Source organism: Lagopus muta, chromosome 5 (genome assembly GCF_023343835.1).
Source record: "Lagopus muta isolate bLagMut1 chromosome 5, bLagMut1 primary, whole genome shotgun sequence".
In the NCBI taxonomy this organism is placed as follows: Eukaryota; Metazoa; Chordata; class Aves; order Galliformes; family Phasianidae; genus Lagopus; species Lagopus muta.
Genome location: NC_064437.1, coordinates 60,994,709 through 61,571,202, shown reverse-complemented (window position 1 = coordinate 61,571,202; position 576,494 = coordinate 60,994,709). Strand labels below are relative to the sequence as shown.

At 40.3% G+C, this 576,494-nt stretch overlaps 5 protein-coding genes and 4 long non-coding RNA genes across 23 annotated transcripts; 5 read left to right on the top strand and 4 right to left on the bottom strand.

Moving 5' to 3' along the window:
• Positions 1-1,538: 1,538 nt before the first annotated feature.
• Positions 1,539-11,154, top strand: NSMCE4A (NSE4 homolog A, SMC5-SMC6 complex component). Its single transcript, XM_048945129.1, has 11 exons — positions 1,539-2,199; positions 4,027-4,107; positions 4,664-4,794; positions 6,343-6,494; positions 6,768-6,867; positions 7,834-7,924; positions 8,550-8,644; positions 9,115-9,163; positions 9,824-9,915; positions 10,462-10,550; positions 11,065-11,154. The coding sequence occupies exons 1-10, from the start codon at positions 1,884-1,886 to the stop codon at positions 10,540-10,542; spliced, it is 1,188 nt and encodes a 395-aa protein (XP_048801086.1). The 5' UTR covers positions 1,539-1,883; the 3' UTR covers positions 10,543-10,550; positions 11,065-11,154.
• Positions 11,146-80,711, top strand: ATE1 (arginyltransferase 1). Of its 8 annotated transcripts, none has more exons than XM_048945117.1 (12): positions 11,146-11,341; positions 12,311-12,374; positions 13,254-13,316; positions 13,980-14,083; positions 14,832-15,104; positions 21,617-21,849; positions 24,640-24,768; positions 36,489-36,521; positions 41,719-41,900; positions 45,727-45,826; positions 65,883-66,003; positions 78,581-80,711. In XM_048945117.1, the coding sequence occupies exons 1-12, from the start codon at positions 11,254-11,256 to the stop codon at positions 78,757-78,759; spliced, it is 1,569 nt and encodes a 522-aa protein (XP_048801074.1). In that variant the 5' UTR covers positions 11,146-11,253; the 3' UTR covers positions 78,760-80,711. The 8 variants fall into 8 exon arrangements, with proteins under 8 accessions (XP_048801074.1, XP_048801068.1, XP_048801073.1 ...); XM_048945111.1 differs by lacking the exon at positions 24,640-24,768 and adding an exon at positions 23,446-23,574; XM_048945110.1 differs by lacking the exon at positions 11,146-11,341 and adding an exon at positions 11,425-11,697.
• Positions 80,712-141,612: 60,901 nt separating this feature from the next.
• On the top strand, positions 141,613-216,711 carry FGFR2 (fibroblast growth factor receptor 2). 2 transcript variants are annotated; one of them, XM_048945103.1, is made up of 18 exons: positions 141,613-141,756; positions 145,475-145,728; positions 159,814-160,080; positions 160,749-160,823; positions 168,059-168,228; positions 174,023-174,146; positions 188,516-188,706; positions 190,819-190,963; positions 192,986-193,182; positions 200,823-200,974; positions 203,885-204,006; positions 204,568-204,678; positions 205,428-205,618; positions 209,060-209,182; positions 210,408-210,478; positions 212,098-212,235; positions 213,075-213,180; positions 216,415-216,711. In XM_048945103.1, the coding sequence occupies exons 2-18, from the start codon at positions 145,554-145,556 to the stop codon at positions 216,577-216,579; spliced, it is 2,523 nt and encodes an 840-aa protein (XP_048801060.1). In that variant the 5' UTR covers positions 141,613-141,756; positions 145,475-145,553; the 3' UTR covers positions 216,580-216,711. The 2 variants fall into 2 exon arrangements, with proteins under 2 accessions (XP_048801060.1, XP_048801059.1); XM_048945102.1 differs by lacking the exons at positions 141,613-141,756; positions 145,475-145,728 and adding exons at positions 152,182-152,458; positions 152,569-152,758.
• Positions 216,712-228,169: 11,458 nt separating this feature from the next.
• LOC125693908 (uncharacterized) lies at positions 228,170-380,943 on the top strand. 3 transcript variants are annotated; one of them, XR_007377299.1, is made up of 5 exons: positions 228,170-228,349; positions 231,507-231,631; positions 375,448-375,632; positions 375,745-375,835; positions 379,667-380,943. It is a non-coding gene; the product is annotated as an uncharacterized LOC125693908 (long non-coding RNA). The 3 variants fall into 3 exon arrangements; XR_007377300.1 differs by lacking the exon at positions 379,667-380,943 and adding an exon at positions 378,209-378,281; XR_007377301.1 differs by lacking the exons at positions 375,448-375,632; positions 375,745-375,835; positions 379,667-380,943 and adding an exon at positions 283,836-286,553.
• On the bottom strand, positions 375,848-381,052 carry LOC125693909 (uncharacterized). The gene is made up of 3 exons (XR_007377302.1): positions 380,939-381,052; positions 378,192-378,308; positions 375,848-377,120 (listed from the first exon to the last, which is right to left on the bottom strand). It is a non-coding gene; the product is annotated as an uncharacterized LOC125693909 (long non-coding RNA).
• A 5,635-nt stretch (positions 381,053-386,687) lies between these two features.
• On the top strand, positions 386,688-399,252 carry LOC125693907 (uncharacterized). 2 transcript variants are annotated; one of them, XR_007377298.1, is made up of 5 exons: positions 386,688-388,643; positions 389,927-390,204; positions 391,520-391,568; positions 392,913-392,979; positions 393,851-399,252. It is a non-coding gene; the product is annotated as an uncharacterized LOC125693907 (long non-coding RNA). The 2 variants fall into 2 exon arrangements; XR_007377297.1 differs by lacking the exon at positions 392,913-392,979 and having other exon boundaries at positions 386,690-388,643.
• A 12,311-nt stretch (positions 399,253-411,563) lies between these two features.
• Positions 411,564-444,620, bottom strand: WDR11 (WD repeat domain 11). Of its 4 annotated transcripts, none has more exons than XM_048945957.1 (29): positions 444,430-444,620; positions 443,810-443,921; positions 441,217-441,370; positions 440,615-440,788; positions 439,125-439,308; positions 438,148-438,313; positions 437,072-437,186; positions 436,625-436,820; positions 435,265-435,368; positions 434,186-434,365; positions 433,534-433,618; positions 428,364-428,470; positions 427,117-427,192; positions 425,881-425,989; positions 425,204-425,328; positions 424,727-424,874; positions 424,163-424,269; positions 423,571-423,685; positions 422,708-422,879; positions 419,879-419,987; positions 418,432-418,494; positions 417,428-417,493; positions 416,545-416,716; positions 416,226-416,321; positions 414,990-415,155; positions 414,655-414,752; positions 413,549-413,694; positions 413,108-413,187; positions 411,564-412,174 (listed from the first exon to the last, which is right to left on the bottom strand). In XM_048945957.1, the coding sequence occupies exons 1-29, from the start codon at positions 444,513-444,515 to the stop codon at positions 412,008-412,010; spliced, it is 3,678 nt and encodes a 1,225-aa protein (XP_048801914.1). In that variant the 5' UTR covers positions 444,516-444,620; the 3' UTR covers positions 411,564-412,007. The 4 variants fall into 4 exon arrangements, with proteins under 4 accessions (XP_048801914.1, XP_048801915.1, XP_048801916.1 ...); XM_048945958.1 differs by having other exon boundaries at positions 434,186-434,362; XM_048945959.1 differs by having other exon boundaries at positions 435,265-435,365.
• Positions 444,621-475,631: 31,011 nt separating this feature from the next.
• On the bottom strand, positions 475,632-477,678 carry LOC125694099 (uncharacterized). Its single transcript, XR_007377386.1, has 3 exons — positions 477,521-477,678; positions 476,155-476,242; positions 475,632-475,761 (listed from the first exon to the last, which is right to left on the bottom strand). It is a non-coding gene; the product is annotated as an uncharacterized LOC125694099 (long non-coding RNA).
• A 45,887-nt stretch (positions 477,679-523,565) lies between these two features.
• On the bottom strand, positions 523,566-570,409 carry PLPP4 (phospholipid phosphatase 4). Its single transcript, XM_048946599.1, has 7 exons — positions 569,940-570,409; positions 553,305-553,413; positions 548,352-548,442; positions 545,674-545,737; positions 544,110-544,234; positions 527,366-527,536; positions 523,566-526,061 (listed from the first exon to the last, which is right to left on the bottom strand). The coding sequence occupies exons 1-7, from the start codon at positions 569,993-569,995 to the stop codon at positions 525,862-525,864; spliced, it is 816 nt and encodes a 271-aa protein (XP_048802556.1). The 5' UTR covers positions 569,996-570,409; the 3' UTR covers positions 523,566-525,861.
• Between the last annotated feature and the right edge of the window lie 6,085 nt (positions 570,410-576,494).

Here is a 576,494-nt window from a genome sequence, read left to right as displayed (position 1 = left end):
GCCAAAAAAGGTTTCATCCTGTCTGCTTTCTCCCCCTGACATCACAGCAGATTGGGTCCCACGTGTTTTGCAGAGTTCTATTAATAATTGTTCCTCTGAAAATACCTTCTTGCACTGGCACCACGTACGCTGTGATTTGATGGGCTGTAACCTAACCCACTGTGCTGGAAGGATATCTGGTGCCACATTGTTACCTCCCATAGCATGATCTGTAAACATGGAAAGAAGAGCTCCTGCAAGAACCTTGTGTATAAATGTATAATGTATAACTGTGCATTTCTACATTAATAAAATTCTTTTTATTATTATTATTTTTTTAAGATAGCCACACTCATTTAATGAAAGTCCACTCACCTGTATTTGCTTGCAGAGCTGGCAGCTGAATGGCAAGTATCTCAGACATTGCATTTCTCATGTTTTCAGTTAGTCTAGCACCCATTATGTTTATTATCTTTATTTCAGGAATAATTACTGCTGTGCATCTGGTCTTATGTTGCAATTTTGTTAGATAATAATAGCTTGCTTTCTCTCTTCATCCTGAACAGCAGCACTTATTTTGGAGCATTCAAGGGAAATGGAAGAAAGTTGATGCTTTACAACCATATGCAACATTGCTAGGCAGTGACTGCTGTCTCAATGTAAGATGTGTCTTTTTCCATTAAAGCAAGCAGACTGCAGACCTTGACCTAGCCCAGACACACAGTTAACACCACTGGTAATTAAGTTCTCAGCACCATAAGAAATAGCATCATCTCTCTTTATTTGATGTCAGTAGGGACTGCTTTGAGCTGCTTCCTGAGACACAGCATCTGTCTGAGCTTCTGTGTGTTGTGAGTTATACAAAACACGTGCTGCTAAGAATGAGAATTCAGTTGGAGACTGCAGCTGAGTTCCACTTGCTGGATAACCAGTGCTGGCACAGTGGCTCTGTGGCACTCTGTGTCATGAGACAACACACTGAACTCGTGCTGCCTGACGCTTCCACCCCTGAAGCCCTGTCCTTTGGAAATGCTGTATCTTTATGCTCAGTGCTCACACATTTGCTTCCTCCAGGTGAGCCAGCAGGAGGAATGTAGCAGTAAATGCTGAAAGTCTTTCATACTGCACAGTGTTCTTGTTAGAAACAAGTTGTTATGCTGCACAATGCTTGCTAGGTTCTCATTATGCTTTTTAGTGCTGAATTTTTAACGTGTTGCCTTTTTCAGAACGCTTTGCCGTGTTATGGCATGTCTGAGACAAAGAGCAATCTGTGCAACCAATGAATAAAAGGCTCTGCGAGAAACGTCAGCCATGGATTCCAAGAAAGCAAGCATCATCTGAAGCACAAGACTGATGTTTGTCTGAGGCTGGATAAATGCATTTCCTCTGCAATGCCCTGAGCCTGGCAGGCCGCTCTGAGCCGCGCACCGCTTCACCTTTCACAACTTTCAGTCCTGAACAAAGCGGTCGTCCTAAGAAGCTTCGGATCGGCATCGCGACAGCAAGATCAGCCTTATTAACGCAAGAGGCTGCCACCTTTATTAAGGCAGGAGCGAGAACCTTCATTAAAGCAGGAGGTGCGCGGGCTGTTGGACTGCAGCGCATCTGCGCCCTCTCGCGGTTCCCCCGTTGTGGCGGATGATGACACGCGCTGCGGGCGGCATTCACCGGAAATAACCGCTGTGCGCGGTTTGATCAGCGAACGGGCTCAGGCCGGCTTCGAGCTCCGTCCCGCCGAGGGACAGAAGCGCGGTGGGCGGCAGGGAAGCGCAGCGCAGCCCCGGCCCCAACCCCGCAGCTCCCAGCCCCGCCAACTCAGGGCAGGCGCCGCCCCGCCGGGCGAGAGCGGTTCAGCCCCGCCCGCTTCTCCTACGGCGGCCGCGCGGGCCCGAGCCCCGGCAGCGATGGCCGAGTCGGATGCAAGCGGCGATTCCTTCTCCCCGCGGAGTTCCGGCTCTGCCCGCGGCCGCCTCTCGCTGCCGTCCTCCTCTCGCAACGGCTCCGTCTCGCAGCGCAGGCGGCGGCGGCTCGCGGCAAGCCTCGGCCGCCCGCCCGCCTCCGAGAAAGGAGACGAGGAGGATGAAGAGGAGGACGAGGACGACGGAGAGGAGCCGGAGAGCGAGAGGCCGCGGCCGCCGGGGAGCTCCGAAGGCGGCGGCGATGAGCGCAGCAGGAGGATGATCCGCAACCAGTACCGAGAGCTCATCTGCAGCGTGCAGCGTGAGGCGGGGCCGGGGGATGTGAGCCGTGAGCCAGGCCGGCAGGTGCTTCCGCCCCTCTGCTCCGTGCTGGGGCGGCTCACCTGGAGCGCTGCGTCCGGATGGGCTGCGCTCAGTGCGGGAGGGACGCGGAGCTGTTGGAGCGCAGTGCAGAGCAGGGGCACAGAAGTGAGCAGAGGGGTGGAACCCCTGCCTGCGAGGACAGGCTGAGCTGGGGCTGTGCGGAAGGTCACAGCAACCCCAGGAAACCCTACGGGCTTGGGGGGGAGTGGCTGGAGAGCTGCCTGACGGAAAGGGACCTTGGTGTGCTGATGGACAGCACTGAGTATGAGCCCAGGTGGCCGAGAAGGCCAATGGCATCCTGGCTTGGATCAGGAATGCTGTGGTGAGCAGGACTAGGGAAGTAATCGGCACTGGTGAGGCCTCACCTCGAGTGCTGTGTTCAGTTTTGGGCACCTCAGTACAGAAAGGACATGGAAGTGCTGGAGCAGGTCCAAAATTGGGCAACAAGGCTGGTGAAGGGCTTGGAGAATATGGCCTATGGGGAGAGACAGGAGGGACCGGGGCTGTTCAGTTTGGGGAAAAGGAGGCTGAGGGGAGACCTTACTGCTGTCTTCCAATATCTGAAAGGTGCCTACAGTGAGAGTGGGGTTGGTCTCTTCTCACTGGTGACAGGACGAGGGGAAATGGCCTCAAGTTGCACCAGGGTAAGTTTAGGTTGGATATCAAGGAAAACTTCTTTACAGGAAGGATTGTTAAGCACTGGAATGGGCTGCCCAGGGAGGTGGTTGAGTCACCATCCCTGGATGTGTTTCAAAACCGTTTGGATGTGGTGCTCGGTGATTTAGCAGAGGGTTGCTAGAGTTAGGGTGGTGTGGTTAGGTCACGGTTACACTCAATGATCTTTAAGATCTTTTCTAACCTGAACGATTCCATGATTTAGAGTGGATATAATGAAGAAGATATTTATGATAAGGGTGTTGAGGCACTGTATGGGGTGCCTAGGGAGGTGGTGGTGTTTGAGCCTTGCAGACAGCCAGAATGAGGGGATGGGGCAGTGAGCATCTCATGGGGCTGTAGGTGTCCCTGTGCACTGCAGAGGGTTGGACCGGATGGCCTTTAAGGTGCCCTGCCAGCTGAAGTGATTCTATGAGCAGCTCTCCAGATAATTGCCTGTGTTTCTGCTTCCTCCACAGAGGTTTGCACTGTGTTGCTTTTCTCAGTGAGGCATTACAGCTGTGGTTTAGTAAGCAGTGCCAAACTTAGCGAGGTCTAGTGCTTATTGCATCCTGCAGGCTGAATGTGTAGAGCTGTTATAAAAGAATAACAGCATGGTTTATGGATGGGTCAGTCTGTGCTTAAGAAAAAACAACAGTGCTGTCTATGCCAGTGCACTAAAAGAATGGCAGTAACTAAGAACTGCACATCTGGAAGCCTTGTTAAATCATGTGTATACCTCAAATATAAGTAAGTGTGTTTGACCTGGTGACATTCAGAAATCACCAAGCATGTATCTTTTTGCCTTTGTTTTTTATCCCTTTGTTTCCTGAAGTCGTTAGTTGAGATGGATGAAGTGAGCAATACAGAGACCCCAGCAGTATTTAGTGGCTGCTTTGGCACAGATAGGGGCGTTTAGCTGCAGCTAAGAGGAACCTGGGATCTATCAATTTTGAGCTTTGCAGTAAAACTTGTGGGATGTGTGTAATTAACACAACTTCAGTAAGATGTGATGCGTGCACAGGACAGTTTTGATTAAGGTGTGTGTATGTATGTATTGATACTTCTATATTTACATAATTTAGGATTTCATTTGTGTCCTTTCCCCCAGAAAATCGTGAGGATATGCTGAGTTCCAAAAGCAACAGGCTGACAGAAGCTTTGGAGGAAGCCAATCAACTGTTCACTGGAGGTAACAAATTCTGTAGTCCTTGTCAGAGGTGATGGATTAACAGCCAAATGTGAGGAGATGATACTTTAATAAACAAAGAAGGGCAAATGAATGAAGCTGACATCCAAGTACTTTATCAGAAATATTAAAACATAATGTTAAGCTAAAGAGGAATTGTTTGAATAAGGTGTTATGAGAAGAAAATCTAATTACAGTAATGTTTGTGCTTAGAAATGCTTCGTGCTTTATCTTGACTATGTAGGATAGAAGTAGTACTCAAAAGATGTAACTGTAGATGGGTTTGTTTCACTTGGAGGGGAAAAAAACCTCAAATGTTGAATGAAATGCATTTTTCATTGTTACAAGGTGACATGTTGGTTCTCTGTGCTTGCCCTTGTTCAGCCATCCTCTCCTTTTCCCTTTTCTAATGGAAATGGCAGTATTATGTAAGTAATTGTGTTAGAGGTCATTGCAATAGAATGGTTTACAAAGCTCCACGCTGAGGATCCCCTGTATGCTAAATTTGGTTTTTGACAACTGTGTATTGCTAACACACAGTCTTTTTCTTCTGTAACAGTTTCCCGTGCACGAGAAGCTGCATTGGATGCCCAATTTCTTGTCCTGGCATCAAATCTAGGAAAGGAGAAAGCCAATGAGTTGCGCTCAGAGATCACAACGTTTGATTCACTAACATTTGCAGAAGATTTGGTAAGTTCCAGACTTTGGCTTTGCCCTATTTTTTTCTTTTTATAGACTCATAAAAGAAAAGCCTGAGATTGTCAGGCAGCACCTGCCAGTTCTGATGGGACATAACTGTTTTCCTCTGAATTTCCTTGATTAATGTTCTGGTTAGTTTTGCTAATTGCTTTAAACAGTGGGTTCAGCATTTCCAATTTGTGTAGGTGAGAATCTTAACTCTCAAATGTAGGCATTTTCCTCTCCCCATTGTTGTACTGCTGCTGCTTTGTCATAGTTTAGTAGTGCATGCTTTTAGGGTTGTCTTAAACACTTTCTTTGATAGACAGCGTTCACTTGTTTCACACTAAGCAGTTTCTTTATCTAGTCTGCTGCTTTATGTGGTTTTGAATGGAGTTCTCAAGGTTCCACGTGTATTATTCAGATGTTTTTAGAGATGTCAGTTTATCTGTTTTTTGCAGTGGCCAGATGGAAGAGTGGCTTTACGATACCACTGAAGCAGACTCTTTCCCCCTCCCCCCCAGTTTTCAATTCATTATTAAAGCTGATTCCTGGGGAAGGACTGGGGGATGTGAGGTTGGGCCAAATAAGCTGTTGTATGATATTTGAAAATGATAGGCTTCCTGGAGCTATTTGGTGGTCAAAATTGAGAGCTAGTGCAAAATGCATTCCTGCTCCATATGTAATTTAAAGACTGTTAATGATTGGTTTTATTTACCCATAGTTTTTCATTGCATTACTGATGCTGTGTAAGTGGAGATGTACCATGTTAGCTCCTTACAGAAATCAGTGAGTCTTTTATCAATGCAGCTGTTGAAATAGTGGGGCTCACAATCACTATTAGCTGAAAGCTTATGGGGAGTTGCTGCTGCAACCAGTAGGGTTATGGCAGGAGTCAACTCTTGTTCTTGATTTCATTGACTGGGTAAGCACTGCGCTCTATTTTTGTTCCACTGATAATTAGAGGGCAGAAACTCAAGTGACCTTTGTCTAGGAGTGATGATAATCTAAGCAATGAAAAACATAAGAGGCTGTGTGTATTCTGCAGTGTCTGCTGTCATTTGTAATGTAAGAAAGAGAAGTTTGTTGAAGGGGGAAAAATGCAATTCTTTGGGTCTAGTGAAGTGTCTGGAAATGCTAGATTGATGCGTATTTGAAGCTTAAGATCTCTTGAAATGAGATTTAAATTTTGGTTCCATTTTCTTACCGTCCACCCCATGGTTTTTCCATACAGTGGTTTAGACAACTACAGCTCATTCATTTCTATATGGAATTGATTCACTGCAAAACACTGGTTCTGGGTTTTGTCATCTAAAGTAGATGAAAATATCTGATGTTAAATCCTCTGTTTAGATACAGCATGACTTGCCTGTGTAAGTTACGAGTCTGTGCTTTTTCTGTATTTATTGAGCCTTCAGGAAAATCAAATTTCTTTTGCTATACTGTCACATTAAATAGAAATCTAGTAGGACAGACACCAATACAGTTTTTCACCATTGGTCTGTCTGCTAGTCTTTCTTGATGAGAATTCTCACTGCGGTTTTCTTTTGCCTTTTGAAGCTGACATTCATGGGCATAAATCGCACGGAAACAGAGGGAAACGATAGCGATTCTGAGAACACATCAGGTGGCTATTTACCTAGCAGTGCCTGGTATAAGCTGGGAGAAGAAGCAGAAAAGTACTTCAGGAGAGCACCTTCTTTTCATTACATGTAAGTTTATTGCAGCACAAGCTAACAGCCCTAAGTGGTTTTAATTCTGATTAATTACCTTTAATGCCCTGGACTTGAGTTTAATCTCAAGTCAGCCCTTAAAAGAGGTCTAAGAGAGGTGCAGCCAGGCTCCACTCCTGGTCACAAAGTAGAATTGCCTTCACCTGTGCTCCCAGGGCTGACCAGGTCCTTTCCCCAGGTGCTCAATCAGTGGTTCAGGCTGTGATTCAGCAATTCTCATACACATATATATGTTCTTTTTATTCTGCTTAGGTTGGGGTCTTTCAAGTCTGAACCTCCCATGCCCAGGCAACGGATTGAGAGGCAGAGAAAGGCTCCAGGAGGGGAAGGAAAACGGGCAATGCCTGCTCAGGTTTGTGCACTGCTGTCTTTGTTAATGACTTGTTATAACAAAATAATTTCAAATGACATAGAAATCTTTTTGTTATTGTTTTGTAGCTGTTACCTGTATAGCACTAAAAGATTCAGACTTTACTATTATGCCTCCTAATTTGTTTTGTGTGGACTACAGCATTTCATTAACTGAGTGGAATGAAGTAGGATTTATGGACTGTTTGTCTATTTTCATTTTTGCCTGCTAGTTTCTAGTTTTTGTCAAACATTCACTTCCAAGAATGGTCTTTCAAAACATTGTATGAATATAAGAAATTTCTACAGTGAGTGACTGACAGATCTTCCAAAATCATAAAAAGACCAGTGGAGCTTGTATGGTGTTACTGCTTATGGAGAGGTGTCAAATGCCCAGTTGTACCCACAGAACTGTGTCAAAATACAGCAGAGAATGGAGAGGTTTTCTTTTTTGCTCAGTTTTCAGAGAGAAGGATGTTAACAAACATCTCATGAAGAGTGAGAATTTCCAGCTTACTGTGATTTTGCAGATCTTATAGTATATTTATGAAATGTTTTTCTTAGATTCTTTAGTGTCTTTCTAATTCTCCAAGAGGAAGGAGGTTGAATTGATTTAATTAAAAAAAAATACAAAAAAAAGAGGGAAATAATCAGTATTCTGTTTGCCAGCCAATTCAGTTGCATGGTTGGCCATATTCCAAGCTGAAATGCCTGGGACAGTAATCATCCAAAAAGACCAAGACAAGTTCAAATCGACTTATTTGCTCTGACTCTGACAGGAGAGGCTGAAAACACATAAACTGAAAGTTCACTGCTTATACTGTACAATGGGAATTCATTCCTAAATCCCTTTGTAAGTTTTCAGATGCTTGCATGAGCTTCTGTAGCTGTATGTGTGACATAAAGAAAATGCTATCTGTTACATAATGAGTTCCTAAAAGGTCAGTTTCGTATTCTTGTCTTACAACAGTTAAAAAAAATGGAGGAGTCTCATCAGGAAGCTACAGCGAAAGAAGTGGAGAGGATCTTGAGGTTGTTACAGACTCATTTCAGAAATGATCGTAAGTATGGCTCAGTTTAGCTTTTACAGCATCAGTTTGAGACTGAGTGCTCTTATCTTCCACAGTTAAGAGCTGTTAAACTACAGAAGCAAAACGAGGTGGAGTTGATGTGTAGAATTGTTTATTCTGAAGGTTGTGTACTGACTGTGTATTCTTTATGAAATCTGATCGGTTGAGGCTTCATTTTAGTCAAAGAAAGGTTGAGATGAAAGGGACCTGGAGAGGTCATCTGGTCCAAGCCTTGCTGATGTAAAGCCACCTGGAGCTGCTGCCCAGGACCACATCCAGCTCTTGAAACAGGTTCCACAACCTGTTTGATGGCAAAGTCAGTTTATGTCTTTGTTTTTAAGAGGTAAATCAAATAGTGGTGTACCTACAAAGTGTTCTGTACACACGTGTGTGTATATGTGGGCCAAAAGGTGGAATGAAATATTCTCTGGAAGCTTTTTTCTGCATGTGTGCAGTTGTGAAGTCAGCATTATAGCTAAGTCACTGTAAGCACTGCCTTAATTTTTAGAGTGAGTAGTGCTGTTAACTTGTGTTTGTGTGTTAGTTCTGCAGGTATCACCTGTTTGTTTGTTTTTTATTGTTGTTGTTTTTAACCAAACCATTTTGACATTGCCAGCTCGTACTCCTATTTTCTTCTTTGATCTCGTGGTTGATCCAAACTCCTTTGCACGCACTGTGGAAAACATCTTCCATGTGTCCTTCATAGTAAGGGTAAGGCAAGACAAGTTCTTGAAATCTTACTTGAGATGCTGGAATTACATGGAAATCTTGATTTCTTGTTTTTATGTGATATTGAAATAGTAGGATTTAAATATTAGAATTCCTGATTAGGTTTCCACAAACACTGTGATATTTTGGAAATGGAATAAAAAAGAAAATAGACTATTTTTGTACTGATATTTCTTGCTATTACAGCAAGTTTCACAATGGTTAAATGTTTGCTATTAATCTATTCAAAAAGGAGTTCAAGCATGCATATGTTAGTATTAAAGAATTATTACATGTCAATATTTACTGCATTTACTGCATTCGCCTCTATAAGCACAGTAATTAAATATATTCCTATTTCTTGCTAATTAGGATTATTAATGTATGTTTATGATGATGTAATGTTGTAGTAGTGACTATTTATATATATCACTGCATTAGAACATCTGAAATCTTCAATCCTCTGTTTTTAGGATGGTTTAGCAAGATTAAAGCTGGATGATGATAAATTGCCAGTAATAGGTATGTAAATCTAGCTTTAAAAAACTGTTTTTATTGTCATAACATTGAAAAGTAGCTGTATCTTAATGTGTTCACAAAGCTTTACAGATGTGTAGCTGAAAGAGCAGAAATTAGGGGGTAAGCAGTGACTGTAACTGAAGGCACAAAGAGATTTATAAGACTGATTGAAAAGTTTGAGACTTTTAAATGTAGAAATATGGAAAGCCTGTTATGGTGACTTGCACAAATTACCAGTAATAAAAAGTTATTCTGTTACCTCCAAAGTGATATTTTGCTTGATAAGTACGTGTGTACTGCTATGTTTGGAGGAAAATACTTGTTTTCCTTTGTTTATCCAAGACAAGAAGCGCTGCAGCTTTAAAACAGTTGGAAAGGAAACGGTACGAATGGGGTCTCCAGTTCTCATTCTCACAGGGTATTGATGGGATTAAGACTTGGTGAGATTTGATAAAAACACCCAGACCCTTCTGGGAATCTGGAAGAAGTTAGTTTCTAAATTTTAAAGAGGTAAGACTAGAGAAATTTCCTAGGCAGCTGGTAGTACAGGCTACTGTAAGAGAGGAATTTAGTAGAGTACATGTTAGTGATATTGATGTTTGTGAAGCTTTTGTGTTCCTGAAGGCCACTGTAAAGATAATGAAAATACAATATTTTGAACAGAGCCTGTACAGAACGTTGAAGAAAAAAATGATGACTACAGTGCTCGAGCACGGAACCAAGTTGTCATCTCCCTGAGCCATGAAGAATGGAGGGTATAATACTTGATAACTTTGATTCATTTATTTTCCCTGAAGTTTAAGAATACCTGAGAGCTGTGTTCTTACGTACTCAAATGAGGATGAATGTTCATATATGATTATTACTATTATTGTTTCATATATTACTGCATTTAATTTCATGGATTCAAGAACAGCCACAAATCTGATGAATGTTTTTAACCCCAAGAAGATGGAGAAGTGGATGGCAGTTCCATCTTTAACCCATGAAGCCCTGCCAGTTTAAGTGCTTTTGACTTTAATGGCTTGTTTTTACTACTTTCTGAGGACTGCATAATCACATAATCTGTTATTTCCCCTTATATATGATATTTGCTCCTAGTGGGGAAGTACATTTTTCCTCACTGTTCTGTTTTTTTATAAAAAATTTCTTAGATAAAATTTTCTCCTCAGAATGTTCAGAACAGGCATTCGAAATAGTGCTTTAATATGAGAAACTTCATTTACACCTGTTGATAACTGCAGTTGTATTTAAATAATTCAGCCCTGTAACTTACATACTTTTCTGTCACTTCTAATTAGGAAATTGTAGAAACATATGAAATAACAGAACCGATGATCAGCCCTCCTGATAGCATTGAAGATGAAATGGAGACAGCTTAATTGTTCAGGTAAGGAACCAAAGGGTGGATACTTAGAACCAAAGGGTGGATACTTAGAACCAAAGGGTGGATACTTAGAACCAAAGGGTGGATACTTAGAACCAAAGGATACAGTGCTGAGGTCTTTATGCGTGTGAGAAATTGCAGGGAAATGAGATGTATGTAGAAGCACTACAAGCTGGGTAATTGAGTGACATCATGGCTTTTTACATTCTTGATCTCTTCCTGGGTCGTATAATTTCTATATGGTAATTAACTGACAAGTTCATATGTGATGGTAGTTCACTTGTGGAATGTTATATTGAATTAAATTCCTGAAATGTTATGCTGTGAAGAATCACTGCAGTTCCTGTAGTGTTTCTTCTAACATACCAACAGCTGAGCTGGTTAAGAGTAGTCTGAGAAGGGCTTAACCTGTCTGGTTCCCTCCCACATCCTTTAAACAATAGCACTAAATTACTGTATTATCTCTGTGGTAAGTTCTATATCTTAATTAATACTTTCTTCTTTTTTCCCCCTCTAGGTGCCTTAAAGAAAGATACTTAAAAATGTATTCTTCAATTAAGATTTTATCTGTATATATTGTAATATTAAATTTATTTTTATTCAAACATCGGGGTACTTTAAGCTGATTGCGGTGATAAAACGCGCTCAGGGACTGGCGGTAGCGCTGAGGCGGGCGGGGCGGCGCTCCGGGCGGGACCGGGCCGCCATGCGCCGCGCCGTGGTGGAGTACCGCGGCTGGAAGGAGGGCTACCGCTGCGGCTACTGCGCGTCGGCGCAGGGAAAAGTCTCCGCCGGTGAGCGGGGGGGAAGCGGGACGGGGCCGGTGCCGGGAGCCGCGCCGCTGTGGGAGAGCGGCCGCCCTCACTAAAGATGGAGGAGTTCGGCAGTCTGCGTGGGGAAGCGCGGTGAAGATGGCGGAGTTGCTCCTTCCGGCGGGCTCCGCCCGCGCCGTGCCCGCAGCAAAGATGGCGGCGGCGGCCGCTTCCGGCCGGCGCGGAGCGCGGTGTGAGCCGGCGGGCGGCGGGGAGCTGCTCTGAGCCGGGGAACATGGCGGCGGCCGGCAGCTCGCCGACGATCGTCGAGTACTTCGGGGGAGAGGACGGGTACCGCTGCGGCTACTGCAAGAACGAGAGCGGCAACCTCTCCCACGGTGCGGGCCGGGCGGGCGGGGAGCGAGCCGGGCTCTGAGGGGGCCGCTTTGAGGGAGGGCCGTCTCTGCGGCTCCGTGCTCTGCCTGGGGCACGAGTGCCCCGACAGGGCCGCGTCCAGCTCTTACACGCTGGCGGTAATGATCGGCTTCAGTAATGCTCGGCTCCTGACCCAAATGTGACCCAAGCGCGTCAGGTGCTACTGTTTGGTTGCTGCCTGCAGAAGTTACAGGTTGTTGTGCTCTTTGAGTAACTGAGGTGAGCCTGCTTGCTTAGGCATGGCTGTGCTTAAGAAGGCTAAAACCTCGTGTTTCCCAGGTGATTTCCTTAGAGAAAGGCAGCTTGTCTTCACGGCGAGGCTGGCAGCTTAAAGCGTGTATGTTTGGGCAGCCCAGGGCGAGCCCAGTCCCAGCCCCGGGGGAAGAAATGGGAGGAGAGGAAAACTTGTTGCTGTCTTTTAATCACTGATGAGATTCACATGTAGCCATGTCCTTGAGAGACATCTGTTGGTGTCCTGTTAGCTGTGTAGTTTTATGTAACTTCTGTAGAACTTGTTACATCTTGTGTTGAATTGTAGTTGTTGTTGCCAATCGAGCGTGTTACTGTTTCCTTCAGGTATGTGGGCACATTCAATGACGGTTCAAGATTACCAGGACCTCATAGATAGAGGATGGCGAAGGTAAATATAAAATGATACCAAAACATCACCAGCTTAGATTCATTCTCCTTTTGCTCTCCTTTTCTAATAGAATCCCTTGACCACAGAAAATGCTACTTTTCCTTTTCCTAAGGTCTGTTTTTAGGGGTATGTGGGTAGGTATTTTGTTGTCACTACTAGAGCTTATGCTTGCAGAATAAGGAGCAGAAATGAAAGAGTATGTGTGCAAGAGGAGTGTAGTGGAAACACAAAGTCACAGCTTGAAGCAGTGATTGAGCACCTGGTGGAAGGCAGGGCCAACCCAGGGGAGTTCAGGTGCATGCAATGCAGCTGAGTGACTGGAAAGGCTGGAGCCAGGATCCACCCCCCTCCCAGATCTCATTTAAGGGCTGGTAGTGGAGGTGAGGGGATCTTGCTGGAGAACCCTGCCTAACAGAGGCTTTCCAAGAGTAAGCAGTCTTCTTTGTTTCTGTGTCCGTGGGTGCTGTGTTTGAGCATATCCTTGTTTGCTGCAGCCTGGGACTTGGCTACTCTGCTATCGTTGCTGCACTTTCCATTCTGTGACAGTGTTACAGGCAGTTTTTGTCAGCTGCTTGCACTTCTTGGGAATAAGTAAGGGTGTTCAGGTGGGTATGTGCTGGAGAATATAGGGTACTATTCTGATACATAGCAAGCACTCTAGATGCAACATGCTTTTCTTAGTTGTGCTCTCTGGTGAAATTTCATTAATGAAAATTTATTTATTCTGGATGGGTAATGTGTTGGTATAATGGCAAGAAGCTGTGGACCTTTCCCTTCAGCTTTTGATACTATTTCTTAGATTTTGTTGTTACTTAAATGTTGGTTAACATTAATACTGTAAGATAAACGAATGATGAAAACAGTATTTATTATTTTTAGAAGTGGAAAATACGTCTACAAACCTATCATGAATCAAACGTGTTGTCCTCAATACACAATAAGGTAAGAGAGTTGGCTTATGGTACTGTAAGTGGTTTGACCATTTAAAGTGTGTGCAATCATTATGTTTATTGGCTTAAACACACAGGACTTAAATTCATCTACTTTTCATTATAGCAAGTATATTCCATTGAGTTTGTGCACAGGCACATTGTTAACTCTGTGATGTTGTCATTGGCTTTGTAATGTTTTCCTGAATGCAGCCTGTACCCTTCCCTTTTGTTTTGCATTGCAGTCCAAGGCAAGATTTCAGTGACTGCTGTTTTGTTTGGTGGTGCAGGTGAACCAGAATGCCTGTCTCTCCAAAACTGCTTTAGTAGCCCAAATAAGGGAGGCTGTCAATTGAATAGGTATAAATGATTCTAGGTATGCTTTTCTGCCACTAGTGGTTAGATTCAATGTTGTGTCTATAGATAACTAAGTTAAAAATTTCTAGTATATTGTCCTCCTAGGGGGAACTTTTCTTTCTGTAGTGCTTCAGGTCACAGTGGTATACTTTTATGATTATTGAATGTGTGTGTATTGCTATAATAATGATATCATGGAGAACAGGAGAGCATAATATGATCAAATCAAGACTGTTGATAAACTATTTGGCCACTTATTACTTCATAAATTTCCTTGTATTTTGATGAAATATATGAAGCAGTCATAACTCTTTTGAAGGTGCCAGGCACTGCGTTTTCAGACCTCCAAATCTCACAAGAAAGTTCTGAAGAAAATGTTGAAGTTCATTTCGAAAGGAGATGTTTCAAAAGCAGTGAGTGAAGGTAAGAAACTCCTAGATTTGGAAAAAGCAAGATGGATGTTTGAAATGAGGATCAAGTTGCTGACTGATTGAATGGCATCAGTGTGGTTTGTTGTTTTTGTTTTCTGCATGCAGTCCCCTTTGTAAAGGCCTGACTAGGTTATGTCTTTACAGTATTTTGAATCAAGGGCACAGTGCAGTGCAGAGAACAAATTGTGGCAGCTGCCTTGCTCTACTGGAGGATATTCCATTGCTTTTTTGCATGTACCAGTGTATTTTCAGTTTTACATCTAGACACAAGCTTGCTTTGTAGCTGATGCTGTAGAGAATCAGGCTGTTATTAGCTATCATAAAAGTGATAATCAGGAGATGACCAAGCAGGGCAGTGAAAAGGAAGCAGAAATAGGAAGAGGGGTTTTTCCTCCAAGTGACTGAGAGGTGACACTTTGCTTATCCAACACCAAAACCAGCTACTTTAATTGTGGTGGAACCTGTTGTGTCAGTTCTGAGACCTAATTTCCCTCTTCTGACAGGACTTGTAGTGTGAAATTAGTGGAGACCACCCAATTTTATTGGGAAAAAATGAATCTCTTATTTGTAAGATGATGCTAGTAAGATGGCAAAAAAGCTTTCTGTTTTTGGACTATTCCAGATCTGTTGGAAAACAGTTGCAAAATTGGAAAGAAGTTGATCTCGATGTTAATGGTGCAGGGTGTGAGTTGTGGTTACACAGCAGTAAGTCAACTCATGCAATTTGTAATTATTTACAGAAGAGCCTATGGATTCCCATGTAGAGGATGCAGTCTCATGTGGTTTTGTACATAGAAGTGAATCTCATGTCAGCGAGGCTGAACTGACTCCCTTAAATGAGGATCACACAGACAGAGTGGAGAAGGAAGATGAGGACAAAGGAGAAACAAAAGAAGAGGTGAATGTGAAGAAGGCAGAGTTGGCTTCTCTTCAGATACCTGGAGATAAAGATGCAGCAGTCCCAGGAGAACCATCATCTTCTACAAAAACTGTTCATGCATCACCAAAGCCAGGTAGTTATGTTTCTGGTAGTAATTGGAACATGTTTGCATTACTTGTGGGTTTTTAAAATCCTTCTTTTTTTTTTATCTTGCCTAGTAATTCAGGAAATTGTTGTTTCTTGCTCTGTATACCCTTGCCCATCTATGAAATTATAACATGGGTATTGATAGATGCTGCATGTTGCTTGTTTTTGTAGTTTTTCCTGGAAGTTGCACTGATTTCCATCATGCTCAGCTTTCCAGTGTAGTTACTGAAAATACCTGTATACAACTGACAGTTCTGATGTTTGAAAGCTGTGTAGATTGTAGTTATATGTCAAGGTGATTGAATGTCATCAGACATCAGAATCTATTTCCAGTTTGGAATACTTTTCTTGTGCAGAAAGACATACAATCCAGCTTTCTCTTTCTTCTATGGGGATGCTGTTACTCAGACTTAAGTACCTTGAGGTGTGTTTGTGCTGCAAGAGTGCTAGCTGCGGGGTCAGGTTAAGGCTTAACATTATTTCCTTGTGCAGCAGTGGGAAACCAGTTGGAGATCTAATAAGAGTAAGTATTGTTTTTACACTTCTTTGTATCTGTAGGCTGTCTTGTTATGCCAAGTGTACACCCCATGATTATACTCCACTAATAACTGGCTTAAGGCTGCATAATGTTTTCATAGCCTGTTTACTGCAGACCTGACTGGCAGTAGAAATACACCCAGTCTAATGATGTGTGCTTTAAGGAAACTACATAGCTTTCCTGGGGGGGAAGGGGGAGGTTGGAAGAAAAGTACAGATACTGTTCTTCTGTTTCCTAGTTGAGATTTTTCATCACTTTGGGAGCTTGCCTTGTTCTAGATTTTTTTATAACTGACTTAAAAAAGCAATGTCATAAGCAGATATGAAACTGTAAAATTGTAATAATTTCTACCTTTTTCTTACTGTGAATTTAAAATTACATTTCTGTGAGGAAGTATGGTAAGTGTGTGTACTAAGTAAGGCAACCTTGAACCTCGAGCATCTTAACAGTTGACACCAAGTGTCACAGCTGGCATACTGTGTGCCTTGGCCCTGTCTGTTGCACTTGCAGAGAAGTCCTTGAGGGTCATTGGATAAAAAGAAAATGCAGGGAAGTTGTATGGCAACTGTTGAGTCGTGGCCTGAACCACTGATTGAGCAGCTGGGGAAAGGACCTGGTCAGCCCTGGGAGCACAGGTGAGGGCAGTTCAGCTGTGTGACCAGAAGGGCTGGAGCCTGGCTGCACCTCTCTTAAACCCCATTCTTAAACTACCACTGGGTAAGGATCTCTGGTTGGAGATCCCTCCTTTGTGCGGAGTCTTTCCTGCAAGCCCAGATCTTCAAAGATGGGTGAGCACCTTTACTTTTCCTTTGAAATACCATCTTCTCTGCGCTGGTCCCTCTGCTGTTACACTCCTGTATTGCCCTTCCCCTGCATTAACCTTTCTGACTGTGACAGAAGTTTTGCTGCTGGGGCGTTCATGCAGAGTGCTGTGGATTGCCACTCTTACAGCTTCTTGTGTGCCCTGTTCTTGTGGGATGTGGTAAGAGGTAGGTGGGTTATTGTCAGCATAAGTCATCTGAGTAACAGCCTGAGCGGGAGAAGGAAGTGGGTGCATCTTATAAATGCTTTGTGGGCCAAGGGTTGCAGGCGAGGCAGCCTCATCTTGCAGGTAATGTTTTCAGTGTTGCATCCAAAATGATTCAGAGACATTGAGGGTATTTTCTGGATTGCAGTTGTATGTGGAGTAACAAGCATGGTTGAAAGTGGTTGAAATCCTGGTGAGAACTGGATGCTTTGTGGTTTCTGCATACGTTGGGCCATCATACTAATTCCTAATTTTCACCTATTATATTGAGCTGGTGTTTAATGAGAGCATCACAGTACTTCTGTTTTCAAAAGACTTTGCCTCTTCCTGTGGGTTGGTTACTTTCAAGGCTGACACTTCAAAAGAATGTGAACCATCACTCATAGCAACAGCATCAGGTTTTCAGCAGCAGTTTTGCACCTGAACGAAAAGGAAAGCTTAGTCAGAAAACAGGCAGTGCAGCACAGAACTAATGCAAGTTCCTGGGAAGCTTGCCTGGGATCTTCAGGGTTGTATTTTAGTTTGACCATGTAGCTGTGCTGTGCAAATTTCCAAGCTCCTCTTGTTTTTAAAATAATCAGTTTTGAGTCATATAAACTTCATTTTGGAAACTATGTAGGAATGGACAGCAGGTGGCAGTCTTAGGTAAGGAGAGCTGATTTGGAGAAGGCTGAAAAACAGTCTTCATTTATGTTAATAACACCGAGTAACTTTAAACACTGCCAATGCAGGTAAGGGGTGTTCGAAACGTTGTTTTCACTGAGTGTTTCAGAAAAGGAGGGTTAATCTTACAGAGGAGAAATATTCATTAAAAGGCAATAAGAAATTCATCAGAAGTTTTTTTGTTTCGAGTAGGTGGTGTCCCAGGTCAAATTTAGTTCAAAATTTTCCAGATAGAGAGATGTTTAGTTTTCATCTTGGAAAATGTAGACTTATTCTGTAATAAGATTGTTTAATTGCATTTTTATTCTTTTATAAACAGCTCATTGTCCTATAGGAAAAAATGGCCTGTTTCTGCACAGTTTCAGATGGGAAACGTTTGCTTATGTCTGCATGCACATCCATTGTTTTAAAAAGTTTTTCTAGCTAACTTATAGCTTATAGAAGATATGAGATGAGAAACAGAGCCCAAGGCAGATGAAGTGCTGTAACATTCTTCAGATTTATCATGAGTATTTTAAATAAACTCATCCACTGACTTGTTTATCCCTGGTCAGATCACGTAACATCTGTAATGGTCTCAGGATATTTGTCCTTTTCTGGTGAATATTTTTGTCTGAATGAGACAAATATCCCAAGACTGTAGCTGAGAGGTAAGGATGCTCGGGTGCAATCTGCTTGTTCATCTGTAGGAAGTCCGAGGGGTGCAGAAGTGGTATTAGCTTTATTTCTGAAATGCTCTCAGCACTTCAGCTTTCATGGAGCCCACGTGGAACAACTGGACTGGGTGAGCCCTGAGGACTTGTGCCAGCACTGTAGTTATAAACTGTTTTCAAGAGTTTTCCATAGCTCACATAGAGAAAGTCTTTAAATGAGAACCAGAAACATTGGTAAAAATGTAACCTGTAGGTTGCAGAAAGTGCTTATGTATAGGGGTCCCGTTGTTTGTTATAGTTTAGGTGTTATCCTTTGTTGTTCTGTTTTTATATGTCTATATCCAAAACAGAATCTTGGTGTTGTGCACTTGAGACAGTGGCACTGTGGAAGTCTTAGGGATCCTGTAAATTCTGAGCAGTTCTCACTGCACTTTTGGTAACGGTAGCTCTATATTTTGAGATGACCATCCCTTTCCTAAGTCTCCCTGTGGCATTTACAAATCATAGAATGGCCTGGGTTGAAAAGGACCACAGTGGTTGTTGGAAATATCCAAGTAATTTTGTCAGGATGGTATCTCTGATAAAAGCAGAATTTATTTGCGATTGCAATGGTGGCGTCCCACAAGCAGGAGCGCCTATGGGCACAACATGACAGCCTTTATACCCTGTTTTCTCCCCCTTGCCTCCCCCCTGCCCTGTTTCCCCAATGGCTGGGTACTCCAGGTTCACAGTCTTATCAGAAGGTTTACATTTGCTATTTACTTGTTAATTTTTTATCTGGTGTCAGTCAGCAGTCATCCTGTTGTTACCAAGCTGTCTCGTTGTTCTCCTTGCCGTATTGATATGATGATTTTCTTTAAAGTCATCGTTAGACAAAGAGCACTGGGGGATGATGGCAGGCCTTCCGTAGTCTCTTCAGGCACTTCCTCGGGCCGGCCATGGCTTGTTCTCTGGTTTGCTCTCGTGCAGGATATTCTTGCAGTGTGTCTGACAAAATGTACATCTATACACCTCTATACAGAGTGTGCGTTCCTGGGAAGGTTTGTCTAGAGGATAAGTGATGTAAACTTATCAGAGATCTTCCCCAAGTTAAGTAGAAGGACTCCCAAAAAGAACTATGATAGCGGAGATCATAAAATAAAAATAATATTATACAATTCTAATGCAGAAACAACACTGGATTCCCACAGTGCTCATCCAGTTCCAACTCCCTGCTGTGTGCAGGGTCACCAACCAGCAGACCAGGCTGCCCAGAGCCACATCCAGCCTGGCCTTGATTGCCTGCAGGGATGGGGCATCCACAGCCTCCTTGGGCAACCTGTTCCAGTGCCTCACTACCCTCTGGGGAAAACCTTCCTCCTAAGATCCAACCTAAACCTCCCCTGTCTCAGTTGAAAACCATTCCCTCTTGTCCTATTGCTATCCACCCTTGTAAACAGCCATTCACCCTCCTGTTTATACACTCCCTTCAAGTACTGGAAGGCCACAAGGAGGTCTTCCTGGAGCCTTCTCTTCTCCAAGCTGAATCATGATTCTCCATGGGCTGAACTGTTGGCTTGATGCAACCAAATGCAGTGTGATTTGTCCTAGAAAGCAGTTAGCAAGATGTTAACAAATAATTGTCATTGGCTTAGGAGTAAAATCTGCTTCCCTTAGTCCAGTTGCTATTTCTCTGGTTTCTAACTTAAGTTGTACCTCTAACTAGAGCTTGTGCTTGGGGTTTAAATAAAACAATTAATGTACATTTTGGAAAAAGACAGGTGACCATTGTTTTTTTACAATGAAGATGGTTAAATGCACCAGGAAAAACAAAACTGATAAAGTGGTGCTTTATCCTTCAAATAAAATACTGCTTTTCAGTATATTAGTATGAACCAAAACAGGTATACCCAGAGTAAGTGAAGCCATTGCATCCTGTATGGTATGTGCATTAGGAAGAATAGTTTACAGCTTTACTGATGCTTGAAAGTTGGTTCCATTAGGAAGTATTTTGACAACTTCTGTGGTGTATTGGTAGCAATAGACAAAGCTGTGACTCTGAAGGCTGCAGTTCTATGCAGATGAAGTGAACCTAAGCACATTGTGAGCCTTTCACCAGTGCTTTTACCATTTCCAGTCTGCAGAAGGATGCAACTTCTTGCCCTTGTCCATGGGGAAGGTTTGAAGCGGGTAGAGGACAAAAGGAAGATGTCATTTTTGGCCACAAAGTTATTGGTGAGAAGGCAAGAAATCTCTAACCATATTTTCCTAGGTCTCCAGGAAGAAATGATTTCCACATAGTTTGCAGCCCTCCTGCAGAGTGAAGTGGGATAAGGCATAGTTAAGTCTGCATTTGGATTATTCCTCATTTCTCATAAATATTAGCTGAGTTGGAAGCACGCTGTCTTAATGCTTCAAATGAAAGCAGCTTGCCATTCTGGGTACATTCCCATTAAATCTTTCAAGAGTTGCCAGTGTGTCCTTTGCAAATATATGGATTTCAGGAGCAAGCTAATAGCATAAAATACTGCTTCAGCAGTTTGTCATAATATTTGTTACAGTTTTTGTTCTGTGCAAGATATATGATTCTGTGCTTCCCTCTGTGGGCCTAGTTTGTTCCATTATTCCTCTCCTGAAATCGTTAGTGTTATGGATTATTTTTGGCCTCCAGCTCATTTACCACTGTATGTAAAATAAATAAAAACAGAACAAGAGTCAATTTTATAAGAATTAACTGGATTAACTGCCTGCTAATTCAATTGTGAGTGCAGCTTTCCCTCTGTATGGAACTTTGTACAGCAGCTGCAAGTATCAGGCAGGTATTCCCTGAAAATTCATGAATTCTTCCACCACTGTTTCCAGCAATGCAGCAGCTTCATACAGCTTTAACACAGCTTCTGGAATGAAGTATGATAGTCACTCCTCTGTGCTTCCTGAAGTGGCTGATAACAGGGTGTGAAGGTGAAAGAACTGAGTGTTAGGGGGGAAAAAAATCTTGTTTTTGTAAACTTGTAGAAATCTGGATTTATGCGTTTAAAATCAGTATCAATTAAAATCATGAGATGTGGGGAAATAATTGCAGGTTGGGAATGGGTTATTTATTTGGTGACTGTCCTTTCAGCACATTTTGTGGTTAGAATGGACCACGGGCATCTTTTTCTCCTTGATTTAAGTGGAGTATTAATTTTATAGTGCTTGTGTTTTTAATGCAGTAGAATAATTCTTTATGAATTTGACAGTGAGGTTTTGTGGTTGTGGGTTTGGTTTTGTGCTTTTTCCTTTCAGTATTTCAAGCTGATCCTGGTGCTGTTTGGATACGAGGCAGCATAATATTATGTGCTAAACAGGAGGTTTTCGTTGTTCTATGCGAGGGATTAAGGACAAACTTGAGAGGAATTCTACTTGTACTACTTGTTAAACATATTCCTGACTCTGGATTAGAAAGCTGCAGAGGAAAAAATCATTGTAACTTCCCTTGACACAGGGTATTATCACTAGCTGTGTAATGTGGAGGACTGTGTTATGCTCAGAGCACGGTCTGCAATTACTGGTAGTTCTAACCATTTCTTTTCAGTCATCGTGTGAGGGCTGCTTGTTGCTTGCACAATGGTGTTAATTCTTTGCTTGTTTCTTTACAGGCAAAGGGGCTGATCTGAGCAAGCCACCATGTCGAAAAGCAAAGGACATACGGAAAGAAAGAAAACTGCAGAAACTCCTTCAGAACCAGAGGTGCACCCTTGAAGGCTCTCCACTTCAAGCAGAACATCAAGCTTTACTCTTGCAAAACTCAAAGTCTACAGCAAACCAACCAAAAAGCATTGAAGACTTCATTTTTGTTCCTTTACCTGATGATGCACCGCACAAATTGGAGGTAATGGCTCATTCACTGCTGTTGAAGGCAAACTTGGAACTCAACAAATGCTTGGGTGTTTAGTTTCTGTGGCTTTATTAACTGGCTGTAGTATAAATCTTAGAATTTACATGGTACATGGTGATATTTTTGGTACAGCTGAGTGTTACCACAAGGGGGTAATCTTGCACTTGCAGTCAGTTGTAGAAGAGAGCAGTACAGGGAACAAAACACTTGTAAATTGATTTCATACTGAGGGACTTGAAAATGAAAGACTTTGAATTAACTGAGTGTTGAACGATGAGAGACATTCAATATTTAGTTTTGCAGCATATAAGCAGTTAAATTATCTATGCTACTGGATCTTGGCTAGAAAGCAGAAACTGTTGATAAAACTGAACAGATGAGAAGATAGCTCTTATTTATAAATGTCTGTGCTATGTGTTGGTGTCTTTAGAAACTGTAAAAGTTATGGTCGAAACCAGCATAATATATTGGTTGCAATTAAATCTATTTTTACTATAAAAGTAGTTACCTGGAAGGCTTTTGGACATGCTGACACTGGTTAATTGTAAACATGCTTTTTTTCTCAGGAAGCTGGAAAGCCTTCTGAATATGTACCTTTTCCTTTAGCTACTGATGGAATTAAAAATTGAATTTGAATTGTATTTCTGGTACTTATTTGGGATGGTGCTGACTTAAAAGATTGCACTCTAAATAACTGACAAGAAACCGTGGAACTGATCTGTAATTGCTGTAAAACTGTTCCAGGTTTGTGATGTCACCTAACAAGTAAAGTGGCCCTGTCTGAATGTTTTCATTAAGATGATGCAGGGAGAATTTGAAGGAGAATGATTCTAGCAGTTTTTTTTTCTCAGATTATTCCTTGCTGTTGTTGACAAATTTTTCTTTGTACATTATAGCCAGTGGTATTTGTGAGAATGACCATAGTGAAAATTCAGCATTCATCATGTGGTAGCATTCTTTTGGTCAGGAAGCAATCTTTTTTTACTAAGAACAGTTTAATTTATGGATTTTTAAAATTTATTTTCTTGTATGTAAGGGTGGTGGTAGGAAGGACACAATTTCCTACCTAAATTAATTAGTAATTGAATAGGGGAACAGAGTTTCCTCTTCCTCCTTTAATTTGAAAAATACCTGGAAATCCTCCTAGGACCATTGCAATGCAAATGTGGTCTGTCTGGATCCAAAGAGGACAGATATGAGTCTTTCAAATGCATGAATCCTTCAAGTATTTTTCAGTATGATGAGAAAACACAGGCACAGATCTGAAGATGTATCAAAAATCTCTTTAAAATGTCAATCTGCTTCCCATTTGTGGGTCTTAGTTCCTGAAAACCACTTATGTGGTTCTTCTATAGGCATTTCAGTTCATTCATCATTTGAAAACCTTGTATTTACACTGAATTACATACAAAAGCCTTCAATAATGTGAAGTGAGTAGAAGAATTGAAAGGCTGTTATCTAATGTTAATTGAAGTGGTAGGGCTCTTTTTCAGGAAGTGAAAAATTCTCTCTGTTGTGATGCCTGTATATGTTATAAATGTGTAATTATTGCATGGTACTGTAATAATAAATGTTTAACTTCTTCTGAAGGTGAGGGTGGTGAGATCATCTCCGCCAAGTTCACAGTTCAAAGCCACATTTCAGGAGTCTTACCAGGTCTATAAACGTTACCAGATGGTTATTCACAAGGACCCACCTGATAAACCAACTATAAATCAGGTCAGAAGGCCAAATGAACTGTATGCAAAGCTCAGCTTCCCCCTCCATTTCATGCATCTTGCATAGATTCTAGCAGAAGCAATTGTGGATTTTATATCCATCTTACACTCAGAAGTATGTAAAATACTGCATCAAGTGCAATCAACGTTCTGAAAGTGCAAACCTTTGACATCTCTTTTTTGAGTGCTCTGGATATTTGGTCTTAATTGCAGATGGAAAAGCTGAGAGTTAGATGGCTGTGCTATTGAATAAGAGATGAAAGAGATGAGGCTCTGGAGGTAAAATATCATGGATCCTATACATATAAATCTCCCAGGAACTGAAAATGGCTGGATGCTTGCCCTGATAAGTAGTCGTATTGGTTTTGGTTTGAATGCATCCATATGTGGAGGAGCAAACATGAGCAGGGCCAACATGTGAGTGGAGAAATTATCACATGTACAAGTTGTTAGTTTGGTTAGTTAGTTAAATTATGCAAACCTCTTCATTTAAGCACCTCAAGCAGTGATCAATTCACTCTATCTAAATTACACATTGTTGCTGCCTCTTGTGATGACCAGGCAATGTGTAATAGTTACCTGTGCTGGATATATTACCTCTCAAATAATACTGAGGGGGGAAAAAAAACTTCAGAGTTTTGGAGGAAAAGTATACGTAGCAAGAATATGTAATAACTAAACTGGGGTCAAGTGATGTGCCACTAGAAATTAGAAGTTTTAAATAGTTCTTGGAGTTGTACACTGAAAAATTTGTTGTTGGTTTCTTAGATACATGGTTAAAAAAAAAAATAGGTTGAGTAAGCTGGTGCTTTGGAGTGCTCTAGTGTTATATAATTTTTATTCTTTAATGGGGGTATCAACAGTCAGCTTAAGGTTAGTGTTAGTTGCCATGTCAATATACTTTCCCCTATAGATGATTTACTTTTTATTACATTTAAAGTAGAATACTGACTTCAAAGGCTTTGAAATGGATAGGAGAAGATCTTCCACTAGCCTTACCTTCAGAAGCATATTATCTGATTATATGCACTCAAAACAGTATGCTTGTATTTTCCTTGCTCTGAAGGTGAGGTTAGTACCTGTCTCTTTTGAGGACCCACAGTTCAAATCATCCTTCAACCAGTCAGCCACTTTATTTGCCAAGTATCAGATGGCTGTACACAAGGACACACCTTCTGAATGTGGCGAAAATGAGGTACAGTTGACTGCATGCACCTTTATGAAAACACTTCTACTGTGCAGTTAAGTGGTGGGAGATGGTATCTGCTAGAATGGTTCTAACTGTTGAAATATTGGAGTTTCAGTTTGGGAGGGAAAATGTAAACAAACAAGGAGCTTCTGTGTTTTTTAGTAAGCTTCTGCTGTAGGCTTTAATAAGGAAAAGCTGAACTAGAGGGAAGGGAGGAAGCACTGTTCTCATGCAACACTAACATGTCAAGTAGAACTGTTGTTACAGGAGTTTTAAAGAGGTTTGGAACTGCAATATTTCTGTTGGAAGTGGGATAAGGGTATGGAAGTGCCTTTTTGATGACAAGTATTTCTGCTTTAAAGTTGTTTGTTACTTTCATGCTTTTCCTTAATTTTTCTTTGCTTTCTGTAATAGGTTAAGGCTTTAAAAATCTCAGTTTTAGTCATGCTTTACTGCCAAGCATAGCTCTTAACTAGAACCCAAGTTTGCAGTAGGAATAGTGCAAAAATACTACCTGGGCTGGTTGCCTTCGATTCAGAGTGCATTGAGCAGGAATAAGAGCCTTCTGCAATAGGAAAAGTTGTTTGTAGGATGCTAATCCAAATCTAACAAGGCTTAAAGCAAAAAGACAAGTGGGGTTCTGAGCAAACAGCCATCTTCTGGTTCTTTGGCAGGTGCTGCAATGTTTCCATTAGCGAAATTAACAAAGCTGGTATCTCAGATCCATCATTTCTATGCAAATGTAAGGCTTGAGTATTGATCTGCCAGAGCTTTTGGTTCTTAAGAGCAAGACTTGCTAGGTATCACTTCTGCAAACTGTGGCTGCTTTCCAGGCAGAATAATAAAACTACATAACCATTTTTGGCTTTAGTTGGAGAGAATGTAAGGGGAGCGTGTTTGTAAGATCTCTGCAATGCTACTGTGGAAAGCCATAAACTTTATTTCACTTTGTTTTGTAACATAGTGAGACTTACAACAACAGTAATTGCTGCCTCTTTCTCAATTTCTCATATAAATGGAGTTAGTTTTAACGTGGCAAACATTGGAAATACGTCAGGAAATTATGACCTATTTAATAGATTTGTAGGAAGCATTACTTGATCTGTGACTTCATTTGTCTGCTACAGTGATTGTATTTTTAGCCTTAAGGCTTAGATACACTAGCATGCCTTTACTATTAAAATTGTGTTGTTGCATTGACAGGGTGGTAAGAACTTCCTATGTCTACTTATTTGTTCAGTTGGTTTTTAAATAAAAGGCTCATCATGAATCAAGGACAGTGTCAATAACTGCTTACAGCTCAGTTCTGAATGGCACCTGGTGCCCTGTTCATCTAATCCCTTTTGGGGAAGAGTATATGGCTTGGTTTAGGCTCAGGTTTGATGGTCCAAATCACTCATCATTACACAAAGTATTTTAATCTGTTTTAGGGGCCCTAATACTTAATCTTTGTGGGAGGAGAACTATTGGAACCTCTAAGAATGGACGATACTGAGTAGGGTGAAACTGCTCCAAGCTATTTAGAAGGACAGTGGGAAGTGCTATCTGAAAGCCCTCATTTTTTTTCTTGCTCTTTTTCAGACTTTATGCCATATAGACATTATGGAGCCAGGCATTTCTTTCAAGGATAGATAAAATGAAATTCTGTATTATGCACAGGGCTTTCTCAGAGTACTAACAGGTCTGCTTTGGGTCTTAAAATGGCAAATATCCAGGGTTTTTCTTTGGATCTGAAATCTAGCTTTTAATCTGTGCATGTATATCTATGTATGGTAGATGAACCTCTGAGTTGTTGAGCCTCTTTCAGAGAGAGCCCTGCACTCTTGTATATGTGGGGAATTTCTAGGTTAGGAAAAGCATTCAATTTTATATTTGGCTGAACGTTTCGTATTCAGAAACCAGCCTACACTTAAATTCAGGATCCAACAAAGATTATTGTGGGATATATTAACAAGTTCTCTTTGGAATATATTTTGAAGTTGTTGGCATTACAACTGCCTGCATTAGCTAGACTAGTTTTCATACTCACTATATTGCATTAAAAAGCAATTTTGGGAAGGAATTTATAATTTTGGGGGTTAATTTAAAATAACACTGATATGGAAAGTTATGGAATGGTTCACAGTATTAACATATGTGAACCATGGAGCTGATTATTGCTCAGTGAATGTGGAAGAAGGTCTTTTTGCACCAATGCAACATGTATACGATTTTCCATCAAGATTTTAAGTGAGGAGGCAGAAGAGATAGTTCTAGTAATGCTTCTCTTTTCAAAGTGTGACGTTTGGGAAGCAGGAAACCTCTCTTCCAGGTTTGTAAATCCAAGTTTTGCTGTCAGCAAACCTTTAGCAACCCCCTGCGTCCTTCATTTTAATAGTGCTCCCTTCAAAGCCATATCTGGCTGTGATTTTTACAGTGTGAGCTTGTCTGTGTGTGACAGTGAGAAGATGTTATGGTTAGGTTGTAAAGCACTTTATTAACTGCTCAATGAAATGCTAGGAAATAAACATTCTGTGTAATTAAGGAGACAAACTGCCTTCCCAGTAAGTAACTTCTTTAGTGGCCCATGAAAAGCACTTCTGCCTCCTGCTCTGTGAAACGGCACCAAGTCCAGCAGGCTGTTTCTGAAGCATGCAGGTTTGTCCAGCCCAGCTATTTAATAGTATAAACGAAATAGGAAAGAGCTCTGCGACTGAGTTCACCTAGCAGTGAAGATTTTCTGGATGAAGTTTATTTTTGATGCACATGGGACTATCAGCTCTTACTCCAAAGCTGGCAATTTCTACTCCAGCAGCAGCTGTAAGATTGAGTTCCACTTGTGACTAAAGGTGTGCAGATTAGAGGTTCTGTTCATGCTGCTCTTAACATCTAGTTGGGTTCAGATACTGGTCAACCTCTAGTAGGTCTATTAAAATACTTTCTGCAGCAAAATAACTACATAAAAGCTATCTGCAATTTTTTGGTAGTGTTTTGCATGTTATAAAGAAATGCAATTATTTCTGATTCAGCGTCCTGTAGTCCTGTCCCTGGCTTTCTGTTATTGAAAATGCATCTTTAAAAATGCATTGCTGGTTCTCTCCTTTTGCTCCTGTACTCAGTCACTACAGTGGTTTTTTGTTTTCTCATCCTGCAGTGGTGGTCTCACCTTTGAGATGGTGGTTTCTGTAATGTTCTGGCAGCTTTCTGTAGCACAGCTCATATTGTTGTAATGCTATCTACTTTTTATTTCTGAAACTGCCTTTCTTAATCTTTAGACAAATGATTCTTGAACAGAAATCCAACTATGCTATCTTCAGTACCTCCTTGCAAACTGTCTGTATTTAACTTTGGCCAGCCATACCCTGCTGAATGCTTTGGCTCTTGAACAAAACAGTGTTTTGTCCCTTGTGTTAATTTAGGCCATACTTTCCAAAAAATAAACCAAAAAAAAAACCCCAAACATCTTACTTGTTTTACTACTCTGATAACCTTGTTGAAGGCACTGAGTAACTTAAGATAGTGCAGGATTGTGCATTTTAAATGCTTTGGTAAAAGCCAAAGCCTTATCTGTTTATTCTTTAACCTGACTCATGCTCACCCTAACGTGGTGTTTGGATGCTATCCTTATCCTGGCAGAATGCAGGTGCTTGATAATGATCTTTAAAGCTGGTCTCAAGTTTGGAAACGGTGGAATGAGAGAGAAAATATGAGAATTCCTTCTGGGCCAGCTGCTTTGTGCTGGGTTGGTGAGTTCCAGCTTCTGTGATGAAGCTCCAGAAAATCAAGCTGGCTGAAAAGACAGCACCCACTCACCTCTCTCTTGTGCCTGTGTTACGAATTAATGATATCTTAATATGCATTTTGTATGCAGGAACTCTTATGAAAGCTAATGACAAGAATACAAGCTGTTGCTTTATACAGACCGCTAGCGGGTATATTTTACCACTGAGATATTCCAGTATACTTAATTCTTATCTTTAAATGGGCTATTGGGAAAATTTGAAAGACTTGGGGGAAATCCCAAGAGATTATTGTCCAAGGAGGTGGTGGAGTCACCATCTCTGGAGGTGTCCCAGACCTGTGGAGATGCTGCACTGAGAGATGTGGGCATGATGGGGATGGGTCAGCTTGGGGATCTTTGTGGTCTCTTCCACACTTAAGGGTTCTGTGATTCTGTGACACTATTAACTGGGTAAGTATTGACAGTGAATGAGTAAATGAATGAGTTAACATACAGTCATGAGAAATCGGTGTATTGCTGCCTATTGAACAAATTTGTCCGAGGCCGCTTCTGGATGAGTTAAATCCCTGAAGTGCTCATTTTTGGAAGTGATGAAAATGTGCAAGGGAAGAGTGTTTTAGTGTTTGTCACATCCTGTGTGTTTCTTCTGCCTGGAAGTTGTGTACATAGATCTTTCCCTTGCTGTCCAGGGTGGTAGTTGTTGTGCGCTGTTCTGAATAAAATAGAGCTATTGCTTGTTACCATATAACTTTTCCTTGCAGAGGTACTGGAAGATTATATTCAGTGTTATATACACGATTTCACATATTGCACTTATAAAAATCCCCTATTGTAAACGATTACAAGAGTCTGTATGTTTACAAGTTACTTTCTTTTTTTCTGCTTGGGTGGTAAAGTTGCATTTATTTTCAGGGAAAAATATTGAGCTGTAATGGGGGAAAAAGAATTACAATAATGAAACCTGGGAAAACCTGAATAAGAACAACTCTGTAATGAGCTGAGAGACAGTAAGCTGAGCATCCTTTCATTAAGCAAGCATTGTTTCCCTGTATTCTGGTGAAAGATCAGCTGGAGCACAAAGCTGATCAGCAGATCCAGAGTACCATGATTATGCAAATAAATGTAATGAATGGCACTTTGTCCCCTTTTTTCTTTAGCTGTCCTAAGAAATATAATGAATCTTGATAATATAGCTTTGTCATAATTTCTGCATAATGAAATGGATAAATGCATTTTGGTCTTGAAATTCAGCAACAGGCATTTGAATAGCATTGGATTATTTTTTTCTGGGTGGCATAGTAAAATATGGCCTGCATTTTTGTCAGTAGTCTTTATAAGAGTTCCTGCATGCAAGACTGCATATTGCAGTTAGTTTATATTAAAATATTATAGCAGAGGTATCAAAGTTGTTCGTTGTATTTTAAAATCAAGTTTGGTTCATCCCAAGTTGTTCTCTTCTGATGCATACATATGCACTTAGGGGAGGTTTAGGTTGGATATTAGGAGGAAGTTTTTCAGCCAGAGGTGGTGAGGCACTGGCACAGGTTGCCCAAGGAGGCTGTGGATGCCCCATCCCTGCAGGCATTCAAGGCCAGGCTGGATGTGGCTCTGGGCAGCCTGGGCTGCTGGTTGGTGACCTGCACACAGCAGGGGTTGGAACTGGATGAGCACTGTGGTCCTTTTCAACCCAGGCCATTCTGTGATTCTATGAACTACAGTGTTATTGTTGCCTTGTGGCTTTTCTCTTCCATCTGGCAGAGCTCGCTCTGTCTGTATTGAACTTGATGCAGTATAGAGAAGAAAAAAAGCTGTAATACTATTGCAAACATTTATTCTCAGCTATTTAGTACCATTAGTGTTGTAAAAATAGTGAGATGTTGGCTATTTGTTATAATAGTGAGACTTGATTTATGCACGCAGTGAACTTCATCAGCTCTGACAGCTTGTATTTTCCTTGGGTCTTGGTCCTACAGGCAGTCAGTTAAATCGACTCTTATCCGCAAACAAAGCACAATTGAAACACATTTTTCTTTCCAATTTAATATGAAATAATATTTTTTACTTACAGGCTTGATGGCTACTGCCTTAATTTTCACTGGAACAACCATAGTATATAGTTCAGTGTATAGCTTCCATTGTTCAGTATTGCTCTGACTGCAGTGTGAAGGGCTGTGACTGGTGATGGAGCCATACCTGTGTCAGCTGCTCAGGTTGAGTCAGGTGTGGATTCCTTGCATTGCACAGCTGCTAGATGGAGGGAGCCTGTAGACAGGGCTTGGGAAGCGAGGGACTGTGGGACTTGAGAAGAATCAGAAGTTAGGAGTAGGTTCTGTTGGTGTTTGGGATCTGGATTTGGTTTTACAACCCGGATTTAACACCCTGATCTAGATGTAGATGTCTATGTTCATCAGAGGGGAGTTGGACCAGGTAGCATTTGAAGGCATCACATCTCAAACAATTCCATTATTCCATGAATTCCCATGGAAACTTAATATGTTCTCAAATAATTGGAGTAAGAAATATGAGCATATGATTCTATCACTTATCACAAATTCTGATTTAAAGGACTGCTTGCAGAAAGCGTTCCAGGCACTTTGGGTCCTAATTCCTTGTTAGCATCCCTGATGCAGCTGTACTACCAACTCTGCAAAGGTTATGCTTCATGCTCTGTGGGGCTGTGCTGTTCTGATGGTACTTCTTTTTATTTTTGGCCACTTTAAGAAAATGTACAGGTTAATGTTATCAAATAACGTTGCAAGAATAAGGTAGAAGAGTGAGTTTTGTGTGTGTTTGTACAGACTCTGAGACAGAAACACTTTGGTGACTGGATCAAGCATTGGTGTGAAGTAGTGCTACTGGGGCAGCTTTCTCCATTGATGTGTCACTGCCTGGAACAGATTCTGGCTTGAATTCTGCTGTGCTAAGAGAAAGCTGTGTTTGTATATAATTCTGCTTTTGCGTGACAGCCTGATACCTGGCTTTCCTTGGAGCAGTTGAAAGGAGGGCTTTGCTGAATGTAAATGTGGGAGATACTGTGATTCAAATAGCCCAGCTTTAGGATGGCTAACAGAAATGGTTCAGAATGTTTTGCTACCAGCTTCAGTGTTTTATATACACAAACTGTTAAAGTGCTTTTCTTGGTTTTTGAATGGTGGATGCAGATGTGGAGCTGGCCAGCCCCAGAGGCAAAGTTTGTAAACAGAACGGATGCAACTGAGAACTTCTTGGCCCTTCTGTGACAAGAAAGCAAAGTTCTGATTGCAGTGATGTAATCCCTGGCTAATTTGGGCAGAACGTGGGATCTCTCTTAACAACTAAGTTTCCATCTCACCAGAAGCATTGCGTTTTTGTTCCCATCTTGTCCTTAATGTCCTTCTTGGAGTATAAGTTGTCAACACAGTATCTACTTCACGTTACGTATGCACTAAGAATATATACACAATGTAGCTGTTGGCTGCTTTTGCTCTTAAGCTGTATTCAGTTCTTGTGCTATGCAGTTTTTACATGATATTTTGCCACGTAAATGTTAGAAATGCAGCATTTTTCTTCTCCCTGCCTCTTCTCTGGCACACTTACTGGCTGTTGTGTGAGCTTTGAAACATGGCACTATATATGCCTACTTCATTAATATGATTTTTCAGTCTTATGGTAGTGTTTGCCTTTAAGGAAAAGGGCTGAAGTGTGACTGAAACAAGCTATGTGCAGCAATACAAGTTAGAAAACATTTCCATAAATAATCCATAAAAAAAAAAATCTACAGTAGTTACCACAAGGAGCCAGAGAGAACAGTTTATTGTTGTTTGGACCTACTGGAGCAAGTTATTTAACTTTTCATGGGCGTTTTATAATGATAAGCTTGTAGAAGAATAGTGTATCTGTGTCAGTTCCCTCTGCAAAGCTGGCTGGACACTTGCTTTACTTTGTGCTTAACCAAATATTTGTCTTGGAAGAAAAGAATTTAGCAACACACAAAAGATACGCTGTTTGAAAAGGTGCAAAAAATTACTGAAATAGGAATGTTTGCTTTTTTTCTTTTCCAGTTTCTTCAATTGCCTCCCAGAAATACACTTGAGCTACTATAGGAAACTGAGCAAAGAGCCTAGGAAATGCTGAGGAGCACAAGCTGATCAACTCCAAGTTGGTATCAGCAGCAAGCTCCAAACCCGTAGGTCACTCTAACCTTGTCTCCCATTTCTTTGGCTAGTGAGAGAATGTGAGAAAGACAAACCATGTCCTTGTGGTTATTGTAGCCCCCTCAGCTTTCCTAGGCAGCAGCACGCTTTTAGAATGCTCTTGCATGAGTTCTTCAGTCATTGGAGTCAATGGCAGTGCTCACTGCTGACTGGCTCCTCATGGTGAGCCCAGTCCCTTTGCCATGGGGGGTCCCTTACTGTGCTGATTACAGAGCTGGTGCTTGTCTGCCTGCTCCATTCTCTATGGCCTTCTGCTGTGGATCCATTAATTTTATTCTTTAAATGCCTGTAAGAGCCCAAACATTTAGGTGTCCAGTCAACTAATCCAATTGCCCATAACATTTCATTTTAGTTTTTGCATCCCAGTTTACATGGTTTTCCTTATGTTGGCACTGAGTTTTCTATATAAGCACTTTACTGCAACAAATCTCCATTATTTTAAGAGTAATGTTCTCTTAGGAGACAAAGTCACAGTGATTTTGGTCACTCCGTAATAAACTGAAATAGTAATTCTGAAATACAATTGGTGATGGGACAACATTTACTTGTTTCATCAGTCTGATAATCCTTGCTATGAAAACTGCACTTAAGACAAACAGCCAAAACTTTAAATTGACTCTTTCCCTATTGACTGTCTTCTAAATGCTCCTTTTTCAGCTTTGGGTCTGTGGCTACTAAAGGGTTTTTTTTTAACTGCATATTTCTTATTTCTGTCGCTCTGCAAGTGAAGATGAACAAGGAGAGTTCATGTTTGACAGCAAAGATGTATTTATTTAAACTTGTAAGTTACTGAGTTACCAGGTGAAACCCATGCTGGGTTGGCATCCAAAGCGCCTGAATAGCTTCCTTTGCCTGTGCAGCCTTGCAGTTTTATTGCAGCTTTTTAAAGGTTTGCATGTGCTTTTACTCAGTTGTCTTTCTGCCCTCTCCTTCCAATTTTAATCTTTAGCACTGTCATCTTCTCTCACTTTTGTTTGAACTTCTTTCCTGGTGTTCTTGTCGCTGTGATGGCTTCTTTATGGCAACTGAAATTAATTTGCACCAAAGAAAGAATCTTGCTGTTTCACATATATGGTTTTTACAAGATTGAAGCTTATGTAATTCAATTTGAAATTAAAATTAGAGAAGTATGACTTTGTGGAAGGAATTTCAATTGTGCCTGTGTGACAGGTTGATTTATTTTATATAAACACCAGCTTTTGACTGCATTTCTTTCATGGTTCGTTGGATTGTTTTTTGGGTTGTGTTCATAATAATCCTGCAGTCATAAAAATGAGTTTGTCACATGAGAAAATGAATCTCATGTATAGTTGAGCTTAAGTACACATGTAGACAAGGTGTACCCTTAAGTTACAATGGGTGTTGTAGTTTTGGTGGTGTGAGGGGAGAGTATGGGTTGAGATGACAACAACAGAGGTCAGCACATCTAAAATAGCTGTTATTTTCCCACTTTGTGTGTGAATTAAATTCTTCTTTATCAAATGAAACGCTTCATTTGATTCACAATTTCCTGAAGCTTTCTTGACTTTGATTAAGAAACCGATCTGACCTGAGAACTTCAACAAATATAAAGGGATGAACTAATCTGTAATAAAACTTGCGGTGTTTCATTCCGCTAAGCCTGTGGTACAAATTCAAGTGCAGTAAATTCTTTTTCTAGCCACCAGTGGAGACAGTTGCAAGCAGAAGTTATGCTTGGAACACTTGGAACGTCCCCCCCCACCCAATGTGGGGCCTGGAGAATCCATACAGCTATTTGAAAAGTGTTGTTGGCTCCGTTCTCTCACCCATAGGGTTTGACTTGTGCTATAAAGCTAAAGTTACAGATTAAGAACTATTGGGGGTCTTCTGACATCAAAATGAATAACACATGGCTTATTCTTCTGGTGCCTGCACATTCTAAAGGCATTGGCTGTAGTGACTGATGCACGAGCACCGGAGGAATTTGTAAATGTCTGTTCTTTATTTATGGGAGCACAACTCGATAATTCAAATTTTGAGTTACTTTTCTTCTCCTCAAATACTGTCTATGGCTTCTTCCCATCGTGCTCTCTGTCCCTATCCAGCAAATCATAAAAAAAATTTGGAACTGAATGAAGGTATCACAACAACTTGTTTTTCTAAACTCAGTAATTAATAAACTCAGTATCCACTGCTCTGTGATGAACACATCTAAAACTGCCAATTATGGAAAATGCACGTTACGTTGTTTTCAGTAGCAGCTCAGTAGAAATTCAGTGTTTATCCCAAAAGTTTATCATTTATTCATAGGTCAGCTAGAATATTACTGTGTATCTGAGGGGGAAAGCTTTAGTCTGACTCTGTGAAGCCCTGATTCTTTTAGCATCAGCACTGGAATACCTTTCAGTGCATCTGAGAGGACATTAAAGTTCTCTTTGAACTACATTGGGAATGGTCCACTTAATGTTAGCAGATCCATATATATACCAGAGGCTGTGTTTTTGTTAATAAAACCTGATTTATAGCACTTTTGGAAGAAAAGAAGTAGTTATAACTACTTAGGTTGTATATGGGACTCTGTCCTAAGTCAGCTATTTGTAGTATTGGCACTTCTTAGTGTTGCTTGTTTCTTCTTGTCCCTTGCATGGGGAGAAGTGAGCAGTCTGGGTGGCTGAGGCTGATGCGGGTGTCCAGGACCACATCCAGGTGGGTTTGGGGTCTCCTCTTTGCAGATCTCCATCCAGAGCCTCTCTGGGTACCTGTGCCAGGGCTTCAGTACTCACACAGTACAGCTTCCTGATGGTGAAATGCTTTGCAAGTAGTCCCCTGCCTTTTGATGCAACTCTTTAAGAAGAAAACTCTTCTCTCATTTAGCTGAGGAATTTGTAGGATTCTTGACCAAAAAATCTTGCCGTTAGTTTTCTTGTGGGTATCATTATATTCTTTTTATCAAGCTGAACATTTCAAGTTCCTGTTTATTATTCTTTACAGTTTGTTAACCACTGACTTATTAAATCACTCAGCTCGTTACAGGAGGGGAGGGAACTGTGTAACACAAACTTAGCTGTTTAACGAAGGAATGTTTTGGGGTTAAATACATACCAGAACTTTGTAATATCTTTTAATATGTTTTATGTGGAGTCTACCAGTAAGGAAGTATTTGTATCAAATATGTAAATGCTGGTGAGTAAACAGCTATTATATTTTACTGCTCTTAGAATCTTGAACAAGCTCCAGTTCATTAAAAGCTTGCCTATTGTTTGATTATTTGTAGCACAACATTTCATACTGAGTAAAGAATCTAGTCTTGAAAATATTTGCACTTTCAGGAAGTTGATTTTTTTGTTCTTCCCTTCCAACTTTAAATTTGATCAGGCTTGCTTCTGATTGTGATTGCAAATAGCCTTGATTAATGTATATCACAGACGTGATGGCCCTAAGCCCCATCCTTTAGTGATGGGACATGCATGATGGAACTATGGGAAAGAGCTTCCTGTTGCAGGAGGTCCCATAGAAAAGCAATGGGTAATTTAGAATAAATGACAGATCTGTGTTACAGGGTGATAATTCTCTCTCATCTCACTTCTAAATATCTTCTATCTTATAGAAGTTAAGTGACTTGGATAATTAGATGTTTTCTTGTTCACAAAACAGAAGGTGGGAATTTGTTGGGAAACTTTATTTCAATTCCTAAAATCTGTTGGTTTTTTTTTGTAATTTTAATGCTTTGAGAGCATATGCTTGTCTGAGCTGCAATGTATCCTGAAGTATTACTAATACTCTTGTTTTTCTACTTTGCATATTTGGACCGTCTTCTGGGACACGTTTTTGATGTATCTACCTTGATGCAGTTCACACGATTCCTCTGTGATTCTCCCCTTGAGGTAAACATTAATTCTAGACACGAGCTGTGAAGTGAACGTGTTCTTTCCTTTTTATTTGCTGTAATTGGTGCATCGTGGGTATAGATGGCACGGGAGGGTGTCACGGCGTTGTATCATCAGCAGCCAGTAAGGAAGGTAATGATGAATCTGTAAAGGAGTTTGAGGAGCTGAATAATGAGCTACACTGAATTTCATATCACTGCAGTAGGAAAAAAAAAAAAAAAACAAAAAAAAAAGGCAGGAATTACTGTACTCTTATGTTCTTTTCTTTAAAAGAAATATTACTAAGTAATTTACTGACCTTGTATTTGACTTCAGTCCGAGTTAAAAGTTGAGGAGAGATGCTGCTGTTTCTTTTCCAACAAGCAAACTGTTGTAGATCTGTTTCACTGTCTTTCTTGTTAGTCTTAAAGAGTTAAGTACGGCGTGACTGTAATGAAATTGTCAGGTTATAGTAATTACGCTGGTAATGCGATATGTCGCAGTTTGAATGAATCCATGTGTGGAGAGTTTGTTGCTTTTACTCTGCTGAGTCCACTGGCCTTTGCATTCCTGAAAGCTGAAGAGTAATAGAGCTCATTAGGCTTTATAGGAAAAGGGCTTTTATCACCTCGTCAACTCAGGCAGCAGACTGCTATTATATTCTTAATTTTGTATGGCTACGTAGATGTTGATGCACGCTTCCCCGCCAGGTTTATGCCAGTATTGTTTCTTACAGACACTTTTTATTGACATTTTGAAGCTTGAATTAAATTTTGTGTGGCACCACTACAGATGTCTTCAATTAGATGAAGTTAAATAAAAGGGGTTTTGTATCAGAGGCCAAGAGATTCTTGAAATTCTTTATTCTGAAACAGTTGCCACAAGGAAATCTAGTAGTGAGCAGTCTGTTTACTCTTTGGAACAAAAATAATTTAGAATCAATTTTAAGCCTTACATGATTTCAATTTGTAATTAAAAAAAAAAAAAAAATTAATATCATTATTAACTGCAAGTAAGTATTGATGCCCAAACTCTTCCTGTCTTTATTTCTTCATTTTGCTGCTGTGTTTAGTTTCAGTTTTGGCTATGGGCTCTGGCATAAAGAAAAATGAATAGTTTTAAAAAATGATACAGTATGTAGTAGCAGGAAACCATGCCATTTTCTAGCAGTAAACGGTGCAGTAGAGAACTGATTTTGTTTTTTGTTTGATGTTCCTTTCCTCTTAGAAGCTATATCTGAATATTTGTCTTTTACCCCGGTGGCTCAGCACAGGAGAATGGCTTACCATTGGAATCACAGGATGGTTGGGTTGGAAGGGACCTTAGAGTCCATGCAGTTCCAATCCTCTGGATGGTTTTCTGGAGGTTGGTGGCCCTGCCATGGCAGGGGGTTGGCACTTGATGATCCTTAGGGTCATCATTCTACAATTCTCTGCCATGGTCTGACTGCCCCTCACTACAACAGGCTGCCCAGGCCCCATCTAGCCTGGCCTTGAGCACCTTGCAGGGCTCCCTACAAAAAAACCAGCATGGCTGATCACCCTTTGTTTTGGATGTGCATATAGCAACACGTTTTTTTAGTGCACTTCATGTGGTATTTATGAATGCCTGTTATTTCTACTGTCTCTTTAATCACTCAGCATTACGGGATCTTTCTGCGCATCTTTGCACTCAGCTCATGCTGGCACAGTCTGTGGCAGTGTTGAAGCACGCTTGTAATAGGAAAGTTTTCTTGTTCAGAGTGAATTTTGTCTGTTTTTTATGTAGAGCCCATTGCTTCCTGTCCTATCAGTGGGCACTAGTGAGAAGAGTCTGGCTCCCTCATCTTTATTCCCTCCTGCCAGGTGTTATACATATAAACAAAACCTTGCCCTGGGTCATCTGATTTTGATGCTGAAGGATCTCAGCTCTCTCCTTGTGCATCAGATGCTCCAGTCCTTAATCATTTTTATGGTCCTTCACAAGTCAGTCTGTATTTCCCTGTACAGGACCCAGTGTTCCGGTTGCATCTTTACCAGTGTGGCATAGAGAGGGGGGAAGTATGCAGCAGAGCTACCAACACCTCCCTTGAGCTGCTGGTGCTGTTTTTCCTTCTTCCATCCACAGCAGAGAGTAAAATGGAAATGTTCGAAGTAGGAGATTTCATGAAACCTCCCAGAGAAAAACTATCATGTAGTTATCAGGATTAAGACACATTTTCATGGGGGATGGTACAGTGCCTTCTGTAGTTGCTCACCAGTCTGGGTTAGGGGTTAACTAGTCTAATTTCTATATTAATAACACTGAAATGTATTAGAAGTGAAGTGAAGGACCAATGTGCTTTGAAGAAAATTGAGTGCTCTCACCATCACTGAAGTTTCATTATAAGCACTTATTACATCGAATTGTATTAATTAGGGCAACATGTAATGCCAGACAGTATTAAATATTTAAATGTTAATAACGTATTATAAATTATGATCAATCACCCATTCATGAAGAAAATATGGGGCAGAAATAGCTATGAAAACTAGGGAGTATTAACAGTTCCTAATATAGCACATTTAATTGTGCCTTGAATCGCATAGCTTGAGTTTTAGTTCTAGTTTTAGTGTTTAGTCCTTTCATTATATGCATTAAATAAGTTGAATGAATATAAACAAAACAGTTAATTTCAAATGTTTGTACTTCTTTATGTATGTTCTGTAGGATAGTGGGGCTTTTGTTTCAGATGACAAGCAGCACCTACCATTTGATCGTTAATTGCGTGAGGGAGTAAGAGGATATTGGTTTTGATCTCTTTCTGTGTAACATCTCTCACGTTACATTTGTTGATTCATTACTCAGAGAAATGGTGATGTTCTCAGTGGCAAGAGCAGCTCGTGTTTTTGTAGTATAAAGGTAATGTGTTATTTTGTGTTGATAAGGGCTCCCTTCTCTGCTGGGACTCAACTGCGTGATGTCCCGTGTATATTTTACATAGCCTTTGACAGTCGTGGTCCCGTGTGGCTGTATCAGCAATGTGAAATGGTATAACCTGCTCATAGGGAGGATTTCCTATGCTGGGCCTGTTACATGTCTAATGGCCTGGATGGTATGTGAGAAATCAAGGCAAAGGAGCCAAGTATTCATTGAGAAATTGGAGAAAACATAGTACTTACAAATGCTACAAAGGATTACATTGTATGAAAACTTCTCAAGGAGGAGGAGAACGTGCTTTTTAAAAATGTTATTTACTTTATGTAACAGATCCCTGAACATTTTGCCTGAAATGAGTACTGTGCTTGTTATCCTTGCTAAAGAACACAGCCTCTTTTATGTTTGTGGATTTCTTTGTAATTGAGTTAATGGAATAATGCTGCAGTTCATGCCTTACTGAAAGTTCTTAACTGAGCTGATGCTGCAGTTGGCAGATGTGACTGAACCCATGCAGTGCAATTCCAAGGTTGAGCTCCCGTGCACACAGCAGTCTTTTACCTGTAGAAGAAAATCTTTTCCATGTTATTGCAGACAATCTTTCATCACATTTATTAATTTCTATACAATTAATTTTTGAAAAAGAAATGCGACCTGTTTTATCTGGTTATTTAAATCAGTCTGTGTTAAGTTACAAGTGACATTTCCCCTGGGATTTGTTCCTTTTTTTCAGTCACCTGCTGCACTGTGGTGGTTAAGAACTTAACCTGGTCTCTTAAGGTTACTCCTAAAGAAAATCTCTTTATTCCAAGCTCTCAAACTCTGACCGTGTCCCAGCTTTAAAACTTTAATACTGGCCGTGTGATTTCATTTGGCTCTACTGAAAAATTGAGGAAGGATATTGTATGAAGCAGTGATTACCAAATGCGTAGGCTTCTCCTAAATGAGGAGAACCTCAGCTTCATGTATCAGTATCCCCCACTAATATCCTAAGATTCTACAGGTTTAGCTCTCAAATATTTGATCGTTTCACTCGTATCTTCGGCTACATATCTAGTTTTACGCTATGTGAATGAATAAAAATGTAAATGCCTTATTGTACAGCCTTTATTTTAGGACTTATTGGTTGGGTAAGTCGGTCGAAATGATTTTTGTCCAAGTGATTGATTTCTTTTGACACACATGGTAACAATTAGAATAACTTCTACTGCCCGTCATCTCTTCAGTCTACGCTACTGTATCAAAATACTTGATTAAACCCTCCTCCTGCTGTTGTAATGCAGAACAGTTGGTAATAGCAGGTAGTATTGTCAGATTTATTGAGTGAGAAGCTGCTTTTTGAAGATCTGGCAATACAGTGAAAAACACAACTAGGTGGATAATTAAATTCAGCACTGCGAAATTCAGGATTAAAGTATCTTAATGTTGAAGGAAAAGGCATGCCGGAGTTGATTGCACAATACAATTTAAATTAGGAGATAATTTTCTTTGTAATTTGAGGCATCCTGGCTTAGGTGCTTCTACCCAGTGTGGAAGTGTACTATGCTGTGTGTTCAAAGCCCAGTGCACATCAGCAGTGGTTTGGCAGGAGCTGCTCTTTGTGGGCTGACAGCAAGAATCTCCAAGTTCTGAGGCAACAGAGAGCTCCAAGCTTTTAGATAAAAGTTCTGTAGTTGGTCATAAAGAGTAAATCCTACATAGTGAGCTGATAAGTGCTTTTTATAAACCTATTCTCAAAGAATCTCAGTGGCTGCACTGAGAAACTGAACTTCTGTGACCAAAGGCTGATCATGGATACGCAACCAAGATGGAGCAGAGCAGCCTGAGGGGAGCCCTTATGGCAGCCCACAGATCCTCACAGGGTAAAGAGGGGCAGCACTAAGCTCTGCTCCATGGGGTCTGTGGCAGGGCCTGAGGGATGGTATGGAGCTGCATCAGGTGAGGGTTAGGGAAAAGCTCTGCCCCAGAAAGCAGTGGTTATGGCCCCGAGCTGCCACAGCTCAGGGGAGTGCTGGGACACCACTCTCAGACACTGGGTTTGGGTGATGCTATGTGGAGCTGGGGTTGGACTCGATGGTCCTAATGGGTCCCTGCCCACTTGGGTTATTCTGTGACTCTACAATTCTATTCTACAGTAACAGTCAAAAACAATACAGAGAATTAATAGCTTCCCCAGTTTCTCAAACTTTTGATTTCCTTTCTCTGAGCGTGCATAGCAGGAAAGACTTCTCACAGTATTTTCTTTTAAAATCCCTAAAATTGTTGGTTTTTTTGTGCTGGAAATCTACCAGTCTGATAATGATATCCTATTTTTCCTCAGGCAGAGAATCCACCAAACGGACCAGACTGTGGCTATGGCTCTTTTCACCAGCAGTACTGGCTGGATGGGAAGATAATAGCTGTGGGTGTCATTGATATCCTGCCCTACTGTGTGTCCTCTGTCTATCTGTACTATGATCCAGACTATTCCTTCTTATCTTTGGGAGTTTACTCTGCATTACGGTAAGAGGGATTTTTATCTTCTGATTAGACATAATAGTAAGAATTGACACTTTTTCCTAAATTGAGACTTGATTTCCATTCTAAACATATGCTGCTAACACTGTCTCTAGCAAAAATTATTTTTTAAATACTCAACAGTAGCATGCTTATCTAAATATGTCCTAAATTTTCTAATCTTTCTAATTAGCGAAATACATTTAAAGATTTAAAAAGCCTGAAAAACTCAGAAAGGAAATACCTAGTCTTTATTCTCCAGAAAATAATTTAGTATTGCTTGATTTCAGCAGAGAAAAGCCTCTTTTTTTGTTTGGATGGAAATAATTCTTCCTTTACCTTAGCTTAGTCACCAAATGAAATTAATCACTTTTATACTTGTGTGCACAGTGAGATTGTAAAAACTGTCTTCTGAATTAGTGGTTTCTTGCTATACTAGTTCTGAGTGTATTTCCAGGTATGTTAATCTCATTACCTTTTGTCTGGCAGACAGTAATCCTGTGAATTTTGAAGCCTCAGGTGAACTATCAACCTATTTGAGTGTATTCCTCTCTTTGTAGAGTTGAATTTTGTGATTTGTGAATAATCTACTTATGAATTACACAAATGCATCTATCAAGAGCAGTCTCACTCAGTTCACTGCTCAGTTGCTGACATCAGTCTAATGGTTTGTTCCTGCTGAAATGAAATCACTGCAATCACTCTTCCCTATCTACCACGTATGATTGCTAGAAGCAATCACACTTTTAGCCAGGTTAGTTTACTGAGTAGAAGACTTTGCTTCAGCAACCTGGTTAGTGAGCTGAGTTTCTTCTCAGTGAAGAAGCTGTTAGTACTAGAGCTGGTGCAAGAGCTATGGTGGAGCCATGGAGCTGAGAATGGCTGGACAAAGTGCAGAACCTCCCACTCTGGTAAACTTCTTGGTTGGTTAAGCTCTATGAGCAGTTTCTCCCATTGCTTTTGGCAAGAGCTGATAACACTGCCTTCCTGTTGGCTTTCCTCACCTTGTTCTGGAGATTTTCCTTATGAAGGAGAAACTGTAGGATCGTAGAAAAGTTTAGGCAGGAAAGGGTCTCTGGGCATCTCTAGTCTGGTCCTGGCTGAGATCAGGGGTAACTTCTGTGTTGTCATGTGCATATGTGTAACTGTCAGTTACATTGATGTGTAGCATCTCATTTGGTCTGTAGTTAAGTGTCTGAGTTACCTTTTTTCCAAATCAGAAATAACAGCTAGAAAACATTGGGATGACTGTGCTGTAGAAGTGATCTTTGTTTCTATTAGTGGTCTGGATTTTAATGCAAACACTTGATACTTAAAATTAGTCTTATTTTTTTAATGCAAATTGCCATAAGCAAATTCTAAGAGTTGTTTTTCAGTACCTTTATGTATCGCACTATTTTATGTAATAATAGACTGACATAATCCACGCTTATGAATTCTTGAAATGATTTAAAATTTTCTACCTAATAAATTTAAAGCTTTGTCATTGCAGCATGCTTGTATGGCTCAACTCGTGCAAAAGCAGCTTGTAAATTCTGCTGCATTTAAGGCAATAAAAATGAGTTTTCAGTAGGCTTGGAGGGGGGGGGGGGGGGGGGCAGTCTTGTTCCCTTTTCAAAAAGGGGGGAAAAGCCCTTAAGAGCTGGGGAGGATTTAGGAAGTTGCAAAGGAATCTGATACTTTAAAAGCTGTTGCCAATTTTACTCTGATGAGGTTAAACTGCATTGCAATGCTATGGCTTCCACTTCATGCTATTCTGAGAATTTTTGCTTCTGAGTCATAGAAAGGATGCAGTTTGAACATCTTTTGAAATAAGGAGGCATTTGAGTACAGAATGAGAGGAGAGGAGGCTACATGTAATACGTGAGTCTGAGGAAGGGTTGGGAGAAGCTGACCAGGACACATGAAGTGATTCTTATTGTCATTTTTTGGAAATGTTCAGCATTCCCCTTGCAACCTACAATCATTAGCAGTAGGTAACCATAATATTCATAATCTATCTGTTTTAAGAGGAAAAAAATGCTTAAAGTTCTTTTGGAATTGGGTTATTTAGCACTGAAATACTGAGTTTTGTGTTGATGTGTTCCTATTGCTCACTAGTTGCCTATTCTTGCCAAGCATTAACAGCCATTATAATTCCTTAAACATATATCTTAACTGAAAGCCTTATTTAAAGAAGTTTAAGTCTATAACCCCTTTTCCAGGAGAATGATTTAGGCAGGAAAAAATGCAGAAGGTGTGAGTTGTGCAGTGTAGTGCTGCACTGCTGCTGCCAGGTTGGTGTGATGGAAGAGTCTTTTCTTGCCTTAAGTCTCAGTTTGGTTCTGCAGTGGTGCAATTCCCATTCCTGTGCAGCACTGCAGTTCCCTCCTGGTTTTGGGAACCATAGGTTTGCACATGGTCAGTTGGTCAGTGACCTAGGGAGCAAGAAAGGAATCTGAAAAGAAGGTCAAATTGTACTCCATGAAGCCCTGGAGGTAGGAGACAGAAGCATGCTTTTTTGTTCCCCAGTATTGCTTGTCATTCCTGGAGTGTATTTCTTCACTGCCGTTTATGTGAAGACACCTGCAGTAATTCTAAGCATGGTATCACTGCTGTTGTACATTAATTTGCTGTGACCCCCCAGCAAACTTGGAACAGACAACAGAGCTGCCTGTAGGACTGCTCCTGCATCCCAACCTCATTGCCTTATGGTCAGCCAATGTAGAACAATTGCAAACAGTGTCGAAGGTATTTACAAATGCAAAGAATGCTCTTTTCCTGTAGTCATCCAGGATTGTACAATTGCACAAATGTATATATTTAATTAGATCTGGGATAATCAGCTTGGAATGGTAAGGATGTTTGACTTCATGCTATGTGTTAAAAGATGTTGTATGTGACGTGCATGTTGGTATACTTTTGGCAGTATATAAACCTCACTTTTGCAATCTGTTCTATTTACCTGGGTTTTCAGATAGGAAGTAACTTGGATACAGTGTAGATTTATAATGTACTCCAGTGGTCTCAGCAAAGTACATGGAACTGAAATGTCAGATTTTCAGCATATTTAAACATTCTCATTACTATCATAATTTTAAAGTGATCAAAAAAAGAGAAAACAACAAACCCAAATAGGTTTTATACATGCTTCCCATAGGACCATGCTCAGATCTTCTCCTTTCAATGCTGAAAGTAAGAACCAGCATCCAAGTTCCATCACATTTGATGCAAGTGTGAACTGCAATGTTACAAATACTGTAAAAATGAGTATTGCAGTAGAAATGCTGGCAGGTTTGTTTTGAAAACACTGCTTTCCTCTTGCAAGCAAAATAACAAGCAAACTCATTTTGGAATACGCTCATGGTTCTCTTTGAGAATAAATGAGAAAGTTGTACAAACAAACATGAGATAAGTGAAAAATGGCTGTTGCTGCACGAGGGCGGATGTTTTTATGTGTAAATTACTACACTGCAATGAACAGAACAAACAAGAGGCTTGTTTTTTTAGAATTACTGATGTTTTCCTGAGCTGCCTTAGCCTGTGTGTGTACAATAGCTGGGTCAGGTTGCTGTAGCATGCCCATGTGCATGAATATTAACAGGGAACATGCTCAATAAAGGCTTTTGGTCACTTTCTCTCTGAACTTCAAGTTGGTCACATGGCAAGGCAAAAGGCAAAAATGAGTGTTTTAAGCCTCAGACAACATTTTGTTTATTTTCATTGTCTGATTGAAGTCTAGTCCTTCAAGTAAGTCAAAAGCCGGGTGGTTGGAAAGCATTTCTTTGAATGATGAAATGAATGTAGGAATTGTATTCATAAATAATTCGTCCTTTTTGTTTTCCTTTCGTAGGGAAATTGCTTTTACTAGGCAACTTCATGAGAAAGCTCCTGATCTCTGTTTTTATTATATGGGTTTCTACATTCATTCGTGCCCCAAAATGCGCTACAAGGTAAAGTGTGTTTTTACTTCTTTCCTTTGTGTACAATTATTCAAAGCATTTGACAGTTCTCATAGTAGCATAATATTTTTGTAATTGTCACTTTGGATTTCAAAATAGACTTTACGTGGTTAAATGTGGACGCTGGTTACTCTTTAACTTGACTTAGGATTATTTATTTTTTTTCAAGTTTAGCCGCATGTGGTATTTATTACAAGTTGGCTTAAAAGCTGTTCACTTGGAGAGATTTTCAAGGCTGTCAGATAATAGTTTGTCATTTGGTTACCTGGGTGTCTCGTGTTTACGGTATATTTGCCAACAGACTGAAATTCTCCCTTCTTTGGGTTTGACTGAGTATTTGTGGAGCTGTTGCTTAGTGACTGTAGGCAGAGATAGCATGACTTCCTGGGGCTTACTCTGCAGATAAAACTATGAGAAGCCAGATTGTTAGGAATTTTGGATCAAGTAGCAAAAAGGGTGAGGAGAATCCCAGAACATTTGGCACAACCAGTCTGTCACCAAATCTGCTTTGTAATCTCTGTTAGCCTCAACTTTATGTAGACCTATATGCCCAAGGGTCCATCTCTTCTGTTTGTTAGATCTCATCTATTCTTCATGAAGATGCCATTGCTTTTTCAATATTGCTGCACAATATCAGAGTAGTGAAAACTGATAGAAATTTGAACGTCTACAGATAATGATGTATGTTAATAATATGGAAAAGTAGAAAGCAAATGAAATCAAGAGTTCTTAGTGTTTTCTTCTTTTGCCCTCAAAACATGCTAAAAACCTGCATTTTCAGCTTGCTTTCGAATAACCAAAAAGCAGCGGTGCTCATTGAAGTGATGGTCGTGAAAGAAAAGCCTAAAAACTGAAACAAATTGTGAAGTTGAGCAATGAAATGCTTCTGGATAATGCTATTGCCGTTGTGAAGGGGTTGGTTGAGCAGAGTGGGGAAGAACTGACTTGTTTAACCTGCCAATTCAAGCAACGCCAGCTTGGCTTAGGGGCATTACATGTTGAAGGCATTGCCTGGTTCTGGTTTAAAGGGATGTTAGAGCCTCCCTTTCCTTAGTGACTTCAGTCTGGGAGAAGGAAAGGCTGTAGGTAAGTGTTACTGAACAGGTGCCATACAAGCAAATTAAATGGGTTAAAGAGCCAACCACTGTGTGTTTTCTGCTTGTCATTTTCTCTGCCACTTGTCTGTGCTTGGATGGTTAGGAATGGAGGCCAGGGACAGCATCTTTCTATAAGCAATGTGTTCTAAGAACACACATGTTACATTTGATTCCAGTGACATCACAGGATTTGGGAAATCTTAAGAAATTTCCCTTCAAGCCAGAGGTTATGATCAGTAGAAATGCCTAAGCTGACATTTTGATTGAATTTTTTTTTTTTTAAAGAATGCTTCTGGCAAAAACACTTAAGTCTGAGTACTGGTTTCCACCATACTGTCTTTTGGAGCTCACGTTTGTCAGTCTGAATGCTTGTGAAGCTGCCTTTTTTCCCTGCTGACAGGGGATGCGTAAAAAACAGTGACTTGGTGATGTTGATTTAAGGAGTTTGACAGGGTTCCACTTTGCATTAAGTCAATCTCAGTCTCCTGCACAAGACCTGGCTGAAATAATTGGGGATCTGTGCAACGGACTGTTCTGCTTATTTATGTTATAATCCGAGAGTGATGAATTAATGTTGTCTGCACAAGGACATAGCAGAATGCTTTAGTTTTAAATACACCACTCCTAGCTTGGAGGTATAGATATCTAGCAGCAAATGTCAAAGTCTTGTTCTACATGAGTACTTCCTTGGAATGCAAATTACAGACATCTCCTCTCCAATCAGCAGTGCAGCTGTTGGATGGGTGGCTGCTGCTGAGCACATTGGGGCAGAACTCAGCTCATTTTTGGTGGTCAGCCTGTGACATTTTCATCTTCTGCTTCTACAAATGATACAATTTTTGATGTAAATGGTGTGTGATGTGATGTCCAGTGAAAATCAGGGGCCTGAATGTCATGGAAGAGGATCCTAAAGGGGGGGAGGATTCCAGTGGCTCGAGAATAGGGCTGAGAAATGTTGAATTATCAGCAGCAAGCTAAATGGGGGTAAAGAGCATCACCCACCACAGTGGATCAGATTGGTAATTACACAAGTCTTGAAAAATGAGCTTTCTTCTGACTCCTTTCCTTTCTGTGCCTTTGGTTCCCAAGCAGTTTGCATTTGATTGCAATGGCATTTTCTGTAATGGCAGAGAGCCAGGGAAACTGCAAATGGGGAAAGGAATATATCACAATTTTGGGCTAGTTTTCAGTTCCCAGCTCTTCCTAGACTTGTTCCATCAGTGGGTTAATATTTATGTACCAGTAGAATAAAATATACATTAAATTGAGACAAAAGGATTTCTGTAGTTCTATGAACTATATTAATATGGAAAAATATGATGAAAAACACAAAGCAATGGCTTTATTCCATTTTTTGGGGGGGAGGATAGATCAGCTACATACAAGATTAAAATGGTTCTCTGTTAAAATTCACGACCTTGTGGTTAAACTCTTCAGGCTTTGTTAGATGTGGTAGTTCTTAGGTTGGGAAAATAGTGTTCTGGAAAAATTTCCAGCACTTGTAAGATGCAAAGTCTTTTTCCTAATGCGTTCTGGAGCCTGTGTTAAAACTTGAAGTACAAGGAGGTGTTTTATTTTAGGATAGTGTTGGACTCAGGATTGCTTCTCAAGTGTTTACATTCTGTATCTAATTTTAAACGTATTTTCAGCTTGAAGACATTTGTTTACAAACAGATTTATAAAATTTCAGAACAAAACCAATGGCCACATCAGAGAGATAGTTGAGAGCTTTTGGATTGTTTTTATTGCGCCAAGCTTCTGTCTGATTTATCCCACAAAATTTTTTTCTGTGGTTCTATGTTATTAAACTTGCATTCTCCAGTTGCTTCTGAGCTCCCTGTAATGCTAATCTAATTTCTGGTCTTTCTGTCGTAGCTCTTTGATACCGATTTTGAGTCTGTTGGTGGGTGACACCAGACAGATTTTGTTGGTAGTTTGCTACCTGAGTTTCTCTACTTCTGGTTGTGGCTGTTTTGTGATTTATTTATTTATTTTTTTTAAAATCTATTTCAATGTCAATATTTGCATACAAACAGTGCAACTGGGGCACCTACTGTCTGTGGGTTTGGCCAACCATCCCCTTGCCCTGACACTGCTCCATGAAGTCAGTAAATAAATAACATCAGCAAGCTTTGAGACCCAGTGCCTCCTTGCCTCACTGTGTGCTATTTGAAGACCATTCTGTGATTTGAAGAGATGTTTTGACTGAAATCTTTATCCAGACTTGTATGCAGGCCAAAGTAAATGGAATTATTTCAAACAGTCTACTTTGGTATCAAGGCATGGCCAGACTTCAGATAGATGGAATACTAGAAAGGGTTCTGAAATGTCAAAAAAGAAACAAAAGGCTGATTCATCTGTGATTAATCTTTCTTGAACTGAATACCTCAGGCTGACTGCGGTCGTAAGTGGTGCCCCTGGAATTTTATAGAGCTCCAGAGCCAATTTCTTTGGCTGATTTTAGGAATTTCAGCATCACTCCTTCCGCAGCAGCGCGATGTAGCAGCAGCCTGCATCTCCAGCTCCCATGTTGGTCTGCCTCCCACCTGGGGCTTTTTCACCATTCCTGGCCATTGGAACTCAGTTAACCTTTACAAAAAGCCTGGATTTCCTGCATAGGCTGAGACATGCAGAGGAAAGAGACTTACTGCAATGCGTCTCAATAGAAACCTCTATCATTTCTGGCTGTAAGCACAAGCTGCCACAGTTCTGCCACTGAAATAGCTTTGAAAAGCATCACTTAGAAAAAGCTGGTGTAGGTATACCTCTGTGCTCGATCTTTTTATTTAGCATGTATTAAAGCTGCCACCAGCTGTAAGCCTGGTTTTCTCCATGCTGTTACTATTAACAGTGGAAACAGATGATGAATCAAATTAGGGGTTTGGACTTGCTTTGCTTGGGTCTGTTTGCACTGGTACTAGTTGCTTCTCCAGGGTTAATTTTGCTCATAGGAATACCATACATAGAAATAAATTCAAAATGTGTTTACGGATAGGTCATGTATAGTCAACTAAATATTCTGACAAGGCAGTATTTATTATGGTTCGTGAAGTAGTTGTATGCAATGCTACTTTTTGGTAAAGATTGTAAATACATAGGTTGAAAAGCTGATGTATACTCATAGAAAGCCATACAGGTTTTGGCAATGCAGTAGTTTTGGGGTGGGTTTTTTTTTTTGTGTAAAACTGTTTAAGAACAAACAAGATAACGAAAAGCAAAGACTGAAACATATATTAATAACAACTGTAAAATAATTTGAAAATGATAAATTGCAGAATGGAGTGAAAAGTCTCCCTGCTTTTCAATGGCATCTAGCTTTGGCTTGTTAATAGTTTTTAGCCACGTTACTTGTACTTTCCTTCCACTTCTCCATGGGACTTCCTATGTGGTCAGATTGCTGCTCTGTGTTGGTATCAGCAGCTGAAACCAAGCTCTCGTTTTCTTGGAGCCATGAATGTGCTCTGTGTGTTCCTTCTAATGGTTTGGGTTAGTGACTGCAGGGGAAAAAGACCACTCTGAGTTATGGCTTGGCTTTTGGCATTCAAACCCAAAGGGATTCTCTAGAACTCCTTTAAAATGGCTGACCAAGACTTGGAGTGGTGTTTCAGATGATGAACTCAGCTGCGGGGGAAGAATTTTAAAGGGATTTCTCTTCAACTGTATGTGTGCTGAATGCTTTTAAAAATCAAATTGCCATAATATTCCTTCAGGATGTAACTAGTGCAAAAAAAATCATCATCTACATCTATATTACCCAAGGTGTTGACTTGAAGATTGGTGATCTTTCATGAACCAACATGTCACATGCTGTTATATTCATACTGCAGTGTCCCTTAGAGCTTGCTGTTCCCCTCTTTTATCTTTATTTTTATTTTTTTCATTTGTTGCTTTCTTCCATAAAAGCTTTTTTCCTTGCACTTCTCATTGCCCAGAAGATTCCTCCTAGCTGCTTACAGCACACACTGAGTAAATGATACTGAGCATGTTGGAGTGAACAGCAATGGGAACATGGGGAAGGGTGGAAAGTACCATAGGAGGACAAAAATCAGTTCATCATAGAATATCCTGAGTTGGAGGGGACCCACAGGGATCACATTAGGCTAGGGGTGAATATTTTCAAGTATTTCCTCTTGACTTTGGACAGGTTTCTCTCCAGGTTGTGGAAACTGGGACAACGGTGGTGTTATGAGCATTGAAAGCCTCTGTTCTGAATAGCAACAACATTATTGAGTGCTGACAGTGGATTTTCAATGCAAATAAAATTGCTTAAAAGTAGAGTATCCATTTCCCTGTTGTTTTTTATGTCAGTTCAAGATAATGAATGCAATTACTATTATTACTTCCTCTAAGCTGCTGTGCTCCGTAGCGTATGTAATTGGTAAAAGATTATGGGGTGTGTGTGTGTGTGTGTGTGTTTGTGTTGAAGCTGTGCTGAGTTTCATGCAAGATTTGCAGGGCTCAAACCAGTTGGAATCCACTTTACCACTAGAAACAAATGCAGAGCTCAGCCAAGTCTTTGAAGTTAAGAAACTCCAGTTTTCCCTTTTTTAAAATATTTGCAATGAAAACTTTTTTTTTTTGTCAGTTAGAACTCCTTTGGGGAAAAATACAAAAATATTCCTCTGGCCTTATTATTCTAATTTTGGAAATGTGCATTCCTTTTCAGATGTTTACTTCAAGCTGTAGGTGATTGAAGCATAGCAGAACTCAGGTGCAAGCATGATGCGTATTCATGGCTGCCTGCCTGGTTTGTGGGCTTCTATCAGCACAGAATGAAATGGCTGTTGAACAGGGCTCAGCAGATCTCTGAAACCTCTTTCATTGCTGTGCTGTCCCTTGGGGGAATAAACACGTGCAGACACTGGGGGTGTACAATATACACACTTTGGTACTGTATCTGAAAGTCACTTTGCAGAAGACATTAGTACATGCAGGATATGGCCTTCCTAAAGTTTTGCTTGTACACCTGTAATTCTTATTTGATACAGTTCCAATTACAAAACCAATTCCTCCAATTTAGTAAATTTCTGTTTTTTTTTTTTTTAATGTTTAAATTTGTAACCTTTCTATACTGAATAAATAAATAATATTAAAATGCCCTCCTAAACCACTCTGTTTATCTTGCAGTTTGTTGCTTGGATGCCCTCATACCATTTTCACACAGTCCTTAAAAACCAACCTCTACCAGCTGAAATCAATAAGAAAATACAAACCAAGCTGAACAATCCCAAGAGAACAAGATCCCATATAGCTTACTTAAAAGAAATGTTCAACATCTTTTAAGTAATTCCAAATATGACATGATTTAAAATAACAACATTAAAATACTTGATGATAATATTCATTCTATTGATGATTTTAATATCAATAATGAGTTCCTATTTCATGTACAGTGAGATTATATTAATGAGATATATAAATAGATATAAAAACATGTGTATAGTTCAGATGTTCTAAAGAATAAAAACATGGTAGAGGTGGTATTAATCTCCTACATGTGTACATCAGTAGCAATATGTTGTACATGTATCACTTGCTACATTAGTTTTTTCTATTTGAGTTGGTTTTCCTATACTGTTTCTTTGATAAATATAATTAATTTACACGAGGCCAAAATAAGCAAAAATCTAAGCCTACCTTAATGAAAGCACCCAAGGAAGGGGATGGTTTGTTCACTGTAGGCTAATTCTGTACCACCAGATGGTTTTGGAGTTATTAGAGGTAACCTGACTGCCTCTGTCAAAAAGAGCCGCTGAAAAGATTTGTTCAAGATCGTGTTAATAAACCTGACACAAACCATCTTCTGCATGCTAATAGCTGCTGGAAACGTATCATGTCTAATTCATGGCTCTGCATGGTCACAAATTCACTGCTTGTTGCTGCCTCGACTGAATTCGAAGGGGGCTTGTTGTGACTTCAGCAATTAAAGGGAGAACTGTGGACTGTGAAATATATAGACAAAAGTCACGTGGGTTTTGTTTTGTTTTTTGGTGGGGGGAGGGGGGGAGGAGGAATAATTTCTTTGCAATTCACGTCATTAATTTCTCTTCATCCAAGCAATGAGGTCATGGCTCGTTTCAGAATTTTCCATTTACAATTCTATAAATCCACTGGTCAGTGCTAGAAAAATGTCAGTTGCATGCAAGTCTGTGTGCTTTTTGCAAGTCTCTAACAAGTGAGTTAATGAGGTGCTGCTTTGTTGGCTTTGCTGTGTATTTCGTTGACTTAATTATTCTTGGATGCTGGTTAGCATCCTGAATTTGCTTGGTCAGTCTCGTTGGCTGTTCCCAAAGATGGGTGAATTTAGCATATGCTGAGGCAGCCACCTTACGATGCTCTGCTGCACAGGGCTCAATGAGTGCAATGCCTTCATTTCCCACACAGCCATGTCCCTGTGTGAGGCTGCTCAGAGGCAAGTTTTCATGCTCTGGGCAAAATATCAAAGGTGTTTTGTCCTGGAGAACAAACAGCCCTTTAAATCTGTCACTGAAGCCATTGAAACACAGGTTGGCTTTATCTCTGCACCAGGTCTGTTGAACCTGCTGACACCTGCAATATTGGAACGCTGGCTGAATTTGGTTGCTCTCATTGTATTCTTTCTGACTTTTGCTTTTCACTGATGAAATTTGCTTTAATTAGGCAGTATTGTCAGGAGGAATTTATTTGGTCTGGAAGCCAGGAACTCCTGCTTCTCCTGGCTCTGCTGTATTTCACCTTGCAGTCTTTACAGTAGGAGCTGGCTGACAGGTCAGTTAATCCACAGATTTTTTTTCTCTAATTTTACAGGAAAGATTTAATGGTAGATACTCTAATGAGGTCTGGTTTTACTAAGAGCCTATATTTTACAGAATTATCACAGTGCGTTTCTCTGAAGCGTTACACTTAATCTAGGCAACTATTCTTTATTTTGAATGATTATTTTCTTTGAGTTTGTTTAGCTGCTCACTGTACTGAGTGGAAGCATATTAATGAGGTTCTATTATTTGTTATCGATCCTGATGTTACCCACAGTGCTTCCAAGAGTCAGTTTGTAAAAAGCTTTCTGTATTTTATGACAATGATTGTTTGTACATCAGTGTTGCTTAGGTATGAACTAGAGTCCCAAATTGCTGTACAGGGGAATGATTTGGAACCTGGAAGAAATAGAAAAATAGACTTGTCAGGGTCCATAAGGGATTTTGTAGACCTTGCTCCAAGGCAGGTCCAATTACACTTTTAGGATGCACTGGGACGTGTATCTGCCAAAGGTTTCCTTTGCCATGTCTTCATATGTTGGTAGTTATATCCTTATATATTTTTGTGCTTTATCTTTCATTGGATTGTCTGACGTGAACTTCCTGAACAATATTATTTCCAACTGCCCATCCACTCACCAAAATAAACCCCTCAGTTACTTCTAATGTTTTCTCCCAGTTGCATTTTTTAATTCTCTTGCCATTCTTTATGATGTCCATTGGATTTTCTTCAGCAGATCCATTTCTTTCCTCTAGAACAATGTCTAAAATTAGGCCTTCAAATGCTGAGGACGTATATTATTCGCAATGAAGTTAATAATTCTTCTTATATAAAAAGATGCATAGACTCTGAAGACAAGGAGGAAAAGATGGGAATTGAGTACGAACTTCTCAGCAAGTCCCAGTTTAGACCATTCTGAATTTTTTTGGTGCTAAAGTTGTGGCTGAATATGAGAGCACAGTGTAGATGACCTTGAATCTCACTTCTGTCCATTCTAACTAAGTTATCTGTTACAAGTTCCTGTTTTCTTCATTTGAGAGAGAATGCTGCATTAAACAAGATGACAGAGAACCGAGGGAGGGGTTTTATAGTTGTTCCCTGCAGGATCTGTGGAAACTTTTAGGACGAGTTTTATCATCTTTACTGCAGTAAGTGCTGAAAGAGGTTGTTCCAAGAAAGGCACAAATTAAAAATAAACTCCAGAGCAAATAGCTTTAATACTGGATTGCAGATGACAGTATTTAATTGTTTTGTGGTGTGTTTTTTTCACAATACAAGTATGACCAGTAGAGGAGGGGCTTACTTCATGCTATCCTGATAGCCCCCAACATTTTTCAGTTGTGTGTCACTTAAAAATAAATCTGTATTCTCTTTGAGTCCAGGTAGGGCCCCCTAGCAGAACAGCCAATGGAGAAGTTAAATGAAATGAAATTGTTTCCGTACAGGGAGATGTTAGTAGTAGTTATTTGCAGTGTTATATGTATAGGATGACTGCAAGATTCTGACTAGAAGGCTTTCAAAGGACCAGATCATCTTTTTTTAATAGCGTGTTCCACTGTTTGCTTCTCTTCCCATTCTCTCTCTGAATGAAAATGGTAATTCGAAAATGTTTTCACAAGTAAAACTGAGCTAGGATGACACAGAAGAAAGGGAATGAAAACGATCCCATTGTTAACTAATTAAAGAAGAATGGGTTCATGGAGCAAAAGTACACAGGAACCAAATGCTTTGTTTGATCCCAACACAAATGCACTGTTGTTCTATGAATGGACAGAAGAGGAGATGACCTTTTTGTTCCACTAATCTATTGATTTTATTTAAAGATACTGAGGCTACTGTTCTGCAGGGCTACTTAGTGCTAATGTGTTCAGTAAAGTTTATTCATCATTTGTGAATGCTTTTTTTTTTTTTTTTTATTCTTTCCATTTTATTCTTTACTGTGTGGCATTGTGTGACTTGCTATTAATCCTTCTTAATTATCTTCCATTCCCTCTTCCAGATGGATTGGCAGCCATTTTTGTGTTACATTCCATTTGGGAGGACTTGATGCTCTTTGCATCCTCAGGTCACATCTCCCAGTGGCAGTGAAGGATGCTGAGTAAAACGCTGCATGTATCTCATGTATTATTTGGTTTTGATAGAGCTTGTTTTGGAAACCCAGACTGAAGCCTTAGTTTGGAAGATAAATTGGTTTCCTTTGTGGAATTGTATCTAATTCACTGTTTGATGATGAATTTGTCATCAAGAAGCTATTTTCAATCACTGGGTGTTGGTCAAGGAATTCTGTGTGTTAAATGTTGTTTCCATCACACTGATGACTGAACTGGTAGCCCCCAGGCCCCTGTGCTGACAACTCCACCTTCTTATGAAGCTTTATTGTTTTCACTTTGAAAAGTGGGAATAGCAAACTGCTAAGATCAAGCACTTGATGTTCTATAAATGGAGTTCTACTTTTAATATGTCCCTAATCCAGTAGTTAGGCGTACATTTAGTATACCATTGAGTTACCAGCTTTTGGTACCATCAGGACATATGTGCTGTATATGTGGGTATAGTTACTGACTCCAGTCCTCAAACTTGTTTTCTTCTAAGGCAATTATAAAGGATACTTTGGGGATACGTTAAGCAGTATGTTTTCCTTACCATGTAAGTGGACATGTCTGTACCTTTTCACCTGAATTATTGCTATGGAAGCATAATAGCAAATCTGTTCTAACCGGCTATGAGAATAGTGTTGAACTTGGGCAGTTTTATGGAGCCAGAAGCACACACACATGCATTTACAGAGCTAGCAGATGCAAAGCCTGTGGGCACAATGACTGCTACAGAATTTGGTACTGTAATTTCATTTTGTTCAATTTTGGATACTTAAAATTGGACTGACTTGACAAGAAATATTGTTTCTAATAAGGGAGAAATAATTTGTTAACATAAGGAGGGATGTGAAAGCAAGTCAACATGAAAAAGATGAAAAATGCTGTTATTTCTTGTAAAGTATGTTTGCAGTTACCATTCCCTGTGAATAACTTGACAAAAATTCAATGCATCAATCCATCTGGACGTATTTTGTGTTACCCTATGATTGCTCTCTGTTCCTGTATTTGGATTCCTTCCTGTTTCTTTGTAGCCCAGTTCTGGAGAGGCTCTAGAGCACTGAGGATACTGCAAGTCTTAGTTTAGCATTTCTTGTGGCTACAAATGCAGCTCTGACCTGTTCTTCAATTCAGTTTTGAGTCTGAAGATTAAGCATATGAACAGAAGCTTGTACAGAGAGTCGTGTCAGCTTAATGCAGGGCTGGTTTTTTGGTTTGTCCAATATCAGCTCAGGTGTTTGTGTTCTGTAGGGGGGCATGGTGCCTAGCTGCTTTGTACCCTTCATTTCTGGAGACCACAAACATCTCTGTGATGACAAAACGAACTTTTTGGTGATGCAGGTTTGTATCTCATTGAGGCTGCTCCATTGTTACCAAGGATGGTTCAGTTCAGATGTTGGCTTACAGGTGTTGAGATGGGCACAAGGTGAGGCATTAAAGGCGCTCCTGGAGAACACAGAGAACTTTGTGCACAGATGCTCCCCTCTCAGCAAACAAATCAGCCTTGTTTAACAAATGCTTGACAAGCTCAGTTGACCTGAAGTCAGAATGCTCATTTCAGGAATGAAAACTTACAGTGAAAATAAACATTTTTATGGGCAACAGAAGAAAGTTCTTTTTAAAGAGTACTTCTTTGGTCCGGATTTTTGTACATGCTTTTTTTCTGTAGCGTTACTTACTGTTAAGTTCTGACACATGGTTGGAATACTCTGACAGAGCAAACCTCATTTCTTTGTTTGTGGGTGGAAAGGCAGTGTGACAATGTCTGACAGCAGTGTGTGACTTTGTTATTCCTGATAAAGAGTTCTGGGCACTTGAACACTGAGATTTAATTCTTTTTCCCTCAGTTTTAGTATAATTCACATCTTTTTGTGTGCAGTATGAATGCATTAATTTGATTTTCACAATGCCAATATCCCATAGAAAGATATGTTTTATTAATTAACTTTCCTTTGCCATATTCTCTACCCGTTTGCTCAGAATTCTACAGGTTTTATTTGTAATGCATGTGTGTTTTCCCATGGTTAGTCTGACCAAATGTGTATGGTAGAGTGCAGATTAAAATGCTTCATTTCCAAACATAAAATTGAGGTCGAAAGGAAAATTCATCTGCAGCTGTGTGAAGTGCTACCAAAATCTTCAGGCAGAAGCACAGATGAGGCCATTGAAATGTCCATGCAATGGTACAGAATGCTAAGCCGAATGCATCAGGTTTTGAGACTACTTCTTTTTTGATTAGTCTTGATCAGTGTAACAAATTTGTATGTAAACATTTGAGGTTTTAAAGTGTTGAAATGTAGATTCTGTTTGAATACTTAGGAAAGCAACTGTCCTAGCTATTGTATGTGTTCAGTGTTGAATAGTCAAAGGTTAAGTATTTGTCTCTTATTGGGTTATTCTTTCTATTGGTGATGTTTCAGAAACAATCGTACCATACGTTAATAGAAAGCTCCAAAGTTAAAAATCCTTTCCAGTTCTGGAATATTGGTCCAGGGTATTATTTCTTGTTCTTAAATGCATGCAGGAAGTAGAAATTAAAGCTGGAGTGGCAGTTTTTAAAGCTGCACTGTTTTTCAATGTGATATAGTTGCATGAGCACTGTAAATGCTTTTTAAAATCCTGCTTTATGTGCATAGCATAGCTTAATCTATAAGCCAGTTCCCTCATCTGAATTCTTAACTGGGAGCACACTTCAACTCCTTTGAACGTCAGCGATCCACAATTATGAAGCGCTGTCAATTAATCCTCTAATTTATTATGTCTTCAAATACTGCGCACAGTGAGTCAGTAGCTGGGCATGGAGGTGAAATATGGAATGACTCAGTGCGAGGCGACCAGCAGGCACAGACTTTCCTGGGCACGGCTTGTTTTCTTGCCCTTGGAGCCTTGTCTGGGGAGAATTTTGGCAAGTTCTGTGCATTTCTGGCTGAGCTTTTGGAAAAAGGCAGAAACAGGGCTTTGGGTAAATCTTGTACGGAGGCATTATTCCCCATTGACGATGTGAGTTTGGCCAGCGATAAAAAGGAGAGAGGTAAGGCTGCGATGGGTGTAGGAGGTAATGCAGAGTGGATCTTATGGACACTGAGGGGCTTTGGGGCAAGTGGTTGGGCATGGAGGGTTGGGTCTGGAGCTGGAAGAAAACTGTCTGAGAAAAGCAGCTTGAGGGATGCTGGGAAAGATGGGGAAGGCTTGGAGCTGCTGAGCATGAGTGAATGCCAGGGAAAACAGCAGAAGGCTTGGAGGGTTACCACAGAACCAGCAGCTATAATGAGGAGTTTGAGGCTAGACATAAGGACAAAGCATGCTCCAAAGGGTTAGATTTGGAGAAATTCTTGGGTAGCAGGTACTGGGGGGCTCTGCACCCAGCAGCAGGAAGGTGTGTTTGCAGGCAGCGGGGCTGCAGCTGGGAGAGCTGGAGAGCAATGTGTGTGCAAAACAGTGAATCCTCGTCTTGTTGGAGAATATACATGCTTTTGTCTTGTGTAGTTCTTCTGAGTTGTTAAGGGTCTTATTGGTTTAAAAGGAGGAGAAAAAAAAATTGAGTTGAAGTGAATCATGAGGGTAAGGGCTTGGGGCTTAGTCTCTCTTTTTGCAAATGTCACAGAAGATTCAAAAGTTGATTTGCCTAGTTTTACTTTTTGGCACATCGTAATTCCATTCAGTGGTTTAAAAATAAATAAAAGTAAAAGTTGTGCAGAATGCCTTCACGCCTTCTGGTTGTGCTGGTGAATGTTAATGCAACACACACTGAGATGTGTATGTCCTTCTTTTGATAATTTTGCACATTTCTTATATTTACCATGAAGTGAAATAAAGTATTTAATAATTACAAGAAGTAATGTGAGCTCGTGGCAGCTCTTTAAGGGAATGATACGGGATCCCCATGATTGTAATGCTCACCTTTTTTTTCTTTCTTTTGCCACTTCTCACAGCTGCCAAAATAAACTCCTTTTAAGACAGACTGATGTCAGCATAGCTGGTGTGTTTCTAATGGAGCATTCCTCCTGAGGCCCTGCCTTGGGTTTTATCTTTTGTCATAGCTTTTCCTAATCTCTTGTTCCAAGTTTATTGCTAGGGTCTCCTTAAGAATTTTTGCAGCAGATTTAAAGTAAACCAGCTCCATTTTGGTAATCAGATGATTTGTGTTCTGACCACGTACAAGCTTAACTTCTTTTTTTTTTCCATTGGTTTCCCATAAATTTTCTCTATAACTATGCTACTTTTTCTAGGATTCTTGAGTAGCTTCCCTATGGTGGAATGTACGATGGTTACTGGCTTCCAGCTTCAGAACTGTGTCCGTGTGGTGCCATCTTTAATTTGACTTGCTGGATCTTTAATGGTGATTTTCAGTAAATATTAACTTAAATTTTTTTTTTTTTTTATTTTGAAATCAGAAATATTGGTGGTAGGGTGGATGGTTGGACTGGGTGATCTTGGAGGTCTTTTCCAACCTTGGTGATTCTGTGAATAATTCCCTTATGTGTTGTCCACTTCTCAAAAGTAGCGTGAGATTTTTGGGCTGCAAGATCAATTTTGGTTACTATGAATAATATTGTTTGGGGGTTTCAGCGTGTTGTTCTTTGATAACAAAAGGTAGCAGAGCTTCCAAGGGTATACAATTGGGCCCTGAAAGCTCTGATTGCATGATGAATGCCAAGTTTGGATAAAATCACTCATGTTTTCGTTAGTGTCAGGCAAGCCTTTGCACATACAATTGTGGATGCTGTAGTTAAATACAAATTGCTATTTATTCATCAAATTATCCGCAATCCATACATTGGCTGATTGAACTCCTTTTTGAGATACACTTCCTTGTAAGTGGAATACTTCTGACGATAAATCTGAAGCATCCAGCCATCTTTCCTGGATAAAATGAAGCTTTGTTCATTCTGTGTGTATTAATCTTGAGGGCTTGTTTGTTGGTTCAAAAAGAACAGTAAAAACAGCATGGCGACTGGGAGGTGGGAGAGAACTGTGCAGGTTGCTTTTTCTCCCTTCTTTTTTCCTCCCTTTAGACACCCAGGGCACACAGGAGTGACACTGAGGACTGGAAGCACAAATGGATTCAAATGTCCAACTCAGTCCTGCTGGCTGCGAAGCAGGGCTTTGGGGTTACTCTTGTGGGGTCAGCAGGGACCTTTTCTGTTTGTGCAATGAAATCAGGGAGCAAGGGTCTGCTGGAGAACTGAGCTGCTGGGATTCCAGTGGGGTTGTCTTTCAGTGGAAGGGCTGAATTTAATAAACCTGATGCACTCTTTCTCTTGTTGTGCTGCTTAGCTCTAACGGATTGCTGTTGATGATTTGGAATTATTTTGTTTACGTAGTCTGAGAGCTTTGTTTTAAGCAGCTGGGTGGAAATTGAGATGAAGGCAGCCTTAATTCACTTTTAATAAAAGATCAATGAGTTTATTGTGAAGAAATAGGATACAGATGTAAAGTGCACTTGATAAAAGCATTAAATGTGTGTTTAACCTTCCCTTTTTGTTTTTTCAGTGCTACTGGTGCTTGACCTTTTTTGTTTTCCAGACTATTCTCTTTCTTGGTAGTTTTACATTTTAAGTTCCACTTGGACTACAAAAACAAACTCTGCTGATGTTTTCCATCTCAAATGCTTACCAAATCCCTTCGATTTTACAAAATATTCAAAAAGTAATCTCCAGACTTAAGTCTCATTAAAACCTTCGCCCTTCCTGTGGGACAAAAGTTCAGAGAAGTTCTGGTCGATTTTGATTTGGAAACAGTAAAACAAAAAATATCACGGTGTGAAATATTAATTTAGGCTTGGCAGCTTCACTGTAAAATATGCTTCCAGAAGTTTCCAATTAAAATGCAGCATATCTAATAGTATGAGGGGGGGAAAGCACCTTAAGGGGTTTTTTTGTTTATATGAGGGAAGGTGTCCCGGACTTCTCAGAAAATGAAGTCTTGTAGCTATTTTTATTAAGTAAATGGTCATGTTTATATTGCAATGAGTTGACTTGGTAGAAGAAACCACGTACTCAGGATTTCCTGAGCTATACTACTTTTTAATCAAGTACTGTTGATCTTTTTAATCAAGTTATTTGACAGATGCTTCTGTCTGTGTGTCTGTCCCCCCGGTGCCCCTTTCCTTATATTTCAAAGAACATAAAGCAAAATTAGAGACATCAGACTGCTGAGAAGGACTAAATGTATGGAGCAGCCATACATTTAATTAGAGGAATGAGTTAAAAAAAAAATATATATATATATATATATATATATATATATATATATATATATATATATCGTGTCCTTTTAGAGTTGTGTGACTGTAAGATCATAGGAGGCACTTTGAAAATGCAGTGATTGGACATGCACGTGTATCACAGTGGTAGTAGTGGTCACTGAGGGAAACTACAGCTCAAAGGCTGCAGTAATTAAAAGCAGTTGTTCAGGGTTAGGAAATGGCTGTCCAAATGCATTGTTTCCAAAGTCAGCTAGTTATGGAAGCATCCGTATAGCAAACTGTTGGACATATGTGCAGTTGTATCATGACAGAGTGCATTTTATCAGCAGGTATTACTGGGTTTACGAAGCTGAACCAGAAGAGAAGTGCTATGGGATGGTCTGCAAGGTGGTTGTTTTGGTTGAAAACCTTGCAGTTGAATATTTCCAGGATGGTTTGAGCAGTACAAACAGTGCTATGGGGAGTTCTATACTGTGAGACCAAAAGCGAGATGTTTTCAGTTGTGGGTTTTTAACTGTAGTCTGATTTTTTAAATGTGCACTAATTCAATCTGAAGCCAAAGAGAAATATTTGAAAAGCAAATTCTGAAAATCCTTACAAAGTTGTACTGCGATAATAGCTCTGCTGTAGGAGATCCCCTTTCTCTTCCTGATGTACGTTGGGTGTACGCTGCAAACTGGTGGCATTAAGAGTAAGGAATATGAATAGTACTCTTGTGGACAGGGCTTTTTTAGACAATGTAAATATTTGAGTCCGTGATGATTTTGAAGTGTGCCTTTTTCTTGAATACAGGCCCTCCTGTACATGACATCTAATCTGGCTGGATCCTCATGTGGAAATTTTTCACAGCCTAGGAATAAGAGGATAAGGGAAGAAAAGAGATTGATCCATTATCATTTACTTTCATACTGAGTTTTTAACATTTTTGAGAAGGAAATGAATTGATTGCAATCACTTGAGGAATGGAAAAAAAGGAGTGGAAGCCCTTAGAAATCACTCCGTTTGATGTAGCGGTTTCTGTGGATTGCCTTTTTAATTATGTCAATATAAAGAGAGTGCCAACACTTGACTGGAAAACTCACCCTTGTGTGTCCCTGGGTTTCCACTTCCTCTGCTGAATGATTCATGGGATGTGGGTTTAACTGGTAGAGGAAATAAAATACCTTTAAGGGAGGAAAAAAAAAATCTTCTATCATGTTTGGAAATAGTTTTAAAAAGCAAGCAAGGATACTGAAGAGCACCCATGGTTTGTTTAACTTTTAGCTCTAACTCTATTTTATGTCTCTGGTTGGTGGGACCTCTCTGCGTCATCGCCTCCGTGTCACTCATCTTCAGGGGAACTTATTGACAGAATTCTAAATTTGAGGGAAGAGGAAACCTCAGAACTGTTTACTTGTTTTTGCCACCTAAGTTAGGTGTTTTGATCCCCCAAATAAATACGGAATTTTCAGTGATGGATTTGGGGCTTGGAACTAGTTGGCACTGCTGAAATGTACCGCCCACACCTCGCTGTGCTCACATCTGCTGCTTGGTCTCCATACGCATTTGGTGAGCATCAATGAGTGCCTTTTTTCCACATTTAGGAATTCAGTTCCACACCTTTGCTCCTTACACACTTCCACGTCAGATGCCATTGCATCAGACTGCCTCTCTGGTGCCATCTGTCAACCACCACCATCTGCCTCTGACACTGTGGGCCCAGGTAATAAGATGGGAGGCATTGCTTCTGGATCAGCCATCGTAATTTACTGTCTAGTGGCAAGATCTTATAGAAGGACAATAAGTGAGCAATCTACGTATGTAGGAGCCTATTTGTGCTTGCAGGAGAGGCAACTCCGCCACCCTGTGCTTGTGCTTTGGTGGCTGTTCTGAGATGCTTGCCTGGCTATTTCTGCCTCTGGCCATCTGAGAAAATGTCTTTAAATCCACAAGTAACTATGCTTAATTTTTTTTGCCCGTTAATGAAAAGGAATACTTTCCCCTAATCCTTAATCTGTTTCATCTGAATAATAGTGTCTAAGCACGTTCTTTAGGCATTGCATTCCCATCTCTTTCAACTGCTTAGATAGTTTAACACTTCAATGCCAGGTTGAGTATTTTCTAATGCCATGAAGTTTAAGCTCTTCTGTGGAACTGAAGGAATATTGTTTTCACTTCAGATAGAAATAGGAACAAAATTATTCTTTTATTCACGTGGACAGTTGTGACTTCCATCAGACATAACATTTGTATTTCTGACTGAACAATTTAAACTTGATAGGACATAAGTAATGAAAAAGTTCATTCTTTGCTCTAAATATTGTTGGGAGTTGAATAGAAAGAGAATTAAAAGAAGCTGGAATCTCTGTAAACATCCAGAAAATGGCCTCCAAAATCATGTGTTGTTGCACTGGGGTGGATCTGTAAAGGAACAGCAGAGTTTGTGAATGTGACTTTTTACAGAATTATAGAATCACAGAATCACAGAATGGCCAGGGTTGGAAGGGACCTCAAGGATCATGAATCTCCAACCCCCCTGCCACATACAGGGCCACCAACCTCCACGTTTAATGCTAAACCAGGCTGCCCAGGGCCCAATCCAACCTGGCCTTGAACACCTCCAGGGACGGGGCATCCACAGCCTCTCTGGGCAGCTGTTCCAGCACCTCACCACTCTCTGGGTAAAGAATTTGCCCCTGATGTCTGACCTAAATCTCCCCTCCCTCAACTTAAAGCCATTTCCCCTCGTCCTACACATATCAACCCTTTCAGAGAGTTGATTCCCCTCCCCTCTGTGGGCTCCCTTTAGGTATTGAAAGGCTGCAGTGAGGTCACCCCGCAGCCTTATGTTCATTGTTTTATTTTATATAATGAACATAATTATGTTCATTGATGTTGAAAATAAAATCAACAATTAGACTTTAGTACTTGGCAAAAATATGAATTGTTTCTTTACAAAATGATCATCATCATCATTACCTATTTAATTCAGATGAAGAACTCTTAATTGCATTGAGGGTAGCATGATGAAATCCTGAGATGTTTACAATCTATTTACTGTATACTTGTTTTTCCAGGCTGATATATGTAGTGAATTTCCAGTTTGAAAGTTAATTAAATATTGCCACATATGGCTATGGGGACTGAGAGTAAATGGATTAAATAAATAATGGCTCCAAGATAGATCTTTGTTTTAAGTTATAGGCCAATGAATAATCTTATTTGAAATAATTAAAAAAAAGATTTGATTAGGTTGTTATTGCTGAGGTGGTGATTTTCTGTGTAGCAGAAGGGAAAATAATATCACTGTTTAATTTTGGGGAATGTCTGCAAAGAATATCTTTTCAATAAATCAAAATAGTCAAATTTCATAATGATTACCTGTAAGCTATTCCAGAAAAAATTCTGTGCATTGACAAGACAGTATTGCTATTTAATGTTCAATGGACAAATTGCTCTATCACTAATGCAGTAAAAATAAAATCCTACTTGCTGTGAAGTGTTCTTTTTTTATTAAAAGGTTGGGTTTTTTTTGTCGCTGTTACTTTGCTAGAATGAAGAACATTTGAGACAAGCTGCTTTCTGAGGTGCTGAGTTTTTTAGTGTCAGCACCAGCTCAACAGATCACTAGAGGATAACTTAAACACAGAGTTTCAGTAAGGAGAGCCAAAATTTCTTGAGTTCATCTTGGATAACATAAAATATACTGTGTTAATTTTATTTTTTTCAAGTGCCAAGGTTAAGTCTGTATTCCTGAGCTAATGCAGAATTTACTAAAGGAATAAGCTTGTGTTTACAGTGAAGCTGTTTCTTACTCAGTTTGTTTAGGTTAGATTAAAACCATTCCTTGCTTGTAGGAAAGTCTGGAAACGTGTAGCCAGACTGTATTTGTGCAACTGATCTGACTCTTCTTTTTCTCCTTTCCTCTTTTGTAGGGTCAGTACAGACCCTCTGACTTGTTGTGTCCAGAGACGTACGTTTGGACCCCTATTGAGCAATGTCTCCCACTGCTCGAGCTGTCCAAATACTCTCGTTTCAACCAGGATGCAAAAGCAGGTAAGGACACGAGTAATGATAAATGATGTAAACAGTCTCTCTCATATTTACTGCGCGTTGGTATTGTTTGCTTCTGAAAAGTTATAGAAATGTTGCCTTTAAGGGGGAAGAAAGTTTAAAATTCACAACTTCTGCGAGCATTATCAAGTAGATCATTTTATCTCTGCACACATGGAACACAAGTTTCAAATCCATTCTGTTTTACAGGTAATATGTAATTCAGAATTGACATTTTGGTGTTTTTCAGGTAATTTTATATACTATTTTGTGAACAAAAACAAATGTTTACTCCTTCCTTAGATTCTAGTCTGATGAGCTCATAAAGAGGCAAAGTTAGAATCAGTGCAGGAAAGTGAAAGTGAAGAAGCATAAAGGCATCAGGTGTAAAGGAACAGACTGCTAATTTAGCTTTTCAGTCTAGCTGAAATTGTGAAGAATACAACAGTAGAAACGCCACAAGCATCTTGAATTACATGGAACATAAGTTGTACATTCTGTAAAGTAATTACTTATTGATTTGCATTGAAAGGTCAAAATTATTTTAAAAAGTCAGGTCAGATGCACTGCAAGACACAGATAATGATTTAAAGTTTGGGTACAATTTATATGGGTTGTGCTGTACAAATAGAGAAGGACTGCGGGTAGCCATGTGATATGGTGGGAAATAGCCTTGGGAATATGGAATATGGTTGGATGCACTTTGGAAAGAAAAAACCACAGCCTTTAGAGATCTCTATGTTTAAGGTACGTCATATCATCATCACCCAGATATGCCATTAGATTGGTGAAAGGAAATAGGAAAAAAGAGAGGTAAAATAAGGAATGGTTTTGGAGGCTAGCGGTGTTAAAGATATTTCTGTTATGCAGAAGGAAAAGAAGTGTATTCATTTAAGACTGACAACTAAATTACTTTGCCTTTGACGATGTTAACCCCATAGAAGCTAAGGGGTATCATCATCTCAATTCTGTGAAATTCCTGGGGGATACCAGGCTTTTAGAAACTGCAGGGTATAAAACATTGCATCGTTATCAGCACAAAATATCTCACTCCAGACATTACTGGAGCTGTGACTTATGTCCCGTGGTTAAAGGAAATTAAAACATAGCTACGTGTTGAAGTGTGTTGGGCCTGCTGAGAGCTTAGCCATTTGAGGTTTAAAGATTTGCTAGCTTTAAGGAAGTTACTTCTCAACAGCAGAATCAGTTTCCTCCTCCTTTCCTTTCCTCTCCACAATAGTCAGCAATATGAGTTTAATTAAGTTACGGCAAATTACAAAATGAGCGATAGAAACGATGATGTGCTTTATTCCTCGTGAATAGCTTTCTGTAACACAGCCCTCAGCTATGTCAGTTAAGTAGGTCATGATTTATCAGCATTGGGACTTCCTACTTACAATCTGAGGGCAATAACCAGACCCACTAAACAACTGGGAGGAATGGTGTGGCTTGCCCTGTTGCCCAAGGTGATAAAACAGTCACTGCAAATGGTCATCTCTTAGTATGGTCTGTAATGCCAGAAGATTTGTGAAATGTTACCTCACACCAGTTTGTTCATCATATTTGGCAATTTTCAAACTCCTTTTCCCCTCCCATAAAAAAAAAGATAGCTAATAAATGTGCTAGCTGTAGGTTATGAAAGTGCTACTTCAGAAGAGAGTGCTGCACACTCTGACCTGCCAAGTCTCAGTGATGGGAGGAGGGTTGCTGAGTATTCATGCCCGTTACCACTCAGAGCTCTTTGCTATTATCAGGTTTTCTGAAAAACCAGAGATATTAACAAAAAATAGTAGAAAATTTCTGAAGTATTAGGAAATTTTCATCATTATTTATGGAGGATTGTGCCTGTTTTACATTATTTGGTTGTCCCATGCTTCAGTGTTTTCAAATGTTTTGAAGTATTGTTTTCCATGTCCTTGTCTGACGTCTAATACTTTTGTTAACAGTTGGAGGATGAAGAGAGGAGAGGCGAACTGAACGAAGTTGTTAACTCTTTATACATCAGAGATGAGTCTAGAAAAGTGTCTAGCAGTTAATAACTGAATAAAGCAACCACAGGCACTGTAATAACTCACCTTTTTATTACTTAGGGTGGTAAATCATGGGTGCCCAGCAGCTGAAATAGATCCAGCTCTTGACTTCTGGCCAGTGTGCTGAGATTCAGCCTTACTTAAACCGAAAACACTCCAGTCAAACAGAGAAAATGATGAGCTGTGCCAGCAAACTCTTAGATTTTATATTTTAATAAACCATGCTGGTAGCCTCTTCGTGTGCAGTTCCTAGCTTGTATTGGAAAACACCAGTGACTTTAGGGGGGAAAAAAACTGCATAGCAATGTTAAAACAACATTTGTGGTTAAAAGGTTATACCTTTTGTCAAATGTTCTTTTCTAAATTACCAGTTTTACCTACATTACACATGCCATGCAGATTACACATGCTGAACAGATTTTTTTATTTCTGTTGCCTGGCACCATCTTATAAATGAAAGAGCTTTATGAAGGTTCTGATGTGTTTATTATTAAGCAACAACGAGTCCTTTGCATACAAATAAATCAGCAGTTAGTGAGGCAAGGCAGTAACTGAGGGTTTGGATAGTGATGAGCTCTGAAAATAGAGGCTATGCTAAACTGCATTTTCTTGAGGTGATGTACAGGCCACGTGCTCCTACTCTGTAAGAAAGAAATATATATGAAACGGAGCTGCCAATACTGATGGAGTTGTACTGAAGAAAGTAGAAATGAATTCAAGATTACTCTGCAGGAAAGTACTTGTCTGTGACTTGGACAACGCATTGAAACTAGTGTCAGAGCCACGTGATAGTGTGGCCATGGTCAGTCTTTCATGCTAGTCCACTACCTCTTTGCAGAACTGGTCTTCAGCATTGTACCTCACTGGTACTTTCACTAGCAGTTACGGCTATGGAATAAGCACAGTATGAAAAGTATCACGAATAATTTACTTGGTATCTCAACATACTTTTATCCTTCTGCTTCCCATTTTTCTGAATCTAACCCACTGATGTCTTTTCAAACATCTGTTGAGAATTTTGGTTTGTTGCGCCCAAGTCAAGACTGTGAAAATAGTTTTTTGTGAAGTATGATAATCTGCTTTGGGGATGGTAATTAAATTACTGGGAAACTGCAAATCTTTCTTCCTATCACCACTGGACTGTCGACACCTTCAAGAAGCAACTCCAGATAAGGATAGATCCAGTCTTGGTGTAACGTAGTGATTTCAAAGCCTTCAGCGTGTCGTGTAACTGGGGTGTGTGTGCAAACCACTGTAAGCAGGGTGGTTTGTTTTTTTGCTTTTTTTTCTACATAAGTAAAGGCAGTATTTGATCAGGGTTGATGGGCACGGCCCACAGAAGGCTCAGTTGTAATCTGCTTCCCACCTTCCGTGTTCAGTACTTGGAGCAAAGTCTATGAGTATTGCAGATCAAAACTGATTTTTTTTATCTGGACAGGTTTGCTTACTGATATTAATAATTGCTTACCTAGTACACATCTGTTCAGTGTCCTGTATAACTGACTAATAATAGAACAAAATCAAAATGCAAACGTTATACATCAATTAAAACCTAAGCCCCTTTTTTAGTATTGAAACACACACGTGGCAGAGACACAGACTCCTCTGTGTAGGCTTTGCAAATTCATGGACAGAAGACATTTTGCTCCAGAGACAATAGTCTAACACAAAACACCATGGGTGCTAAAAGATGGTATAAGGAAACGGAGAAACAACTCCAGTTTTTGTGGTAGATATTTCCCACGTATTGCAGAACCATCAACTCCATTTTCTTTGCTATGTACAAAACTGAGGTTTTAATACATTTGCTGCATTGTTCTGCTGCATGTAATAAGTTAGAGCAGTAAAAGGCAAACAACATTCCAGAGATTTAATGACTTCAGAATCCAGATCCTCTTGATTATGCGTATTAATGTTTCTTGAGAGGAACCGGGGGATTTTTAGTTCATTAGTAAATAAAACTTAAAGCTCTTACCCAGAAATCTGCAGGCTTGGGTTATACAAAAGTGTATTTATTTTAAATATGCATTTGTATACATAATGCTTTCACTAGAAAAATAATCTAGAAAAACAACTATTTCAACAACCTTGGTTTCTAGTGCCAACTTTCAACACATTCCATTTACACTTTAGCTACTATTCTTTGCTGATAAAAAGGACTTATTTCAAACATGTTTTGCATTTATTGCATCTGTGAACACTGAGTATTTATTTTTTTTTTGCTGGTTGTTCACTTCTGATGGCTTAGGTCAGTGGTGAAGTAATGTATCGGAGCAGTGTCACATCTTTAAATCTCATCAGCTGAATTAACATAAACGCCAGTATGCATTAATGTTTGTAAGCATCCTGTAGTGCAGGTTAATGAACAAGGGGATCCATGCGTTAAAGTTGCTGATTATGAAAATGTGGTCACAGATATCACACGTGGAGAACTTTAAGCCAGTTGTTTAGAACTGTGCCATCATCTGCTTTGTGGAGAAACTGCTGGTGTCCTCAAAACAACATCCATTAAAGTTATGGTGCAGAGAGTTTTGAAAACATCTTAGTAAATTCTCTTAGATTAATAGCTAAATTATTCCCAATAACTCTTTCCTCTCTTATAACAGCAATAGGCAATGCAGACAGTGCCAATAAGGTGTAGCCAGGCAAATTTTCACTCATTTTTATTATACTTGGATTAAATTGCAATGGCTGTTGTGGGATTTTGGTCTAATACGCAAAAATATGCTCAAATTCTCCAGCGATTCTGTAGTAAAAAGGTGACAAACTTTATTCACTTGGTTAATTTGTGGTACTAAACAGCTGGTACTGCAGCTTTGAAAATGGTTTGGAACCATTTATGCATCAGAAGCAGTGCATGAATTGGACTAAGCATTGGAAGTTAGGGTGAATCATCAACTCTGGAGTATCGCAAAACAATTGCCAAGAAAGAAAGGACTTTAAATTGTAATTGAAGTACAATTACACTATGAACTCCATTTAGTGTTGTTAACAAATCTCAAAGTTTGGTAAATATTTGTTTAAAAGTCAGTGTTTAATGTTATGCTAAGCGTATCTGCATCTGACATTGATAGAGTAAACCAACACTCCTCAGGAAGCACCATCATCTGACTTCCAGCACGAGTCATGAAAATAAGCTGTAACCCAAAGTTACCATCATGAAGATTGTGTAATAGCCAAGAGTTTTTAAAAAATTATGTAATTTTTGAGGCCTTTGCCAGCATCTCCTTATTTTTCATGCTTATGTATAGAAATGATGGATCTTGGTTGTGTGTGTTTGCTTCTGCTGTAGTACCTGGTTATCCGGGCCTTACATGTGGAGCTGCTGGGAACATAATTGATTCCATGTCTTAATTAATTTAGCCAGTAAATTGATTGCTGGAATCTGATTTCCTTAGCTGATAAGCTGCTGCCAGTAGCTTCAGTTTTGCCTGTTTCATGGAAAAGCTTGTGTTTGTAGTTCTCTGCTTGACTTCTGTCAAGCAATTGACAAAGCAGGCTTAATGAGGACCTTTCTTGCCCTTCCTTTGAAAAGTCCTCTTATCGCTCCCTGCCATTTTCACTTGAATACAATTCAAATATTTTAATACGTAATTTTTAACAATTACACCTTTTGAAAAGTTTTCCTGTTCCCATCCTGTCATTTGGAGCTGTGATTCTCAAAAGCATAATCCTGTAAGTCTTCATCTAGGAGGTGAGGTTGAAGTGAGGTGGGAATCGACATCTCCCAAATAACAGCAACAGGTTGAGAAGTTGTGGCCTTCGGTTGCACGAGGGGAGGCTTAGGTTGGATATTTGGAAAAATTTATTCTCAGAAAGTGTGGTCATGCACTGGCATACTGGCACTGGCCATCCAGGAAGGTGTTCACCATTCCTGGTTGTGTTCCAGAACCACAGAGACGTGGAACTGAGGGACATGGGTAATGAGCATGGTGGGCTGGGCTGGGGTTGGGCTTGGGGATCCTAGAGATCCTTTCTAGCCTGAATGATTCTATGATTCTATCTTTTGTATTGTCTTAATCCCTCTGCTTTTGCTGTGGTTGCAAGCTTGACTGCTCAGTACTCCATTTTGTTGGGGGGTCTTGAGGCACCATTAAAAGTCTTTGGAAGTCTGGTTGAAAATGGTCAGCTCTGCAGCTGGAAGGGAAGCCTTCATGTGAAGGTCTGAAGTCCTCAGTCATCAGCTGGCTCACGGTCAGTCCCATGGGAAGATTTTGCTTCAGAGAAAAAAATAAAGCTGTCAGAATGTTTTATTCTTGCATAAATATGATGAAAGTAAGTATATGGAAAAATATTTATAAAGCAGACTGGAAGAAAACAGCATGCTGGATTGCTGAAATTCACTGTAATTGGTCTAATATTTCTGTCTCGGCCACAAGCAAGTTTTTAGCTCCATGGAATCGAGTTCACAATCCAGAGAGTCACCATGGCCTGTTAATATTACACAGTGTTTTCTGATTTTTATTGTGCAATGCAGAATAAATAACTCAGACATGTATGAAATAAGGCAACAACTCTGTTTCTGCATTGTCAGCCCTTGTAGAATTAATTTGACCTTAAAAATGAAGTCTAAAACACATTAATGTGTCATAAGTGTAAGCTAGCTTTGCAATGCTTGGAAGTTGCTGAAATTCAGATAATTGGCATGACATTCATAATTTGCTCTCATTAAGGTCACTCTGGCCTTTTAGGCAGTGGTCACAATACAGAACTTAGACTGACTAGCATTGTTTTATAGTAAGAATATTACTGCTTACAGTGGAGTTGAGTATTTGGCTTTGTTAGTGAACTGTACTGCCTTACAGGATAGTAAACTGTTGAAATGAAAGCGCAGCTTAGGTAGTGTTTTTGTCTTTTAAATCTGCAGTAACTTGAATGTAATCTTATGCAAAATATATTCAGGAAATAGATGGAATAATCTGTTTGAGACGTCAGTTTACTTAGTAGCTTTAAATTTCTACTCGACTTGGTAACACGGTATTTTGCATTTTTGAAGAAAAATATTCACGTTTTGCATAAGGAATGATGCAGTTTGTGCTCATTGCTTATCTTTCTTTTTAAGATTCATCCCTGAGTCTTCTCTAACTTCACGATTGCATGTTAATGTGCCTCTCCCAGCAGTATCTGAGCTGCTTTCTGCACCTTCTGCAGTTCTGCTTCTAGTCTTGGTATGCATGGTGCATTGCAACAGTGAGTAATTGAAAGTTGCCTGAGTGACCAAAAGGGGTGTTTGAAACAGCCCAGAAGCGTACTGGGTATGCACTTAATATTCTTAATTGTCAGTTCATGTTCTGGCTTCTTGGATCTGAAGCAGTCAAGAATTGCGCTGTCTTCAGAGGTGCAACTTCAAAAGAATTGTTGTAGCTCGTTTTGTCTTCTGGAAGAGCATCTAAAAGTGAAATAATACCTCTGTTGACCTCCCATCTTTAGGGTTATATTCCACTTTACGTGGTTTTAGCATCTTGACTTAGGATAAACTGGATATGGCTATAAGAAGTTGTTTCAGTGTCAATGAACTAACATTTTCCCAGGAACTACTAGATTTGTTTGTATTGCATCCCTGAAAAGCAAGTCCTTGGAGAATTATCACTGTCATTTAAATCTATCCATTTGGCAGGTAGTTCTCCATCATAATATTACAGGATAATAAACTGAAGTAGATTAGAATAATCAAATTTTATGAGGGCTCAGAAATTCTCTAAGACTTTATACTCGCTGTTTTATGTGCCTCTCCCTCAGATGTTTCCAGAACAGTGAGCCATGCTCAGATTTGAGCATTGTTAATATAGACAATATATTTAACCTATTGCATTTGCAGGTAAGCAGAAGATTTTGCAGGTTGCTGTGAGTTATGCCTGAGAACCTATGAATTCTGTATGCACAAGAAAGGTTTTCCATTGGCCCCTATTCATGTTTACTACTAGAATAATAAGAATCAAAACACAATGACTTATTGTTTCCGCATGGCACAGCAGGGTTAGCAGATTTTGAATGCATTTGTCAAGTGATTAGTCTGCTTGCTTCTAAAAGCTGAACTGCAGATCATAAGCCAGTTGAGTGATTTCAGGCACAAAGCCCAAAAGCTGTTTTTTGTGAGGTATCTTCAGGAGTTGCCCTCATTCTACTTTCAAGGCTATAATTCTTCTGTCGTATTTTATAAGAATCATTGATAATATTTAGATAAGAACATATTCCCTCTTAGAAACATTCTATTTTTGAAAAGCAATTTGAAAAGTTGTTTTTTTCTTGCTAGAGTAACAGAACAGCAAAAAGTTGGCTGATGGAGAATATTCTGAGCATTTCACTGTACTGGCTTTGTGACTTGTGCTTCTTGGGTTTTAATTAGGAACTGATTTTTTTTCATGTTTCATTTTAACTGTACTCTTCATTTTCATCTGAGTTGGTATTTGTATACCCCAAGGCATACTGGTCTTTCTTAATGTGTGAACGTAGTATGAAAGAAGCAATATGCAAAAAAGCACATTTCAACATACTGCTTTACATAATCATAGAATGGCCTGGGTTGAAAAGAATTGCAATGCTCATCCAGTTTCAACCTCCCTGCTATGTGCAGGTCACCAACCAGCAGCCCAGGCTGCCCAGAGCCACATCCAGCCTGGCCTTGAATGCCTGCAGGGATGGGGCATCCACAGCCTCCTTGGGCAACCTGTGCCAGTGCCTCACCACCCTCTGTGTGGAAAAACTTCCTCCTAATATCTAACACACAGGGGATGGGTGTCAGGCATCAGCTGGCATAGTGTTAAATATAAAGCAACCTTTATTATGTACTGCTTAGCAGAAGATATTTAATCTTAATTTATTTTTTCAATAACAATGTTGGAGCCCAATTTAGTTATATTTTCTATTTAATTCTCTATTTAAACCCATTCTGCTTCGGTTTAAATTATGACTGAAGGGGTCTTTATGACTGAAGGCAACGTATGCCTGATGTTGCCTCCAGAGCATAAGCAACCAAAAGCTGATTAAACTTAGGGTTGGTATTGTGGCAACAGAAGTTCCTACTCACCTTCCTTAAAAGTTCTACTGTATGCCTGAGGTTATTTCACTGACACATAACATTTTGTAAATCCCTTTTTGGATGGGATTAAGTTATATCTATGTATTTAATTATTCTTGCAGAAGATTATTTTATCATGTAAGTTTCTATTTTTGGAATCAGTGGAAAAACATTCACTTAAACCAGGCAAATTTTTAGGTGTTTCGGCAACTGAGGACTCTGTCCTTCCTGTCAAAATGCATTCTATGAATCAAGAATCAACATTTGTAGAAAAGCCCAGTCAAATACGAGTTTGTAGGATGGAATATATCTGGGCTTAAAGTTTTTCTGATGATAAACTTTGTTTATTGCCAAGCCTCTATGCATGCAGTTTGTGCTTTGCATCTTTAGCTTCAAAGTCTGCATGATTCATATGACAGTGACTTTTCAAGATAATTGGTGTTTCCTTGATTACTCAGGAGGGCATTCTGCTGCCTGCAGGTAGTGCTCTACAGCTGTGCCACTATCCAAGGAGGTTTGACCTGCAGCATGGCTTGGCAAGCTCTGCTTCAGCAAGCACTTGGCTGCAGTGTTCAACAAATTTGCTAGAACCTGGGCAGTAATAACTGTTTAATGTAGCTATAGAGCTAGTGCTAGCATGGGTCTGATTCCAAGGAGAATAATGCAGTGACTGTGCTTGATGTAATGAGTAAAAGTAGACAAAGTGTGTAAAAATATGCCAAACAAGAACCAAGTTCAGCTGAGCCAGTGAGTCTATAGGGGAATTCAAGGTACAGTAGCTTTAGTTACTGTAAGAAATTGAAGCTGGGGCCAGGAACGCTTGCGAGCCAAAAGATGAACTCATCCACAGTATCAGGCTTCAGAATTATTTAAAAGCAGTGAACATCAGCAGTGAGCAGCTCTGAAAGTGCTCTTGGCAGGAGATTCTTTATGAAGGCTTGGCAGAAATCCAGGTCAGGACACAAACTTACAGTCAGCCTAGAAGTGCAGTAAATACAAACTTTCCAATTTGAGAAGTTAAAATAACTTTATGGCTGTGTCACCTCCAGGAGCTGCACTTGCACGTTTTTTCCTCGGTGAACTTTGAGAAAGACGGAGAATGTGATAGAAGAGGTGGTGGGACGGGGAGCCTGTTGGGATGTCAGGAAGGTATTGGCAGCACATCAAAAACCTGATGGGTTTCAAAGGGGCGGAGAGGGCTACAGCGAAGTGCCTTTGACTTTAGTGTTTTATCTAAAGCGATTGCCAACCATAATTAGCAGAGAATGCAATCATAGCAAATACCGCGCAGATTTTCTTCCTTCAAACCGCTTTTTTCCTAGTTAAGCTTTAAGAAATACATTGTACTTTTAATGTTGGGAATCGAAACACAGATAAAAGAAATGAAGTCATTCCCAACTTTGTAAAACAGACTTCATTACGTTTCACATAGTAAATTCAAGCAATCAGCAGAAAAGTGGGAGTTACTGTGGATGAATAGGGGCACGTTCTAAGAGTGCCTTGCTACAAAAAGCATTTAATGACCCCCTTTGTCTTTACTGGAGCAGAAAGAAGAGCCAGAAGGGAGCGGTAAGCTTTTCCATAGTAAGGGTTACATTTGAATAGAGATTTGCCTTAGAAATCTCTTTGTATTCCTCCGGACTATTTGTTTAGCTTACATGTGGTGAGTTCAAAGGATACTTACATATGAAAAGCAGGTGAATTCTATTTCTCGGTCTTCAGTAAGCTTCAGGTATGTAAACTAAGGCAAGGCAGCAGTAGGTGACCAGTTTGCTTCCCAGAGCTGGTGCCTTCTGTGCTTTAGGTCTGTTGCCATTTGTGAAACATGCTGTAGAAGTTCTGTCTCTTTTTGTTCCCTTCTAAATAAAGACAGTATTTGCCCATTAAGTAGCCACTGATTTGCACAGCAGTAGGTTTGATTTGATGTTGAGCTGCGTGGAGCTTGGTGCAGTGGTTACTGTCCTTGTCCAGTCAAGGGAGCTTGGTGTGCTTAAACATGAACATGAACACACACCATGTTGTATCATGGGGCAGAGGTTGATGTAGTATTTACAGCTGGCTGGTTATACTTACCTGTGCTGTCTCTTCAGTCAGAATGATGTCCTGATCCCCCCCCAAAAAAAGGAATTTTTGAGTTGTCTCTGGGTGCTGATGTTCTAGTATTTCTGCTGTTGTTTGAATTTCTGTAGTTCTGTTTATGTAGTCATATTTCAGCTTCTGCGTTTGACGCTGACATTGATGGCTATTTAAATCTGAAGTTCGGAAAAGTTCAAGATTTTTACCAGCATTTTGCAATAATATTATGAATTTCTATAGAAATTCTTCACTGTGAGGGTGATGAGACGCTGGAACAGGTTGTCCTGAGAGGTTGTGAATGCCCCATCCCTGGAAGTTTTCAATACCTGGATGGGGCTGTGAGCAACCTGGGCTCACCACCCAGTGGGAGGTGTCCCTGCATAGAGCAGAGGGTTGGACTTGGATGATCTTACAGGTCCCTTCCAACCCAAACCATTCTATGATTCTGTAGGAATTTATCTTGTAGTTGCTTCAGGCATGTATGTGAGACACATTCTCTCATTTACTTTGGAGTTTTCTAGCACTGTGGATCCAGTTTTTCTGACACATAGCAGCTGTATAAAGTTACTATTTAGCAACAGTAGAATCAGTTGGATTCATGAATGTCATCTGAAATCATAAGAATGAGAAAGTTTTAACTGGTTCGTCATTGCTCTTAGACTTCTGGTTGAGTGAAGTCTTAAGAGTTCTGTGGATTGAGTTAATGAGGCTCAAGAATGGTGCATACACCTGAAGGCTTCAGCAATTGCATTGAACCCACTGAGCTACTGTGTGCATTGCTGCCTCTATTCCTGCCTCTGTAGAGCTTGGTGTCAGGCTTGAGCAAAGGGCCTCTGTTCAGCCTTATTCTACTGGGGAAGCTCAAAACTTCGTATAAGTGAGGAAGAGAAGGGGTTGGCTCAGGGCGTGAACCTGGAAAAATAAATTATTATCCCATACTTACCTGACACAAAAAAGTATGGAGCGTTTTGCTGTCTTTTACCCATTTCCCCTGTCAGAGAAAGGGAGAGTTTTGGGCTGGTAGTTTTTGTAAAAGTGTGTAGTAATGAAATGCAGTATGGCAACAACAGGAAGACTTTTCTGGTCAATTGTTTGAAATTATTTCCCAGATAAAGTTTCACTTCTGGCATTGGTCTCCAGTGAATATTAAATGAATGTGAATTCTAAAGTGAAGCAGTAGAGATCCTTTCAATAATACTATACATTGCTGTTAGAAATGATTGATGCTTGATTTTTTTTTTTTTTTCCCTACACATTACTTTGCAAACTATATTTTCAACCATAATTCAAGAAAATAGATTTGCAGATCAGCTCTGCTTTCATCTGCTCTTCATCTGTGGGCTGGTTTTATTAGTTCAGGTAGTTTCCATTCTGCACATTGAAGTTAATTGCAAAAATTAAGATCATAGGGACAATTTATGTAACTAATTTTTATTGCTTCTGATTCTCTTTGCAGTTGATGAAGATGGTATTAAGGAACTGGGCAGAGTTAGAGTACTTCACAAGAGAACCATAATGCCTTACAGTGTGTACAAGAAGAGGAGGAAGGGGCCGAGCGATGAAGCCAGCGTTCAGCAATATGCAAGTTTGGTTGGACAGACATGTTCAGAAAGAATGTTGTTGTTTAGAAGTTGAGAAACCATTGAATGACATTTTGATGGCACAACCATCATTGATTGCACTGCCACTGGATGATGTAATGTAGTTGTGTGTTGGTATCCCTACTAAAGTAACAGTACAGGTATATAACTGGGCTTGTGTGAATACATGGAACTGTGTTTAAAGACAACTCCAATGAATCTTTTGACAGTACAGCAAGGCTTTAGCAATATCAGCTTAGAAAAACGTGCTTGCAATACATTTTAATTAAATAGTTCTTGCCTTTCTTTGCATTTTGAATAATCTTAAGTATCTAAGCAAAATGAAAAACAGGCTTTTTTTCTGCAGACAAAGGTTGGCTCTATTATCTCTATTAATAAATTTCTATTAATGAGAATTAAATCACAAGTGTTTTCAAATAGCAGCTTGGCTATCTGTTATATAAAATTGCCATTAAATTTGTACTCACATTTAAATGTTCTTAAACTATTGCAGGAGAATTGAGATCTCGTTACTTTCCAATTGGAAACCTGGCATGATTTAATTATATTTCAACACTGTATTTAAAAACAGGAAGAAATTATTTTCACTGCAAATTCTTCAGTTGTTTAATATAGCAGGTTAGCATCAGAGCATCTACTGAGTATGGAATCATAGTTGATTCTCAGTGGCAGGAGATGCAGCGCTTTGGAAAACCTTCCCTTTCAGAGACAATACAGAGTAGTTGCACTATAAATTTACCAAAGAGATGCAACCAAGTGTCATGGAGTTCTGTGAGGTTTTATGTTGTTGGTTATTTGTTTTAAGCCTTATCCTTTATCTAGAAAGAGTGGGTATTTTAATGCATGGCACTGATGTGCAATAGAGTTTGGGATATTCATCTTACAGCTCTTCAGTGCGCGTTTCAGAACTGTGCTAAAAACATGAGGTACCACTGCTGATGATTGTTGCAATTTTTTCAGCAGAGTTGTATGGGGAGACTTGCATATCCTATTCCTTGGTCTTTGTGACTGTTCTGCTTGTGCCACAGTGGCCCACGGGTTATTAACATCTTCAATTGAATATTTATCTTGGAAACAGAAAGATGTGATGTGTTACCAAAGCACTTTATTGCTGATATACTAATGCTTTCATTAGTGAACTGCATCCGTATCAAGTCATACAGGGGAAATAACATGGTTTTATATTCACCAACAACATTATAACAATCCCAGTTTGTTTGTAATTTGCTTATCTGGGGTGACACGAGCTACTATTTACCCTGAATCAACCTGAAGTTTCCTGTTAACCTTTGAAGGAGAATCTGATTCAAGAATATATGTATACACGTTTCTTTTTCCCCAGAAGGAAATCAAATTCAACTTTAATCTCTGAAGGTTATGTCTTGTGTCAGTTGTGGGCTTGATTTAATTTTGAACCCTTGGTCAGTGTCATTAATCATTGATTTTTATGTGAAACAGCCACAAGAATGTAGAGATTCAAGTGCGTTGGGGATTTATTTTTCCCCATGTCAGTTTGGTCACTGCAGTATTACAGGTGATGAGTGCAGGTTCATCAGTAACCCTAAAATGTGTTAATTGCTATGTATTGTATCAATCTACTGCCACTTTGCAACAGAATTGGTTGTTTCTGCCAGCCTTGTAGCTGGATGAACCTGTGTTATCTGGAACAGCAAGGTTTCTGTGTGCTGAACAATCTGTGTCTGCCCACATCTCACCTAAGCCTACTGCTACAAGACTACTAACTGCTATTTATGGCCGTTATAAGGAGTTGTTTACTGTGGGGAAAATACCTCTTACCACTTGGTGAAATGTTGGAATAGTGTAATATTTTCTGCCTATGCTGTGTGTTGAAATGTGGTGATGCCCGTAGAGCTTAAAAACAAAACGGAAACCTGTTTGTTTGATATAAAATCAGTCAAAAGGCACAAAGAAAATCCACTATGATTTTCAAAATGTTAAAGGTAATAAAACTCATTTACTGAAGGATTTGCTGAACCTGGGAGTTCTTTACTATGAGAGTAGGAGGTACTGGAACAGCAGTCCAGAGAGGCTGTGGATGCCCCATCCCTGGCGGTGTTCAAGGCCAGGATGGATGGGGCCCTGGGCAGCCTGGGCTGGTATTAGATATGGAGGTTGGTGGCCCTGCATGTAATGTGGAGGGTTGGAGCTTCATGATCTTTGAGGTCCCTTCCAACCCAAGCCATTCTCTGAATTACAAGGGAGCAGACTTATGTTAACATCCAGAGCTTGGAAGAACTGTCCCCTGTGCCCAATGTTTATTGCTGATTTGCCTTCCATGGATGTGAAAGACTTTTTTTCTGATCCTCTTTTCTCATCAGGAGCTTTTAGGGACTACAGTTAAAGAAAAGTGAGGTATGTACAAAAATGAGAATGGAGTACAACTTGAAGTTGTCATAAGTGCGACAACAAAAAGTAAACGACCATTTCCTGTGAGTTTCTAACATGGTGCTTTCATTTTCTGACCTCCACTGAAAATGCAACAAGATGGGCTTTTGATTCTTATTGATAAAATTAAAAAAAAAAGTCAAAATTGAGATGAATTCAGAAATTGAGCTCATCTGATGCAGCATGCTGCTATCTGACATGCTTTGTTGGTGTTGCTTTAGAAGGAAGTTAGCCCAGTATTTTCCAGGGCTATTTTAGAGGTGGAACGGAGTCCTGAAGATAAAACTCTCTAAGCTTTGGTGTTGATTTCAGTGGAGCTGAAAATTCACCACTACTTTAATTTTACTTAATGAGATTTCACATAGAATTATTAAAGATATTTAATTTAGTACCAAATACTTTATAAGGATTTGTTTTAGTGTAATTGGTTTGTGAGAGTTAATATCTAAAGTAAGGTTGCCTTGTTATCTATTGCTAAATGAGCATTAAATGGTGGTAAGAAAATGCAGAGCTGTGACCAATGCTAAAAAAAATATCATGCTTTGTTTTAATTGGAAATAAGTGGGGAGCTTATGCATTTACAGCATTAACACATTTCAGTGAATGCAAAAGAATTCGCATGTTGAGCTTGTAATTGCTTTTCAGCAGACCTGTTTGACTTGTAAGTATAGCAAATAAAGCTATTTCTAGTCTCTGTGAGTTATCATAAATAATTAACAGCTTTGAGTGTGACTTCCATCTTACTTTGTAGGAATTAATTATCCTGGTTGTTGAAAAGCGTCCGGTGAACAGCAAAACTGGAGAAGTCAAAGAGCAGCAGATTAGAAGGTGTGCAAATCAATTCAAAATGTTTGCCCATATTTTAGAACTAAATTTTACCTCTATATAGGCAGTGTAGTTAAGAGTTGACTTGTATGCCTTGAAGCAGAAGCTCTATTTTTTTCCTCTGAGTAGAATAAAATAAAGCTGTAGGCTTTTCACAGAAGGAGAGTAAATAGAGCTACTGACTAATTAGGTTATATATACTATTTCCAATAGGCTGAAATAAGCAGCCCAGAAATAGGAATTATGTGCTATTCTCCGCAACGATGACCCAACACTGATTCGTTTTCCTTCTGGATGGGGCAGAATTCCAGCTAACTCTGGGTTCCTGAGTTAGCTTTCATCAAAACGCAGTGCCACCATGGCTCAGAGTTTGGTGTGCCGAGGCATGTAGTGATGCAGTGCACGACGTGCTGCCAGGTCCCTGCATAGTCCTGGGAACAGTTACTTCTCAGTGGGCCTCTCTAGCTGTCACTCTTTTTGAAGCTGAGCCACTCTGCCTGTGTATTGCTGAGTTCCCTCATCCTGCTCATCCCAGATCATCCTTCAGTCATGTGTGATGTATTCTCTGCAGTCTTTCCTTCCCACCCAAGCCTTCCCATGTGTTAACATTTCTCCTCCCTCAGTTGATCCCATTGCAGGGCTGCACTGTGAAGGATGCAGACAGTTCTTAGGACAGAGACCATCCTCACCTTCCAGAAGCACTGCAGCCATGTATTGTACCCACCGTGTTTATAAAGCTGGACCTTCAGAGCCGCTTGCTTATAACATCACATACCGAGCATAAAGAAAAGTCAGATTACATTTCCACTTTTCCCAAATAATTTGTTTTATTCAGTGAGCTGAAGCAGTGGCAGCTTTCCAGGCCTGGACTCTGGCTGCCCTTGGGAGGCACGGCAAGGAGCTGAGCTGGCTGCTTGTGGTTCTGGGTGGCAAAGAGGAGCAAAAAGTGTTCAAAGAAGAGCTAGCAGGTAAGTATCCACGTGCTTTGCCTTTATCTGTGAGACAGCTGTGGGACAATTGTGGAGATGACACCACCTAATTTAGCAGTAGCTGTTAGCCAAGTGAATATGGCATCCAGGCTGAGTATAGGAATCTCTCCTATAGGTATATCTCCTTTTATGAGAGTTTTAAAAACCCTGATGACTGAATGGCTGGGCATGAGTGTACTTAGGAAACAGGAGATCAATTGAATAGAACTGCAGAAATACGGATCTAGTGCAAAATACACTGTAAAGCCAAAAGCCATTGTTTACAGGGCATGGATGTGTGCTAGTTCTTGCTGCTACAAAGCGTAGTACCCAGGTGGTAGTTGTGATGTGGATTCCTAAATAAGAAATTCTATGAATTAACTTGTTACTATGCTAAGGTCAGCATCCCAGGTTTTTGGGGGGCAAAAATCTCATATTTAAGGATTAATTAGGTTGAAATGCTTCCTCTGTGCCTGCGTAGGAGCAAAAAAACTTTGCTGGATGGAGCTCAAGCACTGAACTGCTCCTCCCATTGCTCCCCTCCGGGCTGGGGCAGGGAACCAACAGGGCTGTGTTTCCCACTGATGGCAGTTGGTCTGTTTCTCCTGGTCCCTAATGATAGCAGGTCGTTATGTTCCTTAGAGGGACTTCTTGCTGGGACTGATATCCTTATCCTTGAAAGCTGCTAATGCCTGGCATTTGATTTTCATACTTCTTATTGCAAGTTCTGCCTTCCTGACTGAAGAGCCATGTTTTAGTAAAACATGTTAAGAATAAAAGACGCTGAAACAGTTTTTGTCTCCTCTAAGGCTCTGGGCTGCAGCCACCAGAGGGCACATTCCTGCTTGTGAAGCACTGATGTTATTCGTTGTCTGCCTGAGCCTTCTACATCTCTTCTATTAACTCATTTGGAGCTTCGTTTTCTACCCTGCACTAATTATGGCATATCAGGGAAAAAGCAGATTCAGGTGGGACTGACAAAGGTGAATGAAGCAATTTTTTACAACAGCTTTTAGTTATTTTCAAGGCAAATATTTGAACGTCAGATTTATTAAGTAAGTTATACTGTGGGTATATATGTGTACATATATACTCTGAAACAAAGATCCATGAAATACATAAGGAGGGCCCAGGTGGTAGAGGTGCATCCCTCAAAGTGCTTTGGATGCTGTTGTATTGACAAACAGCAACAGGTTGCCCAAGGAGGCTGTGGATGCCCCATCCCTGCAGGCATTCAAGGCCAGGCTGGATGTGGCTCTGGGCAGCCTGGGCTGCTGGTTGGTGACCTGCACACAGCAGGGGGTTGGAACTGGATGAACACTGTGGTCCTTTTAACCCAGGCCATTCTGTGACTCTATGATACGTAGTTTCAGACCATGTGCAGTTAGCAGCATTAATGATGCCTCACACAGTGTTGACTGAATACATTCCGACAGCTGCTCTGTGCTTGCCAGTGGAACTGCACCAACTAAATCAGTACTTCTCAAGTGAAAAATGCTATCTCCAAAAATGAACCAAGTGTGCTTGGGTGAGGGAGCACTGGAACAAGTTATCCAGGGAAGTGGTGGAGTCTCCTTCAATGGAGATATTTAAGACCCAGCTGGATGCCAACCTGTGTGAGCTGTAGGGAGCCTGCTTTAGCAGGGCTGGACTTGGTGTTCTCTGGAGATCCAACCCCTGCCATTCATGTGATTCTGTCTGCATGCTCACATCTTCTGGGCCAGGACAGATTGTGTATTGCACTCATCCACAGCTAACTCAGCAGCTGCACTTCAGTTCATAATATCTTGTCAGTGCTCTTGCTAATGCCCTCTCTTTTCAGAAGCTGACTTTTAATAATATATATGTGTATATTAATATATATGTATTTTAAAAAGGGATTACTGCTCAGTTCACGCCTGCCCCAAAATTCACACAAATTAATCTCTTTGTCAGCAAGGTTTTGGCAAGGTTTTCAGGGTGTTGATTGTGAAAGCCAGAACAAATTTTCATTATTTTTCTTTCTTCCTTATGCCTCTTCTTTTTAACCTAAGTTGTTTTCATGTCAGAATTTCTTTCTCACCTAAGCAGGGAATGAAATGTTGCCAAAATAAGGTTTCTATTAACACAGTGAACTTAGAGGTCAGGAGACTGCAATGCTTCTCTTCACTGCCAAGGGCACTGCAACCCATTTGTTTTGTGAATATGATACTTGTCTCTATTGCTCAAGATTAAAGCAAAGACAGAGCAGTTGAAGAAGAAAAAAAAAGAAGTTCCAAATTTTATTCATTATTCCTCATACATACAAATTATTCTGGTGCCCAGAAACTTGGAAAGCTAAGCAGTGACAGCTGCTTCATGTGTCCTCAAACTGAGATTGTCCGCAACCCCGACATTTTTGCAGTCCCTAAAATCCCAGATGCAAACCCCCTTTTCTAAGCTGCCTTTGGTGCTGTCACATGGACAAGGAAGAAGGGTTAGAATTCAGACCTGGTTATTTACACTTGAGATTTGGAGGCCTAGTTAAAATTGAGTGCGTAGCTGGCACTCAGACCCTTCAGCATCATTAGCAGTGCCACCATTGGGAACCCTGCCAGGGAGTTCAGTAGGACCAAAGTCTAAGCAGCCTTCTGCAAATTTAGGAGTGAACTGTTCATGCAAGGGCTGAATAATGCTTTTCTTTCACTAAAGTGGCATATAGTCTTCAGTTACTTCAGTCTGCCACTGACCCAGCTCCAGCTTTGGACATTGTGAGCTCCTGCTGGTCTCATTACAGACACTCTTCCTTTCAAATCAATACCTTCTTCAGGTGGCAACTCTTTAAATCCTTCTGTGTTCATGGGCAAGTGTGGATGATCCTGGCATGGCTGAGCTCTCATAATGTAAACCCACTCTACGAAGAGGAGTGAAGCTGTCAAAGTATACTTCCCATGTACAGACAGGAATAGTTTCTTTGAATGTTGGGTTTTTTTTTAAGTTTTAGGAATTGACTTTTCCATTCATAACTTTTGATGGTTTGTTTTTTTTTTTGTTTACATCATCCTCACTTTTTCCCCTGCACATGGAAGCTGCTTTTATTTCTGTAGACTCTTTAGAAACTGATACATCCAATTGGAGAGCATATTTAGGCAGTGTGTTCTTCGTTATTACCTTGCAGAGTGACCTCTTAGGAAGCAAAGAATGCATTGACATTTACAGTTGATAATCTATTGATTTATGGTACAAAACAAAGGCAATCAACGGGAGAGCTGTAATTGTTTCATTAGGTCTTATGAACAGCACATTGTACATTGATCCAGAATGTCTGAGAGCTGCAGCTTTACAATGTCATGACTCTCCCCATGGGCACCTTATTTTTCAGTTTGCTGGCACTTCAAAGTGCTTCTGGTAGTCTCACAATATGCCATCGTTTTGAATCATGTGGTTGTGTAAGTAGCAGGTAAGCTGCTGTCAAATCTGGTCAACTGAGTGTGGAAGGGCTTCATGCCCTTATAGAGGTGCTGAGAACTTTAGAGGGCACTTTTCTTAAAAGATCATGAAAATCAAATGTGTAAAATATACTTTACAGTTGTATGCCCTGTCTGCACTCCAGGCACGTTCTATTCCCAAATATATGCTTCAGAAATGGGATGAAAGCATTGTGGCCAGCTTTGCTGGATGTAAGGAGTGCTCTCCTTTCTTGCTAATGAGAGAGGGCTGCTCTGTTTTCTCACACCTCAGCGCATTAAAACCCAAGCTTCTTCACTTTAGAAAATGCCCCAACCTTTGTGTTGACACAAGAATGTGTCTACTGAGGATTGAGCTCCATTATTTTTCTCTCTCTAGTTGACACTGCAGAAGGAGATGGGTATCTGTTGCTGATGCTCTGCCCTTCATCCAGGCTGAGGTCTCTTCTGAACAGGTTCCACAGAGAGCAATCATTCCTTCAAACTCTGCATTGAGCAGAAATGATGCAGTAGTCTGGGAAGCCAGCAGTCTGTCCTCAGCAGAGGTCCTGCAGTTGCTACTGCTATGCTCTAATGGTTGGATACTTCATAAAAAGTTTCATTCTGATATAACAAAGAGGTTTTCCTGCTCCTGTTCTGGCCAGCATCTGGAATCATTTTCAAACCTCTCTGTACCATTGTTTATTAGTGTATTTCATGGGAAAATGAGGGCTGCAGCCTCCTGAGCCATATAGTGATGCTACAAATGCAACACTTACCTGTCTTTGCACCTTGTTTGCTCTGAATAGGAAACTTTTCTGGGTCAAGGAAAAGCCAAGGAAACTATAGCAAAAATATAGAGTGCCTGCAGTTCTTTAAAGGTTAAAGCTGAGGTGCAGCATGGATTCATAAGCTCAAGAATTTGTCTTAATTGTGGAAAATTATGCATTTTCAGATAGCCCTCATATGGCTGTGCTGCTTTTTCTCTTCTCCAGTTGTGTGTCTGACCAAAGTTAAAGACTTCGGTCTTTAACTGAAGGCCATAAAGGTCTTCTCACCACGCTTCTCAGAAATTTAACCTGTAGAAGTGTGGACAGGTGATGTCTGGATACTGTTTTCTTGCTGAGTTGGTCCTTGTGTTTGTAAAGGAGTATAACAACAGGAAAAGCCATGAGTTACCTGTAGTATTTATTTTGTTGTGAATACGAACAAAGGAAAATGGAAGGCTTTGCACTCCAACCAGCTTTGTAATCTGCCTGCCATTTTAAGTAAGGGTTTTGTGTTTTGGGTAATGAGGCTTTTCGCAATAGATGTGGTCGGGTCAGCTTGAATCCCTTCAGCAAAATGGCCAGAGCAGCCACAGCTCTTCTCATAACATGGGTACAAACCTTCAAGAAGCTTCTAATGATTCTGATGTTTATAGCTCGGAATATTTTGCACACATGTTCCAACTTTGCATTCACAACATTTGCTAAACCAACAGTCTGCAGCAGACATGATAGCTACCATCAGGAAACTTGTTTGACAGTTTAAACAGACAGCATCTGTGTTTCCTACATTTCATAGTACACAAAGAGAATGAGAATTGCCTGTAGCTCAATTAATTCAAGATGTTGTCATAGGATGGGACTGCGTTTTGGAGATGTTAAAAACATCTAATTGAAAAAAGGAATTTTGCTCTTGTATTTGGCTGAGTTTCATCAATATCACCTCCTCAGTTGAATATTACTGAGACCAGTTGGCTTGAGTTTGGGGAATTAAGATAAATTGGCACACATCAGGGCTGTCCTCCTGCACCTCCAGCTGCCTCTTTGTTGAGAGCAAAGGTAGCATTTTTGCATTTCAAAGCAAAGTAGGGACTTGAATTGGGTACTGTTTGAGCATCTTTTAAAGTAAAAGCAAAATAATCACCATTATTGACAGAAGGGTAAACAGAACCACAATTACACCAAATGCAAAGCACCACACATCAAAGCATTACTCAGCAAGAACAGCAGCCAGCTGAGGACTGCACAACCTGCTGGCAGTGGGCAGCTCTTGTAGCACCATACTTGGGCTCATAGAGCACATGAACAGATGCTGAAAGGCAAGCATGGGAGGAATGTGTGGATGGGGTGAACAACGTGAGAGCCAGGACACTGTGCTGTGGTCCAGCACTGCAATTTGCTGTTGGGGACTTAGAAATTTACAATATTTTGGCTGTAATTGATAGGGCCACGTTTCTGGCACCTTTGTTTCAGGAGTTTCCAGATTTTTGTGGCTATAAAGAACACTGATAAAAGGAAAACTGGCACTTTAATGGCAAAATTTCTTAGCTTGTCTGAGGATTGGATGCAGGGAAGAACTGGGAATGTTCTCTAACATGCTGTAAGCATAGGGCAAATTGTGATAGCTGTGTTCAGTAGCACCTAAGTCCATGATTTCATCTGTTGGCTGCAGGGAGGCTCCTTGTAGAGTAAGGTATTATTCAGTGTGTTGTGTGTGAGCCTTCACCTCCTGCAACACAAGGTCCTTCTATCTCCTGAAGCAGGTTTTATGCAAGACTGTGCTGTGGATGTGCTGCTACAATGGCTGCGCTCTGGTGAAGGAGTCTATAACTGTGTCAGTTTGGGGCTTTTCCTGGTTGTCTGCTCAGAAATACTTAACCACAGAACTTTCTGGCTTTTTAATAGAGGACATACAGTTAAAATAACGCATACTTATTTGAAAATTTATGGGCTGACCTGACTGTCATCTCTAGGGAGTACTCAGTGGGTCAGTCAAAGTGAATGAAAACCAAATGTGTCTGTTTTTCGTGTTTACTCTTTCTGTAAACATAGCACATATGCATCATGCAGCTGCTATTCTGAAAGGTTTTTTTTTTCCCAATATTTGGGAGATCTGTGTTTCGGGAGTGTTTTCTGTTGATAGCTTGATAGAAAGAAAAAGTGACGCTGGACCACTTAGCAGATCCATTTATCAAAGTGTCTGGAAGAATTTCAAGTAAGGTAAGACAGTAATGAAGCTGGAGCTAAGACAGCATCAACTAGGTTTGAGTAAATAAGAGGTTGAAAAGAGAAGTCAGTGCCTTTTCCCTCAGCTCCTATCAACTCCCAAAGAAATAAAATGAAAAGGTACAGAACATTTCTCCTTGGGGGGAAATTACTCTTTATTTTTATTGATTAATGCCATAGGGCTGTGACCTAGAATGCTCTGTTTTCGTCCCCTCCTTAGTCGCTGCTTGCTGCTGATTTTTGTTTGTTTGATGAAGTGTTTTCCAACCTCGTTTGGTAGCAAAGGGTTCCATGGAGCTGGAGTTGTTGTGATACTTTGCTGTGATGCTGGGTGCAGTGCAGCCTGGCTGGGTGCATCACAAACACGGGGTGCAAAAGCTGAGTAAGGGGAACTGGCTGAGCTAAGATTCATGTCCTTATGGCAAATTAAAGGCATTTTGACCTTAAAGTTGGGGGGATGGTGGGGGGAGAAATAAAGTCTGCATTTTGCTACACAGGTGCAAGGTTCTTCAGTGAAGGCAAAAGCCTGGCCCAGCACTACAGCATTCGCTGACTGAAATGTTCAATCTCTTGTGTTTATTGCCAGCTTACTCCTTTCAGAGTACGAATGAGGGTGCTATTTCTATCTAGGTAGTTCTGGTGTCAATAGCCAAGACTCTGAGTGCTGAGATCTGTTGATGATAATGATCATTGGTTAGAAAAGGGCATTGAATTTTTATAGGGAAAGACTAGTCCTTCTGGTGGGCCTGGTGGTGATGGGTTGGACTGGATGATGTTAGTGGTCTTTTCCAATCTTTCCAATCTTAATGACTGTATGATGTATTGAGAAGTCAAATAGGATTTATTTTTTTTCCCTAAAGCCTCATTATGGGGGGGATCTGAGCTCTCCTTTTCCTGCTCTTCTTGTCCTACCCCTGGCCAGCAGCTGACCATGGTGGCACATGTGACTGCCACACTCAACCTGGGGGAAGTGCACACAATGAACCCCTTTCCTGGTTGAATAAGCTTGCAGAATGTCAACCAATTTCCCCAGACAGCCGGGACATTTCGGAGTCATTCTGTGTCCTTTTATTGCTGTTGCCATGGTGAAAGACACTAATTCACCTTTGTGCAAAACTTAATAAAAATCGGCCCATCGTTCGCTTGTCTGTGGACCATCGGAACTGCTTGTGCTGAGGTTTTGAGACAGGCTTTTCACAATCTATTAATCCACTCACTAAAGAGTTGGTTATCTCATTCTCTTGTGTGGGATCTTTGCAGAGCACCAAGAGGGTCTGTAGTTGCCTGTGTCTGGAAATGGGCAAAAGGCACCTCATTACTGTGGTTCAACTGAAGTGCCAAAGTTACCCTAGAACTGAGCCTTATTCAGTCTTCTGAGGAGAGTGGAGCTGTCTGGGACAACCTGTGAATTGCTATGAGGGCTGAATTGCTCTGGCACTAATCAGAAATAGGTTTTTATTGGCTCAAAGTTGTGCGGTAACTGTGAAATATGATTCTATCATTGTTATTGTTATATCATAGAATCATAGAATGGTCTGGGTTGGAAAGGAGCACAGTGCTCATCCAGTTCCAACCCCCTGCTGTGTGCAGGTCACCAACCACCAGACCAGGCTGCCCAGAGCCACATCCAGCCTGGCCTTGATTCCCTGCAGGGATGGCGCATCCACAGCCTCCTTGGGCAACCTGTTCCAGTGCCTCACCACCTATGGGTGAAAAACTTCCTAATATCTAACCTAAACCTCCCCTGTCTCAGTTTAAAACCATTCCCAATAATACCATAAATATTATAAGAATAAAAAAAGTTTCTCACGTTCAGCCAAACGCAGCAGTTCCCTCGTTAAGGCCCGACAGAGCCCTAGAAGTTCATCTCACTCCAAAACCCAGACCCAAACTGCGCTGGGCATTCGCTGGCACAGCCGAGCTGTGGCCGTCCCCACCTGCGGTGGGGATGCAGCATTATGCTGCGGGCATCAATGCTCTCAATGGGATTAGGCTGCAGCAGGGCCGAAAGGCTGTGGGAAAACCTGCGTGTGTCGTGGTTCCCTCGGCTGCCGTCGCAGCAGAACGTCGCCGCTCGGCCAACAATGGGGTTAAAAAGTAAGAGCAACTGTTGGTGGGGGCTTGGTTTTGAATTATGTATTCATGAATCTGCATAATGGCCTTTCAGCTGTGGCATTGTTGTTGGCAGCACAATCTGGGAATTGTGAGGAGAGACGGAGGGGTGAAGGATGGAGAGGCGAAGAGGGGGAAAGCGTGGAAAAAACTAAGACTTAATCAAAGGAGAGTGACAAACTGAATGCAATGGGATGCATTTCCCTGCTTACGCCGTGCCTAAGAAACAAGTTTTCGGCTGGAAATGCTGACTGCTCTCACAAACTAATAACACTTCTGCTTTTTCTCTGGCTGATTGCTGAGGTCCCTAGGAGGGAATGGAGCGATGCTGTAAGTGCAGGCATTGTGCCTGCTGATCCCTGCTCACCCCAGCACTACTGGATTTTCCTGTCTCTTACACAAAGAAGATGAGCAGCGAGTTGCCCTGCATGCTCAATGGTAGATGTGGGAATTACATGCCATGGGGAGGAAGGTGCTTCATTAGAGAGGGATGCAGGCAGTGCCAGGCAGAGGAACAGCCCTTCCTCTCACATGTCCTTGAATTGGTAGAGCCCAGCATTGGACTCCAAACATGTTTTCTTGTGACAACAGATGATTTTCTACCAGTCAGCATCTTTTCCAGCAAACAAAACCTCTCAAAATCCATTCTAGAATGCCAGAGACCTAAGCAAGCCATAATAAACCCTCCTCAAAGCATTCAAGACCCTCATTCAATATATCAAATGTGCTCCTCAACCCAGAGCACACATCCCCTTTATTCCACAGCTCTGGAAAGTTGAAGAATTTTATGTCTGCTCCAACTCAATGTGCAATTTACACGAATGTGCCCAAATAAACTAGCTGATTTGGCACAGCTAGCATGAAATTCATTAGTAAAACATACATTTTTAGAGTCCCCAATCGGCTGGATGTGGCCTGCAATGCTGCTTAACAAATGTGCACATTGTCAGTTGTAACAGCCTCTGGAATTTGGCCCAAAACTGCGATGCTTAAAGCGCAAGGATTTTCCATAGCATCTATTTTTAGTAATTATATAGGGTCTGCTTAGACTAATACCTGGACTCCTCTTGATGTTTGATGTATTTATTCTCACTGTGAGGTCAGAAGAAGCGAACACAAGTCAGTTCAGCAGCGCTGCAGTTTTTCCCTGCTGCATAGTTGGAAGTCAGTGAGGTTTATGCGTCTTCCCTGTAGGTGATGCACAACAAGCTGGAGGCCATTCTGAAGCATGATATGCAACTAAGTATATTTCCAAAAATATGAGGTGTCTGTCTGCTATAGTGACTTCTTGGAAGCGATCTGGGCTAAGCCATTTGGTGGAGCTGGCACTGCTCATATTGCCCTTTGCTTTGCCTTAGGATCACAGCACGGTTGGGTTGGAAGGGACCATAAGCCCACCCAGCCCCTCCCTTGCTATGGGCTGGCTGTGCTCCCAGCTCAGGCTGCTCAGGGCCCCATCCATGGATGTGGGCACATCCAGGAATGGGCACCACAGCTCTGGGCAGCAGTGCCAGGGCCACATGGCCTTCACTGTGATGAATTTCTTCCTAACGTCTGATCTCAACCTTCCCTCTTTCAGTTTAAAACCATTAGCCCTTGTTCTACTGTTACACTCCTGATGAAGAGTCCTTCATCAGCATTTTTGCGGGCCCCCTTCAGGTACAGAAAGGCTGCTCTGAGACCCCCCTGTATGCTTGATCAGTGGGTCAGCTTTGGCTCACTTCACGTTTGAGTGCTCTATCTACATCATGACATCAGCTCCTTAAGATACTGAAAGTACTACAGTATTCCTTCAAATAAAAGCTGGGCTGTATGCACAGCTGCTCTCTCACCTTACCTCTTGTGGCACTTGGTGGATTTTGGCCAGTTCCATAAAATGAATGGTTTTGCTGTTGTGATCATTCAGCACAAAGCATGGATCCACACTGAGATAAATAGGAACTGCAGAATGGGGCAGAGTGGTTGTGGGGCTCTCATCTACACATAGCTGCGATGGAGACCACTTTCCCAAGCAGAACCACGTCTTCATGCTGGAAGCCTTTTCTAGGAAGCCTTTTCTGGAAGGCTGGATAGCCTTTTCTAGGACTTTAATCCTGCTTTTCCTACTAGAATATGGCATTTATGCTCCACATCCAAGTCATTAAGCCTCCTCTCCAGCCCCTTGCTCTGCTCTGTGCAAACAACCATCATTACCACTCCTCCTGGACTCTTTGGCTGCCATGGAGGCATTTCTCCAAGCTAGAACAGTTCCTCTCAGAAACCTCTTCTGCTGAAGGAACAGCTTATTGCCGTGTCCTACAAATGATCCCACTCCTATTTGGCACTCCGTTTTCTCTTCCAAATTAAACACAGAGCAACAGAGAGCTTTGTTCTGCCATGCAAGTATGCTTCCTTCCTTTTTCTCCATGATTTTTCGAAGGGATGGGTGTGAAAGGAACAATATCCCACCTGGCAAAGGCACTCCATCCACTCCTGGCCTCTTCTTCCCAGTGAGATAGGAAAGAAAGTCGACTTTCATTCTCTCCTCTTTTCCCTCATGGCGAGCTCTGAAGTCAGTCTCAGTGCTTGCTCCCATTGCTTGCACAAGTGTTTTCACTCTGAAAATTCAAGTTGTTTGGCAGCCTGAGTCCATGCAGTCAAGTCCAAACTTGTTTTCTTGTTAACCTTATGTGAGATTCCATGGTTAGAGCATTGGCTATCATTGTATTTCTTTCTGTCACACCTCAGATGCGTGGCAGATGTGTACAGGAGAACTCCATGTTCATAAACCGTGCGTGTTGGCTAACATGAGAGCTGGGGCTCAGGCACAATCAGATTTCTCTGCGTCAACACAGATTTGGAGCAGGCCTTGTGTGTGCTCCTTCTGCAAGAGAGATGCATTTCATCTTCACGTAAGCTGCAACGAAAGAATGTTTTGCTAATTCTCATCACTTGCCTTTGCACTGGGCTGACAGCAGGCGTGGATGGCTGGAATGCCTTTGGCTGAAGCTTAGCAGCTGTGTGAGAGTGCATCCAGGCCCTGCGAGGTGCCCTCCTCGGAAAGTTGTCGTCTTCAGCAGGAGGGGATCTGTGGTAGGGTGAGGGTGATCGCTGACCAGAGGTTTGTGCAGCACTTTGTGGGGTTATGGTGGCTTATGAGATATGGAGATCTTCAAAGAGCAGTTGGAATTACCCTCGCTTTTTGCCTTTCTGTAGGTAGACCACCTAATCCCTGCAGGTCCCAGTCTCCGTGGAGAAGGCGTTGTAGTGCTACAACTACAGCACAAAACCCTTGGCATGGCATATTGGGGATTTACTGCTGGGAGATGATTAACATTCCTGAGCTAATTTTAAATTAAATGAAGGGAACCATAGCATCAAACCCTAGCACTTCCAAATAACTTTTGTAATGGAATAGCATGTCTCGATGTCTGTGACCTGTTTGATTTCTCTTAGGCTGGATTTTTAATTTTATTTAACCAGTACATGAAACAGTATATCCAGAAGCCCACGATGTCATTTTTGGAAAGGTATGAATACCTCCTTGGCAGTGCTTGAGAGGAAAAATGTAGGCAGGTTGTAGGGCACAGGCCAAAAAGCTTGTCACTTTGGATGCAGAAAATGAGGTCACTATTCATACTTTTTCTGCTGTTTTTAAACAGATTGGTGAATAAAATGCTATCCAGAATAGCAAGTTGATGGTGTAATTTGTGGTTTTTTGCCCGTTGAATATTGACCCACTTCTGATTGATTTTAAGAAAGTAAGGAGGTACAAAACGAAGAGGACACGTCATAAAATATCAGTCTCACAATGCTTTTTTGTAGACACTATTACTGTAGACATTATGTTTCCCACAAACACACGGTTCATGCATGAGATGTTTGAACGTAGCATTTCTGTTGTGCAATAACATAAGAGTGAAAGTAACCAAATTGCAGTGACTTCAATTTGCATTGTGTTTCTGCAAAAAAGCAGGAGGAGTTTCGTTGCAACTGCTTTGGGAAGCAGCACTTGGTTGCTCTTGTCTGCTAATATCTAGGCTGAATGAGAGCAGCAACACTCCAAAGAAAATGATGCTTTTCCCATAGTGCTCATAGAGAACTGTGATTCACTGAACCAAATGCAGTGAGGCAGATGGATTTCATTCTAATTGTATCATTAATTGACTTACCAAGTGATTGACTCATTTTTCCCCATTTTTTCATGTCATTCTGGACGTGCGTTTGCTCATGGCCCTGTGTCAGAAGCAGTGAAGAGCAGGTGAGGCTTCTTAAGATGTTTAACATTGAGAGTTAAAGTGTAAACCCACTTGGATTTAGGTAAGACTTTGAGGGTCCTTGCTAATGAAGAAACTGAGCTAGACAGGAAAAGTAAATACTTTGTGGTATAAGAGTGCCAGTGTCCATTTAAAAGCCCAAGCTCTCCAATCCATGTAGGATTGAACAAATAATTTTTTCCTCCTTTCTATCAATGAATCACCTCTTTCTGTGTTAGCCCTTTCAGTGTTGACTCAAAGCCACTTCTTGTGCCTGGCGCTCTTGACTCTCCCCTCGCTGCCACTCCACGCTGTGACAGATCTCCCCCTGGTTTCGACGTGGAGCGTCAGGCCCCAGTGAAAAGCATTCTGCAGCGTGAGCAGAAACTGCCTGGCTGTGGTATTTCCTCTGCGTGCCTTGCATCTCTAGCATTATGGCTCAGCTCTCCTCCGCAGCTATCGCATCCCGCATTTCTCCATAGCTCATTCCCAGATGTACTCAGCCTGTAGCTGCCTTTGTGCTGTTCCTGGGCAGCACTGGCTGGCTGTCCTTTGGTTTCAGGGTGATGGCATGACAGTCATGGCCTTTTGTTCTGATGTGACTTGCAAATACGCTCAGGTGCCATTTTGACAGTGGAAGAACAGTTTAAAAAGTGCAAGTCAGCTTGGCAGGGCACAAGTCGCTCTGGTGGAGCGGCTGTCTTTGTTAGGGAGGGAGAAGGGCTTCAGAAAAGACAGCTACCATAGCATGCATTTCCTGACATCCCCATTACACGTGCAAATTCAGATGAGTGTGTTTGTGGGTACCTGGGGCTGTGTATAGCTGAATTTGAATCTGACCTTGTACTGAGATGCACTTGTGCTCACGCAATCTTGATGCTGAGAGTAAGACTTAGCATGCCGTGGCTGGGAGTTAATGGCATTTGCACTCTTGAAACAGATTCTTAAAGTAAATTTTCCCACTTTTTCTTTATTGAGCTTAAATCAGAAAAGCCAAAATGAGGTCTCTTTGGCAGTCATATTTTCTTTCCAAAGAATATATTTCTATGTCCTGTGTGTGAATTTGGCCTCTCATCTTTGCAGGTGGAATAATAGTGGTTTACACACCTTTGATATTTTGCAAGGGTTCTCATCTGTCCTGCAGTGCCTACATTTACAGCTTGAGAAGCAACTTAAAGATCCACACTATAAAAACTAGCAGCACTATGTTTTTTTTCCTGGATTTGCACACTGTTTAATAAGCAAGTTGGCTCTACACAGACCTTAAATCCTATCTGCAATGTCTAATGAAGACTTGGGATCTGCTACCATTCCTCTGATCCTTTGTACTACAGTTTCAGAAGGTGGAATGCATTCCACAGGTAGTTTGCTTTCGTATACTATTAACTCTTATAACTACTTTAAAGTTAAGCAAGTAAATAGAAAAATTGGTGCCTAGATAAATTCAAAGGAATAAGAGAGAATGACAGGGTGAATACTTGCTTGGTCAAATGGGGAACAATGTACCATTTCTGCTCACCCCAGATCCAGTTGGGACCGTTCATCTGGTACGGCCACATCTCCGAATCCCTACAGATACAGTATTTGCAAACTTAATCAGGAGCAACAGGTTTTTCTCATGACCTATTGTATAGTTTCCCTTCTGAATGGGCTGTTGTGCTGTTCCATCTGCAGGCAGCTCCGGCTGCAACATAAAGAGCTCTGTTCTGCCCTTGTGCCCCTCTGTATTTCACACTGGTGCGCAGAAATGGCACTACACATCTCTTCTTTCAAGTGACACCGAATGCTTCATTTTCTCCCCCATTCACTGAGGATTTAATTGCCCTGCACATCAAAAGGGGAATATCTCCCCAATTACCATCCTCCTTCCCAGAAAATAGTTAACTGCGTATCTCAGGAAACCTGCCAAGATATCCGGGCTCTGAGAGTAGAATGGAAGTGTCCTGATGTGAGCTGGGGGAGCAGAAGAGCAGCTGATGCAGGCAAGCAAGTGTTAAAACACTCCATTTTTTCCGTGCACCTCCTTTTAGCAGCAGAAAAAGGAGATACACGACTGCTTTCTGACCACTCTCAGGGCTTATGCCCTTCCTTCCCATATGAAGATGAGCTGCATTAATTACAGCAGTGACAGAACTAGAGCAGTGTTTTTTTGCAAGGGGTTTGATGCCCTTGCCTTAAAAATATGCTTAGCCTATTTGCCAGTTATAAAGAAATGTTTGACAAAAGAATCAGGTCAGATTCAAGCTGCACTAAGAACTACGGTTGGGGGGGGAAATGAGTCTTCAGGTCGCTGTAGGGCTGGGTTTTTAATAATAAAATCTTACAGACAATTGAAACTGATTTTTCATTAAAAGTCTGTAATCCCTTAGTGGTTCCAGTCTTGGAAACGTAAACCTCTCAACATTTCAATAGAATACTTCTGTGTTGGTTTTTCCTCTTCTTCCCCTTTTCTCTCCTTCCTGGATCTCTTTGGTATCTGTTTTACACACCTGCTGGAGGATGAAGCTCTGTTTTTTGTCACCAGGAAGGTTTTCCTAATACAAAAAAAAAAAAAAAAAAGATAACTGCATTTCAATGTATAGAAAGCATGCTGAGATTTGCAGAGATTTTCCTCTCCAGCTTTGCAGCAATGTAGAATTCAGCCAGAAGTGTTGGCTTAAAAGGTTTGCCATATCATACAGGAGTCAGGAGCCTTGTCCCGGCTGATAATATGGATATGCCTTCAAAGGGAACTAGAAACTCAGAGAGAATTTCACTGGAGCTGAGTATATCAGAGTAAATCATGAGATCATAGAATGGCTTGGGTTGCAAGATCATTTAGTTCCAACCCCCTGCCATGGGTAGAGCTGCCAACCAATAGATTGGACTGCCCAGGAATCCACCCAGCCTGGCCTGGAATACCTACAGGAATGGGGCATCCAGAGCCCCTCTGGGCAGTCTGTTCCAGTGCCTCACCACTGAGAAAGAACACCTTGAACTGTGAAGTGATGGGAGTGTGATTCAGAGTCCTGAGAGGTGGCTCAGATAGGACAATCTGGGAAAGCCTGGCGCTGTGACCACATGCATGGAATATAGCTTCATTGAGTCGTGGCTCAGAAATGTCTTTTGTGTGTGTGTGTGTGTGTGTGCACAGAAGAATATGCACAAGGTGTCCATCCTGGCCCTGACTCTGCAAAATGCTCAGTTGTATGCTGAAACACATGAAGCATCCTGAAGGGAAATGGCACTGCTTCCTTCCTTGAGGATGAAATGCTTTCAGTATTAGGGCTCTTGGTGATTTCCTCTCACACATTTGTTGTGTGGCAATTTTAAGTCTCTGTCTACAAACCAGAAGATTACACAATGAAAAAAAAAAAATGGAGAGAGACAGAATTGTTTTCAAGTTTGTCCTGGATGCAGGCAAGCACGAGGAGACAGCAATTTGTGAAGACTGTTTAAGCAGCTGGAAAAAATGCCATTTATCAGGGAATTACGATAGTCTCGTCTAGACAAGGCCAGTGCCTGAATCAGCTTCCAAATCCTGACAAATCTGTGTGTGCCGCAACTTGGAAACAAAATACAGATTTTCACAGAGATTTCTGTTGCATTAATAAATGTATACTGCCATGCAGATGCACACAGAAGGAAAAATTGCATTTGGCTTACCTTGCTGTGTGATGTGAGGTGGCTGTCAGTCACTCAGACCACAGACATGGCAGGATGCTTGCAAATGCTCAACTTGGGACCTCTTAGAAGGGACTTCTGAGCACCATCTGGTCCAACTCCCCTGCAATGAACAGGGACAGCACAGTTAGATCAAGTTGCCCAGGGCCTGATCCAGCCTCACCCTGAAAGTCTCCTGGGATGGGGCATCATCCACATCTCTGGGTAACCTGTCCCAGTCTCACCACCCTCACTGTTTTTTCCTTATATCCAACCTAAATCTACTCTCCCTGAGCTTGAAGCTATTGCCCCACGTTTTGTCACCACAGACTCTGCTAAAGAATCTGTCCCTTTCTTTCCTGTAGCTTCCCTTTAGATACTGACAAGCCGCTATCAGGGCACCTCGCAGCCTTCTCCAGTCTGAACAGCCCCCCTGTCCTTATAGGAGAGGTGTTCCATTCCATGGATCATTTTTGTGGCCCTCCTCTGGATGTTCTCCAGCAGTTCTACATCTCTCCTGTAGAAATCTATCTCCTCTCTATACTAAATATCCCGTTCCCATTTGCTTCTGAACATAATGCAACCATCTGTTTATTATCTCAGCAAAAAAAAATCATGCGTGTTTTTATAGGTGCAATAAAACACAATTTCATTGTCTGCGAGGGGTTTGTGGCTCTTATTTTTAACCATGGTTTTGTGCTGAGAAGACTTGGAGACATCAGCCCCACATTCGCTGTTGCTGTCAGCTTCCCTCAGACTGTCGTGACCTGTTTCATTAAAGCTGTTCCCCCTCCACTCTCCCCAAGCGTTGTGTTTAACGACAGACTTTCACTGCTGGCATTGGTTTTCATTATTGGTCTTTGCACTTCCAGCATCTGGGAGCAGCACACGCAGCATATGTTCATATAATTTATTTACATTTAGGGAAAGTGTGGTGTAGATTGTACCACGTTAAGTTCCCCTTTGGATGACTGTTTCCTTGATGTGTTAGCACAGTGTTTTTGGAGCATTAGTGTTTCCTGTAGTAAAGACTTGATTCACTGTTATGTCCTAATATGAAAACCTCAATGCCCATCTTGTGGTACTTTTAGTTTCAAACATGGCTTGTGATGCCGTGTGATTTGATGTGCCATGGCCTAATACTTCTGTTTCTTTCCCTGAACACCTTTCTTTATCTTTTGGATCGTGTGTGTGGATGGAGACTGAGGTCAGTGCTCTTCACAATAAAATTGGATGGCATAATTACTGTTCCAGCTCGGTTCAAAGCTTGAATGTTTCCATATTAATGTCTGTCATTCTCTTATTTTGAATGACAGTACTTCTGACTGGGAGATGCCAAGAACAATTTGAGCATTAAAGATGCATGAGTTAAAAAAAAAAAAAAAAAAAAAAAGTATTTTTTTAAGCCAGTCCATTTGAATGTCTTAGAAATATGTGTTCATATCACATCAAAACTGCCAGCAATGGGAGGGTTTTTCCTTTGCAGAAAGGAGGCCTTGTAAATAGTTGTATTCATTGGAGTTAAAATTAGGTTTCTGTGGTGTTGACTTGCAGCCAGCTTTTCCCACAGGGCAATTTATTAAAAAAAGAAAAAGGAAAAAAAAAAAAAAGGGGGGGAGGTTGGAAAGGAAGCCCTAAAATAGCAACGTGCATATGACATGTACTGTGAACTTGAGAGCCCATTCAGGCTAAAGCTTTCTTTGTATTTCTTGGTGCCTCCAAGGAAGAGAGTGGCAATAAGCTAGGTTTCCTTACTTTCTAATGCATGGACTGTGACTTTTTTTTTCTGATTTCAGTTTTCATAGCTACATTCTGTTGGATTGTCATTAGAGAGAAGCAATAATATTCTTCCTCGAACCAGTGGTTTGGGAGAACTTGCCCAGGTCCACGAAGACCACGGTTCTCCCGCTGTGTTGTTGGACTTTAAAAAGAATAGGGTTCAGATGGATGTCAGTGGTTATTTTCTTTGAGAAAATAGAATGAACATTATGGTCTGCCCAGTGCTTGTGTATCACCAAACAAGTGAATTGGAGTTTGTGTTGGGCACTGTGGTTTCCTTGTTTTGGTACACTCTGAAGGCAAAAGCCCTCTGCTTCACCACAGCGCTGCCCATTTGGGCACCAGCAATAATTTTCTTCCTCCCTTTGGCCAGTGTCAGAAATAAATCTTGGATTTTCTCCCGGGCAGACATTGTTCATTTTACCTCTCTCCCCCCTTTCTCATGGCACTGCTCCACGAAGCGATGGAGCGTGGGCTGCCAGCAGAGCTCCTGGAGCTGTAAAACAAAGGGCCCTCCGATGGCAGCTTGGTCAGCATGAAGCTTCTTGCAGAGACACTGAAAAACCTTCTTACAGAGGAGACTGAGTTGAATCCCCCCATTCATCCATCCGCTGGAAGGAGGACATGGTGTCATCAGCTGTCACTGGGAGGTGGGAGCCACTAGCTGAACCCTCAGCCTACCTCTGTTCTTAGTCTCCTAAATGATCTTTCAGATTCCGGATGAATTATTTTGAGTTCTTTTGCTAAAGGTCTTGCAGGTACTGGTGGAAAACGCGGTTTAAGGTTCAGGTGTTAATATCACATGGTTAATTTGTCCTTCCTACTGAGCATTTCGAGGGAACGGAATTGTATCTCTCGGCACTGTCTGCTTTCGGCACTGTGTGTTTTCTTATCTTCAAAAGCTACTTATTATCAGACCCAGATGGTGTTGCTGTACCTGCAAATCAATTGCAAGTAAAACAAGCCGTCATGTATGCACGTAACACGATTTGATTTTGCAGGCAGAAAAATATACTCCACCCTGGCTTTTTGGTTTCTGCTAACATCCCTGTCTGATTCATGGCTACCACCAGTTTCCCTGAGCAAAGTACAACCAAGGTGGAGTCTTAAAGATGGCCATAAATCATTGAAGGTACAATAGCTCTCTTTTCTGACACCCCTCATAAGCCCCTTGTGAATTCCACTGGGCTAATCTGCAACGTACCATGGTCTCAAAAACAAAATCTGCATTTTGAGGGCAATGTCGTGGGAGAGTAATTCATAAGGATCAGTCACCCAGAAAGGGAAAAAAAACCAACATCAAAGGGGAATTCTTAAATGGGTTCTATGTTACTAACAATTATAAAATGAATGCATTGTGCTTTATTATCAAGGAAACTTCATAAACTTTATTATGGTGTAGTAAGGCAGTGTAACTATCTGTGGTGGCTACATCCTCTTCCAGGCCTGGTCTGGATTGTGAAGTCTATAGTAATCTACTACTGCTATCTATAGTAATACTGCTATCTGTAGTAATCTATACTACTATCTACTACTACTACCTATAGTACTACCTGTCTGCTGGTCTCTGCTCACCCTTCAGCTCAGAAAAAATACCTTTCCTTCCCTTCTGTACCTCTCACCTTTACATTTTTCATTAGCATCCTATTGAAGAGAACCACAGAGTTATCAGAATCACCACATTTTGCTTCTTAATATGCAAATCCCAACTTATCGAAGAGATTTATGTTTATCTGGTAGACTGCACCCAACTTTTGTTCATTTCATTTTGAGCATGAGAATAAGAGCAAAGTAGCTCTCGTGGTTCCTCAAATCAAGCTGCTCTATCTATCTCTGTGAAGGCACTCAGAACCAGCACATGAAGGAGTTGGGTACATATCTGTACCCAAGATGTGAAGACGTGATGAGAAACTCTCACAAAGCTACTGAGATTTGTGATTTTTTGGCCTGTCGGATTTTGCTTAGGTTTTGGTGGGCGTATTCTGAAGAAAGAACTTCTCTGATTCCCATTGAATTCAATCAGTAGTGACGGATACCTGTAGCATTCTCTGCTCTTTTATTTTTAAAGCTTTGTTTATGGCAATGTCTCTTTGCAGACTGAGTGGAGAAAATGAACCCTTCCACTTTATTTTTTTTTTTTCCCCAGAGCTAAACTAACATTTCTGCCTGCCAGTTGGTCTTGGAACGTTAAATTGAATCAAGAGCAAGAATAGTGTAGAGTCTGAAAAGCAACCTTCTTTGACGTTTTAGGTGTGCAGAAGGACCTTGTGTTAGGTGAAACTTTTAGGGAGGGCTCCATAGGTTCCCCTTCGCTTGTTTGCGTTGGCACATGCAGCAGAAAAGCATTTGAGCATCTGCCATGCGGTTTGTATTTCTGCAGGACTGGGGGCTTGGGGAAAGGGCTGCTGGGTGGGCTTGGAGCTCAGGGGTTCCAAATGGCCACGTTTACTTCTTCCCAAGCTTGGCTGCCTGTCTGGGTAGAGCGGAGCGGGGCTGCGTGGCAGGAGTCGCTGCTCGCTCGGAGCTGAGCGCTGGCACTTCTCACAGAGGCAGCGAAGCTTTTCCCTTCCACACACAACCTATTGCCTCTTCAGTGCCAGTAAAAATAAGAGAACGGCACGGCTCAAATAGCAGACCTCCCTCAAAATAACTCTGTGGTTGCGAGCTGAGGGCAGGAATTGTTCCTTCTCGTTAGTGTGGGTGAGATAAATGAGTTGCGTGGTTCTTTCCTGAGCCCCTTCCTTAAAAAGGGGACTGCTTGGAGAAAGAGATCAGAGCTGTTACATACATTTTTCTTGGAGACCTCACTTGAGCCTTCTTTCTCCTGCACTGCAGGAAAGAGCTGTATTACAGCATTTTCACCAAATGGAACTTAATTTTCACTATTTTACTGGGTTGTTCCGCTCAGTTTTATCTATTCTTTGTCATTTGTAGTTGATGGGTTTTCTCTGAGAGCAAATTATTTTTTCTAACCAGATGTCCCAGTGTGGGAATTTCTCTAATTTACTCCACAATGCATTCGGGTAGGTGGAGGGATGGGGAAAAGTGAGGAATGCAGCAGTGCCTCCCCACACCCCGCTCGCTGGCACCCTGAGATTAAAGTTCTTTTTCTCACAACAAACCCCTGACCCCTCTGCTTTCTTGTAACTCGGCATCCTCTAGATGGCCCTTAGGCATAGCTTACCGCATGATATGTGCAGATAGCTTAATAATAGGGTTTCCAGCTGCGAGGGCCTTACGGATGCTGTGAAATCCCAAATCGATTCAAGGAAATCTGCATTACAATGCACTGTTTGGTCCAGGTCTGTGCACTGAGCGGGTACACAAAAGGTAACGGAAACTAAATGTGTCAGGCATCATCTTTCTAATCCAATGTGGGGTCTGTTTAATCCCTTTCAAAAGATGTCTTAAGAACTCCCAGCGTCTTCATTGAGCGCGCTCACCCACTGCCGCCGAGGGGCCGGGACCGCGCCATTGCGGCTCACTGAGCTGCCCTCCACTTTGGCTTAATTAACACGTAGTGGCCCGTCGCTGAGCTGCCCTCGCTGAGTTGTGCTTAATTAACACATAGGGGCCCGTCGGCTGCTGCCCCGTCCGTGCTTCAGCCCATGGCCCTGCTGGTCTATGGGTGGGTCAGTGAGGAGCATGAGGAGAGGGCTGGGAATTTCTTCTGCCAAGGGATGCAGAATGTTTGGGGCAGAAGTGTTACGCCGTCACGATGGCAGCAATGCTGACACTCAGCTCTTACAGCTCTATGCACCTACGCTTCCACAGGCACCAGCTCAGCTGACAAAACCTTAAGACCTCATGATAGCCCTTTGGCTCAGACCCTTTGGCTCAGTCTACGTTTTTCCTTTGCAAATATCAGCCTCCTGGGCCAGCCATGGGAAGAGGAATGCCACAGGAAAGTGGAATGGTGTTGGAAGTTGGTGAGGGTAAATGTGTGGTGACTAATGGCCAAGTCAGATGGCCCAGAAACTCTAGAACCAGATCCTGGAGGAGAGTTGTGCCTACAGTGTAAGCCCTGCTGTAAACGAGTTGTGCTGTGTTACGGGGCAGCCTGGGGAGGGGAGAAGGCTGGCTAATTGCAGGACTCAGTGTGACATTAACCAACAGAGAAGTAGGAGTGTTATACCAGGAAGAGAATGAATGCATTGAGCAAGCAAAGATAGAAGATGAAACATTAAGACCTGATGCAGGCAGGCCAAACTTTTTATCAATACCAATTTTGCTTGCTTGCATATTTTCGTAATCAAGTTCTGTCTCTCCTTGTTGGTTCTGGGATCTTCAATCCCATCCCATTGGCGTCTGGCAGGGTTCAGCAGTGCCCAGGGATGGAGTTCACTCCAATGTCTCAACTCAAACCCTGTGATCTGCCTCCTGCCCTTGTTGTTCCTTGTGGCCATGCTGTCTCATGGAGCCCTAACTTACTTTTTTAGGTGGCACGTATGGTGATGTTGTGGGGGTAGATACAGCAGGAATGCTCAACAGGAAGAGGCTAAAGCTGTTGCCATTGGGATGGTATGTCAATAGGGCTACATATATCAATAACTACTTCTACTTGATACCTTGGGACAATGTCTGGCCTTTCAGACAAGTGTTCCATCACTGCAGGGCAGAGACCCTGGGGTTTACCAGCTTTTAATCAGCTCCCTGCATTTTCAGTTGATGACAGGCAACTGGAACACACAGCACACTGCTGTTCTGCATCCTTTCTGGCCTTTTCCAATGATATTGTGTGGTTGGAGCTGGTGGAAAAGTTTCAGTTGCAAAAGGAAAATGTGAAAATAAGTTGAATATTTTAAGAAATTCCAGACTTTAATAAAAATGGTGTTATCTCTTCGTTTAGCTGTTTTAAATAGCTCTTTTCATGTGTTGGGACAAAGGGACATTGTATGAACTGTGAAGTGTGAAATGTTTTTCTTGTTTGCTTGGGACAACAACTGGGAATACATGGATTTGCCTATTCACACTGTATTGTTATGACAACATATTTTCACAACGTATTTGAAAGCCTGAGCTATGAAAGGAATAATGTTGACTCTAAATCTGGAGGAGTTTGTGCTTTTGTTTTAAGCTTGCATGTATGAGCTCTGTCAAAATTGTCTTTCATCCGCAGTGTCTGCCTGATTCAAGGGTTCTTTTCTTGTTCAAATATCCTTTAGTAAAACCCATTTGACTGAAAGGCTGAGCAAACATGGGCTGGCTATGATAAGAGTTCTACGTGAAGTCTTTCACATGCTTTGTCAGCATGAGGTTTTCTCAGCCGTGTGCCCAAGTAGAAGGGAAAAAAAAAGAAGTACTTTTCCCCCTCTGCAGTTTATTTTCTTGGAGATCATTATTTTAATTTATAATTGCTGTAATTCTGTGGTGGATTTACGATGATAAACCATTACACTTTATGTGAAACGTTAATCCACTATGGATTAGTGTTGCATACTAAGTCCTACCCTGGTGCTGTGTAACTAAAACAAATCACAGCAGAACTTAGGTCCCATCCTCAACCAAGTGTGCTTTAGTTCTGTTTTCTATGTCTCTCTTTTGTAAGCAGCTTGTCAAGCTTTCTTTAACACAGAAATGCTAAAGGGGATGGTGAGGAGTCTAATCCTTTAATTTACTAAGCACAGAAAAGGTGATGGAGAACACACTGATCAGCTTAATCAAAATGGAAAGGCTTTTTTTTCCCTCCAAATTCAAACATTATACGCGTCAATAGTAATGCATATGCACAAACAGAGAATAGGATGGTTCATTTAAAGCCTATCTCTGTTAAGACTTCAAGTCAAGACACAGGGTGAGACTTTGCATGGTTCAGTCTTAGTGCTGTAACATCCAAGATGGTTACTGCAAAAAAAAACATTTGTCCTTGAAAACTCTGCTTCACTGCTGCTCATTGCTGCAGTGCTGAATCTTTACAGCTCCTCTTCATCAACACTCACCTTTGCTTTTCTTGTTGGAAGCCTACATTGGAATCCAGCGTTAAGACAGGAAAAAAAAGAAGCCATTTTACCACGTGCCTCTGCTAAACACTGACTAATAACATGCTGGGTACGTTCCACTCCACCCAAAGTCTATAATTGTTCACCGTATGAAATGAAGTTAATTCTGTGTAATGTTTTGATGAGTAATCTTAATCAAGGTTGTGGAGAAACTACTCTCAAGTCTGGAAATATAAGTGCTTCCTGTAGTAAACAAATCTTGTGGTTTTAACATTTCACTTAATCTGATTTTTCAGATGGTACAACATGTTCCTTCTCTTGCCCTATGGTCTTCAAGGCTGAGGAACACTTCTGTAGCCCAATTTAGTTTATTCCTCTCTTCAACCAGTGAAAGGGGAGAGGGAGAAAAGGCAGTTTTCATCTTTTCCTTTGGCAAGTCAGCAGGTGGTCTTGGCTGTGATTTCTTCCATCTAACCTGTCCTTCACCCTGCGGGTCGGTCTGCAGTGAGTCTGCAGTGATGGCCTCTGGAAGTTCATAGCTTCTTTGCAAAGGGCATGGAGAATCAGTTTCTTGTTGAAAGACTGTGTGGACAACCTGGTGAGATCTGATCCGGGGAGATCTGACACTTTTTGGCACACGGTGATGACTGTAGGCACCTGGAGCCAAATGGATCCAACAAGGAAATCTCTTGGCTTCCAGAAATTGCTGCCAGGATGAATTTGGTCCATAGATCATAAGCAATCTTTACTGCATGTTGTAAGCTTCCTGGTGCTTTCAAGGCTCTTAAATACACAAGAGCTGTGCCAATTTATCTGGCATTTCAAAGAAGCAAGATGCTGCAAAAGAGGTGGCTGCTAGAAGTACTTCTATGGCATAGTTAGCAGGGAATTTTCTGGATGGAAGAACCTGAGCTGTTTCCTTCTTGGGCTGTCCTAGGCAATCTATGGCTTAAGGGACCAAGGTTCTTGTCCAGAGAAATTATAAATCAGAAACTTTAAAGTCAGATTTCCATTTGCTGGGCATGCTATCCATGGGCAAATAGAACAGGATGTAAATTTGGTAAGAGCTGCAAAAGAACACTGCGGAAAAAAATACTTGATTTTTTTGGTGTGTCTGAAGCAACTTTAGCTTTCACTCAGTGCAACAGGTGGCACTTGCTGCATGTGATTTTCTCCTGTAATACAGTCTGCATAGATCTACCTACAAACAGCACACATCTGTGTGCACACATCACCCCTGGTATGCTACGTACTTGGGAGCACCACAGATCCCTTCAGCATCTCTGGGGCTGCAGATCACATGTTTGCATGACATAACCACAACCCTTGGGAGAAGATTTCCTGAGAAAATGGTCACAGATGATGGATTCACGTTTTAAAACAAATGCAGTCCTGTATTTCCATGTGATTCTTAATTTGCATGAGTTTTCCATTAATGAACTTTCTTCCCAGGATTTTTTTTTTCAGAGAAAAAGACAGAAACAGGAAAGTCATGGACATTTTAATATATATATATATGAACAGGAGGATGGGGTGTGATGCAAAGTTTATTAGTGTATAGCAATATTCCTCCTTTTGCCATTTGTAAGCACCATTTCACACCCCTGCTGGAAATGCAATGTCCCGTGAGCCATCCCATCTCCCTCTCTTATTAAATTCTTTGTCACAGGTTTGTCCTTTGCCCAGCACATTACCTGCTGTTTTAAAACTGAGACTCTCCAGATGTTAATTATTTTTTTTTTTGTTCAGGCAGGTTTAATGTTCTCTCTCAAAAGTTTCGCAGCAAACAAAAGATGCATGCTGCTACAGACAGGATGGGTTTATTTCCTGGCAGGCATTCAAGAGGCTGGGAGGGAAGGGAATGCCTGCTGAAGTTCATGGTTCTCAAACTGCACGAAATGTCTTTTCACTCCACGCCGTGGTGAGGAGCGACGTGCAGCTTTAGTGACTGTGCAGCATTGTTTGCTTGGGAGAATTAAAACCTGTGTACCACGCACCGCTCTGAGGAAGGCGAAGGGGAGAAACCGTCCTACATTCCCCATCAGCATCTCTAGAAAACATTCCATGGAGTCTCCTCAGGTCTTTGGTTTGTTTCGGCCTTTTTCTGCTAAGAAAAAAACATCTGTGAACATTGAAATGGATGCATTGTGCTGTGACATGCAGGACGAGGGCAGCCTCTGCTGTAGAACTCCACCACAGCCACAAGAGAAAGGGGGAAAATTCTGCAAAGCATTAGGGGACTGAAGTGTCCAGTTGTTGTATTTATACCTTGAAGCACTTTTGTGCTGAGTGCTCTATCCATCTGCATAGCATCCGCCAGTCAGGGATGTTCTTTCTGGGGCATTATCCATTTGTAAGGGAGAAAGGCTGCTCTGGTTTTACAGGGAAGACCTGACTGGCAGAGTTTGTTGTTTCAAAGGGACAGCTCCCTCCAAAAGATGTCCATTTCCTTGTTACGAGGGTTTCTGCTAACTAAGCCAAAATGGAGAGCATCATCCCAGGGTGGTATGCATTGCTGCTTGGCCCAGAAAGTGCTGCTGGCTTCTGGGGGTTGTTTCCAAAGTCTTCTAAAGGACTGCTAGCTGTGCAGCGTGGGGTAGGGATTTATGTCACATCTGAAGCACTTGTCAAATGCCTGACACAATAGATTGGGATGCAGAGGTTACAAATAAAACATGAGGCCAAAAGGGTGTCTGATGTCTGCACTCTGCCAAGGTGAAATATGTGTAAAATGTGTATTTAACAGAAGAGTGGGCTGATTTTCTCTGATCCTGATGATTTCACAAGTCATTTTGACACCACGTTTTGTTACCTGAGATACTGTGCAGCCAATAACAGAACCCTGTGGACCAGACTTCCCTTATTCCTTATGGATGATATTGTATCCATTTCCTCTCTAGAGCCCTGCCCAATCCTGCTCCCTGTGCGTTAACCTGATTTATTTCTTGCTACATAAAACACTTATTTCTGCAGTCAGACCTTTTTTTTTTTTATCCCTGGCATTTCATCAGTTCTACTGATAACAGCTACAGCAAAGCAGGATTTGATAATATACTGGTTTTTAAATGCTGAAGACTCAACCTGCATTTTCTACAGGCAACACAGGTTCTGCTTTGCCTTTAATATGGGTTTTTTAACATCGGTGAAACACAGAGATGTACATTAGCAGTACCCTTTAATCTTCTTCCTCTTCCTTTGTGAGTAACCTTCAAAAGCAAAGCGGCTGATGGAGAGCCCTGGCTGGAGGATGTGTCTGGCTGCTTCATTTACGTGCACAGACACTGGCTCAACACCTGCAGAACACAGCTAGAAATGAAGGCTGCATATTGCAACATTCCCTTCCTGCAGCTTGTGGCGCGTGGGGATAGGACGGGCTGTCAGCTCCTGTTGCAGCCACAGAATAACTCACCATCTGGTTTTTGCTTTTAATTTAGATGCTAGAAATAGACCTGAACCAAACCTGTGGTCCCAGGTCCCGTAAGGGTTGCAAGAAATTCTTCTGAGTTAAATAATTAAATAAACAAAAGTTATTTAATCTCTCAGTAGAAGCCCATTGAGCAGCGCATGTGTCTGACATGAGCAGCCACCCGCTCATTACCTCATTCCTTCCAATCCCTGCTCTGTTAGCACATGTTTGTTGTCACAGCTCAGATCTGTACCATAATTTCTTCAGGGCAAGAACTGTGTATGTTTGTCTGGTACTGTATCTATGGGAATAACAGAAAATATTGATGGTAAGAACAGCAAACATGAAAGGTAATTTGGAAACTGGGATTAATTTTGAAGCTTGGCTCTTTGCTTCATCTCAAGTAATCAGAAAAAAAAAAAAAAAGGAGAGGAGAGAAACATCCCACTCCATTGGGCTTAAAATGAGTACTTGTAATTCACCATGCCTCCAGAGCTGCAACTCCTATCAAGGCAATGGGCAGTGGGCTCAGCAGCCACGCTCACAAGCCCAGCTCAGTGCCACCCAGATGGGGACACCAGGAGACACACTTGCTTTTGGTGGTGAGAGCGGGTGGAACGGTGCAGAGCCAAGCAGGATGTAGCAAAGAGCTGGCAGGCATCTTTGGATGCATGGTTCTGGGATAAATCAGTCTTGCCCATGGAAGTGATGATTTACAGAGACAGCTCCTCTTCCTCATTCCTCCCTTGCCCAGACTTGGTCCTGTCACTGCAGCCTCTGTTATTTCCTTCTATACTGCAGCCCTGTTGATGCATCCCCACCCTGATAGGTGTCTACCCAAAATGCCGAAGGAGAGTTGGTGTAAAAGAGAAATGTTATCAAAACACAGGATATGAGGGTGAGGAATTTCAAGGGCTGTCCAAAGCTACTGATGACTGAAAAACAGGATAAAACTTCTAAAGGAGCTTCCTCTTAGAAAACCATTCACTCTTCCTAAAGCACCGATTTCAGATTAAGATTTGATTCTAGAATGAATGTACTGAGGAGATTCTTTAGTGGTGACAGAGGATTGAAGAGCACTTTATAGGACAAACAGGAAAATCTTTCCACAAAGGCAGTGAGTGGCCCAGCCCTTCTTTGCTCCACAATCATAATGTCTGTGCTGGTTGTGGTGCGTTTGTTTTTGTTGTTCTGTCTCCAATGTGCACAGCCAAATGCTACCTGAGGATTCTCAGAACTGTCTCAAACAGCTGCCAGTCCTCAGGAAAGGAGTGGATCTTAGCAAACTTTCCAAACAACAGAGCCTGACACGACTGCCATGTGCTCATCATTATGTGCTTAAGGTTGGTCTTGATGATCTTAGTGGTATTTCCAACCTTTATGATTCCATGATGTTCTCCTTGAAGCAGTGAGCAGGGCAGGAGCCACGTTCGCATGGAGTGGGGCCAGCCTGCAGGGATATAGCAGGACTTGCTGCAGCACTGTGTACAGCCACCACAGCAGGGCCTTCATCAGAAGATTGCCAGTGGGAGAAGTCATCTGGAATGGAGTGGATGGGTGCTGGAAGAGAAATGAGACATCTCTCTCCTTTCGGCATCATGAGTAATCCTATCTGTTTTGCTTTCTGGCGTTGTCTCCCTGATGTGCCAGGGGTGAGGGGGGCAGGTGAGCTGACAGCATTTGTCTGGGGTAAGTGCCAGCAGGGCGAAATGGCAGTGGAGCAGCAGAGCTGCTGAGACTCATGAGGAAATTATGTGGAGCTGGGACAGACGTCCCTCTGGGTCTTCCCCGCATTTTAAAACTTGAAATGCAGTCTGGGGGTTGATTAGAGAGCTTCTACCTTCCTCCAGCTCCATCTATATGGATGAGACAGTGTCTGTTCTGCTGAGTTGAAGGTACTTTTGTTATCCCAGTACCTCTTCTGTTATTTCCCCCCCTCTAGAACAACAAACATGTGGCTCTGCGCATGGCAAGAGAGGATTTGAAACTTGTGTTCAGGCCTGGATCTGTGAATGGAAAGTCTGAGCTCTGCTCACCACTGAGCGCGGCTCCTTGCAGCTTTCTGCCCAAAGCTGCATCTCCTGTGCCAGCTCTCCACTCTGCCCAGCTTTCCCAGAACGCTGTGCAAAAGCCATCTGACTTTCTGCTCCTAATTGCACAGAGCTCAAAATTAGGAGCAGGATGCGTGGCTCAAAAGTTGAGTGATCTGTTAGGTATTGTCATGGTCCAGCTCTGGAAAATGTGGTGGATAGGAGAACACCACTGAAAATATCTGACGCTGATCCTGCAGAGGTCACCCGGTGTGATGGAAACAGCTTTCGTGTGGGTCTGCCAAAGAAGAGCAGAAAGAGATTTTTAAATGCTTCAACTTCTGCCTAGGACTGTTGCAACCCTCCTCTATTTGCTGCATCACCCTCCATCGTGCTGCTGGACGGGTGAGGAATGCAGCCCTGCTGTTTAATCGCTTGCCTTTACTGCTCACTTGTGGCTCGTACTTGCTCCTCAGCATTGTGAGTGGAATGCAGTAGCACTGCTTTGCCTTACCACCGTGTAGCTGAGACCCAGGCCAATATCGTCAAAATTCAAGGCATTCCTTTCCCAAAGGCATTTTACATGGAAAAGTACCCTTAACTCTCTCTAGTCCCAAATACCAGGTTGGAGAGCCTCTCTACTTGCCAATGATGCTGGGCAAACTTACAGCCCAGATAAATCACAGGCAGCTGGGGAATGGGTGGCGGCTCTCGTTTCACCACATGAAAGGCAGCCTTTAAAAATTGGTTGGATTTCAGCCTTTAATTTTGCACCCACAGATTTGAACCCATAATAAGATGTGAGCGTGGATTTGCAGATCCCATCTGTTGGAGAATTAAGGACATCACCTTGCTTACTGCCTGCTTAATCCGAAAGAACAGTTAGATAATTAAATGTCTCAACGTCTTTACATTTTCCCACCACTAATTATGAACAGGGAATTAAAAGGCTTTGGCTCCTCTGCACAAGCACTAGGTAAGCACAGTCTTATACCCCATATCTCCAGGTCACTTGCTCCGTATAGACGAGTGCTCCCTGCAGCTTTCCCACTTTATTCCAGACTGCTTTCCTAAAGGAGCCCTCTGACATGCTGCTCCAAACAGAATTGTTTGTTTAACAATCAGAAACCCAAACCCACACACTTCCTAAAATGGGACTTAATTTACAGGGGAGTTCTTTGAAATACATAAACTTTCTTTCCTTTTCCAAATCCAAACTTCAGAAATGGTTCACATGCAGCAGATGCTACAGCTGTGGCTTGGGGCCGTGCCTGCAGGCAGCACCTCAGCATTACTGCCAGGGGATGCTGCTCCTCACAGCCCAGCACTGAAATTTCATAGAATCCTTAGAGTTGGAAGGGACCTTTAAAGGTCATCAAGTCCAACATCCTTCTAATGAACAAGGACTCCTTCAGCTCCATCAGGTGCTCAGAGCCTGGTCCAATCTGAGCTTGGATGTCTTTAGGGATGGGGCTTACACCACATCTCTGAGCAGCTTGTTTCAGTGCCACACGGTAGGGACTTTTTCCTTATATCCAACCTAAATGTTCCCTCTTTTAGCCTGAAACCATTTCTCCTCATTCTGTCACCACAGAGCCTGCTAAAGAGTTTGTCTCCTTTCTTCTAGCTCCCCTTTATTTAAATGCATGGATTTTTGTTCTGGGTGATGCCATGGCTAACTAACTTCATGCACAGAATGGTGAAATTCAATTTGTACTACAAACGAAATCCAACAACACCCAGAATGACTGGATTTACCATGAGGGAGGTGATTCTCATCTATGTTGCATCCATTTTTAAGAGAAACTGAAGTCCTGCAGGACCATGATCTCAGTGCACTGATTTCCATCTGGATGAATGCCACTGGCTATGAGCACCATGCCCAGCCACCCTGCACATGGATGGAGCTGCAGACTACTCCAGAGCCTCATGTCTAATGCTGTGGCTAGTCTGCAATGTTAGATTTTTTGTAACTGGGCACTGAATTTGCTTTATCGTCTTCCTGACTCATCTGAACTTGTGTCCAGCGAAGCCCTTCTCCTCCCCTGGAAAAGCTCTGAATCTCTGATCATGCTTTCTTTTTGGAAAGCTTCTGTTTTTCCTCTCCCTCCTACCTTGCACTCTGGAACTTGCAGCCCATGTATGTTTGTCATAAGCAGATACTATTCCTTAGGACTTGAGATTCATATCCTTTTTTCCACCCTTCATTTGCATTCTTTACTTTGCTTTGTTGAAATTTAGACAGTAATATCTGTGGGGTAGGAATATGTAATTTTACTTTTGTGTGCAAAACACACCTACCGTGCTATGCAAATAATGCAGGATCTGTAGTGTGTATTTTCATGGGCTGCCAGTGTGTTCTCTGGAAGAGATCTTCTTGCAGATGGACAGACAGCATGGGAATCAAGAGGAATTTGCAACTTCATTCCCAGAATTTAATTACTTTGTGCTCTTTGTAATGTTCAACTCATATGGAGCACCAACGCTCAGGTAATGTCAGATATCACGTAGGCCTTGTGGCTACTCACGAACCCCCGAGGATTTGGGCACTTTAAACATGAAAGCCAACAATCATCAATTCTCTGGGAGCCCTGAAGTGGTAGAGGTAACTTTGCCTCAAAGCCATGTTGCAACAAGACTCTGATCCCATGCAGTCCTCTGAAGTTTCTACCTCAGCCTCTTGGCTAACTTCCCAGTAAGGATAATTGGATATATTCTTTTCTGCTCACGTTTCCACTGCTTGTTAAGTGCTATGCAGTATTGACTCCACTGTTACTGGCTTAAATATGGAGCAGCATCGCTGAATGCCATTACCTGTCCCAATGGTGGTGGTGTGCGAGAGAACAGGGGGCAGAGAGAGGTTGTGAGGCTGTGCAGGCTTCTTCCAGATGAAAGACCTTGTCCTAGGAATATCAGGTTTTATTATTTATTTAAGGGATGTTTTCATGACACTGCAATTTCTAACCCAGCGTGGTGAGGCCATAAAATAATAGCAGGTCTGTTTGGAAGAACGTGTTTTATTTGGCACATCTTGGGAATGGCAAGTACAAAGAAGGAAAATAAAGTTGTGATGTTTATGGCAGCCGAGCTCTCTGTCCATTGGTAACCACTTACCACAAATAACTGCTCGCTGGTGCCCACACATGATATTTTAAGATGTGAGCTCTTAAAAAGAAGCTCTTAAACTTTGACAATATTTAGTGCTGTGCAGCCTCCTGGCCACCACATAATGACAGCAGTGTTTTCAATGAAAATGAATCTCATCACATTCTGGTCTTTGCTGAGACCTCACATCAATCACTCAACCCCAAGCAGTGCCTCGTACCTCTTCAGTTCCCACAGCCTTGCTCTTTCCATTACATTAGGCCTAATGTCTCTTTTTCGCCTTCTTCCTTGCCTCCTGCTCTCTGAGGAAATAAAGCTGCTAGATGAACAATTCTCCCACTGATCTGGAGGGAAACCAGATCCAGTCTGCATGCCAGATACGATGAGAGCATTCTTACTGACTGCTTCTTACAATAAAACAAACTGGGCCCAGGTAGCAACAAGATCAAAGAGTAGGTAAGGCAAGAAAATGTATTCTTGCCCCACACAAAATTAACTGTGGGACTCATTGCCACAGGATGTTGAGGACAGAAATAGATTCGAAAAAGGCACTGAGCAAATGAACGGAGGCTGGATTCATCGCTCGCCATAAGCGCCATGACTCAGGTGAAAGCAGCTGCTGAGGAGCACTAGGAAGCCAGCAGCCCTGGGCATCCATGGCTGGTCCTGCAGGAAACATTGGCTCAGAGCCTCTCCTGTGTACATTCCAATTGTGCCACTCGTTAGGACTAAAGCAATTACAAAACATAATTACACACTCTTGCAGGTAATTCAAGGTAAAGCTTTGCCATATGGATGGAACAACTCAGTTCTTTCAGTTCATCGTCCACTTTCCTCCCTTTCTGCCTAGTCCTGTGTTTCTCCTACTCTGCTGTCATACATTTTGTTCGCATGCTCATCAGGGATCTGGCTGTTTTTGTTTCTGCAAAGTTCTCTCGTGCAACTGAAAATAAAAGCTTTGTTCATTTGCTCTTACGTTCTTCCATCCCTTGATATTCCCACAAATGATGGCTCTCCTTGCTTCTTCATGTCCTCTAACCAGGGGACAGTAGTGCTGTGCCAAGTCTTTCTGTCAAGCGTTGCTCTGGCCTTCATAAGGAGCTTGGTACTGGTGCGGTCTGCAGGCACAGCAGCTGCTGGTGGAGCCCTGGTTCACAAAGAAGTGAGGCCAGTGCTGAGTGCCTGGAAACTCTTTCCACGAGACTCTTTTGCTTTGAAAATCTCCCACCCACTAGTTGTTTTGAATTAGGGTTTTGGCCAGGGATCACTGAGTTACACAACGTGGCATGAGAACGTATATTGCAAACAGAACACTAAGCTGTGCAGTGGCCATTAGTTGCTTACACGGCACTTTAGCAGCACTGAGCACGTCGTGATTTGGATAGCGTAGCTGCAGTCAGCTGAAGTTTTTACTCTGAGATGGCAATGTTTCTTATCAAATATTACGATACTACGAAGAAAGGGAAGAGAGAGGTCACTGCTGCATAAATGTGTGTATCTCGTTCATTTTCACTTGAGATGCTGTACAAAAAGAAGTACTGTTTGTTTCAGTGCATTGTTGGGGAGGGCAGCATCTCTGCAATGCTCAGTGCCACAAGTCACCAGATGTCCTGGTGCTCCAGAGCGCAAAAGGCCCCCAGCAAACAACCGTGGGCACAATGGGGCTCTAAGGAAAGGGTGGGTTTGTACCAGGGCTACCAGCAGCACCCGCAGTAACAACGGGGCAATTCAGCTTCTTGGGGTGGCAGACTGCAGCAAAAAGAATGAATGAATGAGGACAGATGAGCAAGGCTTGGCTTGTGCAGGCTGGCACACGATAATGCTATTGGTCCTGTCATTTGATGCTGGATGAAGAATGCAGACAGAAAGTGCTTTCAGTCAGCTAAGTCAGCGTAGGACGTTGGTGGGGTTATTTTCTGGTATCTTCTGCCACGTTCCCTCCTCCCTGACTCACTCCTCATCTCCTTTCATCTTGTTATTCTCAGCTATCAGGCAACAACACGACGATTCCTGGTGCCGCCACTCCAGCAGTCACTGTGCTGATCGATACAGCCAGAAATTCTCTGCTTGCTTCAAGCAGGTTGGGCTGCCATTGAAAGCACCAGAAAATGGGTGGCTGGCCTGGGGCATTCACAGTGGAGGAGAGGTAGAGGCAAGACCCGGATAAACTGGGTCACTCTGCTTGGGATAGAATCATAGAATGGTTTGAATGGAAGGGACCTTTAAGATCGTGTAGTTCCAACTCCTGCTACAAGCAGGGACACCTCCCTCTAGACCAGGTTGCTCACAGTCCCATCCAGCTTGGCGTGAATGCTTCCAGGGAGGAGAAAGTGAGCATGCACTAAGGAACCCAGTGCTGGGCAGCTGGGCTTGGAGAGGTTGGTTTGTTCTCTGGGTGACATACTTTGTAAAACAGAAATCTTAATGTAAATAGTAGCAGATAAAGGATTTTTAAAATGGCTCATTGCCACAAAGAAAAGGAGTTAGGCAAGCAAACAAGCAAATGCAGCTGAGAGAATGAACATCCCATAACTCACAGGACGTTTATTTACTTACTGGGACACAGGTGTGAGGCTGTTCTTTGTTTCCTTCTGAGGGTTGGAAGAAAGCCTGTCTGCTCCTGCCACGCAGGTAAAAGAACTTGAGTACTGGGGAATATTCTTTAAAGCTGTGCTTTGCTGCCTTTATTTTTTAATGAAAAAGCACACGCCGTGTGGAAAAAAAAGAAGCCCAAGGATCCGCCGAAGTTAAATAAATAAAATCTGCCAGCAGTTTCACACAGGGCTCTGACAACAGCTTTCATTTATTCTCTCACTTCTCCCAGAAATGAGCTGAACTTTGAATGTTGGTGGATTATTCTCCCCAGCTCTGCTTCCTGGCATGGATCTTTGCGCATTGTCGCCTCTCTGGCATTACAGCTCTCCATAGCCCCCAAGCCTGCAACGTTGTTTGTATTTTGTTTGTGTTTTACATCTTTCAAAGGTTATTTTTTTTAAGTACTTTTTTTTTTTTTTTAATTTAAATTTTAATTTTAGCCAGCTCAGACCCTTCCACTGAGTTTTTGACCATAGCTTCTCTGAGCACGGGGCAGGTAAAAATTTGGTGTCAGGGGAACTGATTCGGGGGAGAAATGGTCACATTCAGCTCCAGGAGAGGGGATGTGCCCTCAGAACTAAGCCCAGCTGTGGGGCAGCCCCAGGAGGTGCCTCAAGATCATAGGGTTACCAGGTGCCTCTAATGGAGGGCAGGCGAACCTGGCGATGGTCGCCTCTGTGGGCTGCGAAATGGAGTCTGCTACGTGGAGCTGTGGAGGCTGCAGAGCAGGGAGAGGAGCAGCTTGGGCAAGATGCGCCGATCTGGCTAATGAGGGCAATAAAACAGGATTATCTGCTGGCCCTGAGCTGAGATTGCGGCAATTGCCAGATACTTTGCTTCTCCTTTGGGAGTAAATGAAGGAGGTGGCACGTGGAAATTACTTTTCGAGGCTAATTAGCTGGGAGTTAAGTCTCATCAGATGTTAACCTATCAGGTAAGTACAACCTGCAGCCCCCACACGTTTGCTTGCCCCGTTGGTACCCGTCACCATAAATGACTGAATTCCCCCTTCAGTGGTTCAAATGCTTGCTTTCAGGTTGGTCTTTGCCTATTTCTGATGCTGCCAGAACGCATCAGGAGCTTTCTCAGCAAGAAGGAGGAGATGTGCTTCCTGCTCCATGGGCTGCATGATACGAAGGTAGGAGATTCAGAGAGAGCCTCAGTCAGGACAGTGTGTTGATACACCTTATATAACTATATATAACTGGCTATAACTATACAGCATGGCTGGAAGGTTTTGAGCAGGAGAACAATCTCACCTTTGGAAGGGTCTGTATTTGCAGGTTTGGGCCTCACGGGGTTACTGGGAGCTTGGTAAAGAAACCAGTGACTGGGGAAAACTTTATTAGAGCTGACTCATGTGTTCTTGCCATACCTTGAATCAGAACACTTGCTTTTACTGCCAGTGTCCTCTTTCTGGCTGCTGTGCCTCCTCTGACACATTTGTGGCACAGATGGTCCTCTTGTGATTTCTGTGCACATCCTCTCACAAATATGTTCTTCCAGGGGAGCCTTGTTCTAGGTGATGCTCTAGGTTATCTAGTTTGCAATGCTAGGTGATGCTAGTTTGGAATGAGCATTAATTGGACAAAGCAGCAAAGAAGTGGGCTGGCACGTGAAAATCCTTCTCTTGATCTCCCTGTGCTTATCTTTAATACCGTTAAGCTTACAATATCAAAATAAGTAATTAAGGTAGCATTTCTGTGGTCAGATTGAGAGTGCTTGCTTGGCTCGCAGCTCAGCACAGCTGCTCAGCTGACATGTCAGCAAGCGTTGCTGTGCAGTGCATATGTGGCATGCTGCAGTCCTGCTGGCTGAGCGCAGGAGTTTATTTTGCAAACTGCTAATAGCTTTGTTTGCACGTGTATTCCCTTTGCTGAGTGAGAGTTCCTATGATAAGAAGCTGTTTTGGAGGAAAGCAGGTCTTAGTGCTTTGGACACCCTTAGATAAAGCCTTCAGCCCATCCACTCAGAGGGAAGCATGATGTCGTTTGCAGCTGGGCTCCATAGGCTGGGTGATGTTTGCTAGGGTAAATATTTAGCAGTTAGGAATTTAGGAATACAAATAGCCTAATGCACAGGGTTATTCAGGGCACTGGGTTGCTCATTTTGAGGGTCTGGTTCTGGAGCCATCCCCAGCTGTGCCAGGAATGCCTTAAGCCGATTTCTGAAGGAAATGGGGGCAGTGTGCCTTTCTCCCAGCTTCTCTGTGCAAAGTGCCCAACTCTCAGTACCGAAAGAGAAGGGGAATTAATGAGCCATCCCCACAATGTGTTCTTGTAACTGCGTTTAAAGGCGGTCTGAAGGCACATACACACTCAAACGTTTAAATATTAAAGAAATATTAATAGATGAAGCAAACTATAAACTGTGTTCTTTATTTTGGCACTGCATATAGAGCGTGTTGTATTGCCTTCACAAATTAGCCCAGAACAGTTAGCTCTCATTAAAAGTTTTAGTAATGCTGATTCCCATATATATCTCCAGCTTCTATTAGTGAGAGAAGCTTACTTATATGAATGATAATTTAGAAGAGGGAAAGCTGAATTATGATGGCATTTTAACTGAAAATCTTATTTAATTGTATTTGTGTTGTTGGTCAGATAGCTTGTAGGTTGCTCAGTTTAAAAAGGGGAAAAAAAGCAGTGCTCATGGATTTTATTTTTTAATGTCTTTTTTGGATTGTGCAAATAATAATATATAAAATCAGGCGTATTTCCATAGCTGCCATTATCAAGTGAACAAAGCTTGTTATTAGATGTCCAGTTTGTCTGGCTTCAACTGCAGCCAGGGGAATAATGGCTTGGCATTGTCTAAAGCAATGCCAGCCCAAGCTTCTCTATGGAAACTAGAGAAGTTCAGTCAGGATGTTCACGAGCAGCAATATTCACTTTTAATAAACTTAAGTATGTAATCATTTTTGGTCACATATGTTCAATTTTTCCACTTTTTGTTTATTTGAAAAAGTGCAGGTTTTCTTAGATATGGAAACAATAATAGGAAAATCCATACTTGTCTTACACAAATGATTTTGTTTATATTTCCCACAATAAGTAAGCATTATGTACCCTCTAATGGGAGAGGAATCTTGCCTACAGCTGTTGCTGTAGAGAGCCATTACTTGAACAGATGGTGGAGAAAATACAGAGAACTTTGCTGATGGGTACAGAAGTAGGGAGAACAGGACAGGGAGCAGGAACTCAGTGCCTTGAATTGAACTCAGTTCCTTGAATCCTGAAAGTTCTCTAAGTACAACACTGAGCTGATCCCCATTGGACAAATAATATAGGTGTCTATTTATGTTTTATTGGCTTCAGTAGGGCTTGCACATGTTCGGTGACAACATACAATAAGCGTTTGGTTGAACTGGGGCTCCAGCTGCGGTTTCTAAATTATGGATAATTGTATTTGTCCAGCTTATCCTGATAGGTACAAATAAAGCTACCCTGTCTTCAAAGCAGCATTATCCATGCTTGAAAATGGCAGAGAAATAGCCAAAGTTGGGTCATTACTCTTGGGTTCCCTGGAGATGCCTACTGTCATTGCATGGAAGTGTAGTGCTTGTTAAAAGATCTGCCATCTCTGTGAGTTAAGATATCTTCACACCAAGGATGGGCTATCTCCTGGTCTCAGTACAAACTCTGGTATGAAGCAGCATTTCACTGGTATTGCTGAGAAGCCGCCAAGCATATGGGGTCTGCCTGAAATGAGGGCAGACCAATGTCACATAGGCTAAGAATGCAAACTCTCTCTCTCTTGCTAATGCTCCAGTAAATTAATCAAGGAGGTATCTCTTCCCACAGCTGTGAAAAATGGCAGACCATAGAAAGCAGGGCAGATCCTCCCAGCTGCTTGATGCTGCCTTGACTCAGCTAGGAGGGCCTGGCAGGTCACTGCTTGGGCAAGGGATCATGAGCAGCTTTCTCCTGGGGCATTGGCACTCTTTGTTCCTCAGTTCCCCACTCACCATGGTGCATAGGATGCTCAAAGTCACACACAGCAGCAACAAGTTCAGCCAAGACCAGTGTGGCCCAAGACATCCTGGCTCTGTCTCTTTCCAGCAGCAGCAGGAAGTGGTTTCAGAGCTCTGAGTTTGGGTTCATGCCACTGAAACAGGGATATTTTTCTGGTAAATAAAGAATTTGTGTGCAGCTTACTTTCCCTCGGTAAACACAATGTGAGGGTATGTGTAAGCTTGATGCAAGCACAGAGTTCATGACTTTGGGAGGCTGGAAGCCAAGGAGCTACTGGCAACCACAGTCTGGTCCTTAGGTTTCACAAGCAAACAAGGCTGTATCGATGCCATTGGATAGAGCAGCACGTCAAGCAGGATCTTCCATGGAGGGACAGGCTGGGATGGGCACAGAGCCCTGCCAGGCTGCCAAATGTTAAGTCTCAGTATGCCAATAGGGGAAACCAATGAAAAGGGCAGATGGAGTGCAGTGTGCCAGTGGTTAAACCACGCTGTTAGGTGATGCAATTCATCCGTGGCACTGTAGTGTGTGCTCAGTAACAATCAATCCGTGCCTGATCTGCTAATTCTGGAAGAAGCAGCTTGGCTAGGAACTTTAAGGAAAGGGTAGTTGTAGTACTTAGGGGCATGGCTTAGTGAGCAGCATTGGTGATGGGTGGATGATTGGACTAGATGATCTTGGAGGTCTTTCTTCTTTCTTGTCCTTAATGATTCTATGGTCTATAAAGGGTCTCTTGCCTGTATTATGAATACAGCACATAGTAGAGTTGGTTTCAGGAACGAGAGCCTGATGTTGCAGATCCCTGTAGCACACAGCAGAGTGGGGATTCTCAGTCACTCAGTTGTTTTTCTAACGGCTGGCAGCCACCACTCGGATTTTCCTGACTAACCACATTCTGTCCCAGATATATTTTTCTCCCTAATCAATTTGCTATGGAAAAGAGATTGCAAACTTTATGCTCAGAAATTCCTTGTCATCACTGTAAATTTGTGTTTCCCTCATGAAACTACCACTTAGGGATGTTTGTGGTGTCTTCAAGTCTCTTTTTCTCATGGGCAGCTTCAAGGTTAATAGCTGGTAGTAGCAGCTTTCTGAAAGCTTCACATCAGACACAGTAACTAAAATCTAACATTTTATTCTTTATTAGTTTGCTGTCTGGGGAAACTTCACTTTTTTTTTTTTTTTTTTTTTTAAGGAGATTAACAGGTCGTCCAAGCAAGCATTCATGTGAGGTCAAAGACTTCTGTAAGCAGAACTATGTTCAATGTTTCCACTTCCAAGCAATTCTCAGCCCTCTCATTCCATCAGCATGGGATTTCTGACAGCTTTTGGAGTGATGTTTCCACTCTGTATATGAGCAGAGAGCAGCCCTGCCAATGCTGCTGCCAGGCTGCATGCATTGCTCTTCATCTCTGCCTAATTCTGCATGATACTGCTGTTTGTCTGAAGATAGCTGCAGTTTGCACACACTTTCATTCCTTCTACAGATCTTTTTTTGATGCGTTTTGATCATTTGTCAGCAAATGTGTAACTGGCAGTGACAAATGGACCCTCAACTCTATCATCAGGTTCTGCCAGGGAATATTCAGCAGCAGATCAGCAGGCATTAAAGGCGGGGACAGAGAAAAGTAATATGGCCCCGATGAGGCAAATTGGGAAAGCTCCCATAAAGTTCAGCAGGATCAGGATTTAATCTGTGCTGTTTGACAGTAGGACAATGCTACATGGGGGAGAAGCTTGGAAGAAAAAAAAAAAGAAGGCAACAAAAAACCAAACCACCAACTCCTTGTTATTAAAGAACAGTTGTGATCTCATGTGCCAAATGCATTTAATTATGATTTTTTTTCCAGTATCTCTATAGAACTTAGGGACACTGAGTGGGACCTTCTTTTCTGTTTGCAAAATACTTTGCCCATTGTGGGCACTAGGAGAGGAAAAAATTGAAATAAGCTGTCTTCAATTGCAGTGTAATGGAAACGTAATACAATGGGAGAGGGCCGAGACCCACAGGGAAGCCAATGGCACAACTCCCATTGACCTTAATGGGAGCTGGACCACATCCCACATGGCCTCGGAGACATTGGTGGGAAAAAAAGTCCACTGTAAAACTGAAAGATGAGAATGGAGAAACGCATGAATTTCAAAACTTTGTGGCTCGAGTGGGAGCAGCGCCAAAACCTGCTGAAGCAAACACAGAGGCAACGGTCAGGCTGACTTTGACTCACTCCTGTCTGCCTTTGTTGCCTGGAAAGGTTTGTCAGCTCACTAGCTGCTACTGCTGGAAAATACCTGTTCATCAGGTGGATTAATGCCTCACCAGCACTTCTCCTTTCTTATGCTTTGCGTAACAGATACACTGGCGCTTATACAAAATTGTAGCACAGAGGATATTTGTGCATTTGCAGTCCGTGCTGATGAAGTCCATGAGAGCCAGCCCTGTGATCTCTGCTCTCTGGCATGCCCAGCTTGGAGATTCTTGTTGATGGCCAGTGCGTGGTGTGACATCTGTGGCCAAGGCTGGGTCACCTCGCAGTGTGGGGACGGCTGGCAAAAAGGGCTCTTGCAGTGGCAAGGTCTTCATCACTGTGGGATGGGCTGAGGTGGTACGTGGATCACAGAATCACAGAATTGTAGGGGTTGGAAGGGACCTCCAGGGGTCATCGTGTCCAACCCCCCTGCCAAAGCAGGTTCCCTACAGCAGGTTGCACAGGTAGGCATCCATGCAGGTCTTGAACATCTCCAGAGAAGGAGACTCCACCACCTCCCTGGGATTCTGACATCTCACTGGCTGTAGGGCCAGCAGCTAATCAGGAAGGTGTTATCATTAACAAAATTTCTAGGTTTGAGATGTAGTCGAGGAAACGCTTAATGCTGGTTAGTTTGCTTTATGTAGGAAACAAAGAACTCCTAAAGGGCTGCAGGAAGGGGCTGAAAATGTCTTCTACATTGACAGCTTAGGGTCAGCCGACACCAGAAGGCCTTCAGGCTGCTATTGTCTGCTTACCATTTTGGCAACGTATAGAAAAAACAGCCAGTTTTTCTGGCATTTCTGAAGCCCAGTACTTCAGTTGGTGGCAATCAGGTGTCTAACCTACCAATGTGGACAGTGGGAGCTGAAGATTGTATGAACATAGAGCCCAACCTTGGGTGCCGGGGCATACTTTGCTCTGTGTCTCTCTGAGCACCCAATTCCACAAACTATATGAAACCTTTTTTCCCCCAGTTTTCAGAAACTTGAATAAAGCTGGCCAGCACCAGCTTTGTAGGAACCCTGCTCCAAGCAGCTCTCATAGGCAAAGCCTGGTTATCAAGAGTGAGCAGCAGGCAGAGGAGAGCCTGGCTCCTGAGCAAAGGGTTGCTTGTGCCTTCAGAAGAACATGCTAGAAGCCATGATGTGCCTTGGAAGGAACGGGGATCGTATTTCAGCTTCAGATTTTAGGCACACGTTGTGACAGCCCGCGGCAGACATGCCAGGAACTTCATTCCATAAATCACATTTCTTGCAAAGGAGGCCTCTGTGCTCGGTAGTAGTAGCGTTTGTTTCTTCTTTTTCTTGGCTGCTTTGCTTGGAAGTGGTGTAAAGACTTAACCCTGGTGAGAAGGACCTGCAGAGAAATAATGGAGTATGTGAGAGCTCCGGCTTTTGCCTTGTTAAATGAAACTCAGTCTATATAAACACCCTTGAAAAAACCCACTGGTAACGCTGCAAACACAGGATTCAGCAGCAGGCTGTTTTCATTTAGATTTTTGGCAGCATTTTTAACAAGAATATGTGTTTTTTTGTGACTTTCAAACCAGACACATCATCTTGGATGAACTATAATGGTAATAAAAGCATTGCAAATATCTCTATTTCTAACCCAGGTTTTGCTGGAACCATCTTAATGCTTAGAGGAGCAATGGAGCCTTCCTGTGTAGTAAGAACTTGCTTAGAAGTGAGAGCGTCCCAAAGTGCATTCCTGGTTTTAATCACACCCCAGCTTCACTCTTACTGTCCCTCCCTTGGTTTGTTCAGTGCCTGCCACACCATCTTGTTACAGATGGCTTCTCCTTTCATCTACCCCTACTGCAGAAACTTCAGAAGCTTGTGCCCTGGTGTACCTTGCCTTTTCCTTCTGAAGTATGTGGTGTGTTTGCTATGAGAGTGTTTCGTATACATTATGAGTTGGAGGAGGAAAGTCTGTTCAGGCAGCTGCTGAGGATGAGGAAGGTTGTAGCTGCTAGGATAGAAGATGTTGCAGTCTGGAGCAAGCTCTGCTTTGAACAGGGCTGTAAAAATATTTTGCAAATAACAGTGTATATATAGAAGTAGATTGTTCAGCTTGACTATAGTGGCAATCCTAAAAAAAATATATATATAATAAAATGGTGGTGGAGGGAGTGGGTGCTCCTGTTAAATAAACCTGTTTGATGGTGGCTGATGCGTGCAGCAGATATGAGTGGCTGCAGTTCAAAGTTCCTGCTGAACCCACCAGCTCTCCCAGCTGCCTGCTGCAGCCCTTGGTGTGTAGATCTGGCTCTGCAGCCGGGGTGGGAACTGAAAAGCAAGCTTCTGGGGGCTCTCCTTTTTGACTCCATGCTGACAGCTTGCTTCCAGGCTCAGGTGCTATCTCAGCTTACCTGTGCCTCTCTGCTAGACTCTGCCTGTTCTTCTGTCCAAAAGATGGTGAAGGCCACCTGTGCCCGGGGTGCAAGTCCTGGTTTGTTCAAGCACAGCATTCTTCTACCCCCAATTACTGAGCAGCCTACAGAAAGGCAGTGAGGGTTGGTCACTGGATTTAGAGTGGGCAAGTTCTGAGTTACTGTGATTCATTTATTTTACATAGTACTGAAAGAATGTGAAGAAGCATTGAAAAGTCCCCATTTCCAGAGTGAAGTGTACTCTCTTGCTGTAGAAATGAGAAAAATAAGTAAGACTTCTCTGCTTAAAAATGACTGAGAATGGTCAGGAACTGGCTTAATGGGGAGAGTGGGGACATGACTTAGGTAAGGCAACAGCTCATACCCAACCAGTAAGGCCAGTGTTTTATAGTGCCTGGAGGTGGCTGAAATATGTTGCAATCCTCTTCCACTCTTTGACACATGAGAAGCAGTCTCTGTAGTGCAATGCCAAGAAGTACATCTTCTTAATATGAAAATGATTAGAAAATGCAGAACTCTTGGATCCACAGCTGTCTGAGAGCCAAACACATTTGCTTGTTGTCAGCCTTAATAATCATGAGCTGAGTGTGGAAAATAAATTGCATCTTTCACAAAAATGTTGGGATTATAAGAATTATAGCTAAAGGCATAATAATCATCAGGGTCTTGCCAGTACCTCAGATACCTTCCCTTAACTAAAGCACAGGCTTGCTGTCTGTGATGGTCCAGACTCAGTATCTCACCACACAGCTGCTTGTTACCAGCACGTGGCTCTCAAGTGGTGATGAATCACAGACCTCTGCAGCGTCTTTGAGTGTCACAACGTGAGGAAGGAATGAGAGTGCGCTGATGTTGTTGTACCCGTCGCTATTTCACCCTGCACAGCGTGTCAAGGGACACACGGGGAGTTAACGTTGTGGTGTGCTCTCACTCAGAGTTGCAAGGCAGTTGCTCTGCATGGCTGCTACCCAACGTCGAGCTGCAACATGCAGGAGGCACCCAGGCACACCTCTTCGCCTCCCCTTTCACCTCTCATTGCCTTTATGCTCCAATATTGAATGGAAAATAACGATCAGGTGCTGTGTTGTTTATTTTCAGATTTTCTGTGCCAAGCACAATAAGCGTTCCCCGTGCTGTGAAGCAGAGGTGGTCACAGAATCAGCCCTGCTCACAGTGTGTTTTCCTGCTGGTCTGTGACTACGCTTGGCTCTGTCTCTGTGCACTTTGGGTCCATGGTGAAGACAGCAGTTCTGTACCTCTGTGTTGTGGGGCTTCAGCATCACTTTCATCTTGCTTAGTAGTGTTTGGTGTGATGTAGCCTGTTGGAAGGTGGGATGGGGGCTCTTGCAGAGGCTGTTGCTGATAGTCCTAGCATAGTGTTGGTGCAGGGAGCTGCTGGAACACAACTTCCCTCTGCATGCTGTTGGTACTACTTTGTGTCTGCTTCTGTAACCGTTTGCTGCAAATCATCTCCCTCCTAAACCCACTGGGCTGTTTAATTAAAAAAGAAAATTGCTGCAGTAATGCTATGCTGGTTCGGTGACAGGACGAGGGGAAATGGCCTCAAGTTGCACCAGGGTAAGTTTAGGTTGGATATCAGGAAACACTTTTGTACAGAAAGGGTTGTTAAGCACTGGAACAGGCTTCACAGGGAGGTGATTGAGTCACCATCCCTGGATGTGTTTAAAAACTGTTTGGATGTGGTGCTCAGTGATTTAGCAGAGGTTTGTTAAAGTTAGGGTAGCATGGTTAGGCTGTGGTTGGATTCGATGATCTTTAAGGTGTTTTCCAACCTGAGCGATTCTGTGATTCAACTCACGGTTTTGCTGGGAGAGATGGAGAGGATTACAGTGTATAGAGGTAACCACTGAGAACAAGGGCTCGGTGGTGGGAACAAGTCCCATCAGCACTGCTCTGTGTGGGGTGAGGGGCTACAGTGCTGCTCCCACCTGGGAGTGCAAGCCTGGAGCCACCAGCAGATCTGGGGCTGTGTTGTACCTGCTGTCGGTCAGGTGGAATAGCTGGTATGTGCTGGGAGCATGCTTACCCCACTAACCATGGGTTAGTTTCTTCCAAATATCAACTTGGTCTAAAGAAAAGAGCTGACCGTCATTTTGGTTACCTGGGAAATCACTCTGTAGCAAACTTATATTACGTCTCATTCTGTGCAATATGTCAGCTGGAGTGTCACCCCAATTTTCTCTATGTGGACACACCATTTGTTCAATGCTACCTGTGTGGGGAAAGGGCTGTTTAATGAACTAATGTTATTATGAGGTTCTGTGGCTGAAAGCTGAAGCTGAAGAATTCAGGCCAGTAATAAGGTGTGCATTCTTGGCCACTGGAGAATTTAATATCTGAAAAAATTTGCCCAGGGACACGATGAATTCTCTCTTTGAAAACTTAAATTAAGATGGGGTTATTTTTTTCTAAACAATCTGGTTCAACCAGAAGTTATCGTCTTGGTGCTGGAGCTACTGGGAGCAAGTATATGACCCAGGCAACGTAAGAGTTCAGACTAGACCCTGCAAGCCTCCACTTGGGTGAAATGCAACATTAGAATGGTGTATTAAAGCACTGCTTACCTTAGTGTTTTGTATCTTAGCTAACTCGACCTCTTTTTTAGGAAGGGGGGTGGGGGGAGAGGAGGGAAAGAGAAAGAATGGCATTGTCTGAATTTTCATGTGGGATGCATTTTTACTTCTTCTTTGCCTATTCCTCCAGTAACTGCATTGACATTTAATGTGTTTGATCTAAAAGTCACTGGATCACCTTTGTAACAGCTTTCAGACTTCTTTCCTTGTCTTGGGGAATGGGATATTGCCTACCTGGTAGAACACCAGAGCAAAGGGATAATTTACCAGGAAATACCCCAGGCCAAGCAATGAACTGCACAGTACAGCAGTCTTCTTTCTACTCATTTTCCTGCAAAAACAATCCATGTGTTTAAGTATTTCAGGAATGCAAAATAAAGTAATGGTAATGACTTTGAGCCATTAAGAAGTATATTTTTGTACTCTTCCCTTAGCGTACCACTGCACAGAAGGGAGCTTCACAAAAGCCCTTGTGTCTGGTATGGCTCAGAACTCCCTGGCCCCAGTGCTGTTCCTTGGGCCAGCTTCATAGAATCACAGAACTGTAGGGGTTGGAAGGGACCTCCAGAGATCATCGAGTCCAACCCCCCTGCCAAAGCAGGTTCCCTACACCAGGTCGCACAGGTAGGCATCCAGGCAGGTCTTGAACATCTCCTTCACTGTCCTTTCTCCTCCCAGCTCCCCACAGATCAGTTGTAGCTGCGTTCAGATGCCTGCCCCAGCAGTTCCCTGTATCCATGATTGACTGCAGCTTAGCCAGGACTAGTATGGCCACAACTGGAGGCTACTGGAAATGCCTTGGGGTGGGGTCAGGAGTGAGCAGTGTCTGTACCACAGCTGTGCTGAATGGTTAGTATTGGATTTTTGATGAGAAAGAAGGAAGAGGAGAGAGAGAACATGGTCTTTGTTATAACCCCGCAGGGGCATCACCTGCAACCCATGGCTACTCTGCATACTCTTGGCACTGTACAGATCTGCTAAATTAATTTGATAGTGATGATCTAGATGAACCCTTGTGCTATTACTGAGGGAAGGGGTTGTCCTGCTCTGTGCCAGAGCTCAAGGAGTGTTGGGATGCTGCTCTCAGACACTGGGTTTGGGTGGTGCTGTATGGAGACAGGGGTTGGGCTCGGTCCTTGCTTTCCAACTCAGGATGTCTGTGATTATTTTAGCTGCTCCCTCATGAGAAGCCTGAAGAAAAAGAAGATAGGCCCATTTGCATGGTTTATTTGACTCTTCTCTGTCACTAAGATAGCGGTGAATGAGCACATGCAGGAGCTGGTGACTGCAAAACTCGATTGTCTTGTATGTAAATTGAGGAGTCTTTTGTTAACACTCTACAATTAGTACGTAAATCAGGTGAAATCTTTGCAGTTGTTTGAATATGTCCCATGATTTTACATTTTAAATTTATTCCTTTGGCTGGCTGGACTAGCACTCAAGTCATGTCACTGCAGCTCTACCAGACTCCTGTTGTACGTTAGGGAGCAATTCTAATTAATGTGGATTGTTTTAAAATACTTTTACTATAAACAGTTCAGAATTAGAGAAGTGAGTTAGCTGTTTACTTCAGGTGATGTCTTATGAAAAGCAGGTAATGCTCAAGGGTTTAGACACTGGAAAATTATTCTTTGATTTTTTAAAGTGAAAATCAGGAGCCATCATTTTGCCTGTACTAAATTATTCTTCATTACATATAATGCAACTTCACAAATTCATATGGGTTTTTAAAACTTATTGTCCAACATTCATTGAAAGTAACAGAAGTACAGACCTGGGAGCTCTGCTGGTTGGGATCCCTGGCTGGAGCTCCAGGCTGGCAGCTGGGAGCATCCTTATGTTCTGTCTCTGTGTCTTTCATCAACAGAGAGCAGCAAGATGGCTTTTAAAGGTTGTAGCTCACCTGGAGGCACATGCTAATTTGGGAGAAAACCCTGAAGACATGCAAGGCATTGATTTACACCATGAAGTTCAAAACACTGAATTGAGAACTTCACATAGATCCATCTTTGCTGGGCAGATGTTTCCAAATTGGCACGAGACAGACTCTGCTGCTTGGTCAGTAATTATTTAATGGAACAAACAAACAGTTGATCCTTATTGTCCCAACCTTGACTTTGGCTCTCTGTTCTTCAGGCTTCACTCCAGAGCGAATCTTTCTGCTGACAAGTTCTCAGTAATGTTTCACGTTTTTGTCATGGTCTGACATATTTCTTCAAGGAATTTCTTCAGGGAAATTTTTTCCCCTTTGTATCAAAAGGGGAATATTCACCTAAAGAGAAACTGAATGAGGGATGGGGATTTTTTTGCACATTCTCTCAGGTTAAGAAACTTATCCTTGTGTTTGAGTCTGGAAATATTTTATTGACTTTTAAACAAAACGAAAATACTCTTGATAAGGAGAAGAGCACACAGCAGACCTGACAAATATCTGTATGTTTCCAACTTATGTTTTTAACAATTAAGGCAATCATTTAACTTCCAGGAGATAAGGTGTGTGCAATGGCAAGAAACCCTCAACAAGGGCACAGCAGATTTATTGCCAAATGGCTGCCGACCGATGGCTTCTTTTGGTGTTTTTGTAAGATGCAGGGGGCCTGGGTGCTGGATACGTGCCAACACTGTTAGAGATAGCCATATCTCAAAGTAGTCTTTAGTGTCCCCAGTCCAGATATGGCACTGTAGAGAGCTGTGGCTCTGGCATTAGACTCAAAGTCACATTGATTGTTTTTGCCAGAGATGGCAAGGAGGGTCATCAACTGGAACATCCACCAGGTGTGACCTCTTGGGATATGAGCTCCTTTGTAATGAAGAGATTGTCACGTATAACCTCCCATGCATTGATGCTGCTGCTGAATACTCTGCCTTGCACTGGTGCTGTATGAGTAAAGGAAGTCATGCTTCTGAGGGGGTCCACAGCAGCAGGGTCCTCTCAGTAGGAAGAGGCCAAAACAAAAGCACGTAACCGAGCCCTCCTTCCTGCGTGTGATATTTTGAATGGAAAACTGATCTCAGGGAGATCAGACACTCTGCCCTCACAAGGAAATAAATTTCCATTGCTTATCTGTGAGCCCCTCTGCAGTATGGATGAGCTGAAGTCAAATATTACACTTTAAAAGACAATTACGTGTCCTTCACTTCCTCGAGCCCCTCAAAAGCCAAACAGCACTATCTAATCTAAACCACCCCGGCTCTTCTCCAGCTCCTCAGACATATGCTGCACATTATGTTTCTACAGAAATCTATTGCAATCTGGCTCAGCAATCCCTTTGAAGTCCTCGGGAGCTTATCTGTACTCCAGTGAGACAAGGTGTGTCTCCCGGGCAGCTTGCATGCGGCCGCAAAGCAGCAATCTACCCAGAGGCCACAGGTGCCTGGGTTTTGTTTTGTTTTTCTGAGTACTGAGAAATCCCCAGAATCCATCCCAGAATGAAGGGCTGCCTTCTGAGGTGTCGCTTTGCTGAGGGTGCTGCATGAGAAGGGCTACAGCGTGGGGCACATCACAGTGTCCCACAGGCTGAGGCACCATGTGCTGCCTTACACAGGGCAAGGTGGGGAAGTGAGCTGCAGATGTTTTGTGCCCACACGGCTGTGGGTTCCCTGTCCTGGGGTCCACAGATCCCTCCCAAAAAGCGATGGATGGTTCACTGCCACAGCTCAGCAGAAAAAAATGTATCAGACATCAATCTTTAGATGGAGATGGCCAAGCAGGTCTGTTTATGAGGGCTTAGGGCTGTTCTTGTTACATTCTTGAAACTACTGAGGTTATCTTGTAATCCATCTGAATTACAGCCTGTGACATTTTAAACTAATTTTCAATCCTGCTGCATTTAACTGTTCTTTCCCTCCTGCCTCCCTGTATGTGCAGGAGAATGCACATTGTTTTTTGAATCCCCTGAATGTTTGAGGTCTATGCATTAACAAATGGAGACAGAGCCCTCCGTGAGAATAGAAATTTGGAGGGGGCTGATAAGACCTTACTGAAGGGTGACAGCTTTACTATGCTGGTCTTGGGCTGGAGGAGGGCTCAGCTGAGCAGCACTCCTGCTTATTTTCTGAATGGTTTGAGTGCATGCATGTCTCTACCTGTGTTTAGAGAGTGGCAGCGCTGACAATGGTGTTTATTTATCCACAAGATACGCATCATGCACACAGCTGCTTCTCCCCACAGCTTTGCCTTCAGCCCCAGCAGACCACCCCTGGCACCCAGTGAGCACAACTCCCTCCATGGAAGGCGGCAGCAGTCTGTGCTGCCTCTCCTCAAGCAAGAAGCACACTGTTAGGCATCTCTGCTGCATGAAGCAGAAGGATGTTCTGCCAACCATGCACTTTCTGCTAAGTGTCTCCAAACACTTTGGCTTGCCAGCCAGCACCTTCCTGGGTGTAAACAGACGGACAAATCTGACTTGCACCACATGTCCCAAAGCCTTTTCTGCAGTGTCCATTTGCTGCTCAAGTGACATATTTAAAAACTAACAATAGTCCTACACGCCTCTGAAGGACCCAGAACTGCTTCTGGCTATGAACATTTCCCATTGCTGGAGTTCTGTGCAGCAAGCAAGAACAAGCTTCTCAAAGATTCTTTTTTTCTATATTGACTTTAATTTCCTTCTGTCACCATTAATAGGAGAACTCCAAATGCCTAACAGCTTTGTCAGGTCTTGTCAAGCCATAGGGAGCTTTCTCCTGGATCTGCTTGGTGACCGTCTCAGCATCTCATTACTGAAACGTGGATGTAACATCTGAGGAGTGGGCAGATCTCCTAGAGGACAAAGCAGCCATTCAGGTGGATACCAATCTCTTCTGAGGAAGATTGGCAATGCACTGGCACTGCTGCCCAGGGAGTGGTGGAGTCACCGTCCCTGGAGGTGTTGAAGAACTACGGAGATATGGCACTGAAGGAGATGGTTAATGGGCAAGGTGAGAATGAGTTGATGGCTGGATTTGATGATCTTAGTGGTCTTTTCCAACCTTGGTGATTCTATCATTTGGATCTCCCTCGTGTGATGGAATCACAACATGATTTTCCTCTGGGATCTTTTGCAAGCCATTACCTGCAGCAGATGGGGTTAACCAAAGGGATAACAGAACATCCTCTGCTTTAGAAGAGCTGAAGGACACATTCTCATTCCTGGTGAACTTTTTGTCACTGTCCTTTTGACTGCTATAGGAAACATCACTTGTGACTCTTAAAAGCTCTGTTTTCCTTCTTAAACAAGATCCAAACCTGCACTTCTACCCTGCATGAAATTAAAACCCTTCTGGACATTAACCTGCCTAGGCAGTTACTGGCATTGCTATACCATGCTGTTTCCATGCACGTAATTTTAAGTTCACGTGAATCTTAATGCCAACTATTGCTTGTAGTTACTGTTGTCTTTTTGAGGAGGCAGGGTTGAACAGTGCATTATTCTTTATCTGTGAGTAAAGTTTTCCCCGTTGAGCACAATTCCAAATGCAGCTCCTTTGCTTTTGGTTTAATTTTTCACTGTTTGCTTTCCCCCTCCCCACTCCCTCTTCGTTGTACTGTGCAGATCACAGTAGTTTCTATTTAAAACATTTCAGCCTCTCTGTTTTCCAGACTTTGATTGGGAGCCTGTTGCTACATGCTGAGCAGGGTAAGACTAAGAGTCTTCCCCTCAGCCCCCCTTCAGAAAATAGATTGCTGAACGTAAAGCTTCAGGGAATAACATTTAAAGGAGAGCACTTGCCTTGTGTGTTTTTACTGTGCAGACACTTTGTTGGCCAGCACAGCCTTCCACCCTTTGCATGCCACAGAAAGCTGCTGTTAGCACTGATGCTTTCTGAAACTGAGTGTGCAGCAATTGTCCAGCTCTGCAAAGGAAGCGCTGTGGGGGATCGGGCAGATGCTTTGCCTCTGTCTGTCTGTGCTCTCAGGTCCTGCTCTTCCCAAGCAGCACAGGGTCAGGAAGCGCTGCTTCTGCCTTACAGGGCCAGCTGGAAGGCAGCACGCAGTGAGGTCCCTTGGTGCTCACTCTTCACTCAACACCTCCCAGCCAAGGGGAAAGCGCGTGCTGCAAGGTGGGAGAAGCAGGAGCCAGATGAGCTGTGACCCAGCCACCACCTTGCCATGGCCGGGCTGGGGGAGAAGGCTATGTGACTTTCTCAGCCTCAAAGCTTTTGTGCAGCTTGCTCTCATTGATTATTTCAGATCGAGTGAGCAACAGACCTAAGACTTTAGGCACCTAAAATGCTCGGGTTGCCTGATTGTCAAACGCAAGGTCATCAAATAATCAAGCCCCTTTGGCTCTGCAAGGCTCCATTTGATAAATTAACCCTAACAGACAAGAAGAGCGAGCAGAAGAGTTTCTGCACATCTGCCAGACCTGCCATATTCCTTCCACTAGAGGACGGCAGCTCTTCTATGCAGCTTTCAGCAGCATTTTACAACAGAAGCTAGAATAAAACAGCCCAACCCTGCCTGTAGAAACACGTTCCTTTCTAGTGGTTTTCACATAATGAATCCCAGTGAATATTTAACTAAGTCTCCCCTGTAATCAAGTTTCTGTCCTCCTCGCTTCCATCCACAATGTAAAACGTTTCCTGATCGATTGCATTTAGCAGCCCAGAAAGTCTCCCTCTGTGTCTGTTTCTCTTCTCAGCTGGCCCCAGAAGAGCCATGTTTGATTGTTTTTGGGTTTCCTCACCCAAAAAGCATGATGCAAACTGCTCTGACTGGTAAGGGATGGAAAGGATCTTTAGGACCTCACCTTGGCCATCTAAATCAAAAGCAGGCCTTCTCAGAAGCCCTGAAATGCTGCTGTATGTTCATACATATATGCATGCCCATTGCTTTGGGCATGAATATTCAGCAATCCAATTCTGGATTTCATGCAAACTGAGCTGTCCTGCAACCCTCCCTTTAAAATACTGGAATGTGAAGAGAAAAGGTGCATGTCTGGGTCTGTGTGAGGGTGGGGTGGGCTTGTAGTGGCATGGGAAAATTTTCTGTGATAAAACCTACGGCCTTTGCTTAAGGAACTTCATGTATATGTAACAAACAGTTCTGTTTGTGCTTGGCTTTTGTCTGTTGGACAATTACCTTTTAGTCCCAGTTACGGATGGCAGCTTGCAAATGCAGTTACAGAGTCAACCAACATGGGCTGTTAAACCTCAGGCACCTCTGTTTACATGGAGGCAGAACGCTGGCTTCACTCCAGGGCAATCCAGCTTCTCAAATGCAGCTGTGGGCACCTCAATCACCTGGCAAAGTGAGCAAGGAGGTCTTCCCCTCTCACCTGGGGACTGGTGGGGGTAAGGGCATGACTTTCACTGGGAGAGACATAAATCAAAATCCTGTGAGAATTCTACTAGTGTGCAAAAGGTGGGGAGTACATGTAGTGTAAAGGGCTTGCAGAAGCTTGAGGGCTGAGAAGAACGAGAAAGGATGTTAATTGTAGACATTTAATACTTTATTACCAACGTATTCTCCAGGGTTATAGAAAGTTAAAAAATGACTTTATCTTGCTTTTGTAAGTGTTTCAGCCACTAAGCCTGGCTGATGTCTGCAGGTGGGCCTCCATGGTGAAGCTGGAGATAGAATCATTAAGAAAAGACCTTTGAGATCCCCAAGCCCATGACCGCGGGTCTGTCTGGTTGGACTGCAGAGTTTTAGTGAAACAAACTTGCACCTATTGATCAACTGGCAACAGAAATGAAAAGCGTGCTGGCCAGCAAAGATTCAAGAGCTGCAATGGAATGACAAATGGTCTTGGCAGCCTTTGTCTTCTTGTTTTCGTAAGTCTGCCTCTGTCTTGCTGTCTTGCTCAGCACTGAGATTTTTATTCATTTTGTTTCTGCTCGGAGGATTCACTGCTCAAAGACATTCACCAATGGGTGCTCCTTTCCTCTGTTTTAGAAGAGATGCTGTTCCCCAGTAGCCAGAGGTGCTTTGTAGGACACCGTGTAACAGATTCTTTATGAGGGAACACATAATAAATTGAGGATTTTCTTTTATTTTGATAATTCAGTGTTCAATATCTGCATTATGGAAGTGCCTGGAGGTTCCAGCTGAGCTCAGTGTCTTATTGTTCTAAGCCATGCATAAAAGCGTTGTCTGAGATGAGGAGCTTACCATCTAAATCGATGAGATGAATAAAGGGTGGGAGACAGGAAATAGCCATTATCCTCATTTCATAGCTGGAAAGTTTGGACATAAGCAAATTAAGTGACTTTCCTGGGGGTTGTATAGGAGAGCTGATGTAGAAAGGCAGAAAGCACCAAATGCCCACTACCCAGGGTAATACCCTGACCGAAACACGGCACGTTTCCTATTTCAATATATCTCACAGCACTGAGCAATGGCAACTATTATTTTTTGACTTTTTACCTTAGGACGTAAAAACTGAGGAGTATTGAAGAGGTTATATGGCTACAGGGCATAACAATCTGGAGGCAGTGCTAGTACTCAAGTGCACGGTGGTGAAGATTTCTTTTCTCCATCTGCCTGGCATTACTCTCTTAGATTCTGATGTGCACAATGGAGAGAGAGATCAAACCAAAGTGAGTTTGGTTGTTGTAAAACAGTTCCTTTATGAATACTCTGTTCCCATACATGTTTTGTTGCAAAAGAACTTGGTAGCCAATGGCTTACACTTTCATGGGTAATTACTGGATCTATTTATTCACTTTAAATACATTTTTGTTTTTCCATTTTAGCAGCATCTTGAAGTAACACAGCGAGGATTGGTGATGGAAGTGGCAGTTTTTAAAATTAGAATGGACTCATTTTTACATCAACGTGAAATTATTTTCCCCCAAGTCTCTGACAAACATGTGGAGCAACTTTGCCTACCTTTGAAAGGAATGTGAGCTACTGAGCCCAGATTTTCAGAAGTGGTTTGTTTTGGCATCCTAAAAAACTGTTTGCTGCTACCAGGGAAGGGCCCAGAGAAGTTGTGGATGTCCCATCCCTAGAGGTGTTCAAGGACAGGTTGGATGGGGCCTTGGACAGCCTGGTCTAGTGTTAGATATGGAGGTTGATGGCCCTGTGTGTGGCAGGGGTTTGGAACTTGGTGATCCTTGTGGTTCCAACCCAAGCCATTCAGTGAGTCTGTGAAATACTTTGTAAACCAGGTAAATATTTTAGCTGCCAAAGTTTGGGTTTGGGCACTTAGCTGTAGAAGAACTTCAAAGAAAATACATCTTGGACAAATATTTACTTGTATCCAGCAGGGTCGAGAAGAAATTTTAGAGTGGACCAAAATAACAGGGAAGAAGTGTTGCTTTCCCATTGTCCTCTGAGGAGTAGCTGAGCCCTCGGTCATGTGCATGGCTCCATTGGGATGCAGGTGATTTTTCCCTGTAGTCCCCTAGAGCTTTAATGTGTAGGCTTTTCTTCTTTCTTTTTTTTTTTTTTTTACTTCTTTATTCGTCTTCCTTCCTTCTTTCTTTTTAATTTTTTTTTTTTTTTCTTGGTTGGATTCCCTTTTTCTTTGTTCTCTGTTCTATTTCTATTTCCATCCGATAGAGACGTGGCACGTTAGGGAGCCTGGAGGGCGGGCTGGTATTGGAGGAGCGCTCCGTGAGCTGTGCGGAGCCGTGCCTTGCGCTTCGCTGCAGCTCCTGATTTCACCTCTCAAAGAGGCTGCGAAGAGCCGAGCAGAGGAGCTCTCAGCAGCTTTGCCTCGCGGTTCTTTCTAAGGTGGCTTTTCCCACGTTGCTCCACGGAATTAGCCGCCTGCCTCACCTCTGGACAGACACAAGTGCTTTGTTTTCTGCTTCGGTTCCATTCTAGAGTTGGGCTCCGGCAGCACGGAGTCCGGCACGTTCCCAATGCGAGACCGCACTGTGTGGGAGCATCCCCGGCTCTCCGGGCCCTGCCGTGCCCCGAAGCTGGGAGCACCGCGCAGCCCCGCACCGCCGCTGCCTTCGGATGGGACCCTCGGCCCAGCTGACAGCGGTGACAAAGGGCTGGCAGCGCTGAAAGATTCAATTTAACTTGCTTTCTCCTCCTCCCCCCCCCCCCCCCCCCCTCCGCCTCCGTGTGCGCGGGGACGGCACCGCTGGCGCTTTTGAAAGTAGCGGCGCAAAGGAGCATTGGTGTCCTCATTTTCCTTCCTCCCTATTGATGTATCATTGCCAGGATGAAAAAGGACGTCTCAAGAGCTTTTGAAAAAAGGGGTGACTACTCAAGACATTTTATAAAGGAGGAAGAATGGGAAAGAAAATAGAGCTCGGTAGGGGGTAGAAGGAGCCTGAATGCGCGCCTTGTCTGTCCTTTCTTTCGCCTGAAACCTGGAGCTGTTGTTCCTATTCCAGTTCAAACTGTCACCTTTAGTTCGTGATGGCTTTACTGCCCTTGCTCCTGAACCTCAACAGATTGGGGCTTATTTACCTATTCACACTCCTCTGTGGAACCTCATTAATAGGCTTATTAGCCACACCATTCACGTGCAGGAGGGCTCACAAAAAGATCCCAGCCACTTTGAGAGGAGGAGGAAAAAACTGTAAAGAGATTATGCCCTCATTCAGCGGCCTCGCTGCTGTGAAAGGCTCCCTGGGCCCACTGAGATCTCTTGAAGCCTAAATATGATGACAGAATTGATCCCCCCTGCTCCCACCCTGCCCCCCTACCCCCCCTTTTAATTCCAAACATGCTTCTGCTTTTCTCAGATGGAGGACTCGGGCCGCTGTGGGCCACTTTAGGAGAATGAGGCTCCTTGGAGAGAATAGGGTGCCATTGATAGACTGCTATCTTTTCATCCCAAAAAAGAATAAATTCTGACAAGTGCTTCCAGACACTGAGGATAGGTGTTCTGATTTGTCATTTTTAGAGGAATGCTTCCTTTTCTTTCAGAGCGTGCAAAGATACCGATGAATGGGGAAAGGTATTGCAGCTTCCTGTGTCGGCCAATAATTTATGTGAGAATGCATTAAAGGGTGTTTTCAAAGGGCAGTGGACATGCCTGGAGCTGGGAAAAAAAAAAAACAAAAAAAGGACTGTGACATCGCAGCTCCTCAATTAGAACATTGAAACGTCTCTTGCTTTAGGAACAGCAGCAACAAAGTAAGAATGAAAGCTGCGCTTCTGATCGGCTACAAATTCGTCTGCTGCCCCTCGCTGCTGCTGGTGGCAGTGGGAAAGGCACTATTTGGGAGGTAGGCACACGGTGCACACAAAACTTGTTTTCAGCTTTCGGTGCTTGAAAGTGTGTAAATACGGGGCACCACTGCTGTGCGGCCGCAGTCCTTGAGAGCCTCCAATCAATATTGCACAGAACAGATCGGATGCACGGCAGAGCTGAGCTCACATAACGTAACGTTGCATTGATCAGCACTGATTTAATTTGAGGCGAGCACCGCTTATCGATTCAGTTGTCAGGCTGATTCGACAGAGCAAGCACTGCACGGACTGCGCTCGCAACCTTTTAGTTAATGGTATCTAAAGTAAAAGCTTTATTAAGTCATGCTCAATTTTAGATACCGATGTTATGCACCGCCTTAAATGAGCTTGTGCAGTACTACCCGACTGCCGTCCTTCTTCGGGCACCGCCGCTGCTCTCGAACATCACCCACACGCACAGCCGACCCCACGCTGTGCATACGGGCGGTGTTTGCTGGGTGTCACCAGTAACCCCTCAGGACCCCCAAATCCTGCCGGGTACCACCCTCGCAGTCAGGTGGCGGCGGTGGTACCGGGAGCGGGTGCCGGCAGGGCGTGAGGGCTGCGTGCGGGCTGGGGGCGGCCGCCTCGCCCTCCCTGCCGGGCCGAGCAGCGACCGGAGCGGGGCAGGAGCCGGGACCGAGGGCGCAGCGCTGCGGGCCGGGTTGGGCGACGGGGGCAGGGGCTCCGTACCGCGGCCGCAGCGATTGGCAGAGCCGAGCAGCGCCGTCCAGGAAACGGCTCGGGTTGCAGCGGGGGGAGTGACCAGGGGAGGAGGGAGGAAGGAGTCGGAGGAGCGTGTAGAGTGAGAGAGAGGGAGAGAGAGAGAGGGAGGAGGAAAAAGAGGGGGAAAAAAAAAAAAAAAAAAAAAGGAGGGGGGTTGTCGACTTGACAAAGCTGCGGCGGCACGGGGAGGGCGGCTGGATGGAGCGGAGCGGGACCCGCGGCGATGCCCGCGCGGGGGAGGAGGCTGCTGGCGCCGGGCACGGCGGGCTCGCCCCTGTGAGGCGGTAGCGCCGCAGCGCAGCGAGGGGACGGGACGCCGGGCGGGCTCCTGCCTCGCCGCCCCGCCGCCGCCAGCCCCGCGCCCCGCGGGGGATGCGCCGCGCTGCCCTGCGGGGCCCCCAGCCCGCCCCGCCGGGGCTGCCCGCCGAGTGAGCGCGGCCGCGGAGCGCTTCGTCCCCCCCTTCCGTGCCGCGGAGCCGCCGCTCGGCGCCTCGCCTCGGCGGAGCCTTCCCGCGGAGCCCTTCGGCTGCAGGTAATGGCACGGCCGGCGGTGGGGAGGAGCGGGAGATGGGGGTGAAGGCGAGGAGGCGAGGGCTCGCGGCGCCCCCGACGGGACGGGGAGGTTCGGGATGCTGCGCTCCCCCCGCGGCTCGGACTGCGGTCCCGTCCGGTGCGGCGAAACCTTTAGGGGACGGTGACAGCGGGGCTGAGGGCAGCGGCCCTCACGGGAGCTCCCCACGGAGCGATGCTCGGCGGAACCGCCCCCGTCCCGCACCGGGAAAGAAAAAAAAGAAATCCTCGGTGATATATAGGTTTAAATGCAAAACGGCGCGTTCAAACAGTGAGCCATTATGCGGTCGGTGTGAAACGCTATCAACATTTAAAACTTCATTGTCTCCTTTGTACCAAATCCCTGTAAATCTTCCACTAGCCTTTACTCATTTTCATCTGAAAAGCCTGTTTGGGCTGAATAGACAGCAATCAACAGCCTCTGGACTTCTCTCTCTCTCTCTGGAATGTCAATTAAAATGCAGATTTTTTTTTTTTTTCTTTCCCCCTCCTCATCTCTTAGTGGTAAAAGACTTGAGAAAAACAGGACAGTCTTGGAAAGCGAATGAAAGAAGTTCAAACAATGCGAAAGTACGGAGGCTGCCAGCCGGTTCCCATTAGTCGTCCAGAATTAATGTTTAATAGCTGTGATGCTCAGATTTGCTCGGAGACGCGTGCGTACGTATGGCTGCATCTCTGTATAAATAGGTGTCGGTATTTGAACGCATCCGTGCTCGCTGGGGAGCTCGGTGTGCCTGGATGGTTGTGGGGAAGGCTGCTGGGTGCTGGCACTGGGAGAAGGTCCGTATTTCATTCAGATTTCGCTGTTCCCCATCTAATAGGGAGCACTGCTAAGAGCTGCCCGATGAGCAGCGTATTGATTTGGTTAACATGCTCTACAAATTGGACTCTCCCTGGGGAGTGATAAACATCTTATAAACAACAATGGGAGTAGATTAAAAAGAACGCTGAGCGTTGAATTTAATTAATGCCACTGCTGAACAAGAACTACTTGTTTATGCGCGAGTGTGCTCGAAGTGGAGGAGAGCTCGGAGGAATTTGGTTGGGCTCCCAAACCAGTCTGCGTTCCCATGCTCGTCAGTTTGGCACAGAAATTTGGGCAGGTATGTGACGAGGTGAAAATTGACTTGATGAGCGAGTGGCGAGGAGAGCCATCAATCATTGGGGGCTGACAACTCCTCCCCGAAGTGTAGGCTGAGAGGAGAGACAGAGTTCCCTTTCAAGGGGAAAAATAAACACTACGTGTGGCTTTCACTGAGTCTGAGACTCCAGGAGGGATTATGGTATTGTAGTCAGGAAGCCAGAATTGTGGAGGCCAAAAAGCATGCTGGGGCTGTGTTCCAAACATTGAGATAGAGGTACATAATTACCCAGCGCAGGAGGTCCTTCCAGGGAGCCGTCCCCTGGTGACTGTGGCTATCAAACTATGAGAAGAATTTGGGTTCGTTTTGTCTTCGGTGGACTCCGCTCCATTTGGGAACAGGAAGCACTCGAACTGTGATTGTAGAGTTGGGTTCTGTGGATGGACCCAGGGCTCGGACCGTTGCTTTGCTGCACCTTTTTGAGCCTCTGCTTTGAATTTAGTGTTGCCCTGCGGAGGAAGAGTCCCTCCGTGCTGCTGTTGGATGCTCAGTGCGAGAGCTTTCAGCTGCTTTCAGGTGAGCAGTGCTGTCAAGTGGCCTTGAGCTGCCATTCGGGATGGGCGCTGGGGCAGGAGCAGGCACAGGCTCTAAACGGCATTGGGTGCAGCCTGAGAGTCCTGTGCTGCTGAATTGTAGGTGGGATTAATGCTGTTTAGAAAAGAGTCTGGGAATATATGCTAGCGTTCTGGTATGTTTTCTTTTTGCAAAAATATGGTTAAGCTTTGCATTTATACACATAGCCTTTAATCAGGCTTTACAGGATGATTTATGGAAATTAAATTAGCTTTACCTCCAGCCTGTTAATTAGGATTTATACCCGCTTTACAGCTGGATAAACTGAGCTGCAGAGCTGGGGCCGTGGGGCTGTGAGTCAGAGGCTGAGACCCGTCCTGGGGGCAGAACTTTGGTTCCACACCTGCATTGCCCTCTCATAGGAAGGTGCTCTGTGGGCTCTTCTCCAGTGTCTGTGAAGTGGTCTGGTGGTGGTTCTGCTGGAGGTAGAGCAGTTGCGCACTTGTGGTCTCATGCTCTTCTTCCATCTCTGAAGAAGCAGCAGAGCATTGAGCTGGGATGGGAAAAGATCCCATCCCCAGAGGTTCACCTGAAATGCTGTGTATGAACCTCTTCCCCAACTTGATCTCTTCTAAAATCTGCTTCTGCTGACCCTGGGAGTTCCAGGGCTGCCCTGCAGAATGCCTGGCCTCAGTGCTGGGAGCCGGGGTTGGGTTCCAGCCCTGACCAAGAGGTTGAAGAAGTCTGAATTCACTCCTTAATGGTGGACTCCATAAAGGGAGAAGGTTTGTTCATTTTGCTGAGTTCTGCATGCTGTGGTACTGCAGCTCAGGCTTCTTTTTTCCGTCTCTATTTAAGGATGGGGGCAGGAGGGGACAAAAGAAGTTTTATGCTATTCTTTCCCCAAGACCAGTGCTCTCTAAGCTTCAGTTGTGTCTCATTACTTCTAAGACGAATTGTTGGCTGATTTGAACAGCTTGCTTGATTTATCCATTGACAGTGGTGTACCACCTTGTATTTTTTGGGGGGGGAGAATGCAGTGTATAGTTGTCAGGGTGAGCTGTTGGGTCACCCTGTGAGGATGATCTCAGTGTGGTGCTTGTGAGGTCCCCTAAAGTTTCTTTGGCACTGCTTCTCATCTCTCTTCCATCAGCCCATGGCAGTGCTAACAAAACACTCAGCTCCATCTATTGAAATTAATTTTACGGGGAATGAAATGAACTCCTATCTGAAACACGTATTAATGAGGACCGTTGAAAAGAGGACGCTTGTGTTCATGCGTGTGCGTGCTGTACAGTTGAGCATGTAGAAGTGATGCTGGGGAGGTCTTGTGTGCAGTTCCTGCCCAGGTTTATATGTCTTTTAGTTGCTGGAACGCAGCGTAGTTAACCAGTACCTCTGTGAAGATGGGTCCCTGTTACCTGCATGGGGCGCTCAGATGTTAAAAGGCACTGAACTGAGGTGGAAGAGGGTACACCTATAGGAGAGCTGGAATTGTTGAGGCAAAGTGAGGTTTTATGGGCTGTCTGAGCCTACGGAGTGTTTTTCAACTGTTATTATAGTGGAAAACTACTGAATTATTGAAAGTTCAGCTGCCTGCAGAGCTGCCTCGGTGAGGGAATGAGAAAACTTACATAAACCTTCAAACAATAACAAGAATATAATTTGTGTAATTGTGGTAATTTTGCAGCATTACAGGTTATGTGTCTGTACATGTGTGCGCCTTTATTATTTGTTTTAAACTGTATATTTTTTCTGTCAGTAAAATAGCTCTCTAAATACGTGCTGAGAAGTGATTTTGTGAAAACAAGGAGGACTTGGTTACACCTCGGGTGATGATGGAAACTGCTAACAGAAAATGAAAAGTCACTCACTTTTCACATATACTTGAAGCTGGAAAAGTATTTTTCCCATCCTCCTCCTGCTCCTCCCCTCTTCTCCTCAGCTCTGTTTGGGGCTTTGTGGGGTTTTTCGGTTTGCATGCAGGATGGTTTTGCTGACAGCATTTAATCTCTCTCCCTGCAGCCGCCGCCGTTCCTGGTGAGGAGGGATTGCCCTGGCCGAAGGCACTGCGTTCTGTCCATGCTCCTGTAGAGGTGCTCAGATGGGATTAAAGTCCACATGGAGATATGGAAACGGACCAGGAACTTACTCTAAAAAGATGGTCAGCTGGGATTTGGGTTGCCTTATCTGCCTGGTGGTGGTCACCATGGCTGGACTTTCCCTGGCTCGACCGTCATTTAACTTAGTTGTTGAAGATGCCACTTTGGAACCCGAAGGTAAATCATTCTAGAGTACTTAATTCTGCAAAAGGCGTTAAGTTTAAATACGTCAACATCTGAAATTGAAGTCAACAGCTTTATGTGCGTTGGTAAATAGAAGGCAAGTAACAGATTTGCCCTCAAGAGTTATGTTTTCCAACTTTCCCTATTCACACGCAGACTGCGTTCATGCAAGCATGCGTTTATTTAATCTTGTGCAAGCAGTGGTGTCAATGATTTCACTTGGGACTGTCATCGCGTTGTATAATCACAGTGTACAGCTGAAAGCTTTCAGGAACGGGTCTTTAAGGAAACCTGCTGCGCTTATGTACCTGTTATGTATTGCTCAAGAAAGGACACTGCTGGGTAGCTGTACGTCACTGTGATTTGAGCTACCTGGAAAGCTGGGAGGAAAAAGAAACGCCAGTTGTTTTTAATCACGCGCCCTGATTGTTTAGCTTTGCAGGGCGCTCTGCAAAGGCAGGTGTCACAGCCCTATTGGTGTGTGTGGCTGGTTGCTATAAATTTCCCTATTGTTGTTAATGTCCAAGAACAATCAGTACGCTGTCTGGATCGCAGGGTATGGAAGTGCACATGAGGAGATCTGAATAGCAAGGAGAGATTATTACTGTGAAAGCAAAAACTAATTGAAACCTTTGCATTGAAAGAGACGTTCCGATAAAATCTCCTGCCTTGAGCCTGCACCTGTTGGTATGTTCTTGTAGGTTATCCCACCCTCAAACTTCCCAAAGTGTTTTTCTTTATGGAGCTAAGGAAGGGCTGCTTTTCTTCTTGCCCTGAGCCACTTGTATTGTGATCTTATGAGAGCATAGGATCGTTTCTGCCCACTGAACACCCTGGAGAAAAGCAAGGCTTCCTTCTTATAGTTTTATTTGTCATTTGGAGGGCGGATTGCACTTCTATTAACTGTCAAAACAATGTAATAACCCATAAACCATATTTCGTCAGGCAAGCTTTCTGGGGAGAATTTGGCCTATCCGTGTCCTGCTACCCATGTCCAGGGATACAGCCTTGTTTTTATTTAATCCACTTTCATGCAAAACGTATTTGTTTCTATCCACTGCCTCTAAAAATAGACGTCACCAGCTAACGCATTTCTAGAATCTCTTCCAAGTACATTTTTATTGATGGCAGGGGAAAAATTATTTAGAGACGATGAGCCCTCCTCCCTAGCAAGCATTCCTGAAAAAAAAATTAATGCAGTGTAGCAATATTGTCATCTGTTATGGACAGGGACTGTTGATAGCAAAGCCTCTTTGGTTCATCCCCTCCCCTTTTGAAGGTAACATGAGAATTTGAGAAAGCTCAACTCTCATCAGCACTTACTGTATGATTTGTTAATTGCACATCTGGTGCCTTTTTTGGCTTTTCAGAGGAGAGACAAAATGGGGATAATCCTGATTTCAGATGAGCTGTTTATAGGGAAGTCCACTAGTTTTAGGGGTAAATGGGGAAGAATGTGACTGCATGAATCATGCAGGGAGAAGGGTTAACATTTTTGACTTGTGCCTTAACAGTTTTCTTTTAAAAAATGTTTTTTCCATGAGGAATACCCAGCGGGTGAGAATCAAAGTGTAAATTGCTAAAAACTACTGAAAACTTCTTCCCTGGGCCGGAGTGTTAACTTACATGAGATAATCTTAGACGTAAGAACTTGAATCATTACCAGAAAGGGGGAAAAAGAGCTCCTCAGTTAATGGTATAATATTAATGGTATAATAAGAGCTTTTATGCTGTAGAATACAGGCAATTGTGTGGGATTTATATCTGAGATTTGGGAAATAAAACCTCTTTTATATACTTTGTTAAACCCTTCTCTAAAAAAAAATACCCTCTCTTTACTGAATCACCTTCATTGGTTCCACTGCTGCCACCCACAAACTCTCCGTGCTGAAAGGAGAACAAAACGCTCTTTTAAAAAAATCTCTTCAAAGACAAAGCTGACTTTTATTGTTATTATTTTTTTAATTTAGTGAATGCCAAACATTTTGGTCACAGCTAATTTGAGGCAGTCAGGTGCTCCAAAAACATATGCTTTTGGTTGGGTTGCTGACTGAGCAGTCGTTAGAGCAGTGACATTTTGGACCAGCTGAGAAGGTCGCCAGGGCTGTGACCTTTTGTGACATACTTTGATCTGTTCCTTAGTCTTCCTTCGTGGACATGCCCTGGATTTTGTCTTTTTTTTGGTGCTAAGTGCTTGTATTGTTGTTCTTTATTGTCTTAGTGACTCAGAATATTCAAGAAGCTGCATGCAATGTTAACAGGAATTGAGATTGTAGCTTTTGTTCTTTTGGCTGTAATAAATAACCCCTGGTTGAAATACAGTCATCTGTTAGCTAAAACACGACTTTCAGGACATTGCAACCACTTTCTTCAGGGTCTGTAGTTAAATACGTGCTTTAGCACAAGCAGTATTCATCTCTCGGGGGATTCAGCTGCATGGCTGTGTGTACACATGCACTGAGGTGCATTGCTTTGTTACCTGCAGTATATCTGATCCCTTTGGTAGCACCCTTCTCTGAGCTGCTTTCATACAGCATCAGGCTCTGGGTCTGATCTGTGCCCGTTCGCTGTTACTCTGGGACACGTAAAGATGCTCATGCTGAAGAGGGTATCTTGAGCCATAGTAAACTGTAGTGTCAATATTGTTATCATGGATACCCACTAAGGACTGGGTCCTGGGTCTCTTTATTGTTGGTTGCAGTGCTTCCTTTCTTATTCTCTGATGGCAAGAACAAGGCTGAGGTGGTGTAAGCAGAAGCATGACCCGTAGGAGCTGGTTTGGAGACTGTCAGCAATCGATTTCTGCCTTGTATCAAGTGTTTACAGATATGTTTTTTTATCCCGGGGAGCACAAAGACTTTCTGCTTTTAAATATTTAGAAATGAGTCTGCCCCAGCGTGCATAAAGGAGCCATTCTCTTTCTGTGTACCCAGCCCGTGAAGGCCTTTGACAGCCAACGTTACAAAAGGGCTTTGACCGCACACATGGCTTGAAGGGTTACTTTGTGAACTGAATAATTAGTTTAGACGTAAATTTGATAAATAGCAAGCTCTCCCTTGACCTTTCCTTGCCCAGGCTGTGTGTTATCGTTCTGCTGGGCAGCTAATTTAGCCTCTTCCCCATGCAGTGATGCTAGCCTTGGAGTGCCCGCTCGGAGCCTTCGCCTGGTGCAATAACAACGTGTTTCAGGTCTTTTGATTTAGGTCAAATTTCAAAGGACTAATTTATGCTTTCCACAAGGGACAGCCTAATTCTGTGTCCCACAAAAACATCATAGTTTAAAACGGCCCTGAATGTTTGTTTGGGTATCTGCTAGGAGCTAGAGCGACCAAAGATTTGTCACCTGAGCTCTATCTCAGTTCATGGGCACTGAACAACATACAAACACGTTCAATGTGGTACCCAGAGGAGTATGGAGCTTTTTGTAAGCACACTGCTTTATCCGCAGGCTTGAAGGGTAACGTTGCAGGTGGTCACAGCATGGTGAGCTGATGGGGGTTGCTTCATTAAGTGTTGTGCCCCACCTGATGAGGTCATGGTGTCCTGCAGGGTGTCTCAGGAACCGTTCTATGATGATTCTGTGACCATGCAGCAGATGGAAGGAAGGCTGCATGGCAATGGGATGTCTGCTGTCACCCGGAGCAGTGTGCACTCTTGGTGCACCTGGCTCTCTCTATGCTGTGGGCTCTGAGGCCTGGATGCATCTCTGGGTCAGGTAGGGAAAATAAAGCAAAAGCATCCAACCAGAATTGCCTTGCAATGTTGCAGTTTTCAGAAGATGAGCGCCTGTAAGTTGAGATTAACACTTCAAACTGATTAGTTAAATCCGAGGGCAATTACTGCACACCATTACAGAGGAATGTGCCATCCCTACGGATTCAGGTGGATTGGATGTCCTTTTAGAGATCCAATTCCGTAAGTTTTGGCCCAGGGCAGGAATTGCTAGCTGAGATTTTGGGGAATCGGACAGGTAATCAGATTTAATTGGTTTTAATGCGTCCATTCTGCTCTGAAAATCCACTGTCCATCAGCAGCACCGCAGCCTGGAGCTGCAGGCAGATGGACTGCAGGCATGGCTGCTGTTTATGTTTGGTGTTGGTAGGCACTGCAGACTGGTAATGGGTCAGCATGGCAACTGTTTTGCAGAGCAGCACAAATAATTGGATATTTCAAATTAAACTGCCAATTTAAAAATCATATTTTTTTGGTGCGTGTTTTTGTAGGGGGGAGGGCTAATTTTCTGGAATTTGATTCCTTCAGTGCTTTTTTGGAGCCAGAAGGTTTTCAAACATGCTGAGCTTTTTTTTTCCTTTTTTTTCCCCTCCTTTGACTGACTCCAATGGCAACACAGTTTTTAATTTTGAAATAGTTGTTCCTTGGCAGAGGATGTGCAGTGAATTTCAGGCTATCGTAACTTTTTACAGGCAAGTTGCAAGCCTTTGAGAGCAGCGTTTACAATGGAAATGCTGACAGCCCCGGTTATGCAAGGTTGTGTATGCATGAGATGATGGACTATTGTGGTGTTGCAATAACAACTGTCGCATAGCCCTTAATGAGTGTATGGCTATATCCAGCTTCAGCACGAATGATTGCTTGCCTTTTAGGAAATAAGTTCGAAGACCTTTTTTTTTTTCTTAGTGTGAATATCAAATTTAGGTAGAGATGGAAATGTGAGAAAAACACACAGCAACCCTTAACTGTCAGATTTTAATCTGTGAAGCGTTTTGTGAGCCCTTATGGTTGAAGCTTTACAGTGAGAGCAGAGACTTTCCCTTTTGGAAGCAGCACTCTTTAGTGATACAAATCCATGTTTTTTCAAAAGAACCATCATTCACTTAGGCAAGTTGCATCTTGTCTACTTGCAGTAGCACACCTGGCTTAACTAAAAGAGAGAGCTTATTTCAGTGCAGTTAAATGCAAAACCTGTGCTGAAAATTTGCCAGAAACCCCAAGCAAGTCTGAAAAGATGAGACGTGTTGCAGCAGTGTGACCTTATTCCCTGGTTTTTGCCCAGACCTGGTCAGATATGAGTGTTTTTTGGTCAGAGTGTGGTAATTTGTGCTTGGGATGGCTGTGGGGAGCAGGGCAGTGCTCAGCACAGAGCCTGTGGGGTAAACTTAGCACAGAGCCTGTGGGGTAAACTTAGTGAGTAATGCTCATCTTCAGTGTGTCCTGTCTCATCTCTTAGCTATTGTGAAAGGTGCCTTCGTAAGATGAACCCGTTTTGTAGGAACACAGAGCGCTGGCTTCCTGTTTTAGAGCATCAGAGCATCCAGCACCTAGCACGGAGATGTGCCCCATGGATTTCAGTTTGTCCTTGCACTGCTTGTTGCCCCTCACATGACATTATCCATATCAAGGAGAGGGACAGAAGGGCAAGCTCAGTGCTGGCAGAATTCTACTGTGCAGCTTCCTTCGGCTGCCATGCTATTTTTATTTTAATTGTATTTTTAAAATTACTGTACTGAAAGCATTTGGTGAACCTCAGAGAAGCCGAGGAGCTCGGAGATGTGACCTACTTTAATTCCCTTCCTCACATGCCATTGCAAGTTCTGTGTAATTATTGCTTTTCCTCCCCCACAAAAGAACTGGCTCATCAGTTTGGGACATTGACTGATTTCGAGCTGCCTCGCCTCACAAGCTGAGAGGAAAGGAAAGTCAGTTTGTGCAAGGGGAAAACAGCCTTCGTTTTGGAAAGTTCAGTGGGGTAGGCAGTGTCGTGTGCTGGGGGACTGGTGAGGAGGAAAGGGAGAGGATGAGACGTTGGTTGAGGAGGAGAAAATTGTGGTGTTTTTTTTTTTCTCCCCACTGTTTTCTCTCCCTCTTAGTTTTCGTGAGTTTTGTTTGGAACAGGGTTCTGTGACATCGGAGTTATCGCCTCGGACTTTCTCCCGGGGGGCTTGTCCAAATTGTGGCCAAGTTTAAATGGGATTCGGGGCTGGATGCTGCGGCCAGGCGCGCTGTAGCAGTCTGTGCTATGCAGGATGTGTCTGTAGGAGGTTAAATCATGGTTGGGTGGAAGAGAAGTGGATCAGAACACCGTGCTACGACTCAGTTCTCGCACGTAATAAAATGATGTGGTATATAAAGGAAACTATAACTACATAAGGTTCACTATATTCTTTAGGATGGCCTGGGCCGAGGTGAGCAGCTGGCAGGACGGGACAGCCGGGCATCCAACCAGCTCTGCCAGTTTGCAAAGTGCCCTGCTCAGTGTCTGTGTTGCAATGTTTAATTTGTTTCAAGAAAAGCAACATTTATAATTGTGAAGGCTGCTTTAGGCCACCCAGCTGTTTTTAATAATTAAAGAAAAAAAAAAAAAAGTTTAAATGTTGAGCAGTTCCTGAGCTTGGTTGTGTTGAGCATTGTTTAATCACAAAAAAATAGCTGTGCTTAGATCCTACGGTGTTGAAGTACCCAGATTCAGCTGATGTTGTTTACTCAGCCGGGGAGCACAGGTATTTCAGCCGGGCGGGATTAGCACGGAGGCATTGTAATAAATCTGCGGTGCGTGGCTGCTCGCTAATAGCCCTTCTACTAACAATTCAGAAACATTCGAACCATCTTCCATTAGTATGGCACAGTGCCCAGGAGTGGCTGCTACAATAACGAGTGACCCTGGTGTCTGCAAGTTCAGAATAACCCTTTGTGGGATGCCTGGAAGGGCAGCCCTCCAGCCTGGCTTTAACTGTGGGGCTTGCTCAGTGCTCCTCCTTGCTGCCAGGTACGTGGTCCTCACACTGCAGAGCTCCACTACCTGCTGATTAAATACTACAATCAGTTAAAAGTCTTTTTTTTCTTTTTTTCTTTTTTTTCTTCCAAATCCCACCTTAGGAAGTGGGGAAGATGAATTTCAGAGGCAGAGTGGGGAATAAGCAAGATGAGACTTCCAGACGAGCTGCTGAAATTAAAGAGGATTTGTATAGTCAAGTAAAAATGGGACCATGTACAAAAGAAACAACTGCCGACTTGCTTATAGGCAATCTGAATAGATGTTCTCAGCCTCCAGAACTAGTGCTTGAAGGTGAAATTGTGCAATTTTTAACCTCTCGGTTGTAATTTACTGCTTTTACATGTTGAATAGTAATAGTCCCAAGCACAGCCTTTGGCAAACCTGGAAAAGAAGTAGGGTTGTGTTTTTATTGTCTGGATTTATGCCGTGTTCTGTTTTGTTTTTATGCTGCTCTTGCAATGCAAATAAGGGACCTGGAGAAAAGCTGTAGATGGGAATGGATGCAAGAAAATATGGAAAACAGTAAAACCCTATTCAACTAAATATATATGCTCATACCTTTTGCCTAGGCTGTCTGTAATAAACAGAGCCTTTCCCAAGCAAACTCTAGCACTAAGCTGGACAATGAAGTTTGTTAAATTGCTTTGCTACTTGGTTGCATGTAGAATGTGGTCAGGAAGATTTCATATCCTGCTGTTGCTGAAAGTAAAAACACTGAGCAAATGATCCCAGCCTCTTCCTGAATTTTACCTTAATGATATAGAAATTTATTTTTTTTTACTGTTCTTCATTTGAGATTCTGGAAAAAGGTGATACGTTTCCTTCCCCTTTGTACTGTATAATAGATTACATGAGAAGATTCTTCTGTAATGACTCTTCATTAGTTAATTATTTTTGAGATTGCGTTACAGATATATTACATTCATATTGTATTTCCCAGTACTCTCAGTTAGCTTAGGGACCAGAACTCTGTTGCTTTGTGCATCTAATGGAGTTTTTGTCTTGAAGTGAAACTTGATGCATGGAACCAAAGGTTCAAATCCTGGAGGTGACCTGTAGCTTCTTGTCACATCAGATATTCAAAGGCACTGTAATCATTTTAGGGTTTTTGGTGTGGTGATTCAAGCTTGGGGGTGATTTCTCTCTCCCTTGTTATCAAGCCTTTGTGCAGAAGACATGCTGATGTTTTACTGCCTCTTACTTTGTCCCTTGTCTGGAACCATGTCTTATGCTGGCTATTGTATAAAGAAGTCTTCATCCTGTAAGGAGCAGACCGTGAAGAACTGGGACAAACAGGAAGAAATCACAGGGCCGTTCCCAGCAGCAGGAGGTGGCCTTGCTGGTCTCTCTGCTGTTTACTTTGAACTTGGCATGCTCCATGTCTTCCCTGGCTTGGCTTCCAGAAACATGAAGCACACAGCCAAGCCCATGAGCATGTGATAGTTGGCATTTTTGATGTGTGTTATGTGGTTGTGCAGCCGTAACTCAACGATCACAGCCATAAAGACAGGTAGGAGCAAGCAGGCTACAAGTTATAGGAATCTTAATCTCAGTACAAAGCCTGGACACGTACAGATTTTTTTCTTTCTGCTTCTGAGGAGCAGTCTGCTTGCTTTAAACACGGGTATGGGGTGTGAGGTGTCAGTATGACTGCTTTGCAGCCATGTCAGCTGGGCTCAAGAACCTTGGGCACCACAGGGGAATGGGGCTGAGGTCCAGTTTGCCCCCGCAGCTCAGCCCAGCTGGGCCTGACTCAGGCCCTTGTGGTTCGATCTCCCCTGGGGTGCTGCAGTTCTGAAACTGCTGGCATGCTACAGAACACGATGCATAGCAGATAGATGTATTCATCTGTTGATAACTTTTTGGTGCATCTTTGCTCTTGGCCCAGCGATCTGCAAGTGATGGAACTCTGCTGATCACCAGAATTATTTATTTTTCTAAGTCTTCAAAGCTTAGGAAAACAAGTTAGGGCCACGTAATATTTTCCCTTAGCAGTGATGACATTGGCAAGTATTTCAATTGGAGCCAATTCTTTTATTTCATTTTTCTTAATTATCTTGGTATATGCAACCCTCAGTAGGATATTGGCACAGTGCTGTGGGCTCAGAGCAGAGCAGGGTGGCTGGAAGCTCTACGCTTGCTGGGGTACCCTGCATGTATAATGTGGCAATACTTGCTTCATTTTGCAAGTCTTCACTTCCAGAGCAAAAGGATTCTTTCTGTACTTCACATCTTCACCTCAGCCCATCTTTTGCCTGGTTTTATCTCCCATGCAACCATCAGATGACTCGATCCTTATAGAGCAGGGATAATAGGGTTAAAGAAGATGCCAGGAGAAACACCTCCGTTTATTTTGGAGTCTGCTGCATGATGTTTTTGGAAGTTGCTGTGTTTTCAAATAGAACATCCCAGGAGCTTGTTTTAAAGCAAGAGGGGAAGACTTAGACTCTGCCACTTTTTAATGTTTGTGGCTGTCACATGTATCCCCTGCTTGTTGTGTGGGTTTGGTGAAGGTTTCTATAAGGCCTTTATGGTTTCTATCAGATTTGAACAATTACTATTTTTAAACAGTAAAGGGGAGAAAAAATGATTTGCGCTCTTTAGAGTGCTGTTCATAATGACAAGGGGTGTTTTCATGTTTTAAAATTATGAAAGGAAGATGAGTAGCTCTGAAAGGAAAGTATTTTATCAGAGCACAGAGACTTCCTGATTTCCTGGCCAAGGCAGAGCCTGGCATAGCTGGCAGCTAGCTGGCATAAGCACGGCACAAATAGGACAGCAGGGAATCCAGTGACTTCGGAGAAACAGATGGATGAATTGCAAATGCTGTGTTGTCATCCTTTGTGTAAGGAGACGTGCTCAGCCTTGGTGGCTTTGGTTCCCTGTTGGCTAACAGCAGTTAGTCACAGCTGCCAGGATCCACTCTGCATTTTTGAACCAGTGGCCATTGCTTTTGTAAGCTGAGTTTGCTGTCCATCATCCTATGAGAAGAAGACGTGGAGCTGCTCTTAACATTAGGCTGGCACCTTGTACTGTAGGCTTGGACCAGGGAGATGAGAAGGTTGCAAACCTGGTTGATACCTGGGCTTTCGTTAGCTCCAGAGGCGATCTCCTGCAGAGAAGCAGGAAGTTTTGGTGTTTGTCTCAGTCCCTGGGGTCTGTGGCTATTCTGCTTTAGGCATAGTTTAGTTCAGTGTTTCCATTCCATGAAGCTCACCCAGAGTGGTTTTGGATCTTCTGCAATTCTCAGAAAAACAGCAGGGCAGGAGAAGCAGCGGGAGGAGTGTTTGCCAGCCTGGCATCTCCCATGGGGACATTCAATTTTGCAATGAACCTCTTGGATTTGTGACAGGTCAGGTCTGTTGACCCTTCTGGGCACGCTGTAGTGAGTGTTTAGTTATTTACTAAAGCCTTTTGAAGCGAAAGTGGCTTGATGGGATCTGAGGCTTTTGTGTTATGGAGAGTTGTGTGAGAATCTTTGCTGGGGTTAGCTATTAGCTGATTGTTTAATTATTTGGCTCTGTAACTAAGTAACTAAATGCCTTGAGCTTTAAGATAAGCAGCTCTTTGTTAACGTTTTAATAAATGGAGACAATTAATAATTATTTAAAATCTAAGGAAGTATAAATCTCTCGTTTCAGTGACCAGTCTTGAATAGAAATGTGACTTGGAATATAATTCTGCACCTCATAATAATATTTAATGGGGCTTTCAGAATGTTCTCAGTCCTCCATTGTGGTCGCAGCTTTCATACAAACAGTATTTACTCCATTTGATGGCTGGGTTGCGTTAACCATGCTGTGACCACGTGTGAGCAGGTGAACAAAAAGTTCCCATCATGTGTTTATTTATCAGGGACTTAGTTTTCCATGGGGTGCTGTTCAGTGGCTCCACCTATAAAGTTTCAATATGCTTACGTTGATTGCAGCACTATTACAAATAAGGATGTAGCTGGGAGTAAACAATAGCAGAAGCAGTGTTCCTTGCCTTGTCCTCCAGTGCTTTAGAATGTCAACAGAAATGTTACACATGCCTTTTGTTTGTTTGTTTTTTAAGGGTGACAGGCAGGTGTTAAAGCACCTTTGCAGTGGGATCTGATGCCACAATTATAGGATTTGCAGGTGAAGTCCCTAAGAGAGGAATCCTGGGCTGTGCAGTTCTCACCAAATGAAGTGTCGGGTGATGACTAGCAGCTTATGGGGATGGCTCAGGGATACAGTTTTAGGCAGGAGGAGCATAAACGCGTTATCGAGTCATCAGATGTGATGCCAGGTCATCAAGCCTTGCTTGGCAGCTTGTGCTCTGCTGGGCCATCTCCTCCTTCCTCCTGCCTGAGACGTAGCTGGTTCTTTTTGCTTAGGATCTTTATGTTTGGGAGAACTGCAGAGGACGCTGCCCCAAACACCAGAGGATGGGTGTGAGTGAAAGCTGAGCATGGCTCATTTCTTCGGTATGCTGCAAAGATGTGCAAGTGGGGAAATAATCCTCGTGTAATCCTCAGGGGTGGCATTGCTGTGATTGTTATACAGTGTGCAAATGTGTCCCTGTATCTTAGAGCAGTGTACAAATGGCTTCTGAAGGGGTGCAGTGTCCTGGGGGAGTTGACTTTGCAGGGTACGGCTGTTTATGCACTGCTGGGAATTTGTTAACAGTTTGAACCCGTCGATTTTCATTGTGAAGCTATTGGACAGGCTAATAATGCCTCTGAATCCCACCTGTTCTCTGTTTGCATTTGGGCACCATTTCAAACCCACACTGGAAAAGTTTATAGGCAAACATTATAAAAAGTGACAGTCTTAAGTGCTGCTACATTCTAGTTTGGCAACACAAAGGCTCACCTGAAAGAGCTCACTATTTCCAAACATGACTTCATTACTTCATGACAACGCTTGGTGATGGATCTTCTCTGATACTCTGATGAGAGAGACATGCAGCAAGATAGCATTTACTAAACTCTAATTCCTTAATACCTCCTCTTTTTTTTTCTGTATTATTTTTATGTTTTGCTGCTAGCTTTACTTTTAAAACTGTATTTGAGTTTGGATTTGTGTTGGAAGAGTTGAACTAAATTGGAGATAGTCACTTTAGAAAACAAGGGTGAGAAGTAGAAAATGATTTTATTTGCAACCTGTGTGAGCATCCTGCAAGTGTCCCAGTGCTGCTCAGCACAGCCTCACAGGCACTTGGGGGAGGGCTGAGCTGTCCTCACCCATGGTGGCTTTAACAAAGACCTTTTAAAAGACTCTCAGTACGTTTTCAGCACAGTGTAAACTCTGTAAAAGAAATGTACTTTGCAGGTGGAGTGCATACAAAGACGTCTTGTAAACGTCAAAGTAAATTAGCAAGCCAGTGTCAGCTATTTTTTTTTTTTTTAAGCTTATTTTGACACTGGATTCTGTATTACAAATACTCTCCTGTATACTCAAATGTATTTATTACAGATGTATGTGCAGCAACAGCCCATGCTTCTTCTGGAAATGAGATTTTGAGCAGCACAGTGCTGTGCTCAGTGAAACACCTGCACTGCAGACCCATGGATTCCTGGCTGCATCAGCAAGACTGAATGAGTTTGTAAAACGTGAAGCTGCGTTGTAGCTTGTTGTAGGCTTCGAGATGGAGTTTTGCACTCTGGGAAATGCAGAGACCCAGTTATAAGATCTAAATCTGTGAAATGTTATAGTGCCCATAAACAGTCTCGCTCTGGTTTTGCTGAAATGGTTCTCCCAGCCACTGCCCTGCTGTGACGTGTGCCACTTCTGCTGTCTGAAAAACACACTTGCCTTAGGGGAAGAGATGGGAAGAGCTTTGCTGGCTTTGCAGGGGCTCGTCCTTGGATCTGGTCTCTTTTTGCATCAGGCAAACTACCATCCAGCTCCCTGAAATTGTGCGGTTTCCAAATGAGCGGGAGGGCAAACTGGGCTCACTGCTTTCAAGTAGAACAAAAGATTGAAATGCCCAAGTGTCCCACTGGGGTTCTGAGAGAGCTTCAGCATGACCAAGCATCCACCTAATGGCTAGCTTGGACCTGGCGCTTGTTTCAGCCTTCTCTGTTGAAGGTGATGAAGGCAATGTGAGAAATGAGCACGTGGGAGGAATGTGGTTTTCAGGGCATGGTATTCTTAGAAGCAAGGGTGGACACTGGGGGAATATTAAAAGGGGTGGCTCCCAACAAACAGAAAGCAGCATGTGTTGTGCTTATTTGCACACCCATGGGAGCACAGTTGGTGTCTGTGTAGGACACGTGTCAGGATGAGAGCAGCAGCCAGCTGGGAGACGTGACCATCAGGAGCAAGCAGAAAATGTGTTCACGTTTTTCTCCCATATTTGCTATTTTATCCTGACGAGGGAAAGGAGGTGGTGGGAGAGGGATGCTGTGGCTGTCAGGTGAAACCAGTGACAAAAGCAGTCCCTAATGCACGGCACTGTTGGGGTGCTTCATAGTGGTGGCTTGGAGAGCTTCCTTCACCCCATACTACTGCCCCATGGGGATGATGCACCTGTAGTAACTACAGGCAGATGTCATTTTGCAAGGATTTTTTTTTTTAAGACTGTGGTTTGATGCGCTCAATGTTTTGTTACAAAAGGGAACTGATGGATGAGCAGGTTTGCTCTGAATGGCTGGGAAAAACATGCCTTCAGAAGTTTTGTGTTTCTAGGTGTCTGCTGTGCTCTGCTCAGAGAGGTTGTAAAGTTGGGAATGGAGAGGAAAAAATAAAAAAGGGAAAAGTTAGTGTTGCTTAGAGCAGAGCTGGCAGTGTAGAGAGCAAATGTTGAAGCTTTGGAAAAGGTGAAAACTAAAGGGCACCGTATAGGCTGTGTATGGAACTTTGTGTTTACTAGCTTACTGTGGTTTTCTTGGCTATTTTTCTCCAAAATAGCTCTCTTCAGGTTTAAAAGGAACCCGAAATCTAAAATCAGACGAGGACAGATAAATGTTGAATTACGGACAAAATAGCTGTGATATGGAACTGAAGTTTTTGTTTCAAGCTCTTCCTGCCTCCTCCAAGCTCTCTATGTGCCCTGAGTTCAGTTCTTGTCTCGCTGGGGTTGGCATGGTGTGGCTGTGGGGTGGATTCTGACTCTGTGGCAGCTGAGATAAAGGGCATGACAAGGGACCTATGAAAGGGGAATGAGCTTTCTGTGTGGTCATTTTTTTTTCTTTGAAAATACAGCTTATCTGTATCTTCATGTGATTCAGTTTTACAAGGCAGGTTGCTGGGCTAATCTGGATGAAACTTTTTATTGAACGTGATTTCTGTGGATAAAAAGGGCCTTCACTGACTTGTGTTGGAAATTCTCTCCTTTCCTTCTTTCTTCTTTTTCCTCCTTCCCTTCAACCTTCGCAGAGCCGCCAACCAAATACCAAATCTCTCAGCCAGATGTACACTCAGCACTTCCAGGAGAACCACTTGAGTTGCGCTGTCAATTGAAAGACGCCGTCATGATCAGTTGGACTAAGGATGGGGTCCCTTTGGGCCCCGACAATAGGACAGTGATTATTGGGGAGTACTTACAAATTAAAGATGCTTCACCCAGAGATTCGGGCCTCTATGCTTGCACTGCTATTAGGACCCTAGACAGTGATACTCTGTACTTCATTGTAAATGTTACAGGTGAGTGAGCTAAACATAGGTTTTGCATGTAGAAGCTGTAAAATGTCATATAAAAATATATAATAATATAACTTGAAACAGTCCAGTTGGCCACAGAAAGTTTAGCTGAGTTCTGCAGTTGAGGTATTTTGGGTATTTTCCCCTTTGTCCTGATTCTAAAATGGCATTGGTTTGTATATACAACTTCTGCTTCGTGGGGTCTGTACTAATAGCTGCCGAGTAGCCCTCTGTTTTATGCCTCCATGACAGGTTTAAATTGTACAGAGTTGCTGTTATGATGATGATAAAACCAGTAAAATGAATATGAGGTTTTTTCCCCCCAGTCCAAAGAGGAAAAAAGGCTGTCCTACATCCTTTTACATGGCTTTGTTTAGAGACGAATCGCTCTCCAGGCACTCAGTTCTGGTCAGCTGAATGTCTCAAAGAGAAGCAAAGCTTTTTCAGTCCAAAGATTTTTGGAGTTAACGGGGTCGCTTTGGAAGCTTCTGTAGCGTTTAAGGTTTATTAGCTAGTTTTGTTAGGATTTTGTAAGAACACACATTTGTGCATTTTCTATAGCTTCTGCACAACTAACATCTCTTCTTGGTAGATAATATAAGATGTAGCATATTGGTTTATTTGTCTATAAAATACTCTCTTTTAAAGCCTTGGTTGTTTTTAATGTGCAGATGCTCTTTCTTCTGGGGATGATGAAGATGACAATGATGGGTCTGAGGACTTTGTGAATGACAGCAACCAGATGAGTAAGTAACAGCACGCTGCCGGAGGTGCCTGGCAAGATAAGCTTCACATGGAAAATAGCATCCAGTTTCTTGCACTCCTGCCTTCAGAGCTCCTCGACTGTTAACTGCATGTGCTATCAAATAGTATCTTTTGTCCTCTTCCATTTTCTGTTTCTCCTGGTTCGTCATTTGGAGCAAAAAGAAAAAATAAACTAATATAATTTTAAACACGCTTTCCTGGTCTGTACTTTCTGTCTCCCTTCTTGCTTGCATTTCTGAAGTTTCCTGTCTTCTTAAATTGCAATTTGGTCTTTATCTGTTTTAGTTAATCTTTGAGAATCTTACGTTTCTCTGTACCTGGGCTGAAATCTAGAAAAAGCAAAGATCCAACTCACGTTGTTAAAAGGTGGTAGTGTGGAAGCCTTAAAAATGTAATTGAGGCTTTCTGAGGCAAACCCCTCAGTCCTTAACCAGGGCAGAAATATCATGGGAAAGAAGGGATTTGGATGCAATGGATTTGGTTTTGTTGTTGCTTTTTTTTTTTTGTCTGCAAAGGACCTCAAGGTTTGTCACAAATAAGGCAATCTCTCACCAAAACCACGTTTTGTGTTACTTACGCATGGTGAAAATAAGGCTAAAAGAATCTTAAGCCTAGCTGGATGTTCAACTTCAATCCCTTTGGAGAATTTGGAAAGCTATTAATAGACTCTAAATAGAACAGCCGCTAAGAAAAAAGGAAAGTAAAATACATATTGGTTCCTTATGTTCCCATGCACCACTGCAAAAGCCCATTGGGTGGCTGGTATTTCACTACTACTCATGCTTTGGAAAGTCAATAACACAACAAACACAGAAGTCCTCCATTAGAGATGTCAGCTGGTTGCAGAAGCAGTAGCCAGCAGTGCGTTTGCTCCGTGGACGTGTTAGCACGTGGCAGTGATACTAAATACTTGAAGCACTTGTTGGGATGAAGGAGCACGTGCCCTATTTCAGCTACCCTAGTTAGTAACTACTGTATACGACTGCCCTGTTCTGAAGCTGTGAAACATTAGATGCTATTTAAAGTGATACAAGCAGTTAGCTGCCGGCTTGGTCCCTGCCATCTGTTAGTGCATTACCCCAGTCTGATGCACAGGTGCAGCTTGAAGTGGCCGGAGTTAAGCAGATGTAGGCTGTTCAGACAAAGGAATGCAGTGGCAGAGATAATTGGTGAGTTTGGATAGGAGACATTGCTTTTAAAAGGAATTGTATGGGCAAAGCCTCCAAGCCCAGGCAGTGTTAGTATTCCCCTGAAAAGGGCTTGAAGGGAGGAATTCCTTTTAGGAAACATCCCTGTATCTGTTGTCACTTCAGGGTTTTATTGGTGCCTGTCAGAAAATGGCTTGCAAGATTTTCAGAGCACAGTTGTTCTTAGGAGCTTTGGAGATGAACTGGGAAGAAATGGATTTTGGAAGCGCGTGCAGCAGGAGAAAGGCAAGGACCTGATTTCAAGGCAGCTGGTTGATGTGGTAGTCATTCCTCACCTTTCATTGAATGGGGTTAGCTACACTGTGGTATCTCCAGTAACGCTGCTGATACTGTGGTAATACCAGCATCATTTTGAGCCACTGTGAATGCATCTTTATTCAGAAGCAGTTGGAAGGGCGCTGACAACTTCTGCTTGCTGGGGATGGACTGAATGCTTTAGCAGGGGTCAGCCACGCTTTCCCTGCTTAGAATGAAAGCTGCCTCTGAAGCGTGACTCTTCAGGCTTCTCAGGTGGTGGGGAGCATGCAGACTTCTGCAGAGTGGAACTGAGGCAACACCAGCTGGGTAGATGGCACCCAAACAGAGCATTTCCTAGACAAGTGCTCATAAGAGTGCCTTTCACAAGGTACCCACAGGCTGCTGGTCCCCTTGTGAGCTGCAGGTGGGCACAGGGTGCAGCCCAGCCTTCCTTCTCCTGAGCATTCAACAGCAAGCGTGGGAGCCAGAAAAAGGATTGTGGCATAGCATTCCTGCAAACAGTCTGTTTTCAATGAAAAGTTGCATCATAGTAACTCAGTTGGTTTAATACAACTTTGCTGAAAGATGATTGTGATTTGGCATGATCAGAGCTGCCTGAAAGTTAGGAGTGGGACTCAATTTGATCCTTTTGAAAACCACTGAAGCTTGCCTATCTGATACCTTGTGAGCCTTCCCATCAGCATTCTTGGCCATTACTCTTGTACTACTCTTATAGATTTTGTGTTGCACCCGAAAGGCCACATCTAAATTAAGAAATGGAGTTGTAAGACTCATTGAAAAGTGAATGTGGAGTTGAAGAGTAGTCTATGCTGAGAGTGCCATGGGAGAGGCAGTGCTGTGCAATGCTCAAACTCCTTTGCCCACCTTCCTGCTGTTGGGCAGAGCCTGCGGAAGTCGGGACTCCACCAGTCGCTGGTTGCTGCTCCTTAAGAGAGGAGCTCTTTAAGTGTTTCCTGAATCAGAGTTTGAGCACTGCAGATCTAAAACCATTTAACTGATAATTTACATGCAAATTACAGCTGTGATCATTAAGGATAAGCAATGGAAATTGGCCTGGTTATGCCTTTAGTGATGGAAACAAAAGGCCATAGTCTTCAAAGGTTGTTGCTTTTTGATGAAACAATTCTGATAAAGTCCAGCTGTCTTGGCATGTTAATTATAATGTGATGAGGCAGGAAATGGCTGCAGTGCCTTTCAGGGAAGCTGAACCTTGGCATCCTCATTCCTGCATATTTAAACCCAAAGCGAGCCTTTTAGAACTGTTTTATTTACTAGTTCAAGTACTCCTTTAAGCTTTCTGAGAATTTTTCTTTGCCTCTGTTACAAATGTATTTACTGAGGCCAAGGTTTTCAAATGCAGGCGAAGGGATTGAGGAGGAAATCCTGTGCTCCAAGGCTGCCCTGAAAACACAACTGCTCCTGGAGGACTGAGGTGTGGGTGCTCAGGAGCCCGAGCCGCAGCTTGCTCTCAGGAGATGAGGGCACTCGTGTTGCACACGTGTGCATTCATTCAGCCATTTGGCCTGTGTGTATTTTTAAGTAAAAGGCATGCATAGCAGATTTCACACTGCGTTTGGTGTCCTCCTAGCCTGACAGATATCTTAACTGTCTGAAAAAAAAAAAACACACACAACAATGTGGTAGATTTGTTCCAGACTGCATCCTGAATAGCTTTTTATTACTTCCAGCTTTTGTTGAAATGATTAGCGCTCACAGGGAAGGTGCAGGGCTGTTGCACTGCAAAACCAGTCCTCACTGTCCACACAACGGCTGTGTTGGATGCTCAGTTCTGCTCCTAGTGAGGTGCCTCAGCCTGCTGCCGGAGGGCCATCTCTAGGCATAGGCCTAGACTTCCTATCACAAAGCTAAGGGCTGTCCTCCATCAGTTCTTACTGATAGTGGCTCTTTGTTGGTGCTTGTTGCCTTGTCATCACTGGGATTTTGAGAGATAACCCTAGCTTCAAGAGTTCCTATAGTCCTGACAAGGTTGCACTGACATTGGGGTTGCACCAAGGCCAGCCAGCAGTTGTTTGCTGGGTAACACGGGGTAGCACTGAGGATGCTTCTGGTCTGCCTTCAACTCTGATCGGGTGATGGGAAGTTTATAGCTTTTTTTTTTCTTTCTTCCTTATCATCCTTTAAACAAATTCTTCTGGGCCAAGCAATGGTAAATTGGCACTAAGAACAAAAAGTATCTAAATGTAATCCACATGCTGTGCTTTTCATGCCTTGAAGAGTTTCGGAAAGGATAAAACAAGATTCAAATTCATCAGATCCTGCAGAGTGGAAACCCGCTTAAGGGAGCAGCAAAAATTGGATGCTGCCTAGAAGTGTTTTTTAATTAAAGGTCAAATACAATTGCACTGAAAAGCTCGGGGTGACTTGATGTGGTCATTCCAGGTGCACTGAGTGGCTCAAGGTGCTCCTCGGGCGAGTTTGGAGTGGACTTCTTCTTTATTTCTTTGTATTAGATGTGTTCAGAGAAAAAAAAATAATCAAGAAATTCTGAACTGGTCCCCTGGGCTGCCTAATTTCAATTTCACATGCAGGAGATTTGCCTGATTAGATGTAATGTATTTGCAGCAGAGTGCAGTGAGGGTCAGCAGGATATTTTCTTCGCTAATGAGAGCTCTAAAAGCGATCAGGAATTCCCACTCCTTCCCCTGCTGCTTGCTGCTGCTGCTTATGGGGCTGGCACTGGTTGTTAGCGGGAGCTTCTCCAGAGATGTGTCCTTCATCCCATAAGCAGGGTGGCATGTCACAGAAGTGGCCTGTAAGGGGTCAGCCCGTGCTGGTACACTACATTTATTCTTCATTTTAAGATGGATTTGCTCTCAAAACAAAAGCAGAAATATGCTTTTTGGTTTTGTTAAGTTTCTCTATGAAGAGAAAGGCCATGCATTGCTGTAAGAAACCGCAAAAGGAGTGTGAGTGGCACAGTTTAGGGATATTGCTGCCTTTCTCGTTTTCCTTAAATGTGCTGGTGAGCTGCCAATATGCATTGCTGGTACCTAGTGAAAAATGGCAGAGTATCCTACTGATCTCAGACAGTGGTTTCAGCATGTGATGTCTGCATGTTTTTCTCAGAGTTCCCCTGTAATTCAGGAACTCTAGAGGGTATTCTGATGTGAAGCTTGTGTGAGGGAAAGCTTTCCAAGTACAGCCCTTGCTCCTAGCCTGGAGTTTCCCTCCCTCTCTCCATCCCTCCCTCCTTCCCTCTGTGGCTGCTTTTCTTTATTCCTGCCAGCATCCTCCCAGCCTGTTCTCTGCTCCCACATTTTCCATGGAGTAAATTGTTTCTTCGCTGTGTATTTCTTGTATGTGAGAATTATTTGGGCACTTCTTTACAGGAGACTTTTCAAGGATGGGTGAACAAGGGAATATTGTGCAAGACAGCCATAGGATGAGCTGCACTGTAATGCAATACAAGCTAGTATTTGTATAGAACGCTTTTATAAGAACTTGGCTGAATGAGGCATTTGAATACTGACCTACCCACATGCCTTGATCCTCAGTTGGGTTCCATGGAGAGCTTCCCACTGAGCTGGGTGCAGGCTGCAGAGCATTGCTGTCTTGGAGGGGTTGTGGAGCCTGAGCTTAGAGCTCCTGCTTGCCCATTGGTGCTTCCTGAGCCATCAGTGCTTTGGACACATGCAAATGCGTGAGATAGATGTGATGAGGAGGGGCAATGATTGCTGCAGAGCTTCGGAGTCAGAGGAGCCTATTTGGAGCATAGAGTCAATTAATAGTTTGGGTTGGAGGGGCTTTAAAGGCCACCTGCAGGGCAGGGACACCTCCCACCAGGCTGTCCAAAGCCTTATCCAGCCTGGTCTTGAACACCTCCAGGGACAGGACAACCACTGCTTCCCTAAATCTACCCTGTTTTAGTTTAAATTCGTTACCCCATGTCCTGTCACTACACGAGCTGCTGATGAGTCCCTCCCCCTGTTTCCTGTAGACCCCTTTAGGTGCTGGAAAGCCACAATAATGTCATGCTGCAGGCTGAACAAGCCCAGCTCCCTCAACCTTTCTCTGTAGGAGAGGTGCTCCAGCCCTCTGATCAGCCTCATGGCCTCCTCTGGACCCTTTTCATCAGCTCCACACCTTTTCCTGGGCTCTGAGATGGCAATACAACCAGTTAGGGTGGTTGAAGGTCTGACGTGCTGCAGTTTGGTATTGGTCATCTTACGTTGCCCTGTGAGATGTATCTACACATCCAGGGAAAATATCCTTGTGACATATCACCACCAGCCTGTAATTCTGCCCTCGCCGCATACAGACCTAATGTAATTTGGTCTTTGAGTGTAGTATGTAATTCCTTTGGTTGGCTTTGTTTAAACTCTTCTGTTGGTTTAATGTGATCCTGGTTTCAGCAAATAACATTAGCAGTAATTTTCCTTGCATTTCTAATTCACTTTAGTCTGTGTAACAATTTCTTAGTGTGCTAGTTAAATTTCCAATAGTTACCTGATTTTCTGTTTTGATTGCATGCACAAATTTGCTTTGCTTTTCTACTTCATTAGTTTTAACTCTAATTGCCACTTCAGGCAAAAAAAAAAAATCACTTATCGTTCTTAGCATCATTTTAAGACTTGCTTTTGGAATGTTTTCTTTATACAGAAAGAGATGTTGTTAAAGAATTTATTCCTGTATTTTCTATCCAGCTGTATTTTTATTTAGGGAGGGGGGCAGCAGGATTTCTGAGTTTACACTGATTGTAAGAGCTGCTATAAATATTTGAGGAACGGAAGAGTTTATTTATAGTGGAGTGTAAGGCTGCTAATGAAGGAAATGAAACAGGGCTGAGAGAAATAGAGTTCTTTTTCTGGACCCCTCTAGTCCTCAAAATTCCACAGTAATCTGATTTGCTTCGGGAAAATGCCATTGTAAAATAAATTAATGTTTCCTAGTGTTAAACAGATCTTGAATACTTAACTTTTTTTTCAGCTGTAATGGGGATAGAACCAAAGTGATGTCAGGAAAGCACTGTGCAATGTAGCCAAAGTGGCATATGGGTTCAGAGCGTGGGCTGGTCTTCGGTGTTTTGGGTAAAAACGTATTGGGTAAAGGAAGATGGGTAGACATGTTCTGTTGTGCTGTGTTTGTCATTCTAGTGCATGACAGAGGATTGATGTATCAGACAATAGAGGCATTTTCCACGCTTCTCTGTGCTGGTGGGCACTAAATGACAAACTTGCTGAGTTTTGCTGATCCTCTCTCCTCTTTGGTTAAGTTTTTGGCAATATATTCCATTTGCAGATAGATTTTAATGGCATCTCAACAGCGCAATCAGCTTTGCCATGTTGCTCTGTGACTCGCAGGCTTTCGGCAGGTAGTTGTGCTTGTCTCCCTTCAGATGGGGAGAAGATTAAGGCTGAGACTTCAAATGGTTCTGCCTTTGTCCAGATTCACAACTGGGCTTTGCTGAGTACTTGAAGTAACTCAAATGGGGATCCTGATCACTGGAAGCTTGACAGAGGGACTGAAAGCTTGGTCCCTCTGTCTTACTCAACATCCACAAAGCGAGGAATATCTGTGGTTAATTATTGGAATTCTCTCATAAATCGTGTATTCAAGGCTGCAGACTGAGCTGCTTGCAAAACTCTTGCTGCAGATGATTTTCAGTCCTGTACCCTTCCCGGAACACACTGTCCCCACTAAAACACATGCAGCTTCCATCCGTGGAAGGGGCTGGAAAGGGAGGTTGGGTGCCAAGCACTGATGTTTCTGGATGTTTCTCCTTGCAACAGGGGCGCCTTATTGGACACACACAGACAAAATGGAGAAAAGGTTACACGCAGTGCCAGCAGCAAACACTGTCAAGTTTCGTTGCCCAGCTATGGGAAACCCAACACCAACCATGAGATGGCTGAAAAATGGGAAAGAGTTTAAACAAGAACATCGTATTGGTGGCTATAAGGTAAGAAGATCTCATTAAGTTATTTTGCAATTTCTGATCTTGACCAATGCTGAAAAAAATACAAAAACCCACAACAACAACTTGCTGAGGTCAACAGAAAGTCTTTAAATGGGCTTGGATCAAATTTAGAAGCAAAAAAAAAATAATTGTTTTCTTCTGAGGGTGGTTTCTTTGGCTGCTACTGAGCTTTAATTCTGATTTTTTTTTCCTAATATTCAATACCAGTGCAACTAAAGTTTGTTTATAAAGACTTATTTGGAAAACTAAAGACTGACGCTGCAAAATGCAGTAAGAACTGCAGAATTTTCTTCATTTATTTTCACCTGCATTGTTAAAGCCATGACCATCCTCAGTGGTGATTATAGGCAGTTTAATAACAGAAGGGTCGGAAGTCAAAAGTTATTATTTTCTATACAGTTTATGGTCTGTGAAACTGAAATGGGAAGCAGAATTTGAGGGAAAGCAATAATTACTTAGAAGGGTTTGTTTGAATTTTAAATAGGTTCAGATTAGATGTCTCATTCAAAGCTGGTGGTTACTTATTATGAGAGTGGTTTGGGAAGGCCAGCTTGTTCTCTGGCTTAATGCATGGACCTTTAACCTCCAGGTATCTGCCTAGGTCAGGTCAGAAGTCAGAATGGGGTCATCTTATCCCAGGGAATGGGAGCTCAAGGCTTGGATGCCAGGTTGAGTTTGTGAGTGCGCTGTGCCGTCCGACGCCAGATTTCTGAGCCACCCTAATCTCTGTTATGGGCTTTCTGATTGTGTCCCTGGTATGAGGTACGAGATGAGAAGTTTCTGAGTTTGTCTTATTTTGTCAAGTTGGTTGTAAGCTGCAATGTACTGCTGAGGAGCCCAGAGCAACCTGCAGCCATCACTTCATGCTCCAGGCGCCGAGCTTTGCAGTGTGTGGATGGAATGAGCGTGGATGTCGCGTTGTGTGCTGTTGACTCAGATTCTGCTCATTACAAAAAATGTTTTCCAGTGCAGAGGAGGACAAGCCGTAGCCTCCTTTCCTCTCTAACTACATTTACTGTAGAAAGTGTCAGTTTTTCCAACGTTTGTGTTAGCAGAGAGTGAAGCCCAGTAAATCTCCCTGCACGAACGCTAATTATCCAAGTAGACTTTTCCATCTATTTGCTTACACCATAAATTGCTGTTGCTTATGAGTGTACACCTGGCAGCACCTTCTGCCTTTCATAATGCTATGGAGTGTTAACGAATTGGCTACAATTCAGTGGTTTTCACCTTTCTCACAGTGCTTATTTAAAAATAATAAAAAAAAATCAATTAAAAAAACCTCTTAATCCTGTCTTGGAAAATAATAGCAACCACTTCAGTACAGACTGAGATGTTGTCTGTACACTCTGCATCTCACGAAGGAGAAATGCAGATATCGCACTTGAAAACCATGAAGGAAAGATGGTGTCTTGTCAGATACCTGTCTGCTTTGGAAGAGCGGTCTGTAAAGGGCCGAATCCCTGCTGCTGCTGTTGGCCTGGGTGAGAGACCTGGGTGAGCTCATTCTTGCTCTACAGTAGACATACATAAAGCAGCACAAATTAAATTTTTGGTCATGTATATTAAATGTGTACAATTTCCTAGGTACGTATGTGCTTTGGAAAGAAACTACAGATGCCTATTTCTAAAGCCAGCTGGATAAGTGAAGTATATACCTATAATTCTAAATCATAAAAACTTCTTACATCTCCAGTAGAAAGGAAAAAAGGAGGGCATGCAGCTGTAGGTTTTAGGCTTTCTTCTTGCTCATAAATACATCAGCTTTAAAATGATCTGGAAGCATTTACTTATCATTGTCATTTTGCTTACCAAGTCCAAGCATATTCCAGATTCTTTTGGTGTTTTGAGTAACTGTGCTTTTAAGGTGGAAACGTTATCAATGGGTGAATCCTCAAAAATGAGGTCTCTAGAGCTACTGGACACTGTGTTCTTTATTTGTTGGAGAGGCTCAGGTCACAGCAGGCTTGCTCAAAATTACTGGGGAATAAAGAGAATTGTGTCTTCTCAGCAGCTTTATGCTGTGTTTTCTGCAAAGGAAAACTCAGAGAAGAGTCAGTCTTCCTGTACTGGCCCACATGCAGCCAGCATTAGCAGCAGCCCATAATATTTCTTGTACACCAGCTTGTCTTAAGCCTAGGCATTGCAACATATGAAGTGCTTCCGCCATAGATCTTCATACACAAAATACTCTGAGCAAATAGCATGAACCAAGTTTGGCCATATCTGCCATGACCAGACTTAATGCTTCCTTTTGGAATGGGCTTTAAGAACAAAGAAAGGCAAGGAAGAAGTGAAGTTCTCCAGTAATCCTCCAGCCACGTCTCCCCTGCTGCTTTGAGCCACGATATCTCTGCGTTGTATGCTCTGTATCGCAATCAGATAGCAGCCTGTAGCACTTTGTCCCTCCAACTGGGGAATGTCTTGAGTCAATTTACATTCAGGCAGGCTAGCAGAAGGGTGTATGCACTGGCCAAGATAGCTCCCAGTGCGAAATTCCTCCATCGTGACTAATTGTGGGTGGTGAAATTCAGGATTCTGTTTTTCAGAGCATACCTGCAGCAAGGAGGATTGGTTATTGAATTTCTAAGCACCTTTTTTTAATGCCTCCTCAAGTAGTGATTCTCGCTCGTATGTTTTAAGGTATTTTATGAGGTTATTTTAGAGTGAATGCTCTAAACCCTCCTTGTGAGAATACAGCAGCCTTCACTTTTCTATACACCACCCGGAAAGTAAATGTACTTCTATCAGTGGACGCTGTTTAAGTATTAACAGGTGTGTGTTTTCACATATGTCTTTTGATAAGCTTCATCTCTACGGTGGTCTTTTCCGCATTTAAATTCAGCCATATACATATGGAGTAAAGGAAAGAATGCTGGCTTCTTAGGAACTGCAGAAACCTGTGGCTTTTCTGTGGATATTCTGTACTTCATCTAATTCCCTGAGCAATACTTGTTTGACTGAACTGTGCAGACTTTGTGGGGAAATGGATTTTAGTTTCTGAGCTTTTTGCTTTGAAATTCATTTAATATTGACCCATTCATACTATTTTTGTTTTTTTGCTAGATGAAAACTTTTAATCATGTATCTATGAGATTATTTTTTTATTAAAATTAAACAATTGTCCACAATTATTGCATATGTAAAAAGCAAAGTATTTCTATGACAATCTCCTTATCCATTGCATTTTGATTCCAGTTAGGTTTGCTCACCACCAAGTTATGCTTCAGAGATAGCTGTATATATTTCACATTGGTGATTTGGTTTAAAAATTAGGTTATTTGGAGAGACTATCTGAAAGGGTTGGTTAAAAATGTCATGGAGAAGATTGCCCAAAAAAGCATCTCAGTGATTTGCTAGAAATATCAATACCCGATTTTCAGGTATTCAGAACTGAATGGTGGTGGTCTTTCAGTACTTAAAGGGAGTTTATAAACAGGAGATAGGCATTTTACAGTCTGGTAGTGATCAGGCTGTGCAGAGAGGTGTGGATGTCCCATCCCTGGAGGTGCCCAAGGCTATGGATGGGGCACTGGCCTGCTTGAGCTGCCCCTATGGCACAGGGTTGGAATAGGGTGGGCTTTAGTCTATCTTCCAACACAAGTCATTGTATGACTCAGAATGAGGGCTTCAGTTTGGGAGCCTTTGCTGGGAGAAGCTGCCCTCATCCCTGGCAAATGCATTCAGCTGGGCTTTGCAGTGCTACACTTGTAAACAGAAAGCAATCAGCCGAAGCCGAATCCTGCTGAATCCAGATTCACAACATAAATCCAGTAGTATGATAATCTGTCACAAATGCTTTGTGCTGTCATAGCAGTTGTTTAGCTTAAACTAAAGAGACTTTAGTTTTTTATATAAAAACATCACTTGCAACTCATTGGATTTGCTGAATTACTACTTACTGGCATTGCAAGAAGCAAAATTACACAAACAGATTCTAATATTTCCATGTAATATATGTACTTACTACAAGTAAGATACTTTCTTATTGAAAGCTACTCAACTTCTTGTGTTCTATCAGTTAATTACTCACAGCTTGTTACCTTTTTTGTTTTAACTTTTCAGGAACTCTGTTCTGTCCTTTCTGTTTTGTGATCAAAGAAGTTAAAAACTCTTGTTCTAATTCTGAATTTATAATGGTATAATAATAATTCTGAGTTTGTAATGGCAAAAAAAAAAAAAATAATCAGTTAACTTTCATCAAGTCTTACCCCAAACAACTCATAAATTAGTAAAATATTGATTTACCACTGTTCTAGAGTAATTCTTTGAGCAAATGCTGACTTAGTATTCTGTTATCTCCTTATTAACACACTGAACTGATTCTGTCTTGTTAAACTTATTTCTAAGGTCCTGATGTTGTGGGAAAAAAACCCCCACAAAAAAACAAACACCAATGCATTGTTTTGATGCATAGCCCCAAAAGGGGGAGAGGGGCTGTGATTTGGGGCTGGAGGTCTTGGGGTCTTGTTGTCACACACCTGGCAGTGCAATGGTTAGCATTCATGCCCTCCACCAGATGCTGGGGGATCACCTGCATTTTATTTCCTACTCCAAGCCCACATGGCCAGTCAGGACTCCTAAGCTTTGGACTGAAGGGATTTTTACTTAGGCTGTTGGCAGCAGCCCTGAGCAGCCCCTTCCTGCTGGATGTGGACCTATGGAACAGCAGAGCAAGGAGCAGGATTTCAGACCTGCAGTTGTAATGATCTTTCAAGAACGTATAGTTACTGGAAGTGCTGCTGATGGTCAATAAATTTTTCTGGTGTACTGCACTGAATTACTACTTTCAATTCAGATGATTAAAATTACTGTACTAGACTGTGTTGTATTCTATTCTAAAACGTGTACTTTGTGGTTTAAAAACTGTACATTACAGCTGTGTGATGTTAAGGTTCGTGAGCACCTTGTCAAAAGGGTAATTCTGAAATAAGGAAGTGTTGGATAGCAAGCAAGAGGTCATGTTGGGCCTTCATTTATGATGCAGAGAATATATATATGAATGAGATTGCTCTTTATCCTTCTGGTATTGGGCTGGATCCTATTTTCTGTGAGACCATTGCCAACACTCCTTTAGAATTCAAATGGGAGCAGAACCAGCACCTTTAATGCATCACACCCAAGGAATGTGTGGAATAAGTGCATATCCTTATATTCTATTTCAGTGAGGGTTTTCTTTTCAGGCATTTCTTTGGGGAGGTGCCACCATTTCTTCCAGCTGTGGTATCCCATAGCATTAGATGTGATTCCTTGTGTCCCTGGGAGGCAGCCCAGGCACTGCCCTTCTGCACTTTGTTTCTCCAAAAGGCGGGCTGTGTAATTGAGCTATCAGAGCACAACACAGACCTGGATGTTATGGGATCAGATCCATCCCATATTGCTCGTGCGTAGCTAATATTATCAGATGATTGTTTGGAGACAGATGGGTAATATCTGGAGGGTGTGAATTCACGTTGGAGTAGATTGAGAGGTAAGCCTGGTAAGACAACTGCTGCTAATTGGTGCTGCTGTTTTAAGCCTGATCGAACTGGATGTGCACTGAAGGCTGAAGTGCTCAAATTAGGGCTGGGGGTACGTTCATAACTGAGTGCATGAAAGCTTCCACTGCTGCAGCCATGCTGTACTTGATCAGGCGTGAAGTATTTCAAAGTCCTGATGAACACAGGAGAGATTAATTTCGAACACGGACTACAAAAGATTGCTGAACAGCTGTTTTGGATGGGGAGAGGGGATGCTGTGCTGGGGAAGTTCTCAGTTTCTGTTTATAACCCTCCAGGTCCGCAACCAGCACTGGAGTCTCATCATGGAGAGCGTAGTCCCATCTGACAAAGGAAATTACACGTGCATTGTGGAAAACCAGTATGGCTCCATCAACCACACTTACCATCTCGATGTTGTCGGTAAGATGCTCTGTCAAACACATGAGGATGCTGTTAGTTAATGGCCAAGTTTCTTTATAAAAGCATTTAGAACTAAGCTGATAGATTTTACTTAAATTTGATGACAATTTCATGGTATTTGGAAGAAAAGAATTCGCTGCATAAACAACTCCTGCATAACTTAATATATTATCTGTTTTCATAGTGTCTATAGGACTAATCTACCTATATCTTGGCAAAGCTGTAGTGTCTGTGCAAGGAAGCTCTTGGTAATTGCATGTTGCTGCAATACACTTACAAGCGTACTGTAAAGAGCAAATAATAATGCAGTTTTAAGTATTAGTGTTACAGCTTAATTTTTGCTGGTACAACTAATATTGGCACAGATTTTGTCCTGATATGCCCTTGGATATAGTGTGGAATAGTTGGATAGGGTGTGGAATAGTTGTATTGAATCTGCAGAGGTTGCTATTCAAACTAATCAGTTTGGCTGTTATAACAGGACTTGGTAGTGGTACCTTTGGAGGTCTGAACTGCTGTTTCTGAAGTATGTCTGAGTGGGCTTTGCTCTCCTCAGCTCGTGGGACCATCTGAGTGTTGTAAGCTCTGGGAATGAATTAATTTCAGTACAGACTGAAATTAAAAATGAATGTTATTATTGTAAGCTATTTCTGGCTGGTGACTGGCAGCCCAACTTGTTTTCTACAATGAATCTTAATGTAACTTTCAGTGTATTTGGTCAGAGCAAGACAAAGTTTTCATTTCCCTGTCTGTTGGTTATTTTCACATGAATAAAAGTGCATCCCTTTTAGGTTTAGGACCACTTAAATCTGCGGAAACTCCCCAGATTTGAAGGTTTAGCCTTCATGCAGTAGGAGAGGAAGAAGGGAATTTTCTGATGAGGACGCCCTCAGTCTGAAGCCACAGCACAGCTTCTATATAGTGAGCCAAGTGGCTGACAAAGCCATATTTGCCTGAACGTTTGTTTAGACACAATTTGCTGAGGGTGCAGCAGCGGTGGCTGCTGGTGCAGGCAGTGCATGGTTCCCTGCTGCTGCTTGACCTGCCTGGCCTTACGGGGGAGGATGAGCACCCAGGGACTTTTGGAAGTTCTGTAGAAATTATTTAGCTATTTTCTTAATCATTTAGGGAATCTATATTTGTTCAACTCTGTTTTTGCTTAAAGCTGCATAGAAGGAAAGAAGCCTCTTTTGCAATAGTGGAATTTTCTTTGCTCAAGAGAAACTGATTAAAATTTCCCCTTCTTCCCCTGTTCCTTTTCCTCATTGCTGCCCCAGTCCCAGCCTGGCATGTTTCAAGGTGACTATAGATTTCTTCACCCATTTCTTTCTAGCAAATGTGTTCATGGTTGATGCGGTCACTTGAGCAAATATTTGTCAGAAGTCCTCTCACCTCCTCTCTCCCTTTGAGCTTTTTGAATGGCTTACATTGAGGAACATTGTGTAGACGTCTATTTTTCCTGGCAATAAATTATAGTGACTTGTGTGAATGAGTGGAATGGCAATAAAGATGATGTCACTTAGTGAAATGTCTATTCCTTTTCCTATAGAGAGGCAGAAATGTAAATAGTGAGGTCAAGTTCTTCAAAAGTGACTGCTGACCTGGGGTACACAGGAGTACACAGCTCATGGCACCCAAGGGACACTTGATTTTCCCTGGGGGTAAATTCACCTTTTTGTGATACTTGGGCCCTAGGAGATGGGAAAGCCAAAGCCACTTCTGCAGATCACAGTCAGCATTATGGAACTCAGCATGCTTCATCGTTTCACTCCCTTTTTGCATTTGTTTTGGTGTGTGAAAGGGTATCATTGTTAGTTTAATTTGAAAGCATACTTATAGGATTGTATACCCTGAGATAACTAATATTGTGTGTTGAATATACTGAGAGTCTCTCAAGAGATTCTGCACTGGGGCTTTAAGCTGAAAGGGGCATTGATGCTAGAGAGCTCAGCCATTTCTGTGCTGCTGAAAGCTTGTGATAATTGTGGAGGTTGGGCAAGAAACCATTGAAGCAGTAAATTACAACAGGCCAGAAGGGGAAACTTTGACAGTTTTCTAGTTAAGACAGTTATACAGAAGTTAATTTTCTGGATTATTATTAATTTTTTTCCCTTTTTTCCCTCTCTTTTTTCCTTTATGTGAGTTTTCCATTCCCATAGAGCTGTGGAGAGTTATGGGTGTTTGTTTAGAGGCTATTGCACATGTAGACAACATCTTACAAGCTTCAGGTCATAATTTTAGGCCAGGTTGTGTGTGGAAAACTGTCAGTTGAAAGCCTCTGAAATTGCTTTTCCTACATGGTTTAACTGATTCCAGAGTTGATTAAGTGTAAGTAATAGCAAATGGTATTAAACATGGTAATGTATTATATGAACACAAGAGTCTGACTATATGGAGTAATGTGGAGAACCCTCTGATTATGTCACAGATTTGGGAAGTATCCCAGCAAAAATCCTGCCAAGTAATGACACAATGCTAGTTAGGAATATCCAGTATGACTTGATGCCAATAATTTTCCAAACCTTGAACTCTTTCAACAATTAAAAGCCTGGAGCCAGCAGGGCTGAGAAGTTTTTCAGTGCAAATGTAGGTGTGAATTATTCTCGTTTTTACCTTGTAATTACTTGCAAGAACCCTTTTAAAACAGTCAGCTCTGCTCAGATGGTCTTGTTCCAATTTACAAACTTGGCAAAGCACTTCTACTGGATTTTTTTACAATGCGAGTTAGAAAATACTGAAAAATAAAGCAGCGAATTGTCAGCAGCCTCTCTGTGCAACACCAAATACTTGTCCACATTGACAACATTAGGGGGAAACCATGCAGTGAAGTTGGGCAGAATGTTCTGTGCTGAACGAGGTCATTCTTGAAGTGTTTGGGACACCCTCAAGGGCCCCTGCTCCTCGCCCTTCCTGTCTCCAGGCAGGGTCTCAGGGCTGCAGCTGTGCTGATGGCATCAATGGCTAATGGTGACCGTGCAAAATGCTGTTGGAAAGGAAGAGGAGCAGTCTCCAGCTATTTATTGGAGTGCAACCCAGAGGCTTCAATTAATATCAGCTATTTGTTGCCCAAAGCAGCATGCCAGCATGTAGTAATTGCTTACAACCTAAATGCAGAGACTGGGAGAAGGGAATGTCACTGTCTGTTTTATAGATGTGAAAACCAGCTGTGGAGCAATGAAATTTCTTGCCCTGGGTCACACAGGAAGCTGGTGGCAGAGCAAAAAATGAAGGCTGGTACTCGAGTCCTCCTCCAACACCTTAATTAAAAGAATGTACTTGCCCTTGTACAATTCAGCCCATCAGCTGCTTTCTACATGAAACTCGAGTGCCTTTCTATTCTTTTGTGTTTAATAGCAGGTAGAAACTCAAACTCACAGTTTTATAGTAAGCTTGCTAATCAACTGACTCCATTCTCATTAAACATATATAAAGTCACACGGTCTTAAGGGAGAGTGCTTGAAAACTGTGATTTTCACTTATGAGTTGTATTGTAGTGAATCCGGGTTGTAGAAAGCAACGTGGGAATGCAGCCACTGAGACTTGTACATAATTAGATCACTGTTGGATTGCAATTATCGTTGGAGTACAATTTCAGCAGCGGCAGTTCTGCTTAAGCGTGGAAGTAACTAATTGAATTTATATTTTAACAGCAAAAAAGGCTTGGTCTGTTCCGTGCATAGTGCAGGTAGCCATTTCTGTCCTATTTAATGTCATCATCCAGGGAAACGAACCTCGTTTTGGTTTCAGATGAAGTTCTGCACATTACCTCATTTACGGGGTCTTACAAGCAGCTGCCATGGCACGACACATCTCCCAAGAATGTGGAGTAAGAAGACCCTGCTGTTTACTATGAAAGTGAACATAACTTGTCACAAATGTGCATAAATATATATCTAAAAGTCCTTTTGCAACAAGTTTAACTTTACCTTGAGCTTCTAGTTTGCATGCTAGCCACGCCTTTGGCTCACATCATTAAGGAATGAGGTCTAGAGGCATTTCAGATGGCTCTCAGCTTACGCCTCGTGCCCCAGAAATTCTGCTTATGAGTGCTTTTACCGATGGTTGTGCAGAAAAGCGCTTGTATTCTGAACCCTTGGAGGTTTAGAGGGCGTTGGGGTGAATTTTACTCATGCTTTTTACAGCGTGTTGTTAAACAAACAAAATCTCATTAAAATGGAATCTTCTTTTTGCTCTTGATACTTGTTCACTGTTTATATTTCCTTTTGTTTAGGCACAAGAAAAAAAAAAAACCTTCTCTTTTGTTTCTAGTCAGCTTTATTTTTGGGTTTTCCTGTGCTCTTACAGTCTCTGGCTGTGAGCACGGAATGGGCATGTTTTTTTTAACGACATGTTTCCACTTTGCTGTTCCTGAATTCGTAAAAAAATATGCATTGTTATTTGTTTTCACCAAGGCTTGTTTTGTCAAAGTGAAATTCAGAATTAGTTTGACAGAGCAACAAAATGTTCCTTAATTTCCAAAGGATTATTTTTAGCAGCCAGGTTACATGCGAAAAGAACTGACAGCAGCTGAACTCAACGCGTGCCTCGTGCCTTGCATCACTCTTGCCTGGCAGGAGTTAAATGTAGGTATTGCAACCAAGCCCAAACTTGTGCTTCTGGCAGCTGGATTTGCAGTTGTTGATGCTCCTTGTGGGGACAAGCTTTGGCTTGACATCCTCATCCAGGTGCCTGCGGCCTGTGGCATGATGAGATGGGCTGCAAACATGCAGGTATCCCTGCTGATGCCTGCCCTCAGGTGTTGGGTTAGACCAAGAGGGAAGAAGACTTTATTTCATGTACTGATAAGGCTGAGTGTGGACTTTACACCTGGTACTTGGCTTTTGGCAAGGTGTGCACACCTGAGAAGAAATTACATAGATTGTTCAGCGCTGGAGGCTGTGCAGTTTGCTCCCAAAAACAAAGGCCACAGTATGATGGTTTAGCTGAAAGAAAAGGAAGGCTTAGGGGTCCCTCTCTTCTTTCTTAATAAGGCAAAGACATTCCCAAACCCGAGTTTTATAGCACTGAAGCTTCTGATTTCATTGGGGTAGTCTGGCTAAATTACATTTTATGAACAAATACTGGTGTCATTACTTCATCTGCTGGGTGAACGCTGCATTTGTCATGTTTGGAGTGCTTCCTGCAGAGCCTGCTGGGGGAGGACTGGCCTCCCTGTCCCACTTTCTGTCTTATTACAGCCCCTAGGCAGGCATTTCTCTTTCTTTTGATGAATGAGGAACAGGATATTGTTTCAGCCCTTTTATTATCATTTTTAATCATGCCTCCTAATTCATGCAGTATCACACTTGTGGAAATATAAACAGGAATTTGCAGGAGTTACCCGAAGATGCTAAGCAGACTGTTGTGTTGTTCAGCCCGCAGTTGGCACGTGTTGAGAGCCATGCCTGTGCCTGCAGGTAATCTCACAGCCGCAGATTTTAGCTGGGATGCTTGCCCTTGGGGATGTTTTCCAGGGACACAAGCATCATAGGTTTTGGGGGTCAGAGTAGGATTGAAATAGATGTAGAGTTGGTGGAAGCAGACAGGGATGGAGCTGAACAGCAGGTTGGAGTGGTTAGATGTCAAGGGTTGTTTGTGGCTGTAGCAAGGTGAGGTTGAGGGCAGCGGGGCTGGGAAGATGCTGCAGTGTAAGGGTGTGGGGTCTTCTGAGAGGCTTACAGTGCAGGAAAGTAAAGATCTTGAGGGACAGGTAAGAGGGTGAGAGATCTAGGAGTACTGAAGTGTGGACAAATCAGTGAGATGTGGCATTCTGTGGCTATTAGAGAAAAGGTTATCATGACAGCTTTGATGTGGGTGTCTTCTAACTGCTGTGCCAACCGCTGTGTAACTTGGAATACAGAGGTGGCTCTATTTTATGAGTTTTCTGGATTTAAATTAATTTGGTCATTGTTGGATTACTCCCATTCCCGTGGTGCAGCTTCAGCAGCAGTTGCTCCATTTAAACATAAAAACAAAGTGATATATGATTTAATTATGATGTAAAAGCCCCATTAAAAATAGCAGTTTGTTAAGTACTTTTGGATGTTAAACTACCCTGTAAATGTAAAATGTTATGATTATTATTTCATATTACTATTTAAAAGGTTTCATGAATATGCTGAAATTTGACTGCGTTCATGGAAGGAAAAACACAGATACCGTCAGAGTTTGAATAATGAACTCAATGTTGACCAGTTTTTACCATTTTTATAAGATGCTTATGAAAGTTTAAAATGTGTATTTTTTTTAGTTTACAATCACCATTGTAAAGTAGGTGATCAAAGCAATAGATTGTAATTAGTTCATGTATTCTGTATTAACAAGTTAATGCATGTCTATTTGTTCACTGTAAACATCTGATAGATGGTCAAGTGGGAGGAAATAGCTGTGCTGATTTTACACTTGAAGGAAGCTCTCCATTAGGTTATGTATAATCCCAATCAGAAAAACAGTTGTAGAAGTGTGACTAATAACTGTAGAAGATGAGAGATAAAAGATTTCTGGTTTTGGAGCACAGACTTTGTGTCCATGCATGGCCAGGCGTGTCTGGAAAACTTTGCCTGGTAATCCAGCTAAACCTGAATTACTAGAAATATGATGGCCCATCTGTAATCGGGGTCTTATGTGGGAGAGATGGTATTTGGATAGCAAACCTCGGGTAGAACCTGGTGGGAAGCCCAGTTTGCTGGATCCCGGTGTTGTCTCTGTGGCTTGGTGAAACAGCTGAGTGCTGTGAACAGTAGAAAGAATGATGTCTCTGCATGTAAAACTTAATGCAGTTTCTGGAAATGGACAGAGCAATAAGATATTACCACTTGCCTGTGAGAAGCTGCAAGTTGGTTTTCATTATCTCTTGTAGCCTTTTTTTTTAGGGCATGGTGGAAAGAATATTTCAGCTATTCTTTGTTCTGTTTATGTTTTTCTCACACCAAAGTAAGACCTCTCCTCTCTTTGTTTAGACATGCATGAAGATTTTGCTTATGCATGTGCTGTGTCAGAGGTATTGCAAGTTTCAGGGTTAGCGCTGAACATCACTGTGCTATGGCTGCTTTTGCTCCATGATGCCAATGAAACACACATGATGTGATCCTGACAGTTTTGCTTTAAGGACAAACTGCTCCTAAAGCCCTGTTGGTGGTTTTGTGTTTTACAGCAAGAACATTCGTGTTGTCTGCCATAGGCCTTGGCTTTCTGGACGTTTCTCTGTCTCATTTAATCCCCCAGTATACAAATTGGCTCAGTGGGTAGTTTTAGCTAGTTCTGATTGTGATTTTTGTGCTGTTCTCATTGACAAGAACAGGATTTGTGTTGAGCAACTCATTCAATCTTATTGCAGCTTTTTCTTCCTTGGCTTGCTGCCATGTGAGAAGAGGTGTGCAGATGAACTGATGCTATAAAGGTGTTAGGCAAAGATGAATTTTAGCTAGGATGTGTATAAGACCACAAGCTAAAGCTCTACCGTAGGCTGTCCAAAGAGACAGATGGGAGAACATAAGTGGGAACTTTGCCTGCTGTAATAACAGTGCCATTACTTCCAATTGGAGGTGAAGGTGGTGAAGCCAAGGGCAAAGAGTTTGAATACATCTGATTCATTTCTGCAAAGTTTTAAAAAGGCACTGCCTCGTACTCTGCTGATGTTGGTTAGCAGGAGGGTTTTGATGGCACGGGAAGGTTGGGTAGAATGGTAAATATTTTGCTTTGAGTAGGAGGCTGCCTGCTTTTGATGCTTGTGACAAAATGTCTGCAGAAAGAAATACCTCATGTTTATATAAAAGATTCCTGAATTAAAGGAGAGGTTAGAATGTAGTTGTGGATGTCAGCTACCTCACTGCCCTCCCTGTGGCCCCATGCTGCTCTAGGCCTTGCAGGTTTCTATGTGATGGCCAGGAGCCCTGACGCCCCTCAGAGCTCCTGGCCACTGAGAACACCTCTCTGGAGCATGGGAAATGCTGATATATGGAGACTCATGCTGCACAGGAATGTTGGACGAGAACTTGCTGGCTAGTACCTATTGGTAAAAGGTGCCAAAATTTGCAAGGCATGATTTCATCAGCGCTGGTAATGCTGGTCTGATCTGCAGGCTGTTCTGCTTGTCGGTCTGAAGGCTTCTGCTCTTTATCAAATGCTCTTGCCAGGGATGGTTGTTATCTCTCAACATTTAATGACAGTGATCTGTTGCTCCTTATAGCCTTAAAGCTTCTCATGATTTTGCAGAGAGCTTGAGAAGGGAGCATCGTCCCTGGTGTGCTGTGGATGATACCTTGGTGTGCATAAATTGCCTCAGAGGTGGTGGTTTGAGGGGTGTGTATGTATGCACCTGTAAATGGAACATGACAGTTCAGCAGCACTTCTGAATTGGCTATAAACAACACGCAGGGCTTCATACTAGGCAGAAGGGAAACCAAACTGACATGCAGCTGGTAGAAGCTGCTCAGCTCCTGGCTCACGTATATACCGTGTATGACATTAATTAGCAAAGGCATTTTGCCTGCACCTGCTCAGTTGTTTCTGATCTTCTGCAAGAACAGCCAGCACCCAGCCTTACTCCTACACACCACTGAACAAATAGTGGGCTTAGCAGTGTTTGCCCTCCAGCCTTTCATAGAGTACAGACCCCATAAGCAATTGCTTGTTTCTAAGAAGGGAAGTGAAGGTTTGGCTTGGCCCATATGTAGCAAGCTACCTTGAAGGAGAAAATTCCTCTGGGGGCTCTGACATCTGTTTGGTTAGACCCCTCCTATGCCACTCCACCTAGGGGTATGGAAAGCAAGTGCAATTTCAAGGCAGATCCTTGGATAAGACTGTTTATAGGGAAACCTGAGTGGCAGTTCCTCATGCCTTGGCTGCCTCTGGAAATCTCCTCAATGGTGCTCTCTAATTCAAAGAGCAATAATTAATCCAGCCTCTGAGTGCTTGTGGACTGGGGCCAGATTAGCAGTTTGTGTAAGTGGGATTTTTCGTGAAGGACACTGACTGTTGTGTCTCTCCTTCCAAACCAGTTCATTGATTGTCAGCCAGAGTAGGCTGCTCTACTGGTAGAGCTTTCCTCATTTAATGTGAGGGATTAGGCATTCATCTCTTAATGGTTGATATTTAGCCCAAACTGGTAGTGATTGCAGACTGTGGTCAGCCCAGTAAATGTCCTTACACACTGAAATATTTAAATCCAAGTATATGAATGGAAAAAGCTGTGCTTGTGGGTTTTTTTTGTTTTTTGTTTTTTTCTTTCTTTCTTTTTTTAAGGCTAAAGAGTCAGTCCTGCAAGTTTGAGGTGCAAAGTGAAAGGCATGGCAAGGGCACATGATTACTGCCTAGCCTAAAAGACTTTAGGATGCTTTTAGACACCTGTAATTTACAGATCATGAATGCTTTTCAAAGCAACAGATGTTGCACAGTGATTGAGTGTACAGAATCTCTACTGAGGTCTCTGGATCCAGAATGGTTACTGATGCCACGCTTAGAGGCATTATTGGAGCTCTCTGTAGCTTCACAGCATCAACTGTCAAAATGATTCCTTAGGAGTTGGTAGTATTTCAAGACTGATGATAAAGGCTCTGGTAAATGTGTTTGTCTAATGAAAAGCTTACTTCTAGTTTTATTTTCCCCTTATAATTGAGAATCTCTCCATTGTCCCCAGAACTCTTGCATTTGCTATTCAGCTTTTATTTTCTTAGCTTGCACTTAAATCACACGCTTGCAAGGAGAGGAAACAAGCACATTCAAAAGGAAAAAATAAATAGTTTCCATTTTTCTTTTTCTTTCTGAAATGAATCAAATGCCTTATCCAAAGCCCATTGAATTCCATGTGAGCTCTTCCCCTGACTTCAATGGGCTTTGGTTCTGGCTTTTAGCTCCCATGAAAGGTCCTGAACTGTCTGTCCTGGGATGGCAGGGAGGCTTGGATAGACAATTGCCAGAGCTCTTCTCAGCCCTCCATACAGCCAGGTTGCTAAGGAGACTTGGCCTTTAGATGGGACCTGGAGCTCATTGCTTCCGGGGTTATTGTCTCCTTTCCCTGCCAGCACACTCCAGGAGCGGCAGTGTCACTTTTTCAGTCACAATAGGCTCTCTCTTGGTTCTGGCAGCAGCAAGCCCTGTCCTACATCTTTCTTCAGCTGGCATGCTCAGCGAGCAGCCTCTCTTCTGTGTTTTTTCATTCCTGCACCTCCAAGATGCCAAGACCAGTGGTAAGATCTTCTGGTCGCTGTTGGCTGTAAAATTTGTCTTCTGGCCCCTGTCGACCGCCTCCATCTCTTGGCATCTTCATCTCATGTCCTTGCATCATGATGTTCCTGCCTCTCATCTCTTAGATTTCCCTCTCCGTTAGTTGCTGTGGGTCAGCAAAAATACTGGTGGAGATGAAGCCAAACACTGGAGACAGGTGACCTTCTGTAGGAACCACCTGCCCAAGGGCTTTAAACTGCTGAAAAGGCCAGTTCTCAGGAGCTCTATGGGAAGCATGCAGGCTCCAGTAGTAGCTTCCAGGCTGGCTTCCCTGCACTGCTGGTGGCAGGATTTGCTCCTTGCCACCCATCTCCTGGTGTCCATTTGTGCCCATTTTTAGGAAACTTGGAATTTTCCAGCTGCCTTGCATTCTTTACAGTTTCCTGTCTTGGAGAAAGGCATTCTAAAGTTTTAACATTAACAGACTAAATGAGAGTTTCTTCTGAGCCATTGGGCAGCTCTCTTTGTCCGTTGTCTTTTCCGATAGCAAACTGTTTGCAGATAGATAAGCTATCAGAACTGTTCAAGCAATTTTGAGCAGAAATATTTAAGCCCTGGATGCTTTTATGGTGGTGTAGACTTCACTTAAATGCTTGTAGCCTTGAATTTGACATTCCTTACACGATCAGCCAGTTTCACTGCTGTCTGTAGATAATTGTCTCCCCAAATGGAGCCGTTCTTATTTTGAAGCAAAACTGCAAATTGGGGAAAACAAACTGGTGTCTTCTTTTTAAGCAATCTTTCTCTCTAGGTCATTTCCAGTCCAAGTCATTCTATGAGTATATGAAAGATAACCTACAGAGATCTATACACAGTGATTTTGATTTGGCTTGCTTTCAGATCAACATACAAAAAGTATTCTTCATTTTTAAACTTCCATTGTGCTTTAGTATAACCAGAAAAGTCTACTCAAGCAAGCAGGGCGTATCCATGAAAAAAGTTGTAGATCTATATGTAGTCGACTAAGTAACTAATATTTATGGTAGCAGAACTTGTATCTACTACTTTTTATGGTCTTCATAATGTAGTGTTTAGTGTGCTTGAAGACAGTTAATCTTTGGGGGCAATCTTCTGTACTATAGCATAAGCTGTTTTTGAAAGGTTGTGTTAGCAGTGAGAATGGAACACTAAATTTTAAGTAGCCAGATGGCAAAGATTTATTTCTTGAGGTTCAATTCAACAATGATGAACGAAGGGCCATATTGAGACCAGTAGGGTATCAGAGTTGCAAGCTTGATTGCCAGCTTATTCAATATGAAAATGTTGTTTGAGTGAAATAACTAGGGATATACAGAGTCACTATAGTTTAGTGATGGTCCTAACTGTAATTAGTACATTATGTAACATCACATTCAGCAGCTTGTAAGATATTTGAGAAAGCATCTTTAACTCTTATACTAGTATTTAATAAAAAGGAAAATATGATATTCCATATAATAGTAGCATAGCCAGTTGTTTGAGTGGTGATAACTGCTTACAAATGTAAGGCTTGTATTTTAAATGTGAAAAAGTGATGTGAGATTTATGAATGCGGTTTGTGACAGTACCTACATGTATGTAGTTTGGTGAGAAATAGCAAAGACAGGATAACATCCTGGGGTGACAGTTTCCAAGCAATGATACTGTACAGAATTTAGCCATTAGTGGAAGTTCTGTCTGCATTTTGTTACTTTCCCCAGCACACGTATCATTTCTTATGGCCCATGGATTCCAGGATTGACATGAAAGCCCTCTGAAGGAGCATTGTGATATTTATGGTCCTCTGTGTTTCTTGTGCGCAGACAGGAGCACTCCCTTCTACTGAGGCAGGGGAGCTGAATGAGTACTAGACATGGCTCTGCATGTTGGAGGGTAACTGAAGTTTCTTTTTCAGCACACATACCCTCAGAGCAGAAATTTCACAAACGTTTTCTCTATACATACGCATACCCTCTTTAATTGTTTAAGGAATTTGGGATAAGAATGTAAGAACTTTGCTTTTGCTTCTCTGCTTGGCCTTTTCTATTTTGGTAGAGGAGACGTTTGACAGTCATTGATAAAAGATTAAATCACTGATGGCTATCAGGATAAACTAAACACATTTCGTGTGTTGGTGCTGCCATAGTGGGAACTTTTCCAAGATGTTTCAGGCCTCGTTCTCTGGTTTGCTTAAGGGCAGCGAGTAAGGTCACAAAGGAAATCAAACCCTGATGTGGAGAAATGAAACATGAGGCCTACTGACTTCTAAAAAACATTTTAAATAACATTCTCTAAGGTTTCATTTTATACCGAAGGCAGCTGTAATAAGTTTTGGAAGATGGTGTAAGGTTTCTATTAAAGAGAGATCTTGCTTGCTGTTTTTGTACCCAAATGAAGGGGTGAGGGAGATGGAATTAGAGCTTATTTAGGATAAGGTGAGAAACTTCAAAAGTTTTCTCTAGAACGGGTAGAATAGTAATTTGTACAATCTACTGTAATTCACAAGTAAAAACACAAAGTTAAACCGTTCCTAGGTCTTTTGAAAACGACATACATAGCCATGGAATAATTTAATAACTGCAATACAAATGCGCTTTTGCCACAAGTCAAATAAGAGTGCTGCTTTGTAGTGTGCTGCCAGCATAGCCTCAGTGAATAAATTCCCAGTAGATGTTTGCCGCATGCCAAATATATTGGACGGTATGAAAGATCCCATTGTTCCATGGGCATCATTATTTGCTGTTACACTTGCAGTGTTTGCTTGTGAAACAGTTTATTGGAAACTAGTGTGTTTAAGAAGGAGCACTTGATTTGAAATTCAGTTGATTTGGCTCTTAACGCCAAAGCTTTCGCAGCGCACAGCCTCTAAAAATAAATATTTAGATTTGCTCCTTTTTTGCTGATCTTCAGAAAAGAAATTCCTGGAGCACTGAATCTCAGTCAGTGATGAGCAGTGGGCTCTTCACTTCTGATTCATAGACTGAACCTGTGTATGGGTCAGTATTAACTTTATACTTATGAAAAGATATGCGTAGAGTTAAGCTTTCATATGGGCTGCCCAGGGACGTGGTGGAGTCACCAGCCCTGGAGGTTGTGTACAGGGACATGGTTTAGTGACAGCTGTTGGTGATGGGCAGATGGTTGGATTGGATGGTCTTGTAGGTTCCTTCCAACCTTGGTGATTCTGTGATTCTGTGATGAGGAAATGAGTTCCCACTTACAGATGGATTAAGAGCTGCAGTTGGCTGAAGGGTTGCTGTGTCCAGGCTCATGCCCAGATCATCACCAGGGAGATTTGAGCAGCATTCAGGTTGGGCTTGGTGGCAGTAGTGGGAAATTGCCTCACCTCGTAACTGAGGAGAAGGCTCCCATCGATGCTTTGCTCAGAAACATCCACAAATCCAGGCTTGGAACGCTGGCTGCAATGCCTCTCTGGATGCCCAGATGAAGAATGTATTCAGTGATGCCAGCTCAATGGAGAGCATTTATGAAATGCTTAGGCTAGCAAATAAATGATAAACTACATTGGCTCACATTAAGTATATTATTTTTATTTATTTATTTATTCTAAATAGCTCAGTATTGGTTTGAGTCCTGCTCAGGATAACAAATTGGTATTTCTGCTTCTCAATCTGAGTAGAGTGTTGCTGTAGTATTGATCAGAGTGTTCTAAAAACTGAAGCTGTCTGGGATGTGTCGTGTATGATGCATTCTGGTGCTGAGAGTTTTGCTGCTGCATTTAGGAAATATCTTTTGGTTTACTGTAATACCTTATTGGTTCAGTTAAAAAAAAAACCAAACTGATTGTTTGTACCAAATTGGTGGAGGTTTAGTCCAGTTACAGTGTTTCGAAACTCTGAGGTACTTCGTCAGAGTAACTCTTGAAAAAGAAGATATTTTCCTTGCTTGTCTGTGCTACAAAAAATGCACAAAGCTTTTAGTCAAGGCTTGTCCCCTCCCCCCAAATAACTATTCTTTACATTACAAGTGTAGTGCTCAAGTCATCTCCTTTGAACTGTAGTTTTCGTTATACGTTTTGGCTGCAGTGTTATTTCGGAGGAGTCAGCCAACAGGCTTACAGGGCTTTTTGGCTCGAGTTCACTTACAGTTTTCTTGGCAGCTCTGCTTATTTATGCATCTTTATTTCTCTCTCTTTCTCTTGCTCCTCACCCTCCCCACTGGAACAGAGCGATCACCGCACCGGCCCATCCTCCAAGCTGGCCTTCCAGCAAATGCCTCAGCTGTAGTCGGAGGCGATGTCGAGTTTGTCTGCAAAGTCTACAGTGATGCTCAACCCCACATTCAGTGGATAAAACACGTAGAGAAGAATGGCAGTAAATATGGACCAGATGGACTGCCTTACCTTCAGGTTTTAAAGGTGAGGCATTGCAGATGCTGCTACTGCTGGTGACAGCTTCTTTAAAAAATGTATTTGATGTAAATCCAAGGATTTTGAGATCGGAACTTCTTTTGAAATTGGAAGTGTTTGTTACAAATGAAAAGTTAGATAAACATTTGGTAGCCTGAATGCTAATTATGCAGCTTATAGATGCTTTTGATTTTTTTTTTTTTTAAACTTCCTTGAAGTCCTTTATCTCTGAACATTTCAGGCACGGCTCGTTCAGAAAAGAACGAAAACCCTCTTAAATAACTTCACTGATGTTCCCTCACCCTGTTTGTTTCAAAGACTGTTTAGACACATGACACCTGTTGCCAAAAGTTTGTCGGAGGGTTGGGTTTTCTGGATGCTGAGCCTGTGAGGATGTCCATTTGTTCCCAGTGTGATGTGGCATATCGGTGGCACCGGGTTGTTCTGCACCGTGGAGTTTTCCAAGCTGGTTGGCGATGCTTCGGATTAAAAAAAAACAAGCAAACAAAACTCAGATCCTAAATGTTTTGCCCATGATGCTTGCATGAAGTGGAAATCGTATTCGTGTGAGGTGTTGGTGGTGGGACCTTAGACAGATTTGTGTCCTTTTTGGACAGCAGTTACATTGTTCTCCTGTGTTATTGGTCTATTCTAGCATTCGGGGATAAATAGTTCCAATGCTGAAGTGCTGACACTGTACAATGTGACAGAGGCGGACGCTGGAGAATATATTTGTAAGGTCTCCAATTATATAGGGGAGGCCAACCAGTCTGCCTGGCTCTCTGTTCTGCCGAGTTTACAAGGTAACAATGTTTTTTAAAGAAAGCTGGATGTAGAAGCTGGAAAAAAAAAATAATGGTGCTTTGGGAGACTGCAGGCAGCTTGTAGGATAACTCCTTGGCCTTGTGGTATATTTGTAATCCTCCTTTGGTGTTGCAACTGGTATTACACCAGCAGCCATGGAAAAATTCCCACAATATTCTGTGTGCTATATTCAGTGGTTTCTGACGTTGGTCTTTATTCTCTCTTGTGTCTGGTGTCTGTGTGTTCATTTATGTTCAGTTCTGTTATTAATCCTGCGTACTTTGCAGTTCTCATCTAAGGTACTTGATGGATGGTGTAATTACAGTCTAATTGGTGTATCACATGCACACACATACACATGTGTGCATGCACTTATGAAATGTTCACATAAGTGCCCATTGAAGCACTTATGGCCTCCATTCATCCATTCCTGGTGGGGTAATAACCCATCATGAGCAATAAAGATTGGCAACAGTGTGACTGCAACTCACAACTAAATTTACTCAGAAATGGTCTTGTAAAAATACTTTTATTCTATCATCACATACTTCAAAGTAATGTTTTTGGGTGGAATACAAATAACAAACAACAACCGTCTCTATTTAAAATGATTTCTCTAAATCTCGAGAACAGAAGCTTTGGCATGGATTCTTGATGTACTCATCTTGGGACATCTAGAGAGTTCCATGTCTAAGAGTCTCTGGGTTTTGGATTCTGTCTATTTGTAAAAGATTGGAGAAGCACTGAATCCCTGATAGGTTTGGTGCATAATGACCTAACAGTGCTTCTTGATTTAACTTCACTGCAGCAGATGATGCAGGGACCATCGGCTGTGTGAGACTTCTGCCAAGTGGTGTCATTTGGAGCAGAATTTACCCTCTTTTGACTTTTTAATAAATATATACATATATATTTGTAAACTAATTCTTCTGATGCGGGTAACTACATATAAAGGATACCACATTCTGTCTGTTTTCTCTTTGCTTTTCTTTCAACACTCTTTTATTGAAAACAAGGAGAAGGAAAAAAACAAAACAAAACAAAACATTTGTGGGTTAATTTTTCCATGTCATATGATTGCATGCATGTCTAGGTGGTGAGTTTTGGTCTGGTGAAGGGTGTTGATTACTTTCTGAGGTGAGCTGGGACCTGTTGGTAAACGCCTTTTGGAAGAGGGATTGTGGATGGGGAAGGAGCTTTGCATCTCTCTACCTCTGCCTTTCCGAAGCGCAAAGCCCTGTGGCTCCATCTCCCTATCCACAAGAGTTCTCTCAGTGTCTAGCTTTTTCTCTTGCTTCCCTCTTTTTTTTTTTCTAGGCTGCCGGTGTTAACACTACGGACAAAGAAATTGAGGTTCTCTATATACGGAATGTAACTTTTGAGGATGCTGGGGAGTATACATGCTTGGCGGGTAATTCTATTGGGATATCCTTTCACACTGCATGGTTGACAGTTCTGCCAGGTATACACTGCTTTCTTTCAGTGGTTTTTCCTCTTTTTTTTCCCCCTTGTTGAGTGCTGCAGAATTAGCACAGCTTCTGTCTCAGAAAATGACTTTGGGCTTCCTCAACATTTTTATGGTGATTATACAATGATTGTATGTGCAGTCACACTTGTCGCAAGCCAGTGGATTGTCTTGTGACACATTCTAGTCTACAAGTCCAAATCCCTTTAAAAAAAAACAAACAAACCAAAATCCAGGCAACTTCTGTTGCACTTAAATTATGTTTACATCTGTTAGAAGTTCATCAGAAATGTTGAGGAACTGCATTTCTTTCTCACTTCAGTGGGATAACTGAAAATCAGCACATAAATCCTTGTAAACTTCAAGAGGAGGAAATTCAAAGTTATCCTAAGAAACTTGGGGACTGATTTGGCCATAATCATCTAATGGTTCATCTGAATACACAAGCTATTCAGGATGCTTAATTCACTGTTACTTATCATCCAAACCTTTTATGAAAATTCTGATTTTGATGCCCATGGATTGTGTACAGAAGCAGTGCCCTTCATCTCTTGGGAATCAGCTCCATGCATCTTTGAACATCGCATGCTCTAAGAAAACGAGTAGTCATTTGCTTTTACTGCAAAGCATGTCTTGCTGTTCTGGGGTTGATGATGTTTCTGTCCTGAAGAGAAACAAACATCAACGTGCTTTATTGCCTGAAAATTGTTATCAGCTGTTAGAAGATGTAACCATAGTTGGTTTTGACGTTAGTCAAATGTTCTTGTTTATAGCTGTTGGCAGCTGCCTTAGGAGTTCCTTTGAAAAAATGTGAACCACCTGAGGTTTGCTGGGTCATCTTGTGCTTACCATTTATTAATTGTTAATCCTTAGTAAGAGGTACAAAGCCTGCATGTACATAATGCTGAGATTCATGGTACACGAGTGAAATTTTCTACAGATATTAACCATTATCAAAATGTATTGAATGGCGCAATGTTATTACATGTCATTCTGACATGCACACCAAGCCTGCGTGGTCTGCCACCAAGCAGACAGGCAGTGCCTGTGTAAATCTTGCTTCTGCTAGCAGTGTTTGCATTTTGCAAGTGCTTGAACAGCGTATTTTAAGCGATTTTCTTGAATGAAATATTTTGTTGGCCTAGAACAAGGCACAAGAAAATTTTGGCTTGAACGTGCATTGCTTGTGGAGTGACTGCTGATTGCTGTGGAATGCTGCCTGCCTGGGGGATGAACCCCAGATAAGGGATTAGGGACTGTGTTTGTACATATAAGTATCCTGAAGATGGTTTCAAAGTTGTTTGTCAGGGTAACATCTAGGTAGAACCACTCCCTCTGCAACCAATCTCATAGACTAGCAACCACATTCCTTAAATATGCAGCTTTAGTGTGGCTGACAAAGGAGGACTCACAAAGGCATATTGCTAGCAGTTCGATTGAATTTGAAAGTATGGTGAGGGACCAATTTATCCTTCTGTATTATAAGAGCCCAGTGAGAATTTTGGATAAACAAGCAATGCAGACTCAAGCTCCATCTTCTATTTGCACGTTGTGATAAAATACTTTTAGACTAGCAAATTCTTTTCTTTTTTGTGTCTTTAAATATGCCCTTATGTGGTTAAAAGGAAGTACAGGGCTTTTGAAGGTTGACTTGAGCAATACAATGAACATGTACCTAGTTTGAGCACTCAATTCCTTCTGCTCCCCTAAAATAATAGGGGATAATTTGATATTTTGGTGAATGTGTCTCCTCAGCAGGCAGACACAAGTGTATGCCTATATAGGTCTATTTACGAGCACACACACTGTGGCTGAGATGTTAAAATGGTGATCTTTAGAGAGGAACAGCCCTCAGATTTCAAGATGGCCTAACTATCCACAGCGATCTATATGTCGCAAAGTCACTGCTAGAACTGCTGATGTTTGAACTGTTTCATGTTGTTCCATGTGCTGAGCTGTGCTTGTACTGTGTGCTAACTCTGCGGCATGATTATTCCCTCCCGAAATCCTGCAATCCAGCTCCTGAAAAGGAAAAGGAATATCCAACATCTCCAGACTACCTGGAAATAGCAATTTACTGCATAGGGGTCTTCCTGATTGCCTGCATGGTGCTGACGGTCATCCTGTGCCGCATGAAGAACACCACCAAGAAGCCTGACTTCAGCAGCCAGCCCGCTGTCCACAAGCTGACAAAGCGAATCCCTCTGCGCAGACAGGTAACAGAAAGTAGATAAAGAGTTTGAAGAACTTTTATCAATACCCAAAGCCAGCACATCCTTTAGTAGGAACGTTGGAAGGAGGAATAAGGGCGCGTGAAAGGAAATTGTAATGAGGGTCGGATTTGGCACCAAGGAGACTGGCATGGGAAGAAAGTGCATCTTGCTGCAGCAATCTCAAAGGCAAGAAAGTCAGGGATGTTGGAGCAAAATGTGAAAGATGGAATATATTCTGTATTAGCAGTCCTATAGATGGAAAAAAAATGTATTGCAAGTAATTTGGGGCCTGACCCCACAGCTTGTTGAAGTCAATGGAAAATTTTTTGCTGACTTTGGAACAGAATCCTGTTTAATTGTGTATTTATGATGTTTCTAAGGTGACTTCTATTGTAGTAACTAGGTATCAGATACAGAGAGGTATTTTTCAGGAAGAGGAGGAAATTTCATAGCCAAGCACCCAGGGAACACCTCAAAATGGAAAAGCTGCAATAAAGTAAAAACAGGGGCAATATTAAATCAGATCTCAGGCAGCTGATTAAGCTGCTGATGTTTCTGAGTGAGAAACAAAAGTGAAAGTCAGATGTGAAATGCACACAACACAATTGCACAAAGCATAATTTGCAATTGCTTGTTGCTGGCGGTGAGCATTGCTGGAGAGGGCAACACCGTGAGCAGCAACCCAGCTGAGCAGGTAACATGCCTTTGGCTTTGTCATAGGCCATCACCTGCCTGAACAGCCTCTATTCTACAAAGTATGGCCTCCTAAAGACTTTGGATCCAGGTCTGGCCAGGGCAGCGTGGATCTGAGGGTTTAGTTCAGGTCCATCTGCAACCTCATGGGTTGGGTTGAATTTCTGCATGTGGTTCTTGCAGCCAACCTGGGATGTTTTCACTATCATAACAATATCCCTTCCCTCCTCACTGTAGGTGTTTGATAGTTTGGATGCACACTTGGGGGATCTTGGACTTGGGATTTCAAATGCACGGCTAGAAACATGGCAGTGAAATCCCTATGTTAAAGTGTTGAAGATTGTCCCTTATGTTGCGGTGTCTAACAAAGTCTTGGTGTGAGGGACGTGACTGTTATCCAATCTGAAAAATATTTGGTTTGTTTTATAAGCAAAAATGATCATTCTTATTTTCTCTGGCTGGCTTTGCCACTTTAAAAAAAAAAAAAAAAAAAAAAAAAAAAAAAAAAGTTTTAGTCATTTGCTTGAAAATCACCAGAGAAGAGAGGTACGTTGGCCTGTGAGTATATCCCAGAGAGATGAGAAGCCTCAATTTATGCTCAATTTATGCCTCTGTAGCTAAAACTCAGTGTAGTTTTGTGGATAATGAGGGCTTTTCAGAAGCTGTACACTTAACTAGGCAGAGAATGATAAATATCAGCTGCTTAGAGAAAAGACATTTATTAGACTTCTGCTTGAATATAAGAGTATCATAATAACCCAGAGATGAATGGATGGCATAAAAACTGCTTGAGGTTTGGTGTGAGCTCAGTTGTGTCAGTTGCAAATGGTTCCTCGATGGGAGAGTGTTATTTCACTGTGTGACACCGGTGCCAATCACTGCCCTCAGCTTTGCTGTTTATCATTAAATGATGCAATATGGAACTTCTCCAAAGCTATTGTTCTCACAGAGGACAACATCCTTGTCATAAAACATGCTTGTCAAGTCTGTCATTTCACTTGCTTTTCCTCAGCCATAGCAAAAAATGGCATTTTGCTTTTAAAAGTGGGAGAATATATTTGAAGAACAGTTCGTTTGAAAGTGGGAACCCCTAAGCAAACCCTCTGCAGAAATTCCTCCGCTCTCAATTCTCCGGATTACTCCCTCACTAAGAGGATCTTCTCATTCAAGGGCTCTTCTGCAAGCACATCTTCACAGAGGAAAAGAGCTACTGTAAATGTTGAGAAGAAATCTGCATCTTTGTTCTGATGGTTTCACTGATCAGCTCACTAATTGTATCAGGTTAAGGGAGCAGGATAAGGGGAGCAGTCCCTGGTGGCTTGCTTGTCTGCCATGAATATTCCTCAGACATGGGTGCAGCAGGCTTTCATTTGTCTGTGTGCTGTGCTCTGCAGGAGAGGGACAGAGGAATGGCCAAAAAGCTGAGAGGATAAGTGTGAGTGAGCAGGGGGAAGTGCTTGTGACAGGTAGGTGGTGTGAGCGCAGCAGAGAGCCTGGCCACTGGATGATTTGGTGGGATTCCAGGGAAATGAGGCCATGGTTTGGGGAATTCATGATATTGTCTTGGAAGCTCTCTGCTGTGAGGTCAGGCTCCCCAAGGATGTGGGTATGAAAAGAATACTGGTTCAAGAGGAGGCATTTGCTTGGCTGTGATGCCATCTCGTTTAGGAGTCTTGCTTGCTAACATGTGGTTTGATTTGCAGGCCTGGATTCTCATACATTGGCTATTTAGTCTGAGCTACTATGGGATTTTATCACTTCTTACATGCAGGCATTCTTTTCCTGCCAAAACACGATTCTCTTCACATTCATAGGAAGGATCATGATGAAGTTGGGAATTATCGGTTCCCTCCCCCTGCAGTCCTACCCCTCACTCAGCTCTGGTTCTTGCTTTTCAAGATAGAAACTGCTCACAGGGAAACGTAGCAAGCAGTTGCAGAGAGCTGCAGTGCTCCACTGGTATTGGCCGTGTTTGCTTGGGAGTGCCAGCTCACCAGGCAGTGGGAAGAAGCACTGCAGGACTGAGCTCACACACCAATCTGCAGCAGAGGCTGCAGCTGATAGATTCCCTGAACTGATGGGCAAAGTGCAGGCATTGGTAGGAGGTGCAGTTATTTTGTAAAGCTTTTGGACCTCTCAGTTTTGTGCTTGTGTGTGTGCGTGCCTTAGGAGGAAGAACGATTTTTTTTACTGTATCTTAATTACGTTAATGTTAATTTACACGTGCAGGGGTTGGTGGTTCTAATCCTGTATAAAGGTATGGTGCATACATTTGTGATGAGCAAAGGCTGATCGAGAGCAAGACTTCAGCTCACCAGGCAAAATGGCTGTGTTCAAAATGATGTTGGCAGCTGGAGCCAAAGAGAAATCTGGATCAAGTAAAGTAACACAGTATTGCATGTAAGATTGAGCTGTGGAAGTTTAATTCACTTCATGGAATGGACTCTGAAATGCAAAGATAGATACGTAACTTGTAGTAAGATACGTTCCAAGGAATTTACTGCCTTACATTCTTTAGTTTCTTGCTTTATCCTTTGGTTTCTCTATATGGAAACTATTGCCTACTTGTATCCTTTGTTAGTTTGTTGCTGTGTGTTTTGAAATCTGTTCCTGAAGGAGTTGTGCTATGCCAGTGCTTACCTTAGGAATCCTCAGGCGCCTGTAGCAAATTTACCTTATTTTGCTAGATCCAGGCACTCAGATGGACTAGTTTTAACTGCACTACTTACCAATTATATACGTGTATGCAGATGACTTCAAATTAACTTCTACAGCAGAGCCTTCAAAAAAGACTGACGATTATAGGAAGTCTCTGCATGGCTGCTAAAATCTCACAGTGTGAGTGCCAGAGCTGACAGATACAGGCTTCAGGATATAGCATAAATCATCAGTGGAGGAAAACACCCTTCATAATCAATTACAGACAATTACACACTGCTCTGCAGCTGATTTTTCCACATAGCATCTGAAGATTCATTTAAGTTTTAAATGCTGCTCTGCTTAAAAATGCTTGTGAAGTATTTATCTCAAAGCTGATTAAATGCAGCATGTTGGCTGAGAGACAAATATTTAGTTAAAATGGGGATATAATAATGCTAAGTACGAGGTTTGGAGACAGTGGGCTTTTCTCCTTCTGAAGTGCAGGAATGGGATTTGAGATGTGTCTGAGGCTGATATTCTGCTTGGTTCTGTCCTCCTAAGAGCAGAAGGCACACAGGAAACATGTTATGGTGGAGGACTGCCTTCCTCTTGAGATTAACATATAGCACAGTAGTCCTTCCAGTGTTCTGCTTGAGTCGAGTGGACTTCTGCCTTCCTTTCTTTAATCAAGCACCCAAATAACTCTTCAGGGTAACGTAACCACTTAAAACAGGCACTATAAATGTGGTGAGTAGGCATTGGAGATGTCTCATTCACCTCTATCAAGTGCCCCTTGCTTCATTCCTCCTGACCAGCGATGTGCTAAGAGAGAAACACCTCTTTGTGGGCTGGGTGGTTGGCCAAGAAGGTTGAGCATTTTGGACAGATGTCTGCCTTCTGCTTTGCAGCACCCAGTGGACCCAGATGTGGCTTTGGGTCTGTACCCAAATATAATTGCAAGCTTGTTGGGAAAACTGAACATGGCCTATGATACCCCTTTGTTGCTTTGAATTGTTGCATAACTGAAAGCAAAAAGAGTACATGGAACTAAGGAGAAAGCAGCTCTGCACCCTGAGGTGTGTGGATCGTGGCAGGAACACCAGTGGTTCTCTAACCTGTGTGAACGGGGGAAGCAGCAGGCTGGAAAAAGGCTTCCTGCATCCTCTTACTTAAGCATACCCACGTAGACTAAAATTGACCATGCCTACTGAGCTTCGAGTATGTAAGACTTTCCTCATTGTTTTATAGTGCACTCTGAAGCAGTGAGATGCTAAGAGATGTGTTCGAAGGTTAATTACTTACTATTGTGTAAAAGGGAAAAGACTGTTTTAAAACAGAAAATCTCTTTTAACTGAAGCCTAGGTTGGCTGAGCTTTTTCTGGAGCAGGCTTTTATAGCCCTTCAGCTCCTATAATTCTTGGTGTGCTCCAGCCCAGTCAATCAGAAGGACGTTCCCTGGGAGTGCAGTCCATTTTTCTCCCAAACACTTGAAGGGTTCCTCTGGATTTCTCATCATTCCAAGTGAGTGTACTTTGTTTATCTACAGCATCTCCAGTCAATCTTTTATTTATTGTGCAAAGTAAACATGTTCAGCTTTGTTGAATGGGAAATCGACTGTCATTCATCTATTTTTCTATAGTATTATTGTTATTATTTAATGTCTGTGTTTGAAATGTCTCACCAGGGTATTTCAGTTTATTGCAAGTTTACATTTCCCAGTTTTTACTACTGTAAGGCTGCTGAATTGTGAGTTTTAGAGTTAGAGAAAAGACGGAGCTTTTGCAGAGATCTAAACAGTGTCAGTAAAAAATACTCTATTATGAGGAAAATGACCCTGGAGCATTTTTGGCCAATTTCTGATGCACAAGGGCACCATCTAAATTTGCCTTTATGTTGTCCCATGGAAAGATGTTGGATATATATAAATGTCAGGACTTGAATAAATATAATGGTAGAATGGCCGGAGAACAGGGGGTGGATTTTGAAAGTATGGAGGGAAGTGGTCATAGGGAATTTAGTAGTAGGTTTCCAGTGAGAGAGATGAAAAGATGAACGAAATGGGAGAAAACTGAAGTGCAGGTGAAGACCTGCTGTTGATGGAGATTCGCACATTTCTTAGTGCTGAGCTGATTCATTCCGTGGAGCATCACTTTTAAACTGTAGTGAAATCAAGAAAATAAGTAGGAGTCTATTTCTGGTGCTGGTTCTCCGGCTGACTTGCCATGCAGATCTGAATGAGCAGTTCAGCTTCAGCAGGTTCCTGCTGTGGGCTGGGCATGGCAGCATCCCTCTCCAAGGGCACTGTTCAGTATTCATTTACTGATTTATTTACAGCTCCGCAGTCCACATTAATAGCAGTTTTCTGTTTGGATCCCAAGTGGTCACTGTATTTATTATTGTAGAGGAATGTGCCAGGTACTTTTATTTGCTGAGAATAAATACTAAGGCTAACGTTGGTGGGATGGATGGGGGGAGGAGGTCCACCTTCCCTGGCTGAATGGCAGCTTTATTTGTGCAGCTGTACTTCTTGTTCCTGGGCGTATCTCAGGAGTAGAAGCTGGAGTTTCTGATCTCATGGAAGGTTCTATCAGTCAGCTTCAAAACCAGTTACCAAAGTTAATCTTTTGAAAGCAGCCCTTAATGCTTTCTTCCTTATGAAACCCTTTTCCAGGCTTAGTGTTTGATCTGTGACAAAAACTTGTCAAGAGCCCAAACCTGTTTGATGGGATGGTCTTGAAGTTGCCTACCTGCAAAAAGGCATCTAAACCAAAAAATGTAACAAGGTCATCATGAGAAATTTGAGAGCTTTAACCTTGTCTTGTCAAAATACGTTGTGCAAGAGTGTGTCATGGTCACAGAAGCCTTTCAGCTGTGCTCTAAGGAGCTTGAGTCATTCAGTGGGCAGTGACTGTAATTGTTAGTTGGACTTAATATAATTGAGCACTTATCAGGTGTCATTGAAACAAGAGGATTTTGTGTTCGTATCACTGTGTATCGCTGACAGGATCTGTTTGCTTATAAGAGCTTTTTTATCTAGCTATAAGACCTCTGGCACAAAACTGTGGCCCAGTGACGTTTTACATAAGCAAACCTGGTGCTAGAGTTGATTCCAGATGATAAGGAGAAAGGCCAAGAGCGATGGTTGTAGCTCTGAGCTGCCACCGATGATGCTGCCCAAGATGTGTCTTCTACCACCTGATGTGAGGATGGGTGCCAGAGATGGCATTGCAACACAGTCTTCGCCATGGTTGCCAGCTTTGGGCTTGGCCTGAAGAGAGGTGGAGGATTCATGTTTCAAGGAGAGGACAGAGCGGTTATGCAAGCAATTTTGGATGTATTTCTGCCATTTTTAAGACAGCGGGTTGTTTGCTGGTGTAAGGGAAGATGCACCTTATGGAAGATGTGCCATTTTCACCAACACAATTTTTGTTACGTGGATGGAGCAGCTGGTGCCTCCATTTTTAGAGTACTTTACAATTAAGTGGTGCTCTGAGAAAAATGTGGGCTTTTTTGAGGCCAATGATGAATTCCAAAGTGAATTGTATTTTGAAGCATTGGACGTGAAATGTTTTGTTTTTTAACGAATTCTTTTCTGCCTTGGCTGCGGAATCTTTACTTCAGTTTTAAATGAACTAAAATTCTTAAGTACCCCCTTACCATTGTGATAGCTTTTTGATAGTTTCAATATTCAACATTTAGGAAACATACGAGAGGAGCCTACATTTCTTACACATGCCTGTGACCTTGGTCATTGATGCTAGTGGATTAAATAGGGGAACATTTTTGAAAATGCCATTTGCCAATTAAAAAATGAAAATTTTGGTTTAATAGCAACACCTAGAAATACTAGATTGTGTACTGATCTCAGAAAACAAGTGGTGACAAGGGAAACAAGAAGTGAATGGAAGATACTGATTGGTAATTTCTGCTCACGGTATAGGCTGCCACCTAGATACCTAAGGTTGGTGATTTAAATACTCACTTGATTAAAAAAAAATAATAATCCAGTAAATTGGGAGAAATATTTATACAAATTCCCTTCTGAATGAATGCTTTTAGAACTCTGCATCTGTGGGTTTGAAACTCTGAGACAGACCTATATTTGGGGCAGCAATTGGAGTCAGTGCTGTGCTAACGTGTGAGGATTAATGTAGGATAGTGCTTTACACATGAGTTCAGATTCAGCCACTCTTCACCCTAGCACCACTGTTCTTAGCTGGCTTGGTTCTTATATGTCACTGCTTTTCAGATATTGGGCCAAGATTACATCTCTGCCTTTCTGTTTTTTGCATCTTGCATTGCAATAACAGGTGTCGGCTGACTCGAGCTCCTCCATGAACTCCAACACGCCTCTGGTGAGGATAACTACTCGCCTCTCCTCCACTGCTGATGCCCCAATGCTGGCAGGGGTCTCGGAATATGAACTACCAGAGGACCCAAAATGGGAGTTTCCAAGAGATAAGTAAGTAGCCCTTTTTCCTTACCACCACCTAACGTGCATCCGTAAAACATGACATGGTATGAGAGGAAGCCTCTTGCTGAATGTGTATCATGGTTGCTTTTGTTAAAAGAAAGTCTCGATTACTTGAACCTTCCCTGAAGATCAAGATGTATTCAATTTTCTGCGTTTTAATTTTTCAATAGAAATGGAATTTTCTCTGCATGTTGTTTGGGTTTGTTTTCACTGCAAACGAGCAGTTGAGAGAAGCCCAAGCAATACCTCTGTGTGCTAAACCATATTTCTCAGTAGTTTAGTGCATAATTGATCAATGTTTATTAAAGATGTGATACGGTATAAAACAGGAGATGGGAAAGTCTAGAAAATGGTGTTAGACAAACAAAATGAGCTGCTGAATGAGCAGAGGCATAACCACATTTCTTAACGTGAAATGGACATGTAAAAGAGATGGTATTAACACAGGTGAGGGCCATGATGTTATACTGAAGTTGATACTAACTTTAAGAAGTTTTCAGGAGGCTTTGAGAAACTGACATCTTCTGCCCTAGTGTTCTTTGAAAGTTCAGTGCTATGCCTTTTGGATAGTAGAGCTGCAATTTTGAACCTTCTGACAACTGTTCTGGAAATTACTTTTAATTATGCAGCTGAAAACTAGTGGAAAACACAGTAATTGCCACCTGCAGTATTCTAGTCAACAGGGGGGCCTGTATACATACTCCATACCCTTGGGGGATACACTAAATGCGGAAAATTTTAGTGTGCTAAACATTTAAAACTGGCATTCAGCACAAGTGTAGGTGGAGCGGATTTCCAATGAAAGGAAGCTATTTAGAGGCAGTTTATTAAGTTGGGGGGCAGCAGGCACACAATGAGGGGTTTGTTACATTAGTCCTAGCAGGGCAATAGCACATAAATTAATCAGTTTCCAATGCAAATGTTTGTTCTCTGCCAAGATCCTAAATTCAAATTCAGTTCTGGATAAAGTGCAGGATGACCTCAGCATAGCATTTGCTGCCCTTCAGTCTTTGCACCTTTTTAAGCCAGCGTTTGCTTTAGAAACCAATCCAAAACAGATTGAGGAGTTCTCACCACGGCTAAGATTGTACTTGACACAGTGTCCACGGATTGCTCTGGGGAGAAAGTGCCCTTCACCTCTCCTTTATGCCTGAGCAGATAAGCAAGTGGGGTTTGCAAGCCACTTGCCCCAGTCTAAGAGCCTTCTGTTGGTGCATGGCAGTGTGGGAAAATATAAGGCCATGATTTTCACAACCAGCTTTACCTACATTATATCTGTGAGTCCTGCTTGTGGCCATGGAAAGCCACAACTATAGCAGCTTGGTTATGAAAATGTTTGCCAAAAGCTGGCCAACGCATTGGATAATGCTGACTACTACAAGTTCATCAAACATCCTTCATGACATCTGCTGCAGCGTTGCTCTGCAGTTCAACAGCATTATCTGTGGGTAAAGAAGACAGAATCTGGCCCATGAGCTCTGTGCTGGAACCCAAAAGATTTGGCTCAGAGGCTTTGAAGTTTGTTGTATTTTATTTTTTTATCCACCTCAAGTTGAGATGGAAGCCTCTGTGCCTATTACAGCTGAGCTGGTTTAGCATCCATTACAGAGTGGCATATGCAGCTGATCCAGATAGCGATGGCTCTTCTCACAGGGTTCTTTACACTGCTGCTGTGATGTGAATGGAGCTTCAGTTTCCTCAGTCTCTGCTTCCCACTCTGAGCTCAGCATGGATGCTGCAGGAAGAGAGGCATCTTTTGCTGTCCTCATTCATGACATCTGTGGCAGCAGCAAGCCTGTAGCCAAAAACCAGCCTGTGGCTGGTCCCGTCTCACCCCTTCAAAGGATCAAAGCACTGGGGGAATGTGTGAAGATGTAAGAAGAGTGATCTTGCTGTGGACAGGAGGTTGTGGAGAGAGCGGCGTGCAGGGTGCACCAAGCCCTGCCAAGTGCTTTGTCCTGAAGAAGGTGCTGCCTTTTGTTGCTGGTCGTGTGGCTGGGGAATCGAGGCCCTGGGGCAGTGGAACTGCAGAGCAGAGCTGGCAGTGGCTCAAGGCACACGAGCATCCCCCTGGTTCCCCCATATCTTTGTCCTCCCGCCCCTTTCCTTGCAAGAAGACGGCTGTCTGGCTGCTTCCTCAGCTGCAGGGAGGAGGACAGGGGTGATAACGGGGCTGATAACCACCCACAGCTGAGCTCAAGCACAGCCTCTGCTGCGCTGTTCTCTGTCCTGGCTGATCCCTTAGGTGCAAGAGATCATTAGGCAAACATTCATGACCCACATCCACAGGCAGAAAGCAAAAAATAGGAATTCTGAGCAAAAGTTAGGCTGACTGTATGTTTGACTGCTCCCTCTCTATGCTGGTATATCTCAGGGTTAGTGATCCTGAAAACACCCACGTGGTTTTGATACCACCCTTAACTACACAAGGCATCAGCTGCCTGAGGTTGAACAAATGATGACGTGCACAAAGAACCCTTTCTTCCATCTCCTCACAGTCTGCATGAAGAAGCAGAAGACGTGCCACACCAACCACCACAAGAAGCCAGACTGTGCCTTTCATTCCTGCACTCTGAACTTCAGTTGCACCCAGATGCTCTGCAAGTTCAGCCCATGCACCATGCAATGCAGCCTCTCCTGTTAGAGGCAGAAGGGCAGCTTAAAAGCTGGGTTTAGCAACTGATCTGCTGGTATTAGATGTTCACTATGGTGTCACTGAGAAAACAAACCGTGGTGTGCATGAAAACCAACACATGCCGTGCATTTCATTAGTTCCATATGATAATTGCTTAGTGCTGCAGTAAGTTGTTGAAAGCCTTTTATATTTAGTTCTGGAATTGTGCTGGCTGTGCCCCTGCCCCAGATGCTGTGTGTTAATCCCCTGTTTAACACCTCCAGGCTGACGCTGGGTAAACCCCTGGGGGAAGGTTGCTTTGGGCAAGTGGTGATGGCCGAAGCGGTGGGGATTGACAAAGACCGGCCCAAAGAAGCAGTGACTGTGGCAGTGAAGATGCTGAAAGGTAAGAAGATGGGCTGAACAAGGTTTCAGCCTGCTTTCAGCCATGAAAAGTTTCCCTTGCAGTGTCTGAGCTCTGTCGTTGTGGGGGGGTCAGAGTGCACATAGCTGACCTCAGCCTTCGGTGGTTTGTGGTGTAAATCTGGGCTCTTGACAGCCTGTTTATCTTCAGCCACAAGTATTTGGACGTGTTGGTGTTGTGCGAGTTCATAGCAGCAGCTGTCTGCATGCAGATCCTAGCCCAGGTGGTTAGTGACTGTTCGTTTTGAATTTTATTATGAAGTCAACTTTTAGGAAAGACATGGTTTTTAAAGGCTGATAGTTAAGGACAGGATTTTAATGCTTTGTATTGGTTAACGTATGATTGAAGAAGCAGTCAGTCTGTCAAAGAGGCTGAGACTAATCTTTATTAGGACATAACACATGGCTTTGCACAGTGCACAATGTGCAGCGTATGCGAGAAAACCAACCCCATGTTCTACATTTCAAACCACATGCTGGTGAGTCATAGAGATGCTCAAGCTGGCACAGCAGAAAGTAGGAACTGAACTTGTGTCTTGTGCAGATGATGCTACAGAAAAGGATCTATCCGACCTGGTGTCAGAGATGGAGATGATGAAGATGATTGGGAAACATAAAAATATCATCAATCTTCTTGGAGCCTGTACCCAGGATGGTGAGTAGAGAAAAGAAACTAAGCCAGGACTTTCACACGGGTCTCCAGAACTCTCATTAATCATCGTTTTTCAAGAGTTTTTAAGGAAACTGTCATGCTGTGATGGGATTTCTAGATATTTCCTTAGCTTAGCAGCAATATTTTAACTCCTGTGTCTCATTATATTTGCAGCTTTAATATGAGAAAGGGCACTATATCATGTGAAAAATCGAATCCCTAGCCATAAGGAAAAATGACATTTTATAGTGACTTTACTCACATCTGTCATTCTGAATGGTCAGTCTTGTTTTAGCAAAATTTGTGCCCTTTGAATTTGAAATGAGCAGCTTTATTATTTAAAGACAACAATGTTTTTTTAAAGATAATTATATATTAAAAGTTACGCAGAAAGACATACAAATTCTGGAAATTAGAAAATCTATCAAACACAGCAAAAGCATTTCTTTAGATCTTGTGACATTTTGGGTCTGAAAATGTCTGTGTTTCAGTACATGGCATGGTCTGGAAGGAATAGGATTTAGGTACTTTCAGTTGCTAATGCAGCTCTGCCACTATCCTTCTAAAGCAGCCTTGGCCAGCCACTTAGAGAAGCCCAGTCCTCCTTTTTGTTCAAGTTGTGCTTAGTGGATTCACAGTTAAACATTTATTAATCCAGTTTGTTTATTGTAGAGCACCCGAAGGTTCTCTACAGAAAATCATTTTACCTTTTGACTTTACTCCAGTTTTGACACACTTCTGTTTATCCCAAGGTCCACTGTATGTGATTGTAGAATATGCTTCCAAAGGAAACCTGCGTGAGTATCTGCGAGCACGCCGGCCTCCTGGGATGGAGTACTCCTTTGATATTAACAGGGTCCCAGAGGAACAGATGACATTCAAGGACTTGGTATCTTGCACGTACCAGTTGGCAAGAGGCATGGAGTACTTGGCTTCACAAAAAGTAGGTAGAACTCAGCAAATGCAACACAAAGCGTTTGGTACATATTTGGTTGTAGGTTAAGTTTGGTTCTTGTGTTATTTATGGTCAATAATGAGCTGGGAGAATGAATTTTCTGCACACCTATCTGTACTTTGAGTAAGCACAGGTGATCACGTGATTATACAAGTCTCATTATTTCACCCACGAGACAGCAAGTCATCGTTTGCCTTCTGTTTCTAGTCAGTCTTACCAAAATTGGTTCAGATATTGGATATTAGGGAGAATTTCTTCTCAGAAGGAGTGGTTAGGCATTGGAACAGGTTGCGCAGGAAAGTGATGGAGTCACTGTCCCTGTAGGTGTTTATGGAAAGAGTAGATGCACTTAGGGATATGGTTTAGTGGACACTATTGGTGGTAGATGGATGGTTGAACTAAATGATCTTAGAGGTCATTTCCAACCTTAATGATTCTGTGACAGTGATGTAAAATAAATGAATTCAGTTACTGAAAGGGTAGTGTGGAGAACATCACAAGGGCAGAAATTGTGAACAAAAGAGTTAAAGGTAAATGGAGTTCACTAGTCATTGTAAATTAAGTACTGTGCTTGAAACTTGCCTTTGGTAGACCAACAAGCTTGTTGAAATTAGTTATGCATCATGGGATGTCTCTAGACTCTTATTTCTTCAGCTTTTCTTTGGACAGATTTTCTCAGGTTGTACCTCAGTTAAATTACAGTTATGGAACCTTAACTAGCCCTGTATAGTGGACTCTGTAAACATGTTGTGCCTTAATATGAAGGCAATCATGGGTATTCTGGGCACTGTTTGGACCCAGTGTCTAAACCAGAGCACCAGATACTGATGCTAAGTACCCCCAGGAAAGCATGGAGTGCTTAGTGGGATTTATACCAATTTCCAGTTCAGACCACTCCCAACTATGGAGCTGGTTTTAACCAAAGTTTAGAGCTGAGTTTGAACCTCCAGTCCTATTGTATGGAGTTACGGGATTTTATTGCTTCTCTGCAATTGTAGAGAGAGGGGAGGGGAGCAGGAATTGAAGTCTAATTTTGCATTTATTCTTTTGTTTGAAAATAGTAATTCTTAGTTCAGTAGAGTAGACAGGGAGACACGCATGACAGTAGGACGAAATCTATAGAGTGAGCATGAGTATTGTATTAGGTAAAGCACCTTAGAATATCCCTTTTGTAAGATTAATGAAACATTTGCCTGGCAATGAGCCACAGCCCAAGAAAAAGAAGGACCATTGTGAAAGGAAAAAAATAAATCTTTTGGTTGGCAAATCTTGAAAAGCTCTGATACGCTGCTGCAGGATACTGCAAGAAAGTGTGCGCTCACACAGATGTACACAGCAGCATCATTTCTTCTGTGGTCCAGTTCCTTTGCAAAAACACTTATCAGTGCTGTGCTGAACTTGACTGAATGCAAAGCATTGCATGAGGCACAGGGAAGAAGAAAAACAAAGTCAGCACATAGTAAAAACTGTACATTCCCATTCTTCAGACATCCCACCATTTCTGTTTGTATTTCTCCAATTCTTTTCCCCTGTGGGATCCTTTTACTGAGCTAGAATAATAAGAGATCTAGTCTTCTCATGGTATTTTCACCATGCAGGCGCTGTGAGAGAGCCAGTATTCTTGTTATTTCAGTCTAATAAATGGCTCACAGAGACTTCATGGAATATATATAGAATATGATTTTAATAAGTAAAGAAGGTACTCAGGTGTCAATTCCAGTTTTTGCCTTACAAGCAATTGTACGTTGGTTCCAAGCTGGATAAATACTTTTAAGAATTCTGTTGATGTGTCCTCTCTCTGATGTGCCAGTATCGCACAAGAGCTGCAGGGGGTAGCCCCAGTCACTTCAAAGAGACAGCAAATCACTGGGGCCAGAGAGCTGGCTGTGAAGCCTGGCAGACATGGCTGTGAGTCATGGCACCACTTTGAAACAGCAAAATTGCAGGGTATGAGAGAGCAGAAAAGCCCTGAGAGAAGGTAGTGGGATTTTATTCACTTGCTGGATTCTCCTGGAGGTGCTGCCTGCTGTTTGAAATGTTCTGCCCACTGGCTTGCTGTTCTAGAATGGCAGAAACATCTGCTTTAGGTCTTATGCCACACTCATTAAGGCACCTTGCCTTATCAGTGGGCATTAGCGATGTGTACTTGGGCAAGTGCCTTGAGTTCTGTTTCATCACAGCAGGTTCTTGTAGGGTTCGAGGACAAGGGCAGGGTGGGAAGGCTGCCTATGTTATTTCTGCTACTGTGGCCTTGCTGATGCTGAGTTAGAAGCCTGATTTGACTATGAAGGTGTACTCTTGTCTAGTCTCATCTGCGTGAAGGCACTGCTGGTGCAGTTTTTCCTTGCAGCTCCCCATAGTTGACCCAGTGAGGAGCAAAAACTTCGTAGACTCATTTTGCACGTGCAGGATGAGAGATCTCAGAAAACCGCTGGGACAAATTATAATGCAAGAAAAGATGTGGGCCCTTACTAATTGTTTTGTAGTGGTTCTGTCCAGCATGTCCATGCACAGGCTGAAATAAGGTAGACAACACAGAGTAAACTGAAATTGAGCAGAAGAAGAAGAAACACAACTATTTGACTTAAGAAGTAGTTGAATATCCTGGGAGGACTCTAAATGCAACACTGAATACCATGACCCTACTGCCACTCTGTATAAACCCCAAAAATGTTCCTTAAATGTAGGAATAATATCCAGAGCTGCCACAACTTCCTTTCAGTGTCAGGAATATCAACTCCAAGTTTTCAGGATAATGCTGCGTGAAGAAAGAAAAAGTCTGAGGAAATACTGGTTGGGGTTTCAGTATCAGAGCTGTTTGAAAAGCAAACAGCCGAGCCCAAATTGCCTTTATTTTTTTTCCAAAGTGAAATTGCTGTAGTCTCATGGTTGAAGTAAACATACACACCCTAGACATCTGGCTAAAAATGATTTACTAGAGATACATCTCTTAAGAAGATCTTTTGTACTAAAGACTGTCAGGTCTGTAGTCTGTACCGGACAGTCTGGTTTTAGTCCAGTTGATCCAACTTAATGTAAGAGAAGCAACACAGTGACACTCGTTAACAGACATTTGCAATGAAAATGCGGTGTTACCTGTATCTGGGGTTTGTGTCACAAAGAGTGGGTCACAAACATCTTAGAATGTTTGAGTTCTCATCCTTGGCAAAATACAAGGCTTCAAAGGGAGGCTTTTCAAAGGGACTTTTGGGCAGCTGTTCAACCTGGAAGCACCTGGCTGGACCTAAATAGGTTGCAACAGGGTAACTACAGCAGTCTTACTGCATGGACTTGGAGTAAACCTGTGGCTTTACAACCTAAGGATTCGGGTTAAAGTCTTTAAAGGAGGCTTAAGCATGGTTAGAAATAATTCCATTTTTTTGCAATGGTGTATTTCAGTGGGTGTTTTTGTCTTGTCTTTCTCTCCAGTGTATCCACCGAGACCTAGCTGCAAGAAATGTTTTGGTAACTGAAAATAATGTCATGAAAATAGCAGACTTCGGTTTAGCCAGAGACATCAACAATATAGATTATTATAAAAAGACTACTAATGTAAGTGGATGGTTTTCTTATCTGTGGAAGCAAGTGTTTCTTTCAATGTTTCACTTCAAAACTATGGTTATAATCTTAACGGGCTTCTTGTCCAGGAGACTCGCTTTTAATCAGACAGAAAACAGACATCAAGGACATAAGCAATTCTTTCCCCCTCTTACACTGACGTTTAGCTTAAAAAGATAAACAAATAGGCTCTATTTTTTTATGATTTATTATAACTGCTACAATATAACTATCCATGTTGTGTGTCCTTGACTGCAATCATTTGAAATAGATGGAAACTTGATTCTAGCTCGTTTTGAACCAGTACTAAGATCTCAAAAAACACTGCATAAACAGTGATAGCAGTAACCATAATAAAAATCCTGTTTGTGAGGTAGTGCCACAATACAGGATTATGCATTTTGCCTTTGCTTGGATGTAAATAACTGTAGTATTGAAGTTAGATCGAGCTTGAGAAAATGGATTTTCTGTACCTGTTGTTGTTTTGCTATTAAAGCTGTCCTGAATCAAGATGGGAACTTTGCAGAATTCTTTCAGTTCTTCAGACTCTGTTAATACTAAATAGATTCATACAAAATATTAATTAATCACACCGCCTGGCTCATTTACAAACATAAAGCACTGAGTGATGAATGGCATTTGAACAGTAATTATCAGAGTTCTGCATAGTTCCAAAAGGCAGAGCAGCCAGGTGGGGATTTGTTGGCACTGGAGGGGATCTGAACACATTTCATATCAAATTTGGTACAACTCCTTGGCTCGAGCAAAGCAGAGCTTTTGTGTAAAGCTACAGGCAGTTGTGGCTGCAAGCTCTGGGGAAAGGAAAACAAAATTCCTGTCAGTGATGAACTCTGTGCAAGCAGACCCGATTTTAAGAAGTTTTTTTGTTTCTTATTTCTACTCTTTAAAAACCTGTAGTGAAATAATCTTTTTCCACTTAGATTTGCTTACCCTACGTGTACTTACAAGCAGCATTTTTTTTTGGAGCCCTACACATTTTAAATTTTATCTTCAGTGTTCGTATCTATTTTTTCTTAATAACCTTCCTCCTTTCATCCATTTTATTAATATTTTTTTTAATGAAAGTTTTCAAAATAAACTACGTGTTTGCATTATAGGACTGATCTCTGAGATTTATTTGAAGCAAAAGTCAGTATTCAAATCATCCAGCCAATGTCTTCCATTTTCATTTCTCTTTCCTTCCCCCCCAAATATACAGGGACGGCTTCCAGTAAAGTGGATGGCTCCAGAAGCTCTGTTTGACAGAGTTTACACACACCAAAGCGACGTGTAAGTGACTTTATCTCTGTGTAATCTGGAAACTGGTTCACCTTCCTTAAAGTTTGGGATACTTTGAAATGTATTTCCCTGCTGTCCTTTCCCTTTAAGCGTTTTCAGTTTGTTTCACGTATTAATAGATGGAACAGGACTTGCCCTTAGAAAGTGAGGATTTTATGGTAGACTGCTAACCAGCGCTCTGTTACTAATCTGCCTGGCTTCAAAGCACATGAAAGGTGGAAAATGCTAACCTCCTTCTGTCAGTGCGGAAGTTTCCCCCCTTGAACTTATTTACGGATGTGCAGCTACAAAGAGTCTATCTAATGTGCTTGGCTTTCCACATACTCTGCACTTCCTTCAGGTTTAAAAAAAAAACAGCAGTGAAAAGAAAGAAGGAAAGAAGAAGAATGAAAAAAAAAGAGAACCTTGTCAAAGTTTGTGCTGTGGTCGTGTACAATAAAATATAGCCTGGATATACCAGAGGTGTTTTCCCTGATTTTAGAGATATTGTTGCTTCCCAGCAGTGTTTCACATACAGAAGGAAATCATTGGACTCTGGCACTTGAGGATCTTGTAATGTGCGTGGTGTAGCTGGCTGATGCAACAGCTCCCATAATTCTGCTTCCTATTAAAGTTCCCTGTGTAAAGATCCTCAGCGCTCGCATGCATTGAGCTCGAAGTAGATGTGTATTTTTTACTCAGTGCAGATGGAGATCTTATGTTTTTTATTTCTCCAAGAGAAGATGTTAGCCTTAAAAGGCTGGATGCTTCCCAGCACAGGTGTAAAAGCTTACGCATGACAGTGCAGAGTTAAAATAGAAAGGAGCAGGGTGGAGAAAATAAGAGGTGCCTCCTCCTTTAACTTGGATGCTCACCCCAAGTTGTTCTCCCCGTAAGAAAAGCATTTACTGAGGCCTTTCCTGCCATCTTTACGTTATTTATGAAGGAAATTATATACACAGGTTAAGGGTGGAGCCAACTTTTGCTTTAAAATAACATCTTGACAAAATATTTAAGTGAATGTGAAGTAAATGGCTTGGCTGGTTTAGAGCTGGAAGTCATTGTGAGCTCCCGACAAGCACAGAGCACAGGCATTTCAGTGTTGGAACTGGGAGGCTTTTTGGCCCCGTGGTGCCTTTGGATAATATTATTATAAGTTTGTGCAAACAGTTTACTAAAATACATTGCTGCAAAGCTAGCAGAACTGCAGAGCAGCTCGGGGCCAGGGCAGGCTTTGTGCTGTTGCTCACCTGGCAGAGCAGCCTGGCAGTGGGCCTGTGGCTGCCAGCGGGATGTGGCGAGGCAGCTCTGGAAGTGGGGAGCAGGCAGGAAAACTGGCTGAAGTTTTCCCTCCTTCATTTCCTTACAAAAAAAATAATAATTAAAAAAAAAGATATTAAAAGGAGCAGAATGATGCAAACTATTTTTGTTCTGAACAGCCTTTCTATCTTCCAAAATATCCCCCCATATACTTGCAAGCCAGCTCAGTGGTGTGGATGTTCTGTAAATAACTAAACTGTGAAGATGCAGGTTTTATTTTGTAATGGCTCTGGTGTGCATCCACTGCAAAAACATATCTGTTCACAGCAGTAAGGCAATTTTACTAATGCGGCTTTCTCTTTGTTTTGCAGATGGTCGTTTGGTGTGCTAATGTGGGAGATCTTCACCTTAGGAGGATCTCCCTACCCAGGAATCCCAGTGGAGGAACTTTTTAAGCTGCTTAAAGAAGGGCACCGAATGGATAAACCTGCCAACTGCACCAATGAACTGTAAGGACCGAGGGCTGCAAACTGCATTGGAATCATAGAATATCCCAACTTGGAAGGGGCCCATCACATGGTTAATGCTACCCCAGCAGAATGTAGCATTTGCAGAATTGTTGGCTCTAAAGTAGTGGATGTGTGTGCATATAGATGTGTATGGAAACGCTATGGAAAGGTCTCCAGGAAATGTTTGGTGGAGGACACTTTACACACCCTGCTGTGATCCCTTTGAAAATGGATGAGATCATCTGTAGACCAGTCTTTGTCAGTGCTTTTACACCCTTATTTTCTCAGTTTTGGTCCATTAAACATGAAAATTCATAAATGGCACACATAGCCATACCACACACAGGCTCTTATCCTGTATAAGCTACACCCAGCTGGTTTTGTACACAAAAAAGTGTATTTGGGAACTTTTGCATTAACACAGCATTATCTACCAGTGATAGTGGAAGAGTGCTTTCCTTTTCTGATGCTTCAGTATTGCTCTTGATAGTTTTTTGCTTTTATCCCCATTTTAATTTCTTCACAAAGGCTGCAGTCCCTTACATGATAAAATGTTTAAGCACATGTAATTTAATACAGCTGAAATGCCACAGAAGAATGCAGACTCGGGTCCACAAAGAGGAAATTTAGATGCTGGGCAAGCAGAGATACAGAAATAGAAATGAACCTTTGAGGGAAGTGACAGCATTGTATGGTCTGGGCAACAACATTGGTCCACATATAAAGCTTTGGAGTGCTCACTGCTTTATTTATGATGAAGAATATTGGCTGTGTATGAAAAGGCTTATCAGAAGGATGTGTGATTTTAATTAACCCAGGAAAATGTGCATTTCTTACAGCTATATGATGATGAGAGATTGCTGGCAGGCTGTGCCTTCACAAAGACCAACTTTTAAACAGTTGGTAGAAGACTTGGATCGGATCCTTATTCTCACAACTAATGAGGTAGGTAGATTGTTTCCTTCCATAAGCTACCAATCAGGATGAATGGTTCAGGAAGCAGATGGAAATTATACAGTTATGAAATCCTATTCAAGTTCTCATTCTGTTTGTCACCATCCTCTGAAGTTAGAAGCAGCTTAACTATGTATCCTATGAAATCCTCGGTTTCTTGTCATTATGTCTTGGTTTATGTAACAAAACAAACACATTTTTAAAATGTTTTTGTTAATTTCCCTTCGTATTTTTTTTATGTTTTTAGCATAGTGTTACTGAGAAAATACACATGGCAAACTGAGAGGCAATGTTTATATTTCAGCATGAGTTTCGTGTAGAGGAGTGTAGGAGAGTTCATGATGTTTTTCATTTATCAGCTCAGTTTGATTCCCAGCCATGATATCTAGGTCAGAAAAGGAGAAATTGTCAATAGTAGGTTTCAGATTGTGTCTGAGAGTGAATTAGGTTCACTGAAGTAGCTCTCAGTGGAGGGAAGAAGGGCCCACTGGGAGCACATGAGCAGCCATCCAATTATCCAAAGGTCCTGCCTACCACTGCTTCAGGTTGGGCTATATGAATGCAAAAGGGTTTCATTTGAACAGCATTCTTTCAGAGGACTGAAATATGATTAGTTCTAGCAAGAAACACACTGATTAGTGTATCCACACAGGAATCAGTTCTTACTTATCACATGTACTTTAGAGGAAGATCATGAGTAATGGAAATATTGATTCTTTTGGTGGAAACTTTGAGAGAAAATGTAGAAAAAAGGCTTGGATCATGTTATATGTGTCACCATTACTTTCTAATTTTTCAGAATTCTCAGATTTATTTTTCTTAAGCAAGATATGCTATTTTTTTTACGGACACCATTTGTCTAATAGAGTAGGTTTACATTTCCAGTTGAGAAGATTCTTTGGCTTCAGTAGCAGCTATAAATTTATCTGAATTACTCTTCTCCAAAACATGGCACCTTCAGGAATGGTTTGAGAATGGGGCAGGAATATGTGCTCCCAACTAAGCCAGCAGCATAGCTCTGTGTACCATTACAGTTTCCCCCCCATCCAACACTAACTGAATCCTTTTGTGCATCATTTACACACGATTTCACAAGGGTGGTTGGCGGCGGGCTGGCTGCCATCACAGAGTGCTTGGTGGCTTGGATTGCATCTGCATTTGCAAAGTCTAGAGGGAAACTCTGGGCTGTAATTCTAAGCCTGGAAGAGGATATTTCTTTCTCTTCTTGTATGTTTAAGCATCTTGCCTTCCAGTTGTGTAGCGCTCATGGGCCTGGAAGGATCTCAAAGGTAACCTGAAAAGGCCTTTAGGGTTATGTAAATGATTTCAGGCTCAAATTGTAAGGAAAAAAGCCTGGAAAAACCTCAGGAACACATCCAGTCAATCTGATCAGCCTGCAGCAGGATCTACTGTACATTTATCATGCCTGATGTGTTTGTGTAACTTTGTCCTTGAAGGTCACCACTGCTGCATTTCTGCATTGCCCCACAGCAACCCATTGCTCTGTTTTGTTACCTTTAGCTCTTGAAGGCTTTTCCTAATATCTAAACCTTCAGCTTAATCCAGGGCAAAAGCAGTATCTTAAGAAAGCAAGTTACTTCTCTTGTCTATGAGGTCATGTGTCCCATCTTCTGCCACTGCATGTGGTTTCAAGACCTGATTTCAAGTAAGCTGTGCAGTTTTGCTGAAGCACAGCTCCTCCATGCTTCAGTCTGACCGTACTTTTGCTCATCCATTCCACCCTGGTATCTTGGCTTTCCCACACATGCAACTGTTGATAAAGGGTCAACCTGCTTTGCCCAGCAGCTCCAAAATTGACCAGCCAACAATATGTTCTGCATTTGTGTAAGTGATTATTTTTGCCTAAGCCACCCTCTTTTTTTTTTATTCATTGAAATCCCAGTGCTGGAGACTTTATGCCCCTACATGACTGTGGCCCTTTATGCTGAGCAAAGAGACTGGAGAGGAGATAAGAATCCCACCTTCAGTTCTGAGCTCATAGCTGAATTATATCAAGCTTTCAATATGACAAGCTGCATCTGCAATTCCACAAGAAAGCTTCAAATGCTGGAAGACTTTTCTCATTTGTATAGAAAGTGCTCAATTGTTTCTGGTCACGTAGGGCTGCATTGCTTATACATAAATTACATGCCAGGATTGTCCTTGTGGATCTTCTGAACACCTAGGGAGCAAGATAGGAAGTAATCATTGATCCAAACTGCATCCCCTTGCTGCCTATTACATTTGTCAGCATTTAAAAGCTTATATTTTCCTCCTTTTTAAAATGGTGACCATTTTTTAAGCAATAACATGGCAACAATCAGATTTCTGGCTTAGGGAAAAAAAAAAAAAAGTCAACCAAAGAATGAAATTACCCCAACCCAAAGCACAGCAGCATAAAGCACTGACTGAGGTGGAGGACTCGTCTTGTCAGTGTGATCATAACTTGTGGTTTAGCAAATGAAGAGATTGCATTTAAATGAATGCAGCTGCCTTTAGAAGTTGAAAGAGAAGGAACATTTCAAGGGAGAAAATAACTTTCTTCTCCTGCCAAAACTGTTGTTTCTAGCAAAAGAGCCTTAACCCAAAACTTGGATTCAGCAGATATTATTTCCTTTTTTAATGACTGCTTTGGTCATGGCTACTCTGGGGCATGCAGGCATGAGCACAGACACACAGAGAAGAAAATGTAGTATAAAGAACCCAATCAAGTGAATTTAATTTTCTTTCAGTTGTTTTTTTGCACGTATGTCTGCCACTGCATGTTTAAACACAAAGTTAATATCACAGAATATAAAACAGACATCTAAATTGACCGAAGGAATACAAAGTTGGAAGTATCTTTCCCTCTCCAAATCATTACCACGTGCTGAAGAAAAATGGTTCTATTTAGGATGAAATTTCATTTTTATCATTGTAAGTGAAAAGTCCTCTTTTGATGTGGTTGGCATGTTTATTTCCACTGACGCGGCTAATGTGGATGCTGTTGGACTTCACAAAAGTACTGTGTTATTGGCTTGGCTTTCCTTTCTTTATTCAGGCTCCTTGTTTTATGAGATATTTGAGCTACAGGCAGTTTAGAATGCAATTGCATTAGGGAAATGAGTGTTGTTTTTAAACTGTTCTTTTACCCACGGCATGATTGAGCCAAATCAGAGCAGTTGGAACATGCTATTGCCAGTTTTACTCGCTGGTTAAAAACTCAGTCTATTTCTTTTGTCACAGGAGTATCTGGACCTCAGCGGACCTCTGGAGCAGTATTCACCTAGCTACCCTGACACCAGGAGTTCGTGTTCTTCAGGTGATGACTCTGTTTTTTCTCCTGATCCAATGCCTTATGAACCTTGTCTTCCCAAGTACCAACACATGAATGGAAGCGTTAAAACATGAAAAGAAGCAAGAACATCAAGCTACCTACAGCATACAAAACAACATGGTTTCTCCAGGACCCTAAAGATTCTGCTTGTACATATGAAATATGGGAGGAAAAAAAAAAAAAAAGAGGAAAAAAAAAAAAGAAAACTTGGAGGAAAGCAGTCAGGTCGTACATTAAAGATCTCATAATGTGCAACTTTTATTAAATTTTCCAACGAAGAAGAATGTTTATGAGCTGTGTCCAGATACCCATCACTATCAGTTTTCTGGCTTACCCTCAGCTGCGACAGACTTTGTTTGTACAATGGACCAGTTGGACTTGAGGCAAACTCTGGGTCTGCCTTTCTTGTTTATTTTGTAATATTTGGAGAAAATATATGTTGGCACACACTTACAGAGCACAAATGCAGTATATAGGTGCTGGATGTATGTAAATATATTCAAAATATGTATAAATATATATTATATATATTTACAATGAATTATTTTTTGTATTGATTTTAAAAATGGATGTCCCAATCCACCTAGCAAATTAGTCTCTTTTTTAACAGCTATTTGCTAAATGCTGTTCTTACACAGAATTTCTTAATTTTCACCATCCACGGGTGGAAAATACTTTGCTTTCAGGGAAAATGGTATATCATTAATTTATTAACTAATTGGTAATGTACAAAACAATTAATCGTTTATAGGGTTGTTGTGTTTTTGTAATTTAAATGGCATTTCTATGCAGGCAGCACAGAGAACTAGTAGATATATTGCTCAGACTTTACTAGTTTTCAGATCTTTTTTTTAAAAAAAGAAATATTTACAGTATATAACTAATTTGGGGGAATTAAACTTTTGATTTATTTGTGTTTGAAAACTGCAGTGTCAGATGATTATTCTTACCGAAACCAAATCCTTTAACAAGAATGCCTTTTATTCTCAATACTTGTCACTTGAACAACTGAACTCTTGAGGCAATGTTTCCCATGGTGGAAAACCAATCATTCCACCAAGAAAGAAAGAAAGAAAGAAAAAATTAGAATGGATTCCTAAAGTAAGGCAAGTCATTACCTTGTCTCTAACCATAGCAGGACATACTGCTCTAAAAGGAGCTGAGCTTCTACCCCGGGTTGCACATGCAACAGATTAAATAGATTTCTCTTCACTGGGTTGGGTAATAGGTTCCAGATCTTTTGGCCTGGATCTTTTGCCTTTCAGACTATCCCTCTATTGTAACTTAAGTTTAAAAACAGAGAGGTTGTTTATAATGACAGTTTGCCATAGGAATATCAGCATCTTTTTAAAGGATTAATTCATGCTGACTCCAGTATTTCCTTCTGATTCATTCCATAACAGTAGGTATAGCACTGGCCTCTGCTAAAATATCACTGTTGTTTGTATCTTTGTACGGAAGTCTCGTGTTTGTACTTTCAGAACCCTCACACTGATACGGCCATGCAATATGAATGCAAATTACACTGTTCTATGTGTGTGTGTTTTTTTTTTTAAATTGGGTAAAAGAAGTATTAAAATCTGTTAACTTTTGTACTGACAATAAAATGTTTCTACAGATATTAATGTTAAAATTACAAAATAAATGTCATGCAGCTTATTTTTCCTAATCCTTTGTGTCATACAAAATGGTTTCCTGAACATCAAGTGATGGAATGCATCCAGAAGCACTTCCTTCTGCCCTTATCACAGAATACTACATCCCCAAGCAGTTCCTTCAGGAATAGTATTTTTGCTTCTGCCTTGTAGAATATTGGCTCATGAATAATGTGGCTCATTTGAGTAGATACACAAACAACCTCTGCTGTTTGTGGGATGAGATGCTATGCTGGAAAATGGTTTGAAGTGTCCGTAGTGTAGGCAAAATATATTCCTTTTTTTCATTTATTCAGTCTGTATCTTTTATCTAGTGAGTCATTCATATGGGAGAGTTTGGTGGATGATTTCTGTGGGAGATTTAAACAAAAAAAGTAACAACTGATGGAAAGACAGTCCTCGTGGAAAGAATATATATATATTTTTTCCTTTCTTTTTTTTCTTGAAAATGAATAAAAGGAAGATTGACTAAAGTAGCTCATGCCACTTGAGTGAGGGAACATTCCGGTCATGCTACTCTTGCAGCTTACTCAGAGAAGGGTCTTTTCCACATACTACAGAAGTGTGTCAAGCCTGATCAATATAATGGAAAGGAGTCATTTAAGAATGTAGCATTGTGTATTTAATATGTTTTTGTTCTAGGTTGTTGTGGTTTTTTGGCCATTTCTGTGTTCATTTATCTCTTTTAACTCACAAAGGTAAAGATCTGGATGTTGGAGATGGAGCACAACTTTACAGACTGAAATATATTGTGCCACTTTCCTTTTCCCGGTTTTATAGTGTGCCTCCTGGATTAAGGTTTTATTATTTTCTGTTGTCTGAAGATTTTCTTTTCTTCGAGTATACTGTTTATATAGAGTAGGACACAGAAGCACTCCGTTTTTGGTGGAAAGGCAGAAAAGTGCATGTGGAATTGCAAGAGGAGACTAGAGAGCAGGAAATAAAGCCTAGAATTTGTCCAAAGACAGCATGTCCTTTATTGACACAGTACCTTGGGCTCTTGAAGGAGGGGTTAGGAATTTAAATTGCTATGTCATCTGAGAATAAAATCACCATTGATAAAGTAGGAGCAATAATGAAGAGTAGCCCTATGCCAGAAAACGAATTTATATTGATGCGGGTAATGAGATTTATGCTCTGTGTATAATCACTGTTTCCTGCAGCATCTGATTGTCTTGTCTCCCATTGAAGTATTGATTCAAATCAACTCTGCAGTGTGTGAGAAAACACGGATGTAGAAGCCAGGTTACTGTGGCTGAAATACATGAATAAGATGTTGCATATTTTGTTTTTCAAAATTTAATGTAATTCAGCAAGTAGTGTGGGCTTTATACAGCAGACAAGAAGATAACTTTTGTCATTTTATCTGTTGATGTCATTTGGTATCTGTTCTGTTATGCTTTTACAAAATGGAAGCATTGAATTGCGTTGTGCATTTCAAAGTTGTCCAAGGATGAGTAGGTTTACTAATCTTATTTCAGCAATAACGTGAGCAAAACTGTAGAAAGTATTTTCTGTGTCTGTTGAAAGGATTTCCAGAAAAGAGCACCAGAATAAGGATGAGAGCCATCAGTTGTTTCAGGGAATTTCTATCTGCATAGAAAAAAAACAACAAATGATTGACAGTGAGAGCAACATGACATTAGGATAAGCTGCCTGGAGAAACACTGGAGTCTGTCTCACTGTAGATAGTTAAGACTTGGCTTGGCAGTGTTTGGTATCCTCATCTGAGGCCCTACTTCAACACCAGGCTGGCCAAGATCATCTCCAGGGTCCTTTCCAGCTGACAATTTCTATGATCCTGCAAATCTGCATTATTGGCCAAAGGGAAGCTGGCTCATGTTAAATTTGTCAGTGGGATGTATTGTTCAGTAAATTCAGTTCAGTGATGCATTTAACGAGACAGATTCCTCTCTATTAAGACATTTGGATTTTAAGAACCAGGTCCTGGCTTGCCTCTGATTATTATGGCTGCCAAAGCCTTTCTGACTTTGAATAATTATGCAATGAAAAGCCCTGCTTTGTCAAAAAACTCTAAAGCACGAGTGCCTTGCAGAAGATAAAGTATTTTGACCTTATCAGAGTGGCGTGACCCTATCAGAGTTATCTTGTCAGAAGGAAATGAAGTCATTTTATGTTGAGTTTATTTCATAGTGGGAGATAATATATAAAGTCAAAATGGAATACGTTGATTTTTGTCCAAACAGAACGATTAGCCTAACTCAAAGCAACACAAAGTCCTGCAAGCTCAAAAGTCCTGCAAATAGTTTCACTTTTAAAATGTTTTCTTTTCAGTTCAGATTGAAAATCAGGTTTGGTTTTGTTTGTTTGTTTGATTTTCCAAGAATTTCTTGATGAAATTTCTGATGAACCAGATGTGGCACAAAGCCCACTGCCCCTGCCCAGGCTGCTGTGAGTGAAGGCAGGGCTGGTGACTGGGATTGTGAGGAGTCTGACAGAGCTAAAGGATGGGACAAACTGTTCCAAAGCCTCGCAGGATTGCAAAGGAGGACTAATATTTGCCAGTGGCAGTGGAGGAACTCATCTCCTCTGCTATGGTATCATGCCTTAGTATTGTCTGAGGCAACAAGGAGAGACTGAAGGCACAGGACAGTGAATGAAAGCCCTGGTGCTTTACAGAGAAATCTCTGATTTGATATACTGGAACCCAAATGAATTAAAATTTATGGAAAATAGAACAGTCCCTGGCAGTCCCTGATTTGTTAAAAATCCCTGATTTTTAACACATCTCAAAGAAGAAATTAGCCAAGGTGCAGTGTTGTGCCAAGGCACGTTTCCCTGGCACAGCTATAATTTTAAGTCTATTCAGTAGCATACATCCCTTTCTTTTCCAAAAGCTTGCTGCCACAGTGACTCACAAACTGAAAGCTCAATACTGCTAAATTCAGTATATGAGGGATCTGAGATGGGAGCAGTGCTGGAGAGCGTGCAGAACAGCAGGCTGTGTCCTGGTCTGTAAGAGCAGCTGTGGCACGGCTGGAGAAAATGGCATTGCATCTTCTTGCATTATTTCTGATGATCCTTCAGAAGGAGCCCAGGTGTGATGTGCTAAGGCTCAAGTACCAGCTGTGCTTGGGAGCAGCTTGTTGCTTCAGAGTCCCCATACCCATGCACCTGGGGAAGCCCTGGCCAAGGCCTGTGGCCTGCAGTGGGGTTTTCTGGCGAGCCACCAAGCGTGGTAGCATGAGCACATTGTTGTTCCTTGCTCTCCTTGACAGTGGACAGAACTTCACACATAATGCATTCATTGACTTCTAGTAAAGTTGTTCCATCTAAGCTTTCTGTAGCAGCTTTCTCCATTACAGCCGCCTGCTCCTCCCACCACTTATGAGGAGTACTGCCAGTTTTGCAGAGGACAGGACAAGGCTTGCAGTGTGCAAGGTCCACCTGTGCACAGCTAGTTCACAGATGAGGGATTTTGGGGGCTGCCTTCCTGCTGGTGGTGCAGAAGATTCATACAGAGGGCTTCAGCTGAATGGAGAGTGAAGATTCAAGCAATAAATTGGAGGGGAGGATCCTTCCCAGCTGGTACTGGCTCTTAATTCAAAGCGTTTCCTTGGGAAACTGCTCATTTTCTCCTCACCAGCTCCAGGAAGCCACCAGCTTCTGAAGACGTGTGTGTGCTCATCTCCTCAGGAGCTGCCAATAGGCTTGGAATAAAACAGCCGTCATGCAACATGCCTGCTGCATCCAGCTTTTCTGAAGCATTTTCCTTCATGAACACTCCCTCTCCTTACCAGCTTCCTTAGCTATTTTTATTTACTTTCATTAAGATATTTGAAGAAGAATTTGCATTTTTCAGATCACAGATTTTAGGGAAATAAACAAAGTATAGTGCTAGGGAGTTGTAAATAAATAAAAAAAATTCTAAATGTAAACTTCTTTCTATCATTTAAAATTTCCACAGTTCTTATTCCTGACAGCTTTTGTGCCAAATGATGGGCTTCTTCAGCTGATGTAATCCAAGACGCAATTCACAGGAGAGGAGATGTAATATTCTACTTATTAGCAGTCAGTGAATTATGATCCACTGGTTTGTTAATGCTCAGTAGCCTTTTGGGGTGATTTTTCAGTAAAAATAAAATGTTTATCTCTCATTATCTGTAAAGATTGGATCTGTACAAGAATTCTTGTAGGTCCGGCCCTACGAATTGCTAAATCCTGAGGCTAATGTCATATAAATGTTCAGTAGTCATATAATAGATGTAGTCATGACAGAGTTTTGGAAGATTCAATAAAACTGTTACAAACCAGAAGAAATTCTAAGGGAGAAATGTTTTTATTATGTAAGTAAAAAGCAGTTTTTCCCTCAGTATTTGGCAGTGCTTGCTCGCTCCTCTCATTTGACTTTTTGCTTCATTGTTCACAAATACTCTGCAGATTCTCATCTGGTTCAGCAATTGGGAAACAACAATCACATCCAGGGTGGTTCCAGCAAGTCTTAAAATCACCCCAAGAATTTCATGCCCAGTCTGCCTTTCTGACCCAACTGTCCCAAAGATGAAGGATCCAACTTGGATCCAAACTTGAAGAAATCATCAGTTTCTGGGCCCATCTAAAGCCTACAATCCTTATTTTTCTGCTGTCTCTGCAGTTTCGTGATAGGACAATAAACAAGAAGACAGAATCTATTCTGGGTTTCCTTATGCCTTCTTTCCCTGGTTGCAGGCAGACGAGAAATGAGAGCTGCTTTCCATGGCCTGGCTCCACTGCTGCTCCTGCTGAAGCTTCCCACATCTCCTGCCCTCACACCCATGGCCTGGAGCACACGTCACATCTCTGGTTAGACAGCATACGGCCTCAAAGATGTGCACGTTTGTTCCGATTTCTTTGTAACTCAGCTGAGGACAGCCATTGCTCCATTAATCAACCCCCTCTGTTTGACAGTCGGTAGATTTATGACATCAAGTTTATGAAACCAAAATGCAATTAAACGCAATCACTCAGTTCAGCTGGAGTTGCCAGATACTGCTAGTGAAATCTTTTGCAAACATCACTCGAGCTGAGGCTTCGACAAGCATGGAGTGAGAACAAAGGATGAAAGGTTTTCCTGATTCTTTTTAAGTCGCTTTAAAAAAGCCACCAAATGTTCTGAAAGCATTTTTTTAAGCAGTAAGGACCTGGGAGTCCCTTTGCCATTTCAGACTTAGGGCTTTGCTTTCACTCATGGGGCAGAAGTGGGAGCAAAAGGAACACTGAATGACAGAGTGGGAAGTCAGAGGGTCTTTTTTGGTTTCTGCAGGCACGATGTCTGCTTTCAGTCCGAGTGGAGCAGCAGGCATGAATGACATGTTCCTATTGGGGGGAACATTCCCACTTAGTTAATTCATAGCAAAGATATGATCCCAACATAGCCAAGCTGCATGCTGAATTTGTAAACACTTTCTTAAATAGCTTTGGGTTTCTTCTTCTCCACGTTGTTTCTCAGCACACCCATACCCCAGCAACTGACTTCCAGAAAAATAGCAAGCAGTATAAGTAACTATTATTACTACTGAATGCAATTGTTTTTCCTCAAATTGAGGGCAATAGCTGTGTAATGAGTCCCAGACATTTTGAGGTTTTCCTCTTCCATCCATTTTATATCTTTTGAGAAAGAAACGCTTGGTATTCCTTGAGGTTAGGCGCATTAACAAATGCAGTGGCAATAATGTTGTTGCTATATCTGTTGCTGCTAGAAGCATGTATGATTAAAATGTGCTCCTCATTTAGTTGCAAAACGGAAAGATGCTGAAATATTAGTGCCTGTGCTCCTTATGCTGGCTACATATTGAGTTGATTCTCATTTGGGGATCAAGAGTATATTCCTGCACTCAGTGGAGGAGGATGTCCCAGCATATTTTAACCCAGTGGAAATAACCCAACACTTTTCTGACGATGAAAGATGAGACTCAACTTCCAAAGAGATAAAGAAGTTAAACAAACAAGAAAAAACCCACAGGTTTCTCTTTTTGCTGTGTCCATGTGTTAAGTCACTTAAATCTTTTGGTGTTTCTGGCACCTACGTGTCCTAGTTCTGTGGTTAATAGTTATGAAAGGGCAGTAATAATTGTCATAAATTTATTATAAATTATACTGCTATCTTTATCTGAACTTCCATTGTGACTCCACTATGGAGCCAGCAACTAAGGCTCAACTTTGAGTAGTAACAAGGGTCCTCAGCAAAGTCTTGGTGCGTTTGCTGCCACTGAGAACCATCCTTTTGCTACTAATGTTGTGGTTAAGTTTCTCATGGTGTCAGAGCAGTGCAGTGAGGAAGCTGCCTCCTTCTATAAATCCCTGCTCTGAGCTGTTGTTTAAGAGGCAAATACTGAAAGGTGCAATGCTTGTTTTTAGCATACCATTTTGAGAAACATGCATCACTGACTAGTAAGCTTCTGCTGAAGAATGGCTGTCCGTGTATGTCTAAATACATGCCAGCATTTTGAATGCTGAGGCCATCAGTTGGATTTTGTGTTGAGGGACATGGTTTAGCGAGTACTGTTGGTGACAGGTGGATGATTGGACTGGATGATCTTGAAGGCCTTTTCCAACCTTGGTGATTCTGTGATTCTGTGATCAATCTGAAGGGAACTACTACTGTGTACTTACTGTCCATGTACTTGGCCATTTCATTACAATAATTTGCTAGAGAGAAGCTTCACATAAAAGGAATGTATTTACTTCTTCTAAACCACCAGCCAGCCATACAGAACCACAGCTGCATGGCAGATACTCTGGCAGGTGTGCTATTTCCTATCTCATGTGGCCATGGGCCTGGCAGTCAGCAGTTACCAACTGGAGCTGCCTTGCCGCAGTGATCATTGCTTCCCAGATCCAACAGAAAAATGTTGGTTTCCCCCCAGAATCTTGTGGAAGCTGGGAAGAAATGGTGAGCATGTCTGCTGCCTCTCCACTGAAGGGCTGCTGAGAGGCTTTGGAGAAAAGGCACTGTAAGTCCAAAACTAAGTCCCTGAGAAGAATGCTGTATGAGAGTCACCTTCTCTACTCTCCAGGCTGCTCTTCCTACAACAGCACTATCAGAAGAAGCAGCAGCATATGGGGTAAAAGTGCATTCTTCCCCGTTTGCTTTCTTCCCTAGAAGGGCCCCCCATCTTTGCTGAAGCTGTGCAGGTCACGTGTACCTGATCCACGTCAACACTGCTGGCTGCAGGAGCAAGCAGCTTTCATCCTGGCTGCGTTGGCTGCCACTTGACCTCCTTAAAAATGAATCTCAATTTTGCTTTAGAACAAATAACCACCTTCCAGAGCTTCTGCAATATGATCTCCTAGAGACAGCTACTGCACTGACTGTATAACCTGGACACTGCACTCTAGATTTTGGATGTGTTTTGATTTTGCCAATTATTAATTTTATAATGCGTCCCTCAGGTCCCGTATTAATGGACAGCTTACAGAGGAGGTCTGGGTTACTGTTTATCACAGCCCTCAATACTTTGGCATCCCTTGAGTCAAATTTAGCTCTCTGGATTCTGCTTGCCAAGTTAAAGCCTTTAGCATTTTTATAATCTCCAAACACACGTTTCTTCATCTCTCAGATTCAGCCTTGGTGATTCAGTACACGTTCGCTGCTTGAAATCAAACCATGATGAAATCTCTTAATAGTCACTCTACGAAAATATTTTGTTTAAAAAACACTCAAAACTTAATTGGAATGAAAACACCAGCAGATGGATTGTAGTTTGAAGCCCTAAGTCTGAGACGCAGCTGGAACAGCAGGAATCAGAGAGACACTTCTAAATCTTCCTCTTCCTACAGGAACGTTTCAAGGCTGCTGCGTTTTGGCAGGCAATGCAAAGCACCCACTTGGGTTCAGCCTTCTTTGACCAATATCGTATGCTGCTGTCACATCTGTCACTTAGATTTGCAGATAGCCAGAGAGCGCAAATAAAGGGCTGTATCTTTTCCTAAGCTCCACAAAGGGTGCTCATGAACATGTGCCAAAACATCGCTACTGCCAGCTCTGAATAATGACTTTAGTAAAGTAGTTAATTTCTTCTCAGCACCTCTAATGAGACTTACTAGAAGATATGATGTAAAAAAAAGATTATGGATAACTTGTTAATTGGAGGAGTTGTATTTATCCTTTATCTGCATTGTCTGGCTCTTAGTTTTGTCCTAAAACTGAGATCTAATTAAATTAATATAAACATTCATGAACTTCCTAGACAATTTGTGCTGTGTTTTATTTACATTAGGTCAGTTATCCAAACGGTTTCAAATCCTGTATATTCACAGTGATATTCCTGCTATGAGTTCAACTGGCAAAATGCTGTAAGTTTTCAGAACCAGTTCCCTGTTCAATTTCTGCTAGATAAAATTCCTTCCACCTCAAGAACAAATTGATAAGGATGGAATTAAATGCCTGGAGGCATTGCCATTGCCCAGGAGAGTGAATATTTACATGCCGCATAGCAGCATCTTGTTTATAATTGGAAACACTGGCTCTTCAATTTGATCATTTTGGTTCAGATAAAGAGGAGAACAAATTTATGAAAAATGTAGTTTCAACACTGATGCTGTAGGAGGGACATATGGGAAAAAAGAATATCCTTAAATTAATGCAAATGCATCAGAGCAGCTTTTGGATAAATTCTTCAATTTGGATGTTTGCTTTTAGGTTACAACAAGCAAGCTATTGGGACGTGTATGGCATTTTCCAAAATTACAGATACAAAGATACAAACTTAGCTCATCACGCAGCGAGAATATCAGCAGCCTCACGGGTCAGAAAGGAGGCAGTCCCTGCTTCTGGAGGAGGGCCCATCCCTACCAGCAGCAATGCAGCAAATCTACTGAGCGCTTTGGAAGTTTAAAAAGGCATCAAAAGGCATTTAGCCATGACTGCAATCTTAATGCTGCTGACAGGTCTTTTGTTTTATTTTGGTTTTTGATAACGTGGCATGAAAACTGAGATCAGGTGGTCCTAACCAGCTGACTGTGATTGCAAAGCAGTGTAAATGGTTAAGGATATAAAGCAGACTTTCAGCTTGAAGGAATTGTCCTTGCTTGAACTACTACAGAACCACATAATTATTTTAAGACAATTACGGCTATGAGAATAAGGAGAATTGGAGGCAGAATGTTTTAAAGCAGAAGGGGAAAGGATATCTCCTGTCACTCTGGACCACTACACCTTTACAATGCCATAAATAGTTTATTAGAGTATAACTCATGCTCTCTTTATACGTATTGCTTTTGCTTATTCTTTACCAATGGTATTATTGCAGTGTTTTCTGTGTGAGATGGAGATGACCTGTGGGGAAGGGGTTTTAGGTGTCTTTACTGCTTCATGTCAAGCAAGATCAGCTCACGGTGACAAAGCAGCTGTCCCCTCACAGACAGGAGCGTGTCTGGTGCAAGTAGGACATCCCAGAACTCTGCACTGCCTACCACTGATCACCTTTGCTAGGGCCAAAGTTGCCAGAGGAGGAGAAACTCCATAGCAAATATAAACAAGTCCATTTTAATAGCTGGCAACTATTAACTTTTTTTTTTTTCTTTTTTTTTTTTCCACAGAATCACAGAATTGTAGGGGTTGGAAGGGACCTCTAGAGATCATCGAGTCCAACCCCCCCTGCCAAAGCAGGTTCATCCAGATTCAAAACTCTGTATTGTGAAGTTGCCTTTCTGGACAGTGCTGAGGACAGCAGGAGTCTCTCATTCATTTGGCCGTATGAGAGGGTCACAAATCAAATGTAGATATGAACTGGGCTGTAGAGATTCTGGCAAGTATTTGCCAAAATATTTGAATATTTGTTTGGATTTTGAACAGAATTCACTTTGGCCTCATTCTCTCTTCTTTGGTGTTCTCACATGATGAGTCCTGAATTCTTACTATCTCTGGACATTTAGAAAAACAACCTTTAAAATCATTGGCTTCAGCAGAAGCTACATTCTGTGTTTTCTTTGTTTGCATCAGAGGTGCTTGCCCAGGTGGATGGTAACTGCTGAGCCTGAACCACTGATTGAGCATCTGGGGAAAGGACCTGGTCAGCCCTGGGAGCACAGGTGAGGGCAATTCAGCTGTGTGACCAGAAGGGCTGGAGCCTGGCTGCACCTCTCTTAGACCCCATTTAAGGGCTGACTGCCACTGGGGAAGGTTCTCTTCCTGGAGATCCCTCCTCGGTGAAGCTTTCTCATGTGAACCTAGAATCTTCTGGTACAGGTGAGCAATCACCTTCCCTTCCTTTATAGTACTTTTTTATTGTGCCAGGCTTCTTGTCATCACATCTCTGTTGTAATGCTTTTCCCATCATATTAATCTGTCCAAATGCTACACCAGGTCTCTGAAAGGAACAGAGGGGAAAAAGCAAGTGCAGTGCTTCTGGCTGACTGTAGCAGTGTTAATGACTAAAGAGTTAATATTGATAATTCTATCTCATAAGCATAGTGTAAGATTAATTTTAGGAAGAAAAAAGGTATAGGGAAATATAGTTGGTCTTCCTTTTGCTGAATGTGAAGTTTTGGTCTGAATGGGGCAAAAGATCTGGTAGCAGGATGGAAATACCCTTGGGGAAGTGGGGTGAGGAGCAGCTGTGCATTTGTTAATAGGTGTCAGATGATGTGGCTTTAGCACAGGGCATTCAGCAGTTCTCTGAGCAGTTGAATGGTGAATGAAGGGGAGAAAGGAGAATGTCAGGACAGAAGTCCTGGCCTGTGTTTAATAACAGCAGCATCTAGTTGGGATGTAATCTGTCTGTGGATTCTCTGCATTCAGCTGAACTAGATCTGTCAAATGTTATATCAAATGTTAGTTAGGGCAATCAGGGAGTTTATTCAAATCCTGAATAAGCACACAAAGCAACAGACAGACACTGTTTTGAAATCTAGTTAACTGTCAAATTGTTGAAAGGTGAGCTCCCAATGAAGTCTGGTAAACCTGCTTTCCTTTATCCTTCTGGAGTAGCCAGATTCACAGTCCCAGATATGGTTTATCTTCCCCAGGACAGAAATTGGGGAAAAAAATATTTTACCACATATATCTTAAGGCTAATGAACAAACTGTTTTTGGGATTCAGGTGCCATGTCATCATTGGGTTGATCAGCCATGATATGTTCAAGGCACAGAGTTTTTTCTTGAGGTTGTATTAAATGTTAGAGTAAGGACTCTCAGAGTAGCTGGGGTTGGAAGGGGCCTCAGAAGGACCTGATCAAGTAATGTGTTTGTATTGGCAAGGTAAATGCGAGTATCAGCAAGTGTCAATGAACATAGTAATATAAGCTAATAGCGAGGATGTTTGCATCCATACACACACAGAGAGTCTGTGAACTGGACTTCATTCTGTACCAGTGGAACCTTCCTACATTGTGTTTCTAAAGCAGGATTAAGTTGCTGTTATGGTTTCTGGTTGTGGCTATTTGATTACAAACTAACTCTGTTCTAACAAAAGCAGTCTTTAACACAAATGGTGTATTTGGTGTTCAAAGCTTTCCTCTGTTGTGAAGGCATCAAGTAATCAGTAAACCTCCATTTCATCATTCTGAGTATAGCCTTTAGCATAACAGGTTCTAAAATCTGCTCTAATGGCTGTTGGAAGACAGCATAGGAGGGGGCATGTATGTTATGCAATAGCTCAGGAGAGGCAAGATTATTGCTTTTAGAGCTATTTTTAAATTAACTTTTGAAAGTGTGGTGTTTGAGGAACTGCTCAACACCTACCAGTTCTGGGCTACATGTGAAGTCTTCCTGGCATCTATGATTATGTGAGCAAAATGATGTTAATGTCTTTCCTGGATATGTCTAATTAGGAATAAAAAAGCTAAAAGTGCCAATCTACTGATGTCTTCTAGGAGGTATTACAGGTTTCAAGTGCCAGTTTGAGTCAATATTCTCCGAAGCAATACTGTGAACTCAAGGGCTATAGCAGTAGTCATTGAGTTTATGGTATGCTGTAGCAGTTGATAATATTTCCTACAAGCATTAAACCACTGTTACAAATGATTCTGTGACCTCCTTGCCATACCCCTTTATTTATCCTTGTTATTAGATCTTTCTCCCATTTGCATGTCTTTCCCATGCTAAAAGTGTTATCTTAATTACTGTAAGTCAGATGAGAAACACCTGCTCAGTATACTGCTCTAAAGCAACATAAACACCAAAAGTATTTGATGGAAGTAGGATTAGGTGGATTTTAGGGTGGATGTGTGTGCTTAGTGTCTTTAGTAGAGTCTCTTGTGTAATTATCGCTGTTTAGGGGTTGGTAAGTTCTTTTTTTGAGTAGAAATACTTTCCTGTGAGGAACTTGAAATGCCAGAGAACAACAGAGAAATCTGCTTTTACTTCGTTTCTTATTCAGAGGGAGCATTTCCTTTGCTGTTTTCTTAACAATCATAAGATGAAGACAAAGGATGTTTAAAACATCTCATTTAACAGTTACAGAAGTTAGTGCGGCTCTATAAGAACTAACAGTTGATCTCACACTCCTTTTAACTTTATGGTCATCCCAATTCTATGATATTTCCCAATGATAGTGAGATTTCCAAAGCAATACTCCGAAGGCTGAAATGCTTATGGAATCTGGGAGTTATGAAGAACCCCTGCAGAAAGCAGCCACCTCTTGCTATGCACTTTGGTGATCAGGTTCAGCAGGTGCAAGGAGTTGAGTGGTTTGGTGATTGTAGAGGGGCTGCAGCTGGGTTGCTGATGGCTCAGGGTGCCTCCCTGGTGGGATTACTTCACTATGGTGTGGGAATACACCAAGTAAAATGTAGTTGCAGCATTTCTGGGGAGTATTGGTGAGTGTGAGATGCGTCTTCAGCTGAAGCTGTGTGAGGTTTCCAGAGATGCAGCCTAGCAAAGGAGCAGGTAAGGCTGCACCCAGGCCCACACCAGGAAGGGCTTCTGTTGAATTGTTTGCCTGGAGAAATGCTATGAGGAAGAGTAGGAAAACCTCCGTTTTCCTGGAGCAGCTGGCTCTTCTTTTTTTGGTTGCAGTTCTGCTTTTCTGCCTGCTCGTGGCTGTGTGAACCTACAGTGTGAGAAGTGCATCAGGAGCAGCTGTGTAAGCTGGGTGTACATCCCCATGGGCTGGAAGGTGTGCATGGCTGTGTTCCTCACTCTGAGGATGATGCTGCAGTATGTGCTAGGATGCTGCAATATATATTAGGCTACTGCAACTGCACTGCGATGTGGTGAAGAAGGAAAGGGGCTGAGCAACGGGTATGTGCTGTGGCAGTGCATGTAGCATGGGCTGTGGCTGTTGGCCCATGCTAACAGCAAGGGCCTCCATTTCCTGCAGTCACTCCAGCCTTGTTCTTTCTCCATGAGCTGATTTGTCTCTGTTGCCATTTTTGTTGTTATTATTATCTCTTCTCTTTAACAGAGGAACAGACTTGCCCTTGTGGTCTGGAAGGTCAGGCACGTGCTGGCTGCCTGTTGATGGGGATGGGAGCAGAGCAGCAGGCTGGAGGAGCTGCTTCACACTGTGCCACGTCCACCTGCCTTGAGGTGAGTGCCCACGGCTCCACGGACCCCTGTGTGAACGTGCTGTGAGTCTCTGCATTGTCGGGGCAGTGCTTCAGCTCTTGAGAGCTTGGTCAGTGTTTGCATAGGGTGCTCCTTGTGCTGGCTGCCAGCCCAGCGCTGTGATGTTTTTTTATCCCATGTTGCTCTGTTGGCACCAGGCAGGCGCTGGCAGTGGCTGTGTTTGGGGCACCGTGCAGCTGGGTTTCATGGCGCCTGTTGGGAAGGACCTTTGAAGTGTTGTGCAGAAGTGTTTGTTTCTGTGAAGTGCGAGATAGTGCTGAGGCCCTGGGCTGTGGATGGTAAAAATATGTGCTTTGAGCTGTGGACGGTAAAAATTGTAACATCTGATAACTTCTTCTAATGGTGAAGTGACTGAACCCTCTCCTGCCAGTTCTTTCTCTGTGATGAAAACTTATGTATGATTTTCTTATGAAAGCTATATAAATATAGATCTTCTGTTGCAATGCAGTAGAGTTGCATTTCTAAGTGTGTATCGGTTTGTTCCTTTAAGTTAAGCTGATGAAAAACTGAGGGCTGGGCACTGTGGCAGCTGTGTGCTCCTGCAGTGTCACCAAAGTGTTCTGGCTCCCTACAGGACAGTTCATTTGATCTGTTTCTGAGGAATGGACCTGTGGATGTTAATATTGCTGCATCTCTCCAGCTAGTTAGCGCTCACAAGTTAGGAGGCATTGGTTGGACTTGTTTGCTGAGTCAGATTTCTACCAGTCTCTTTAATTTATGCTGCATTCTGTTATAAGCTTATGACTATTTCTGTGATGAGCTTTCTAAGAATACATACAAATACTTGTTTTCACAGGTCAGAGCATCCAGACACAAGTGCCATGCATGTGTAAAAAGAGTCATGTTAGACTTTATTTCTGTTGTATATGTGTTCTGCCAGCCTGATCCTGACTTTACTGTTGCTTTCCAATTGTGTTCCTATTCCAGCTCCTGTGCTGGATTGGCTAGAAAAAAGAGGTACAAGGGGCAGGGAGGACTGGGGATGTATCTAGTACCTATCTGCAAACAGTGTTGGTGGAATACTGAGCAGGGCAGTGCTGCTACTCAGGCATGTGCAGGATGGCTTAATTGAGCCAGTTTTGCTTGTAGGTTGTGCTCAGAAGGCACAGGTCCTTGTCATGGAGGCAAGGGAGCAATGCTGCTCTCAGAGTTGTCCTCTTGTGAGGAGCTACAGGCCAACATATCGTTTGGCCCTGAGGGCTTTGCCAAAAGGAACTCACATAGGGCTTTGAAAGATCTTCTCTGACTACCCACAGAGCTTGTAGGTGATTTTAATTAAATGTAATAAGCACTGCTGCCACGTTGAAGGAAGATTAAGGGTGATCAAGCCATGCAAGAGCTGCCCCTGAGCTCCAGGGCTACTAGTGGGGCAGGTCCAAAATATGTCTGTAGTGCCTATGAGAGAGGTGCTTCTGCTGTCCCTGTGGGACGCTTTCTTCAGTTCACACTTTCTATGAGATACATCAGAACTAAGAATTTAGTTTCTTCCTGAAGAACCCTGGTTTTGATCCTGCCCTCTTTAATCTGTTTATTAATTGCATTTAAGTGCTGCTTTGTGAAATGCATCCTAAGTGAAGGAAGGCATGCTGTGAAATAGGGCCATAAACCCTAACTTGTTTTGTGATGGATCTTCCTCACAAATTATCTAAGTAAACATGGAGTTCAGAGAATTAAAATAATGACTCCTCTACACTCTGGTTGGTCCATGTAACTTTGAACTGCACTTGAAGGAGGCTGCGTTCACTTTTTGCAGTGACAAATGGATGTGAAAGCTGCAGAAACAAATTCATGTTCTCCTTAGGACCAGATGCTTTTCTAGCAGACAACAAGACCTGTGCAGTTGGTCATCTTGTCCCCTAAATCCATCCCTTAGATTGGAGGGATGCATACCATGCCACCATGTCAAGCTCATCTCTCAGCTTCTCATTGTATTGTGAAACTTGTGTGGTCCTATTAAACCTAATAGATCTGTTGCAATGCTCAACAAACAGTTATCAGTTATCTTATGTGCTTGGTTCACTGTGTAATTTGCTAATAGTATTTTCAATACCTTGCCAGGGAAGTGAGTGGGACTGTCTGACCTCACAGCTGTACTCAGTGAAATGTATAGTTCAATGATTTCTTTTATACAAACCTGTGTTTGGTTAATTTTTAAAATAATATTCTGAGTTTTCACAGGAATGAGTTGGAGACACAGTATGTTCCAAGTGGCAAGCTAGCAAGAAAGCTTTCTCAATTGAACTGCAAGAACTTCACTTTTGACAGGGCATAAATATTGTTTATGGCTCTCTGTCCTAATCAATGTGAACCTGGTTAAATATGTCATTTTTAACTAAGCTTTGCTGTCGTTCTTTGAGTAATATCCCATGAAATATAATAATACCCCATGAAATAGAGTTTCAGTATGTTGTAGTCTAATGTTCATTCTCAAATATTGCAAGGCTGAGAGGGTTGGGTGATCTATTCTGAAATGAAAGTTCTTACGCTGTAATGAGGCATTGGGTCTGCTGACAAATGGCTCCTTTTGCATTTGAGTAATGCAGAATCGCCTCTGTCCTGTTGGGGTTCTCTGAGAATTCCATTCTACTGAAAACTCTATACAATACTTCCACCTTTTTCTTGTTTGTAACTTATCACTGAGAAGCACAGCTGATAGTTTATATCATATGTTGCTGCAGCAGTGTAAGTGATGAGCAGTGAACAGGAGTGTAGGGAAGGTTTGTGTGTGTTGAATCCTTTTGAAAGGGCTTTGATCTTTGCAGATACCTGGGGACCAAGACCTCAGTCTTAAGCAATATTAGGCAATGTCTTGGTCAGGTCCCCTGCCTATCTAGTCTGCAAGGTGAATGCCATGGCAACTGGGCAAAACACAGGTTACTTCTGGGGCTCGGGAGAAATAAGGAATAAACCAACATCCCTTTTCATATCTAGTATTGTCATATGCTTGACGTGTTTCTTTATACAGTACCTAGTAAAATGAGACTTTACAAATTGTATGGGTACAAAAATTAGCATTACATAGTCAATAAATCATGCAAGAAATTTGGTATCTGTATACTTAATCTAAATTTGTTAACACTGGCAAGATAGAAGTCATTTTGACTCTATGCCGACACTTGAATCTGGAACACAGCTCAGAAATTTGAGGTTTCTTCATCCAGCTGTGTACATGTGCCTTGTTATCTAATACTTTAATTGCTAACTAAACAGTGGGTAGTAGAGAATATACTGTTCTATGTCAATATTTAAGCAGGACTTTACTTATGGCTTAAGTTTATTCACCTTGCAGAGAGAATTTTTGCTTCGCTTCAATAATTGGGCAAAGAAAAAGCAGGGTTTCAACTTGCTCCTGTGGTCTGTAGTTAGTGTAGGCAAATAAAGTATGTGAGCTATTTCTGTAATCCATGTCTTTCACATCCAGTGTTTTTGGAAAGCTCAGGAGCTGTTGAGACCTCTGAAACATCTGGGACCTTTCCCCTTTTGCTTTCCCTTCCCAATGGATGAGGCAAATTAAACTGTCAGACTTGTTGGGACAAATATTTGTTAGAAACTCCTAAAATTCTTCTACAGTGGAAATTTGGAAGTGTCATTCTCTCTAATTCACTTTGTGAAAAGCTGAAAATGTGAATAGGGACTTCTGTCACTGTGAGCCATAAAAAATTATTGCAATGACAACTAAGGAGAGGCTTTAAAGATTTGAGGCCTGCTATGTGCAGAGGCTCAGTTGAGGTAGTTTTGCCTGGAATCTGTTCACATGTTAAAAAGAGTGAGTTATGTCCTTTTAATACCTTGCATTCACAAACATGTGGTAGGATTAACAAACCAAATCTTGAAGAAGTTGCATACTTTGATCATTTTCTTGTGCTTCCTGAGAGCATCACCTGAGCCAATCTTGCTTCCAGCTTCCCTTTACATACGTGGGTTCAAATTGCAATATCTTCTTTTCAACAGTTCATGTTATGTTGGGATGTGAAATAAATAGTGAAAAGAAACCCATAGATTAAGGAAAAAAAAAAAAAAAAGGATACTAAGCTCTTAGTGCTTTTGTTCTAGGAAATAAGACAACGCTGTAAACCAAATGTAGCATACTTATAGCTGTACTTTGCATTGCAGGACCATAGATACCAGGAATCAAGATGTCACATTCTAATACAGGTCTCATTATTAGATGAGTAGCTTACAGCCATACAGATACAAAGTGGAAGAATCAAGCAAAGAACACATATGCCATAACTCAAAGCGACTCAAAGGCAATTGAGGAGAGGAAGAAGAGGCAGCAAGCTTTGAGCAAAGCATTTTTTTCTGTGCAGAAGAGTTGCACACATGCCATGCCTTTATAATCTCTGCTGAATCAGGCCAGGGTTGTTCAGGAAGCTGACTGGAACTTGTCTGTAGATCTCCTGGATGATGCAAGACCCTAACTAACTCTGCTGAAGGGAAATGGGAATTACTGTTACCCAGTGCTGTCTGGGGTCTGCATTGCTGTTTCTGTTGCAGGAAAATATAAAGGGAAGTAGAGTGAGCATTTGGGCTGTGCTTAGTAAGCGGGCCAACAGTTTTACTCAGTTGGATCTCAGTTTTCTTTCAAGGTGAGTTTTGGAAACATTTTAGTTAGTTTCAAGCTGTGGCAAATCCCATCCTGGCTGCTGTTCGTGAAATACTTTTCCTTCCATATCCGGTTTCTAATCCAGATTTTCCAGTAGCTCAGAGCAATTATTATTGACAAGTCCAATGCCAAAACACTACATTTAAATACCTAATTGTTTTACAGTCAGTTCAGTTCTGTGTTTCCAGTAGGGGTACTTATGAAAGGGCAATATTTATTTTGCCACGACACGACGTTGTGGCATTATGTGCAAGGCAGTCATGTTATTTGCTCTGACGATCAAAATGAGTCCTGTAGTTCACTGCTGTAGTTCAACCTGAGTATATAAAACGTTTGTTCCATCTTCCCTGTCTCTATATTTAGTTATGTGCTAGACACACTAAAGTCTGAGATCCTTTTTATTATACTTGAAAACTGCATTTGGGATCTTTACAATGTGTGTTTTTCTGAAGCTTTTTGGAAGAGCATGCAGCAGAAAACTACCTTCTAAGATAGGCTAATGTTCTTTTATGATCACTCTAAATTCTGGGGAAGAAAATACCAAACATGGATTAGAATGAGGAGTATGAGATGTCACCTAAAAGGATGAAGTTAGAAACAATATTTCCAGATGTGAAAGAATGAAATTCATTGGGTTATAGAAAGCTTGAAACCCGACCAAATCCAGCCATGTTCTGTACCATGTCATATTCATATAACATTAATTCTGAATGTTTTTTTTTCTCCCAGTTTTGAGTATCAGCAGGCTGCAAAGAACCAAATATTACCCCGTGTCAGTTGTTCTCATTCATTCTTGTGATAATATGATCCCTGTAATATGGTCAAAATAGAGTCTACATGCAATGTATGAATATTTACGTGACATATTCTCCTACGTATCCTCTTAGCAAAGTTCTAAGAGTCTTTCTAGCACTGCAAGGTATCTTGCTTTTCTCAAGTAGCAAATCTGAATGTAGTCTTAATAGGTGCAGAATCCTGTGTTACAAACAATTCTTAGGCAATTTATTCCAGATAATGGAATTTAAAACAAATGGTTTAACTAGCAAAAGTCTATCACTTAGGGTCAAAGTCATACCAAAATTTGTGTTCCTTTGGGGCTTTAATCAGCCACTTTGGCATTTAATTGTTATTTTGGCAGACTCAAGGAAGGAAATTGGGATTTTTAAAATTTCATATCAAAGTGAACTGAAAACAATTTGAGAATGAAAGTTCTTTTTGGCACAGAGCATCTCTGAGTTACAACTGTCAAGCCTTTGAAAATGCCAGAGGTTTTTACTTATTTTTATAGCTTGTTAGGCTCCTTTATGATTTCAATGGCAGGCTCCCAGTTAGACTGCATCCTGCCTAGCATCTCATCTACCAACTGTTCCATCCCAATGGACCTGCTTCATGGATGGCTTTGTGGGGCTTTGAAAAGTAACATACCCAGTGTCCCCTTTGCCAAGCTAAATGTTCCTGTATGTCCCTGTCCTGGGTCGCATTTCCTACAGCAGCCGTGCATTACAGTCTCACTGACTTTGACCTCTCTGCTTAGTATCATAAGTACAGCCTTGGCCAAATGTATTGTTATCAAATATCTGTCCTCTGCTGATTCATCCACTAAAAAGCAATGGTATGGTTCTCAGTCTAGAAGGTGGCTGTTTGTCATCAATATCCACTCTACTTTAAACATTTTTAAGTGTTGGAAACCTCAGAAGCCACTATTCCAGTTGCTTATAATGTGTTCTTTGTTTTCTGCTTGGCTTATCTTTAGGCACAATACAATCTTAAGGAAGCACACCCACTCCCTAATGTTTTCTTTGGGAGCCAGAAATGTGTGCTGCAGTGTATTTGTGCAAGTCAAAGAGAAGTGTATGTTATGAAAGCAGGAGGTGTGGGGGATGGTAGTGGTGGGATGCAGGAAATTATATGTGGACTAAAAACATTTGAGACGTTCGGATTCAAAAGCGTGCACCTGAAGTACAAAATCTCAACTAGCAAATGCAAAAATGCTGAGCTTCCCTTGTTTAATGGATGGCTTTTTAAGGCTGGTACACCTTGTGTTAGTACAGCCAGTCTGCTAAAATGATCAGCATTATAATCAGCAGCTAAAATGAAACTAACCATTGTTCAAATACTTTTGTAATGAGAGTATCTTGTTTACTTTAATGGTTTTCCTTCCTAATAGGCATGCTGTGTGTTCCAACCCTCAACAATTCTCCTTCCTTTTCTAACATTTCTAAAAGTGACTATTTCTGTTTCCTCAAATACTTGTTTTCTTTGAGATTGTTTTGAGAAGAATGGTTTAACTCCTAGATTTTATTGTAGCTAATGCTAAAAGACTGTGTGTAGAAGGCTTCATACGCAGCTGGGAGATTAGTAGTCCGGATATATATGTGTGCATGTGTGTGAGGAATAAAACTGTAAAAGCAAAGTACGATGTCTGATGATGCTGCAGGTATGAGACACAGCATCACTGTGCATCATGTCAATCACAGCTACATGTGGCAAATACGGGGTACTGTGGCCAAAACCCAATCTGAATGTGAATTCAAACTTGTACATATATGTGACCTCCAATGGTTCATCTGTGACAGGACAGCAACCTATTATGGTGTTATCACTGGGGGTGTTCCCCCTCCCAGCTCTGAGGTGCTTACTGTTTGCTCTGAACATCTCACTGCTCTTCAAAGCTACACGGGGCCAAGGTGGTGATGAAAGTGATTGAAAATGCATGAACTTGAAGTCATGCCGTTGTTTTACATCCCTCCTTAATACACATGACAGCAGAAACCAAACTGAATTTTAGAGTCACCAAGCAAGAAGCCTCAGTTCAGAATCCCATCAAATGTCACTGTGATTTAATCTTAATGCTGTTACAGTGAAATAGCTTGTGATTTTTGTCGATGCTTGAAGGCAAACTTTCTTGGAGCTCTATTCAGATGCTGCTAAAAATGCAATTGAAAAGCTGATTTTTGAAAGACCTCTGGTTTAACAGATATTATATAAATGGTGTAAGGAGTTTTTCCTCCAAATAAAGCTCATAAACTTTGATTTACACTTAAATTTCGTAAAGCTGAATGCTGTGTATGAACAACTGCTGATGTCCTGCTCCATATAAAGTGAAGCAAATTAGGGTCAAGGCTGTTTCTCTACTGAGTAAATAGACATCAATATTTTACTGATAGTTTTCAACTGGAAAGGTTGGCCCCACTGTTCCTAAAGCAGCAGCATATGTATCTGAAATGTAAATAATTGATATTAACAGCAACAACTGTGGTGGAGTCGAGCATTTGTTACAATGGATGGAGGAATAAACAAGTAGATCCCCTGAGATCTCTGTCCCATTTAGATCTGCAAGGAATATTCATTGACTAAATTAATCCATTTGATTGTTATGGTAATGCTATTCTTCTATAGAGATTATATTTTTCTGAGAGGTAGCTTGTAGCCAAGGAGTACTTGGATTTAAGTAAAACAGAAAAAACACTCCATACTCTCTAATTGAGAGATTAAGCGTTAAAAATAGCTTTATTAAATATCATTTTTTATGCTAATTTAATATTTCCCTTTTTGTTCTAGCTTAAAAATCTTACGGGAAAAATGTGGCTTTCCTTGTATTTCTGATTTCTCATTTTCCCTCATCCTTACTGGACAGGGGAAGAAGTAGGAAAGAGGGAAAACCATAACCAGAAGAATAATAGGGAATAATAACATTGTTCAGTTCTTAGAAGCTGAGCTGAAATATTTTGAGCAGAAATTGAAGTGTTTCGTTAAGTGAAAATGAAGGAAAAACTCCCCCAAGTAGATCTCTAGGTGTTGGTCAATCTCTTCCTTCTGCAACTCTGTATGCTATGAGTACAGCAGCTCTTCCTTATTTTCTTTCTGTCCTGGCACAGAAAAACACTTCGCAAGACATAGAACTTCCATTTGACCATCTCTTTTTTTTTTTTTTTTTGAGCATATTCCTTTACTATTATAACTCTCACACATACATATTTCTGAAAGTGGAAATGTGAAAGACTGTGGGCTGCCCCTGTCTGTGCACTATCATGTATATCTGTGAAGAGTTTTGGACTGGGGCTACCACTACTTTGATGCTGTTTCCTGACAATTGGGTGGGCTAAGTAACTAAAATAAATCTATATTGATAAAAGTTGAAAGTAGTACTTTATTTCATTGCACTTAAAAAAAAAAAAAAAAAAACTTGGCTTGTAGATGTTTCCCCTACTCATGGACTTCTATCATTGCAGCTACAGCTTTAATATTCAGTTTCCAGGTTTTCTTTTGTATGGCAGAGGAGGAAGACGCTTTCTTTTCCCCTTCCAACTCTTATTGCTAAGTATTATCTTGACTGATTTCTTTTTTTGAAGTATTAGGAAAGATAAGGTGTGTAGTGGGTGGTGTTAAATATTGGTCCCACTCCTTTGCTTGGTTCTGTGTGATCCAGTAGAGCTGCTGGTGTCTGTTGGTCTCCATGGCAGTGCTCACTGCAGAAGGTTGCCATTGTGACAGTCTATACCTGCTGGTGTTCATGCACACTGTAGGTCTGCCTTTTAGGTGGCTGTTAGTGTTCTCTTTTTATGCCTTTTTCCCTGAAAGTAACAGCTGTGTCTCCTTTGATGCTGCCTTCTACTCAGGCCAGCACAGAAGTGGGTTTTTTTCCTGTATTATTCACTAAATGAGCGATTATAGAAATGTTACAAGATTTTTTTAACTTAAATCTCATTACTGAAAGCAGTGAACTTCTGTTCTTGACATTTTGTACCTCCTTGATAGAAGAAGGGGAAATGGTTTCAAATGTAAAGAAAGGGGGTATAGACTGCATATAAGAAAAAGGTGGTTTGTTCTTTTTCTTTACAGTAGAGGTGGTGAAGTACTAGTGCAGCCTACCTACAGAAGGTAAGGTGAGCAGAGATGAGCTCGCCCAAAGATTAGCAACAGCTCAGCATCAGCTATGTGCTTTGCTAGAGTAGCATCCGTCACAGACAGTGGGGATACAGCAGCGTGGTTTGCCTTATCTTCTCTTTCCCGGCAGTTGTGTGTTCTCATACCTAGACGATTGGCTCATTAAAATGAGTGTGTTACTGCTGAGCTCAAAAAAAAAAAAAAGACAGCCTTTTTTTAAGACTTGAATTTATAGCTCTGTGTTGTAATCGGGTACCACAAATTCTTTCACAAGCCACCATAAAACAAGTTTTCTCATGAGAGGAGGGGGAGGGGAGTAAAAAGGCGAGTATGCTCTCGTACATTAAACAATTGTGAATTTCTAGTTTAATGCAAGCTGAAGGGAAAATGGGGACCTAGCAGTAAATCATCTGTGCAGCTCTCAGCCATAAAGTTTCTTGAGCAGTCAAAAGTGCCAAGACTTGTTTGGATGACTTATTCTTAGGCAGAGGGGGATGGAAGAAAGTTTATAATACAGCTGCAAACTTTTGCTGTCTCTGGTGTCATTGTTGTTTATATTACGTGATAATGTGCTACAGAAACCTCCTCTCATTTCAGAGGTGACATTTTCTTTTCTGACCTTGTGCTGAGATAATTTCAACCAGCCCACAGAGCAGAAAGCTGTAATTGTCCAGCACTGGTACGTGTCGGTGGGGTTGTTACAGAGAAGGAGGGAGTTGGTAAGTGTCACAGCAGCAAAGCCTGTCAAGCATAGTTGGAGTGAGGAGAGAGGACTGTGAGTCTGCTTGGTCTGGATCAGGCCCTGAAGTACTCTGATGATGGCAGAGGTGGTGTGGGTTGGTATCCAAGTGAGAGGACTGGATTATGGCAATGCTCGGTGCTGAGGTTGGTAGGGACAAGAGTGCCAGTTGGCTTGGGAGGCCCATAGCCCTTGTGTAACCTGCTGCTCTGGAAAGGCTGCCAGCCTTAATCATTAGATCCTTCCTGCTGATGCTAATGTTTTTCTTGCTCATCTTAATTGAGAAAATATGATAAAAGAGCTCTGGCACTGTAAAATATTTCAAATTTTACTCACTGGAAACTGTGTACAGTAGTAGGAGGGTTTCAGTAGGAAGAAATGCTTCAGTGAAGTAGTGTTGCATCTGATATCAGGATGCCTTGGGGAGCAGATCACTGTAACATATGCACGCATTGATCTGCTTATGCAGATGGCCACTGCCTGAGCTATGTGAGCTGATGTGTAAGAAAAATACTACTGCAGAGCAGCACAAATTGCCCCAGTACAACATCACATAGGCACATGAACGTAACTACTTGTCTCTCATAAATCTGAACTTGGGTAACAGTTCTTCCCTCTGGAGAGAGTCAAGGAAGAAAAGGGCCTTTCTTCTGCAGAGGACTAGCACAGAACATTAACGCAAACTGCACCATCACTGCCTTTCCCCAAGAGCCAGAATTGAGATGTGCTGTTTAAGTCAGGAGGGCTTTCCAGAGTACAGATATTTCAAGTAAATGCTTCCTCAGTGTGTCTTGTCTGTTGACATAAGTCAACTGGCAAGTTAGGGGAGGTTAAATGTGTCTCAACTGTGTGTTTTGGATGAGCAACCTGTGAATTTGATTATTAATTTACAGTTTGAGGGGGAGCTGGGAGGTAATTGGAAGAAACCGGGCCTTAATAGGGACTGTATTCCTTGTGCTTCTCCTGGTTGTTTTTTTCCCCCCTCGCTTTCCTGTGTGCAGTTACAAGAAAGGCACACAGTACCCTGAGACTTCTGACTGAGACTTAACAGATGAGTATCTTTTAAATTAAATAAAACTCAGCCTGACCTGGCTCTGTCTTAAATTTCTTAATGGTATGAAATCTACCCTTCAAATGATTTTAGCCCTGTGGTTCTCCCTTCTCCCCTTATTCTAAGGCATGATTAGTGCTTAATGGACCCTGAAAAGCCCCTTTTTTATAATTGCCACAGGTTGCTCTTGTCTAGATATTATCTCCAGTTTTTTTTCTTGCAACAAAACCCAAAATAATGGGCCACATACTTTGTTATGATGCTCATATATGCTACTATTTATTTTTACAACCTCTTTATATATATGTATACACACATACACACGCTTTCTTTATGCCAAAAACAATGGACCTCTTTATGCTGAGCAGGGCTGATAACAAGATATCCATTACACAGACACCCAAGGGTTTCAGGTGGCAAGAAGCACATTTCATGGAAGAGGACATCTGAGTCCAGGGCACTTACTCTGCACATGTGGAGGTGCAGAGGGAGCAAGAGATAACATTCTTGTGCTCACTATGTTTTGCTACACAAAAAGCTCAGAAATGATCAAAATATCAGCCTCTATGAGAGTCAGAGCTAGTTATCTGCCTTGCATTACTTGCTGAAATGCAAGGATAGAAGTCCTTAAGCCCAGGGCTTTAAGAAAAGCAGCCCAGCAACCAAACCAAAGTCTGATTTCTGCAGCGTTTCCTCTATTGAAATAAAGACTAGTGAGTCAGACTTCAGATTTAAAGAGAGAAATCTGCACCAGTGATATCTGTGCATATGGCTGAGTACAGTTACAAACATTTATTAAGCTAACTTCCAAGTCACATCCACTCTCTCAGAACTCTCCTAAGTCAGTGCAGACTAGCAAACAATGTGAAGTTTTTGAAGCTAGTAGATCTTGTGTGGCAAAATAGTAATTACTTTTCCTAATGATGTTGAATCCCTCTGATATGCTAATCATGAAGTATCAGCATGCACTTCAGTCTACCTAATTAAATTCCTTGGGAATGGATTAGTGTGAAGCTTTTTTTCCACAATGGCATCAAATCCTACTACAAACTGTTCAAAGTTCAGATACTCGTATGTTGTTGGTATAGCTGAGGCTCATTTCTGTTCTATCAACAATAATGTTATGGCAATATTAGTGTTCCAGCTAAGATGGGCTGCATCATCCTCTGTAGTGCCTGGCATATTAAGCAAACTAAGGAACAAAAAGTGTCTGTGTTAGATCTGGAATGAGCAGTAATGCTCTCCTGAGTTCCTGCTGAATTACTTAATCAGACAATAATCTTTTTCAATGTATTGTTTATTATTTTGAATAATGTTCAATCTTTAATGTACAGTAAACATTCACCTCCATTATATCATTTTCAGCTATGCTGATTTTCCAGTAACTAGAACCCCAAGGGCTGGATACCATCTGATTTACAGTTCCAAACATCCTAATGTTTAAGGACAGATTTAAGGAAAGCTTTAAAGGGATTTAAGTGCCTATAAAACATTGATTTTCATGCTCATCTTGCTATTTAGACCGTGATGGCTTTTGTTGTTGTGAAAGAGGTTCAAAAAATAACCCCCCAAAAAACCAAAGGAGCTAGTGTGCTGTCCTTTTCTGCCTGATCTGTGCCAAATCATGAAAGGTGACTCAATCTGTTGATTGAGAGTCCATCATTATTCTCTAAGCTTCAGTACATGACTCAACAGATAAATATTCAAAAACAAAGCAATTTCTCAATGTGTTTTCACTGGGTTGTTTAAATGGGCTGATGAGGCCAGGGAAGTTTTGAGTTCAGATCAAAGTAGAACGTATGGTGAGGCAGTGCAGTGTGAAGGTGGTGCTGAGAAATTGCTGCCTGGTTATACAACACATCCACCATTTAATGGAGTATATTTGGACTCTTCATAACTGAAACATTTCAGAAATGTTTTCTTTTTTAGTTATACAGATAATTAGTGCTGTTCTTGAGTGCACTAATGCTGCATGGTTTAGTGTATAGAGCAAATACAGTAGTAAGTGAAAATTGTGTAGAAGAGTAAAGCAAGGAAAAACATAATTTGCTATGAATGGCGGAAAATATACTCACATTTCATATCTCCTGAGTAGCAGTCTGGAGAGACTTAAGGAATCTAGAAGTCGAGGAATTAATGATCATAATAGACTGTAAAGATGAAATAATAAATGAGGGCAACAAATAGTGAGATGTATTGTGCAAAGTCATGAGAAATAAGGCTTTTTTAATGTAGTTTCATTCTTCCATTCCTAGAGCATCTCATCTTTGATTCTCTCCAATAGTACTTCCTGATTATTCCCTTTTCTAAACGCTCTCCTTAATCACTGCAAAGCATTCAGAGAATAATCATACTTTTTTACTTTGCATTTGGAATAACATCAGCACAGTACTGTATCACAGAGGCAGTGTACTTCCTTCTTTAGAAGGGAAGGTTGTGCAGGTGTGACTTTTACTGGTTGCACTGTTGGATGCTTCACAAGCAGCAGAAAATCCCAGTAACCTTTTAATAAGCTCTACTGAAGAGATGAAAGCTAGAAGCCTGCTGCAGGCATATGACAGCGATGCCCAAGTGGGAGCCTTGTCAGGTCAGGATCAGGGAGTGGAACCCAAAAAGGTGAGCATACAAGGTTCTGGAAGTCTTCACTGCAGGAAATGGGGCAGTGAAGTGTCTGCAGTGGCTCCTCTTCTAATGATATCCTCTCAATATCTGAAGAAAAGTGCCCAGCAACCCACTGACTTGATGTTTACACGTGTATATTTGTATATAGGTATTTGTATTTCAGCTTGTATAATAAAGATGTTTGGTTCTTTTTATTACTAGCTGCAGATATTTGAAGTATTTGAAGTATTCTCTGCACTGCCATTTTTAGAGTAATGCTCATTGTTTACGCATAAATTACTGATAAGGCCAAGGATCTTATTCTCACTGCTTGCTGAGAAATGTGAAAAATGTGAATCCTTTAGACCTACTTGCATTATCTGGTGGGAAATTAAAAAGCAAACAAATCTGCTCCCATCCTCCCCATACAAGAAATGGACCTGGTATGCTGTGATACTTTTTGCCAACCTGTGGTCGGAGGATTGAAGGAGTGGGTGCTATTTCCATACTTGATCCTGACTGCAATCACTTTTGTTTTTATTATTTGTAGGAAAATTTGATGCAATGAGATCTCAACTGGAGCAGAGTTTTAATGTTGATAATACTGGACTGTGCAAAAAATTCTAGTGCAAGTAGCTTAATTCCCCAGGTAGGACAGAGCTGAAGCAGAACAAATCCTGCGTGCTGCTCACCAGAACAGAGAAGGGGTACTTAAAGAGGATCTGCCCCTGGATACCCAATGCTTTTCCTCAGACAGGACAGCAGAGTTGCAGCAGGTGTGTTAGAAATGCTCAGCCTGGGTTGCTTTGCCCCTTTAAGAAGAAAATCCAGTTCTGAAGGAGTCACAGCTAGGGTGCAGGGTAGGAAGGTTGGAGAAGTTTTGCTGTCGTCATCTTTGTTTTTATGCCCAAAGTCTGTACCAAATAAATCAGAAATTTGTCTGCTGCACTCATAACTTTTGGGCTAGAGACCGTGCTCAGCACAGGTTGCAGACAGAAATGCTTGTGGTGGGGTTGCTGAGAATCAAAAGCATGATTTGTAATTGGGGTAGGACCCTTTCACGTTAACCACCTGGATATCATGTATATTGTGTATCTCTTATTGATTCATATTTACAGAATTTAGTTTCTTTATTTTGCTTTTTGATTCTTGAAATACCATCACTCCTTGAACTCTCTTTGTGACCACAGCAGCTTACACAGGAGGCAGAGCGCTCCTTTTAAAGGGTGAAATCTTCACGGGCCTCTCCTGGAGAGCAGAGTTGCAGCCACTTAAGTACCTTGGATTTAGCGACTTGAAACTGTCAGTTATTTGATATTTATTGTGGCAGTGATTGTATGACCATAGAAATACTTTCTGTTGTGCATCAGTGGTGAGTTAACATGGCCCAGCGTGAGCTAGGAGAGAGGCACCTCACGTGGTGCTCTATTTTGCAAAGTATTTATGGAGTAAAGCAGGAATGACGTCATACTTTGTAATTTCGTGTTTTATCTGGTGCTGGTTGCTTCCACAAATTCATATTAAAACAGAATACTGTTGATGCTAATTGTTGTTTTAGAGCTGGCTAGCACTTAGTATGCAGCAGCCTGTAGCTCTACCACCATCCTTTTGCTGGTCAGACCAGTTGCCCTCAGCAAATTATTATTGCTGAGTTTGTAAATAATTCAGCAATCCCATGCAAGGTTGTAGAGGCTGGGGCACCTTAAGTGGGTGCTTTACCTATGAGGCATCAATGTTAGTGCAGTGCTGTGCTGACTAATTGCTGCTCTGACAGTGGGAAGAGGTCATGTGTATTTCCAACACATAATCTGCCAGTGAGAGATTACAGAGGTCAGAAGAAGCAATTGCTTCATTTCTGCTTTGCCCCTCATTGAGGAAACAATTTTACTTCTTTTAAAAAGCACTAAGCATCTATTGTAAACCTGCATTAATCTTTTGGTGGCTCTGGCACAGGCAGAGTACAGGATGGCAGCGGAGCCCATCTGGTGCTGAGAGCAGAGATCTCAGAGCAGGGCAGAGGAAAACCCTGCAAACCAAACGTTAGCGTGGGGTGGTGGAAGAGCTCAATTTTTATTTTGTTTTCACACATTAGGTTTTGTTTAGAGCAGACAAGTACCAGGGAGAGCGTTCTGAAAAGGGGCTTTGTATAGGAGCCGGGGCTCTATCCATCAGATTTGTCATTTCAGGAATGCAGCCAGATGTATTGACTTACTAGCAATTGCATTGGTGCCATCTGGCCTGCTGGAGGCTGTATTAAAGATGGAAAAAACGTAGCAGAAAGAAGTGAAATTTGTTCATCATGCCATTACCCTAGCTGCTTGTTTAAAGAGGGGGAAAAAATGTAACTACTTGGCAGGGGGCACGCTGTTTGAAAATAAAATGTAAGGTTTTCAGGACCACGAACTTCAAAACCAAGTGCTGGTGTTTGTAAGTTGACTTGAAAGTTGGGCCTCTCTGTTGTCATTTTCTGTTTTTTGGAGTGGAAAAATACTCTCAAATCTTACTGTTCTGAGTCAGAGCAAAGGACAGCCCAAGCTCCTGCCTGGACCACTGTGGCATTTATACTCAGCTATCCACAGTAGTAGATCTGCTGTCTGAATGCTGGGCTTCTCCCAGGAACTGAGGTTTGGATGTGCTGCGTTGTTATTGCCACACTCTGCCTTTGTAACCTTTGAATCATTTTTTTCCCAACTTACATCTTCTATGCATTCTAAATAGAAAACTTGTTCCTAGTTGCTAATAAAATCACATCGCTACTTTTTATGCTTACCCTCATAAATGCTCTTATTTTAAGAAACAAACACAAGATCTTTGGGATTTCCATACTCTTCATCCATCAAATTGCTGTTCTTAATATTAGTTTGAAAACAGCTGTTGTTATTTATTTGCATTCTTAGTCTTGATAAGAGCAAAACCCTTTCAGCCTAGCAGTGCACTGGGGCTGTATGGCACTCCCAGCTTTTTTTTTTTTTTACTTTTATGCCCATGTTCATTTCCAGTTCTACAGTCAGTCTTTCTGAGTCGAAAGCTGGGGCTGCTGTCTTTCTGGGCAGCAGTTCCATTTGTATCATAAGAGAGCTGTGGGGCTGAGCTCTCCCACTGAAGATGATGAGGAAAGTCAAAGTTGGACCTTCTCCTGTAAGAGAAGTTATTCAGTGCTTTCATAGTTGTGCTAGATAATTTACTGTCATAATAAAAGTTGTTTACAACTACTGACAAAAATGGAACAATGGAAGTTTCCTTTTTTCTATTTTTAATATTTTTTTTCTGCTCTGCTCTTTTTACTTCTATTGGTTTTGTAATTTAAGATAGAAAACCCCTGAGGGCAGGGAAGTAGAACTCAGTAAAAAGCTGAACTACTTGTGGGTGAAGTCAGTGTTTTAGCACTCCCAAGCACATATTTTAGAGGAACACACAATAGTCTTAGGATTCTGACAACCATGAAACCTCCTTTCTAGCACCGCCTGGGTCTTCTCTGTGTGTTTTTAATTTTTCCAATGAGATGAGAAATGCTGGCACTAATATCGGAAAAGTCAACAGTGACTGAATACACTTAAAGGAAGATGTAATGTTCTTACTCATAGCAAGTCATCAAGCTATAGGTGAAAAAAAGACCCACTTCAACCCTCACGAAAGAAGAAAGACCAAGCTGCACCTAGCTGGCATGGTCATGGGAAACATCCCCTGTGTGTGATGTGCTTCATCTCCTGAATGTGGGGGGGGTGCTTACCATGTGCTTATTGTAACTCCCTATATCAGGATGGAAAGATGCACCTTAGTTATTAAAGTTAGGGTTGGCCTGAGCAGCTGCTGCTTCAACACCCATAGCAATGTCAGTGCCTTGAAGAGCACCAGGAGGTTCATAGAATCAATGGCTTGGGTTGGAAGGGACTTCAAGCTTCATGGGGTTTTGTAGCTACTCAGCTTTTAGCTATTGGAAATATTCAGGAAAGTTAAATGTTTTGTTTTTTCCTAAATAAAAATGGTATCTCTCTTCAAAGGATTAATTAAAAGACCTTATCTCTGTGGCTTTTGTTTTGTAAATTCTGAATGTTGACATTATTTTTAACACTAATGTCATGATTAGTAGGAAAACAGCTCAAGCTTATGCCGCATGGGAGAAAATCTCTCTGGGCCAGGAACCACACACTGAGCACAACGGTAGGGTAAAAAAAACTCTGGGAAAGGAGAAATGTTGACATTTCTCTGCAGGGGATCTGTGCCCATGCAGAAGTTGCCACCAGATATTGGTATTTCTGTCAGGAACAGAAACTTTTCTGAAACCCTGTGGGTACGTTTTAAGGGAAAGTCAAATATCCACGGGCCTTAAAGAAGAAATGAAGTGACAGGAGGAGTTGTTGGATTTACAAGAATAGGTTGCACAATTGGTTTGAGGAAAAATAATTTTCTTCCCTGCGTTTCTCACTCTTCTACTGGTACAGTAGGAAGTAGTGCAACTGGCTTGAAATTGAGAGTATCTTCAGAAGTGTTGTTTTCCTTTTTAATCTGTCAGATTGCACAAGTACGAAGTGCATCGAAGCTCATGCACTGCATGTGTGTATTTATCAGTTTCAGGTGCAGGTTATGTGTATGATTGGTATTCCAGTGTTAAAGCTTATTGTGTAAGAGAAGCTACTCACTGCTTCACTCAGTAATGTCGATGCACGTAACAGAAGTCCATAAGAAGAATAAATTAAGAAACAATTCTAAACAAAAGCAAGTAATTAAGTCTATTAACTAGAAAATGTAAAGTGATGTCCTCCTTTTTTTAATCATTCGTTAGCATGAACGTTAATGGTGTGTTACACACAGGTGTATTAAACCTGCACGTAACTTTTAGGAGCTTTTATTTTTTTTTTAGGTAATATGGCATTTATAAAGAAAAGCAAAGTCAGGGAGAAGGCAGGAAAGGTTTTTCTTGTTGTCTAGAGTGATTTCTTTGCTTTCCATTTTACTGCACTTCTAGCACCTAGTAACAGCATCTGACGTTTTCTGATGCTCAGAAGGCACAGATACCACTTCATTTAGTGAGTTAGATGGGATTTTAGTAAGTGCTGGGAAAATGCCTTTGTACACCAGGAATTTTAAGAGAAGACCATGTGGGGGAAAAACTCCTTTGAGAAGATTCTAACAACCTGTGGCAGCACAGCACTTGTATGTTAATAGTTAAGCCAACAGCACTGTAGCAGCCAGGGACAACTGTGAAATCAGTAGATGTTTTCTCCATGAATCTGAGAACAGTATTGTGTCAGTCTGTTTTATATTAACACAAGCAGGTTAGTGGCAGTGACATAGGTAGTGACATGAGGTGTACTTATGATAAAGAATGGACTGCCAAAGGGGAGAACTGTGCAAAGGACAACTTTCATCTGTTCTTTCTGGTGATGCATGACCTACTCTCACTCTACACACCTTTTATCATTCTTACATGAAAGAAACATGTTTGAGCCAAGTTCATGTGGACTTGATAGCTCTATCTTTGTAGCCTTTTATGTAGCACTCCCCAGTGGGCTGGTAATAATGTGTAGTCATCCACCTTTAGGGCATTGCTGGGTCAAATCAGACAAAATATGCTGCTTTCCAGTACTTCAAGAACTTTGTATAGCTGACAGGAGAAATGAAAGCAAATATACATCCAGGCAAAATAGCTGAAGGTAATGAGGAATTGCAGTGGCAATCTGTGGGGCAGTCTGAATGGATTGAATGCCTCTTTCAGGTAGGGTTTCCACCAGGACTTGTTGACAGCTGCCACTTTATGTTCTTGTTGTTGCCTTTCTGCATGCTGAGTCCTGCTGCCCATGGAGATCAGTACAGTCAGATAGTCTAAAACGTGGTATCTAAGAAGAGTGGAAGAAACTTTGCTTGTTTTATTCTGGAACTCTAGAGGTGAATACTATGTGGAATTTAATCATGACTCCAGCTGCACCAACTCTTCACCCCTTCCTGAATGAATGAAGCTGCAGTTCTTAAACAACACAAACCATCAGTTTTGTGTACTAGGCTTGCAGTTAAGATGTTACAGTCTAACAAGGAGTGTATTCTTTTACACTGCCAAAAGCAGATACTGAAACAGCAGTGGTAGCAGTCCTTGCTGAAGCTCAGATTCCTATGTTGTTAAATGGCATATTGTGCTTAGGTGTTGGAATACATTTTACTGTTATTATTGTTGTTTAATTGAAATTAAAATAGTCCCTTTAATTCACTACTTTTTAAAGTGTATATACAAATCCCTGCCAGCATACCTTGAGTGTCAGGAGACCTAGCTGCCCTTATTCTTGCACTGCTCTTTGTCCAGTGATAGCTCCAGTATCCCTGTATTTAGCAGAAAGACATCCTTAGTTTTGAAATAAGAAAAAGTAATTTGATGATACACACACAGACCAATGGGGCATGTGTGCGTGCATGCAAACACAGCAGTATCACATGGAAGCTCTTAATGAAATCCATATGATACGAATAATACTCAAGTTACAAGTGTTACAGCTTATCTACTGCGTGTGGTAGGTGGTAATAACTCTGCAATTCAATCAAAGTAGGAAAGCAATTATAGTAAACGTAATATCTGATGGCAATTTTCAGGTTAATTCCTGAGTTCTAATGTGTAGTAGTCTCCAAAACCATCAGGTTATTTTCCAAATCCAATTTCCAGTTGGTGTTGGTGGTTTTTAATCATTAGTACCACTTTGCCCACCAGTTCAAATCCTTGTTTCTTCATGTTCTAAGTGTGCTGTATTGATAAGGTTATAATTTTCTGAGCAAGCTGTCAGAGTGTACCTCATACTGGAAACTGAAATGTGATGTGGGAATCTGGAATATGATAACAGATTGACCTATATGTATTTGAAGCAGAAGCCTGAAGACATAGCAGGTCTGTCTGCAGAACTCCACATGTAATATTTGCTATGTCTTACTGTAGGGGATCTTAGGGATGTCCAAGACCATTGTGCCTAGTGGGTTTACAACAGATATGGCAATGAACTTCACAGGTATGAAAGGTATTGTAAAGCCAAATACATTCAGGATATCAAAAACAACTGGCAATTCTTTGCCTCTCCGGGCACTGAAGTTTGTTAAGTCTATTTGGTTGCAGTCCCTGGTGCAGAAGATGCATCAGCTATTGGCTGATGAGGTGAGGAGAAACCCTCTCCTCACTTTCCTGTTAGCCAACATCCCTGGCTATTGATTCAGATTAAATAAGCTTCAATGGACTGAAAGCCTTCAAGGCTTTTCTTCATCACAAGAGAGCTACTGAAGACATGAATAGGTTGGTTTTGAGTTCAGTCTCTGGCCACTCCTCCTTGGCTTTTCCTATTAAAAAGTAAAGCTCACTAGATAATGGAGAAATTTCATCCCTCTTAAGAACTATTCTGCAAGTTTCCCTGCACTGATGGCAGAGTTGCCTCCTCCAAAGGTTGGTATGTGGTTGAAGAGAAGAATCGCACCCCTACACCTCTTTATTCTCCTCTCTCTTTCTGTGCTATTTGCCTGCAGATGGGGAATGATGGTCCTTAATGCCTGCGGAGGATGGGGAATGCTGCTCCTCCCCTCCCTTAAGTACCCACAGGGACAATCCAGCTTTTCACTATTGCAGTCACTGAATCAGGCACTCAGCAACAGAATAGTATCAATGTCATTTGAAAAGACACATTTTTATTATCTTGACATAAAGGCCTTAGTCTATGAAAATTCTTCTTTAACCATGCCAGGGAAATAATTGGAAGCATATTTAGATGTATGTATGTAGAAACTTAGAGGAATTTCATTGGTTTTGTGGTTAGCTAAGGAAAGATGCAGAGAGACGTGTAGAGGAGGACTTGTACAATCCATGCATTCATGTTCCTGAAATTTGAGAGAATACATTTGACAACAGCACTCATTTTAAAAACGGAGTATGTTCTTTAGGATAGCTCTTGCGTGCCTCTGGCTGCCTCAGTAATAGGTTTTGGAGAGGGAGTTTCAGTCACGGTTGAGATTTGTTCAGGGAAGGCAGCCTGGACCTTTTTGATGTTGATGCACTTCTATCCACAATCACACGCTCCTTAGGTAACGTTTCAGTGATTCTTTTCCAAACAGAGTCTCTCTCCAACTAGTGCAGTCAATGCAAACTTTCCATTCAGATCAAAGCCCATGGGCTGGCTCTGTGTTATCACCTGACAACATTATCATTGGGAATATTAAGCTGTCAGCAGCAGATCTGAAGGAATCGTTTACCCAATCTGCAGTGAATTACAGAGGATGGGAGTCTATCACACATAAAAGACTTTCCATTTTCTAAGTCTGCATCTAATTCTTTCAATCTGATCTCAGACTAGATTTCCCTCTTGTTTTAAGCCATGATCAAGACACCTTCTAATAGGCTTAGTTACACGATTTGTAAAAACTGAACACATTTGCATACTTTTTAATGCGATCTCATCAGCTGTATTTAAGCCTCTAAGAACCATTTTTATGTCTGGGGAGAGTGGCATCTTTCTTTTTGCTGAAACAAATGCTACTGCTGTCTTATATGTCTTTCACTTTCGTGGTGCGTTTCTGATTAATATGTTGTTTGCCTGGCTTTATGCTAACATACACATCATTTGGGACTGAGTGGGTCAGTGTCAACTGTTACAGGATTAGGATGTGGGAGGTTGCTAACGTTAATGCTTAGCTATTAGGGTTAGGATAAAGCCGTAATTGAACAGTTCTGCTGACCTGGGATTCATCAAGAGATTTGCAAAACTGCTTTGCAGTAGTATGTCAGGGAAAGGAACTTTTACACTACGAAGGCAACGGCCACATTGCAAAGCTCTAATTGCAAAGAAGCAGGGTTAAGCTGTTATCTCTTATTGATGTACAAATGAAAAAGTCTCTGCTGTTTTTGGCGTCACAGTCTGTTCTGAACGTTTAGAAGATTGGAGGACTGCAAGAAATTATAAAGTATTTTGTCAGAGAAAATTCACAAAATGGCAGAGAGACAATGGTATTTTGTGAAATCCCACTAAAAGACAGTATCTGATGGAATTTGAAGGGACTTGGAAGTGATTAAAAAAATATAAACCTCAGGGCAATTTGAAAAAGATATTTTAAGTGAATGACTAACTCCAGCAAGTTACAATTTTGTAGAGAGAAAATTTCACACACTTCTTTCTTCCTGCCAGTTTCTGGGATGGGAAGGTAATGCTGGCTTGAAGAAATGCATCAAAGATAAAACTAATCGCTATGTACACGTTTAAAAAATTATGAGTAGGAGATGAGCAGTACATAGGCTTTATGGCTGTCTTCTGTACAGGGGTGATGTGATAATATGATGTGATAATACACAGGAAAGATGGTCTCCCCAGTCCTGATTGGTCGCCCAAAACTGTAATGGATTATTCTGTTGAAATGTTCAAAATGTTGATACATTCCTAAAAATTGCATTGTTTTCACCTAAATCTGTGTTCCAGCCATCACACTCTTGGCATGTGTTATTGCAGGGAGAGAAATCTCATTTGTCTTGCTTGGCTGGGTTCTTTTTTTTTGGGGGGGGGGGGAGCAGGATTGAAATAATAGCTTTTGATGACATCATAGCTATGGCTAACATTAAATCTACTCCCCTGGGGAGTGGTGGTGGGATTTTTGCTCTTTCAGTTTCATGGACATGTATATTTGTACTGTGCTGGCAGCAGGCCAGTTTCTATGATTGTTTTATTGGGTGTCCAGTGTTATTAAGTCTCTCTGTGTTTTTTCCCCTTTCACTTTTTACTTCTGAATTGCATTTCTGTAACCAATTTGCATTACTTTACGTTAAGTTTCACGTGCCATGTGTCAGATAAATTATACACCAGATCTAAAGAATCAAAGCCCTTTGAATTCGTCTCAGTGGCTATGCTATATTTACTATTAATTCACTTGTACGCCATTGAGGAATTTCACAAGTTTTCAAATGTTTTCTGTGTCTGAAGACTTACATACAGGATAGATTAAAAGATGTATACATAAAGGGAACGCTTAGGGATATCTAGCAATACAATTTATACCCTGCTGTATAACAAGCCTCTTATATGTTGACTTTTATGTACATTCAGCAATTGCGTTATTCTGTTGATTTGTGAGGACAAAAAAGCCTCTTCTTTGTCTGTGAAATACATAGCACAGATAAGTCTTGATGTCATCCCAAGAGAACCAGAAGGTGCACATACAAATCATTAATGAATTATTGCTATAATAATGTCAGATTGCTATATGTTCATCTCCTTGAAATTCATAGTACGCTTGAGGTTGTAAAAATACATATCTTGAAGTTTCAAAATACTTTTACTATTATTATTATGTAGCTATGTTGATGTATTCTCAAGGCTCGGTAAAAATAATGGGATCTCATGGACTGCGTTGCAGCGGGCTCTATCCTGTTCCCAGAAAGCACGAATTTCTGAAGATTCAGCAATATCACCAGAGCTGACATCTTACTTTTCATCAGTTCACTCGATTCCTGCATGGGCCACCCGTGAAGATTCCCTGGTGTAGCTTAGCATTGTGTCTGATTTTTTTCTAAACTGGTCTTTGTTGAAAGAAGAAGAGATGTATCAAGCGTGATCTCCTTTCTTTCTGTCTTTCTTTCTTTCTTTTTTTAAATGTTTCGTTAATCATGGAGAACAGAGATAGCCCAGAATGACTTAATTCTGATCTTCCATGCAGCTGAAGTCAGCAGAGTAATGATGATGTAAACAGGGTCAGAGTCAGTCTCTCAGTCACGATAAATTTCCGTATGCTGGTGGCAGTATGTTCAGAATGCTTTGAAGTGCTACTTTGTCAGAGTTCACAACAGTTCATTTCAGCTCCAAATAAAATATTATCTGACTTTGCCGGCTTTCCAGCACCAGTCGATGAAACAGTAGAGCTGTTCTAATTCATTTTATGAATCCAGTTTTCTTATACTAGTTTTTTTATTGGAATTCATACAGAGCTTTCTTTAAACACGGCTTTTCACTGAAGAATAACAAAAGAGTGTTTACATAAGACAATAGGGCAGACATCATTTACTGAATGGGGTTGATTTGAGTTTATGCAACTAAGACAAAGGGAAATGAACACCTCTGTGTGGTATAACCCCCTACAAGAGGTTATAACTTTGTTATTTTAAGGTTTGAAATGCTGCACGTACTTGGTTCTGCAGAATGCAAGCACAATAGTTTCCTTATGTTTTTTAATTTAGTATGCATTCAAAGCAAGACAACTTCCACCTTCTCTGATGCAGTTTGCAATGGGCATTTATCCCAGTTCTGAGGCTTAAAAAACTTTCAGCAGCTGTTGATTTTTATTGGTCTAAAAATGTCCATGCTAACATTTAAGCAACTGCTGCACAGAGCTATTTGAACATTTGCTCTTAAATTCTCTATCTTTCCTTCTCATAGTCTGCCTTGTGAAGTTCTGAGCTAAATAGTCCCTTGAGGCTCTTTCAAAGATTGTGGAGCTGTGTGCGGGAGTGGTGAGGACAAGGCTTAAGTACAAGGGATAATCCAATGGATTGCAAACTTTTCACTTTTCACTTCCAAACTTATACAGTTTTTGGATTAAGAGTGTATCCTAAAGTAAATTGATTAAGATACAGAAAATTGTTGCAAGTTATATATCTGATTGCAAAGAATATATTGTATTGTGAGAGCTGGCAATCATGCAACCCCATAGGACTGGCCTTGGTAAAACACTACTATGAAGCTAAAATAAATCAAAAGGAATTATGTTGGCAAGATTAAGAATTTGTTTTCCAAATTTTTGTTTGTGATAGGATCTTTAAAAAAAAAAAAGGAAGAAAAATAAACTAAAAAATTCAGGGACAGAAGGATAAATATGAAGAAAGCTATTATCTGGGAGGAGGATAGTTACATGGCACAGTAGTGAATTGGTTTTGTTCTAGAACAGACTGTCTCTGTCTTTCAAAGCAAAGTTCGTGTAGTTGCTCAGGTGTGATCTTTTCAACACGGGAGCAGAGGGATGGGAGTCTCTTCTCTTATGAATGACCCCCTGAACTTTCTTTCTTTCTTCTGCCCTGCAAGTCATTAATTCATTATCATGAATGCCTTTCTGTGCAGAGGTTACGTGCATCGCTAGTTCAGGGATGTCTTTATGTGTAGCTCAGGAACCAACATCCAGGCATGAGAGCATTGGTTACCCTAGTCTGACTCCAGTACCAACTGTGCAAAAGATGTTTGAATTAGCAATGCTGTATGCATTTATTTAAGCAGTGGATTTCTGTTGTGGAAATTCTTACTATCTTGAGAGTAAATAGGGACTGGAAGAGTTCATCTAGTCCCAGAGCAGTCGGGTAACAAAAACCATTTCTGACAGAATTTGGACTATTTTTTGAAGCTTGGAATGAGGAAAGATATTTTATATTCTCTTCTGTTCAGTCTGGAGTCCAGACTTCAAACCCTATCCTACATTCCTCATGCTGGGATATGACAGTCCCTATTTTTGCTTCCAGAAAATTTTGAAGGATCTCACCTATCCAGTGAGAAAAGTGGGAATGCATTGACAGACTAGTAATAGATAAATAATGCAGCCCACACCCATCCTGCTAACAGAATAACTGCTGAAACATTATTTCAGTTGGTAGAGGATAGGTCATATAGTTTAAAAGGCAAGTACTGCCCTTACCCACAGGCAAGAGGTGTCTGTACGTGAATGACAGAAAATTAATAAACTGAGATAACTATGCAAACAACCCGTGCTTTATTGGAGTTTCTCACAATGTACAATTTAAATTTAAAGAAGAAATACTGCGGTGGAAAGGGAAAGCTTTGTTATAAAGGGTGAATAGAGACATTCAGCTGTTAATAAGTAACTAGGAATATATAAAATGAAGTGAGAATTTTTCCAGTAGTAACGTTGAGTTTTCTCAATGTGGACAGATTTGGGGAATCAATTTCAAAAATCAGCTTTATTTATTAGTAATAATCTGCAGACTTTTCACATCTTCTTTCTGCTATGTGAAAGATTCATTCCCAGATGGTCCTTCCCATAACAAGCGAATGCTCAATTTTTCTTTGTCAGCTGCCTACTAATTAACAAAGGCAAGTTTATTTTTATTGAGAAGGAGATTGAAAGTTTCATTTTGAGAACTTCAAATAAAGAATAAATCAAGATAGTTTAGAGATGAAAAGAAAAGAAAAAGTAAGTTTGGCTCAGGCCTCATACTGGCTTTTCCATACGGAATACCAAATGAGTTGAGTTGACTTTTTTTTTTATGGGCACAAATGCTTTTCTTTTTCAGTGTCTGTCAGAAACAGCCAATTTCAGCTTCCTGTACAATCAACTACTGTGATAAGGCAATGAGTTTGTCCTTTTTATCCATTAGACTGAATAAACACTGGAATTTTGCTCATCTTTTAAATCCATTATATGGTACTTCCCAGAATAGTTGAGCTTTTTATTTGCTTGTGTGTCAACTGCTTGAAATGTGGTATTTTTCCCCAGAGAAGTGTTTCCAGGAAAACCTGAGTTTGGCTTTCTATGCGAATTCAAGGGCTAAAACCACTCCTCAATATGCAGACACATTATGTTTAATTAAAGACGAGGCTACTACCAGAATAGATCTGTAGATTGCTTTTGTCATCAATGCTTTCCAGAAAAACTTTTGACAACCAACTGCTGAAAATAGCAGCAGAAAACCCCCCAATGAAAACCAGCAGTGAAATAATCCCCACTACTAATTCATTCAAATGTAAAGAAGGAATAGCTGAAGACCCTATCTCAGCTTAAATTAATGCTGGCCTCTTTGTGGAATAATTTCTTTTGATGATCTAAGCAAGCTGTCTGGATGCTTTATGTATGTGTTATGTTGTATCTATTTAAAGCCATATCAGAGATTTGAGTGTGAAATACTTTTTAAGTTTGAGACAAACCCGGATAAAAAACTTGACAAAGAAGAGGAGATTTCAAAGAGACACAAATATAGTATTTCCATGTGTGACAGTGAAGACTTCAAAAACTTGAAAAGAGAGAAAAAGGGAAAGGAGGTGCCACAATAGAGAAATACTTCATCAGGAGTTACTGCATATTTGATATTAAATCCAGGAGTGCCATCCTTGATATTTGTCAAAGTTTATCTGACCAATAGTTATGAAAATAAAAGTTTGGGAATATGCTCCCATCTTGATATTCTGTCAGGTCGAATGTAGATTCAGTTGCTTAAAGTGGATGTATTCTGCCTTTTGAGATACTTTAGAGTATTCTAGCTTTGAGTTGTTAAAGATCTTTGTCTCCCAGATGTCTTATGTTTTATTTCCACATTCTGTGCAGGTGTCTCATGCTCTGGAATGTCTTACATAGCATAGGGTGCTTACGTTTAGGCAACTGAATTCTGTGCTAAGTTATGGACTGGGCTTCCATGTAATGGCAAAGGCTAAAACTGTAGCAAGGAATTTTGTTGACGCTGGGAGACTTTTGGGTCTTTGACACAAAAACAAATTGCTTGGCATCAAAGAGACCAAGCAGAAGAGACAAAATACCATGTTGCTCCAAACCAAATTTTTGCCTCTAACAGTTTTCATACAGGAAAAGAAAATTTAAAAAAATGAACAAAAGTGATGTCTTAATGTCTCAGTTAACATCAAGATTCTGAATGCTAGGGATATAAAAGTGTCTTTGTGACTCAGCATGTCACAGACTTCCAAGAGGAGGTCCGCAGATCCCAGGGCAGACAACTTTGAGTTGTCCCCAGGTGAACTTACAGAAAATCAGAAAGCACTGTAGTACTGCACTGCTAGTGAGTTTTAATACCCTTAATGAGACTCTTAATAAGCCTTCATTAAGCATTTCATTAAGCACTATCGCACTACGTGCCTACAGACCTAAGGAGATCTAAATATTTTCATTTAGTGCGTTATTGTTTTTTAGGGAGACTCCAGCTTGAGGGAGAGATACACTGAGATCTCGCAACTTTGCTTCGCTGCCTTTTGTAGGAGATCCAGGAAGCACTGTAAAGATGATTTGCAGCTCAGATCCATTTCATTGGGATTTAGATGGTTCAACTCCTCAAGTGGATCCTAACACAGATGTTTCTGATAATTTACCTCTCAAAGCATAAGGCATTTCACATGATTCTATCGTCCAGTCATCAACAGCTGCTAGAAATCTGTTTGAGTTTCCAAAATATGAAGCTGCTGTGCACTCTATGCCAACATACAAACTCTTCAGTACCATCAGCACCTGAACATTATATTTGCCACAAATTGTTAGTCTTTTCCAGTTTTTTTTTATTTTTTTCATTGTGCTGTTATGAAATCTTAATCACTTGTCCTTACTTGGATAAGCAAATACAATGAGTACAGAAATTGATGAAAGGACTCTTCCTAGGCCAGTGCTTTGCTAGATCAAACATTATCCATATTTAACTATTCTTTGTACAGATTAGAATCTCATAAGATTCTCTTGAGACTTTGATTCTTGTTTTTCTAAATAATTATCTGGACTGCCTGACTTTCGCTTGGCTGTCAAGCTTGCTGAGGTTAGGAAGACTGAGGATAAGTTAATGTGTTCTCCTGCTGTTGATTATGTCAGAGTGGACTAAGTCTGTGAAATGTGTATGCCCATGATGCCAAAGCAAATATTCTCATTCCCTTGAATTCATTAGAAAAGTTTATTTTAGATGTGATAGAATGAGAGCTATTATATGCAGGAGCGTATAATAGATACACAGATTAGGATGGATCAAATTCATGCATAAAGCAGGCCAGTATCTATTGGACAGATAGTAGATATCAGTGTCTACTTCCTTTTTAGAAGGGCAGAAGTGGCTTAATTGATGAATACATTTGTAATTACAATTTTTCTCAATATTTCATCACTTATAGGTAGATATTTTTTCAATCCTTTTGAGTTTCTATCATGAGTGGAAATAAGGTAAATCCATTAACTGGCTCATATTTCCTGCTGAAAGAAGAATGACAGCAATAATTCAGTGTAAGCAGTATATAGGAGCATGAACACCATGCAGAAATTCATGAAACTTTATTGAGCTCAAGGTTAAACATGAGAAGCACGTCAGTATCTGAGGATATATCTGGTGCGTTTTTGTTTCTTTCCAAATTGTAAGTCTGATATCCAACTGTGTTAACAGTGCAAGCTGCCATTTAGTCTCAACTGAACTGCCAGAGCTGGGGAATTATAAGAGCAGGAAATTCTTGAAAGATAATTTCAAGATGGTAGCTGCAACTGGACTTCTCTTCGCTGATTACAGTTATCGTTATATTGTTAAACATACTTAGAAGAAAACTAGAATGCGCTTGATTATTTCATTCAAAATAGCAGTGAAAAAAAGCCATCTTATCTCACTTTGCTACCATGCCATCCCCAATACGTTCACTCTTGAACTCATTCTGTTTATAGCTTGCAAGGGACAAGGTTTATTTGAACTGGTTATGTTTTGAGTTCATGTGGGTTTCTGCCTTCGACTGCAGAATGTACTCCACAAGTTCTCGTGTCACTCTGCCTAGCTATTCTTTTTGTTGCCGTGCCAGGGTTTATCACCACTCACTTCTGGATAGTGTTAATGATGCAGTCACTTCCTGTCTGCCAAACAATCCTAACATTCACCAGACTTTCCTGCATGTTACGGAGCAAATCAAGTATCATTACCTGAAATGGTAAAAAAAAAAAAAAAAATTGTTTATAGAAGAATTTTTGATAGATGCCGAACACAGTTTTGAAAGATTAATGTGAGGAAAAGAAGTCATTTTGGGTATCTTAGCTGCATTTCAGCTGAATGACAACACTCGGTTTTCCTTTCTAAATTGGTGATGGAGTGAGCTCCTCATTCTCTTTTACTGCATTTAACATTTAACAAAATGTATTTTAAAGGGAAATGAAAACTTAGAGGAAGTTAACAAATGAGGGAGCTGATTTAGCAGAGAGGTTGGACTTGACGATCTCCAGAGGTCCCTTCCAAACCCTACAGATCTGTGATTCTGGTGAGGAAGGGGTGAAATCAGTGCTGTGGCACTGCCCAGTGCTGTGTCAGCAAATGCTGTGGTATGGCTGACATGGACATCCCACACAACCACAATTCCCAAGTCATCTCTTCTCCTTCATAGCACATAAATTATATTTTATTAAGGGGACCAAGTAGGAAAAAGGAGGAACCGTAAAACCTTACCAGGGAAAGAAAGCTGAGGAAGACTGAAGAAATGCGTTTGAATTCACCCAGTAAGAATATGTTATTTTAGAGAATCCTGAGAAACAGAAATAGGTGTAGAACTTCTGTTGAAGGCTAATAGGTTTACCACTACAAATTTCTCAGTAATTGTTGAGAAGATAATGTTTACTTTTGGAAAACAACCACTGGTTCCCCCTAAACTGGTAAGAGCAACTCTCAGAATACAATGTGTTCTTATTTACTTAAACTTGACTGTGTGCAAGAAAATAGATCCTGTTCTCCACAATTGAAGGGAAAGGATATAACAGAGCTTCCTGACCCTCTGTGACACTGAATCAATCCATCTCTGTCCCCTAGAATTCTTTCTCAAAATCAGGTGGAGGATGGATGCCTGAATATAAACTGATCTTGTAAGAGAGCCTCCTCCATTACATGGAGAGCAGCAGAGGCCAAAATCTTAAGTGAGATGCAATTTTTTTTCTGAGGATGGATTAAAGTGAAATGTAGCTCCATAGCAGTGCTAAAATGAGGCTTTTTTTAGAGCTGGTTCTTTCTTCTAAGCTTGGACCAAGGAAGCTTAAGAAGGAAGTTTTGTGAAAATTCACATTTCCCATAAAAAAAAATGTTCTGTCTGACCAAATCTGTCTCTTATCGACTTGTCCAACTCTATAAAACCCATTCTTAAAACATCCTTCTTTCATACTATCAGCTGTAATTGTGTTTGATTACATGAGAAGAAAGAGGTTTTTCTGTGTTTCTGGAATTCATAGCAGCTCCTGTGTAATTGTAAAGCGGACAGAGAAGTGACAGGTCATTCAGAGCTCACAAACAGTGGGACTCCATCAGCAAGTGGGAGCGTAGGAAGCAACAGCTGGCAAAAGCTGTCCTGAATGAGGGAGACAAAAGAGAACAAGAAAAAAAGGGGGGGAAAAAAGGTTTGCTTTGCATCTCTGAACCTCCAGCATTCCTATTTTGTCACCTCACTGGCAGTCTTCACCTCCACAGGCAGCAGAGCCCAGCTCGGGAGGTCTTGCTTTGGCACCAAACCTGAACTAACACAGCATGCGTCTTTTAGGCAACCCAGGGGAGAGAGGCTGCTATGAACTCCTCTGATCTCTAGCCAGAAAGGGGAGGGCTCTTGACTCTGTAGACTCAGGAGCCAGGATTTTGAAAGGAAATTAAGAAATGTCTCCACATCAAGTTAATTCTTACAGTGAAATGTCTGGGAAATGGAAATTCAGCATTCACTCTACTTTTCTCCAGCTCCTGTGGAAAAACTCTCAGCTTCAAAGACTGAGAAGAGCTGAATTTAATGTTCTTCACCGCACAGTAGCATCTGGGGCGGTGTGATTTACAACCAATTGTCAGTTTTTACGTTTGTGTTTCCTTTTTTTGATGAGTTAAATGGGAGTTTAACTTGTTTAACAGCTGTTGCTTGGTAAACCCACTGACTTCATTGAAACATTCAAGGGTCTAAAACCCAGTAAAGTGTTCTCATGTAATCTCAGATGTTTATTTTTAGAAATTTCATGTAAAATTGAGGAGCAGGGCAACTGTGGTGACTAAGTTGCATCCTCAAGGTAACATTTCAGTAGTTGGATCTTAAATGTAATGAGCTTCAACTATTCTGGCACTTGTCTTCTCAGCAGAACTATTCCAATAGGGAAATTTTATGGAGAGCTATAAGCAAAAAAACAAATGCATAACATTGACTGCCCTGGGCTGCCCAGGGAGGTTGTGGATGCCCCGTCCTTGGATGTGTTTAAGGCCAGGTTGGACGGGGTCCTGGGCAACCTGATCTGAATGTGTATGTTTGGTGGCCCTGCTAGGCAGGGGGGTTGGAACTACATGATCCTTGAGGTCCCTTCCAACCCGGGTGATTCTGTGATTCTGTGATTCTGTGACATGCCCTTTAGTTGTTTTTGAGCTTTGGCTAGACAGTGTCATTTGCTACTGTGTTCTCACATACAGTCACTTACATGAGCATGGCCTGGTAAGGAAGAACTAATTTCCTAGCAGGTCCTTTTATACCCTACGTAACACAACATCTACACCATAGAAGTAGGAAAAGTTAACAAAAACATAGAGGTAGCACTAACAAAATTGGAGCAGATTGAATCTATAATGTATTTATCTCGATCAGTGTCTACTTTCCTCCTATGGACATGTGCTTTGTGTGGTACCAAGCAGTGACTCAGTGCACAGCTACAGGTGTAGATTTCTGTACAGTAGAATGCACCCTTAGGCGATACGAAGACACTGTTTGAGAGAAATGTATCATAAATTCAATTTACTCACATCCTTCGCTGTCACGTTCTCTTTAGTAGCAAATGTAGAAGCACTGTGCACAGTTTGTGTGAGATACAGTAAGTCTGCCCACTGGATTTAAACAAAACTGACTGGAACACAGACCAAAAGGCTCTATTGACTGACCGTGCTGGGATGAAGCCTCATTTCATGATACAGTGATATTTCTGTAGCGATATTCTAGCAGGACATCCATGTAATCTGCTGAATCAGCTGGGTGTGGACTGAATGACCTGCTAAGCCATCTCCTTTCTCTTTCCAAAGCCTGGGAAACTAACACAAAAGAATATTTTAAAATGCATTTTTATGACTAGGCAAGAGTTGAAGAGTGGAAAATGTATCAGTGTGGGCCCATATATCAGTTACACTTTGTTTATTTTTTATATGTTTGCTCTAGTACCAAGAGGCATCACAGCGTACTTTGTTCTGTATTACCTCAGTGACCTTTCTACAGACTTATCTTTTGTGATGCTAGGAAGAACCAAGCATCTATTTAGTAGGGATGGTTAGTATAACCTTTATTAGGTGCATGTCCAACTACCTTGTAGCCTCAAGGGGGCTAAAATTGAATAAAGGAGTTAAATACGTTTGCAAAATTATTGTTATCAATTAGGTGAAACTCACATCCTTGCTGAAAAGGTTGTTTGAACGAGTCAAAAGTTAGCAGCACGCTTCCTGCTCACGACAGATACATTTTCTTAGCTGAGGTCTTTTATTCATACTGAAGGCGTGTGTTGGCAGAGTTTGGCAAAGTTTAGAGGAAGTCTGAGAAAAATACATATGACATTCTTACCTGAAAACGTCAGGCAAACTTTTCCCTTCCCATGTTTGTGCCTGTGCGTGACCTGGAACACAATGATGTGTGCTTTGAACTTAACTTGCAGTGCTTAATCACACAGAACATTTTAGAACAAACTGTTGCAAGTTGTTACTCAAGGGTGATGGATGTCACCTTGCAATAAAATACCAAAAATCCCTTAAAGTATTTTGTTCCCAGGTGTCCTGGCAGGATGTTAAATGGTAACACCTGTGTGACTCAACTCCATGCAGTATTGGGGTTTCTGAGAAGCTGGATTTTTATCTGAGGGTTTATCTCTTATTTCTTCTTCATCAAGTATTTGAAGTGTAAAAAGAGGAAACTGATATGTTAGTAGTTAATTGCTGGCTACTGACTCAAGTCATGACAATTTTTAGGATATTCGGTGTGGTAATCATAGCCTCATCCCTTCATCTTTTTTACAGGTATCATTACATCCACATAGGACTTGCAGTTCTGAGAAGCTCATGTCACAGACGTAACCTTGTGGCATTTTAAGCACTGTTGTTGTTTTGTAAACTGTTACAGAACATTTTCAAGGAATGGTTTTTAGTTAATATGTTTGTTTGTTGTTTTTTTTTTTTCCTTTTTCTGATACTACTTTTAGGACAATATCCTTTTACCAAGTATAAGTTCCTGGCTAACTAGAGAAAGCAAGCTGGTCTGTGATGCACAAGAGCTAAGCCGTGGGAAAAGCAGAGCAGGTATGCTCAGGGATGCTTTGGACAACTACTGTAGTGAACAAGATTTGCCAAAGTCTTGTAAGTGGATGCTGTTGTTGCAGATAATGCTGCCACTCTCTTGGGATAAACTTTGTATTGTAACCCCAAAATGGCAGCTGATCCTTGCTGGATAAAGGGCGTCTTCAGTGTTGAGGGGTTGGAACCAAAAGAGTGGGTTAGGCTTGGCACTGCAATGCTAGAATGATAGTTTCCTAAAATACATGGCAGCAAGTTAGCAACTTGAGCTCCCTAAGTTCCTTGGTCTTCTGTTTGGGTAGGCACCTGGTCTGGTGTTGGGAAAAGTGCAGGATCAAGTCCTTTCAGCCAATGGAGGAATCTGAAACAGGCTCCTTGTTGAGTCTGCTGTGTCATAGCACAGTGGTAGGTGTTCCTTCTGTCTTGCTAGGAAATGAAGAGTTGTGCTGTAGAAGGAACTCTCATTGGGGCAATACATGGGGGCTCATCCAATTTTGAATTCCAGGAAGCTGATACACGAGACAGAAATCAATGTTTTTTGTGCTTAACTTTGGATTTCTGCCACCTCTATGCCTGAGAGCTGATATGCAGGTGGCTGTGGGTTTATTGCTAGGAACCATGGTACCTGTCTCCCTGGATAGACAGTCACAGCTCCTCTGACTTTGCCCAGAGCCCTGGAGACTGAAGGAGCTCTGCACCAGAAGCAAGACAGATGCCTCAGCCCCAGCCATACGTATTCTCAGCTGGATTATGACGGGTCCATCTGTCCCCATAGCATGACAAACCTGCTCTCTGTCATTTGTTCTGGCGGGCAGATCTCTTTGGGTTTTGGATACCTGTGAAGTTCAGCATTGTTATAGGGAATGGAATTCGATCTACAGGAGCCACTTTGGGGAACAACTTTCCCAAAGAGAAAAATTAAATAAGTGACTGGAAAAAAAAAGCATACAGAAGTCTTCAGATTCTGCTCCAACCTTAACGTGGCTTTCCCCTTTATTTTTTTTTTCCTCCTCCATTTTGTTAAAAAGAAAAAATCTGTCCCCATCTTAGCAAAAATCACACCTTTTGTATTGACATTTATGGCATAAGATTGTCAGCAGGCAGGCTTTGGAGCTGTTGGGAAGCTTATAGGAAAGATGCCTGAGCGAGGGACCTAACAGTGGTGTCTGAACTTGGATAAAACAAGAAGGAAAGTAATGCCCAACCTCCTCTCCTCCTGTAAGATCTGTTATATAATTCATGGTCTCTCTAGGATTTCTTGCAAAAACAGGATGTAGTAAAATCCTTTAAGATATACAAAACTGCTTTTTTTGTGTGTGTGTGTGCTGAAAATATGAGAAAATTAAGTTTATATACTCCATGGTGAATGTCATAAAAAAAAAAAAAAAAGACATTAAATGCCTGTGTCCCTTTAGGGAGAATATGACAGATTCAAGACAGATGCATGTGAATAAATCTTCTTCTAATGAATGACACTTTGCTCTGCTGGGCTGTATCAAAAATATTGCCACGGTGTCTGTACAGCTTCAGCAGCAGGAAGCTGAATTGCCAAGGAGGTAATATCCTGAGTCTGATCATTGTATCATAATCAAACAGACTCTAAGCAAGAAGAATAGAGTGTCTCACAAGCCATATTGGATTAAACAAGCTTGCTAACTATCCATAATTTCTGTGGGCTACAGTAACTCTCTTAAAGGGCTAGACAGAGGCAGGATCAGGGAGTGCATCGTTTCAAATGATCTCCGTCCCCCTCAACATTGCCCTTTTTGTAATATAGTGATGAATGCATCACTATAGTTAATATTCCATTATAGACCTCATTTTCCCAGGGTCTATAACTCACCCATAATAATTTGCTGAAGGTTGAAACTTGGCAGGCAGGGCTGCAGACCGGGAATTAATTTTGGTAACACTATAATAAGTGCTCTTTAATTAATGTTAAATGAAAATGGAATTCCTAAGAAATTACACACAGCAGTCATGCGACATGCTGGATGAATTCATCATGATTAATGTTACGAAAATGAATATCAAAAGTGATAAGTGGGATTTGCCTTTTATTAAAAAGTGTTGCCAGCATCCTTTTACTGATGTTTGGCACAAAATTGCTTTTAAAGGGACAGCATGAGAAAGGAACTACCTGTTTAAGAAGGAAAAATAAAATAAGCAGGTTGGTCTTATGTTTCTATGTGTGTAAGTACATCTAAACCTGTGAGCCCTGGTGACTGGTGCAGCCCAGAATGGTTCAGGGCAGCCACCTAGGACCTGAGTTACAGCTGGTGATAGTTCTGCTTCACAGAGGGGAACTGGACCAAAGCCCTTCAGCAGTCCTTTTCAGCATATTGATGATGGCATAGTAGTAAAATTTAGGGTCTGGGCTATATAGAGTTTTGTGTGCTGTTACGTGTGTAAATATTAGAGCGATGAAGGGATTGGCTCTCTGTCAAGGCATTGTCCTCCTATTGAAAGCAGGGGAAGAAAAAGCAGAAAGGAAAAACCCAAAGATACTAGTCCAAGACAGTCAGAGATTTGGTAACAGCTGGGAAACAGAAGTCAAAGCTGTTTATTTGTGTTATTGTATTTTTTAATGTTCCATCCATGCTCTTTACCTAATAACACCTTTACCTGTTGCGACTGAAAATCTTTCTAAAACTCTGAGACCTTACATAGAGTCACAGAATCATGAAGGTTTAAAAAAACCACTAAGATTCCCTAATCCAGCCGTTAATCCATCACCACCATGCCTCCTAAAACAAAACCATGTCACTCAGTGCCACAAATTTCAAAGTTTTAAATTATTCTTTGCTGCTCAGAGATAGATTTTATTTGTTTCAGTGTTCATTTCATTCATATTAGGCAATGTCACTAAAGCATAAGAAAATAGATTTGGAATGTCTTTATGAAAATGTATTGAGGAACGCTGGGTGGATCCCAAATTCTCTGATGAATGCTGCTAGGTTTTCTGTACAGGAATGATGTACAGGAATCTCTCAGCCTGAGCTGACAGATTTCTAGGCTGGATGTGGCTCTGGGCAGCCTGGTCTAGTTTCTGGCAACCCTGCACATAGCAGGGGCTTGAAACTTGATGATCATTGTGGTCCTTTGCAACCCAGGCCATTCTATGATTTCCACTTGCTAAGGGTTTAGTGAAATTCAGTTACGCAGACTGTGCTGAAGCAGAGGGAAGAGACCACCTGGGAAACAGCAGAGTTCATTGGTAGAGCAAGTAGGAAGAAATCCTTCTCATGCTAATGATGTTATGAAGATCTACAAAGAATTATTATTCCCAGAGCAGCAGATATTTGACTACCTCATGCAAGTTGTCCCTGCAAGCTAGGCCACGTGAGAGTGGTAATCTGCTCCATCCTATGGCTCTGCCAGTGTTTCACAGTCTACGAGGGTCCCTTTATACAGAGAGGCCATAAATCAACTGACTGCATGAAGCAGCGTGGCAGGTGCAGCTTACTAACAAAATGCTCTGGAAAAAAAAAAACCAAGCCATTAAAAAGACCTTATCATGCAGTTCACAAACGGAAATATTTTGATTTTGGTTGGATTTACCCAGAAAGAAAGAATCCAGTTATTTGAATTTAAAAAAAAATAAACGAAAAAGAAAAATGATTTAATCTGAATTTCAAGAGGAAAAAAACCCATTAATTTTGCAATTATACACATTTGCCAGAAAATTCTTGACCAGCAACAGTTCTGTTGCTCAGATAAATGGGGAAGCTGGTTCCTAACTAGTCTCTTTCCTTAGGAAATAATAAATGATCATACTCCTTTGTTGGGCAGGCTGTTAGATGAATTGTTTGCTTACATGGTGTTGATGGCACACTGCAGCCAGTCCCTGTTTCTGCTTTACTGCCACTCGATTTCCAGTTGTTTGCATTTATTTCAGTGCCTTTTTTCAGCTGCTCTGTAGAACTCTCCCTTTCTTTATCTTTAAAAGTTTTGGTTTTGTTTTGTTTATGTGATGTGCAAGAATGCTGGATGATTACCCTTACTAATACATTCTGCTCTGTCTCCTGTGATGTTAATGTTATAACTCCAAATGTCCCAGATCTGGCAGGAAGACATACATACAGCTAAACACAGACACGCTGGTGCCAAAGAAAACAAAACAAGTGATAGACTCCAACCAGCTCTCTTTGAATGTACATTGTGTCTTTTCTTGTAAGGGTAATCAAATATAGTGATAAATGAAGAGCAAGATATGTACTTCTCTGTGACAGCTGTAGGCATGCAAGAGTCTGGACAAATTCGGGTATCTGTAGAGGACCATTTTCTAAACCAGAGCATAAGAAGTCCAGAAAGATTTGAAAGGAACCAAATCACATCACCAATACTATTGTGCAAACGAAGGAAAGCACATTGGAAAAATGAATGTAATTAAACTTCTTTTGACAAGTTCTGCTGACATACAACATCACCAACTACACAAAACAATACAGTTAGCTGGAATTCTCTGCTTTATAAATCAAACTAGAGAAGATATCTCTACTTGAGATCTTCCATATTTCACCCAGCCTGGGGGAAGGGTGGATTTTTGCCTTTCTTTCCAACTTGCATTCATCTTAATTGCCTTAAATTTTCTGTTCTGGAAATCTCCTTCATTTCTTCTTGCTTGTTCCCTTGTGCTGGGGGTCAGTATTTGAGCTGTGCTGTGGTGGGCAGCAGGAAACAGATCAATACTGTGATGTGTACAGCATAAGAGTGCTTCTCCTTTGCTCTGTAAGTCAGCTTACACCAGTTGGCTGCCCAACATTGTGGTCTGGCCTCGATTTCTTTCCTCCCACTTCTTGATGGGAGAATTTTAAGAGTTGTCATTTATCAGGGAGCAAAGCAGCAGTAAAATATTGGCCAAGATCAGGTGGTGGTGACACAGATGTTGACTAAGAGATGACAGTATAGTACAGCATAGCTCCTTAAGGACAGCAACATATCTCTGTATTAGAAAGAACTGCTGGGGATAACACTGCCCTTATTTTATTTTCTGAAACGATTCCAAGACACCAAACTTCAATATTTTCCTTATTAATGTGTTCTGATTTTTTTTTTCTTTTTTTTTCTTTTTTTCTCTCTGATTTGTGCTTTTCAATCCATTATTTTATTTCTTCCAAGATGATTTCTTGAGGTAAATAGCATTTTTCTTAAGTATTTTGGAACTACTCTGCTACCATAGTCAACTGTGTATTAATAGATTAGGAGGAATCAAACAAAGAAGACCAGACTTCAACAGATGGCTTTCAGGTCCCACAAGCACACCTCTGTCCAACAATCTGTTTACAGTTCAAGTTTATTTTTCTAGTGATCATTTATTTGGACAGAGATAAGTGCTGTTTTTTTTCCGAAAGAATGAGTGATGCGCTCTACAGGGACAAGGCTGAATAATCTTGGCCATGTAATGTCAGTTTCGATGTGCACAGAACTGTGCATCCTCTGAAATTAGGGAGGTCTGAACAGAATTAATAGGAACTGCAGAGGTAAAACTTCTTGGTGCAAAGTGTTCTGTGAAGATGTGAGTCAGGAAGCCCGTGTAAATTCCTATGAAAGGTGAAAGAGAGTCACACCAGAGGTCAGTCCATCATCTGGCTTCCTCTTGCTGATGATGACTCAAACATGAGCCCTACAGAAGAGTTTAGATCCACAAAAAACAGATAGGAAAAAGACTGCAAACACTAGAATTTTATTAGTTTGAAGGAATGAAAAGGGAAAAAGAGTTCCCTGAATTTTTTCTGAGTTGTTTGTCTCACATACTTTCAGCAGCATATAGTAAAAAGAAAAAAGAAAAAAAAAAAGATCAAAGAAAGGAGAAAAAAGGATTCTACATCAAACTACATTGAAATAGTGATAGTGTCAGCAATCCAGCCTGTTTTGCACACCATTGGGATTAGTGGGAAATGCCATGGCAATTTCTTTCTGGAAAATCCAGACACATTTAATTTCAAACATCTTCCATCAGACCAACACATTTTTGTATCTAAATTTGTACGGTCTGGAAATGGAAGTGAAAGAGCATATGCTATGAATGAATGAAGGAAAAGTAAATAAAGGCTGGTATGCTGATTTAATTTAAAAAAATGAGCTTATACCAGTCCTCACTTGTTTTCTCTCTCTCTCTCTCTCTCTCTGTTTTGAAAGCATCCTGCATGATCAGAGAAATGACATATTTATTAAAAATAACCTTGATACCTTGTGAGTACTTAAGCTCATTCCACTTTCAGAGTTTGCAAGAAAAAATGAAGAAAATGGCAAGCTTCTTGTCCCAATGTCACGCACTGAGAGTTAGTTTATTGCTTTGTTGCTGGTTTCTGTGAGCAAGAGGTTTGAGACGAGCAGACCATAAGACATCTCCAAGTCCTTTGCAACATGCAAGAAAAGGTGTGTTACACAATAAAAATGTTTTGCTGTTCAATGGAATGGCCCAGGGGTAAAATCTTACCAAGGGTGGAGTTAACAAAAAACAAGACTGGAAAAGATGGGGCTGGCCAGTTACCTGAGGGCAACTCTGTCACTAATGAAGAAGCAGGAGAATGTAATCTGAAGGCTGAACATGATTGGAAAAGATCCAGCAATTTAAACTCATCAGTATGGAGAATAATTACATATTGACAGGTCTACAGGGCAAAATTAAAAATAAAGAGAAAGATGCAAAGATCTTATTTAACTCATCACGGTTTTACCAATCAGCCTTTTGTTAATTGAAAAATATTTGAAGGATTTTTATACCATGTATGAGAAATGTTACTAAAGTTTACTTTACTATTATGTAGATGTACAATGGATAAAAGGAGGAAAAAAACATGTGATGTTCTCTTGGAAAATCTAACTTCCTAATCCAATAAATTTAAAACAAAACAAAACACACAAAACTTGATTTGAGTAGGTATTTTAACTTAGTTATGCAGAACAGTCTGCAAAGCCTTAGGAAGAGAGAGAAAGGAAAAAGGAAGCAACTGGAGTGTAACTTGAGTTATTTGGGAGCCTATTCCAAATGAGAAAAGGCAGCCATTCATTTGACTTAAAGGCCCAATAGATGAGCTATGTTATTGCCAGGCTCTTCCTGCAGGTTATAGAAGGTTTCTGTCTTGCTCCATTAAAAGCTGAAGTGAAGAAAAACCAGTGCTTGGTTAATAGTGTTCAGGTATCAGAAAGGAAGGTGTAGGCAAAAGGGATCTCAATTCTTGTATTGTCAGATCTCTGGAACCTTTATTATTATTATTATTTCTTAATAAAGGTGTTGGGAACAATACCTGTTGAAATAATGAGATGCAATGCAAGTCTACTTCAAGGCAAAACTTAGCACATTTCCATTAATCTTATTTCAGTGCCAGTGCCAAAAAGCTCCAAGCTCTGTTTGCACTGTTCAGCGGGTTATCTGATCGTCCTCCTCGTAACATGGCATGCTGCAACTTATAGCAGGCAAATTAAATATAATCATATCAGTGTACTGAAATTACACTCCTTTTCCATATGGAGCTTGTGGGCAATAATCATGTTGTTATCCATTTATCTGTTTCCCTCTAGGAGGTTTTCAGACTAACTAGCCAGAACAAATTCGAAGGCTCTGTCATAATTTCAGGAATTGCAGTGCCAGAGGGCTTCTAACACCTCTGGTATTTCTAAGTTTCCTGCCAATGAAGGAGGGGCCTTTAGGGTTGGTTGTTTTTCCTTCTGCATTTTTCTCTTTCTTTCTTAAAATTTTAAATTTAACGTTTTCTAGCACTGAGTTCTCAAGGTGAGGAAAAATAACACTGCAGCGTTTAGCTTATGTCTGTAGTCACACTAACAAATGTATTTCCTCTAAATGCTGATATTATACAAGGCTGAATGACATCATACTGCTGCTTCCAGTTAATTCTTCCCTTACAAGGGCAATATTGTATGTTTGGTAATTTGTCAGAGATACTAAAAATGGCTTGGGAGCAACAATAATCACGAATAGGGTGAGTAGGTTTGCTGTTATGACTTGTTTCAGGGGCTTAACTTTTGGAAAAGAGCCTAAAAAAATATCATTTTAAAGAAAAAAAATAGAACCTGGGGCATTTCCTTGGGCCAGACATTAGTTCCATTTAGACCTTAAACCATCCCACACTTAATTGTAGGTCTGCTGCATTAGCTTGTAGGAGTAGTAAAAGCATGTAATTCGATCTAATCAGATCGGCGCAGGAGCTGGGTACTCTGTGCCAAGTGAGCCCACGGAACAAAAGGACAAATGTGATTGCAGCAAAGTAGCTTTCCAGCGCCGTAAAAAATTCCTGCAGGACTAGTTGATCTGTGCAGAAAGAACTGTCAGGACAAAAATATGTAAGAAAAAAATGCCGGCATCTCTGCAGGTTTTTGTACAAGTGCAGCAGGCGCTGCCTCATGGAGCTCGCACTCCATGAGCACGCATGGGCCAGCACCAGTAGGTTTTCCATTTCACTCATGTTTGTCTATAAACTGGGCGCTCTTGATGTGTTCAGTAGAGAAGTGACTCCAGAAGGCAACTCATTCCCTGCTAAACTTGGTGTTATGAGACTTGTTCACTGTAATTATCAACCATCCTTGATTGAGTGAGAAGACTTTTGTTGATGAGCACATTTTAGATGCCTCATGGGGATCCCTTGGGATGTTGATACAGTTTCTGTGGTTTTAAGTCACACCTACATGATTAGAAACTCACTTTCTCAGTCAAATGATCTGTAGATGTGCCTAGAGTGTGAGAGCAGAATTTTGTGCAATTCATGTGAATCATTCCATGGAAAAGCCATTTCTGGGAAATTATCTTCTACTGAAAGAAGGACACATGCTCTCATCAAGTAGTTTTTCTCCAGTCACTTAAAGATGTAGAGATGTCTCCATGATAACGTCCTGGAGTGATAAATATTTGCCTGAAAATGTTTTTGAGGAAATTCTTGGTGTATGTGGAAGTTTTAGCCTCTGTTGAAATTTCCGCTCTCCCTGATTTCCACAATAATGTTCAGTCCTTGCTGAGATTCATGTTAAGTTTTATGTTGTCTGTGAAGATTAATGACTGTGCCTTATCATGACCTTCAATCGCAGTTATGCTTTAGATATTCTCTATCAATATTGGGTTGTTGAATATCCAAAATTGTTTCTTCCCCCTCTTTTAGTTTAACCATTTAACACTTCAGGAAACAAACACTAATTGAATGGGGAAGAGGAGGGCTTTTCTACAGCATTTTTTTAGCCACCTCAGAATTACTGTGATACATTTTGAGTGTTCATGGTGGTAGATAACTCATGTTTGTTCAGTCAACCATTTATATCAAATTTTCAAAGACAAAGTTGAGTGATAATAACTATTCTTCCCCATGCAAGTCAAAAAAGGAACAATAATTAGGCAAAACTTCAGTAAAATAATTCAATTAAAAAAGAAAACAAAAGGAAAAAAAAGTGAAGGATGTTGTTTGACCTTAACCAGAGACAGCAGCTAAAAAAGCAAACAAGCATAAAAAATACCTTGAACAAATGGAGTTAATTTCATAATAGAATCTTCCTACCAGAAGTCAGAAAATTTGAGAAGTGCAGCTTGTTACAATCCTACATTTCTTTTAGGAGAGGGAAAGAAAAGCATTTTTGTTTGTCGCTATTCACTGTCAGTCTATTTGGGACTCGTGGGTCCCTTATGGAAACAAAAAATGGAACGAGAGCTCTGTAAGTACTAGAACAGCAAATTACTTCAAATGGCAGCAAGCTTTTGCGTGACGAAGGCCAATTTGGCAACAGTCCCACCCCACTGGTGGCCTCTCAGGAGGTCAGCCCCACCAGCCGTGGGGTTCCGCTCCCCAACACGTTGAGGCTTCATAGACCATCTCATGCTGGTGGCATTAGAGAGGGATTTCCTGCACATCTCTCTTTCTTTCTCTTTTCAGCATGCCCTCTTTGGAACAATTATAACATGGCCTTTAAATTACAGCATCACAAAAGCTGAAAGTGTGAACAGATTTAGTGGAGCATTAAAAAAGAGAACAATCTGATCTGTCAAAGTACAAAAACAAATCCTATGTTTAGGAACAATGAGCACATTATAGATGTGCTACGCGTTTGTTTGAGTGTACGCGATGTGTATAAACATTCCTAGCTCATTTAAATAGAAGTTCTATCTTTGTCTGCATGACACTTTTGTTTCTCACATCCTAAAAGAGGCCATTAAGTAAAGCAGAAATAAAAGGGGAAAACCATGACTTTGATTGTGATATAATTTAGCAGACTGTTAATTGGTAATTAAAGACTGTGTCTGCCTTGGTCAGAAATTGTTTCTTAATGTTTATCTGCTATTAGGTATTAGACCAACTGCTTAGGACGTGGAAAAATGTTGAAATGTGCTGAGCACTCTTGGAGGCAAAGCTGAGAATAAAATAAAATTTTGTATTTCATCCCTTGTTTTATTCTTGTTTGGGACAGATACCTTAAATTGCAAATCATAATATCATAGAATGGCTTGGGTTGGAAGGGGCCTCAAAGATCATCTAGCTCCAACCTCTCTATTATGAAAACAAATCACTTAAATTATATATTAGAAAAGAGTGGTCTTGAGATTAGAATACTATCTCTGGACACTGAGTGTATATTAAGATATGTAATTGAGATCTTGCATTTCCAAGTGATGTTGCTATCCAGCTGTGCCATAGGTCCTTGATAATGTGCATGGTCTTTAGATAAATTGGAATCACTAGCATTCCAAGAAAACTGATTTAATTGAAACTTCTTTCTCTCCATTTTTTTTAACCTGGCTTTATCATGCTGTCAGTTCATTCTGAAATCCCCCAGTTTCTCATAACAAAACTCAGTCTTTTGTCTTATTTGTCCAGGTTGCTTATGTTTCAATTGTAGTTTCTGCACTGCTATAACTTCTTAAACCTTCCTATAGAGATGAAAAGTAGGAAACTGAACACCTCTGTTTAATTTCTGTCCCTTTATGTTCTCTGAGTCCAACTTGAGTTCAGCTCGGTTGTTCTGGCATGGAGAAGCGCTGCTCTGTGAGGGTCCTGCCCACTGCCTGTGGAAATCTTACAGGTCATTTTGCACATTAACTTTGAGTTTAGCTTCTGAAAGTTCAACAGTTTTTTTTATTTAAAGAAGAAAAAATCCTTATGACTGACTACTCACTGGGATGGAAAGCCTGTTTGCTGCAGAACTTCCGTACTGACTTTCACTGATATATTTTTCACTCTCTGCGAGGATTATTTCTCTCTCTCCCTGAAAAAGAAGTAGGAAACACTGACTTATTTGCCTTCTGTTCTGACTGAGAGGTATGAGGAGTGGCCTTCTCAGCCAAGTGTAAACCAGATGATATCTACAATTTGTAGAGAAAGCCATCAAATTTGAGCTGGAGGAAACTTGGGCTATACCAACCTATACCAACATTGAGATATACTGATACTGTAGCTAACAGGATCTGACATGTTTGCAGTACCATTCTGGGTCTGAATCATTGCTTTTTTTTTTTTTTCCCCTGAAATAATTTTCTTTTATTTTGTGACATGCTCACAGCAGCCACAAGCTGAATACCCAATGAATAACTATAGAAATTTCTGCTCGGATGTGAACCTGTGGCTCTACGAAATACTGAGGCACAAATGTTCTTCTGAATTTACTCATTTGATCTTAAATCTGCAATGCATTTTTGGCATACCAAGCAATAAACCAAATTGATCTGAATGGAGGAAAGTTGGTCACTGTGCTGGGACTAAGCCATTCCGTGTATCTGTGGGCTGAGGTTCATGTTTGATGTTGGTCCAGGCAAAGTCTCTATGCTTCAGCAGATCTGTAGTTCTGTATCTGTAGATACCAGGCAGCCCATCTATTGTGAACCAGTTCTGTTAAAAATACTGGACAGTAGACAATGTTTTGATGTGTCGTAAACTGCTCGTTGTAGAGCTATTAGAAAATATGCTGCTATTTGTGAATAAAGACCTCTGGTCATGACCTGTGCAACAATAATGTTTGTGTAAGAGAAGATGGGATAAGGCAGTGTAGGTGTTACATTTGAGATATTTGATAACACACTGGAAAACTGGTTTCTGCTATGGTTTTACCCTTTGACTTCAGAAGTATGCAGTGCCACATAGTTAAGAACTGAAGTATCGCAGGGAAGCAAAAATTTATATAGATCTGGAATGTGGGCTTATGAAAAAAATGGCTTGTGTTTCAGAATTAGATTCAGTTTGGTATACAGAGTACACGTATGGTATTTGTTCATTTGAGAGTACCAAGTTCCACATCTTTTGGTCTTCGGCTGCTCTTTTTATTGTTTCTTGTAATGATGAGGAAATGGATTGTCTCAGAATAAATGAAAGCCATACGTACCAAATGTACATGGAAATGTCAGCTTTTGTGTTGCATATCATTAAAACCCCACTAGGAATCCTTGTTAGGGATATTCTGAGAATTTCTTGATATTAGCCAGCAGCTACTCCCTAACCTCTGCACCAACAGTAGTCAAACTCCCTCTACTAAAGCAAAGTTGCTGATGACTCAGTGACAGAGGCTAAGCTGAACGTGCACTGCTGTTTTATTGGCTACAGAAGAATAAGTGAATGGATCATTAAGTTTCCAAGGTATGCTATTTCTGTTTGGACTGAAACAGCTTGGATGTGCTTTAAAGCAAGTAACAGGGCATTAATCTTTCTACTTCCCGTATATTTTTTTCAGGGAAATTTGTTGCTTAGTAACATTAAATCATTAAATCCTTCCCCACCCCCTCCTGCCCCTCCTTTTTATTTTTTTTTTCTTTATTTTTATTTTTTCTTTTCTGCCCTAATGCTTCCATGTTGATATGACATACTTTTTTGGAACGTATGTTAGACTACTGTTGGATAGATAGATGCTGTTAATACTGTTCTATTGCTTGTTCAAATACTGTCAGGACAGGAATTCTATGCAATCAAATACAGTTGATAATTCAAGTTCAAAGAATAACTCAACATTTTAAAATTTTGATAAATGTATAATTTAAAACGCATTGCCACTTTGCTGCCTATTCAATTAGGGACTCCAAAAAGATGAATTTAAATAAAGAATGCAGTGTGGATGTCATTTTCTTCACTTCAGATGAATTTCAGGTGGTCTACAGACTCAGGAAACACTGTTGTAATTTTGAATAATGAGTAAATATAAGAATTTTTGAAACCAACTGCAAAGATCAAGTTGGTAAATTATTACCTGATTATTATCTGACCTGTGAAAATCACTATCTCAGCTTTCTCAGGTGTAAAATAGGGTAATGATTAAAGATGTCAGAGACTTCTAAGGAGATTTAGATGCTCAGCTCCAAATGAGTTTCAATGGGCATTTCTTCAGGCTTCAAAAAATCCCGGACTCTGAGCTCACATAACTACAGTCTCAGTACGCATTTTGGTGTTTTAGTACCGCCTGCTGCTGTCTGCTTCCTATCTTGTGTCGTGAATCACATCTTCTACCTCACTAGGATATGAAAGATAACATGCTGAAAAAGTGATGAGAAGCAGTTGAAAAGCTGCAACTTGAAAAAAAAAAGTTTTAACTCCTGTAGCAATACCTGCCACTGCTTTAAAGCTCTCATTGATTTTGTACTCACTGGTTTTATGTAAAGCTCCCAACATTGTGCCAGAGGCTGAATAAACAGCCCCAAATGGCAGTGCCCCAAATGGATTATCTTCTGTTCAGAGAGGTGATTATGCCTCTCAATCTTTTCACCTGTGTCAGGAGACAAGTATAGTTGATCTTTAACCTTGGCTTTATTATAGCTCTGCAAAGCAATGATCATCCCATCCCTCCCCTTTGACAGCCAAATACCTTCTGCTTTGTGCAGTTTTTATATGGATGCGTTGTGTTAGAAGGTGGTCAGGAATCCAAATTTGGACTCGAGTTGTAACAAGTCTTCCTGCTGTGTTCCATCAGGCTTTTGGGGTAGCTTGCCCTGAGCAAAAACCTGTGGAATAGTCTGGCCATGCCTATTGACGCTGTGGAAGAGAGGGTGTTGCTTCTTGTGTTAACTGAAACAAATGTTTCTGGAGAAGTATGCCAAGGTGTCGTAACATCCATATTAACCTTAATGGCATTCTCTAACTTCACGTGCAGTTGAAGCTCAAATGGAAAATTCTTGATAAGTATAGCATATGTAAAGTCAACAAGCCTACAGACATTCAATAGGGTTGTGTGTAAATGGCTCTGTAAGCCCCGAGGGTTTAGCAGAGAGGGGCTGTCTTTGCAGCAGAGTTTTAGAACCTTGCACTAGGATAACATTTCCTCTTGCAGGACCACATAAAACTATTAAAATGTCACTGTTTGTTGTTAAATACCTTAGGATTTTTCACTGCAGGAAGAACAGTTGAGTGAACTGCTTCTCTGTACATCTTGCCAATGTCTTCTCTGAAGCAGCAAAAGATCCCTGGAATTTGTATCTGTGCTTTGAGAAAGGACATCACTGCTGATGATAGCATTGGGACTTCGTGTGCTTCACTGCATGAATGCTTTACCAAGTTGTTTACAGAGAGGTTATGGCAGCAAATGCTGTAAACAGGCATACATTTTCCAGAGCAGGATGAAGAAACCCAGAAGGAAGTCAAGATTGCACCAGAATATTTTAAGTAATTTTAGAAAGCTGGATGAACATCCAAAGGCTGCCGAGCATTAGACCTTTGTTTTCAGAAAGTTTTCAAGTACAGGCCTAATTATAAACACATGTTTATATATGTTGCTAAACAGCAAAGTACTTGCACAGAATATTAATTTAACAATAACATAATAGCTTCAAAATAATAATGTCTTGTATTTTTCCACTTAGAAAGCTGTAGCTAATGTAGGAATAAGAAGCACAAAGGAAACGTATATGACTTTGCCTTTCCACGGTAGGAAAAAAAAAAGAGGAAAAAAGCCATAAAATAGGAGAGGTCATGTGGTAAGTGTGATTTACCTGAACTTTAAGTACCTTGAAAATGAAACACCAGGAACAGCATAATCAGCCAGGAGAGCAATTAGGGACTCCATTACCACTCAAGAGAAGCGGCAGAGCCCATAATCACTTGCCCGAGGAAACGGTTTTCACATACACACTGAATTCAGCATGTTTTCTCTGGTATCAGCAGTGTGCAAGTAAGGGAGTGTCTTAAACTCTTGACAGGCATAAGAATAATACATGGGGAATGGGGCGGTTACTTGGGGAATCTGTCTAGTGGTAATTTATTAGTTCTGCTTCGTATCTGGAAGTAGTTGCTAAATACGTTCAAAGCCTGGACTTGCTCAAGGTATGTGGAATGCTTCTTTTGCTGACAAGCTTTGCTATGTGTTCAGCAGACAGGGGACACCGAGGGACCTTTAACTCCATTGCACTCTAAACTACAGGAATAGCTTTAGTTTGCTGGAAGGAATATCTCTGTCCAAAATCACTCTCTTTAAAAAGAAACAGAAAGACCAGCAGGGACAAAGATGACAAACCAGGGATTTATGCGATGAGAGTTTGGAGTGGTGACTCTCATCTGCCTGACATGAACCCATACACACACAGGAGACAGATATAAGTTTAACTCCAGTCCAAACGCACTGCTCAATGGCAGAATGGTACAATGAAATGGCTTGAATTGGAAGAGGATTATAGACAACTCTAAATGTCACGTGTAAAACACTTAGGAAGTCCATATTGAACCTATTATTTTTACTATGTGTCTCTTGTGTTGATTGGTAAAGTCCAATAGTAATTTAGGCTTGCTTCTCTACAGAATCTATTCTGTTCCAATGAAGCATCCCCATAGGCTGAATATGGGAAAAGAATTAGCATATCTGGCAAGGACAAACCAGTTAGGCTGGTGCGTCCCTCCAGAGGAAGGTCAAGATAGGTTTCCTTTGGGAGTATGTTCTGAAGGATCCAGCTGGAGCACTTACAGAGGGTCTGAGAAGAGCTCAACAATTTCAGGATCATTGAACCAACAGTTTGTGGGAATTGTAGGGCTGGATACATGTTAGGATGAGTTGCATGTGATTGAAGGACAAATCCAGCAACTGGCAATCCTGCCTGTGGCAGGGGGGCTGATGATGCTTGATGTCCCTTCTGACCCAAGCCATTCTATGATTCTGTGAAGCTGATATTTGCTTGCAGCTAATGCATTACTTTTGTTTTTCTTACAAAAACTACATTTTAGAGAAAAATTCAATCTCAAAACCATGATACAGTGCTTGTAGCAGCAAAAGACTTGAAAAAGAGTCCATGTCTCGTGGAGAAGATAGTATGACAGTAAACCCAGCCAAATGTGCACACAGACCCTGAAAAATGCACAATAACTTTGGAATGATGAGTTAGGAGTCTTGAATACTTTATCTTTTTCTCTTCTTGCTTTTTGATATGGCATTTCTGTAATGCCCATTAAAGGCCAAAAAAAAAAAAAAAAGACTATGCTTGCACTTTGCTATGATTAAACTCAATATTTGCAGAGGATTTATATGTTAAATAGACTGAGAGCAACTGTGGATCTATAGTCCTTTCAGCATGCCCTTCATTTTAGCTTTAACATTTTTTTATTCCACTATGGATTTTGTGCATTCATCCAAAATACTCAACCCTCTAGCAGTCCTACTGCTCTGACAGAGTTGCCGGACATCTGGAAATCTGGATGTGCCAAGTGCATTAGCATACACGAGCTCCACAGTTCATGCACTGTAAATCTGGATCATGCAGGAAGTCTCTCCTCAGGTCCCATACAGTGGGATGTACACATGCACAGCAGCTGTTGGTGCATCTCTGGCTTCCTAGTAGCTTCTTGGAACTCTCTTGGAGAAGTAAGAGAAAACTGCGTGCATCTCACTACAACTGTGGTATAAGAAATTCATTTTGCTGTAGCATATGTGCATAAGAGGACTATATGGCAATTTTCAGGACTGGACTTAAAGTGAAGAAGAGTTATTTAGTTATGTATTTTTTATTTCTTGGCAGCAATGATTAAAGTAGATTTGAAAGCCAAATTACAACTAGAACTTTCTATGTGTGTAGAAATGTTGATTTTATGAGCTTTGATCTAATGGTATTCCTTAGCATGGGCTCAGATTCAAGCTCGTAAGTGGTTTCCCCACCAGAGGTAAGTACACATCAAGAAGTTCAGAAGGCAAGATTAAGTTAATAAGACTAATCATACACATCCATGCTTTAGAAAGGAAAAAAAAAAACAAAATCTTTGGGAGCAGCAGCTGTGTTATCCATTGCTCCTGAAAAATATAATCCAGATTGTTAGGGTCGGTGATGACTGATGAATTTCGGTTCTATTGTTTATTTTATTTGTAATACTTTCAGACTGTGTTCACATTCTTTCAGACCAGCTTTCGTTATGATGCAAGGCACGTTCCTTTATCTCCATTCTTTCAATGCAGGATCACTCTTCACAGAACCACAGCACGGCTGAGATTGGCAGGGAGCTCTGGGTCCACCTGGTCCAACTGCCTGGTCAAACAGGATCACCCAGAGCAGGGGGCCCAGGAGATACAAGGACAACGTGTGTGCTAAATATTGACCTGCTCCCCATGGAAATTACATCTTTGTCATAACTGAAAAGCAGAGGAATGTTTTAGGGTCTCTGAATTTAACACTTGGGTTAATAATTAAGGCAGTGGGAATGGTGGGTTCTTTGCTCTATCTCCAGCCTTAATCTTTAAAAAACAAACTTCTTTATGGTGCTCTTCCTGATTGTGGCAGAACTTATCCTTGAAATGATAGGGGCTTTTATTTGCCCTTCTATTGTGAATAAGTTTAGTCAAAAGGTCCTATTCTAATTTGTACATATTCTTGTCTGACATATGATATACTCATTCTTTTTATACACTCAGGTAATTTTTTGCTTTGTGTTTAGCATGATCTTACAGAATCAGGTTTTGTGACTGGCTCTCAGCAGATTCAGTGCTCTGCAGCTTGAAGTGTCAGATTGTGGGTGGTCCATTTCATTTGAGGTATTTTGAGCCAAATGTGAATAGAAAACAGCTTTTGTTCTGCAATTTTGGACTTTACCCTCAAATACCTATCGGACTGTAATCGTCCACACATCACCCACTGCCAATAAATAACCCATTTTATTATCCAAGTCTCTAGATGCAGAAGAACACTTTTGCTGAATTCAGCTAGAGGCAGCAATATAGTAGGTTGTCCTTCTTTTTTCCATTTGAAAATGAGTAAGGTATTTTGGTAGAGTGGCAGTGATGTGATTATTTCTTCTGCTAAATAAGAACACTGATGCTGAATTTAAAAATAATAATAATAAAAAAGGGAGTCCAATTTTTTATGTGCTGTATAATGATATAAAGGAAAGCAGAATCTTGTCAGCAGAGTTTTTCATGCATACGAAGCCAGAGTATATGTGCAGTACAGGGGTTAAGAAGGCACTGTTTGATAACCACAGTGATACAGTTTTACATGAGCCCTGAGGAATCTTGGTCAAATCCTAGGCGGCATGGGCAAGGTGTAGAGGAGCTTAAAATATTTCTATTTTATGAAAATATTTCTATTTGCTCTGAAAGCTCATAATCTAGGTGTCAGGTAAAGCCTAAGAGGTGGATGAAAGAAGTAGGCAGAGTAGACAAAGCTGACAGATGACTTAGAGCTGCACTGTGCACAACTTAGCAGAACAGCAGATGTTTTAACCAGCATTTTCCCCAAATCAAAGTTCAACATGGTAATACATAGCACAGCTAAGATTAAAGAGGGAATATAGAAGAGTATAAATTTGAATTTAGCCTTCTAGTTCCTCTCACCTTGTTCAAATATTTAGAAAGTGCTTGCAGTCCCAACTACTTGAATTCCCAGAGTGATAGCAGGGTAGTCCACACTGCTCCTGATTTGAAAGGATTCGAGTGGATCCAGTCAAAAGTTTTCCCTCCCTGTGGGCTTTTCTATTACTTTTATGATACATCAGAGTTATACTTATGATGCTATTCCCTTTCGCATAATCTCACAGCTCTTATTTGTGGCTCCCAGGAGAGCCCTTAAAACACAGATGAAGGGCACTGGGTTAAATCTCATTTTACTGGGCAACCTGCTTTGTATCATTTTCCTTTTATCTTTTTATTTGTATTTTTTGGAATGTTGTACACAAACAAATGTTGTTCTGGATTGAAGGCTATCTCATGCTTAAAGACTGTGACTCTGTTAGCCTGCATTAGTCAGCCTCTGGATTCCTATTTGAGCTTCTTCTATTGATTTATTGCGTGACCTTAGACAAGTAGCTAATATCTTTCTGTCTCAGTCTGTTCTCCTTCTTATTGAAAGCCTCTCCCAAAAGATCTACTCTTCATAAAGGAAAATCCCAAGAAATAATGTTTAAAGCAAATTTCTTGGCTACGTTAAGGGAGGTTGAAGTCAAGGGTCATGGGACCTGTTGTGTGCCTGGCACAGAGTTGACCCGTGCATCCGCAGAGGTTAATGTGTCACGTGTTCAGGGTGACCTGGTGGCAGGCACATGCAGTACTCGGATCCTTGGACACTTAACATAGCCCTAAAATGAGGGATCTTTGGGTCTGCCCTCTAGGGCACACCTTCTGGTTCCCTCTCACAAGCATATAGAATAATGCTAGGTTATTCTTCATGTAGATGAGGGGTGATAGATCAACTTGTAGCTCAGGGACAGCTGTTGTAAAGCCAGGTTTTCCCCTTGCTACAAACCTTTTCATAAAACAAACAAACAAAAAGCTCTAATTGCGAGAAAAAATCATTGGTTTTTTGATAGCTAGTCTAAAATGATGTGCTGTCAAATGAAACATGCCTTTGCAGGCCAACAGCAGGTGTGATTGCTTACCTCTGACTTGTGCATGTAAGAGCAATGTTCATCAATAAACATCTGTCAACTGGACTTGAGCTGATCTTGCTGCTTTTGGGACGTGGAAGGCAGATATGCAGCAATGAAGCAGATCCCCCATGTAGCGTTGCGCATTGCACGTGAGCTCCTTGCATGCAGCATGCCCAGTTGCTCCAGCAGGCTTTGTACAAAATCCGTCAGCTGCTGTAAAACTGGTGGAAACATTCTGTCAGAGCAATCTCTGCCATTAAAAATAGATGACGTTTTTTCTTCACTGTGTACTTAAAGTGGTTGTGTGGTAGTAGACACTGACAAAGTCCAAACGTTTGGGAACTTGCATCACGTCATATTTTTGTGTTCAGATTAAGTGTATCTGCATCTTCTAAAACCATGAGTTTGCTATCCATTGCTTGAATGTGGGTTCTGTTAAAATGGCAAAATCAAGCAGTGACTAACGAGGTTTCAACCAATACTCTTACAACTTGAGAGTAATATCTAAAGCAAAGAGGTAAAATTATATCTCATATTTTCCATTTTTAACCTGGCCCCTTGCATAGCCTATCTCAGGCAAAACAGAGCTAGGTAGTTTCTTCTGTACTTGAAAGAATAATTATACAGTAACTGGGGTCCCACTCTATTTAACAAAACCACTGTGGTCTTTTTAATTTGTTTGTTTGTTTGGAAAATACTGTAAAAATACGGTAAATAAATCAAGAGAAATTCAATTTGACGCTATCATTAAAATAAGTAATTTGGATAAAGAGCCACAGATGGATGACTGTGTCAAGAGGTCAATGTTCATGTGTGGTGACTTGGATATAGTACTTGAAAAATCAACTTTGAGATAAGACTGTATTGTGGCATGCACAAAAGCCAGCTTTCTTTGAGAATTATTTGTGTAGCTTTGATTTGAGAATTTCTATTTTTGCTAAGCCCTCGGAGTTGGTACCTTGAAAATATTGGTTAAATTATACATCTACAAAGAGATAACATTTTTAAAGAATGCACTAATTAATCAGTGTTCGCATCGACATTTTGCCTACTTTGGGTCTTTTGAAGATGGAAACATGCAAGACTTCAAACTTGTGCAACTTTAGACTGTTTATTATCATTCTGGTGTGCTTTTAAAGATTCATAGCTTTTTCTTCTTGTGCTATAAAGACATTTCCCATTCTAATTCATACAAGCATTTGCTTATTCACTTTAAAGTCTCACCTCTGCACTGCTAAAATCAATATAATTTAAAGAAGTATTTACTGTTCTGATCAATAATGTTTAAAGGCAGAAGGAAGGATTAGTATGCGTAGTCTGATCTTATGTACACTACAAATTCATAAGGTTTCTGTGTAAGCCAATCAATTTATCTCTAGCTAAAGAACACCTCCAAGAAGGATATTTGATCTTGATGTAAAGATTTGAATACACTCCCTTCAAAAACCTGCTCCAACTGTTACCTGTCTGCACTGTTTGAAATTTGTTACTGTCATTTTGCCTTTGCCCTTCATCTCTCTGTTCTCACTTCTCCTTGTTTCTCCTCCATTAAACTAGGAAACCCATATTTGCACTTTCTTGCTTAAATGCGTGCTGTAATCAAACTATTCTCAATCTGGCTTTTGGTAAGCTGAGTCTTATTTTAAGCACTTGAGCACGCTGCAGAGCTTTATTTCTCCTCCTATTCACAAGTAAATGAGTGAGATGCCTAATCCTGAGCAGGCTTGGAGGTTTGTGACACGGTTTGAAGCATCTAGGTTTGCTGAATGGAGGCGATTCCTCACCTTGTATCAGTGGAAACTGCAGGCAATGAAAGTATTACACAACTGAATGTAGGTAAAAACAGTTGGCTCCTCAGTCCTGGGCAGCCTTCCTCCCTAGCCTCGTGTACGGGCATTCAGCGTAGCATGATGCTGTACCATGCTGAGCTTCCTCTCCAGCTCTTTTGTCTTCTGAAGATGAACTTTAAGACTGTGAGAATGTGCTTAAAGTAATGGAATCTAGTTTTGTTCTTAATATTCCTTTTCTTTTTGAAGCAAGGATTGTATGCAGAGAAGCAGACAGACTTGGTGATCTGCTGTCAGGCAACATGCAGCAGGATTGGTTGTATGGACCCTTTGATGTTTTGCTAGCACTCAAACAGCCCTGTCTGCAGCGTGTCTTTGTCATCTGTCACACATTTTTCTGAAAGGGCTACAGGAGGACCAGTGGGAGATTATTTTGACAGTACCATAACGTGGTGCTTCCAAACTTCAGAACACTGTGATGGCTGATGTCTTGATTAGTGCTGAAGGAAAGCTTTCCCTTTCCCTAAGTAGATCTTCCTCTGTGGGATTCCTTGGGAGGAGAAGTGAAAAAGGGGGAATGGTTTTAAACTTAAAGATAGGAGATTTATGCTTGATGTCAGAGGAAATTTCTGCACTCAGTGGGAGGTGATGCCCTGGCACTGCTGCCCAGATTATGGTGGTGCCCATCCCTGGAGGTGCCCAAGGCCATGGATGGGGTCCTGGGCAGTCTCAGCTGGTGGGGGGCAGCCAGCCCATGGTAGGGGAGGGGCTGGGTGGGCATTAAGGTCCCTTCCAACCCAACCATTCTGTCATTCTATGAAAACATAAGCTCTTAAACTAAGAAGTAACCCAGCTCCATATTGGGTAATTGGCTTTAATTATGAAAACTATAAATCAATGATACACTGAAGGATATATGAAGTACTTTAGTGGTGATGTGTGCGTTCTCCCTGCCTGCCCAGAAAACATTGTATAGCAGACACAGCCAGACTATACATCTAATCAAAGGAAAGCTGTCTGGGGATATCAGAAAAGCAAATATTTTTAGAGTGGTCCTTCAGCCTATTCTTCAAAACAAGCATACAGCAACCTGAGGGTTTTCTGCCTTAGTCAGCTTGCAATAACAGTGAGATTGTACCCCACAAATCATTTAACAAAGCTGTATGTGAATAAATCAAGTATCAGTGTGGAGGAGTCATGGGGAAAATGAATTCAGAAGTAGACAGTGAGCATTCTTGGTAGGTTCCTCCAGAAGTAATGCCTCTTATTTGTTTCCAGGGAAACTACAGCAACTAAAAAGAGCATAATAACACTGTTTGATAGAGCAAATTCTCAGCTACAAAGCACTGTTTTTCAACATGGTCACCACCATGAGCTATGCATTTTAGCCAACATTATTTTCCATAAGGAGAAATGCAGTGACACCCCTTTGCTCCATCTGCACTTCTGTGTCAGACATCATTTTGTCAGACTACCCTTCTGCTTCCCTTTCACATGGCAACAAAATATCATGGAATACTGGTGGGAAAGGTAGAACCTCTACTGCCATACCACCAGCATCTGCCTCTGACACTGCGGGCCAACATAGTAAAATAGGAGGCATTACCTTCAGAGCAGCCCTGCTAATATCAAACAAATATGTATTAGGTGTATTGAATTGGAGAAAAAAAAAAAAAAAAGCCTAAATTGTGGCTCTGCCAGTTGGCTAGAGTGATCTGGCTCCATTGGGAAGCTGCTGTGCTCTGCGTGCTCCAGGTTTCTGAGCCTGGCTTGTGCTGAGGCTTGCATCCAGGTGCCCATTTCTCTGGTGATGTGCCTGTTGCGTGCAGCATCCTCTGGGATCACACTGCTAATGATCCCAAATGCTGGTTAGCAGAAAGGCATGCAAATGTGCCATGGAGTATTGTTAAGAATATTAACATCACTACAGATTCACTGGAAAACACTTTAGTTCACTGAAATTTTAGGGGAAACTGCTCGGTTTTGTGCTTGGATAGGCCAAGGAATGTTTCTGTATTCTATTCAGTGACCATTTGATGTAAAATGCAGTAATAGTCCTGGGAGCATGGACAAGAACCCATTATTTAATCTTTTTACATAGGTACTCTGTAGACTGGCCTTACAGATTCAGCTCACCACCTTTTGTAAGAAGGCTGATTTTAATTTTATTTTGTGTTGTTCTATTTTACTTTGTTTTGTTTATACACTGTCTTCTCTTCAAGATTTTTAATAGGATGGCAGAAAAAGAGCTGATAGCCAAATTTTCTTCTACTTCATTTTCTGTTTTTTTGGCAAGTTACTGTATTGTACAGAACCACCACTTCAACACAACAGTTCTAGATACTGGATGGTGGGGAGCCTGATCTGGTTTCTGAAGGTGTTTCTGAAGGTTGTTTGCTGGCCTGGTACTTTTTTCTCTGATTAGAGAAAATACCTGCCAGCCCCTGTAGCAATGCAGGGTATGCCCTGCATCAACTAGATAGCAATCAACTAGACTGCAATCATTGCAGTGAACAAGAAAGAAACTTCTGGAAGTCATGCTGCCCCAAGATTGGTTGATTATAGGCTTGTAGGTTTGAATTTAAGGTTGTGTGTGTTATATAAGCGCTCAATGCCACAAAGCTTTCTCTGCCATTGAGGTGCTGTATCCATTTTCCTTTCTGTTTAAGCCATTAAACTATTAACTGTAAGCAATAAATAGAAAACAACTTGCATGGAAAGGGCATCAGATGTAATTGTAATACACTATGTCTGATGTGACCATTCAGCAGCGCCACAAAATCTGAAGTGGTCTTGTTAAAAATCCTGAGTTAGGCCTGAAAATGCATTAACTAATTTAAAACTTCTCAGATTTATTTATTTATTAAATTTTATGTGTTTGGGTTCTTTTGCTTGGCCTTGCAGTTTCTAAACTTGTAGCATATGCTTCGCACTGTTGAGTTTCCTGAGTGACTATAATGAAAGCTTAGTTTCATAATGGGAGTTATAAATGAAAATTACCCGAGTTTATTTATTATTCAGGCAGTCTCATGATTGCAGAAACCTTCATAGCACAAGGGTTCTGGAGGGCAATGCCTGCCAATGGACATTAGGTGCTGCAAGATGCCGTGGTTGGCAGGGGCTTTCTCTCTGCCTTCAGCATCACTGTGCTTCATTCCCAAATTTAGGTGGAACCCAGAGAGGAGCGAAGCTGAGACTGTACATCCTCCTTCTCAGATATTCTCTTCATGAAGAGAGTTATCTGAACATACATGAACAATTTCTTCTCTTTTCTTTGTGCTGCCCACTTCACTAACCCAACTCATCTTCGCTAATACCAAACAAAATGAACTCCCCCCAGTGTGATATACAAAAAGCTACAGCCCTGTGAGAGAGACCCAGCAGTGATCAGAGGGACAGATGCAATATGCCCATCAGAACAACTGGTGTGGACTGCATGAACTCAAAAGGTTAAAACCTAATCTCTGAAAAACTGGCCACTTGCAGCAGTTAATGACCTGCTAGTCTGCTAACCATCAGGAGAGGAAGTCAGGAGCAGTTAACACTTTCAGAAACACAGTTGTTGCTAACAATTGTAATGAACCATATCTTGGAGTTGGTGCTGAACACAGTGTAGGTGTAACATAATAGTGCTTCAGAGTGACAGTAAATAATTGAAATATTAAGGCACTGTGGTGAGGAAGAGCTAGAAATGTGACTGCAGGAATGGAAATTCATACTGCCTGTGTGACCTGGAGTTGATTTCAGAACTGGGGACTGAATGTTTCCTTCCTGAAGTAAACACATGGGAGGAGAAGGAAGAAGGAAAAGGCACAAATAAGTGCTGCAGTCCCTTCAGGGGGCTACTATTTGCTTGTCCATCTGGCTGTCAGAGCAACTAATCTTACAAACCCCAGGAAGGCTGGTCACAATATTTTTCCCCTCCTGCAATGCTCCATCCGACAGCTTCCATTTCTCTAATTCCTCATTAATGGGAACGGTGAAATATGGATATCTGAGGTTACTTCCCACAGAAGAGAAGGATAGCAACAGTAGTATAAAAACCTACACAGATTTTGGTGGAGAACATACAGGAGCGTGAGAAGGGAACACAGGAACAAGGTGTCACTGGTGTGTGTCAGCTGCATGCAGTTGTCACACTGATTAATTACATGGCCAACTTATTCTGACAAAGTAAAGCTTTGGTAGCTGGATTTTGAAACATCACAGAGGATTAAAACAATCTCCATGGGTTACTCACAGTCTCCATGTGAGAACTGAACTCCGTGTTTAGGAGGTGTTCAGGATTTCCTAAAGCAGCAGGCATACTTTAGACATCGCTCACCTTGAGTGAGCGATCACCAGAGTGCATCACTAGAGTGATGCATCTGGGCTATTAATGCTCTTTTTCCTTAATTGTTTATTTTCTTATTTTATGGAAGCAGCCATAGGATGCAAAGGGAGTATCAAAGGATATCTGTGGGGTTTCTGTGGTTGCTTGTGAAATTTCTCATGCAGACTCTTCCTTCATTTCAGTCGTTGCTATGCAGTGACCTGACCTCTCACTGCTCAGTATTTGCTAGTTTGCAAGCTGAATGTTTCCATACTTTTTAAAAATAGATCTCTTTGATGACTAAACTAGGACCTTGAATAGCCTTGCTTCCATTTACCTCTTCTTTCAGGAAGTCAATTCAATTATATTTTAAAACTTAAAATACTGTATTTTGGAAACCTTGCCATGGAAGTTCCTTCATTTGCCCCCTCCCAGACTGTGTATCAACCAGAATAGGAATGGAAGCAACAGAAGCAAGGGAAATCCAGTCTAGAGTTGGTATGGAGTCCAGTCTGAGTGTGGACAGGTTTTTCTGTCCTGAAACTTCGGAAACTAGGAGTGGTGATTTATAAGCTTTTGACAAATTTCCATCTGCTCTCATTCCATATAGTTTTTTTCCCCTTGGAGTTCAAAGGCTGTCTACTGCAGAGCTATGCTGCCTTTGTGATATATAACTGTCTCTGAAGCTGTCATACTTTCTAATTTTAACACTGATGGAGTTCTATGCCTTAATTCAAGAGCCACCCTGAATAGCTCCCGCAAGCAGGAAATCTGTCCTGCTCAAACTCAGCCAGCTGATCAGTTTCTGAACTAAGATGCCAAGCAACATTGGGAAAAATAAATCTAACAGCATTCAGAAAAGGTTGAGGTGATCGTTGTTGGAGTTTGGAGAGAAATTAACGCTGATGTCATTTTGTGTAATGAATTTTTCTGAGTGCTACCATCAGATTCAAAAGAGATCTCACTTTTTGACTGTGTGTAGCAATCAGGATTTAGCAAAGAACAAAGCATGTTTTTTTCATGAATCTGCATTTTTGAGGTTTGTATAAATACACGGGCCTCAGTTTTTCCGTCTTTTATTGTGGAAAGTTACAAACCCAGGCATGGAAAAAGTAACAGTGGTTAGCAACTTGTTTCACCTTTATTGGTTGAGCATTCATTAGAGGAATAATTACATAACACATGAAAAAAAAAAAAAAAGGAAAGAGCAGGTTCTAAAAATCTAATAGCAACATTATTTACCTAGCATTCTGAACACTGCGCTCAGTTCTTCCCTCAGTTACAAATATGCAATTCCCAGTGTGAAAACAAGGGGCAAATATGCTCCCTGTGGTTGGTTGTGTGGTTGGTCACCAGTGGTTGGTGACCCTGCCCAAGGCAGGGGGCTTGAGACTAGATGGTCTTTGAGGTTCTTTTTAACTCAGGCCGTTCTGATTCTATTATTCTATGAAATATAGAAAAAAAAAAAAATGATTGTAGTCAGCTGTCAGCCTCAGTTTTCATACCTTTCCAACTTCTGTAAAACCCTACCCTGGATTCAGATATTTCTGGGAGGACAATTGCATACATCACTCCATTAATCCTTCAGAAGCTTTAAAATAACATTTTAGGTTTTCTCGACGTTCTTCAGTCCCACAAGTGCGCTTGCTGCAGTTTCCTTCCCTGCTCTGCTCCTGATACCTGCTGAGAAAGTCATTAGCGGCGTGTTCTCTTTCAGGTGCAAAAGGCAGAAATGATCTCAAGCACACTGACGTGTCGCTCAGCCCTGTTGTGCAACATGTTTGCTCCTACCTTCCTTCTTGCTAAGGAGTGATGGGGCCAGGAGAACAGTGTTTAGAATCTGGGAAAAGAACTGGTGACAGGGTGTGAGAAGCGATAAAGTGCAGTTAAAGAGAATTGTTTGGAGGGCAGTGGTGGGGAAGCAGACCTGCTGGTGTGATGAGCCCCATCAGATAGGAAAGCACCTTGAACTTCATAAAGAGGGCTGGGTGCAAAATGGGTGAAGGCTCCCAAGTCTGACCTTTCTGGAATTACCTTGATCCTAACAAAGAGAGTTAAGTGTAACTGATGGAGAGAAAGCAGGACTGCGGTTAACTCCAAATGAGTGTGTTTGGTTGTTTGAAGGCCCATGTGCAAAGGCAGAAAATGTGGGTGGGCATCCACAAATAACGAGAGGAGTAATTTATCTGAGAAACCCTTCTTTTAGTTGGCTGTCACAAGACTGACTACTGTGCTCTATTTTTCCCTAAGTGTTCCCTAAGTATTTTCTGTTCCTGAGATGTTTTTTTTTCCTTTTTTTTTTTTCTTCTTATTTCTTAATATAATCTTTTCAATCACAGGCTTTTGGTAATGTTAGGACTTCAAAGAGCTATTGGAAGAGTCAGACACAAACAAACAAGGAGCTCTCCTCTATACTTCATTTTCATGGCTTTGCATTTCATTTCCAGAAAGCGTAATGGAGTTTATCATAGCACTCCCATGCGCTGCTGGGGAGGTTATTACTACAGCTGCTGGGACAGCAGTGCTGGACAATTATGGCATCAAAGAGTCTCAGTTCTAATCCTTTCATTAGAAATACTTTATGAATAAAAGCAGTTTTCATAAGAGTAACGCTGTAACCAGTGGTTACATAGGGCAGAAAAACAAAAGTTCAGTGAGATTCCTCAGAGATTCTGAGCTGAATAACTGAAAAGATTTTATGTTTTTACGTTTTTGCTCTTCTCTGCTATCTGAAACAGCAGTAGTAGTCAGCTTTAAATTAAAAGCTGCTTAATGCTTTTTAATTGCCTATTAAACTGCAGTTTTTTACGAACATGACTCTAAATGTTTCCCAAAATCATATTCTGACCATCTGAAATACTTTGTTTAATGAGGTTCCACTGATTCTCTCTTTTATATGCTGCAAACAAAGTGCTTTGCTGCTAAGCTGGACAGAATTACGCACGAGCTCGACAGGATTCCAGAATTAGTTCCACTGCACGGCACATGTTTTCAGAAATGGAAAAGCACAGCATGCAACAACATGCATGTGATTTCTAGGAAACTCAGAAAAGACTTGAGAAATTTTGGATTGCAGTCATTATTCACATAGTTTCTGCTGGAGAGAAAGCTTTTGTGAAAGAATTTTTATGCCCCGCCTGTCAGTTTTAGTACATCTAAATAATTTATAAAACTCTGGGAGGTAATCTCTGACCAGGCTTAGTCATTAGAGCGATCATAATATTCTGCAGCAGGTCAGGTTTCCATATTGTAAAAGGAGACCTGATTTGCTGGGCTGTGTCACAGACATTAGGACTTCAAATCCAGACTTTGCCTATGAACTTCAAGTGTCTTGTAATTTATTGCTTGTCCGATGCAGCTAATGCAAGTTCTCTCTATTTTGACGCAAGGCTGATATTAGGCTAACGAGCAAGGCTTTTGCCCATCTGCCCTTGTGCTTGTGGATATTAACTTCCTTATTCTTACAAGTGCTCAAGAAGTTTTATTGAGAAAAGGCAAATGTCAAAAGTGTAAAGTTACTTTAATAAAACTGACCGAGGTCAGGTTTCCTTGCTGGCTGCCTGCCACTGGAAATCCTTTTGTTGGCTTTTTAAAATTTCCTGTGACAAATAGAACCTTTTTCATTCTTGGGGTTGGACTGCGTGTATATATTTATATACAAAAATATATATATATTAAAAAAATCTTTAATAGATTTCATTGTGTAGAAATTTTGTGGGTTGTTTTTGAACCTGAAAAGATTAACTGTATTACTAAATTGTAGAGTGATTGTATCTTCCCATTTTCCAGGAGTTGCTGGTAGAAATTTCATGAAAAACAGTTATCAGAAACTTCTGTGGAGAAAAAAAAAAGAAAGAAAGAAAAAAAGAAGAAGAAATACAGTGAACGTGAACACAATGAAATGATTAAAGTAAATGAAAGCATTACTTTGCAGCTGAAACAAACGAATGATATACTGTGTGCTAGACTGATAGTTGTAGGAAACACTCACTGGGCCCATAGCTGCTTTGACTGACAATATTAAAGTTAGCATAAGGAACCAGCAAGGTCAAGTAGAGTGTCCAAATTAGCATTCCAGCATTTGATTGGAAAAAATAGTGGTTATGGCTTTGGACATCCACTGTTTCAGTTGCCGTGGGTTACTATGACATGCAATGTACTTGGCGAGAGCAAATATTTTTTTACCAAAACAGTTAGACTCTACTAAAATAGAGTCTCTTAAAATGCTTGGCATGTTTTAGTATTTTGTGAGCAAGAAGAGATGTGACCAGGAGAGCAAATTCTATTTTGGAGCTGTATGCAAATTAGAAATGTCATAGTCGCAAAATGTTTAAGCACATCTTAAATTTCAGTTCAAGACCATCTTCCTTCTGGAAAGAAGGTTACGTGTTTAATTTCATTCAATAATGTATTGTGTTAGAAGGCCAGGCTGCAGAAATCCCAAGGGGGTTGACATCTTGTAGGTCATTTCCAACCTTGTGATTCTATGATTCTATGATTAGGTCTCCTTAGCCTATGTCCTGCCTCTTTCTGCTCAGTTGATGTGTTCTGCACTTCAAAAGGAGAACAGCTGCCAGGTAAAACTTGTTCTGTCTTCCCCATCTTCTTGATTATAGATTATAGTAGCACTCTCATGTGGTCATTTCAGATTGCTTGAACCTATTCACAATAGCTCTGTTCACTCAGGAAGAACGCATCAGTGGTGAAATGATGCTAGGTCTCAGTGATGTCATTATGTGAGGTAACAAAACCCAGTGCCCTAGAGAGATAAGGTACTTTACAAATAGCACAAGAACGAGGAGATAGACCCAACACGAGCAAGAGCAGACTCATTCCAAACATACTTTCTTTTTATTCTCTAATAACTCTTATTTGATTCCCTTTGTTCTGCTCTCCTCCAAGGAAGCAGAATGTCAGCAGCATGGCCCTTTCCATAGGAGGAATAATAGGATTCAACTGTATGTTTTGCCAAAACCAGTAAAAAGCAGTTACAGTAGCTGTGTTAAAATCCTATATTTTTTAGAAAACACCAAAAGAGAATTTGGGCCTAGCTTTGGGCCAAATCTGCTAATTTTCTGTCTCGTGGTGTCATTAAAAATTTCAAACCATCCGAGATCAGAGCTGCAGAATTACAAAGGCATTCCAGTGTCTCTGATGAAAGTAATTAACAGTATGGGGATGGAAATAACAATGGCATGGGTAATAGAAAGGAGTTATAAATACTAGCAGAGCCAGAAGTTTCTGAAGGGCTTTTCCCAATTTAATGAGTATTCTTATCCTAAGAGACAAACTCTCATTCAATGCTCAAAATCTAAAGTAACAAACCAGAGCAGGTGTTGGTGAAAGTACGTCACCGATGTTTCACTTGTTTTTGAATCCTAAGGTCTCCCTAACACATCCTGAAGTTTGAGAGCAATTGTAATTAACAACAAAAACAAAAAAGCAACAGTTTTAGTCATAGATGGGATTTTTGCCTTTGGTTTCTAAACACAGGAAGCCGTAGGTGAAGTCTTAAGGCAAAAATTATTAAAGTACTTTGAAACCAACAGCCTTCTGAATCACCAGGTCATGTATGGAAATAAAAGTGACGATAGGGGATGTGGGCAGCAGATTAAAAATTATGCCTAGTTTCATCTCTAGGTTTTACAGATTTTGCTGTGACCTCGCAATTAAAAGTAAATAAACAGATGCATCTCTTCAGTGAAAGCAACACATCAAATGATCTAGTAATGGGAAATCAACTAAAAACACACTTTGGTTTACCAACATTTTTTTGAAATGTTATATGCAACAAGGCAAATAAAGTATTCATGTGAATCAGACTTGCTTTGAAAACACTGATGTTTTTAAAGTAGTTGCCTAAAATAAGAGTGTTAAAGCAGATTGGGTGCCTCAATATTTTACTTCGTTTAACCTACAGAAGACCTGCCAAAGAAATGTGGCTTTCTCCATATTTATTTTTCCTGGCTTATTTAGTGTACAGGTCTAGTAGATATTTATTTTCCCTTACCTGTGCCAACTCGCCTTCTTTCCCTCCCTCCTCTTTGCAGAGAAGCCTAGAGCAATTGCTCTTCATTCATACTGCAGATGTAAACAACAGAATATAGAAGAAAGTGGTTCTTACATTTTTATATGATAATTCAGTGAAGTAGTGAAAAGGAGCCCAGAATGTAAGAATTCTGTGGCTGGTTCCGTATTGTATGGCTTGCTGTTTTGGACAATAAGAACACTTTGGGACTGCTGTAATATACAAATTGTTTAAATAATTGCAGATGTATTTATGTGAACTTCCACTACAAGGGGCAGCATATTTTCAACTTGCACTTGTCGCGTGGATTCAATAAAATTTGTGTAGAAGTTCAGTACAAATAAATGGATGTTGATAGATCCCTCTGAATGTTGGCAAAGCAGATGAACTTATTCACAAACCACCACTAAGGCATAAACATCTACTTTCAACCCTGAGCACCCACAATAAGTGTGAGATCTTGCTGTAGGAATCACAGTTCTCTCCATTCTTCAAAAGACCTGTTCTTGGGTACAGTTAGACAAGATGGCTATAACATCGTAGGGCTTCCCTAGATGCAGGCCTAGTCCAGTAAATATGACAGGGAACTGACTTGCCAAGGGAATGGCACAGAGCTGTGTCAGGAGAGGCTGCAGTTGGTGTTAGGAAAAGGTTCTTTACAAGAGGGCAGTGGGCACAACTCTAAACTGTCCGAGCTCAAGGAGCATTTGGACAACTTCTTCAGGTGTTGGGTTTGGATTTGGGTGATCCTATATGAAGCCAGGAGTTGGACTCGGTGATCTTTGTGGGTTCCTTCCAATTTGGGGTGTTCTGTAATTCTGTGAAGGCGCTGTTGCCCATGTTGTCTATGACTGTTAAACAAAGGAAAGCCTACCTTCAGCTGCAGTGTCACTGAATAAGAAACTAACAACTTCTGTCCAAGAATAACACCTCATCTTATAAATATAAAATCTAAAATAGATTGAATTCAGGAATATATTCATAGATAAGATACTGCTACTACCTTTACAATAGTTTAATTCATCAAACCATTTTCTCTAAACCCTCTCCATTCCTTAATTAAAGGTGAAAATCATAGAGGTAGTTAAAGGACATTTTTTTCTGTTACGTGCAGGAAAGGGGCAGAGAACTATGTGCAAATAATACCACCTATTTAATTTTAGCTAAGTTTTAAAATTAAGAATAAAACACTCTATATGTATGCAGTCTTTCACCTTCAAGAATCTCAGAGCACTTTAAATAGGACAAAAACTCTTCAGCCCGTACAGTCACAGTGCTGCTCAAAGGTACAATGAAGCTGTTGTTCGGCTGCATGTAGAAATGCTACATACCAGAGGAAGGTAGGAAGTTAAGAATAATACGGTATATTCAAATATAACTTCTCGAGTATTTAGGTAGGCTGAATGTAGCTACCTGGAATTTGGCCACAAAACTCAGCTTAACAGCCCTGCTCTTGTGAAAAGTGGAATAAGATCTTTAATTTTTCCATTCAGCTTCCAATTAATCACCCTAAGTGGTCATGAGGTTTTCCAACCCAGCCGGCATTCAGGCTTTCCAGCAGCACACTTCCTTTTGACAATACACATTTCTATGGTACCAGATCAATGCTTCTTCAGTTCAGAGTGCTTCCTACTGAATCCCTTACCCAATTCCATGCTGTGACTTTCCATCTATATGCTGACCACTTAGGTGATGATCTGGGGGTCTAAGACAAAAGATGACATGAGACTATATTGTTTTAGGGAGGTCTTTAACCCATTGTTGGGAAATATTTTAGAGAGGTTTTGCTTCTCTGTCAAGCTAGATTGGATGTAAAACACCAATTGCCCTAATCTATAGTCATTTGCTCTTTGGTACGTACAGGGAAATTAGATAATAAAGAGCTGGAACTAGAAAGGCTGATTTTTTTTTACCAATGCCCCTAGGTTCTTGAGGGTCTTCACTCAGTTCTGAATCCAGCCAGTGTCTACGTTGACAGATGATGCATTTAATTAAGAGAGATTTGGTATATATGTGTATATGTATATATATATTTAATTAGAGGATAGTATTTACATTTCTGGTTAGAGAAACTGATGTTTCAAAACATTCAGAATAATTGCTTGCGCATGATTTAAGGGATGTTTCCAGTTGCACAGTCCTGAACACTGAGTTAAAAGCTATGTGTTCCTCTTGATTTTTTTTCCAGTCATGGGACATTATGGTCAGTGTGTATCCTAGCAGGACTGGCATTTGTTCCAGCGTCATCTTTCCAGGCTGCTTCATTTTGTAGCAACACGTGCAACTGCAATCCCATATTTACAAACACATGCTTTGCGTTTGAAACTAGACCTGCAAAAACTGTGGAAGTACAGCTTTTTGCAGATTTAATTTTATGCAATTCATAATATCTTGTGCTTGCAATGAAGTTTTCTATTTTATCTTCAATAATTCCAAACAGATTTACTGTTTGTCTTCAGATCACTTGGAAAGGACAAGGAAGAAATCTAGCTTTTCATTTCTAAATAAGAATCAGATCAGATCAGGATAGATCAGAAGGATCAGATATTTTTCTCTCATCTTTATTTATCTTTTAATAGTATCTTGACTTCTCCCATGAGTTTTTATTCGCTAGCTATTATAAATACCTACACCCACTTAAAATCCTCAGAACTGCATATTTAAACTTGATAAAATGTAGTTTTGATGCGCATACACTGATTTGAGGCGCAGGCTGTTGCTGCCTGATACTTGAATATGCTGATCTGTATTGAAGCACATGGAGTTTTGGGGTTCTATGGGCAAAGAATAGACAGAATCGTGGGCTTCTCCTGAGCTGAAATTTCTTCTGCACTTTCTTAGCATCTCAAGGGAGATGGAAGAATGATGACCATGTGCTCTTTCAGGAGCTTGACTCAGGTTTACAGGTGTTTTTGATACTGTTGATTTAAATGGGTACTTTTCTCCAGCGTACCAGAATACTTGGCTTTATGGTTTTATGGCTTTATGACAAATCCAAGATAAACATTAAAAAAGACAAGTAAGACTGACATTTTGGGGTTGGACACGATGATCCCTGGAGGTCCCTTCCAACCCCTACAATTCTGTGATTCTGTGATTCTGTGATTCTCTTTTCTAAAGGCACTTTAGTAATGAAATTTATTGGTAAACAGTGAAATTAATCCTGTTTTCTAAGGCAAAGACCCCACTTATTTCATTTTGTAAAAAGAATACGAACAAGCCAATTTTAAACAAGGAGCACTAGTGTCAATTTTCTGGAGGCTTGCTAAAACAATTGGAAAGGTGGATTTATAAAGACAGAAAGAACTGAAACTCTTTAACCACTGGAGAAAATAACTGCTCACCTTTTTGCTATATCATCTCTTTCTGTAGTGTTATGTAGTTTATTGCAGTTCATGTAGTCTAATTCAGCTGCATTTGTTTGTGAAAAAGCAGACATTTGCTATGATAAAGTCTATCTCTGCATGTATTTAAATGAATCAAACAAGCATTTTCAAGCTGTAGTGCCAAGAATGAACATCAGAGAACTCAGCTCATTTCCTTAATGCCTGGCACTTCTGAAGATAGCACTTTGAACTGAACGTGGCTTATGAACAGCTGTGATTGGAAAGTTCAAAAATGTGTGAACAAGACTTTGAGTATACACCTCTTTGGGACTGCTGGAATTTTTGCCACCTGATCCTACTTCTTACAGGTCAATGGAAAAGTTTCAGATGACCTTTGTGGGCAGTCTTGAGCTACCTACGATGCAATTACTTAAAATGCATCTAAGAATATTCTGCTTCTTCAGATATTGTTTCCAAATAATTTCCAGTCCATTACTAATAGTTTGCAAACTCTTCTTTCATTGCATCGCTTTGATGTTACCGAGTCACACCATTTTCATCTCTGTGTCTGCATTTCCTTAAAGCATATTCAGGATGACATCTGTGCCAAGAGTAAATGGTTCTGAGAAAGGATGTGACCTGTAAATTAAAGAGCCGCTTCCCTTGAGTTGAACACTTAAAGAAGACTTTAAAAAGATGTTTTCAATGCAAGTATTTGGTGATATCCAACTGCAGTTCCAGCTCATATGGGGACTTTATGTAGACATGTAGCTCATGTCTCAACGCGGGCTTGTACACCAGGATGATAGATAATTGGCTGTATCTTTTTTTGAACAGTTTCACAGAAAGGAAAGCATTCAAATAAATGTGGCCAGGAAACCAACTACAAGCAAAGGCACCAGCAGAGTTTCCCCTTCCTCCTGATATGTCTTCCTCAGCAGTATGAGAGGAGATGGCACAGATCAAAGCCAGTGGGGGTGTGGTGTGGGGAAGAAGCTCTTGCACAGATGCTGCTGCAGTTGTGCTATTAGAAATCACCCTCAAGTAGAGATCAACACTTCTCCATTCCAGCACACTGTGTAACAGATTTACTTGACCTGCAAGCAATTTTATACCTGTTTGTTTGAGTAGAGATTAGAAAAGAATTTAGGAGAAGCCTTGAGCAGCTGTCAGAGACCTATCAATTAAATCAGGACATGACTCCAGTGTTTGCCATCTCCCAGCCTGTGCCCCTTATAAAGTCATGTTCTTTGTCACAGGTGTTAAAATTCACTTTTCTCTGCTTCAAGGGCATCACTGGGAGGAAAGCAAAACTTTGCAGAACTGTACTTCTCCCAGTTCACTGCTATTCTCAGAAGTTACTGCCTTCTTTTTGTTGTGTTCAAAGCTCAAAGACGCAGGTTCATCCCTTGTGTCACAAGCTACAACCTGTGCTGTAACAGGAAGAAGTGAGTGCAATGCCTTATCTCCCATATCATCTTGGAGCATGCTGCAATCTGGAGCAGCCTGAACAGCTGCTTTGCTGTCCACAGAGCAGAATCACTCTTCATTCTGATGTCTGCATACCAAGACATGGCTTCCAATGAGGTAATTGTTTTGCCAGTTTGACCAAAAAAAGAAAAAAAAAAAAAAAAAAAAAAAAAAAAAAAGGAAAAAGTAAACTGTCATACAATTTTGATGACTGAGGCATTTGTAAAGGGATGACAAAGCATATTCAAAACTCTCCTTAAAACATCAAGACCCTAGTGAATGTTCTGCTTTTACAAAAAAGGAAAACCCCACCATTTTTTTTTAGCTGATGGGTTAGCTATTTCATAGCTGTTGCTCTTACCTGCTGTGCTGTTAGCATGTCTGAAGCTCCATTAATGCAGCAGTTCTTTGGTTGAGAGGAATAAAATTTTTTTTGTAATTGTTAGTTCAATTTAAGACATTGTTGGCAGAGCATCAGTTGCTTTTCTTGGAGCAGCATTGACTTTTTAAACTGAATCCAAGATTCTGTCCCAGTCAGGCCATTTACATGGCTGTGTGAAGCATTACAGTGAGCCATGAACCAGCTCAGACTTAGCTTGGGTTCAGTGCTGGCTGCAAATGTGAACGTCAGCCTGACTGCCAGGACCTGGGCAGTCTGGGGAATGTACTCAGGTGTATCACAAGCTTCTTGCCCTCCTGTGCATGCTTATGTGTGTCCTGGAGCTTGTGTTTCTTTGGGTCTTGTTTGTATTCTAGGGGATGTGAGGCTTTGATATCTTGAAGGCCGCAGCATTTTGAAGGCAAAGTGTACTTTTCTGTATGTTCTCCCAGACAAATGCTGTTAATGCTGGAAAAAAAAATTCCTCATCAATTTCTTCATCGATGGAAATCTTGCATATCGCCACATAGTTTCAGACAAGTGGGAATATATGCATATGTAGAAAATATTTAATATGCCATTTTCATTTACTGCTTTGCCTGGATACAGCGGCTTCTGAAATTTCACATATTGTTGTTGGGGTACAAGAAACCTTATGAATGAGACAACACCACACAGACCTAAAGTGTGAAAGACCAAACTTGAGCTCAGATGTTCATTTCTCCGCTTCCTCTAGCCATGAAGCCACTTATCTGTCTCTGTTTTTAGGGGCCAAATTACACCGGCTGATCTTCACTGTAAATCTATTTGTTGTAATAGCAATTAGGGGATCATAAGTGCTTCAACGAATTTCCTGACATCATTTACTGCATCTAGATTTTTCAGCTTACTCTCAGATCCTCCACAGCATCAGGTTTCATCACGTGTCATCTCAGTCTCTGCGCCTACACCTGGTAATACTAATGGTGCAGAGTTCACCTACGTTTTATCATGGTCTAATCTGCAACCGTTTGAAATGCATCACCGTGTTTAACCTTGTTATAGGAATGCAAGCTGGGGAACATGGTGGAGGTTTGAGGAGCACCAGGTTTGCTGTGCTCCTGGCTGGCACTTTCATCTCTCTCAGCTGGAGGCCAGCTGGTTTCTTTGAGGTTGTGTCTCAAGCTTGATCCTTGCCTAGACAAGGTGGGCTCTGGATCACATTACATGCATGGAAACCTGACTTCTGCTTGCCTTCAGTGAGGGGAGCTGCTCATTGCTGCTTGCTGGGGCTTCTGTATCTGTCCTGGGGGCTGCAGAACCCTGCAGGCAGGTCAGGCTGGGCTGCTGCACCCTGTGATCCTGCTGGGTGCAGCAGAAATGTTGGAAATGCGCTCATCTGGGTATCAGTGTTGAGGTGTTACAGGTTGGATATTGGGAAAAATATCTCATCTGAAAGAGTGGTAATGCATTGAAATGGACTGATTGGGGAAGAGGTGGAGGCCCCATCCCTGGAGGGGTTCCAGAAGTGTGGAGATGTGGCAGTAAGAGATATGGTCAGTGGGCATGGTGCAGATGGGCTGGGACTGGACTTGGGGATCTGAGAGGTCTTTTCTAGCCTTCATGATTTTACCATTTGACATTAACTGAGGTCTTCTAGGTGTCGTGGCTCAATGTACCTTGAAATAATGGCTGTTCTCCTTCCTGTGTGTGCTCCTGTGGGGCCTTTCTATTATGATTTCTTACTCCAATTCTCTATTTGTCTTTGTAGGGAACCTGCAGTCCAATTGGATTGTTTAGCTCTATAGAAATTATGAATTAACCTAATTTTTAGTTACTATCAAGTCAATTTCTTCCTGTTCCTTGTCTCTAAATGCAACAACACCCTTTAGCAGCAGTTCTCATGATAAAAGCTTTCATGTTGGGAATTTTTATAAGGAACTGAGCAAGACATGCTGAAAAAGGCAAGACAAATATCTACTACATCATCTAAGCCAGCACTGATTGCACGTATTTCTTTTCAGAGAGGGCTGGCAGAATGCATTCATGAGTTAGGAAGGGAGCAAGCAGACCCAATGTGTTTTGCACTCCTTTTGCATGTCAAGAGTTCACACTGTTCTGCATGGTTTTGACTGGGAGTGTTGTGGCACAGTGTTTTTTGCCAGTTGCTGCACTGTCAGCAGACCGTTTTGTTGAGTCATGACTCACCCAATAGCTGGATGGATCTGTGTTCCTGGCTGTGCTCAAAAACAAACTCCTGTTCTGATGAAACTACTCATGGTCATTAAAAGACCCCACAAGCACATTATGAAAGAGCTTATGTGTTTTTTTCCCTCTGTTCTGGGTGGATTCCTCTGGTGCTTTTACCTAAATTCTACCATGCTTTCAGCTGGATACCTCATTTCTTATTCCAGGCTTTGCAAACTCAGGGCTGCAGCTCATAGAGGCTGTGTTGGCACTTGAGGGATCAGCACATATCAGTGCTGGGTGAAGTCATCCTCATAAGTGCAGTCTTTAAAGTGTATTAAGATCCTATGAGATTCAAGTGAGATGTAACATAAGGAGGTCTTATTATTCCTGTCTAGCCTTTGCCATTTAAAATAATCAAAATGCCCTCTATAATAACAATGTTATATCTTCCCTTCACTTAGCACGTTTAACGGAACACATTTAACTCTAAAAGCCATAAAACACTGGGCTTAGAGCTGCCAAAGCCTGGCATGCTTTATTTTCTTCTCTTTTCAGATAGATCCAATACAGCACATGTAAAACAAGAAAGTTTAAAATAAACAATCCGATTCATTTAATTGCTTTTAAAAATATTTAAAACTTTATTGGATTTACAACTATAGCAGCAGCAGTTTCTGCCTCCTGTCCTAAAGTTATGGCCTCATTTGAAAGCGACAGCCCTGTGCAAGAAGCATCACTGATTGAGATGTGTGTGTCGGGCATTGCCATCAGCCAGTGCTTATTCAATGAAACATGCCAAGAAGTGTAAGGAGTGGTACTTCCTCAGCATATCTATGTGAGTTTCCATGAGATATGTCCCCCAAAATGACTTGTGAGATTTTGGTAGGCATTAAATACTTAAAATATCAGAAATGTCTGAGCGACATTTTTGTCAGAGTTTTCCAGGACCAGTCTGATAAGCAGCTCTGGAGATCATCTCCCTTTTGGTTTTTTTTTTTTTCTTTCTTCTTTTTAAGGAATCTAGACCCACTTTTGGGAAACTCAGTCTCAGTTTCTGTTTCTCATAACAGTGGCCTAACTTTCATCTTCAGCACTGCTGCAATGCGTGCTCTTTTTCTATTGCAGTGGCATGGGTCAGGATGAAAAGGGGAAGAATCAAAGAGAAGCAGAATCTCAACTTGCATTGGTGAAACTTTATCCTGTTTATTAACTCTGTTCTGTGAGCCAGTATATTGTGCTTGGATCTTGTAACACTCCATTTTAGAAAATAATAGTCAGAGCAAGTGCTTTAACCAGCAGTATGAGGGTTTTAATATAAAATGTGCCTTTCCCTTAAATTGATTGCAAATGTACTTTCCAAATATTTTACTTTGTAAAAAGAATTCTTGGAGGAATTCCAGTGACTGGTACTTTCCAGCTAGCTAAATGCAGATAATTCCCCTTTTAAATGTGCTTTGCAAATCCTGGCCGTATCGTTTGGAGCAGTGGCTTATATAAAAGTGCCAACTAATCCGAGCAGCCCTCACCCCTGTGTGAAAGGTAAGGTTCCCATGTTGGGAGCAAGGCAGATGATCCTTAGGTTGCCCACTGGGAATACACACACTGAGGGCATACGTGGAAGTGGAGCGACCAGGGCTGCATTGCAGTGCTGGTGGTGGGATGCCAGAGGCCTCCAAACCTTTTACAATGAGTACCACACAACTGTTTCCAGAGCGTAGTGCTTCTGTCCGTGTCCAGATGTACCCCCGCTTTTGGGTATAGATGGGAGAGCTCCAATGGTTTGTTACAGGTCATTTGGAAAAGCAGGGGAAGGGAAGGGCTTGGATTCCAGCCTCCAGCTCAAAGGATCGGTGATGAATCTCCATTTGATAGAGGCATTTTGCAAGAGGAATTGAAAGTTACATTTGTTTTGCGCTGTATTATTTGAATCTAAGGGGAAAATTGGGGGTAGCAATCCACAAAAATAATTTTCTGTGGCACCCACTATGACTAAGGCTCTCTAATGGTGTTGAAAGAACCCAGTTTCACCTTCCTGAAATAGTGCAATCTTCATCAAACAGATGGGTGAATATAGGCATGATTTCCATCTTCATTAAATTAATGTCAGGTGTTTGAAAAGTCAGTCCTTTAATAATGTATAAATATTTTCTTCTCTGAGCATTTGTCTGATTTCCCCCTCATGGACTGGCTTCTACTTTTTTGTAATAAGACCAATTTATGATGGAAGAGCTCCCAGTGTGTAAATACTTGCAGATATGTTCTTCGATAAAACTTAATTAGCCACCTTAGTGATTTTCTGCTTAATGTGTTTTTAACATTCTTTAGAACTCCAAGTGAGATATATCTGAACTAAAGAAAATGAGCCAGCTATCCATAATCTTACCTTGATCATTATTTAGTTTGTTAGGCTAAATGCAATGTAGGACATAACTCCCACAGATTTGCCTACACTCACTCCAGTAAAAGAAAGTATTTTTCAGGTTTCATTCTATTAGCTCTAGAGAATATGAATTTCTTTTTAAAAAATTAATCCATTGAGTCAAACTCCAACTTTCTCTTAAGACAGTGGTGAAAAGTCTTTAATGAGAGGGGCATCCTGAAACAGATACATTGAAAAAATACAGTCATAGAACCATAGAATCACCAAAGTTGGAAAAGACCTCCATGATCATCCAATCCAACCATCCATCTACCACCAATATTGCCTCACTAGAAAACAGAATATATCTTAGCATATAGAGGCTAAAACACTGTGCCACCATTTAAAGCAGCATAAGGAAAGGCGTTCTGCTGACCACACAATTCCATCACCACGCTCAAGTCCCAGCCAGCAGCTGCTTCCAACTGCAGTCGTGCAGAAGGGGCAGAGTTGTCAACACCAGCCAGCAACTTTGCACAGAGCCTGGGAATTTCACACATTCACCCTCTCAGAATGCAAAGTGGCATGTTGACTTTATACATCTTTTTGCTAGACAGAAGGAATGGAGGAAGAAAATGTAAAAACAAGTGGCACAAAAGCAGACACACAGTGGGAACAGTGAGATCTGTGTGCTGTGGCTGTGTGACTGGCTCCTGCTGGCTTTTTCAGCCAAATCACTGTGGTTAATTAGGCTTGCTAGTTAGCACTTGCTTATGGTTTATTCAGAAAAAAATAGCATCTGATTGCAAATATGCACTATTAATTCTCATTGCAGGTTCTGTGTTCATTCTTGATGAGGGATGGTTGATTTAATAGGGCAAATCCAATTGTACCGGAGGATATACATTATTATTTTTTCTATTTTAGAGATGGAGCCCAAGCCTATGTTTTTGTATTTCACCTTTCCAAATCTGAGAAAAGCTTCATCAGTGGGGTCATGTTGTGAAGGGCAGGTAATGGACAGCAGTACTGAGACAAAAACTGAAGGCAGCAGCTTGTGTGTATGTGTGCTGTTCCCATTTGCTCTGCTGACATCAGTGTGGTAGAAGTGCAAAAGTTTTTGTGTCTGGTGGGATCTTTCCCCAGCTATTGGTCCCTGCCTCCCATGCAGATGCTTTCATCTGAGATATCTGTTAGTGCTTATCATGATAAAGCTCTGAGGAGGGATGAGTGAGAAAGATAGCACGTTCCCTTGGCCTGTCTGTGTCACAAGGAGCTTGGGCCCAAACAAGGAACATGGGTGTTAATGTTTACAAGGTGATGATCACTCAGGAGATCTATGGCAAGGTGTGAAATATTGTTATATCTGTATCTCTATGCTGTCCTTCATCTCCTTAAATTTGCCATACCAATCACATTAGTAGATCATGAAAAGACAGCTTTGCTCATTCTCTCTTAGGTTGCTGGCCTGACAGACAGTTTTTGCATCGATGTTTGCTTTCTTTGACCAGAAGTTAATTCTCTCTTTCTGCAGTTCTACTTTTAGCAGAACCCATTTCCCCGTAAACCACCTATGCCCAGGGAAGCAATGGGAATCACCAATTCATTCTTTGTGATAGATACAGATACCAAAATTCTGTGCAACAGGCTCAGAGTAAGCAGGGAACCCTGAGGGAAATGACTCTGATTCTGGAGCCTCAGATGATGTGAGCGAGCTTCTCTCCAAACCAGATCAGATGGATCTTCCAGTGCCCACCCATGGGCTGGGATGGTGCCGAAACGTTCCTCAGTGAGAAAAGCAGCAGGAGGAAATAGGCAGAGATTGCTTACACAGTGTAAAAAAAAAAAAAAACACAACAAAAAAAACACAAGAAATTTAAATAGGTCTCTTTTCTTTTTCTTCAAATGATAAATGAGAATAATTTCAGGTTAACAGCTACAGGGTCTGCTCTACTGTAGATATTCCTGCATACCTTCCATTAGCTACCTCGATAGGAGGAGCTGTGGATGACAAAGACAATAAAACCTTTAAAGCCTGCCATAATCTGCCTTTTCCCCTTCATTGTGCACACACACACACAGACCATCAGTACTACTGGAAGTCATGCACACTGTTGAAACAAGGGAACCTTCTGTATGTGTATGGGCGATTATACATAGGAAGGAAAAAAAAATCCCATTCCAGGGAAAATACAGCAATTTTAAGTAGGAAGGAACTGCCAAATCTCTTTTGATATACTCTGCAGCAGTAATAATACATTTATTAAAATGGTAAATTGGGACCTATATAAATTAAAATACTTTAAATTGATTATTATAAGGATCAATTGAAATGTACAGGGAACCTTGCCATAAAAAATACAATTTCTCAATATTTTCTCTATCTTTTCAAATATCCCCCAAATTTACTTTTTTGTTATTTCAGCTTCTAGGCAGTAATGTGAGATAACAGGAATAACATGTAATAAGTCTCATTTGTTGAGCAAATAACTCAGAGGATTACTAGACAAGTTGTGCAAGTTTTCAGTAACTGTTGAACCAAAAATTGGATTTTTCAAAATGACAGATCATCAGCAGGCAAAATAAAGCAGATAGTACAGCAGTGTTCTTCTGTCCACTGTAATACTTTTAAGTGATAAATGTCACAAATGGTTGGAAAAATCTTTAAACACGGCCTCAGAATGCATTTCATACACAAAGAATTGTTGTATGAATTTATGGGAGATGTAAAAATATACAAAGGAGAGAAAATAATAGGTGATATATTTGCCTTATAACTCTGTATGATTAACTTTTCAGTGGAGAACTGTGGCATGTTATTCTTGGAAGTGAGGACCATGTTAATACGGGTAGGAAAATTCTTTCTAGTGGAAGCGTCATCTGTTACGAACAAAATGTGCTTTCTTTCACTTTTTATCATTTGCTCTGGTCTGATCTCTTGTCATGCATATCGCAGAAACTGTCAAAATAAACTGGGAGATGCTCTGTAAATTTGCCTGACGCGGGTACAGTCTGTTGGATAGCTAACAGAAATATCAACATCACTGGGCGATATCTGCATATGGGTTTGGACTCTCCTTGTCTTTTGTGAATGAGTGAGGCTCCTAACTAAGCCAAACCAAGGCAAACTATCAAACCACCAAGTGGCTCCTGGTTGAAATGGACAGGAACCAGAGGTATCCGAATCTATGTATGTCCTGAGGCTTTCATAGATGAGATGTTCACTATTGGAGAGAGAATCCTCTGCTACATGTGTGCACCCATGTACTCTGCTATACGTGCTATCTCTAATGGAACAGCACAGGTGTGCTCAGCATGCAGCAGTGTAAGAGGCTTTAATGTATCTCTGGTTTGCTCCAAATCCCCTTTGCCAGATTTGATCAAAATTGTTTACGAGGTTTAAAAGATAAGGAGAGAGATGGAAAGTTGTGTGGATGTTGTAATTCTGAATATTATAAGTTACAAAGTGAAAATGAGAATTCCAGACTGTTAGGATTTATGTTACTTCTAATGCCAGCAAAGCATCAGTTCTAGGATGCCTCTGAGTGCTGCAAGAGAACATCTCATTCATCTGAGAAAGGGCTCTTTTGGGGCCTTATCAGACCTCAGCATTGCTGCTGGAGGGTAGAAGGCCAGGGAGCACCATCCTATATGCCTTCAAGGTACAAGTGGTACACAGTACATCATAATGAACCATAAGGTTAGAAAGGTTTCAAAGAGCTCAAACACAGAACCATATCATTACTTACACAGCGTAGCGAGCCCTTTTTTGTGTGCATTATTAAAATCTCCCAAAGCTTCTCTTGAAACCCAAAGTAACACGTGGAGACACAGCACAGGAGCCAACCTTGCTTATGCAGACTTCTCTGTGAGATGTTTCTAACCTGCACTAGGTTAGGGGAAAGGGAGACAAGGGGATGTTTGAGAGCTATTGCATTCTTTTGGGGGACATTGGGGGGTGAGGAAAAGGACTCCAGTTGGTTATGAGACTGCTCTGAGTTTTTCCAAGGAAGTCAGGAGGCTTCCAGATGCCCCAGAGCAGGAGGGCAGGTAACTTACAGCCACTTCTGCTCCTACACAGGGTCCCCAACCCACCCCAAGTGGAAAGCACTGTGTATTTCATTTTAAATTAATATTTAAGTGGCACTAAGCATAGCAGCATTTGAAGTAAAAAAGTACAGGTGGCTACATGGAAAGTTGATATAATATGCTTGGTCTCTACACATGTTCAAGTTCATTACGTTTCCTCTGCTTTGCACACAATCTGCCAGTGATATCTTGGTGTCACCAGACCTAGGGAGAGATGTCTGCTCAGCAGTCTTAGCCTCTACTATAGCTGCTGTATGGTGGGGCACAATTCTTGTTTGTCTTAGGCAGGCTTTTTCTACAACAAAATTTGTAACTGGTTTTTATTTAGTTGCTCACGAGGAAGCAGACTGTTGTTTTCTCATCAGTACAAATATTATTAACATTTCTCACTGGAGACCTGAAACACCTCGCAAAGCTTTCTTAGCGAAGATGAGAAGTGCAGAATCTCATTTGCAGATTATGGTAAATTGCAGACGTGTGCAATCTTTGTGTTTGTTTTTCCTTAGGTTTGCTGTGGGTTGGTTTGTTTTTTTTTTTCCCCCTTTGTGTGAGCATTACTCGAGACACCTTCTCTTCATTTTGAATTTCATTATCTGTATTCTGCTGTATTTTCATTTCTTCTGGAATAATAACATTGTCCCAGCCATTGTAATGGGTCTGGGATATTTCCCAAGAATAATATTTTCTGGAGAGCAACAAAAGAATGACCAAGAGCCAATGCAGTGCCCTTTCACCCGTGTCCTTTCACAATTAGAAGCAGCAGTCCAGCAGAACGGATTGAAGCAGGTGCTTGAATCATTCCTGCTGAGCAATACAAACGTGCCCAATGCCCCACATGTTTAAATCCTACTGGAAATAAAATTAAGTAGCTGCTTGCCTTATTAAAGCTTATAAATATAAGCTTCATTCCAGAAACAATACTTTTAGTAATAGGCAGAGAAAACTCAGTAGACAAAAAGCAAAATTAAGGATATGAGTAATTTAGTAAAATGCTAGCACTCCACTTTTCAGAGAAGCATAGAATCACTATGGCTGGGAAAAGATCTCTAAGATCCCCAGCCCACCCCACCATGCCCCCTGCCCGTGTCCCTCAGAGCCACATCCCCACAGCTCTGAACATCTTTTGGTTCCTTTTATCCCATCTGTGGCTGCATTTCAGGTTTCTATTTTACAAATTGGGTTTTCTTTCAAATAATCTCCCTTTCCCCGCGTTCCCTCAGTCCTATTTCTATCCAGCTTATCTGCTTTTCTTTCCTCTTTTCTAAACGCAGCTTTCTCTGACCACGGCTGCTGCACAGATCTCTGCCACTTCCTCCTCCCTTTCCACCATATCACAGCATGCTGCTGGTTTTATTATTTCTGAGGGCTGCAGGTCCCTGTGAGGTGGTTTTGACTTCAAAATGCAGACATAAACAATTTACTCAGACATTTCATTCAGCTCCAGCTGGAGAAAGCTGTGATTCTCTGCTCTGTCACAGAGCCTCCCCACACTGCCCCTAAGGGCTGCTTTGCTCCTTTTCATCTGTCTTCCAGTCTGGTCATCCCAATTCACAGGTAGGCAGGACCATCAGTTGTAGGTGGTAACGTGTGCATCTGAATATGGGACAGTACCAGATTAACCTCTGAAGAGGTAAATCTGGGACCTGAGCACTATAAATTCCCCAGATTTGGATCTGGGCTCTATAAATTCACAAAGCCTTGAAGCTCATTGCTCCCTTTGGTGGTTTTTAGACCCTATGAGCTGTCAGCCCTTGAGCACACACACGCAGGTCCCGCTGATTCCAGATGCATCTGCAGGAAGAACCAGCCCCACATTCACATCAATTTCAGTTTCAGCAGAGTTCCAGCACATTTTGCTTGCACGTGTCCCTTATTACCTCTATCAAGTTGGCACGTGTCCTTTACTCCTTCCTTCCTTCTTCCGACCTTAAGCTGAATATTCCAAGATGAATCACTGATAAAATGGTATTTTAGGAAAGAATATGAGAAGCAAACTCAAACCAATTTGTTGTATAAGGAGCACAGACCCTGCTTCCTGACAGGACCAATATGGAACTGGTTTCTTTTGAACAGGTGATCTAATAGGTAATGCCACAGAATGGTTAGTAACCCATCAGAAAGTGTCCTATGGAAAGGAAACACATTGCTTAGTGGTGTGGCATCCAGACAGAAGGGCAAAACTTCCTTCTTAAGTACTTTTCCATAATCTGGAAGTCAGTGCTTAATTTGTTGATGATTCCAGTGCATGTTCATCAATTAAACTTATGGTACAGAAAAAGCAAGGACAGCTGCTGAAATATATCTGTGCCCCTTGAAGCTAAGGAAGAGTTTCTTGGTAAAAATGAAACAAGTTAAAATAAGCACAAACTCGATGCAATGTTTCTGTTTTCATAACTAAGCCTTCCAAACGCCTGATTTACAAAGTAGGAACTTAACAGTGGATGCATTGTAGGAGCAACACACACACACACATATTCTAACACAATTGCCTTTGTTTCTAAAGGAATTATTTTCTTATTCATGGGTTGTTTTCATTTACTTTCTTGTAAAATGTTTTGGCAGGGTCTGGTGAAATATAGTAAGGGAAACCATGCGTTTCTATGCATGTAAAGCAGGAAAACAGTGTGACTGTGGACAAACAATGTTCTCCATTGTTGGCGGTTTATTTTCTCACTGTTATTAATCCCTTTGTCACTGCAGTGGGCACTGTGCTCTGATTTGGTGCCAGTGGTGCGTTTTAATGCTGGAAGCAAAACTTAGCAGTTTGCCTCTATCACAAATCAGCTTTGGGGGATATCAGGTTGGCTGGAGGTTTTCCTGCCCTAAAAATCCTTGGATAGGTCAGCTCCTTGTGGGGAAGATTGAGGAAAGAGGGAATATCAGTGATGGAAGGGGCTGATCAAGCACATGGCATGTCACCGCCGACATAAATTACAGCTTCCTGCAGGCTGCTCCAAGTTGTGCTGGAATAGCAGGAGCGTGTTTGTAGCAGCACATTGGTTTGGCTTTCCCTTCCCACTGTGCTTTTCTCCGCTGCCAGACCTGTAACAATCTTAATCACAGAAAGCATTCAGTATTGCTACCAATGCAGTCAAATAAGCTCACGTGAATTCACTAGCAAGTGATATTGCTTACAATCAAAAGATGGCTTAGGTCAGAAGGGACCTTAAGGATCATCTAGTTCCAAACTAAATCAGGTTTTTGGCCTTTTTCTGTGGTTTTTGAAAGATTTTTATCACTTGTGCAAGCAGCCCAATGGCAATAACACAATGCCTGTCACTATGCCTGCTCAGATGGTTGGGTAAATGCAGACAAAATGAAATGTCCACAGACACACACGGAGTAATATGACTTTATTTTAAATGTATATATTTATAGAGCGTGTGGTACATAGATAGATATTCTGTTTGTGCAGATGTACACCCCTTTGCTCTTATCCCCTCTTTTATCTCTAAATATAATTTTAAAAGGAAATAGGTTTTGAAAGGGGCAAGAAGCTCCAGTAAAGAATTTAAATGTGTTGAGCTCTTTTTCTTTCCCTTTGAAAGGAGCAGTCAGTCAGGGCTCTTGTTTAAAGTTAAGCTAAGAAATGTCTCTGAGGAGAATTTCAGGCTCCCTTTCCAAACACCACCGAGCCAAGTATGGTTATTATCTGAATTTAATTCGAATCATATGAACCGTCAGTTTTTGCCATACTGAAGATTTTTTCCTTTTCAATCTGGCAATGCATTCGTCAAGTTATGGGCAGACCCCACTCGCATAAAGGAACGCTTTTGCAAACTTTATAGCTTGCAGGGTTTTCCAGGTTCAACACACAGTTATGACTTTCTTAAAAAGACACACTAAACAGCCCTGTAAGTATATAAAAACAGAATATCACCATGCAATTAGCTCTGTGTGAGTCATAAACGGGAGAAAAAAGGGAAACAAGTTTGAAGAGTTGTCCCTAAATTGGTGTATCTAGAGCAATATTTCAGTCACAAATGTTCCCTCCTGCTGCCTCCTCTTGGTCCGGGGGCTTTGAGCGGATGAGCGCAGGTGGTTTCCCACAGCCTTGGATACCCTCTGAGGAGAAGTCCACTCAATCCTCCAGTGTTTTGCAAGGAGGTGAGAATAATAATTACCCACCTACTTCAATGCTCTCCTGACAGCCTGAATCAATGTCGTCTCAGTGCCCGGGAGATGTCAAATGCCATATAAAAATGTTAAATAATATTGCTTCCCAGCCGTGCGGCCGGAATTTACACTATTTGGAGGAAAGAGGATGGGGGGATAATTACAGCTTGAATTTTTTAAAATGAGGTACTGAGGAAGGGCACAGTCAGCAGAACAGCAGCCACATCCAGGGTCTCCAAAGACCTCTGCGTTTATGGGCACTCTCTGGTTAGGGATTCTGGAAAATTTCCAGACATATTCACTCCATTTCTATGAGTATGTAGAGTATTTTCAATTAATGCTCCTAGCACGGAAAGTATTTGAAAATGCTTTCTCATGCTGTGTATCACAATTTACTCTTGGATTTTCCTATTTCTTCTCTCTGCATATCCGTGCCTGCATCCGTTGGGTTTTCAGGGCTTTGGCATCACAACTGAGTGCTCTTCCAGAGGTTTGTTCTGCCCGCTGCCCTTCTTGGTGCTCCTGTGAGCCTTGTTACTTTTGATTGTTGTCATATGTATTGGTCTGGATTCATACCCTCTCATTAATTTCCAGTTTAGAGTGTTTACACTGCTATTGCAGTGAAGCCAGGGTTATCCAGTTTCTAGGAAACAGCCATTATTTATCCCTTTGGATACTGCCTGTCTTGCCATATTTCAGAATAATTTTCACCCGTGTTATATTTCATTGAGTAGATGTTTTAATAAAAATAATTTTTAAATATCACAGCAACATCCCCAGCAACACGACACCACATATTTAGCTTGTCTGAACCATGGACTTGCAACATACACACACTGCAATATATTCATGGTTAGCAAGGGTAGCTAAATGCAAAAAAACCCACCAACACTGAAGGGAATGAAGCGGTCCTGAATTTGAACAACAGTATTAAGAGAGGGTGAGACCAGAGCAGGATGCTCTGACTTCTCCCTACAACAAACTGTGTGCTTGTTTGATCTCACCGAAGGGTTCTGACTCCAGGCTTTCAAAGCCAGCACATCAACATAGACACTCAAACACCATTAAAATGAAGAATCATTCTGTATCTACTGGCCTTACAGTTCCCTTCTGATGTTGTTTATGATAATGCAATATTCATCAAGTTGGAGATATTCTTCTTTTTGTCATACACTATGACTTACATCTATCTGTAGTCTAGTATTGCATTTCTGTAATACAAGAACAGTAATACAGTGAAAATAGTCACAATCCACATGGCCTAAATCCTAGCAAGAATGACATGCCCAAGAAGGATTTTAAGAGGCAATCTTTTTTATGCATTAGTCCCAGAAGAAAATCATCTGGGACCCAGGAGTACATGACTGCTCAAAATGTTTCCTATTAAATTTGCCTAATACAGATTTAGCACAAACTAAATATTGGCTTTATAGGTATTTTATAAACTTCTCAGTTGAATGCCTGAAAGCTGATTCTTCATAATGACTAAATTTTGGTTTAAAAAGGGTCTGTAGGCTCATAAGATGGGCAATCATCTAATTGCTGGCACTCCTCCTTTTCATCTTTCTTGTGAGTGCAGTTGGAAAGAAGAGCACGTTTAACACTTTTTATACAGTGAGCCTTATTATTTCACTGAAGTCAAAGGTTATAAAGAGTGGATCTTGTGATCCAAGCTGGAGTTGCATGCTCCAGGGCTATGACAGGCTGAGTATTTCATAGAAGAACATTCTGCATCCTTTTGTACCCCCTTGGAGAAAGTTGGTTCTGCAGGAAACATGACCTGCAGTCAGCACAGAGCTAAGGCAAATGGAGCTTTTCCATGTGCACAGAGGGGCAGTAGCATGTGGCCAGTGGGGTTACTGGTGGAGCCATTGGGTCATTAAGCCTCTGATGCCAGAAGCTCCATTTTTTGAACAAACCCAATCAATACTACAGCAGCACAGCACCAGAGTTGCTGAGTCTGGGGAGATTGAAGCCATGAGCTGATCTCCCAACAAGATAAGGCAACTCTTTTGGGAATACTTTTTGGATCCACTGTTCAAACAGTAAACTTGAAGTCATTGCAAAGCATATCTCAGAGCATTGTCAGCACTCTTTTTTTACGCTGAGTTTTCACAGTAACAGACTTTGGGTAGAGAAATGAGTAAGCAGCTTCCCATTTCCACACATAAACGCTCTGATCCATGTAACAGACGATTTCCCTGATGTACTAGGCTGTCTGCAGTCCTGCTCACACTTCCCTCGTGCTTAGTGTATTACAGTGCAGAAGGAAAGCAATGAGGCATGTTTTCAACAAAGAACAAAATAGCCAACTGATTTTTTTTTTTTTTTTAACAAATTGGATATGGAGTTTATTACACAGGCAAGGGCAATTGTACAAAATCTTGGTTATCATCTGCAAGCAGCTGATAAAATCAAGTTTTTTTATCTTATTTCAGTCTTCACCTTGGCTTGCATTCTGAACAGATGTGCCATCTCCTTGTTTAAAACAAGTTTCTGTTCAGGGGAAATCTGCATTTGCTTGATTGCATAGCGAACAGTGATCTTATACTCTGAAGTCATTGCCAGTTCTTCATTAGCACAAACACTGAACGCACACAAGGTATTGCAGTAACACATCTTTAGGTTACTTTCAGTGCATACTGCATTTTGAAGGAAAAAAGAGTTTTTTTCATAACTGATCTTTTTATCAACTTTCTTCAAGTGTGAGATTCCCACACATAAATTCTGTTTACAGAAATATTGATGTTTGTGTAAGTTTTTTATAGTCCTTCTTGCTGTAGGATGTGAATGTTTCATCATCTTTGGCATCATCATAAGGGCAATAAAGGAGTTAGAAACCTCTAGCCCACTTTGGTAGCAACAACAAATAAATTATGCTATGTGAAACCTTCCCTTTAGTTCTGTGTGAACCACTTACGCTTCAGAGCAGCTGAGGAAGAGCTAGGAAGGCATCCCTGGTGCCAGCTGTGCAGGGAGTTCTCAAAGCAGGACTGGCAAAGGGAGAAACCAGGAGCAGGGTCTCACTGGGTGTTGCAGAGAAACCAAGAGCTGTTCTCTCCATGCATTTGGGCTTCATGGCCAAGAGAGCAGGGCAGAGTAGCTGAGCTGTGCTCAGGAACAAGGATGGAGCAGGAGGAGGGAGCTGTGTGACTTCCCTCATGCTTAGCATCCTTTGTAGAGATAATCTGGCTCAAGGGGGGGGCTTGGGTTCTACTAAAAGCTTTTCTTGTTAACAAGAGTGTAAAAGGTTAAAATGATTGTATGCCAGTCACATTTGTGAGAAATTAATGGAAGTTAATTAAACCTATCATTATTTCTAGGCATTTAGACCTCTTTTCAAATATACCTTTCTTGTAATTGGATTTTTTCAATAGAGAATGTTTGAATATAGAGTTATTACTGTAAAGCGGTTTGCTGGGAGTCTTGTGGCAATTAGTACTTCCTGCACCTTCAGTTTTGAATAGCAGCAGCGCTGTCCTGAGGGAAGAAACCATGCAAAATGCTTATTGTTAAAAATCAACAGGATGATTCAGTCTGTTGGAACTGCAGTAGGTTATATTTAACTAAGCCCAGTGAGGTTAATGCATTTTATGTACAACAACAACAAAAAACAGGAAAAAGTTGTTTGCTCATTGGCTTATTTTCTTTATCCCAAATTTCAGTTTTGGAATTAATACATTAATCCTTGTAATTTTGGGGGTTATTTTAGCACAGTCTGTTCCAAAGACAAATTATTGACAAGGGAAAAGAAGTAAGCCAAAGCTGATCTGACCTACACAAGAAGGGAAGCGAGACTGCTCAATGCTGCCACTGCTGAAATGAATATCAAATCTCTCTGTTATTTCCAGCTCTATTCTGAATTTTGCTTTTCAGTTTAACTCAAAATCCTTATTGCAGAGGGACCGTAAGGGTGGCAGATCAACCCATACCAATGTAACATACCAACTGCCAGTTAAAACACAGTGCGTGTGTGTGTAGATAGGGACATGGTACACAAGCTGCCAATTATGCTGTGCTTTAGAAGAAACTGCAGGAAAAAAAAAGTCATAAAGAGAAGGCTGCCTGGTGAGGTGTCTTGAGATGTAAATGGCTCCTGCTGAAAAGGTAACAAAGGCTGCGTTGTGTGATCGTGTGCTTGGATCAGCTGGGATTTGAGCAGGAAAGCAGCCCCTGATGTGTGTATATATATAATTCTGAGATGCATATTTCAAAATCTCTCTCCGTAAAAATGATCTGCTGTCGTTATACTTGTGCTAAAAGTAGCTTTTGCCACTGCTTTTTGAGCAGAAATGGGATGAGAATATACTGACGCTCTGCGTTGTGTCTCCTATAAAACTTCTGCTCATCAAAAAGTAAAAAAGAAAACAAACTGCACTTAATACTTTTCAGCGCTATAATTATATATGTTAATTGCTAAACAGTGTTGTTTAGTATAATTTTGAAGCATGAATCATTTTTGCTTCAGAATGGATTCTATCGATCTGAGCAATTTTATTTAAAGGCTGAAAAATTGTGTGCTTAGTTTTCCTTGAGACTATATTTCAATACAACCACTGGAGGAGGTGGTGTTAGAGACAAGGCTGAGCAAATCCCCAAAAACATCATCCCAGAGAAAATTCCATCTCGTTCCTTCTGGTTGCTGATCCCGTCACTGCAGGACACTTCTGCTGGTTGGAAGTTTCATGCCAGTATCTCCAGTAGGAGGTAGAACTAAACTTCCCCCATGTCCTGCTTCAATCCCACCGTCACCAGGAGAATGCATTGCATAGGGTGAGGTGAGCGCAGAGGGGCAGAGGGAGAACTGTAATTCCAACACACATCGCATCTTGAATCACAATTGACTCTGTGTCTCGTATGACTTCTTCACAAGCTGTGAAATCAGAATTTTATTAATCTTCTCTTCTAGTTGGGTGCATTAAAACTAGCTTGGAGTGGGTGTTCCCAGCCTGGGTTCACGCCATGCATTTTGGGACTTGTATCTGAAGCTTTCATTTGAGTGATGTACAGGCCTGCTGCAGCCTTCAAGGAGCGCTTATGCTTTTCCTTTCCTGCAGAGCCAGCCATGTGGCCCTAAGCCAAAGTTTCCTTGCTGAGGGCTGAATGAGCCTTTCAGCTGCTTTTGGCGGACCTAGCAGTAATACACACGTGTACAAAGAGGAAAAAATAATCATGAGGACATGGAGCAGATGAATGAAGCTGTGGGCCAGTTCTAGCCCCCACCTTCACAAGTGCCTCGATCATTTCCTAAGCAATTATGTGGGTGTAGGATCTGACCACTGATTTTCCTTCCTCTTTTTTGACCAAAGCTCTTTGTTTTGCTATGGTATAAACTCCTGCCTTGCTATTCCTTGCTGAAGTTGCCTGCAATCCTACCCTTCCACAGACTGTTGTTGTACCACAGTCCCTCCCCATAGAAACATCAGACTCCCTGGAAAAAACCCCCTTAACATCACCTCCCATCCTTGTGATTTGGAGCTCATTTTGTTATCCACACAGTATAGCACATCTTTCTTCCAAAGTAAGCTTTTAATGATAGTCCCACAATTCATGCAAAGCTCTGCATTTTAGAAGACAAGCATATATCTAAAAACAGGTCCTCAGTACTCTTCCCTCCCTTGTCTCTCCGTCCTCCCTGAGTGTCTGTGCAACAGAACCACTGTGCTGAGCAAGCATGCACCTCGTGTACTCGAGGTCATATTGGAGAGCTGGTTTCTAATTGCACAGTCTGTTGCTGGATAAGTCTTGCATCTGCAACAAAGGGAAAGCATCTCAGTTTGTCAATATGTAAATAATCTAATGCAGTCATGGAAAGAAAAGGAATTTAACAAAGCATGGCTTTAATAATGTTGACTAAACACCCACAAGGACAATCTGCAGCTGTAAAAAATCTGGATTTCTGTTGTTTAGCTAGCAATGTTTAGAATATATTTTTGATAAACATTGTAGTGTCAGCAGCACACTCACAGTGATGGTGACAGCTTAGGACCTATCTGAGTCCTGCAGCTTCGGAGCAGATAGAATAAACTGAAAATAGATGCAAGGTTGACAGATTTCAGTGCCCTTGTACCTCTGTTCCTGCCAGGCTAGACATGCACGAATTCACTCACTGTATTCACACAGCTCAGAACAAGCACAGTTCATCATTAAGCAGAGGCATCAGGCTTGGTGCAGCACTCCAATCTTGCACAAGGGGCAGAGCTCAGCTGTGCTGCTTTCATTCTCCAAAAGACACTTTGGTGGTTATTCAGCAATCCACGTACTTGGACACAAACATGTTCTCTGATGGAGATCCCCATGGGAAGACTAAGTCCAAGTCCCAGCTAGGACTGCACGTGCAGTCACACAACACTTGGATAACCTTTGGCAGAACCTCAGCTGGAGACATAGCAAACTCTTCTCTCTGTTCCAGTCAACATCATTTATTTCATTTATCTTTCTAATATGTAATTGTATTTTGTGTATCAGAGTTTACATACTATTGATCTAAATATAATTAATGGCACAACAGGATTACTGATTTCTGTCTTCTCCCTCTCTTTTCTGGGGTCGTGGAACATGAGTAGATGGTTGTGTATGTGACACAGCCAGGCACTGGTCTGAAAGCTGGCACTTCGCTTTCAGTTGGACACCTAAATTCTTTTAAGAACTGGAAAAATTTTTATGAGCAATATACAACTTTAGGAAGTATCCTGAATGTCTACCCAGTGAATTTAACCAAAAGTTCTATAGCTTCCCCTAGTTGCTTTTTTTTTTTCAATAGCTATCAATTAAATTTATTATGCAGTAATGAGCTACGCAGGATCTAAACTGACCCAGGATTTACTTTAATGCATCATTAACTCGTCAGGCTCCCTATTCTCCTTTCTGTCTCTCTCAATTTTTTTGTCTTCCAGAATTCACATCATCCCAGCTATTAACCTGTTCATTAGCCTTAAACAAGGATGTGTTTCATTAATGAGCACTTAAAAATTAATGATCACGCAAATGAAAAATCCGCTGTAAAATAGGCTTTTGAGGATATGAGTTTTATTTACATTCCAAAAGGACGACACACTGATGGTGGTTGAAGCTGGTGGCAAAATCTGTCACTCCAAAGTCAGTTTGAGTTATTTAAAGTCTTCTCCTGACTTGTGCAGTAGATTTAGAGAATTCAATCTCATAGATGCTTATAAAAGTTGATCTTCCTGCATTGTAAATTCAGAAATAACACTGCAGATCAAATACAGAGGTAACTTCCATAGCACTGTGCCAGCTGTGCCTTTCATTCTTTCAGGCTTCAAGGAAAAATCTTCTAGTTGCAGTTCTGTCAGTGTAGAACACCGAAGCCAACTTTAACTGCCTACAACCTCCCATGTTGTCCTTAGTTTTCCTAGAAAGTGTGAGCAAATATTCAGGGCCTACCACTGTTGAATGTCTGGAAAATGTATGTAATAGGAATCACACTGCTATTGCCTGCTCTGCTAGCAACCCACAGCATGCAGCCCAACAGGGGAAAATCACTGCACCAGACTGCAAGGAGCAGAACAACTTGTGGTTTGATCAAATCATATACGTATAATCTGTAAATAATCAATTTATTTTCCCTATCTGTACACAATCAATTTATTTTCCCTTTCTGTAAACATTTCCCAGAAGATGCTACTGGGAAAATAGCTGAGCTGAGACACGGAAACATTCATTACTTCCTTATGGCTGTAGCATTCCTCATGCTTCCCATGAGATGTGTCCCCAGGCAGCTCCCCCAGAGTCAGGAGCTCTATGTTACCAACATTTCAGGCAAAAGGAGAAGCAGTTCAACTCCCCCCCCCCCCCCCCCCCCCCATTTTAATCCATTCATAAATGTGTTAGTGTTAAGGATTTTTTTTCCCCCACACATGTTAATGTTCCTATCAGTTTACATCACAAATTATTATCACTCTTATTTTCACAGTATCAGCCCTGCACAAGTTAGGAATATTAATATGAGTCAATTATATATGTTGCTACTTTACATTCATGACAGATGTCACAATATCTGTGCTACACTGCAGAAGAAAAAGAAATTGCTTGGTTTTGTGCTTGTCTGATGAAACTTGGAAAGAGCAGCACAAATGGGATGATTTCAGTTTTTGTGGCGTTTAAATACTGAACATTGTGGACATGTCAGTGAACTTGTACCTACTCCATGTTGACCTGCACATTTCAGCCTAAGAACCTGCTTGGTCAACTAATTTGCTAATCAAATCAATTGAGGAATGTATAGGTTAATTTAGTTTGCTCTTGGTTTGATCTCGTGTTGGGTTCCATACAAAGGAAGCCATGGGGACACGATTCAGTGCCTGGTCTGAACCAATGAAGCTCAAGTCTCCACGCAGGGTACATGTCTGCACATAGACAAGGTCTATATTGTGCAAGGCTAACAGAAATACTTGGAATACATCATAATGTACATACTGTGCTGTGCATGAAGCACAGTTATAGCAGCCACTGTGAGAGATGGTTATGTGAAATGCCTCATGCTTTCATCCTTTATCTGCCTTCGAGCAGAACAGCTTGATGACCAGTAATAAGTGGATGGAAAGTGCACCTTCTGATTCATTCACACCCACACTGTGATCACTTTTCTTCCACCTTACGTGGGTATTCATTCAATCATGCCTAGGTTTTATATTTCCAGTTAGGCATATTAATCTTACTAACATCTGAACTTGCTGAATCCAGTAGCTTCCCTTGGTATTGCTTTTACGTGATTGCCTCTAATAAATTCCGCCAGTAAGTTTCACTCTATTCCTATAACTGCAGTATCTCTGGCTTAGCCTTCTAATGAGCATGAAACTACCTCAGCAGGTCCATGACCTACAAACGACCGGAAGTCATCCCAGAAGCGGTGGTGCTGAACCACATCACAAGTTATTCTCCCTTTCCAACAACTTGTAGACCAGTGGGAATAAGCAGAGCACTTTTTCCCCATAATCCTTAGCATCCAGTCTGGAGGCAAGCAGTCTCAAAAGGGTCCAAGGTTTCGGTGCTTTCATCTTGAGGCAACATAGAGCTACTTAAGAACGGCATCTCTGTCTGACACGTTTAATTCATTTGAGGGGTTTAATGCAATTTCCTGGCATCATTTCAAAGCATGTTCTTTAATTTAATAACACAATAATATTAAGAGGAATATAATAATGTATTCTTAGTGCTATAACTCTATTGTGCAGATTGGTGGGAAGACCTTCTCTCAGGTCATTTTTATTATATTTAATAGCAGTCATGGGTCTCAAAACCTCATGCTCACTGCATAAAATTAAAGCTATAAGACCAGTAAATTCTAGTTTGATGATGTTTACTATCTTTCTGTTTTCTTTGAAGAGATTTACCCTCTCTGTGAACAAACAGAAGGAACAAGTAAGTAGAGTGCTGCAACATGCCTATGCAGATATTCATTTTTTACATTTTTTTACCAACATTATGAGTTTGGGATTCAAAGGAGGCTGTCTGGAATACAGAGCTATTTTTCTCTTTTAATGCCCTAAAGAACTCAACAATATTTCTCACGATCATGGTGGCACTGGGTACATTGCCCCTGTTGAAGTAAGACACGGCGTAATATATTCTAAATGCTTCCTAAATAGATGGTCCCTAACAAACGAGATTGTGCACTATTTTTCTTTAACTCCTTGATCTTTGCTACCAGTTTTCTGAAGCATTAGAAATATCTATTTATACAACCTGCCTGAGAGCTCCTGAGGTGGAAAAGGACTTTTGCTAACACTTCGCACTGATAGATACTTCCATCAGTAGCCCATGAGGACTTTCTCTGCATTAGAAAAGATCTAAAGACTCTTTTAGAACCGTCAGAAAAAAAAAAAAAGCCAGCAGAGCACAATGGGATTATGAGAATGCTGCATTTTATTCTCTCGCACAAAAGCAACCCGAGGTTTTTCCAGAGATCAGCTCATCATTTCTTAATTCTTTGTTCTCACTTCCCTCAACTTCAAAAGTTCTTGAGGCCTACATGAGAACAACCAAAATGCTGATTTCCCTTTTTGCCTGGTAATATGCTTGGTTGTTGCAAGTTTTTTAAGACCCTATAATTTGCATAACTCTCCTGCTGCAGACAAAGAGAAAGCAATAATGTCCTATATGGGAGCCAACATTTTTAGGATTAAAGGAAAAAGAGTCTCCGTGATTAGACTTTCAAAATGTTTCTGCAGAACTAACTACAGCAGTGCTTCAAGTTAAAAGTAAATCTTCTTTCATGTCTTTCTGTATCATCCCATGTACTAATGTCAGGGTGGAAATCAATCTTGAAATATTTCTATTGCTGCATCACAAATGGTTTAGTTATTTGCTGGATCCCCAAATGTCGCTTGTCGAAAGATACACTAGAATGAACCAGATAATTCTGTCCTTTCTGAGTATATCAGTCCTGTGACCTTTTACTTTATAGGTGTTGCATAAAACCAAAGAAACAGACGATGGAATTTTAGCTGATTTTGTGCTTACAGAATCATTCAAGTAGAATAATAGAACATATAGATCCTCCATCAACAAAACCATCATTTGTTGTAGATACCCAGACATTCTTTCAAATAATTAAGTTTCTGCAATTTACGTAAATTAAATAAGATTTTCCCCTAATAGATGGAACACCTGTTCTTGTAGCCTAAGATACAGATTTGTATTCCTTCCATTTAATTCCTCTTTCAATAGTTATTTAATCTGTGTAAATTAATTATAATCCATTATGTTTCATTTATATGACATAACTCTTTATTTATTGATTGCTCCCTATGTTTAGGACCTAGATAAAGTTCTTTTCAACATATTGTAGTGAATGTCTGTTTCTTCAGGGGTGCTCTGGTCCCAGATGAGGTGGGAGGGATCCCGATGTGTGTTTCCAAGAGGCCGGTGGCTAGAAAAAAATACTAGCAAGATAAAATATTCTAATGTGAGCTGAAGGAAAGGTTTGCATCCTAGCAGTTATGTTTATTTAATGACTTTTTAAAAATTATTTTAGTTTGTTCACGTAAAGCTGGAAAAAGATTGCTTTTACTTCTAACTTCAACAGGAGTCTTTGTATCTCACCGTTTTCTGCAATGATGAAGTATCTGAAATGTAAATTCTTTAGAGGCTGGAAAAAAAAGCTTTTGCAGCCAAAGTACTAAAGACATTCCAACAGCAGTAGTTGAGAAATAATCACACTGGTCAGTTGGATTTTCTCAAGCATTAAGGTACAACGGGGTCTGAACTGCCATGGGTCCTAGATATTGTACTGGAGAGTACGTTTGAAAGATTACACATAAAAGTGCCTTGCTCTACGTGATGGAAATCTGCTTTGTGGTGGTGCAGAAATCTGTGAAGTTGGCTGGAGCTGAGGCCATGGCCATGCCTAGTAAGGGTGGCTGTGTCCCACAGCCTCGTGGTAACCTTACTGGAAGCAAGATATTTCATTTGACTGAGCAGCAGACTTGAGAACATGCTGACATGACATGTTGTGGGCAGATATTAACTCATTTTGCCCTGCTCTGAGCTGACCAAACACCACACAGCTGTGGTCAGTGTGATGCTGAGCACCATGGGGAGAGGTGAAGCTGTGAGCATTGGCACAGTTTTGGGCAGCTTGCAGCACAGGTACTAGAAGGCAGTGTCTTTTAAGGTCTCAAGGAGGTGAGATGCAAGGCTTCAGCATGACATCTTTAATTCCTGGTGCTGCCTTTCCAAAGCCTTTGGGCTGCCTTAGCTTTGCATCGTCTTACTGCACACATGACTGCCAGGAGGGATGGATGAAGGCTGTCTCCTAACTAATGAACACAGGAACATCCTCTTCACACAGTTTAAATCTACTACTGGCCCTGAAAGATCCTCCTATGAAGGCTGAGCTGAAGCAAAGGCTTTGCATTCCCACCATGCGGTCTCAGCTGGGTGTGTTTTGAGTTCCATTGACCTAACCGTGCTGGAGGGCAGGCACCCAGCCTGATGAAGCATTCAAGCCCAGGGTAAGGCTAAGATTTCAGTGCTGCCAACCATTTTCTGAGGATCTGAGTGTCTGAATTAGTCTGAAAATTTTATTCTAATTTATATTCTAATATCCTCTAACAATGACATTTAGGGAGAAGAGCCTTCAAATAGGTCAGTATCAGTGTGTTAACATGTATGAAAAGTCTATGGCTCTTTTCTGACTTCTGTGCATCATCAGGACTGTTTCTACAAGGAAGAGAATATGCTTTTAAATATAATTCTAATCTCCCTTGTGAGCAAAGGAGTGGGATAAACCTGCTCTTACATATTTGTTGTTTAACACTCAACAGAACATGAGCCAGCACTGTTCCCAGGTGGCCAGGAAGACCTATGGCGTCCTGGCTTGTATCAGAAATAGTGCAGCCAGCAGGAGCAGGGAAGAGCTTATTCCCCTGTACTCAGCTCTGATGAGCCCATATCTTGAGTACTGTGTTCATATTTGGGCCACACACTACAAGAAAGACATTGAGGCCCTGGAATGTGTACAAAGAAGGGCAATGGACCTATGAAGGGTTTGGAGCACAGGTCTTATGAAGAGTGGCTGCAGGAATGTGGATTGTTTAGTCTAAAGAAGAGGAGGCTCAGGGGAAACTTTATTGCCCACTACACTACCTGAAAGGAGGTTTTGATGATGTGGGGGTCAGCAATAGGACTAGAGGGAATAGCCTAAGTTGTGCCTGGGGAAGGTCAAGTTAGATATTAGGAAAAACTTCTCCAGAAGAGTGGTGAGGCATTGGAACAGGCTGCTCAGGAAGGTGGTGGGGTCACCGTCCTTGGAAGTGTTCAAGAAATGTGAAATTTTGGTACTAAGGAACGTGGTTTATTGGGGAGTGTTGGTTTATTGGTGGTAGGTGGATGGTTGGACTTAGGTGATCTTAGTGGTCTTTTCCAACCTTAATGATTCTGTGATTCTATTCTATGATAAACTGTTGGAATTGTAGCCTCATAACACTCAATATTTATAGAATTCATCCTGTAAATTATGGGCCCTTATTCAGTTCAGTGCCATACATTGTGATATTTTGGAATTGCTCATTTCTTCCTTTTAAATATTTTCACATAGTCCCATGTTCCATGTTAGGGAAGCTTGAACCTGAAAAAAAACGTACAAGGGAATATAAATGAACTGCCCTTTTCCAGCTGACTACTGTGAGCCATAAAACACTTTGAAATACAAAGGAGGCCTAACATCTGGTCAAGTTTACTCATCATAAACACACCTGAATGAAAGGTACTTCTTATTCTGTGGAGCAGAGTCAAAATGAGTGGTAGACTAAGATAGGCATGTCATGCTGTCATACGCAAAAGCTCTCTTGTTGCATTTCAGTAGCTAAATGAGAGGTAACTCGATAGTAAAATATGCAGGTAGCCTCAGGACACATCAGATATTTTTTTTCTCTGAAATCTTTCTATAATTAAAAATGAAACCTAATTGCAAATCTGCTTCTTGCTTTTCTAGAATGTCAAAGAATTTATATTTTTTCAGGTCATTGCCATGTCAGTCCAATACCAATTTCAGGTCAAGAACAGCAATGCAAAATTTGTTTTCATTACAGAATTCATGCTTCAACAGCTTTTCCTTTGGAAACAAAAATAAAAGTGTCAGCGTTTGAGATGGCTACATCTGGTGCATTAGCCTGTGTTAATGGCTTTCGTCTTGGCTTTCCTGGTGTTGTTAGTCGTCCTCCTGTGAAAATACAGAGCTAGCTGACAAACCTTTCTCCTTTCCCTGTCTTTCCCTTGGGTTTGGGGCTGAGAGCTCCCCAACAGTGCCCTCTGTGGTTGGAGAAAGCAAAGAGCCGGGGAGGAAAACACCAAAAAAAAAAAAAAAAAAGAGGGGAAAAAAAGAGGAAATGTGAGCACAAACTGACCCAGATTGTCCCTTCGGGATGGGCACTGTAAGCACAGAGTGGAGTTCTCCTAAGGAAGAAAAAGGTGGCCAGGTGCAGCCAGGATGGGAGACGTGCATCCTTTTGCTCCAGAAAGACATCGGTAACTGTTGAGACTGTATTTAGTGGTGGTTATGTCTGGGGAGGAGGAAAAGGAAGGAGAAACTGCCTTTTCTGGTGAGATCCCTAAGATATCCCTCTGGAGCCAGACACTGCTGGTGGAATTCCTGCTGCTCCCCAGCAGCTCTGCTGAAGTCACTGGGGTTGTTTGCAAAGTGATGTGCTGCTCAGCATGAGCAAACAAGCCTGTGTCTGCCCTTATATAAATACAAATCAGCCTGGAGACTATAAAGTAAACACACACAGAATTCCTTTGCTCCAGCAGGAAGAGGAATGGAGAATGGTCCAACTGTTCCCCCCTGCCACCCTTTTCACAGGAGACAGCCAATGTTAAAGTACCCCTCTGAAGTTCATGGTGTTGTAGGGAGTACTTATTTCTACTAAATCCTGTACCTCTATTAGCAAGAAAGAACTTATCTTTCTTCAAAGAGAGCTTATGTGCCTGCTGCTATAACCTGTGTTTCTTCTTGCCCCTCCTGACAATCAGTTCTGGCATTTCCATCCTGTGCTGAGCTGATGGGCCGCTCCTGCTGCAGCAGCACCAGGTCTGGATCTCCCCATCCAGCTTGTGTCATCTGCCTTTTGTCACTTCCATTACAAACTCCAGGGATGAGGGCCTTCAGTCTGGGTTTTGCAAGCCAGTATAAGGCAGACAGTGTCTGGGGTTGAAAAGTGGAGTTATACAAGTAACACAGCTAAAATTCAATAAAAACCTAACAGTTGATTCCTTTTCTTATTTATTTAGTTATTTTATTTTATTTTATTTGCAGGATAATAATAATAAAAAGAAAGAGCAAAAAGTTTCATCTTGTGTGAGTTTTGTAAAACCTTATGAAAACAACTTAAACAGCCCCAACCAAGTTGAACAGTATTCTTTAAAAAAAGAAAACAGCCCTAAAATTAGGAGTGGAATTTTAGCCTCAGCTTTGAATTTCCTGGCTTTTGTTGGTTTCTTCTATATCCTCATTATTCCAGCGGTGTGTTGTTTTTGGTCTGACTAGTATTCAGAAATTGTTCCATCCAGTATTTAGAGTTCTACTGTTTGAGAGTGATTCATTTCTCTTTGACTTTGGGAACACCATTTGCACAATGGGGTTTTTTCCTGATGCTTCCCCTTGTTCTCTGCTCCAGACTCCATCCTGCTCAGTCACCATAACGTGTGTGAGTGCTTTGCTGTAGCGTGTGCATTTCAACCTGGGGGCTGTACCTTCCCAGGATCGTGCTTTAAGGAGGCAGACATTCCTTTTGCTGGCCCAAGATGAACTGCATGAACGAAAGGCGCCAGTCTGGAGATGTGAGCTGGTGTTTAGGTGGGATGCTGGCAGCAGTTCTCACGCACTGAACTGTTCCAGTGAGTTTGAACAAGTGGTGGAGAGGAGAAATTCAAAGATTTCCAAAAATATAATTTGAAAACCTCTTTACAATGCATTCATTTTTAAACGATTATATATTTTTCAAAGATATTCCATAGGCATACATGCTAAAATATTTTAGATACACACTGTCCTTGCTGGGCAGATCACTGTCAACGTTAGGAAAACTGCTTTTGCTTCCTGGTATAAGTGTCCTGAACCAACACGAGGTAACCGGAGTGCTCTGTTCTCTGGCAGGAAATTATGGATAATCCTCTAATTTAAGTTTATGAATGCCAGGGATTACGTGGTATCCAGAAGCAGAAATTTAAGAGCATGCCAAAAGGTACAGTGCCTTCATGAGATGCAGAATGGTGCGGCAAGCTGAGCCCAGCCTTTCTCTGCTTGTGCTGCTTGCTGTTATTGTATTCTCCCATCCTGGGGAGAGGAGGGACTGTCTGCATCCTGATTGCTGTAGGAACATCGGGGTGCCGGTCTCATGTAAGCTCTGCTAGGCTGGAGCTAAGAACAATGGACAGACCAGTTGGTAAACAGCAGCTTGGGTTTCACAGCTATAGAGAATATCAGTACTGCACTTTACCTGGAATTAATGTGACCTGGTACAAAAGCCTCCGTGAAAGAGGACAGTGTAGAGGAAGAGAGTGGGAGATGGGGAGGAAACAAGAGGTAGTGGCCTTAAATTGTGCTGGAGAGGGTCAGGTTAGATATTTGGAAAAAATTATTCTCAGAAAGAGTGGTGAGGCACTGGTACAGACTGCCTAGGGAGGTGGTGGAGTCATCATCCCGGGAGGAACTGGAGAAAAGGAGGTGTAGCACTGAGTGACATGGTTTAGAGTGGTCATAAGCATGGGTTAATGGTTGGACTTGGTGATCTTAGTTGTCTTTCTAACCTCAATGATTTTGTGATTCTATGAAACACGGGAGAAATGAAGGCAATGATACAAACATTTCCCTGTTTCTGATTTGGAAAATTATATTTTCCAAGGTTCTTACAAATAGAGGAGCAGTTTTTTTGGTGCAGGTTTTTGCGTAGATGTAGTTCCAAAACCTCTCTGTGGCCTGATATTAGTTTCTGGACCACAGTCTTCAGAATAAATGTCACATGGAAAAAAATATTGTGGCCGGTTAGGCAATTTTTGCTGGCATTGCATAATGTCAAGTCTTGTGATCTGTTTACATTTAAAACTTGTAAAATTAAGGAATGGACTAACGGAGAGGGACTTTTTCTGTTTGCAGAATTTCTGATTTACACTGATTTTCTTATTTATTTTTTAAAGATGGTAAGTGTTCATTTTTTGGTGGGGGTTTGGTTTTCAGCAATGCAAATTTTTCTTAATAATCACAGATGTTAGCAATATACCCATATGCAAGAACACATTTTGTATGCGACTGAAGTCAATGTAATTGCCACATCATTTGGCAAATTGGCATTACAAACAAGTCTCAGGGGAAGTAACTTGACTCCTTCTGTATGTCATCACTTTTGAAATTTCCATGGTAAAGAATCAGTGCTTAGACCAACATCTCGAATAAGAAAGCTTGTGGCTTGGAACTGCTGTTTCCAAAGAACGTGGGCTAGACTCGTTTCTCTCTACAAGCACCCTTTCATTTGAGAGAAACCTTCAGGTAGCATTGCCTTGTAAACAAGCTTCAATATCTACCTCTTATAGAGAGGTAAGTGTGCTAGATCGTGTATTAAATGATGGAAGACTGGAGATGTAAACATACAGAGCGTAACTTTTTTGTCACCTCATTAGTCACAACATAGAAGCCGTGTAGTTTCATGGTAGCTGTTAGAGCTCTCCTATCACCACGGTTATTACCCGTACCACTCCAGACTGGAAATATTAAACAGGAGCCGTACTTCCAGTTTCCCTGGCTAGCATAACCCATCAAATTACATCTATCTACCACAGATGCTGTTCCAACCTTATTATGTTACAAGTAAATGTGTTTGGAATGATGTCTGGCTATCAGCATTTTGTCGTTAAAAGAGAGAAAGGAAGAACAACAGTAGACAGATATTGCTATCTAAGCTGTAATGAGTCCCTAAGGTAAATTTAAGGGGTAATCATAACAAGCCTCTGGATGGACCAAAAAAGTATTAGTCAAATCTCGTTTGTTCTCCAACTTCCTCCTTTCTTTAAACTGTCAACACATTCCATGCTTTTTGGCTCAAAATGCTTGTGTTCATCTGACCTAAGCTCCATATAGCTTTTTACTTCCTTGCAAAGTTTTTAAAAAGCTTAGGAGGTTTCTTAAATTGTCATTTCATCTGTGGTAGTAAATCCAGCTAAACTGGATGCACCTAATACATTAGTCAGTCCATTTATATGGAAGAGATATGGGGAAAAAAATCACACCGTAAATTGTGCATCTCAATCATGGAATTATCTGCTAAAACTCAGAGCTTGGTGTCTCACTACCTGACTGATGCCCTTCTACAGAAAACACCTAACTGTTGATGCTAGAAATTGAGCATTTGTGGAAGGTAATGGATATTGAACAATGCATAGAAACAGAGATCAAATGTATGATTTCATCATGTAGAACTTTTATTTTGCTACAGGAAGATTAGAGTCTCCATGCTCATGACTATTTAAATAACCTTGTCTCTAGTCCCAAAATATTTACCAGTTCAAACAGCCCATGAAATAAAACTGAAGATCTCTCTTTCTCTGTTGGAATAGAGGTCATTTCTTGTCCTTGATGTGTTTTTCTTTTAGGATTCAACTAGGACACTGAAAATCTACAACTCAGGTTCACATGATGTGGCTGCTGGAGTTGACCAATGTTTATTCTTTAATTTACACAGAAAAAATTGATTCTTAGAGAATTATTGGATCCTGCCCCAAATTTCCTAGAGCAGCTCAGACTTGCTGAATACTGCTAAGCAAACCCACCTGTAGAAGAAGATGAAAAAGGTTGACAACTCCTTCCCATTTCAAGCCAGCAGAGAAAGATGCCAAGAAGCTGTCAATATTTAGATCGAGAGATGCATAGTTTTATTTTTTTCTTTTTTTCCCCTTTCATTGTTTATTTATTTTTAATTTTACAAGGGGGAACCAGACCAGGAGAGTAAAACTAGTTGAGTTTAGAACAAAAATAGCACATTTCTCTGCATTTTCTTTTGCCTCTCTCACAGTTTCCTCCACTGACTGTGGTTCAGCTCTCACTGGACCAACAAGCTCTGAAAGCTCCTATAAAAGTCTAAAGCAAAAAAGAAAGTGCCTGCCAGGTGGGATTTTTTTTTCCCAAGTGCTCACAGCTCTAATTTTCACCACATGTGAACAAGTGTTTGCAGTTTTAAAGATGTGTTGAGTAATTGCACATGCGAGACATCTTCTCTTTAATGTTCCCAGTGTGTTCAAAGCTTTTCCGTGAGAACACCCCTGTTAACAATGGAGTTGTGGCCTTTAGCTTGTGCTTAAGTGGGTACTGCTTTGTGTTGAAATATAATTAGTAGCACTTGCCTATTCTTACTTCGTTTAGCTAATGAAAGACACTGCTATACTATGCTTCTCTCAGGATCAGTCTGAGCCTAGAAAATCTCTCTCTAGAAAGAGGTGGAAAGCCTCTTGAAGCTACCACTGCTGTTGGAAAAACAGCAAAAAATTGGAAACAAGGAGGCATGTAGCCTCCTGTGTTGGGCAAGGATGAAAAGTGGTGTGCTGCTTTTACACACTAATAATGGGAACATGCTCTCTGCAAAAGGGCTTTATCAGCAGCCCTGATCCCCCTCTTTCTTCATGGTCACACTTTCCATGCACTGGTAACTAGAAGAATGGCTTAGGTGATGTTATTTCAGAGCATTCCCAACTCCAAATCCTGTCTTTAAGGGGATCTCTCATAACCTTGTAGGATATTTGTAGGACTAAACCTGGAAATCATCTGCTAGACAGGAAAGCAAAGAAGCATAGGCTCGGAGGGGTAGTGGAGCTCTGGGGCAGAAATGAAGTACAACTAATAGAAAATAAGATTTGGAAACAGGTGGAGAACAAAACAAATTGCTCCATGTTACAACTCAGATAGATAACAAGTGTATTTTCTTAGTTTCTGTAGGTTGCTATTCTCTTGACTAGTAATTGTGTGCCAAAGTGGTACTGAAATGTCTATTACCTCCAAAATTGGCTGCCTTTAATCACTACTAGAAATCAAATTGAAAATAAAATACTGTTGACCTTTATGATAAGAAATCTTTCTGTAATAAGAAATCTATAACAAATCCTTTTTTTCTCCATTACTCTCTCATTCTCCCATATATAGCAAGTGCTGTATAATCTAGGGTTTTAATTGAAATAACACACAGTAAATAGCCTGATAAATGCTTTATAAACTTTAGGAGTTGTCATTAAAGTCGCTGAGTCCTAATTATCTCTGGAAAGTGACTGACAATAGTCGGTTCTGCACTGCCATCTGTATTGGGGAGCACATCTCTTCTTACTGCACTTGGAAGAACATCAAACATGCCTACAACAATGGCATGAGTTTTTTAAATGCAAGGAAATGAGTTGCAAGCAGCACTTGAATTTATATTTTTGTAGTCACCAAGGGTTCCAGTCAAGACCCCTCACCCTACTGTGCTTTATGCTGTACGTGGAGGGCATGGTCATCTTCCCATGTGCCCACTTCAATCACACATCAAATGGAAGATGCTTGACTATGGCCAAGTGGCCATGATTGAGATGAGCCCCTTCCCATCCTCCAGCTCCACCTCTTCCTTTGCCATTCCCACCCCATGACCCCAGTCCTTGCCTTACATTCTGTTTTCTCATCTCCATTGGAAAGTCCAGGGCAGCACTACCCAATAAGTTTGCAGCTGAACCTCTCCAACAGGTCACATAGGCAGCAGCATGTGAGTGAGTTTCCCTTTGAGGTAGCACAGCTGTTATTTAAGCTGCAAATGGAAACGCTTGTGCTTTGCAGATCCAAAGGTCTCCAGTTCAATCTCTATAGATAAACTCTCCAGAGATGTGCTTACACTTACAGTGTAATTCAAGGCAGGAAAAACAAGCGAGCACTTTCAAATGATCAACACCCTCAGAAAGAAATCTGTTCATTAGAGTTATGACAGGCCCAGTGATTCATTAGTTGGAAAGAAGTTAATATGCATTTGTAGACATAAACCAGAGCTGATCTGCGCAGATTGAGTTCCCTCAGTAGTAGCTTATTACCAAAGAATTAAAGGTTGCAGTGGGATCTGCATCTAAAATTGGAGGAAACTGCTTGGTCAGGAATGCCTTGGTGTTATGACTGTTTTTAAGTCCAAAGGCTGTTTTCCCTTGTTGGTATTTGCTCTATGATCTATCTGTGGAGAGCAACTGTAACAATTCTCCTGAATGGTATAAACTTGTCATATGAAATTTCGCTTAGAAATTAAAAGATTTCTAATCAAGAGAGCAGTGAAATTCTGGAACAGCCATCCAGGAAAAATGGAGGCTAATAAATTTAACCATAATTAAGCCAAGCAGTTTGTAAAAGGGATTATATGACATAGTCCTTAGAATATTAGGGGACTGAAACTGATGATCTATGTGGCTCTTTTTGCTAAGTGTGTTTCCGTGTCTGGATATTACAGCCCTTTTCTCACAACACGTTTTTGCAGATAATTCTGTGTTCATTGTTGTGTGAAGAATACCTGACAATAAGTCCCAGAACAGTGGTTTAATGGTGCCCCATATTTACAGCTGCTAAACTTCAGTTAAAACTTACATATATACATCAAATTATTTTAATGTAACTTCTTTCTGCGGGCAATTGAGGTTGTTGTTACAGGACTGGAGGGGAATCTAACATAACACAGGAACAGCCGAACCAGGATAGATGTTCATTTAACCCAGTACTTTGTCTCTAACTGGCTGAAAGAAAAAGCTTAATGAGCAGAGCATACCATGGTCATACTTCTTAGAAGTTTCTTTCAACCATTTGATGCCTAGGGACTACTCAGAAACCAGGGGTAGCTCCAATGGCCTTTGTAAGCCCATCTCTGCTTTTTCCTATGTGAATTGAAGCAGTCCATTTCTTAATGCATGAAGACTTCTGTCATCCTTGCACATTCTGCCCATGTGCAAGGGCTTCCACAGCTGCATACTGCATGGAGAAGCATGTCCCTTTGACTTGCTACTTGCTTAAATTCATGATCAGAGAGCAGCAGTCCAATATTCAGCCAACTGCTGATGTGCTCTCTTGCTGCCATTCGGCTGTCTTGTTTCCAGGTTGAACCATCTTGATCTGTCCATACAGAAACCAGCCTTGTTCTGATTATCCTTTCTATAAGGATTTTTCTGTTCTTTTGCATCCTTTCTGAGACAAGGAGACACTAAAACTGTAGAAAGCACTTGAGATTTGCACATACCACAGACTGAAAGGTCATCATATGGATGTTCTTTTTTCTTCCTTTGTTCTCTATCCCTTTCCTTCTTTTAATATCCATTGAGTACTGAGCTGACATTTTCACAGAATTTTCTATTCTGATCCCCACATCTCACCTTGGAATTGTGTAAAGCCAACTATTTAGGCCCTTTTTTGTTGTAGACTGTATTTTATTAGAAAAGATTTCCAGTGTTCCTTACCATCAATGGAAGATGCTCGTGAGCATGTTTATACATCTTTACTCTCCTCCTTCACATTGGGAGAGACTCATTTTGAGCCTCCAAATTCCTAGCTGAAGTTAGAGATCTCAGATCCTACTTTATTTTTTTATGACTGTTTTCCATTACAAAACAAGATATAATCTGTACCTGCCAACAAATTCTTGTTGCCTCAACACAACGCAGCTGCAAAAGAACTACAGGTCTTGTTATTTGCTGGAGCTCCAGCTATGGAGAATCTCTTCCTTCAGTGTGAAACAAGGGATGCTATCAAGGCTCTGTTTACAGAGCAGCTCTGACATTAACCATTCACTTAAGAACAATTTTTCACAATGCTTTTTAAGTTAACTGATATAATTCGTGGTATTTGTAAATGGGAAAATAAACCTCCCAAACAAAAAAAACCCTACCCACTTTAGGGGCCTTTTCTTAGACATTTTCGTGCTCACAGAAACAGTGGATTTCAGTGTTTATTATTGGTATTATTTAGATGACTGTAAAATGCACTTATAAGCAAATACAGAGTTTCCCACCAACAGTGGAGTCTGTGGGAAAAACACTGTCATAATCCAGAATGTCATTGCATTTCCTTCTTCTTAGCTTTATTTAGTCTTTGTCACTAATCTCAGTCAACTTTTGGCTGCTAGTATTAATTTTGACTGCTTTTTCCCCCTTCTAGTTTACCAATGTGGAGGGATTGTCTCATATAGTTAGGTCAGCAGTTTACATAGTTTATGTTTGAATCCAGAAACCCATTGTGCTCTTTTCTTCTTCTAAACAGCTTGTGAAGCTAAATGGGAAACTGAGCAGACACACACAAACTTTCCTGAAAAGTGGGTTCTACTGATTTTCTATTTTGATAATGAGAAAATCAGAGTGAGTTGTACAGCTCACTCTCAGGTGTTTCTCCTTACTTGTTCCAGGACCTTACAGAATTTATATGACCTTGGCTGACCATCTCCTCTCTTAAAGCAGGGCCAACTAAGCAGGATGCCCAGAAACATGCCCAGTTCTTACAGTCTTATGCTGTCTTTCATGTTCCTTTGCCTAATTTCTCCTACTGAACTTGAAGAGTTTGCCATGTAAATGTGTGTGTTGATTATCATCAGAGAATGTTTATTCAAACAGAACAACAAACTCAATTATTAGCTTCTTTACCGGAAGAAATTCCAAAATACTTTGAAAGCATTATTTTTATTCTAATGAATTAATCTGCTTTTACAAGGAAAGAAATATTGGGTTAATGTTCATTTTTCCCATAAAAAAAAAACAGCACAACAGCATCCACCAAAAACATCAACCACCAAACCCAACCTCCTAACAACAGCATGTATACAAGACTGGTGGTTGCACTCACTCAAACAAACCAGCTTGCACCACAAGTCGTGTGGTAGGTAGACCACCCATATTAATATTTGAGAGACACATTTGCAAATTCCTTTTGTTAAGCCAAAATTTTGCCTGAGCTTTTGGGGGCTTGACTTTTTGTGCTGCTGGGAAAAACAGTGCAGCTCTTTGTTTGCTGCGTGCTGTGGGAGAGATGCGCAGATTCTCTTTCCTGAAGCAAGAAATGATAGCATTTGGGACTGCTGCAGTCACTTTAATCCACAGAGCAACACATATGAGCACTACTATTTTTTATGGGATAAAGGTTCACAAAAGGGGAGGCAGACTGCAGTCTATCTAGCAGTTTGGAAAATGATATGTTTGTTGTTCTGAAGATAACATAATGGCAAAGTGAGCCTTTCAGTGCAAATGAATGTAGCTTGTAAGTTGTTTGGAATAGAACTAGCACTGTCTTATCTCGATCAGATATAGCAGGGCACAGGTGTTGAGCTTGAGTTCTCCCTGCATCACTCCATGGAGATAAATAACAGGAATTGCTTCTGATTTTTACTGCTGGAAAAAAAAAAAACAACAAACAAACAAATAAATGAATGGGAGTCTAAGAAGACCCTGCTCTTCAAGAAACCACTTTCTCCTGTCAGGCCTGCAGAACCTGAAGAGATACTGGCTCTGAGAGCAGGAACTGGAACGTCTGGGAATAGGGATTAGCCCTTTGTGTCTGGGAAAGATAAACTGTGGAGAAATACATATAGCCATTTCTTTGCTCCTGGGCTGGCTTTTCTATAAGCATTCATGTGCCTGACAAGGTTTTATACAGAGATCTTTAGGTAGATTTTAGGTATGTGTGGGAAAGTATTTAGTGTACGTGAGAGCATTTAGCATTCTGCTAAGAATGTTCGTAACAGAAGCATTCATAAAGCTCCTTGATCTGGGTTATCAGTGCTCTTTGTGGGGCAAATCAAACAGCAAAGGGAGGTGGAGGCTCAGGTTTTCTCTTTTCACTGCCTTGATTTCAGCAGTTGTTGCTCTAAATATTTTATGTATGGAAAAGATGGGCAAGGAAAGCAAGCACAGTCCAGCGTGACCTTATCTGATACAAAACTATGGTGAAAAAAGCCCAAAGTCTTCTTTCTAAGTCTAAATCTTAAGTTTTAATATTCCTTCTGAATGTAGAGTTTGCTCTTACATGAAGTACATTTATGTATTTTGCAGTTCTCATTTCTTTATCTTTAAAGATTGTCTCAAGTAGATACAAGCTGTAGGAGAAAATAGAATCTTTAGTGTACATGGAAGGCTACACAAAATCATAGAACTTCTGTAGTCATACCACTCTTGATTAAAACAAAAACAAATATGCAGGTGAAAAAATGTGACCTAAGAGATTTCATTATTCAAAGCATTCCTTTTTTCAAATAAGCTTTAATGGGATTATATGTGTATGTTTTATAATATTGAAACTGGCATCCTATTCAAACCTAAAAAAAACTTTACATAGTTGTATTTAATTATTTCTACTTCTTTGAAGCTTAACATATTTTCACCATCTGGCAAGCATTTAATTTTTCCTATTTTTTCTGATGGAGATTGAATTAAAGTTGCTATTTGGTTTAGGAAAAACTTTCAACCTGTCTGTGCTGCCAGTCAAGCACAAGGGTTCTATAAGCTTGCTCTTCACCTGCATCCTATATTATTCCTAACAGTTTGCTCCAGAAGCTGGTGAACTCAACAAAACTGCTGCCATCTCCAATAGGTTTTGGATTGGGCTGTATGAGAACAAGGCTGTTCTCCACTCCCACTGTGAAGCCAGTGACAGAGGGACAACGCATCAATATTATCACAGTTCCCATATAAATGGTGGCCATGTGCCACATGGTGGGTGGTCTTTTACACCAGGCAGAGAGGAATTAAGCCAGCAGGCACATAGAATGACAGTGAAACAGGAGGTCTTTTATATCCAGTTCTCAGAGGAGGTTGTCTTGTGGCCGAGATCGTCTTCCTAAACCCATTCCATAAGCCTGGTTTAAGTGTCTTAGCAACACTTACATCCATTTTCCATGAAACTGATCTCAAATGAAAGAAGAAAATCCTGAAACATTCTGAAAGTGTCACCTGCTGCTTACCACCATAAGCATGACATTCCTGTAGGAGGACATTATTCCAAGAGAACAAGTAAATTCCGTATCTTGCTGCTAAACAAATCAGCCTTGTTCAATGGCTTTCTCCCAACCATAACTTAATAAATGTTACCTACAGGAAAAGGTTATAATATGCAAAAGGGAATTCACTCTACAAAACAAATGATGCCTTTGATTCATCAAAGAACACCTGGGTACAAGCTAAAATCCAATGGCTTTAGGCTCTTATGGCTATTTACAATGCCATTCTTTCTGTAAAGAAAAATATTATCACCGGTCCTTTACAATGATTCATTTAGACACAAAGTCATGATTTTCTTGTAAGAAAACATTCATATTCTTAAATTTAAGGATTCCAATTCCTCAAATGCATTCCTCATTGGAAGCAGGTCAGCAACCAATGGAACCCAGTCTACTTGTGCTTCTACTTAACCACATACTTTAACAGATATGCAGTTTTACAAGGAAATGAGAGAGTCTTAAATAGTTCTAACCTAATTCACTGTTCAGTGTAGAGCTGTTTCATAGCACTGTTCTTCAGCTTCTTGGAAGAAGTCTTGATACCTGTCAGGTGGGGTTCAGAGATGCTACCCACTGAGATTAAAATCAGGAGGTGGTGTTTCTTTTTATCCAGCATAATGTCCTAAAATGAACAACCCTGTCATGAATGGCAGATGTATGCTTCAATGGCAGATGTAGTTTCTGAGCCTTAAAGGCAGGTCAGATAAATGAACTGATCCATGTAAAATAGATTCCACCTGAAACACTCTATCTCAACAGCTTAAATTCCCTTTGCAGTCAACAGAGGAGCAGTTTGTAATTAAAACTGACATATGTTCTCTGGTCAGGTGGTTGATATATATATATATATATATATATATACAGCCTCTTGTGAAATGTTTGGTAAAGAAATCTCACAATGGAATTGCTAAAATGCATTGAAATTATTATTATTTTTAATATTTAATAACCGTTCATTCAATAATGCAAAAAATTTCAAGGGTTAGAAAATGTGACATATTACTTCTTTGACCTGTGCCTTTTCCTCCCGTTCCTTCTGAATGTAACAAGATTAGATGGTGCTTGATATAGGTTGGTGAAATTGTGTTTTCATTTGATGAAGTGGGAATTTTAGCATTAACTAGAAGTATTTCTTGACACACTGTCTTCTTAAAAGTGCAGCTGTGAATACATCATCTGTTGCTTGGCTTTGTATTTTGTTCACATGCTGCATGACTTGGTTTTGGCTGTCAAGCAGAGAGGGAATTCGGAGTGGGAAGTTGTTGCCATATCTGTCATCTCACCTGAAGCAGTTCTCAAGATTTCTATAAACTGTATATTCTTTGGCTCTCTTGCAAAAATGTGAGAATATTCAGATAGAGCTGTAACTGATGCTACATCCGCTTACTGGAAAAAAAAAGATATAATGTAAAGATTACTCAAAAGAACAAAAGACCTTTCTTCACTTTCATTTATGCATTGCATACTCACTTTACTTCTTATCACTTCTTTAGCTTAAAAAAAAAAAAACAGCAACAAAAAACAGGAAAAAAAAACCCAAACACCCAAAAGTTAAAAAAACCACCAACCCCACAGAACTACATTTCTGTAGGGATGCACCCTTACAGGAATGAACAGTGGGGGATTCCAGCTACTTGCTTGAGACACGGAGAACTAACCAATGCAAAAATGTAAGATGAAGCGATTAGCCCTCCTTTTAAAAAATGTGGTCTTTCATATAATATCCAAAGTATAGTTTGTTTTCCTTCTGAGAAATCATATTTGTTTTTTTTTTTTTAATTTTCATGGTTGTTTTATTGAAAGAATGGGTATTTCCTTTTTTCCCTCTGTCTTATGTAATAAATGCTTTCTCATTATAACATAGTCTTCATTGTTCCCTGGGCTGGGAGAAGTCATTGACTTGAGTGAAAGAACCATTGCATAAGTCATTATACTTGCATTTTTTTTCTACCAAAATCCCAAGGCTATAGTTGTAAGGGCATTTATTGTAGTCTTGAAAGATGCAGATCTCCCTTAGTTCTATTAATTTTATTCATATCTTATATCACTATGGACTTTACAGAGTCCAGCTCTTCTCTTTACTCAAATAGTAATATTTCTGCTCTGTAGCAAGGTGGAATTAACACATCTCCACTACTTCAGGTCTCAGAGAATTCAACTAGTCTATATGAAGGAAAGAAAAAAGGAAGGAATAAAAGGAGAAGATAAAAGTAATGACAGAAGTGAAAAGAAAGCAGGAAGGAAGAAAGTAGGAAGGTAGAGAGGAAGGGAATCATGTAGGTAAAAATGGATGCACCAGTGTGGAAGGTACAAATTATTCTATGTTTTTCCATCATGGGAGGACTATGTGCATCATAGAATCACCGAATTGCAGGGTTTGGAAGGGACCTCAAGAAGTCATTGAGCCCAACCCCCCTACTAAAGCAGGTAACCCACAGTAGGTCACATTGGTAGGTGTCCAGCCGGGTCTTGAACATCTCCATAGCAGACTCCACAACTTCTTGTACTTGCAGGAAAGATTCCTGGTGAGGGAAGTGGGAGTTGTACAGACATGCTTCTCGTGGCCTGTCACAGTTTCACTGCTGCCCATAAAACCAAAACAGTTTGCAGGAGAAACCCATGTGTCTCCATGGTGATCCAACAGAATAGCACGCTTCAGGAATATAAACAGTGTTCAGACATATGGATCCCACTCCAAATTCCTTCGGGTACCCTGTCTTACTGACTTTAGGAGGCTTTCACTCAGGACCATAATGGTTATGCAGAAGGCAACAGATCTCATTTTCTATGACTCGTTTTCTTTGTCTCAAGCTTTTGGAGAGTGAGAAAATGGATGCTCAGGAAGCAAGAGCATAGCATTTATGTTCCGAAGAGCAAATGACCCTGTATCCCCATAACTCCACATCCAGCTTAATTCGGACACACACTTGTTCCATGTCCCCTTGGGACTTTCATATGGTGCTTCTTATTCTGTGCAGAAGGTTGGTATGACCCACCCAGTGCTGAATGTGTCCTAACCCAATCAGAACCAGACAGGAGGTTGGTAAACTACTGGTGATCACAAATAGCATCAGGTATTCCAGTAACTTCATGGTCCACCAAAAGAGATCTGTTACCAACTGAATGAGACCAGTGCCCACTATTCTTCAGTACACAGAATATTAATGTACTAAACTTCAAATACTGTTTTCCTATGCTCTCTCCTACACACACTGCATAATTGTCGTGCGCATGCACTGTGCATATTTCCCTTTAAAAATACTATTTTCATTTCCCAGGTACTGCTGGCTGAGTGCCTGTGCACAGTACATGCAGGATGTATTGCCAGCAGACACCACTGCTATGGGAGTGATCATGAAGGCAAAATTCTTTGAGGCACAAACCCAGGGAGAAGGAGCACAGGAGCTCTGGCTATATTTACGCTAGTTTGGGCTAGAAACAGGAATGCCAAACTATTTTGCTTTCATGCTTTACCTTTGTATTGCTCAGTCAAAACCTGTTAATTTTGAGCTGAATGTGTTCATTTTGGGGGAAAAAAAAAAAGAAAACAAAAAGAAAACAAGGGTTCTTTGTGAGGTGTTATTTTTAGTTAAACCCATTCAATCTGAGTGATAGAACAGTTCTGATTTCTGTTGTCCCTAAACCCTCTGCGTTCAGACAGTTGAAGTTTAGACATTGCAGTAGTATTTATTACCAAATAAGCCTTTGTGTTACCTTCTAGACCTCTTGAGTCAAGGATGTACTGCTGTATAAATATTCATGACTGCCACATAATATAGCCTAGCAGAAGTCAGCACCATACTGATGAAGCACGAAATTCCAAGTGGGAACATTGAAAAGACTCCTATTAAGCAGAAGTCCAATTAGATCTCATCCAGTTGTATTTCTTCTTTTCTCTCTGTTTTTTTTTTTGTCCCATCACACTGCCTCACTGTGTTTCTATGTAGCATAGAAAGCTGAGATGAAATATGCTGATATTCCCTGGTAAAACACATGGCACTCATTCTTACCTCAGTTACCAAGAGGGAGCAAGAAAAGGTTCCCGTGCAACAAGGCAGGTTTTTTTCCTCTGTATTTGTCTTAGCAAACATGATGCCATCTATCTTCACCCCTGACTAGTTTCTGGGTGGGAACAGAGGCTTCTCCTGAACTGCTGGCTGAAAAAAAAATACCATTCTGGACAGTGGGTGAGACTCTCCCAGGACTGAGGTGGTCAGTGTCAAAAACAGTCCGTATTTTGCTCTCTTAAAATCTTTTCTGGCAGGATGTGGCCATGCTGACTAGGGCAATGCAGAGGTACTTGAGGGAACTCCTTTACTACCTTGAATACCAAAAATATCTCCACCACAGAGACTCTTGGCTTCACCTTAAATTATGTTCCAGCTACACTTATGTGTAGAGATGTAGAGGTATTTCTACAGATATGAAACACTCACAATGTACAGATGGTAATAATCTGAAAACTAAAAAACCTGTGTGTGCCTGTTTGAGTTGTTTGTTTTCACATTTACCAGACTGTCTGTATTTTAAGGTGATGAAAACCCTGAAGACAGATTTAGACAGATGAGTTATCCTGCAGAGATCTGAAGGCTAAGCCTACCTTTCTACCTGTGTAGTTCTGGAGCAGCACAAACCAGAGCATTGTGAGATGTGCTAAGCTCTCCCTGTAAAGCAGCTAGTCCATAGATACAGGAGGAGAAAACACTGAACTGGACAGGCTTTGTAACACATGGGCTTCTGGGGAATTAATGTCTTTTAGGATCTTTTGATTTTGCTTCAAAACGACGTGAAAATAACAGCGCGCTTTAACTTCAATATGAATGCAAGTGAGATTTGTTGAGTTTTACTGATTTTTTTTCCCTAAAATCAGTAATGTTTAGTAGGGTTTTTTTTCCTTTTTTTTTTCTTTTCTTTTTTTTTTTTCTTTTTCCCCTAGGCCATGTATAGGCAGAGCAGAAACGTGTAAAATATTTGCTTCTCTCACTGCAAATATTTAATCTTGGGCTTTGGCCTTTGCAAAATCAACTGTAGGTTTGTGGTTTGGTGCATTTGCAAACCTCAGGCTGTGCTAGGAAAAACTCAGTAAACACTGGCTGAGACTGCTGGCATTGCTGGGAAGTCATCAGATCTCCCTCATCTCTGCTGGCCTCCCTCTGCCCTCCCCCTCAAGGTCTCAGTCTGTTGCAGGCATCTACACATCAGAGAAGGAGAAAGTGCAGGGAAGTTTTAAATGTAAGGAAGGTTTGGTCTGGTAATCAGTGCTTGGGTTTGAGTGAAAGCAAATAAAAGTTGTTTTATGTATTCCTTGTATTTTCGGATACAGGAACTGAAACAGCCCTTTAAAATTATTAGTACTGAAAAATAATCCTAAAATAATCCTTACAAAAAATAAAGAATGAAGGGGACAGACTCTTTAGCAGGGCTCGTGGTGATAGACAAGAGAAAATAATTTCAAACTTAAAGAGGGGACATTTAAGTAGGATATAAGGAAAAAGCCTTTTACAGTGAGGTTGGTGAGCCACTGGAAATGGCTGCCCAGAGATGTGTGGGTGCCCCATCCCTGAAGACTTTCAATGCCAGGCTGCACCAGGCTGTGAGCTCCTGATGGAGCTGTGAGTGTCCCTGCTCATTGCAGGGAAGTTGGACTAGATGACTTTTAAATGTCCCTTCCAACTCTAAGGATTCAATGATTCTAAATAATGATATCAACAAATAATCAACAAAAAAAGCCAACGCACACAACACAAATTCAGAAAAGGAAGGGAAGGGGAGAATACAGAGGGGGAAACCAAGGTGCAAGTTTGCGAAGGGGAAGGAAGCAAGGTGTGAGGAATCAGAGGGGAAGAAGAGATCTGAGCAGCAAGCGTGCCAATGCTTCCGTGCTCTCTTCCTACTGCGCACATCCAGGAGTATCCCACCATGCTGCTCAATTAGGGCACTCACATACAAGTATTACACGTATGAAAATTCATTCTGGAGAGGCAAGGCACAGCTGCCCAGGTAGGCAAGGGATTCCCTGTCCCTGGAGGTGTTCCAGAAGCATGGAGACGTGGCACTGAGAGACATGGGCAGTGGGCATTGTAGGGTGTGTTGGTGTTGGGCCTGGGGATCTTAGTGGTCTTTTCCCACCTTAATGATTCCACGATCCTATGAAACTGCCTGCATCTTCTGATGACAACAAGCTTGGTTTAGTTCTGTTATTTTTCTTGCAGTCTGTGATGCAAACATGGCCATAAAACGGGAAATGTTTATTTTGTTCCATTTATTTTGTTTCCTACCAAAGTAACTGTTCTTCCCACAATTTTTCACAAGCTGGTGGCCTTGCTTCCAAGATTTTTACTTTGGCAAGAGGCAATGTATGTCAATAAAAAAGAACTCTGAGTGTCATGCTCAGTAAAGACTTGGATACAGTTTCACAAATGATTGTAAAACAAAATTTACTAAAAAGCAGGCAAAGAACTCATATCTAGAAATCGAGTCTCTGCTTGTAAAAGTCAAAGGTTAAATTCTTTCTTAAGAAAATGCTCTCACGCATCTCTCAGGCATGTCCTACACTTGCTTGAATATTTCAGAGGGGGAAAATATCTGGGACAGACAAGAGCATTCCTGTGGACTATGTTAGAAATCTGCAGCACAAAAATTGAATTAGTTCACTGTTTAAAATGGCACTTCTGATTTTAACTTATCAAGCATTATGAGCTATAATGCAGCTTTCTAAAGGGAGAAGGAAAAGTGAAATATCAGCAACAAGAAACACATCCCTGCATGTATTTATTTTACTGTGTAATTCAAGTCAGTCCAAGTCTGCTGCAGGGCATTCAGTTTATGTAATATGAAAGTTTGGAAACTGCTCCCAAGATTATTTTTGAATTCTATTTACTGATATATATAACTTGGATGATTGATTTATTTGCATGTTTTGAGGTTTTATATTTTGCTGAGCTTGTGCCTGAATTCTAACTTCTCCAGGCTCTAAAAAGCTGTATTCAGAGCAAAGCAAGAGAAACATCTTTATCTAACTTCTGTTTTTGAATGGGAAGACTAAATGTAGACCTAAGCATTGACTTTTATGTAGTTAAAACACAAGTTTCTTGGCTTCCTTATGCAGGTCCAGGGAACAGATCTGTAACTGCTTTCCCAGCTACCCTTAGGGAACATAGGGAAAATGGCTGCTCCTGTTGGTGAAGCTTGATTTCAGACCCATTAACTTCCCTATATGAAGTACTGCTCTTCAGAAGGATGGAGCAGTTCATAACTCAAAAGGGCCTTTTAAATGTGCCCTGTGAGGGCTCCTTCTGTTGATTGCCAGTGGCAGTTACACTCCCAAATCCCTCTGGAGCTTCTTGAAAGCCTCTCCTTTCCCAGAATAGCAGCACCTTCCCTGAAGCTGCGCAAACGCTGGCATTGCATATGCCTTTTATCTCTGGTTCAGCCTGTGGAGCCAATATCCCAATCAACCACTCTTGGTTGAAAGCCCAGAGATGTGCTGACCTGCTTTGCATCCCAATAGGGAAGCCTAATGGAGGAGCATGAGGGACCCAGGCCCTGCACCCGCTTGCTGTGCTCCAAACAAGACATGGCTTTTCTCCATGAGCAACGCCATCAGACCTTTCAGGTCATGATCCCAGTAGTGGTAGGGAAACTGTGACTGCTTGAGCACCTCTGTAGCTCACTGGAGCTGGTGGTCACAAGGTGTGTGTGGGGCAGCAGCCCTGTGCCACATCCCATGGGAAGAGCAGGGCACAGATCTTTCTGGCCCCACCACTGCCTCAGGCAGGCTTGTGCTGAAGGTCTCTCGTACCTCAGGGAAGCTCTGGCCCTCTGTCATGCTGGGGGCTGGAGAAGGGAATGTATGATGAAGGGAAGTGGCAGAGCACGTCTGTAATTGCCACACAGGATGGGGCTTGCCTGACTGCCAGCTGTCAAACTGCACCCAAATGCTGCTCATGTTTTTGAGTGGGAAAATTATATCCTTGTTTCTTGGTTTTAGGTAATTCACTGCCTGTGCCATCTGTCATTTGGACAAGGGGCGATCTTGTGATGCCTAAGCTTGCCAGGAGCAGGAGATAATCCATATATTTTGGGAAATATAGAAAGAAATATTTTTAGAATCAGCACTTGACAGAAAGTTGAGACTGAGTTCTTTGTCCCTTTCCCGATCAAACTTCTCTTTAGAGTTGACCTACAATCAAATGATCTACTCATGGCTACCGATGGGGCTCGTTTTGCTCTACCTTAGTTGAGTATCTTCAAGAGCTCACATGCTTTACAAGACAAAGAAATATATGGAATAGGACCTGACCCAAGAAAGATTTTATTTCCCAGTTACTGAAACCAAAATGCATCTTTCAACAAGATCCACGCTTTCAGACAAGTCCATTCAGAGGGTGGCCCAGCAGTTTTTGTCAATAGCCAAACATTTTGTCTTTACAACTGTTATATTAGCTTGTTCAATGGAATTACTAGAAGCAAAGAAATGCCTTTTAAATTACTGTGGGATTTATGCAAACAAAACAGGTCTTCCCAAAGAATCATAAATGTAAGATCAGAACTAAAATTTGGCCATAACACTGGTACAGAATGTGGCCATTTAAGAGCTAGATTTTTGACACCTGTCCTACTATCATAATTCCTCCTTGGCTGAGGAATGCTACTGAGTGCAGACAGAGCTAGAAAAATCATGGAATCTAGTTTGACTTGTATCTTACTAATTTTATGCCAATCCATACACTGGTAGAATGATTGATACCTTTTTTTAATTATTTTTTCTTTTTTTTTTTTTTAACTGTTGATAGTTGCAGGAATAGTAGAATAAAAATGCCTCCATGTCACAGAAAGATTTTCTTACTTGTGATATCAACACTGTTTCTGTAATGGCAAAAGAAATTTAACCATTAAAAATAATTACCAATGTAAGAGCAACTCGATGATCTAAATTACCAGATGCACTGTGTTACCTGCAGAAAGAAGAGCTGGGTGTGTTGTGCACCATGCTCAAGGCTAAGTAAATTCCTTAGCTTCAGATACTTTGGCATTAATTACCTGTAATTATTTTTGTTCTTTCATTAAGATTTATGTTGCTCTGAATCATCCTTTAAAACCTAATTAAATCAGCTATTTCCTTTTCTTTTAGACCCATTCGTTGCTGGATTTGTGCTCATTTCTCTTTATTTGGATTTAATCAGACTGTATTAATCACAGATTTCGGCTCTTTTTGTGCCCCTTCCTTACTCAAGCTGAAAAAGCACTTCCTGGCTCCAGGTCCTGAGCTTTAATTCTAATAATAAAAGCCCAGACGTAACAGGTCCATGGTATCCTTAGTTCAGTCCTAATTTGGGAGCAGAAATGGTGGCTATTGTGTTTGAAGGTTTAATACTAATTAATAACTGTCATGAGTTGTAAAAGGAAGTCTGAATGTGCACAAAAGGATTTCTTTCTTTCTTTCTTTCTTTCTTTCTTTCTTTCTTTCTTTCTTTCTTTCTTTCTTTCTTTCTTTCTTTCTTTCTTTCTTTCTTTCTTTCTTTCTTTCTTTCTTTCTTTTTCTTTCTTTCTCTCTTTCTCTCTTTCTCTCTTTCTCTCTTTCTCTCTCTCTCTCTCTCTCTCTCTCTCTCTCTCTCTCTCTCTCTCTCTTTCTCTCTTTCTCCCTCCCTCCCTCCCTCCCTCCCTCCCTCCCTCCCTTCCTTCCTTCCTTCCTTCCTTCCTTCCTTCCTTCCTTCCTTCCTTCCTTCCTTCCTTCCTTCCTTCCTTCCTTCCTTCCTTCCTTCCTTCCTTCCTTCCTTCCTTCCTTCCTTCCTTCCTTCCTTCCTTCCTTTCTTTCTTTCTTTCTTTCTTTCTTTCTTTCTTTCTTTCTTTCTTTCTTTCTTTCTTTCTTTCTTTCTTTCTTTCCTTTCTCTCTCTCTCTCTCTCTCTCTCTCTATCTCTATCTCTATCTCTTTCTTTCTTTCTTTCTTTTTTGGAGGTGCTGAGTGAGGGCATGGTCAGACAAAACCTTTCAGGGTTGTAGCAGCATGATCCACATGGAATGCAGCAGGAATATGCACGGAATAAGGGGGCACAAGTAGATTATTTAAAAGACAAAAAAAGATCTTACAATACTGCTTTGAAGAAGAAAGCATTCCACGTAATTCTGGTAACTGGCTAATGTATGTAGGTGGAGGAGCATTAAACATTTAGTGGAGTTTTCAGATGGTTTTCCCAGTTAAAATCTTTAAAAAACAAAAGTGAAAGTGCACTTTGAGAATCTTTTGCAAAAAGCTCTTCACAGATATATTTTTAAGTAGTTGAAAATACATTGTTAATTCTCTTAATTGCTTCAAATATTGTCTCATAAAGTAACTGGAGAATAAAGTGTTTTAGTTGGAAGTCAGCATCATGCAGCCAAACCACCAGGCTCTAACAGCAACTAACAAAATTCAATTCAAAGAGCAATGGCTTGTGTCACATAAAATAACATTCTCACAAGCAGGAATAAGAGGTTGTATGCTGTATTCTGTGCCATTAGAAGCTACCTGATTGTGGGCAGGGAGTTTGTCTTTACAGAGGATGATAAGAAAATGTCTGCTCTCACCCCAAATCTCCATATATTCTGAGGGCTGAACTTGTTCAAAATTCCCAGCCCTGCTTACTTTATCTCTTGCTGCTCAGTAGATGGGAGCTGCCATGTGGTAATTCCCCAGGGTCAGCAGAGCTATACCAGGGAACACTTTCTCCCATTAAGTGTCGGCATTGTTGACTACCAGGCAGAGGAAATTAATGCTGGGGTGCAAGCTACAAAGCTGAGCCATCATCTTCTCACTGAATGTTTATTTCTGGCAGGCTGTGATACAGCCCTGAACCATGCATGGTTCATGCACGCAAAGCAATGAGCAGTGAGCTGCCATAAGGACATTGGCAGTAGTGCCTTTTTAGTAGAGCTATCCTAACAAAATTCCATGGGATAGCTTAGAAAAATAAATAAATAAATGTACATTAGAATTTTTCGATGCACCTTGCATTAAATGCAAAGGGCTGGGAGCTCTGCAGAGTAAGCCAGGCACAGAGCTGATGGAAATCACAATTCAGCAGATTAACATCTGTTTACTCCAGGTGAGAATTTCTACCAGCACTATAAACCAAACAGTGCAGCCTGAATATGAAATGAGTTTTCTGCAGATATTGGGACTGGCAAGGAAGCATAGCTGCTTTCCCACTATTAACCTTAACTGCTGCATTATTTCTTCAGGTTGGATTGACTGAAAGAGTAAGGTTAGCTCAGCCCAATGGCAGAATTTCAATTATGATTTCTTGTGTAACTGCCAACATGTAGTCTTATGGGTAATGATAGCTTATAGAAGCGTTTTACTTTATCAAACCAAAATTAGTGCTGTAGTGGATAGAGGAAGGTTGAAAGTTTTATTTACAGCTACTAACTATCAGTGCAAGTTCTGGAAGTCAAAGGGTCAGAAGCATGAGTAGATACAGCTTTCTGGTGATTATCCAAACGGGAGAAAAAAGTACAATATAATGATACTGATGGAGTAAGGAGGGGATGTAGCAAAGTGCAGATATGCCCCAGTAATCTGTCCCACTCTTGGATTGCCTGGAGAACGAGCAAAAGCTCAACCATGCCCAAATGTCCAATTAAGTTTCCTTCACTTGGCTCAGGCCCTGAACTTCATCAGCAACTGTCTTCCAGACTAAAGACAGTACATCCGCAGTTGTACCACGCATCAGAAGCATTCCCTTTCCCATGCCTGCTTTCTATACTTTGAAAAGTGGACATATCTTATTATCAGCTAGAGATCTAACAATCTCTTTCCCGATGACATATAACAAACATAAAACATGACTCCTTTCACCAGCTTTCAATTAGCACGAAGTTAAGCTAAGCCAATCTAAACCTAAGCCATCTCTTTAGCTTCTTTGTATGAGAGGTAAAAGGGCAAAGGCACTTCCAGAGAGCCATTCCCTCCATTTATCTTTGAACTGACGGACGCATGCTTCTCCATGACTTGTCAGTCAAACCTATTGCTTCTCAGTCACTGGGTTTGGAGGGCTATTATAGAGAAAAAAATAAGATCCACAAGTATGTTTGGTGAAGAAAAATGGAAGTATCAGGAGAAATGATCCAAGGACCTTGCGGACAAGGGCAAAGCCTTGCTGAGCACAGCTCCAAACCTCTAATGCTGGCTGAGGGTAGACTCGATGATCCTTATTAGTGCCTTCATGTGTATTGTGTGTTCACATTAACAAGACAAGTAACCACTTTTCAAGACAAAATCATGGAAAAAATAATTTGCCTTTCTTCCTACTTGCCAATAAGTGAGTTAAAAGACTTAGGTTTTGTTTTTCCTGTCACAAGTTGAAGGCATCACTAAGGAAAGCATCATCTCTTTTCCCTTAGGATTTAGCAGCTTGTGCCTTCCAAACAAAAATGAACCCGGGTCTTTGTCTGCTAGAAAGTTCCCATTAAAAAAGACACTCACACAGATATAGGACTGGATCAGGGATTTATTGATTTTATCACACTGTTCCTGCAGAAGCATACCAGCTGCTTCTGAGAAAAGTACAGGAAGCTTTACAGAAGGCAATTATGGAATAACTTGCTGACAGGAAAAAATTCTTACTAGCTCCCATTAATTAGAGGTTATCTTACGTCCTGGAAGCATGAAGACTTGCATCCTTTCCAAAGAGATTGCCATATTATTTCTCATTTTTGATCTTCACTGGTTTTTAAACTGCATCTTAAACCACATATTTCTCAGTTCAGCTTTCAAGACTTAATGACACATAATGAAAAATGTTTATTTACAAAGAAGATATAAACTCTTTTCTGTAAATCATACCGAATTACTTATTAGGTCACAAATTGTTGCTCAGGATAACAAGATTGAGTCTTCTGGCACCTAAAAATAAGCAGAGCTTTGAGGATTTCCCTTGTAAACTCAGTAGAATACAATCACATTTTGTAAAAATTAATGATAACAAACAAGATTACTATTTCTACTTTTAAAATGTGCCATTAATTATTAACTGGCTCAAACTCCTCTCCTCTTATACGACCTTACATCAAATGTGTTTGGGAATTTTCTAGCTCAGTTTTTATGCCTGTCCCTGTCTGGCATACAGCATTAGGGAGCACACTTGGGGTTGTGTTTGACAATTGTAGCCCTGAAGCTGGAGGCTGCAGACATGTAATGCTGGTGAGAAGCACCCAGACGGGCTCCCTTACAGTGTTAAAATCCAACCTTATGTCACCCTTGGCAATCACAGCCTGCTTGCTGTTCCCCAGTCATCACTAATTCCTACAGCTTTTGCAACTGATTTTAAAGCAGTTCTGCAGCCTGCAGGGCTGAGCATGGTGCAGCTGAGAACTGGGGCATGCAGTGTTACTCTGGTTGTGTTCCTAAGGCACTGATGACAAAAATGCCAGGAGAAGCTGAGATTTGGCACTGGCTTTAGGTAAAGCAGGCTTTGTTTGGGTTCCCCCCTCACTTCCATTTCAATTTTGTACCTTCAGTTCCAGGTAGAGGGGTGAGGATGGGTCCCAGAGGGTGGCCGTGCTCTTCCTAATACCCCTAAATAGGAAAGTTAAATTTTCCTTCAGTGTTCAGATATTCAGTACTGCCATGGCTGTTGTGAGCCATTCCCATACACAAGGCAGCACACTGCCAGTTGTTGCACAGGGAGAAGACCCAGCCAACCTCCGAGGCCAGTGGGGCCTCAAAGCTCAGCTGGAGCCACCTCAGTTGAGATGCCACAAAGCAAGTTCACTTTTCACTTAGGAGACCTCTTGCATCCAAAAGGCTCTGATCCAATCTTTGAGACATGTCAAACTGTCTGTGGCTCAAGTCAAAGAGTCGTTTTACATTTCTTGTCCTGTATGTCAGCAATTGCTCTTTCAAAGCAAACAAATATTGCCTTTGTTTCTGTGACAGACACTGTTCTGCCCACACCTCTCAGCACTCTTGGTGCGATTTCTGTGATTATTTTTCTGCTGGAACTTCCTGCCACATCTGTTCCCAAACAGAAACCCAAAAGGAAATCAGCTTTCACCTGTCAACTGCTGTGTGCAAATGATTTCCCTTTTTCCATCACTTTCCATTAATGTCTTTCATCATTTCGAAGTCTTTTATATGTTTAGTTCTTTTTCTCTCCTCTCCTAGGGGAAGTCCCGTTTTCCTTTTCAGCTTCAACCCCTTTACCGTATTTACTGCATCGACCCTACACACAGCAGCTCCTGTTTGTCCTTGGGATTTGCACTGTCTGACAGGGCTCTGACTGCCCAGCTGCATTCCAGTGGTTGCCTTCCGATGAGGACAGTCGCCTTTGGCATCTACTGCTGCTCCCCAGCTCTGCTCTGTGGCACATTGCTTTGTGCAGCAGCTGCTTGGCTTGCAGAGCTTGAATTTCCTCTACCCTACTGACCCAGTGCTGCAAAACAGCCCCAACTTGCAAAAACCAGATGGATGGAGTAGAATGGAAATGTGACGGTTTGGGTTTTGTTGTTTTTTTTTTCTTTTAATGTGACACCAAAAACCCCAAATTCAACTAAATTTGACAGATATTGTTTACTCTGCAGCAAGAAAAATCCCAAAATGCACATGCAGGCAGAGTATTTCAGATGGAAGAAGCTTAACCAGACATTGTGTGTACTCATTGCACAACAGTTGTTCCACATTACTTAGCTCAGATTTACATGCTTCCCAAAACTTCTCAGTGTAAATAAACTGTAAGTCTATACTACTTACAAGCATGGAAACACAAAGCACATAAAAGCAGCCAATGCATCTACCATAAATACACAAAGAATTAAGTAACCGTGTCATCAGAGGCCAATTGCTAATGCAGATCAATATTGCTAGAATTTATGAATCACTCAAATTTGATCCTTCTCAAACTTACCTCAAGTTGCTATTATTATTACCAGAACTCAGTGAAGTACTAATTTAATTTGGGCAATGCATTTTTACATACCTAAAAGTACATGAAGAAATCTTGCCCCACAGAACTTGGTAAAACATTGTCCATTAGCTTCAGTATAATTAAACTGTCTTTCCTTTTGTGATCTTCACTCTCCAGGGCTTAATGAAAGACTGAGGAGCTCAGAAAATAGCCAATTTATTTCTAGCTTCTCTGAGGGGTCAGTTCCATGGGAATTGGGAAGCTTGAGGTGCTGGGAGCAGTTTTCTGGGAGCTGCCCTCAGACTGCTCACAACAACAGCGTAATTCTGCAAAGGCTTTCTGTGGAGGTTTTTGAAAGCGCATCTTTGTATTAAATGCTTTGCTAGGTACTTTCCAGAGGAATGTTTATGTTCATTGCCTGACTTGGAAAACATTTCTTAGATGCAGTATTGGTTTCCAGTGAGGTTCTGCCTAGCTCATTTTGGTTTCCATGAAACACAAAGAGGCCATGTGGCGGCTCGAGGTGACTCAGACCCTCAGCTGGTATTGGATGCTGGCAGCCTCCTGGCCCCCAAACCTTCCATCTGACCTCATAACCACATATCCTCGGAAGTAAAAAGCTCTCAGAACCGTTCCACTTTGCTCTTTTTTTCTGCATGCATGGGCCAGGGCTGTATGTCTTTCATGTTATGTTACATCAGTGCACATCATCTGTGTGTTCCATGTCTGCTTCCTTTGTCATTTTTCTTCCTGAGTAAAACCTGCCCCTCTTTAAATTTAACAGAATCTTTTCCTTTATGCAAAAAGCATCAAAATTTGGCCCAATGCATTTTGATTCTTTATCTAGCAACTAAAGTACCTCGTATAATCCTCTTTATATTCATATCCCTTATACATCCATTTCCCATCAGTTGCATGATTTAACTGTCAACAAGGCACTAGTTTTGTGAGGACATGAAAAGGACTTTTTATTATTTTAGTCAGCATTTCAATGCTTTACATTCAACTGGCCCTTATCAACTTCCATCCAGAAAGTTTACTTCTGCATAGTTAAATATAAAAAACACACCCACACACTTATCTCCGTATTCATGTACATCCACACAAACAAACACTTACAAACATTTCCAGGTGATGGGGAGTTGCTGTCTCTGAAAAACAGGTGTGTGGATGTTGGATGACATGGAGCTCTATATGCTTCCCAGAGGAGAGTATTGACTCTTGGACACTATGAACTGAAGAAACTGCTCCAAGGATGACAGCAACCTAGAGTGGGGATAATTTAAAGGGCAGCGTTATATTTAGCCAGCCTATGAGCACCTGATTGAGCTGTTCATTGCAGGGGAGTTGGACCAGGTGGCCTTCAAAGGTCCCTTCCAACTCAAACGGTTCTATGATTCTATGAATGATTCTATATTCTATGAATGCTCAATTTTAAATAGGAATCTGACCTTTTTGACAAACTTTATGAAGAGAGTGGTCAATACCATGCTTTCAGATGAGCAGATTCATGTATCAGGATGTAATCTGGGAATGTTTTCTTCCTGGAGGCCTCACGGGGTGAGGTGGGAACCTCTACCTTCAGAGACCCGCTGGAGTGGACAACGCACCCAGCTACTTGGCAGGGTCAGGGCTGAGGCAATCCTGGCTTTGTAATAGGGTCCAAAACCAAGGAAAATTTTTAAAGTCAGAAAGTGACAGTGTACGTAGTTCAGAGGTCTCTGAGATGAGGCCATAAATGATGAGTGCTTTCCATGACCTCAACTTTTGACTTAACTTCTGTGACTGTTTCCATAGAGCTAGCCCTTAGAAATGTGCTTAACGTGAGACGAGGAGTGTTTGCCCTGGATAAGAACAGGCCTTTCACGACTTCTTTTAATGCTCTTGAGGCCATGTCTGAACTTCCTCTCTTCTGTTTTTAGCAGTAAGCTATATCTGCCAAAGGGTATCTTAGGAAAGCCACCAGCCCTGAAGGAAAGGATATTTTCCCTTAGTTTTCTGTTTTTACTAGAACTTCCAAGTATTCATTCTGAGCAGTACACACTGAAAATCTTGCTGGAACAGGCCTGGTGGAAACTCTGGGTTTGCTACATTCATAGCAGGGATTTACTGCTTCAGACACCTTCAAAACATTTGCAGTTGTCTAAATTTTCTGTTTTGGAGTTTCTACCAGTGAAGTTTGCAAACTGCCAACAGCTTTACTCCTGCACATGGAGTCTGAGCTTCAGCATCACTGAGAAGTGTGCTCAGCCTGCAGTCATAACATAGTATTCCCTGCCTGTCAGCTCTCTGAAGATTTGTTCAAACTTACCCTTTCTTACAGAAAAGAAAACGTGTCCTTTTCAGGTGCAGTCAAATATAAAAACAGGCCAGCTGAAAGCAGGATGTCACACTGTCATTTCAGAGGAAAATGTTAGCACTTCCCACAGGAATGTAATGAGTCAAGTCCCTAAATAGAACAAAACCAAATAAATAATAATGGTAACAAAGCCAGGACACCTACATTCCAAAGCAGCAATTCAAAATGTGTGTTTCAGCCATTTCCCATGGACTACTGATTAAAGCACTTACCTGTAATGCAAAACCCCTGGAATATCTTTTCCTTTGGTTGAGATGACTCAATACTTACCTCCCACAGACACGCTCTAATCGTAACCACTAAAATGTATGGTTTTCTGAAGTGGGGAATTTCTCATCTTAAAGGTATTTTGCTTTGCATGGAACAACTAAATAGTCTTTGGGCAAGTGAGAGTATCTGAACAGTACTCTTTAGCCTATGCTTCAGGATATTAAACTTTCTTGATGTGAGGGTTGCTTGTCCCACTTGGAATAGACTAGGAGGTTGGTTGAAGGTGTTGCCAACTGTGAAGGTGAAGAAAGGGCCTTTTTTATTTCTTAATCAAGTACTGGAACCACAAGCCCCATACTGTTCTTTTTTCAATTGATCAGTTAAGAAAAAACACTTGGAAAAAGGCTGGGATTAAGTAAGCTGCCCCAGTCCATTTCTGAGAAGAGTTTGCTCTGGCTTCATCTGGATACAGGGCCAGCTGCTTCCCAGTCTCCTTGCTCTCCAGCCTCCATTCACATCTCTGAATGGTTTCTAACAACCACCTGGACCATTTGGCCTCTTTGGGTTCTGTGGCTACCAGCAGTGTCTTATTTCTATCACAAGTCATGCCCTGGCTCTATCCTTGATGCATGCTCCCTCTGTCAATACTCTGCTCAACTGTGACACCACCTGGCATGACAACATGCCTTACAATCGCACATCTCAGGCAGTTTTCCTAGGTCTCGTTAGTATGCATTTGACAAAGCCTTACCTTATACACGTGAGAGTCTACAACACATCATCTGTCTCTCAGTTTCCATGGGCTACTCACTGAAGGGCCCTGCCTGTGGGGTGATGCAGATGATGACTTCTTTATGGAGTGCAAGTTACCATGACTTCCAAATTGAGTGTGGTGTGGTCATGTGTATAACACACAGCCTGAGCTCATCTAACTAACGAGGCACCTAGATTCATGGCTGTTTTAGTTTATGAGTTTCAAAAGATACGGATGTGCTGTTTGCCCTGAGCAGGCAGAGGGTAGTGTCTCAGGGAATCCATAGGAGCAGCACACTAAGCACCAGTTTTCTACCAATAATCAATTGCCTCAGGCCTCAGTGATGCCAAGATGGATTACATGACCTTTCTTTTTCTTTTTCTTTTTTTTTTCAAGTGAGTATAAAGGTAGTGCTAAAACCTGAACTAAAAATGTGATGCTGTAATGAGAACTACTTGTCAAAGATTTTGACCAAGTTCGCTCTAGGATTTCCTGTTATCCCAAAGGCTTCTATACTATCTTTCCCAGTACACCTTGCTTATAAACCCCTGTTGTACTCTACAGTATCACTGGTCTGAGCAGGACTGTTTGTAGAGAGAATCTAAATGCTCTTTTTGATATTTTTCTTGGTCAAGCTCATACATACAGTCATCACGCTGCGCTGAAAGGCCTCTTTAACCTCAACCTTAAGCATCCCCAGTATATCATTAGGAAGATTATCAAGGCTTCTGGAACACCACTGGATTTCCTTGTGTACCGAAAGGCCTGGCAGATCAAAGGAAGCATTACTTCAAATAGCTTGTGGCTTATCTGGTGCTTGCCCTAGCACCACTGACCCCTCAATCATCATAATTTTTTCCAGTAGGAATTGCTTTTAAGGATAACAGTTTTTACTCCAGATTCTTGTTTTGACCTTTCAGGCTTCCGCAGTATTCCTTACTAGCATGTGTAAATATCTCACCCCGTACTCAGCAAGTAAAATGTATTTAAAATAACTAAACTAGTGCAAGTAAAAAAACAAAAAACAAAAAAAAACTGCTTGGTTTTGCTAATGAAGTGACTAAGAATATGAGCAATTTTGTGTTTGTTGTCTGTAGATTTGTCTCGTACTTGGCCGAACATTTTCACAAACACTGAGGTCAGTGATATTTGACCTTGTTCGGCGTTATCCAGTTGGGCTGAAATGTTAGTCCTTGTTCTGCAGTTGCATCCATATGTGGGTGTGTGTGAACCTTTGCACCCATGCAGGGACCAAGAAGCATCAGCTAAGTTTTTTCCAGCTGCAAGGCCCACCCACATGGATTGATTGCAGGGAGTGCTTATTCACGAGCCTACTTTTTATAAAACCTTATTATTCATCAGTGTCGAGTATTAATCGCTTTGCTCAATATTTAAATTTCCTGCAGGGGCTTGTTATTTATTCTATAGGTGTGTTTTAACATGTTTTAATATTAAACGCACTTTAATCACCCCTAAAATATTTTCAGGTTCATTACTTACACTTAAAGCTGGCTGGAGATATATGCGCAATAACCAAGGAACATGTAAATAAGATATTTGACCTTTACCTCTTTAAAACTATAGAGCTGCAAATTCCTGCCTGAACAACTCATTTGAAGAATTAAAATCAGGTACATAATTGTCACTCCAACATATCTATTTCAGTTGAGCGTCAGCTGCCTTTTCTGTTGGAAGTCCCATTTTCATGGCTATATAATTTGATGCGTTCAATTATACGGAGCTTAAACTCTACTTGGTAGTCTTGACTTATCAAATAAGCATGGCAATTCAAAGCTAAACAACTGCTTCGAGAAGTGCCATTTAACAACGCCAGGATAAGATTTATATTCTAATGTTTTCAGACGGATGGTGAAAAGGAGCATGACGAAATTATGTTTTAGATAGGTTCAGTTCAAATTTAATGAATGTGACATTTTAACTGCATTTTAAACTACTTATTTTGCTACAGCAATTCCTTTTATTTTTTAATTAATTTCTAAACCCTGCATCATTCCAGCAGCTGGAATACGTATCATCTACCAGATATCATCAGTCTCTCATCCTTAGACTTGGTATGTAAACAGTCTAATACTAATTAGCTGCAATTAAAATCAGTATCAGGCAAAGAAAACATGCAGTTTTTATATGGTTGTCCAGAGAGAGTTAGTCAGACCCAGAGATATTAAAACAAAAAAACAAAAAGACAAAAAAAAAAAGAAAAGCGAGCAATTTAATCCCAAAGTCTGTCTCTTTGCAGTCAATGGTATCTGCCTCCTAACGCTGAGGTTAGCAGGCAGAAACACAACCCTCGTTCTCAGCTGTCATCCCTACTAACAGGATGTCATACCCTGTATCAGTCCTGCTGCTTGCTGTCACAGCATCACAGCATTTGGGATAGGATTCATAATGCAGCACTGAAGCAGTGACAGCCAACAGAAGAGCTTAAAAATGTCCTCTGCACACAAATATATAAATATGTCTGCTGTGAAGTTCTATTTATACTCTCATCCTATACATGTGGTGGTGTAAGTTGGTGTAAAGGCAAGGCTGCAGATTTGATCCTTTTTTAAAGGAGTGTATATTTGTCACAACTGAGCCAGGGGGTCTGAGAACCATTCCATCACTGGCTTAGAGCCGAGGAGCAAGTTCAAGGTCATAAATCAAAAGATGATGCATAGAAATCACCAAAGGGCAAAGTAGCAAGGAACAAAATATCTCTGAGCTTAGCCCAACCTCCATCCCAAACTTTCCACTCTCCAAAATATGAAACCTCTTATCTTCACCTGTTTCTGTAGCAGTGATAATTTCAGTCCCAAAAGGCCCCATAGATTGGTACTCCTATGGCAAGGAATATAGAAACTGGGGCTTTCTTTAAAGTCCATGGGGCAAAAAGGAAGAAAGAGGCCTGATGGTGGCACAGAGCTGCTGAGCTGTCCTGCACAGCGAAGGGAAAAGATCTGTGCATTGTGGTCCAACCATACATCATCACCACCCATAAAAATCATTTCCTGCAGGAAATAGCCACTGAGCACTGAAAGAAATCAAAATTTCACAGTAGATTGCCGTGCGAGTGGAAATAAATCCCTGTGGCTGTGCATCACACACCCCGTGCTGCTGTGCTGCGTGCAGCCCCAGGAGGGCCTCTGAAGGAGATACTGAACTGTGTTAAATGGGCATTTTCACAGATATACCTCATTTTCTTTCCATATGTGTATGTATATATATGTAAATGTGCTTCTATGAGAAGTGGTGAAGTACCCTGGGAAATCTAATTCCTGTGAATGGTAGCTATTATTACAGAGGAATAGGAGATTCTCTGCACCATGAGGATCTAGCACCATTTAAAAGCTGAGACTGCATTTTTCTTATCTCTGATGGCTTCAGACAGAAAATTAGTAAAGGTTCCCTGATACTGAGCAACTGAAAGTGTTTACTAAAGTTGACCCTCAACAGCATAGAATTCTGGTTTTGATTCCATTAAAAAATGACCCTAAGGTCTTCCTTATATCTTTCCCATGCACTTATTTCTTCTAGTAAGTATTCAAAAATATCTGGCATGGTCTTACCATAGTATTTTGAGCAGATATGTTATTTCCTTACTGATAACTGCATTTTGCTGAGTCAGGTCTTTTCCTGCACTCAATTATAGTGAAGAATAGTCCCTCCCACCAATAAGCAGCTGGCTCTTTAAAATAATAGTGAAAGCTTGACATATTTATGTTTTTACTTTTCAGTTTTCTGTCAGATTCAGAACAAGAAGTAGCATTCCCAAATAATGTTTTCTGCAAAGTTTCTGTGCTCAGTATGCTTCACAAATACGCTTTGCTTGCTGAGAAACAGCACTATGAGGCAGTTTGATTAATATGCTGAAAACAACAATAAAATAAAATAACAACCAATAACATGAAGAAATTACTGGGTAGGTGGATGCATTTCAGATGTAATAGCTAGGAATACCTTCTGCCTGTTCTGAACAAGCAATCACTGATTGTAGCTCTGCACAGAACCAAACTAAAAATACATTCACGAAATTACCTGGTCCAGAAAGATTCTGGCCAGTGTTAATGGACACAGCCTCTGGTTACCACTGTGTAGTACTGCTCCAAACCAGCACTAAATCATATGTTTGGAATGAGAGACCTTTCTCTTAGGGAGCTCTTGAGCTGCTCTGTTTTTTTCAACTCCTTGTATTTTCACATATGTACCTTGAGTTGCAATAGCAAAGAGCTGCTCTCACCAAACCTGATGCGTCTCAATTCAACTTTCTGTTGAAGTTGAATGGCACATCTTTGCACATAGCTGTGTCTGAAAGCTGAGGTCAAGCACTGATCTGTGTATTTTTGCAGTGTGGTAAAAGCAAGTATAAACTGTTCTATGCCCACTACTATTTGTCAAAAGACATGGTGTTCTTTTTTGAAATAATTTCTTTTCAATATGCTTGATTTTTGTTTCTTAATTTAATTTTTCAGTCTATTTTTTCTGTTATGCAATGCATTTCAATGACATTAAATGCAAACCTGGATGCTTTTTCTTTCGGCTAGCCAACCTGCAAACACAACTGGGGCATACAGATGAATTACTGATGTGAAAACAGAACCGTGGAGTTGTGAGCTTGTGTTGTAAAAGTAGCAGGTGCATTGCATGACTCCAAAGGGGAACTGCACTGTTTGGTAAGTCTGCCATAAACACAACAGCCTGAACAGTGAGGGTTACAGTGAGCTCATATTTACTTTAATATTGTTTGCCTCTCTGCTTAAACGACTCCCTGAATTATTTTGACCTCGAGAGTTCATTCCAAAAAAGGTGCTTAGCTGTAAACACCACCTGCACAATAGAGCATATTGTGAGCCACCTCTGCCACTGTATTGCTCTCTTATCATTCATAATGTGAAAATATGACTGCCCGTGCAGCCAGCCTGCATGCTGCCCAGCCCTGCAGATGGCAGGCACATGTGTGCACAACATTTGCATTTTATAGCTCTAATAAGAACAGTCAATAAAATGAGGGCTTTTCCACCTCTGTTACTATCTTGGTACAAATGATCTCATGTTAAGTAGTTGTTTTATCTCAGTCCCTGTAATTTCCAGATGATTTTGTTTTTAAATATTTGTACTTGATTTTGGCATCGGTAAGCATGTGGCCCACCCATCGTATTTTCCTGGAGCCAACATTTTCTTGGTGCTATCTAGAGTTTCAATTCATTTGTTTCCCTCCCTAGCAAAGGATTAACTTTAATTTTGTCCTATCCACAATTGTATTTGAAGTGAAAGTAACTTCTGCAATGTAATTCCTCATTGGCTTGGCTTATGTAAGCAGCTGGTAAAGTTGGAGGTTAAACTGGCTCTTTTCTTGGCTGCAGTGCCACAGGGGTACGCAGTGACCTCACCCTTGTTGAGGCATTGCACTGAGACACTGATGTGCACCTCCAAAGGTGACAGTGTCGTTGTCACCAGTCGTGGTAAGAGCAGGAGGAAGCCTGCACTTCATCCTTGGTTCCTCTAGGAATACTAGCTAGTGATACCAACACCACAGCTTACTGCTGCAAGGGCAGGCCTGCACTTCTGTTTACCTATTTTGGCTCTTCAAAAGCAGTTCCAATGAAATTGCAGCATTACAAAACAACAGCTTTGCTTACTTGCTTTTTTTGTTTGAATACCCATTCTGTTATGATATGTCAAATACAAGAATTTTTTAAATTTCCCTTTCTGTATAGAAGAGTCAGGAAGGCTTGAACCAGTGGCAGTTTCCACAAGTTTTGTTGCATAAAAATGTAAGGAGAGTGGTTACACTGAAGGTCTGACTTTCCCCATGCACTCTCTTAAGAAGTCTAAAGGAAAAGAGCAAGGACAGGATAAGCACAGATGATTTCTCCACTCAAACTCCCCCAGTTTCTGACCGCTCTCAGCTTCAGATGTGGTTTCAATGATTTAATAACCCTCAGTGGATTTCTCTTCCCTGAGCTCGTCCAATTTCCTCTTAAACCAGTGTAAACCTTTAGCATCTACAATAGCATCATTCATGATTTTATAGACCTTGTCATTACCCCTGTCGGCTGCTTCTTTTCTAGAAAAATCCTAGCAGATTTGATGGCTTCCCACATGGGAACTGAGAATGATTGCCATATGATTGCCACTTTGTCAAGCTTCAGATCTTTTCCAGTTACTGTAAAGGAAAAATGTCTCATGGAATCGGGATTGCACATCACCTAGCAGTTTTCCCATGTGGATTACTCTTTGAATTACTGTTTTGGTTTCAAACTAGAACAGGGGAGATTGTTGTTTACAATAAGGTTGGTGAGGTAACAGCACAGGCTGTCCAGAGAGGTGGTGGTGCTCATCCCTGCAGATATCCAAGGTCAGGGGATGGGCTCTGAGCATCTGATGGGGCTGTGGGTGTCCCTGTGCATTGCAATGGGAGTAGACCAGATGGCCTTTAAAGATCTCTTCCAACTCACACGATTTACAGAATTGACAAAACATAAGGACTGGAAAAATACTGAGTTAAGTATTGATGGAGTGGCTAATCCCTTTGGACACACACAGTTCTGTAGAGATACAGGGAAAGTAATTGCCAAAGTCCTCATTTATGTGCTGCATAACCATCTTCATAGTAGAGAGATATGAAAAAACCAAAGGCTGTAAATCTGATGGCACCACAAATAATATATCCAATATACATGTTCTGCTCAAAGTGAGTCTACACAAACTGGTGCAGAAGCCATGGTTTTGCCTGTTTTCTGGCCTAGTTGGTTTAAACCACATTTTTCTCTGGAAACTATGTAGATGCACTGGGATAACTCCAGCATTTATAATGGCTCTAATGTGGCTACTCCCACTTCTGGACCAAAGCTGGTTCATGTCTACCCAGTTTATTCTCAGGGTAGAACAAACATAATGGTCTACCCGTGTTTAGATGTGCCTGCATGTTTTCACAAGGTATGACTGGGTCAGACCCAGAGCTCTAGCTCTTCATACCCAGAAGCCTTTAAGGTAAATAAAATCAAATTAGCTTTTTTGCGGTCAAGCCCATTTACACTAAAAAAAAGTAGAAAATGGCTAAGTTGAAATGTCTGACCACAGTTAATTCTTTGGCTCTTATTCCAGTTCTTTTTCACATTCTGTGACATTTTTGTTTTCAAAATAAACACAGTCAAGAAAGTAAAGTTAGGAGGAAGGAAATGTGTGTATTTTTTGCATTGCCATAATAAATGCAACATGATAGTTCTAGCATCCACTAGAATAGCATTGGGTTTGGACAATACGATCACCCATTTTTATGGGAGAAAACCAGGTGCTTTTCCCTATGTTGAATTTCCATTCTCTTAATCTTATTTGCTGGTTGGTACCAGACTCCACAAATTGGACATTATACTTTTCAAACCATGCATGTGTATACATTCTGATTTTACCATTAAACTTAATGGAAAAAATTGGACCCAACCATGTCAGTACATTTTTATAAGTAAAGCCCCAGAGTCTCTTATTCAAACCCTTGGTAGCTTGTGAGTTTATATGCAGCTTTGGTACAAGCATTTAAAAACGTGAATGTATTTTTAAAAAGCATTTGTCAGAATTCAGCGTTATTCTATTATTACGTTTTTCCAATTCTGTTGATTTATATGTAATCTTCTAATTTCCTCCCTGTGGTCTGTAAAAATGATCCTTGCTGCTATGCTACTCATATAACAAAAACTGGCCAGCGTTACTTCAAATAAGCTATTTGACTGACTTTATTGTGAGTGTCCACATGCCAAAAATTTACTAGATAATTATTTGTCTCCTAAACCTTCTTTCCCTGTTTTTTTCCACTCCATTGAAAATCCCTTCTTGACCTACAGATATGGGTTTTAACTTAACCCTGTTTCCTTGTAGACTGCAGTTGCTCTTGACTGTGCATACACTTTTTCTTCATGACATGTAGATATTTTACATACAGTATACTGAGAATTATCTTTTTGACTTGCTTTTCTACAAAATAAACATACATCACAACAAGGAATGCCCTAAATCCCATAGTACAGAACTGCTCTCAGCCCTTACCTAGAGCAATTGACTTAGCGCTTTGAGAGTCTGCAGGTGACACGAGTAAAATTAGAGTGGGTACAGCTTCTTTTCTGTGAATTACCTAGGTAACAAGGCTCCTCTGTGCACATTAAAACATCCAGATTCATTTTTAAAATAACTGGCATACAGTATTGTTTATTATGATATGATCTTCATACATTTTCAGTTTCCTTCCTTAGTTAAATACTTTCTGCTTCCTTTCCAGGAGCAGATATCTCGAGTTCCCAGAGAGCATGTGGGCCCCATAATTAACAATAACACTTACTTAGGTCACTGCAGCCCTTGCCCTAGTGTGCTTCAAGTGTGTAACACTACAACATTAAACAGTGACTCCCCAGTCCTACAATGCTGTGACTGTGCATGATCTTAAGTGAATGACACAGTAGGCTTAGATGACTTCCATTAACTGAGGGACATCTTTCAAGGAGCAGAAGATTCCCTGTTCATTGAACAGTAATTTGGCAGCTAACCTATGGGCAATGTCTTCAAATTTTCATTTAATTTCTGTCTGGGTCCATGGGAAACATAGCTGTGTTCATGCAGCTTTATTCACACTCAGTCTGGTGCTACATGATGACCTCGTTCTAATTGGGTGTGTTGCTGGCTTTTTGGCTGATGACTCTAGTTATCATTTCACAGCCTGCCTGAAAAAAGGGACAAGAACATCCTAATGAACACTTTGTCTAGGCTTCCTGTCTCTCTTGTCACCGAATGACTAATTACTAATTTCCAGCTATGAATAATTTACATTACATCCTACTTTTTAACCCTGGGGATATTTCCTTTCGTTTACATGGTTTAGATTTCTGCAGATCCCTTCATACTCCTGCAAAGGCTTCACTGAACACCTGTATGAAGAGCAGTTTTCCAAATGACTATTTCTAAATGTTTGACATCAGTCATAGAAATTAAGATCTCTTTTTTTCTCTCTGTGTGCTATTGTGTCCTTCTTTTTCTTTCAAAATTTCTGGTGTCCCAAGTAATTAAGTAGCTGCACTTGCCCACACTTCAGTTCTTCTCCCACAGCTTCAGAGCTTGGATTAGGATTATTGCAATAGCCATTCTGGATGATACCAACCAACCTGGTTATACAATTATATCTATTATCACAACAATTTGGAGCGATCTCAGGTGACTGTGAATGCTCAAGGGGTTTTTTTTCCAAACTTGCAATTATTCTCAGTGTACCACTTCAATTGCCAGGACTAATCCCTGGCTCGTCTCTTGATTAGTTAGCATTAGAGCCTGTGGGGCGGTACTGTTGATCTCGCTTGCCTGACTGACTTAAGTTCCATTGTGCACCTGCCATTATGCATTTGAATAAACCTGGAACAAATTCTGGTACTTGATGTGCTGCCAGTCTTGGTCTTAATTTGGGGATATGACTGGGTGAGGCAATGCATCTCTTCATCAACATGCAGAATTGCTATAGAAGCAGAATGCTGCTGAGTCATGGAGCTCATCAGGAAGGAGGACACATGAGGAAGCAACGTTGCCATTCAAGGCTGGCAACAGCCCCTGTTCTTGCCATCTACAGGTGAAGCTTCAGATTTTTTTACATTTCTTTTTTTACTTCACTAACTCAAATAGATAGGATGACTTGAGGGTAGTTACTCAGGAGTCTGACATACGCTAAAATTAGTGAAAAAAATTAGTGAATGCTTGATTGTTTTTTTTTCTGAAGAATTCGATCAGAGCCATAACTTGGAGTTAGATTGGAAAAGTCCACAGCAGTCCTCTTCAGAACAGTGTTTGATACTGGTGTACTCCACAGTGAGACCTCTTGGGATGACCTTGTAGTTCTGTCACAGCTGATTGTGCTCCTCTGTTCCCAAGGAAGGCAGAGTTCTGCTCTTCATTTTCACACACAAAAAAACAGGGACAAAATGGCAGACCTATTGCCAAAGTGAAACATTGGTCCTGGACACCTAGAGGTCCATGCAAGTGCTGAGGCATCTTATTCCTGGAAATATACATATAAGTTCTGACACAGTATGAGCAAGGTGATATAATAATGCAGAAGTCAAGAAGAAAAAGACTTTCTCTATTCTTAGAACATATAAAAGTGCTAAATAGCCTTTGTTCATTTGTTTGTTGTTGTTTTGTAAGAGATAACCCAATTATCTCCAATAATTTTATTTTAATTAAAAATCTGTAGAAATATATGAGCGGGAATTTCTTAATTAAAATCAGGAGTGAGAAGAATTAACAGGAATTTTCCTGTCTCATGCTGCATGGAATATGGAATATAAGCTGATTAATTACTGCAAAGAATATTTTCAAATAATGGCACACTAGAAAAAAAACTAACTAACCTATTGACAGGAAAAAAAAAAGAGAGAAGGGTTATTAGGACAGATAGCAAAGTGAATTACTTCTGTCAGCGTCGATGTGTCATCAGTAGTTTTCAGGTAACTGTAAGTCTAAAATGTTTCCTTGTTGCATGAAGTAGGAACTAGATTGAAATGTATTTATCAGCATAGTTAACATTAGAGACTGGAATTAAATCTTTGCTGTCTACTATTCAAAACTTTCATTGTTGTCAAGAAATAAAACGACCAAGAGATAAATAGTTTTCAGTTATTTGCTATTTGGGCAGGGAGTTTGTCTTTCTACACATGCGTACAGTGCAAAGCTCATTTGGGGTGTGACTGTCCTTTTAAATCTACCATAAACAATATTGTCAGTAAGTCATTACCTATGTTCTTAAGCAATTCCGCCCTAAATTCTTGTTTTTGTTTCTTTACTTCAAAGGCATTACATTGATAAGACATTTTATATGGTCTCCTTCGTTAGCTTATTTCATCTGACCTATTTGCATGTAAAGAATTAGAAGTACACGAGCCCCATCTCCACTGTACTCTTTGTAGGATTTTCATAAGGATGCAGTCGTGAAGGTAATGCACATCTGCAGGAATTAAATTACTGTTGTAAATAACATGGGTCCCATTCATGAATATGATGCCCATGCCACTATAGTTTCCTTCCAAAACCATACAAATACACATTTCTGCTAACTCTAAAGAGGACCAGGATTTCCACACTGCTCATATCTTTCCAGTCAAGCACCCCACTTCTCTATGGCCTTTTAGCTTTGTGGCCTTGGAGACAACTAAAACATTTACGGAATGTATGCCAAGTGGGAAAACAAGACAAGCAGTCTTCCAAGACCACAGAAAACAAAGATGGGACAGGAAAAAATAAACTAGGAGAGTGATAACCTTATTTCATTCCAAATGGGGCTTAAATAAAATAAATGGTGGCAAAATTGCTTTCCAAATGGAACACAAGAGGCAGAGAAAGAAAGAGCATTTATACATTAGATGTCTGGTGTTAACACTTTCAGTTATGCTGGAAACTCTGGAGTTTCCAAGGCATCTTGCATGAGATTACACAAATGCCTAAGGAAGAGTAAAGTTGTCTTGGATCAGGCAGCACCCAATATGTTTATGCTGCCTTGATGGGAAGGGATGTGCCAGAATTACATGCACTAATGGCTGTTAAGGAAGGGCAAGAATTTATTATTTGTAACAGTGCAGCGTTATGTGTAAAATAATAGCAAATAAAACAACAACCACCACCATAAAAATAATAAAAAAAAAAAACAACCAAAAACCCACACATTAGAAAAAAGGATTTTAAGAAATTTCAAGCCAAGCTTTCACAAATTGTATAGAAGGAATGGAAGAGATGTAAAGCAGGCTGTGGGTAGGAGAAGGAGTAAGTATGGCTCTTCATAGAAACTCTGCAGTGATTCTGTGTGACTCTGCAACTTTGTAGTAGTTCTGGAAAGTAGTATCTGTACGTTGCTGTAAGTACATGGTATCCCATTGTTAAAACTCCAAAATCTGTGATCTCATATGTTTGTACATATATTCAAAATAGCACTGCTAGGTCATGTAGTGAGCCACAAGGATGCACCTTCTGGCCTGGGAGTCTGCCAGCCCCAAGCATTAGAGCTGTGTCTCCTTGCAAGATTGAGCTGCAATTCATTATTGCCATGTAAGGAGCCTATATAATCTGCCTCAGGGAATTATTTCTGCGCATAAAGCCAATTGTTTTTCAGGCATTGCTTTGGGCTTTGAGTTTTGCAGTGAATCCAGAGATTCTTTGTCTTGCTTTATTTAAGATCCATCCACTGTCTTCATCCAGCTCTGTGGAAAGGTAATGGCGATGCAAGCAAAAGAGCTCGAGTTGCTCTCAAACTGATGGAGGTGATAGATGCCATACGAAATTGAAAGGTTATTCAGCAGATGTTGGAAATGTGAAGAAGAAAGGATTGTGATGCAAGCTATGTTTAGATGTTTAGCTGCAGCATGGAATACGTTTTTCACATGATACTTTGCACTATACCATGCGGGGGCTGAAATCTTTGTTATTTTCTTAGGCAAATGGTATCTTGCTCTACTGCTTTCCAGATAGCAGTTACTCCCACTGGAAAAGCCCAAGACCCTCAGCTCTAATTCTCATGCTCTAACCACTTGACTTCACTGAACAAACTTATTTGTTTGGTGTCATAATTTAGTACAAATAGAAACTACAAAAAAATCTTTGAAACATTTAATAGAATAGACCCAAGAAATCTTGGGAGACTTTTTCCCTGTAGCCTTATTGAAGTAATTTGCATATGAACAAGATAAGAACCAAACCTATGAAAGGATTTTGTTTTTCATGATTCAAACATAGTTTTAAAGTGCACTTAGCATGTACTAGCTTTGTACTTTGTGTATGTTTAGCAACGGTTGCTGATATTGTTTAATCTGTATCTACATTACCTCGTATTTGCCATCTGTTCTTTGAATGGAACCTCTGTTTAACATTAATTTAATGAAGAAAAATGGTCCTGTAATTAAGTTTTCTAGTAAACTGTTGTGTCAGCTCAATCTTTAGTGTCATTTACAGCAGGTGGGAAATGGCAAGGGATTTTGTGATAGTGCCTCTGTAACCAAAGTGGGTCACAGAGCAGCCCTTGGGAAGGTCACCTTCTGAACCTGTCAGGACGATCTAGTGCACAGCTGGGGCAAGCTGGTCCTGTATCTAATGCAAGGAAAAATTTGGTAGAAAAGGCATATCAGAATTCCTGAATGATGACATGTAAATAATGCATTGCTAATAGCTCTGTTAAATGGGACACGTTTGTAATGAGCACATCCCTTAATTCAGAATAGTTTGCTGGATGAGTTTGAAGTTAAACACAAGTGAGTTTTATTTCCATCTATTGGATTATCCTGTTAATTGTTTTTGTTAAGTTCTTCAAATACACTGAGCTGTGGGAAGGTTCTGCAACCAATTGAGTTCTGCATATACCAGTGGTTCTGTTCTATGGTTCTGTGATATCTAGTTTCAACTTCCCAGCTGTGGGCAGAAGAGGAAGATAGCCAAAAGGTGCTATCTTACCATTCAACTCAGGTATCAGTGCACCAAAGTCTCTGGCTATGGTGTTGTTAATTTACAGCCCTATGTGCAGAGACACCTGATGTGATACAAAGCTAGAGCAGGGCTCTCCTGACTTATGCCTGTTTGCTCACAAATCAGGAGCCAGCTACAATTGCTAGAATCTCCTCTGTGAAGCCCTGGATGACCATCAGTCATGGTGATGGATGATTTCATTTACCCTGGAAAAGCTGAATTGGCTGCTATTTCATAAATGACGAGTCCGGTTTCAAAAAATTAAACTGGGTTGAATGTCACAGATCTTAAAGGGCTTCCAATATATTCTACTTGGCATGGCGTATGTTCTAAGGATTAGCTCATCTAATTTCAGTCCAAAGTCTTCACTTGTAAAAGAATTTGGGGAGAACATTTATATCCACATTCCAAGTGGAATTGATTTACAGAACCCTGCAGTATCTTCCTGTGACAAAGGATCCAAATCCCTTCCATGCCTCTACATAGATGAGCTGGGAGCCTTGGGAAAACTTTGATACCACATGCATATCATGTACACTGCTATGAAGTGTTGTGTTTGTGTCACCGTATTCAAGTAGGAATGGAACAGCCAATAGGAACTCCCTCACCAGGCACTTTGTGGATGCTTGAGAGGGCTCCTGTTAGTTTTATAAGTTATCATCAGAAAGCAAAAACACAGAACTACCATAAGACTACATCAAAATAACTGCCAAATTTACTGATGCTGCTTCTACTACTCAGGTTTTGGACAAATTGCAGCTTGAAAAGACAGAAGTATGCTCTCAAATGTTATCAAATGTTAGGACTTTTCAGTTCAAATAGTTGACTGCAGGAGGTTTCAGCAGACAAGATGCCTAGGACATGACTAATTGCTGTGTAATCATCTGATAATCCAACATATCTGAGTCAAATGCGACGCCTAAAACTCAGGAACTCTGCATCTGTGGCTATTTTCAAAGCACTGTAGCTTAGCACTAGAGTCTTAAGTGTGCATAAATGAGAGTCTCTTGAATAATAGTATGTCATATTAAAAAGGAAAAGACATTGTTTTGAATTTTTTCTGTGCCTCAGACAGAATATACAAGCAATAAGAAAGGAAAAATAAATTAATCTTAAGAAAAAATGTTACAAAGACAGAAAACAGCAAAGAATTTCCTCTGTTTAGAATAGTAAATAGAAAAACAATCTTTACAAATAAGTACTTTCAGTAATGAGACGAGTTGAGTTCACAATGTAGGTCATGAGATCCTGAACAGCTACTTCCTTTTCTAGAGGAATCATTGGCAAAAATTCCTCATAACCCGGTGAAATCTCTTGTATTTGATATTAGGGAAGTATTTAGGTCATGAGTTAAACTATAGCACAAGAACCTCAGCCAGATCTGATAGCTGTTGTAAAATCCATGAAGGGTCACTGCCCCTTTTCTGACACATCCATCGACCTGCAGCAGCAGGAGCTGCAGCACACAGCTATGTGTGCACAGTGCTGTGGATGCCCCATCCCTGGAGGTGTTTAAGGCCAGGTTGGGCAGGGCCCTGGGCAATCTGATCTAGTGCTTGATCTAGTGTCGGCAACCTTGCCTGCAGCAGGAGTGTTGGAACATCATGATCGTTGAAGTCCTTTCCAACTCAAGCTATTCAATGATTCTGTGAAGGTCACCCCCACCTGGAAGCTTGCTTTTTGCCCATGGTATGTTTTTCCTCTGCTTCAGTATCCTGTAGGTCACTGATATTGGGATTTCTCCAAGCACCATAATTATTAAAGACTGTATTCTTGAATTTGTCCTAGTGGAATTAAAAAAGAAAAAAGAAATTTAAAGCTGAGCTGGATAGTTCCTTACCAACTATTTATCTGTCTACAGTTGTCAAGTATAACCAAATATAGTTGATAACTAGAGGCACAATGTATGTGAATAGGAGCTTCTCAAATATGCCCATCACTGCAGTGCCTGTGCCAACATTATGAGTTGTATGTCATGTGAATGCAGCACATCTATGAATTTTTATCCTGTTCTGAATTTCTAGGGTTAGCTGAAAAATAAACCAAAACAAAACAAAGACATAAACATCTCCCAAATGAAAATCAAAACCTGAACTATCATAAGAAGGTAGATGTTGTACCAGAGGACATGGGAAATCTTGGTGGTAGCTGAATGGATGCCCTGGATGATCTGGGAGGTCTTGTCCAGCATTGGCAATTCTATGGTTCTGTAAGTACACATCAGAATTTTCAGTACCTTCTGTGTAAAGGTGTCTAAACAAAGATTTGTTCATTTTTCTTAAGAAGTTTAATTGAAAGTTCTTTGATTTTCTTCGTCACAGTGCTGTGAACACCCTGAAGTTCTATTTCTTCTGCAGAGCTGCTATTCCGCTGTAGCACTTGGAGTCTGACAGTAAATCCATGGAGTACATGGTAAATATCAGAACAAGGATTAAGCTGTTAAAAATGCTCGCTTTCTTTTTTTGTTTCTTTTTTTTTTAATTATTATTTTTAAAGAGATTAAGGAAGATCCAAAACCAAAACAATTAGAAGTAAGATATGAAGAGCTCTTTAAACATGGTACTTTTTAATCATCATATGTTGTTATATGAACAGTTGTTGGAGTGTTCTTTCCTTTGATTTTCTCTACCACGCATACTGTGAACATTTCTTCCTAATCAGAAGAGATGGGAATCATAAAATGTATTTTAGAAATTGCTTTAGAAACAGTTTCTAATAGCATCAAGTTCTGGGCTTGCTAGCCAAGAACATGGATGCTTTTTAAATACAGTGGAAAATATCTAATTTTAACAGATGAAATAAATGGAACTAAAAAGTAATAAGGGTACAATTCAGTATAAATGCAGCAGAGATGGCCCAATAAAGATTACCTAATGAGTATTAGATTACCTCCTCTAGTTACAAAGTAAAAACAAACAGCTCCTAACATTATGTATTGGTAGCAACATGTCAGGAAATGCTCAAACCCAAACATTAAAACACCAATCTCCAGTGTAGAAAATGTAATATTTTATTTACTATCAATGATGCTACTGGGCATTCCTTGCATGAATATCAAGAAATCACACAGCCCAGTTTTTCACTGTCTCGTGAAAAGCCCCGAGAGTACTTCCAGATGTTAAGTCAACTTGCCACATTTCACAGATTCAGAGTTCTCTTTTTAAGGCCGTTTATAGAACTTTGGAAAGAGCACAGGCTATAGTGTTATTAAAAGGTAGGGAGGAGTGTTTTATTTTTAAAGCAAATTAAAGGCATGACAGGTTTCTTGCCATCACTGTTAACTTTTGTAGTCCAAAAAGGAAACAGCTCTAGGTACCTATAGCTGAATAATTTCCTACTATTATATTGGTGGATTTTCACCTAAGAACATATCCTAAACTTGGATGTACCAAGTTGTGAGACATCCAGACATTCAACTGCGTCTGTTACTCTTGCAAAGTTCACAGAATTTATGAAGATTTAGGCTGTCCCATTCATTGGAAATGAGTTTTCTGATACCTTAGTTAATAATTCCCACACAACAGTGATAGAGAATGACTTCTCAGAGCTGTCACAGAGAAGGAATATCTTTGTGCAGTGGTCAGGAAACATGAGAAGATCATGCAACTGTCATGGAGCAAAGCAGGAGCAGCAGCCAATATATTCTGTTATGGAGCTTCATCCAGCATTTACTGTTTGAAGAAAAATGGAAGAATGTCTGCAAATTATCAAAAAAGGAGAAAGGAAGATTAGGAATCCCCACAGATTAAAATAGGAGAATTGTCATTTAAAATGTAGTTGAATTCAATCCTTTAATATAAAGTTGTACTTAGTTTGAAGGGAGTTGGAAAGAATGATCAGCATATTTAACAATTAACATGGTCTGCATTTTACTTTAACTGTCGATACACCAGGTCAGTTTGGGAACAATAGCATGCCTTGTTCTGATTAATTTGTATCATCTTCTATGAAAACATTAACTCCTGGAATGCATTGTTCCTGCAAATACTAATCATGGCATTATCACAGAATAGATGAACATTAACAGATTTAACATATCAAGTTCTACTAAATATTGTAGGTGTGCAGTCAACAGCATTGTGCTGGCCAGAAGGTAAGAAAACAAGGAAAATAATAATATACAAAACAAACTCTCAGCCTTTTAGATACATGGCATATAATCCTACTGTACGACAAAGAACTTTTATGGCAACTGGCAAATGACCAAAAATTTTAATTATCATTCTGTGAGATGTCTCCACGGGATGACTGTGCTTATTCAAAGCAGGTTCTGCTTCATGAAGCTGGTGACTATATAATAAAGTCATCTGCATGCCCTAATCTATCAATTATTCTTGCGAGATGATGAAAGTAGTGGCATTTTTAGTGCACATATGAGTTCTGTCATGCAGGAGGAAAAGTTACTGCAGGCTCATATGACGAGAGCAGTAAATCATACTTTTTAAGCTTCATACGCAGCGGGTAGAAGTCACATCTAGCTGAGCTTCAGCTCTCTTCCTTTCTCCCCGTTTACCCATGACAACTTTAAAAAAGATTGCCATCTGGTATCCCATCTGCCTGCATGTCCAATCTTATGCTTTCTGCAGTTGCTTTTATTTGTCCCCAGTGCTGCCTTCACGGAAGAGACAGCAGTCCCTGCTGAAACTCTGTGTAATTTGGGACCTTTCAGAAGCTCTGAAAGAAGTCAGAATCCAAGGATGAAAATCTTCCATTCTAGTTATTAATAACACTGGGGAAAAAAAAATGTGCTGAAGAAAAATGACAACACCTGTTCTTGCCTTCCAGGTGCTTGAAACAAAACTTCATTGCTGAGCTTCAGGGATTAAGGGAAGGGATTGTATTTGCCTGCTGCAGGTAGATGCAGCATCCTCAAGGACCCCAGAACCTGCATGGAAACACGGAGGAGAGGAGAGAGGAAATAACCTTTACAGAAAGAAAATCAGTCAAATCATCTTTATCATTCAAACAAAAGATGATATGTATAAGGCCATTTGTGTTATTTTTATTCCACATTAAGAATGTTATTAATGAATGTAACTTTCCATCAGGTATTGGTCTTGTTACAGGAGATAGAAATGAGCATGATAGATAAAGCCCATGAGCCTTTCCTGTATAGCTTTTATATATAGAATAGCAGCAGGTGCTGGGAAAGACACTATGGGACTCAAAGGAACCTATCACTCCTTCCCAAAAGCTGTACTAACTGTGCACTGATTTCAGTGAAAGAAGTTTTATCACCTCCTGATGACATGTGAGAGCAGAATCTGGTCAATAAACAACACATGTAAATACATCAACAGACCCTACACTGGAATCATTTAGTTAGAGCGAAACCTTTTAGCTGAATCACAAAAATCCCTCTTGATTTGGAAAAGTTATTTCCCACCTACTTCAGTTTAGCGCAGTGGGAATTTGGCATCGTAATCCCTTAAATAACAGTGAAAGATCTCAACCTGAATTGAACTCTGACATCAATCTAACGAGCACCCAAAGAAGTCACACGATGGAGAGCCTTTAAATCACAGCATGAACAGTAGCAGAGGAAGTAGAGGGACCAGTAGCATAACCAGTCAATGATATGGGTACAGATGTCCTGCAGTTATACACTGCCTAATGAAGAGAGGTTGTACTCCACCAAATGATGCACAGAAAAAGGCTCTGTGTTTTCATTTTATAACAAGGGAAACTAACTCTGGTATGAAATAAATGGACTTAGGCTTGCAGCCATAGTAAATCTGTCCTAAATCCTTTCACCTTGTTCCAAGAATGGGAGTGGTAGATCCAGTGGGGTTAGCCCAGACTTCAGTTTCTCCCAGGAGAACTTGGATTACTTCAGCTCCTGGGATGAATAGCATGGTTGGAATAGCACTTGTATTAAGTAATACATATGAAAATAAAATCTAGTTTTCTATTTTATCTGACACGGCTATACCTGGGTAAAAACCCAGGCACTTTAAGTTGTTCAAGATAGTTTGTGTGAAATTTCTGCATAGAAAGGGTATGATGGCTCCATCTGAGGACCCTGGCATTTCCTGAAGTTATGTTGTACCTAGATAGGAGACAATTGAGATTTGCTGATTTACATCAGCTGTGAATTCATGAATTCATGCAGGCATTTAGTGGAGATACCACCTGCTTCCTGAAATGGAAGAAAATAAACTCAGTGTTGAAACTGATCTCATGTTATCCAGGAATTCTGCATGTATATACAGTAACATGCTGTCCTGTTCTTTATGGTTTTAGGAAATGAACAAGTGACTTCAAGGACAAAAAAATACTCTTCTGCCAGTTCAAGAAAAGATAATGGATGAGGTATTACAGAACCTGCAGGTGAATTCAAGTTTGCATTATAACCATCTTTACGTCAGTCAGGTTATTTATATCATGTTTAATATAGCCGCTGTTTCAATCACTGTTACTTTAGCTTATTTATTTAAAAATTAATGAATGCCTCAGGTTGCCTGCCAGTTGTATCACAGCCACACAGGCTGTCGTGCAAGAGATCAGTCATTCAAAATCAGTGTGTGACAAAGCATAAGAAAAAGAAGTATCCTCACAAATGCAAACATTATGAGGGAAGTGCTTCATGTCTTGTAAGTCACATTGTCAGCTGGCTGTCTTAACTGAGACAGTCACTTTTCTCTCTGTGGTTTTAAATAGCAGTGTGATGGATGTGTAACGTTCTCTAAACTGCCCCAAGAAAATAATTTTAGTTTTCCATAATTCATGTATCCATTTACACGTGGTGAGAGAATAAAACGTTAGTATTTGGATTTAGAAGCCTGTAGAACCCATATTGTCCTGATGGAAACAATTATGTTGAAAGAAAAGCAGCAGCAAAGCTGACTTCCAAAACCCTGGGTGACAACAGAAGTCACTGAGCTCCACCAAACACCAAAGCACTGACTTTTACCTCGCTCACTGAAATTGCTCAGGAAAATCACTAGTGTGAAAAATGAACTCATGTTTAGTTTGGGTTTAATACTGCTGGGGGAGTAATCTTTCAGTCTGAAAAAAAATAGGGAGAGAAGAAATAGACACAGTGCAACCAGTCAATGAGGAGGTGATGTCAAAGGCATGTTTCAATTAGTGCAAGATTAGCTGTGGCCATGTTGGCCTAAGGCAAATACTCTGAATCTAACAGTAGTGGGAATTCCTTTGGGAATTCTGAATAGAGGGATATTATTTTACCATTTTGGGTCTTATCTCTCCCAGCAATGTTGCTGATAAGTTTAATTGATATATCTTTTCTCATTTATTGTTATGTGAAGGCACAACAGTGAGCGATCCTTCCAGCCAAAAAGCCCTCACATGCTGCTATTATAAACAACGTCTCCTTAATCCAAACAGCTACAACAATTTTATTAGCAGTCACAGCCTAGAAGAGATGGAACAATTAGCCTGTTTTACTGGGATAGAGTTTTATAACCCCATAAAATCAACTTGTTTAGCCTGAGGCTTTTAGCCATCCAAATGAAGAAGCCCAGCTGAAAAGTGGCAAATGATAATACTTACCTACAGCTTCTCCAGCAGACCAACTGTAAGCTCAGCTGCAGTGATGCTGTGTTGGTGACAGAATGGCTCCTCTGGTCTATTTCACCTTTATTAAGTGACAAAAAGCATAGCAAGTAAAACATCCATTAGTAAAACCAACAGCTTCTGGAGAGAGAATCATTTAAATCCAAAGATTAAGCTGGGAGTTTATACACACCAGCAGAAATCAAGGTACCTTCTCAAAAAAGAGAAACAGCTGCACACCCTTTGTCAAAGGGTCGTCAAGTTGGGAAAATAAGGGAGTTTTTTAAAGTGATATCTTTAATTCAATTAATGTTGCTGTGAACAGAAGAGTTGAAATTGGTAGACAGTGATTCTGCCTTGTGTGGTCAATAGATGATGCATCTTTGGCTTATGAAAACAATCTTTTTCATTAATTTCTGTGTGGTTGAAATGTAATTGTACAGAGAGTCTCTCATCATGTCATCTCTTTGTATGGAGTGGTATGCTTTGTATTTGTGATGTAATGTACTGACATGTTTCTGGATTGTTTTCTCCTTAAAAGTGACCTAATGTAGAGCGAACTCTTTCCTCCTTACAATTTCTCTTTATGAATGTGATTTACTGAGAGAAAAGAGTGAAATTACTCTTCTGCTTCTATTAACAGAGCTTCTTTTTTTGTTTCAGTGAGGTCTTGATTTTAGAGTTCTAAATAAATACCTGTATACCACAACAATTAAGAAAATTAAGTAGGGGTAGCAGTAAAGTGAAGCAAGCCAGGATTAACCCTGATGTAAAGGATGAGTTAAACACAATGACATCAAGCAGCAGGAAACTCTGAGGAGCAGTAAGTGAGTATAGTCTGCTTAATTTATGAGAAGGATTAGAGAGTAAATGCTTGAAGAGAGCATACAGAATAGAACAGGTTCTTTTCACTATGGAATAATTACACAGTGTAAGGCAAGAACATCCTCTGCATACTCTTCTTTCTGCAAAGCACTCTTCTCTAGCCACAGAAAACTTGGAAAACTAAAAATTATTGGTGTTTTAAAAACTTTTCCCCATTACATCATAATGAAAAATTCAGCTCTGCCAATAAATCACTTCAGCCTGCCCCTTTTGTACAACATCATGTTCTCTTGTTCCCCTCTTTATTATTAACTTTAACTCCATGGGGCATTACCATAGTGAACATCAAGGACTCACTCACAACCTGTACTCCATCACCCGCAGAGCTGACAAAGTTGTGATGAAAGCTTTGCATTGCTGCTGTTGTGCCTTAGCGATTTTCCTCTGCGTGGTTAAAGCTGTAACCAGTGATCGATGTGATCCAGCCTGACCTTTTTCTAACCTGTCTTAGCAACACCCCTCTTTGCTTGGCCCCTCTGACACTTCTTGATTTAAATCCATAATGTGCAGCTCAATGGTTTTCTTGTTCCTCTTCCTCAAAAAATAAAAGCTTGAATCAGGGGAGAACAGTCAATTCATGGGCATCTTGGACTTAAAGGCAGGGCACATCTGTGATGTTTCAGAGCACAGAAAATCATCAGGAATTTGAGATTATCACTATAGGGCTTACTGTATCAAGAATTTCCCAAGAACCCACAAGAATGCTGCAAGAAGCTACCGAGCAGACATACACACAGCTTAATTTTGGGGGGGAGCAAAGCAGTATCCACTTTTGAGACACAAACTGTTTCTAGAAACCGCCCAAAGGATGTTGGAGATTCTGATCTGAGCTTTCTGTAGCTGCTGTTATGAAGTTCTAATGGCAGAAAGAACCACCTCTTGACATCCCTGTGGCTGTAGTTGTCTCCAAACGGGGCTTAATATTTCATATGAGAAAATGAAAAGCATCACAGAAGTTCTTTGCCTTGATAAAAAATGATGATGATAGCTGCTTCTTTGCTTTTATTCTGGCAATGTTATATTAAAAACACATTTCTCTTTATCAGTTACAAAGGGACATTCCTCTCCTCTCCTCTCCTCTCCTCTCCTCTCCTCTCCTCTCCTCTCCTCTCCTTTTTCTTTTTCTTTTTCTTTTTCTTTTTCTTTTTCTTTTTCTTTTTCTTTTTCTTTTTCTTTTTCTTTTTTCTTTTTCTTTTTCTTTTTCTTTTTCTTTTTTTTTGGATACTCCCTAGGGATTCTTTTGGGAGTTCTTCAAGAAAAGAAGGAAAATAAAATTTTCCATTTATTCATATCATCTTTCAATTCTCAGCAACACATTTAGAACACAAAGTAAAATGTTTTTCTTGACCACATCAAATTCACACACTCTGATAAACCACTCAGCATGCCCGAAACAATATATGTAGAAATGTCCTTAAAAGAAAGAAAAACCACAGCAAGAGGGAAAAAAAAAAGAAGGGAGAGGGAAGGTTAAGAAAGAAATTACATACTAGCAATGAAAGATGTTGCTAAGAAGAAATATATTTTTTGCTTGGCAAAAATAAGAGGCATCTTTTTCGTTGCCAAAGTGAAGTCAGATTACTTTTCAGAGTTATGCAAACCTCAAAGTTTTGCCTGGAGGAGATCCTGAAAGAGAATTTGAGGAAGGTTCATTCCAATTCCTGCTATTTGATCCATAAAGGAGAAATACTGCTGGCATGAGTTCAGTACACCCTGGGATGATATTGGCCTGTCATCCTTGAAAGAAGAGAGCTATTGCTGCTGGTAGGGAAAAAGGCAAGCACCTCCATGCATGACTTCCAGACACTATTAGAAATAAGACCTCCACCAAGTGGGAACAAAGCCCAGTGTGAAGTTAGTTAGCTATTTCACATTGGTGGTACTTTCATTTCAGTATTTTTTTTGAATGTCAGCTCTAGTTATGGATCAGGATCCTTTTGTTCTTTAGATAAACATAAAAACATCACTTTCTGTGCAAAGAAATAGAAACGACGTTTCTTTTTTATTGTTCTAGTTCTCAGTGTCAGCACAACAGGCTTTTGATGGCAACGGGCCTTGATTTGGTTGCTTGGTATTTCATCACTTAGCTGGGTGACACCAATCATGATGGAAGAGATGCTTTTGGCACTTGCATACCTTCGTCGTGCTGTAACTTGCCAGTAGGGAAGGGGCAGAACCTTAGCCTGCAGGGGTATCCTGTATAATGACCCATTAATCCAAGAAGATGCATCAGTTACCTGTCAGATGAAAAGAGTTTTGAAAACTTTTAAAGTATTTTCTCTGTTTATGAATAGCATAATGAACCCAAGGCCTGTCACTTTCTTCAGGCCAAAGTCCATTCTGCTTAAAGCAATACAACTATTAAACTTTCAGGAATGGTGCTCCTTAAGCAAAGCAAAAATTTCATGTAACTCGTTCTTCTCCCTGACAGCAAAGATTCTTATCATGCTACAGACTACATTTTGAGAACAATGCCTGAAACAAAGAGGGAAAGAAGTTGTTTAATACTGTTATTTCCTCTAAATAAGATCACAGAATCATTGAATCATAAAAGGTTGGAAAAGACTTCTAAGATCAACAATTCAGCCATCAGCCATCACCACCATGCCCACTTTGGAGGATGCCAAACATGAACAGCATTCTCAGGACACATCATGCTTTTAGAATTATTATTCTCTCCTGATTCACCTTGTTGCAATTGTAACATTAGTCTCAGAAGTGAGAGCAAGAAGAGATCATTAGAATGGGGGCATTTACTTCCTCTGAGATCAAAGAGATGAGCCTCTGGACAGCAAATTTAGTGGTATTTTACTGGATACAGATGCATAGCACTGCTATCTCTTCTTTCTGCAATATAACAGCAGTGGAGAGTTCAGCTGAGAGAACAAACTTTAAGAAGACATCTCAGTCCTGTAGGACAGTGAAATAGTTGTCCAAATCACAATGTGGGACTCAGAGCCATGCCCTAGAACAAGTCTTTTCTTATTCTTACAAGGAAAGATCAAGATACATTCATATGTGACTTTTGACAGTTCAAGGAAGAAAACTTCAAATGCTTAGGTATTTGATCTTTATTTTTTTTATATAACCTATCAAAACCTCAGGATTTGTAAGCATTCCTTCAGCCCTAGATGGTCTCTTTCTCTTCTCTATTTTTTCATATTATCCCAATAAAGGAGGAGGCCTTTCTTTTGTTGAGAAAGCTAATGTAATAGAGTAGAAGATTTTTACAAGAAGCAACTTGTAAAAATGGCATCCTGGGGTTCCTCATTTATTACACTGCAATTGTTTCTAGATCAAACCTGTTCAGTCCAGCACTGAAAGGATGGGTTTGCTGCTGTCCATCACTGAAAGCCCTACAAAAGTAAAGGACATTTTCTGGGTCATACTCTCTAAAAATAAGTCACAATGGGAATGTTAAAAAAACTAACTTACAACGTGTGAATCAGAACTCCAGTTGCCTTGTACTTCTACAGGATTAAGAAAAACCCCTCGAGTGCAGCAATAGGTTATTTAAAGACCAAAGTAAATAGATCTGACTGCAGGCAGACACAGGAAACAGATCAGTGTCTCACGATGATGAAATCTGTGTAAGTTTTGACAAGAGCCACATGCTGGGGCTCATCCAACAGGGATCTTTCCACCAGGTATTTGTTGAAGCATATAAAGATGCAGATTAGCTTCAGTTGATGCAGGGAAGTGATTTCTTTTTGTTTTCATACATCCTATAAACTTTTATATTTTTGGTGGGGAAAGTGAAGGTGCATGAATGCATAGTATTTTTGCAGGCAGATATAGCCTTATTCCAGTCCTACCTCAGACTCTCAACCTTTTATCTCTTAGACTTACTCCCATAGCAGACGTGGTTACATGACTTCCACTTTGCTTGGATCAAGGCAGACAGGCTATGTGTGCTTGTCAAACACAAATACATGCTACAGCCTGCAGCTAGAGTCCAGGAAAAGGTCTTTGACATAACAAACATACTATGTAGTCCAAGACCTCCACAGCTCCAAGCTGTACTACTGCCATTACTTCGGATTCTTGCTGTGATGCTTTTTATGGGAATATGTTGACATTAGCTAGCACTAATGTGATATTTTCCTAAGAAAGTGTAGCAGAGGTAGATGTGTTAAGTCAAAACTTCTCATAGCACTGGACCCACCTGGTGTGTACAAGGGTCCCTCAGTGCAATGCCATTTGTACTTTGGGTTTTGTTTGTGAGGACCAAGGCACACAGGAACCCAGGGAGAGGGGCTGCCCTGGTTTTCTTCTATTCTTCTTTCGTGTCAGCATATTCACCATGTTTGCTGCTTCTCACAAAAAACTCAACAGCTGGAAACACATCCAGAAATAAAACATAGCTCTGAAAGCAGCACTACTGCATGCAGGACTGAGTGGCAGCTCCCAGCTCCTACAAGTTTTTGGTTCTACTCTGTTAACCATGTTAGAACCAAGAGGCAAATTTGTAAAGAAATGTAGAGGAAATGAGAAATTAAAAGGTCAAATCTGGAAAAAAAAAGTGTCTTCCACTTCTGAAGCCAGAAGACATATGCAATAATAATACAACTTTTGGAAAATGTGGAATAATAATAGAAGTTAGATCTATTTGAATCTCCAAAGGTGGAGACTACCCAGACCCTAACCTAGAGCAAAAGGGATTAGAAAAAAACACACTGATATTTTTTTTAACACATCAGACAAAACCACTGTGAGATTGAGAATGGAAGCTGAAGCTGAACAAAGTCAAACTGGAAGAAAGGTGACAGCCTTTACTTAATAACAGCCCATCACTGCAGGAATTTCTCATGCATGGTTTCCCCAGCACTTAATTTTTTAAATTTCTTTAATTTGATTTCTTCATAAAAGATAGGCTTCTACTTACTATTTTAGTCTGGCCTGTACTATGTAGAAAGCCAGATTAAATCATCATAATATTCCCTTCTAGCCTTAATCTACATGTGATTAAAAACATGTTACGTAGTTACCTGTTCCTATAGAGATGACCATCTCCACCCCATTCAAGTTGATATTTTCAAGCCATCAAATGAAACTAGCTGAGACAAAGTGTGCTTGATGAAACTGCTTGTGTGACATCTGCAAATCACAGCTGTGTCTGTGGGGATGTCAGTAAGTAAATATTGAGGCTGAAATCCTAAAACACAACAGATACACAGCCAGCATGGTGTCCCACAGGTGGGTGCAGGCGTGCCATGCACTGGAAGGGACAACCAACCCTTCAGGCCTTTCCTGTATTCCACCGTCCTCCATGAATATTGAAGATGGAATTTTTTTTTACACATTTATAGTAGCAATCACGTGAACCCGAGCTCATTTTCACAAACAAAGCATGCCCAATCAACAGTCTCATTTTTTTTTTTCTGCCTAATGGATATTAACACAACAATTTTTGCAGAAAAGGTACAGGTGGGTTTCACACTCCTTCTGGGCCCCACAACAAAGACTTGCAGGTGTTTCCTATATCTTTGTGGTTATTTCTTTCAAACAGCATCTGTTGAAATGCATCTTGCCTCCTGCTTAAAATAACCCCATTGCTTGGCAATGCAGGGTGTTTGCCTTAGCCTTAACTGCCCACCCACGCTGAACATTTTATGTTATTTAGATCAACCAGGGGCACAATGAGAGTCTTTGACCAGCAAGACTTCCTTCAGAGTGGGAGGCTCTGAAGGGGGAAAGGTGACCTAGGGATGTGGTAACATTTTTCACCTCCACTTCTCTTTCCAGTCGGGCAGCCCCGTCATAGTTGGCACCGACCGCGCTACCACCTGCCGCCTCCTCAGCGTCCCAGCAGAAATCCACACAAAACCTGGCTTGTCTTTGGGTAATTCCACTTGTAAAGTAGAAGCAGCTCACTTAAGCATTGCGCACGGCATCTTATTAAGCACCTCGTGATATGTAAAATTAAGACAACTGAAAGAAAATTTCTGAAAATGCGTCTCTATACTTTGTGACCACAGCTGACTTGTATCTGGTGAGGTTTCCTGGGTCGTGAGTCCATAGTTCCCATAACCTTTTGGAAAATGTCTGATTTAACTTTATTTTGCTTCAATAATAACTACTAATGTTGTGTTAACCAATCAAAAGAAAACAAGTGGTCAAAGCAAGACCTAGAAAAACAGATCCAGGACAATATAGATAGGTTGAACATGATTTGGTTCTGAATGCTCAGCATGAGCTATAACTAATTATGACTAAAATCCCCTGGGCAAACTGATCTAGATGTGGTGTCCCTATTCATTGCAGGGGAGTTGGCCCTTGGAGGTCCCTTCCAACTCTAAAGGTTCTATGATTATGTGATTCTAATTCAGACATGCAAAGTGGTCTGGGAGGGAACTGGGAGTCAGGAGTTAAGGCTAGGCACTACAAATCTACCTCAATCTGTGAATTTCATTGTAGGAAGAGCATTAGGTTGTTTTAGTTTTTGTTTTTTTTTTCCTAATTTCTTTTTTATTTCTTTTTAGGGTGTTTTTGTTGTTGTTGTTATTGTTATTGTTGTTTTTTTCCTTTAAGATATGATTTAGACACCACTGGGAGTTACTTGGATGTTGCCTTCCAAATTGAGTGCTTTTATTTTTTTAATACTGTAGTGGAAATGCTGAGTCACAGCTTGAAGCAGTGATTGAGCACCTGGTGGGAAGGCAGGGCCAACCCAGGGGAGCTCAGGTGCATGCAATGCAGCTAAATGACCAGAAGGGCTGGAGCCAGGATTCACCCCTTCCCAGCCCTCATTTAAGGGCTGGCAGTGGAAACAAGAATATCTTCCTGGAGGTTTGTGCCTACCTAAGGCTTTGCAAAGGTAAGCAGAATTTAATTTTTCTTTCTCTTTGTTTTTGTGTCTATGTCTGCTGCATTTGGGTTTGTTCTGTGTTTGCTGTAGTCAAGTTATTGCTACTCTGCTATTATTGCTGTACTTTCCATCACATTATAGCATTACAAATATCATCATGTGTTGGATAGGCCAGCACTTGCCAAACTAGCCAGTTCCTTCAGAAGCAGTGCCCAAATTCAGGCAGGACCTCACTAGCACTTAATTGCTCTTGGAAAATAAACATTTTACCTCATATTTTCTATGCTCTGCCTAACAGCATGGTAAGTTCTGCTTCTTATGCATAAAGAGAGATTAACGAGTGCTTTAGTACCCACCCTGTCTTCAGATAGCCCTCTATAAATAGGTGGGAAGAATTGCCCCTTGGTGTCTGCCTCTTTGCCTAGGATAGGTAGTTTGTTGGAAATAGATTTCTAACTTTTAAATAGTTAATGCTTGATGAAGCAAGTTCCATCTTTACTGAGTAATTTTAAAAGTTTTATCAGTTTGAGCAGTCCAGAGGAAAGAGCACTGGTAACTATGACATCTACCAGCATGCTCCAGACCTGGAAGAACAATACTACAAAATTTCCCTAGAAAAGTAATCCAAAGGGATTTTTTTCTTTTCCCTTATAACTGGCTCAGATAGGAATTTTATTTTTGGTATAATAGATTCCTTGAAGTGTACAGCTCTGCAGAGCATATACTTGTTATTTTGACTTAAAAAAAATAAAAATAAATAAATTGTATTTGACTCATTATCTGCTGCTTGGAATTAGCAGACCTGGAAGACTCAAGAATGAGGGATTTTAACTGGGATGTTACATATAGGACTTCTAAATTCTCAAACTCTTCTATAATTTTCAGAATGGTAGTGCAAATAATAGAAGCTTAATAAGAGTTGATGTAGGCAGCTACCATGTTATCAGGTGCTTATAACCTCTGTGTCCATATTCATGAAACTGGATGCATTAATGGCACTGTGCCCCAGAAGGGTAAACTTTGGTATTTTGTGTATCCTCAGATATTATTTATTAATAAAGACTAAAATAATTGGAATAGATGTATTATGATAGATTAATGAATAGCATTAATCTTTTCCTCATGACTACCTTGGTCTTCATGAAACACACTTCTGAAGATGTTTCTCTTTCTTTTTTTTTTTTTTTTTTTTAAACATCTCAGGCCTAAGTATTTTAAGGATTGTACTTGTACTTTCTTCATACAAGGCATTTAGTAGCTTTTTAAAATGTCATTTTATTCACAATGTACAGGTCAACTGCATTTAAATAACTGCTAGATAAACTGCCCACAACTTGAAATGAATGCTGGATGAAAAACACAGCATGTTCTACTCCCTTAAAGTTGTTCTGCATAATTTTTAACCAAGTTTTGGATGGAAGAGGTGAATTATTGCACAGCATACAACTTTGGGCCACACACTCAATGCTGCCACCCATAAACACCTTACCTCATCTTGAAGGACTGGTGACACAAGGCTGTGCCCGACATCATGCAGGGCTGTGTGATGACTGATTCCAGTGAATGAAAGGTAATGTTCATAACCACAGGCTCTTGACCTGGTGGTGACCCACTCGCTCTCCTTTTAAGAGGCTTCTATGGAGGGGGGGGGAACCCACACCAGAGCACTTGTTTGGGTAGTTTTCTGAGAGGCAGGGGAATTTCATTAGCCTTGAAAGAGATTTTCCTGAATCTAAGTAAGGTTCCTACATTTTTTTGGATTCATTATACCTTTGTAGTTAAATTAACCAGAATGGCTTTCAGATGCCTATGTAGTCATTCAGGAACAATAGTGGCCATTCTGTCCTGAGATGCACTAAAAACATGGAACAGCTCTTTCTGTAGCATGGAAGCAAATGTAGTGCTGGAGTGGTCTGGATGAACACAGAAACACTTGGAACAATATAACCCAGGGGTTACCTCAGTCATCTCAAACACTGCAAATCTCTCCTGGATAGCTGAAATTGGGAAAACAGCACAAGACAAAGGAACTAAAGAACTATAAGTGGGAAAGTTAACTCGGGTGAAAAATAAATCCAGTAAGAGATTATGGAACTGAATTGACTGCAAAGTCAGATGGTTTAAACTTCACAGATCTCACTGATGGAACAACAAACAGAAGACAAAGTGTGGGAAATGTACAAATTAACACTGTTGGAATGTGAAGTGAAAGCAGGTACCCGAAGGTGGTAGAGTCCCTGAAAGGGCATTTCTACACACATTCCCTTCAGAGGAAATCCTATTGTTATTTCTGAGTGAGTCAGCCAGGGCTTATTTCACAGAATGAGCACATGTGTTTCAGAAAGCCTTTCCAGTGTGATGCAATGAAGATGGAGCAATTGGGCTGATGGGCACCAGCTGGGGGCTGGGCAGTGCCTTGGTTCTGCCATGCGAGGCTCCTGCCACCCAGCAGCTGCATCGGCAAGGTGTTTGTCTCTGGGGTTTATGCTTTGACTGATGTGTGCTAAGAACAGAAGGTCTGTATTTAGGAGAGTAGGAGACAGAAAAGGAATTAAGTGAAAGTGTAAGGATTCAGGGGCTTACAATGCAGGTTTAGAGATGAGAAAAGAAAACACAGAAAGACAAGAAAATTCCTCAACATGTTAAAACATATCAAAAGATCTATATGAAAAGGATACACAGCCATTGCATGGCTCGAGTTGGCCAATTTGTTCAGACTTTGATAAGAACAATGCTGCTTCAGTAATACAAAAAGCATGTTGTCAACTGCTATTGAAACTGGCCTACCTGAGAGTTCATACTCGGGTCTGAGAAACTGTGGCTATGTTTTTTTGAAAAGCAGTGTTAAGGGAATGGTGGCAACCACCTTGTGTCTTTCCTTCCAGGGAGGAGGTATCAAGGATGCTGAAGAAGGAATGTACCACTTGTCTGCAGGTCAGGATGCATTAAGTGACCACTTGGTGGTCCACAGTATGATCTGGGACAGAGGAACCACATAGGGAGCAGAAAGATAGAAACATGCTTCCCTCCATTCTCTACAGCTATACAAAAAACAATAAACCCTTGAACATCCTCCAGTGACAAAAAAAAAAAAAGTGAAGTACTGTTACAATAGTTGGGACAGAGAAAAGATGGGTTGTAAAGAGATATAGTATGAAAAGAAATATATGTTTTCACAGGTAACGTTACACATACATACTTTCCCCAATTGTTTTTAATTTGATCTCAATTAATTATGTCTAGTCTCCCACCTGTCAGCCGTGAAGACCAATGTACTCCATCAAAGTCTTTTAACTTTGTGAAGAACACATTTCTGAGCAAGTCCTCTCCATAATATTTCGTTTATGTTGTGTGGCACCTTAAGCAATGCTTTGTGCTTTCCTGAATTTGGAGCTTTGTGAACAGAATGCTTGAACCTGCAGATGTTCACCCTCCTGCAATTGCTGGCCTCTACTGCAAATTCTTGTTGCTCTTTTGTCCTTGGGAAAGGCCTTAGATATACAGGCTTATCTTAGTGATTTAAACACAGCTACCTATGGATGTGATGGAATTCTTTTATTAGCAGTCTCCTAGTTAGGACTAGATGGATATCTAAGAGAAATGTTATAGCTCAAAGAGAGAGAGGTGCTTGATGCAGAAATTACAGGGTCAGATTCAAAGGCTGGTGTTGTGTGGGAGGTCAGGCAAGGTGAGCATGTACTTCCAACCACTGCATCTGCACTATAAATTTCAAAGCTGTCTGTAAAACTAGGAAATGCACAAGGAACTTAATGCAAAGTGTTTACCTTTCCTTTTGTCTGAAGTGTAACCCAGCATTTTGCCTTTCCATCACATCACTGGGAAAGGAAATTAATTTCCCTGCTCACTAGTTATACTGAAATTATTTAAAGCAAATTCTCAGCTACCACGTACTTGATCATAGAAACTTTCTTAACCCCAAAGCTCTCTTGTTTCAACACTTTTCTCCAACAAGAATTCCACCAGAAACAAAAATTATTTCTGTTTCTTACCTTTCAACCCAGGACTCCCTATTCAGCTCTAAATGCACTCCTAGGGGAGAAAATTTCCCTCTCCTTTTTTTTCCTTTAGACAATTACCTGTTTTCATCTGGTCTTTCTTAGCCTTGATCCTGAAAGGAGCAGGTTCACACAGTGCTCAGAGTATCACCCTACACAGAAGGGTAGGCCTGAGTTTGTTATATCCTCAGAGAAAGGATGGAGCAGATACATATATGCATAACACAGACAATATTGATATTATTTATATCTCTTTGGGCAGAGTCTGGACAGAAGAGAAAGGGACAGTAGAAAATGGGTCCACTTCATCTCACTGGACGTGTTCAAAGGTGATAACAAAGGCTGAATGAACTAGGCTGCTGCTCTCCCCACCTACAGCCAAAGACTGAATTTGGTGATGGCCTTCCTTGAGTAGAGCCAAGTGTGCTCCATAGCCTAGACTGTCAGCCCAAAAGAAATGCTGTGAGTTTTCTAGTAGTGCAGTAGCTTCTTATAACTTCTTTTACAGTGAGGATAGTGAGGCACTGGAACAGGTTGCCCAGAGATGTGGTTGATGCCCCGTCCCTGGAGACTTCCAAGGCAAGGCTGGATCAGGTCCTGGGTAACCCGATCTAGCTGTGCTTGTCTCTGTTCATTGCAGGGGAGTTGGGCTAAATGACCTTTTCTAGTCCCTTCCTACTCTGAGGACTCTATGATTCTAAGTCCTATAGACAAATCTTCCAAACATGAGGCAAGGGGACTGTGTGCCACTGTGCAGAAAGTGTAGGATCACAGCATGCTGGGTCTCGTCGTACAGTCATGTCTGAAACTTAAGGAAGCTGACAAAGAGAAGGAAAAAAGCACTTTACAAAAACACAAGTCTCAAGGTTTGTAACAAACTGAAGAAGTGCCAGGTTATTATGAAACAGAAGAGGCTGAAAAATAATCACAGATCTGATACTTGCAGTATCTAGAAAAGAGCACGTTCAGAACGCGGCACTGGGTTGGGGGAACTGGAGACTGAAATCGTATAACTAAACAAAAATGGAGTCATACTGGCTACCTGCAAAAAATACAACTGTAATGCAATCTTGGGAAGTGCGAGCTGCAAGCTGAGCGAGCTCAGAGGGGGTGGAGGTGGCTGCCCAGATTTCCTAGCACTGCGCCTTTATGAGCTGAGCACTTCACTGAGCGTGTTTTCTTTCGTATTTATTTTCACAGAATCAGCCTGATCTCACGTTCCAAGAATGAAACCCTGGCATGGAAGTGGCATATCTGCTAGTTAATGTCAACATTTGATGTGCAGTCAGAGAGCAAACAGGATTTCATATTGTGGTAAAAAATGGAAATACTATTCGCTTTAATTCTAGTTTCTTCGCGTCGGATGTATTAGGAGTCTCATAAAATAGTAAAAGAATTTAATTTTTACTTGCAATTATAAGAAGCAATATATATATATAATACAATGTACCTACTTCTGCAAGTACAAACAATATGTAAAATCTAGTTAGTAATGGATAGCTTGAAACATCCTTTGCAGAAAGCATTATAATAAAAGACTTCAGTGACTTTGTTTAACACTCAGCTACTAAGAAGGGGAAGAGAACATTTGACTGTGAATGAACTTCCCTATAGCAAAAGGAAATTTCTCCCTGATTTACAAATAGGCACGGAGAGACTAAGATATCATGTACAGTGGGTGCAGCTTGCTGTCCAGCTCTCACCAGCCATGTGTAGAAAGCAAATTAACCCATGTGCTTTATTGTCCTCCAGTCTTCTGGACAAGAGATCACAGGAGATCATGTTTCAAACAGTGATGTCCCAAGTCTGGGAAGTGCTGAGCAATGGGACTCTCACTGCTGTAGGAAGGCAGTGCTCAGAACCGCAGGATAGTCCTGGGCTCCCAGGGACAATAATGAATGACAACCATCGCTGGCACAGCACTTCTGTGAGTCTCAGAGCAGAAACACCTGCCACATATCCCACCCTGGCAGGGAAATGGAGCTGGTGACCTAGCAATCTTTTCCACCTCTAACTTCTGGGTCTTTATGAATCGTCAGTCACACCTAGGTGAGATATCACTATAAAATCTCAGTCACGTAAGAGAGCTGGCAGAAAGCTTTGGCTTTCTGCAACTCTGTGCAACTCTGTGGTTTTATGCTTAGATGTGTCCTAAATACTGAGAACGAAGTAGACTTTCAAGCATCAGTGTTGACAGTTGCTTTCAGAGATGTTCAAACAAAATCCAGTCACATAGACAGCAAAACCAGTTGCAGCACTAACATGGCTTTTTTTTCTTTTAAAAAGAAAGCCATCCCTATCCAAACACACCTGTGGTGTGGAGTGACTGATGCAGCTCTTTTTCAAGAGGCTGGCATAGTTCTTTATAGACTCATAAACCCATGGAAGCATTTTGGTTAGAAAAGACCTTCAAGATCATCAAAGTCCCACTGTCAACCTCACCTACCAAGTGCCACCACTCAACCACGTCCTTTAGTGCTGCAGAATATCCTCAGAGCAAACTCGAGCGCTGTGCCCAGTGCCAGCTCTATACTTGGGTCAGTGACAATGATTGACTTCAGATTATGGGGGCATATGCCTGGTTGCTGTCATCTTAACACTGGGGCAGAGCTCAGTCTTCAGTACATTTTTCTACACAGTATGTTGTGTTGCAGTTGGAAAGTTTCTTTCCTTCTTCTCCTCTTCTAAAGTCATGCAGCGGGAAAAGAAAACATGGGAAACCGTGTCTTCAAATCATACACCTATACTTCATCTTGCTGTATAATCATCACAGACATTTGGTGGTGAGCTGTACTGTATCTGCGTTTTGTCTGGAGTTTGGAAGTGGTTTTAACGATTTAAATCGCGGTGAAGAACAGGGCCACTCAAAATGCAGAGCTGGAAAGCAGAACCGCGTCAGCATCTGAAGTATTTTAAAGTAGATTTTGGTCCAGGTCCCGCTCCACTGTGTCCTCATGTTGGGAAAGTATATTCAGAGCTGACATGTCTTTCCCAGGTGTTTTCTACTGGGACAAAGTGCAGAGAGTGCAGTTAATCATGAGTGCATTCAAGTGTCCTAAGGTCTTTGGGTGAAAGCTGTTAGAGACATTGAAAAAGTGTTTAATAATCACAGCCCCATGTCCTCAGCAGAGGCTTTTTGGGTTCACAAAAGTTCAAACACCTTTTAAGAAATTTAGGCCAAAATGTAAGCAGGCCAGAGCCATACAGCAGTTGTAATTGCAACGGGGACAACACTTTGCTGAACCATTTTCAGGATCATGACTACTTGCTAAGATACATGCTGAGTGTTGCTGCTTTTATAAACCACAGCAGGTTCAAAGGTACTCTGAGCAGTTTCCTATAGTTGACATAGAAAGATATACTTTTTTTTTTTTCCCAACTGTCTCACTTTTAAACAGTTTCAATTGGAAGGGCATATAACAATAATCCCCAAGAGGATTCAACATTGGGTCTTTCAATGGGCTGTCAACACATCCTGTTCTTTCTCATTTGCAATATATGTCACTAAAAACAAACTGGACATATAAGGTACCTGTTTTTTTTCAGCAAAATTATGACTCATGGATGAGAGTAAAAATACCCACAAGTTTTGTAACAACTATGAAAGCTGCAATCCCAGCTGAAAGGAAGATAATTTTTCTCTGCTCTCCATTTTCCTGCCTTTCTGTTGGTTCCTCAGACCATCTTTAGGGATAGCGTTGCTCACACAACACCGAACTCCATGCAACAGGCTGCTATTGTGCTAGAGCTCTGTATGGAGTGCTATGGCCTAGCAAGGGAGATGTGAAACTCACTAAAAAAAAAAAGTTGTATTTGTGAAATGCTTTTGGATTACATAAAAACATTGCAGAGGATTTTATTGCCCCTTGTTGTACCGGCTAAGAGTTACCCAAACCGTCCATAGATGGAAGAAGAAAGGTTTATCTACAGCTTTTGGAGTAGTTAGAAGGAAGATAGATAAGCAAACTTCTTGGTTCTCTAAGAAGTAGAAACTAAGAGCAAAAGGATGAGTACTATAGGGAAACCAACACACACATGAGGCCCAGTGCTCTCTCCTGCATTTAAATACATAAGCACTTGCAAGTATCATAGCTATGCACTATTTTACACCAACTGCACGTTTCTGGTTGGTATCCCTTTAGTGCGACAAGCTCCTTAGCACAACACTGAGCAATACCTCAGTGCTGGTTTGTTTCTGCCACAAACCAATTAAGTACTGAGAAGTTAATCATTAGCCGGCCAGTTGTGCACTGAGACAGACTCCCTTCTTTGTCTTACGGTGTTATTAAATGCCTTCTTCTTTGAAATGCCGCATAAAAGTGATAGATGCCCTTTCTTTACAAGTCAGCCATCCAGGCAAGCGATGTTTTATATAAGTTCAGCCAACAAGAGCCCTCCTTGTTTAAATATAGAAGCATAGGGCAGATAAGGCTGAGCAAACCACTGCTGCCATGAGCCTGGGCTGCAGATAGGGGCTGGGGGCCGGAGGGCACTGCTGCACCAGATTTCACCCAAGAATTACGGGGTGGGGAAAGGATACAATGCGAAAAACAAATTAGGATGAGGCCAAATGGTCATGTATATTTGCACTAGCACGATGGAAAGCTATCAGCATCTCCTAAGGACGTTTCATCGTTTTGAAGGGCAGTTTGGCATGGATACTGCCATGGAAACACACAGTTGTACAAGCAGATGAATGAACAGGGAGATGAAAAAGCAGGACTGAGTGAGACAGCAGAATGTTCCCCTTCCCAAACCACTGATCGTTTTCTCCCAGCAGCAATGCTTCCCTACATTTTTGCTAACTAGCTTTTACAAGGTAAAACTGGTGCTCAGGAGAATAATGCTCACTTTGTTTGCCCCTGGTGGAAACACAAGGCCGTCAAGGCAGGGCTCAGCTAATGTATAATCTATATTTACATGTTAAAAAAAAAAAACCACCCTTATTTAGGCTTTTGATTTATAATCCCTAGTTTTCATAAAAGTCACTCATTCCCAGTGAAAGAATGCAGAGTAGATTTATAGGATCTGTATTATGCCTTAAATCTTAATGGCATTTCTAAAGCACTTTTATGAGTCATCCTGAGAAATGCTTTCCCTCTATTTCCAAGACATTGTTGTGTAAAAACAGATCCAAATCTTTACCTTAAAAGCAAGATTATTTTAGCCAACCACGCTTGCATCAACTCCACTGCAATGCTAAACACTCTGTCTGCAATGTCTTTATAAGCCCCCATTTCCAAGGGTTCACAGCTTCAATGTAAAATGCACTTTGTACTATGTTTGATAAGTTCTTTAACCTACATGAGTGGTGAATTTGTTTTCACCATTACAGCCAAAATAAAATAAATCTTTGGAGGTATCTGTAGGAAGGAGCTGGTGACACACTGGAACAGGTTGCCCAAGGAGGTTGTGGATGCCCCATCCCTGGAGGCATTTGAGGCCAGGCTGGATGTGGCTCTGGGCAGCCTGGTCTGCTGGTTGGTGACCCTGCACATAGCAGGGGGAGTTAAAACTGGGTGATCACTGTGGCCCTTTTCAACCCAGGCCATTCTATGATTCTATGATAAAAGGCCTGATGCTGCGCCCTCCCCCTGTCCCTCACACCAGGTTCTTTGCTTTGAGATATGAAATACACAAAGCTCAGGTTCGATCAGAAGCAGCACCATCTGATTCCAAGTACATTAATCACATGCACACATACAGAAGTGCTGGCTGGGCATTAACAGTGCCATGCCAACTCTCAAACAGCTCTCTGTAGAGCCAATATCCTTTAGATGGAAATTTAAATGTGTTTTGAAGAAGTGAAGAGTTGAGTATCATAACACGGAATGGTACAGAAGCAATTTCTTAAACATTTTTTAGGAAGCCAAGCAGCAACTAGTTCATGCAAATATGCTATTGCAAACCATAAATACGTATGCTCACTGATGAGATGTTTCAGCAGGACTATTCCTGATACCAAGTGTACCATTTAGCAGATGTATCAGCAGAAACTAGGTCCTCAGTGAGTGACGAATTGCGTAGATCTTTGTAAAGCATCTATCCCCTTGTTAACAAACGTGTTGCATCTTTTGGAAGAGACCAAGAGAACTGACTCCAACTGACAGAAACAACAGTATGGGATCCAAAGGAGTAGCACCAAAGTCTTGTGAGCACACACCTGGCTGATTCCCCTTTGCCTTTGACTCTGTATTCATGGCTTTACAACTCATCACCTACCTCTGTTGTTGAAGCTGTCTCTGCACAGAATCCAGGATTGGATAGATTAGATAGAGAACCCTGGACTGGACCAAGCAGCACAATTTTGGGAGAAGTGGGAGCTAAGGAGGCAAGGGAGAGCCTGTCACCCACCCACCATCAGTCTACTATGGAAAATGCAACAGCAGATTGTGAATGAAGTTGTCCAACCTACAGCAGGTACAGTGATAGTCCAGAAGGAGGCAAGAGCTCCATGGGGGTGACCAGGCACCACACAAATGTTTCAGAACCTGGAAAAGATACAAGACACAAAAACAAGATCTCCATATCAATGTTTCTGGCATAGCTCTGTAAATTCTGCCTAAATGTCATTTTAGTTATGTAATTTTTTTTTTTTTTTTTTTTTTGGTCAGGAGTCTTCCAAATAACTTTTTTTTTTTTGCAACAGAAATGTGAACATATCAGAATCCATGTCATAATTCAGGCTAACCTTCCATATTTTATTTTACTTTTTTATCCTGAGATTTCAGTGTTTTCTTTATGATGAAAGAAATTGAAAAGGTTTGATTTTTGTTTTCTTTTTTGTTTGTTTTTAATGGTATTCTAAGCTATGTTATCTAACCTGAACATGCTCAAAATGAGTGGGAAATACTTGTGTTCCACACGGCATTATTGTATGCTATGTATCAGATACAACCAATAGAGAAAGACAAATAACCTGGGAACAGCAAACACTTGCAGTGAATTATGTTTCTGAGTATCCTGAATAGCATTTCAAAGTGCTCAGAATATTATCCCACTAAATCAAGTATTTACTGTGGATCCAGTCCTGCAGCCTCCATTCGTGTGAACAGTCCCATCCATAGTAAGAGGACTGCAGAGGTAAAGGCCGTTCCTGAGTACACATTTTCAGAATCCACTGTTCTTTCCTTACATGCTTTAAAATTAAAATTTTACATTTGCAATCACATTTTCTATGGCAAAGAGATTTTCAAACAGTCTCCGTTTCCCATCTGGTTAATCTTTACAGATAAGATCCATCATAAACACAGTCATTACGTTTTGGCAAACGTTTGGATTTTTTTCGATAGTTTTTCTTCGAGTCAAAAAATGAAATCATTATTTTAATGTCAAAGTAAGCAACAATCAAAGTCTTCAAACTATGCCATCACATTGTGATCCTTAGTATTAAAAAATACCTCTTCAAAGAATTTCTTAATTGACAGCCATAAAGCCTAATGACTTGTAGGTGTTAATATTCCTGCTATATTTGCATACATACATACATGTCACTCCTAAGGCCATAGAAGAGGTCAGCATCAACAAGCAAAGAAACTCTGAATTTCTACCTCTCATATTACCACCAGTAAATAGATACTGATATTTGTATATAATCTGTTAAGATAAATTCTAAAAGAAGAAAGAAAGAGAAGAAGAGGAGAAAACAACCCCCGGGGGTTTATCAACAGAGCTCAAATTACTTCCAGGCATCCAACGTCAATAATATACACATACTTATACAGGTACCAACACGAGACGTGATTATTCAGTATTCAGAGTTCTTGGCTTTGGTCAGCCAAACAGTTAAACAAGTGCTGAAATTGGAGTGTGTGAGGAGCCCTAGTGAAACATCAGATGATTGCCTGCCAACCACTTAAGGCTCTGCATACTGCTACTGCAGAGCGTGCTTTTGCTGCTATTCAGCTATTTTCAACGTTTGAAGTTAAAACACACATTGAGCACAGTTTCAGTTCTTTGTTACTCCACTGAAGCACGGGAGGTGGAAAAAAAACTTCAGAATTCTCCACTGCTGTCCCCAGTGCAGATCAGACTGTGATATCCATGGCCAAGACTGAAACTCATAGCAGGTAACCCATGGGAAGTGCGTGTTTATAGCCTCTAAAACCCCAATCTGCAATGGCGAAGGCAACCAAAGCCCTTAGGAAAGCTCCTGGAGTTTAGACACAGACTAGACTGCAGAAGCACTATCTTGCACTAAAACTCAGCTACTCTTTCATCCCAGCCTACTCAATGGACACATCAAACAGGCAGCTGTAAAGCACCCTCCAGGTAAGACCCCCTGTGAAATACTGCAAAGCAAGAATTCCTGTCTGCTGTCTTCATCAAGCGTCCCGCCAACTACTCGCTTTACCTTCCAGAAATGCTTATTATTAGATGGAATAGGTCCATCAGAAGAGGTTGGATAAATCCTCTCCCAAAACAGGGAGCCATCCAGCAACAAAGTACTGCCTCCAAAGACAGATGGTGGAGGGCCACATCTTCTCACAGAAACAGAGGAGTGTCAAAGGCCACTGTTCTTACATTTATCTCATCATTACAAATAACCAGAGTCAAGTGCCATAACATGCCAGTACCAAAGCTTTTCCTCATAAGGTCAGAGGAGCAGGCTGCCCCAGAGGCTGTGCTGTCTCCACCCTGCGAGTTTTCAACACCAGACTGCACAAAACCCAGCTGCAGTTTCCAAATGACCATTGTAATGAAATATTGTATTTTCAAATGCATATTTTATAGAAGCAGGAAATGTTTTTCACCTTCGTTCTTTCCACTAGCTCAGGAACATGCTTTTTCCCTCTTAGCAAAAGCTTTTAGCAGTTGAGATGTATAATCTGTGTGGAGGAGTTTACGGCTGCGCACGGCATAATGCCTGGATGTCAACTGAGACTCAAAAAGCAATGTCTTTTCAGCTGCACTAGACGATGTATTTGATACAGACAGTAAGCACATTTAATGCAGACAGAAAATTGTATTGTGGGAGGCCATGAGAAGCCAGCCTTACTCTGTTGCCCTTGGACAATCAACCTACGCTGTTCTTAGCATGTGTGTGTCTTTCTTTAAAAAAGCCTTGTCTGGTGTAGGTTACAAAATTTGCTCTGGCATTTATTTTTTTTTTACTTCAGGACGCCAAATGACAAAGATATTATCACACATCATGTTGGTTTGGCTCTGAGATTTAGTATGTGTCTTGTTCTTAGTCTAGCTTTTTCTTCTTTGTCAGGCTTATGTTATCCAACTGGAGACTGTTCACCAACCTCAATAGACATGTCTACATGCTGATTCACTAAGTCACATATATTTGTAAATGTATTAGCTGGCAGCTAAGAAGTTTTTCTTGATCACAAAGAGCTGAACATTCTCCTAGCAGAGATAATTAGCATGGACAAGTAGGGGCAGGCTATCAGCTACAGACACAGAAATGCATATTACTTGTTGAAGCACGAGTTACTCTTGCTCTTGAATTGCATTATCTCATACATTCCTCTCTTGAAAGCTTCCTTTTATTAAGTATATACCATGTATGCCTTAAAGCTAGCACTCCCTTTTTGGCTTGATCCAATTTGGAGTATGGATAAACCACTTCAGAGAAAACGTCTGGAGATGATGAGAATAGTATTGGCTAATGCCTTGTGCTCCTGACCTTCACTTCATATCCCTGTGCTGGCTCAAAGTCTGTTGATCTGGTTACAGGATCACAAGCAGATGTTGCCAAAGTCTTTTCTGATTTACTGAGTCAGCAACTCAAGGTGTAATAAGGTTTAAGCCTGAGACTCCATCCCAACTGCTGAAGGAAATGAGGGGAGAGAGAGACAGAGGCCAGAAAGGGGAACTTCAGTTAGGAATGACAAGAAAACAGGACTTCTGAAGAGTCATTACATTCAGAAAACCAAATGTTATCTGTGAATTCCTCCCCTCCCCCTGCAAAGAAAAGAAAGTAGCTGGGAAGCAAAAACTTCAGGCCATGTACTCACATGGTGGTCAGGTGCTCACAGGAACATGGGACTGCTGGGCTGCCCATTTGGCTTTGGTGTCTTCACCTGACTGAGTTGCAATCCTAAACAAGACAGTCTCATCATAAGATCTGCCTTTGGAATCAGATGCATTGCTATGAAAAAAAAAAAAAAAAAAAAAATCAGTCCAAAAAACCCTGCATTTTCTTATCAAAATGAAATATTTTTTCAACTTTCATCTGCTGACCTGCCCACTCCAGCTGAGGGTTACAGAAGAGAAGACTCTCCCTGGACCATGAGATCCAGCAAACATCTCTTAACAGAAGTACAGGCTCATGGAGTGATCAGAAGTTACTTATTTCCAGTACATAACATAAAAGGTATTAACTTGTATTGAATCATAAATTGAGCTTACATTTCACCACTGATACCCATTAGAAAGATAACAGGTCACGTTATTTGTTATGTCTAGAAAGACCATCAGAACTGCTGCTAAGGACAGGTTGGAGTGATTACTTTCTATCAATTAGCAGCATGTGGTATGTTCTAAATGTCGCCTAGTCTAGACTTTTCTGCTTTGGGTAGATAACACAGCTGATCTCACACAAGACTGTTTGATGAGAGTCTTCACAGAAAGAATCACTGCTGTGGGAAGTTCAGAAATGATTTTCAGGAGCTGAAATACAATCAGAATGAAAATCTCAGCTCAGCTCTGGGACCGACAAGGGTAAAATGACACCTTCCTGAAGGCACATCTAAGTGGGGAGAAACCCGCAACGCTTTGGTAAAACTCAAACGCAGTGCTTCAGGGGGAGGCTTCCACACCCCACTGTGCCTATGGAACAGGGCCATGAGCCAGTGGGGACAGGGGAGCAGGGTGAGTGGCACAGCTCCTCCAGCCCACAGCCCCACTCAGGTGGGACCTGGCCAATGCCCAGCATCCCTCTGTTGGATCTGACACACAGAGATGCCCTTGGCTGCTCTCTGATGAATGGTGAGGAGCTGAAGCCAGGCTGATTCAAGCTGGAAACACAGCTTTTTTATTTTTATTAATTATTTACTTTTAGCAGAAGCTGTGATTTTAAATAAGGATCTAAATCTGCATTGGGTATCTTCCTAAAAGATGACCTCCTGCAACTGTGGGGCAGATGCAGAAACACTGTGTCCTTAAGAATGTATTAATCTCAAATACAAACTTCATTTCCATCGTATCCCACTGTCCAGAGATGTCAGAAATCAGTTTAATTGCATAGACTGTCAAGACTCCCTGGGAATTATATACTTTTTTTTTTTTTCTATCTCAGACAGAATCATCTTCACATTGAATAATTACTGCCAGAGCTGAATCAGAAACTGCCAAAGATGCAGGAAAGAATCCAACATTTTTCTGCAAATATTCACAGCAAATATGAATTCCCTTCCCTTTCCTTTTTCCTTTCCCTTCCCTTCCACCACAACCCCTTTCACTTCATTCCCTTTGAATAACTAACCACGAATGAATTTAGTGAGGGAATGGTACGCAAGAAATCTTTGGGCAAATCCTCAGCTGTTTCAATTGGCTGCAGTAAAGCTACGCTCAGTTACATCCTGAAGATGCACCAGAGTGGATGTGAAAAGCTCTCTTGGAGATTATTCACCTCGTATGAAAGCAACTGTTCCCATCAGCTATCTCAGCTTAAAGATTTTGGTTATTGAGTCAGGGGACGGAACAATGGTATGGGATTGAGCCCAAGCAATTAACTCTTCCCTCAACTCTATTACTGAATCCTGAACTGGAATCCCACAGAGAACCTGTAACAATCTTATTCAGATCAAAGCCCCTACTTTTTAAATAATGAGAAGTTTGGAAAACAAAATCAAAGAGCAGCCTATGATTCACACGCAGAAATTTTATAAAAACCACAAAAACAAAAGGCCCTTAATTGAGGCCTTTCAACCCAACCAAGTATTCATTCTGAGATAATTACTGCCATAAAACCCTCTGCCACGGAGACACCGACTAGAAAAAGTTTGAATTGCACACAGAACTTAAGGAAAAAGGTGGCTGGGATCTAACCCTGCTGAGACCTGAAAAGAAGGAAAAGTTCTGGGGGGAACCAAGCCTTCAGTGCAAGTCATTCCTCTGTAAAAACATGTCATCATTGAGAAGACTATTCAAGAAAAGACTGGGGAAGATTTGCCAGGAGCAAATCAGGTACTCTTATAAATAAGAAACAAATGGCAACGCACATCACATGAGTAAAGTGCCATGAGTAGCATCAAACATTATCTTCAAGAACAGATGAGTCAACAGCCGGCAATGCAACTGATTAAAACAAAAATTAAATTGTTTCTAATTTGTGGTGCATGAAGTGCTACAGCAAAAAAAAAAAAAAAAAGAAAGAAAAAGAAGGAAAAAAAAAGGGAAGGTCTTCTACTGCTGGGATTCCTCTGTTCTTTCAAGCTACAATAGGTTCTGAGGTGCACAACATCAAAACTGTCACTATTCTTTGCTCCAGTCCTGCCTGTTTGGGCACCTCACCAAAGATGAGGGCAATTCTTGGAGCAGTGCAATGCTCAGTCCCTGCTGTAGTCCTGCTTCACAAATAGTTTGGTTTTGTGGTTGTTGGCCAATATCTGAAACGATAGGATTTCCAGACTGAAAGGGATCCACCAGAACCACCAAATCCAACTCCTGTTCACTCTCAATGTACTGATTGAGAAGCTTTAGACTGACAAAAAAAGTACACTTATGAGGTTCTCCAAAGATTATTGATTATTACTGCTACGGACTTTCAGATGAAATGGCTTTAACATAACTTTTACTGAAAATTCTGTATGACAGAGAGCTATACTAAACAGGAACTACTTCTCTCAATATAGATATACTTCACAATGGTTGCATGGTTAGTCAAACATCCCTACAAACAAATACAATTGCTGAAATTTTGAAATAAAACAATTATGGCCCTCTTATTTTCTGATCAAGTCAATGATTTATTTTGAAAGACAGATACGTAGTTAACATACAAAGAGGCACCCCTCCAAATATTATGTTTGGTTCCTATAAAAACATTCCTGCTGTAGTAGGGCCAAAAATACATGCAATCTATAAAATATCTTTTTTTTTTTTTTTTTTTTTTTTTTTTGCTTTTTTTCCCTCCTTTGTGATATTACGATCAGTATTCTGCATATTATGCTAGGTTATATGGGTAGGTCCTGACTGATGCAGCCCAGCCCTGCGCCCAGCTTTGTTGCTGGATCACAACAGAGGCTGAGAGAAGGAAGTTCATTCCTTAGACCTTTTTGTAAGATGAAAGCTATGAAAAGACTGCATCAGTGAACCCAGGACAGCTTTAGGAAAGAGCTCCCCTGACATCATCCATTTACATCATCTTTGTTTATGCAAGCAATTTATTATTCTCCTGGGGTGCAACTTCTGTCAGTCTGAGCTGGCTTCAGACTAGATGTGCAAGTGAGAGATTCAGCAATACTCATTGCTCAGAGCATCTCACTGCCTCCTCAAGGTCGTGGGCAAACAAGTGAGCACCACCACAGAAAGATGAAGTGAAACTAGGCAACCTGTTCCAGTAGTTGTGAGAGTAATTTCAACGTGGGACTCATCATGGGCTTTCTCACAGCTATCTACCATGTTAGCTAAAGAATTCCATCTAGCAAATGAGATGCTTTGTATTAAGTGCAAACTTCACCATAGACACCAACCACTGAAAGCTCCAAGGGGATACACACGTGGTCCAAAGAAACCATGTCCTTCGCTGAGCTGGTGGATATATCTGATTCTCTCTTGATTTGAGCATGCAGGGGTGGATTCCTGCTGAACTGCTCTGAATTCAGATCTGTTTCAGGTAGGGCTGGAAGTGTCACTACCTGGATGTGGGTTGGATGAGAGGCAGCTCCGGCTGGGTTCTCTGTGAAAAGGATGACACCATGTAGCCAGGAGACACACAGCAGGGTGCAAGAGTTAGGAAACTATACAAACAACAACAATATTCATAATAGATTGATTAAGGATATCTGTTGTTCAAAACAGACGGCCAGTTGTGCTCCCAATGCTTCTTGCTTACTTAAAAACGCTCAAATCATACTGAAACTCACAGCCAGCTATTTGCTATGCACCAGAAATGCCCATTCCAGCAGTGCTGAGGTATGTAAATCTCAAAACGGTCAGAAAGAACTTTTCCTGTTGTAAATTTTCTGTGCTCTTTTCTTCCTCCCACACACACAGAATCAGCTTCTGTGATCCACGGTGCTTCGCAGGAGCGCTGCCAGCATTATGCCGTGGGTTATTGGCATAAGCATCCTCTGATTCTCCAGGTCAGTGCAGAAACACTGCTTTCAACACCTGAACAGAGCACACGCTTGCTGTGATTTCTGTGCTCAGTATTTTCTTGGAAGCAAAATCTCCCCTTTATTGTAAATAATGGATGATTAAGAAACAGTTGTTCAACACAGAAACAGACCAAACTAGACTGGGCTACAGCCAGCCACCTGAATGTAACAGATCTACCTGTCTGCATTAGAGGCAAGGTAATGCTTAACATTGTACTTATCATGCATTTTCAAGCATTTACTTATCAAGCCAAAGCAGATTTCAAGAGAGGGTTAGCCTGGTGCTTAAGCTTATCCCAATCTCCAACTTCTTATCGCATTATAAGAAACCTGGCTGTCCTCAATATCCTCCTTTTCTCCCTAGCAGCCTGCAGCCAGTCGTAAATCACACCGAAATCAGCTTGTCCTGCCTGGCTGGTTCCTTAGGGCTGCCCCACTTCGAGGACAGAATTAGGGGTAAAATGCAGCACGCCCCTTGGAACTCATTTTATCGCTGTGACTGTCCCCATTCCCTGAGCTCTGCTGCCCTCTCCCGTATGAACTGGAAACTGATGGTTTGAGAAATTCTGGGAGGGTTTCAATGAAATACCGCAATCTCGCGGCTTCCGGAGGGGATTTAGTTCTACCCTGAGGAGGGGACAGGAGTTGGAGGATGAGCAAAAATAAAGCTGGGAAGGGGAGATGGTGAGAGCTTCTGAATGGAGAGAGGGGAGAGTAAATATAATAATAATAATAGAAAACAAACATAATAGTAAAATATATATATATATATATATCCAGCCACCAGTCTGTATCTGTGAGGGAGACATCCAGTGAGACAATATAAAAGTAGGCTAGCTTATCTACACTGCCTACTTACACCACCTCTTGTGCTGACAGGTTAGAGGCACGCTGCCACAAAACAGTGGAATTTTGAAGAAAAACAAACATTTATAAAACTTCATTGAAAATGAAAACGTGGCGGAATCACAAAGAGAAGAATGCCCTTTGCCCCTAGTTCTGTGGTGAGGAATTTGCCTGCAAAGCAGTCCAAAAGAATAAACAGATGATTTTGGTTGGGTTCAAAGAACGCCTCTTGGCTTTTGGATGAGATGGTTGTGGCATACAATAATCATGTAAAAGCTGTATGTTAGCCCAGTCCTACTAGGAGCAAAAGCTGCTACCAGAAAATATTGCATTCCGGACCGGGCGATCGCTGACAAATCGCCTTCCTGCTCTCCTGGTGTTGGAAGGCTGCTTTTTTCTTGCCATGCATCTCGGCTTGGTTTTAATCAAAACCAGGCATAAGTTGGGAAAGTGGAAAAAGAAAGCAGATGTTGAGGTAAACCGCAGAACAGAGCTGGAAGAAACTATCATAAAGAAAAGTCTCTTTGGCTTGATAAGTATTCGAGAACTATTTTTCTAAAGGGAAAGGAGAAGGAAAACACTCCGTTTTGTTTTTTTTGTTGGTTTTTTTTTTCCAGTTTGAAAAAATAGCTGTGCATGCCTTCCTTTCCTAAATGTAGGGAAAAGGAAGCATTTTTCCACAGTATTTTTCTTCAGCTCCTACTGACAAGTTGTATAACGTAGAAAGCAGCAAAAACCAGTGCTAATAATTCGCTGGTAAGTCCTCAGACTGTGGAACTAACACTTACATTCTTGGGGCAACAGGAACTTCAGGACGTTTCAGCTGCACGGTCACCTGGTGGTCGTCTCTTCCCAACTCATTACAACTTCGTTTGCTCACACGGGCTGAGGAGACAGCAAAATAACAGAACACATGAAAAGGTCAGAGTTCTCTATTGGGGGAGGCTGGGAGCATTCTGGTAGTTTTGAAACTGGTTCTATCAACAGTAGTCTCTCTTCGTTATTCAGCACTGCTAAATTTTGCAGGACGGAAATCAGTGTCTCCCATTTGAGTTGTCGGTGTGTACTTTTGTCAGACCTCTCCGTTCACTGCCTATAATGAATGCTCGTCGCAGAAGCAAGGCATTTAGAAAGGGTAAATCTTGTATTTGGGGTCCTCTTTAAAGAAATACAAAGATCCCACCCATTCTGTCCAATTTTGAACTGCAACTGACGCTCACAGGAAGCAGTCACAACAAAGTACAGTTCTTTGCAGGCAGACAGCAAAGCCTCACTTGCTGCTTTGCCAACATGTGCCCACCCATTAGGAAGAATGGGCTTGAAAAGAACAAGGAGTTGTGCACATGATCCAAGAAAACAACTTCACTGTGTTCAAATCTTCCATCCTGCTTCAAAAACCAAATCAATTTCAGACCTTACCTTTCTGGAAAGTCAAGAATAGTCCACTGTAAAGGTCAATTAGATACTCTATTAAAAGCTGTGTGTCTGTTAAAATAGCAGAGGGTAAAAGCAAATACACATGAAGAGTAGTCTTATTTTCACATATTATCGTAAAGTCATAAATGGACCAATGGAAGCAATACAACTGTCATGGTATTATCTGAAATCGAGTTCCCCACTAAATGATACTGCTGGGATTAACAGAGCCACAAAGCGTGCTTTTAAGTTTCATAGAATCACTAAGGTTGGAAGGATCTCTCAAATCAACAAGTCCAACCATCAACCCATATCTCTGACCACTCAGACCATGTGACAAATTGGGTAGGCTAAAACTTAAGCACAACCAAGGCAAGCTTAATTACCTTTCTCACCTGATTTTCAGACCCAGCAGAGAAATGTTAGGTCTCTCTTTTCACTACTGCCCACACTGCAGATTCAAACAGTTCACATACCACATTCAGCAAACTATTCTGCATTCCAGCACTTTCCATACTCAGCATTGTTGTTACTTTATCCACCACCAGCAATTATGTACTTAGACATATTACAGAATACAGATTTGGGCAGCTGATCAAACCCACTTAGGACTAAAGAATCTGTGACTGTCATTGGGACCAGTAGGGAAATTGTGCCTAATACATATGAAGGGTGATCTCTTCCCCTTCTAAAAGGGGCTATGAGCATCGTTCCAGTCCAGAAGGCAAAATAACAATTACACAATCAGCATTCAATCCAAGTGCAACAGATGACATTTTTGCATTAAATAAAGACACACAGATTTAGAAAGATTTTTCTTTTATTACTGTGATTGCATTTCTATCTAAAGAAAACTTTTAAATCACTTCTACACTGTATTTTTATCATAAAAGTTTCATGAGGGAATAAGCACATGGTATTCTGCACCTTCACACTTGAAAGTATATAGAAACATTCAGTAGCAAAAGGCCTTTGCCAGAGACCCAGTTACAAACCATTCTGTGTAATCTGCCAAAGTCTGAGTGTGCTTACATTAAGTCTCTGGTGTCCCTGTCCTGCACTACTGCTATTGAAATCAAGCAAAGGAACTCAGGAGTGCTGTTGTAGTCAATGGCAGCCTGAATTTAGCCCACTGATAATGACATTTTACTTTGCTTAACTTTGTTGCTCACCAGCTAATACTTAAGGCAAATTTCATTGTATGCTTGTTTTCCCAAGCAAGTATGTAAGTATAATTCGTAAGCCACTGAACATCTTTGATGATGTGTATAAGATATGGGACAACCTACATAAGATACATTATCTATATAAAACATTCACTTTTAGAGCAACAAAACATTTTCAACTTGTACAAAAACCATCAGTATTGAAAATTCAAACCTTCAGTGTGTTCTCAGAAATGCTATGCTGGATTTTAATTAAAAGGTTTCCGGAGTTGAAGAGAGGTAATGAAGGTAGTGCTGCTCTAAGAAGGAATATGCATTTACAAATCTTCAAGCTTAAGAAGAGTCAAAGACACAATTACATTAAGTAGTAAAGTCATGAATTACATTCAGATGGGAAACTTCTTACATGATATGATTCTTCTCACTACTGCATACTGAACTTCAGCAGCTCCAACAACTTCCTTTAAATAATTAGCCTTTTCAGCCAACTCTTATTTTCACATGCCACAGTCTTTCATTTGTAAATGCAGTCTAACATTAGCATCCACTCTTCAGCTGCAAAATCTCTCAGTCAAACAGTAATAAATAGAAAAGACATTTCTAATGTGAGGAACAATAATGAAAACAAATGCATCAACACTAAAATACTGTGGGAAGCTGTTTTGATCCTGCTGAAATACTGGCAAAAAAAATGAAGAGAGATGCTTTCAGTAGCATCCCTAAGTATATGGACCACAAGATGTGATATCATATAAAGTAATGAAAAAAACCCAACACCTTTTGCTTCATCCAACGTTCTTTCCACCTCTTGATTCACGACACACTGAAATACCTTACAGAATAGTAACTGTGGAGAGAGCATTAGCATCCTTCTGAACATTCTGAGGAGCCCACCTTACTGCTTTTTGAGGTAGGATAATTTTCCCATCCTTTGATCCCATTAAACAGTCAAGACAAGGCAGAATTTAGTCCCTAAGGAGTGCAGGCAGTGCTCAATTATGAATGACACCAAATATAACAATATCTTAATGGAAAAAGAAGACATGTCATAGGTTTCTGGAATGTTTGGAATCTTTCGTAAATAAATCTGTTAGATTCCATTCCATCCTGGTGTGAAAAAGACAACAAAGGGAACTCATGTAAAATAACAGTAATTTTAAAGAGAAAAACTGGATTTGAGAAAACAACTTTCCAGGAATGATCTGTGTGTGTTTTGTGATCTGTGTTTATTCTTTACATAAATTCATATTTTTATAGTACAGATTGAATCATTTATACATATAAATACAACAGTGGTGAAGAATTATAAAGATTTGATTTTTGGAAGTAAATGGAGCAGGCTCTCACACAGGTACAGAACGCTTTCAGCATTTTGTTCCGTTTGATTTCCGCTGTAGTTGAAAAAGCTGAAAATATTCATGTATAATTTTATCATAGCCTTTTTTTCCTTCTCTCTTGAAAATGAAGACAATTTAAGAATAAACAAAACAGTTCTTAAATTTGCCTCCTCACACATTTAACATTATTTGCTCAAATCACACATGAGCTATTACAGCGATTCAAGAGAAAGCGCATTTTCACACAGTGCAGTATCAATCTGATGGACAATCCAGTTTGATAGAAGAACTCCTCTTAGCAGTAAATACAGAATTGCTACTCTTCTGTCACTTCCATCGCTTCCCCTTTAGGCTGTTTGAGCTCAACCAATAAATCTTTACCAGCTTCTCCTGCTTTTGAGGCAAAGAAAATAGCTCCTTGCCTAAAGCCCAGGAGCTTCAAGCCCCTGGCATAATCTGCATAGACAGCATGGATCAGTTTATGTAAAGGAAGCATTAAGGAAGATACAAAAGCAAAATGAAAATATAAGAACCCATTTTCTAAACTCACTCCCTAGCTCTCCCAAGCTGAAAATGCTGAACGTTGCTGCTATATGTTCTAAACCAAAAAATGGAAAAAAATGCTGCTTTAAATTCTACTACTGAATGCATATTACCATTTACCAGGCAATATATGAAGTGCTATAAGATAAAACAGACAAATTCCATATAAGCAGAAGCATATACAGTAATATAACATGAAAATTTGTGAGAAAAAAAAAAGGTAGATCATGTGGTCACAAGTTTGATGTGTCTGACATTACCTCCCATAATGGGACAGTGGCTTTTTTAATTTACAAGGAGTCATCAGTGATGACAGTCAAGTATCATTTAGACGTGCATTATCATTTACTGCACACACCTAAATAAAAGTGTAAGAGCAAATGTTCAGAGTTCAAGATCAGACCAGAAGGGCAGACTGTACTGCAGAAGACTTTAGATACTTCTTCAGATTACCCTGAATCCTGACCTTTAACTTCACTTGTTTTCACCTTCCCAAAATTGAAACCTTCACACAGCATTTCAGTCAGCAGTATGGTTGTCAACAGAGGGTTGTCAAACCACTGACCTTACTATGCAGTCTGAAGTAACAACTTCTGAGTTCTGTAAAGAACATTTTATCATCTGTACTTCTATTTTTAACTGTTTATTTGTTTCACGGTGCCACTGACCTCACAGAGCATCAGGAGAAGGAGGTTTTATGTATCTATGCAAATGATTCCTTTACAGTTCTTTCCTCACATCTCCTTCAAGCACACATCCTGGAAAACAAAAGCAGAATCTTCTATTCCTGTGCAGGCTGGTTAACCTAACACTGACTCACACAAAACTGTAAATAAGTAACACAGATAAAACAGGATTTAAGAAAAAGGATATTTGTATCATCATTGATTTCAAATGCCCCGTACTTCAGGCAAGCTTCAACAAATAAAGCTGCTCTATCAAAGTATCTCATACTGCAAAATGGGGGGAAAAAAAGGAATTATTTGTTAGGACAGCAAAACAGAAAAGTATTCAATATTGCATCAAAACAGTTGCACACAGACTTTCTGGAAGTTTGCATGTAGCTCTGGAGTGGCAGATCTCCTCTGCACTGACAGCTGCACCGGGCTTCTGAACATCACCGGGGTTAAAACAGTGCCACCACTGAGCTGCCACCATGGCATATGTTCACGCTCCCACATCACACACACACACCACAAAACACATACTGAAATAGAAACAAATGTCTAAAAGCAAATTGTGGGCCCTCTCCTTCCCCCTGGACTTCTAAGCTGCTGTGTTCATAAAACACAGATGATGCTGTTTCAGTTTTACCTGTGCAACATCTCTGCAACTTTTGTAAAGCAACCAAGTGACAAAAGGACAAGAATGGCTTTGGACTTCTGGTTGATTTGTGGAGAGCAAAGGTGATCCACCCAACGCTTTAACACATCAGCACACTCCTCTGAGTTCAAGCGAACCTTCAGGAGATGGAAAAATGATTATGAATTCTAGCTAAACAAAGCTTTCTTCCACTTCTTCCAGTCCTTCGGGCAGAAGGAAAAGCATCTCAAATTAACAATTTTATTTCAAAAAGTGTCCTAATCCTTTGAGCAAATACAACAAAGAAAAAAAGAATTACACAGATATATCAGAAGTCCACTCAGGTCACTCAGTATTTAAATGTACTTAACTTTCTTTTTCTTTTTTCTTTTTTTTTTTTTTTTTTCTTTAAATAAGACTTTACTAAAACCTCAGGTATTATGATGTTGCGAATGTTTATTTTTTCTGAAGACTGAAGGACAATGCATCTTTATTTTTTCTTGAGAGAGAGAATGATCCACTTAAAAAAATCCAAGTAAGTCTTTTTCCATACTTTCTGCAGGAAAAACAGACTATTCAAAGATAATCCTCAGTGACTTGTTTCCTACACAATTTAATATAGTAGTGCTAAGTCTAGGTACTTTTACAGGTACACGATTTTATAATGTGTACATACTGAAACCAAAGTTGGTGCTAATGTGGCTGGTGCTCATGTTAAAATCAGCACAAATGCTACATGGAGCTCTGCACTAAATCACTGTCTAATTATTTATCCACTTCCAGGAATGGGTTTCTACACTTCACAATGAATTCTCTGTAGTTGTGACTATATACAATTTCATAAATTGAAGTTAGAAAACTTAGTATTCCAACTATTTTTTGGGTCCAATCTTGTCATTTGGATGAGTAGGGCAGACCTCAGCAGTCGAAAGGCTGAAGGACCTGTGAGTGCTAGCTGAAAACATTGGCTTCTTAAAGCTTGAAACATGGAAAGAACAAATATTATTTTCAAATTGATCCTTCAGGTTTTTAACTTTGGAGATCTTAATACTATCACTGTGCTTCATACCCATGTAGGTCATTCATGTTAGGACAGCAAAAGCAGAGAAACTGCAAACCTTTGCAAGCCATGCTGCACGATTCCATTCACCATAAGTTTGCAAGTAGCGACAAGCATCAGCAGCCTTATCTATCAGACACAGTAACTGAACACCCTCTGGAAAATAAGAAATTAGAATATATAATAAGGGAAAAAAAGTGTTACTATACAACTGTGAGCAGATCATTCACCACCAGAAAAAAATAGCTCTATTAAATATATCTCTTCCTAGCATTCCTTCACTTTACATATGCTACAGAAAAGGACTCATTCCACTCCCTGAGGCATTACAAGCATTAATAACACACAGAATTGCTTAATTTATAAGCAAACAAAATTCAAATCCCATTTTACCTGAGAGCTTTCCATTAGCTATCATGTTGGTTGCTACCAGCTTGATGGTGCTTTGAGATGGACCTGATGATGTGACAGTTGTTACCAAGCAAGCTTTGAGTGAATCACAGTAGTAATGTGCATTCTCTGAACTTGTTTCTAACAGCAGCTGTACTGCTCTGTCAGTCTGACAAGAGAAGAACATACAGCTTTGACTTCAAGTCATTCGCTCTCAAACAGAAGTCCTTATATATATATTTTTTTTACTCTTTTTAACACATGAAACAAACAACAGTGAAAGTTATTCAAAAGCAGACTGCAGAGATATGTAGCAGGGTCATAATGGTTATAGCTTTATTTCAGTACAGCAACCTTAGGATAGCATTCATCATGCACATAATGTTTAACCACAGCCTATGAGTTTTACTAGGGGCAAAAGAAAAGTTTAGTTGAGAACACTTCTTTCCTTGAATCTTATCAAAGTTATAGAAGGAAGAGAAGCACTTAAAATAAGCAGAGGAGAAATGCAATGTGGAGATATAAAAACCAGGATCTGAACAGTTGACTTAATAGCTGGTATTTTGAAACAAAGGAGGAATTCATCCGTTTAAACGTTAGGCATCTCAAGACAGCCATCGATTCTAGACTAGCTGCTCAAGAGCTGAACTATGGAGGCTCATACACCAACTACAACCTGCTTCTGAATGGAATGAACCCCCACAGGTGGACCACCACTGCCACTTCACTGTAATGAGGTAATGTTTCTGCCATTTTTATATATATTTGCTGCCGAGCTCAAACACACAGTGGTACAGAAGTCATTTAGATTCAAATTATTCATATCAGGAGCTCAGTAAGCAGCTCTCTACAGTGTTTTACTGCTCAGTACAGACCCATCAGATCAGAGACACTGCAGTGAAAGCTCAGACATGCCTATTATTATCTATTATGAGAGTACTATGTGCAGAGTTAGACCAAAGATACTGTGTTTGTTAGACTTTTGGATGATTCAAAATGCAATTTTTCTTTTCTAGTGCCAGGAATACAAGGAAAGGTTTTTATAAGGTTCCCATGAAAATGATATGTGCATTATAATACACCAAGCAGTCACATGGAGGCTACAGCATAATAACACATTAAGACAGCAAAAAGTATTTAGTGGGATGAAACAACATGAGATAAAACAGACATTAACTGAATAGGGCAAAAATATAAAACAGAGCAGAAGGACACAACATTCAAATATTACCCACAAACCTGGCCCAAGAGAAGAAGCTGGTCAGCACATTTCCTGGTATGATCGTATGTTGATCTCTTCACCTCCTGGAGATTTACCCTTTCGAGCTGAAATTTCTGCATGAAGAAGAATTATTAAGAATATAAGACTAAGAGAAGAGAGAGAAGCAAGAAATTAAAAAAAAAACAACAAAAGAACCCAAGGAAAAACTTGGGGAATTCTAAAAAGCTCCTATTTAAATAACAGGGAATGACTTAATTCAGAGTTGTGTGCTTACAATAGAAGTGAAATATACGTCTTAGGGCTTTTCCCTGCATAATTTGTAATTCCTTGGAATACCTGAAAGTAATGACTTTCACATAGTATGTCATAGCATATATCCAATGGATTAACCAGCTGTTCTTGAAGGATAACTGCATCTGTTGGTTTTGCAGGTTTTTCCTGGGATAAACTGTGCAAATAGTGGGCAGCAATGGTCCAGAAATGCAGTTCAGACTCATCTCCATACAGTCTGAGAAAACAGAATTCAGCATGAGAAACAAGACAGCATTTTTTAAGATAGAAATATTGTACATTTAACTTGTCCTTTTACAAGGAAGTTGCATTATTGTGGGACAATTTTGCATTATCAATGGGACAGAGTACAAGAAAAGATTCAGACAGATGGATAAGAGGTTGGCCAAAAGACTTTCACAACACCAAATTAACTCACTGAATTTTCAGCTTGTAAGTGATGGATTTTTTTAACTAATATTTTACACTTAAACAACAACACTGTTTACAAACTAAAAGAAATGTTTGAAAACACGTCTCTGGATACAGACTGATACAGAGCTACACCACAAAAAAAAAAGAAATAAAATGAAAATAGGCCCTCCCCTGCTTACACTATCTATTCTATGTTGTAAAGTTCTCACTTATGGCCTTGGAATGCTGTACAAGTGTTATGTTCAACACATTAGGGCAGAAATACATCTATGAAAGCATCATGAAGAACAAAGGATCTGTATACATAGTAAGCAAACAAAACTCTCTCAGCTTTGTAACATTTTCACTTTCAGTCCTGAAAACGCTGTAACAGATGCACAGCAAAGTACTTCAGCAGCTTCAGTGAGCTAACACAGAATTAGCTGGCACCTTAAATTCTGACATATTCATATGCATTAAATGGATAAGGATTTTATTCTGACATATTTCATACAGTTCTCTGAATATCTGCTACCTGGCAATTAGGAGACATCTCTGCAAAAGAGTAAACTCTGGATCAAGCAGAAGTTTCTTGATGTCACTGCAAAAGGAGAAATCCATAAAATGCTGTGCAAGGTTTTTGTAAGCACATATTATCTAACAAATTAAAACAAAACAGAACTAAAAACATATCATTTTCTTTTCTGAAGTAAAAAAAAAAAAGTTTCTATCAAAGTAATTGCAAAAACCATTTAATGACATGTAATAATCACAATGAGCAACTTACTCTACCTGTTTAATACCAACAGTGAGTGTCAAGAACACCTTATTCTTGCAATAAAGGAAGCAACCACAAGGGTGTATACAATGCTGTAATTCAATCTGCACTGATTCTACAAATTACAAAATTAATTCAATTACAAATAAGTACATAATTACACAGTGTATGAAGTGAGAGCTTTTATGTATTTTTCAAAGTGCCCAAAAATACTCTAAGTTTTTTTTTTTCCATCCTATTAAATGAAAGAAAAGGGAAAACGGAAAAGCTTCCAATCTAATTGTCATAGCTCAAGCAGAATGCCAAAAACCTGTTTTCTTTGTAAGCAGAGCAGAGAGCATGAACATTACATGCTGCAGGTCTATCTCCAGTAGAGTATTTTTTACAAGAGTTTTTCTTTTCCTTTTGAGAGCCTAAATATCTCAACAAACCTTGGAGAAGCAGTATAAATTAATAAACTTCAGCAGGTCATGAGCCAGTTACAAATTACACATTAATTCTAATCAGTACCTTTAAATCTTTTGCTGGCAGTCACTACTACAATGTTAAACATTCAGTACCGACTTCCATCAGACTTTATGTGGTCAGAACAACACATTTTGACTGTTGGGTCAATATTTAACCAACTACTTTGAGACAGTTGCCTATATAGTAAGAATTGTATTATATTAGGGTTTATTCTTTCATGAGAGAATATATTTCTTTTTCCCCCTTTCTCTGAACTCACTACCTTAATAAAACATTAAAGAGAAAACTCTTACTTTGACAGTGAATTCAGCTGCTCTTGAATCAGATTTTTGATGTTTTCATCCTCTGGATAATCGCTGCATTAAAAAAAAAAAGTTGATTACCAAGATGACACATTATCTGTAAAGGAAGTTTATTAGTCTTAGTGAAAAAAAACAACCAAGAGTATATACAAGACATGTGAAACTAATCCAGCATACTTCTAAAGAAAGCTTTTTTGCAAGGTTTTTGTCTAGTCACTAATTTCATGACAGTCATCAAAGACTGTCTGCACTCACTCAACCTCAGAGTCAGAACAACTGATCTTTCTTTTCCCTCCCTGTTTTTTTACACTTGAAATTAATGAAAATGCCAACACCAAGCCCAGAGAGGCTGTGGATGCCTCATCCCTGGAAGCATTCAAGATTAGGCTGGATGAAGCCCTGGGTAGCCTGATCTAGTACCAGATCTGCAGGTTGGTGGCCCTGCCTGTGACAGGGGGTTGGAACTTGATCATCCTTGGGGACCTTCCAACCCAAACCATTCTATGATTTCAAAACTGAAAGCTTAGCAGTTATACTCTTGTAGCGCAACTCTTTCTTACACATTAAACCTTTTGTTCCTGTTTTTTCTTCCCTCTTTGCAGTCTTATCTTGAATCCTTACCCCTGTGCTTTACTCATTCTACAAAATACATGTTCCCTAAGCATCTACAACTGCTACGTCCCTCTAGTAGTAATCTCATCCTCATTGCAACATCTGAATTATGAATCTCCATGTATCCTTTAATGAAAATTTTGTAAAATTTGATTCCCCTCTCTTCTTTTATTTTTTTTTATCCCATGACCTACTGCTCCTTTATTGTCAAGAAGTTCTTTGCTGCATATGCTTCATATTTATTCATAGCAAGTCAGAAAATAATATAAGCTTATGTGTTTATTACCTTTGAGCACAATTCTTATATACTCCTAGCTGTGTACTGCAGTATCTTTTGAGCATGTACTTATATTGCATTTACAATTTTGTTTTATGGGTCAGTGATCACCAACAGTAAACCAATGCAATAAAGGATAAAGAAAGGTGCTCCCCCTATGGTGTGAAATATAGCTCACTAAAAGTAACTATACATCTTTCAGACATCACTTAGGACATCTTCACTTACACTTTAGGGACCAACTCTGATTGTTCTTAAGTTAACTTCTTGTAAAAACAGAACACACTGATGATTTCTAAAGTAATACAACCTGTAAATAACAAATCATTGGCAGTACCTTAAAGCAGAAATCCTTTTTAAGTAGCTAAGGGCTAATGAAAGTCAAGGAAACACAATATTTGACCTTAAGCCTTTCCTATTTATTACTTTCCAAGTGACACTATTATCTTTCTGACAGTCCCAAAGACTGAGGAAGGCTTGCTAAGAGTTATTCACACAAGAATATTGATAAGAGATATACAGGTAGAATTCAAAAAGACCCTTCCTTACATGTTCATAACATCCAGAGAATATTTTTCATTCCACGGCTGATGCAACAAGAATGCTTTTAAAGCTAAAGAAGCCCTTGGAACAAGTAGATAGGGACACCATGCAGGTTCTGAAACAAACAGAAAAGATTCACTGTTGAATGGCAAAGTGCAATAATACTCTGTTAGGTAAACCATTAAATGTACCACCTTGTTTGTAAGCACCAGAAGAGAATTGTAAGTCATACAGTCATATATTTACACACAGCACGTGTTACTGGAGATAAAAGCTTATTGTAACACTTAAGCAACAGCATTTTGTAGAAGACACAGGGTTATCAACCATGCTCAAATGAGAATTTCAGGACATCCCATATCGAATTTAGTTACAGACTTCTGGAACACGACACACTAACATCGAGCAGAGCCATATATAATACTTACTGCTGCCACAGGGGCATGCTTGAAAGTAAGCACAGCTACACCAAATGCACTGTAATGTGCATTTTACTTTCAACTTGCAATCAGAGCTTCTGCAACATACCACGTAGGTTAATACCCACTACCCCAAAGGGATGCTGTGAAGTTAAATACCTGCTTATATTTGCAAAGAAAAAAGATGAAAATTATAGCACTACCTGTGTTATACAAATATAGAGGTCAGAGACTCTATATTCAGGATAAGGGTTGGATGCTGATACCCAGTGACTTATGGGTAAAACAGGTATCAACCAGTTACATTATCAAATAAATATTCAGAAATTCCAGTGCTCTGCATGTACTGAATGGTGTAGGAGTCCTGTAAATGTATTTTTATAATTAAAAGATTGTAACAGCATAGAGGAAGGCATCCTTAGTCCTGGCATATCCTAATGTTGATGTGCTTGGTTTTGAACATTAATTTTTATAGTTCAACATTACAGAACATTCATTTGATTAAAAAAAATGGTTGTGATAAATGATGTTTTTCCCCAAACACTCCACACCATAATTTCCCACATCGTTATTTTTTTTTATGAGCATCATAATCAGAATCTATTGACTTTAAGGAGATTAATGAGTCAAGGCAGGACTGACAAAAAGAAAAATCACAACAAAAGCAGTTATTTATAACAGCAGAAAAAAAGGAAAGAACTCCTCATATTCCTTAGAAGTTCAATAATGAGGCATTTTAATTATTTCCTGATTTGAGAGCTCTAAGGAACCTGTGCAGATGAGCCTGGGCTACAAGCGAAACAGTAAAAATAGAGAAGGTGAAGATGGTTAATGAAAGCCCTCACAATCAATCCTGTCTTTCTCTAAAGAGAAAGAGAGAGAGAGAGAGCTTCTTAAGGCATCCAAGACATTATGAAAAGCCTCCTCATAAGCCCCAGCCTTTTGTTCTGGGCTCAAGATCACAGACACAGACCATACTCACTCTTTTCTTTTTATAGGGCACTGTGAGCATCAGAAAATATAATCTTTCTGCATAGCTGCCTTGGAAAGAGTGGGACTCCGGTAACAATATCAAAGATTTATTTATCCATTAATAGTTTTATGTTCATCGGTTTGCTATTAGTAATGTTTCTTGGTGAAACTGACTCTTGTGATTCAATCTCCTTTTCCTTTGAGGATACTTCTGTGCAAGTACAGCTTTGTGATACCCTGCAGAACAGACTGGCCTCACCTTGAAAAAAGTCCTCAGGAGGTCAAACGCACATCATTCTCCTGTGATAAGTGACCAAAACTTACCATTCAACTGTACTTTACAAGCCATACTTTACACTGGGAGTCAACCTTCTCTGATAAATCATATTTCAAAATCCAGAAGAGTTTCTTTTTTTTTTTTTCCCCAATTAGAAAGCATTTTTTGATATATGATATAGAAGAACATCTACCTGCATTAAGCACATGCCAGCTGGCTGTCTGTTTTAAGTCTTGCAATATATGAACTCCTGTGGATTTTGTTTTTCTAGTAGTAAGAAAAGAAGGCTAAGTACCTAGCTACAGCAAGATTAAAGAGAATTGATTTTTGATGTCCGAGAAACAACGTGCCGTTAGACCAAATTGCTTGTTTGATAGCTAAAATACAAAGAGTTTATTTTAATCAAAGTAACCTAAATGATTGCCAGCTTACAAAACAACATTGATACTTTTAAGCCTCCAGGTGAAGAAACTTATTATGAAGCAAAAGAAAGTAGTATGTATTATTCACGTGAAGATTCTGTGCAAATGTACTCAAAGCACAAATACAGCTCTGTGTTACAACTGCTAGTGTGGTCTGTCATAAGAAAAGCAAAGGATGTCAGCTGACAGAACTGTCAGTCCAGCAAGGTTCCTTAGTTATTGGGCTGTAAGCAGCATACCAGAAAGGAATGGTAATGTACTGAATCATGACAAGGACTCAGTTTTAATTTTCATTTGGAGTTTCCCAGATCAATAACAGAATTGTGCACATGGAGGAATCTAGTAGGTAGATTCCTTATGTACCTTTACAAACAAAATGCGTGATTGAACTGATTATTTACCAAATTCAATTTGCTTTTTTAGATGAAAATTGACACAGATTCAAATAAAAACATTTATCAAGTACAGCAACAATCTACACAAAGCATTACTCATTTTGGATAGCAACTCACTGCACTCAACTGTTTCCTAATTTAAAAACAGTATTCTCTATCTCAGAATTTTCTGTGTTTACCATTTATCTGCAGTTTGATTCATTTTAGTTGCAACTGTGAAAAACAGTGCAGGGATACCTAATCATTCACATATGACAATTTTATTTTCTACTAAAGTTGTTGAACATTTTTAGCATTCTCCTTCAAAATGAAATATCTAGCAGTGAATAGCGTAATAGAAATCAACATACCTAATAAGTCTTGTTCATCCATTCTAAAACACGATGGTTTCATGGACATCTCCAGAACTCTAATGCACCCATCATCTGATGCCAGGATCACTTTGTCTGAAGTGCACCAGTCTACATCCAGGATTCGGTAATTCACGTTTCTTCCGCTTCTTAAACTGCTCACCATCTGTACCTTGAAAAGTTGAGGTATTTTTCACTTTTAGTAGGATCTCCATCATACAGTGTGAGACTCTGTCACATGCTCTGAGGCATGCCATGAGATTTGCAATAAAATGTGAAGTTAGTTGTAAATCATTTCAATCTTGGGAGAGCTGGCAATGCTCAAACCTTTAAGCAAGGCACTTAGTTGCCCTAAACCAATGTTTTTTCCCCAATCAGTAACTACGAAAAAATTCTTTTTGAACACAACTGTATAACTCTCTTTTTGTTATCTTTCTCATAATAAAATTTCCATGGCAAATTGGGGAAATCCTTTGTCAACTCCAATCCTTTGCTTCTGCTTTGATGCCTTTATGTCAGATTAACTCATTCTTTCACGAACTTCCTCGATAAATACTGAACTTGCCTATAAATATACTTAAACATACTATTAACACAGTATTATGGGAATGTGATGATTAGCTATTCACAAAAAAAAATAAAAAACAACCTGAGATATGTTTTAACAACTGAACTACATTTTTATGTCAGAAATTTGCAACCCTCCTGTAATACCAGCTGGTATTTATGTTGCCTCCTGCAATGTAAAACTGTCAGCAAGACATCATGAATAGGTAAAACTTCATCTTTGACTTTTCCTGATATTCAGAAGCAATATGTGTATTTTGCAAAGAAACATGTAACAAAACACAACCAATGTTTACCTCTTTTGAATCCCAAACTTCTGCTCCATCATTGTACATAGCAATAAGTTTTTGATTTCCTTTCCCTGGGGCAAAACGTATCTTTTTCACCCAGCTTCGGTGCGTAGGAATCCCCCTAAGAACAGCATAGCACAAGAATTATTATCAATCATGCTATAGCTAACATTGAGGGCAGTTACATCCCTTCTGTGAATACTACACATCATGATATGGTACAGAGAAAGAACTGAGAAGAACAACAATCCCTACCAACAGAATAGGTACATCTGGCTATCCAAGATATTGTGAAAGTAAAAAGGTAGTTGTTTGTTTCAGGCATTTAATATTACTTAAAATTTTGAGAAGCCATTGCAGATTTAACATGAGAATGATATCTTGCTAAACTGAAATATTTGATAAAATGTTAATTCACCTGAAAACACAAAAAATAAGATGTAGAGAATTGTGCTGCATTTTCTGAAATTGTATTTCAAAATACTTCTGTTTTTCCCCTCAAACACCTCCTGCAGCGAAGATCAAACATGAGGGACTAAAACCATTCTATTCTAACACTCATTATCACAAGCTTACCAGACACCATTTGCATTCATACCTGGATACTCTGGCTTTCAAATCCCAGAAGTTTAAGTTTCCATCAACATCTCCAAGAACCAGGGTATCCCCTTTCCAGGCAATACATGTAATGCTACCCATACTTCCCTGGAAATATTTCAGAAGCAGGACAAAATCTTATGGTAAGTAGAGCCAAACAGGAATAAACATGGAAATTTTAATATTTAATTTTTAAAAAATTGTATGAAATTACAAATGCTTCTCAGTTAAAAATTGGAAAGAATTCTATTCAATGTCAGTGATCCCCATGGGAAATTTTGGATTTAAAGCAACAGAAATCAGCTCTCTATCTCTTGTCACAACGAAATGCCAATGTGACAGTCCTCAATTATTAAACACAATACTAGCTAAAACAAAGAACAAAAATGAAACAATTCTTCTCTGTGGGAATTAAAAGAAGGAATAAAAGGAAATGAAGTTTCTCCAACTTGATAGCTCTCAGCTTCGCTTTATGTAGATCAGAAGTAATGGATCTGTAACATATTCATAAACTTTTCCAGTTTTGGGATCATATCTAAATGTTACACAAGAGATGTAAACTTACATCAGGAGGAATTCTTGCACTATCTTTCACTGAGTTTCCTTCTACTGTGAGATGATAGACCTGCCCATCAGCATCTGTAAATACAAAGTGCTCCCTGGCAGAAATGTTCTGGCTCAGCTCAGATTTACTTTCGGCTTCCTGTAACAAGCTTGAAAAAGAACACAATGAGGCAGAAGTGTTTGTTTCTTGAAAGCAGAATTGCAACACTTAACTCATTTATACACTCCTGGAAAAGTTCAGGGGGCAAAAGAACAACTTTAATGGTCTGCAACAGACACTAGTTACACTTGGTACAGTTTTTCTCATCCTGCAGTAAATCAGAGATCAGTGCCCAAAAGTTCAAGAGTGGCACAGAAAGTTGTTTTGCCTGGTATGTACTCAACAATCAGCTTGAAAATACGCTGTTTTTTTAGAACAACAGCATATGGGGAAATGAACAACTGATAAATCACAGCACTAAATCTGAGTCAGAAATACCTGATAACAGAAGATTCGACGCTGCTCACTTCAGTATCTGATGCAACTGTCTGCCGGGCCATGGCCTCGCGGGCTGCAAGCTGCTTCTTTCTCAGGCTTTTCAGGTTATGAGAAGGCGACCACTCCTGCAAAAATTTGTTGAAGAAAAATGAAAAATATTACTCATAGAACTACAGAACTGTTTGAGTTGGAAGGGACCTTCAAGGATCACTAGGTCCAACTCCACTGCAATAAATGCAACATCTCCAACTAGATCAGGCTGCTCACAACCCCATCCAGCCCAACCTTGGACATCTCCAGGGATGGGCCATCCACCACCTCCCTGGGCAGCCTGTTCCAGTGCTTCACTATCCCTACTGTAAAAAAGCTTTTTTAATGTTTGCTTCCAGAACTCACAGAGGAACCTGACTGCTAATTATAATGGTTTCAATGAAGATTGCCTTCTCTGACACATTCCTTCATCATCCAAAAGACAGACAAGTATCTAGCAGTATCTCCTTTTCCTTCCTCTATTTGGTAACAGATGGGGGGGGGGGGGGGGGGGGGGGCGGAAAAGAGAAAGCACTTACATATCTACTACAGATAAAATAATATTCTGATGCAGAAATGTTCATAGGTTTTCATACTTTCTCAACAAATTACATTTAACAAATAGCAAGGAAGATTCTATTCCTTACCAGAGCAGTCACTGCAGGAAAGTTTTTAGACATTTCTCTGAGCAGAGTGCAAGTTCTGACATCCCATATTTCCAGTGGCTTGTCTTTAAATACCACAGCTAGATACTGCCTGAAACACACAACAATTTACTATATCAAAAGAAATCTTTTCACTTTAAATTTAGCATTTTACTTCATACATTTTCCACATCCATATTCCAGAAAGTGCTGATTTGAAAAGAAAAATAAACCACCCCACAACCAAAACTCAAAAACTAAGACAGAGAAGAGTAAATTAATGCGGCTCAGATCCCAATCCAAAGCTTGTGATTTCCTTGCGTTACTCAGGTGCTTAAGACTCAGTTTGAAATGAAGGTCTCCTTCAAGGCTAAAATAATCAGACATTTCTGTCAGGTTGGTGGCACTGTTCAGTTACCGTACAGGAGACAAAGGAATGAATCCAGAGAAAGCAGCAGCCCCTCTAATTTAGCCACATTCATCCCAAGTCAATGACTGCACAATCTATCAGAAAGATGCACCAAGTCTGCAGTCTGGATAGATTTATTTTCTGCTCCAGACACATGGCACCTTCCTAATCCAGTGATAAATGACCATAAAATCCTCTTACACTAAACCACTCGTCAGTCATGTCTTCAGATCTTTCATCTGTGCAGCTAATTTAGGAAAACACCTTCAATCTTCCACTTTTCACATGTTGCATGAAAATACAGACAGGTTCTATAGCTGTATGTACTCCTCTCAACTTCATTAACCTCTATTCAAACAAACTACACTTTCTTGTTCTCACTCAACTTTTTGTAGTCTCTTCATTTAAGCCAGTGCTGTTCTTAAGTATTAATATATCAGCAAGACCATTATATGGCTGAACACTTGACCACATAAACACTTTCCAAAATATTACTATGCAAGCCAGAGAAGATTACTTTTTTTCCCTCGATTTTAAAGAAAAAACTCTTAAATTCAACACTATTTTAATTCCATTTACCCAGGAAAGCAAAGCAATCTTTTGTGATTGGATTCTGAAGCGTGTGAGAAAGTCTACCACAAAAACATTTCCAACTTTTGCTCTAATACTTTACATTATGCTTTCATTAATGCTGTTACATATTCACTTATCCTTTCTGGACTAGTGGGTTTTCTTTTTTTCCTGATATTCTTGTTATTTCTATTGAGCAATGAGGACCTTCACACAATACAGTAAAATTTATTAACTTCAGAAAGGTCACAATTACTTACTTCAAATGAGACACCTTTATCATTTCAATAGCTGGCTCATCATTGCCTCTCTCCCCACGAAATGGAATGCTCCTGCCTGGAACACAATCATGATATGAACATAAAAATTTCCATGGTGGATTGGAAGGAAAAACACTTAACCACACTTACCTAGAACATCCCCAAGTGACCTGCATAACTGACATTACTCCAGTCATTGTTATACTGTATCACAAAATCTGAATGTAAACACTACTGTGTATCACAATCCCTGACTTGCTTCTGGAGCACAACTGAAACTGATGCACCTCTTCTGTTTTGATTTAAACAAACAAACAAAAGACATTATTGAGCAAAAAATACACAATATTGCCAGTTAGAAGGACAGCTTCTTTTAGCAGCTATGGAAATGCAAAAATTGAGTCTTTTACTTAAGTTAAAAAAAAAATAAATCACTTTATGCTACATAAAGCAATTGAGAATTAGCCATGCGCTGCAAGATTCAGGCTCTTCAATTAGAAATTAAATGGCTCTAGGGTTTCCCACTCAAAAATAATTTAAAATTATTATTAAAGTGCTCTCTAACATTTCAGATTTTACCTCCTGGTATTCTGCAAATAATAATCAGAAATGTTCTTGGTATTCTTGGAATGGTTTGAAAAACACATTAAGCTTGCTAGCAACTATATCTTTTAAAAAGATACTTATTTTTAACCCTTCCAATCCTTTATAGAATAATCCTATTTTATTATTTAATTACTACATATATAGGGTTAGGGTTATACATATATAATTACTACAATACCAATTTTACATTCATACACACTTATGTATTTTTATCTGTAAACTCCAGCGTTATACCATGCAGAAATACAAAGACAAAAAACAACAGACTACTGAACTCAGAAGAACAACCTGTAACAATGGGTTCAGGCTCTAAAAAAACACATTTGAATATACGTGCCTTTTGTCAACACACTATACCACTAATAGAAATGTTGTCTGAATGCTCCTAAGATACTGCTGACACACATGCATGTCCGAGCCACAGGAATCTCTACAAAGGTATTGTTTCAAATCTGGCTGTAGAGCACCAGTTGGAACACACACCACGTGGCTTTCACAAGGAAGAACAGAATCAATTACATTCCTCTTTATTTTTTTTTCCCCTTCTGTTGTCATGACAAAATAAAGTATTAACAATTTCTATTTGTGACTCTTCAGCAAATCTGACAGTCTCTTCTACAGATGTCTCAGGAAACACCAACCTGTTGGCAGGTCCACCAGCTGCAGCTCATTTCTTACCAGCCCTAAGTTGTTAGGTGTTGATGTGGCAAAGGAAATAAAACCAGACAAGCTGATCCATTCTATTCCCCTATGACCAAAAGAAACAAAACAGAGCATATTAACTGCAATACTCGAATGGATAGTAAAAACACTATTTATTCTCATATTCTTCAAGTTTGAAAATACCACAGAGGTAATTTTCTACATTTTATGGAAATACTGTATTTGAGCAAAGAAAGAAGTCAAGCATTTACAACTATGATACAAATACACAAATAAAGATTACTAGTTTAAGTTAAAACCAATGCCTTTCTTTAGGACAATGTTGGTAATAAGGTTCTTGTTGGGTTAAACAAAAATTTCAGTCAGGAGCACAGATAATTTTTGTGGAAAAATCCTTCACGTACTCAGCACTGGAGTACATTACCAAATCACAGACCATTGAGTGGCCTGGGTTGAAAAGGACCACAATGACCATCTAGTTCCAACCCCCTGCTATGTGCACGTTTGCCAACCACAAGACCAGGCTGCCCAGAGCCACATCCAGCCTGGCCTCGAATGCCTCCAGGGATGGGGCATCCACAACCTCGCTGGTTCTTCCCACTGTAACAGGTTGCCCATTAAGTAACTTAGATTTTTAAGCACAGAAGAAGGGAGAAATATTCGCGGACAGCAGGGTGAGAAGACAGGTATCTTGCTGTCTAGACAATGGAGAAACAGAAGTGATAAAACAAGGGAGGCCCTGAACACATTTCACAAGCTATCAGAAACAAACTAACAGTCTGTATTATTTTTTTCTGCTCCTTTAGATCATGCAAAGGCAGCCACAAACCAAAATGCCTTCAAGTTGTAAAGTTACAATGTGTGTAACAATGTAAGCACCTTTGGGTCCCGTCCCATCCTTCCCCACTGTCTACACACACTGCCAGTAGGATATCTGAGTGCTCTATCTGTGAATTAAATCAAGTACTAATCTGAAAGAAAACTGAGACTGTCCTAAAATACCTGTCCCTAAATTAATTTCAACAGGAATTAAAGGGTTTAAGTTTTCCTCAAATCCTTCAAACACTGATTACTTCCATTACATCATTTCTAACATCCAGGTCTGTTGTAGGGAATACATGTGAAATACGTAACACATATTTATCATTTATTATCAATAAATCCAATTTAGATTGCATTGAGTAGAAGTTTCCTAAAGACAATTTAGAGCAGGAAAAGCAAAAAATCATTCCCATAACATTTTATACATAAACTATATACATAAACTATAGCCATATTTATCTTTCTTTTCTTCCTAATTCAAACTACTACAACAACAACAACAACAAAAAAGAAAAAAGGAAGCATGACTTCCAAGTCCTCAAGAAAAGCTTAAAAATTCAGAATCCAATCTTTTTCCCACCAAGACTAACAAAAGTTTAACCAGAAACTTCGATCATCATTAGAAATACACAATTATTAAGCAAAACACTACAAGAAAGACTGAACAGAAATCTATGATTGCAATGTCTCTCATTTCAAGCCTCCAAACTGTCCTGAATACAAGGGATATTCTGCAGTGGAAGAAACATTAATTCTGACACCTTGGCAATCTATTATCTTTTATTCCACTGTGCTTTTTTGGAAAAAGCACAGAATGCTCATAATGCATTGTTATTGACAACAGTTATTCATCATTCTCACTCAAAGACCTGAGGCATTTTCTTCCCCTCACTCATCTGCACAGATATAACACCACAAGTCCTTTTTTTGCTGCCAGCTGGCCATGTGTCAGTGCCAATAAAGATAACAGAATCCAAGGGCACCCATCATCAAACACAAACCTCAGCCTAGCTAACAGCTTGCACCTGAAACAATACAAATTTTTGTTACTGTCCTACATGTATATTGAGAAATTTGAAGGAACTACTTATTCACCAAATTAAGGAAGACAGTGGTTTACCTTTTAATGAAGGAAACAACTGATGCCTTCCCTATTGCAGTAATTCCATTTGCAAGATTTCTCCATAAGAGACCACTTTATTTCCTAGAACTACAGGTTACGTTCAGCTGCAATCTGTTTCTCAAATAGCATCTACTCTTTCAAAATGTAAAATTCAGTGATTCTAGACATGCATCTTATTTCAGTTACTTTGGGTGTAAAACTCAGTTGTTCTGATGAATGGTTTCATTGCAGACAAATTACAGAGTAGACTAAAATGGATAAAGAAACAAAGAACATTTCTAGCTGGGAAAGAATTGCTGTGATCTTACAACAAGGCAGCTGTTAGTTCAATTAACTATAAAAAAGAAAGAAAGAGGTAAGAATGGAAACAAAACTAGGAGTTGTACAAACTTTTTACAGTTCACTTGAACCCATTTATACTCTTTGCTTTTCACAACCTCACATAATGACGACTTTGGAATTCAGCTCTGGATTGGCAGATTTCATTGCTATGCCACTTAACACTCATCAGACAATACAAAACACACAGAAAGAAGTCTAGCACGCCAACACCTGTATGGCAGAAGTGGAAAACATTTTATTTATCTTACTCTGGGCAGGATTTTTTTTTTCTAGCAGGTGATGAATGTTTGCAGAACAGTCTCCCAAAGCAGAATGAGTGTAAACTCAACTGTCAAAACTTGAATGTAACTCAGCAACCCTTGAGTTTTGCCTGCAGGCCATCCTATTTATAGCCAGTGGGGCATTTTAATGTACACATTGAATATATTTTCCTCTGCACTGAAAATGTACTATCTTCACCTATCTAACCTTAGTCTGGATATAAGGATAAAGTTTTTTTACAGTAAGGGTGGTGAGGCATTGGAACAGGTTGTCCAGAGATGCCCCATCCCTGAAGTCACACAAGGTCAGGCTGGACAGGGCTCTGAGCACCTCATGGAGCTGTAGGAGTTCCCTTCCATTGCTGTGGAGTTGGACCAGACTGCCTTGAAGGGTCACTTCCAATTCAAATGATTCTGTGATTCTACCTCATTAATGTACAAGAATAATTTAGATTGCTCAACTTAGAAAAAAAAAAGTTGTAAGAATTAGTTATTGCATTTGTCTTCACATTCCATTTATCAGTAAAAAATATTACATTTCTCTGTGTCTTAATGGAAGACCGACCTCCTGCTCACAGCTTCTTTTTCCACACATGCTATGATCTCTGCTGTTTTTTGCCCACTAATGCTCCGAGCTTAGCCTGATTGAGTTTTCATCTCTGTGGACTCTGAAGCATTTCTGCTTCCTCCTGCCTTGTACTCCTAATAGAAAGCAAATTAAACTCAAAGGAAAACTAATAATCCACACAGTCCCAGTGAAATGGTAAAGTAACAGCCATGAACAGAAATAAATACATTTAAAAAAAATAACCCACGTGTGACCAAATAATCTAGCTTGGAAGAAAAGAGCACTAATCTCCAAAAGGTGCAATAATTGCTAGTATCTAGAAAACTTACTGGCTATTATTTTAGCACAACTGACATGTAAAGGATGGCTGCCAATATAAAGACCCTTAGTTCCATTACATTTTCTGTGTGCACTACAAGGCACTGAGTTATAATTACAGGGCATTATTAACTACACACTAAAATGGTGCTCCCTGAAGGTGTGTTTTCAGTTAAAACTGACACAGAGGCATTATGCAAATTATCTGCATTTCAGAAGTAAAGTAAGAATTCCCACTGAAAGAAAAACTGTTATGCTCCAGGAATGTTAATTTAACATAACCACAGTGCCTTTTTCTATATGACTTAAAGCGCTCCCGGGAACTTCTGAAGATTATGTAGAAAGTCACTCTTGCCATTAAGGGCTGGATTGAGAAACTGAAATAAATATTTAAAGGATTTAATGACTGAGCTTTGAACAAAATTCACAATCACTTTGTGCTCTAAAAATACCACCTGGGTGAGGACAACTGCTAAGGAAGGCAATGCATTCTGAACACTTGTTAAACATCGCAGAAATTTTGCAACATGAAAAGCACCTCCTAACAGCACTCCCAGTCACTCCTGACACTGACATGAACTGGAAGAAAAAGAAATATGTTCTCAAAGCTGCCTCTCCAATTTTTATTCTTATTTTTTATTAATTTGTGAAGCATTAGTAGTGGTTTTAATTTTGAATTCTAGAAACTATTGTGGAAAAAAAAAATCAGCATCTCTCCAGGCTGCATAACAGAATATGAAATTAGATTTATATTCTAAGTATTCTTCATGGCTTTAAACAAACAAAAAAACCCCAACTCAAATGGATTAAAACAGAAAGAGGAATTCTATTTTTGAAGTGTCTGCTAATCACACCACAAATGCAAATTTGCTTATGTGATTTTTGTGGTAGATTCAAAGCAGTTTTACATAATGAGCTCTCTCAGATGAAGTTATTCTCAGACAGCTCTGTTCCTCTTCTCTTTTTGTAGAATGAACAGTAAAATGAAGACCTTAGTCTCAATAAGGCTTCAAGCCACACCTCTGACATAAACTTAATTAATATTGCTACTAAAATATTTTATTTCCCTTGGTTAATCCTGTCTGAAAATACACATCTGGTCAGCACCATCTTGAATATTTTTGCCATTAGTTACACGAATAGTTATTCCATTGTGTACACACAAACACCACGTGCAACAGGTTTCAAACTGACTCTGTTCCTTAGGATAGCTAAATCCTGAGTCCTGTATGTAGTCTTCAAAGTCTTTGTGTGATTTTTAAAGATAAAATTGTTTGGACTTCAGTTAGGTCTAGAACTATGTTAACAGCAATTTCACAAGTGAGCAAACGAAATAAATTCTGATGTACAAAACAGAATTATTTCAAAGTACACAGTGTGCTAGTCAGGACTATAAATAAGACACTGAAATAGTTTCTTGTGCTAAAAAGATATCTTTGTACCAGAATGTGCTAAAGAAATGGAAAGTAGCTGACACTCACACACACACTAGATCAGAAGGAACAGAAAAAATTCAAATATTTATAGTTCAATGGATTTTTCACTCTAATCTCAACACTGTTACTGCTTACATGAAGATACCATCCAGTCAGACTGCTCAACAGGCAATTACTTGGGTGTCATTAATGAAATAAGACACCACACTTTGCTTTGAACGCATTAGATGCTTTAATTTTTGGCTGCCTGAAGAATTATGCTAGGAATTAAACTCTTACTTGACTTCGCAGGAATGGATGCTCAACTCTTTGTGTAATAGTCCACTTGTAAGGTGAAACACCAGGACAGAGCCATTACTTGTACCTATAAAAAATGATTTAATAAAATAAATCATAGAATATTCAGACTTGTTTTATTTTTCTATTCCATATTTTAGTGAAAATGCAGGATTTACTGCTATTTCTCCTTTCTGCCACTTTAACTACAGTACTTTACCAATTTTAGAAAAGGTATTTTGATTTCTAGCTCTCAAACCTCAGATTTCATACCCTCCAAGATTCTGCAGCCAGCAAAATCAGTTTGAATAAATGAATCAGTTTCATTTTCCTGAACCTACCTGTAGAGCCTACGGAAAGCCTGTTGATTCTTCTTATATTATCACAAGGCATCCAGATGCAGGAAAACAGGAAGGTTTTTTTGTTTGTTTGTTTTGATGACTCAAAGATGAGCAAATGTCTTAAGGAAGAGTATTAACTGTTAATCACCAATAATCCTAGGGGACAATCCCTGCACAGATTTTACCAAATCATTAAAATAAGTCCACTTTCACACCTGTGAAATAATGACCTTCTGGTAACACATGACTGTATTTGTATTTAATCCAGAATGCATAATTTGCAGAGTAATCAATAAACCAGTCAAGATACTTACCAACAGCAAGGAGTGGCTCATACTGCTTAATGTTTTTTGTTGTAAGAGGTGGGCACATGCGGATAGCAAATGGAGGCAAAGGAAGGCCTGAAAGAAGCCCAGTCAGCAGGAATTTGAGATGAACTTCTTGCATAAAAGAACTTTTCAATTGCTCTTCTCCAGCAACTGTACCCTGCCCTGCTAAAAATTAAAGATCTTGTCAGTATTCAATTTTAATCTGGGATTACAGAAAGTATCACAGGAGTTTATAAAAGAAAAACTACAAGTAGTTTTACAAACTACCAAAACTTCTCTGAAGAGGCATGATTGGTATGATAAAACTTTTTGGAGCAATGTACCTCAGCTCATTTCACCAATATTACAATCCTAACTTTCTTCCCTAACACTGGAAAAAAAAAATAAAATAAAAAAAAAAAAATCAAAACAAACCAGGACATGAAGGAAGATGAGCCCAAGAACAGCTGGGCCCTCTGAAGATGGGTACAAAAACCCATCTGCTGCCCACCTGCTGCAATCAACTATGCAAGTCCAAGTGTCATCAAGTACAAATTAACAACAGCTATGAGACCAACAACTGAAGAAAATTCAGATCAGAGAAGAATCAAGCTCTAAATATCCTCTTTCCAAAAGCAAATCCAAATCTGCACCTTGAGGAGCACCAGTCACTTTTCCACTAATAAATTAGTTTTAAAAACACGAAGGTAACCATTTTTTGGAAGTTCTTTGTGGAACACTTCTCAGTACTGATGTTGCCATCTAGATTTCACAAAGATGGATTTTATCAAACAACACTGTCTTCATACAGTTAAGATTACATCTAAAAACAAAAGGGGTTTGGGGTAAATTCCATTTTAAATTCCATTTTTTTCTTAGAGTAAGTGAACTTTGAATGTTGGTCTTCAACAGAATAACCTCAAAATTATTACTATTTTCTAACAGATGGGTATTATATTTCTTTTCTTTTAGAATTAGTACTTAATTTACACACAAAATAATTCTAACATATGCAATCTTAAACCAAAATGTACAATGATTCAAAAATCCTAGAAATCAGTAATATTGGTAGAAAATACTCTTACCTATCATGTTGTCTAATGACAGGTCAGGAAGTTTATTTTGGAATGCTCCAACAGGAATTCCACAGAATGAGACTGGGGAATACAAAGGTGATGCACTTGAACTGCTGCGAAAGAAATGAAAACAAACTCCTGATGCAAACTGACCACTTATTGACTCAGGTTCTTAGTTTTGCTTTCTCCACAGGCTGCTCTCTCACTTACTGCTTGCAGAGTATGTTGACAAGACTATACCCAACTCTTACCAGCAAATGATGCAAACAGAAATACATACATCTCAAATTCATGTATCCTTTGCTCTGAAGTGCACCTCATCACTCAGTGGAGGCTTTTCAATGTATTAGAGTTATGCTAAGAAATACAGCTAAGAAACATTGCTAAGCATGTTTGATATTGAAAAACAGATTCCCAAACCTTCTTACATCAATTCCAGATTAAAAAACCTGTAGCTGAAGCAATGCCTTTCATGTAAACAAAAGAAAGGCAACTGCCTTTGTATACTCAAAGCTGCAACAAAACCCATGAGCTAATGGAGGAATACTCCTTAAGTAGCCATTAAAGACTCTGCACCAACTAGAAATATGCACTACTGTTCATTGCAATCACTGAGCCAGATTCCTCCAGGCTCAAAGCTGCTTGTAATATAACATTCTGCTGGATTATACAGCCACAACAAAAATCAGTGCTTTAGAAATGAGCCTAGGAATCCAACAAATACATCCCAGCAACGCATAGATCCTATACAGCTATACTGGTTATACACCACAGTGAATCCATCTAATAATATTTTTGGGAATGAGAAGATAATGTTGCAACACTGATGTGCAACAAAAGAAAATGTTAAATGTTTAAAATGTTCAGAAAAGTATTTCTGACATTTAAAAGTATATTATTTTAATAACAACAAGTTATCTATTTTATCCAATAATATATTAAAGGTTTAGTGCAACAGAATAACCTTGATATGTATGAGAGGCTGCTTAAAACCTGAAATTGTAAAGGCTTCATATGTAAAATCATTAATAGTTCACACAGGCATATTCAAGCCACCTACTGTGCACTCACACTGCTTTGTGTCAAACTGACAAATTGCAAATGATTGAAACTAAGGGCTCCAATCCTGAAGAAAATGATACAGTTTGCAGAAAGCCAGATTACAAGAAAACGTTCTCCTGAAATCATGTGAATATTCATTCCTATCTTTTGTTTCCTTATTCCAAATGTCTGCCTCATCCTTGCATTCATACACAAGTATAGCACACGTCACACACAGAAGCACACCACCATTACTTTCAGAATATAATTAAATATCACTTGTAAATATATCAGATGGAAACTTCGATCAGAAAAACAAAGTCATTACCTGTTACGCAGATTTTTGCTGGCAATACTGGATTTTAACTCCCAGATCATTACCCTGCCATCACTGACAATGAGAGCTGCAGAATTCTCATTCACTGGGCAGCACACCATACTGAATGGCCGAACTGTTTTTGTTACCCTAATTGCATCACATTGACTTCTTAAATCATAAACCAGCTCCTGAACTGGGTCTGGATCTGTAACATCAACATGCCACAACAAGCAATTAGATCAGAAAACATATAAACATCCACAAAGTTAAAAAATTAAAAATAAATAAAATAAATAAATTTGGTAGAACACAGCCTAAATTTACTGAAGACAAAAAACACTAGGAAAGTTGTAATTCACCACTCATGCCACAAGGCATGATGGCTGACACTGATGCTAAAGTACTGAATAAAATGCCTTGAAGTTGATTTCATGCCATTTTTGACACATAACTTACCTGGCTCTTCATTTGGAATTCCAGTTGCAGAGCAGTTAGATCTGCGAACTCTCAAAGTTATACAACCATTTTCATGTAGGCAAAATAAGCCATCACGCTGAAAACAAGGAATTACCTACACAAAGAAAACATATTATATAAGGTTAAGAAAATTTTACCTTTGCAAAAAACTCTTTAACTAAACATAAAACTCAGAATGAATATGTAAGTCACCAAAAAATTACCATTAAATCATCATTTCAATGAATTTCTGTAGCTACGCTACTTGTAATGAAGGAAAAGTCAACAATCTGTGCGAGGAAAAAGTTAGAGGGAAAAAAAAATAATCAGGCAAGAGCACAATAGTGTTTAAGACTGATATGATTTTAAGTTTGATTTCTTAAAACCATTATTACTAAAGAGAAATTTTTAAATCAAATAGTAAAACTACACTATGGCATATTCATGTACCAACAGATGGCTTTGAGAACTTCAGTGAGCTGTTTGAATTGTCTGTTGCATTCCTTCTTTAAACTCGTATGCAGTCTCTAGTTATCACTTTGTTTTAAAACATTATGTTTTGGTAACAGAGGTGTTCATGATTAAAGATGATCATGAAAATCACTGAAGATGTTCATGAGAATAAAGATGCTTCGATAAGACCTCAGACTAGATGCAGACATCCAGTTAAGCAAAGGCAAACACCCAAGGAACTAGTATTAAATTCTGGATGAGCAGCTTAACCAGAAGGGAATGAAATGCCTATTCTTCACAGCATTGTTTCCATGCTGGTAGCTTCTGCAGCAACAAAAGGAAGCAGGTTTGCTACAGACACAGAATCACAGAATCACAGAATCACCCGGGTTGGAAGGGACCTCGAGGATCATGTAGTTCCAACCCCCCTGCCTGGCAGGGCCACCAAACTTACACATTCACACCAGAACACTAAGTTAAACAGCAGTTGGTACAGAGGATACTTCTCCTGATGAATATTTTTCTTTTCATCCCCTAGCATTAATCAAAATGCAACAATCAGTAGGTCGTGAACTTATAATTCATTTCAATGATCCATTACAAACCAATGCAATTTTCGTTACCTGTAGGAAAGGCACACCTGTTCTTTCAATTGCAATCACACCCACTGTCTGATTCACTTCCAAGTCAAGAATCAGAATTTCTCTGGGATAGAGTAACAACATGTAGTTCCTTTTGGAAGGCAAATAAGATAACTGAAGGCAGTCATTGAGTGTCACAGATTCAGCACTGCAAAACATGAAAAATAAACTTTAAGTGGCCCACAAAATGAAAGCAACTTTCTTCAAGTTAGGTGTATAAAATTCAATGAATTGCATGCATGCAAGTCATGCTGAAGAAAATTATTCTTACACTGTGTTCAGTTTGGACATGTTCTTAACTGATTTAATGCCCTTTTTAAGGGTTTTTTGTTTGTTTTGATCACATCTGCCGTACACTAAATCCCCACTATCAGCTTCTGTCTCCAGGACTATAAGCCACCTTGTGTTTGCAGTCACTTTCCCACTCCTCTTCTCCTTATCTGATATAAAATCAATGACAGACAGAACTTTCATTCAGAGCTCAGGGATATCAAAAGAGAACATCCAGCTTTCCTTAAAGGCTGTATTTGCTTTATATGGCAATAAGTGATTTTTGCAAATAAAGGATATTTGTCTATATTATAAATAGATGTGACTAAAAAAACCAAATCACACAGTGCAGATATTATATAAAAATATTATATTAAAAAGAAAGATGTTACTAAAATGAGGGACCATATTTTGAAAGAGGGCATCAACTGAATCTCAATAAAAAAAAACAAAGCTGAATAAGCATGAATTAAAAGAAGCCAGGGACCTTCCTCACAGATGCATCTTACTTTCAATGCCATGAAGACAAACAATAGAAATTATGACTGGCCTACATACCCCACAATACATGTATTTTTTTCATATTTAATTAGATTTAGTTAATTAAATTATATTCAGTCTAACAGTAATCTAATACTACTTACTGAACACACAGGCATTAAAAAAAAAGGATTCATAAAGAAACCTACCTTGGTTTTTCATTACTGATTAAGATTTTTACTTTATCAAGGGCCTTCTTGGCCCCTGTAGTAGCAGCCAGCCTATGAGAAGGACTGGAATGGGGACTGGAGATGTAAACCTTCTTCCCTGAGCTGGCAGGAGCTTTGGAAGGAGTGAAGTCAGAGATGAACACTATCCCTTCACTGGTAAGCACTGTATGGGGGAAAAACAATTATTACAAAATGCAATCTGCAATTTTATTTTGGCATTTTACTTCAATAAAGTTTTGGTGGAGATAAATGATAATAGCCTAATTAATGCATTAACACAGAACACTCATAATTCTAGACAACAGGCACCTTCTACTCAAAGAGCAAAAGACAGCCCACTACCATGAATGAAAATGCATAAAAAGCAATTAATTTCAGAATTAAGTCAGTATTAAAAAACTCAACACTGCACGGATTAATGGTAGAAATTTCTTGTTTGTCACTCCGTATTTGTTCAGTACAGTTATTCTGTCATCAGCTATTGTTTGTTAAGTTTCACAGTGCCAACAGAAAGTAGAGTTGCCCAAAATGGCTGCATAACCATTTGATCTTCTCATTGCTCAAAGAACCATTAACACATGCTATTTGTGTGGCAGGATAAAGATTCAGCTAAACTGTAAAGATGTAGCTAAGGTTTTACTAAATGTTTATACTGCAAAGCTCTTTTCCCATCCTGAATGGTACAACAGATATAAAAAAGGAAATCACAGCTACAAATCGTGTTAAGAGACAAACTGCAGTTTCCACATCAGGAGTGATCAAGATAAGCTAAAAGTAGTGACTCTTATTTATCTTAGTTTCTTTCCACTAAAACCTGAATTAGCACACACTACATCCCCCTTATCATTTGAATTGTTTCTGAAACTGATATTCACATTCCTCCTCTAACAAAAACTTCTGTTGAAGACACTGTTTAGTTGAGGTCTGCTCTTATCTCACTGAATCCTCTCTCAGCATCCTATTATTTTATAGCCTTTTATATCAGTTCAACAGGGTTCTCTACGCCTGGCTTCCTCTCCAAGGTGCATTCCAACTTCTTTATGAAATCACAAAGGATTCTTTTCAGATCTCTATATTTTCTGTTCGTGAGCACTTTTGCCCTCCCCTCTCCCAATTCCAATTTATTTTAGACAATCTCATAGAGGCCAAAGACTCCCTGTCTTTGTTTAGAGAATTCTTCCTAGCATTAATAACATAATCCCATCTATTCCATTACTTTAATCTCAATTTCTCTATCTACTTTGACATTTTGATCTCACACCTGCCAACTTCCTTTCTATGTTACTTAGAGCACACCTTTTTTCCCCTCCCTTACAGCTCCCCTCCACTTTGAACTGATGATACTATATCCTATAACACAAGTATCCACAATTCTTGACACAATCATACAGACATTTTGGTTTTTTGCTAGCTCCAATTAACTAAAATTACATCTGTCTTTTCTTATTATTTTATACAAACAAACTTACGTGCTAAGTGGGATGGATCAAATGGGTCAAATGAAAAAGACAGAATATTTTCTGCATAACTTTTCTTCCAAAGTTTGGTGCCTGTGTCTGCATTCCACAGCACAATATAGTTAGGTGGGTGAACTGCAAGCAGTAAATCTCTAGAAGCATCCTGATTCCACAACCACTGCATGTCTGTCAAAAGAAAGAAGGACCAGTAAACACCCAAATTAATTTTCAGAAAAAATCTGTTCTGTTTGAAAACGATTCTTTTTCTGTAATACACTGTGAATGGCAACTTGTTAGTAACAAGATGTACAGAAGTCTTCTGAAAGCATACTTCTCTGTGGTTTTATCGGTCATACCCTTCTATTTTTGTTAAGTGCACTAAGACTATTAACAGTATAGAGAAGAAAACATCTGTTTCCAAGTCCAATACTAACACCACCCCACTGTCAATCTGAGATGGCGCACGGTTCTTTTCATCGCAACTGACACAGTTCTGTACAACATAAATACAGAGTGATGTTTCAGATTGAAATTCACTGGCTGAACTGAGCCGAGGATATGGACTTGTCCATGCTACTCTGTAAAGCAACTTTCAATCAAACATCATGCATTACCTTGTATTGGTTTTGCATGTTCTTGTATTTCACAGCGAGCTGTTCCTGTTGCCACATCCCACACAATTATTTTACCAGTAGCATCAGCAGAAGCTAAACGTAAAGAATATGGAGAGCCAATATTGTGATGATAATTTTCTTTAGCCCATTTAACCTGAAGACAGAGATGAAAAGTGGTCAAATGAGAAAAACACATACAACAGAGAAATCCAACTTAATATTGTTCAGACTGATGAACAAACAATAATTAACTCACCAAAAAAGCATAGCAATACTTAGTAACATCCATTACTGCATCTGCTATCTCTGTGCCATTGAGTGTGCCACCACTACTGATTTTCATACACCACTTCCTGGTTTGGGATTGCATGCTACACTGGCTTGCAGGAAGATGGCAATACACATGTAAATTAGGTATCCTGACATACGAAACATTCTGTCTGCAAGTCTGCAGAGATAACACTGAGATAACACAAGGAGATAACACTGACTCCTTCCCTAAATATTCAATCCAGAATTGTTTTGCTACTTGCTGCTGACAGAGAACAAAGATGCAAAAGGAGTAAATAAACCTTAATACTATGCTAATACAAATTCATCTACTACAAAACTGATCTTGCAGCTATCTTGTTGTATTTTGTCCCCATAGCTGATGGAGAACAGGTTAGGTCAAACACAACTCTTTCAGCAGGTATTGAAAAGGTGATTAGGTAATCCAGTTGCATCTGGGCATCACTAATTGCAACAAAAGTTAGATTTATAACTGCACCCAGGGCCCTGTGCTACCCCTGTCAGAGGACCAGGATGCCTTATCAGCTCTGTTCATTAAGATGGAGAAAGAAACACCAAGGCAGATTTCAATCCACTCTTTTTGTGATGGATCAAAAAATCTTTCCTGCAATTACACTTTCATTTGTAAAAGCACTCCTTCAAGCACTCTTTGCAAAGCTGGAAAATAAACAAAAAGCTATAACCCACTCTGTACAAATGTATCAATCTCCCACGAACACAGAATTACCACCCTGACAAACGTGGGATATTTTTCAATGCAATTGCTGCCTATTCCAGATGCAGCTGTAACACAGGAAGACTTAAAAGATCAGTAGCTAAACAGACTGCAGAAAGTTTATGAAACAACTGCTTCTTTCTTTTTTAAATGTAGTGATGTGTTTTGAAATGTTTCAAAACTGAAGCATGGGGATTTGAGGAAGAAAACTGTTTGCTGGTGTGAACCTCTGCTACAAAGATTTGAACAGTCAGACAAACATAGCAGATCTCTTATATATCTCCTCCAGTCTATATAATCTATTAGCAGTTATAAACTCTTAAAAAAATAAATAGAAACAGGACTTGAAGAATATTTCATACGCATATAAAGATATCTACCAATGATCACAGCTCTCAAATAATCTCTACTTAAAGTGGAAAAGAATTTCTCTCCAGTCTTTTTCTTCACAAATAAGTCAATTTCTTACAGTCTGTTTCTGATAGTAAGTCACCAAATAGTGGTTGTGAAAAACGCATCTTGTAAGTTACATAGAAACAAATTGGACTACTTAATCTGGTTTCCTATTGAAACAGTTACTCCTCAAATCTGAACGTAACTGAAGTACACTAAAATGCTAACATTTCCTGAGTCAAAAAATATTTTGCTATAACTTATCTGAGCTCAGTGGAAATGTTAAAACACAGACATCATTAAAGCTGCCATATCCATACCGCTTGCATTTTCTGTATTTTTTACACTATCAGAATCGTAGAATCATTAAGGTTGGAAAAAGACCATAAAGTCCAACCATTAACCATGCCAACAAACCGTGTCCCTCAGTGTCACATCTCCACAGCTGTTGAGGGATGGGGTCTCACCAACCTCCCTAGGCAGCCCATGCCAGTGCCTCATCACTCTAGGAGAGTAGGAGAAATTGCTCCTACTAAACAACCTGAACCTCCTCTGGCATAACTTGAGGCTATCCCCTCTCACCCTGTTGCTGTTAGCTGGGAGCCAACTCCCACCTCATCACAACATCCTTGCAGGGAGATGTAGAGAGCAATAAGTTCTCCCCTGAGTCTCCTCTTTTCTCCAGACAAAACCATTCCATTTCCCCAAGCCGCTCCTCCAGATCCTTCACAGCTTCAATGCCATTCTCTGGACACACTCCACAGCCTCAATGTCTTTCTTGCAGTGAGGAGCCCAAAATTATCTATGCTACAATAGATGTCTTATTCATTTTCAAGGCTAGCCCAGAAACAACTGAGGCTAAGGGGATGCTTGCCCAAACAAGCTGCCAAAAGGTACGACAGGCTCTGGTTAACTGGTTAATCTTTTATGTGCGAAAAATGAGAAACAACCTCTCCCTACTAAGAGTCAAATATGATTTTATAAATCTAAAAGTCTACCGCCAGCTGCAGTCCCAATTTGAGTATGTGTGGTTTGACAATGACAATTTCAACTGCTTAGAATACGTGATTATGTAAACATATATGCAATATAATTTCAGTTATTTGAAGTGATTAAACATACATGTCTGTATAGGTACGTACACCATATGTATACCAGAGACAAGTGATACACCTCAAATCACGTGCACCTCACCTTGACAACATTTGCTTTGTGCCTTTCCAGAACCTGCAAGGTCTGGGCAGTATTGGCATCCACCACCAGCACGAGGGAATGGCATCCGTATGCAATCAGACCCTGCCAGCCCCTAGGAAAGCACATCTCATCACCAAACCGGCAACAAACAGAGCAAGTAGCACTTCACATCATAGAATCATAGAACTGTAGAATGGGCTGGGTTGAAAAGGACTAGATTCATCTAGATTCAACCCCTGCTGTGTGCAGGTCACCAACCACCAGACCAGGCTGCCCAGAGCCACATCCAGCCTGGCACTGAATGCCTCCAGGGATGGGGCATCCACAGCCTCCTTGGGCAACCTGTTCCAGTGCCTTACCACCCTCTGTGAGGAAAAACTTTCCTCTAATATCCAACCTAAACCTGCCCTGTCTCAGTTTAAAATCATTCCCCCTTGTCCTATCGCTGTCCACCCTCTTAAACAGCCGTTTCCCCTAACATCAACACAGAGGCGGGTGTTTTGTACCGCCAGGAGGGATCAGCACTGCATCAGTGACCATTCTGCATCGTGGGGCTGGGAAGGGATGAAGCACCGCCTCCCCCGTAGCCCCACACCCGTTCCCGGCCCGGCCCCTCTCACCAATCCGCCGCCCCCCGGTTGGACGCGCTGAGGGCGCCCGTCAGCGTCCGCGCCGACAGCTTGATGTTCACTGTGAAGGGCTGCATGGCGAAGCGGGCAGCACCGATCCCAGCCCCGCTGCCGACAGCCTACCGACCGCGGCCCGACCCGCCGCCGCGGAGCAGGAAGCGCAGCACCGCCCCGCCCGCCGGTCCTCCCCGCCGGGCTCCGCCGCGCCCCGCGCCTCGAGAACGGCAGTTCCGGGCCGCCCCGCCTGTTGGAGAGCATATCCCGACCGTCGGGCCCAGGGCGGGGTTCATAGAATCATAGAATGGCCTGGGGTAAAAAGGACCACAATGACCATTTAGTTTCAGCCCCCCTGCTATGCGCAGGGTCACCAACCACCAGACCAGGCTGCCCAGAGCCACATCCAGCCTGGCATTAAATGCCTCCAGGGATGGGGCATCCACAGCCTCTTTGGGCAGTGCCTGTTTGCTCTGCAAGGCACCAAGTGCAGAGCACCCAAACGTTACGAGCAGTGCAGCCGATACAACAGAAAGAAGGGATGCTGTCCAGGGGGTCCTCGACAGGCTTGAAATTGAGACCATGGGAACCAATGAGGTTCAACAAGGCCAAAGGCAAGGTGTTGCACTTGGGTCAGGGCAATCCTGGATCCATGACAGACTGGGAGAACTCATTGAGAGCTGCTCTGCCAAGAAGGACATGGAGTTTCTGGTGGATGAAAAGCTGGACGTGAGCCACAACTGCATCCTGGGCTGCACCCAACAGAGAGGTGTCAGCAGGGTGAAGGAGGGGTTGTCCCCCTCTGGTCTGCCCTCATGAGGCCCCATCTGCAGTCCAGATCTTTAAGGTCCCTTCCAACCCAAGTCATTTCCTGATTTTTATGATTCTACATATATTTTCTATGCCACAGCATCAATAAGAAGGCATGTAGCTCCAAGCAGGTTTCTTGAGTTGTGCTTGATGTGCATTCTGGTTTTTGGGGGGTTATCTCTCTTCAAAATAGAGATTGCTAATAATTGTTTATTTGTTGTTTTTCATAATGGAAAAGATGCCACTAGATGGCCAAAGTTAGCATGATCATAATGCCAGCTTCATGTTTTTGCAGTGCTGGAGCATCACTTTGCCACTGAAAATGCTATTCCTCTTTTCTTCTCTTTCTTTTTTTCTCTTTTTAATCACAGTTCAATTTGTGCAAGCTGGAACTCAAAGAGCAATCTGCAGCTGGTGCCTTTTCCAACTCTCTTCTAGATAAATGGAACAGTAGAATCACAGTACATTGCTGACCACCATTTTCAGCTGAACTTTAACTTTTTATTTCTCAAAATCTTCTCATCTGAAAATGTCTCTGTCAATGTTAAAGCTGATGAATTACTGTTTGGAGATGTAGAGGGCTTCTTTGTTCCTTTATCACAGTTTGAAGACAACATGATCTATAGATCCACTCTGCAGAATTCTTAGCAGTCATTAACCTCACTAATTTTAGTTATTTTTTCTGAGTTTCTGTACTCATGAAGTAGATATGGGGAATAAATATGTGAGTGATCATAAGAAACAATAAGGCCAAATACATCAGATAAAGTGAATAACAAGACCTATGAGCTTTGGGCTCATGTCTCTAAATAATTATGGTGTGAGCTTGAAGTAGAAAAAGCAGGATTAAGGTAAAGATATATGCACAGTCTCTCTTTTGCATTTCTCTGTTATGTAATAGTGATTACTTAAGAAATAATCCTATGAAAACTCCTGGGACTTCTTTAATTTCCATGGCCTTAAGTTAGAGCTCAAGGAGTTTCTGGGATCCACCAGTAAACCACCATAATTCTAGACCATGTGCTGTTATATTTCATTATTCAAAACCCCATCTGAAATCAGGATATGCAACTAATTCATATATGCCATTGAGCACAGCTATATTTGCCTTACAAATTATGTTACTGTTACCTTAGCATTATCATTTCTACTTCATGTATTTAAAGCTTCTTATGTTCTCTCTTATTTAAGTGTCCCTTGTTGAGCTGGGGCTGTCAGTGAAAAATACAAAGCACCAGGCTGCTCTCATCTTTGTCAGGGCTCATGCACAGACCAGGGGGCTTGCACAGCTATATATATACTTCGTGCTTCCACAGCATTGTGCCATACCCTCTGCCAAGAGTTTGTCCACCACATTCAGTGCAGCTCCAGTCTTTGTGGGAGATACTTGGCTGCTGTGAAAGACTGCTGCTATCGCAGCCTGTGGTTGTATTTTCCAGTTCCTAGAAGGTATCAGCAGCTTTAGGTTATTGTTTCAGCTAAAGCATTATGTATTAAATGTCAATAGAGTCCGCTTCTAAAGTTGGTCCCTTGATAGTGACAGTAGAAGGCAGCTGTACAGAAACATCATGTGCATATGAAGTGAGAAGAAATGAAAGTTGATAGTAATAAGAGTACAGGAACCATGGAAAAAAGAACATATGGTTAACAGGTGAAGGCAGTCACAAGTGTTACTTCAATAAGGCTTCCTCCTTCAGTGGCTGATTTTCATGCTTTAGACCGCTTTCTCACACGGCATTAAGTTATGGAGAATCAAGTGACCCTTGGTACTTCTACTGCAGTGTGTTACTGTTCAGATGTAGAATTTTAAAGAGTTTATGTAAATGCTTCCCATAAGTTTTTAGCTTTGAAATAGTGCTGAAAAAGCAATATTTATGGGACTGATCAAGGCAACATAGAAGCAAAAATCCTCACAAGACATAAAATCTCCTATTCATCTGCCTGTGGAGTGGAAAGTGACTTGGCTGAAATACTGTATTAACAGGTAAATGCCATGTATGCATATATTTGGAAATCATCCTCTGAAGTGTCCATTTTAAAAAAATAAAAGATACTGGAATAGACATCTGACCTCTCCCCACCTGGTGGTGAATTAAAATGTATTCCTTCCCCATCCTGTCTGAGCTGTATATGTTGTTTTACACTCTGTGGCATCAGCAGTATGTGTCTGTTTTTTCCCTGCAGCAAAAGTAGTGGATAGAAAGTTGAATCTTTGATTTACTGATCATTTTCTACAATTTTCACATCCTCTATCTTAAAGAAGACTCTCTAAAACGTAATCCTGTTTTCTCAACATGCAGTGGATGTCATACACACACACACACAAAAACAGCTGTTATTTGAGAACATTCCCATGAGTGCAAGAGACTGTTTGGCTTCAGCCATGTGATAAGCAGACTTCTAAACCTACCCACTATGACAGTATTCCCATACTTGATTTTATTTACCTTTCCATTTCTGACTTTATTCTGTTAAGCACAGAAGACAAACAAAGGGAGGTTTAAAACAAACAAAAAGGAAATCAACCAGGCCTCCAGAGGTTGGCGTGATGTTCTTTCTAGGAGTGCTATCAGCTGGAGAGCTCTCAAGCCTCAGAAGTATGATCTCTGCTCAAGTGGGAATTGCAATGAAATTCGGGACTTAAATCTCTGAAATGTAGGACTTCTACAAGGACACATGGTGTTCTTCTGCACATCATTAAGGTCAACTGAAGTCACTCAATAAACATTGAAAAAATCTCAGAAAAGATGAACTACTTGAGAAATCCTTTTGTTTTTCCCTATGATATCAGGAAGGATGAAGGCTTCGGTTTGAAGCCAGTTATCTCAGGAAATATTAGCGTAACAGATTTAATGGTTGGCATTCATGCTGGGAGAGAAATCATAGGAATGAGAAACTTTTGCTTCCAACTACTGTTATATGTAACCACTGAGTTTGAAGGCTTACATGTGTGTACTAAAAGCACAGTATCTGTTGTCACCAAAATCCTCATCTTCAAAACCTTAATGCACAGCAGATGTAAGCCTCGGGTGGAGAGATGGAATAGCAGTGGACAGAATCATGTTTTCCTGCATGCTGACTGTGCAAGGCTTAGTACAACGAAGTGTTTCTCACACACTTTTAAGAATCAGAAACTAGTTCCATTATGTCTCTTTGGTATTAAGTACAGAAGTGGGAAACAAAGGAATCTTGATGGATTTGAGAGGCACCAGTCTGCAGACTGTGCAAATGAAAAGACACTCATATTTTTTCACAAATTATTATCTATTAGAAATTATCAAAACAGAATTTGGTTTACTAAAATAAGTGGCATACATCTCAGAATGCCAGTGCCTCCTACATTCAGTGGGAAGATGATCACTTTTCTTCAGTCCTAGGATGGTTATTCCTCACATCAGCTCTCCTGGGGTTTGTAGGGTGCCTTAATTTTTCAAAGCCAATCAAAGCCACAGTGCTTCTAAGAAGTACCTGATGCATTAAACGAGAGGCGGTGGGGAAGTTCAAAAGAAGAAGGACCCTGAAAATACAATTGGACGGCACTGATCAATGTGGCTAATTAAGATCTCAGCTGTTACCAACCCAGAGTAAGCTTAAGTCTATCATAAATGTTATTTTTACAGATTAAGTCTTCAACTCTTCTTGAAAGATTTCCTTCACTTTATTTCCTATTCTGCAAACTATCTCTTTTGACAATTATGGGATTTCTCCCATGAGAAGGCCTGATACTCGGTTTTAATACAAATTAAACAATCATTTTTGCACTGACAAGATCAACAGATCTAAAACTGTGAGGCTAAAAAAAATGTTGCTTGCTTATCAATTCTGTTCCATCCTCATCCTTGTATTTTCATGTTCATTCTTTCTTTCCCCTTGGCTACTTTTTGACATACTGGAGAATACAGAAGTTTTTCAAATAATGTATTCTTGGAGATCAATTTTCAAGGATCAAACAGTTCTCTAGCTCCCTATTCTTCACAGAAATTTCAATAAAATATCCATGATTTGAAGAGAGAATCATCTGTCTGAATCACATTGCACACATGCATGCTTCAGAGCAAAAAACATACAAAAAATGAAATATTTAGCAAGAGTTATACAGTATTAAAGCCACAGGGGATTTGAAATCAGAGTGGTGATATTTACAAAGCATTCTTGATTTTCATAATGAAAAAATGTCTGACCTATAAACAAATAATTTGTCTAAATTTTTACGTAATGCATTTCTGAGATTTTAATGCCCAAAGCTTCAGACTTGCATTTGAACAGGTAAAAAGCACACTGTAATTATATGGTGATTTTCTTTTTTTTACTTCTATCTATTGTCTACTGTCATCATCAGTGTCCATTATCCTCCAAGAAAATGTTTATACATAGCAAATATTCCATCTGCAGCTCTGTCCCTAATATCCACAACAGTTGCTTTCTAGGTGGGTCAGCACTGAAATTCTGTTTATCAAAGAGTAAACATTGATTGTTTCATTTACAAGCTTAGGATTGCTCTTAGTTCCTTTTAAAGGATTTCTCAATCATTTATCTGGGTTAGGAAAAGTTGTATATTACTGCCAAAAATAAGACTTCTCACACATATGGTAAGTACATGCAGTTGTACCCAGTATACCCAGATGTATATCCATTTCCTATTCACCAAGATTGTGGAAATAGGAAATCTTAAATTCCAGAAGATTATAGGTCTTCTGATTTTCCAGGATGCAGAACAGCTTACTGGCACACAAAATCCAATAAATAGGATACATGCAGATAATTTGCATGGCCAACAGCCACGATTTCTTTCCTAATTTTAAACCAGCTCTGAAATATCATTTTCTGTTTTGTAATTCTTTCTAAATTAATTTAAACACAAGTAATCTCAAGGGCTTAATTTTTACATGGTACTGACAAGCATTGTGCTACAATTTACTGAGAGATAATTGCTCATTTACAGAAAAAAAAAAAAAAAAAACCAACACAAAACAAAACACAGCAAACATAAAAAAAAAAACCTTCAGAGATTCCTTCCCCTGCCATGATACCACATTTCTTCACTTTTTTTCTTTATTTTTCATGTTTTCAGAACTTGGAAGGATTCATTATGTGACACACAATGAATTTTTTTTTTCAATGGATGAGATTAATTATGGTGGCACTGTAAATATTTACATTGTTCTAGCCTTCTTCCTATCCTTACTTATGCATTAAATGTCAGAGAGCAGTTTAGCAATTATTGTGGCAAGATTAGAAATTACACGAGGTTGTGGCAGGGAGGGATAAAGAGAGAACCAAATAGAAACCTGATTATATCAGATATTACCACTGGGATCACGTAATTAAGCACATTCCTCATTCAATTAGGAAGCTCAATGAAAAGTATGTTATTGCTAGTCAGCAACACTTTTTACCAATTTTCATGTTGATTTCATCAGTCCTCAGAAGAGCTACCAGGCAAAATGAGTTCTTACATCTTTGATTAGCTGGAAAACAATCTGATTTATAATTTTTTCAATATCTGTTCAGTGAGTGAGTGGCTCAGGATCCTCAGCGTACAAAAGGATTCAGCAATACCTACCCTAAGAAACCTGCTTTAGCACGGTGGTTGGACAAAGTGATCTCCAAAGGTCCCTTCTAACCCTTACAGCTCTGTGATGATGTGATTCAGTAATAGGCAATTGAATAACGTGGCAGTGCAACTGAACAAGTTGCATATAGATCACAAAGTACCAATAGGCATGTGAGTGGGAAAGGGGAGTTTCTTTGCTAGGAGCTGTGAATGCTACCCATTGGCTATGCTTTTAAATTACAAAAGCGAGTCCTCACTAGTCAAAAGCCAGTGGTGCCTTGGACAACAAAAAGTTTGCCTTTGGTTAATTGTGTTTAATTGGTCCTGCTTAAATGAGGATAGGAAAATAAGAATCTGTAGAAGGGATCAACAGTGGTTACTATTTGCTTAAAAAAAAAACAACCACCACCAAACACAGAATTAGTTAATCTTATAACTTCAATGAAAAAGAATACTTCTGTGCTGTACTGCATATTAGCATTCCTCATCACACATTTTCTAGGTGCTGATTGTGCTCTAGTAAAAAGCTTGCAGGATCTTGACTATTTATGAAGGTGTCTAGTGATAGATCAAGGGGGAATAGTTTTAAAATGTGACAGGGGAGGTTTAGGTTAGATATTAGGAGGAAGTTTTTCCTCACACAGGGTGGTGAGGCACTGGAACAGGTTGCCCAAGGAGGCTGTGGATGCCCCATCCTTGGAGGCATTCAAGGCCAGGCTGGATGTGGCTCTGGGCAGCCTGGTCTGTTGGTTGGTGACCTGCACACAGCAGGAGGGTTGAAACCAGGTGATCATTGTGGTCCTTCTCAATGCAGGCCATTCTATGATTCTATGATCACAGGCAGATGATAAGCTCATCTAGAGCAGCCAACAAAGTGGTGACACAAGGAAGAAAGTGTGAGGCTCTCACATCCCAGTCTGCTGCCCTAAAACATGTTCTCTCACCTGAAAGGGTTCACAACCAGCAGGAAGCTGCTCAACAAAAACTCCTCATTAACTCACGCACTGTGGCAATCTTATCAACTCTTCCTTGAAAATCACTGTTTAGCTGTGAGTAACCCAGTTATCTCCCATAAAAGTCCTTGTAACACAAAAACCACTTGCAGCTACTGGAATACAAAGCACATCTGTCAAAAGAAAATCCTCATTAATAAAGTATGAGAATTCTGGCTCTTTTACAAAGCCTTAATGTGACACAAACCCCTTCTCACCACTTGTGATAATTTTGCCTTTGAAAAGAATGAAGTTTTCTAATGCGAGCTCACATCAGTGGATTTATTGCAAGGATGAATTCGATCCCTTCTTTTCTCATAGCGGCAATGAAGAAAGCAAGTGCAATAAAAGAAAGGGTTGTCTGAGACACTAAGAAGTCAGCAGGCTCTTCCAACTCTTGTTTTTTTCACTTTCCATTGCAGTGCAGGCAAGGCACAGACTGGGCTTTGAGCAGCCCTGTGTGCACATTTGGCCAGTCTCTCTAAGCACAAAAGGATGATACCTGGAAATAGTGTTTGATTCATCTGCTGTTGGTGTACTGAAACACCAGCCTGCCTGTAAGCATTTATCATATTAAGTAACCTCCACAGCATCACTACAGAAGAAGCGTGACAGCAAGGAAATCAATTGTTTCAGTGAAAACTTTTTGCCTTGTCAAGAGTGTTCCCAAATTGCCACAACAGCAATTGCTATGAAACTTGAGGCATTTACATTTTTAATTTTCCCTTGCCACAACTGTTCTAATGAACCAATATTACAGTGGCAGTGATGGGCACAGATAGATAATGGAACCAATTACTAAGACAGCATGAGTTAAGATTTAAAATGTGGATTTAATTTTGGGAAACAAGCACAATATAAAAAAATCTGCCCTGCAGCTTTTTTGAATATAACTGACTGCACTCACAAGATGAATTTTATTTTCCCCTCACTTGCAGGAAAGTGCCTTTTGCCAGCATATTTCCATGCAGTCCTCTGCCCTGTTTACTGTAGCCTTCTCCAAAGGCCATTGCTCATGCATTTACAATTCCCATCCATCTCTTTGATGAAACAATGGAGTTTTTCTGTTTCTACATATTTTGATCCACTTGCCACTGTAGGAATATATTTTCAAAGCTCTGTGCAAAAGGTTTGCAAAGACTTTGGGAGTTTTGATTGTACCACCTGGAGTTCTCAAAGGCAGTAACATCTGCTAATTAATGAATAACTCAGTGTATTAAAAATCTATCCCCGTAAGCTTTTGGTTGAGAAAAGAAACACTTTGGTAACTAGATTTGCTTTTCAGTATGATTGCCCGCATGCTTTTACATGGTAGGTGTTTTCTAATAGTCAAAGAGTAGGGGAAAAAAAGGACCAGAAATAGGAAAGAAAGCAGAAATCAAAAAAGAACAGATAAAGGACTGAAGAGTAGGATTCCAGTCACGTTCATAAGGACAAATCAAAGGCTTCTAGAAAGCTAGGGCAAAAGTCTGTGTTGTCCTCTCCCTACTCTGTTTTACTCATACAATCAGCCAAAGCTGACTGTTTTTCTGTATAATCAGCGTAAATCATTTGGGGAAAAGTCCTGCTTTGTGATCTGGCCATCTGTTACTATTTCTCAATATCTTACCGTTAAAAAATTTGGACATCAGTCTTTTCTTTGTCAACTTTAAGTATTTACTCTGTTTATATATTTTCAAATACATACTGCAAAATATTCCTTTGTTATTCATGATTTTTAGTTTATTGACCGTGTTCCATATGTAATTTTTTAATTAAAGTTCCTTTCAACTCAGTCTTTAAAATAGTTGCTTTTTAAGGAGTAGGTAGAAGATTCCCCCCATTTCTCCTGTTCTTAGCTAAGGTTTGAGGTCCATGAGTTTGGAGCAGATCTACTTTGTCTCATTTTCAAGCTATGGACCTTCTTTACAAACTGAACATTCATCTTTGTCATAGCTCAGAAGAGAGTCTTCCTAAAGCTGGTTGAAATGTATCCAACAAATCCTTCAGGGCATGAACTGTTTTAGAAAGCCTCATTCTAACATTGCCCAAAGCACTAGTGGAAAAAGCTCTCTTCTGGATTCATTTCTCTTTGATTAATTTTAACCAATTTCTCCTTTAATCACCGAACTTCAAAATACAACATTTAGATTGACACCTTTCATTATCCCAATCAGTTTCCCAAAAGTCAGAAATTATACCAATCATTTCTAATTTCTGACAATTAAGTTTCTATCTGATGCATTTGCAGAAACACTGTATTTAGCAGAAAATTACAGGCTACCTGTAGAAGGATGCAATCAAGGTGAAGCACGACTTTTGGCTTAGCATGATTTCATGCACTGAGTTGCATAAAAGATGATAAGCATTAGAGCAGCTCATTTCTAATGCAGTGCAATCAGGACCTCATGGTAGGTGTAAGGCAGCCGTCAGGTTTCTCTCTATGAACTTTAGGGAGGGAGGGAGGGAGGGAGGGAGGTCCACGCTGCAGCAAATGTGCATTTCTTTTTAGTGGTATTCATATATACACTGCTATTGCACAAAACTAAGATAGTATTTCTGTAATCATCAGGCTGCTTGTGAGAAGGGATTAATCAATGAGATGACACATGCATCTATATTAAAACTCATGGTTTCACAGATGAATTTTTCAGACTACAGATAAGATGTATAGTAATGTACTGTGCATTCCAGGGCTTTCTGAGAGGTTTGGTTCTCTCACTATTATGAAAAATAGACCAAAATATGTATAAAAATGATCAAGGTTTCAGGTTTTAGACAAAAACATAAAAACAAAGCTCTAAATGCTTTTGAATTCAAAGAAATTGTGTGTTACATGTGAAAAACAGATACTGTTTGCCGCAAGCTAAGCATTATTTTTATTAAAAGCAGCTTTATTTTGGCCATACTGAAAAAGAAATATTGAGATGAATAGAATGTAACTTCAGCTTTTGTCCACATTTCAATTTAAAGCAGTGTCACTGCCAAGTACCTGTGTTGGGCATGACAATCCTTCATGCTTACACTGAACAGGCAATGAGGGAATGTATTTAAGCGAAATTCCTGAGCTGTGAGCTGTGTTTTATGAAGCTGTGTTGGATGTCACGTTTCACTGCCTTCAGGATGTTCACAAGACCTTCTGTAAAGCAATCACCATCACTTTGCACTTAAAAGAGAAAAGAGGGCTTTCGTCTCAAAAAGACAGCTCTGCTTATCAGAACATATAATAGAAGCAAGATAAATTACACCAAAATAGATCATTAATAGTTACTTGGTAGTCAATGGTTACTGGGTATGATAGTCACTAATACTGTTACATAATGCCATTTTTGTTACGTTCATTTCATTTTAGACAGCAGAAGTAATTGAAAACAATGCATTTTAGGCAGTGCTGTACCATGCACAATGATTGCAAAATGAGTCCTGAATAAAAATATGAGTTGAAAGTTCTGTTGCATTTTACAGGGATTTTCACAATGAAAGCAAAATTTAGTTAGATGATATTACTCTAAATGGATGGATAGAAACTGAATTTAAGTTAAAACTTAAATTCTAAAGGCACTCCAACTTGAGCTCTTAAACACATAATTTGCCCCTGAAAGCATAAACTCATCTCTGGCAGCTACATCTTGAACACGAAACAGAGAGGTTGTTGCTGACACTGACTATGGCAGCAAAACACTACACAGCAAGAAGATGTATATACACAATAAGATGTCTCCATTAAATCCTTGTTCTAGTATTATCTACTTGTTCTGTCCACAGGAGCTGAGGAAGTTTGATTCCTATTGCAACAATATCATCAGTTCTGCTGACTTCCAAAAATAAAGAGAAAATGACACAAATATTTAATTCTACACTTGAGCTATCCTCAGTAAAGAGAATAATTTACTTCATTTAGGTGGCGTGTCAAAAAGAAAGGAAGCAAAATCCCTTACATCACATAGCTCTCTTCTCAGAAAACAAAACCTATTTTCCCAAGATGTCTATAAGGATGATTAATCTGGTCTATCATTTTTTATTAACACAAAATGACTTCTGTGGTACCACTTAGGCTGAACTGCGTTTCATGCAAATCTGGGACACTAACAGATCTTATCCTGTTTTTCTATACAATATATGCAAGTTGTCATCCAGCTGCCTGGGATGCTTGCAGTATTCCTCCTGCCTTTACTCCGTAACATCTGGACACTTCATTTGCCTACTAATAAAACATCTTATTTCTTACCCCTTTGACAGAAAGCAAACCAGAACCCTTTTGTCCCTCCAATCCACAATGTATGGCAAGCTGTAGTCTGTCTTTTTATGGCCCGTTCTTATGAGTTAGAACCATAGAATGGTTTGGGCTAGAAGGACCTCTAAATTCCAACCCCCTGCTGTAGGCAGTGACACTTCTCTCTAGACCAGGTTGCTGTAACTGTAGCTGTAATCTGCTCATCAGAGAGCCTTAGTACATCAATGACACTTCTCATGGATGCTACACTTACCTGGGGTCTGCTTAGGATCAGAACTGAGATAACTGGTTTAGCTACAACTGCTTTGATGACTGCATGACAGTCATTGAAGAATAAGGTTAGGATACGACCACCCACCTCCACCTTATTGACTATAACAGCCTCTCAGACTTGTTGCTGATGCTTCAAGTAAAGTCAAAAGCTGAATCCAGATGTCCCCAAACCTCAAATCAGAGATACCAGAGTGCTTTTTTTCCTCTAGGCTTGCAGGACTGGGAGGGATGATGCAAAGAATTTGTATGACTTGGATAGGATGACAAAGACCATTTCCAGTCTGACATTTATTCTGAGCTAGCAATCAGTCTTCTGCTCCAGATTATATCTACAAGTGTGCTGGACTCAGTGAAAGATAAAGGGCAAACCTATTTCCTTTAACAGGTTTCAAGCAGCCAACTGAAACTTTATTGAACTGAGCCTACAGCTATTAAATCAGTGGTGGAAATGGAAATGGTCCACTCTTCTTCTCCAGACCGATGGCGGAGCATAACAGCTCTGTTTCATCTTTATTTTCACTCACACTGCCCTTTATCTGAATTTCAGCCTCATAGGTCTGTGGAGGATTTCTGTAGTGCATTTGTTTTGTGAAATTTCTTCCCTGGAAAGCTGTTCTGTTCCTACAAGGAGTTATGCTCTGGAACACAATACTCAATGATCCCAAGCATTATTTCTGAATTCCACCTCTTCTCTGCTACTGAGAACTTTACTAATTGCTGAATTGATAAACATGATAACATAAAGAAAGATATATAAAATCATGATGTAAAGGCGAGTGCCTTAACTCTACAGACCCTAAAGGAGAAACAAATCTGTAAGAAGAAATGACTGTCATGTCACTGAAACAGTCAGACAGAGAAAACAACAACTTGCAGCTCCCTGTAATTGTATCCTACAGTTTGCTTGTTGGTACAACTTCTGTTATAATAATATCTATAATTGATCATCTCTGGCTGAGAAAATTTGATGAACGTGGTATAAAATGATGCTCTTCTACTGAAATGGAAGCTGCTAGGCTGCCTCATGTTTGAGGTTCAAATTTACCTGATTCTTGCATGAGTAGGAAAAGTTTGAAAGAAAAAAGTTTCAGGCAGGTGGAAAGAAATTACTCAGATTTGAGAGGTGCTAAGTTTAATATTCCCGAATGTATAAAAAGTGACAAGCAATTTGTACTAACCACAGCTTCTCATGTACATGGATAACGTCTCGCACAAGTAAAGAACTTACTAAGTCACCACGTGTATTAAATTATTCCCTCAGATTGGAAAGGAAAGGGTGCTGCCCCAGTCTCAACTCCAGTACATTACACCAGAACTCACCCATTACACTGTCACTTCAAAAAGTGGTTGCAGGTGCTTTGTTCTGACAGGCAAATGGCACTTCTGAGGTTGGGGCTGTCCCTAAGTAAGAATGTTTATAGCATTCATGGTTAGGGATCACTGGGCAGTACTATCAGGAATAGAAGCTTTAGAAGCTCAGGATATCTTTAAAAATATATATATATATATACATATATATATATATTGTTTTTCCTAAAGAGCAAATTCCTTTGAAGACATTTGCTCAGGAAGACACCTTCTCATGCTTCTTCTCCTCCCCTGCAGCAGAATTCTCTGTGCTAACGAGGACCTCATCCATCCCTCTGACCCCTGTTAGGTAGACTCCTGAATTTTCCACTACTATCAGATACGAATACAACTTTTACAATTGCCTGGAATGGAAAATTTCCTTTTCCTTTCCAACTGTTCTTAATCTGCTGTATTTGCTTAAACAAATCTCCCGTGAAAACAATCTGCACACTCATGTTTGTATTTGTCATTTCTTCACACCTGTGATCAGACATAAACTGGATTTATTTTCAAATAAACCTCATTTAACCCCTTAGCTTCATTCTAAATTACAGATTAGTTCATTAAAATTTCCTTCCTAAATGTGTCTCTGAACACGTACAAGCATGTTCCCATTGCAAGCACTGCCACTTTATTAATGCAGCCCTAAGTATTTCAACTTCCATCACAGAGCTGAAAACCATTTGTCTGGTTGAAATGTCCCCTTTTGCATCCAGGAACGCAGTTCTCTTCTCTGATTGCCGTGGCTGTATTACACTGAGGAATAAATTAGAGAAAGCACTAAGAACTGCCAGCAGCCAGCACCTTCCAGCCCCTGCTCTTGCAGATGAAGATCTGTAAAGCCTCTGGAACAATAAATAGAAAGATTCCAACTGCAGATTGTTGCCACCTCAGAAAACTGTCTCACTGGAAGATTCATGGAGATGTTTTGTGCTGCATTTGCATTTATTACTATTCTGGATGAGTAGTTGTTCCTCCACTTGCAGTCCACCCATAAAAATCCACTCTGTGATATTATTGCTAAAACACAGAATTTTGTTCAAGAAACTAAGCTGATCTAAATCAAAATATATAGCATATTAAAAACAGACTAGATAAGCTGTAGCAAACAAAAATTCAGGTATTGTACAATGCTTTTTTGATGTGATTTTCACATAGTCAGATATAAATTTCTAACAGCATGCCAGCTCCTAGTCCAGGTAATTTGCTGAATTTAAGGTTTTTGAGGAAGAAAGTTTATTCAGAAGTGCTTCTTGTCCTTTCAGCTAATTTCTTCTTTCAGAGCTTCATAACGCTGTATAGCTTGGGACTTCTGCATGCATGGAAAGAGAGGATTAAGGAGGTGAGGAGCACTATGAAGGAAAGCCTCACTTTTGCTTAGAGCTGCCAATTTTAAGGATGGTCAATCTAAATTCTTCATATTTCTCTGCAGTGCCATGAAAGCTGAAACGTGTGGTTATACTCTTAACACTCAACCTTACAGCAGAATGGGTAGAATGAAAGAATTTTTTACTTTCTCAGCCTAGCCTGTAAATATTTTTTTGAGAGTGTCTGTAGCAAGGAGGGTGTCAGGAGATATTCAAGACAGTGTCTGAACGGGGATATAAGAAAGAAGAAAGCAGTACAGAATAATACAGTTGTTTGAATTGGAAGGGCCCCTTAAAGGCCATCTGGTCCAACTCCCCGCAATGCACAGGGACACATGCAGCTCCATCATGTGCTCAGAGCCCATCCCCTGACCTTGGATATCTGCAGGGATGGGCACCACTATCTCTCTGGACAGCCTGTGCAGTGTTTCACTACCTACCCTGGATGTCTCTCAGGCTGCTCTCACAACAGAAACATCTCCCTGGTTAATGGGAAAGGGCTTGCATAAACTCTAGCACAGTAAAACAAAGAGCTTTCTCAACTCACCCCTTTGAAAACAGCATTTTGTTTTATGAAGCATCAGCAACAATGTGCAAATAAATCTAAGTGCCCTCGAAATGCTTCATAACCTTTCAGCAAAACAACAGCTGTACATCCCCAAGCAGCACGGAGTGCTTTATTAAGTCTCTAGGTTGAGGTTTTGAGGAATAAATAAATAAATAAATAAATAAATAAAATCCATTCCTTCTGACAGATGCTGTTCTGACAATTTGGCCTGCGACCTTGTGAGCTTCCCTGCTCTGTCCCATCCCAGCTTTGTGCTGGGAGCACTGGCAAACCTGGAAAAACAGCCTTGTGTTATTTGCTTTTAGCAAATTTTAGCCATTGAGGATTCCATGTTAAGGTAGTGACAGAATAACGCAAGAATATGAAGTTACAATCTCTAATTTCATCCTTGGATGTCCACCATGTTGTAAATGTTCTTCTGGAAACATTTGCAAATGATTTAAAAGTCAGAATGACCCATTTATAGTATACTATCCTTTCACAAGTGCAAAATATTGAATTTCTTTTGCAGGAAGGACATCATGAGGACAGAGAGCAACAGGTGAAAGTAACATTCAAAGCGTTGTTTAAAACTCAGGGGTGACATACAGATGTCATGAATTTGTACCCACTGTCATTTCAGTCTGGGTTGAATATTCAAAAGAAATCTATAATGGAAAGCAAACAGTAGATTTAAAGTTCTAAAACAACTCAGACTCAGTCCGAATTGGCAACTCTTTTATATATGAGGATCTTTTTAGTCTAAAACACTAGGCAGGAATTTACTACAGCTATCATTTTGTTATATATGGAATGTTAGCAGACAAAAAAGAAGTGTAGCTACTATATAAGATTTTCCAGGTACGCTGTGCCAGAATTGCAATGTACTACTAGCAAGCGAAGTAAATGGTAACCAGTTCATTGGGATTTATCCTTTCTTTAAACAGTGAAATGAACTCTTGCATTTGCTGAATCAGTCCCAAAGAGCACATACCAACTGCTCTGCTTAATTAGTTAATATCTTTTCTACAGTGAGTCTTAAACTCCCTATAATAAAATGTGGTGAGATTAAACAATGCCTTAATTACTTGTTAAACTGTACAATATTGATAAAAGATGCTAAATCACTGTTTTGCAGAGGTGGGTAGTATTTTCTCAAATCTGATACAGCTCCTGCTGAAAGAAATTTCAGTCTCAAGAAGTCAAAGTGAAAAGTAAATGCAGCATGGTAATTTTGCTGTAGGGGTATCATCGTTTAGGTGCCTACACTCTTTCAAATCATTTCATTTCCTCCTTTTAGTGGCATATGCTAAATATGCATCTTTAGTACTACTGAAATCTGCCTAATGCAGAGAGGTGAGGCGGGGATAAGATTGCAAGCACAATAAATCATTTATGACAGAAGTTTTCCTAGCTTGATTGTAAGGGCAAAATTAGGGTTAGTAGGAAACAAACACTCATGTCGGGAAAATTAAAACTGTTTTCCACCATCAAGAAAACATGCTGATGGATTACTGGTAGATACTGATAACACTTTATTGCAAAGCTGATATCTTTGGCAGCTTTTTAATTGCATCCATTGTCTATGACTGTGTGGTCTAACAAATCATATATGATAACTGCATGAGTGTTTCTTGAAAGTCATCATTAACTAATGACATTAAGCTAATGATAAAATAATGGCCTGTGAAGGACTAATGTTGCAATTATAATTTAATAACTCAAGCAGGGTATATTTAGGATCACTCAGTTATTTCCTTTAAATAATTTCTAAAACTGCTTGATTTTTTTTATTTTTTTTTTATTTTTTTATTTTTTTTGGGGGGGGGGCTATTCTGCCAAATTGCCCAGTAAAAACACACCATTCCAGTGTGCAATGGACTGTGCTTTGATAAATAACTGGCTGTGGTGACATTTATGGTAGTAAATCCTGTCCATTTTTTCACAAGTCTGAGGCTTAAAGGGACTTTCCTGCAGCAGTTACATGTGGATTTTACAACCTGTGGTAGAAATGGACATCCCCATCACTTCCTCATTCCATCCACTTACCCACTTAACAGAACAGTCTTCCCCAGCCCAAATCTTTTTTGTATATCCAAACTTGTTGCAGGCTTGGCTGGTTTCAGGGCAGAGTTTTGTATAAAATGCTCTGTTTATTGTCCTAGGTAAGGCTCTCTGCCTTAGATGTCATGGCTGTGTGCTGCTAAAACAAGATAAAAGAGCTAATTATTAGAGCTAGAGAGAATAAAAGAAGTTAAAATATTTTCCATGATGCAAGGCATTTGTCCATATAGTCTTCAAAAAGGTCATCAGATAATGAACGCAGCAAATAATAGCCCTTAAAAATAGTAGCCATTTTTTTTGCTTTTAATTAGTAGGCAGAGCACTTTGATTGCAAACACTGTTTACAAACTGTCCTTAATGACACAGACTAATTTATATTTTAAAAAGTAACCAAATAATCCAGTTTTTAAGATTCTGGGATGGCTCAAAGAGAGAACAATTAAATGGTTTTTAAGGCAGTGAAAGTCACTCATGCAATACAAGCCAACATTAGGTTTTACACAGCTTCTATTGACTGCATGTGGTCAGTGAGAAAAATGATGCCCTCAGCTGCCGCATGGAAAAGTTGCTCGACCACATTTCCAGCAGAGCAGAACAGGTTCCCACCACCAATGCCACCAATTAAATGTCAGAGAGAAAGGCAATAATTATCTAGAATTTGGTAGCAAATAGTTATTTCTCTTCCATAACCTGAACAAAAGCTAACTAAATTCAGCAGAAAGAATTTCCATTAAATAACAAGCTTCATCTTAGGACTTCAGTATGCTTATTATCTAAATGCACTGTTGGGAAAGATGATTTAGTGTAGGTCAGCATTTTCTTAATCTTATGTATTTGTAGTGCAATTTAAATTACTTCCCCATACTTAAGTGAAAGGTGATGATGTAACTATCAAGTTTCCTACAGAAACATTAAGTTTTCTTAGCACAGCCTGTAAACACTGGAAAAGAAAAGGCATTCCCTGTGCTTCAAATCACATGGAACATGGACTATTTTACATTTCATCTGAAGTGTTATAAATAATAAACATTCTAACATAAGGTCACTGTTTCTGCTTTTGCCTCTAGAACAATGGTTAAAAAAAGAAATCTTTTTCTTCCCTTCTCTCACACACAACACACATGAAAAATTCAGTGTTTGCCTAAATAATCCATATAGTTCTCCTTACTTTTTCCCTTACATGTTTTTCTCCATGCTTTGGTGATGCATTTTTGGTGATTTCTTCCTCAACACTCCTTAATAATCCCTGAAGGCTTTCTCTAGTTTTCTTTCATCTGTTACCTCCTCTTTGATCTTGGGGATTCTTTTCTTTACCAGTCTTGAAGCTTGTGAGCCATATTTTCAGAATTAAAGCTGAAATTGTGAAGAACAGATTGGAATAAAGATATGCATATTAAATGAAATATAACATCTCAACCTAAGAAAGAAATCAGAAAATGAGTTAAGTAGCTGAAATATACTAATTTAAACATTAGATTCTAGCTGTTGTTGCCTGGAGGTTTTCCAAATACCACCTGTTTTTGTCCAGGAACCTTTGGGCTTAGGTCTCTCAACAAAAGTATCTCGTAAGGATGAATTTCTGTTTGGCAAATCAAAGGTGTTAGGGACTTTGCTTGATGATATTTTAAAGTTTGCTGCACCTCGGCAGAAGATTCACAGTCTGCCTCAGAAGTTGTGGTCTTGAAGGCAAGAGATGTGACTGCTGCTGGAGCTGCGGTTCTGTTAATAGAAAGACTCAAAGCAACTACCTTGCTCTTGGTGAGCTGCCCTTCTGTTGCTTGAGATAGGTCAACATGGACCTGGGGAATGAGTAGGGGAAGAACAACTGGAAGGAAGCCTAGAAGCTGGGAAGAACACACTCGTGGAATAGAAGAGGTGGGGAAGGTTCTCAGGCCTTGTCCTCCTCTCAAGAGACTTCTGGGCAAAGAAAGTTCCAAACCAGCAAAAATGGGCTAAGTGCTCTCAGTTTGACCAGCTGGGCTCTGAGAGCTGATGGTCTGAAGTTGCACCAGGGGAGGCTAAGATTGGATTTCAGGAAATATTTCTTCTCCAAAAGAGGTGGTGGAACGGGCTGCACAGAGAGGTGGTGGAGTCACCATCCCTGGAGGTATTCAAGAACGGTGGAGATGTGGCACTGATGGATATGCTTAGTGGGGATGAGTTTGACCTTGTGATTGTTGTGGTTTCTCCAGCCTTTATGATTCTGTGACCTTGGGATATTAGGGGCAGGGAAAGATATCTAGAGATGTGGAGAGCAGGTAGAAGTTTTGCTGCAGTGCAATGCAAAAAATGCAATGAATAGAGTGAGGAAAACTTGATCCAGCTTTTGAAAAGATGAAGCTGTTAAGCTTTGTTCACTGTTTTATGCAACAATGCACAGGTATATTTATATGCTTTGCCTGCCCTCTCACCTTTTTCAGAAACTCAAACCTGCATGTCCTTCTTCCTTCCTCTGTCCAGAGAGCCCAGCACAGGCCAGCCCAGCAAAGCTGAGTCCATCACTGCATTGCCTCCTGATGTGTGCCCTTCACTCCCTATTTTCTCAGTATTTCAAAACTCTGCCACTTTATACAGTCTGAAAATCTATAGCAACTTACAGAGAAGTCAGTTGCTCCTTAGATTCTGTCACAAATTGCCTTGGTTAATAACTTTCTCACAAGAATTATAGCCTTTTTTAAACCTTTTTTGTAGTTATAAAAGTACAGTGTGCACTCTGATTTCATTGTAAAGCATGATTTAATTGATAAGAATTTGTGGACTGTGACAAACAAGATCTTTCTCTTCATCTGCTTTTTATACTTAGAATGTTAAAAGACAATAACTGTGTTCTTCAGACTTCTGTGTATTTCTGAGTATGCATGAACTGCAAAACAGTATAACAATACTATAAGGAATGATAAACTAGACAGTGAAAAATACACTTCTAAGTTATATGGTTCTGTTAAGCGTAGAGTTGCATTTCATAATATCAACAGTACAAGTGAGTTGTTACAGCAAAAACAATGCTCACATTCAACCCACAAGTGTTTAATAAGGAAAAGTAGAACTTGTGAAGAGTCTAACCAGTTCTTAGCAATACTCATGCAACTATAATAAATTACATAAAGTCATTCATGCAGGAAATTATTCAGAGATTGTTACAGATCTCAATTCTCAAGAATGTCTCTTGTATTAACAAGTAATGGAAAGTTAGAAGTGTTTAGAATACTCAAAAACATTTTCATATTTCAAACTGACAGGGACATTTTTTGTTATCTAGAAACATACCACATGCTCCTGGACTCAGAAATTTGTTTTATTTGCTGTCATTTTTATAGAGCTAGTAACAGCACAGCTGTCTGTATATCAACACTGATCTTTCTGTTCCTCTCTTAGGCCAATTCCTTAAATCATTATCTGCTAGCACTTAATGAGATTTCTTGTTATCGACCACATTAGATGTCAATATCTGCTGTCAGACAGATCAACATTCAGTGCATTTTCCAATAAAGTTCATGCCAATACTACGCTGGTGGAATTCTGCTTACATATACATTGAAAATATATTAACTGCAGAGCTGAACACGTGACCAACACATTCACTGTCCTTCGATACTGGAATCAATTCAGAGTCTTCCAGCATAATCAAACCTTCAAGACATTTACATAAAGAAAACTTTGCATTTAGGATTGCTGAAGAGGAAGGACTGAACTAAAAGATATCTAAGAAGCAGCAGAAATTCCACATTGAATTATGTAGCAGAATGGGAGACACACGCGCATTTTCCCCCTCCTCAGCCTATGGTATTATCTGTTACCCTTAATGCTTAATTGCAATAACTGACTATGCATTTGCACCTATGCCCTTTCAAAAAAGTACATCTATTGCTGCTGGGCTATCTGTGCCAATAATACTATATTGATGAGTGGTTTAAAAGTGCCCATAAAACACAGGCTGATCTTCAGTTCATCCACTTAGCTTCAGAGCAGGTTTTTACAGTTTCAACAGCACAAGTAGGCTGACATAGGTATATATATTTGTGCCTGCTAGCTATTAATGTATTAAATAAGCAGTACACGAGCAGTTGGGAGCCTATACAATAATCTGTGCCTGGAGTCAAGCTTTCTGGCTGTACAGATAGCAAATCCAGCTTTGTGGCTGACCTACACACAGTAAACATACACTGATGATGGACTTCTGAGTCTCATCTGAGAGTTTAGCATGTGGTGTTTTAAGCAAGGATGGGGCAAGATAGCCCCATTAAGAATCAAATGCACAAAATAATTAGACTTTCATTCCCAAAAGATACAAGATGATAACCTACATCAAGTCTCATCTTGTGTATAATAAATAATTATTCATAAATAAATAATTCTATTGGTTCCAGAGGACTTTAGATCAGCTTGTAGCACATCTACACAAGAAACACAAGAAAGTAAAGAAATTTTTATTTAATAAATAGGGATAAGTAGATATCTGCATCTAGAAACCAAACTCCACGCCATGGAAGGTTAGGAGCATACTTCCTTTTTTGTCTCAAGCCAGATCCAAATATTGTGATTGTGATTATCTTTTAACATGCTACAGTTCTTTCATACTATGTTTTTCATTAATGCAATTTATTCATAGACCATATTTTTGTCAATTCCTGCGAGTGCAGCTTGCTCAAAACACTGTATGCTTTCAACCTTAAAACTCTGCCTGGCTCTATAGACTGATGAGTTACCTTGTAATTTCAGCTCCACATGATCCTTACTACTATAGTTTGCTTTAATCCTTATTACTGTTATTATTTATGCAGTTCCTAGTGGTATACAAGACATTCATTAAATATTCTGTGCTTTGAAGTAACTGAATATAAAGCAGGTCACCCATAGGAATTTATTACTTAAGCATCTTATTTCATCATATCTTTAGAAAACCCAGTGCTTTTATAATGTGATTCCCTGAATTACAAATTCATGAGGGATTGATTATATGGCTGTAAAACATTTCCAGATGAAAGGGGCTTATTCAGTTACTAACTCTTAAAACTCCAGAACTATTGCATGAATACTCGAAGGTACCAACTCACCCAAGAGATCAGTGCTCCATGAAGACAGATTTAGGTTAGATATTAGGAATAAATGTTTCACTCTAGAGGGAGACAAAAGGTGTTGGAACAGGCTGCCCAGAGAGGCTGTGGATGCATCCTGATGTGGAATCCTCAGTACAGGAGAGACACAGACCTGCTGGAATGCATCCAGAGGAGGACAACAGAAATGACCCAGGAGATCAAACACCTCACCTCCAAGGACAGGTTGAGCTGGGGCTGTTCAGTCTGGAGAAGAGAAGGCTGGGAGGTGGCCTGATAGTGGCCTTTCAATATCTACAGGGGAGTTACAGGAAAGAAGGGACAGACATAATGGGTGATAGAACAAGGGGAAATGACTTCAACCTTAAAGAGGGTAGACTTAGGTTGGATATTAGGAAAAAGTCTTTTTACAGTGAGAGTGGTGAGGCACTGGAACAGGTTCCCTAGAGATGTGCTTGATGCCCCATCCCTGGAGACTTCCAAGGCCAGGCTGGATTTGGCCCTGGGCGACCTGATCTAGGTGTGCGTGTCTCTGTTGTAGGGGAGTTGGACTAGACGGCCTTTAGAAGTCCCTTCCAACTCTAAGGATCCTATGATTCTGACGCCAGTTGTAGTGTGTTATATTTTTTTGGTTTGTCTTTAATCCCATAAGTACTTCTTCCTCTGCTTAGACTCTCTTTTTTCATACTTTCCCTGACCTTGGAGAAATCAGACTGATTGTATCTTTGTTTTCTCCCTTCAAGAAGGATAATTCTTGGCTAACTACAGCCTTAGCAATGTGGTAAAAGCCTTGGCAAGCAGATACATACAGATATGAATATTAAAGAAGAATCTCAAGGTAATATAAAAACCAAATCTCCACCATCAACACAGAAGAGTACCGAAGTACTGAAATGCTTACTGCATAGCAAAGAATACTCAAATAAGAAAACACTGTTCAGCAGAGCTTCATGAAGCTGATTAGAATATTAGTTCACTGTCAGAACCAGACAATTTTAAAGTTCCTGTAAGATAAATCCCCAAAAGTTGTGCTTGAAAGTATTTTCACTTACTTTAGTAGCAGAAAAAAATATATGAAAAAAATTAAATGCAATATAAAACAGCTTCATGTTTACCTGATTCTAAATGGAGTTTTATGCCAAAAATACTCATTCCTCATCCCAACCTCATTACATTCAATATAGCAGCAACTCTCATAGCAGGTATTTTTTTTACCATGAGAAATCACCTAAGAAAATGCCACCTGACATGCTTTTGGTAGTGCAATTTGTTTTGAACTTCCAGTGTGAAAGCTACCAAGACACTTGAAGACAAAAATTGTGGTGCAGGTAGCCATAAGCTTAAGGGCTCGTAAGCCTCCTTAGGTTTAAGATCACACATGGGCTGAGCAGAGAATATCAGTAGCACCTCAACTGAACAACAAAATAAACATGTAATAAATCCTTGATCAGACCAAAACTGCTGCTTTGATTTGGTAGTACTGAGTCTGCATCTGGAACCTGAGGCTCTCTTTCTTACACATGAAACCACTCTTGTTCATCAGCCCTAATGTACAGCAGCCATTGGAAACCTTAATTTGGCTCTACAAACAACTCTCAAAGTTCCTTTTACTATTAGAGCTAACAAATTGAATGCAATAGATTTCCTCCCCTGCACCATTATGCTTTGGGTTGTTGGCTGACACATAATGGCTTACAGGAAACATGAAAATTGTCATTTGCCTACAATTTCCAGTTTATCTTTCCTGTGTTTCCCTCTCTTCATTTTAGAATAATTCACTGCCAAAAGGTCGAATCTCACAAGTGGCCCCAAACTGGGTGTTGAAACAAGCCATTCTTTGCTTTCATGTTGAAAGGAGTGAAGCATGCTTGAAATTATAAGGATAACAAGGTATCCTTCAGAGAGAAAATAGTTATCTATCAAAATAATCTTTAGGTTACTGAATGAAATTTCCACCTAAGATGACCAAAACTCGTAATAAACATGTAGAAAAAACAAAATTTATTGCACAGACAAAATCATACTTAGTAGGGTGCAGAGAGGAAAAGGGAGGGGATCTAGAGTGGGAAACTAAAAATCACCATTAATGAAATCTCCTTAACGAAGGAAGGGAAAATACTTGAAAGGAAATATAGCTGTTAGAGAGAGATGAAAGTTACAAGAGAAAAGAGGGAATGAAATAACAGAATGTACATAGGACCAGAAATTGCCTGAGGGGAAAATTAGACTGAAAAAGATGGAAGCAAAAGAAGGGGAAGTGTTCAGGCAGAAGAAGTAAAAGGAAAAAACCAAAGCAATGTGCAGAAGTAGAAAAGCGTACTGCTCTGTATTTCATTATCACTGTCAGGGTTTACTACTTCAAACTGCAAACACTTAAACCAAACTGGATGTAAGCAACTTTTGTACTGAGGCTGCAGCACCCTGCAGATGCTCCCAGCGCCTGATCGCACAGTCTCACAGGGATGTCATTCCTCAGGTTTGTTTTTCTTTTCTGCAGATGTAGCTCCTGCCATTAGTTAAACTCAGCTCACTGAATCCCAGAGCAGTTGACTTCCTAACACCAGCTTCACAACTGCTCCTCTTCACAGCATGTCTTTTTTGGCAGCAACAAAGACAGAATATGACCCAAGTAGCTTTATGTGCAAGACGTCCATTTCTTATCTCTCAGCAGCACTTACTCACATCTCCCTTTGCTGCCTTCAGTTACGTTTCTGCCCTTTAAGCAATAAAGCGTATTTATAATTTTATTTTCTTAATTAGCACAGAATCAGTCTAATTAAGCAATATAATCATAAATAACAAGTTTTGGCCCCCATTCGTGCTAATGTAAATCAGGTGTTATTTCAGTACCAGATAGTAACTGAAAGCAAAAATTGAATGCAAATCTTGGCTGCTACACAATGCCAAGGATATATAAAAATAATTTGCCTTCAGGTTTATAAAAGTACTTCCTTTTGTTTTAAAGGAACCTTTTAATTAATACCTTCACTCATTTCAAGTATACATTTTCCACTCTTCTACTGCTTAAAAAAGTAAAGCAGCAGTCTGTTCTTTCTCTGAGCAACCTGAGCTGATCAAAGGTCACAGAAGTACCAAGACAAGGAGAAATATGCGTTTTAATTAGCAATAATTGTTCATTAACAGTTTAACAATAGTATGTCCTGACATAAAATAGATTTGCATCGTATCTTGAACTTCAATACATGCTGGAGTCCGATGGGAGCCAAAGCTGAGACAAGCAAGTATTGAAGTCTCTACTGATGGAGTTTATAATCTGGTGTACGTGACAGACTGAGAAGCATAAATATATCATCATTTAATAACTCATTTACTTGTTAAAATTGATAGCAAAAGAATGCATGAATTGGTTTTTGTATGGCTGCAACATGCAATGGATTTACTCAGTGACATAAATCGGACTTGATGGTCATAACTGTAGAACATCCTGTCGTTAACAAGTAATTTGCCTCTCCACAGGCATCAGACATACTCACACCTTTGCAACAAGATATTTTGGAACACCAGATAGAAAACACTCAGATGCTACAAATCTTCATCAGCTCATTATGAACACAGTTTCTGCTTTTCTGTTGTTATTGATTATGGATTTGAACTGAGTAAAAGAAGAAACAAAGCCAATGAATTGATGGATGTGGCTAAAGCATTGTTGATAGGAAACAGAATTTATCATTAGGGTAGAAGAGAATGGGGTGAGAGAAAAGAGCGGTGATAGTAGGGTTCAGTGGCAGAGTTAAAGCTTTTACTCTCTCTTGAATCTCCCACAGCATCTATTGTTTTAAAATTGTCTTTTATGATATACAGTCAGGGCTCTTGTTTACTTGCCTAAGCACCACAGATTCCCCTGCACTGGCTCATTTACTCTAAGAGAACTCTCCTGGATTTTCCAACTCTTCTCCACCCATCATTCAGGAGTCAATGGTACAGCAACTATAGCAGTGCATGGTTCTGTAATCTAAACTACTCCAACAATTTAAAATTGATCAGAAGCAGTATTTCCTCTGTGGGATAACTTCAGCTTTTCAGAGCCAGAACAGCTTGGTAAACATCCACTCCCTGTTTCTGGAAATACCAGATGGAAGAAGGCAAATGTTGCCTCTGGCCCTTCCTTCCTTTGTTTCAAGGTATCCCCATGAAAAAGAGGCTGTTGCAGGCAATTTTTAGCGTTCCTATACAAATAACTTCTCCAATTTAGCTACAAGTATGTTACTTGCTTGCACTCCTCTTTGTCCTTCCCAGCTCCAAACAGCTCCCCATTTCCCTCGTTAAAAGCAACGCAGGAAGGTTCAATCATACCCCATTCCTGCTGTCCCCTAGTTACTTTGCTCTGGAAAGCTACAAACTCTTTAATGTAACTTTGATATTTTAATTGCATTTGGAAGATTTCCCTTCCAATGTTCTCTACGGCAGTAAAACCATTCCAAGGGCTAATTAATGCTCATACTTGCCCCTTGTCATCATGCAATAAAATATGCTCTTCAGAAGAAGGCACATGCCTGTATCACTGAGAATCAGTGACATTTTCCCACTCAGAGCAACAAACTTCCATGCTACGTTCACAGCATTCATAACCACCTTAGAGATTTTGCAAATATTGTTTGATTGCTCCTCATCAGCCTTTGGGTTTCTATGCTTCATTTTCTCCAAGATGCAGTTTTTGTTTAAAGTGAAAGCCCATCATCGCTAACAAAGTAAGGGTTTCAATTCTTAGGTACCAGCAACATCCATTTTAGTCTGCCTGTCACAGAGAGCGGGTGCTGAGGCTGTATAGACAGAGTCCAAAAGCACACCCCTATCTGCCACAGACAGAAAAACGCTTGAGACAAGAAAAAAAAAGAAAAAAAAAAAAAAAAAAGCCCCATCTCACTGTATCAGTCTGTTTGAATAACCATTCTCATATCCCTGCCCGAGGCTCTTGTTCTATCATTTTGTAATCCCCTGACAAAGACCATTTGGGTTTTAAATTCCTTTCTTCCCTATGGAAACTAATTAAGCAAGATGAAAACCTTTGTACTGCAAAGGTTTGGTGTTTTCTTTTCCTAGTAATTATTTTGATTGAAGAGCAAACCTCCGTTGCAGCTATTGGTACAGTCAGGTATTTTATAGCTTTTTTTTTTTTTTTTTTTTTTTTTTTTTTTTTTTCCATAGCTGCTCCGAACATTTTGTATTTGCTGGATTAACTCGCACAGACCACAGTGGCCACCATCCCTCAGGGGAAGCGTTTCAGCAGCGCAGAAAAGCTTTCCTGACATTCCCTTGCTTTCACATAGCTCATAGCTATTTTGGAAAACGTTATTGGACAAGTTATTTTAAAGAACCTTTTAGCAATTCGGAGAGGTCAAGAAACAAAACAGAAAACAATCTTGCTGTTTAATTTTTTTCATAGTTCATTGCACTTATCCATTCACCCGGCTGTTCCTAATCTATTGATACCCAAGCGTGACATCTTCTAATCAGAGCCTTTCTGTATAGGGAACAGGTTGTTGTTTCTACCCAGCAGCCATAGAATCACTTGTTTAGCCTGACAAAACAAAAGTAAAATGCTCTCCAGAAGGTACTGAAAGGAAACAATTAACAGATGATCTTCCATGACTGCTTTTCACAACAGTACACATTCCATTGTTGTCATCTCTTGTCTTCAGTTCACAAACAGACAAAGATTCTCCCAGGAGTACATCTATGTCAACATGTGGCTCTGTACTGGCAGGTTCAAATTAGTAGTTGACGTGAATTACCATAAAAACTTGGCATCTTTCCTCTTCGCTGCTGAAAATGAAATGTGAGGAAAGCAACATCAGGTGGAATTAAAGCTTATCCTTTCAGAGCTCGGTAAATAATGAAGATTTAGAAAATCAACACCGAGTATAGAGAAGAGCTGATGTAGGAGGAAAGGTTGGAATAACAGCTGAACAATTGGGATAATAGAAGAGAATAGAAAAAAAAAAATAAAAATAGGAAGACCTAATAGAAAGAGCAGTGCTTTCAAATTTGAGATGAGTGTGAGACACAGGAGACAAAGTACTTGGTTGAAAGATCAGTAAGGGTTTTTGGCGTGGTGGAAAAGAGTGGAAGAAAGTTTTGACATTAAAATGGAGAAAAGCTATACCAAAATTTGGCTGGAAAGAGAAAGGGGGATGTGAACAATAGGGATAAAAATCATTTCCAGTTCAAGATGGAAAGGATTCTCTATCCCAAAAGCAGGAAGTACAGTGCTTGAAATTCTCTGTTGTAATCCTCCTGTACCATTAGTTTTTTCTGAGCCAATCACTTGAGTCAACATTTTCAAATGCAATTGTTCTGATTAGACAATGACTTTTAGGTCCATGAAGCCGCTGCAATAACTACAGCAAAAGAGTGACAGTTATAGGAAGAAAAGAAAACTTATTAAACCTTGATAGCCACTGAATTAACAGCTCCAAAAAGTAGATTTCTTAATTTCACAAGATTAGGTGCAGAACTGCACAAAAGGTTTAAAGTCAGTTGTGAAGAGCAGCTTATTTCCCCTAACTTGTTCAATTTTCACATGCTATCAAGCAACCTTAAAGCTCTCCATTCAGTTACTGAGACCAGCTAGTATTTTAATCTTCCTTTTTTTGATTTATTCAATCTTGATCAAATCTTATTTTAATTGCATTCAGCCAGTGCCCTCACTACAACACAGATGCAAAAGCAGAGCACCCTGACCTCCTTCCACATGAGGTCCTCTGCACCAACCTCAGAGGTGACTGATGAGAAGAGGTAGCTGCCAATGGTGGCCAGCTGACAAAACTAGTCCACATCAAGCACTACTCAGTGAGATCAGGTGGCCTCAGACTGGCATTGCCCACCTCTTAATTAGTCTGACAGATTGCTGGGTTAGATAGGCAGCATTTAGAGGAGAGAGAAAACCTTCCAGTGAGAAACAAAATGGCAGTCTGGTAGGACAAAATTGAAAATCAGCACAAAAGAAATGGCAACAACATCTACAGAATTAATAGACAGGCTCAAGAATAGACTAAGGGAAACAGATCTAATAGGGCACGGAGCCTTTGGTTTCTGCATTTCATGCCAGTATTTTACCTAAGCTGGTCTACTTGTCATTACAAACATTTCAGACACTTCTGTTGATAAGATAGAATTATAGAATTTCTCAGGTTGGAAAAGACCTTAAAGATCATCAAGTCCAACTGCAACCTAACTATACTACCCTAACTCTAACAGCACATGGCCTGAACACATTTTGATGATTTATAATGCTAAGAATTTAGTGTAAGAATGAGTTTATCTGTTAGGAAAGGTATCTAAAACCAGGGAATTATCTCATGAAGTATTTCAATGCATTCTACTTTTTTTTTTTCTTTTTTTCTTTTTTTTTTTTCCTGTGTGTATGTGAAATAAAAATGAATAAAATATGAAGTTTGAAATCTTCACTAAAAAATTCTTTTTTTTTTTCTTTCTGTTCTCAAATTAATAATAACTTCCCTTTGGTTACTTTTGAGGACTCAGGGAATAACAGAAATGTCACTAGTGAAATTTTAAAACTCACAGGAGTTATGTCAGAACATTATATTACTTAATGGAAAACAATTTATGTGAAAGAATATCTTTTTCTGAGACAAAACTTGCATAAAATAGCTCTGTAAGTCACTGTCAAAGCATGCTGACTGCTGCACTGAGCTTATTTTTTCCTTTGTAAAGTACCTTATAAAAATAAAAAGATGGAACATTTTGAAGTTGGACTGAAAATGTTAATGTGAGAATGTGAAAACAGAATGGATCCTCTTGGCAGCTCAAATGTATAATTTTCCTTCAAATAATGGCAAATCCATACATTATTTGCTGCCTTTTGAGTGCAGAGGTCCCCAGCTCCCCTGTGCCAGTGACTCTGGCCAGATCAATGACTGCAGAGTTGATCATATACTCCTCCAACTGGCACTTGACCCTAATCAAAGAAACCCAGCTGCCCAGCCATGAGTAGCACATATAATATTAAACAGATTTCATTTTCTTTCTTTCGTTTCCAATCAAATAAGTTATCCATTAAGATCAATGATGGAAGCCAGCTCTGCGTTCTCCCAGCCTACCACCTCTTGTTTTGTTTTCTGTTTTGCCTGTTATCTATGCAGGTACTTGATAATTACCAAAGCACTTACATGTTTATGATTGCATTTGCTGCTGTAGTTACAGATGACTGTCACAGCCAGTACACAGGATTTCTCTGTCCAAGAACTGAGCTGTACTTCAATACACGTCTCTATACCAGCCTCTGAGCCTAGAGTTTTATAAAAAACAGGAGGCACCAAATGCAATAATGAGTAGCAAGGCTTGGCTTATTTGCTTTTTTAAATCAAATAAGTGTTGCCTACATTCAGATGAATTGTTTGCATTTCAGTAAAATGGTTACATTTTACATTAATATTTCCCCTACTGAACATAATTTTACAAATCCAGTTTTCTGTTGTTGGTTCCATATATTTTCTTTGGATGGGAATTATCTCAGTGACCTCTGATGTCTGTGTTCTCTCAGTGATGCTCATTTGGAGGGTATACAGCCACTTGTACTTGTTAATATTTAGGAACCTGGAGTTAATTACAGTAATTTCTATTCACACAGGCATATCAGGAAAAAAAAAAAACAAGAGTCTGGATTTCTTGATGCTGAGATGTTTTTAATTAAAGACATAAGGAACTGATGTTTTATATTCCTCTTTAGACTTCCTCAGAATGCTTAAGGAAGGCACAGTTGGTAGGAAAATGCAATAACTTTCATTACACCAACTGGTACATGCAAGAGAAGCAGCCAAATGGGCACACAGTGCTGAGCACAGCAGCTGAAGGCCAGGTATTTACCCAAGGCCAAGCAGCCTCTGCCAAGGACACCACAGATACCCTTTAAGAGACAGCAGCACTGTGACCACCTAAGGAAAAGAGAGATTTGGGAAAGACTTCAGCTGTACAGCTCCACTTACGCTGTTTGCATGCAAATATCCCTTTGCATCTTTTGCCTCCAGCTTTCTGTAAGCAGCTCTGTCACGCATCAGACATTTCTGGTAATTCTTCTTATGCAGCAGAGTCCTCCCACAAGGACAAGTGTCAGTCACTTTCTACCTGCTCGTAAGAAGAGTGATAAAGCTCTATTCACACCACACACAGCTCTAGGCATGTCCATCAGGAGTCCTGTGACGGTGTTTTTTTTCTGAACAATTCTTTAAGCTACAGAAAGCCCAGGGTGTGTGATGAATGAGTTAGTTATGAGGTTTCCTATGTGGTTTCTTTGCAGTGGCAAAGAAATTTCTGAATGCATTCATTCAGAAGTGAAAGAAGAAAAGAGCAATATCAACAATACAAAGAAATGAAAAAACACCTACAGAATAGAAATTGGAATCCAATCCCCAGTAGCCCCACTGAGACACAAGGAAGATCAACAAACAGTATTTTACTATCAAAAATAACACTCGGAAACCTGCTGTATTCCATTGCTACCTCCTACTGCACACCAACCTGGATTGTTCAGCTTCCTGACCTTCTGTTTAACATGCAGCAGACCTCAGCTGCCTTCAGTGGTCTCAATAGCCATCACCAGCAAATGCTGTTTAAACAAAAAGGGTTTAATCATAAAAAGGTTTAATCACAATAGCAACAATCATCACAGGCAAACACAAACGGTAGATGTACGAGCAATAATACATTCCTTGATGTGACAACTGTTCAGAAAATATCTTTTCATATATGAAATCAGAACAATTAAGGTTGGAAAAGATGACTAAGACCAGCTACTCCAATCTACCCTCACCATACCCACTGACCATACTCATCAGTGCCACATCCCCACAGCTCACAGACACCTCTAGGGACAGTAAGTCAACCTCCCCCCTGTGCAGCAGCCTGTGCCAATGCCTCACTGCTCTTTCTGAGAAGAAACTGTACCTAATATCCAACCTGAGCCTCCCCTAACACAACATAAGGACCTATTACCCTATCACCGCTACCTAGAAGATATTGGATCTCACCTCATTACAACATTCTTGGTACCCAAATGACCAGCTTAGATTTGGGACGGCCAAAGGGTGCTCCTTCTAATAACTTCTTCCATTTTACATTCGCCACAGCTTGTTTCCAGAAAGATCAGATGCATTTTAAGAGATGCCATGTCTGTATTTCTGAAAGTTATTCTCCAACCAAATCATACACTTCTATTTCTACAAGAGATTAGCAAACCTTCTCTTAAGAAGAATTACAAGTCACTGCAGCACTCCTTGGTTATATATATAACCTTAGACACTGGCTTGATCAACAAGTTTCCCATATTCTCATCAGACTCTGAGTGGAAATGTGGATTTCAAGTACACATTAGATAGTGATAGAATTATAAAGTTATTTAGTCTTGAGAATTTTATGCATCACTTGCACTCAGGTTAAATTTACTCAAACCTTTGAAACCCTGGAAATGTAAAGCATTTGCTATCAAATATTAACTTTACTCAAAGGAAACTATACAGAGAAAAAAAGGCATCAATAATACACATAACTAGGGATAGCTTTCCAAGTAGAAAATTAAGTTTTCCACTGTTTTCTATTCCTGAAACCCTCAGAAAAGCTTCATTCATCATTAAGTAAGTTCCCTGAGTTGCTCCACAGCTTCTGATCTTATCAGCTGCAAGCACTGCTGACTTAAATCACACTGAGTATGTGCTGACACCAATACACATCATAAGAAACCCATTTATACAACATAAAGCAGAATATCTTGATTCAAAGAAAATTCATGGGATGTGGGGACGAGAGTAAAACAGTGAATGCTCATTTATTCCCACATACACAGAATTTATATAAAGTAAAATAAATAAATAAATAAATTTTTCCTTACCTAAGTCAAGGATATAACTTCTAAAAGTAAATAAAAGTAAATTAACTTATAACATTTCATTCCCTTTGCTCCTACAGAAATTCTCTTCCCCCAGTATATTCCCACAGTTCTGTTAAGAGCATGCATCTGCTTAAGCAAAAGCACAAAACCTCACACACACTGAGCCCTCCTGTGATTTTATCAGCTGCTTCCACTAACATTCCCTATTGCAGGAGTGTTTCTCTCATTTAGTTTGTTAGGTTCAGCTCTCCAAAAGTATGCAACTGCTATAATTAAACTCAGGTGTGAATGATTTCCTTTATACGGCATGCCTGCCACAACTTTGCATGCTGCACTGACCCTACTGAAGGCAACAACAGAATTTCCTCTGAATGCGGAAATATTTCCATCTTCATTAAAAAATCACTGGGCAGTTGTCACATGTATAACTCACATGGTTACTGCGTGTATAGCTGCTCCTTTGAGGCATGATCAGAGCCTGGAAGACCTTTGTGTTTAACAAATACCTCCTCCTCTCAGCTACCGCTATTTGATTTCATTTTCCTTTGACTATCTGCCTCTGGAACTTTTTAATTTTCCAGCTTGTGGTTTGTGTCTTTCAGCACGCTGCCCCCAACACCAGGAGCTGCAATCCATACCTCTGCATGCAATCAACCTTTAGGACTAAAGAGGCACACAGCACTCCATGACATTTCATTTCACCACCTTTGCCAGGTCTTTAGATACCTAGAGTACTTTGCTAATACTCATAGAGCTCATTAGGGATCTGTGATTCCTCCATAAATCAGAAAGGTTATATGTGCTGAGAGCTCTGCTTTCCTCATTTCTCTGTCAGCTCAGAAAAGTTTGCTTTCTTGGCTCTCCGTGCAATTCCTCTGTTCTCTTCAAGTCAAATACTCTTCAGAGCTGTGGCTCTAGGCTAGAAGCAGGGTGCCCAGGGCCCCATATCCAGGTGGGACAGTCATGCCCATTGCCTTTTACTGCTGGCAAATATCTGTTTTTTTCTGAAATAAACATAGATAAGGAAAGGCATGCTCAAGACTTTGCTTTGGCTTCCAGTACTGACAAACTCATGTGGGAGTCATAGTGCAGCAAGGAGATGTGTAAATCAAAACTGTCTAGTAAGGGTCACAGATGTGTGACACAGAGAGCAAGGTTTACAAGTACATGCACATCTTTTAAACCTGCTCCAGTTTCTTCTTGTGCTCTCACACATGAACACTTCCATTCGTATGTTTATCCACATCTATTATAGCATCTCTGCAGCACCGTGGTTTCCTGCATTACTCACGAGGAAGTCACATCTTCCTGTACTTGATGGAGAGAATTGAGAAACCTCTACATTTTTTCTGATTGTAATCAAAGATCAAGTGTTCTGTGGCCCCAAATCACTGCCAGGATAAATGAGTCTTTACTATTTATTTGGGGTGAAGATCTTGCGTCTCTACAGTATGAAGAATGGAGAAACCTAAAGGTACTGAAGTATGAATTCTGCCTTTTGAGGCACTGCCTCATCTTCAGAAAAAGGAAGATCTCTTCCTATGGTGTGGTTGTATTAATTATTTCTGAGTTCTCAAAACGTATATAGTATTGTTGCATTTTTCTATCTAAACTGAATCAGTGATACAGATGTTTTAGGAGATCTCATGATGATCTTTCTGAGGATACACCTGACTACATCAGGGGAAACACACAATTCTGCATTCTTGCCTCTCACTAATCACAGATATTCTATGACTTCAAGTAGTAGTGCTTCTTTACACAATAACACCACACTGACATTTTGCTTCAGATTTGGAAGGTTTGTGTCCTAAAGGAAGGTGTGTAATGAATGATGGAAGTATAGTATTCAGCAACCCACATCTGTTTCAGAAGGCTCAGAAGTAGCTCTGCATTGAGTTAGTCCTTCAGATGACAAAAAGGAGCTGTACATCAAAAATTAGAAGAACTCAGCTTCTAAGCAGATGCTGAAGTTAAACTTTTGTCTCTTACTCTATTGACCTTATTGCACTCAATATGGTTCCAGCAGAGCCATACTTTAGAGGTTTCCTGAACTAGAGCCACATATACATGTTGAGCTCAGAAGTAGAAGAGATCACCAGAAAGTTTATCAACAAGCTATATTATACAAATAATTATGTTTTGAAGCAAAGACCTCCTCCAAATCCAAAAATTTGGGTTCTATAATTTTAATATTACAGATAGGAAGAGGTCTTCGGGGAAAAAAAAAAACAAAACTTTAGTAATTTCCCATCTGGCATAAACTATGTATTATTTTTTGCATTTTTGTCATTGGTGTAGATAGGAAATTAAAAAACCTGCCCTAAAAAATACAGAGGGATTTACATTGTCATTGTCAATGTGGGAAAAACAGTACTGTCATGATTAGACTAGAAATGGGAAAGGATGGAGCCAGCTCACTGAATTTTAACTCAAATTTATTTCATCAGTTATTATCTTAACTTGAGGAAATAATTTTTCTTTGGGTGACTGGGAAAGCATCCCAGCTAATCAACAAACCAGGCAGGTTGTTCAGAGAGAACGTCTGAGCTCCTCGTTTTAGACAAGACCAGGCATTTCTGAGGCCCCAACAGAGCACAGGCTGCACAATAGGAAAGGAGGGTTTTCTATCTGGAATTGACTTGTCAGTGATGATGAATATGTTATTGTGAAAGAAAATCAATGTGGAGAGATGGCAGCAGAGCTGAGCAACAAACTGGTAAAGGAACACCTGCCTCTTTTGTGGTTTTATCCCCAAACCTCCTTGATATTTTCTTCCAGGAAATCATACTGTGTTTTTTCTTAATTTAAGACAAGATTTCCACAAGTGCCTACAGGTAGCAAAAGCCTCCACTCATCTTTGAATAAGGAAACTCAAACTGAATGTAAAACTACCAGCAGTGCACGTTATAGACAGTCTGTTTAACTCTTCACTAGTTTAATAACAAAGATATGCTCCTGAATTCTTATCATAAGGTGAGCAAAATTATGGCTCTGCGTTGCCTCTTGTGTTCAACAGAAGCTATCAAAAGTATCATGGTCTTTTGTAAAGTCCCACAAATTATGCATCAACCACAAAAGTCACTTCCAAACTTCAGCAGGGAGAGCTGGTTCACACCACCCAATGCCAAGCCTGCATCCACACTCCAAGCTAGAAACCTCTCTTGGCTTATGCTTCCAGTCTGCCCTGCCAAGCAATAATTACCAGTGCTACTTGTTCTTTGCCCAAACATCACCACAGACTCCCATGTGCCTCAATTGCTGACATGTCCAGCACTGCTCTGGGAGCTTGTACTTAAGCTGCACAACACAAATTACTCAAGATCCTTGTTCACAGTGGCCTGTCATGAGACAGCTCAAAGATAGGAATGCATGCATGTGACAGATTCAGTTAGCTAATGATTGCTTTGTATTATTTTTCCTTTGGGGGAGGAGAGGTTATTTAATGGGCTTTCTTCCTCCCTGTTGGTAAAAACTGACAATGAGGCAAAGCACAGAACATTTCATTAGCTGGAAACATGCAAAATTGCAGAGCTCTACTAAAGTGATTTTCTGAAATAAACAAGATAAAGAAAACCTTTTCACTGCAGTTAGACATGAGGGGGAAAGGGATTTTACCAGAGAACAAATCCTGACAAAGTTATTTTAATCTCATATTGAGACTACTTTTTCTGTTTTAATGCCCTCATATAATCCTCTGTGCACTGATCTGTGCGAGGGAAGTGCAGTCTAATTTCCAGAAGAACCACCTTGTTCCTTTTTTTAATCTTCCCTTTTCAGTGAATGCAGTACCTTGTTACATCAATACGTGGAAATGGAGTCACAGCAGCTTAGACAAAGCAATGGGTGCTGCATTTCTGTCTTGTAGCTGTGAAACAAAGATATGGAAATGTCAAATAAAATTCCTCTAAAACTATTCATCCACTGGGGAACAAGAACTTCCTTGGATGAAAATGTGTGATTTCTATCATGTGTATCTCTTTAAGACACATCTTCTCGACAGAACAATGTAATTACTTTTAATAGATATTGGTGTCAGAAGTTGAAATTGATAGAAGAGACAGGTCAGATCGCAGGATGATGTTAACAATGTTTGCAGCGTCCTTTGAAAAACTGACTTTTTATGAAGACAGTCGCTCTATATACAAAATGCAAAACAAATTCATCTGCATTAGGAAATCCCATCACTGCTATGGTTGAATACCAGAGAAGAAAGAGATCAGGAATGGGATACAGCTGACTGTATTTGTTCTGAGATACTACAGAGTGTTGGAAAGATTAAAAGATTTGGCAGCAGTTGACAGCAAGAGGAATTCAATTGTGACCTGAGCTTGCTAAGGCCTCATTATACCAACAAGAAGAAAAAAGTTACTTGCTTAAAAAAAACAAACACAAAGAATTCTTCTCCCATGGTGAGGGGGAGGGAAAGGTTGAAAGGCTGCATATTCCCAAGTGAGGATGTCACCAAGAGGGGGAATGAGGAGCTCAGTGCCTGTGGGATTCAGCCCCAGCTGCCTGGACAGGACAGCTTACATCCAGCAGAGGGCATGAAGGCATAAAGGTGAAACAGGATTTTTGGAAGAAAAGAACACTTAAAAGATTTGCCTAAAACTTTTGAAGAACTTGTTTGGCTTCAATTTAGGCTCCATTCATTGAAATATTAGTACAGGATTAGGGACTTTCTCGACAGACTTAACTGGCTTAAAAATCAAATGTTGGCTTTAATTGAAAACTAAAAGGCTAGATTTATGGATGAAGTGAAAATTAAATTCAGAACTTACCCGAATACAAGAGTCTCTGTGTGCTCTTGCTTTATATATGGATGGAAAAGGAGCCAAAAAAAGTCAAAAATTCCTTTCTTTGAGGAAAAAAAAAAAGAAGAAGAAAAGAAAGCACAAAAAGCACAAGAGCAGTGCACAGCTGCTCTCAGTTCTGCTTCTTGGTTCTGACTCTTAAGAATTAGAGGTAGAAGTAACAGAGACTCAATGAATGTTTTGTGCTTTTAAACCCCACACAATGTCAGGTATTAGATGTAAAGCTAAGAACTGAGGTTTGGATTCCAATTATCTTAAATCGTGGGGTAATTTAGAGAAAAATAAGACATCTTGTTTTACAGAAGGAATTAGGCATAGGTGCATATGTAGCACAGGCAAAGCTCTTGAAATAAAGTTTATGTAAGCAAGTTGCATTTTTGGGCATCTTAAATACGAACAGAGGGAGCCATGGCTGTGTACTGGAAGCAGCTTTGAAACCTTGCCTTTTATATGTTGAAGCAAGGATTTCAAAGTCTATATGATGTTTGAAATAACTGATGGGCAATTTTGGTTTGCATTTTAAAGAACCACATAAAGCTAAGCCTCTAATTCCACAGATCCCAAGATCTTTTTTTGTAAACATACTGCCCTGTGATGAATAATAACCTCACTATGCTCCAGTATTTAAATGATTGCATTTATTAGGAGAGATAAAAGTATAGTCCTCAAAGGAATTTGTTAAGGGAGCATAGTTATTATTATATGCAAAAATTTAATGGATCTTTGAGGAAAGAAAGAACCTGATGTTTGGCACTGTTTCGTATATTTTCATCTTTCCCAATAACTATGTTTCTTTTTATTGTTACAAAGGGGAAAATATGATCCTTTCTTGTTTTCCTTCTGTAGTCATCAGGATTTTAACTACATATATTTAAATTTTCATTATCAGACAGATTAACGTCAATGGTAGAACTATGTGCTTAGGAGATCATAGGATTGCTGACAAAGACCTGATGCTGGCTGGGAATTCAGTGCAGTGATATTTTCTGTTTATCTTTAGAAGAGTAATTTCCCACCCCCACCCCCTCCCCCCAAGCTCCCATTAGACTATCTTGACATGGCCCCATAAGAAACCTTCACAATACAGTGAAGAATGGGTTCATTCCTCTTCAAATTCCAATCTTTTAGCACATAAAGCTGATTCTAAGAGTAATGGTGGCTCTTGTAATGGAAACAGGCAGTAAGGTAACTTCCAAACAGGTTTCTAAGTACCCTGACTATGGGCTACCCAGGGCTTGAGAGGACATTACGTTGGGCTGCCAGTCAGTAATCATCTGGAGACGTAACCTGTAGCCATTGTCTGAAGTATACAAGGTTGAAGAGCTAGGATGTGGCTGAGCTAAACTATAACTGAGTTCAACACAGTGTATTCCAGCTGAGTCTTAAAACTATTAATTATCAGATATAATCATTTTGCCATTCCATACACAGAAAATCAAGCAGTCCCATTCAGGCTTGCACAGACAATTATTTAGTTTGTGTTATTCATCCTGACCATTAGAATATAGGAAAATATTCCCAAAATAACCACTGTGCCTTCTTTTCTATTATTGATCATAACAGTAACATACATTAAGTCAATGATATTTTGCTCTTGCTCGGTTTCCTTTTTAACATAAGAATGAGGAAGATGAAAAAACATGGAAAATAGTCTGAGTGAGTTCAAAAGAACTCTCATTAGAGAAGGCAGCATGAAATCTACCCAGAGAGTAAAAGGAAAATGGAAATATTTCAGAACTAGAATATTCCCTTGGTCACCTCACCAATAAAAAGTTAGTACAGTTCAGCTGTACTGAATTGGTTGTGCCAACACATTATGACACCTTTAAATAGAGAGGACAAATACAGATTTCCCATTTAATAACCCAAATGAAAGTTGCAATAAAATTTTGGTATTCAGTTGAAACCATTTGAATATATGCTCGAGCTGGCAGTGAAAGCAGAAGAGTTCTGCTCTGAAATTACACTCTGATAAAGACCATTCAATCCTCATCGCTGCTAAAAAGGAAAACTGACAGTGTACACAGACAGAAGAGCCCTTAGCCTATGGAAGTAATAAAGAAGGATAACTTGACATTTTTTTCATAGATCTTTTGCTGCTACAAGATATTGGGATATAAAATACAAAACAAGTTCAAGCTACTTAGACTGGCTGGTTGTTAGTGAAAGCTAGATACACTTGCTAAATGGTTGTTTTCTCCTTTATTTTTGTGTGTCTTTAGAAAAGAGACATGTTGAAATAAATTCCTGTTACACAAAAGACTAAAAAAAAAAAAAGAGAGACCCAAAAAAGAGCATTACCATATTCAATTTCCCAGAAATGTCTATTATTGCAGTAAAAACAGATGGCACCAGAAACAAATGATCATCCACTATTCTTGACGTGTAGTATGTCTAATTAGAACAGGTTGTTTTCGATGACAATAATGACTTTTGAAACTTCATCAGTTTTTACACAATAAAAAGAAGTTGCAGAAAGCATTTTCTATAGCCTGTAATACCTGTATCCTAGCAGAGAGTTCTTTTATAATTGGTCTGCAAAGAAGTTGTGTACTTTCTTATTTCTCTCTGAACTGACTGAGAGATAAAGGCATTTTAAACTTTTCCAGCAGCCCATTGACAACCCATAAACTCAATGTAACAGTGCTCAGCTTGATCAGAGCCTTGGATGTAACACTGCAGTGCCAAGTGCTTCTTCTGACCCATTTACTTGGCACTTATTAGTGATCATTCAGGAAGACACATCACTACACTGATTTACCTTCTGCCTTGGAACTACTTTATTTATTCTGAAAATGTAAAACAGAATTGTAGGTGCTATGGCTGTGCATGCAAAAACAAAATTTGAATTGATTTGTTTCTAAGACAGCATGAAATTTAAGTACAAATGTATTTAATTGCACCTAAACTATTGAAATTTAAGTACAAGCCTTAAAATACGATCCAAAAGTTTAAGAAGATTTTGGTATGAATTGGTCTTCATACCTCAAAGAAGTGTATAAACAATTTTTCTGATTTGAACATTGAGATACAACCTAAAATTAGAGCACCTGTAATCTGAGATTGAATGGTTGAAACCATTAAAGATGTATTTTCCAAAAATTGTGCACAATGATTTCATAAATGCAAAATAAATAATAACAAATCTGACAAAGGAAAAGTGCAGTGAAAGACAATTTATCAAAACATAGAACTGTTCAACCAGTGTGGAGCTTCGCTGCAATATTCATATAATCTTTGACCTACCATAATTGTAGCTAAAAGTCTATAAGCCATATCTTTATTACATTATATATAATGTAGCATTATAAGCATACTTTTAAAAACTGATATTTAAGGGTCCTTTGTTAAACTTTGTCCTAACTTAAAAAAAAAAAAAAAAATTAAAAAATGAATCTAAGTGGCTAAGAAAGCCACTCACAGAATCTGTAAAATTGTCCAAAGTCATGAACTCAACCTTGATGTTCAGGAGTAAGATTTTGTTAGTATGAATAGAAAAAGAAGAGAAAGAAACCTGAAAACATGAAACTTCTCAAGTGCTACCGTGCAAGGTGAATATATATAATGTGTCAGTGAATTTACTCTAGCTGAAGCAAGCCTATTTCCATATCATTTACTGGAGTTGATTACTTAATATTTTAGTTAATATCCAGTGCTCATTAAACAGGCAGATGGACGATGCGGATGTGACTCAACATCTTCCTCTTCCTTCTCTTCTATTAAGGAAACATTCATCTCAGGCCAGTAAGGATTTTGCTACTTAACATCAGCATCATTAAGCATATTAAGTGTCATCTCATTAAAAAGACTGTGAATTTTTAACTACCAAATGGTTTTCTATGAAGCTTTGTCAATACTGCTCCTAAATACTGCACTTTAATTCATTACATTCAACTTACATTACAGTATAACTTTTCTGAGGAGAAGAACATCCATCAGGTTCATATCCAAGACACTGAAAAGATTCAGACAGAAGCAGCTTTATGATTTAGCTATTTTGAGGACCCCAACCCCCTTTTTTTTTTATTTTGTATTTGCAAAGATTTGCATAAGCCACAAAATACTCTGCTGGTTCCCCAGGCTTACAGGAGCCTGGTTCTTTTGTAATTTCTAACAGCTGCAACATTGGCAACACTGCTGAATTTAATTAACCTGACAAAATGTCTGCTGGCCCTCTCCCTACAGAAGAACATATTTTGTTCTCCGAAGACTCAAATATTAGGACAGATCTGTGAATTGTGAAGGCTGAGACTGACTTGCCTGAACCCACAAACAGTGAGGCACTCAGTACGCATCTGTAACTTCCCAGCATGAGAACAAGACTAAAGACATTTAAGCTCATGCCCAGCATGGTTTCTGTGAGTAAATATGGCAGCGAACCAGAAGTCATCCAGTCTAGCTAGGAAGCTCTCTGCTGAGCTGGGTTGTGACGCGCTTCTCTGTAGCCTAGCAGGGATCACTGAAATATCTCTATATAACGTGGATGGTTGAGATTTTTTGCTTTCAGGGAACTCAAATAGCCCATAACACCTCCACAGCTGTGTGCAGCTAGGCAGCCTCTCTCATTTAAACCCCAGGTCCTGCTGCTCCATTCCCACATCTTCTGGGTATGCACAAGTTCTTCTCATCAAAGAAATGAGAAAACTACCTAGGTTTTACCAAAATACATTACTGAAAACATACTTATGTACTGAAAATGTGCTCATGTACAGACACAGCTTTGTCACACAGGAACGGCCTGTAGGAATTGCAAATAGATGAGGTCTTGCTAAATGTTTTCTTCTCTGGTGCCTATAATGAGTGCTTTCATCTCTGAAGGCAATGGGAACACTAAAAGAAACAGGATGACAGAGAAAATCAGAGACAACAGTATCTTTCACAACAGGATTCCTTTGCTTATGACCTCCCCTATTCCTTTTTCTTAGCTCTTGTTTAAAAACAGTCTGCAGCTGGGAGGTTCGGCACCTTTATCACCAGCTCCTACCTCCAGGTGGCTGTACCAGCACCTGCACAAGTCATGGTCCCATTTAGAAACGTCAGTAGTCTTCAGTCCTTTGGCCTCAAGCAAGGTGTCTTTTTCCTCATGTACTGTGGTGTTGGTGTGCTTCTCCTGTGCTTGCTGCACTGGTTTGTTCCTTTTTAGATCTGCTTAGTGTGAGGAGTTGTTTTCTCTCAGAAAACTAATTCTGTTTAATGCCCAAAAGTAAAAGCTCTTGTAGAATTCCCCCATAAATCAAGATCCTAATTCCTGTTACCAATCACATCTGTCTCCATTTCCCTGCTTGTGTGCCTGGCTCTGCACACCAAGAGCCTGCCGTAAGACATCAGGATCTACTTATATCACAGGGTGTGTGCAGGTTTCTCCATTGCTTGAACAGTAAAAAGCCATCCTGAGGTGTCCTTGGTAACCTAATAATTACAAATTCAAGATGCTGCACAGACAAATGCAGACAAGAAGAAGGATTCATACAGCCTGGTATTCTTGCTTCAGCAGTCATGTAGCCATTAACTCGCTGTGAATCAGGCTGGTTGAAAGGCATATTTAAGTTCTCTCCCAGTTTCCCCAGCTGCTAGCAGTCTGTATGAAACTTTGTCTCAGGTGGTTCAGCTAAGCAGGAGAGCAAGGTGCCTCTGGACAGTGGGGTCACCTACTGAGGCTTAAAGCCTAATGGAAATGTCACCGGGCCTCCAAGGAAGTCCCTGCAACAAGGGGACCTTGGAGACCAGAAAGTGGCATAAAGTTGAAGACCAGGACGTTTACAAGGAATAAAATTAATGCCCACCACTTAATGTTCTGCTGTAACATCCCGTGACCAAAACTTTTCCTTCTTATTCCTGTAACAGCTCGGCACAGACCTTTCAAGCATAAGCATGAACTTCACAAGCTGATGCTGCATAAAGCAAGCTTAAAAATCATGTTCGATTCCACCCAGCAGCTGTGGCAGTTCCTTTTGTGCTCCATACACCTGAGCTCCTGCCAGTCACTGTGGGCTCTGTGCTGGTCCCATCACTGAAGCCTACAGGTGCCAGCACCATGCTGGGCACCTGATGGCAGCCAGCAGGCACTTCCTGACTTCAGCTTTTCCATTTCTGGCCTCAGTGGGTTCCCTAGAATAATTACATGCTTCAAATGCATTTCAGAGTCTCTGCACTGGCACTGCCAGAGGTAAAGGCAGAAATCCATAAATGTGATTTGTTCACCTGCTTAAGAAAGGAAAAATGTAATCTATTCCCTACCCAGCATCTGAAAGACAGGAGCCATTACATGGGCCAAAAGGTGACTGAAAACACACAGATTTGTTTCAGAGACACTGTTTCAAACCTCTTAATATTGTCTTGTTCTTAAGTTTCTTCCTTTAAGATTAAAACTGGGGTTATCTTAATTTGTTAAGGATACTTCATTTCCTCCTTTTTATGAAGCTATTTTCTACACCTGAATTTGCATCAAATGCTTCTCATTCTGAGATTACATTTTCTAATATTAATCTATTTAGTAAAATGACTTTTCTGCATGTTTTATTGCCTGATTATCAGCCGCCGTGGCTCTTTCTGTCCCTTGTGAAAGGAGGGCTGCAAATGACTCTTCATGAGGACACAAAGACATAAACGAACTCCCACAGCTCTCTAAGAAACACATTGATTTGTTGGGATCTCCATGTTATCTCCTGGGCAGTTTTCCCCTGCCCAGCCTGGAATCAAGCTCTTAATTAGAGCAGCAGTCTTCCTCTAGTGGCTGAAATCAGGAAAGGCTGGGATTGCCAATGTAACTATAAAAGCTTTCAATTAAAAAAAAAACAAACTGTGTCTGCATTATTGGTTTGTTCATTGCAGATATTTCATTTTCTACGGTGAAAACGTAGACTACTGAGCAACTGATGCATAGAGATGAAACTCAAAATGTATGTCTAAATGCCAAACTAAGATTGATTTTACTACTAACGAAAATCCAGTGAAGTGGTAATATTTTGAGATTAAAAAAAATAAATTGGAAAATCAAGTTGCTGATGGAGCTGATCACAAGGGAAGCTTGCAATCAGAAAAGCACATAATCAAAACATACAATCACTCCAGATGTGACAATAGAAAAGACCACAGTTTGGTAATGAAAACAGGGATTGCATGTATAATGGAAGCTCATCAGTCAAAAGAAGGAAAAGGATAAGCCTCAGCACAACTGGATAAACTCAAGACTCCTCAACAAGGTCTGAATTGTGCCTCAAACAGCACAGTGACAAATGTGGCTGGGAGTACAGGAGGTGGTATTCCATCCCACTTGTTTTCAATACAGGACAAAATGGCAACATTTTGTTCCATGGAGTTCATTGGAGATATTTCATTTTCTATGGTGAAAATGTAGGGGATGGCATAGAAGACAGTACAAGGTGAAGAGATGGGGAGCGATGATGAGAGTGACCAGAGAATATGCTTTGCTCTGGAAAGCAGTGTTCACTGAAGTGCTTTAGCCAAGCCCAGTGCAGCCCTGCTATTTTGTACTTGTAAGCAAATATGGATAACAGAAAAACATTGTGCACTACAAAACTCTGTAGTGCCTCTGTGGCTTCTTTTCCCTCATCTAATCATTAAAAAGCACTTCTCTGCAAAGAACCACTCTGATTAAGAAAACTATAAACACAGCAAGGAACGCCTGTCTTAGCCAGATTTTCCTGAGGTCAAAGTGAACATTACTTATTTCTGATTGTTTTTTCTTCTCCAAGTGAAAGAATCTTTTCGCATTACAATTCCTGGACTTTACTGACATAGGCTCACTATCTTACACATAAATCTTTTTTTATTTTTATCACTTGCTAGAGCCCCTGTGTTCACTGTAACATCCACTTTGGCAGGCAAAAGCACGGTGCAATAAATTGTCTGGCAGAAAAAATGCTGAATTTTGTGAAGAAGCCAGACCCAAGCTCCATAAATCTGGAAGCAACAGTTCATTGTTATGCCAGGACCCACATACTTCCCTGTGATCATAACATGCCTTGTGCTCCCAGCTATGGGTCATCCCAGTAGTGGGCTGCCCACAGGTCACCGCCATCTGCTGAGAAGAGATGGATAGCTGGAAGCTCATTTTCTCTTTTAGCTCCGCAATACCTATTCCAAACGACTGCAAATGCTGTGATTAAAAGTCACTTTTAAATCAACACAGATACCACAAACTCATCCCAAGGTAGCTGAGGGCTTGGAAAAGGCTGAGGAAGAAGGGTCGGATAATGCATTTGTGTTCTCCTAAGCAGGAGCAGATAAAGACAAGCCTGTATCTGTTGAAGTTGTTTTATATACACATTATATACACTCGCCAGTAACTTTTCTTTAGTTTCAGGAAATGTTACATTTTCAAGTGTTTTGGTAAAGTACACAAATAGAAGAAAAGCACTGATATCTCTAGCACAGGACAGATAGTTCCTGTTCTTTTTCCCCACTGCTCTCTCAGCAGGCAGCATAACTGCTTGGACAGAGCAAATTTCATCCTCACCTTGCCTGTCAGCCTTGAGAGATTCAGAGGGACAGATACTTTTCATCTTCCCAAGATGCTGAGGAGAATCAGGAGCAGGCAGCATCCAGGACTGCTTATGATAAGGCTGCATCTTTCTCTAAAGAGGTGATAGTATTAAGGAGAGAACAAAGCCACCTCTAGCTTTGAGGTGGGCAATTACAATATGGCATGGCCAACAGCATCAATAGATAATAATGTAAGCAGAGAGTCATTACAAGTTGGAGAATGGTTTTATTCGATACTAATCAACAGCCTCAATCAATTGAGGAAAAATTATGCATGATTATGTTGCATAATTCCAAATCTTAGTCTCTTGCATCTCATTTTGTCTGTTGGTATCTGCAAACAGCCATCTGACTGAGTTTTCTTAGAGAGGGATTTTAGGGGATTCACAAATGAACAAATCTCTGCATGTAAATGAGTTTGCGTTGCACTTAGGTGCTGGAAAAAGGATGCATTTATTCCACGTAAGCAATAGCTTCAAGAAGGTCTAGCAAATTCTCTGAGTGTTCAGAGAACATCTTTAGCAAATCCTCTCTATCTCAGCCAAACTCTTTGTGAAACTGTTTTCTACTCCTTTTTTGTACTTGCTCTAAAACCTTCACACCAAAGCCATGTGTTCTGCAGCCTACCTAAGGGAGCAGGAAATCCAGGATGTGCTTGGTGAAGAAAAGTTATAGGATGAAGAAAAGTTACAGGTTCCTGGACCATTTCTTGCTTCTCAAAATTTCAGAAGCAGGACGAAGTATCTCCCTGAGCCTAACCAGCCTGGGGGAGGCACCAGCATCACTGAGTATGCAGTGGCACAACTGAACCATGCCAAGGTACTGAGCACAGAGGTAGCTGGTGGTGATGGAAGGATGCAGTCACAATCCTTACTCTGGTGGGTGCAGCACAGCAGATTTGAATGTTAGTTCTGCTGAATGAATGCAGCCAGTGTATCTGATTTCTATGCTAACATTTCAGCAGATGTGGTTTCCATTTACTTCTAAATTTCTAAGATCCACGTATCAAGTCTAACATAATGCTCTTACACAAGCAAAGCTCTAAAACATTTCATTGCCCCAAGAAATTACCTCCTGCATATTTCCTCTGTCATGGAAGGCACATTTTTAAGCAGCTAGGCATTTCTTTTAGCAGTCAGCATGCTTAGTTCATCACATCAAGGAACAATTCATTTACAACCCAGCTTGGTTAATCCATAACATTGCATGAGGAGCCAAGTCTGATCATAAAACTATTCTTGCTGTGAAGTCTGCTAATAAACTCAAACCTACTAGTTTTACATCTTGCTAAAAACAGCCTTCAGACATCATTAGTAAAGAGGAAACCTGAGACTTGCACAAGCAATTTAACAAATTGTAGGAAAAAGAAGTTCAGCTAATAGAAATACATTATTTTTAACTGGGACCTCAGTTGCATGGAATAACAGGAAACATTAGAAAATCAGTAATTAACAAATGCTTTAGACTAGTGTCTAATAAAACCCCACAATTTCTCTCAAAATCAAAACCTATTCCCAATCAAGATTTGCCAAACCAAAGCTCTGAAGTGACCCATCAGTCACCCCAGTCTGCCAGTTACATTCATGTCAAATCAAATATCAAGAGGATCACCTCATTGGAAAAAGTACCTTCTAAATGTCTAAAAGTGAACTTAATAGAAACCATATAAAGATATTGGAAATTACACTCTAATGAATAAGCGTATAAAAAGATACCAACAAAAAAAAAACAGAGGTCATACTTTTTTCCTGCATTTCCTGCATTTGGATTTTGTCATCTGATGCACAATGTCTTGATTTCTTCAAATTCCCCTCTTTGCAGAAAGTGTCCTGGATGATGTAAAAATTTGACTTATGGTACATGAAATATATAATAAGAACTTAATTCTCACTTTTATGGAAGCTGTACCCTATGGGGGTTCTTATCCTTGCAGAAACATTTAAGCTTTGCAAGGATGAAATGCAACAGGTACCTTCACATGTGACATAACACAGACAGTTGAGTGACTGAGACATTAATGTGTTTGACAGCACTCTGAGTTGTGCTTTCTGATATTGGGTTATTAAAGTCAACATGCAAACAAATTTCATGATGGATTTAATCTATCTTTCTTTGCCTTTATTGAGCGTATATGCAAAGTGTGGCATTTTCCCCAGATACAGAAGGGAACCATAGACTTGCAATCAGAATAATACTACATGGGCTACACCAAAAGAAAATTATCATCAGGAACAGGCCCAGTTTCTCAAAAACAGGTAAGGCACAACATACAACTCTCCAATAAATAAATAAACAAACAAACAAATATTGGAAATTACTTCAACAACACACAAGTCTGCATCAGCTTGGAGCTGTGGTACATTTTTTTCTAGGTGAAACCTTTGCTTGCTTTAATATTGCACTTGCTGAGAAAGTGCTGTCACCACTCCCTACCTTCCTCTCTGCCTTGTAAATTATTGCTGCTGGTAAGCGCTTCTGCCTAATAGGTTCGAGTCTGAAATACACACTGCATCCCACTGAGTTCACTGATGAAGTAAACACTGAAATGTCAGTGAAAGAGTTCAGGGAGGGAGGCAAGGGATGGAGTGAGGGAGCTGTGATTAATCAGCAATGATTTACCAGCGCTGCCTGCACACTCCCGGGATGTTTCCTGAAAACACATCAAGACTTGCTCACTGTGTGAGCAAAAGTCATCATTAGAGCGCTCATAAGCTGCTCTCCTGGGCAATATATCAACTCACAGAGCACACTTTAAAGTTAGAAATTACCGTATTTAAATAATACAGGTTCCAAACCTTTTCTTTACAATAGTACATTAGCATGTTTAAAAGGTTATATTCTCTAAAGAAAAGTGAAAACATTGGCTGGGATGCATTTTAATGTATTTTGTTTTCATCCCACTGCCAACGAGAACATTAGCTTTCCCCTCAGATTTGTGAGAGAATCAGATACAGTTTGGTATTTTCAGATTTGTTGCACAGATTTCAAGTAAACAGGCTCTGTAATTTACAATGCATGATATGCATGGAGCTGGGCCAAAGTGATCCAGAGGACCTCTTTCGGCCTTCAATTTCCCGATATGTCAAAGGTGAGGTTCAAAATGCATTGCCTGGGATGGCAGGGGGGCAGAAATAGAAAGGGCAAACTGAATGAAAGCAGATTCTGTATTGTAAAGCATTGCTCAGAGGACGTAAATCAAAAATTGGCCAGGTAATTTAGATGGAAGAAGATAGGATGATAAATTGGATGACCTCGTATGATCTCCTTCTATCTACTTTTAAATGATGTGTCAGACAGGCTGGCAACCACTATTCATGATCACATCAGGAGTCTCTGCTTCCATCTGTGTGCTCCTTTTTGCACTCCTGTCACATGCACAGATACCAAACTTTTATATATATTGGTAAAGAACTACTCTTGGAGGATGCTGTCCTCTTCTCTTCATATAAGTCACTACATGTATATATGTTCATCAGGTGTGGTAGTTGTCCTGTATCAAGAAAGCAAGATCAACGCTCCCAAAAAACTTTCCTGAGAAAGGAATAACTGAGGTAACAGGCATCATTACTTGCTGATGTGGAAACAATAACACGGATCTTGCTTTCTGTCTCCTCCATGCCCCCACTTGGACTACAGAGTAGTTCCTTGTCCCATATTGCCACAGCAACAGAACTCACCGCTGAGGTACCCCAGCAGCATGCCCACAGTGACACCACACCAGCTGTCCTTTAAACAGCTTCAGGACCACCATGCTCTCTTGTGCTCCAGCAGCAACGCCCACTTCTCTTTGCTAGGGTGCCATCAGCCCACAGCTCTTCTCATACAGTATCATTTACTCTTATTTTCCCTTTTCCCCTACTCTTCAGCTTGCCCTGCACTCTCTTGCTGCTCTTTCTTTCTCTCTGGACCTGACAGCTGAATTAATTGGTATTCATACTCTGCATCATAGATCACTGCTAGATACAGCTTTAGTGACCTCCTCAACATCTGTTTGAAGACCTATGTAAAATAATTCACTGTTCTCAGCATCTAACAAAAAAGTCTGCATCCTTTATCACAGTCAGAAGTGTTATTTCAGGTTAACAGTTAGGACACGTTGATGAGGAAAGTACTCATGGTTCCCTTGACTCACCTGGCATTGTGCATTTCACCTATCTTTGCCATTCTTTTTCATTAAATATCTATGTGTAATAGGTAGTGAGAAGGCACAAACAGAATCAAAGATGCCAGCAAGTCAGACCCCTTGCATTGCCGGGCTGCAATCCTGCCTCACTTACTGAGAAGTTGCATGCTTGTCAAGGAGGGCTGTGGTAGGAATGGATTGGAGGAGACAGATGGCAAAGTCTGGATTCCTCTGACCCTGTAACGTAAGGGTTTTTTTTTTTAATCTTACTTACATAGACTATTACTTATCAAACTGAACCTACAGGAGGAAGAAACTTCCCTGTAGTTTAGCTTTTCCTCATTTACTTTGCTCCTCTATACAAGTTTGTTGAACAGATGTAATTGCATGGAAGTTTTACACAGAGCTTAGCGCTGCGCACATCTGAGTTCCTTTCTGAGCTGCTTTCTGTCTCTACTTGATAATTATCTTTAACTTTCAGAGACAGATCTAGGCATGACTACTCTGAAATCCAACACACAGAACTGATAGAACTCTTTTGGTATGATTATTTTAACCTTAACTGGAATATGGTTACATTATCTTGACTTGTCAGGAAACTATCAAAACCCGCAGCTTTCAATGGACAGATGGAAATAGGAAGGAGCAAAGTCTTTTTTTGTAGCAACATGGGATCCTGTCAGATCCACTTACAAGGAAGACAAAGCCAGCACAGACAAGCAGTGGATATATGGGCTCCAATTATTCCCAAATATACTCTTCTACATCTCCTGGGTTTCATCAGATGTTATCTAGTTTTCCATGGTGTCAGAACTTAAGCTGCAGTGGATTGAATGATCGTGGAACTATGCTTGTGAAACTAAAGGAAATGCTCTAAAAATGACACAGAAAACTTTCACTGTTTTAAAAGTATGTTTCAGACTGTTGAAATCAGATTTATGGTGTCCATAAGATTTCTCAAGAAAGTAATTCAAGAGTTCAACATGAGAATTTGGCAAAATTGTCTATAAAAGTCAGAGATGCTCACATTCACGGTTCTGGGTAATTGCCCTCTGAAGTCTCTCTTCTCTGGACTAAACAGGAGGAAAATAAAATTAATTCTATCTTGACAGTCATTATTTTTTGACCATTAAGATGGAATTATTTTTCTTTTCCTCCTATTTAGTTCAGAGAAGAAAAGAGTGGGGGTAAACATGGTGGATTTTCAAATACATTATAGGAAGAAGACATGATCCTCCCTAAGCATCGCATAGCACAAGTAGCAGTTTTAATCTGTGACAAGGAAGTTTGAGGTTGGGTAAAAGGAAGACTGCAGTAGCAGTGGAACATGGGAACAGATTACCAGAGGTGGCTGTTATATCTTTGTCACTGGTGGTTTCCAACAATACGATGGTCACATTTCTGACAGGAGAGGTTTACATAATAGTCAATACTGCCTCACAAAGAAAGATCTGGGCCAGCAGCCTTCAGATGAATATTTGCTGTGAAATCGGAATGGCTCCCCTTTTAAGGGCTGAAGTCCAAAGTCTTTGGAAGAGATTCAGTAGTGCAGGTGGACCAGCACCCATGCTCACCCAAGCTCCTCCTGGTTTCCCTAATCTCTGATGGTGCCATGGTTCTGTAACATACCCAAATCTGGCTTAAGCTTGTCTAGGATTCCCAACAGCAATGATATTTGCAAAAAAAGCTTCCATTTGTGTGAGCTGAATAAGTAATTGTTGAATGCAGCTCCGTTCTATGCCACGAAGCAGCAGTGTCCTGGGGAATATCACCATTTATGTCATACTACATTCACTACCAAGTGAAAAAAAAAATTATAATCCTACATGCAAGTGTAATTATTAAGATGATCATGTTTTAACAAATTATTTAAAATATATATATATATATATATATAGACCTCCTGTGGACTTTTCATAAATATTGAGAAACTAAATTATAGATAATTTTATATTGCGTGTTTGTGCTTCTGTCATTTCATAGAATCATAGCATTCTACAAGCACTTACAAGATCATCCAGTCCAACCATCCACCTATCACCAACAGTTCTCACTAAACTCACTAAATATCCCTCCTCACAATGTCCAAACGTTCCTTGAACACCGCCAGGGTTGGTGATTCAACCACCTCCCAGTGCAGCCCATTCCAGTGCCTATTTCTCCCATCTGCAGCAAAATTGGTATTTTGGTCCTTAGAAATCAAGTAATATCTGAAGGATTATAAATTAAGAGCTAATGGTTTACTGTCCTTTTCAATGGGAATAAAACTAATAGTGGTATGTCCTGACATCCTACAATATCAAGTAAAATTCATTAAACTTGGCTCAGAAATTTTCATAACTGATTACAGACTCTGAGCATTTCTTTAGGGAAATCACACACAGCTCTTTATGAACATCATATTGCTTCTGGATACTTAAAAGCAAGACAGATACAAACACCAGTTACTCAGAATTTGCATCACAATATACAAACCTATGGGGAGCAAGAACAGCCTATCTGCAAATCCACATCTAATTTTCAAGGAATGATCTCATATGAACCCAGTTAAACCTAGGAAGGTAGGTTTTTTTTCCAGCTGTTTCAAAACATGCCTGAAGATAGAGCGGGTGAAAAGGGAAGCAACACCAAGGGAGCTTTTTATACACAGGAAGAATAAAGAGAATCAGATGAATTAAACATACACTAAAATAAAATTGAATGCTAAAACATTCTGATATTTCCAGATTTTTTCCACAGTTGATTCATCATCCTATTGGAATTGCTACCCTATCAGCTGCTGGGTTTGGAGAAAAATCTGCCTTTGCAAGAAGTGGATTAGATCTGGGACACGAGCAACAGAGCATGGGCATCTGAAAGTATTTATGCTGTTTGTTATCCTCACATTTCTTGGTACAGAATTGTCAACATAGGCCTTAGGAATGCCAGTTTGTGCATTAAATACCATTTTGTAGCAACTTTAGCATATGGCATTTAAAAAAGTGATGGATTGGAATTAAGTGTGTGGCTCTGGAAGACAAAAAAAAAAAAAAGTGGAAAACAGTCTTAGGCAACACAGAGAGAGCACTTTGTGGAAGTGATTTTTTTGAGAGTACACACAGAACACTGTCAGTGTGACAGATGTTTAACTTCATTTGTTGTGAGTTCATCCCTTTGAGTCCACACTAAAACACACCCTGACCTCAGAGCTAAGGCAGTAAGGGATGGTCCTTAGAAATTAAGTAATATCTGAAGGATTATAAATAAAGAGCTATATCTCAATATTTGGACCTCAGAGCTAAGGCCAGGGATGCTTTGTTGATGTTGATGTTTTGAAAAGGATTTAAAACAATAGTAAAAAAACAAACCCCTTAGAACCATGGAACTTCCTTTGCAGAAATATACATTTTCTTCCTTTAGATTTCTGCTCAGTTAATGACATCTCTTCCTCCTACCTTTCCCGAAAGCTTCCCATATGGGTTGAGAGTCTCCTTCACTTTCCTACCTAAAATGCTGCAAGATTTTCTATGTTTTGTTGAACACAAAGCTCCTTGATGCTAGAGATCACTACATTTTATTAGGAGCTCCTGTAATTGTTACACAATATGCATGAAACAGAAAATCCTTATACTCACTCTTAGATATTAAGTTCTTAAGTACTCTGTAACATCTGGGAGAAGATTTGATTATTGGTATAGCTAAACTTCCAACCTAAGCCATTCTATGATTCATTCTATGATTTTACTTGCTTGCAGCTTTATAGACTATATTTTCAGAATGTTTCCAGACTAGTCCCCAAACATAGTTTTTAATTATCAGCTGACTGTTTTCATACATTCTAAAACAAGTATTATGAAAATTTTTGTATGAATTCTTTGGCTTAAAGCATATTGAGGCGATAGCTTGCATAAACAGAAAAGATAGCGTGGCAATTGCACCTCAGGTAAAGCAACATGCAGAATTTTAGTTAGATCTTACTGAATCCAATTGCTGTAAAAACTTCTTTATCTTACAAACAGTAATTAAGTTAAAATTTCAAAGTTTCAAAATGTGGCTGTTTTGTTGAGATGTTTAACCTGAACTGCCCGCATTTGAAGACAAATTACTTTTCTAGATAATATTTATTTTGATTAATATTCTCCAGCCTTTTTAGTTAGAGTCTTTCAAGTATGTATAATTAAACTAACAGACAAATAAACAAACAAACAAAAAAGCCCCTATGTGATGCTTGGCAAATTAGGATCCTAGCGGTTTAATTTATTTTTTCTGAGACCAGTTGTTCAGGATGAATAAAAATAGTACAGATTATTAAAGCACAGCAGAAGAGTCATGAGGGAAAATAACCAAATAAAGGAACTGTGCAGTGTCTCTGAACTTTAACAACAAATATTTTGTTGGTAGGCACTCACGATTAATTTTATTACTCTACCAATCCACAAGGAATAACTGCTCCACTACTTCTTAAAACTGTCTGTGCAAAGTCTGCATAGACTGGAAAGAACCCTCAAGTGATATGTGCCTCTATTCAAGTGTCTGTGGGCACAGAATTGTAGGATTTAGAAAGGAGGCAAACTAAACCAAACAGAGAAAATAAGTTCTAGGCTTTTTCCAGTTGCCACCAGTGCTGCTGGAGAAGCTAAACTGGCAAATGACGTCCAGGTATTTCCTAGATTCGTAGAACCATTAAGGTTGCAAAAGATCTCTAAGATTCCCAATCCAACCATTCCCACTGACCACATCCTTCAGTGCCACATCTCCATGGATCTCAAACATCTCCAGGGACAGTGACTCCACCACCACTCCCTGGGCAGCCTATGCTAATACCTTACCACTCTTTCTGACAAGAAATTTTGGCTAATATTCAACCTGAAAGACAAGGGAGTCAATAAAGGATATCTGATTAACAGAAACTAGAACAGAAAACCTGTCTGACAAAGTGGGACAAGATTGACTTTGCCAACACAGCTGTTAAACTAATCAGCAATCCACCTGAAGATGGAGACCAAAGCGTCAAGGGAAATGGAGGCAGTGAAGGCTGAGAGAAAACTTGTTAAGAAGAACTTTATTAGAGAGAAAGGCTGAAGATGCAAGCTGACAAATCAACTGAAGTTCAGCAAAGGCAAATGCAAGTTCTGCACACGGGACAGAGTAACACCATATACAACAGAGCAGGCTAGGGCCTGGATGGCTACAAATCACAAAAGGACCCAGCATTCCTGATGGGCAGGCAAAGCATGTGCCTGTGCAGTAATTAAGATACATCAAGCCATTGTATTTTACCCACTGTAAACTCTTGTGAGACTACAGCTAGAGAAGAGTGCTGCTGCAGGCTTCTCAACGGAGGGGTGCTGATATACTACAGTCACCACCACAAGGATCAGGGCTGGGTGGGAAAGAAAGCGCTTAGTTGTTGTCTGTGGCTCCTAAACAGAAGGTTATAAGTAAGCAAAGATGGACAGACCTCAGAGGTTACATTAAAATTGCTGCACATGTGTTGCAGCAAGTGAAATGAATGCCACATTCTGAGATTGCTCCAGACACTGTGAAAAAGCACTTCACAGTGTGAGCAGTTTCGCTTTGGAGTGGAGCCCAGAGAGGTTTTGAAATCTCCAATCTTTGAAAAACTGAAAGCTTGGTTGGACAAGGATCTGAGCCACCAGATCAAGCATTGGAAGCGGATTTAACTTCAGAGCTGGCTCTGTCCTGAGCAGGCAGGACTGGACCAGATGTTCTCTGGATGTCGGATCCAACATAAATTTTCTAGGATTCTGTAATATAGATCTGAAATTTTTGCACAGAAACTAGGGGATGTGCTGCATGTTGAATAACTCATCACAAGGGCAGTCTAATGGCAGTCACTGCTCAAGCTGTAGGGAAACAAAAGCAACAGAGGAAGGAAGCAGCTCAAAGCTAGGTTCAGACATGGCTTAGGTTGTAACATGACAACTTCTTAGTGTGAGCTGTGTCCTAAGCACCAGATACATCTCTAATCCAGTTGGCTTCATTGGTGGTAGAAAACTCACAGATTTCAAAATGGCGGAATAAAGTTCCTATCAAAAACCTTTCTATTCATGATTAGGATGTCTGTTCTGTCCAAAAATGGATGAAACCACCTCAGAACAGCTTTGAGAAAGACTGGTAGAGCTGCAAACAATACAGCAATAATCTGGCCTTGTCCAGGATTCAGAGAACATGATTTGGGTTGTGTAGCTGGAGCTTATCTCCACCAAATGAGTGCAGTTCTCTCTGTAAATAGATAAGGAAGGAAATCTTGGATGCATTTTTGCTGACTTGTCTTCACTGCTGTGCATGACAGCAGGAGGAACATCAACGGGGTTGTTGTGTTCAGATGAATATCACTTGAAAATCCCATCTGACAGTGAGGAACAGAGAGGTGAAGGAGAAGAGCCCATAAGACATGCAATAAAGGTAGAACATGATGAATTAGTGCTAAGCACACCTGAAGCTTTTTCTTACTTTATATCACACAATATTAAGGCTTCTGAATCTAACAGAGAAAGGTGTTGTTTCACTTTCTTTTTTTGGGAAACTAATACTTACAGTATTTCATCCCGTGAATTTTTGTTAAGTAAAGTTAATGTAGTAGATCATTTCCAGAAATGCAATAATAAGAAGTTAGGCTCATACTCAGAGATTTCTGATATTTTTAGAATAAGTGATTTGAAACCATTTATTCACTAACTTTTGAGCTTCTTTGAGAGTTCCATATCTACAAGTACCATTTTTTCCCTACTACTGAATCACTTCCAGGTTACTATAAGATTACTACCAAAAAGTAAGTAGTGGATTCAAAAGGAGATTGAGAAGTCATCAGCCACAGGTGATTTCCACATTTCCAAATGGAAACCAAGGCTAGGGATGGTTCTGCTACCCTAATAATTCCACCTCTTTGATCTTCTAATTAGATCACAATTAGGACCTATGAAAACTTCACCTCAAAGTTCATTTCTGAATAGTCACTCATTATTACAAAAGCAATGGTCTTACTCTGCTAGCGCTTCAATCATGGACTCATAAAATAATTTGCTGCTAAAGATGAAACATCATGCATACAAGTTTCTGCCTGTCCCATGGTTCACCTTCAGCTACGTACGACAAACAAAGATGAAAATCATCGCCTTTAGGAAACCTCAGAAGAATGATGAATTAATTTTATCTATTTGTAAAATAATTTTTAGCAGTTCCTAGCATGGATATGGCTAACTGTTTCGTTCTTCTTCATAACACATTTCTCTCATGCCTACATTTTTCACTCATTGTATTTTTCCATGGTTGTATTACAATTTTAGCTCAATAATAGACTTAGCTCCTAAAAAAACATCAAAGAGAAATATAAATTAGATTCATTCTGTACATCTATATCAGCAAAATTTACTTCTCTTGTATCCAGCAAAGTACTTAAATTTTCCATGCATACGTTTCTAAAGATCTCAAAAATTACAAAATTCAAGAAAAACAATTCTAGATTTTTGGCTTTTCAGTTAATTTCTTTAAAATGTGAGAAGCGTGAAAAATTCTTCCATTTCTGTGTAGTACCCTGATGGTTTTGTCTCCATGCTGAGAAGGACGAAGAAGCCAGAAAGATAAGAAACCGGAATATTAAGTTCTGTAAGGCTTCAGAGGGACATTTCTCAAAATAGGCTTTTAGCAAAAGCCTAAGCTTTCAAAATCTTACATTCAAGAAACAAAGGGAAAAAAAGTTACCCAAATCTAATTAGGAGAGCTATAACCTGATTTCTGTGAAGAACAAAATGGAACAATGTCAAAAAGGAAAAAAAATCCAGAAGCATATTTTAAACAGCTTCCCTCAGAAATATCAAAAAGGAAAAGTTGAAATTACAGCTGAATAAGATGTTCCTGGTAGGACCAAGAGGCCAAACAAAGATGAAAAATGTTGGGAAGACACATACATCTGACACACAGTAATTTTCAGGGCCAGGTTTTATTTACTGGTATGTCCTCCTTCACCACTGCTTAAAAGTGATTTTCTGCTCCAAAGAATAGCTGTATACTATTATTATATACTTCCCACATTTTCTCACTGGTGTCACTGACAGTAAAATAAGCAAAATCAAAGCATTTTCTCAGCAAATCAATTTCTCGTAACTAATTTTAAGCATTTTAGCCACCTGCCTTTGTCATAAATAAATAAAGATTGCAGATGGGCAAGAAATAATGACAGCTTGCTCCACCCCCTAATTTTTTTTCCACATATATAATTTTTAGAGAACCATTCCAACTTTGTATAGTTGGGCTTTTTGTTTTGTTCCATTTTATTTTCAAAAACATTTCCTTCAAAATGTTCTTCTTTCTTAAAAAAAAACTCAACTTAGCCACCCTTACAGAATAATAATTTAGAGAAAAAGTCCATAAGACTGATATTCTGGTGTTCTCAAAAGGCAGAAAGCATTTAGACCTCATAGGGTCTCATTCAACTGCTCTTCAGACTTGCCTTTGCTGAGGCTGGAATAGCCTTCCTGAGGCTGGAATTCGAGCCCAAGCTATACTGTCACGTCCTTCCCAGAGTTTGTTAATGAGCTGCACAGGACCTGTGCATTAGCACAGTACAGCACTGTGTACAAGTACAACACTGTACTTGTTGGTCAGTATCTACTGGAGATGCCAAGTGCTAAGCCTGAGCTCAGTTGCATGTTCTGCTAACATTCAGCTTCCCCAGAACTTGGTGAATTGTCACTGGTTGAGGATACAGATCAGGCAGCCATCTGCACTCTGGGCCATCTCATCTGGGGACAGTGAAATTCTTAACCCCAAGGTCTGCATCAGCGAACATTCCATCCACAATCAGCAGTGGGGCTGCAATGCAGAGCACCTGGCCCATGCCAAATTCATAGCACGAGGAAGCTTGAGTAGAGGGGTATAAATCAGAAGTGGAAATCCTTGTGAGGACACAAAATGTAAAATAAGGTTAGGGTTGGGATATGCTTATTGCTGCTTGAAGCCTTTATTGTCTAAGTCATTTGGCAATAGAACTTTGCACTGCTCAGAAACAGGCAGGCAAGTGTTTACTAGAGAGATTACATTTACCCGATACTTAATATTTACTGGTGCAGTTAGAAAACTTCAGGAAAGCCCATCAATTGCTAAACATTCTATCTGAAATGATTCCTGAGGAAACTGAAACAAATATTTTATTTCTAAAAGACAGACAAAGTGTAGCGTGAACAGTGTGGAGGGAGTTAGAACGAGAAAACAACCCCAGAATGGCTCAGCCCCTGCTTCAGAGGGCACTGATGCTGTTAGGCACCCTGCAGAGTCACACCTCACTGCTTATCAGACATTCATACATATTTTGATTCAAGTATACCAACATTTTCCATTACTATTTTCACTGGTACCAGAAACCAATGGGTGCTTGTGAATATGTTTGTGTTTATGGATCTGAAATGGAGATATTTCACTGCGACAATTGCAGTGATTTATATTTCTTCTGTGACCTGAGGAGGAAGGGAGAAGTCCTACCATTTTTCTTGAGAAAACAACTTTCCTTGGGCCTCCAATAATCAGTTAAAGTTGTCTCTTATGTTTCTAATTTACATTTCACCTTAGAAATGAAGGATTTGCTTTGCATAAGCGTACAGGTAGCTTAAAGAGACTGCTCTGGCAGTTAAGACTGTGTGCATAGGGAATGGGCTTCTGCCTGCATGCAAATAAAAATGCCTGCCTTCTTTTTTAATGGCCACCTAAGCATAAAAGAAACTAATCAGAGATGTAGAAAGTGATGCTGTTTACAGCCTTCAGAAGTATTTTCACGAGCTGCATGGTGACTCACTGATCTATGATTTAAAGCTCTGGGTATCCCAATATACATGTTTGCAATGATTCAGAAAGTGCTCATAAACTGATATTCCCATCCTGTAATAGGTGATTCCTGCATGAAAAAGAACCCATATTTCAAAGAGCCATAAGGAAGAAATTTGATAAGAAGTATCCATCCCTGCAGTATCAGTCCCTAAACCCAGAATACTTCTGTTCCAATTTCAAGCTCGTTTTATTACTGCATAAAATGTAGTCCTACAAATTAGTGACAATCAGACACCTCCAGGACTTTAATTCACCTAATACCAAACTTGTTTGGAGGTATCAGGCATTATGTAACCAAGCTGCTGAGGTTTAACAGCCCCACCATATGCCACCCAAGCCGTGACAATTGTCCTGAAGCAGATGCAGGCTGAGCCCGGTCTCCCATCACTAGCTACAGGATGTCACACCTATACTGATAACACATTTCAGATGATGAGAGAAGTTCAGCTGCAGTAATTTGACCAACTAACTGAGTTGGTCTATGTCTATACTTTCTGAATCAGAGTCTCACGATAGTTCACGATACCACTGGTGTTATTACTCATACAATGCAGTAACAGCAGTAAGAGCAACTTCTCCTAATAAGAACGGACAGCTCAATATGTGGCTTCACTTCAGTTTCTGGCTGAGCTTGGTTCCATCAATATTTAAAGCCTGCAAAGCTCCTTTGTGCTGCTGATTTACTAACTAGAGGAATCATACTTCTTCTTTAAGCAGCTATCAATTATTGACAGTCCAAACCTTTGCAGAGCAAATAAACATTTCTTCTACTTTTTAATGCAGAATAAGTAAGGAGTTACCTGCAAATTTCAGAGATGAAGCTTAGCTACTTTTAAAAGATTTGTTCTGAGACACTGATTAAAAAAAAAACAACAAAAAGTGTAAATATTGTTCCTCATCTTCTGAGAAGATGACTGTGTTTACCTGACCTCACTAGTATGACATATAACCTTCCCCAGCATTTCATTATCCTTCATAGTACCCTGCAATCATGCTAACAATACAGAACAACTTGTAAGAAGGCTTTACATCACCAAGGTCTTCAAACCCTAAATTTTAGGGCCTGCTGAAGACAGGAATCTGAATTCCTAAATGGTATTTTGAGTTCAGTTCACAGCACTCCAACAAAGTGTAGATACTAGGAACTGCAGAGCCAACACGTTGAGGAGAGAGTCACCTCAAAATCTCACTTGTCCCTGAGATAGGAAACAGAACGTGAGGAGTGCTTCTCTCAGCAGAGAAGATGACAACCAACATTACCAGACCTCACTTTTCCCCCCAGCATTCATGAACTAAAGGTTAAGTCTTTCAGACAGGAGTTTATTTGACCTGACCTGGAGAACATTCACTTGTACTCCTTGAATCAATGGGGTTCCCGATCTATAGAACGTCTACACTGTTACAAGAACAGTTTTCCAAAGCCTGAGGTTAAAACTTCCCCGAGGACCCTTCTCAGCAGCAGCACTATCAGACTTCCCTTCTCCAGAGCATTTCAGAGGCACAGACTGTGCTTTCTCTCCTTGCATATCAGATTTTACAATCATTCTTTTCCAACCTAAGTTACTCATATATTTTTTGTGAACTGTACACAGGAAGAGTCAGAGACCTATAGAATGACTCAGGCTAATGAATTACAAGTCACAGGGGATGTAAAGGTGGAAAAATGACCCCTCTGTTCTCATTCATCCATCCCCAGCTCACTTTGGGTCCTTTTTGAGGCCAAAAAGCAGACCCTCTTCATTGACTCATTTCTTCCCATTTACAGGTAAATAGGAAAACTAAAATCTATTTCTGAACGTTTTTGACAGTGATTCGAGAAGACATTAATGCATCTGTTGTTGCTATATTGGGTCAAAGTATTAAATAACAAATTAATTTTGTGAAAAAAAAAAAAATCTTCAGTTTGGATTAATTCCTTTTTATGTGATGTTTATCTAAGAAAGATCATGTCCTTTGGAAATATTTGAACTTCATTTTGCCATACCATGTTATTAGCTACTTTATTATTCAAAACAGAGGAGGTGGATTGTAGGAAATATCATTTGTTACCTAGGAGATAATACAATAGATATACAAACCATATTTGTTAAGATTCTCTTCTAATAATTCATGCATTTTCCCTACTTAGTTTTCATGATATTTTGTTTTCTTCCATTCTTCAGATCTTAAGATACAAATAACGTTGTCCTCTGCAAGCCCAGAAAACCTTTACACTTTTTTCCTCAAAAATCAAGCAAGAGAATACAGCAGTTTTTTGTTCTGTTGTTTCTTTGCTTTTTTTTTTTTTTTAAATATGCATGTGTCCTTCAAGGCAGTCAATAAAAGATTATTGTTGGCTTACAATGCAGGAAAGTTCAGCCCTATTGTCTTCTGCAAAAGCAAACAATGCTTTGAAGATCTTACAACCCAAATGCAGGAATGGTGGCTAACCACATTTACAGAGAGAGATGTGGAATGTAGAAGCACTTCAAGGTTCAAGAGAGGTCTATAATAATCCCCAGCACAGCTCACTCCAGGACTCCCATTCTCTCCAGCATGCCCAGGACATGCAAAATCACCACTGCCATTTACCCATGACAAGGAGACCAATGCTTGCTTCCTTCTCAGTGAGGCTGGACTCCAGGGAATCCCTCTAGAATCTTATGACTTGCTTGTTTTCCCCTTCTCGGATTATTTCTGTACTGAGGGAGCTCTGCTCTAACCTAACAAGTCCAGCTTCCCACTATGTTATGATCTTCCAGTTCAGAACATAAGTGTACATTGCAGCAGAAAGTGCATACCAAAAAAGCTTGTCCTATTCTATGCCGGGTTCCCACTATAACAAGCATGTGACCAGTCTTGTTTCTTTTGTTCCAGGCATGATTTAACCTATAGTACAAATGAGAGCTTATACACCAAAATCAATTCCTTCTTTTTTTGTTGTAATAAGCATTTTCTTAGTGGATTCAGTCAAAGCAGTAACTAATTGCATGAACTTACCCTATGGGAGCTGACTTCTGAAAAAGGCTGCAGAAGCATACCTGAGATGAATAGATGTACCTCATCCTTGCACTTTTTATTCAATCACCAAAGTTTAATAACTGAGCTTCAGGGAGTAAATTGCTTCTTGCACATTTTCTTCTCTTGACCATATGGCTCATGTAGTGGTGGTGATCTGTTTTCTTATGCAAAGTTTACTTTTTTTTTTTTATTTTAACAACCACAAAATCCCAAAAAAGTTTAATCCAGAAACAAGTTATGACTCAGAAAAAATAAAAACACCAAGAAGTTTTACTGTATTTAGAATCAAAGTTAACGAAATTATCTGTGTCTAGGAAGATTAATGAAATACAGCTTTGTATTAATCAACTATCATGGAGAAAATTTTCTTACACCATAGATGTGCCAACTGTGTGTGTCAAGAACGTGTCAAGTAAATGACTTCTACAAAGGGGGAGAGTGTAATAGGCTACATGAAGTTTTTCCACAATCTTAAACCCTGTAACCTTGACCTTTACATCAGACACTCAACAATGGCTGACCTGGCCCACTCCCTTTATGGTACGCCCTTTTGGCATGGCAGCCCTCACAGGAGATGTGTATGTAGCCTACAGTTCAGATAGAAAGCTTTCTATCTAAATCCAGCCAGGACTTGATTCCACCTCTTCCGGTGCCCAGGGATACACCATGAGTTCCTTTACACACATAAATGATGAAGTCAACTGTGGATGGCCTACATCCCAGTAACTTCCACAATGCCTTGTGCAATCAATAGACCAGGTCTGTCTGGAGAAAATTTAATGGGCAAGAGCATAGAATTAACTTGTTTCTGTTATTTTTGGTTGGCTGGTTTCATCACAAGAAAGAGAGACTAATGCTTTTGCAAGTAAAAATGTGTCTCAAAGAGTAAACTGTGCTATAGCAGTGAGACTTTGCAAGAGTAGACCTTTGTCAAAGCTTTTATCTTTAACATGTAAGGAGAAGGTAGGGGCTAATAAAAGAAAAAATATTGATGAGTTGATTAACATGATGGTAGGGACAGAAGGAATGGAGAAGAGTTAATGGACAATCATGGCAGCACAGGCAAGCAACGTTCAGAAGTCTTGTCTTCTTCTACTTTTAAAGTCTGTCCGTGGTTTCCCTAACCTGACCTGCAGATTTTTAAGTAAAGCACAAAAAAATTGCAGAAACAACCAAAAATATATAATAAAAAGGAAGATTAGTTATCAGCTCTTTCCGCAACACAAAAGTCTCTCTACCCCATTAATTTCCCTCTCTCAGGATTTTGCACACTTTCATTAATGATACAATGCCATTCAGTTCCAACCAGGGTTTCACACAGCATGAGCTACAGCAATTCCATTTGGCCTGTACAGAACTGTGGGCTCAGCAGTTTGGTAGACATAGCTTTAAAGAAAAGGATGAGATTGTAGGAACAAATGGAGGAAGACTAGTCCTGCTTTACTAATACATTTTCTTAGAATTAATGAGTAATGGAGAAAAACATTCAGAATAGGTGGTAAAAACAAACTGGCTCTAAGTGTAAGTTTGAGTCAGAATAGCAAAATTTGGCCAAATAATAACACAATATCATTTATTTAGGAAGAAAAGCAGGGATTTCTCAGATCATTTATAGCATGCCTTCTTTAGGCATGATACACTGCTTAGTGAACAACTGCAGCCTCCTGCTTGGGAGCAGGAAAGTGATGTGTAAACCATGCAAAAATAAATAAATAAATAAATAAAATAAATCAGGAATTTTACCTACATTTGTCTTAATATAAAAGCCATTGGGAATAAAATGAAGTTTCATTATTCATAATTTTGGGCATATTCCAAGAAAGGATGCAGAGTTAAACTCGAACAAAATAAGTACTGTACTGCTTTTATTATAGAGCACAGATCTCTATAGAAATGCCTGTTTCTGGTCTACATGAATTTAGTATGGATCAGGTTATTGGCCTGTAAAACAGCTTTCTCACATTAATTTACACCCCTCTTCTTGCTCATCAAATACATTGTATCTCTTCAAATAAGGTATACCAAATGTTTATATTCAACTACTATGAGAGCAACTGCTTGGGGCAGAAAACTGTTAAAGAAAACATTGAAATTAAAACATGGAAACACACCAGCAAAATCAGATGCTTCACAAATAACAATTAAATCAAAGTTCTGCATTCTGGCTGCTGAGAATGGGTTGACTCCATTTTCCGTACTGTGCAGGTTACACATTATCACTACTAATAATTAATCTTTTATGTACTTCCAGAGATTGCCAAACTTTTGATTCAATCCATACAGATGCTACAGCATTATGAGATCAAGATTACTCAGTCATCCTTCCACTTACTTTTAATTTTAGCTAAGCATCATGAGTTAAACCAAAGCAGCAACTTCCCCTCTCTACAGCCCATGTGAACCTTCACTTTCAGCACATACATATCAGAAGAACCACATGTCTTTAGTAGACCTGATAAAGGCCTGATATGTTTTCCCCACTGAAAAATAAATAAAATAAAATCCTAAGGAAATTGGAATGCAGAAGCACAGTGCACATCTCTATCACCATAGGATGATGAAGGAAAGCAGCAAGTTGAGATTGTTATAACACACGATTGACATCACAGTTCTAATACGTCCTGAGATTTCACTGAAAGGAGACTCCATGTTCAGGTTGTGTAATATTTTACTACTGTTACAATTAAGTTCCAGTGGAAGAAAGTATTTTTAATGCGCATATCATTGCAAAGAATTCTGTTTCTCTTTTCAATACTACAACCAAATCCAACGTTACAGTGCACAGTTATTATAATTCTAGATTTTGATTTATAAAGCCCTGAGTATTATAATGAAGACTGATTGGTTTTTTTTTTAATGAAAAACATCTTTTTGTTCAAAAGACACCTTCTTGTAAATTTTTTTGCATGGCATACGTTACAGGGCTATCTGGGATAAGCGCACAGAGTTGAAAGCTCTCAAAACCCAAGAGTACTTTGATAATATAAAGATGAAATTGATCAGTTTGATTCCTGAAACCAGAAGAACTTGAGAAAAGCCATTCGTGCTTATCCTTCATTTGGGTGGATTGCCATGTAGGAGGGAATCTGGTTCACGTGCAATGTGGTCTTTGTGCTCACAGCTGGTGATCAGACAGAGCTGGAAATTTGCTAACAATTCCAATTTTGAGCTAAGTCTACGTTGCTCACCACCTGGAAAGAGAATATAAAGGAAAGCAGACAGCAAAGCACAGCAAGAACGTACCTCTCCTGACTTGTAAATGGGAACAAGACTTAATTCCTGCTTACATGGAGAAGATGCCTTACTTTTGTCAGGTCACTAATCTAGACTGTAGTTACAGAACTGTAAGTAGTAGCTTTATATAATGCCCAAAGCTCACAGATAAAGAGATTTCAAGGGGACAGTGATAGACTTCTTATATAGCGCTGCGTTAAGAAGTGAGCAATCTAGCATTGCAGAATTTTGAATGCAGCAAAAAAGCTATCAAAAATGCAACAAATATATGTATTCTGTATGGAATATGAAGTGTAAGGCTGAGTGTGGCTATTATTTCAGAAAGCACTGAAAAACATCACAGAACTGGACTCATAGAGGGCCACTGACCCCATCTAAGTGAGGAATTAAATGCAACTTCGTGTATGACAGGGTGATATAGGTCTGCATTTCACTCCCCACTTTGGCATCCAAAAGAAACAAATCATCTTCAATCTGTGTTTATTATCTTGCAGCTGCTCAGACTCAAAGTGTTCCATATAAACAATTAAATCCTATGATACTGGTCCAAGCTGAAATGGCACTCAAAGTTTTGGTATTCACTTGTCCCTTCTCTGCAGATCACAATTTTCCATCAGCAGCCTCTTACTGGACAATTAGGCTGGTGGCAGCCCTGACTGCTGAGATCATGAGATGAATAATAGCTTTAATTCTGTGATAAATGTCAAGGTTTTGTGCTGAGCTGGTGGAATTAGCACAACAAATTAAAAGTGATGGATGCAAACTACCCAAGGAATCCCAGCTTGGAGCACAATGCTGCCTGTGAATTTGCTGAGTGTTTCTGCCTGCAAAAATGCTTTCTAGAGATTTCAGGAAGATAGGAACGACCAGAACATGAACGTGCCTAAGAGAGGGGAATACACTTTTTCCCCATTTATGTTTCCCACTCCTTCAGGTGGTCTTCATTCTCTGAACTTTGTCACCAACTGCAGATTGAGAGCTGCAGAATCAGGGCACTGCAACTCAAACCTGGCTTTCCCAAGACTTCCACTTCACTGGCTAACAAAGTATGGGGCAATTAAGTCCTACCATCATATGGAGTAATCATTAAGCACCAAGTATTCATATTATAACTTCCACGCAGCTAGTTTCATACTCCACAAACTTACTTTAATATTGTTTCTTTTTTCTTAGCCTAAAGACCAAGATAATGACAGTATATAACCAAGCATTTTCAGAATAAAAATGCAAGGCTATTATCTGAACACTTTCAATTTTCCTTTTCATTAACTTTCTGTTTTACAAAACTGCCAATAAGTCACTGTATGATTTCATGGTGAGACAGAAATGCACTCTTTTCCAATTATTTGGGAAGATTATATTCATATTCTTGGAAAGTGCTAACATTCAGATGTGCCTGAGATGTTTTCATTTTAGAAAGCATTACAAACATTTAGGAAGCCAAAGGATGACATTTGCTGCTGACACTGTAACCCTGACAGAAGGACCCGACCTGGGATGTTCCCATCAACACTGCTGGGATGCTGAAAGAGAACTTGTGTTTGGTGGTGTGTTAATCAGCTGACAGCCCCACGTCTTCTCCATGACCTCACTAGGAGGACTACCCAGGACTTCATTATTTTTGGTTTCAAGTAACCGAGTAAGCCCACACTGAAGCTGGTGAAAATCTTTGCCTATAACCTCCAATCACAGATAGCTACCAACCTGAAGCCATCAATGGATCTACAGCAAGGTTTTTAAAACCATAGCATGGTTTTTAAGTTTCTATTCCAAATCACCTGATAAAAAGCTACTGCTTATTTTAAGATGACAGATGGTAAGTTTATTTTGGCCCCTAAACACAAATGCAGATCACATCCACGTTTGCAACACAAATTAAATGTGTCAGAATATCAATTTGAATTCAATTTCCACTTCAAATTTGCTATCAGCTTCAGTAGGAGCCCCAGGATTTCACCGTTCCTTGTCACTTTTCTTGAGTTACATTAGTTAATTCCTTATTAAACAGATAATATAAAGCTTAATGTGCATAACTGTATATAACACAGACTATTAGGATAAGGTCATAGAAGACCAGACCATAGAAGCTGTTAAAATTCTATCTACATCTTATTATAGTAATTCGTATCACATAATGAATGACGTGAAGAAGTTTTCTTTTATTCAGAATCCAGTATTTAGGTTTAACTACACCAGAGCTACCACTTCCTTAGATAAATAATGATGGAAAAAGAATAGAACTTAGTCTATTTTCTAGAGAGAATGGCAACTGATCTAACTGACCTATTTCCTAGAATGACAACTGATCTAACAAGTTACCACAAGACCCTTATACCTGGAGATATGAAGAACTAGTTTCTTGTATTGTGTAGATATATTACCTTAAGATCAAGTTTTCAACAGCCCTGGAATTGGACTAATCTCTTTGCTTTCTACCAAAGTTACTTGTGAGTGCAAAAGGGATAACTGAGAATGATTATCTGTCAGAGTGACAAGGGGCAAAGCCACCCCATTGGTACATCCAAGCAGAGGGCACACACAGGATCCACACAAGCCTTTTTAAAGCTCCATTTTTTGGATGTTTGTTATTTCCCTTTTCCAAAGTTAAAGACATTCTTGCAGAATACTAAAAGATGTTTGATTTGAGCTAAGCACACTAGCTCAGGATACTCTTGAACATTCTGGACAAGTCACAATAGCCAATTTGGTACCACTTCTATGAGCTATGCTGTGTTAGCTTAGGGCTGTCCAGAAGACAAGTTTCCTTATGCATGTATTTCTTCATTTAATGATAGTTGGACTTGAATAATATTGAACTCCTTCCACTTACCAAGAGTATTTATTAAAGAATAACCACATTTCTAATTACCATTATTGGCAAGGGTAAAGGATTTGTTCTACTTAAACAGTACAAAACTAATAATGCAGTGCATTTATATAAAATTTTATTTCTATGTTCATCCGTTCCTAGCTCTATTTTATAAAGCTGCAAATAAGCTAGTAATTGTGTGTTCTTGTTTGTCTGGAATTAGACATCCTTCTTGGGGCCACTTCTACATCCTAATACTGAGAGTTCCTATTTTCAAGTGGGTCACTGCTTTATTGGTCTGTTCTGTGGAAGCTGTTTATTGAACTACAGAGAGACTGCAAATATCAGCAAATCTGGCTTTAAAGGAACCTCCCAAGCACTAAAAAATCAGATAAAACACCAGGAAATCCAATACCTCCCGTGGGCCTTTGTGCCCTCTCACCCCTCCTCAGCTGTGCATGGCCCTAGTCCAAAAGCTGTTGTGAATTTTATTAAGTCCAAAGCATCTTCAGGGCCCAGTCGATTGAAACCAAATGTTGGCTGGTGTCCGTTTTCTGCTGTGAAGCTCCTCCAGGCCCCATCATTAGCACAGAGGTCACTTCTCTGCCCTTGAGACACCATCATTCCCCAAAAGGGAGAGCACAAACTGGAGGAAGCCTGGCACACACACAGCTTGGCAGTCTAGAAGCCATCATTCAGCACCAATAAGCCTTTGGGCTGCCCTATCCAAGTTTTATCATCACAAAGCAGATGAAATTCCACATGCTTTCTTACAGTACTTTAGATTCCAACAAGATAAAGCACACATGATGACTGACAGCGAGGGCTTCGCAGTGGATTTCAATAAGCTAATATCAGTAATACTTTGCATACTGACTGTTGAAACAAAGATTACTTTTCTTTGGGGGTTAGTGCTGTCTTTCCTCAACTATTACCCATCTGCTTCAGAAACACAGACCTGCTGAATTTGAGGTGAATCATGCACACAGTGCAGCACGGGGCAGCTGGCTCAACTCTGGTGGCCATAGGCACAGTGATTTGGTGCAGGCTGCATGACCAAACACGACATCTATCAGTTCTGTGCTGTGCAATTCCAGGTATTTGAGTAGATGCTTCAACAACCGCAGCTAATACAACATTCTTGGAGTTAATTGTACATAATTAGATTAGTGAGTTGGCTTTCTTCAAACACATGATTTGCAATAAACTTTTCTGCTCATTTATTCATTGACCAGGACAGTAATGAAATCTATTAAACTTCACTCACCATCCAGTAACACAAACACATTCTTGCAGATGGATGCATTCAGAAAGGCCAGGCACACTCTCTGCAGTATGTCTATTTTCTGAGACTATTCAATCCAACCCAACATGCTTCTCTAAAACTTCACCTTTGGATTTTTTCACCTGTCACAACCAAAGCACAAGCCATAGAGCTACCCAAAACTGCTTTCTTCTTGTTATTTTTATTATCTTTTATAAGTAATGGATTTCTAAAACTAAGGAGTGATTTTCTTTAGTCTAACTACCCAGTAGCCTCAGATTTTAGAACAGATTTTTAGATTCTAGATGTATGAATCATTGAAAAGGATCAGGAATATATCTCTCTCTACTTGGAAAACTTTTATTTTATCTTATTTCCAAATATTTGATTATATCTTGGGGCTTTTTACCACTCATTCATGTTCTGACCTTTGATTTTAACCCAATCCCTATCAATAACAACATAGTTCAGAACATTCAGCCAGAGGTTAACTATTGCTCATCGTTGTCAGCCTGGGGCCACAGAAGTCCCCCCCCCCCCCCCCCCCCCAGAGCAGAGGTAGCTGTCCTGTCCATAAGCAATGTGCTGATGTGTGGCATCTCCAGTGGGACGGATTTTCCTGCCAGCTCCCTGCTTCAGCAACTCTAAGTCACTTGCTAACATCCTGGAGTGGAAGAGCTGGACTATTACAGTGATTAGTACACCATCAGTGATCAAAATTCAACAGTAAAGATAAACGCCAGCTATTTGGCCAGCTTTCCATGTAATTGATCCACTTTCTTTCTTGAGTCCTTCCAGACTTGTCCCTTGGTGGATTTAAAATGAAGTAGATCATTTAAAATGGATAATTCATGGCAAATTAATGTAGAGGAAATAAAAGCCATTCATACATAAACTCTTGGTGAAAAACTCAAGAATGTATGGAAGTACCATCCAAGAAGCCAAATTTCAGAGATTAAGCCAGCCTCCATCTGATGCTGTTTGCTGATTGAGAGGCAGAAACCTTGCAAGCCAAGGAGTCAGCATCTGCTCTGCAATGCAGAACTGCCAAGCTGCATGTTCTTTGGGGCTCCTCAGCTTTGCACAGCCTTCCTCCTTCTCTGACATCTGAGTGATGATTCTTAACAATATCACCAAGGCTTTAAGTAATTATTAGATCCTTTATAGAAGCAACCTATAAAATTTGTTGCCACATTAACATAATTCTTTGAAAGTTTAGTATCCTTTAAAGAGAATTTCAACTTGAACACCAAATATGCTGCTCTGAGGGACATGTGATAAGTATTTGTGATGCTAACTTGGGAAGCTGGACATCTTACTCCAAAATCCTTTGGGGTGTGTCTAAATTAGAACTGAACATGGATTTTGCAACAAAGCGTTAAGCTGGACATCATCATTACTCTCCATGTTGCACTTCAAGAAAGATCACCAAAAAAATCATGCAATTTCCATGGCACCCAGGAATTTGAGAGTTTCCAGATAGAAAAGCAATACTATATACAACACTTTTTTTGGGAAAAAAAAAAAAAAAAAAGGCTTTCCAAATTACAAAGCCTTTACAGTGATGTTTTGGCCAACTGTTTCAGAACTCTTACAGCTTTGCATGGTGTTCAAGATCTTGAAGATCTGTTCAGAATAAATACAATTAATATTCTATCTTCATCCTCACTGCTATAAAACTAAAAAGCTCTTTAGTGGGACTCCTTGGAATACTTTCTTTAGCACAGTGCGTGGTGAAAACAATCCTCACTGCTTTTTAAAAATTCTAACTAGTATTTTTAACACGCACATTTTAGAATGCTATTATAAAGTCACACCAGGTTTCATAGGAACTTTCCTCATGCAGATGTACTGCTGCAGACTGTGCCAAAACAGGTAACAATGCAGAGCACAGCACAGACTTTCTCTCCATGTCAGAATTTCCAACCATTTCAGAGGCTCTGATTTCTTGCTGCAGCCACATTTCATAACACCAGAGCACTTCACATACTGATTTTAGCATTGCCCAGCAGCTACAGATGCAAACAGAAGCAGCTTTTCCATGTCCTAAGAGTCACGCAGCTGGGTGCTGGAGTCACTGGAGTACACCTGTCTAACCAAGGTGAGACAAATGAGCCCCAAATGAGTGACCCAAATTCAGACTGCAGTTTGAAGGTTTGAAAAAGTTTGCAGGATAATTTATTAGTGTCATTGTCTGCAGTTTTCCAGATGTTCTCACTCTGGAACATACACAAGGAAGATCTCAGATGTAATCAATAAAATGGTTTTGAGACATTTTCGCACCAGGGGGCCTGAAAAATTCAAGATGTTCTCCAGAAGAGGCTAAAATTAATGACTGACTGGATTGAGGCCAGAGGCAGAGAGAAACATCACTGCAGTCCTTCCTGCTTACATTAGGGTAGAGGGGCTAATAACTGCAGCACACAGCAAATGGCAGCAGCTCTGTGATGGGAAGGAGGACCCAGCCACCATAACATGGACAGCAGCTGCTTCTCAGCCCACATGGTGCTGACGACACATTGCCTCACTCACAGGAAAGGGTTTTATTTTGAGAATGGTGGAGGTCAATTATGTCACTTCTCTCCTTCATCTGTTAATGTAGGTGCACTCGTTGGCCATCAGCCCAGAGGATACTACCCCAGTGAGACCCTGGCATTAATCTCTTGTATGAGTCACCAACGCTTGCTGTATCCTAACTTTTTGCACAAAGCCACATTCCTATGGATCTTGTTAGTAATTTGCAATGCAAGATAGAGCAATTTTATATTATTTCACATTTAAAACACGGCCTACAGGAATCAATAATGCCAAATAAATGAGGATGGGGAAAACAGCCCAACAATAAAACAATTCACAAAACAAGGCAACAAGAAACCCTGTGCTATGCGTTCAAGTTCAAACCAGAATTTTCACTTTGCACAAAACTGTGAGATTTTTCTTCCGCTGTTCTCCTGCATAATCAGTAATTAACCTACTTAAGTACCTGGAATATAGGTTCTATTTAATACCAACCCTTCATAAAAACTATCTGGATGATTCTAAATAGAATTAGGCATTAATAATCGATGACTTGAGGTATTCCAAACTTACAAGCTACAAGAATATCCTTTCAACTCTTTCCACTCTTGTCAGGCTTAAGCAGCAAACAAACACAAGGAGGTAACACACATGGATTCTAAAATGCTGTCTACACCCATCAGACTGGTTTCAGCCTAGTGTGCCCAGACACCTGAGAGTCTCATTAACAGCGAGAATAGTTGATGTTAAGATTTGCTGAAGTTGAACAGAGTTTGACTGACCCACTTTTAGACTTCAGGGAGGTTTATATCATATAAAGCAATTTGAGTTAATGACCTGTTTAAGAGCGTAAGCATGCCTGCAAGCTCACTTTATCACAGACAGAAAATAATGCACAGTACAATTCCTAGCCACATCTGACCCCCACTGATTTCAGCAGTGATCAAAGGCAGCGCTATTTCTGGCCTGCCCTGGCCTGAAACCAAGTGGAATCTCAGAGTGAAGGAGAAGCAACAAGAAAGTTTTTAGCAGAGTGCAGTTGAGAGCAGGATATTTTTTTTTGTCTCCATCACTCCTAGCAAACCCATTGAAATTCACATGGCTGGGTTGGTTTAGATCGTTTGCACCTATTAGTGCTGGTATTTAAACAAATACCACACAAACCCAATGCACTTGTGAAGTCCACAGCTCTACCAGTGAGGATCTAGTAGCAGGAAAACCAGCTTGCAGCCATCAGGGGTGATTGACTACACAAGAATCTGAGGGCATCACACATTACATAGAATTCTATGCGTTAATATTAATTACAGTGACTCTTGTTTAGCAGATTATCACAACATAATGAGGCAGTCTTTCTACAACGACTCACAAAAACCCTTTACATAGCCACATTTACTGCACCATAAATACCCTACAGCCATTACCAGTACCAGTGAACAGTAACTCCATATACCAATGAGTCAGTACTATAGCTTTTAGAAAGATGTTAGGTAGTACAAATTTAGACTCTTGTTATTAGCAAGAAAAACGCAATGGGGAAATGTGTGCATACTCACTTAGCAGTTCTATGGAACCCCTTAAAAACTACCATAGACATTAAGAACATACAGGCTCAGAAAAGGAATTTTCAGAACAGTCTTTCCAGAAAAGCCAAGAAGAGGTTAATAGCCCTGATAGGCTACAAGCCATTGCACTTTAAGTTTGAAACCAGGTTTTATTTAACAGCAGACAGGAGTAAAGTTAAGAATACAAACCCTGGTGCTTCTCAAATTATGAAGCAGTGAAGGGAAGAAAGAAATACAGAGCTGAAAGAGTTCAACAAATCATCAGCTCTCCCTGCTGCAGAAGCCCTCCAAAAAGATCTGCAAAAGAACAAGGCTGATATTACTGCCCTCCTTCGCTCAAAAGCTGCTCTGTAATTTCACCACCTCTCTGCTTTGCAAACTTCCAGCTCTCAGCTACTTTATTTGCATTTGTCCTAGGAACTCCCAAACAGAGCAAAGGCTAAGTTTCTCTCTTCCTAGAGAACATAAATGCACTTACTAGTCAGAAGCTCTTCCTGCTCCACGTAGGTCAGTTCTCTATCCACTCCCCAGACTTCAAGCTCCTGGATCATTTGTTGATGCATCTTCTATTTGTGGTTGCGCTTGTTCCCACCTGCCTTGAGCTGAATACTCACATCAGCTGTGCTCATCTGGGAGTTTGTAGCACGGGAGGTTTATTTTAGTATTAAAACAACACATTAAATTAAAAAGGAGACTCCCCAGTGCTAAAAATTAAAATGGGACTACCTCCCCTGTGAACTGAACCCGTGTTATACTGAAATCTGGGTGAACATTTCTCAGACCAGGTGAGAATATATGGGCAAACACAGTAGGAACAAATCACCCACTTGAGTACAATCCTGTTACTGTGGGTATTTGTAGGACATGAGTGACCTGGAAGCCTCAAAAAGGTGGAAATTGGCTCCATTGGCTGACAGAGGACTCCGTAGAATGATGTGTGTGGAGATGCTGCAAGCTTCTTCCCTTAATACAGTGTTAAAACTATCAGTTTTATTAGCTGAAATATGGAGTTAGAACTGTTTTCTAAACCATCACATCTGTGTGAAATGGAATTGCTGTTTTCCAAGCAAGTCATCATAAAGATATGTTTGGCCTTTTGTTCTGTGATCTGTTTAAGGAAGACAACTCCAGTCCTTCTCACATTCAGTGATACAGAGGATGTTTTAAGCCACTTTTCCTTTGTTGGGGAATGGTGCAGATGCTAATTGTAGCCTATTTAAAATGACAGATTTATACCTCTTATGTTGAAGGACAACACTGGGGCACTGCTCGGATGTTCTTTTCCTTTGCTTTGCTGGAGTGTTAGCTTCGTTAAGAAGCAGAATCTGAACCTTTTACTATTGCTTCAATTGGTAGAACTGGAAATTAAGATGAAGTGCAGTTGTATATTCACAAATGATCTGTAATGCTGGTAAGAAATGATGTGCACAGAATTCAGACTAATACAGTAGTAACGTATTTTAAATCTGCCTGATAAAGAACAGAGTTATTCCAAACTCCATTAAATATCAATAATTTGTACACATTGTACAATCTCAAGTGGAGATTCCCTTCTCCTAATTACACTGGCAGAAGGAATTGAATACAAAGGTCAAGGAGAACTGTGAGAATATGGTGATTTCAGCAAGAGGCACCACGCAAGTCTTTGGGCTTGTAACTCAAACGTTCCTTTGCTGAGATCTCTTCCAGGAATTAAAAAATGGGCATTTATCTTATTGACATCTTTTTGCTCTTAATTTTCTTAATGGTGTCAGAAGCTCATTTTGAGAGAGAGATACTAACCAGAATTGTGGCAATGCTGGTATAAAACTCACAGGGCTTGGAGCTGTTGAAAGGCGGAGTTATGCCTATGAACAGAATACTAAAATAACAGCAAACCATATCTAAATACCAAAATAAAAAGAAGAGGCTCCTTGTGCCCAGCCCCATCTATTCCTGGAAATAAGCTTGTTTCAGACCATGTGAATTCAGTCTTTGTACCAAGTGTTAAACTCCAATAGGTCTCTAGTATAATAGGTAACAGCTGTAAAGCTGCTAGTGAAATTGAAGGCTTTTTTGGTCTGCTAACAAGAAACTCAGTCCAAAGGTTTAAGGTCTGCAGAGCTGGATGATTTGATGCTTCAAGTTCTACAATACATGTGGACTGGTTCTATGCATCACTGTATCTATTTATCAAGTCAAAGCACTGAGCAAGAGTTTTCTATTTCATGCCCCATTCATGCCTCGCTACATAGATTGCATGATTCAAACTACCCACTGATGCCTTTTGTTTTTTTGGGAAACTTTTTTGGAAAGGTTTCTCAGAAGCTGGCAGCAAAATAATAACGGGCAGATCTTTAGTTTCTGTAACGTCCGTGTATGTCTATTGCAGCTCAAGCTTTTCATAGCGGTTTCTGGGTTTAATCAAGATCCACATCTGGCCTGAGTGGTCTGAACAATCATTTCTTGGCCATCTCTGCAATTTTCATCAAAAGTCCTCCAGCAGTCAGCCAATGGTGGGATGTGTCAAGCATGTGCAAAAAGCATCTCAATTCATCTCAGTATACTGGGGAAAATCCATCCAGTCTTGTTATTTTAATGTTATTTTAATGTTTAATGTTAATATTTTAACATGTTCATTGTGGGTTTTCCATTGATGATGTTCCAGGCTGCTGCCATGGAGGCAACAAGAAAAAAGAAAATTCAAAGCAATGTTCTTTCTCTGACTGTGGTACTCAACTTCTACTCGGTCTTTCAGGATTGCATCCTAGGAGGAACAGAAATTCCATTTTCTTGCTTTGAGTGAATATCAGCATGGAGTAACTCTTCAATGCCAGGTCCTGCCCTTGTCCCAGCAAGCACAACGCTACTGTAATGCAATAACACTGGCAGGCTAGGTGACACAGAAATGATTATCTTACATGCAAGCCTTTACATATACTGAACTTCAAAAGCAAGAAAAACAAGTATCTTCCCTCTCATCACCCTAATGCTGCCATGGTCAACACTTTTCCCTTTGCATTAGGATAGATCAATCCAACAGATCTCTAACCCAGAAGAGGAATGTGTTACCAAAAGAAAAATCATCATCAAAAGTTACAATATTTCATTAACTATCATCCTAAAAATGTAAAAGCATGAACAGAAATGGTAAGAAGGCTTTATGTCACTTACTGGATGTGATTAGTGATCCACAAAATTTCCACTGAAATGAGCAGAATTTTATTATTAGCAAAATAAATTAAAAAAGACATATCTTTTTTTATTTTTATATCCACCAGAAATTATTTTTAATCATTGAAGGAAAGAAGGAAAAGGAGGCTTTCTTTTCACACTAGATGTAATTCAGGTGCTTTATGCGTGGAGAAAGAAGCAAGGGTGAAACCAGATTAAGTTGCACACAAGGAAATCTGAGAATGAATCAGCATTTGTGCTCCAGTTCTATTCACAGTACATTGTCTGAGATATGCATACAGTGCAGGGACATTCTGCTGACTGATTTGCAATCTCATATGTTTGGTGTCAGGATATTTCTGCTGTGTTCTATTAGATCTCATTGCCTTTTCCTAGTCTAACCATGCTTTATAAAATATGGCATTCCCAATAACTTCTGAGATACACAAGGTGACAGCTAAAAGGGACCTGTTGCAGACTACTGGTTTAATATTTCAAAATTTCAGCCTTGCAGGCTTACACTGTACATTTTCCTGGATGGATGTTGGGTAGCATATTTTGATTAAATGAGAAAGGCTAGTAACAATAATCACTTTTGGAACTGCTATTGTGCATAAATAACAGTTACATTAAGGCTTCTTTTGCTAATACTCCACGTGGTTTATTAATTAAACTACGTTGATAAAAAATGGTAACACTCAGATGTACAAACCCATATTCATGTGTTGTTTTATTGGTGCATTACAACATTACATATCCTTCACACTGAGAAAGCATGAGATTAAAATACATTGATCCACAAAAAATGCCTTCCCCACGCTGACTTAACACTGGTAATTACAGCATTTACAGATCTCGCTGTAAGTTTCACCTCATTATGTCTTTCATAATTTTAATTACATTTTAATCAAAGCTTTCACATTGTCTGTATTATGACTTTCAACTTAATTACATTAAAATTTGTTATTCTTTCCTGCTTTGCAAAGCTCACCAATTACTCTTGCACCATAGTATCAATGCTGCATCACATTTCACATTCCAATCTTTCAACAGCCACTACTCATTTAAGGTCTACACAAGTACTTCTCAACCCAAAGAAAATCACCTAGTTGTATCAAAAGCCATTAAAACACTGGGAATGTGAACAGCACAGTTAGGAGGCCCCACTCACTTTTGAGAATAAGCCAGATCTATATAAAAACATGCAAAATGCACTATGCATCAGTATTAAACTTCTACTTTTAAGATTCTTTTTTTTTTTTTTTTTAACATTTGCATATTACCTGGAAGACTAAGGTTCCTGCTGAAAGAAAAAGCTAATGGCAAAGCCCTATACAAAGAAAAGACAACACCCTTACTGCAGGGCTTTCTTTTAGTCATCCCATATGACGTAATAGAAAATGGTATCACTGTTACAGAACTCGATAGGATGGTTTAAAAACTTTGTAGAAAGACTAAACCTTCACTAAACTTTGTGGATTTCTACAATAAGGTCTTAATTACACCAGAGAAGTGTTTTGTTAAATCCAATGCGCGTACAACGCCAGCACAATTCTGCTTCACTTTTGCTAGCTTCATGACCCAGCACATGTACACCAGAAAGACAGTTAGGTTTGGCCAATTGTGTCTACTCTATAGCTCAGAATACTGTAACTGTCAGTAAAAAATCCTGCCTCTTACATTCTGTTTGACTATGCAGCCAAACCAGCATCAGTAGATCAGGTCTAATTTCTGCAGAATCCTGCTGGGTTTATGCCTATTAGAATTTGTCCCTTCACGTCACTCCCTATTTACAAAAATTTCCAAATATCTTATATGTTTATACACAGTATCATTGTATTCTCAATTACTACAATTTTTAAAAGGGAGTTTAATTTCCTTGTTTTCCATAAAAATTCAAGTGTTGCCAATCAGGAAGTTGCTCTTCTCAAAACAAAAGCCTACAAAGATTACCTTTGACAAAAGTAAATGACAAGCATTACATAAACACATTGAGCTGTTTGAATCACAAAATGCCTACAAGGCCAATACAAATTCCAACAGGAACACATAAATTATAATTATGGCAGCAGTCTCCTCCAGTCTAAAGCACCGTAAAAATGATTGTTGGTCAACACTATCTTGATTGCTTTAAGTAGCAGCCCCTGTTAAGAAATGTTCAACTGCCTGGACATGGTCTAAAATACCTACCTCTATTTTCACAGGATATCCACAAAAAGAGATTCTGGAATCTGACAATCTGCCATCCAAAGCTATATCATTTCACAGGAATGTGATGTATACTGCATAGTGCATACGTAACAAAACCGGATCCTAATAATAATAAATTAACTAAGGTTGTTTGGTCATCCTCTGTACCAACGCTGTTTTGAATGAAGAGTTTCAGTTCAGGTACCAAGCCAACCTTTGCAAATACCATGCACAAGAACATGATGAGCTGCGAATGTGGAATGGTTAAAGTGGAACACCATTGCCAGCATTCCTCTGGATATGTTGCAGTGCTGGAAACCACCAAAAGCATTCATGGTCGTGCACCCAAAGTCACAAATGAAAATCTCTTTGCATTTCTTCAGATCATCAATGCTGCAGTGAGTCACTACACACAAATGAATGTGGTACACTGAGAATCACAAACCATTATGTTTCTTCATCCTCAAACTTTATTATCTTTTTAAATTTGTTTTAAAGACTTCAGCTTGTTGAATGTCATGAATATTCCTTACTTTCACTTTGTTTTGATGGCAATTACTGCAAGCACTCTCAAAGAATTGCTAATGATATAACACCAAGTTTCTGATCCATCCTATGAACACACATGTTATTGCAAGCTGATAACTTTAACAGTGTGAAATTTCTCAAATATCAGCATCATCCTCTAAAACATTTAATGTGACAAGGCTTGGCTCTTACAAATTTGTAACCACTCATGCCTGTCGGCTGCTTGATTAGTAGCTCAGAATGACCTTGCCAAAGCTTAATACAAAGTCCTCCCATCATAAGGAGTTTATCGTGTTAGAAGGCAACAAGATAAACAGAAGGATGATGCCCTAACTTATTAAATTACACAAAGAAACATCTGGCCAGAACAGACACTGAACACTTGATGAAAAGTGCTGTGTGTACTCATCACCCATTGAAGTGAGTGCTGAAGACAATCAAACTTTCTAGGAGATACAAAGTACTTAAGAAAATCTGTTTCCAGATCTACAGTATCCTCAACCACATCTTCTTTAAAATTACTTTCTTGATCAATCTCCCTGTGGGATTGTCTTTTAATGTCCTGTTTCCCCTGAATAACCTATCTGTTTGCAGTAGACTGAAAACAGATAATTCAGCAGTCAATATGAACAGAAACTCGGAATTTAAAAGTATAGTGATACTATGGCATTAAAAAAAAAAGTTCAATTTGTCTTTATAACAAGGAAACAGAAAAAAAAAAAAAAGTGCAGACCAAGTGTATGGTAAGAAACACTGTGTTAAGAGACCAGCTTAGTGAAAATGTGAGAAGGCTAGAAGTTCATTTTGCATTTCTTAGTCATACTGGACCTTCAGTTATTCCCTCCAGAGGCAGGCCAGTAGCATTATCTGCTGTAGGTCTCTCTTCTTTCTTCATTGAGTTCTGATCTAGCAGGCTGACGTAAGATTTATGACAAGCTGTATTACCCAAAGGAGGGTAGTGCTGTCTGTAGCAAATATAAGCAAAAATGAGGCCAATGATCCCTCCAACAAAAGCATCTAGGTAAGAAAACAACAAAGTCTTGTTACCACTGAATGGACAGACTGTAAGGAACACTGTAAATACAAAGCATTTGATTGACCTATGTTTAAACCAGACTTTCTACCTTTTTTCTTTGCTCGTAAAGGAAAAAGAATATTCTTTTAATTTCAGCAGTTATCTTTCCTTAAAAGAATCTCTAAATGGAGATCATGGGGACTTGAAAGCAGTCAGTATATTCAGGATTCATAATGAAATATTCTAATATTCATCTATTTCAACAATAAATCCTGAATGCTACATTTTCTAGCCAAACTTAACGGGCTTCCTAAAATCTTATAATATTAATGTTCTCAGTCTTGACTTTGTAATGTACATATACTCTACTCCACCTTTCACCTACAGTATGCCGTCTTGGACATCGTATTGATGGTCTTTGTTCACACACCACAGCACATACAATACAATTGGATGACGCTGCTAGGCATGAAAAACAAGACCTGAGCTTTGGCATAGAATGTTACAAAGCGAACATGACTCTCCCTTGAGAAGATAGTTCTTCCAGCTAAGGGCACAGGTCACCTGCAGAGCATTGTGTGCTAGCACGATTCTAGCTTGGGAAGAGCTATCTGAATTTCCAGATTGAGTTTCAGAAACAAAAATATGAGCACCTGTAATTGGATACAGATACAACCCCTTGGGTGTAGTTTCATCATATATAAAATATAGCATAATAATGTGCCTCAGAGCACACGTCAGTACATAAATCCTAATCCTTACTCTTGGCAAGATGTAGTGCACAATGCAAACACACATCCAGAACTAGAGAGTAAACCTGAACGCTGCTGTTCATATTCATTTGTGTTAAACTAATTCAAAAAGGTCTCACACAGAGCACAAGAAACCTAACAGCTTCGTGCTCTCTGATCCGAGTGCACCAAGCCCTGGAACAAGGTAAGAACCCTGCAGGAAACTAAGAGATTCCTTCAAGAGCATGTCAAGGTTAATGGATTGTGATTAAGCTGCTATGATAGAGCAAGATGCTGCACAAACACAAAACCAGAGGAAAAAAAAATGCGTGTAATAGGATGTCTTGCTCTGGTATGGGGACTTCTGTAGGAGATGGGAAAGAGCTCAGTGGGACCAAGTAACGCTGCGCTTAATTGAAACCAAAAGGTAGAAATTCAGGAGTGTCAGCCAAAGAGAAAGAGAGGTCTGCAATAATGTGCATTGTAACTCACATTATTTCAATGAAACAAACAAAAAAATACAGAAATGCAAAGCTAATAATATAGATACATGAAAAAGTATCTCCATAGCTCACCTTGCCAGTGGTGTTTGTAATCACACATACGTGACAGAGCAATCATCATGGCACAGTAGAGAGGCAGTATTGCTGCACAGAGCCGCCAGCTCTTCCCCCGGCCATTTTCTGTGAAGCAATGCAACTTTCCAGCTAGGTAGAAGGTGGTAAAGCCAAGGCCTGAAAATGCAACTGAAAGAAAAATGCAGAATTACACTAATTTGCCATAAACACACTGTAGCATACTATCCTTTCAGATCTGACAGTAGAATCCTTCTACTGCAGAGAAGCCATGGTCTCTACAGGGGGAGATGAGGAGCCAAGCTGAGATGGCAATAAGCTCCATCTATGAGAAGTGAGGGAGTTTCAGAACACAAATGATGATTCCACATAATCATATTAACGATGCAGTTATAACTTTTAAAAGAACATGGCCTATGCTCTAGGAAAATACATTATTTGTTTATTTATTTATTTATTTCACAAAAAGTCAACCATTGTACAAATTAATATTAGAAACAGCCACAAAACCACAGAGCAGTACTGTATGAACGGAATGGGCAAAGATGATGTGCAGATCCATGACGTACATCTGCTCTCCACAGCAGTGGCGTTATCTCTGCAGCAATGCAAGCAATCAGGGAAGCAAACACTGCAATGTAGAGCCACTACCATCTGATCTGTACTGAGCTCTCATATAATCCAATGCGTCTGCAAATACTGTGCTACCTGTAGCCATTCACATTTCCAATAGCAATTGATTCTTTTTTCCTTTAGCAATTCACCTTTTTCCTTTGGGGAGAAAGTGGCTGCATAAAGAATCTCTGGTTTTTTTAATACATTAAGTCAGATATTTAGATGAATTTATAACTTGAGTCACAAAAGCCTTTTCATGTTAAACCTTCAATATGTCTTTCATGATTCGAGACCTATTGTAAAAAGTTCAGGCTCAAAGCTGAAAATGAAAAAGATGCAATTGTCTTACATTTAAATGATATTTTAAGTTCCATTAATGCGTTCCTACAGAACATGCTGAACTGGCAGCAATTACAGAACACAGCAAGTTTCTGAGCTCAACTTTCTTCCTTTTCCGTTCACCTTCCAGAACGCAAGTGGGGTGTTGTGTTTTTTTGTTTTGTTTTGTTTGTTTGTTTTTAGACACTTCAATGCATTTTATAACTGTAGAAAAATCAGTGCTGCTGCTGAACGGGTACCCCTGCAAAATACAGCGAATGTCCACAACAATCATACACCAAAATAGAGCATAATCACAGAATGGCCCTGGTTGGAAGGGACCTCAAGGATCATGAAGCTGCTGCAACCTCTTGTCACATGCAGGACCACCAACCTCCATATCCAACACTAGACCGGACTGCCCAGGGTCCCATCCAACCCGGCCTTGAACACCTCCAGGGCATCAGGGGTGGAGCATAAGCACATAAAGCACTGACAGCAAAATTATTAATATTTATCCAAGTATTCAAAATCCTTTTTTTGACTGCTTCTATATGTTTTACCTTTCTAATACCTACCCAGCTCTGTGAGAGAAGATAAGTTGCATTCACAATAGAAAATTCTGAGTTTCTGCCTTCAGTGCTGGGTCAGACGTGCCTTTTTTCTAATCTGCCAAGGCTTTTTAAATGCCCTTGTCCTCATGTTCCCAAACGCTAAGTGTGATAAAGTAATTACTCTGTTTTGCTGATGAATCTATGGGACGGACTATTTTAGCTGACTGCACAATGGTTTTATAAGTTTATACCACACAGCTGTTTAAATGCAATTACTGAAGATTTGCATTTCATCTTCAAACACACAAATAAATCATTTCTTTAGACTGGATAAAGAGAGACAGACAGAATGCTAATTAATCAGCAAACCAACACACCAAATGTTTTGTTTCCTAGCAGCTTTTCCAACCAGTGCTGATTCAGTATTTGTCAGAGGACGTTGGGAGGCAAACCTTAAAATATAAGAGGCTTGAGCAATTGAATAAAGCTAAGATTTATTGCAGATTGGGTTACATTCTTATGCTCAGTCCTCTGCAAGTGCAATATACATTTGCTTTGCCCTTCATACCATCTATCTGACAGGAAGAAATCATTCCTTCTGCCATTTTTATATCATGGTGTTCTTGAAATGAATGTAGTTTTCAAGACACATCCTCAGAGCAGCAGGTTTTTTAAACAAAACAAAAACAAAACAGCATCTGCATTTCATTCAGATTTCCACTCTATTGGAAAAAAAGTCTTACAAGGTGTAGGAGCTTCTCATGGGATCAAAACAGAAAAAAAAACACTGAAGTACCTCTGTATATTAACGCCTTTGCTATACAGTAAAACCAAATTTTATCACGACCGTATCAATATTGTAGATAATGAAGAATGCAGAGAAATCTTTTCTTTATGCACTTAAATTCACAAGTGCTCATGCCTTAAGTTCTTCAACCTAAACCTTAGTTTCTAAACTGAGGTTTCATATTCATGATTCAGGTAAGGTAGAGCTGACCTGCAAAAGCACTACAATGAATATTACAGCAACATCCATCGAAATCAAAATGCACTGCATTGCCTTTCAGCAACCTAACTTAGCCCCCAGTTAACAGAAGGCATAAAACAGAACTTTCTTCTTTAAAGGTAACTGCTTCATTTGTTTCTGAAGTGGAGTTTAAGCTGAGATCTTCCTCGATAGTTAATCACTCGTGAAAGATGAATCACTGTAGGATTCTCAGAAAACTGACTGAGGAGATCAGCACCTTAAGAATTTGTTCTACTGTAACACTCTTACTAAGGCGAGGTTCCTTTTGGTATGGGACAATGTAATCTTTTATATATAACTCCAAATCAGACTGAAATACTTATTCTGAGACTGAGCAGGAAAATTGCACGCATCATAAAGAACATCTGCTGCAGATGGAACTGCTGAATGGAAACTGTTCTTTTCTCCACAGTAATCTACATTGAAAGCACACAGTTTGCTGCAATGAATGTTTTAAAGAGGTGAAGCAGCACACAGAAACACTCTCAGACACAGTAGCTACACACATTTTCATGATTTCTGGACTCAAGTCTCTGTGGATGTTATTTATTCATTTATTCACCTTGAATTATAAATAACTACTCTCTGATCTTGGAAGATGTATATGCATGGCAATACACAACCAAACTGTAATACAGTTAGGATTTAAGGCCTAACTAGACATACCTAAGTATTTCCAGAAAGAGGAGCTTGTGAATGAACAGAGAACATCCACAGAATATATTTTTGAACCAGACACAAAGCCAGATTTTGCCACACATGGTTGTGTTCCTGTAAACTGAAGGTGAAAAAGAAGAGACTCACACACACTCCCGCAAGGGAACTTAAGCCTAATGGAAGTTGGAAAGGTACCAAAATGATACTCTAGCTCGTAGCTATGAAAAATAATAATTTGCAAAGCAGCTTTGTGTTACAATATTATAAGACTGATTTTCCATACCCTGGAGTGTGCACATCCAGAACGGGCTGCTTGACCCCATATCGACAGTGATAGTGCAATCAGCAGAGAAGAGCGTGGAATTAACAGCTAAATACTTGGGAATGTGGGACTATTTATCATAAACGTAACAATACATTCTGAAGCCATGGTTCCTCATTCCACATTTATCTGCTAGGTCTTCAAAATATCTGGGAGGATTTCTCCTGTTTCCACACAGTAGAGTGTGTGGAACTAATTTAATGCTAATCACCATCTAAGAAAGGCAGTTATTTTTTTCTACTTCCATAGGAAAGAATAAGGGAAATGAATTAATTCTGAAGATATCCATGTCAGTGAATGTAACTTAAAGCAAATGCATCTGAATTTGGCAGGTTTCAAGCTAAGATCCCAACATTTCTGGGTTAGCAGATGGGAAAATTATCAAGAAAAGCCAAATTCATATATATATATGTATTTTTTGTGATGCAGTTCAGCTGTGGAGCTTGATACCTTGATGCCAGCACTGTTTGAGATTAATGCACTACATGGGATTGGTAGTAGGGTTGGAACTAGATGATTTTTAAGGTCTCTTCCATCCCAAACTATTCTATGATTCTATGAAAGAACTCAACTGCTATGCACTCCATGCAGGCTACTTTGCTTGATGGCTGTATTTTGAAGATATGATCAGTCAAAATCATTGAACAAACAATTTACTCTTCAAGAAATCTAGGATTGCAGGTGATATTTACACTGAAGAACTGGTCAGTCAGTAGAACGTACTTGAGAAACCTTTTTTTTCCCCCCATGCAGGCTGGACTCAGTATTTCACTGCATCATAGGAAAATTGCAAAAACGTATCAGATGACCTACTCTATTACATAAGTATTTTCAAATTGTCTAATGTAATAAAAGTCATCATTCTGCACAAGAAAGATGGCAAAGAGGCACAGCAATGTTCCTCATCTACGCTAATACTCCTACTATATTAATTTCTTACGATCTGAAGAAACCAATACTCTGTTTACATAAATAAAGCAAGGAGCTGCATAAAGTACCAGCCCTCTTTAGAGACACTGGCACAAGGGAAAATGAGAAAATCAGTTTGATTCAATTTAAAACAGCATTATCTTAGGATATACTTAACACAAATTCCAGACAGAAATATTTAATTAAGTGCTCAATGAGGAGAAAAGAACAAAGGCACATTTTTTAAACTACACAGTAATGGTGCTTGAAGCATATCAGAAAGAGCTCTATCTCAGCATTATCATTATTGGAATGCACAGAGCTTTGTTAGACTCAACTTTTCAGATTGCTTCTGTCACTCTCTTTTGAAAAAAAGGTTCGGAGAAGAAGGAAAGGGAATGACAGCATCTAGGAGCACAGCAAACCCCATTCCGACATCTTAATCTCTCAGGGGATGTAGGTGGGTTTAAAAAACCAACTGTATGGAGCAAACCAATTATCAAGTTAAAAGGCATACAGGGACAACCTGTGAACAGGAATCTGATCTAAAGCCCCCAAATAAATTATTCATTAAAAATGAATAGCTTTTGTGAGTGTTTTCTGGAAAATGAAGGACTTGAGGACTTTCAGCATCTCAGGTTTCAGTGGATGCTTTGCTAAACACACAGCATGTGTCTTCCTTACATGATACAGCTTAAAAACTGGAAAGGAAAAAAAAAACAAACCCCCAACTCATCTCAGTGGCAACAAATTATGAAACTGCAAAACAACCATCACAAATGGCCTGTCAGAGAAAATGATCCATCTCTTTGTAATGCCTTACACTTGCAATGATTACTGCATATATTTCGTATTCAAACACGTACTATTCTTCACAGGAATTGCACAGCAGCCTGCCGCAATTCTAGCTGGGGCAACTGGTGAATGTTTTCAGTTTCACACTGTTCAAAGCCTGAAATATTTATCTTTCCTGAAGGAAAACATGATACCAAATGGCTGCATAAATTTTAATGCCGAAATTCAATTCAAAGAGGATTTTATAGGAGTACAATTCCCAGAGTACATTTTGAGCTTATTATCACAAGGCAAAATATATATCTGTTTTTCCAAGTGGGATAGTCAATCACCTTCCCTGTGGCTCAACTTTATTAATTTCTTTCCACAACAACAAAGAAATACAGTTTAGCAGAAGCAACATGAAAAGCACATCACAAAATACAAAAGTATGCAAGGATCTGGAAAACAAAAAGGAAGTACTGGAAACAGAGAGACATTAGAACAAAGAGAGAATTATATTATCTGAAAGGTAAGTAAGCAGACTATAAATCATTAGCTTGCTTTGGCAGGACTGCTGCAAGGAATTCCCATGAAACTTCTTTGTGCATTTTTTTGCCTGATATGTAATTTACAGGAACCTTTCAAGACATCTCACTACATCTGAAATATCTAAAGTGGTCTCAAGGCATGCATCCCATCTAGAAAAAAAAAAAGTGAAGTTCTTCTGAATTGCTCTGTTAATTACGGTATTTAACAGAAAGTCCTAGAGATGAACCTGTTCCATGGACTCCTTTGCCAATTCTGATGACAGAAACCTTGAACAAATTCCCTTTCTCTGAGAACACAGTAAAGACAAAGCCCAAAACGTCTCAGATTCTGGAATTACTTTGAATATAAAGAGGACAGCACTCAGGCACTAAGCACAGCAGCCTTAGCATCCAACACTACAACAGATCACCTGATGAATTCAGCCCTCTTCATACAGTTGTTCCAGACTAAAATACATCTCTGCAAGGTGTGGTTTTTACTCTTTACTCATCACTGAGATCTCCACATTTTTCAGTCACACTTGGTGAAATTAAACCCAACTAATGAATTGATATTGGATTTAAATCCAGGACAGAATGGCATTTGGGGAACGGCACCGCTCTAGTGTGGTCTGTGGATAATGCATTTATCTCCTTACAGGCATAAGGAAAACCATGGATTGACTGAATTTTGTTAGATCAGACCTGCATCCCTTTATGAAATAAAGAAAATATGCCTCTAATTTCTTCCAGAAAAAAAATATTAAAACTGAGACAAGATTTGTAGAGTAGTTCAAACAGGTCAGCTCTAATTAAATGCCTACTACCTTGACATTTATGATAGCCAGAGGATAATTTTCTTTTTCTGCTCTTTGTTAGCATAAATACAGCATCTAAACACAAGCTCTAGATCATCAGCTATTTAATTCTAGTACAAATTATTGTCACTGTAGGATTTATGAGGCAACTAAGTATAAATAAGTCCTGTCATGGACAAGTTTTTCTTTATAGCTCAACATTCTTTCAAAGGGGAACATACCAAGCCACACATTGAATGGGGTAACTTCTTACCTCCCATTCTGTCATACATAAATCTTCAGTATTGTCCTTGTAAATGGATGACATACTGCTCAACTGCTTACTATCACATTTATCATGCCAGGTAGTTGCATCAATCTCTCTTGGACATATGGATCAGCATGTGAAATACAGTCAAAACACAATTTGAAGAGTATTTTAGCGGACAGAAAAGCTTTACAGAAGAGGTTTGGAGTGTTTCCACCAAACACACAACACAATATGGCAGAGAGCATCAAGGAGTGTGCTGTAAAAGCTGTTGCCTGTTTGTATTTTTAATTCAAGAAAAATAAGTCTTTTGGAGATCTGTTTGAGATGTACATAATCTGAATCTCAGACTAGCAGGATTTGATTTATTAGTAGTGTTGGAGAACTAAGATTTACAGAGTTTGTCTCTTAAGCCCCTCATGAATTCAAATAGCCTTTGAGTGCTGAGAGGTAAATATGTCAAAGAGGTAAAAACCTGAAACACAAACATTCCCAAGTATACTTACAGTTTGAATTAAGAAGCCAATAAACCCCACAGGGGACCTTTTTTTTCTTGCCTAAGACATTTATTCCTTACTTCTCAAGATACTTATATAAGAGGATGAAATATTTCAAAGAGGCACTGCTGTACAGTTGTTAATTAAGAGATTTATCTTGAAAATAGGGAGTAGCAGCAATTACTGCCAAAACCTGTGGCTTGTAGCTCATCTGTTACTTAAAATGTTCACTCTCAACTGAAGGAAATATGATTATCCTCCATGAAATTGCTAGCTAAGGATAATTAACAGTTGAAATTTAAATACCCAACTATAATTACACGTACTGCAGTAATATTTGATACAAATTATCACAGCATAGCAAACAATTCTATTGAAATTCAATAATTCCTTCACTCTGAATCAAACCAACCATTTTTTTTTTTTTTCAAACAAATGAATGTCTTTTAAAATGTAAAAATATTTTATTTTCTAAAACTGACTAATTTCAGTTACTTATTGAGAAAGGGGAAGAGAAAGTGGCTGTCCACTGTTCACCTAAAAGACATAATACTTTCCAGCCTCTGCCTCCTCCTATTTTTGGGTTGTTTGGGGCTTTTTTTAGTGACACAGCAAGACACACCACAAATACAACACAAACATACATGAACGCATTCAGCAGAACAGATAATTTTAGAGATAAAGGAGAAATGAAATATTAAACAATCTGCCAGTCAACATCAAAAGTGCTTTTTTTCTTTTCTTTTTTAAACAGCTACGATTTTCCACATCTAAGATGGCAGGTTTACACCAAGAAGTCTCCCACTCCAAGAGATATTTACAACATAAATATGTTTGAGCTCCTACTTTTAGACTTTTTTCTTATTTGCAGCATGTGATACTTCCATTATTCGATACAGGATCTTGCTGCGTTCATCCACACAAACTTACTAATTTCAAGGAAGTCACAGAGGAGGACAGCCAGAGCAGGCAAGACAGAGAAGCCAGGTTAATAAAATGCAGAATAAAATAACTAATAATATGACAGAGGACTTACTGCATCACTGAGCACCTTTCACCAATTTAAATTACACACAGACCTGAGTCTGTCGAATTTGCTTTGCTATCAAAAAACTATCTGAACCATCCCGATTTCCTTACTTAACTCTCTCAGTACAACCACCCATGGATTTTTCCCTCTCCCCTCTTTAAAAAGAGCTCCTTTGCTATTTTTCACTGGCAATTTCATTTCTATGTTCAACTTGAGTGGTTTTCGAACATGATATGGAACTTCCAACACAATCATTTTCCAAAAGTTTCTCCTCAAACAGAATACAGAAAATTGTAAAATCACAGTTTAGATTGAAAACAAGCGAGAACTAAAAGTCTCAAGAGAAAAATCACCAGAAAAAATACAGGAAATCAGTTGACTGCTACAAAGCAGTGTTCACTTTAAAAATGTTTAGCATCAATATTTTATGTGTAGGGTTTGTTAGATAAAGTAGTGACTTCATTATTTGCTCAGTTCTCTGCAAAAGGGAAGAAAAAAAATATTACCTATCTGCTCACTTATCTGTAATAGCTGGTTTCTTTCTGTGTAGAACTGACAGTAATAGCAAAACCCAAATGGGACTTTCTGTAGATGCTCTGCACTTCTCTCATTCTGGCACAAATTACAGTCTTGATTTCATGCCATCTATCACACTGTATTTATCTCGAGAGATTTTTAATATTTCTTTGTTTTCAACAGATACATTTACACGATCAAATATCTTTATTACTGAGTTTCCTATAAATTGATAAATCAGGCAGACACCTCTACATAAGGGTGCCTCCCATTTCAGCATTTTAATTCAATTTTGAGGGTTCTATTTATTATTATTTTTTTGTTTAGTCTTAGCATGGTCTCCAACAACATAATGCAATGTGCTGCAAGAGGGGACTGTCATAACAGTTTCAACAGCACATGCCTGATCAGAGTGAAAATGGTGCCACAGAAAGTCTTGCCTGGAGTCTCTAAAGATTTAGAAATTTACCCTATCCAAAATTAAGAGCTTCATACAGTCATTCCTGGACAAAATAAATCACAGAACCCTATGCACCAGCCTCCTCTGTCTTCAGGTCTGAGTTGATACATTTATTTTCTTGAGCTTTCTGACCCGTTTTGCTCCACAGAAGAGCTGTCATCACAGTTCACAGGCTAAAACTGATATTCAGATCCTTAGAGTAACTCAGAGTCATTTTTGCTGAACAGGTCAGTCAGAAGAACAATGGTCTTGGCTTTGTGCACAGCAGAAGTCTACAATACCGTAACCTTTTCTTCAGGCTATGAAATCAAGCATGTACCTCAACCTTACTGAAAGCTTAAGGTTAGGCAAAAGAATGGAGCGAATTAGTCTGAAAGCTTTTCCTCTACACTGATGAAAGAAAATTCAGCTGTAATGACCAAGAAGGAAAAAACAGCTATAATAACCAAGAAGCAGCAACAGCTGCTGCAAAAACATGTTTATCCAAGTCAAATTCAGAGACTCTTACTTCCAGCTCATTTCTTTCACTTTGCTTCTCTAGCTCTTGAAGAACCATGTCAGCTCTTAAGAGCCATTCATTCTACTCCTCATTAATGACCTAGGAATGCAAGATGATAACCTTTTTCTTTCCTCACTCTCCTTTGAAGCCTCAGTCTATTCCTACATTCCCTGTATTACATGAACTAGAGATTAGGAAAAACAAAACAAAAGCCTCCTAAAACCTTTCGGTTTCCTATGTGAATCACAAATTAGAGTGGACTGCAAATCATTAAATCACAGTCCTGAGACCAAGAAATCTGGTACAATTTAGTTACAATTTTCTGATGTCTCGTGTAGGCTTTGATAATGCTAAATCACATGCTACTTCTGTGAAGAATTACACTACTTCCAGGTTTTCTTCCAGAAGGTTGGTGAATGTTGCTGGATAGCAGAGAGATGTAACACCTCAGGTTTTTCAGCCATCTTAACAAAAAAGGCTGAGTGCTGCTGAGAAGCAAAGATCCCTCATGCAGCTTGAAAGCAAGCCTACCATTTTCAGAGAAATTAATGGAAAGATAAGGATGTTCTCTTTCACCTTAAGATTTGGTATAGCCTCGGGCAAATAAGTGGTATTAACAACAGCATAGCTACATGGCTATATCTGTGCACAAAGAAAATGGCAGCTAAATAGCAACCTTGATTAATACAATAATATGCATTAGAGCTGCTCAATAAGTCGGCATCTGAGTAATTGAACATACAGTCTTGATAACTTGTGAAATTTAATAGGAACTCTGTTTCTAGGAAATGTGTCAGAGTTGGAAGGAAAGGCATACATACTCCTAATAGGTTGTGGGGGCTGATATTCCTTGTGAAGGCAGACATGGAAATGCAATGAGAAAAGGCAGCTGGGACTCCTTTTCTCTCCTTGGTCACAGATAGGACTGGAATATCTCTGCAGAATAATTTTTCTTTTTTTCTTTTTTCTTTTTTTTTTTTTTTTTTTTTTTTTTTAAAGCTTGTTACTAGGCTGAGCAATTGCTGCAGTCATTCATAATGGAATCTGGCTACTTAAAGTAGAAAATTACTATTCAGAAATGGTCCAAGGATATAATCTCATTTATTAGGCCAGCAGAAAATAATGATCCTTTTTTTTTTCCCTCTATTATTGTTTCTTTTCTAGAGACACTGCTCTTTCTCCCACCAAATAAGCATGGCTGACATCACATTCAATACTCTTATCATGTACATATCCTATTTTTAATATAAATAGAATCTACATCGTGTTACATGCTCCACTTGCAAAGTTTTCTTAAAGGCAGTAGCTGTACTAAAGTGTAAGGTAGGTATTAAGACTCTAATTCTTAGATTACTGCTCCCATTAACTTTGTTTGCTGATCATTTATTTGATGTAGCAAGACAAATATTAATAGAACAGAATTCCCCAGCTAATTCAGTTCTGGCATTGATTCTGATCATTTACCCTCTATACTGCAAAAAAACTGAAATTACCCTCTATACTGCAAAAGGACATTTTACCTTAATCTGTAATGAGTTTATACCTGAAAAGGCTCACCCTGAATAGGGAAATTAAAAATCAATTCCCTGCAATGTTACAATTTGAAATGTGAAACTCTTGCAAATCTGGCCATGGAAAACGTTAATTACCTAAACAGTGGCATATCACCACAAAGGCCATTTTTGTAAGGAAAGTGCAAGTTGCTAAAAAACCACACAGTATGAAAGAAACAGTACTTGTCAAAGAAGAATTTCTAATGGAAAATGCATAAAGCCAAAACATAGAAATTGACCATTTGTTGATTATTTTCCTTCCTGTCTATGGAGACTGTGAGGTATTTGTAAGCCGTGGGCTGAAAGTTGACGTACATTTAGCAGTTTAATACTCCCAGAAAAGTATCTTCTTATGAGTACCCAATAAAGACACATAAAAGAGAACTCAGGTTATGACAGTAAGAGTCCCACACTGATCTCACTGTGCTGTTTCTCTCAACCCTCTGCCATCCCAGTCCACATCATTCACAGCCATAGGCACACAAGACCCATAATACACAAATGTGCTGTAAATGTACTTGGCATTGCTGGCATATCTTCATTTCAATGACGAATTCTGGGTCAAAGATGCAACTAAAATGCCATGTGGCAGGTCTTCCTCTTTCTGATTCAGAGCTGAGTGCAAAACTTGGTAACACCAATTTGAGGAGATGATCTGGATTTATAATTTTGAATCAAAATCTTCACAGATGGCAGCTTAGGGGAGTTAATTGCAGGCAGTAATTGGAAAAAAATGTGGATTTCTATGAATTTGTGCTTCTAAAACAAGCTTTTTGTGATAATTGTTTTTCATTCTTTTACAGTATCCCTCAACTTGCAACTCTCCACTTTCATCGTACACACAACACTCAACTTCTTCACCTGAAGAAATCTAGTTACTGGAAAATAGTACTTTAAAATCAATTATCAGTCAGTGTACAAATAGTCCAAATGTATCTAGCCTAGATAAGCACATGTTCTTACATTGAAATCTGTTTTGGTCAAAGATGATTTTTAGAAGTGATCAGATGTTTCCCAATGGTTTTGATACCACGGTGCAGTAGCCCAAAAATATTTTCTGGATCTCTTATTAGCATTCTTGATGAGAAAGGGAAGTTACTACAACAAGGAAAAAAACCTCAAAACTATGCAGAAAATTAGTGGAGCATGCAGCAATCCATAATATTCAACCAAAGCTTAATAGAGGAAAATCATACTAGCATGATGAATTCAGAGCAATTAGAAATGAGATACCAAGATCAGAAAAGAGATATCCAATTAGGTGGCTCAAGATTAGACCAGAGGGAAGTATTTATCCTACAGGAAGCTCACAAACCGCATGCCTATAAAGGTAATTTTCAGCTGTAGGAAAATGCTACAATATAACATGTTTAAAATTAATATAGCAAAACGTTTATGTTTTTTTAAATTTGTCATGAATATCTGCATGTGGCAATGAACTGACACAGCACAAATGATACAAGAAGGTTTTACTATCTTCATTATCTGTGAATCTATGCATATACCTAAAAGACAAAGTATGTTTCCAGATTTAATTCTGTAAGATGTCAGGGTGCCTGACTGCCTGGTCAAACCTTCCAGAAAGACATAAATGGCAGGAAATATTCTCAAAAGCCACCTGTGTACAAGCTCGCAAATAATTTTTTATTTGTTTTTGTTTGTTGCATAGCAAGGGATCAACAGCTTAATTGAGCTCTCTCATTTAAAGTAGGAGAAAATACACAAAATAAAAACAACACATAACCCACAATATTTGACAGGACCAGCTTATATTTGTGATATTATCAGAACCATAAAGTGAAAAAAGGATTTTGCTCCTTCAGTTCTCCCCATCTTACAGGCACCTGATTGGTAAGACAACAACATCACAGCTACCTTAGCAGTCACAGTCTTCTTCTCATCTGCCTCTACATTACAACCATCACTCCTGTCATAACCATGGCATATCAGCTACAGATCTGCAGCTCATTTGTAAAACTGCTGTAGAAAAAAAAAAAAACAAACTTGTAAAATTTTCCAATCTCAGCTTGCATTCTTTGCTTCTTCACTTAATGGAGTATGAACACAAAGGGCTTAAAACCTCTTTTCCTATTTCAAATACCTTTCATTTCAGGCAAAGATGCAGTTCACATCTGTCTGAAAGTCTCTTACTTTACAAAACAGTCTGTGCTCCACACTTTTTTAATTCATTTTATACAACCTGCTTGGTACAGGGAGATGAAAGACAAGGGAATTTAAGTGAAAAAAAAAATTAAAAAATAAAAATAAAAATACAAAAAGATTATCTGTGCTCTAACGAGGAAACTGAACTCTCCTTCAGGGCACAAGCGGGACACAGGTAGTTCACAACATTACTTTTGACTACACAAGGTCAGGTCTGGCCATCTGGGGGTGACAGCACTGCCACTACTGTTACACCTCCCAGTAGTGCATTTCTATCATACAACAGTCACAGCAACACGGACTTTCTTGTTAAAGGCCACATTTTGCATGGCTGACGCTTTAGATCCTGATATAACAAAGCCTTTGATTGACAGCCTGTCCAAGGAGCACTGCAAGAAAAATGAGTTTCAGGATGAAAATGGCTCCCTACTAAAGCTTCTAATCTTTCTATACAGGCAGTCTGGAAGCTTTCACTTGTGATTTACTTTCTTCCCATGTTCCAGTTAAGTAGAAAATACCAACCTACAGCTGGCTACTTTTAAATGTAATTCCAGAAGAGGTACTGGAGTTCAACATCAACCCTCATTCTCCCCATTAAAATTTCTTCAGCTGTGAAAAAAAAAACAAAACAGTAACCAAATCAAAAAACAGTAACCAAAATTGTTTTTGCTGTCACTTCGCAAATTCCACACCAAACAGAGGACAATTGAAATCTGAAGAATGGAACTCCTTCACTTTATCTTGTAGTGATCTCATGCTGTAGGAAGGGAAAAAGTAGCAAAGGGAAAAAAAAAGTCTTGTACTGAACTTATGGAAGGAAAACCTGCAGTTAACAGCACGTTAAGAAGGCAGGAAGGGTAAATTTTTAAAGCTAATGAGGGAATAATTTTTATTTTATTTTACTTTTTACAAAGACGAGGGAAATGTAGTTTACATATTACACAAAGCCAAAGACTGAAAATGCAGAATTACAGAAACAAATGCTGAACAGAGGTGACAATATCCTGAACATCCTCATTGCTTCACACATCCAGGAAGGCAGTGAAATGTGTTTCCCACAGTCATGTCTATCAAGAAAATAAATACTACCACAAGTATAAATTATTCTTGATAAAATACTAATGAAAAAAAACTCCATCTAAATAATTTTGCTTCACAGAAGGCAAAAGGGATGGCATCCCATGCATATCAATTTACAATTGCTTCCTTCTCCATTAGGAGAATAAAATACGTGTGGATTCAAAATACATAACCTTATCAGACTTAACTATTTGGAGCCTGACGTTATAGTATTTAAGTACTTCAAGCAACTTCAGAATTGCCTTAATTTCACATACACTTACGAACAGATAAAAGCTACTGCATATATAATATCTCCTCATTCTCATCACATGATAACGAAAGGCTTTGCGGCAGGAAATAAAGCCAACTCAGCCACATGCTAATATTGTTCTAGTCAGGGAAGGGGAAAGCCACTCAAATGTTTTTTTTTTTTTAATCTAAGTCCACTGGGCCATCATTCTACTCCTATTGAATTTTCTGTGAGCTGCAGCAACATAACTCAGTGCTGATAAAAACCAATGGCAGTTACAAATAAAACCTCACAGTGCGTTCTGTGAGCTGCCCCACTGGCATGGCGACAGCACACCATGCAAGGTGACAAGCAGCCTTGATAAGAGAACTCTGACATGGGTCAGAACAACCCAGAGCACTACACACACACACAGGCTGTTTCCAGACTGAGCACACCCAAACGCATCTCCCTAGCTTAAACTTTGCAGCCCTAAGGAATAAACTGCTACACTGCAATAAAGTGAGCAATTATAACATTTGCTGTTTATTGTGGGGTAACCTGCAGATTCTAGGTACATCAGCGTGTACTTCTAATTATTTTAAGCTTTTGTTGTTACACAGTGAACCAAGAGAATTGCAATTAAACATGACAGTCAGCATCTGAAGACAGTCTAAAGATAGCAGTAAGTACCTTTTGTTCTAAGTGGCATAGGATATAATCTGTTACTGTCTCTCCAATGTGAATCAAAACTAATAAACAAAATTTGACACAGCTGGGTTGGTTTACCACTTAAGACTATAAAGCTTATAAGCTTGCCACAAACATCTAGTATTCTCTTAACTGTTCAGGAACTCAAACAAGAAAAAGGAAACAAGATCAGCCTAGAATTTCATTCATCTCATTAAGTGACTTGTTATGTAACTCTGTTCAGTTACACAACTTGAAGTTATGAGTTCAAAAGAAGATCAGGAAGACAAACTCCAAAGGTTTTCATTGGTGCTACTTAACTGGCAGTTGTCAGAAACTTAACAGTGCAAGAAACAAACAGTGTCGGCCAAAAAAAAGGAAAAAACACGCACAATAAACCAGCCCGGCAGTAATAAAGTTATTTTACACATCATAAGAAGTTTTATGAGACCTTCTGACATCAAACACAGTAGAAGTCAGGTCTGCAAGACAGAGGAAGGAAGCTCTGTAACATCTGAGTTAATATAACTAATTTAATCAGATCTGAGTTTTCACAAAGTCACCTACATGTCTTCCAGTTCACAGCACTAGCTAGGAGCAGCTGATCATTCCATAATATCCCATGTGGATAACGTGGATATTGTCAAAAGAGTAAGAATACAGGAATTCATTCTTCTACCAGCAAAGTATGATAACTTCTAAAGGTGTGGAGACTTCTTGAACCCATCTCATACCCAGTTCATTACAATGAACAGCACCACAATGATGCACCACACTGTCTCTGTATTCCTTCCTATCCCTTTCACCTCCAAGCATATAACTTCCCATGAAGAAAAGCATTTTAGTAATAGAATATAATAAAAATAGAGAAGAAAGAAAAAGATTTAGTAGATCTAGTACTTGCAAGATATTAACTCATACTTGTCAAAACTACTTTGGTCAAACACACTCTGCCACATTTCATATTTCAGTGGAATATAACAGTATATTCTATACAAGCACTGGATGCATAGAAGCCTGCATTAAGAAACAGGTACCCCTTAGAACAGCACTGTTTTCTTTAACCCTGTATAATATTTCACTCTACTGATAGTCCTGCTACGGCTCTCAAGTGGTTCTCAAGATAAGAAGGAAATTTGTGGCAGTGGTGACTGAAGACAGAAGCACCCCTCTAGCAAAAATCAAGCTCACCATCTAACAAATAAAGAGTCATTCCAAAACATAGACACAATACAGCTTTTCACAAAAGAAACGCTGCATCTGAATGAACTTACAGGAAGAGTGGATACTTGGAAAGCTTTTCCTGCCTTCAGACACCAGATCTGGATCACCTGTGCAGTGCATTTCAGAGTTCATTACTCCATCTGGAAAGCAGCGGTAAAAGAAATCGGGACGCGGTCTACAAAAAACACCATGGATATTAAAAATATAAATGCTGTAGTAACACATAAACCTCAAAGCGATTATTACATTCACTGCCTATTTCACATTGAGTAGGTTTCTTCCTGCTTTTAACACAGAAGTAGAAATGTTTCGTTTTTCTGAAATAATCAATTTAAGGCAAATTTTTTGCAGGCAGGCTCCCTCAGGGAGTCCTCCAGCGCAGAAGTTGTAGCCTGTCTCTCCCCACGGCATGTTTCATTTGAAAGAGCATGCAGGATCTCAGCTCTGAAAATGAGCATGTAAGGCTGCACCTCCCTACAGCAATCAGTCATGCATAACACTTCCAGGGACAGAGAAAGTAGTGTAGAAACCCCAGAAAGTTGCATAGGTCACGCTGAGGCTTGGTTGAGAACAGGACAGCTTAGGTTATGAAACTGTCACCAGAACAACAACCAATTCCTATTGCCAGCCTCCATGCTGCCTCTGTGCATACACTGAACAAACCAAGATTCTTTTGCCCTGCTCTGAGCTGAGCAGTAGCATGTAGGTTTGGCTGGTATCACAGTGACTGAGCTAATAAACCTTGCAGGAAGCAAGGTGAAGGACCACATTCACAGACAAGCTGATAGAGCAGCTAGCTGCCTTGAAATGCAGGCAAAATGAGCTCACGTCTGCCTGAAGAAGATGTTGCAGACATTCTTAATTATACTGCAAAAGCACTCCTTAAAATAAAAGTGCCAAGTACTGTTATTGTCAGGGCATGAGCTCTGTAGCAGAGAGGGTCCATCAGGCACCAAGCACAAATACTTAATGCTGCAACACAGCTGAAGCTAATCAGTTAAACGATGTACAGATTCAAGTCAGTTACATGCCTTTCAGGAGAATTTTTGATAAAGAGCCAAAAACTACTTGAAAATTATTTTCCAGAAAATTTGCTTGCTACAGTTTTTTTTGATTCCTTCATTCAAATTTACACTTAAAGAACGGCCTACCAAGGAATGTGCTCACTGCTCAGCTCTAAGTTCTGCTGTTACCACACTGAGCGGAATACTTCATATAAAATGCAGGTTATATCAAGGCTCAATTGATTTCTGTTCCAGCAGACTAGTGGCACTAGCATCTAAACTCCCACATACTGTGACCCTTCTGCGTTACCAACCTAATGAACTGGTGTATGCTCACATCCCTCCTTTCAGACTCCTCATTTGTCTGGATCCACCAACTGATCAAACAAATAACACAACACAAGGGTACACATTCCCATCACAGTTGGATGTCACATAATAAAGTTATACAATACCTGCACCAGGGCAAGGACAGTTTTCCAGAGGCCCCTGCTAACTCAATATGCTTTGGAGCAGCAGTTATATTTTTATTAAGATGTATTGTACCTGACAACTCTTTCTTAGTTTCTTTAAAAGTTAAAGCCATCATTTATAATATGACAAGACTTACCTTCCCACTATTAATTTAATAGTATTTGTGCAGACTCCATTCAGAGCTAGAGCCAAGGAAACAGCTACAAAACAGAATGAAAAAAAACAAAACACAACAGAACAATAGCAACATAAATACCAAGCTATATACTGTAGCATTCCAGCATTTGATTTACAGACCGAAACCATCAGTGAACTGAAAACTGAATGAGCTCTGAAGCCAACTGTATTTTTTCTGAATTACCCATACTTAGGGTAGACCCCAAAGAATCACTTTCTTTGTTCTGCTTTTATTCTTCAAAACCTGATTTTCCTATCATGCCATCTGCACAGACACAAACCATCAATTAGTAACAATAATTAGAGAATCAGTCCTGTGTTTATCACTTCTGTAATTTACCAAATTAAAATCTTATGCTCTTTTGGTAAAGTATTCCTGTATATACCTCTTCTAAAGTTATGTATACATAAATAAAAACACATGGCTATATGCATATCTATGACCCAATGAAACAGTCTATTTTAAAGTTAAATAACACCCTTTTGGCTAAAATTAGAACTGAATAATCTTTTATTTTTCTTTCAGAAGGACGTGGATGTTTTGACTAAAAATCTCAACATTTTCCCTCCTAGGATTTACCAACTTTCCTAATAAAACAGGAGTAATAAACAGGAGCTCTCATCCTAGGTATGACTGGATGATATTCTTTATTTGTACTCACATGCCAAGTCCCAAGACTTTCCAAATAACCTCATTTAAAGCCTGCAGATATTACAGCCTTGATTTCAGTGGCACTTAGATCTACTCTCTTTTAGTATAAAACTAACCCAATGTTGCAGTCCTCAATATAGCTCCCTGTTAAAGGACACGCATCACTGAATTTTATTCCTCATCAGAATGAAGTATAAGTAAATAAATCAGGCAATTCTTTGATTTCCAGAACAGTTGCAGTAATAGAGCTTTTGACCGTGACAGCTGCACGAGCTATTTTCCCATTGGACTGCTGCCCCAGATGCTGCACTTCAGCAGCATTCATCCTACCTCCATAAAATTGTTGCCTGAGGATGTTATAGATCATAAAGATGTGTGTTGTAGGATCTTTCTTTAGGTAAAAAAGAAGAAAAGAAAAAAAAAGAGGACCTCCATCAAGATAAAATAAGAGTTCTCAGACTTTCAGATTTTAACAGTAGCTGCAAGCAAAAAAAAAAAAAAGGAAAAAAAAAAAAGAACAAGTAAATTCTAGAGACAATGGTATTGTTCTAAACAGTCTTCCACTTGCAGCACCTATGTTCACAGTGACTACTTATGCCCATGCTCTTTTTCCTCTCAATTGGTTTTCTCTTGGTTATTTATAGTGATCATATATCATGAGAAACATGCAAAATTCCAAAAAGTCAAATGCATATGAACAGCTTTGTCACAGCACATCCTCTATTTTAAAAATGGGTAAATGCACAGACACCTGCTTTCCAAGACATGTTTTCATGTCTTTTCATTAAGCCATTGTTTATGACATGTCTGAATGAACCAGACTTCTTCCATTGTTGCATATCATTTACAATGGCAATCTAATCATCAGATGTCTGTGTGAAGCTAGTAAAAAAAAAAATTACATCTACCCTCACTTTATTTACTTCAGGAAAAATTCACACTGCCCACCCATAAGGTGCACAACTGTCAAGAAGGCACTTCAAGAGAAAGGATTAATGGCACCTATAGCAGGAAGCTAACTGCTGCTTAGCCTCAGTGCATTGGATTATCTTTCTTATACTAACCTACGTGATGAGCAAAGCATTTTCACATCCTTTTAAACATTCATTCCTAAAGAAATTCACCTTTTGAGGGATTTCTTGTTCGTTCGTTATGGATGTTACGTGCTAGATCTCAGCACCTATCTTTTGCCTTAAGGCTATCAATTAAAGAATCTTCCTATCAGCCTCACATCACCAGATGCATCAAATCTGGTGAATGAAAACACTGAATCAAATCAATGTTCAGTATACTTCAGCATAATTAAGCCACAAGGAGCTCTACATCTATGGCACTCGTTGAACAGGGATACCTTGCAGAACCATCAAGGTTGGTGCTTCCTTAAAGTGAGAATAGCAGAGAACATGGACCTGAGAACAGAGATTTCACAGGGGTTCTATAGAGGGAATCATAACAGAAGACAACAACAGAAGGAAAAAAAAAACCAACAAACAAAAGCCTCTTCTAAAAAAGTGAGAAAAAATGATGAAGAAATTAATCCAAAGCTCCTTTTCTTCACACACCACAGAAAGTGAAACTCAGCACTGTTACCATACATGATTTGTTATTCAAGCTTACTTCAGCTCAATAGACTTGACAGTAAAATATCACTATAAGTCATTTCAGAATTTACTACAAATGACTGTTGGAAACCAAATCAAAAGTAGGATCTTCTCACACTTGTGCTAGAGCACCTGGAGAAAGAACAAGCTGATAAAATTCTGGTCTTTGCTAGCTAGGCTTTGTAAGAAAGGCACAGAATCCATACATTTAGGATACATACAAAAAAATCAAAGATCGCAACAAGGCTTGCAGCTACAGCTGCATTGAAACCTACTGTAATGGACTGCAATGGAGACAGGCTTTCTTTGTGACTCAAACTACAACTGGAATTGATCTCTGAGGAACATCACACAACTTCCATCTTGAAATATGACATACGTTACCTAAGAAAGCCTCTTTAATCTCAGTCTTGTCCGTCCGCCGGATTATTTTCACCACAAAAATGACTGCCAGTGGCGTTAGGAATGAAATTGCCTGTAAGAGGTAACAAATATTGTGTGTAAGCATCGATTACTTTTCAGTCCAACTGACTAGTAATTAGTTCCAGTTAGCTCCATTTAAGCAGGAAGGCTGAATGATCTTCATCAAACTCTTGACCTCAAGCAAAGTGGGATGATTCGTCTTTGCAACTACAGGACAACGAATACATTAAAACTGTAATAAGATTTTGAGCTATAATTGATTTGCAATTGCCTGGAGCTGCATTTAAACTGTTAGCTTCATAAATGAAAAAAGCAACCAACTCTCAATTCTCTGAATTCCCCTTAATTAACACTCTGATCCATAGAGAACCTGCATGTACTTCCACACTAAGTACTGCTTCAGGAGGCAGTTCAACCAGTCTGTGCTCTCCACAAGACCCTATGCAATCCAACACTGTATTTGATTTTCTGAAGAGCATCTGCATCAGCACAGAACAATTTGGACTATAGTTGATGACTGACATTAAACGTGTCTGTTAACTCTAAAGCATCCCACTCAGTGCAGTGCTAATACATTACAGGCTGTCCTCCAATCCCAGCTTTCTCTAGGAACACAAACCAGTTTCTCTCAACTATAATACCAAGGAATTTATCATTAGTAGCTTCCCATTTAAACCCTGAGTTTGTTTCTAGCTAGTCCTTCCATCTTTTTTGTCTCAGACCTTCAACCACAGAGGCAAAAGACAGCCTGGTAGGCAAAATTCCTGTCTGAAATCTACAAACCTCTTCACAATCACATTTCTTTAAAAGCAAATCAAGGTCCTTCTAAAGCCTTCTAGCACTTGCAGGAAAGTGAAAATGACACTTTTAAATAAGGCAAAAAGTATGTTCTACATGGCACTTGGGGGGGAACCAAAGCCCGACTAAAATTATCCTGTCTTTACTGAGACTGAACCACAACTTACTTCCCCACTGAAATATAACACAGAGACATTGATTCAGAACACGATCAAAGATCTGCAGTTCCTTTCTTCCTTTTATGACACAGATTAATCCTAATCCCTATTTTACACTTTTCATGTTGATTCATACTCAGCACTCAGCATTTATTACTTTGGTAGTGAATCTTGGACAAGATTCCCCTCACCTGCATCTGCAGAACATTATCTAAGCCTGTGAGCCATGCAATTTTTTTTTTTTTTTTTTTTTTTTTTTTTACATTTAGAAAGAAAGCCACATATTTTCGCAAGAAAAAAAAACCAACATAATTTTCACTTGAAACTCACACAGCCTGGAGACAGAAGGGAGCTTTAACCTAAGTTATGCTACTTCAGAAACATTCATTTCTTCCTACACTCAGCAATAGCTCAATATCTGCTTTCAGAGGCAAGGAGTAAAATAAAAATTATTAAAGCAGATCCTAGAATTGTTAGTGTTATTCAAAAAAGTAAGGACTGCCACCAGGAAAGAAAAGAAGAAAAATATCCCCATTTCATTGTTGAAGAACATATCATAATACAGGCAGGCTGACAGGCCTGTAGATGTGGCTTAATGGACTTAGAAATCTTTGGAACAAGCTGGAGCAGCAAAAAGTCAGCGAAGAATAGAATTCAAGTAGCAACTTATTACAAGACACTTCACAATCAGTCTTTGGAAGTCTAGTAAAACTACAGAATTCCCCATATTTTACAAGCATATGGATCTTGTAGAGAGATAAAGAACTAGATGCTGTTCCTCACACAAAAGCATTAGCTGAAGGGTTTTGGTTTTTTTTTTTCTATTCTGCAACAAAATGTGCACAGAAAGTTTTAGCTTACCAAAAGGATTTCTTTTCCTTTATTTTGTAAAATGATTCTGTATGGCTCATATCCATAACAGATTTAGGAGCAGCCTGATGAGCAACACTAACCTCAGATACATTTCTGTAAGGTTTTATTTTCTAGCAGTGAAATATTCCGACGCATTTCCTCGCTTTGCTGAAACACAGACAAAAAGCCCATCCATCTCATTCGTTATTCATCCCAGCAAGCCAAAGATACGCTACAGTTACATCCCACGGAGAAGCACTCCATCTACTCTGATAAAACCCACTTCCACATACAGCATCATTTGCACATGGAACAGCAGTGATATACAATACTGTTTTGCTTCAGGATCTCATAGGATTTTTCAGTGGCCTTCTCAGAGCCCTCCTGAGAACAGCATGGCAGAAGAAATCCCACTTTTCAAGGGAATCTCGCACACCACTCTTGTCAAACTGCAAAGAAAGTTGTGACTGTATAATACCAAATGTGACTGCTGTGACTGACACATTTCATACTACTCCAGTTCTATCCCCCATGGGATACAGAGCTGTGGTGTGAGCCTCATTCTACATGAAAATCCAGCAAGTTCCTTTGCCTTAGGACTACTGCAGTGTAGCAGGAAGAAAGTGGTGCACCAATACAGCATGGTAGTTTGGAGATGGACAATGGAAATCATAAGACACTGGCATTTGTCACGCTGGTCAAAGCATTAGGCTCAGACCTATTTTCCTATTCAGTCCTACTGTGCAGTTTCTTTTGCTGTTCTTTCCTTTCTCTTGCCAGCACTTTGCAAGCTATCTGCAAAGCCTGTATCATCAAAGGATGGGAAGGAAAAGAAGAATAAGAGGCAGGCCATCCGTTTTTTTCTCATTTTCCTGGTGATTCATTTACATTTTCCCAACAGGGTCCTGGAACAAACCAGAGCTGATGCAAGGTCAGATGAAGGTGGATAAGGCAGAGACTCCAAGCCTTGTATCCGGAGAGTGGTGAAAACAGAAAGCATTCTCACTGGGAAGAAGGGAAGCCAAAAGCATAGAGCACCTTCCATGCTCTTGCTTAAGTTAAAGAATGGCAAGTGTTTTTAATATAAATATAAGCACTTCATTCCCTTCTGGCTGAAGATATTCTGAGGCAAGGGCTTCCTCATACTTCCATGCATCAAGAGTAGTTAACAGTACCTTGCACTTTACAAGACAAGGAATATTCAATGCTACACAGACAGAACAAGGCTCAGGTCTTCAAGTCCTCACGACTTGCTTGATGATGAAGCTGACCTCTGATTGGTAAGTATCAGAATTTAGAGTATTCATAACATTTATCTTAAATGCAAAGCTCTAAGCATATTAAAAAAACCCAGAAGTTCATAAATAATATCTAAAAAATTGCCTTCTGTTAAGCCATAGCAATATATTCTAATGCTGGAGTATAACACTAGTAGCAATAAATTCCTTACATAATGAGAGCTTGTGATCAATGTTATGGTTGGACTTTTCTTCTTTCTTCTTCTTTAATTAATGAAAGAGCACAAACCATATAGAAGTGTTCTGTGGTTCTTGTTTTAAGAAGAAGTGTTCACTGAGATACTGCTGTGGTCTGAGCCAGAAAGAAAGAACACAGATTTCAGAAAAGTTACGGACAGATCCCTGGAAGTTCCAGCTGCCATAAAGTACACCAAGAGCTGGCTCTGTGTGAAGCTGGTGACAAGCCTAAGTGCTATGCTTACATCTCAGAATTATGCTTCCCAGTGGATCTGCATAGAGTACAGAGGAAGGACTAATAATTACTCAAAATAGTTTCATCACCAAAGCAATCTCTTGTACAATAATTCACTTTTGCTCCTTAAAGCCTTTAGTTATAAACAGAGATCAGACAAACCACGCAGCAAGGCAATTCTCAGCCTAAGAGAAAATAGCAAAATTAAACTCGGAGTCTGGCTTTTCATAGCACAATGATTTCATGTTTCATTTTGGTTGCTGTTGTTTTAAACAGGTGTCTTCCATTCCAGAAAAAATAACAATACTTCATCCCTCTAGGCTGAAAAAGTACTTAATGGAGCTGATTCTCAGTGCAATATAAATAAGTCAGTGAACCTAAAACCAGGTCTTCAGCCACTGTCTTAGAAGGCTGAAATATATTGTTGCCTCATAAACAGGAAACATGTTTAAGTTGTTCCATGTTTAATTAACACATTCCATAACTTAAGGCTTAAAAAATAAATAAATAAAAAGGCAAATTACATATCTGATTTGTGTTTATTCTGAATTCAGGTACTTCGTCTGAACAGTAAAACCCTGGCTTCACTGAAATCATTTAAACACAAGGATACTAGGATTTGACCTCATCTGCCATGCCCCTTCCTGAAAAACGTGGACTGAAGAAGGTTCTCCAGACAGACCTGGTTGTTTTAACAGCCAAACTATATCCCCTAATTTCTTAGCATTTATTCATTGGTCTATCTTACTACTCTCTTACGCATAGCCTATTTGATAGTTAATCAATATTGCTAGTGAAACTTACCAAACTCATGAATTTTGATAACCAGACCAACAGTAGAAATCAGACAGTCAGTCTGCATGTCAGCATGAACCACGCTGGGGGGCACCAGAAGAACAGTAGCAGCAATATTGTGCATTTAATACACTCCTGGTACCTCAGCACTGTTAGCAGATGCCAAAACAAAGGTTTTGTCTACAGAATTTGGAAGCAAATAACTCAGTGCCTAATACGCCTAAAGCAAATTGGATTCCAAAACTCAAGCACTTAACCTAATAAGAGCACTTAACCTAATAACAAGGTTTAGTGAGGTCACACAACCAGCTAATTCTAAAAGCTTCTCTAATTGTTTCTCTAGAATCTCTCTACTTAACACTAGTTTAAATCTTAATCTTAAGACTCAACATTCCTAAATTCTGTCAATCTGGTATTACTGGTTTTTAGACACTCTCCACAATTCACCATATTTAGCTAGTCAGGACATTCCTGTTTTAGAAAATAATGGTCATTAGAATTAAAGGGAGAAACTGTTCTTATGAAAGGTTTTCTCATTGCTTATCAAACAATAGTGGATTTAGTTTACAGCTATCAAACAATCATGAAATGTAGTACTTACAAACATAAGACGAGTAGGTATGTTGTCTGATTGCACCAAAGGATTTTTATACAGCCAGATCTCTTCCGGCTGGATAACCCGCTGGAATGGATCCAAAAATTCTGTAAAACTGAAAATAACAATTGAAGATACATATATATATATATATATATATATATATATATATATATATATTTTTTTTTTTTTTTTTTAAATTAGAAATGAAAAAATTAGAAAAAAACAGAAAACTTATGATCATTTAAAACCTTACCTCGCATTAATTACGATATAGCGTGCATTAATTAATTTTATAATACACTCCTATCCTACACCAATGCTTTTTAAAACCTTCATTGATACAGGAAAACGGTTTTTAAAAGTCTATATTCTACAACTTTAAAGAAGTTCCATTATCCCATTATATTCCTGTGGGAAAAGTGTGCAAAACATTGTGGAAGTAGAAAAATCACATGCAGCAGATGTTTTACACTGAAGAAATTACGTACCAGTTACCAAAGACAAAGGGCATTTCAAACTGCAATGGTAACAGCACTGGTGGACAAGGAAAGAGGAAGCAAAGTCATCTGCCTCAACCTGTGGAAGGTCTTTAGTGCAGTCCCACACAACAATCTTGTCTCTAAGCTGTATGATGAAAAGAAACCTGTTGGCTGGAAGCCACATTCAAAGAGCTGTGGTCAATAGTTTGATGTCTAGGTAGAGAGCAGTGATGAGTGATGTCCTTCAAGGGTCCATATTGGGACCAGAACCATTTAATATCGTCAGTCATTACATATATGGCAGGATTGAGTATACCTCAGGAAGTACTAAGTTTGTGGTGCAGATAACACTTAAGTGGGAAGAAATATCACCCAGAAGGACCTTGACAAGTTTCAGAGGCAGGCCTCTGCAAACCATGTGAAATTCAACAGGGCCAAGTGCAAGGTCAAGGCAATCCCCAAACATCTGTACACTGAGTGATAAATGGATTACTTTGCAGGGAAGGACTTGGAGGTGTTGAGTATTTCATCCACCAATACAAGCCAGCAGTGTACACTTGCAGCCCAGAAAGCCAATCATATCATGGGCTGCATTTTGATGAAGATCTTTGCTCTTTTAAGAAAAATGATCAGAGGGTGAGGGTGGTGATTTTCTGCCTCTACTTTGCCCTCATGAAACCCCATCTGCAGCTCTGCATTCAGTTCTGCGTCCACCAATACCAATGGATATTTTACAGCAGGTCCAAAGACAGGAGACAGTCTCCAGCCTTACAAGGCAGGCTGAAGGTACTGAAGTTATTTAGCCTAAAGAAAAAAAGAAATTATCTATTGGCATTCCAATACTTAAATTGGACCTACAAGAAAAATGGAGAGACATTCTTCATCAGTGTGCGTAGTGATAGACAAGAATATGCTTTTAAACTAAAAGAAGATAGATTTAGAATTGAGATAAGAAAAAAATCTTTACTAGGAGGGTGCTGAGGCACTGGCATAGGCTGCCCAGAGAAGCTGTGGGTGCCCTATCCCTGGAAGCGCTTATGGTCAGGTTGCACAGGGTTTTAACCAATGTGATCTAGTGGAAGGTGTCCCTGCCCATGGAAAGGACATGAGAACCAGACAACTTTTAAAGTCCTCTCCAACCCAAACTATGATTCTACAATCCTATGACTACATCTTTCAGATCGTTGCATCTTTTCTGACATACTCTCTGTTGCCATCTGCTGGTCTGATGTCTGTTTTGAAATAGATCTCAGAGCTGATGGACATGCCAAGAAAAGCCTGGAAGCAGAAAAACGTCCTTTGACGTATCTGGACCTCAAAGCATTTCTTCAAAATGTGAAGAATAAACAACACACAAACATTTATGCTTCAAGGTGATCTCAGTATTTCCAAAAACCAGTGCACTTTTAGAAAATGTGTCACATTAGACCAGGGATTTAATTATTTTGACATGATGACACTTGATAGTATGAGCAGATGTTAAATGAGTTAAATGTTTTTTCCTTTGTCCTTTCTTCTTTTCTCCTAATTCTGTAAGAAAATTCAAAATAAAGTAAATTGATTATTTTTTGTTTCTCTGATGTCATCATTCTCAGAGGAATCATAATGACCCTGAAAATACATCATTTCTTTAAAAGCAAAATAATACACATGCTATTTTTCACATTTTCATCTTTTTAGCATTTGATTCCAATTGAGTACTGATTTTCTGATTATTATATATTATCCCTGTAATCTTCTGAGAAAAAGATTAACCTCAATGAATCTACCAATGTCAGTAATAGTTATTACAATTATCATCTTATTTAGTAGTAGCAGTTTTTTAATCCATCGCGTACTGAATTTGATTATGTATCCACTTTTTTCTCTTACTTGTATTATCAATTGTCTTCCAAGAAAAGTAGTCAAATATTATGCAGAAACATGCAAACAAACAAAAATGTTGTAGCTGTGTAAAAAATAGTTCAAAATCAACACTGAAGGTGAAAAAAATATAGATATAGAAGGTGGCATATTATGTCTGTGTGAGCAATACAGAAATTAAAAGTAAACAGTCAAAGGAAAGTGACTACATCAAAAGAAATCACTTTTTCCATCCTCAGAATGAACTCAGCTGCTAATTAAATTTTTATAACCAAAATTCATATGAGAACAATTCTCCTCTTTATTTGAAGCACTGTGGATGGGCGACTGGGTACAAGATTTCCACTAGCTTGAAGGCAATTCCCTTTGTACTCTATTAAACAATCATGAGGACATACTAGTTTCTAAGCTGCCTGACACTTAGTGATTTATGTTCCTTCAATCTAACCAAAAGTTCAGTCTATTACTATTCATAAGCTAACACAATCTTGTTTAAATGATTAGATGTTGTTAGAAATGGATGTGGCCTTTGGATAAAGAAAGCTAATTTCTACACATTTTCAGATATAGCTGAAATTAGAAACTCAATGATATAGTGCTCATTGGTAGCAGGTATACAAAGGAAGCTTCGTAAGTTGCCTAAGTAGATAAAAATGCACTATTAGCTTCTTGCCTTTACATTTTCTGCACATTTACATATTTACTCAGCATTTTTAACAGTTTATTAAACATGGTTTTGAATAGGTCGGTCTGTTAGCATATACTGAAGGCATAAAGAACTTCCATTAACTTCAAGAGCCTTTTAACGTCACTTTCAAAGGAAAGTAAGAGAAACCAATGGTAATAAGATGAAAAACCTCAGTGATGAACACATACCCAACTGCCTGAAGTTGCTTTGGGCATCCCAGCTTACTGCCTAAACGACTACACTAAATAAAAATTGCCTTTTTTTTCTAAGGACACAAGCGCACCTTCAAATTACACTACCCAGATTTTCATTTAACATATAGCCCTGTAAGATAATTTCTATGCAAGTACCACACCACAGACTGATCAAGGTAAAATTCAGTGGTAGTGAATGAATCAAACACTGAACGCCCTGTGTGAATCAAACCCTATGATCTGTGCTTCCACCATGCTCTTCATCTTCCATAAAGGCAAACTATTGCTTAGCACCTTACCTTAGCGCTTCAAATGCCTCCTGTAGCAGCTACCATCCTGTGGCATTCAGCAGCAAGAAAACAAAAAGTAATGACATTTGGAAGTTGCTAAGAACAAAGTCAGAGCAATAAGCAGCACTGCACTGGCAAAGCTGGTAATGGAGAAACCTTTAAATGTTGCAGCACAAATGTTCCCAATATACCAACAAGAACAGGATGGATGGGCCCACCATTAGGATTATATTGTAGGCATGATAAAGCATGGGAAGAGAACAAACACGACGCTGGTACTCGGACTTTGATATCAGATAACTGATTACCAGTTCTCTGACAAGCAGATCTGATCCTAATTTTTTTCTTTTCTTTTCTTTTTTTTTTTTTTTTAAATCCCGTTTGTCATCTGAGCAAGCAGAGAAGCAAAGGTGCAGGGTGTTCATCAACTCCCCTTATAAATCACAGACAAGGACTTGTGAAAATGAATTTGGGTCTGACCATCATTTCCAAACTCCCCCACAAAACAAATTAGCAATGACTGTGCTGCTTGAGCCGCATCACAGACTTCCTTTCATGAATGCTTTTCTCTCAGAACATTTCCCAAAACAGGTCTCAGATCCAGTAATAAAAGCTTTTATCATGTACATGCCAACTTAAATCGTGCAATCAGTTGTCCTGAAGTTAAAGCTGCACAGCTGCGAGTGGCATCAGCAAGACAGAAGTTGGGAGGGCTCCGTACAGCTTCTCCTAATTACAGTAGTATATGCACAATACATAACTCATTGAAACATTCTCACAAATGAAACTCATTGAAACTAAACTGCAGCCCCAAAGTCACTAAAGAAGTGCCATGAAGTACAGCACAGCATAGGGCACAACAGCTGTGAAGGAATTCCTGCAGGGAGTACAAGTACACAACCTAGGTTGAACAGAAAGCTGTCACTGTTTACACCAGTTGGGTGTATCACTCTGAATGCTGCTTTTGCACATTGTCTGCTCACATCTGGACCTGAGATTTTAACTGATCTGCTCTTACCTGACACACACTAGAAGCTGGAAAAACATTTGTATCTTGTTATCTTGAAAAGAAAAAAAAAAAAGCCAACACAAAATCTCCCCAAACCCCCCCCAAAAAAACACCCTGAGAATAACCACTCTTGTTTCTTCTCAATATTATTAAAGAAAAATCAGACTCTTTAGTGGACTCTTCCAAAGAAAGAGAAAATATTAAAAGCTTGACACAGCCTGTGGCTGGAGTGCAAAATCAAATACTGCTGCTTACATGCATTAGTGTATATACTTGGGAAACAAAATTAATGTTTTTATTGATTCTTCATAAACTTTGATGGAAACCTGTTATGTTACCCATCATATTGTAACTGCACTGAGCCATTTTAAGCAATTTACACTTGCACTGAGAAGCAATAAGGAAGCAGCTGTACCAATAAAAGGTAAGTTTCACAGCTACCTTTTTGAGCACTAAAACGCTGTTCTGTACTTCCCAATACAAGGCCATGCACTATAAGCACCTGTCGCTTTCGATTAACATTCTACAATCCTAATATGAAGCTTTATTGGGTTTGAATGTCCTGCAGTATACAGGGTAGACAATATGCACCAGAAATGCCATAAAGATAATTCAGTGGCAGTCTTTGTTGCTACAGAAGTGGGAGGATCTGCTGCCTTCCTAATACTTGCAGAAACCCACTGTTTTGTTTGTAAAGTAGCATTCACAAAGACTGAGTATTGTCAGAAAGTGAATACAGCTAGTGTAACATAGAATCCTTAGAGTTGGAAGGGACCTTTAAAGTCCATCTGGTCCAACTCCTCTGCAATGAGCAGGGACACCTACAGCTCCATCAGGTGCTCAGAGCTCCATCCAGCCTGACCTTGAGTGTCTCCAAACACTGCATACCTTATATTCCTTATTTTAGCAGCTTAATTTGTAGATTACAATAGATGTTATTAAGGTTAGCAAATGCCTCCTCCTGTGGCATTTGTCTAGTGAATGAGTGATCTTCTCATACCCCTGAGAAATTGCCTTTATTATTCTCCTCCTAGCAAAACAATGATTTGCAGTCCTAATATTCTTACAGATATCCCAAATGAAGAACAGTGTCAGCCTAATAACATTCCTGAAACAGTATGTCTCGAGTAATGCATTTGAAATCTTTGTTTCATTTACAACACAAAAACAAGCTAGCAAGACTTGCCCACAAGTAACAGAAATCAACAGAAGCATTAAATTAGAAAGCACTTAAGAACTGAATTGAAGGAATAAGGAGGAAAATGAGCAGACATTAATCCAGTAAAATTAGGTGTAAGGAAATATAAGAAAAAATAAAAATAATAATAACTTTAAAAGCATTTTACATCTTGTTTTTATTTAATGGCGAGTAGAGAATATTTTCTCCAGGGTAGGTTTGGCTTTGGATGAGTCACTATCACCTGATGGAAAAGATTTCTGAATATTTTAAATTAGCAATTGCAATGTTATGTTTAATTAGCACATATGCCCACATTAGCCCTCTAGACATGAGAAATCATTTTGAGTAAGGGATTTAAAATAAATCCTGATGCAGATTAATATAATAGAAATAGAAGTATGAAATCATGGCTGTGGTATTTTCCAGATGTGATGATGAAAGAGTTTCCAGCATTTTTCTTTAATCATACTAACAAAGCATAGATTTGCTTCATATATCCATTGATTTAGCAGATGTACGTCTGGGTGCTACCTCCTTCCAAAGCTAAATGGCCAGCCTGCTTTCTGTTCTCCTTGCAGCTAGCATGGGACCCCAGTCAAAGCAAACTTCACTATAATTTGGCCAACAAAACCAACTACAGTGTGAGATGAGCTCTTCAACAATGTGCCTAACAAGATAACGGAGTTTCTAAGTATTTTTGAGCCGCTGGACCCTTCTCTGATGTGCTATTTGAGGCTGTATTTACTCAGGCTTCACCAACTGTGCCTGGGATCAGGCCCAAGTCTGCTGCAGCATGACTTGAGCTACGTGCACCCAAACTGAATATAAGGAAGAAATGGATTAAAACCAGACCCAATAGTTCTGCTCAAATTTTCTCTCCCAAGCTTAGCCCAAATTCAAGAAATGATATGAATTAAATGACAGGAGTCTCACTGCTTATGAGACTATATATGAATTATATGTAAATGCTCTTAGAAAATACAAAATAGTGAGCCAGCAATTCTTTCACAACACTGAAAAGAGAATAGCCTGGAGTATAAGAATCTAATGTGAATTTCCTTAGTCCCTAAATTATACCTCTACTGTTTTCTCTACCATAGCATTCAAACTACCTCTGGACATTTCCCTTGTGACATTAACTCAGGCACACTAATCCTACGAAGTAAGAGAAAGGATTACACAAACACCACAGGCCACCAGCAGAACCAAACAGAGAGAGCTTCCAGTCTCCACAATCTCCTTGCTCGTGTGCTGCCTGCATGTTTAGCCTTAAACACAGCTGAGCATTATTGCCAGAATGAAGAAATTAAGTCTGGAAACTTTCCATGCTTAGGAAAAAGTTGGGCATCGGGGAGTTAGAATACTTAACCAGCTCAGATACAACCTTTTTTGCCATCATTTCTTCCTTAGAGAAGTGGAATATTTGGAAATGAGCACAATGAAAGAAACTGGGAATAGTTGGTCATGCTGCATTGCAGCTTTGAACAGAAGAGACAAGTGGTTACATTGAAGCAGGAAGAAAGCACTGTAAAATGAGTCACTTTGTCATATTAAGGCTGTTTTTATATTTTAAAGTTTTCTTTCACATAACGTGAAAAGTGATCTTTGCCTCTTTTTCCTTCCCGTTCAGAAGAATACTACAGAAAAAAAAAAAAGAAGGTCTAGCATTTAGCAGCTTTTGAGGTGAAAAAGCAGCTCAGTTCTTGTGATCCGTGCTCCCACAGCAACAGGGATGCAGATCAAGCACAAGGCAAGCAAGTTACAGCAGCTCCTTATTGACAGAGCACGACACTTAAGTCAATGCAGTAGAGCTGCAGTACTGCAACTTGCAATAGAAACAATCAACAGTGATACAGCCTTACAGTGGTATAGACACCAAAGTGAAACCCATTGCATACTCTTTTCTTTGCTTTTTTTTTTTTTTTTTTTGTTAATGAAAGCACAATTTAGGGTATTAATTGTTCCCTCCTACGATATTTTTATTACGTATTTCCTATTACAAAAGCTATTTCACAGAAGTCATGTGTTTGCGTGTGTTTTTGGGGAGATGTGGAGAGAAAAAGAAAAACCTTTAGTAGCTCAAACACTGACAAAGCCAGCAGAAGTTTCAAAGCCCACAGTGGTACACCGTTGTAAATAATGGAAGAGTAGAACTCATATTACAGGTTAAAAATCACCCAAGCGAGTATCTGAGTAATGAATCAAAATACACTGCAGACGATCAAAATTTTGCTTTCCATTCATTTTAATGATTGATTTTATCATCTCAAATGCTTTTTAGCCAAACAACTCTCAGCAGTTCCTCAGACAATTATCCCAGTGTTATAGCAATTCCTGGTCAAGCAAGAACGTGTCATTTTAACCACAACAGATTGTTTCGCTTGGGAATCTATCAAACCCCATTAATCTTATTTTTAAAAATGCAGATTATAAAATGAAACACTTCAGGATAATTCAAGAGATACTTTCTGGGCCAAGATATTCACTAAACTTAATGCGAATTTACAAATCATTTTGTTCCCATTTTTCCTTTCAAGTTGTTTTATGCAATGACTTCATTATTGTCCAAGGGAAAAAAAGAAAAAAGACCTGCCTAACTATATTCAAAAATCAAAATTAAATCCAACTGTAGTAAACTCACTCACTCCAAAAACACTTGTATGAATAATTACACGTTCCAGAGACTAGCATTAATAATGATCCAAAAAAGATATATTAACAAGGAATATGAACATCACTTTTAGCATTTTGTGACAATTACTGAAGTCCAATAGCAAGAGCTACACTCCTATAAAGCACCTTGGACACGAGAGGAATAAAATTATTAACACCTTCTACGTTGCCCATGAGAGTACAGTCAGGCTTTCAGATCTGTTCTCCCATTAGGGGAAATGAGCAGCTAATGAAAATATATAACACTTTGTATCAAATGATGTTCTCCATGCTGTTTTCGATTTGTAAGGTTTCACAATACTTGGTAGGGTGCCACAAATCCTTCAAAGCTGACATATTTCTGAGCTGACAGTCAGTCCTTCGTTATCAATTCTGAGGCCAGCAGTAAAACATCTGACTCAAAATACAGTAAAACGTTGAAATGCATGATTGCATGTGAAATATTTCATGTAATCTACAATTTCATTTTCCTCACAGTCTTATTGGTGCAGAATCTTTAGAGTAAGGTATCTGACATGACAATGCCCACCAGCCATGAGGGATCATCAGCTTCTGCTCTATGTTTGCTGAAGTATTCTCCAGGTAACTTGGTATTAGTAATACCATTCCCTTCTCTGCCCATCAGCATGAGCCAAAAACGAAACATTGCATTAACATCTCAACTTCTCCCACATGCTGGGACAGATGCTCAGGCAGAACAAGTCGCAGTCTGCTAAGTTATTACTTCATGTCAGCCTACAAGGCCATCAAGTCTATCTCCTTCCAGTAACGTAGTTCCAAATTCAGATTAAAAACCAACCAACCACTCCTGATGTATTTCAGAATAAGTCACTCTTAAAAGTTTCCAGTGGTGCAGATTCCACATGTGCCTCAGGTAATCCATCCCAGCACTCAGATGTCCTTAGAATCGGGTTGTACATCTCCACACTCCACCTAAGTTTCCTTGCATCATTCCTTTCTTTAAGTTCCCCAAGAACAAGAAAAACTTTGCTCTCTTTACATGTCTCTACAGCAGCCTCTTCAAGGAGGAAATTACTGTCATTTCTAGACTCAACAGCTCAATTATTTCCACCTTTTCCCCCACCCACCTCCACCCAAGAAAAAAAGTTCTCTATACCCTCCTATCATCTCAGTCCTCCCTGATGCTTTCAGATTTACTTGCATGAGTTATCAGCCACTTCTTATGAAATCGCCAGTTGCAAATCCTGTTATGCTAACCTACACCTCAAAATAAACAAACAAACAAAGAAAACATCATGAAAAACCCCACCAGCAACAAAAAAAAAAAGCACCCAACATCACACTTATTCAATTTTAGCTGTTTAATTAAAGTCAGCAGTATTTAAACTAGGGAGATATTTAGTAGTAGTAAAGGCCAAAAACAATTTATTTTTCTGCATTACAAATTAAGAGAATACACAGGGACTGCAGCAATTTAGTTTACAACTGCACAGTTTTCCTGATCTGGTTTTCTTCAGAATCCCATAGATTAGTCACAGATTTTCTTGCACGGTAATGACTGAACATAACAATCTCAAATTCACAAGGAGAAGGAAAAACATGAATTAAAATACCTTAAAAAGTTAAGAAATTATAAAAAGTTTATTTCAAGTGCCACACTTGATGACAATTTTGTTTATTCTATGAGGATAATCCAATTGGATCATATGTAAAGCTGTTATTCTCATTCAGAAACCATTGAGTCTTTCTTTAGTCATTCAAGAAGCAAATCCCTGATGTTTATCAACCAATCACAACCAATACTTTAAAAAGGATGCATGTGTTGCCTTTACTTTCTTTGGATCCATCAGTCCTTGCAATACAGATACTGTACTCAAAACATCTGTTCAGCATCAGGAGAGTGCTCACTATAGGAAAGAAAAAACCCCACAGGAAATACACTAAATCTAGTCTTTAATCCACTGTCAGCATCAGTGATTCTACCAACTGCTTCTGAGCACTGACTTTTCAAAATCATCACCAGAATGGGAGACCAAAGATGTGGCATGGTAACTCCAAACCATGCACAAGTACATTCTCAGCAACAAGACTGCAGCACATCTCTATTCCTTACAGCAGTGGCTTTCATAGAAAGTACAGCTCGACTGTGCTTAGATCAAAGTATAAAATTCCATTTTTTAAAGAAAGCTTTCCCTTAGAGGAACCACATCAGGTTTAGTAAAATTCTAGCTATAAAAAGTCCTCAACTAAGGCTGAGAGTGAAGTGCCAAAGCCAGTGAGTACATAGGATTCATTGTGAAGACACACAGTCACCAGTTACTCCCCAAAAATCTGGAGCAGATGCTTTGGCATTTAAGAAAATACCTTTTTTCAGCATGGATTCATGTGAGAGTTTAGCTGTGGACAAAACTGTGAACCCTGCCCTATTCACAGGAAAATTAGAGTTCTTGACGTTCAATCCCATTTTGCTCTCTGGTACTCAGGTAAGACAAACAAACTCAATGGCATAATCAGTAAGAAAGTATTGAAATTGTTTTGTATATCTTTCGTTTATCTTTTGAACTGACAGAAGTCTGCGCGCACACACACACACACACACACACACACACACACACACAAAAAAAAAGAGAGCAAAAAAAACCCCAACAAAACCACCTTATGGGTACAGTTTTTTCCTGAATAACTTTTTTTTTTTTAAATCAAAGTCAGTACAATACTACTCTAGCTTCAATAAATAAAATAAGAAAACAGTGCAAACAGAAGCTTCAGCTCTGTGAGGACCAAACTGCAATTGTCTCTGTTAGCTTGGTGATATTTCATTTATATTAGGACAGGCACACAGCCATTGCATTGTGTGCTTTGTAGTACATGAGGCACAACGGGTACCTATGAACTTTTGTTTTACTATAACCTTCTCAAGGAGACATAGCTGAGAGAAGCTTTAAAAAAAAAAAAATCAGGTTACTTTGTGGTGTATCAGTGAGTTAAAGAAGCTCCATGGCATTCTAATTCTCCCATGGCTTCAAAGGCATCCCGAACTCTGCTGAGCACAGAATAAGCCTGTTGCTTGCTGCTCAAGCTCCATATGCAGCCTCTGAAGCTCCATGTGCAACCTTTGATATATGCTCTCAGATCACAGGCACCAGAGAAGCTAAGGTCTTTTTTTAAAGCCAGTCTCTCCCTTAACTGCGCATTAACCAGACTCAGTGAAGGAGAGCTCAGCCTGGGCTACTGATTCCCTCACTTTAGCATGATTTCAATTATGGTTTACAGTAGAGTGCCTATTTTTAAACAGGCAGTAATCAAGCGTGTGGATACTCTCACTTCCTATCATCATTACTACTTGCGAAACTAACTCTGAAAAGGCTCCAAGAAAATTCACTGCTCAGTGGGTCTGGCTACTGTCCACACGCATTTCAATAAAGAATTTATCATCTAAATGAACCAAGGGTCAGGAAAAAAGTATTATTCTCCCTTCACAGAAGAGACATTAAGGTACAGAGAAGTCCATGACTTGAGATCAAAAACCAGGTTCTAAACCAAGTCAAATCTTAAGGTCAAAACAAAATAGGACTCAAACAGGCTAACAAGCTCATGTGGCCAAATACCAATTTCTCTTTGAAATGCTCCCCTATAGATCCTACCCTTGAAGCATCCTTTGCGTTCTTGGTCCAACTGATTTGTGCAGTTTGTGTCAACATGAGGAAACATCTTGATGTTGCAGCCTGGTGTTTCGCTTCTCGGTACCGTTCTGCTTATGCTACCTACAGATCTCCAGGTGCTCAGTGGTTCCAGCTTAGTCTATGCTCCATAACTTAACAGAAATTACTTAGAAAAGGCAAACCCCAACTGCAGGAAAATAGGAAGGCAGCACTGTCAACTGCCTCAGCTAATTGATTTTTTGTCTGTGTTAACAAGACAATACACAGTGTCATTTCTGAAGGGAACTTATCCAGATCCCCACCCATGACAAAGAAAGCTGCTTGAAAGTGCCTCCCAGCCTAAAGCATTTCACGCACATTCATAACTCAATTAAAACCACAATTGAAGAGATCCAACATACACTGTATCAGTTTGCATTTACTTAAGCCAGAGTCTGAACAAAGCACACATTCAAAAGACATCAGTATTAGTTAGCACTGCACACTCACGCGTGTGTAAATTCACGTATCAGCCTGCAGATAAACACACTGCCCCAAGGGAGTCTATTAATGAAACTGTGCTGGAGGGAAGACATCCAATTACTCTGAATGACATTTATATTTTAATCACATCACACTCACTGAATAGCTTGCAGTTTGATGAAGCAGTCCTTGGAAGACTTTTTCATCATTTAGACAGCTCATGAAACATAAGCAATATGCTGTTGACACCAGAAGTCACTGCACTAAATACACCACAAGACACACAAATTCTTTCATCTTCCTATTAGGACAACATCGTGGTCTTGAAATGACTGAAAAAGTTTTCCTTGTAGAAGATAACTAAAAGTGAACAACTCAAACAGAAGCAGCCATACTGGCAATTTAAGGCTTACACAGAGCTACCACTCAGTGTGTTTCTTATTTTTAGAGAAGATGAACATCGTTTTAAGGACATTGCTCCTTGTGCTGGCTCACAAATACTTTCTTCAGTCGTCTTAATAGAATCAAGTCAGTCAAAACAATTTGCTTTCTTCAGACATTCAATAATGCCATCATCTGTATGGAGCAGAAAAACTGATCACATTTAATGTGGTTTAGCATCAGTCAGGCATCGTAAAGTGCTCTAAGTCACAGGAATAAATAAAATGAAGAAAACCGGGATGCAAGCTCATATATCATTCTTTAAACTACTGTGTTGTGTTTTTTTTCTCCTATAAACACAGTATTTGTAACATTTTTTATAGTCAACAGACCACTTCTATTTCCCATGCCTTACATGAAAAAAATCTCTTTCAAAAATCCAGTTATGTACTCTCAGATACTTCTGAACAAACAACAATCTAAAACAAAAAATATGAAATGATAATTGATTAAAGCTTGACTGAAAAACATGTGAAGCTGCATAAAGTAATAACTGGTTGAATTACACTGCAAGGATTTTCTTTGTCCAGTACGCAGCAGACCATCTATGCTCATTAGGAACAGTTCAGTTCAGTCAAAAGGTGCAAGGCTGAGTATCTTGGGAACTAAACAAGAATTTGCTCATCTTGAGGAACGAGGAAAAGCTGTAGGGCGGAACAGAAATATTGCTGATTTCTCTGCGGTTTGTGACTTATGGCTGGAGAGCTGCTTTGCTGGAGGGAACTCAACATCTAGTTACCCTCCCAGCCAAGTAGACATCAAGTACATTTTTGACTGCAACCAGTTGTTTTTAAATTCCGCTTCTGAATCTTAGGCAGCTGTAGGTCCTCAAATAAATCTCTCCTAACTAATCTCTTCTTCAACAGCAGTAAATCCTGAGGGATAAAATGCCCTTCAGTACAGATCTCTTTTAATGCACAGAAGCTTGAGCTGCTTAATTTCAATACCTAAGCCAGTCTTTAATTGCTAAGTGAACACTTCACAATTACTAAGAACACAATGTGTAGAACTGAGTCAGTTGTTATCATTAAAACCTGCTGAACTCACCCAAACAAACACACAACCACCAAAAACGTGCATAACTTGTAATGCTGTACATTCTTGTGACAGAAGGGAACATCAATGAGAAGTACTGGGTTTTTTTGCCCCAAGTGACACGAGCAAAGTTGGCAATTTTAGCTACTGGGGAAAGAAAAAAAAGTTGCCAGCTTCAAGGATAGAAAATATGGCTGTTGTTGCTGCAAAATACATTCAAACTGGCAATACATTTGCTTTCAGAAATCAGCATAAGTTTTGACACCTCCATTTTTAAGAAATCGCATTTATCACCAAGTAAAGCTATAACACATAACATGCACCTGTTCCTTTTTATAGTACAAAATATGCCAATGTATCATTCTGAGTTATATTAGTCAGTAGGTTGAAACTAGAGACATCTGGGAAGCACATATGGCTTACATGACCACCCCTTAACTATGGAACCATTCTCTTCAAGCTCAGACTTCCAGCACTGGTTTGCAGCAACCAAAGTGATCAACATCTTCTCAGGATGAACTAATTCCCTTCAGCCCAATTCCTGGTCAACAATCACCAATGCCACTGTTAGCATCTCAGACCTGGCCTCAACTCACTGGTGCTAATGGCACTCCTTTCCAAGGGAGGACAGAACCACACAGCCTTTTCATTCCTAGAAACAGTTTCTGCAGCAGAGCTTACGCTGCTGTTGCCTGGGTCCCAGTCCCAAGGCTTCCAACTTCATCTGTATTTGTTCGTTCTTGAAAAGATATTTCAGTGAACTCAAAACTCCATAAAAATGCATCTCTTGTTGTCTACAAAGCCACAGAAAACAACAAACACAAAGGGGTTTCAAAGGATAAGTGCCTCTTTGAAAAGCTGAGGGAAATACCAAATAGCAGTAGCAATTTCAACAACAAAAATATACTTAATGTTAAAATTATTTCACTATAAAAGTCATTGGTTCTGTTTACTTAGAGTTTATATTCTTGCAATCACTGCCAACAAATAAAGCGCAGTTCTTCATGAAACTAAATGCCAACCCGGATGGGAATGTTTAGTTTTAGATGTCAATTAATGCTCCTAATGACCTATTACAACATCTAAATTATTCAGCAGAATTCCAAGCAGGCAGGAGTTGAGCCACAAGGAAACATGACAATTGCTTCCACAGGCATCAGCCATCCGGCACTGCAGTGACTCCACCAAAAGCATTTCCTTCAGCCACCCATTCAGTTAATTTTAAAACAACTGCATAAAGAACAGCAAAAATTACAAAATAAGTGCTGAATTACAAAAACAAAAGGCATGACCCTGATGTGGCATTGCATCCTAAGGTCTGCTCCCATCCTGTAATCACACACATTCCAGATTAGAGTTCTGCTGAAAGGAGCAGGACTACTTTTAAGGTAAAGGTGCAACTGAATCAAAAGGTATCAAAGGTACCTCTCAGGTTATTGAAAGAAAGTCTTTCCTAGAAAAAGAGGATGACACTGATTAGAAACATTGCAAATATACTGATGCAAAAAAGAAGATCAGAGAGAAATGAGCAACAAGGAGCAATTCAACTAGTAGCGAAGTGGGCAAGTTATTCATTAACCATGAGACTCAGAAAGGAATCAGATCAAAGCATGCCAGCATTGCAGCTGTAAGTCAGTGCTGCACTTTAACAGATGCCCCACTACTGCTGTACGCATCTGTGACCATCTGAACCCACTGCTAAGCAGGCAAACAGGCAACAGCAGAACCTGGTCTGTGACGCTTCAGAGAGACCACAAAGATGTTGGATATTCATCTTTCAACATCAAGCCAGCTTAAATGAAGAACTGAACATCTCACTGCTCCAATGCATGGAGAACCGTCAGAAAAAAAAAAGAAAAAAAAAAAGAAAGAAAGAAACGGGTATAGCTCTGAAAGGGCAGGGAGCAAAATAACACGGAACTGCTTTCTGCTCTTTCAGCAAGCAGACTGTCATCAGAGAATGGCCAGGGTTGGAAGGGACCTCAAGGATCATGAATTTCCAGCCCCCCTGCCACATGCAGGGCCACCAAACTCCACATTCAATATTAGACCAATACTAGTCATGACTTGTGTTCCCACGTAGCAGTGTGCGGCAGTGCCTTTCTAGCCCCACTACACACACCTCACTCAGCTCCAGGCGGCGGCTCTCCACGACAGGAGCCTGCCCCGTGCCAACCACAGCTCTCCCGCTGCCGAGACGTGAATGCAACTATAATCGTCAAAGCGACAGCAGCAGTAGGGTAGAGGGTTTGTTTTGTTGGGTTTTTCTTGTTGTTGTTGGGTTTGGGTTTTTTTTTGTGTGTGGTTTTTTTTTTTGTTTTTGTTTTTTGTTTTTTTGTTTTTTTGTTTTTTTGGCAGGTTGATTTTTGCACACTTCTCCCACAAAACATAAGGAACATAATTCTCTAAAAATCTCCTGCAGCACATCATCCCGGGTCAGCAGTGTTCCCGTACCTCCAGGGACAAAACACCCCTCCCAGACACAGCACTCCCCCTCACTTTGTCCACGAGAACAGCAACATCTCCCCTCGCCCAAAGCTCCAACAACGGCTGCGGGGCGGTTGACGGCTGTTACCCGGCGCTGAAGGGCTGCCAACCCCTCGCCCCCTCCGCCTCCCGGCTGCGAGGAAGTAAACTTGAGGCACTACCGCAGATACCCGCTGGTGTCGTTACCCCCTCCCACTGCCCGGCCGCTACTCACACGAAGACCCCGAAAAGCAGCACCCGTATGCCGATCTCGATCGCCAGCTCCCGCATGGTGCGTCCCGGCGGACTCCGGCAGCCCCGCGCCGCCGCCGCCTCTCATTCCCCGCTTGGGGTGGGGAGCACCCGGGGCGGCTCGGCCGCCTCACGCCGCCGTCCGGCAGCTCTCCCCCTCGGTCCGAAGGAGCGTGGCCGCCGCTCGGAGCCCCTCGAGGTGCGGTCCGCGTCCCTCCATCCTCACGGCCGGGCTGCGCGGGCGGCGAGGAACGGTGCTGCCGCCAGCTGACGGCGCCGACGCCGCGATAGAGGCGGGCGGCAGCACGGGGGGAGGGTCTCGGTGACTCACGCGGTGTCTCCCCGCGCGGGGGCCGGGGGGGTTCCTGGGGATTTCCCGGGATCGATGCCCCGCCTCAAGGAGAGCGCCCCGAGGCTGTTGGACGGGCTGGAAGAGAAGTGAGATGCGCTGCTTCTGCCTCGTTTACTGCAGTCCTCCGCTCCAAGCCTCAGCTGAAAGAAATTAACTCTTTGCCCGCTGCGAAATTCTCTCTCTCTGTTCCCCCAACCCCCCCCCGGAAGAGTACAGCTCATATGAGGAGTCACAGTGTGACTTCGGATGGAACGCTGCACTCCCGAAAAGATGGACGCCCCCAAAATAGCGGGGTGCTGGTAGCAGCTGCTGTTCCTAATAACTGCTGCTAGTTTGTGAGACGGGCTGCTCCATCCGAGACCTCCCATGTCGGCACCGAGCTTGGCGTGTTTACATAATGTTTGTGTAAAGGATTTGCAGTGTTTGAACATTTCCTGCAGGGTGTGTGTAACAGGAGTTCCACGCGTTCAGGCATCAGTGTTGTTTTAAACTCTACTGCCTATTGTTAATGCAAATAACCCAGGGTGGCACTCTGCCTCAGCCGGTCAGGCTCTACGCAGTACATCAGCTCTCCTCCTTGATCCCCAGAACCAGTCCAGCTCAATGAGCAGGCAGAATAGTGGCTATGTGGGACTGCAGATTGCTGGCATAGAATACAGTTGACAAAACAACATTTTCACCCCATCCCCACGGCAAGTTTTGAGCCACCTTGTCCTGAAACTGAGAGGTTGTGGATGCCCCATCCCTGGAGCCTGAATACAGCTCTGGGCAGCCTGCTGGTTGGTGACCTGCACATAGCAGGGGGTTGAAACTTGATTATCATTGTGGTCCTTTTTAACCCAGGCCATCCTATGATTCCATAATCTTTGTGTTGCCTTAGCCTACTTTTGCAGAAGGTTAGTTTAACTACCTTAGGATTGAATCCTAATCAACTTTATTGTAAGAAAAATGCAGGCTGACCGCACTAAATCAAACTAATTCACATCTGAGTGCTTTTAATTATCTGTTTTTCTGTGGCTGTTGAAGGCAAGTGCTTCAGGAAAGCCTTCATAGCTATTAATATTGCACATAGTTACAAAGCAAACATCAGCACTGCATTAGGGAAACAATCCATTTTACTGCATGATTATTGCTCAAGAGTTATACGCTGGAGGGGCTTTATTGAACCTGTCTGCTATATGTATCAGATGGAGGCATTGAACTCCAAGTGCCACGCAGAAAAGCTCTTTCTTACCACTATCGTGGAACATTGTGTAGAAGGAGCTCCATACTGACATCATGTAAGCAGTACAGCCATGAGAGTGGCAGCAGCTTAGAAAACACAGGTGCATGACTGCCATTGGAGACAGCACTTCAAATGTTTGTGCTTCTTAAACGAGATCCGCCTCCCATGCGTGTCTCAATTCACCAAAAAGAAAAAAAAAGCGATTTGTTTCAAGAAACAAAGCTAAATGTCAAATCTACAAGTTGTTGCTAAAGGACACCTCCCCTTCCTTTGAGAAAACACGCAATTGGTTTGTATGCTATTATTGAATATTTGTATTTTCTCTAGTTCCTGCCCCAAATGACTGGTGAGTTCATGTATACGTTGTTAGTAGGCGTGCATAAGAAAAATCAATGTTTATAGAATCAGCCCTTATCTATGGGAATAGCCACATGCTTGGTGTAAATCAAGCCAGCCATGTAACATGGGAGCTGCAGGGACTGTCAGACAATACTGGTTCAGTCACCATCACTGAATGATTTAAGATCCATCTGCATGTGGTGCTGAGGAACGTGATTTAGTGGAGGGTTGTTAGAGTTAGGGTAGCATGGTTAAGTTGTGGTTGGACTCGATGATCTTTAAGGTCTTTTTCAACCTGAGCTGTGATTCTGTAGTTACTAGATCCACACCAGCTATGGGGCACGCAGGTGGCAGAATGGGCCAGCTGTGCTTTCCCCACTTGAGTATCTAGACACCACCTATATGGTGTTTAAATGGAAAACAGTCACATCTTTTCCCCTCTGCATTTTTTTCCTGCTATTATATATATTTTTTTCACTAGGCTGTGGATCCTCCAGTCCCTTTAGCTTTGATACAGTACTTGCAGTACTACAGAAAAGCAGATTTTCCTGATAGATTGGTGTAAGTTTGGTATCATTCAAGTCGTATCAGCAGAGCTAGTAAATAACAGTTCTAAATTAGAAATGAAACAAAAGTTATCCTGCTGCAGCTATCTACTTGCAGAGTTCTGATTCTCTAATATGCATTAGCTGATGGTGATTTATGAAGCTTAAATACTTCTGATTTATTTTCTGAAGTTAGATTAAGCTTATATCTGGCTGCTGAACAGAACTTGTTCTGAGTTTTCAACCAAATAGGAGGTAGAGAGATAACTGGCAGGCAACAGACTTCAGGCTACAACCTGCAGCAGGAGCAGTGTGGAGTCACTGTGCTGCAGCTACAGATTCTCACAGCAAATCACAGTGGGAACAACTCAGCTTACCATTCGTCCCACCCCTACCATAGGCATAGCATATGGGCTTAATGCAATTGACTTAGTTGTTACTGCGAAGGAAAGAGAACTGGTCCCACTGTCAAGCCTTTCAGATGGCTGGCTGAGGCTGCCAGCAGTTTCCTCTCACCAGGGTTAGTATTAAATGTGGAGGTTGGTGGCCCTACCTGTAGCAAGGGGGTTGGAGCTTGATGATCCTTGGGGTCCCTTCCAACCCAAGCCATTCTACGATTCAGGGTTAGACTCCCTGTGTGTACTGGCTCCAGTTTGGGAGCAGAATGGAGAAAGCAGCTTCTTCCTTTTCTCAGCTGTGCACTCGCAGGAAAGCCTGAGCCGCCTGCAGTCCACTGAGAGGTGGTCAGTGGCATAAGCAGCTGCACGGCTCATCCTGTGTTTCTGGAGGCTACAGCTGTCAGTTCAGCATGATGTATGACTGATCTCACCTGCCTTGGTGCCACACCTTGCAGCCCACGCTAAATTCAGCTTCAAAAAAAAGGACTGACTTTGCATCAAGGTAGGTAAATTTTACCCAACCAAAAAGCTGTGTGTGGAAAATAATATACTTGCAGCAAAAGAGTTGTGACAAAACCCAAAGTGGTGGTTACAAGTGAAACTGCAGGGGTTTTATTTCTGTTTCCAGAGAGCTTGTGACACCTCTGGGATATTAAGCACAAAAGAAAAGCAAGCTTGAAATAATGCTGTCTGGCTCATTCTTTCTTGTTTTTGATGGGTTCGTTTTGCTTTTTTTTCAGTTGGAGATGCGTTTAAGTCCATGAAGCCTCGTGGGCTGATGGTCACAGGGCTTTGCTTTTGTATAAAGGATTCTTTAGAAGGTTATGTGAAACTAACTTTTTTTGTCTCATGTGGCTACAGGCCCTGGTTAGTCAGAGAAAAATCACAGGCCCAGCCTAAACGCGGTCAGACCAAATCCATTTATACATCTGTTCATGGTTTTGTATCAGAGACAAGTATTACCTATGTTAAAACAAGCATTCCCAGGCTGCCCAGGTGAAGATAAGCTCGGCTAAGAACAAACAGTTGGAGCATTTCAAATGTTGAAGAAACGCATTTGAATCTGATAGAATACCACAGGTTGGAGGATCCGTAGGTTTGAGGAGGGGAAGGGATAACAGCATTACTTATTTATTTATTTAAACAAAAAGAAAGAGGAAGAGCAATGTTCTTTCAGAATTCAGATTACTGCTTTTTAAGCTACCTTTGTTTTTCACATCAAAATATAGCGGAATGAAAGTCACAGTTAGAATCATAGAATTGTATCAATGAAAGCCCTGTTTAAAGCCTGTGTTTCCTCTGGATCAGGGTGTTAGGATGTCATTGTTGAATGACAAGCTGCAAATCTGCCATTATTACCTGTGTGAAACTCTTCAATTAACGCGAACAGGTGCAACCAACCAACAAGAGTCCCTTTTCTTTTTTCCTCTGAACTTCTACCAAATGTCAGTCATTCCATAGCTCTCTTCTCTCTGTCAGTTGCCATTTTGTTACTTAAAAACAAATGACAAGGAATGACAAGAATAAGAAATTTGGAGCATGTATAAACACATCATTTATTTCTGAGAAAATCTCTATGTATATGTATGGGTACCTCATGGGAAACTCTTAAATCTGCATAAGTCATTTCTTAATTACGAGAGCTTATTCTGGAAACAACTGGCCTCCTTATTTATTTATTTATTTGTGTTCATTTCTGTGGTAAAAAGCACATCTACAGAATGCCTCAACTGGTGGCCTAGGGCAAGGTTATGTGAACAGTTTGTACTGCACTGGGAGGTCAGGTCTGCACAACCACATCAGGACCATGTTACTCAACAGGGGAAAGCATCCATTCCTTTATGTGCACTCAGAATGCACTAATGAGATTGTGGTGGAGATCTTAAAGAGTATCCAGAAAGGAAAGCCAAACCCAGAATTTTAAGTTATAACATAAATTTTTCTAGAATTCCTGAACCAACTGTACTGTTTGTGGGCCAAACACCCTCTTACTGTTTATAACTTTACTGAGTTTTTTTTACAGAGTAAATACCTCGCTGCTAATCACTGGTTATTATTACCTTATATATAAAAAGGAGTATACGAGAGCAGATAACTTTCTTTTATATTTCCTCATGATGACTCCATCGAGGAAATAGGTAACAAGTGTACTTTCCTCTCAGAAAGTAAGAATTATGCCTCCGGCATGCAATAATATCTTACAAAGATATTAGATGGGACATACTGTATAGCTTTAATTTAGTGCTACCTCTACATGATATGGATTCTTCATGGTACAGAGAAGCCAGGGCATTGACTCTCTGTGGAGTTTGGACTAGGTGAACTCCAGAGGTCCCTTCCAACTCCTACAATTCTGTGATTCTGTGACACAAAGCCATGCAAGGTGTTTGAAGTGAGCCCTGAAGCTAGGCATGGCTTTTGTATGAGATTTACAAGTTTAATTTGCACAAACAAAACCTGTTTCTAAGGCTAAGCAGCAATCTTTCCTTAATATGAGACAAATGTCTTAAGGTGCCAAGGGTTCAGAAATCAGCATGTGTCAATGAAGAGACAGGCTATGTTCTAGTTCTAGAACAACAACAACCTCTCAAGGAGAGAGATAGAAACCTCAGTACCGCTGCTGCTCTTTGGAGAGTTTGATCTATGCTATATACCCTGGTTGTAAATTTTGTATTCATGTAGCTCCAGAGTCGTGGAGGAGTTGTTTAAGACAACCGGAATCAAGAATCTTCTGAAAATTTTATTTGTTCAGTACATGCCTGCACAGATGCATATGGCAGCTGGAAGTTCCCGAATCAGTGGGCTTGTCTGCTCTGCCAAATGTGCTGCCAATTGTTTCTTTGCTAAGTTGGTATTCTGATGGTCAAAATGAACTTCAGAGAGCAGAGCTCAGAGGAATCATAAATTTCAGACAGCACAATGTAGTTGTCCCCATTTTAATTGCCCTGAATGTAGTATTTAAACATTTATAAAAGCAAATTGTAATGTTTCTGTTTAGTTCTGTTAGTTGTCTATACAAGTGCCTACCATTGGCTCCTGATTGTGCCTATTTGAACATTTCTTCTAAAACTGAAGTACAAGCACATTTGTGTAGCTGCCATTTAACGAAATTGTGTCAAGTACATCGTCTGAGAATTTATTAGGTTTGAATGTATGTGCTTGGAGCCATCTCGTGGTCCAGAACTACACTGCAATGAATACGCGGCTCCTGCTTGGTCAGGGACATGGGGAAAATCTGCATCCTGTGCAACCCACCCCAACAAGGCAGTGAGACCCACACACCCATCTTCAGCTGTTTTCAGCAGGCTTTGTCTCCTGAACCCTGCCTTAGCTGGTTCAAAATGAGTCCTTTAGAACTATGCTTGCCTGTGGCAGTCAGCACACTCTTGCACCAATCAAGCAGCCTCTAGGTGAAATTTGGTAAGACCAAGTAATGACATTTATGTACATATGAAATGTATATGTATTATTTATGAGACAGTCAACCTTTTAATTACTGAACCCTTAGTACTCTATATACTGTTTATGTTGTTGAGGGGTTACCACTGTAAAAGTATTAATACTCCCATAATAAATGGGAGTACATTGAAGTTTGTAACGTTTACAATAAACAGTATTCTTGTGCTGTATTTAATAGGAGACTGTGACTTAAAGCTGACATCTGCTGGTTTTAATCGTA

Excerpts from the sequence above, each read along its gene's own strand:
- ATE1 (XM_048945110.1), top strand. The coding sequence starts at position 11,595 with ATGGCGGCGGCCGGCAGCTCGCCGACGATCGTCGAGTACTTCGGGGGA. Across the intron at positions 14,084-14,831 it reads TTCAAAAGCAGTGAGTGAAG|AAGAGCCTATGGATTCCCAT; the intron begins GTAAGAAACTCC and ends AATTATTTACAG. Across the intron at positions 21,850-24,639 it reads ATGCACCGCACAAATTGGAG|GTGAGGTTAGTACCTGTCTC; the intron begins GTAATGGCTCAT and ends CTTGCTCTGAAG.
- NSMCE4A (XM_048945129.1), top strand. The coding sequence starts at position 1,884 with ATGGCCGAGTCGGATGCAAGCGGCGATTCCTTCTCCCCGCGGAGTTCC. Across the intron at positions 2,200-4,026 it reads GCTCATCTGCAGCGTGCAGC|AAAATCGTGAGGATATGCTG; the intron begins GTGAGGCGGGGC and ends CCTTTCCCCCAG. Across the intron at positions 4,795-6,342 it reads TAACATTTGCAGAAGATTTG|CTGACATTCATGGGCATAAA; the intron begins GTAAGTTCCAGA and ends TGCCTTTTGAAG.
- PLPP4 (XM_048946599.1), bottom strand. The coding sequence starts at position 569,995 with ATGCGGGAGCTGGCGATCGAGATCGGCATACGGGTGCTGCTTTTCGGG. Across the intron at positions 544,235-545,673 it reads ATTAAATTAATAGTGGGAAG|ACCGCGTCCCGATTTCTTTT; the intron begins GTAAGTCTTGTC and ends TGTTTTTTGTAG. Across the intron at positions 527,537-544,109 it reads TCCAAGTATCCACTCTTCCT|TTGCATTTTCAGGCCTTGGC; the intron begins GTAAGTTCATTC and ends TTTTTCTTTCAG.
- FGFR2 (XM_048945102.1), top strand. The coding sequence starts at position 152,581 with ATGAATTTCAGAGGCAGAGTGGGGAATAAGCAAGATGAGACTTCCAGA. Across the intron at positions 174,147-188,515 it reads TTACCATCTCGATGTTGTCG|AGCGATCACCGCACCGGCCC; the intron begins GTAAGATGCTCT and ends CCACTGGAACAG. Across the intron at positions 204,679-205,427 it reads TGGAGCCTGTACCCAGGATG|GTCCACTGTATGTGATTGTA; the intron begins GTGAGTAGAGAA and ends GTTTATCCCAAG.
- WDR11 (XM_048945957.1), bottom strand. The coding sequence starts at position 444,515 with ATGCAGCCCTTCACAGTGAACATCAAGCTGTCGGCGCGGACGCTGACG. Across the intron at positions 424,270-424,726 it reads GTGCAAGAATTCCTCCTGAT|GGAAGTATGGGTAGCATTAC; the intron begins GTAAGTTTACAT and ends AAATATTTCCAG. Across the intron at positions 413,188-413,548 it reads GTTGCAGAGATGTTGCACAG|TATGAGATACTTTGATAGAG; the intron begins GTAAAACTGAAA and ends CCCATTTTGCAG.